At 40.7% G+C, this 576,716-nt stretch overlaps 1 protein-coding gene across 2 annotated transcripts; it reads right to left on the reverse strand.

The window, feature by feature from the left end:
• Positions 1-27,892: 27,892 nt before the first annotated feature.
• Positions 27,893-313,907, reverse strand: LOC136864439 (protein white). Of its 2 annotated transcripts, none has more exons than XM_067141436.2 (14): positions 313,411-313,907; positions 149,645-149,978; positions 127,290-127,528; positions 114,611-114,682; positions 113,751-113,849; positions 110,056-110,294; positions 103,090-103,270; positions 92,919-93,095; positions 84,316-84,447; positions 80,909-81,137; positions 78,623-78,728; positions 68,802-68,973; positions 40,127-40,242; positions 27,893-28,384 (listed from the first exon to the last, which is right to left on the reverse strand). In XM_067141436.2, exons 1-13 carry the CDS (start codon positions 313,507-313,509, stop codon positions 40,141-40,143), a joined length of 2,181 nt encoding a protein of 726 aa, XP_066997537.2. In that variant the 5' UTR covers positions 313,510-313,907; the 3' UTR covers positions 27,893-28,384; positions 40,127-40,140. The 2 variants fall into 2 exon arrangements, with proteins under 2 accessions (XP_066997537.2, XP_066997538.2); XM_067141437.2 differs by lacking the exon at positions 313,411-313,907 and adding an exon at positions 150,294-150,402.
• Positions 313,908-576,716: the final 262,809 nt, after the last annotated feature.

Here is a 576,716-nt window from a genome sequence, read left to right on the forward strand (position 1 = left end):
ACCGGACTGAACCAGGATCGAACCTGCCAAGTTGGGGTCAGAAGGCCAGCACCTCAACCGTCTGAACCACTCAGCCCGACTTGTGAAAACTAGATGAAGTCATATTTGTCTTTATCATGTTTAGTTTTTTCCCTCCACAAAGATATTTAATTCTCTTTCAAGGGCCCCGGAAGTGGGTAGGCCAGTTGTCCCAACCATAAATATTTTTTTTGGGAATGATAGATTATAGCCCTATAGTACTATGATCTTTCTTTCTTTCCTTCTTTCTTTCTTTCTTTCTTAATCAGTTTATCCTTCAGGGTTGGTTTTATCTCGGACTCTGCGAGGGATTTCACCTCTACCACTTCAAGGGCAGTGTCCAGGAACGTGAGACTTTGAGTATGGTGATGAAACTGATGAGGAGGGCCATTACCTCGCCCAGGCGGCCTCACCTGTTATGCTCAACAGGGGCCTTGTTGGAGGATGGGAGGATCGGAAGGGATAGACAAGGAAGAGGGAAGGAAACTGCCGTGGCCTTAGGTGCCTGGAGAAGTAGGAGAATACGAAAAACCACTTCGAGGATGGCTGAGGTGGGATTCGAAACCGTTCTACTCAGTTGACCTCCCGAGGCTGAGTAGACCCCGTTCCAGCCCTCGTACTATTTGTTTTCAACTTTCATGGCAGAGCCGGGAATCGAAACCGGGCCTCCGGGAGTGGCACACATTAACCACTACACCACAGAAGCGGACTAGTACTATAATGCTACCTATATGTTTATGTTAGTGCTGAAATTCGATTTCTTACTTTACTAATGCTGAAAGCCCGAAAATGTAATGTTATTCTTTAATAGGGAAATCAGTCTAGAAGGAAATGTTGAAAGTGATGTGATATCTATCCAGGTTAGTTGTTATCCTAATACTATGGGTTACAGTACATTGCACGTATATAAAAGACGCCACTTACAAACTTGCTTGTTATCCGCGAATTTCTGCGACCACAAAAGTCACATTTTTCAAGAATGATGACATCTACACATGGTAGATTGTCTGACTGTGCTGTTTTGAACGTTTCTTCTGTCATTTCGAAGTTATTCGCGATCATGAAAAAGAAACAATCGGCTTTTAGCAACGGCTGATGCACAACGGCTGGTAGAGCTCCATGCGGTACTGGATCGTGACGTCACAGCGCGCCGCTTACGTCAGAGGCCGTTTCACTCGCCTTGCGGAAAGGCACTATTAAATATTTTTTAAATGGTAGAAAACAAGGCAACATACCACAATGTAATACGTTTACGTACTATTTCATTGGTGTACTTTTCAAAAAAAATATTTTTGAAAATGATGCATGTTCCCAATTGTCCATGCATGCGTTAATATGAGTTACAATTGGGTGTTCACGTGCTCATGTGCTCCTGAGAACCCACCGCCACTGCTCTGCCCAGTCCCTTTGTGGGTATAATAATCGGAGCGGTTACAACAGAAGTTAATTATTTTCGTTCCATCTCGGCATCTTTCCACCCCCATATTCCTGACGTAGGAAGACCTAGTCCCTCTTCACTTTCTTCTTTCTAAGCCACAAAATCAAAACATGTATTAATTTCTTTCCTGTTACGGTAAATTTGAATATCATGGGACGATTGGAAATGATCAACTATAGCGTTTATTATTGGTAAACTTATAGTAAACTTATATGAACACTTTCCTCTCTCACTTCCGCCACCTAAGCACCAGAATGCTGGTTACGCTGATGCTGCTTCAGACCTAATGCTGAATAAACGTTTTATTACATACGTTACACGTATGAATCCCACAACTCTGTGGTTTCCGTGAGTTTGGCTTATATATTCCACTTTAAGAGGATGTTTCTATTTTACATGCCTCCGCAAAGTAGTTCTTGCTCCGTACACACTACCACATTCACAGCAAGTAAGCATACTGAACCTACGGAGTAGGCGTATTGCCTATCTGCTTATTCACAAAACCACACGAAATGAACAGAACAGAACAACAACAACAACAGCGAAATAAAAGAAAAATAAACGATCAAAGCGAAATAAAACCACCGAATAACGATAGTCAACTTACGTTAACGGCACTTGTTAACTCCAACACTTACATTAGCGCGTTCTCGTTCAGCTAGGGGTAGAGCATGAAAGCGCGCATGCGCGTTTTGTGTTTGGTCCATAGTACGATCCTGTCACTAGGCGCTAGTGTTGATCATGGCTTTAGTGGAGTAGAAGATTAGATCTATTTCCTCTCTTTTCCTTCTTCCAAATTGTAGGAATTCTGCTTCCAGTTTGCTAGAATGTAGCTGCTTTCTAAGTCCTTCTATAAGAAAAATCTCCTATGCCAGTACATCTGCCATTCCAGATGGTGATATATTTGAAATGCCTAACGTTCGTTTGAAAAATCTGGCTTTCACATACTCTATGCAATTTAAATAATTTAACGTGAGATATTCCCAGATTAGTTCAATAGAGAAACCGAAGTAATAGATGGCATTAATGATCACGAAGCTGTTTTTGTCTTAGTTAAAAATAAATGTGATAGAAAGGAAGGTCTTAAAACTAGGACTATTACGCAGTACCATATGGCTGATAAAAGAGGCAAGAGAGAGTTTTAAAACGTAGCTATAATCGGTGCAAAAAGGTAAATAAAAATGTAACAGACTCCGGGATGGGTTTAAAGCAACTGTTGAGGAATGTGAAAAGAGGTTTGTACCGTTAAAGGTGGTAAGGAATGGTACAGACCCACTATATTATAACAGAGAAGTAAAGAGACTAAGATGGAGGTGCATGTTGGAAAGAAATAGAGTTAGAAATGGTTTCGGAATTAAGGGGAAATTGAAGGAACTTACTACGAAATTGAAACTAGCAAAAAAGTCAGTTAACGATAACAAGATTGCAAGCATATTTGGCACTCATACAAATTTTAGCGAAAAATGGAACGGTATGTGCAGGTATTTTAAGGCAGAAACAGGATCCAAGAACTACATTCCATGAATCATTGATGAACAAGTGGGGTGTGTATGCGAGGGTCTTCAAAAGGCAGAAGTATGTAAAGATTGTTGGTTACAAGGATAACGTCCAGAAAGGGTAGGTGTCTAATACTAAAGAAGTATTGAAATTTACCTATGATAAAAACGATGTTTACAATAAGATATTAAGGTTGAAAACTAGAAAAGCAGCTGGAATTGGTAAGATTTTGATGGATATACTAAAGACAATGGGTCGGTATATAGTACCATATCTCAATTACTGTACCGGCCTAGTTATGGCTAGACCACCTAGTTACTCGCTACCACTTTAGGACAGATAGCAGCACCCTTCAGTGTGTATTTATTTTGAAGGCCCTCAGCCGGAAGTGGTGTGGAGGGAAGGGGATGGAAGACTGTTATGCTTGGGTGCCTCGTGCAAGAGGAGACGGGAACATGTGACTGACTGTTATCGAGGGCATCTGCCCATCAATACGCAGTATTATGTATTTATAATGTGTTATATAAGTGTCCTAAATGTAGTAAATGTTGTTATTTAATCAAGTGAGTGAATTACGTACAAAACATGGTCCAATTACCGGGCCGGATTATCTACACCACGAGGACCTCGTGAAAGCAGCGTGGCGTGTAGTACGCACGACTAGTTTCAACAATGTCACGTGGAAATACTTGGAAGTTCACTTGAATGACATCATCTGGCAGTCCCGGGTTCGATGTTCCAGCACCAGAGGTAAACTAAACTGAGAAGGCAGGTCAGTACTATTCATTTAAGGCTCTCCTTTTCTCCTTGTTATTGTTTTACCCCCTCCATCATGGAATCCTCATCAAGGCAAAAGCTTCTTAAGCAGAGGTCGCGATTTAAAGCGCCACTTACCCGCTCGGAAACTTTCGTTGAGAATTTCATCGCTCAACAACATTCGAATTCGCACGAAATTAAACTACGATACGAAGACATGAGTGCATTAATGTCGAAGTTTGATGACATGCAGTCAGAATTAGAATTAGGAGACGTTGAAAACGAGCAAGCTCATAATCAGGCGCGTGCCGAATTCGAAACCAAATACTACAAGGTAAAGGGCGAAATGAGTAAAATAATAGCGAACCTTGAAGAGTCATCACGCGATACCGTAGATTCAGGAAGAACTCAGGTCAGCAGCGTTGCGAGTTTAAAGTTGTCGGCTATTAACATTCCACATTTCGATGGAAAATACGAAAACTGGCTCTCATTCGTGGACAGTTTTCAAGTTATGATCCATAACAACAATAAGCTGCCAAGTGTCCAGAAATTTCACTACTTAGCATCTGTTCTCAAAGGCCCAGCCAGCCAATTAATTCAAAATGTACCCATCACAGAGAGAAATTATAAGGTAGCGTGGAAAATGTTGAAGGAAAAATTTGAGAACAAGAAACTAATATCAGCTACTCATGTTAAGGCACTCTTAACTTCAAAATCAGTCTCCAGTGGAAACAGCCACAGAACTGTTAAGGTACTCTAACACTTTTAATAGTCATTTGAATGCACTCAAGGCCATAGAACTTAACATTCCATTGCATGAAGTTATTTTGACTCAACTGTATGCTCAAGGACTTGATGCTTGTACTAGAAGAGACTGGGAATTATCACAGGCAGACACTCGGGTTCCATCACTTGATGACTTGCTGTCATTTGTTGAGCACAAACGGCAAGCTCTGGAGAACTTCCCTAGCTCACAGCATACTGCACCATCGCACAGACAACACGCTGACAGAAATAAGCCTAAACCTCAAGGGGATACTCAACCACGCTACACTTACACCACTACCAGTCTCATAAAGTGTCCCTGCTGTAATGGTAATCACCCGATATTTAAATGTGAAGAGTTTGCAGCTCTCGGTGTGGAAGATAGACAAAGAAGGGTTAAGGAAATGGACTTATGTTTTAACTGTTTGCGTACAGAGCATTCTGCCAAACAGTGCAAATCACGTGATTGTAAATTATGTAGTAGGAAGCATCATACCTCATTACATAATCCATCAGGTAGAGAGGGAGGTACAGCCCATCAAACTGCATCCAACTCCTCTCACACATACTGCAATACAAGAGACCCTGTAGGGGTTCTGCTGTCCACTTCCATGGTCAAGGTACAAGATTCTAGGGGGCAAATGCAGGTCTGCCGGGCACTTGTTGACAGTGGCAGCCAGGTTAATCTTTGCACTGAAAGTCTAGCGCAGCGATTAGGCCTTAAGAAAATGAAGAATCCCATACCAATCAGCGGCATAAATGATTCTATTTCTCAATCAATGTACAGTGTTCAGTTATAATTGCAATCCACTGTAAGTAACTTCACTGTGAGTATGACTTGCTCCGTCTTTCCACGTATCACAGGTAACATGCCCAGTAGTTACATTCAGCATGAGCATTGGAACTTGCCCACTGACTTGAAGCTCGCTGATCCCAAGTTCTTCCAGCCAGGTGACATTGAATTGTTAATAGGCGCAGAATATTTCTTTTCATTACTGAAACCTGGGCGCAGAACTCGATCACCAGATTATCATATTCTTCAAGACCCCGAACTAGGATGGATTATTGCTGGACACTACCATCGTAGGGAAGAGAAACATCTTACTCGTACTACATATTTCTTACTCCAGAGGACAGGTTAGACACTCAACTACAACGGTTCCGGGAAATAGAAGAGCTTAGGTCACCAGTCATGACAAGAGAAGAGAGAGCCACAGAAAAACACTTTACAGAGAATACTACTAGGGATGCTACAGGTATATTTATAGTTCGCTTACCCCTCAAGCAGAAATCTGAGGTTCTGGGAAACTCGTTCAATCATGAGATGTCAAGACTAACTCAATTAGAACGGCGTTTCAACAGGCAGCCCCCACTTAAGCATGAGTACTCTAACTTTCTTCACGAGTATGAGGCGATGGGGCATATGGTTAAGGTGAATACATCTACTCAGTCAGGGAATGAAGGTGGAAGCTATTATCTACCCCATCATCCAGTTTTAAGCTTAGTAGCTCGACTACCAAATCTAGGGTTGTATTTGATGCATCTTCTAAAATTTCTAACAATATTTCATTGAATGATATATTAATGGTTGGAACGACAATACAACAGGATCTTTACTCTATCGTTCTAAGATTCAGAATGCATACCTTTGCCTTCACCGCAGATATTGCTAAAATGTATCGGCAAGTCATGGTTCATGCAGATGATAGGAAACTTCAGCGGATTATCTGGAGGGAATCACCTAGGGACCCACCCTCTCACTATGAACTGACGACTGTAACATATGGTACAGCATCAGCACCCTTCCTAGTTACCAGATGCCTGCAACAACTTGCTGAAGATGAAGAATCGAGGTTTCCCAAAGCAGCACAAGTTGTTCGCAGAGATTTTTATGTTGACGATTTATTAAGCGGCTGTGACGATATCCAGGATGCTCTTCAGTTGCAGTCTGAAATTATTAATTTACTAGAGAGTGGAGGATTTCACCTCAGGAAATGGTGTTCAAACCACCCAGCATTACTAGAAGCAGTTTCAGAAGAGGACAGGGAAACCCAGCTGCCTTTAAGTCTTGATGAAGGCACTAGCGTGAAATCTTTAGGCCTATTATGGCATCCAGTTACTGATCATTTTCTCATTTGTGGCAATCTGTAGTCAGACAGTCCCTATCATGCTGATACTCATGTAACTAAACGAAAGGTCTTATCTGTTATTGCATCAATATTTGATCCACTTGGGTTGGTTATTCCTCTAGTAATATCTTACAAGATTTTTATGCAGAAACTTTGGCCAGTCAATCTGAACTGGAATGACAGACTACCATCTCAACTAGTAAGAGAATGGGAAGAACTTCACTTTAAGCCATAGGCAGTAAGAGAATTTTATATTGAGCGGTTAGTCACATGTAAGGGACCCCCTGTTGATGTACAAATTCATGGTTTTTCTGATGCTTCAGAACAAGCTTATGGAGCTTGTCTTTATGTACGGTCTGTCGACAAAGGGGGACAGACCTGTGTCAGATTATTATGTTCTAAATCCAGAGTAGCACCGGTGAAGAAACTGACACTACCAAGACTTGAACTGTGTGGAGCGCTACTACTTGCCCGACTACTCCACAAGACCCTTCCAGCTTTTCCTCTGCCAGTCAGCAAGTTGTACCTGTGGACGGACTCCACCATTGTCATAGCCTGGATCGCATCTCCTGCTACTCGCTGGAAAACATTTGTGGCCAACCGAGTCTCTTCAATTCAAGAATACTCTCACAAGGCAGAATGGAGACACGTTCCTACCAGTTGCAATCCAGCAGATTTAATATCCAGAGGTGTTGCTCCAGGACAACTACGAGGTATGAACCTGTGGTGGCACGGACCATCCTGGTTAACTGAGCCCACTGAATCATGGCCAGACACAATCTCAGCCCATGCAGAATAGGAACTACCTGAGTCACGAAGCACACTTCCTGTAGTCATGTTGATAGGTAAAAATTGGGATGAACTTATGCTGAAGCACTCGTCACTGTCCCGACTGACTCGAGTTACTGCATATTGTTGACGATTTATTCACAATAGTGCAAATCCTCAAGACAAGAGGTTAGGGATATTAAGTGCACAAGAGCTGCAGATGGCCTTACACTCCTGTATCAAAATTTCACTAGTGTGTTATGCTCAAGAGATAGCCAGTCTCAACTCTAAATGCTGCATTTCAAGGAAGAGTAAAATTGCAGATTTACATCCTTTCTTAGATGATAAGGGAATGCTAAGGGTAGGAGGAAGACTAGTAAATTCAAAACTACCTTATGACACTAAGCACCAGCTTATCCTTCCTCCCCAGCATGCTCTCACATACCTTGTTGTGATGACAGAACACATTAGGCTTTTACATGCAGGTGCTCAATTAGTAATTGCATCATTAAGAGAAGGATTCTGGATTCCACGGCTAGGGCAGTTGTTCGAAGAGTCATCCACAAGTGCCTGACCTGTTTTAGATTCAAGGCGTCAACAGCTAAACAGCTGATAGGACAGCTCCCTGTGACCAGAGTGCAACAGAGTCGCCCATTTCTTAATGTAGGAACTGATTATGCTGGTCCTTTCTTCGTCAAGAGGGGAAATGTGAGTAGCGAACAGACAACGAAGAGCTGCATAATAATGTTCATCTGTCTGGCTACCAAGGCTCTTCACCTGGAGGTGGTGAGAAACCTCTCTACTGATGCCTTTATGGCAGTCCTGAGGAGATTCGTAGCTCGACGTGGGAAATGCTCCATCATCTATAGTGATAATGGGACTAACTTCATTGGTGCCAACAGAAGAATGCAGGATCTCCGAAAACTATTCCTTTCAACCAGCTTTTGTGAAGAGATAAGGGATTCATTAGCGATGGAAGGCATCACGTGGCACTTTATACCTCCCAGCTCTTCACACTTTGGTGGACTGTGGGAAGCAGCTGTCAAGTCCATGAAGTACCACTTGAGAAGAGTTGCGGGTAATGCGCTACTGACATTTGAGGAGCTATGTACACTTACTGCACAGACAGAAGCCTGTCTTAATTCTCGCCCCCTATCTGCCTTATCCAATGACCCCCGTGACCTTAATTATTTATCACCTGCTCACTTCCTAATTGGTGCCCCCCTTACAACCATTCCTGAGCCTGACATTACTGACCTGCCCATGAACAGATTGTCTCGATGGCAGCATATCCAGGCAATGCAGCAGCAGTTGTGGAAGAGGTGGTCTGCCGATTACCTGAACTCACTGCAGCAGAGGAAGAAATGGACCTGTCCCAAGGAGAACCTAGCTACTGGAACAGTTGTTCTTCTGAAGGAGGACAACCTTCCTCCTCTCTGTTGGAAGTTGGCTGTGGTGGAGACTGTTCACACTGGTAAAGATGGACTTGCAAGAGTGGCTACCATCAGAACAACCAGTGGTCTTTTTAAACGACCTGTTAAGAAGTTAATTCCATTACCTATTGAACACTAATCAGGGTCGTGTCTAAAATATAATGTGTTTCATAATATTTGTTTCTTTGTTCATTTCAGAGTGTAATTATGGTGTTGTGTTTGTGATTGGAACTTAGAACTTATAGTGTGCTTAATTCATACTGCATAATAATGGATGAGGACACAGTCAACCAACTTAGTACCTTCTGTTAAGTGTGTAAATATTGTGTTGCTTGTGTTTCTGTTTTACTTATGTTTATATGTATATTTTGTTGAATGATCAACTCATTTTGGTTACGGTACTGAACATGAACTCTATATGTCAGTGCATGTGTGATACTTGAAAATTGATCTGAACTCTCATGAGGGCATATCAGGCAATTTAATTCGGTTGAATCATGGTGATTCAACGGTGGGGAGCATGTTCCGGCCTAGTTATGGCTAGACCACCTAGTTACTCGCTACTACTTTAGGACAGATAGCAGCACCCTTCAGTGTGTATTTATTTTGAAGGCCCTCAGCCGGAAGTGGTGTGGATGGAAGGGGATGAGAGACTGTTATGCTTGGGTGCCTCGTGCGAGAGGAGACGGGAACATGTGACTGACTGTTATCGAGGGCATCTGCCAATCAATACGCAGTGTTATGTATTTATAATGTGTTGTATAAGTGTCCTAAATGTAATAAATTTTGTTATTTAATCAAGTGAGTGAATTACTTACAAAACGTGATCATGTTCCATCCACACCACTTCCGGCTGAGGGCCTTCAAAATAAACACACACTGAAGGGTGCTGCTATCTGTCCTAAAGTGGTAGCGAGTAACTAGGTGGTCTAGCCATAACTAGGCCGGAACAAGTACTTATTTGATTGTTTGCATGAAGGAGCTATACCAAATGAATGGAGAGTTGCAATAGTAGCCCCTGTGTATAAATGAAAGAATGATAGACCTAAAGCTGAAAATTACAGGCCTGTAAGTTTGACATGCATTGCATGTAAGCTTAGGGAAATCAATATTAGACATGTTTGTGAAATTAATAACTGGTTCGATAGAAGGCAGTTCGGGTTTAGTAAAGGTCATTCCACTGAAGCTCAGCTTGTAAGATTCCAGCAAGATATAGCAGATATCTTGGATTCAGGAGGTCAAATGGACTGTACCGCGATTGACCTATCTAAGGCATTTGATAGGGTAGGTGAAATGAAATGTCGTATGGTTTTTAGTGCCGGGAGTGTCCAAAGACGTGTTCGACTCGTCAGGTGCAGGTCTTTTGAGTTGACTTCCATAGGCGACCTGCGCGTCTTGACGAGGATGAAATGATAATGAAGACGACACATACACCCAGCCCCGTGCCAGCGAAATTAACCAATGGTGGTTAAAATTTCCGACCCTGCTGGGAATCGAACCCGAGACCCCTGTGACCAAAGGCCAGCACGCTAACCATTTAGCCATGGAGCCGGACGAAGGGTAGGTCATTGGAGACTACTGGCGAAAACGAGTGCAATTGGGCTAGACAAAAGCGTGACTGAATGGGTGGCTATATTACTAGAAAATATATCTCAGAGAATTAGAGCAGGCGAAGTTTTATCTGACCCCGTAACAATTGAGAGGAATTCCTGAAGACAGTATTATTGGACCTATATGTTTTCTTATATATATCAATAATTTGAGTAAAGGAGTTGAATCAGAGATAAGGTTTTTTGCGTATGATGTTATTCTGTATAGAGCAATAAATACTTTACAAGTTTGTGAGAAACTGCAAATGACTTCCATGATGTTTTGAGATGGACAGTAGGCAATAGTATGATGATAAACGGTGTTAAAGTCTGGTTGTGAGTTTCACAAGTACGAAAAGTCCTCTCAGTTTTAATTACTGCGTTGATGGGGTGAAAGTTCCTTTTGTGGACCATTGTAAGTACCTAGGTGTTAATAGAAGGAAAGATCTTTGGGGTAATCACATAAATGAGATTGCATACTGCACCCTTGTAGAGCTTCGATGATCAATTCAGGTCCATTCTTGCCTCGGCTGCTCCCTAAAGAATAATATACTCACAGCAATTTCTGAGACTCTTCTCATTGGTGATCGGTCCCTGTCGTCGACTATGGATGCATATAGGGATTATCTGACCAGGTTTAACTATCTACTAAATAAAACATTTTGACACAGACTGATTCGTAAAAATGTGTTTAAAAATTGTATTACTAAAATCAGAGGAAGATATAATCGCCCTGAATGAATAATTTAAACTTTTTTTAACCAAATGAACTAGAGTGGCTATAACATAATAATGTATCCATGATATTTACAATCATCAAATAAGACTTGATCACATCAATAATTAAATCTTACAATGATTACACACAAAATAACGTGTTCACATTACAATTAATTGAATTGAAGTTATTAATTAATTATTAAAAGCATAATTTGCTGCTTCCTTATGATTTTAAACTTGATTCTACCATTTATCAGACATTTATAATGAACAGATAAACCATACAATGTTGATACCACATTAATAATGATAACATTTTTTTAAATAATAATAATAATAATAATAATAATAATAATAATAATAATAATAATAATAATAATAATAAAAATAATAAATTAACATTGATGTTAACCTTAATTGTTACCGAATTGTATAATAAATGTTCTTAGGAAGAACATTCAAGGATAACGGAGTCATTACTCCCTTGATGATTACTTTCATTATCGCTTTGATTATTTAACCAGCATTTTTCAAAACAGAATTACAATTTTCCAAAAAGAAACACAATCTTTACATCACTGTGTAAAATAAGAGAAATCCGTCATATAAAGGAAATTACAATTTACAGTTACTTACTAGAGGTTGCTGTACTGCCCGAATAAAATTTGTTTAATTAACATACAGTTTCAATTATTCATATAAATTAAATTCACAAAATTCTAGTTCAGTAACTCACCTAAATTTTCCGTTGTTGTTGCTAGGGATACATCACTGAATCTAAAACATTTCTTTCTGTATTTTACGCGATTCCTTTCCTTATTTTACATCAGTTAAACTAGGGATAATAACTCTCCCACTTAAGAAAACTACAAAAAATTAATTAATATTTATAAATGGAGTCACAGTCAAATGAATAGCCTATTAGCTAAAGTCAAATAAATATCACTCAGCTGAAAATAATGACATCCTATCACTAATCGATTCACAAATATATAAAAGCAAGTTATCACCACACGAAGCTGTATAAAAAAATCAATGTCAGGTTATATAACATGATTTATGACGAGGTTGATTGATTTCTGTGTCCAAACAGTATAAATCACCAAAATCACTGTTACCCACGACTATGAATATGTCAATATCGTGGCTCCTCATCCTGGCAAAATGTAAGATTCAATTATGTACTCAAGAAAAATGAAATAATTAATGACAACTTGTGAAACCTGTAGGCAAACGTTACCGATGAAATTATTAACAGTAATAGGAACAAAACAACATCATGACAAAAATCTGTCCTTAACAATCTTAATAAAACAATACTATCCAATAATATCATGACAAACTGAAATGGTTAATCATGTTGCTTTATCTATCAACGATGTTGCGTCACTGTTGGTCTTCTGTTTCATCATTAGCTCCTTACTATTCCTCAGTTCAATCAACTGGTTCAATAATACAATGTCTTCTTGTTCAACGACATTTATTCCCTCGGCTTCACAATGCCGGTATTGTCAGCTACACCGCTGGCCTTATTTCTACGTCAGCTGGCAGGCTGGTATACAATTTCCTCTATCTTTCCATAAGAAGACTTTCACCTACTGCAATATATTCCTTATTCTGGACCTCATTAAAGTACTTGTCCCAAAATGTCACTCAACATAGTGTTTTACAACAGTAAAATAATTCCTACTATAGGTTATAACTTTTATAATATCCCAATCGTTTATTTCGGATTGCTTCTAAAGGAGCCCATTCACAGTCGAGCCGGTTTGCGAGCCGGTCCATGTATAAAATCCCCATCCCGAGCCCGACTGGCTCGACGGTGACCATACACTGGCGAACCCGTTGGCGGACCAGTCCGCCAGTCTGTATTGCAAATAATATGTGCATCGCCTAGTTTTTGTTATAGAGATAGTGGGTTCGAATCCCACTGTCGGCAGCCCTGAAGATGGTTTTCCTTGGTTTCCCATTTTCACACGAGGCAAATGCTGGAGCTGTACCTTAATTAAGGCCACGGCCGCTTCCTACCAACTCCTAGGCCTTTCCTATCCCATCGTCGCTAAAAGACCTATCTGTGTCGGTGCGACGTAAAGCCACTAGCAAAAAAGGTTTTTGTTATGGCCCAACGAAAACATTCCAAAATGGCTGTAGCTGTTGCAGCATTTTGTGCATTGATGAAGAAAAGAAACGTGTGTGGATGAAGGAATGTTTGAGAGATAATCCACGATTTTCACACGTCAGCCTATTGAGAATTATGTACGTACAAGAACCTGCAGATTATAAGAATTTTCTGCGTATGGATAGCGAGAGTTTTTGTGAATTGTTGGAGTTGATTCGGCCAAACATAGAGAAACAGGAGACACACATGAGAGATACCATCAGTGCTGAAGAGAGGTTAATTGTAATATTGCGATTTCTAGCGACAGGGAGAAGTGATGAAGACCTGAAATTTAGCAGTGTAATATCTCCTCAGCTACTTGGAAAAATCATTCCTGAGAGGTGTTGCGCAATCTTCGATACGTTGCAGCCGGAAAATTTGCACGTAAGTAGGCCTACACAATTTTGATTGTGATGTATTATAAGATCGTTTATATATAACAAACGTAATATTCTTTTAAAAGTGATTAGTTTGAGATTTCACTACTAATTATGAAATACAGAAAATTTCACTATTATGGTATTGTATGATACGTACTTACAGTGTTAACAACTTAAGTGCAGAGGCACGAGAGACATATATGTCATAGCAGAATGGCTAATAATATTTGAAGGAGAGTATCGGGAGACCATGGATTCTTTTTCCTCATATTATTATTATTATTATTATTATTATTATTATTATTATTATTATTATTATTATTATTATTATTATTATTATTTGAATGTCGCACTAACCCATGGAAGGTATTACGTGACGCAAGGATGGGACAGCTCCAGGACTCGCCCGGTACGTTTCAATAAATTCTTCCCAGAACTGCTTATTCTCCTCAAAAGTCATTGCTATTCGACGTAGGCCTAATTAACTCACACAGAAACAAAATTAAGCCACAGACGAAACCACAGCGAGGCGGTGAGGTAGTGGCCATGCACACACTAACGGGTTGGCGAACTGGTCAGGTTCGCCGGCTTAGCTGTCAAACCGCCAACACGGACCCAACCTCGAGCCCAACCCTCAACGACCTCTCATCCACCTTTGAGCCGGTCAGTGCGACCAAGGTCACGAACCGGCTCGCCAACCGGTTCGACTGTGAATGGGCCCCTTAAGAAATGTTGATGATGATGATGATGCTTGTTGTTTTAAAGGGCCTAACATCGAAGGTCATCGGCCCCTTAAGAAATGTAAAAATGCTTAAAATAACGTTCATGACATCATGACCGTAGATCAGTACATTTTTAGTTGAATCATATCTAATTTATATTACTCTATCCTGGCTCGATTCGTCGGTTACTAGAAAAAATAAATCAGAATATTTTTAATCATGAAAATTAATTCAATAGTTCTCCACTCAATCAATTTATAAAGTATGCGCTTACGGCACAACATGAAACGAAAATAAAATCTTACATGATCAACAAAAAATACGTTGGTAACCTGAACTGACAACGTACTAATAATACTCCTTATATTCATGCGTATACAACAACACAAAAAATATCCCTACATAATTTGACTGCGCTTCTGTATAACACTACACACTAACAAAAGATTATCACTACCGACTCGCGCAAATAAAAGTGCATTAACAGCAAAGATATGTTTTAGATTCTATAAAATCTTAGGATGTACTCACATGTTTGCAACTAACACCATCCCGTAGTCATTGGGCTTCCGTCATGGGTGAATTTAGAACATCATCTTTGGAAGATTACAATTTTCCATTTTCTTGAGGTATCCGATTATTGCTTACACTAAATTTATATCTAACACACGGTTGCAACTCTTGATTTCTTAAACTTAACACACGTATATACACTATAATATTACGCATTTTATGTTGGTGTGTTTAAAATGTATATCTAACACACGGTTGCAACACTTGATTTTTTACATTTAACACACGTATTTACACTGTAATATTACGCGTTTTGTGTTGAAGTATTTAAAATTTATATCTAACACACGGTTGCAACACTTGATTTCTTATGTTTTGTCGCGAATTGTTTCTGTTGGTAATAGTTATTTGTGTCAGATGTCAGCTTTCTCCACGCACATACAAAATTCTACCGTTCCAAGCCTTCCCTTGAATCTCGACAAAGCAGCCTACTGCAGTGTTCGCTCTTGCGGCGTTCACCCGTCCTTGAAAGTACAAGTCCAGACTGTCTTTCAAAGAACCACTTAGAATAGTAACAGTAAATGTTTGCAACAACCGACCCTCAGCTGGTCTCCCACAAATACGAAATGGAAAGTGTTCTTTTGAACTAAGATTGTTCCTAGCCTGTAGGAATGTCTGTCGCTACTACTGAACGTAACAAAACTGTAATGCGATTATGAAATAGTTATTATAAGATATAAAAAATCTCCAGTTGACATAATTACTTCCTGTTCCACGAAATCATTTTTATATCGCTGAATTCACTGATATAATCTCAAAGATACTGTCTTAGATGCAGCACATTAGAACTTAGTCCCATATTTAGACTTGTAAAATGTAGTCTATTGTACTGTACTTGTTCACTTTCCAGAGCGATTTTATTTCACGTCCTTCCAGACGGTAATTCCAGATACGAACTGACTTGCGAGGATCGTGCTCTCTCCTGACTTGTTCGCATTGTGGCGGAGAGATATTCACTTTGCAGAGGGAAATTCCCGATTCCTGGAGCGTCGTTGTATTAACATAAATGTAGTGCCAATTAATTATCCAAAACCAAAACCAAACCCCATGGCACTACAGCCCTTGAAGTGCCTTGGCCTACCAAGCGATCGCTGCTCATCCCGAAGGCCTGCAGATTACGAGGCGTCGTGTGGTCAGCACGATGAATCCTCTCGGCCGTTATTCTTGGCTTTCTAGACCGTGTTAATTATCCATCTTGATTAATAAGTTCCATGCTTTTCAATTTATATGGTGTGATTGAAGAATCGATCATCTAACTTGATATAACAATGACGACTTGGGTAGTAATATTTAATATCACGCACTGTCACCCATTGATACGATGTGGCGGCAACTATCCAGACCTGGTATTATCTCACGCCGTAGTGCGTAGTTAATTATCTGTCATTTAATTAACGTAATTTCTTGGTCGTAAATTTTTTCTTGGAAAATCTAGTACTCTGCTCTTATGGAATCCTTGTTAATTATTATTAGATATCGCAGATGAGCTGAATATTCCGTCCCGCTTCTTTCAAAAATATAGCAAGGGCGAATTTTGATTGACTGAGAGGTATACCTTCGACTCTCATTTGGACGGGTCCAAGACGAATTGATGGGTTTCTGGTAGACTTTCCTCTGTTTTCTGTCTCACTTACTCCAAAATATCCGTGTTCAACCCGGTGGAACTTTCCACTGTAAGAGTACGCAAAACCCCAACTCCTACTCTGACATCATCACCGGATGTTGCTTGCTTGCGTTGCAGAGATAATAACTTTTGTAATGAAAACAAAATGTAGCTTCTACATAAACACAAATGTTTTCATGTTCGAGTGCGCTGGTCTTGGAAATATACTGCAGTGCTGTAATTTAAATCAATTGTATGGACAATTCACATGTGATTTTAAATAAAATGTGTTTGATTTACAAAACAGGCTCTATTTGATGCGTGCAACACTCTCCAACTTAACAGAGAAATATTTCGAAACCTGTGAGAAAGATTTCTGTCTTTAATCATATCAGTATAAGCCTGTATTATTTGCTTGCAACCAACATCGAGTCTGTATTTCAAACTACTTCTTTTCGCCCGCCTTATTTCAGTCCATAAGTGTTGGTTTTCCTCTTTCAATTTCCTCATTTCCTCCATCAAGTCATCTGCGACCATCTTCAGGATTTCTTTCAATTCCTTTTCTTCTTGTAGACATGTTATGCAGTCAAATCCTTCTTCTATCTTCTCTTCTGAGTCACAAATTTCCTCATCTTCAGAGACCTGAGACGTCTCATCTTCGTTGGATGATATGAAAATTTCCTCCTCATCGTCTTCTTCTTCCTCTTCCGAATGATTATCGTCTTCTTCTACTGTACGTTCCTCAAAATATTCTGCGACGATAACCTGTGGTGGGATTCCATTTCGAGGTGGTCTATATTACTTTACGTTTTCAGCATTGAAGATTACCTCATTATTTCCACCTAAATCGCTTATTCTGTAAGCATTGTCATTAAATGACTGGTTAACACGGTACGGTCCCACATATAACGGTGAAAAGTTAGCGTAATATTTTGCTGCAGGGATAGAAGTGGCTGGACGTCGGATTAGAACGAGTTCTTTTACTCTCAATGGGCGATGGTTTCTGTTTCCACTGACTCTCCTCAAGCGACGCTGTCTGTACTCTCAGGTGTTCGGAAATTTCTCGTCCACGTATCTCTGGTGGTGTTTGTGCGTCTACTGGGTTATTCACTACCGCGTGTCAAGGCCTTACTGGATACTGATTTAAATGCACAATTGAAGGTGTGCTTCCTGTAGCTTCATGAATTGTGTTATTCATACAATCCATGATCACTGGTAATAATTTTACCCATTTTACATGTCCAGTTGGAATACAAATTCTACAGTCTTCGAAATAAATTTGAAAACTGTTTCTGAATGGTTGCTCTGAGGATTCCGCATTTTTTATTTCCAATTCTTGAGGAATAGTTTTAAATTGAGCCGAAGTGAACTAGATCCGTGGTCGGTTAGTAGACTTTCTGGTTTACCCATGCTTGGAATTATGTTCGTGGTGAGACATCTTAACACGAGCTTGGTGTTAGCTTTTTGCATTGGAAATAATGTGGTGAATTTTGAGAATACATCCATTGTTACCAAAATAAATCTGCTTCTCCTGGTTGATTTTAGAACTGGGCCAAAATATCCATTGCATACAGTTCTTTAGGCTTTGTCGGTAATAACGGAATAGGCAATTGTCTGATGCGGTATGAATTTGATTTGACTCTTTGGCAAGTGTCGCATGTGATAATAGCCTCTCTTACTGATTCCCGGAGGTTTTCCAAATGAAACTCTCCTGAATGGTGGCTACTACCTTGTCAATACCACCGTGACCCGTAAGCCGGTGAACATTATTTCACCTTGATGTTGAGGTGGAATAACTACCCTTAATTTCATATGATCTCTCTCCAAATGTTTTACCAAAAGATTGTTTACAAATAAATAATTCTATGCCTGTTTCTGAATTCCTGTCTAGTTGGGATCTCCCTGCTGAATTATTCCTTGGAAAAAGTCCATAAGCCTTCCTAAAGTAGCATCTGCCTTTTGGAATCGAGCTACTGTCTCAAGTGAATTAAAATTTCTTGATCTTCTTGTACCAGATCTACGTAATTAACTTGTTCGCCCTCTTCAAGAGGATTCCTGCTTAAAATGTCTGCAACAATATTCTCTTTTCCTGGACAATGTTCAATGGTGAAATTAAACTGCCGTACATACAGTGATCAGCGCGAGACTCTCTGACTAGAGACAGCCGTCTTGAACATAAATGTTAGGGCTTTATGATCCGTTCTAATTTTCACTTGGAAGAGATAAATAACCTTTTGCCAATGTTCCAATGCTTGCACTATCGCTAATATCTCCAGCTCAGTATTACTATAATTTATCTCATGCTTTCTAAGCAAGCGGCTAAAAAACTTATATATATTCCTTGGATTTTAGTGACTGCTCTTCTTCCTGAAATAATACTGCACCAATCCCAACATTGGATGCATCAGTCTGTAATACAAATGGTACGTCGAAATCTGGATAAGATAGCTTGATACTTCTTGATAACAGTTCCTTCGTACACTGAAAGGACATTTCAGTGGCTGCTGTCCATCGCCACTTATTATTTTTGTGCAACAGCTCCTACATTGGTGCCACTACTTCTGTGTAGTTCGGACAGTGGTCAGCAAAAAATTGGCACATGCCCAAAAGTTGCCGAATGTGCTTAATATTCTTTGGTTCTGAATATTATTGACGGCCTCTAATTTAACTGGATTAGGGCTGACTCCCTGCCCATTTATGATGTGTCCTAGAAATAATATTTCTGTTTGGCAGAAATGCGACTTGTTTAAATTTACCTTGAATCCTGTATCCATTAAGTTTTGAAATAACATCCCTACATTCTGTAGATTTTCTTCAAAGGATGTACTCGTTTGCAGCGTCAGTAAGGTTTCTTTCTAGGGCTCTAACTAATGCCGCACTACTATTATTTAATCCAAATGGGAGCCTTTCAAAGATATACGTGCTGATCAAAAATGAATCCGATGAGTAATTTTGATTTTTTATCCAACTGGATATGGTGAAAATAGGACGTTCGGTCAACTCCTGTGAACATCTTCCTGTCTTTAAATCTTAGAATAATATCTTCTTACAGTGGAGCCTGGTCGTTTTCCGGAACGAGCTTTTCATTGAACTGGCGTGCATCCAGACAAATTCGTAATGAATTATCTTGTTTCACCACGGTTTCAAGGTTGCTAACGAATGGTGTGACTCTTTTTGATATCATTCTATTCTCTTCCATTTCTTTAATAATCCTTTTCACCTCCTGATAATGCTTTTCAGGGATTGGATATGGTTTTCTTTTATACGTCACCAATCTGTAACATTTAAAGCATATACGTAATTCGGAATATTTTCCACCTTCGAGTCAAAAACTTCCTGATATTTTATAAGCATGGCTCTTACCTGCTCTTTCTGCTCCGTTGTACCTTCGAATTCAGCTACTGTAATTGCTACCAAGTTTTCTAATTCACATCCAACTTCACTATTAAAATGCCTAGAAATACACCTTCATGGTCCAAAACACTCTCTTCTTCAGCAATGATAATTTCATCCTGGTCTGCACAGTTAATTTCCTGTCCAATATCAGTATTTTGATTAAGCTCTACTCGTTCATTCCCTTCAATCTTGCGAAAGTTTATAATATTCCTATCAAGATCTACGACTGCGTTGGTTTCTCTCAAAAAGCCAGCCGCTAAGATGACACTATAGTTCATGCGTAACATGATTACAAACGGGTGAGTAAAAGATGCATTTCCAATTTCATTTTCTAAAAGTGTTTGATATTTATGTGCAGTTGGGATTTAGTTCTTTTGCGCAAGCATCCCTCCTTTTCTACTTTGCAACAAATCTCTGAAAAACATCGCAATTCATGGATTGGACCCAACAGGATTATCTCCTTTTCACCTCCAGCAAATGTTCTTCTTCAAAGAGACTCTGATCCTTATGACATCAGGCACTCCCATGTGGATAAATTAAAGAAATTTCATAAATCGCATATTAAAGTGGTTCCAGTCTCGTGCTGACTCCTTACCACTTACACTTCCTTTAATTTCGTAAGAGATTCTTAGATTGTTTCCTTCTTCAAAAATTCTATAAGTAATGTACCTTATCTTCTCCCTGTTTGGTATACTCCAAACTCTTTGCTTCCCCACCTTCTTCTCTTTCCTTCCTGGTTTCTCTCTTTTTGCACCAATTCTGCAATAGTTTATTTATGTTGTAATCATGCTACACACTGAGGACTTCTATCTACATTTAGGAGCTTCATCACCTCTGGATATTACATCCTCTGCAACTTGTTCTCCTGCGTGAGGCGCCAACATGGGGTTACCTGCTACTGCATAACTCCTGACTTTATGTCTCTACCATGCGCACTTCTACCTTGGAAAGATGAACTCTTGCAAGATATGCACATCTGTGATCTGTACAAAAAATTTCAAGATTTTTTGTCTTCGGGTCGAGGATATTGTAATGTTCTCTTACCTTCCGCAATCAATATATCCTAGCGCACGTTTCTAACATTACTTTATTACCCAGATATCTACACTTCCACATACGCTAAACGCGTCTTCAACTGCTATATTTTTGAACTTTCCAGTTTTTTTCCCGCTCGCCCCTACCATTACGCCTATCTACGTCACGCTTTCCTGCCTATAAATTCTCGGCCATCAATTCCCTCTCCGTCAGTGTATATCGGATCAGTTCGATAACGGAACCTATTGCAACTTCGTCTGCATGACGACTTTTCACTTCATTCCAGGTAACGTGTCATCAGTGACGCGGTAGGGGGAGAACTTTCGAGTTTCTAGGTAAGCTGGTTCTTCTCAGTTCTGTTTTTCTTATAAAGTTTTAATCCAGATTCTTTCTTTTTCTGAAGTGGTAAATGATCCTGGGGACCTACAGTAATCCATGATGGACTACTAAATTTTTCTTCTCTCTTTTAGTGTCAATATACACCCCTTTTCTCTTTTTCCTAAATCTTCGATTCGTGCCTTCGACCATGAGGCATAGAATAGAACTCTGGACTTTGCCTGTAGTGCCGATGCGCTGAACGTAGTGAACGCACTTCTTTCTTTCTTTTTTGGAACAGCTCGAACTAGGGATGATACCTGCCCCGAATTGTACGGGACAGCCCGTATTTGAGGTCAAAATTTTGCGTCCCGTATTATGAACTGCTGTCCCGTAAAACGAGCGTTTGTCTTTTTTGTCTATAAATATTTAAAAATCAGTATTTGATTTTAGCGCCGTTGAAGTTCAAAGTAGCTCCATTATTTTTTCTCTTTGGAGCCTCAGAAGAAGGAAATCCCGTGATATCTCGCCATTTTATGGTTAGGCTGAGCATGCTGGGTTATTATTACCTCGTCTTCTGCCGCGTACTTCCGTAGGACTTCCATTCGAATTTCCAACGCGATTGTTCATGCTGTTTGAGGCTAAAACTTTATAAAATGTGAAGTTATCAAAGCTCATCGAAGACATCAGTGTTATGATGTCAGACGCATTGTACTGTTGAAAGGGTGCTAGTTAGTTTCTTTTACGAATTTCAATAATTATAATATTCTGTTAATGAAACAAATTATAATCTAATTGAAATTGGTAACTAACGTTTGATTTTCTAGTATTTATGAACTGCGCATAATTTTTGTGAAAAATCCCTTATTTTTAGGTGAATATCCCTTATATTTTATATCAAAAGGTGGCAACAATAGTAGGAACAACTGTATTTATTATGCTCAAGTTGGCTGGACTGCTATGTGTCATGGCTACTCATGTAAACTGTGTGAAACGAGCTAGAAAGAAGACTATAGAGTGGCTAACATGGCTGCTACATCGCTCTGGTTGGTGCTAAGGCGAAATAGCGACGCTATAGTTCAAGCGCCATCCATAAAGTTTCCCCGCTTACAGTGCGTTACTTTTAATAGATTATATCGAATAAGTTAACTGCATAAAGCATGCTCTCTACGTGTACGGAATACAATTGCATAAATTGTGGAGTTAACGCAATGGATATTAGTATATCATATTCCAAATAAGATTTGTTAGTACACAATTTTTGGAGGTTAGTAGAATTGCTCTGCCTGTGCTTGTAACACAATCCAGCATGCGTACAGTAGACCTACTTTTATTTTCTTGTAGTAACTGTCGAAACAGTGAAACACGATAAACGGTATCCCGCCTGGCTCAGTGGTTCAGATGGTAGAGCGCTGGCTTTCTGAGCCCAAGTTGGCATATTTGGTACTTGAAAGTGCTCAGATACGTCACTCTTGTGTCAGTAGATGTACTTGCCCGCAAAGAAACTCCAACGGGCAATACTCCGGCACCTCAGCTCCTCCGAAAACCGTAGAAAGTAGTTGGTAGGACGAAGGGCCAACAAAACTATTTACTATGAAATGGGATCCTATAGAGCTCAGTTGCCCCGGCTTATCGAAAATAAATGTATCGAGAACAACGATAATACAAGAGACTTGCTGTCCAACGCCACCATACAATGTTTCTTATTTTTATTATTATTATTCAAATAATAGGCTATGACTTCTTACTTCTGTTGTATATTTTAGTTCACTCTGCTACATTTGTTTAATGACAATGAATTATGATTTCCTTGAAATTATTGGCACCGAGCTCGATAGCTGCAGTCGTTTAAGTGCGGCCAGTATCCAGTAATCGGGAAATAATGGGTTCTAGCCCCACTGTCGGCAGCCCTGAAAATTGTTTTCCGTGGTTTCCCGTTTCCCATTTTCACACCAGGGAAATGCCGGGGTTGTAACTTAATTAAGGCCACGGCCGCTTACTTCCAATTCCTAGGCCTCTCCTATCCCACTGTCACCATAAGATCTATGTGTATCGGAGCGACGTAAAGCAAATAGCAAAAATTATTGAAAATGTGTTAATTTTCCCTCCCTTTACAATATGAATCTTGTATTTTAAACACCCTTTTAAAAATACATTATGCTTCTTTGAGTGCTTCCATAATTAATCAATCAATCACTAGTGATCTGCAATTAGGGCAGTCGCCCAGGTGGCAGATTTCCAATCTGTTGTTTTCCTAGCCTCTTTGAACTGATTTCGAAGAAATTGGAAATTTATTGAACATCTCCCTTGGTAGGTTATTCCAATCTAGAATCTATAAACGAATATTTGTCCCAGTTTTTCCTCTTGAATTCCAACATTATCTTCATATTTTGATCCTTCCTACTTTCAAAGACACCACTCTAACGTATTCTTCTACTAATGTCATTCCACGCAATCTCTCCACTGACAGCTCCGAACATACCACTTAATCAAGCAGCTCGTCTCCTTCCTCCCAAGTCTTCCCAACCCCAACTTTGCAACATTTTTGTAAAGCTACCCTTTTCTCGGAAATCACCCAGAACAAATCGAGCTGCTTTTCTTTGGAATCCTGGTGAGGGTCCCATATACTGGAACCATACTATATTTGGGGTCTTACCAGAGACTTATATGCCCTCTCCTTTACATCCCTAAATACCCTCATAACCATGTGCATTGATCAGTACCCTTTATTTACAATCCCATTTATGTGAATACCCCAACGAAGATCTTAGCTTATATATTAACACCTAGGTACTTACAGTGATCCCCATAAGGAACTTTCAACCCCTCAACGCAGTATTTAAAACTGAAAGGACTTTTCCAATTTCTGAAACTCAGGACCTGACAGTTAACCCCGTTTATCACCATACCATTGACTGCTGTCCATCACACAACAAAATCCAGGTCATTTTGCAGTTGCTCAAAATCATGTAACATATTTATTACTCTATACAGAATAACATAGCCCGCATTTAGCCTTATCTCTGATTCCACTTCTTTACTCATATCATTTATATATAAGAAAATATAAAGGTCCAATAATACTGCCTTGAGGGATTCCCCTCTTAATTATTCCAGGGTCCGATAAAGCTTCGCCTACTCTAATAATCTGAGATCTATTTTCTAGAAATATAGCAACCAATTTAATCACACTTTTCTCCAGTCCAATTGCACTATTTTTTGAAAATAGTTTCCCATGATCAACCCTATGAAATGCCTTAAACAGGTCAATCGCGATAGAATCCATTTGACCTCCTGAATCCAAGATATCTATTATATCTTGCTGTAATCCTACAAGTTCAGCTTCAATGGAATGACCTTTCCTAAACCCGAACTGCCTTGTATCGAACCAGTTATTAATTTCGACAACATGTCTAATATAATCAGAAAAAATGCCTTGTCAAAGCTTACACTCAATGCATGTCTAACTGACTGGCATGTAATTTTCAGCTTTATGTCTATCACCGTTTCCTTTATGCACAGGGGCTACTATAGCAACTCTCCATTCATTTGGTATAGCTCCTTCATGCAAGCAATAATCAAATAAGTACTTCAGATATGGTACCATATCCCAACCCCTTGTCTTTAGTATATCCTCAGAAATCTTATAAATTCCATCCGCTTTTCTAGTTTTCAAATTATGCACCTTAATGTAAATGTCATTGTTATTATAGGTAAATTTTAATATTTCCTTAACATTAGTCGCCTCCTCTATCTGCAGATTATCCCTGTAACTAACAGTCTTTACATACAGCTGACTGAATACCTCTGCCTTTTGAAGATCCTCATATACACATTCCTCTTGTTCATTCTGTAACATCTTCAGTTTTTGAGATATAAGTATCCACATAAAAGGAATTTAACCCCTTTTTATGCCCTCCCCACGGAAGTGCTTTTTTAGGAAAACAAACAAATAAGTGTTACTTTTATTTTTAAAAGAGTTTAAAATCCCAATTTTTACGTCTGTAACGTATTAAGTTTTTGATATGTTCTGTATATATGCTCATTTTAAAGATGTACCCACTTTAATACTTCCCCTTAAGTGGATTTTCGGAAAACAAATTATGTGTATTCCCTTACTTTTACGGGAGATTCCAAATACCAATTATCACATCTGTTAAATGTTACGTTTTTGAGATATACTAATTTTAAGAATCTACGCCTTTTGTCACCTCTGTCCACCACCAATTAAGTTGATTTTCCAAAAAGCAACAAAAATACGTGTTTCTTTATTTTTAAGGTTTTCCAATAACCAATTTTCATGACTTTAACATCTTCAGTTTTTGATATATAAGTATCCATATTAAACGTGTTCCACCCTTTTTTCACCTGTTTTTTACCCCAGTTAACGGGACATTCGAAAACAAAATATATGTGTTCCTTTATTTTTAAAGGAGATTCCAAATACAAATTTTCAATTCTTTAAACTGTTCAGTTTTCGAGATATAGATACACTCATTTTAAAAATTGACCCCCCTTTTCATCCCCTTAGCGACGGAATATCCAAAACTCCACCCTTATTGAGCACCTACATTATATTATGAATGGATCCCCAAAATTGCATTTCTTTATGTACAGTAGCTTTGGCTCGACGATGATGAATCAGTCAGTCAGTCAGTACAAGTTATTTTATATACATAGATTTGAAAGATTACTCCACCAGATCAGGTCACAGACTCATACTGTGAATGTCCCTATTAATACCACAAAAATAGCATTTTACCTACTCTTAGCAATAGTTAAATCTGAAGACCGGACATCCTTCACATATAGACCATCTTTGGAACTCTACTAATAATGCAAGATAAAAGCTACACCTAATGGACATCTTAACAATGTACTGTTTTATATTAAGGCTATGATTTACTTAAAAGAAAAAAATGTCAAAAATTGTTGGGCATATGTATAATGTGCGGTACTGTTTTATATTCAGACTACTATTATCTTGACGCAAAAGTATTGGACGTATGTGCAAGAAGGTACCGTTCTACATAAAGACTACGATTTTCTTAAAGGACAAAATGACACAAAAGTGTTGGAAATATGTGAAATGTACTGTTTTATATTAAGCCTACGATTATCTTACGAAAATGATGACACAAAACTGCCAGACAAATGTGCAAGAAACATCAGTTTTAATGGACTCATGTGTAGCCACAACATATTGCATCAATGCTTCAAGATATGCCACTAGTGCTATATTAGGGTTGGTGCTTTCAAGTTATATTTAATGTTCTTTTCCAATTATAATTTAAGGCTGAAGATGACCAATACAAAAGTCGAAACTAGTTCCGATGTAACAAATAATATTAACATATTACATAGCCTACAGTATTGAAGAGGTGGACCTTCTCAACCTTGTTGGTAGAGAATTGAGGATTGTGGCAGTGTTTAGTAAATTCACAGAGGCTAGCAGACTGAACGCTGAAAGGGATAACAGTCTATAATGAAGATGTATGTTCCACATGGTTTACAAAACGAAAAAGTGATGTACGATATGACAGTGAACCTACAAAAAGAAAATGGTTTGTTCCTGCATTAGAATGCCAATGCAGACTTCATCCGTCCGAAAACTACTAATTATCAAATTGAAAACAGTGTGCCTGTTGGATGCACATCTCTTGCTCTGGAAAACTTGGATTGCGTTACATAGAAAATAGAAAACGAAGAAAAGGTGCTTCGTTTCGCGTTAACAAAAATTACAAGAGAAAGTTAACCTATTTTGATAACGCACTTGTTTAAGAACACTGAGCATCCAGTTAAGCAAATCGAGTGTAAGGAAGCCGGTTGAAATTGACGGACTTTGCTTTAAGTCCATAGTGCGTACTGTAAGAATTGGCTTTTTATTTCCATAATAATATCATTGTATTCTGTAATGCGAAATGGCTGCATTTATTTTTGATATTACTGATCAATAAGCATGAACACTGAAAATCGCCATAATGAGCTAATTGCAAGCTGAAGTTGGGCAAAGATATGTGTTTTGTTCGTAGCTGGGTGTCCTGTTTGATATAATGATTATCATTTTAGTGGCAGTGATCCTCTTACATGCATAGGAAAGTTATAAAATAAATCAAATGTAGATATTTACCAAATTGTGTTGGCACAGACGCAACAGCAAAAGGGAATGAAGGAGATCCAGGGACCAACTCTACAATCACAGTGATATAGATAATCACACAACTGTCAGATTCTTTTCTACATCAATCAACATCTACGGACACTTTTAGAAACGTATTTACCTTCGTTGGAGCTATATCCAGTCATTGGAAGGAATTAATTAATTATATTATTTCCCACCAGTTTTCTTTGCCCCTAAACTTTGATATTCCAACTAAGCAAGGATTCGATTACTCATCTTAACGTGCCTTGTCTGTTTGACTTGAAACGAACAGGAGCAAAAGTTCATTACACAAAGGTTAAAGATGACTTCTATTTTAATTCGATTCCCTTCACAGTTATTTATAAGAAATCTGCACATTACTTACCCTTAATTCCTAGAGTTTGTTGAAATTGCTTATTAATTGATATGATAAGAGGTTTATTTAATGCTATTGCAAGAGGTTTATTAAAGAAACATAACATTTATTTCATTTACAATTTAAATGTACAAAACCAGTTTTCCATTCAATTAATAATGTAGGAACCTGTACAGGTTTCTAGTCCTCAGTTCTTAAACTTCCTCCTCCAACGAATTTCTACGTTGGATATTTTAGTATTATGAGAATTATTACTGTAAATGCAACGTGGACTGCGTAATCATCTTACAGTGCAATGTGATCTTCAACATTATGTTAAACTGAGACTCTGTATGAAACAACAAACTGCAGTCAAGCTCAGAATAGAACACACTCTTCACAGCAATGTGTTTTTCGTCCACCACCAAATATTGGTCTGCGTATGCTTGCTTCTCCTTATTTTCCAATATTCAGTCTTGGTTGTGTGAGGAAGGAAGTTGCAGATTTTCCAGATACTGATCAAAGATCAATTTGACGACGCAGAGGGATGATATTGGTGAGTTTTATAGTGTTATTCAAATGAAGCAGGATTCTGAAAGAGAAAAAAAGAACACGAGCATAAGTAATTAACCAAAAATGACCGGCTAAACTGTGTCCTAGGTAAATATGCGGACAGTTCGAAATGCGGTAGGTGAGTATTAGACCAATCCTGGAAACCATAACCGAAACTCTGATGAACTCAGAGGACAACTGTTATACACTTCACCGAATGAATGCCGATAATGATGATGATGATGATGATGATGACGATGATGGGGGTGGTGGCTATTCTTGAACCTTCTCGGGATCAGATATTCATCCTGTCATATGTTGTGCGAAATAGAGGTAGACCATATATACAAAGGGGGCGATTGCAGAAACGGCGTTTAGACGATGTTTTCGGTTAAACAATGTCTAACTATAGCTGCCGCATTACAAAGGCGTTATTTAACACTTAGATACTGTTTAAAAGCGACTTGCAACAGGCCATGTTTCAACACTGCCGAGAACACAGTTTAACCTCAAAATTTAAGAGTGAATCACAATCATAGGTTATGTACCATGAATCATACAATTTTTATTATCATGTTGAGACGATTGCGGGAAGAAGGTTTAGTCTGACGGCCTGTCTGTGGGTCGTCTACGGAGAAATTTACTGCTAAGTAAGCACGCATAACAATTGAATTGAATAATTGAGAATTGTAGTTTAGATACAGTATATTTAGATAGTACCTATCTTGCCTGCTATATTCGTGTGTATCTTTCGTGTGAAACTATTAGAACATAGTACTAATAATAACCTGTCTAAGCATATAGCTTTGTTCGTAATCTTTGAGTACAGTAGTTCTTGCAAATTTTAAACTTGCAATTTTCATTTCTGTTTGTGCTTAGTAGTTAGTGACATACTGTACCAGTAAGTGTTCCAGCCCGGTACATTATTTTGCAATTGCCGGAATATACGGAGAAGGGATGGCGATAATACCTGTTCGTATGCCCGACATCTTGTGCGAGCGCGATGCGAAGCTCCTCGTGGCGAGCTGGACATGTCACGAGCAATGAACCTGCGGGTGACGTCATTGCTACATGTTGTGCGCCTTTCTCTCGAATGTGCTGGAAATAAAATGTCCAACTTTTTAGCCGATAAAGACACAGGAATGAGACATACATCATCGTGTAGCCAATGTTCTAAACGCAAACATATGTTAATTTCTATAAAATCCTCCGCGGCATTCAAGAGATATAAGCCAGAAAGTAATCACACTTCCCCCAGTGACGTGGCAAGCAGCCTTGGGTCGTTCGGAATATAAGCAGAGGACCCGGCCGTAGCAATTCAGTTCGCATTCTATACAGCTGGCTCGCATGTCATGCTGCACGTGACGAGTCGAACTCAGTATTCATACTGCCGGACATCGTAATACTTAGATAATTTCGAGGGCAAGTTGACACTTAGTTTCTGTGAATACCAGTGAGTAACTTATAAATTGTTGGACTTGCAATTCGTCAGACATTCAAACTTGGGAAATTAACGTTTGTATAACATGTCTTATGATTTGTAATATTTCACCAATATTTGAAATTGAAAAATATCTTGATTTTCGTGTGAATAACCATAACAAACTTGAAGTGAGCACGGCTATTTTACATTGTAATGGTCTTGGACTGTTTTAACTTTGAATATCATGAGTGTAGGTTGCAACACGCTGACTATTTTGAGTATTATTAAAGCCTAGAACACTTTAATTTGTCCCGAAAGACTGTTCACGTATCGTCATAACAGACTGTACCATTTAAAACAACCCGTGTGGATAGACTGTATAATAAACTTCATAATTCAGTGATATTGTGAAGTATAGGACTCATACATGAATACTCGTAAAACTGTGATAGTGAGGAGGAATATTACAAGATATTACGAGAGAGAGCTATTTATTTATTTATTCGCTGTGAAAGTGAGCCATGATAAACTATACTTCGAATGAAAGTTAATTTTGACAATACGAACAGTGTGCAGTAAGTGTCAAGATGAACTGTGCAGCGAAGTGTATTTTCTCATTATCGTAATTTACGATGATAGACAGTGCTCCGACGTATTTCTCATCCAGTGAATGGTGATTATTTATGAGACAGTGATAATCGGTTCTAACAGTGCAAAATCAAATGGTGCACATTTCCAACCTAGTCAGTTGGACTTTCTCGTGTTAAAGCCACTCTTTTAGTAACATGAGAAATCCTGACTCGAGATGACGGAGATCGACGGAGAAAGACGAAGATCGACGGAGATTTGATGCAGATCAACGTGAACTTGGTACTACGAGGGACAGTTCCATGGATGTGGTACTATGGAACATCGTGGTGTTTGCTGACAGCTGAGTTCCAGATTGCTGTTTGCAGAACAGTATTTAACTGTTCGAGTTCAACAAGGAGGCGTACGTCAAGTGATATCAGTGCTTTTTCCATTTAAAAATATAATTCTGACATTGAACAGAACTTTTATAAACAGTGTCATTACTGACAAAAAACATTAAAAGCTCACTTACTTAATATTTTACAAACTTGGAAAATTAACGCTTTACAACTCTTAAAGTAAAGACAAGATTATCAAATAACTGTGTGCTCTCGTAATGTCGTATTTTCTCACTTATTGGAACTTTAAAATATCCAGCGAGTGCTTCATTCATAGTGGAAGTGTGTCATAAACTCTCAATTTACCATACTTACGTAAAGTGTACAATAATTTACAAAAAATACGACAATACTCAGAACTTTATACTAGAAGATCAGATTTAATTTCAAGTGTTTCATATTTGAGTTTGATGTGTTCATGAGAAGGAATTACCAAATTTACTTTATTTAATTTATGTAGAAAGAGTAATCTGAAATCGCAAGTGCCAATAGAAAAGACTTTAGGATTTCTTATTTACTTACAACATGCTTTATTATTCATTTATGCCATGAAAGTTATGATGGACATAACTGATTGAGAAAGACATTATTCAGTTGAATTTTACTTGATCAACTTGATTTTTCGGTATTGTGTTGTTGAAATAGGGATTTATTTTCTAGTAAATATCTATGATTCGGCGATATAATAGGGTGACCTTCCAGAGATTGAATAAAGGAAAGAAAGATATAAATCTATTATTTCGCCTTGCGATCCTCCCTCTCTGTACCATCTCCTAAGAACTAGACACCCCTCAGAAAGACCTCATGCCCTTTAAAATCAACTTTTCCTGGTACAATACGGTACCGGTATACGTCTGAACGTAGTTTAAACTTATTGTAGTGTACTGTACAGTAGTATAGGAGTAAGGTCGTAAAAGTAGGACTATTAGGCAGCACCATATGGCTGATAAAGCAGGCATGAGGCCCTTTTTAAAAAAGAAATTATGATCGGTGGAAAACGGTAAATAAAAATGTAAACAGACTCGAGGATGGGTTTAAAGCAATTGTTGAGGAATGTGAAAACAGGTTTGCACTTTTAAAGATGGTAAGAAATGATAAAGACCCACCTAATTATAATAGATAAATAAAGAGACTAAGAAGGGGGTGCAGATTGGAAAGAAATAGAGTTAGAAATGGCTGTGGAGGTAAGGAGAAATTGAAGGAACTCACCAGGAAACTGAATCTAGCAAAGAAGGAAGCTAAGGATAACATGATGGCAATCGTAATTGGCAGTCATACACATTTTAGTGAAAAATGGAAGGGTATGTATAGGTATTTTAAGGCAGAAACAGGTTCCAAGGAGGACATTCCAGGAATAATTAATGAACAAGGGGAGTGTGTATGTGAGGATCTTCAAAAGGCAGAAGTATTCAGTCAGCAGTATGTAAAGATTGTTGGTTACAAGGATAATTTCCAAATAGAGGAAGCGACTGTTGCTAAAGAAGTATTAAAATTTACATATGATAGCAATGACATTCACAATAAGATACAAAAATTGAAAACTAGAAAAGCGGCTGGAATTGATAAAATTTCTGGGGATATACTAAAGACAATGAGTTGGGACATAATACCATATCTGAAGAACTTACTTGATTATTGTTTACTTGAAGGAGCTATACCAAATGGATGGCGAGTTGATATAGTAGCCCCAGTGTATAAAGGAAAGGGTGATAGACATAAACCTGAAAATTACAGGCCAGTAAGTTTGATATGCGTTGCATGTAAGCTTTGGGGGAAGGCATTCATTCTGATTTTATTAGACATGTTTGTGAAATTAATAACTGGTTCGATAGAAGACAGTTCGGTTTTAGGAAAGGTTATTCCATTGAAGATCTACTTGTAGGATTCCAGTAAGATATAGCAGATTCTTGGATTTAGGAGGTCAATTGGACTGTATTGCGAATGACCTGCCTAAAGCATTTGATAGGGTGGATAATGGGATAATACTGGCAAAAATTAGTGCAATTGAACTAGACAAAAGAGTGACTGAATGGGTTGCTATATTTCTAGAAAATGGATCTCAGAGAATTGGAGTAGGCGAAGCTTTATCGGACCCTGTAATAATTAAGAGGGGAACTCCTCAGGGCAGTATTATAGGACCTTTATGTTTTCTTATATATATAAATGATATGAGTAAAGTAGTGGAATCGGAGGTAAGGCTTTTGCGGATGATGTTATTCTCTATAGAGTGATAAATAAGTTACAAGATTGTGAGCAACTGCAAAGTGACCTCGATAATGTTGTGAGATGCACAGCAGGCAATGGTATATTGATAAACGGGGTTAAAAGTCTGGTTGTGAGTTCCACAAATAGGAAAAGTCCTCTCAGTTTTAATTACTGCGTTGGTGTGGTGAAAGTTCCTTTTGGGAATCATTGTAAGTATCTAGGTGTTAATATAAGGAAAGATCTTCATTGGGATAATCACATAAATGGGATTGTAAATAAAGGGTACAGATCTCTGCACATGGTTATGAGGGTGTTCAGGGGTTGTAGTAAGGCTGTAAAGGAGAGGGAATATAAGTCTCTGGTAATACCACAACTAGAGTATGGTTCCAGTGTATGGGACCCTCACCAGGTTAACGTGATTCCAGAAGTGGAAGAAATTCCAGAGAAGCAGCTCGATTTGTTCTGGGTGATTTCCGATAACAGAGTAGCGTTACAAAAATATTGCGAAGTTTGGGCTGGGAAGAATTGGGAGAAAGAAGACGAGATGCTCGACTAAGTGGTATGTTCGGAGCTGTCAGCGGAGAGATGGCGTGGGATGACATTAGTAGACGAATAAGTTTGAGTGGCGTATTTAAATGTAGGAAATATCACAATATGAAGATAATGTTGGAATTCAAGAGGACAAATTTGAAAAATATTCATTTATAGGAAGGGGAGTTAGGGATCGGAATAACTTACCAAGGGAGATGTTCAATAAATTTCCAATTACTTTGAAATCTTTTAGGAAAAGGCTAGGAAAGCAACAGATAGGGTATCTGTCACCTGGGCGACTGCCCTAAATGCAGATCAGTATTTATTGATTGATTGATTGATTGGTTAATTGATTGATTGATTGATTGACACTAACAAGTTGGTTCTGTGTGTGTGTGTGTGTGTGTGTGTGTGTGTGTGTGTGTGAGGAATTTTGCGGATAATCGTCGCGCTAATTCAGATAAGTTTCCGGCAACTATGAGATAGGAAAAGGCAAGGACTGAAAACGATGAGTCGTGGCCATAATAACAGTCCCAGTATTTGCCTGCCTATGATCTACAGATCGCATGAATGGCATATCCACCTCATTCGGTTACACAGTACCTATTACAGTTTCATCTTCCCTTCGCCGCAACAATATTATAATCAAAGCTACACTTCCTCGTACCGTGGTGTGTCGCTTTAGTGTCGATAATATTGTGGGATTTCATTTTCATCGAAAGTTACGTTCTTAGTCTATCTGCGGGCAAGTCATGCTTATGCTTATCCATATTTAAGTAAGTAGGAAGACGCCAGCTGACTAACGTTTGGCGCGCGCACTGACGGTTTTCATTGGTTGCAACATGCGAAGGTTGCATGAGAGATGCTTCTATTTCCATTTTCCAACCAATAGTGAAGCATTAAACGATGTCTAGTTCATCACCGTCTAAACATTGTTTATGCAGTGGAAGGTCGTGCGAAACGTAGACGTTCATTAGGTAGACGTTGTATAATGCTTAAAACTAGTCAACATTTCTAATATCGGCCCAGGGTTTTTCCTTATGAATGGCTAATTTGAGAGAAGAGATATCCATCATTTTACAACATCCTACTTCACAAAGACACGAATGATCAATGAACAAACAACGTACATATTCAGTCGTCCGTCCTTTCTATAAACAACAATACGATCTGACCAAAAGTACTCGGGTACCACTCTGAAGTTAAATGTCGCCTGGATATCACTAACCGGGCGAGTTGGCCGTGCGGTTAGGGGCGCGCAGCTGTGAGCTTGCATCCGGGAGATAGTGGGTTCGAACCCCATTGTTGGCATCCCTGAAGATGGTTTCCATGGCTTCTCATTTTTACGCCAGGCAAATGCTGGGGCTGTACCTTATTAATGCCACGGCCACTTCCTTCCCACTCCTAGGACTTTCCTATCCCATCGTCTCCATATGACCAATCTGTGTCGGTGCGACGTAAAACAAATGGTAAAAAAAACAGATGTCACTATGAATACATTTACTACTATAGCATGAGGCACAATGCCGTGATTTGTTCTATGTACTGGACACATTAGTAATGAATCTATTTGGGATATTTCAACCTTTCTTTTATGTTACCGAGATCGACAGTTAGTAACGGATGGTGATGTGTAAACGTAGAGACACAATCACAATAAAATCACAGCCGGAGAGACCGCGTGAAATTCTACACATGGACCGTCATGCATAGAAGTAGGGGGTTCGTGAAAATCATCATACGAGTTCTTCAGTGCTATTAATAATACAGACTACACCACGCTTGTGAATCGAGAATTAAGAAAAATGCGGTTATTGGTCAGGCAGCTACTAAAAAACCAAACACTTCTCTGCACACTCAGCACCGCATAAAGTAGTGTAAAGAGCGACGCCACAGGACAGTGGATAAATAGAAGGAAGTATTTTGGAATGCTATGCCATACAACAGTCCGATGAGAGGGTGTGAGCGTGGCGAATGCGTGAATAGCGATATCTGCCAATATCGATATTGCGAACAATGAAATTCGGAGGTGGTAGCAATACGGTAAGGATGCACTCTTACGTAATTCTGCATAGAGATCTAAATGCAGTAGGGTATAACAAATTTCGATAAATTGAGTAATATATAGGGAATAAAACAAGTTCAGTGTTTTATATTGTCTATTACAGCATGGCAATGCTCTCTTCCATAAAGTGAGGTCTGTGTGGGAATAGACTCTGGATGATAAGGACTAGCCAGCATAGAAACTAAGCAGAATCCCACAGAACACCTTTGAGATTAATTAGAACGAACTACTCTGCCTACACCTCTTCGGGAAGAATGTTTACCCTTTCTCCAGAGACGTTCAGGAATCTGGTATACAGTTTCCCCGATGGAGTTAGAGGTCTTTTAAAGAAAAAGAGAAGGGACGCTTGGTATTAATGCCACTAGTGTGGAGTGTGCCAAAGGGACAGCCAGACTAGATTTTTGAGTAGGTGTTTAGATTCTTTAGATTAGATAGTGTAGTTCTGTTCATATTTTATTTCATCTAGTAAATTCGTGTGTAATGTAATCGATACAAATATTGACGTACAATCTTACCTACTTACTTAATCTGTTTACCCTCCAGGGTCGGCTTTTCGCTCGGACTCAGCGAGGGATCCCATCTCTACCGCCTCAAGGGCAGTGTCCTGGAGCGTCAGACATTGGGTTGAGGGATACAACTGGGGAGAATGACCAGTACCTCGCCCAGCTGGCCTCACCTGTTATGCTGAACAGGGGCCTGGGTGGGGGATGGGTAGATTCGAAGGGATAGACAAGGACGAGGGAAGAAAGCGGCCGTGGCATTAAGTTGGGTACAATCCCGGCATTTGCCTGGAGGAGAAGTGGGGAAACCACGGAAAATCACTTCCAGGATGGCTGAGGTGGGAATCGAACCAACCTGTACTCATTTGACCTCCAGAGGCTGAGTGGACCCCGTTCTAGCCCTTGTACCAATTTTCAAATTTCGTGGCAGAGCCGGGAATCGAACCCGGGACTCCGGGGGTGGCAGCTAATCACATTAAACAGTACACCACAGAGGCGGACGACGTAGTATCACTTAATAAAAATGATCACGGTAACTATTACCGTAAAATCAAATCTGTGATACTTATTAATAGAAGTACTTGCAGTGTCTCGTTTTTCTAATTTGAATGATCGTCTAAAGATTACTTCTATGAAGTGTAATTGTTAGCATTAACGTCTAGCGAATGCTTCCGTCATATGAATTCTGGTTGATTCATTAAGGAGTTTAATTAACTTCTCTGGTTATCAACCTGTCTCTGTGCACGTATTTAAAATTGGTATGAAAATGTTATTTGCGGTGTCTGCATTGGCGAGTATGTTGGGGCTGTACGGCTCAGAATTGAGATTGCTTACTTTCTGAGTCCAAATTGGCGGATTCGATCCGACTGAAATCTGGTGTTCTTTGAAAGTAGATTTACCGGCACGTAATTTTGGGATTTAGGTGTTCTCGAAAATTATGAAAATAATAGTGGGACGTAAAAACAATTATATTATTAACAGTGATTGCAACTGTAATTATGTGAATTAAGGATTAACTCTTCGAGTATTATTTTGGAGTAATAATTGTAAATGACGTGCAAAAACCGGGTGATAATTAAGCTTTCGGCTTCAAGATGAATCGTTGTGAGCATTACGGAAAAGTTCTATTCACCAGCAAAGAGCTAGAGAATAATTTTTGGAAACTGGATGTAATATTTCTGTCTACATTAGCAGCATGTTTTCTATGTTCTGTTACTAAAACAAACAAGCAACCTTGTAGTTTTATATAACAGTTGATATCGTGACTTTAGCCACGGGAGCTGTAGTTTTACGCGGAATTCAAACCGCAGGGCGAACATTTCAATTTCAATGATTCCTTTACCTCTTATCTATAATGAGAAACACAGTTGAGGAAGTCATAAGCCACTGATGATATAACTCGGCTATCATTGACTCTACTCCGTTAGCATACTTACATTTGGAACTGCCCTGCTGTTCATAAATATACAAACACCATGAAGAAGCCGTGATGAGCTCTGTGTTTCATAGGATTGCTTGAATATATATGGTGTAATACTTGTATCGTGTTCTCACTGATCCAGCTAAAACAATGGCTCTAGGCATACAAGACGGCGCAATATCGCATGACGTAAAGTGGGTGATAACTGGTTGAACAGAAGAGGGTTATGGGTTGAACTCTCAGTGACAGTTTGCCAGTAATGTCTCAAAAATATCATGTAAACCTTTGAGACAGACGCTCATTCAAATTTGTGACTTTAAAAGGAATACTCGCAAGGATAAACTGTTGTGCCCAAAGATTTCTACTGAATTTGACTTAGAATTCAAATGATCAACTTCTAGATTTTGGGGGCACATTTGTTTCAAGTCTGTTAAAACAGACCACTGATACAGTAAAGGTAAGAACACGCTGGTATAAACAATCTCACAATGAGAAGAAAGCACTAAAAAGAGACACGAATTGCAATGAATGAAAGCATGCATATGAACGTTTAAACGTAAGACACAGAATTAAGAAATTTAAACAACAGATGTTATGATATTTCCGTACAGGTGAATGTGAGATAGATCTCGGTGCGGTTCAACTCAGGCGGTCTGCTGAGTACAAGTCCAAGCTGATAACAAAGAGCTATTTCATTTGTGTCTGATGCATGAATGATGGGAGGTTATTAATCCTCTGAATTCGCACTGAACGACAGGCAAATAAGTTAATTGTTTTGCGAGGAGTAAGGAGTGCTGAGTTTGAAGATTCTCTTATAACGTGTCTAATATGCATCATACTCTACATCGAAGGTACAATCAGAAGAAAGTGCTGTCTATTTTAAATATGGCTAAGTAATCTGTTAATATAATAACTTTCCTATCATAAGTCTTCGGTCACGCAGCTGTAATTTTGCAATCGGGAGTTGATGGGTTTGAACCCCACTTTCTGAAGCCCAGAAGATAGTTTTCCGAGTTTTCCTATTTTCACACCATGTAATTACCGGGGATGTACCTTAATTAAGGCCACGGTCATTTCATTCCCAATTCTAGCCCTTTCCTATATGATCGTCAGGATGACTCCTGTGCTGACCTTCAGTTTTTGGGGTCACGTTTCCGGAATATCCAATGGACCACTATAGTATGTCCTAGAAGTTTTATTTCTTTACAACAGAGGATTTAACTCTACTTTCAGGTCATTCCTTTTCTGTCCAATTTCAAATCACTTACAAGTATTGCATTTTGGTTATTTTCCTAATGCTGTGTCCTAACATTTAATTTTTCATTAGTCTTTCTACTGCACGTTTTTCAGCTATGTTATATGGTATAACATTATTGTTAAAAGCTGCATGTATCAAAAGGAAAAATTAACAATACCCTCTCCCTAATCTGTGGTATCCGGGTATTATCTATTTTATCTTTTCCCTTCGTCGCCAAGAAACCTAACTGAGTCAGTGCGACGTCAAAACACTTGGAAAATAAACTTTTCCGTCGATCAACCGTGATATATTTTCAAATTAATTAAATAGGTGAACAATTTAAGAATGTGTAATTGCAGACATAAAATAAACTACAGCACTTGTGTAGAGAACTGGTTTGAAAATGAAAAGTAAGACGTAAAATATCTTATTATCCTTATAGCGATTTTCCCACACCCGGCGGAGTCGAGGGTGCGAATTACGTCGAATATGTGTACTTGACTCTACTTTACGGCCAGCTGTCCTTCCTGATGGTAACGCTATGTGGAGGGATGTATTTCTGAGGTAGTTGGTGGTGTGATGTGTATGAAGAGGAGTGTACTGGGATAAGCAGGAACGCTCAGTCCCAGAGTCAGACGAATTAACCAGACGCAATTAAAATCTCCCTCTCACTCTGGAATCGGACTCAGGACACTCTGAACTGAAAGCCTCGTCACTAACCATGCAGCAAGGAGCCACACTAAGATATAAAATAATGCGAGAGATTAAATAAATAAATAACACAGGAATTATATCCATCTGGTGGAGATGGACTTACAGGTTGCACAAAGGAATGTCAACCACAGGATGCGATAAATGGAGATCTGGACTATTTAAACGACGATAGGAACCAACACACTAAATACTGATTTTCGACCAGATTCGACCTGGGCAAGTTGGAATGCGGCTTTAGTCGAGGTCTCGGTCCAAATATCACTTAAAAAATATTGAAAGTAGCCCCTGCAATGTTTTAAATCAAAGCTGTGTTGTAAAAGTTCGTTTTTCTGTGTCTAAGGTTCAAGAAACGTCAAGATCTGTCAAAATTCTAACATATGATTTTTGTTCTTCTAATTTCGTTCACTCTTACTTTCGTTAGAAAGTTAAAAAATGAAACAGAGTTCAATCAGACCGACCAAGTTATCCCTCATTTGATAAATTATGGTTCCAAACACTGCATTACATACTTTCTCCCAGTTGATTCTGGACGAAAATTGCGAGTTAGTGGGTTGGCCCCTATCGTCATTTTAATTGCCTCATCCCTTTTATCACCACCAGTTATTATTGGACGGCATTTTTCGTACACCTTGTATGTTATATTAGCCTATGTACACTGTGATATTACATTAGGAATAATTTATTAAATGTATATATTTTATATGAATTTAATTATTTACCTGAATCTAGTTGCTCACTCGGACCGCAGTGTTCTGGAAAGCAAAGCCAGGTATGCTAAGAACCGGAAGCCAACGATTAAACCAACCAGACTCCATATATCCATCATTAAGTCATCCTGTGTACAAAAAATAATTACATTTATTACACAAGTGAACAGTATTAAATATTTCAACTAGTGTCATTTAAACAAGAAGAAAAAATAGCCATGCTTGATAGCATTTCGTTGGAACATACGCTAATTCACAAACAAGCAATGTAGCAGATATGTAGCAGTTACACCTGGAATTTGGTTATCATTATTTTTGTATTATGGTCGACGTTATTCATAACTAATTCTGAAGTAAGTCGAGGAAGTAAGGTCTGGTCAGACCGAATGTAGTCAGCCGCCGCGGTAAGTGCGTGTATACGCAATATTGCATCATCCTTGCAAAATGGGCAGCAGTCTGTTGCGACTGTCTGCAGGCGGCTGCCGCAGTAGGTGTCTGGGAAGTTCTAACGCCGCGGTCTGGTGCAATAGATACGGAAAAGCTTATGAAGGCAGGGAAGATATATTTTCTCCTATCTGATGCAGGTCATCAGGTTTACAAACATGTTGTGATAAAGGTGGAAGCACGGAGAGACATCAGTGTGAAACTGAACTAATTTTGCTTTCAAATAAACAGTATACATTCTCTAAGACATGCGAAAATAAGTGAAGACATGTCTTCACTAGTTTGAAGTTCACGACATTGCCCGCAATATTCCCCCAATTCTTCATATTTTCGGTTGATTTCATGAACTCATTTTCTATTCCGGACATGTTTAATCAATGCGAGGAACTTGCATGTGTTGCATGTGTTGACTGTGTACTCGGTCTTTGGTTGCCAATACAAAGAAGGCCCCCCCTACTTAGCGTTCCGAAGCCGTCGATAGGAGTAGTGAGCCTGATTCTGTTTGACTTAGCCTGCAGTGTACAGTTTCTGACTGTGACAATCACGAAATACTGGAGGATGCGTACCTAAAATAAGAAACCATGCGCTATCAAATTAACAAAGAAAGAAGGTCATTGTAGGTTCACTTGTGTTTTCGAACCATTCCTTCTTTGTATACTTGCAACGTTACTGTTGTTACGTGCCAGCCCTGTGGTAGCCCCTTTCGGTACTTCCTGGAGGGCGGGGACGGTCTTTCCGAATATTGTTCCCTTCGGCTGCTTTACCCGTGAGTTGCTGGGAGATGCAACAAGAATGTTCCATCTCTACACACTTCGCGAATATTCCGGTACACATCACCCAAGATATAAAAAGGACACTAACCGCGAACAGTGAGTCAGTGTGGGTCTCCATGGTGGAGCCAGTGTTGGACTCAGTGTTAGAGACGGAACTGGACTCGGGTGTGATGGGTTCGGTGGCCAGTCTGAGGGTGACAGCCGTGATCGCTGTCGCTAATGTCCCATCGGAGTCTGAACGATGAGTTGTTGTAGCTGTAGTTGTTGCTTCGGAGCATCGAGTGAATAGCTGGACTGAAGACGGCGTACGGGACCGAAGGCTGTGTAATGCCTTAGAGTACTGTGTGTGTGTGTGTGTGTGTGTGTATGTACTTCTGTGGACTGAGGACCGATGTAGAATCAGCGACTGGAGCAAATATCGCGGGTGTACAGCAATTGGAATAATGTTAAAGGTTGTTTTGTAACGAGTACTGTCCTGCTGTCTGCATGCACCTACGGAATGGGTTGACTGTATTTGCGAGTGCAAGTGAAAGGGCTGTCAATCAGGATTGTTGCTTCCTTCAGGTCAAGACTGTTGATTTGAAGTCCTGCTGTGAGAGAGTAGTATAACAGACGGTGTTTTATTCGTAACACTATCAATGATTTCCATTCTTTTTATAGTCTGTTCGGCGAGTTAAGACAATCTTCCCGCGAGTTATTTGAAGTATTTATGGCTCAGAAAGGGGAAACGGGGTGGGATGAACAGTCTCCGAACGCAGAACAGGAAGGCTAATAAGTCAGTGTGCACTGCGGACAGGAAGACTGGCCACAATTTCGACACTCAAACGAACAGTGTCTTTGTCAGGTATTTTATGTGTGTTTGTGTGCTGGTGTTGTTCAAAGTAATTTTATACGAAGAAAATGGACAACGAAAGGTTCACTATGTGGTTTAAGGAACAACAGCAGTATGGTGAACACAGCTTCTAAAACAATTGGTGTTGAGGCAGCATTTTCCCACGAGGTCATTGAACCCTAGTAGTATGGGTAGGAGGTACTGACCCGAGATCATTGACCCCTAGTTGAGTAGAAGGGCAATGGTGGTTTGCGGATTTGATGTACGAGAGCAAGCCTAACCTAACAGACGCCATTCTGGAGGGGCATAACCTCTCAAGGCCCAGTTTCACTGCCAGATGCCCTTCTCTCCTCAAGTCGCCATCTTGGAGGGCCCTAACATCACAGGGCCCAGTTTTACGTCCAGATGCCCTTCCCACCTCACAATCTTTTTTTTTTGCTATTTGCTTTACATCGCACCGACACAGATATGTCTTATTGCGACGATGGGAGAGGAAAGGCCTAGGAAGTGGAAGGAAGCGGCCGTGGCCTTAATTAAGGTACAGCCCTGGAATTTGCCTGGTGTGAAAATGAGAAACCACAGAAAACCATCTTCAGGGCTCGAACCCACTATCTCCCGATTACTGGATACTGGCCGCACTTAAGCGACTGCAGCTATCGAGCTCGGTACTGTCACCATCTTGGTGGGGCGTAACCTCACAGACGCCATTTTGGAGGGGGCCCTGTTTTACGGCAAGATGCTCTTCCGAACCTGGTTTTTCTGCTAGATGCCCTTCCCTCCTTGGGCCCAGTTTTACGGTCAGATACCCTAACAACTTCGCGGACTTCGCGTAACTGGAGGAGCCTAACCTCACAGACGTCATTTTGGAGGGGGCTCAGTTATACGGTAAGATGCCCTTCCCTCCTCATCTGGCCTAGTTTTACGGCTAGATGCCCCTTCCCCCATCACAGACACCATTTTGGAGGGTGAACAAGTTTCACGGTCAGATGCCCTTCCCTCATCTGGCATAGTTTTACGGCTAGATGCCATTCCCCCATAGACGTCATTTTGGAGGGGTCTAAACTCACAGACGCCATTTTGGATTGTGGGCCCAGTTTTAAGGGTCAGATGTCCTTCCCTCTTCCTCATCTGGCCTAGCATTACGGCTAGATGCACTTCCCCATCACAGACGCCATTTTGGAGGGGCCTAACCTTACAGGGCCCAGTTTTACGTTCATATGCCCTTCCTTCCTCCTCATCTGGCCTACTTTAAGCTAAATGCCCTTTCCTCATCACCGACACCTTCTTTGTTTACAGGGCACATTTTTACGGTCAGATGCCCTTCCCTCCCCCTCATCTGCTCTAGTTTTCCGGCTAGATGCCCTGCTCCCTTCATCATCTTCATCATCATCATCCTCCTCCTCCTCCTCCTGATTTGACCCAGTTTTACGGCTAGAAGCCCTTCCCTCCTCATCTGGGCTAGTTTTATGTCTAGACGCACTTCCCACCTCATCATCAACCTAGTACTGTACTTCTCCTGATTTGCCCCAGGTTTTTGCGGTCAGATACCCTTCTCGTCCTCCTGTGATGCCCTTTCTGACGTCAGGGAAGATAGAATGAATGGCATGATATATGATAGTAGGACGAGAGAGGATAAAAAATCTTCTCTTGTCGAATAGCACTGAGAGGTCTGCTCAAGGCTTTACGTCCCCATCCGATGCTATGAATACTCTATATGAGCACTGCGGAGAGGTTTGGAATTTAATCAAGGCTTTTTTGACACACACAATCTATACGGTACCACCGGATGCCCTTCCTGACGTCATTCTGATCAGGGAAGATAAAAAGATTAAATGAATGGCATATTATATGATAGTAGGAAGGGTGAACCTGGCAGTGGCAATACTCTTCTACTATCGAATAGCATCGTAAGGTCTGCAAAAGGCTTTACGTCTCCATCCGACAGACAAATAACCATCAACAGCGTTATATGTCCTCCTTGCTGCGGAGAATATTAGAAAAATTTTCTAGCACAGAAAACCTAATAATTAGAAATTGTATACTACCACCTACCTTACCCTGATAGGCCGAAAGGCTCGGACCTGTGCTGGCCTTCCCTTCGCAAAACTGTGCAGGTTCAATCCTGTCTCAGCTGTGTGGGTGGAGGGAGGAGAGAGGACCGGAAATGCATTGTGAGCAAGATGGCTGCACGCATGACAATTTCTGAATGCATACAACCTATATGTAATTTGTGTTTAGAACACACATTGTCCGTTGTTAACTTACCTTGTTCATATAATTCAAATACTGTATACATGTATTTTGTAACGAACAGAAAATATTTGAACAGTCAGCATGCAATCTCTTGTGTTCTGAACAGAAAACATCATCTATGTGTTTTTTGTTTCCCCCCAAGTACATTAGTAAGATAATCATTTTTCCACTATCGTTTATTAACAATTGCAATTAATGAACATTTATTCTTTTCAATAGTAAAAAAGCATGATCTCTGCATGGAAGTATTCACATCTGTCTACAAAGAGCAGCATTTTTAGTTGTCTGTACATTACGATAGTGTTGTACATGTAAATGTCTAACTACACTTTAACGCACGCCTTTTATCTTTCCCACAGATTGTGAATTTTCTGTCTCGTATGCATACCCTTTTGGTGCAAAACCAATAAACTCAGTGATATTATTCATAATACATTCATCTTTGATAAGACCTATTACTTTTTTTTTAGTGGCATAATGCCAAATTGATTATATGGTGAAAAAGAGGATGTATCGAGGTATAGTCCTGGGCACGTAAGCCTGTACACTAACGTTGCAACCTTACTCTTTCTTCCCTGTAATGTTAGGGTAGTGATTTATAGTTACTTTTCTTGCTGTTGGTTAACCATACAGTTTAGCGACCCTACTTGCCCTTACGTCGTCTTACATTTACCGTTAATCTGGCGCGTTGGCAACGTTCAGTCACAGTTCTAGCCTGAATTACGTATTACCACTGCAGTACTGTTAAAGTCACTAGTGATATATTTGCGAGTATATTTAAAGCATGTTTTCTTTTTCTGTGGGATTGTAGATCTATTTGGCTAATAGCAGGTAAGTAGAATTGTGCCATGTTCGGATAATGCATTTAATAACAAAGTTTGTGTGAAATGATGAACACTTCATTTTATAAATTACGGTCCTATTTTGTCCTATACTTACGTAGATAATTCGATTGGGATGTCTAAAAAGCAAGAAAAATCTGCAAGAACTTCTCCGAAAAGGAAAGAAACGTTACGTCCTTTACAAAAATCCGGTCAAGAAATGCTTATACATTGCTACGAGCAATTGAAACACGAAGACGAAGAAGAAGGTGTCAGTCGTAGTGATACGGACCAAATGATAACAGTTTCAAAATTAACTGGGGTAATGTTTATTTTTATCTTGTTTGTATGATAATTTTCTGCCATAATGACAATCAGTTGAAATGGAGCAGTATTTCATTCTGAACCTAACCTAACCTAACCATGTATACCATGTCTTGTCTTATCTCGACTTTGATACGGTTTGTAGACTTAAAATTTGTGTATTCGTATTGACTTACGGCATATGTGTATCAAATATATTTCCTTGTGTGTATTCTTACAGCGTGGTTTCAGTTTAGTTCGAGAAGTAAGAGGAAATTTCAAGAAGGGAATCGAATTTTCTACCCCAGGTAAACGCCGGAGTCGTGAACATCCAGTGACCGGCATAGACAGTTTTTCTAAGGAAGAGATAGCAAGGTTTATTTATGATAAGTTACATAAAGGTAAGGTAACTTCACAACGAATCTATTGCAACATTATTTATAGAAATTGGCACGCAGGTGAGATAACCTCCCAGAAATGTTTTGTGCATGTATCGATATACAGCTCTTTTGAGCCCCTTGTAACACTCTTTTTTTCTGCCCACAGGAGATGATGTAACTGTAAGAAAGGTTTTTCGACCACGTGAAAGCAAATTATGACACTTATTTGTACAAGGGCTGAGAAACATCATTAAGAAGAATTTTGAAGGCCATGGGATTTGTGTGGAGGAAATGGGATCCCTATGCATATGTTAGAGAAAATGAAGACATTTGTTTTAAGAGATCCTGTTTTCTGAGGGAATACATGCGTAATAAGGACAGTGAGAAACCAAAACCTGTTGTTTTCTTGGATGAGACTTGGATTTTTATGAATGGTGAATATAAATGTTATATATTACATTTTATATAAAATTCATAGAATAATTTATCTTCATCAGGTGTCTTTGGTTTGAAATATGCATTTCTCTTTCAGGGTCACCCACATACCCCTGGAATAAACCACACAAATCTTGACATGATGTTCAAGGAGTAATTCTTCGACCTGTGTTTGAGGGAGGAAGACTGGTTATTGTTCATGTTGGAACGAACGATGGCTTTGTACCTGGCATGTTCTTACTTTATTTTACTTCATTTTATTATAGTGAGCTGATCACTCTTTACATAGTTATGAGGGTGTTTAAGGGTTGTAGTACGGATGTAAAGGGTAGGGCACATACGTCTCTGGTAAGACCTCAACTTGAGTATAGTTCCCGTGTATGGGACCCTCACTTGGATTACTTGATTCGAGAACTGGGAAAGTTCAGAAGAAAGAAGCACGATTTGTTCTGGGTGATTTCTGACAAAAGGGTAGCGTTACAAAAATGTTGTCCATTTGGGGCTGGGACGACTCGGGAGAAAGGAGACGAGTTGTTGGACTAAGTGGTATGTTCCGAGCTGTCGGTGGAGAGGTGGTGTGGAATGACATTGGTAGACGAATAAGTTTCAGTGGTATTTTAAAAGTAGGTAAGATCACAGTACAATGATAAAGTTAAGGATGAAAATTGGGACAAATATTTGTTTTTATAAGAAGAGAGTTAGGGATTGGAATAATTTACCAAGGGAGATGTTCAATAAATTTCGAAATTCTTAGCAATTACTGAAAAAAGATTGATAATCTACAACTGCCACCTGGGCGACTATCCTAAATGCAGATCAGTGGTGACTGATTGATTGAAATTGACTGGCACTATATCGGAAGTGGCATTATAACTTACCGCTCACTGAGTTTTATATGTGGTTCTTGATCTTGACTTCTCCACTGTTAAGGAATCTGTTGGTTATTAAAAAGACCTGCAGGTATTCACTTTCGGCCAAAGATTAACTTTAGAGAGGCACTTCAATCGAAACTTCTCCAGTGTATTTTCATATAATATTACTGAATATTTGTATCAGAAAATTACTTGTAGTGTAGGCCTATTTATTACGTTTGTTCTGTATTCGATAATATCCACCTGAATCAGTGTATGATACCTGACTGTTGAACACCTTCCAAGCTTCTCATTTCTTAGTGCCTGATATAGGTTTAGTGTTCGCAGCAATTACATTTGTTCTGAGGTATTAAAATTAGTGTTTATACTTATATCATTAATACAGGTGATCGTGGACTTCTAACCCAGATATAGGTCTACTAATGAACATACATTCATGAGAGATGTTAGGATAAAGTAGTGTAAGTAGTAATTCATTGACTTCATCATCAGGTGACTTTGCTACATTGTAGTTGGTTTCACTTAAAATCAGACATCTTTCTGTATCATTCAACAGAAGTCACAATTTTTGTCAATTAATAGGCTTATCCCTGAAGAGGGTGATCTCATATTTTTACGGAATACTTTTTTAGAAGAAATAACTCCATTCTAAAACTTAAAATTCTTACAGGTGCTGATTTGAAATTTGCCATAAATTGAAGAGAAATCAAGATTATCATAGTGCTATGAACAGTGAGAAATTTCAGATGTTGGTGGAAACACAATTAATCGTATGATTAAGAAATATAGGACCCTGTGTTATTGTAATGGATAATGCAGTATATCACTGTAAGCTAGTTGAGCATCAACCAAAAACGAAGTGGAGGAAGGATCAATTAGTGGTAATTATACTACATTGAATATTTCCTTCTACTGAATGATATTTCATGATGTTACAGAAATTAATTTTTATGAGAAAAAAAGAGAATCGGGCGGCGATATTTACTTTCTAGTGTATGGCCTTACGTGCCGATTACTATATTAAAGGACCTTGCGGGAACAGCTGATGGCTTCCTCTATAGTATTATGTTTTCCCGTTTGCTTCCAGCGATCCCCTCTTAAACATTACCGCTGACTGCCACCTGCCACGTTCTCATTTCGGTCGAAATGGAATTGTGACCAATGCTGCTTCTCTGTGGTCGAACGAACCGCTGTGAAGTGATGTCTTGGCTGTTGTTCCCACAGCACATTGGAAATTCTGGGCACGCATCCACAAAAGGCAGAGTTCCTGCTCTCTGGTAAAAAGATTAGAAATACTCGCTGAGCTGTGATCTGCACAGCACCCAGCGAGGAGAGCCCGACATGTTACCGGGTTGTGAGGGGAGTTGAATGATTTTCTGTTCTTTGGCTGACGTCCTTTTCAATGCACTGTATTTCATTGTAGATAATATTATTAAAGTAATTTATTTTTCAAATGGACAATGCACTGCAGCACTTCAGCACATAAGGTACGGACACTCCAGCTCATTCCACTGATTCGCACGAGTCCTTTCGTCTCTTCTTCGAGTCCTCTGTCGGCTGTGGCTGTCACCCTCGGGCAGTGAATGCACCGATTGTGCCCAGAGTGCCTGTTCTCATCAACTTCGACCAATGGCTTCAAAAGTTCTTCTATTGGTGAGAGGCCGGACTGAGTGGCTGAAACGGTAGGTTGGTAGGTTCGATCCTGGCTCAGTCCGGTGGTATTTGAAGGTGCTCAAATATGTAACCCTCACGTCAGCAGATTTACTGGCATGTAATAGAACTCATGAGGCACTAAATTCCGCACTTCGGCGCCTCCGAAAACCGTAAAAGTAGTTAGTGGAGCGTAAAGCAAAATAACATTATTACTATTGGTGAGACATTTTCTGGGGTATTTCTCTTCACAAATGCGGCTTACAAGCCGACTATTTCATTCTGCAATTCCGATATCTCATGTACATCCCCCAGGATCTATGTTTGAATGACATAACCACGTCTGCAGTAATTTTTAACAGGCATGTCGCCAGCAGCGGCCACTTCCTTCCCTCTTCCTTGTCTATCCCTTCCAATCTTCCCATCCCCCCACATGGCCTCTGTTCAGCACAGCAGGTGAGGCAGCCTGGGAGAGGTACTGGTCCTCCTATCCAGTTGTATCCCCCAATACAAAGTCTCACGCTGCCCTTGATTAAATAAATTGTCTGGCTCGATGGCTGAATGGCCAGCGTCTTGGACTTTGGTCCTCCGGGTTCGATTCCCAGTCGTGTCAGAGGATTTTAAACGTAAAAGTTATAAGGGCTGCGTGATATAATTCGTTCTTTCTCTCTGTCCTCCCGAGGTTGAGTGGACCCCTTTTCACACTTCGTACCACTTTTCAAATTTTGTGGCAGAGCTGGCAATCGAACCCGGGCCTCCACGGGTGAGAGCTAACCACACTATCCAGTTCACCATAGAAAATGAAATAATTATTAAGTAAATTAATTATGAATTAAATTGTCAAATACATTCCTCACAAATGAATACCGGTAAGCTTTTGGAGAAAGGAAGTGAAGAGTAATGGCAAATGATTTTAACTTACTTATTATCTAACACAGTCCACTTCCGTAGCGCAACGGTTAGCACTACTAGCTGCCGTCCTCGGGGGTCCGGGTTCGATTCCTGGTAATTTCAGAAATTTAAGAATGACAGGAGGCCTGGTATGTGGTTAAAACGGAACATGAGGATGCTCCTGAAAACAGCTGCACCTCAGGATGAGGTCACGGGTTTATTCATCTACCAGAGCCTTAAGACTATCCATCATTGTGCTTAGCTCAGCCACTGGTTTCTATAATCGCCTCTTTTTTCTTCTGGTGCAGTGATTACATTTTCTTTCTGTAAGCCATTCTCTTTGTGTTCAATTGGTCCATTTAGATGTTAACACCAGTTTCTCCACTGTTATTAAAGATAGAACTTTCCACAGCTGGTTATTTCCTAAATTACCACAGATAAGTCAAATTAAACAACTCTTACAGCTTGTGAAGTAATTTTAAGAAACATCCTCTCCTGTAAAATAAATGTCAATAACTACAAAATAGCTTTGCATTCGTTTACGAAAACTAGTCTCCAGTGTGTCGATACAACCAGTATGGCGGCCAAGCGTGTCTCAGGCAGCGTATTGGCGACTATGTTGTATTTTGCTCGTTGGTTCTAACTCACTCCTATGTCATTTCTTCAGAGCAACACCCAGACTCATAAATGTGATCTCCAGGGAATTTCCTCCTGCCACGGATATTTCAGTAAGTACGTTCACCAAGGCTCTACGGAAGGCCTATCAATGTTGAAAATGGTGAGGTTTGTGAAAGGCAAGAAGAGTCTGCGATAATTGGTTTTAACGCTCCACTGTTCGAAATATATTTTTATTTGTAGTTTGTGTAAAATAATATTAAATAGAACTAACTGTTGAGTCTTGGTATAGCTAGGTGCACGTTGGGATTTCAGGAATGCAAATACACTGACTGACAGAGCAAATGCAACACCAAGAAGGAGTGGTCAGAACTTTATGCCAATTGCAGGGTAGACTGACGTCACTGAGGTATGCTCATGATGTGAAATGCGCCGCTGTGCTGCGCACGTAGCGAACGATAAATGGGACACGGCGTTGGCGAATGGCCCACTTCGTACCGTGATTTCTCAGCCGACAGTCATTGTAGAACGTGTTGTCGTGTGCCACAGGACACGTGTATAGCTAAGAATGCAAGGCCGCCGTCAACGGAGGCATTTCCAGCAGACAGACGACTTTACGAGGGGTATGGTGATCGGGCTGAGAAGGGCAGGTTGGTCGCTTCGTCAAATCGCAGCCGATACCCATAGGGATGTGTCCACGGTGCAGCGCCTGTGGCGAAGATGGTTGGCGCAGGGACATGTGGCACGTGCGAGGGGTCCAGGCGCAGCCCGAGTGACGTCAGCACGCGAGGATCGGCGCATCCGCCGCCAAGCGGTGGCAGCCCCGCACGCCACGTCAACCGCCATTCTTCAGCATGTGCAAGACACCCTGGCTGTTCCAATATCGACCAGAACAATTTCCCGTCGATTGGTTGAAGGAGGCCTGCACTCCCTGCGTCCGCTCAGAAGACTACCATTGACTCCACAGCATAGACGTGCACGCCTGGCATGGTGCCGGGCTAGAGCGACTTGGATGAGGGAATGGCGGAACGTCGTGTTCTCCGATGAGTCACGCTTCTGTTCTGTCAGTGATAGTCACCGCAGACGAGTGTGGCGTCGGCGTGGAGAAAGGTCAAATCCGGCAGTAACTGTGGAGCGCCCTACCGCTAGACAACGCGGCATCATGGTTTGGGGCGCTATTGCGTATGATTCCACGTCACCTCTAGTGCGTATTCAAGGCACGTTAAATGCCCACCGCTACGTGCAGCATGTGCTGCGGCCGGTGGCACTCCCGTACCTTCAGGGGCTGCCCAATGCTCTGTTTCAGCAGGATAATGCCCGCCCACACACTGCTCGCATCTCCCAACAGGCTCTACGAGGTGTACAGATGCTTCCGTGGCCAGCGTACTCTCCGGATCTCTCACCAATCGAACACGTGTGGGATCTCATTGGACGCCGTTTGCAAACTCTGCCCCAGCCTCGTACGGACGACCAACTGTGGCAAATGGTTGACAGAGAATGGAGAACCATCCCTCAGGACACCATCCGCACTCTTATTGACTCTGTACCTCGACGTGTTTCTGCGTGCATCGCCGCTCGCGGTGGTCCTACATCCTACCGAGTCGATGCCGTGCGCATTGTGTAACCTGCATATCGGTTTGAAATAAACATCAATTATTCTTCCGTGCCGACTCTGTTTATTCCCCAACTTTCATCCCTTTCTAACCACTCCTCCTTGGTGTTGCATTTGCTCTGTCAGTCAGTGTAAGATTGTGAAGTGGGAAAGTCAGCCAGTTACAGCCAGAGCACGTTTGTTTGAATTGTGCCGTTAAGCGCTGCGTTCACCCTTGACTCGGCTTTGGTAAACTGAGCCTCATTTGAATGTTTCAAGGTAAACTGAGTCCCGCCTCAGTTCAGGTGATAGGTAAATTGGGTCCCGCCTCATAATCCGATAATCCAACTCGACCCGGGTATATCATGTTACGTGACAACATTTTCTCTTCCACTTTGTGCAGACTGGGGACTGCTCAACCATTTAGAAGATTGGTGTGGTTAAACATTTTGTCTTGATCGGGTGGATAGTCCCAAAGTTTTCACATCCTTCGTATGAGCGACTTGGAATAATTTTGTCATACAGGTAAAAAATTAAAACAAACAGTTTTTACAAAGTTGAATCTTATTATGTCTTGGTTACTTTATTATCTATTCCCTCAAAAATATTTGTTTTCCATTATTTTCTTTCTTCCTATACTTCGTAAATGAATGTACACATCTGACTGAATGTCGGTCAAAACGTCGAAGAAGTTGTAACTTACATGTTTGGGTGCGAAGTGTAAAACAAGTCGTTTAATTTGGCATGGAAAGATTCACAACTATTTGCTGTTCAGTTTGTGGTAGCTGTTATATCAGCCAAAAAAAAAAAAATAGCAGCGAGAAACGTTGGATATGCCGCAATGTATGTCTCCAGGACATAGTCGATGAACTCTTGAATTTTTATGTCTCCTAATTATACAGCCACCAGGCGAGTTGGGCGTACGGTTAGAGGCGCGCGGCTGTGAGCTTGCATGCGGGAGATAGTGGGTTCGAATCCCACTGTCGGCAGCCCTGAAGATGGTTTTCCGTGGTTTCCCATTTTCATACCAGGCAAATGCTGGGGCTGTACCTTCATTAAGGCCACGGCCGCTTTCTTCCAACTCCTAGGCCTTTCCTATCCTATCGTCGCCATAAGACCTATCTGTGTCGATTCGACGTAAAGCCACTAGCAATTATACAGCCATCAGATCTTCGACAGAGCAGTTCTCTAGTCATTTGGGTTAAAAGGGAAGTCCAAATAAATGTTTAAAAAATTTACCTTTTCCTGAGTTCTATTTATATTCCTTTGATAGTCCGGCTCCATGGCTAAATGGTTAGCGTGCTGCCCTTTGGCCACAGGGTTCGATTCTCGACAGGGTCGGGAATTTTACCATAATTTTTTAATTCCTCTGGCACGGGGACTGGGTGTATGTGTCGTCTTCATCATCATTTCATCCTCATCACGACGCGCAGGTCGCCTACGATCAAAAGACCTGCACCTGGCGAGCCGAATATGTCCTCGAACACCCCCGGCACTAAAAGCCATACGCCATTTCATTTCATTTATTCCTTCGATAGACCAAGGGCTTGTATTTAACGCCACCAATTTTGTCCTAAATGGAAACCACACCCCTTTATTACAACTGAAGGCCAAACAAGTGTTGCGGCCATGTGAATAGCTGCTTCATAGTCTATAAATATCACTTTAGGCGAAAATATTAAGCGAAATATCGCATACAATATGATGCAACATTCTTACGTAGGTTTCAGTTGCCTTGGCAGCAGAAAGAACGCAAGTGGCAGGCAAACAACATTTACTAACGCATGAATACTAACGTAAACAATTGTGTATAAAACTTGGGACAGCTTTTAAATGTGTCATCTACGTAAAGTGTATGCCTTTCACAAAGAATGGTTTTGTTGTAGCTGAAAAACCACTTACAGTCGAACCTCGATATCTCGATCCTCCATTACTGGAATTGTCAGTATCTCGAAGTAACTTCAATTTACCGGCCGCTTGTCCCATTCTTCACGCGAATTTATCTCTCTATTAGTGGAAATTCGGTTACACGAATTTCTCCATTTCTCGAAACAAGCGTTTCCTCCCTTGAAGCAAAAAGTACTCTGTAATTCGAATTTTGTACAAGAATTACTGCGCCATACAGCATTTGTGGTCTGTGAGAAAGAGTTAACAAGTAAAGGAAGGGTTAGGGTGATGCTGGGGGCTAATATGACGGGAACCTAGAACTTAAAACTTCTAGTGATTGGAAAATCGGCGCAGTTTTGCTGTTTCTCGGGCGTGAATTCCTTACCGGTCACGTACGAAAGCAACCCTGGAAGTCGTGGATGACAAGCTCCATTTACGAATCTTTGCTGCATGGTATTGACGAGAAATGTCAACGTTCGTTTCTTAGACAACTACCCTACTCATCTCAAGATGCTCGCTCAGGAATAAAGGCAGTGCGCGTGGTTTTCTTGCCACCGAACTTAATATCCAAACTACAGCTCATGGAATGCGGCCCCGTGATGTAGGGGGGAACGTGTCGCCTGTCACCCGGCGGCCCCGGGTTCGATTCTCGGCCGCGTCAGGTGTTTTTAATTGTAAATGATTAATATCCCTGGCCTGGGGACTGGGTGTTTGTGTCGTCCTTAAGGTTCCTTTCCTCACATTCAACACTCTACACTTCCGCAATTCCAATTACACGCAGGTTCCTATCACACGGTGCAAACAGGGGCAAAAGATCTCTTTAGGTCGACGACCCGAACAAATAGCATTAAAAGAAAAAACAACCCATGGACCAAGGGGCGATTAAAAACTTGAAGCATTTCCATAGGAAGAACGCTGTTCGGAGAATTCTAAGAGGGATTGAATGAGAGGAGTCCTTAACAGACATTAATATACTACAGTCGATAAGAATGCTGAGTAAATCATGGGCTGATGTGAAGCAGGAAACAATTAAACTGCTTCCGCAAAACAGGACTTTTGAAAGGTAACTTAGGAGCTTCAGTACATGAAGAGAGGGAAGTCACTCCTATTCCTGAAGAATTGGTGGAGTATCAGCAGCTTGTTAACTGCGAAGCTGATTTTGAGGCTTACATAAGTGTGGACTCTGACGTTCTAGTGGCCAAACCTCCTGCTGCTGCCGAGCAAGAAGAAGAAGAAGAAGAAGAAGAAGAAGTAGAAGAAGAATAAGGAGAAGAAGAAGATTCCCAACAAGAAGAGCTGGAGCTGCCTTCTCCTGTACCCTCAGCAGACCAGGTGTAGTGGCTATTCTTCGATTGTACATACAGAGTCAGTCGAATGTAAATGACGAAGTGCTTTCACAGCAATAAATGTTGTTGAAATGTATGTGGAAGAAAAGAAGGTTAAGATTGAAAACAGGAGATAGTAACGAATTTTTTCCAAAGGTGTTAACGGACGTATGTTTCTTGTTTCACTACTGCACGTACTGTATTCTGTCTTCTAATAAATTACTATAATAAGGGTTTTAATCAAAGTGATGCCGTAAAGCGCGAATTTGTTTGTATATTTTTAAATACTGATAAAAGTACTCTATTCAATGTAAGTCCCTAGATGCATATAACTCAATTAATGCTACACTTGCTCAAAAATGATATTCTCTATATCTAGAAATAAAATTTAGCTCCCGAGGTGATTGAAGACATCGAGGTTGTATAGGCCTATAGGTTACGCGATCATCTATCATTAGCAAAGGCTCAAAGTTGTTGGTGACTATTTCCATTTCTTGCAGTACTGTATGTGTTTCTGTGGCACTTTGGGGGAGATTGGTGTGACTGCGACTGCGTGCATTACGTACAGTGCATAACAGTCTTGTTTGTACACCAACTTATTGCAACGAAATAACGGTTAAAGTTTAGTGTTGTGTGTGTCCTCCGCACCTAAATCTCCGCGCCTACAAGTTCCGCAGCCCGCCGCATCACCGATGTTTCCAGAGTCTACGAGGTGACTGCACTGCGCCTGGCATGCTCGTCTGTGACGTCAGCCAGCGCTGTATAAGGAGCAACATTCCTAGCATCTCCAGGACTACCCCAGTGTCCAACGACCAGACCACACCGTAAGTCAGACACGGAGGCATCCTCTTTAAAATGTGTTTGAACAGGTGGACTGATTTCTGGCCGTGAGCTCTCACCTCTGGACATTGCCTCATTTTCCCTGATCCCCGTAGCCACGTCGAGCCCCGAGTCAAGCATTCTGCTACTCCCTCAAGTCCTCACCAGTGCTCCGACGTCAATCTTAGCATTCTGCTAATTAAGAATATTAATGCAAGTTCCTTGCAAGTCTAAGCCTAATACTAGCTTCCTGTTAATACGAACTCTCGCTACAAGTTACACTTGTTATTACTCAGCAGATAGTTTTCGACTATCCAAGGACATTCTCATTGGAACAGACTATCTCATCAAGATAGGACTGAATGTGTATATAGGACTCTCCCTTTGTGTAAATTTATATACGCCACAGACCTTCAGTCTACCTTTGAATATCAGCAATAACTGCGTGCCATTAATCAAGCTTCAAGAAAAGTTTAGTTATATTTCTTGTAAATACTGTATAAAACTATTGAAGCAATAAACTTTATGTTGTGTTTCTGTATACTAAGTTCCTTGTATACAACATTTTGTATACAATTATTGTGTTGTATTTTATTGCCCATATTGTAATAGATACACTAATAAACAACGTAAATAATAAAAAAGCAGATCTGTGGTCTTAAAATTTAATAAAAATACAAGCAATGTGCCAAAACCGGGAGTTTCATCCTGCAACAATCTTGTTTGTACATTTACAGAAGAAAATGAAAAGTTCATTCGAAAACACTTGTTACCTTGGATTTAATACCCTGATGAGTATCCTCTGGCCTTGAGAACTGCCTTGCACCTTCGCTGCATGGAATGAACCAGTGTCTCACACCTTTTGGGTCGGTTTTACCTCATTCTTCGTTGAATATCGGCTACTTCTTAACTGTTCAAGTGATTGATTTTTCCCTGCATGAATCCTTATTTTTAGATCTTCCCCTAAATGTACTGGGCAGGAGTTCGCAGTTGCGTTGGTTTGTTCCATATCAGCCACTGCTTGCAAATGTCATCTGTGTGCATGGGGTTATTGTCCTGCTAAAAGACGTACCGAGACCCCAACCCCCATTTTTACTACACTCTGTTTGACGTAGTTTTCTAAAATGTTTAAATAACCCCATCTGTCCATGATGCCATTGATATTTTCGATATTTCTCACTCCAGATGACAATATGCACCCCCAAATCATTACTGATCCACCTCCATATTTTACGGTGTGTAGCGTATTTGCAGGTTAATTGGCAGTATTTACTTTTCTCCATACATAACTGTTTCAATCCGAACCCTGTATAGATATTTTGATGTAAGATATCAAGTAACTTTGTTCCAGTACGTAAAATCCGTGTTTTCATGCAAGTGTACAAAATTTCATTCTGGCTTGTCGATTTTTCTTAGTAACATAGATCCGTGGTCGTCTATTGTGATAATCATATTTCCATAATACCCTACGAATTGTCTGACTTGACATTTTCTTCTTCATACTTTCTTCCAGCATTACGCGGATCTTAGGCGCACTTAATTGGAGGATTCTGTTTATCTAGTTTCACATTATAGCGTTCATCTCGTCTATTCAGTATGTTTTCTTTTGCTTTTCTTGGCAAACTCTTTGTGTTTCCTCTATATCTTAATTCGTTCAACACACAGTGTATTGTGGAATGCGGTTTATTTACTTTGTGTCCGATTTCACGCAGAGAATACCCTTGCAATCCGAGAGATACAATTACATTTTTTAGTTCGTCACTTAACTCTGTTCATTAACCCATTATGTAACACACGGCCTGGTGAACTAACAGCGAAACTATACACACTAGCACAGCACATATACACACCATCTAACTAGGAGTGCTCCCGAGCGAATACACGGTAGTGAACGTGTACAAACAAGACTGGTGCAAGCAAATAGGCCACTACACAACATACTTCACTCCTATTCTTTTAAAATGATGTACCTAGAATTTTGATCGCTAATATCAAGTTCTCAACACCTTGTGCAATACCTTATCCAAGTCTTGTGCATTGGTTATGTACTATTTTGAAATTATTAAGACATTATATCTGCTAATTGGGGTGTACAAACAAGACTGTATGCACTGTATGTTACTTTTAATGAGGGCCCTATCTTCCAGCGTTAAAGTTTCTATGGCATCTTGTTTTAATTCGCAGTGTAAGAGTTTTGATTGTTAACTACAAACATCTGTCGTTATTTTTCTCCTTAAATTATTGCTAAGGATTTGTTTATTTATTTTCTGCAAGTCTGACCTATCATGGTTGTGAATCAGAAAATTTTTCACTTTACACTTATTTTCACCTAATTTTTGATGACACATGAGCTCAAGGAGCAGGCTCACAGCTGAATTCCTTCCTTTAATATTTTATGGAAGCGAAATTTGGAACCATCAACAGAAAAAAGTGTTTTCTTTTCCTCACTGATCATCACTTGTATATTGGTCCATTCACTGTCTGTTCACTGCACTGCATTGCTCTAAATGGTACGTATGCTGTCCTTATGCTAACAGTTGTTCTGTGCTGCACCATGCCGTAAATATCCCCACGTCACGGCGCTAAGGGAGGAGACTGGTATAGCCAACCGTAGCAGACACAATTTACACCACAGTTTAAAACCTGCGGGACTAAATTTACCGGTAAATAGCTAATGATGGTCTCAATTTTTCTACATCCCAGCCCTTGACCACTGGCAATACGAAATAAGGCTCAACTAAGGGAGGGTTAATAACTTTGCATGGAAGCGCCACACGAAAACGAAACAGATTGCCTTGCGTTCTTATTATGATGGCCTATCAACTCTTAAGACAGAGTTGTAAAAAATGGCCACCTCTCTCGTTTTGCCACAAGCCGGTTCAAATAGTTCTTCATGCCCAGATCTCGAAACTCAGATCTCTCCAGAACCCTCGCCATTCCAGTTTGAGACGGCTGTGAGTGAAGTTTGAAACTGAGTGAATAATGGTTGCGTCTCCAACGGTGGATCTAAATCAAACAGAATCTCCGACATTGCACAAAAATATTAAATGTGGAGGGAGAATTTATTGGTAATATATTACCAATCATATATAATTACAAAACAAAAAAGACCAGTCTTCATTTTCGTGTTCCGAGTTCACACAGTGAAATGAATAAGGATTATTATTATTATTATTATTATTATTATTATTATTATTATTATTATTATTATTATTATTATTATTATTATTATTATTATTATTATTATTATTGTACCGGGAGGTACACCTCAACGCCGCGCATTCAAAATTAGCGCCTAATGAACTCCACTTCGAACAAAAGTGGAAACTACTACAACAGGAACTTAGAACTTTAATCAGAAGATGTCACCGCCGAAATATTATGTAATTTTGTTATTGTGCAGTTTCCTAACCTGAGTGAATTTCTCCCCGTTTTGTTTGCATTCATCAAGAAGTTTGGACAGTTTTCTACAGATGACACTACTAAAAATTTTATGATCATGCCCTCTGGTGCAAAGTGAAAGAACTTATAATTTAAAGAAGTTTTGTATTTCTAGGTTGTCCCTAACTGATCTATGTTCAATTATTTTTGGGTTGCAATAATTCCTTTTTCTTTCCGCCAGTTTTGAATCTGGCCAATAAAACATTTCTGTAATTAATTTTTGACCTATCACAGGCTTCTTGTTATATTCTGAGTGTAACTTTGAGATTAACCAATTAAATCGAGAGGGTGTGGCTAGTTTAGTCTTGAATGATATTGAATCTTCCCTGAGGACTTATAAACTGCGGCTTTTCACGTTTCTTGGCCAATTGATCGTCGTCTTTCTGAGAATGTGTGTGTTTAAGCAGGAGGCGGGCGGCCTCTTTCGTCGGCAGCCAGAACATCTATAAGGTAATGGCCACATAACTTCATTCTTTCTTGCTACCTCCGCAGTTTAATCCGAGGGAAAGGTCCGAATCTTTAATTATGTAACAAACTTTTCTAAAATGTAAATCTTCTTCCGGCTAATGCAAAATCTTCATAAAACTTTAACCTTAAATCGGGGATAGAGAGTGAATAACCCTCTCAAGCTCCCCTTCATCTTGGTTTGAGGTGACTACGTTTTGTAACCTTTTTTCTTCTGTAAGGTGTTAAAGTATTTTCTATAGGAGTCACCTCAGTAGTTTGGTAATAGCCCCTGTTTCAGCGGCCTAGAACCCGCTAGGTTTTTAAGTGTTCATTATCTTGGAGCGCAGTGTGCCCCCATTCACCTTGTGTTTGGGCCAGTTATCTAACCTGTTCCTTTTCCATGAAGGCCCAGTAGGTTTGGTATTAAATACCCCTGTAATAATAAGTTCCATTTGTAAATGGTGGTTTGAGAGACCAGAGATTGATGTAATGTTGCCTTGAGTAGGCAGTAAGGAACCGAGAGCCTGTTTGCTTTTCTTCAAAGTTTTGTAAGATTAATGAGTGCCCCTGGAAGGCTAGAAATTGTGTTTTGGGAGCGAATGCTCTGTGAATTAGGGGATTTCTGCCCTTGAATAAATGTGTGCTCTTTGGTAAATTTGAGCTGGGAGCTCAGGATTTGTAAAGCGAGGGGCTTGAAGCCCAGAATCTGTAAAGTTCACTAATCTTGTATTTTCCTTGACTTGTTTCAAGATTGTCATTGTACCTGATGTTTCATTGTTATGAAAAATTGTTAAGTTTGAAGTGCTAAAAATATAACCTTCAGTTTAAGTTTTAAATTAATTTTGATATTGTAGATAGACCCATTCACCCGGTACCTTCTTTAACGTCTTTCTGCTCCACGGGTAACTCCGGAACAAGTGGTAGCAGAGCATGGTTGGATGGGTCTCAATTATGCCCTTTCTAACGGCTAAACGTAGAATCCGCACCGAACTCTAAGAATTTCCTCGGTCGCTGGATTTTTTTTCTAAATTTGTAAATTTTCTATCATTATGTCTGGCCCTTGTGAAGTCCTCCATCCCCGGTACTTGTGCATGGAGGAATTAATTTATGAGTTGCTTATTAGGAATGTTCAATTTGGAGGCACGGTTGCGGCAAATACCACCAAACTTAAAGAGTCATTAGAATTACCAACTTGTATCCCAACTTTGGGGGAGAAGGAAATTGATGAGGCTCTCTCCACTATCACGGACAACACCACCGACCTAGCATCTGTAGTTAGTTTTTTTGAAGTAAGTGATCCATCTCCTAATCATCTTAAAAGAGTGCAGGCTAGACTGTTCCACTTTTATCACAGGGTTAGGGACCTATTGTCTCTCAAACTAAAAGAAGATCATGCTAAGGAGGCTAGTAACCTTGTTGAACACATTTCTGAAATGTCAAATAAAGTTAGTCAATTGTTGACTGGAGCAGCTGCTCCGAAATCCGATCAAGCCCCTTTAATCAACTTCCCTGCTGAGGAGGATTCTTCCAAAGTTGTAGAAAGTAGAAAATCTGTGGCAACTCAACATACTTCTGCCCCATTAGAAAATAAGTCTGATCGTCGTACACAACTTCCACCTTTCTTTATAAATAATGCGGTGTTAGAGACTTCTCAACCTTCTAGGCCGTTACCTATTATGTCACCTGGGTTTAGTAGTTTGCCTCATCCTCTGGCTATGTTACTTAGGGGAATTTCAACATTTTCCTTAAACTCCACTAATGTCATTTCGACCGAGCTCGATAGCTGCAGTCGCTTAAGTGCGGCCAGTATCCAGTATTCGGGAGATAGTAGGTTCGAACCCCACTGTCGGCAGTCCTGAAGATGGTTTTCCGTGGTTTCCCATTTTCACACCACGCAAATACTGGGGCTGTACCTTAAGTAAGGCCACGGCCGCTTCCTTCCCACTCCTAGCCCTTCCCTGTTCCATCGTCGCCATAAGACCTATCTGTGTCGGTGCGACGTAAAGCAACTAGCAAAAAAAAATGTCATTTCGTTTCGAAGTTTCTTAGTTGAATTTCAGGATCACGCACTAGTATTTTCCCTCTCTCACTCTCAAATTCTCCAAATTATTTACCCTTACTCTATAGGTGTCCTCTCGGACAAAATAGTTAAAGCCATAGCTGAGCAATCTTCCATAGAATACTTCCACGCCCATCTGATGGCTAACTTCATTCCGGCTCGAGCCATGTCTTCCTTAATTCAAAAATACTATTTCAGAGTACAGTGATTGGATGAAAATCTGGCAGACTTCATCCAAGATATTAACTTTTACACCAGGGTATTCGCTCTTCATTTCCCTGAAGATCAAATCGTGCAGACGATTGTTGAGGGGATTTCCCCGCCCTACAGGTCGTATTTGTGTTTCACGTCGCGCCCTCAAAGCTTTTCAGAATTAGAGGCTATGGCGGTCTCAGCCGAAGGAGTTAGGTATGCCGACACCTTACGAGTCGCTAAGGAACCCCCTCCGTCTTCTAATAATTTTCGGCCTTCACCTCGCCGAACTTTCACCACCCGTAAGTGCTACGCGTATGGGCCTACGGAACATCTGCGTAACAAGTGCCCAGTGATCAAATCGAGTGGGACAAAGAATGGAGCAGGGTTATCAAAAGGATGTTTCAAATGCGGATCTTATTCTCATCTAGCCAAGAATTGCCCTAATGCCAATAGCACCCCCTCCTGCTCAACTTCTGGTGCAACTTCCGCGAACTCTAATAATCGAAAGTGACTAGTTTCATCGGCTGAGTCCGCAAGTTCATCTTCCCTAGGCTCAGACCTCGAAAGCACCGGTACAGATAAAAGTTCTTCTAACCTATCATTTGAAGGGCCTAAGGAATGCCTCAGGATTGCGACGGAGACCACCGCAATGGTACCTTTTCTTAAAATTGAATTGAATAGTGAACGCGTTACCACTCTATTGGACTCTGGGAGTGTTTGTTCTAATATTTCCGCCGAATGGTATTCAAAAATAAAGTCTGTCTGTAAGTTTCCTGAATATTGTTCGTCTTCAGTCCAATGTATTTCGGCTAATTCCTCTCCACTAGAAATTTTAGGTTTCATCCTTGCCAAAATTCGTATTTCTAAATTCACCTGGAAAGTAAAATTGTTTGTGGCTAAACACTTGTCTTGCCCCGTAATATTGGGAGCGGATTTCATGTCTTCCACTGGTCTGGTGCTCGACATTCAGAGCAAGTCATGCACCTTCAAATTTGCTAATAATTGTAAAATTCCTTTGCTAAAATGTAATTCTGTGTCATGTTCATCTGTTTCGCCTACCCAGGATGAGATGCTGTTAGACCTTAGACATCTACCTGAGGAGCAGGCTAATAGTATTCGTAAGTTGTGTCAGCCGTTTCTGGGTGTATTTTCCGATACTTTTGGTGTGACTGACCTTACTGAATAAAAGATTGAGGTTACGGACTCGATCCCAGTTAGATTTCCGCCTTACAGGCTATCTCCACCTAAAATGAAGGCTCTTAAACAGATCATCGACCAGATGTTAAAAGATGGTATTATTCGACCCTCTCAGTCGACGTATTCATCGCCCATTTTTCTGGTGCCGAAACCACAAGGCGGCTTCAGGCCTGTGATTGACTATAGGGCTTTAAATCTGAAGGTGGTGCTACAATCTGTGCCTCGACCCGACTTTCATGATTGTTTTTCATGGTTTCTGAAAGCCAAGTTCTCTACCATCTTAGACCTTAATCAGGCGTACAACCAGATCCCTCTAGCTGAAGAATCGAAACATATAACTGCCTTTGCCACGGATTGAAACTTGTATGAGTACAACCGCGTGCGTTTCTGGCTCCCCACGGAGGCAGCTGTTCCCACTAGACTGCTAGATAGGGTCTTTTCCGACATCAAGTTTGATTACTTGTATCACTATCTTGATGATGTCGTCGTATTTTCTGAGACCTTTGAAGAACATCTTGATCATCTAAAGGAAGTACTCGATCGCCTTCATAAAGCTGGGTTGACTGTCAAGTTATCTAAAGCAGCTTTTGCTAAACCTTCTATGTCATTCCTAGGGCATATCGTGTCGCCCGATGGTGTTTCTATCGATCATTCCAAAACACAGGCCACCGTGATTTCAAACCTCCTAAGGACATAAAAGGTATTGTTAGGTTCATAGGCATGCTGAACTTCTTCAGTAAATTTATTCCTAACTTCCTAACAGAGCGGCGCCCTTGTACTTACTTGGTAGGAAAGGCGTCAAATTTGAGTGGGGACCGACTTAACAAGCCGCTTTTGAAGACCTGAAATTAGCTCTTTGCAACGCCCCTGTCCTTGCTATGCCTGATTTTTCAAAGAAATTCATCGTTCAAACCGACGCCTCGTCATCGGCGGTGGCTGCTGTGCTTCTTCAGAAAACTGAACTCGGAAGGCAACCCATCGCCTATGCGTCTAGGACATTATCGGCCCAAGAGACCAAATATTCCATCTATGAACTCTAGGGTTTGACTGTTTTATTTGCACTAGAGGAGTTCCGACTCTATCTGGAACATGTCAAGTTCGACCTAGAAACTGATAACCAAGCCTTAAGTTGGGTATTAGCTAGGCCGCGTCGTACTGGTCGTATAGCCCGCTGGGCCATCAGGATTTCTGCATTCCAGTTTGATGTAAGACATATCAGAGGACCTGAAAATGTTGTTGCGAATGGGCTAAGCCGCATGTTTTCTCATGATGTGGAGACCAACGAACAGGAAGATAGTCCTTCTCTTCCCACGCCCATGCCTTCGGGTATTAATGCCATTCTAACTGATGTCCCCATGTTGTTTAGGGATATTGAAAAATATCAATTTGAAGATCCTGTGCTGGCCCCTATTATCGAGACCCTTTCTTCTGGGGTACATGTCGTCCCTTATGTGTTGAGGAACGGGATTTTGTGTTGCCCGTCGAGGCATGACCAAAAAATTAAAGTAGTCGTTCCAGCTGTTCTTGTGCCTATGATCTTCAAGTATTATCATGAGACCCCATTAGGGGGCATTTAGGTATCTTCAAAACTCGGGAAAAGATCCGAGAGATGTTCATTTGGAAAGGTATGAACAGCGAAATTCGAGAATTAGTAAAAGCTTTTAAAGCTTGTTTGCTTAGTAAACCCACCTTGTCCACTAAGCTAGGTCTATTATCATCTCACCAAGCGTCGCGCCCCACGGAACGCCTCTATATAGACTACGTCGGACCCCTCCCCCAATCAAAGGGGAACGCCAATAAATTGATTCTAGTATGTGTAGATGGTTTCACGAGATTTTCCTGGTTATTTCCGACTAAGCTGGCTACCGCTCAGTCCACCATTTCTTGTTTAAATACAATATTTGCTTCTTTTGGTCCCTGTCAATATATAGTTTCTGACAATGCTAAAGCCTTTACATCCAACCTCTTCCGTAAATTCTGTTTTGATCTGTCTATATCACATGTAACTACTTCGGCATATTATCCTCGACTATCTCTGGCTGAGCGGGTCAATCGTAATCTTAGATCGGCTCTCATCGCATTTCATCATGAAGATCATTCCAGGTGGGATACGTCCCTGCATTGGTTGGCCTTTGCTTTAAATTCGGCGGTTCATGAATCCCATAAGTTTACTCCAGCTTCTCTTATGTTTAAATTTGTTCCTAACACGCCATTCTCTAACCTTTGGTCACTTAATGATATTCTACCTGAGACAATAGATCCCGATAATATTAGAGATCAGTGGAAGAAGGCTAAGGAAAATCTTAAAGTGTCCCATGAAAAGGTTAGGAAAATATATGATCGTCGACGGAGGCCCACAAATTTAAAATTCTGAGATCAAGTCATGGTTAGAAACTTTCCCGCGGGCAAGCTTGCCCTCAGATTTCATGCGCCGTGCATTATTTTAGATTTTTGACTCCTGTTACATTATTGGTAAGCAATCCAGCCACAGAGAGGATATCTAGAGTGCACCTCTCCCAGGTGAAACCTGTGTAATTTCATTGTTAACCTTGCCATCAACATTTAGCAGGAAATGGAAGGTTAAATTTATTATCATTATTATTATTATTATTATTATTATTATTATTATTATTATTATTATTATTATTATTATTATTATTATTATTATTATTATTCGAGGCCTTCTGCCCCGATTTTGTTATCAAATTTGGTATATGATCGGTACGTACGATCTTCCCCTTTGTTTTGCGTGCTGTCAATCCTTGGTGGCCATTACCTAGCCCCCGTCTCCTGCATCTCCGCACTATTGGCACACAAGCACTTTCCACGCCGCCCGCTCCTCTGCATCACCAATATTGATCGTACTCTCAAGTCTCCAACAACACTTCTCTGTCGCCTAGATCTTACTGTTTCAGTGCCCCCTCAGCCGTTCGCCGCCGTACTGCAACACCTGGTGAGAAAAACAGAAGTGGGTTAAGGGCCCACTCCACTCCCTTGAAGACTCCATAAGAACGGCGCGCCGGAGTCCATCTCCCTGCGAAGGCTGAAGTGCGGTGACCCTACCGCCAACTCATCTGGGAACTGCACACATACATCTCATCTGCGGCGACCGTCACTACGACTACCCCCTCTCATAATAGCGGGAGAGGTGTATCTGAGGGTACTTGAGGGGTCCGGCCGACCTCAACTGGGTATCGGCAAGCGGCGGCAGGTCTTGCCGTCAAATCTATCAACAAGTATTTAACATTCTACAACAACAAGGACACTCTAAAGCTGGACTTAAACAAGCTTCTACCAATCAACCTCAAAACCTTAGAAATTCTTCTTATCTTCAACTGAAAATGTTTTTTCAAAATTCTTTTGTGTCTCCCCAAGGAAGGACATTTGGGTGGGGAGGTCTGTACCAGGAGGTACGCCTCAACGCCGCGCATTCAAAATTAGCGCCTAATGAACTCCTCTATCGAACAAAAGTGGAAACTACTACAACAGGAACTTAGAACTTTAATCAGAAGATGTCACCGCCGAAATATTATGTAATTTTGTTATTGTGCAGTTTCCTAACCTGAGTGAATTTCTCCCCGTTTTGTTTGGCATTCATCAAGAAGTTTGGACATTTTTCTACAGATGACACCACAAAAATATTTATGATCATGCCCTCTGGTGCAAAGTGAAAGAACTTATAATTTAAAGAAGTTTTGTATTTCTAGGTTGTCCCTAACTGATCTATGTTCATTTATATTTGGGTTGGCAATACTTTCTTTTTTCTTTCTGCCAGTTTTGAATCTGGCCAATGAAAAATTCTGTAATTAATTTTTAACCTATCACAGGCTTCCTGTTATATTTTGCGTGTAACTTTGAGATTAACCAATTAAATCGAGAGGATGTGGCTGGTTTAGTCTTGAATGATCTCTAACCTTCCCTGAGGGTTTATAAACTGCGGCTTTTCACGTTTCTTGGCCAATTGATCGTCGTCTTTCTGAGAATGTGTGTGTTTAAGCAGGAGACGGGCGGCCTCTTTCGTTGGCAGCCAGAACATCTATAAGGTAGTGGCCACATAACTTCATTCTTTCTTGCTACCTCCGCAGTTTAATCCGAGGGAAAGGTCCGAATCTTTAGTTATGTAACAAACTTTTCTAAAATGTAGATCTTCTTCCGGCTAATGTAAAAACTTCATAAAACTTTAACCTTAAATCGGGGATAGAGAGTGAATTACCCTCTCGAGCTCCCCTTCATCTTGATTTGAGGTGACTACGTTTTGTAACCTTTTTTTTCTTCTGTAACGTGTTAAAGTAATTTCTATACAAGTCACCTAAGTAGTTTGGGAATAGCCCCTGTTTCAGCGGCCTAGAGCCCTTTAGGTTTTTAAGTGTTTATTATCTTGGAGCGCAGTGTGCCTCTATTCACCTTGTGTTTGGACCAGTTATCTAACCTGTTCTTTTTCCATGAAGGCCCAGTAGGTTTGGTATTAAGTACTGCTGTAAAAATGTTCCATTTGTAAATGGTGGTTTGAGAGACCAGAGATTGATGTAATGTTGCCTTGAGTAGGCAGTAAGGAACTGAGAGCCTGTTTGCTCCTTTTCAAAGTTTTGTAAGATTAACGAGTGCCTCTGGAAGGCTAGAAATTTTGTTTTGGTAGTGAATGCTCTGTGAATTAGGGGATTTCTGCCCTTGAATAAATGTGTGCTCTTTGGTAAATTTGAGCTGGGAGCTCAGGATTTGTAAAGCGAGGGGCTTGAAGCCCAGAATCTGTAAAGTTCACTAATCTTATATTTTTCTTGACTTGTTTCAAGATTGTCATTGTGCCTGATGTTTCATTGTTATGAAATATTGTTATGTTTGAAGTGCTAAAAAGATAACTTTCAGTTTAAGTTTTAAATTAATTTTGATATTGTAGATAGACCCATTCACCATGGCACCTTCTTTAACCTCTATCTGCTCCACGGGTAACTTCGAAACAGTTATGATTATTATTATTATTGTTATTATTATTATGCTTATTATTTTCTATGATAAATAATCGCGATTGTATAAGTGATAAATTTCTTTTCGTTTTCCCTTGCTCAAGAGAATAGCGTTTGTATTATTATTATTATTATTATTATTATTATTATTATTATTATTATTACCATCATCGAGCATATGTTTAAATACATTAAATACTAGCTTTTGTCCTTTATTCGTTATTATTTGATTGCATTTATTTAATAAAATATTTGGTAAAAGGTAAAGTTTAAATTTTGAACATGACCATGAGGTCGCTAACACGCACCCCACCTACTGCACTGCTATGCTATGTTTCCATTCACTGAACCTGTTGTTGTATTATCTGTTCTGGAATTTCACGCTTGAGACGTGTGCGTTCTAGTGGCAATTGAGCGTGTTATAATTGTCTTAAGATATTGTCCTCGTTCATAGAATCAACATGTAATAATTAATAAATGTATAAAATATGAGTACCTCACTGAAGTTGAGTGTCTCGAGGACCACATGCCCGTTTCTTGGGCACGTGCTGTTGGAGCGTGTGCACGCTATCGAGTCCACTCCAGTCCACTGATTAATAAGCAGTGCTTCATTTGCATAGCGAAACCATGACAGGTAACTGAGCCATTTGAAGTAAAATGGAACTGACCTGGAACATAATCCAAATTACATTATCAAATATATTCGTTAAAGTAACCTCGAATGTAAACAAAGAATCAGTGATAATAACAAATAGCAAGGTATGGTTAATGCTGATGAACAATTAAAATCCAGTAGCAGTTAGGTGACGTATGTGAAGGAAGCGCCCTGTTGAGGCAAATATGGGCAAGGAAGTGTGGTAGATTCGTGTAACAGGGATTCACCAAATTTCAGAAGAATTTCGGCCAGCTGAAAAGAAGCAGGGAAGGGAAAGCATAGTGGAAACGGAAGTAGCCATGGAAACACGTGTAACCCACAATTATACAGGCTGAAAGGTAACTGAAACACCAAATTAACGCAAATAATAGATCTTGGGGACAGAACCACAATGTTGCAAGTTTCAGGTCTGTAGGTTGAACCGCTACGCTATAATATCACAATGAAATCAGTGATGTAAAGGATTAATGGCTCGAAATGCAAGATGATGGAGTTTACAAACACCTAGGAATAAGTGTCAGAATACAAGCTTATTTGTCCTGTATTTCGATGCGTTTAGCAGTAAAAAAATGACTTGAATGGTAGAAAAGAACATGTGGCAACGGAGCTACGATGAAACGAACGGCGGAGAAGGTCGGCAGCCTCGTAGGGAGAGGACGAGCGACCTGTGACGTAATGTTTACAACCCGGACATGGCCTGAGTGTAGCTAGTGAACACATACCGCTTAGTCATAGCACATTTTACATCCAGGGAATACTTGGACATGACTTTAATTTTCATTGAAGTAGGACAGAATGCTCGTGCAACTGGGGAGATGTTTGCTGAGTGATTCCCACAAAGAAGGGCTTCATATCGGCGTACGGTCAATCAACATTGATCAGCATATCTGAATATTTGCTCCCATCTGTCCTCTTGAATTCCACCTTAATCTTCATAATCATGAATTTTCTCACTCCAAAAATTCCGTTCAAGTATATTCGTCTCCTAATGTCATAACAAGCCATCTTTCTACTAACAGTTCGGAGCACACCGCTTATTTAATAAGACCACCTGTTCAATACATACCAAGAATCTTATGGTTAAACTTTTACATAATGTTATAGAGTCTTATTAGGTACATGTTTCACCCTCTTTTAGGGGCATCATCAGCCTTAACTCAACCTTAAAATCATTGGTCTTGGACTTTAACAATCCTTGTAAGATATAAAGTTTACAAATAATAACCATTTTAACACCGTTACGTTTTACTAGCACAAGCCAAGGTTTGGAAGTGGAAACCTCGTCCACACATGCTAGAGAGGCATCCATGTTATCTCCGCATGGGTGATACGGTGGTTCGGGTGAAGTGGGTGTTGGTGATCGAGGTGAAATCTCACTGCGGTGTGCTGGAACCAACACATCACTTTGCCCTACGTAGCCTGAACGAGCCGCGGGTTCGGAACAGGGCGAACCTAACCTAGGTGAACCCATGGCTGTGAACTCAGTCATGGTAATGCCAAGTGGGAACCACGTGAGTAGGTCTACTGAAGGTGGAACAAACCTGGTCGGGTTCGGGCCTGGGGCGGACTGTTGGATGGACAGCTGAGGGGCGTGGCGCCTGCTACGGAGAGCCTGAGTTGCAGGAGGACAATGTCTGGAGGAATGCCTCATCACGGATGGTGAGAACGCCGCTCAGGACCTAGAACGGGCAAAAACCCTACGTCACATGGAACCATGGACATTCCAAATGAACCACCTAAACAAATACCAAGGGAAGCTATGGAAGCTCCAGAAGAGCAGGTCCAGCGGCAGGCCCAAGAGGAGAATATGGAGATAGAAGTCCCAATAGGGCAGGCTGAATCCCAATCTGAAGAAGAAACAGAAGAAGCAACAGGAAAGCAGACTTCTGGACAAAAGGAAACAGGAGATTTCACTGAGAAAGGCCTGAAGATATCGGCATCGAAACTAAATAGGATGTACATAGATAAACCACCCCACACAAGTGCCTACTAAAAGGAAAAGAAGAAGGCGAGCAAAGAAGCCAAGATAATGGCTGGGACTTGGGTGGGGAAGTCAAGGAAGAGGGATCGGCCAGACGCTATGCCAATGACTGCGCCCAAAAGGCCAAGGTCGGAAGAAATCACGCCATCAAGTTCGGCTACAAAACCACACTCTAAGGAACAGAAGGAAGAAAAAGTCATGTCCTTTTCGGAAAGACTATCCTCAGTTAAGGTCGCAGTAATACCTAAGACCATTCCAGATACAAAACTTAAGGAGAAAGACGTGACTGAATTGTCATCTCCTCTGATAGCACAAATGAAGCTGCTGTCAGACGGATGTCTGCCAGGCTTCCTTGAGTCACCAAGGCTGGGAAGTGGAGCTATGGTACTTATCTGTAAAAATCCAGAAAAGAAATGTTGGCTGGAACAGAGAGTATCAAATTGTAACACATGGAAAGGGGAGACCCTAAAGGTGGCGGACACAAAAAAGGTGCTGAACACGACCGAGGTCATCAACAAGTTCCCACCTCCTTTTGAAAAGATGAAAGTTGAGGATGTTCTTGTCTGAATCAATCAGCACGATACCAAACTTCTAACGCAAGAGTGGAGAGTGCTGAATATCACTTCAATCGACAATACAGGAAGGACAGTCACTTTAGCCCTTGGTGAAAGAGACTTTGAAGAGCTCAAAAAGAGAAGCCTTAAGGCTAAGCTCGGACTTGGGCAGATCAAGTTTCAGGTCATCAGGGGAAAAATGAAACCCAATGTTGATAAAGATGGTGCTGAAGGTCCTTCAGGCCAATCTTCAGCATAAAGAAGCAGCTGTGGCCAATTTCGCCAGGAAATTCAAGTCCGAGGCTATTGACGTGGCCCTTATTCAAGAGCCTTGAGTAGTCAAGGGTGGAGTAGCAGGACTGGCGGAATCTGGAGGTAGGCTGATGTACGATTCAACATCGGAAATACCCAAAACATGTCTTCTTGTGAACAGGAAACTAAAATGTCTTGTGTTTCAGGAACACTGTTCACGGGACTTAGCCGTGGCCAAGATTTTTTTTTTTTTGCTAGTTGCTTTACGTCGCACCGACACAGATAGATCTTATGGCGACGATTGGCCAAGATTAAACTTGGAAATTGGGAGGGACCCAGATAAATAACCATAGGCTCTGCATACCTCCCATATAACTCAATTAATCTGCCCCTCTCAGAAGAAGTTGAGAACCTAATTTGCAATGCAAAGAGAAAAGGCGAACACCTAGTCGTTGGAGCAGATGCAAATTCACACCATACGGCATGGGGCAGCACGAACTGCAATGGAAGAGGTGAGTCTTTACTAGAGTTTATTATTGGAAGAGAGTTGACAATACTAAACCTAGGAAACAAGCCTACATTTATAAATAAAAATCGTAGGAAGGTAATAGACATTACACTAAGCACTACGCATATTGCACACTTTATTAAAGATTGGAAGGTGCAGGAGGAACCATCATGGCAGACCACCAGCACATCCAATCTGCAATAGATGCGAGACTATGTGGGATTGAGATGTACAGAGACCCAAAAAGAACTAACTGGGATAGATACAGAGAAGTTCTAGGGAAGGCTGTACAAAAAATTCCAACTAACGTGAGAGGACAGAAAGAATTGGATGAGGCAGTGGAACTATTGCAAGAGGCCATTATAGACTAATTCCATAACTGACCTCTCAAAGGAAAGAAAAACACCAAAAAAGTAAGGTGGTGGAACAACAAACTAGCCAAATTGAAAAAGAGGTTAGGATATTGTATAGAAAATCATCTAGAAATGGTATCTGGGACGTATATCAAAGGAAACTCACCGAGTATAACTTAGAGATACGGAAAGCAAAAATAAAATCTTGGAGACTGTTCTGTGAAAATGTGGAATCACACACTGAAACAGCAAGGCTCCAGAAGGTTCTGAAAGCAACCCATATAAATCAAGTGGGGACACTGGAGAAACCAGATGGGGTATTTACTCAGACAGGGAGGGACAAGCTGGAGATACTAATGGCGTGTCACTTTCCTGAGGCCGAGGAGATGACAGAAGAAGAGACGGTTGGAACAGAGACCGGAGCTCGAAGAGCAGACTGGAACTGTGACAACGGAATAATAAAACATAACCATGTAAAATGGGCAATCGACACGTTTCATCCTATAAAGGCTCCGGGGCCAGATGAGATACTAATGATACTCCCACACGAAGGATGGGAGATACTCGTCAAATGCCCTGACGGACCTCTTCAGAGCTAGTCTAGCTTTAGGGTGCGTGCTGAAATCACGGTCTGAAGCTAAAGCAGTATTCATACCTAAGCCTGGAAGGGAAAATTATGCCCAAGCCAAAGCATACAGACCATTATGTTTAACCTCCTTCATGCTGAAAGCAATGGAGAAAATTCCGGATAAATGTATCCGAAGAACGGTGCAACTGAACTCAACGTTACATGAAAATTAGTTTGCATATTGACCTGGCAGATCCACTGAAGTAGCACTCCACCAGTTGGTTTGTAAAATAGAGGAAAGCCTAGAATATAAAGAAATTGCACTGGCGGCATTTCTATATAAAGAAGAATAATTCAGCAATGCAATCTATGACTCTATGATCAAAGCATTGGAAAAGATCAAGGTGAGTAAAACCGTCGTTAAATGGATTAAATCCATGTTAGATGGAAGGAAGATAAAAGCAACCCTGTTTGAAGAAACGCTGACAGTTAGGGCCACCCGAGGCTGTCCTCAGGGTGGAGTTCTTTCTCCTCTGCTGTGGAACCTCGTCGTGAAGAAAATCGTAGCTATGATCAACGAAAAGGGTTTTTATACACAAGGATACGCAGATGATCTAATGATTGTGGTACGAGGTAAGGTGATGAGTGTTATCCAGGACCTCATGCAAAGATCACTTAACCTTGTGGAGAACTGGTGTCGGGAAGAACAACTATCAGGCAAGCTGAACAAGATAACTCTGGTCCCTTTTACAAGAATGGAAAAATTAGAGGGAAAGAGATCACTGAAGTTACTTGGACAAGATATATATATGGAAGCAAAGGCACTGCACCTAGGTGTAGTGTTAGATAAAAATCTAACCTGGAATCCACATATAGAAAGGAACATAACCCGGGCCAAGAACTTGCTGTATGCATGTAAAAGAGCCGTCGGGAAGACATGGGGCCTAAGACCATCAATGGTAATGTGGATATACACAATGATCATTAGACCGTTGATAGCCTGTGCTGCAATCATCTGGTGGCAGGAAGTAAGTCAAGGAATAGTCAGCAGTAGATTGGATATCCTACAGAGAATGGCATGCATAGCCATAACTGGAGCCATGAGAACTATGCTGACAGAAGCCCTGAATACTCTACTAGACCTCCCATCACTATGCAATTTCATAAAAGGACAGGCTAGAATGAGTTCATATAGATTGGCACAATCAGAGTGCTGGAATGCACAAATACCCAATCTAGGACACTGTAAAATTAACAGAATAATAACAGAGGAAGTTCTACACATGCCTTCTGATCATATGATACCAAAGTACAACTTGGAAAAACTGTTCGAGACCCAGATAATTAAAAAACAGAAGACTAGGATATCAACAAATGGAATACTGAAAAAGAAGATATAGTGTGGTGGACTGATGGCTCAAAGACTGTGGATGGCATAGGAGGAGGGATCAACGGGAGGGGGGGGGGGGAAGACCTGAGAGAACAATCCAGATGAGCCTGGGCAAACACACTACAGTCTTTCAAACTGGAGTGATAGCTATCACAAAATATCTTGAAGAAAATCTGAAAATGAACTATAGGAATAAGAACATTTTCATTTTTACTGCCAGCCAAGCAGCCATTAAGGCACTAGAAGCAGTCTAGATAACATCCAGAATTGTCTGGTATTGCCATTGACTTCTTCTCAAACTCTCAAAGTACAACATGGTCAAGGGTACCAGGGCATGCAGGTATAGAAGGAAATGAAAAGGCTGATAAACTGGCCAGGAAAGGGGCAGAAACATATTTTCTAGGCCCAGAAACTGTATGTGGGATTTCCTATGGACATGTCCGAAGCTAAATAGGAAAATGGGCACACAAAAAAATGGAGAACTGGAAAAAAATGTCTAGGCCCAGAACCTGTATGCGGGATTTCCTATGGACATGTCCGACACTAAATAGGAAAATGGGCACACAAGAAACAAATAGTTATCACAAAATATCTTAAAGAAAATCTGAAAATGAACTATAGGAATGAGAACATTTTCATTTTTACTGACAGCCAGGTGGAGGTCTTTTGATCTGACACCCGTAGGCAACCTGCGTGTCGTGATAAGGATGAAATGATGATCAAGATGGCACATACACCCAGCCCCAGTGCTGCAATGATGGTTGGAAATTGCTGCTCCCAATGATGGTTAACATTCCCGACCCTGCCAGGAATTGAACCCGGGACCCCTGTGACAAAGGCCAGCATGCTAAACATTTAGCCATGGGCCCGAACATCAAGGGGAATAACCAACGGTTACTTATAGAAGCCGAATCTGAGGAGTTTCAGGTAGTTATTTCATTATTCCCAGTTATTAAATGGATGCCGTTATGCATCACTAGACCAAGCGCCAAAAGTTGGTTGCGAGATAATCGCGTTTAAATTTGGTTCTATGTGTAAATTCGAGCGAACATAATTTTGCTAAATATGGTATTACTGGTGTTGTAGGATAGTAGATTGTACCTTCTCACCAAATTTCAACATCTTTATACTCGCACTACATAGATTTTCTTGAAGAAATGGCGCTTGGTCTACTGATGCAATTTAAGGTTTTTCTCAAGTGCGTATAATGTATCACGATGCTACACCAATAACCCCTAACTGTTGAGTATCTACTGAGTAAAACTTCCAAAAATATAACGTGGCGGCAGCCATGATTAAAAACTGAATCTCCTACTGTCTGAAAAGGCCAGCTAAGTGCTTGATCCACCACGAGCCGCGCCACAACTCCGGTACATTATTCAAGTTTTAGATGGAGAAATTCTAGAAGGGAAGTTATTCTCTAAAGTCGTTGCTATAACGACTTAATGATTTGAGGAATTTCAACTTATCTGAGTCAAATACAAATGGTAAGACATGATCCATTGTAGTCTATACAATTTTTGAATGAATTTTCCTTCACGATAGGCCTATTATATTCTGAGAGTACAGTATTGACGTGATATTTTTAAGCCTATGGGTAAGTTTTGTTCTGCTTGAGACAGAAAATGTGATTAACGATATTTTATCCCAAAAATACACACAAATCACAAATCACTCTCAGTTCATTCAGTCTCGAAATCAGGATCTCCATTAAATCCATCTACTTCATCCATAATGTCAGAATCTGCTTGAAGATTCTGGTAAAATTGTTTGGTATCTCCAGGTATTAGGTGCATCAGCGAACCAAAGTCTCTTAATTTGGCTTCAGAGATAGGTTTTCCTTTTGGCCACATAGGTATTAATGCCTGGTGAAAGGGAAGTCTACTTTCGCGTGGTCGTCCCTGTCTTGACTTATTTAGATTTACTTCCTGAGATTCACCATCAAATTCTAGAGAATGATTTTCAGACGCAACCTTCTTAGCAAGCTGCATTAGTAGCATTGTCCTTCTCCTTACTTTTGGAAGTACTTGATACATCGCTGAACTTCGTCACTTGATAAACCACTCAATGTATCACCACGTAAAAATGTCAGCACTATCGAAAACGCGGTCTCCCTCGCTGTCATCCGCGCGCAATGTGAGGAATGTGGCGCTTGGTCTAATGATGCAAACTGGAAAGTCGCATAGTCTACTGATGCAATTTACATATTTACTGATTCCCGCTTTGTCGCTTAGGTTTTCTGTTTACTAACAACTAACGGCCTCTTGTAATGCAGTGGGGAATATTTTATAAATAGTTCAAGCATTTCTCTACAAGATGACACTAAAATCTCAATTTTCGTCAAATGGCGCTTAGTCTACTGATGCATAACTGCATCCAAATATGGTTCATGCAGCCCCTCAGGTAATTAATGCAGAGATAATTGGTCATCCCTTCGATTCCCGGCCGAGTCGGGGATTTTAACCTACATTGGTTAATTCCAATGGCCCGGGGGCTAGGTGTTTGTGCCGTCCCCAACATCCCTGCAACTCACACACCACACATAACACTATCCTCCACCACAATAACACGCAGTTACCTACACATGGCAGATGCCGCCCACCCTCATCGGAGGGTCTGCCTTACAAGGGCTGTACTCGGCTAGAAATAGCCACACGAAATTAATAAAACCTTTAATTTCAAGTAGTTAAGGTCCTCCTTGATACACACCGATCACGTCAGCAAGTGACGAAGAGCCCGCAATCACCCTGAAACCACAAGATTCTACAAATACACGCCTCCGACTTAGCCGAGGTAACTAACAAAGGGTTCAGTACCCGGGCAGCTTCATCAGTAGCTACTGTTAGCCGCTGCATCGCAATTCTTGAAATTCCCGAAACAATGCTTTCCTCGCGAACGGTGCAAGCTACAGATCCGAAACTTCCGACATTGTGATCCCCTCCCCAAGATCAATTTCTTATGCTAATTTGGCGCACCTGTTGCCTTCCAACCCGTATAAATTTCAAGTTATTTTCATAATTTTATAATCTGATAGAAAATCAACCGTTTACAGTGCGTTTACTATCTCAAGGAAAAACGGTGAAGAATTCATAGGGATGCAAAACTACGAATTTCATTCCAAGGATACAGTGTATTTATTTATTTATTTATTTATTTATTTATTTATTGTTTGATAGATAGATAGATAGATAGATAAATTGATTGATTGATTGATTGATTGATTGATTGATTGATTGATTGATTGATTGATTGATTGATTGATTGATTGATTGATTGATTGATTGATTGATTGATTGATTGATTGATTTTACGTGGCTTAGTTCAGGGTATGAAGCGTACAGTTATGTCAAACAATCTTAAATACGCTACATTGTACAAACTACAGTCTTATGGTTCCTAATTATAGATCTAATTAATTGATAAATTAACTTTAAATAATAGTTGTACCGGTAAGTGAAAAACAAATGTATGACAGTTAATACGGTATAAGGAAAAGGTGCATTATATATTAATTTCGTATTGATATGTATCACTTACAACTTTTTAAAATACTTTGCTACTGAGTATATCTCTAATTACAGTCAGAAGGAAATTCCAAGAGCTTACAATTGCAGAGTATCCCTGAATTTTTGTCGGTTTAATGGCTCCACTAGGCCAAAAAACAAATGGACATTGAACGTATTCTCTCACACAAACCATTCAGAATTGGGCATATGTCCATATGAAGTCTTTTTACTTCAAATTATCGTTCCTATCATATCCTGAATATCGATCATTCCTCCTGGGACACTCTGTATAGTATAACATGCAAATACGTACGTTATAGTGTTATATGTGTTATAATTAGTTTTCTAACTAAGGCCACGGCCGCTTCCTTCCAACTCCTAGGCCTTTCCTATCCCATCGTCTCCATAAGACCTATCTGTGTCGGTGGGACGTAAAGCCACTAGCAAAAAAGAAAATAGTTTTCTCCACAGACTGAAAAGTTTTAGAGTTACATTCTATGTTAACATTTGAAACAGGCATTTCTTGCATTCGAATGTACGTCATACTTACCCTGTGTTGAGGAAGAAGCCACCAAATAGTAAGAAGGGAATCACAACCGGTGGACCAATTGAGAGGGCCATAGATACGCTAGTGCTGACGCAGGAGATGAGGTATCCTGTAATTGGTAAAAATAGGAAAATTGTTATTTATTAATTACAGACCGGACTTTCAATAATGATGCTAATTAATCATGGTAACGTTTAAGGATGTGGAGGGAGAAAAGTCTAGGAAAGGAGAGGAAACAAGTTAATCTCTTTCTATGTGGTTAGCATAGTAGTCAATTTGTGCAGCACAAACCGAACACTGCCTACTGGGGCTGTGAAGTGGCTGTGCGAAGCTGACGAGGAAGTCGTGCATTCGCACCGACCATTACTTCTGTCTCCCACTTACCACTTCCTCTCCCTTCCCTTCCCTCCTCTGAAGTACAGCAACAGGCAGCGCCTGGCTCTCTAGCATAGCAAATACGGCAAGTTCGTCAAGTTTACTTATCAAAACGCTTACAATACTTGAGAAGTCTTCAAAAGTCTTGAAAGTGAATTACAATATGTTCTAATCGGTCACACAATTGCAAAGTCTTTGACAGAATTGGCCAATGGAATTCGAGTGTTAACTAGGAACAACAAAAAATGGCCTCGTCCTCATGGCTGAGGGATGTTGTGTGTGTATGAAGCACATCTCTGCCTATATTCAGTAGATTACCACAACAAAATGAAGAAAACGACAGCGTACGTGGAGATAGCAAAAGAAATATCTCAAGGAAGTGGACAACTTTTATATTTACTACTCTACGGTATCCTACAAGGAAACACTGCCCGCAATGTTCGATTTTTCTTCGCATATTATTATTATAATTATTATGGAATTCCTAATATGTTTCCATGTACCGGTACATGTAATAAGTTGCATTAGGCCTACTATAATTTTTACTCAATTCTTTTGAGTAAATGCAATATAACGTAACATCTGCAAATTGTGTTACGGAGCTAAATACATTGCAAAAAATATGTTGAAGGTAACCACACTAATCTTTCTCCCACGTAAACAGCGCCTTATTGTGCATTTCTCTTCTTTTCAAGATCATATCCCACTGCTGGTCCAAGAACTACAACTGCTGCTTGTATTTCCTCCATTTTAAAACACAATGCTATCAAACCTTGCCAATTCTTTACAAATATTGTCAAACCTTTATCAATGTTGAACAATCTTTGTCAAAATCTGAACATTTTTCTTGTGAAGTATTGAATTGAAAGAAAAAATTGATGATGTACAACAGGCATTAGAGAAGGCATTTGATAATGTGAATAGGTGGGCAGTCGTTACTAGGTTGAGACAAGTTGAAATATTGTGCAAGATGATTAAAGCAATAGGAGAAATGTAAATGCTGAGGTAAAATGTAGGGTGAGAGTGAAAGAAGGAGTGGTTGCAGGAGAGATTACTTCTAAAATGGGACTGAAACAGGGGAGTAAATTATCACCTAATCTATTTCTGTTGTTTATCGAAGATATAGGTCTATTAGAATGTGAAAGAGAGGAAATATTTGCACTGCCATGTCTTTGCAGATGACATACTCCTGCTAACATTAATGACAGCTGCGATGCAAAGAAAGTATTGACGGTACTGAGAAGTACTGTAAGGTGTGAAACGTGAAGATAAAAGCACAGAAAACCAGAGTAATGGTATGAAAAATGGGAAAAAATACATTATCAAAATTCACCCGTATTGTTAGTGCCTGTATGTGGTGAGAAGTAAGGTTTGGATTTAGTTGTAATGAAAGGTTGTATCCCATCGTAGGGCATGAGCATTCTCTCGTCTACTATTCATTTCTGTAGGGTCAATTGCATAAATAGTACGGGATACGAACTCCAGGATCCCTAACGTTTAAGGAAAAACTTTAAAAGACCGTTAATATGGACTTTTTTGTACACTGAATATCTTCAGTCCTATTGTATCATACATGATACTGATATATACGTTGTTTTTTCACTCTTTCCATAGTATGTAAGCTACAACTACAGGTATATTGTACCAGTGGTATATCCTAAATAGAGCCTGGATTTTTGTGCAGGATTAGGTTAGAGTGCAGACGTGTTTGGCACGTAACAATCGTCTAACGTGTTCTACGGTTATGAAGGGACAGTCGCATGTATTATAGGGGTTTTAATAAGTCATCCCTGTACTGTTTCTGTAAATTTCAATGCAGAATCATTGTGCGGCTTGGCTGTAGGAGAAGCTTCAATAAGTTTGCAACTTAATCTATTACTGCACATAAAACCGGGCAGTAGCGAGAACACTTACCGAATGATGTAGCGACGTTAGCCACCAGCATGACGATAAATATCGCCAGAAAGAAGCGTTCCGGTGCTGGGTTGAAGCCCACCAAGTAATACGCTATGGCAGTGAAGATAATCGGTATGGCAATGAAGATAGGAACCTCGGCTAGCGTTTTACAAAGAAAATAAACATCGGTGCGATACATCCCATTGAAGTGCTCTCTCATGAACACCGGTAACTCACTGCAGAACACCTGCACATAACAATTGCAATATTTTCAAACTGGGCATCAAGTGCGAAGTAATAACAGTTTATTACATTTTTAATAAAACATACTTGAGTATAAATGAATTGATAACATGAACTGTTAATGTCACAGTAGGTAATACGTAATTATTTAAAGGAATTATTATTCTCTGTAATAATAATAATAATAATAATAATAATAATAATAATAATAATAATAATAATAATAATAATAATAATAATAATAATAACACAAAGGGAGTAACTATTGGTCGATAAATCAAAAATAAAATTCATTTGCAGTATTTGGCCTTCGCAGATGATCTAGCTATTCTTTCTAACAACAGACAAGAAGCAGTTCAGGCCCTTGAAAAACTTCACGAAATTGCAGCTAAGACTGGACACAGATCATCTGGTCATTGTAAAAATCAGAATTCTTGCAAAATGGAGGAAAAGGCTGAATAGAAATATACAGAGAAACCAAGAAATCTATCACATATATTTACTACAGACTGGTGGAATAAAATACTTATATCAAAAACAGCTGCAACAGTATTTAGTTCAGATTCCGACATGTACTGATATTAACAAAGAATGGGAAATTATAACCTCAGCAATTCAGAGGGCAGCAGCACATGAAGCCATTGGAAGGAAGGAGAAATTTAGGAGAAAAACTGGGTTTAAAATACAGAATAAAATAATTTCAGAAGCTGTCAAGCAAAAACAAATATTATACTTGAAAAATGATACAGCATCGCACCCCAGAAAATGAGAAAGAATATAAAAATAGCAGGAACAAGGTCAAGTCACTAACGAGAAAACTCAAGCAAGAATCATGAGATAGGTTAATAAACTCAATGATATCCATGGTAGGCAAGACATGACATATAAGTTAATGAAGCACCTCAACAGTGATGAAAGAGAAACTGCTAATATAAATGTAATCGAAGAAGAATCATGGATACAACACTACAAAGAACTGTGGCGTAACGGAGAGTATGGAGAGAGTCAGGAAAATCAAGATATAAATAACGACGTTGAAGGAATTGACCTAATAGATATAGAAGAACTTAATACTGTTCTAAAATCGTTTAAAAATAGAAAAGCATCAGGGTTAGACGATATAAATATGGTGTTGTTCAAATATAGTGGGATCATTCTTAAATTTAAATTGTTACGTTTAATTAATCTTTGTTGGAAAAGAAGAATACAACCGAGGAATGAAGGAAAGCTAAAATAATATCACTTTTCAAGAAAGGAAATGGAAGTTTTTGTAGTAACTATTGAGGAATAAGTGTATTAAATGCTGGCTATAAAATATATGCTAAAATAATAAACAACAGATTTAAGATTATTATCTTACTGGAAGAACAATATGGATTTAGAAAATGCAGATCCTGTACAGATAATATATCTAGCCTCAACAGATACTGGAGAAGAGAAGAGAATTTAACTTGAATAACTATGTTGCTTTTGTCGACTATGAAAAGCCTTTTGATAGGGTAGATAGAGAACAGTTATGGAATATAGTGGTAAAAAATGGATACCCTAAACATCTTATTCAAGTTATCCAAAGTCTGTACAAAAGGACGAGAATTGTGTTAGATCTAGGTTACAAACTAACGGAAGATATATTAATTAATCAAGGTGTACGTCAGGGATGCAGCCTCTCTCCAACACTATTCAATATATGTAGAGATGAAGTAATCAGAAACTGGAAACGAACTGTGCACTGTGGAATAAAATTGAATACAGACACATACATAAATACTCTTCTCTGTGCTGATGATCAATTTATCCTGCAGGATGATGAAGATAAACTCCAAAAATCAATACATCAGTTAAATACCATTTGTAAAAGTTATAATCTTCGGCTATCCGAAACGAATACCAAAGTTATGGCATGGCAAGGGAAGTATCATATCAGAGCAAAGATAGTAATTGACAATCAACCAGCAGAACAAGTCTGAAATGTTAAGTACCTTGGTTATGAAATATCTCTTAATGATAATGACGAAGTGAAGAGGAAGCTTCATCGATTTCAACATACTGTATGCATGGGACAATTCGCCGAACACTGAAAGGAAAAGTAAGAGAAGATATCCAACTTAAATTCTATAAGACTATGGCTGTACCAACTTTGTTATATGGAAGTGAGACATGGGTGGATAAAACAATATAGGAATAAAATACAATCATCTGAAATGATATTCCTAAGATCAGTGAAAGATACTCCCTAAAAGTTAAAATATGAAATGAAGAGATAAGACAACAATTAAATATATTATCAGCGAGTGAAGGAATGTCCCAAAACAGAATAAATTGGAAAAACCACGTTCTGAGGATGGATAACAACAGAACCCCAGAACTTGCCCTGGAATACCATCCTACGGGAAGAAGATATTTGGTCGTCCTATGAAGAGATGGAATGGAATCTGAGGTCGGAAGAGGCTATTAGCCTAATCCATGAAGAGGAAGTAAGAAATTACTGGGCTCCAAATAGACCTATCCTATGAAATTTCTCAGTACGTGGAAGGATCACCTCGTTGTCTCGATGGGAAACCTCTAAAGACCAAATTCGGCAAAATTAATCAAGTGAATAATTACAAGTATCCAGGAGAATAATTCAGCCGTCAGGCTTGAATCGTGAAGCAAATAAGGAATGGATATCAAAATTACAGAAGACCTATAGACTCACCTGGAACAGATATAACTAAAAAGCAATATCCAGGAACGCCAAATTAAGACATTACAACTCAGTTTTCAAACCTGGCTTAGTAAAATAGAAAAAGACCTTCAGGAAATTGGCATCCCTCAGGAAATTGTTCAAGATGGACTCCAGTTCAAAAAAAAAGTAGCCAACAACCATCATTTTGCTGAGAAAATGAATACCAGGACAAATAAATCGTGGACTGAAGAACAGACGAAAATGTTCAGTGCCCAGATGGAGAGATTTTTAGAAAAAAAAGCACCAGCTAAATAAGTTCTATCGCGCTCCACAGATGGCATAATGCTGTAAAATAATAATAATAATAATAATAATAATAATAATAGATTGTAGAAGCAGGTGAGTTGTACTTTCATTATCACAAAGTGTCGCGCAGTGTACTGAAATTCTCAACACTCATCCATTTTGGAGGTATTTTGTAATGATGATGCACAGTATCTTAGCACTCAATACTCACATTAATAACAGCAAACACATTTTGGAACGTCATGTTAGTGAGGAATATGAACAAGGCTCCATTTATATTCATCACACCATCTTGAGTCAACTGCTGCCCGTAATAGATGACGCCAACCAGTAACGCGACCATCTGTAACACAGGAGAAAAAACAAATTACAAATGATCTACAGAATCTTCGCATCTAGTGAATGGAGCAAAACTCCTGAGAATATTAGGCTTATGCAAAATGGAAAAGTTTTCTAAATCAGTTGAGTGGAATCCTAGTGTAACTAGGTCTGCATTTTTCTTCTCCACATTACAGTTCTATTGCATCATATAATAAATTTTGATAAATGTTCATATACTTCTTGTTGTTTATTTCACTCTTTCCATAGTATCTATAACTACAGGTATTTTTAAACTGGAGTTTATCATAAGTAGAGCCTGGAGAGTCTAAATTTCATAAATCCTTCTGATGCGACTATTTAATGTTGAATAATTTTCATTAAATTTGCTCGTTATAGTTTCAGTTCTGATTTCAAATTAAAGCCATTTTGATTCTGTTATTAATTACTTATTTAGATACTTTATTTATCCTTTGTAACATATGACCATTTTTAACTGAGTCTAATACGTTGTGCAACTATTTTTATATCTACTTACCTCTCATTAAGCATTAATTAAAATGTATTAATTCTACTTTATATAATTCCCATGAATGGTGATAATAATAATTCATATATTTCAGGAAAATGCAGGTAAATGAGCACCAGAGGTCACCAAAAGGTCCCTCGAAAATTAAGATTGCTGTGTTTTAAATTTGCAAACATTTTCTTCGTTATATTTACAACTTATTGCCATTCCTCCTAGTAGTTGTTAACCAGCAAGACCAAATGATGGTGTCTTATGGATTTCCTCCCGTGCATCACGTTCAACACAAGGTCCTGATGTGGTATTGTCGGCATTGTTTCACCTCTCCTGTTACGGCATTCAGGTTCCTAGTTCCAGCTGAAGGTTTCTGCTCCAAGTGTAGACTCGTATCCCTCACTTCCTTGTCGAGATAAGTAACTCGTACTCATAAGTGACAACATGACATCTGCCTTCGTAACGAAGAATGTCAAACATTACGACCGTCGAAATATCACAAACCAATGGTAGACAACTAATGTACACGACCGCCGACGATATCATGAACCGAGCCCAAACAAATGGCTCTCACGGACACCGATGTTGAATTAAGAACAGTCTACATCACGGCTAATCTGCACAACCGCTGACGATAAATTAAGAACATTGCATACAGCAACTATGAAAAAAGACAAAGCATAGATATATTTACATGTTATTTATTATCTTAACATATTTACAACCTGTTACTTAGTTGAATGTAAGTGTGTCTGAAATTAACTGTGGCTCCATAAATTTAACACACTTATAATTCGTCACATGATTAAATAGACGTCATATACAAGGAATTAATTGTTACATATTTTACGTGTTACAGAGGAGTAACTTGGAACATTTTACAGCTGATGTTCTTGTATTTTATAATTTACTGACTTTTCATTCAAGAGCTACATTTCACATGTCATAGATAACGTCGGGTCTCACAAGAATCTGGGGGCGAAAATACAATGCAAAATGTGGCAAAGAGACTACTTTCGTAGTCATTTTGACCGCGATATTCTTTGACGAGGAGTACTTACGCTAACTGTCCACAAGAATGACGAGCAAACACACTGCAGCTCCCTGTATTCTTGTTTTCGGCTCTTTATTGAGGACATAACAGTTTCACGAAGTAAACTAGGGCTCTCTAAAGACTAGGTATGCTCGCCCGCCATTTTGGTTCATTCCTGCACTACGTTCGTAAGGCAGTTGACCGCCCCAGCCTTGTATATCCCTCTTTTTTTACTGTTTACCAAGCCTGAAAATGATACCGTACTAAACTAACATAATGTAAAAATACTCATTCTCTATATTACTCAAACGGTTACTGAACACAAATGTTACCATATTTCGGATATTATTGTGTAATTTTTACTCGAGATGGTGACTGTAAAAGCAAAGTCGTTGATACTCGTAATTTGCCTTTTAAAAACAAACAAACTAGGCATATACTGTATTCTCACTGGAGAAATATTAGGAAAAATAGCTTACCGGTACTAATAAATCGGTTTATTATTGTTATATTATTGATAAGTAGAATAGGTTGTTCGTAACCTATGCGCCGCGGTACCGTCCAATGAAATGAGGGACACCGTGGTGTTGATATAGGCCTAGACTACTGTCATTCTTAAATCGTGGAATTTGACGTGATAATCGGTCAGTGTCGAAGATACATAAATTGTGATAGAAGATTTGATACCATATATGATCTCAGTCGGTATTTCATACTTGCGTGAAACTGATTCAGCGCTATTTTCAATGTTGTCGAAATAATAAGAAAAATATTCATCGAACAAAAATAACGCTGAAATATGATGTATGAAGACGAACACACCCAAGTAACTGGGTTTTTTTAAGCTTATTTCTTTCTTCTAAAATTTAGTTCCTTTTCTTATTTACTTACTTAATCTGTTTACCCTCCAGGGTTGGTTTTTCCCTCGGACTCAGCGAGGGATCCCACCTTTACCGCCTCAAGGGCGGTGTCTTGGAGCTTCAGACTCTAGGTCGGGGGATACAACTGGGGAGGATGACCAGTACCTCGCCCAGGCGGCCTCACCTGCTATGCTGAACAGGGGCCTTGCGGGTGGATGGAAAAATTGGAAGGGATAGACAAGGAGGAGGGAAGGAAGCGGCCGTAGTCTTAAGTTAGGTACCATCCCGGCATTTGCCTGGAGGAGAAGTGGGAAACCACGGAAAACCACTTATAGGATGGCTGAGGTGGGAATCGAACCCACCTCTACTCAGTTGACCTCCCGAGGCTGAGTGGACCCCGTTCCAGCCCTCGTACCATTTTTCAAATTTCGTGGCAGAGCCGGGAATCGAACCCGGACCTCCGGGGATGGCAGCTAATCACACTAACCACTACACCACAGAGGCGGGCCCCTTTTCTTATTTACCAGTATTTAAAAAAGGACATTCTATGTGCAAAATAAACTTAATTTTTAGTGAATGTTATGCATCTCATCAGCTTATGCAGTTGTAATTAACAGAGGATTTTAGTTTATTCATGAAACAAATATTATCATAAATTACATTCAGGAAGAAAACAGGAATAGAGTAACTACTTCTATAGCTGAATCTTCTCTCTTAGCCTGGAGTACTGCACTGATAATCAGTTACAGTGACTTGTAAGGGGAGTGACTCACGAGCTGTGGAGAATATTGAATTTTTTTTACTTAGGCAAAGTTAACAGTAGCTTTTTTTTTCTTTTACAGAGATTCCTCTGGTTTGAGGAGAAGTATTATGATTTCTCAACACGACTCACTTTATTAAATTTCAAAGGGTTGCAACATTGGTTAACTTGCTCAGGCAGCACATTTTTTAAAAAATATGAAATTTAAGTAATATTTTACAAATTTACTGTCTCCCTTTATTACAGTATTTACAAAACAATAACACTCCTTATTTACATTTTTCTCTTCTTTTCTGAAGCAGTCCCATACATTTTACCTCATTTCCGTACATTTTTGTTAAAGTCCACAACAGCATAGGATCAAATTTTGAAGAAATGTCTATTAATTTTTTCTTTTAAATTACAACACATTGGAAAACATGTACATTTATCACTCAAAATTTTTTCTATTACAAGATTTGCACCATTTTGCATTATATAATGCTTATAGTCCCTATAGAAGACCTCACAGTTGCAAATTAAATCCATAACTTCACAATTTAAAAAATTTACTAATGTTTCAGAGCTTGAGTCAGAAAGCTCATAGTTCAAAAACTGTCTGCATATATCACAGATCTTGGTTTTCAGTAATGCATTTGTTGTACTACCACCAATATTAAACAAATTATTTCTGTCATATGAAGTTAGCTTTGACAAATATTGTAACTGAGGAGTTTGTATATTGAACTCTTGTTGCTGGACTTTGAGGGCAGAACTGAATATTGAATGATCCACAGTGACTGTATTAAGGGGTGTAGTAATGTCAGTGGGAGTTCAGCAGTTGAAGTAGAAGGTGTAGCAGAGGTAGTGGAGGCATAATGCAGATCGATAACAGAAGGAGAAATGGGTTCAACAATGTCAATGGGAGTGTGATACTGATCAACAGAAGATGAAGTTAGTGCAGTGACATCAATGGGATGCAAATTAAAGGCAGAAGTTGAAGTGTACTGTCAATGAAAGATGGCATAGCTGGTATAGGAACTGAGGCAGAAAATGGTGCAGATGGAATATTTTGTGGTATATGATCAATTAAGAATGAATCACTGTCACTAAAATAGGAAGATCTCTTTACATCTGAGATAAATTGGGAAACTGTTATAAGTTTCAATGCTTTGAGGCACTGTAGTGCAGAGGGACAAGAACCAGGCTTTTCTCCTAACTTGTGAGAAAATATTTTCAACAGCATCTTGAGTAAACCTGTGCAATAGCACAAATTTATATCGTTCATTTAGAAGTTGCTCTGAAATTTAACACAATGACAATGTTGACATAATCATTCCTGTATTCAGAGGTTTCCAGCCATTACTTATTGAAATATTTTGAAAGATCTGTACAAATCGACTAAGGAATTGAAATTTTACTTTTTTTGTTTTTACCAGTCACACCTGACTTTGCAACTTTCGAGGAACATATTGAAAACCACTGTGCAATTAACCAACAAAAGTATGCTGTAGTTAATGCTTCAGGGGACAACATTTTCAATGTTACAGTCAACTCTAGTGCTGCTGCTGTCTTTACTGAAAAGAAGCGAACAGCTGAACCAACATTCATTTTACTAAAATGACTTGGCTCCACATCAGCTCTCTGCAAATTATGAAGTAATCTCAATTCTTTGTTCTTATCAATTTCCGAGTGCCACAGCTGTACAATAGGTACATTTTCCAGATACAAAGTTACTCGGAAGCCCTTCATTTCCTACAAGTGACTGAGGGAGATGAAGACCTGTATTTAAAACTGCACTTTTCAAGTTTTTAAGGAGATGGCAAACGTCTGGTACAACATAAATTTCATTATTATTAATACTGAACTTGACATTCCTTCGACTTTCATTTCGTGTCACCTCTACACCAAAAGCAGCCCACATAGCTCTGTTGTTACTACCCATATCTGAAGTGATAGAGATAACACGAAGGCCACACGGCTCTGAAAAATGAATACATCTTTCAATAAGTTGTTTTTGTAAAACACCTTTGGTTGAAGGGCCTGTTACTTCACATGCTATTACCTGTTTCCAAGCACTTTTTACACCTCTGATTAGAACAAGAGTACCGGTAATGTGGTTACCTGAAGACTCAGTATCACCAAGAGTAATATTTCCACCAAATGAATACTCATGCTTATTAAAATCAATTGACTTACTTATCTCCATTTCATCGATGGAGAGAGTACACACTCATTCTAATACATCAAGAGCTTGCACTTTACATCTCAAAGGCTCAAGAAGGTCTTTAAAAATGCCAAACTCTATTCTTAAATGTCTAATTCATTTAGTGAGTGTACTGTAGGAAGGGATAGGATAATTTGTGCTATGTAAATAATTGTAGCCATGAATACCTAAACTGAACCTAAGCTTTAAACCATAAACAATGGATTCACTGCTCTATGGCGAAGGCATGTGTTCTAAGGCTGAGATCTGCTCATCATTAAGAAATGTTTTCATTAATGCATTTTTCTTGTGAATTTCACTTCTTAATGAGTTGATTTCTTCCTGCAACTCTGCTATTGTAGAACTAGTAGAAGGTCCAATGGCTTCGCTATTTGATGAACAGCCTTCTTGATTCTGAAGCTGTTGTTCAGAAACATTCCCTTCTGAATGCTTATTTTCATCTTGTGAAGTCTTCTGGAAGAGAATATAAATATTATTATAAGAAGGAAGCACATAATGGATCTGAAATAAAAGTAATCTCACATATCCTCCTTCCACTAGGCATTCCTTTTGTCAGAATAATTAAAGACTGGCTCATTTTAGGCAATCAGAAAAACTACACATTTAAATTTATAATTATTTGTTAAACAATACATCTGTGCTAAAACATATTTAAAGTAATTTATCTGCTGCTCCGTTGTTTTCTGTACATTATCAATAGAATGATTGTTTTTTACTCTGTACTCTGAACAAAATTTTTATTTTGTGGTATTCTTTGTCAGTTTGGCAACCTCAGTCATTTGAGGAAGAATAAATATTATTATACATACCTTATACTGAGACTTTCTGGTAGATAAATGTCTTCTGGGGGGACTTGGGACATTAAACAATGTAGGAATTGTATTGGGCTTCAATTTTTACCAACCATCTGCTCTCTCATGTTCTCACTGATTATCTTCAAAGTGTACCTAAAAGGGAAAACATTGCACATGAAGATTATGAATCTAGATCCCCAACTGAATGAAGCTTGCTCTGCATTTCAAGTTAGCATCTCTCATACAAGATAGTACAAGTTTTTATATCTGTGGATTTACACATTATGGATCAATATAAATAATGTTCACCTAGTTATTGTACCTACTAGTGCACTAGTACATCCACTATAAACAGACCTATCCAATATTTGATTTTAAGAGGGAAAGCAGATAAATTCATTGTTTTCTGTATTTCTTAACCATGCTCTGCATTATCATGTTTACTCTGAACCTGGTAAAGAAAATTCACCTTTATGAATAAATGTATTACCATCATTGCTACAATGAATTGATGTGTCCACTACAATGAAAGATTAATTTGGACTAATTTGTAAATAATACTGGAACCTCAATTGAATCAGGTACGGTACTACAAAAGGTCATGAACCAACTTACAATGGCTTTTCCATCTCCTGACTCATGTTCTTGTTCTGAAACATCATGAATTTCAATATTTTAAGCAGAAACATGGCAACAGACCTAATGTTCTATGTTCGTATGACAATGTCATGAGTTCTAGTACTGTGGTCATTTCAAATCAGACATTTCTGCTAGATCGATGAATACAACTAAGCAGGGAGAAACAGTGTTCCCCCTTCTCTGCTTAGAATAGGTACCATTCTATGATATTTTTATAATAACTGATGCCCATCATTACAGATATGAACCTTACAGTAAAGCATTTTAAAATGCTCAAAATATATGCAGATACCTAAAATGGTACTCATATATGTTGACATTATTGTTGAACTGGTACTTACAATTTTGTAACTGATTTGAAGTATTTCCTAGGCCTGATTAAAATTTGCAATCATGTTACACAGGTACCGTACCACAAAATCTTAAGTGTAGGCCTATTTATTAACAAAACAAAATCCTCAAACATTTACACCTTACCTACCTCCACATCAAAACTATCAAGGGCTTATGATTATTGAGACAATATTTAAAATATCATAGTGGTAAGGTACACATAGACATTATTTTAATGGAATATTGCTTAAACAGTAAGTAAAATTTCAGATCTTTACTTGGGTGGACAGAAGTATGACCTTTCTAAGTACCGGTATGCTATTCATCAGCATATAGGCCTAATATGCTTTTATTCTGAATTAGGCATATTACGAGGAAGTTTTAGTACCGGTATTTTATGATCAGGCATTATTCCCATGCAGACAGCCTTTCTACTAAATCTATGTGGCTATTATCGGTAGTCTGCCCTTTTTGATCAGACCAAAGCTGTATCAGAATTTCGATGCATAAGAAGTGATAATTGCTCGTACCGTGCATACTTGAAAAGAATACCGATAACAAAGAGGCAAGCTATAGCCCAAAAAAAAAAAAGAAATGACTCTCAGCATTAATCATTAAAAAGGTACAGTACTTCTAACCCAATGTTTAATGTGAAATAACTTACCTCACAAAGCCTCGAAGTCGATGTTGGTTTCCACCTGTCACGTCTACAGTTTTGAAGCCAGATTGCTCTCCTAGAATTTTCAGGAGGGAATCAAAACAACCTGTATCCCGCACTAGAGACATTACTACAATTAGGTGCAGAACAACCCACCATAATGAAATACATATACACACAAATATAGCACTATTCTGTCCATGCACGTGGTGATTAAAGCGATACGTTCAATGTGATGAAGCGAGCGCTCGTAGGAGAAACTTGAGTTTGATCACATGGCTCATTGCGCGTGTATGAACCAAAATGGCGGCTAAGCATACCCATCTTATAGAGCCTTAAAGTAAACAGCTGCGTCACAGTCCCCTCAAAATCTATGCATTCTTCACATGCCTGGTTCATCGAGCGTGAACTTCCTAGTGTTACACTTTTATTGGCCAGCAGTGTGTGATGGGAAAATTGATTCAATATAAGGAGGAATTCGTTTTATAGAGACGCAGACTTTTCCTGTAATTGACACTTTTATAAAAAACAGCAGGGAAACCTTCTAGAATACACAGTCCATTCAAGAAACTCAACTGAAGGTGCCAAAAATGAATACCCGATGAATGAGTCATACATGGTTCTGAAACAACAAACGTAAGTTATATGATTATCACTTTGTTCCAATTTATATAATCAGTAAAGGATGCTTACCACAGTCTGCAGCATTCGCACCCGGATGAGGATTGGTTCCTTCACAACGCTAAGCCAGGAGCGCCATAGGACTGCTCTGAACTGTGCAAACCATGATGCCTTATATGGGGATTGTCCTTTGTCCACCGACTGCCAGGGATCTTCACCCCATAGACCTCCTGCCATTACTGCCTTTACCTGAGAGAAAGAGCGAAGGGTTATACACGAAGTCTCTGACGCATGCAACAATGAACATTGAAACAAAGATTACTGTATTGTCTCTTCATTTTCTGAAGTATAACCCAAAGTAAAGACTTCACTGTCTGAATTTTATGAAAACCTGACTGGATTTGCGCTTCTTATATTTTGAGCTTTAATAATAATAATAATAATAATAATAATAATAATAATAATAATAATAATAATAATAATAATAATAATAATAATAATAATAATAATAATAATAATAATAATAATAATAATAATAATAATAATAATCAACAGTAAGATATTCTGATAGTTTTCACATTCATGTTTTCTTAAAATAATATTAATTTTGTTGTACTGTCTAAGATGTAATGGTCGTAAAGTGGGCAGTCAGTATAGTTACTTGGAAAGTACAAATCGTAAGCGTTAAAACATTAACTCTTACTCGTTTATACCAGTAGGTGTAATTTTAATTAATGGGAGTGGTGCTTCGGCATATTATGTAACGATTCACTGCTAATGATTTGCCATAGCATTTGCCTGGTGTGAAAAGAGGAAACTACAGAAAACCCTCTTCTGGGCTGTCGGCAGTGGGGTTCTAACTCACTATCTCCTGAAGAGTGTCGGGAGTAACACAGAACCTTGTTTCTTTAATATGTGCAAGTGATCCTGATTTAAGTATTGATCTACTAGTCATTTTTGTGAAAATGAGGATATATGCTCGTATAAAATGTTTAAACAAACGTGAGGAAAAGGTGGAAGCAAGCGTGTCAACGGGTATTACTCCAGCCAGCTTGACAACATGTTTATAATGTTATAAGTGGAAATTAATAAAATCTTACTTGAAGTGCGTCTCAGAGGAGAGATATGTTCATTGCGATGTCCAGGAACCCAGCATCCCGTTCCAAGAAGTACATTTACTTTTATAACCTAATGAAGAGTATTACACGCCAATTTCATGTCTGAAGGAGCTACTTGCATTCCTATTGGCCAATGTAAAGTGGCACGTGATCTCGTGTCCGTCAATAATGTTAATCATAATCCGTCACCAACCCCATCACAATAAAAGCGCAAGAAAACGTAACATGTAAAGGAAACAATGCTCAATACACTCCAGACCAATGGTCTTGTCCAGGCCCTATCCTAACGTCCGCACGGCAAGAACCAGTCCAGACCAATCGTGTTTCCACACGAAACTAGAGACCTAGGGCCGCTTCCCCGCTTCTAACCTGGGGGCTTACGCCCCCACCCCCTTTCCTTGTCCCTATATCACTGGTCTTGTCCAGATCCTATTCTAACGTCCGCACGGCAAGAACAAATCCTCACAAATCGTGTAACAATATCCACCACCACCAGCTACTGAAGCAACACTCACTCATTAGCTCCTAAGTACAGAGGTTGGCAGCACTGAGCACCGCTTGACAACATCCTTCCCGAGAAGGCCGCGAGCGTGTAAACAAACGACAGTCGTTCCGCGGGTGTGAAAGGTCTTATCAACCGGGCTGGAGTAATGATATCATAACACTTTGTTCGTTTTTTCGTTCGCTTGCTTGTTTATTGGTAAAATTCAATACTCAGTTTTCTTTTACCCTGAATGCTTTATCGGGTTTCAGAAGTGCAGTGTGTCCACTGAAATCGTACTCTATTAGCAATAACCACGATCTTGTGATACGATTAGCTGTATTGTACTGGCCATTATTGCGTTCGTTATCCACTATTTGCAAAGTCAGTTCGAGCAAGTATAGGAGACACACGAGCTAATAATTGGTGAAAACATATCGCAATCATTGAACCCGTTTGGGAAGCTCTCCTGCGATCAGAAGCGAACGACTTGCAGAAAGCAGGTATCGGCGTGACGTCACGCTCGAACAGCCGAAGACCGTAAGTTAGCCGTTATGGGTAACCACCCTTGGGTATGGGTAGTGTTGTCAGAAGATCTAATAAAGACCTAGGAACCCAGCGAGAGAGTTAGAAATAGCGTGTTCAATCAGAGTAATACTTATATTGTTGCCAGTTTTTGTTCTTAGGCCATTAAGTCACGTGATTACAGGACAACCGTGGTTAATTCCGTCCTTCCCATGAATTTCCCAGGTTATTTCACACTCACTTCTAGTTCTAGATTGACTTTTCCAATTAAATCACCTCCCCCTTCCCCTCAAATAATGATAAATGAACTTACCCAGTACATTAATAACGAAACAACAGAATATCAGGCAGCATTCATACCCACTTGAAAGGGATTAATTCGTTACTTCGTTAAGGAGTTAGGTATTTCTCGAGTTTTAGCCCTTTGTACATCAGTACGGGTCCGTATCAGTGTATGTAACAAGTAGTTTAGATGTAGAACTGAACAGATGTCCCAGGAAATAAGGAAATAATCTGACACTTACTTAACATATGACCTGAGAGTTGTAATTAATATCCAAGCATCTGGAGTAAATGTAGAATATCTCAGAAATGGGAGACACTCAAGTAAGCTACTGTAATATCTGTGAACGGCATTCGAACCTCTGATCTCTGACAACCTAATCCCCTCAAGGCAAGAGTCTTAGTGCATGTGGTAGTTAAGGAAAGAAGGAAGGAAGGAAGGAAGGAAGGAAGGAAGGAAGGAAGGAAGGAAGGAAGGAAGGAAGAGATATAGGCTACGTGGGAATAGAAATTACCACGCAGCATGTGAATGTGGGCATACATTAGTGGCGTGCGAAATACGTAGAAATTAAGCAACTGCTCTCGAAACACGTTGAAGTAAACACATCAGTTGCCCGTGGAGCATTTCGCTGTAAACATGTCCGTTGCGCTGGGAGGATATCCCCAATAGGTGGAAACGTTAACTACTGACAATATTTGAATTAGGATATAAAACCGTGAATAAGGTGCGGGCTTCATCGTCACTCGTAGGGTGCAGATGTCTGAGAACTCAGGCGTTGTGAAGGACGATTAAATCGCTGGGCCTTCCGTCTGAAGATAAGCAGTACACTGAAATTGGAATGTGGTTATGGATGACGTTTCGTTTGATATTCTCCGATCCTTCAGAAGATGGGTATGTTTTCGCTGAATTGATTAGTCAACAAATCGATCCAAAACTCATAGACGTTGTTTGTTATTTGGTTACAAACTTCATAGCATCTGATGCATTATCACCTCACAGAGTTTTAAAAACAATTACTTCCGAAAGAACTACAGATGCATGTAAGGCGACTGGCAGAGCTTTCTCGCTAACTGTGCACATTAATATATTTACATTTTTTTAGACACTGACATTAAAACACAAACGAGGACATTTATATTCAACTGAATGAATTAGAGTATGCTAATAAATTCAATCTAAAATATAAAAAGAACACTACGTTGAAGAGTTGACTTTTCCACACAAAACAGGAGCTATTAGTACGCTATATTTCCTCAAAAGTATTATTATTATCATTATTATTATAAACGTAAAGGTTAATTCTGTTCTAATTGTTTTGTTGGGCCGATGACCTTAGATGTTAGGCCCCTTTAAACAACAAACATAACATCATCATCATCAATTATTTTGTATATCTTGACGAGTATTAAATTACCAGTATGTACTGCACCCGCTCACTTCCTGAGTCCCAGACTAGCATTTATCTCAGGGGTGATCAGTTCGAAAACGATAAAACAAATTTATATAAAGGAAATCAAATTATATATCGGCGCATCAAATGAACACAGGGATGAACGGGGCATGCAAATTAAGGTTACGGGGGACGACTCATTCATGGATACAAAATTTTGACTCCACAATAGGACTGGGAAGTGACAACTTAAATTCCATGGGCATACTGGACTAACTACAATAAAAAGATATGGAAACTGTTTCCTATTGAAATTGCAATGAGGAGCAATTTATTCACTTATTTTGCATACTACACATGATGACAATTATTACATTGGGACACTTCCATCCTGAAAAATAAATGACATACTACTTGGATTTACCTCACTACTCTGGTAGTGTAAACATCTGGTGAATTCGCCCCAATTGGATACTGGGGATCGAATTCACATCCGTATGAGTGGAGGTTTCACCGCTGGAGATCTTCTTTCGGAGACGAAGGCATGACAGTAACTTTTTACCGTCATCTCCTCGTTCCGTTTGGACATGAGACACTTCCGGTATGTACATTCTGGTGAGCCGGACACCCACCGTGGAAATGTTATCGCCTCAAAAAACGGGAATTTATAGTACGGACAAACTCTAGCCTATTATTTCCAGATTCACAAACACGCCAGGTAGAGTTCATTAACTCAAAGCCTATTTTAATATTTACACTTGTCAATACGACAAGACGTACGGAAAGGTTCATTACTATGCTCTGACCATGAAGGCATGTGCCGTCCGTGGGTTATTTACGTATCTACCGCTAACAATCTCCCCGTGAAAACCCAACATCTGGTTCTGAGCAGTTCGACACAGGACGACTGTCCCTATCATATCCTCCTATGATTATTAAATAATATCATTACCATTCTTTATCTGATCATTATCATATTCTGTGACTACCATCAATTAATTTATTGTTATCATTAATTTCAATTATAATCCTATATTGGATTATTATCATTTGTCATCCGGGATGATTATATGCCAACCCTTGCCGACGTTTCAAACGAAGGTTCGTTCTTCCTCGCAATTTATCCGCACAATTTAATGATCAGCTTCCTAATGAGTATTATTATTATTATTATTATTATTATTATTATTATTATTATTATTATTATTATTATTATTATTATATGATATTCGTAACAACGAATCATCGCCCTTATATATCTTAACTTCCTTTCATCATAATTATTATTCTCAAATTACTATTGCAAGTTCTTCATCTTCTGCTTCTTCAATTTTTCATTATTATTATTATTATTATTATTATTATTATTATTATTATTATTATTATTATTATTATTATTATTATTATTATTATTTCACGTTTACACTACCGTTAGCGATATTCATGGTTAAAAGAATAAACCTTTACAATTTCAGTCTACTTTGGCACTACGCAATTGATTTAAGACAAGATTCACTTGGAGTATGATTATTATTATTATTATTATTATTAAAAATGGAAAGATGATATTTTAATTTCCACTCTTTAGAATTTAGTCACATATGTTAAATCCCGTTATGAACCACTAAGATCTGCTTTATATCGGTCGGGACAACACGGTATTCGGGACCGTACCTTCAGTTTCGTACTGCCGTTAATTTATATGGGGACACACGTCCTCCCAAGACACATCTCACAACCTATGGCACATCGCGGCTGGGAAAATACCTCCAATGCCGGCGATTGCTAAACTATTCCTTCCAATTTGAAGTCCATTTCCTTCTATTGGAACTCTTCAAACATTTAATTCACAAATTAATCCTCGGTGCGTGGATTCTGCCACTAATAACACCGGAATATGCATTTTATATCATCTTAGGCCTTGAGATTCATCTATTTCATCATTACAAACAATACGGCTCAATTTATTTCACGCCGGATATTCGTCCCTCATGACTTCCAACTCTAATATGGGCTCAAACCATTCTGGGCTTTTAACATATCGTGACCATTCTAATTCACGTGCCTCTATCGCTTTTAAACAAATTTTAATGGTTAAAATAAAGTCCAAAAACGTGAAATAAAAAATTTACGTAAAATCAAACTGATTACGCGAATGACAGTCTTTAACGCTACATGTCATCTCCACATTGATTATTATTTGCACTAGCTAACTCACGAAGCACTATCATTATTATTATTATTATTATTATTATTATACTTTAACTTGCAAACGCCAAATATTATTATTATTATTATTATTATTATTATTATTATTATTATTATTATTATTATTATTATTATTATTATTATTATTATTATTATTATTATTATTATTAATTTCCTTTCCTTTGCCAACTCACAAACATTATTATTATTATTATTATTTTCTCGCAAACACACCGATCATTATTATTATTATATAGAACTTACAAACGCCCATAGCAGATGGAACATTATTATTATTAGTAGAAATCGTGATTATCGTAACCCGTAATCATCCTTGCTATAATACTTCAACTTCTCGCTCTTATTATTTTCATAAAAAAAAAGTAGCTTCTTTTTTATTCTTCATCTCCTTCTTCAAATATTCTCATTATTATTATTATTATGAGTTAAAAATCTCAAATTTTTCATTTCAACTCCCAACATCATTATTATGTCTAAAATATTAAAAAAAGTAAATTCTTCTTCTTCATCTTCAAATATATTTTTTATTATTATTATTATTAATATTTTAATGACCTTCCGTACGCAACACAAATTTTAGATACTCTGGCACTTTCATAATCTGGCTGTCTGATAGAAAATATTCCTAACTAACATACAACTAATCACCGCAGTGATTGAAATCAAATAAATGGGTTAGCACAAAAAGGAATTTAACACTTGAAATGAACTTAAGTCAAAGTATTACAAACAGCATGCATTAATTGAAAGAAATATATCCCATATTTACATTATATACAACAAACAAATACTCAAATTAATTAATCTAACCCATTACTACGTTAATATAAATTAGTTCGTCCGTCTAACAAAAAAATAAAATCATGGACTCGGGAGGCGGACCATGTTAAGTAACCATAATTAATCTACACTGGACCCCGTTTAGTCGCGATAACATCCCCAAATATTAAATTTGTGTACTCATTCCTATGTAGAATTCCATTGTCTCGTAGCGGGAGATAGGCCTCACGGCCCCATGGTGATTTACTCGTCCATCATATCGCACAATATAAATTTAACACAGCAAAACACTTCTGTGCGATTACCCATGATTAACACCTTATTAAATACACTGACTGACAGAGCAAATGCAACACCAAGAAGGAGTGGTCCGAAAGGGATGAAAGTTGGGGAAAAAACAGAGACGGCACGGACGAATAATTGATGTTTATTTCAAACCGATATGCAGGTTACACAATGCGCACGGCATCGACTCAGTAGGATGTAGGACCACCGCGAGCGGCGATGCACGCAGAAACACGTCGAGGTACAGAGTCAATAAGAGTGCGGATGGTGTCCTGAGGGATTGTTCTCCATTCTCTGTCAACCATTTGCCACAGTTGGTCGTCCGTACGAGGCTGGGGCAGAGTTTGCAAACGGCGTCCAATGAGATCCCACACGTGTTCGATTGGTGAGAGATCCGGAGAGTACGCTGGCCACGGAAGCATCTGTACACCTCGTAGAGCCTGTTGGGAGATGCGAGCAGTGTGTGGGCGGGCATTATCCTGCTGAAACAGAGCATTGGGCAGCCCCTGAAGGTACGGGAGTGCCACCGGCCGCAGCACATGCTGCACGTAGCGGTGGGCATTTAACGTGCCTTGAATACGCACTAGAGGTGACGTGGAATCATACGCAATAGCGCCCCAAACCATGATGCCGCGTTGTCTAGCGGTAGGGCGCTCCACAGTTACTGCCGGATTTGACCTTTCTCCACGCCGACGCCACACTCGTCTGCGGTGACTATCACTGACAGAACAGAAGCGTGACTCATCGGAGAACACGACGTTCCGCCATTCCCTCATCCAAGTCGCTCTAGCCCGGCACCATGCCAGGCGTGCACGTCTATGCTGTGGAGTCAATGGTAGTCTTCTGAGCGGACGCCGGGAGTGCAGGCCTCCTTCAACCAATTGACGGGAAATTGTTCTGGTCGATATTGGAACAGCCAGGGTGTCTTGCACATGCTGAAGAATGGCGGTTGATGTGGCGTGCGGGGCTGCCACCGCTTGGCAGCGGATGTGCCGATCCTCGCGTGCTGACGTCACTCGGGCTGCGCCTGGACCCCTCGCACGTGCCACATGTCCCTGCGCCAACCATCTTTGCCACAGGCGCTGCACCGTGGACACATCCCTATGGGTATCGGCTGCGATTTGATGAAGCAACCAACCTGCCCTTCTCAGCCCGATCACCATACCCCTCGTAAAGTCGTCTGTCTGCTGGAAATGCCTCCGTTGACAGCGGCCTGGCATTCTTAGCTATACACGTGTCCTGTGGCACACGACAACACGTTCTACAATGACTGTCGGCTGAGAAATCACGGTACGAAGTGGGCCATTCGCCAACGCCGTGTCCCATTTATCGTTCGCTACGTGCGCAGCACAGCGGCGCATTTCACATCATGAGCATACCTCAGTGACGTCAGTCTACCCTGCAATTGGCATAAAGTTCTGACCACTCCTTCTTGGTGTTGCATTTGCTCTGTCAGTCAGTGTAATTTACACTATTTTATACAAGAATACTCATTAAGAAATCACTTATAGGTGCGCCTAGACCCCTGACACTCGCACAATATATTCTTCATATATGCCCGAAACACACGTCGTGACACATTACTACGGAGTCTCATTCATTTGAACCGGCGCGTATCGCGTCTTCAACCGGCAGTTCCTGGTTTATTTCTAAGCCGTCTTGATAATCGCCTAGCTCCTATAGTTCCCTGCTCGGATAGTTATTCACCGTCTATCTTGAGCTATTTACTTCAGGCTCCGCACACTGCCTTCCAAAGGTACTATCGGCGTTCCGTTAATTATTTATTATTTAATCACATGACATTTATTAAATTCAACATACAGTTGTACTGATTATTTACACTCGGTGCTATGGATAATCTCACTGTTCGTCTTCATTCTCCTAACAACTCACGCACTTTCAGCTCTAACTGACTTCGAATGCGTCCCGAGGTACTGACTTACAGAGTCAACGTGTCAGAGTCTCAACTACTTCATACGACTGACACGACTGGTGACCGATAACAATTGGTGGCTGGTAAGAACTGATGACTGGTAAGAACTGATTACTGTGAGGTCCCACTACTGGTTATTTATGGACGACATGGTTTCCCGCCGGGGTCATCCGCGGTCATCCCTAGGGAGGGGGTTGGTTATCCTAAATTGGCATATGCAGGTGGATTTTGATCCCTTGCTTTATCCTACTTAATAAACTGGCGATACACATTCATGTGTCGTATTCTGAACTCATATCGTTCGGTGATCATGGAAATATCACTTAATTCCTGTCCTCCACCTTTCGCGCGCTAACTCGGCGTCCCTGATGGCGTGCTCATCTTGACCAATGGCGAGATAGCGTGGGTCATTTCCACGAATTCATTACTTTAATTTATTACGATTACAATTAATCAACATGGGAATGATATCCCAAAAATCCCCTCTATTCAATTATGTGGTTGGAATAATTTAATTATTGTTATCGGAGAAGCTAACTGGAGTTCACTCTGAGTTTTTCTTATGTTGTTTTATCTGCGGGCCTATGATAAATGTTTCTATTGGTCAACACCGCATCGGTTAGTTTAAAATCTCTTCCTTGCAACCTGACAGCACAAAATGCCTCGAGGCAGTGGAAAATAATGGTACGTCATATTCTCGGTATTGGTGCTGCAGCTGCTTGCCATTGTTCCGAAATACCTACTCTTTCACTTCCTTGTAGTCATTATTCTGTTGTTGTGAGCTCTAGATTTAATCCTCTTAGCTTTTGACCAAGAAACATTCTCCCCATAATGACAAGCTTAACTGTGGCGACGGACAGTCGCGATATGTCTAGCTTATGTTGAAATCCTCCCGTCCACACAAAACTGACACTGTATTCCATTTAATATTCCTATATATCAGTATTTATCTTATAAAAAATCAAATAATGAAACTAGGGCCTATCTCATCCGGGTACAGTACGTATATTTTAAACGGCATTTTGTCCTTACTTGTTGATAGCAAATTGCTCCACTGACAGTCCTAAATATAAAACAGGAAGGAAAATGTTGCCGCGCGAAAATTGGTCACCGGACATTATTGATGTATACCCATATTTGCCCAATAAGCGCAACTGATGCGCTCCAATCAGGTATAATTTTATCTTGAGCACAAATGATGAACTCTCGTGAATATTACCTGCATGTCTCCTTGCAATTCTGACTCCGCCACCAGGCGGAGACCTTGCTCAGACCGCTGGAAAGCATCGCAAACCAAGTCAATGGTTTGTCTGCACGACTCCTCTCTAGTAGGGACCACTGCCAGCAGCTGGATGAAGAAGTCAGCTGGGTTGTAATTACTAGGACAAGCTGCACCCATCCTGCAGTAACACAAATTCATTCAGAAATTTATAAAATATTATATCTAGGCCTATATTCAAGATTCGTTTACTTTAATTAATGATCAAGTAGATGGAAATTCACAAAGCAATCTCATAGGACGTGGATATGTGTTCAAAATCACACAGCATCTATACTCCCTTCAGCGGGTTTAATTTACTGGTTCGTTTACGAAGAATGCATAGCCAAGAACAACATAGAAACTTCTGTCCTAACTTCATATTTGCCAGTTCAGTCAACGGAACACTAGAATATTGCTATTTTAAACCAACTACAAGTGCCTTATTACTAGCTCTATTCGTACGAAAGCCTTTTCATTCGTGATAATGTCAACTAAAGGTACTCATAAGCATAAAATGTCCGAACTGCTCCAGTTAACAGACGTGTCAAATGTGGAGACAAAGTAGAAATTCCCGTGCTGAATATTATTTTTTGATGCAGCACTTTTTCTGACAAACTCTTATTGTTTTATTACAGATACCTGTAGTGGAGTTTTAGGAAGAGCAAGAAGGTCAGACTGACGGTAAAACAGAACTTCTGTGCAATAATCTACCATAAGTGATGACGAATTTGTGCACTTAACTAGTTGCTGGACTTTCAATTAATTACATGAATTTTCTTCAAGGGTTTCCTACTTTAAGACATTACATTTGCAGTCATCGCAGACAAAGGAGTCTTGAAATCTTCGAATGCAGTTTTTGGTGGAACGTTGGGCAAACTTCTGTTATAAATAAAGCTCTGTCTTATTTAAATGAATGAATGAATGAATGAATGAATGTGTAATGAAGCGTGTTTTAGAAACAATTGACAGATTTAGGAAATATGATATTTACAGAGATTTCGAATATTGGAGTCGCAGTGTGCGAGAAAAGCGTCTTTGAAGGAATAATAATAATAATAATAATAATAATAATAATAATAATAATAATAATAATAATAATAATAATATTATACAGGCTGTCTAAACAGACGAGATGGTACGTGAACTAGACAACAATGTGATTGTTCATTGATGAATAAAGGTAAAATTCGAACTGTACTGTAGAAGTTGTTTCCAGTTTAAATGTTTGGGTGACAATGAATATGAAACTCATCGCACTTTCAATATTTAGGCAGCTAAACATTTCGTAGGCAGATAGTACCGAAGGATAACAATGAAACTGATTCGTGCATTCTGTTCTTATTGCAGCTTCGGTGACTGACCTCTGCTCCTGACATTTAGTATTAAGTCGGAATAGTGAAGTGGAAAATTATGTGGGGCAGATTGATTAAGAAGGAAATGTATTAATCACTCCGGTGGCCGTGATTATGTACGCTCATGTTTACATCTGACTGTAGTGTACTTGGACCGATTAGCAGTTTTCCTCCTGATTAAAGCTTATGATTTTCACAGTGAAAATTGAGTATAATTACGGTGTTTACTACTGTGGAATGTTTGTAAGCATAGCAAATGGACCATCCAATTACAACTGTAACATGCAGTATGTTACCCTCACGGCAATTTATGTATCTTTTATATTATTCATGTGTAATATTTCATTATGTGAGATAATATTGAGGAATTTATATTATTATTATTCCATAATTCATTTCTGGTGTCGATTCCCAGCCGGGTCGGGCATTTTAACCATCGTTGGTTAATTTCGCTGGCACGGGGGCTGGGTGTATGTGTCGTCTTCATCATCATTTCATCCTCATCACGACGCGCGGGTCGCCTACGGGAGTCAAATCAAAAGACCTGCACCTGGCGAGCCGAACATATCCTCGAGATACTCCCGGCACTAAAAGCCATACGCCATTTCATTTCATTTCATTTCATTTCATTTCATTTCATTTCATTTCATTTCATTTCATTTCATTTCATTTCATTTCAGGATGACTCAATAAATGCACTCTCATATATACACACACACAATTCTATTCAACTATGAATGGCCACACTCACTAATTGCTGCCTGGGAACGGCTAACCCTTACTTCCACTTCCCCAAGACCAGTCACTTCATAGAGCAGCTGTGTGTAGACCGCTGGATTTGAACACGAGGCTACCAATACACGGTGACTATTCCTATGATCGACTCCAGAGACAGTCCAGTAGTTCACACAGTCACATGCAGTGAACAAATAAACAGCTCAACAGTATTAAACAGCGGGACGATTCTTACAACAGCGAATATTAACGCAGGTCCAATTACCCTCACTCTCATGATAGCGGCTTTACTCGCTGACTTTTGGCGATCCTCGGTTCACAGAAATACACAAACACACAGTACTCTCAGGTAGTACACAGTCTTCCGTTCCGCACGCGCCTTAAGTCCAGCCACTCTTTGGACACACCGATACCAACAACAACAGCTCCTCGTTCGGACCTCGGTGGGACAGCCAACACCTCTGTCGCCCTCAGCCCAGCTACCCAGTGCCAACATACTGAGTCTCACACTGACTCAACCACTGAGTCCAACACTGACTCCAAGTCCAGACCAACTCTGACTCCACCACGGAAACTAACACTGAGTTACTGTCCGCGGCTAGCCTCCCTTTTTTGTAGCTCGGGTGATGTGAACCAGAATATTCGCGAGCTGGCTAGAGGCGGAATATTATCGTTAAATCTCCAAGAAACTGACAGGTAGGCCAGCTGACGAGAATAATACACGGAAATGCCAGCCATGCCCTCCAGACCGGCTGGGAACTCCCCGGTGGGCTGATTCTCTAGTCCCTTCCAAGTACTGTAGTACCCAAAGGGTGTAACACAGGACTGACACGTAACAAAATGTGAAACTTTGTAGGTATACATGGTAGAAATTAGACAGCGATTTTCTGGAACACTGCAACTCAGCTTACTTGCGCACCAAAAGTGGGGGTTACTCTAAGTAAAACCATGGCCGGAATATCCCGGGAAATACACCCAAGTGCTGTGCTAGTGTACTGATACGAAACTAGTCAGAAAAAGGTGAAAAATACGGAACGGAAATTGGCGCAGTGACATTTTGAGTCTGGGTTTGTGCAAGTAGCATGTTATGGAAAGGTAGTTTTGCATGGAACGGAGAAACTGAAGGTGCAGTTAAGTTGAAAAGGTGAGAAACGGAAATTGTGCTAGGAAATATAAACCTAAGCAGTCGATTGGAGCCTTGCATGCGAAGCGGACATGTGTGCGTGAGTGTTGAGTGCTAAGTTGTGTAAGCGAAATGGGAATAGGTATTGAATTCTACAGGATGGTCATCGGCCGGTGGAGTAACCGCATAACATTCCAGGTATGTGGACTGAAAAAATGGCATTAATTACTTTGAAATTATGTTTTTGATCGCTCTGTTTTTAGGAATTGGAGGAGTGGAGATCAATCCTGGGCCCCCGAGTTGGGAAGACATTGAAAAACTTCAGGAGGTGGTAAATTAATGGAGGTCACCCAAGCACACATGACTAGGGAGCAGATTAGGGACCAGAACAAGGATATTCAGGACCTGAAAAGTAGCCTGAAAAGCGATGTGGCAGGGATAAGTGAATGCCTAGATAAATATCAAGAGAAAATGGAGGAACATCACATGGCGTTGGAGCAGGGCGCACGAGAGATGGAAATTCAGGTCTGGTGATCAACGCTTGTTCAGCGTAGCAGATGCCTCATTATTTCGGAATTAAAGAGAAGAGGGGAGCGGGTAAACTATGACTGTTGTTGTTTTCTTCTGTGTTGGAAGTGATAACGGCAGGGTTGAAAGTACTGCACTGAATCCGATGTGGATGACGTGCAGAGAATAGGGAGGACTCAAGGAAATAAGCCCATTTAGTTCAAGATGGTATTCGGGATGAATGCGTACCCAATTCTCACGAATGCCAAGAACTTAAAAGTGAAGGAGGTATGGATCAACAGGAAAATGGGATCTGAAGATATATATATATATATATATATATATATTTGCTTTACGTCGCACCGACACAGATAGGTCTTATGACGACAATGGGATAGGAAAGGTCTAGGAACGGGAAGGAAGCGGCCGTGGCCGTAATTAAGGCACAACCCAAGCATTTGCCTGGTGTGAAAATGGGAAACCACGGAAAACCATCTTCAGGGCTGCCGACAGTGGGGTTCGAACCCACTATCTCCCGATTACTGGATACTGGCCGCACTTAAGCGACTGCAGCTATCGAGCTCGGTTGATCTGAAGAGAGAAAGGAAATTAAAGTTCTTCGATTCCACCTGAGAAAAGCCAGACAAGAGGATCTTACAGCGTTTATAAGTAGTAAGAGACTTATCATTATAGGCAATGGTTGGAGGAAGAGTTACTTCTCATCTCAGCTTGAAGCTTTGGCTCGAGAATACAGTGCAGTATTATCATTGCCGCAAGGCAGAAGAAGGAATGCTGACGCGCAAGAAAAGGGAGTAGCGCACATGCCTGCGGGATTGCTGACAGCTACAGAAAATGAGGGCATTGTCTCCAGGGGCGCCCTGCGAGTAAATGTTTAACATCTGATGAGTCTGACGCTGTGGGGTTCGAACCCACTATCTCCCGATTACTGGATACTGGCCGCACTTAAGCGACTGCAGCTATCGAGCTCGGTTGATCCGAAGAGAGAAAGGAAATTAAAGTTCTTCGATTCCACCTGAGAAAAGCCGGACAAGAGGATCTTACAGCGTTTATAAGTAGTAAGAGACTTATCATTATAGGCAATGGTTGGAGGAAGAGTTACTTCTCATCTCAGCTTGAAGCTTTGGCTCGAGTAAATGCTTAACATCTGATGAGTCTGACGCTTGTACAAGTAGAACACCGGTAGCTTTTAAGAAGCAGTAGTAAACTAAAAAAATAAAAAAAAATAAAAAGGAAACAAGAGCAGAATCTGAAAGACATTTGGGCCAGGAACGGAGATAACGTAAATGTAAAGGGAGATAAACGGGAAGGAAAGGTGGTGGGGGTTATTTATACCCAATAAATATAGTAGTGAAAAGGAAAATCCACAGTCTGTTTCCAGTCATTCGACCGGGTCAGGAATGGAATGAATGAGGCCCCTATCTAGCGGCGAGGATGGAAATTGTGCCGGCTGCCGAAACCTGTCGCACTCCTCTGGGGCAATGATTAATGACTGAAAGATGAAATGAAATTATATTGGAGAGTGTTGCTGGAATGAAAGATGACAGGAAAATCGGAGTACCCGGAGAAAATCCTGTCGCGCCTCCGCTTTGTCCAGGAAAAATCTCACCTGGAGTGACCGGGATTTGAACCCGGGACCCAGCGGTGAGAAGCTGGTGTGCTGCCGCCTGAGCCACGGAGGCCCATTAAATATAGTAGTGCGTTTATCAATTTATAATTGATGCCCAAGAGTGGGAGAAGTATTTCGTGTTAAACAACTAACCGGGTATTAGCAAGGATTTATAGCGCAAGTGTTATAGTTCCTTCATTTCATTAATATTTTATACCTTCATTCTGTACAGCTTTGTGTAGGTCTAACACTAGGGTATAATGATATATATTCGTAGAACGATGGCTTGCACGTGATGTGGACTTAATCTAACGTTGTAGGTACGTCACGGAGAGCATCACAAACAGGGGAATAGATTAATCCATGAGGAAATCCGACTTCCAGAAGTGTCAATTTTGAAACGATTTTCAGTGACATATTACTTCATACAGACTTAAAAGTATGAAGAGAGGTTAAAAGTATTTTCTTGTGTTTTAAAAATGTTTTTAAAATGTATATATCACCACAAAAGTACTTACGTTTAATGTTTATTTCCTCTTCACTCGAATAACCATGATTATAAGCAACAATTGTCATTTAAATGAAAATGTATTTACCTCTGTATCTAGACATATTCCGGCCAACCTTCAATTATTACCCCTCATCCGGCTGTTATACGCAACCTCAGCAATCCAGACATCCTTTTTTTCGCACTAGTTCAAATGCAAGCATTTTAGATGCTGATGACCTTGATGTTTGTCTGCTAAGTATTTCCCTCGCTCTTTTAATACTTTTGGTGATTGCTATAGGTTTATCAATTAATCATGAGAATAAATAATTTCATAGACTGAGAAAAGTTAATTAAATTTCTCTTTCTTTCTTTCTTTCTTTCTTTCTTTCTTTCTTTCTTAATCTCCTCACCCTCCAGGATTGGCTTTTCCCTCAGACTCAGCGAGGGATCCCACCTCTACCGCCTCAAGGGCAGTATCCTGGAGCTTCAGACTCTGGTTCGAGGGATACAAATGGGGAGGATGACCAGTACATCGCCCAGGCGGCCTCATCTGCTATGCTGAACAGGGGCCTTGCAGGGGATGGGAAGATGGGAAGATGGGAATGGATAGACAAAGAAGAGGGAAGGAAGCGGACGTGGCCTTAAGTTAGGTACCATCCCGGCATTTGCCTGGAGGAGAATTGGGGAAACCAGGGAAAACCACTTCCAGGATGGCTGAGGTAGAAATCGAACCCAACTCTACTCAGTTGACCTCCCGAGGCTGAGTGGACCCCGTTCCAGCCCTCGTACCACTTTTCAAATTTCGTGGCAGAGCCGGGAATCGAACCCGGGCCTCTGGGGGTAGCAGCTAATCACACTAACCACTACACCACAGAGGCGGTCAATTAAATTTCACAAAATATAAAATTTCGCGAGTCAATTTAACAGGGAAATGCATAATCCTTGAAGGTTAGGAAAGATTGATCATTAGGAAATTTACATGCTTTCCTTATTCGATATCTGAAAGAAATTCAAAATTTACGGAGTAAGATGCATATGGTGCACCCTTTTAACACTTCTAGGCATGTAAAACGTGTCAGGACATACTTACTCTGCAAAGAATGTACAGGCACCTTCTGGAGTACCGATGTAAGCCACTCGTCCTTCAGCCATTAGCAATATTTTGTCAAAGAGAGCGAACACCTCTGAAGAAGGCTGATGAATTGTGCAGACGACAGTCTTTCCCTTTAATGCCATATTCTTCAGTACTAAGACAACATTTTGTGCCATAAATGAATCTAGCCCAGATGTTGGTTCATCACAAAACATTAGAGGTGGATCCGTCAGTACCTGCAACAGAGAATACGGATTGATCCCCTTTAACAAATCAGCGGTCGGATTAGAAGAATGGTTATGATATGTACTTATCCAGGGAAAAGTTAACTGAGGAGAATTAATGATTCAGATTAAAGATACAAGTGATGCAGGAAAAACCGTTCGTTCGGCTTGGTATTTAACCATTTCAAAAGATGGAATCAAAAGAAACCTTTAACATATACTACTGACAAAAAACAAACAGGGCGATGATTATTTCGTACAGAGTGACCGATGACCTGGATGTTAGGCTCCATATCACAGCAATTATCATTATCATCATTTCATTCACGGAATCTCGTAAAGGCTTAACAAGCAGGCAAGCAAGCCAGCTCGGAGTTCTACGTGTCTGTTGAACTGTGTTTACAGTTTCGGGATCTCCAAAGTTTTACGTGGAACTCGAACCACTGAGACGAGACATTTCAATTCAAAACTTCCACATGCATCGCTCGGGAATAGAATCGAGGCCGGTAACCATGTCTTGCAGCTCTCATGCCCCAGATAAGTACAACAATACAGTGTTATTCACTGAGTGAAATATAGGCTAGTATTTTAACAATATTACAAACACGGTTTTAATTGATATTCTAGACTAAATGTCAACCATGCGTCATATTTGATTTTTCTTAATAGAAGTCACTTTGAGCAAAAAGGTACTTAGCCTTTACTTTTGGCCGGGCTTCTGAGCATAACTTGGCAGGTTCGACCCAATTATTATTATTATAATTATTATTATTATTATTATTATTATTATTATTATTATTATTATTATTAACAAATAAATCGCAAATGGGTGATATCCCGGTGGCAATGGTCACTTACAGCAGTGTAATAATAAGTAAAATTAACATAATTCTCCCAACAACAACAACAAGAGTAGACTACAACAAGCAATTCCATGGAAAGGAAATATTACAAGAAAAAGGCTACTACTAGTTTAACATCATAAATCCAGCATCATCATATACAAATTTACACACATCTTACGTATTTCCAGTGCTTAACACTACGGCTTACAATACCATAGGTTGTGCTTTCTAGTAGCTTCTCCATGGCTAAATGGTTAGCGTGCTGGCCTTTGGTCACAGGGGTCTCGGGTTCGATTCCGGCAGGGTCGGGAATTTGAACCTTAATTGGTTAATTTCGCAGGCACGGGGGCTGGGTGGGTGTATGTGTCGTCTCCATCATCATTTCACCCTCATCACGACGCGCAGGTCGCCCACGGGTGTCAAATCAAAAGACCTGCATCTGGCGAGCCGAACTTGTCCTCGGACACTCCCGACACTAAAAGCCATACGCCATTTCATTTTACTACTAGTTTAACATTACAAGTGATAATAAAGTGAAGTTAAAGCATCCTGGCTCAGTCCGGTGGGATTTGAAGGTCAGTCTCGTGCTGGAAGATTTACTGGCACGTATAAGATCTCCTGCGAGACAAAATTCCGGCACGTCGGTGTTTCCGAAAATCGTAAAAGTTGTTAGTGGGACGTAAAAACCATTATTATTATTATTATTATTATTATTATTATTATTATTATTATTATTATTATTACATTTGTTCTTGTGGTGTAATATTTCTTTGAAAAGTGCTCATTATCAACTTGGTTCAAAATGATTTTGTTCATTTCATCAGAATATAATATGGTGTGAGATATCTAACTTTATTCTTAGGGGAATAGGTTTAAAAATCCTCACAGGCTCGTATTTTCCTTGCATGCAAAGCATTCGTTGCATGCGTTATGATAGCGCAAGTAACTGTCTGAAGTTCGATTTTAGGTTGTTTCAAGTCTTTTATTATTAATTTCATCTCTCAGAAGTTCAAAATTTCCACGCAACTGCACTAGTTCCGTTGCTCGACTACGTGTGAAGCTGGTATAGTCTCGCCATCTAATCCACTGTAGAATGAAAGAGAGAGCAAATGGAGTAGTTAAAGACGTAAGGCATTAAATCCTAAAATTGCATTCGGTGGCAGACATAGCTCTGAAACCCTCTGCATGATGTCACTGCACTTGAATCTTTGTCACCATTTACGTGCTACCTACTCTTTGCCAACTGTTAGCAACTTGGAGAAAGTCGGAATGTCCAAGGTAACATCGAGCGGGAAGTACGGATTACCCCGTAGCAAATACAGTATAGACAATACAAGACATGTACGGATTTAGCCTTGTTAGAATGGGAGACAATGGGCAAGTGGCGCTTCTAGTGGCGTGACCTGGAAATAAATAAATTACGTCTAGAAAGAAAGTGTTATTAAGATGTTAATTTCAAAGTTGCTAAAGCAAGTCTGGATACATGAAAGAAGAATTGATTAACAGGTTATTATTTAAAGACTGAAATTAGACATATAATCAACATACGAAATACACTCCTGTGAAAGGGCTAGATCTTTCATTTATGCATTACGTTTTTGGTTATTGGTTATTGCATTTACCATGTGTGTAAATCTCCCCTGGAGTGGGCCCTCTTAAGTTAGCTGATGTGAGGATTAGGAATGAAACAGCTCTGACACGGAAAGATGCACTATAAGAAGTTTTGTAAAAGGAAAACTATAAAATGACATTCCGAGGATGGTACCCTACCCTATCTAAGTAAGACTTTTGGTAAGGGAGCAAATAACAGAGGACAATGATATTTTGAAGTATTGGAGGAGGAAGACGAATATTTTAAAACCAACTGGTTCCCTTTATTAGGAAGTCATGAGATTTACCGAAGATAATGCCACAAAATGAAAGTGATTCCACGATTGACACGAGTCAAATATGTCACTGAACATCACTGACATTCGCCTTGATATTTGGTTCCCTAATCAGCAATCGTCATGATTTTCATTAATGATATTCAGTAAAAGCCTGCTTCTCTCAACTGCCATACAGCTTAATGTACCGAATATTTCTCAAGACTTTAAGTATTCTACGGAATATCTTCTTCTTCTTCCACTTTCCTCAACTTGGTCGGGTTGCGGGTACGAATTGTGTAGCACATGTGGACTTGACCCAATATTTCGACCGGACGCCCTTCCTGATGCCAATCATTTTTGGAGGGATGAACTCACTGTTACGGGCTTCTGCGGTGGTTGGTAGTGTGGTGTGTCTTTTGTATATGAAGAGGAGTTGTATCGGGACGAACACAAACACTCAGTCCCCGATTCAAAGGAATTGACCAGGCAGTTAAATCCCCGACCCGACTGAGAATCGAACCCGGCACCCTCTGAACCGAAGGTCTTAACGCGACCATTCAGTCAAGGTGTCATATTAAAGAATGCCTTTTTTATATTTTATGGATTTATATTTTTTTACGTCATAGTAACTTCAGTCCAACGTTATAGTGGATATAGTACTTTTGCTGGTGCTCTGATTTTAATGCATACACCCAGCAATTTTAAAAATACACTTTCATCTGACTATCTAAAGACTAAATTTACAGTTTACTTACCTCCGATGCAAATGATAGACGTTTCATTTCACCCCCAGATATTCCTTTGATACGTCCCGGGATTCCGATAATTGTATTTTGGCACTTCGTCAACGCTAACTGGAAGAGAAATATAACAGTTATAAAGATATCATCGCTCTTGCTTAAGAAACTAAAGTACTTCCGTAAGCACGCTTTCTTTCCCTGCATGCAGAGCAATTTTGAAACAACTGGAATATTTTCATGTCCCTAGAAAAGTCTCTGGTGTACTTTTTTTTTTTGCTAGTTGCTTTACGTCGCACCGACACAGATAGGTCTTATGGCGACGATGGGGCGGGAAAGTGCTAATACTGGGAAGGAAGCGGCCGTGGCCTTAATTAAGGTACAGCCCCGGCATTTGCCTGGTGTGAAAATGGGAAACCACGGAAAACCATTTTCAGGGCTGCCGACAGTGGGGTTCGAACCCACTATCTCCCGAATACTGGATAAAGTCCGCACTTAAGCGACTGCAGCTATCGGGCTCGGGTTTTTGAGGTTTCCTTAAAACAGCCCATCCTTTGGAGATGGTATTTGAGGATCAAACCAGCCTCTGGGCTGAAGTCTTGACAGATAGCCTCGCTCTTATCATCAGCGTTACGGTGACGATTGTGAGACTTACCTAGTAACATTCAACCAGAGTTCATCAAATAGGTACAGCGCAATGTGACTACGAAAAATGGGGAGAAGGGTACAATTGCAATGATTGTTTGTCTTGCTCAGTAAAACGTCTACAAGAATTCAAAATATATGTACAGTACATTGTGAGGTGATAAGGTACATCGACAATGGCTGTGTGTAAAACATAATTTCAGAACGAATGTCCAGAACTTTGTGTAACTTACCTCTGATATTACTTCCTCCACACGTCGCATTCTCTGCTTGTAGGGTATGTGTCTGTCCATTCGAACTAATGCCTAGAACAACACAAGAACATGTATGAGCCTAATGAAAATAATATTTAATTCAGAGAGTGAAAATGCGTAACGTAAAGTAAGATCTACAGTTAATCGATTGTTTACTGATCGTTTGCTTTTTTTTGCTAATTGCTTTACGTCGCACCGACACAGATAGGTCTTATGGCGACGATGGGACAGGGAAGGGCTAGGAGTTGGAAGGAAGCGGCCGTGGCCTTAATTAAGGTACAGCCCCAGCATGTGCCTGGTGTGAAAATGGGAAACCACGGAAAACCATTTTCAGGGCTGCCGACAGTGGGGTTCGAACCTACTATCTCCCGAATACTGGACACTGGCCGCACTTATCGAGCTCGGTGTTTACTGATCGTAGGTTCACTAAAGTTCGGTTATTCGTTTTAATGAACACGGTACAGGTTACTTGTAAACTGTATATCCTACGGTAGGTTTCAATTGGCGTACCACTCTGCAGATTTCAGAGTCTTGTGTGGTGTTCATATAGCAGTAACTACATACGCAAGCCGATCGAAGGGCTGTGGAACTCCTTGTTACCCTTACAATTGTTTAACTCCACTCTTTCGGCTAAGTAAAAGGAGTATTCGAGCAATGATATTTGTATCACAGTGTAATGGAGTTGAAAGCGTTGCAAGGGAAAGCCTATTTAAAATCGTGTTCAGTAGTCTGGCGACGAATGGGAGTGTACATTATTGTATGATGTGCTCCGAACAATTCAAATGGAACTACCAGTGGTGATGGTGGTGACTTTTGTTTTTAAATGAAGTACAACTAGGTAATCATCCTTTCTATGGAACCACAACCAATCGCGATCCATTTAATCGAAACTTAAAAATCCTATCAATTAGAATCACCGATGCATTTTAGAAATAATTTTAAACTATAATTTCCCATGAATTGTGTATACCCCGCACTCACATTTGTACGGAATTTAGTATAATTAATTTTTAATGCAAGTTTTCTGATGTGATGCTTGGGATGGGTTCACATTAATTGAGGGTCGGATGAGTCAAGTGAGCGTGATGAATATTTGTGTCATATACGTGGAAGATGTGGTTTGCTGAGTTCTTTGTGTTATTCAATAATTTTACCTTCGAGTGAAATTCTGCATTTACAGTTGCAAGTAATGTATTAAAAAATGTTCTGATCGTATCGATTTCGTTTAAATTACATAACGAGTGAGTTCTTTTCGAGCAAATTTTCTTTACTATTTTGGATTTCTTACGGGACTGACCTGTGGACACCAAAGTCGAAGGATTAAATGTAGGAAGTCTATGTTACTAGTTCACTGACTTGTGGATACCAAAGTCAAAGGATTAAAATGTAGAAAGTCTACGTTACTTATTTATTCTTTTACTTTCAGATTTTCATTGAAAGAAAAGATTATATTTGCTTATAAATGGATGTTGATGTATAGTGACCCACTCTCACATAGGTTTTCGGTGAGGATAGGATAGGATAGGATAGGATAGGATAGGATAGGATAGGATAGGATAGGATAGGATAGGATAGGACTGGGAAAGTACTAACCGTAGCCCAAATTGAGGTGCAGCGGCGTCATTTTCTAAGTGTCAAAATGGGAAACAACGAAAAATTATTCAGGGTTCGAAAACACCATCCGTCCATATAGCCAACTTTTTCGGTGGATCTGTTTCTCGTTTGTTCTCATTTCCTTCATTATACCTTGAAGATGACTCCATTTCCAGTGAAATAAGATTAATATCCCTTAAAAATATTATAAAATTATATTTAGTGAGCACCGCATCGATGGACCGACCCGATGGCTGAATCATGGAGCGAACGGAACAGGGATGAGTACATCTGATTTTATTTAAGTTTACACTATGCATTACAAGCTGTTTGTGTAGATTTGTAAATAATAACTTCTTTCAGGTAATGTTTAAGGTTTATTTGATTTAAATATGTAGCAAGGGTCAGCTAGATTCAGATAGTTAATTTTGTAGTACTAATGCCTTGGGGGTGTGTATTTTATATATAATCTGCGTGTGATAATGTTAATTTGATACTTAGAATATGCTCCTATGCGTGTGTTATATGATCTTCTGAAATGATATAAGCTTGTGGTAACAATCTTCTGAAATAATATCAGTGTGTGTAAATATTTTAATAAAGTTAGATGGTATTTAGTACAGTGGCGGTTTCTGGTATAGCGCAATGGAGCAATGAACCTCCAGTTTATATCAAACTAGCAAGATACCCGTGCTTCGCTACGGTATTATGCTGAAATTTATAACTGAATGTTGTTTTAGATATATAATCAGCCGAAATTCGCGATCTGAATCGTTTTCTGCGGGAATCCGCCAAAATTCGCGATTTGACTCTTTTTCTAATAGATTATGGCAAGTTTCCTCCCATTTTTCAATCTTTATTTCCAGCAATCGATTTCGTACTTCCCAGGCTAGGTCCAGGTATTCCACCCTGTCAGTTGGGTCCCTAAATCTTTGCCATCTTTTCTTATAAGCATTTTTAATATGGAACAAATCCTTCAGGAGATCCGGCGTGGTGTCGTCTTGGGTGCCTTGGCGGTACTGAACCCGCGGCCAGACTGCATTCTTCGTCATTACCCGTCCAGGACCCGTTTCCACCGCGGTCCGCACATTTCACGACGGTCCAGAACATTATTATTATTATTATTATTATTATTATTATTATTATTATTATTATTATTATTATTATTATTATTATTATTATTATTATTATTATTATTATTATTATAGATGTTCTGGACCCCACAGCAAGATGCAAGACCGCTACTTGGCGGTAAATTACATCTGCTGCCATTGTTATTGTTGAGAATGTGACCAGCACCATTGTCGCGCGTAGGCAAGTGTGCGGGATTTCTGGTGATACGAATGACATACTTCCGTGCATTATTGACCTTATTATAGAGGTGAACAATTGGACGGTCAATCTCATTCCTATCGTTTATTTCAAATGTGTTTAAATTTTTATTCATACGCCAGGAGAATCTACTGTATTATAAGAACGTTCTCCGAAGGAAAAGTTGGCTGTTGAAAAAGAACCCAGGAAAGATTAAAAAGATCGGTTTATGATCAGAATAAGTACATCGAAAATATACAGCCTGTTTCCAGTCATTCGACAGGGTCAGGAATGGAATGAATAAAGCCCCATCTAGCGGCGACAGTAGGAATTGTGCCGGCTGCCGAAGCACTCCTCTGGGGCAATGATCGATGAATGACAAATGAAATGAAATATTGGACAGTGTTGCTGGGATGAATGATGACAGGGAAAAGCGAAGTATCCGGAGAAAAACCTGTCCCGCCTCCGTTTTGTCCAGCACGAATGTCACATGGAGTGACCGGGATTTGAACCACGGAACCCAGCTGTGAGAGGCCGGCGCGCTGCCGCCTGAGCAACGGAGGCTCCTTATAAGTACATTATGAACAGCAAAATTAATTGGTCTCACCTCCTTTCACACCCCACCGCCGTTAAGTTTATTTAATCCCCCCCCCCCCCGCAAAAAAAATAAAAAGGAGTGTTTCTTTATGTTTAAAGGAGATTCCAAACCCCAATGTTCACGTCTATTACCTTGAGTTTTGAGATATAAGTATCCCCATAAAAATAATTCGCTTTTTTTACTTCCTTTCACACTTCTCTCCACCCCCCTTAAGTGAAATTTCCGGCAAAAATTACTTGTTTCTTTAATAGTAAAGGATCTTCTAAATAGCAATTATCACTACTCTAACTTCTTCAGTTTTGGATTTATGTGTCCTCATGAAAGGAATTCAACTCCTTTCCACTCCCGCCCCCCAAGATGGTTTCCCCCACAAAACGCGTATTTCTTTGTTTTTAAAGGAGACTAAAATACCAATTTTCACGTACGTAACAACTTTAGTTTTTATTAGATGTATGTATTCTCATACAATTAAGTCAATTAATTTTAGAATTCTTTCCCCCCCCCCCCCCTATTCATTGGATTTTCCGAGAATACGCGTTTCTTTATTTTTAAAGGAGATCCCATATACAAATTTTTAGTTCTGTAATATATTCAGTTTCTGAGATATATGTATCCTCATTAAAGGCATTCAACCCACTATTCACCCTTTAAACCCCTCCTATTGGGATTTACAGAAAACGAAAAAATATTTATTCCTTTACTTTTAAAGGAGATTCTAAATACCAATTTTTACATCTGTAAACTTTTAAAGTTTTAAGATATAGAAACAATCATTTTAAGAATTCACCCCCCTTTTCAGCCCCCATTATCCGGATTTTTCAAAAACGAAAATATACGTGTTTCCTTATTTTTAAAGTGGATCCCCAATACCAATTTTCAGGTCTGTAATATCTTCAGGTTCTGAAATATAAGTAGCCTCGTTAAAGGCATTCAACCTCTTTTTCACCCTTTTCCACCCTTCCTATCGGGATTTTCCGAAAACAAAAAAAGTGTTTCTTTATTTTTAAAGGAGATTCTAAATACCATATTTTACATCTATAAACTTTAAAAGTTTTGAGATATAGATACACTCATTTTAAAAATTCACCCCCCTTTTCACCCCCATTATTTGGATTTTCCAAAAACAAAAAAAATACATGTTTCTTTATTTTTAAAAGAGATCAAAGGTACCAATTTTCAGGTCTGTAATATCTTCAGTTTCTGGGATATAAGTATCCTCATTAAAGGCATTCAATCTATTTTCACCCCTTTTCACCCCTCCTATTGGGATTTTCCGAAAACAAAAAAATACGTGTTTCTTTATTTTTAATGAAGATTCTAAATACCTATTTTTACATCTGTCAACTTTAAAAGTTTTGAGATATAGATGCACTGTTTTTAAAAATTCACCCCCCTTTTCACCCTCCCATTAATTGGATTTTTCAAAAACAAAAAAATACGTGTTTCTTTATTTTTAAAAGAGATCAAAAGTACCAATTTTCAGGTCTGTAATATCTTCAGTTTCTGAGATATAAGTACCGGTATTGTGATTAAAGGCATCCAACCCCCTTTTTTACCGTTTTTCACCCCTCCTATTGGGATTTTCTGAAAACAAAAAAATACGTATTTCCTTATTTTTTAAGGAGATTCTAAATACCAATTTTTACATCTGTAAACTTTAAAAGTTTTGAGATATAGATACTCTCATTTTAAAATTCCAACCCCCTTTTCACCCCCTTAGCGAAGGAATATCCAAAAATCCTTTCTTAGCGAGCACCTACATCTTAATATGAATCTATGGCCAAAATTTCATTTCTTTATGTCCAGTAGTTTTGGCTCGGCGATGATGAATCAGTCAGTCAGTCAGTCAGGACAAGCTATTTTATATATATAGATTTTATTCAACTACTTAATATTCATAACTCCCTTGTCAATCTCGAAGCTCTTGCTTAGGCCATCTATCCGTAATATACTTGTACTGGCTTTCAATTCATGTAAACTGCGCACTCTTTGTGGCTGGATACTTGTCTGGAATGAACCCCCGTTGGAAGGAAATCTCTCCGTCCGTACCTGGGCGAAGGGAGTGGCGAGGTGCGGGGGGACATCGGCCGGCACGTAGACAAGACCAGGATATCGCAGAAACAGATATCCTTGGTTTACGCATGCGCAATATGCCACTGTCTCCAGTCGTGTTGTCGGGGGGTGTTGGGGCAAGGTCTGTCTAGACTGACCTTGTGTTGGGGTAAGTATGTGCCTGCCATCTGTTGCCCTTACAGGAATTCAACTACGTAGCAGAAAATAGTCCACATAATTAGCGCTAGTGTTGAAGAGCATCATTACTGCCAGCAGTCACATTAAACTGCCAAATAAATTCCAATTGATGTCTTTTCCCAAATACATCAATATTTACTAAACATCTGTTCATTTGCCTTCTTTGGAATAATTACTTTTTTGAGAGAAAATTAACTTAAAAATCACCGAGGCAAAGAGTAGCGGGAATGTAATACCAAAGAAAACGCTAATTGCCTAGCCACAGGAGTTCTTAAAATTAAGTTACCAACATTGCGAACATACTTCCCTAAAGTTTACTCTGTTTTTCAAGTGTGATGCTAGTGTTTACAACAGTTTGCAATAGTTATCATAATTCCTAATATTATTGTACGCTGTGCAAGCGTGTGAGTGTTTTTCTGCACTGTTGTGCCCTTCAGAAACTTAATTTTTAGGACATAAAGAAGTTACAATATTTTCTCCGTGTGTGTATTTTTGTGCACTGTAGTTGCGTCCATAATTTTTGTTCCCGGGAAAGGTAAGGAGCTACATAATGAGTTTGAACGGTGATATGATACTTAAGAAGACAAACTTTTCTTCTCTCTCTCTCTCTTTCTCTTGAGCGTAAACTTAAGATTAAGGATGCCGGACGCCCAATGCCTGATCTTGATATAACGAGGCATCCTAAAAGTAAAAGTAATGAAATCGTGCGTGAATTCAGAATGGATTTATACCGTATAAAAGAATCGAGTGGATATGTGGGTGCGAAATTACTAACATGTTGATTTGTTTTCCTTTTTTATGATTCATGAGTGATGAAAGCGAAGGGACTTGGACCAAAGTCGGAGTGGTAGATATAGGATATTTGTAAAAAAAAAAAATAAAAAAAAAATAATAATAATAATAAAGAAACACAGAACTTCTAAATCTCATATGTTTGCCCAGTTACAATTCGATCTCCTGGGAAGACACGATAACCGTCAGTAATTTGACTGTTCTTACAGGCAGTCTGTGGAAAGAGACAACGACCAAGTACGGAAAATTCGTTATGTGCTGTGGCGCGTTTCAGATGGCATTGCATGGGCATGACGAAACAAGTGAATCGTCGAATCCTGGCATATTTCGATGCCTCGTCAATTTTAGTTCTGAAATTGACGTTGCATTAAGAGACCATCTGTCCAAAGCTACTGTTTTCAGAGGCACCTCGAAAGACATTCAGAATGATTTGCTTTCGTGCATGTATGAAATCTGTCGTGAGAAAAAAAAAAGAAATCACCGCAGCGCACTTCATTTCGGTAATCGCAGATGAGACCACCGATATATCAACTACAGCACAATTTGTTATCATTCTTCCCAACGGTAAGCCAGTTGAAAGATTCTGGGGTTTCATCTACCTTCTAGTCATTATGCTAAGACAATAGCAGAGTGTTTAAAATTTTATTTGAGCGAAGTTGTGGATAATAGAGAAGTTGATTTCACAAGGTTACGATGGAGCAAATGTAATGAGTGGTCACCATTCAGGGTGCAAGTTCTCATCAGGGAAGATTTTAGGCATGCACATATGTGCACCGTTATGCCCATTCTCTGAACTTAGTCATGGCACAGGGGGGAGGGGAGATATTGAGGGGGGTATTTTTCCTTCTGTTGAACCCCCAGTGACGAAAGTCACGCGCCGCCACTGATTTAGTACATTTAAGTAGTTCGTGGGGCATGTTAGCAGTACTAGCAAGCTGCATGATTATTTCCACTCTTCGAGAGAACCTCATCTATATTGTACTACGGATTTGAACCAGCGACCATCAGTAAACACTGCAGCGACTACAGCGAGCCTACAATGCTTGTGCTCTATTCGTATTAAATATCAAATTATCCAAACTCATATTAGCTCTTTCCTCTCTCAGCTGTCATGGCTAAATTTGACTGAGCGACGCAAATACCACGCTGTTTCCCTTCTCCACAGTGTTCTGCTAACAAGCAAACCAGACTATCTTAGAACAGATTTCGAATACCTCTCCTATTCCGACAGAGTTACCTCAAGGTCGTCGTGAGTGGTTGAAACATCACTACATCATTCGATAGATCCATATTTACGACTTCGTTACATCAAAATTTTGCCGACGTCAAATGTTAATTAATTTTACTTCAATTACCTCTTATTGGGTTTCATTATTAATTTATTGAACATTATTTCCAAAATATAGTTGACTTGTGCTATCTTTATCAATTAATTTGAGTTACATTCTTTAAAAAACACTAAGTTACATTTATTAAATCAAAGTCAAATTATTAAAGTGTCGAATTTCCAAATATCAAATTATTGAATTCATTAATTCATCAATTAATTAATTTATCATCCATCATGGCTTACTACATCTCATCTACAATAACTATCATGAAATGAACGCGGAATCACTGAAGACGCCCCTAACGTCACTGGGGGTCACATGAGAACAGTAGAACAGGTCGCCATTTTGTCTTACTTTTGAGGATATTCTCTTAATTACTTCTGCTTTGGTCTGTTCGTCCATCTGAGGGGAACGTGAGCTAAAATATGAATTTAGATCAGCTAGTGGTACATTACAGTTGTTCTCATTTGTCTTGTTTTTGCATAATCCCAGTTCGCGAAGAGATTTCCAAACCTGACTGGAATTTTGAGTGTTCAAAATATTATAAGAGTGGCGTATTTTAGTATTTCTAATTAACTGTGATGTTCTGTTTCGGAGTTTTTATACTTTCCGAAATTGTCTGATGTAGGATATTTCAAGTAATAATTATTTTCATCTGGTCGCGTATTTCTTGGGAAGGCCATAAGTTAGAAGGTCTCTTTATCCTAACAGTGCGTAGTGGTGCATGTCTGTCATACAAAGTCAGAAGTAGTTCGTTGAAAAGGTTTACTTTTCCGTCAGTGTCGTTTATGAACTGAATGTAGTGCCATGGGGTGTTAAGAGCATCCTCAAGAAATGCGTCTTCATTAATGTGTTTAAAATCTCTATATGTAATTAACTTCGGCTTGAATTTAGGGCACTTCAAGGAATACACAGCATAAACCATGTCATGTCGGGAGAGACCGGGAATGGGCATTTGTCCATAAGTTACGATTCGGTTGGTATTATTAGTAATTATTAGATCGAGGAGCGTACGTGAGTTGGCAACACGATGTGTTAATGGATGAAAACATCTCAGTCAATCGCTTTGTTTCGGTAGATTTGTTTGTCAAGTCTGTATTAAAGTCTCCCATTAAAATCAGATGCTCATACCTAGGTGTTAGGTCATGTAGGGCTTCCTCCAGATTTGTGATATTACCAGTCTTCGGCGGACGATACACCATACCAAGCAAGCACTTCGTACCGCGAAATATGAGCTCAACGAACAAGAATTCAGGGCTATTGGAGAACTCACTGGGGGATTGTAATATCAACTTATACTTCACATCATCCCGTATGTACATACCGACACCTCCGTCAAGTTTACCGCTCCTGTCATTCCTAACTAATGAATAATCATTCATTCTAACAAGAGATGAAGGGATAGAATGACGCAACCAGGACTCGGAGAATAATATGGCATGCAGGTTGCAGGTTGAGAATATTTCAGAAAATTCCGGGAGATGTGGGGGAATGCTCTGGGTGTTTACATGAGCTATTTTTAAGGAGGTAGGGTAAGGCGAAATAATGTCTTGAAGGGAATTAGCGGTACTTGGATGGGGACTGGAAGATGCAGGTGATAACCTGCTTGGGACTGTGGATTGGAGAGGCTGAAACGAGAGGCATTTGTTTTCTGGTTGCTTGTTGCCGCCAACTTGAAATTTAACTGTAGATGTAAAAAGAAAAACTACACTAGATAAAAGTAAGAAACTAAAACTGAAATTAATGATAAAAATGTATAGCTATAGTTGAAATTCTGATTAAAGTTCTATACAGAGGTATTTAGTTTACAGAATCTCGGCTCATGGTTAGCGAATACGATCGAGATCTTCGTGGTTTGACACAGGTATTTTACGAGTTCCCTGCTTAACATAAATTATGCCATCCTTCGACCACACGTTCCGCACACTGAACTTACTTATAGCGTCCTGCAGAAGCTGCAGTCTTTCTGGGGTTAGGTCCTCTCTAATTGTTTTGTTTGTACCCTTGAGTTTCTTTTTGTTTACATACAAACATTGCATTTCTTTTCCGGTACGAAACAAACTTCAAAATTATGGGTCTTGGACGACCATTTTGATTTTTCCCAACCCTATGCGATCTGTCTATTTCGTCCACTGAGAGTTCCACTCCAATTTCACGTACAATATCGATTACAATATTGTCCGCACGACCCTAGGATTATAGCCGGCGCCCGAAATCATAGGCTGGAAGGGTAGAGTACTGATCTTGTACCTGTATTTGATCTTTATATCTCATGGAAAATTCCTGTAATCTATGGCTTGGTTTCAAAACATAGACCGACAGCGTATGTTTATGCAAGCGAAAGTGTCTCTAAACCAAGTGTTAGTGTCTGTGCCTAAAGAGGTCATGTGCCGATGCACAAAAATAGTGAAGGACAATATACAGTATATGCATTGTAACTGTTGGTCATCGGTATCACTACAAATGTCGTTCCCCAACTGCTTTTGTTCTAGAATAATTCAATGTACATAGGGAGTCTTCCAGCAGTTGTTAATGTCTTGAGTGTGAGTCTATATTTTAGTGTATTGATGAAGTCAGAATATAGGTAGTTATTTTAGAATCAGTGGAGAAGTTACTGGGGAACCTTTTTTTTATTTGCTATTTGCTTTACGTTGCACCGACACAGATATGTCTTACGGCGACGATGGGATAGGAAAGGCCTAGGAATTGGAAGGAAGAGGCCTTGGCCTTAAAGAAAAATGATTCATGCACATATCTTACATTTATCTCGACCTTGTAGTCTGAAGAACACGATGGACCAGATCCACATGTGTGTTAATGTTATTATTTATTATGTAACACAGTCCATTAAATGGTTATTAATATGCATTTAACTTTTTTCTTAAGACACATTGCGTGCACGTGTGGGGTACCGCTAGCCGTTAATAAGATATCTGATGGTAATACGGCTAGGATGGTGAGAAAGCCCATTGGTGGTGGCAGGGTATATTTCGGACGATAAACCTTCGATAGTGCTACCTAGTAATGGACACTCAAATGTGTTTCTTAAGGAGTACAGGAAACTACTACTACGGTACGTCAGGAAACACGTATTTCTGAATTTTACGTATATTCTCTTGTTAGGAGAACTTGCTCTTCATTGTCCCCGGTAAATTTGAATTAGGTTCTTATGTCTCACGAACAGCTAATTTGAATTGTGTGATTGCTTTACATTTGATACCTCCAACAGAGATATTGGAATTTAATCCACGTTAAACTCAAGTTCACTTCTTCATGACTTCGGAAAACATATTCAATTTCCAGACCCGGTCACTGTCACTAAAAACAAAACGTACACAATACCCAGGCGGACATGTATTATCGGCACACTTTATCTTGGTGCATTTGTGTACGGGGGTGAGGAGTAAGGAGGGAGCTGTCCCGGTTCCGATAATGCTGCCAATTGAATGAAAATGAAATCTGAATTGAATCGAGAATATGATCGATCGATATGAAGTTTCTAAACCGTTATCATCTTAAGCCAACAACTATGTCACATACACATTATATAACATTATATAACATTTCTCGATGCGAATCTTGTTCCTAGCATGAATTCTATAGTTTGGCTTTGCTGTGTAAACAACAACAGTACTAGTACGTAAAGTGTACGCCAGATGTCGCACAACGATGCTTAAGCGATTCATAGTTGTTTCAAAGGTTGCCAGTACGACTCTCGAAGATTGCCGAGGTCGACCGATTCAGCACTAGGATGTAAATGCACCAAGATAAAGTGTGCCGATAATTGTCACTGTGTTGTCAATCTGTGACGTCAAAACTGGACAGTTTAACTAAACTCGACGAAGTTTCATTAGACAGAAGTTGAGTGCGCACTCACTACGAGAACTGAATATTTTTAGACATTGCGATGAAAACAGGACTATTTATTTATTTGTTTATTTATTTGCAATTTGCTTTACGTCGTACCGACACAGATAGATCTTATGGTGACGATGGAATAGGAAATGGCTAGGAGTGGGACGAAAGCGACCGTGGTCTTGATCAAGGTACTGCCCCAGCATTCGCCTACTGTGAAAATGGGAAACCACGGAAAAACATCTTCAGGGCTACCAACGGCAGGGTTCGAATCCACTATCTCCCGAATACAAGCTGACAGCTACGTGAACCAAACCGCGCAGCCATTCGCTCGGTTTTATTTATTTATTTTCTTTATTTAATATGGAAGTACACAGGCGTAAATGCCCATTAAAGTACCTTCTTGACACAAAATAAATGATAAAACTGTAAAAAACAATACTGATTGATTTTGTAGTTATTTATGTCGTAAGACTGCTATTGATGGAGACTCGAACCCACCATCTTCTGAATGTAAATTATAGCTACAGGAACCTGAACGCGTAGCCAACTCACTCAGTGAGATTGATGTTATTAACTAAATCGAATCTTAATTTTAAGGAATAATAATCTTATTTTGCTGGGAATGGAGTCAGTTCCGAGGCATAACGAATAAAACGAGAACAAATGAGAAACAGATCCATCGAGCGAGTTGGATACGCGGACGGATGGTGCTTTCGAACCCCACAATAGGCAAGCCTGAATGATTTTCCGTTCTTTCCAATTTTCACACTAGAAAAATGACGTTTTGACCACAGTCACGATTTTCCCAATCCCAGCCCTTTCGTATCCTATAACCACCGAGAATCTATGAGTTAGCGTCACGTTAAACTAAGACAGGGAGATCAGGAAGAAAGAGATTAAAACGAAAAGAAGGCGGAAGTCTCACCTGGAATACGAGGTGTTCTCGTACTGTAAGGGTCCCGATGAAGAGGTCATCTTGCTGGACGTATGCCGACAGACTAGCTAGGGTATTGCTGGACACGGGGAAACCATTGATAGCTCTCTGGCCAGTTACAAGCACAGTCGGTGGAGAGCGGAACATGAGGGTATTCAATAAGGTCGTCTTGCCGGCCCCGCTTGATCCCATGATGGCCAACAACTCTCCTGGGTACGCAATTCCATTTACTGCAACAAGAAACAAGTTTTCAATAACATACCATGTATCTAACATCACTGAAAATTTTGATTACGCTTATGCAGCTGAATTCATTCAGAGATACGTTCAGTGATGAGGCCTTGACTAGTTACCATAAGAGGTTCGGATGGGTCAGGTTTGTGGCGGTGTCAGAATATTGTTGGAGGTCTTCGGCGCTGCAGTCCTACACCATTGTAGAGGAGCCCTTATCAGCAGTAAACATTGTATCGGTGTAGGTCTTACGGCTTTTCACGGCTTAAGCCTCAAACGTATTCTTTAAAACATTGTATTTCGTCTAGGACAGATTTTGTGAAAGCGGTTTTATTTATTTATTTATTTATTTATTTATTTATTTATTTATTTATTTATTTATTTATTTATACGGTTCGAAGCAACTATCTCTTCGCCTACTGATGTTGACAAAGTAAAAAAGAACCTAGCGATCTGGCCATGCGGTTAGGGTCGCGCAGCTGTGAGCTTGCATTCGGGAGATAGTGGCTTCGAATCTCGGCAGCCCTAAAGATGGTTTATCGCAGTTTCCCATTTTCACCATGCAAATGCTGGGGCTGTGCCTTAATTAAGGCCAAGGCCTCTACATTCCCAATCCTTACCCACTCTTTCGAGGCCGAAAACATTTTATGTGTTAGTTACTCCAAGAAACTATCAAAATTTACCGGCATTCTTCAAATTCAGTTTCCCGTATTTAGTTACAGGTGGTAACTTTATTGTAACCAAACCAAATCAACATATAAATATAGAAAACCAAGTATATTAATCAATTTGCAGTAAACTCAATCCCAAACATTAGAATGAACTCCGGAAATATGTCCATCTGTTTTCAAATTCGAGCTTAGTCCTTACAGCCTTGTTATTATATAGTTATAGATTCGTTTTAGACGCCTAGAACACTTATGTACAACAAAATATTTGTAGTTATCTTGTAGCTGGGGACAAGTCCGACTCGTTGGGTGAACGGTCAGCGTACTGGCCTTCGGTTCAGAGGGTGCCGGGTTCGATTCCCGGCCGGTCGGAGATTTTAACATTAATTGGTTAATTCCAATGGCTTGGGGGCTGGGTGTGTGTGGCGTATTCGACATTAGAAATCATCCTCGGTAGGGCCCTCAGCTTCACATACATGCAGGTCACCTAATAGGCCGTCTACTAGAAAAAGACCTGCACCAGGCCTCTCCGGAGGCCATACGCCATTAAATTAAAGCTAATGAAATGAAATGGCGTATGGCTTTTAGTGCCGGGAGTGTCCGAGGACAAGTTCGGCTCGCCAGATGCAGGTCTTTTGATTTGACTCCCGTAGGCAATCTGCGCGTCGTGATGAGGATGAAATTATGATGAAGACGACACATACACCCAGTCCCCGTGCAGGCGAAATTAACCAATTATGGTTAAACTTCCCGACCCTGCCAGAAATCGAACCCGGGGCCCCTGTGACCAAAGGCCAGCACGCTAACCATTTAGCCATGGAGCCGGACGGTACAAATTGTAATAATAATAATAATAATAATAATAATAATAATAATAATAATAATAATAATAATAATGGGTGTGACTTCCGAAGAGGCCTGGTGCAGGTCTTCGAGTTGAAGCCGTATAGGCATATGTACCGCTGAAGCGAGTACAACGTCGTATAAGCGCCCTGCTCGTCTGTGAGGATGGGCCGCTACATTTGATTAATTCTAGTGCTGAAGACGACACACACGCCCAGCTCCGGAGACATCGGAAATAAGCATTGAAGGCTAAAATCCTCAATCCAGCCGGAAATCGAACGCGGGACACGTTGGACCAAAGGCCAGCACGCGAAACATTTAGCAATGGAACCGGACGTAATATTAATAAAACAAAAGTAACATTTTAAAATTTTTTCTTACCCTTCATAGGCCTACATACTGTATCAGAGTTGCCACATTGGCTCTTTTCTAATTAAGTCTTAAAAAATCGATTTAGAGTAGAGACACTGTTGGATTACCAGGAATACAATAATTTGAGCTACTTATGGTGATGGTGGTGGAGGGGTGTTGCCCACAGCTCCTCCTTAAGTTGAATACTTATATGACCTCATATCTTCGCTGGGCAGCCCCTCATGGATGTGTAGTGATCTCAGGAAACGTTTGTAGTTGAATGATGATGATGATGGTGATGATAGCAATGTGCTTTATAACACTAAAATACGAAGCTGAAGCATTTTGGATGCTTTACCGCATTTCTTCTTTTTTTTTTTTTTTTTTTTTTTTTGCTATTTGCTTTACGTCGCACTGATACAGATAGGTCTTATGGCGACGATGGGATAGGAAAGGCCTAGGAATTGGAAGGAAGCAGCCGTGGCCTTAATTAAAGTACAGCCCCGTCATTTGCCTGGTGTGAAAATGGGAAACTACGGAAAACCATCTTCGGGGCTGCCGACAGTGGGGCTCGAACCCACTATCTCCCGATTACTGGATACTGGCCGCACTTAAGCGACTGCAGCTATCGAGCTCGGTACCGCATTTCTTGGACCATGTTTGTCTACATAAGATACGTAGAATATACTGCTACCGTTTGCTGCAAATTCTTTACGGTTATAGGATTATTTAGAAAAGTCAAAGCAATGATACCAGACCTACCTGCGTGTGTAACACAGGGGACGTATGGTTTGGTTTCATAACTATGGGTGCTTTACGAGTCAGCATGTAGGTCAAGAAGAGTGATATAACAACTCACATCGGCCTGAAGTTTTGGCCATTATGATCATTCAGATGGAAGACCGGTTGATGAGGAGACAGGCTCTCATTGCACGCACAGTCCCCGTTCCGAATTTAGTGTTAAACTATTGTCGTAATTGGCTTCTACTGGCTTTATCACGCGAGCGATATGATCCTTGAAGAGCGAGACAAGCCACTGTAATGACAGTTGCTATTACACCGGTCGTTTCCAAGTAGCCTAAGTCTATCGTAGCGTAGTCAGCATTTCGCATCTCAAGGCAAACCTAAACATTTTGCTGTGTAATAAGTTGGTTGTCTGTCTGTTGGGTATTCAGCCCGAAGGCTGGTTTGATCCTCCACAGTTCCACCAAAAGCTATCAATAGATAGCCTAGGCGTCACTGAAGAGGCGTACTAGGGAAATGAGATAAATATAATTTCTTACGGCATGTACAGTTTACAGTGTACAGACCTTATTTCACTATTTATACAATGAATTATTTAAATTACATACATCACAAACTCCTTTTCGGTAACGCCGGTTTCTTCCCCAACTACATCATATTTAAATGCAAGCCTTATGAGACGTTTCAGACGAAGAAAGTTGAGGGAATGGAAGGGAAGGTGACGCAAGTGTGATAAACTGATATAACTTGAAAATAATATCCTCTCACCCCTGAGTAAATAATGCAAATATCGAGCTCTAATTATTATTGTACCGGGAGGTACACCTCTACGCCGCACATTCAAATCTTGCGCCTAAAAGAACTCCTCTTCTGGAGAAATCTTGAACTGGAAACTGCACCTACTTAAACCGTTACTCAGAAGATGTCACTACATAAATCTAATGACATTTTGTTATTTTGAAGTTTCATGTACTGTATGAAATTCTACGTGTTTTGTTTACCATTTATCAAGAAGTTGGGACTTTCTTCAACAGAGGTCATTGCTAAAAAACTATGTTCATGCACCCTGGTGCGAAGTGAAAGAACTTTGATATGAAGAAGTTTTGAATTCCTAAGTACTTTTTTTACTAAATTATCTTCATTCATTTTTGGGTTGGCAATATTGATCTTTTCTTTCCGCCTGTTTTGAATTTAGCCGATCATGAATTTCTGTAATTAATGTTCCGCCTATCACAGGCTTCTTCCTCGATTCTGAATGTTACTTTTGATGTTAACCAATAAAGTGAGAGGGTGTGGCTGGTTTACTTATGAAAGGTCCCGAACTTTCCCCGAGGGTTTATAAACTGCGGATTTTCACGTCTCTTGGCCATTTGAACGTCATCTAACTTAGTGTGTGTGTCAAGCGGGAGGCGCCTCTTTCATCAGGCAGCAGTTCTTCAGCAAGGTAATGGCCAATTAACATCTCTATTTCTTGCTAGCTCTGCAGTTTAACCCGAGGGAGAGGTCCAAAACCTTAACTATGTAACCTACTTTTCTGTAAATGTAACTTCTGTCGGATTTTGTAATAACTTCATAAAACTTTAACTGTAAATCGGGGATAGAGAGTGATGTACCCTCTCGAGCTCCCCTTCATATTGGTTTGAGGTGACAACGTTTTGTAACTGGTTTTCTTCCTTTCCATAATGTCTTAAATTTTCTTTCGTATACGAGTCACCTCCATAGTTTGGGAATAGCCCCTGTTTCATCAGCCTAGTGCCCCTTAGGTTTTTGGAATGCATATTTAGGAGTGCAAGTACACACCTCCATTCAATTTGTGTTTCGCGCCATTTACTGAACCTGTTCTTTTCCACTACGGCCCAATAGGTTGGGTATTAGATACCCCTGTTTCAAATTTATAAGTTGTGCCTTGATGGCAAGTAATTGTAAGTTTCTGATATCGCCTTGAATAGGCCTGGAAAACGGAGAGCGCGTTAGCTCTTTTTCAAGTGTCGTAAAAGTGCCTCTAGGAGGCTTGGTATTGTAAATTACGGAGCTAGTGCTCCATTGTATTAGGGGATTTCTGCCCTTGTAAAATTGTGATCTTTTGTAAATTTGAGCCGAGTGCTCAAAAATTGTGAAGCGAGGGGCTGAAAGCCCTTGATTACTGAACAGTCACTAAATTTTGGATTTTCTTGCTTTGTCTTAACTTTGTCATGGTACCTGATATATCACTGTTATCTCACTAAGTGAGAATTTGTTAACTTGTTGCTTTTTGAAAATATAACCTTCCACTTCAGTTTAATTTCTTTCTTGACATAGTAGTTAGACCCATTCACCCCGGCACCTCCTTTCACCTCTGCTGGTCCACGGGTAGCCCCGTAACAATTATTATTTTACGATTATTATTATTATTGTTATCATTATTATTATTATTATGACTTGTGATGTACATCCACTTATTAGTATCAATATTAATTTACGATCGCATTACTTGTGAGGTTATGTCATGAAACATTTGCTGTATATAGATATTTATATGAGTTTAGTTAATGTAAGAACCTGTAATTAATATTATAATGTCATTACCTGTATTAATGATTTGTAATCCACTACAGAATAGTGAAACACTGTAACATCCAGAATGTTACTGGGCAGACGAGAACTCGGTTGAATATTCTGTACGTTATATCTGGGCCTTAAGCACTCTAGAATTTACGATAAAATGTATCTTTCTAGAAGCCTGGCCAGGCACATATATAAAGAGGTGGTCTTGATGGTAGAGTTAGTTATTACTTAGTTGGAATTATGCTTTAACAGGAGTTATACTTGTGACCATGTGCTAGGGCATGCTGGTAAGCAGTCAATTTTTTTAAGGCTGTGATCTCCATGTGGCTTAGTGATAGGCATTTGTTAAAGATAGCGGTTTGTTGATGTATGTATTTTGTTTGTGACAGCAGTTGATTAGGTTATGTGTATGTTTTTGTGAAGTTAAAGTGAAATAAATAAGTGTACCAACTGACAGCATTTTGTGTGCATCTTTGTGGATACATCAAAGGGAAGGGAAGGGAAGGGATGAATTGGAGGGAAAGGAAGTTAAGGTCGATAATCTAATAGAGGTGATGTGTGGGTAAGTACGCTCCAGAATAACAAGTTATATTCAACTTTAGAAGAGAGAGTAATCAGAGAGGCTAATAAGTGCAGTTCCATTTTCAAGACATCCAGCTTCCAGACTGAGTGGTCAGCGTCTTGGCTTTAGGTCCCCGGGGCTCCGGCTTCTATTCTCAGCTGGATCGAGGGAGTATAATCTTAAACGGTTAATGCTCTTGGCTCCGGAGCTGTCTGTTTGTGCTGTCCCCAAATTCTGCAACTAATACACTATAGTCCGCGAAACTCTTCGTGATACTTGGTTTTGCGGGGATGAGGAGTAAGGAGGGAGCTACCCGGGTTCCGATAATACTGCCAACTGAAAGGAAATGAAATCTGAATTGAATCGATAGTATGGTCGATCGATATGAATTTTCTAAACCTTTATTATGCTAAGCCAACAACTGTATCACACACACATTATATCACATTATACAACATTTCTCGATGCGAATCTAGTTCCTAGCATGAATTCTCAGAAATATCACCTTGGCTTTGCTGTGTAAACAACAACAGTACTATACTGAGAGTCAACTCAAGACCTAAGCGATCCCTTTGATGTTAGCCAGACTTCTGGTCAGTGAAGAGGTTTCCGCAGCGGTAAATAGTTCCTATGTTTGTTACTTGTTGCTGCAGTCAGGAGCTTCCCTCAGTTTGGTTCACTGATCTCTATACATGGATCGCTGATGGCAGGTCTCCGCTGCAGGAGAAAGTACGCCAAGTTGAACGCGCGGTTCGCCATGTTGGCGTACCCTACCTCGAGCTCTCCTTATGGGGAAGCAATGATAATATAGTCAATTTTAGGTCGCAATTAATGGCGCATTGGAATAATTAAAAATATAGAGACATGTTCACTCAAAGCATAAGGACATTGGGATCACTGACACGTCATTCCGAGGTAAGTAAATCTCCGGGATAGCAATAAAAATGAGTGTATAATAACGGCCGGCAAATATTAACTTAGGTGCTGAATACATGCAATTAGCGATCGGTAACACAATACGAGTGAAAACCAGTTTCTGGAAACATTGCTGTAAATTGTATACATGTATGCCACGAAATTATGCATTCTTAAAATGATGTACCTATAAACGTAGCTCAATATACAGGCCTAGATTCGACATATCGTAATAGGTGCTTGATAATGAATTTCTGTTTCCTGTTTCCAAGAAATAACGCGCATATTATCAAATTAAAATATCATTGAAGCAAATGTACACATTTATAAAACCAGCAAATATTCAAAACTAGTCAATATATCACATTACCTCCAGCTTAATGTACTATTACAGACCTCTTTAATTAAATTCAGCTAGCAAAGCGATATTGATAGTCATCATCAGAAATATATAACACCAGTTAAAAGAGTCCCAAATACCACGAATAGTATAATGGAACAGCCCCAAACACCCACCACACTTTCCCTTCTCCCACCACTCCAGTGTCTGAAACCCATAATTATTACTGATGTAAATAAGGTCTAGAATTCCTCCAGACTTCATTTTCTAAGATTGTTATAAGTTCACGTCAATTATTTCATCGAAACCGTCAGTTTAATTATGAGAAATAAAAAAAAATATAAGTAAATCTTTACTTGCAGTTAATGTTCAGCAAAATTGAAAACAGTTGGCTGTACATCACTTCTAAGGTGTACAGTTTGTCCATTTCTATCAAAACACCTCTAAGTGATCCGAGCAGAGAACAGCTGTTTTAGAAGGCTCCCAATTCTCCCGCCTGATACTCCTAATCGATGATCTTAGATGTTCGGGTCTCGAGAAAGGAAACCTACAAAAATTAATTGCCATTTTGCTCCCGGAATATGCGAAATAAGATACAATAAACCTAAAACTCAAAACACTACCCTATGAAGATTCTTATGTACAGTATAAAACTCCCCGGGCCGGGCTGAGTGGCTCAGACGGTTAAGGCGCTGGCCTTCTAACCCCAACTTGGCAGGTTCGATCCTGGCTCAGTCCGGTGGTATTTGAAGGTGCTCAAATACGACAGCCCCGTGTCGGTAGATTTACTGGCACGTAAAAGAACTCCTGCGGGACTAAATTCCGGCACCTCGGCGTCCCCGAAGACCTTAAAAAAGTAGTTAGTGGGACGTAAAGCAAATAACATTATTATTAAAACTCCCCGATGAAATGATTTCTCCTTCTGCTGATCGGTTCTGTTTGTACATCCATAAGCTGAATACTGCGGTACGTTAATACCCCGTAGAATGTTTCTTCATTCATATTTCAGATAAACACATACATATTTAAATTTAATCTTGTAATTTACAAGCATACTACAAGGCAACGAACCTAAATTCGTAAAATACACTACTATTTACTTTGCAATAACACAGCACAGAACACTCGTGAAACTACAATCAAGAGGCCTGGCATCACTGAACTAAGCATAAACAAAGCAAGCGCGCTCCTCGTGGTCTATTGCACCATGCGCTCGCTGCCATCTTACGACGCCAGTCATCTTCTATTCGGCTTACTGCTACCCAAGCTACCAGCCATCCAGGTATAGAGATCAGTGGTTTGGTTAGATATTCTGGTGAACTGACTTGACCAATTAAAATTGTTCGCGCTGTGAAAATATGGAAAATATTTCACAAGTTGTATGTTATTCGGGTTCGTTCCAACTCTTATATTTCATACGTAGACGGTGTGAATAGCAATTGTTCTCGGTAGTGTATTTTACAAAATAAATAATTATTCAACAAGAGCTTAATATCTTATTGCATTGTGTACTTTTAAACTTTGTTTGAATGCATTCCATTAGTGTATAGTTCGCATAATTTTTACGGCGTTGAAGATGGATCCAAGAAAACTGTTGGCAGTACTGGCTGCAATAGCATGCTCAATATTCATAACGGCTGGCAGCCGTGAGCAGCACGTGGGTGATGCTGTGAAGCTTGAGTCGCAAGTGAAATACTTTAAAGCTAATAAAAAAGGGATAAGAGGGGGTGGGGTGGGGGTGGGGAATGGGGGGAGAATTAAGTAGGAGTAAGAAGTCTAAACAAATTGTTATGAACGTTTATAGCAGCCCACGAGATGAGAATCTGCTGTGGACTGTGGAAGAAGTGGTGAAACACCGAGCTCGATAGCTGCAGTCGCTTAAGTGCGGCCAATATCCAGTATTCGGGAGATAGTGGGTTCGAACCCCACTGTCGGCAGCCCTGAAGATAGTTTTCCGTGGTTTCCCATTTTCACACCAGGAAAATGCTGGGGCTGTACCTTAATTAAGGCTACGGCCGCTTCCTTTCCACTTCCAGCCCTCTACCGTCCCATCGTCACCATAAGACCTATCTGTGTCGGTGCGACGTAAAACAAATAGCAAAAAAAAAGTGGTGAAACAACCGGGCAGCTGACCGGCGTTTCTACGTACAGTGTTTACATGGCTCGCGCGGAATTTAAAGGAGTTCGTATGTTTTCTTGTGGTACCATATCGTATATGCTGGCCTATGGTTGTTTATATATGTCGTTAGGGTTTCTGACGATACGATTCCCTAAAGTCACTGAAAATTTAGTTTTAAGGAAGTGTATGAATAAATTATGTAAACAAGCAATCAAGGCGATAAGGAAAGTGAAACAAAACGTAACTCAACTAAGCTGCATGCCAGATTTATGTGACAGAAAACGTGTGTTCGTTTGACTGTTCGTCAGTAGGCCTATGTGTCAGTTCAGTTCGAACTATGCGCTCGCCGTAAGTAAAACAGGAAGGGCCTTAACACGGTATGGGAATAGGATCCTTAGCTTACTTGAAATAAAATAATAATAATTTGTACTTTATTTCCGTAAATGCTCTCTATCTGCAGAAATATTGTCATGAGGGAATCATGAGTTCGTGTTTACCTTCCGAATGAAAAGACTACAATATTTACAAAATTCCTGGAAACACTATATTTTGTAATCCCAGTCATAGGTGGGTTTTCAGCTTGCTGAACTGTGAGAAACTGCCACTGACAGTCGTTGTAGGAGAGAGGAATCGTATACTTATGTCGCCATACTTGTCGTTGTAAGTCCCCTTGTGCCTCACACAAACTGCATTATGAAATAAACCTTGCTTATCCTGCCTCGGTATTCGCCAATAATGTGCAGGTTTTAGATGGTCAATAAAGGAATAAATATGTATGGTGCGTAATCAAAGTGCAACTATATGAAAGGAAGTTATTTCTCTTTATGCTACACTATTTGAGAATGAAGTACTTGTCAGATAGATGCACCACGTTAATAATAATCTGGCTGTAGCAGAGAAGGAGAACCGAGACGGGAGGGTGGGACAGGGGACGAGCTCACACGCGGAAGGATACTTTTCCTCAGCTCCTGAGTTGAATTTCAGTATAGTACGTAAAATGTACGCCAGATGTCCCACGGCGATGCATAATCAATTCATACTTTGTGTGTCAAGGTTGCCAATACGAATCTCGAAGATAACCGAGGTCTACCGATTCAGCACTAGGGAACCGAAGTATCATTAAAAGTTTCGCGTACTATAAACACAACACTATCTTCCACCACACAAACACGCGGTTTCCTCTACACCGCAGATGCCACTCACCCTCGTCATAGGGTTTGCGTTATAAGGACTGTACTCGGCAAACAAGTCACACAAGATAATAATAATAGTAATAATAATAATAATAATAATAATAATAATAATAATAATAATAATAATAATAATAATAAACTTCCTAAAAGAATGGTCAGTGAATCAGCAGACCGGGCAGGTTCCAGCCGGCTTGAAGGGCATAGCTTGTATTTCCGTGTATTGTTCTCGTCGGCTGGCTTACCTGTGAGTTTTTTGGAGATTCAGCGGAAATGTTCCGACTCTAGCCACCTCAACAATGTTCTGGTTCACATCATCCGAGCTATAAAAGGGTGGCTAGCCACGGACAGTAACTCAGTGTTGGGCTCCGAGGTGGAGTCAGTGTTAGACTTAGTGGTGAAGTCAGTGTGACACTCAGTGTGTTGGGGTTGGGTGGCTGTGCTGAGAGCGACAGAGGAGTTGGTTGTCGATAGTGTCCCACCGAGATCTGAACGAGGAGCTGTTGTTGTGGTGTCGGAGGGTCCAGTGAGTGGGTGGACTGGAGATGACGGAGCGAGAGCACCGCGTGTTTGTGTATTTCTGTGGACTTAGGATCGCCGTGAGTCTGCGAGCGAAGCCGCTATCGTGAGGGTGAGAGTAAATGGACCTGTGTTAATGTTCACTGTTGTGAGTATCGTCCTGCTGTTGAATACAGTTGAGCTGTTTAGTTGTTGACTGCCTGTGACTGTGTGAATTAGTGGCCTGTCTCGAGTTGCACTAAGAAATAGTCATCGTTTGTTGTGTAAACCGTAGCCCTGTCAAATCCAGCGGTCTACACAGAGCCACTGTATGAGGTGACTGGACTTGGGGACGTGGAAGTAAGGATTAGCCGTCCCCAGATAATAGCAATGGGCCTGGCCGCCTGCTGTGCCGTAAGGAAGAGAGACTTGTAAACAGACAGCAATTAGTAAGTGTGGCTATTCATAGGTGAATAGACTTGTGTGTGTATGTGAGTTTGTGCATTTATTGGGTCATACTGAAATAAATTACAGTAATGAAACAGACGAACTTTTATTCATAACACTGTATTATCATGTCTATTATTATGAGCCGTGGAAACATCAATCCAAATCCTATTCGTTAATGTAACAGCATACTGCTCTGTCTCCCTCGCACTTCTCTGATGTAAATGGATAGCATAACTGGATAAAAATGCGAAGACTCCTGTCAACTCTTAAATGTGTTATCTTCTTCTGCTTAACTGTGGTTGGTATACTAGAAACTAAAGGTAAGCCATTCCCTTAAACTCATTTTCAATCTTTTTGTCGCAAATGTCATTATTTTAAGCTGATTTACGGCCCGTTAATTAGACATTCAACATAAATAGCGGAGGAAAATGGGAGGATACCTGTTGAGTGTTACCGTAATAGTAAGCTATAAACAACGTAACAGCACAAAACACGTCGTTAAAATAATTACAGCTTGCTATTTCTGAGCAATTTACTCTTATTAGAGAAACGTATTCTTATGTTATTACCGGCTGCCGTGAGTGCAAGATTTGTACAGCTGGGGCATCGATGGTTGAACAATATTCAGCTGACTTCTTCAAGACTCATCCGAGGGAAAAGGAGTAGCCTAGCCGAGGTGGTAATCGTCTGCTAGTTTCAATCATAACGACGTGGGTTCGATTCCACGTCAAGAAGTAGAAACATTTAGAAACGAGTTTTCCACTGCTTGAGAGGCACCGAGACTGCACCAAGAACGAGAATCAGATTAATTCCTGGGGGCAAAGGCTGCCGGGAAAAGTTAATCACTCTATCCCTCTTAGTACCGAAGATCCACTCATTCATTGAACTTCATGTTCTGTACGGAGATAACTTTGATTTGCCTCTGCACTCTCCATGGAAAGGCTAGAATTGTAGTTTAATTCAAGGATCAGGGTCACATACTTTCAAGCATTATACCCGACAATAATAATAATAATAATAATAATAATAATAATAATAGTATGGATTCAGCCACCATTTTGCAGTACATCTAAATTGCTGCCATATTGGCATTCTATCAAATACTTTTCTTTCAGTTTTGAGATTCCTATTTTGTTGCTGTCTAGGAGCTTACAAATAGGTGCAATGACGTCAAATCAGAAAGTACCGTATTCACATTCTTTGCTAATCCTATTACTTTATGAAGCAGTTCCATCCCTGCCTTTCCACCTTATTTTACCACTAGCAAGATACCCGTGCTTCGCTACGGTATTATACTGAAATTTATAATTGATTGCTTAACATTTTATATATAATCCGCCAAAATTCGTGATCTGACGGCGAAGTTCCGCCCATTTTTCAATCTTTCTCTCCAACAATCGATTTCGTACTTCCAGGGCTAGCTCCAGGTACCGGTATTCCACCCGGTTATTTGGGTCCCTAATGGTTTTTCATCTTTTCCTATAAGCCTTTTTAATATGGATCAAATCCTTGAGGAGATCCGACGTGGTGTCATCTCGGGTGCCTTGGCGGTACTGAACTTGCGGCCGGACTGCATTCGTAGTCATTACCCAGCCAGGACCCGTTTCCAGCGCGGTCCACATATTTTGACGACGGTCCAGAACATTATTATTATTATTATTATTATTATTGTTACCGTGTTTTTGTGGTAGTTAGAGGTGAAAGAAGGTGCGGGGTGGTGAACAGGTCTCAAGCTACGAAAGTAAAATTAATTTAAAATTTAACAAGGTTATATTTTCTTTTCAAACTCAGAAATAACAAGAATGGCAGGTACAGAGTAGCAAGGCAACAAAGAGCAACAATAGTATTTACAGGTTTTGGGCTTCGGGCCCCGAACTTCCAATTCTCGAGCAGTTAGCCCGAATTTACATGTACATAAGGTTTAGCAAAGGGGCAGAAAACCCCAATCATGCCCAGGAGCACTTGCTCCGAATTACACAGTAATACCTCCTAGAGGCACGCAGAAACAAATTGCAAAAGAGCGATCCGCTCTCAAAGTTTTAAGCCTATCACAAGGCCACACCTAACTCTACTTTCAAGCTGTCCTCTAAGGACGTAAGCACAGGGGTAAAATACCCAACCTACTGAGGTCTATTAAGCGATAAAAGGATAATTACATGACCTCTAAAATAACAATTTGAGAGGAGGCGATCTGCACTCCTAATGTATTTGTTTCAAAACCTAATTTGGCTCTAGGCCACTGATGCAAGGGCTAATCCCATACTAAAGAGGTGACTTTAGAAAGAAACAAATTTACATAATGTTAAGGAAGAATAGGTTGAGAAAATAAGTTCACCTCAAAACAATATGAGTGGGAGCTCGAGAGGGTTAAGCAATCTCTGTCCCAATATGTAGTTTAAAAGATAGAATAGATACAAGTTTCTTTACATTTTAAGGAAGGTTACATAATGGAAAAACTTCGGACCCGCCCCGAGAGTTAAACTGCTGAGCAAGCAAGAAAAGAAGTAATTAATCGGCCATTACCTGGTTGTTGACTGCCGCCGAAGAAAGAGGCGCTTCCCGCCCCCTGCTATGTACTTTACACACGAAAAGATGGAACAGAAGTGGCGCAGAGACCCTAAAATCAGCAGTTTATATACTCTCGCGGAAAGTTCGAGGCGTTTTAGGAAGGAAAACACCCGCCCACAATCTTTTATTGGTGGTTAAAGAAAACCCCTACACAAGAAGAAGAAGAAGAAACACATCATTGGTGGAAAATTAATTTAAGAAATTCGGGATTGGCTAAATTCAAAACAAGGGGAAAGAAAGGGTTAATATTGCCAACTTAAACAATGACTGAAAGAAATTTAGCAAAAAAACAAACTTTTGAAATTAAATTTTCTCCAAAAAAACAGTTCTTTCACTCCGCACTAGGGTGCACTATTGTTGATCTTCAGTAGTGTCCTCTAGAAGAGAAAGTTCACACTTCTTACTACAAGCAAAACAAAAATACGTCGAAAATGACACAGTTCAAAAACTCCAAAATTTCCAGGTAGTGACATCTTCTGAGAAAGTAGAAAATTAATACCATAGATAAAGTTCAGACTTCCTCCAGCAGAGGAGTTTCAACTGGCGCAAATTTTAAATAAGCGGCGTGGAGGTGTACCGCCCGGTACAATTATTATTATTATTATTATTATTATTATTATTATTATTATTATTATTATTATTATTATTATTATTATTATTGTAGTTGTACCGGGACGTACACCTGAACGCCGCAAATTCAAACTAAGCGCCTTTTTAAACTACCCTATCGACCAAAAGGTGAAACTGATAATACCTGAACTTGGAACTTTAATGGGAAGATGTCACCTCTGAAAAATTAAGTAATTGTGTTATGATGAAGTTTCCTAAACTGATTGAATTTCTCCTTGTTTTGGTTTGCTATACATCGAGAAGTTTGGACATATTTCCACAGATGACTCAACCAGAACTATGGTCATGCACTCTGGTGCAAGGTGAAAGAAGTTACAACTTAAAGAAGTTTCGTATTTTTAAGTTTTTATAACTGAATCTATGTTCATTTATTTTTGGATTGGCAACACTTATTTTTCTTTCCGCCAGTTTTGAATCGGGCTGATCATAAATTTTTGTAATTAATTTTCAACCAATCCCGCATTTCTTGTTCACTTTGAATTTGCCAATACAATGTGAGAGGGCGGGTCTGGATTAGTCTTGAATTCACTCGAACCTTCCCTGAGGGTATATAAGTTGCGGCTTTTCGAATGTCCTTGCCAATTGATCGTCGTCCTTCTGAGTGTGTGTGTTAAGGCAGGAGGAGGAGTGCCTCTTTCTTCGGCCAGAAGAAAATCTACAAGTTAATGGCCACATAAATTCTATCTTTCTTGCTTTATCCCCCAATTAATCCGAGGGGAATGTACGAATCTTTAATTATGTAACAAACTTTTCTAAAACGTAAATCTTTGGGCTAATGTAAATATTTCATGAAGTTTTAACTGTAAATCGGGATAGAGAGTGAGTTACCCTCTCGAGTTCCCCTTCATCTTGGTTTGAGGTGACTACGTCTTAAAAACTGTTTTCTGTTGTAATGTATTAAAGCAATTTCCATGCGTGCCACATCAGTAGTTTGGGACTATCCCCTGTTTCACCGGCCGAGAGCCCCTGTAGGTTGTAATTTTTTCCATTATCGGGAGCGCAGTGTTCGCCTCCCTTCAGTTTGTGTTCGGGCCGTCATTTAACCTGTTCCTTTTTCACAAAGGCCCAGTAGATTGGCCACTAGATACGCCTGTGTTGTCAGATTTTCATGTTATGTTGCCCTGAGTGGGCTGAAGAAACTGAGAGCCTGTTAGCTCTTTTCAAAATTTTGTAATAGTGAAGGGTGCCTCTGGAGGCCTTGACTTTGTAATTTAGGGAGCGAATGCTCTTGAATTAGGGGATTTCTGCCCTTGACTTAATAAGTTCTCATTTGTGTTGTGTTCTTGAGCTGGTAGTTCAAAAATTGTAAAACTAGGGGCTTGAAGCCCATAATTGTTAGAGTTCTGAATTTTGGATTTTCCAAATCTGGTTTCAAGATTGCTAATTGTACCTGTCATGTTGTTATTTGTTAATTTTTGACATTCTAAAGAAATATAACCTTAATTAAAGTTTTTATTCAATTCTTGATGTTGTAGTTAGACCCATTCTAGCCCACACCTTCTTCTACCTCTCTCCGCGTCCCACAAATACTCCGGAAAAATTATTATTATTATTATTATTATTATTATTATTATTATTACTATTGATGTTCTGCACTCCGCAGCAAGATTCAAGACCGCTACTTGGCGGTAAAATGCATCTGCTGCCATTGTCATTGCTGACAATGTGACCAGCACCGTTGTCGCGCGTAGGCAAGTGCGCGGGATTTCTGTCGATACGAATGATATACATCCGTGCATTATTGACCTTACTATAGAGGTGAACAATTGCACGGTCAATGTCATTCATATCGTTTACTTCAAATGTGTTTCAATGTTATTTATATGCCAGGAGAATCTACTGTGATCTCACTTTAAATTCTCCAAAGGAAAATATGGCTCTTGAAAACGAAGTCAGAAAAGATTAAATATGATCGGTTTATGATCAGAATCAAGTAAATTATGAACAGTAAAATCAATTGGTCTCAACTTCTTTTTCACCCGACCGCCGTTAAGTTGATCCCCCCCCCCACAAAAAGATGGCGTGTTTCTTTATGTTTAAAGGAGATTCCGAATACCACTGTTTACTTTCCGTTTTGAGATATAAGTATCCCCATAAAAATAATTCACTTTTTTCACTACCCTTCACATTCTCCCCTTAAGTGAACTTTCCGACAAATATACTTCTTTCTTTATTAGTAAAGTATCCTCTAAATACCAATTATCACAACTGTAACATCTTCAGTTTTTGAGACATGTGTCGTCATAAAAGGGAATGCCTGGCCGAGGCGGTAAAGGCGTGCTCGGTTCGGCCGGAAGGACGTGGGTTCGAATCCCCGTCAGGAAGTCGTAAGATTTAAGAAACGTGATTTCCACTTCCGGAGGTGCATATGGCCCTGAGGCTCACTCAGCCTACACCAAAAATGAGTATCAGGTTAATTCCTGGGGGCAAAGGCGGCCGGGCGTAGAGCTAACCACCCTACCCCATCACGTGCCGAGGTTAACAATGGCGGAAGCCTTTACCTTCCACTCCTCCAAGGGCCTTCATGGCCTGTACGGAAGTGACTTTGCTTTTTTTGTCGTCATAAAAGGAATTCAACTCCTTTTCACCCCCGCCCCCGAAATATGATTTCACCCCCGAAATGGGTATTTCTTTGTTTTTAAATGAGATCCAAATACCAATTTTCACGTCTGTAATAACTTTAGTTTTTATTAGATGTAAGTTTCCTCATACAATTAATTCAATTAATTTTTCAATTCTTTCACCCTTCCCCATTCATTGGTTTTTCCGAAATCAAAGGAATGTGAGGTTTTTTTACTTTTAAAGCAGATTGCAAATACCATTTTTCACGTCTGCAAAATCTTTCGTTTTTGAGATAATAGTAGCTTCATACAAATAATTCAACTAATTTTTCAAAATATTATTATTATTATTATTATTATTATTATTATTATTATTATTATTATTATTATTATTATTATTATTATTATTATTATTATTATTATTATTATTATTATTATTATTATTATTATTGGTGGTGGTGGTGTTATTGATGATGATGTTCTGGACCCCAGTGCAAGATAAAGGACCGCTACTTGGCGGTAAATTTCATCTAGTACCATTGTCATTGCTGGCAATGTGACCAGCACCATTGTCGCGCATAGGCAAGTGCGCGGGATTTCTGGCGATACGAATGATACACTTCCGTGCATTACTGACCTTATTATAGAGGTGAACAATTGCACGGTCAATGTCATTCCTATCGTTTATTTCAAATGTGTTTCAATTTTTATTTATATGCCAGGAGAGTGCCTTTGCTGACAGGACCTAGTGTTTACAGTGCACTATGTCTTCTGGTATAGGCTAGAGCAATTTTGTTACTTTCATTGATCTGTCTCAGCTTTATCCTTGGTTTTGACAAAATGAAAGTGACTGAGGTATGAATGATACTAGTTATGCCATTCGTTATGCAGCCAGTCCCTGCTATGCATGGTGTGAAAATATTGTTCATAGGGTCGGTTGGTGCATGCATTTCAGTGGGCTTGGCAGACTGATATGTAATAGCAACTTCTGGCTCGGTGAGGAAAGCAACGGGAAACTACCTCGCTCCTCATTTCCCTAGTACGCCTCTTCAGTGATGCCTAGGCCATCTATGACAGCTGATGGCCGAGCTGTTGAGGATCCAACCAGCCTTCGGGCTGAGGACTAAACATACATACATGCCAGGAGAATCTGCTGTAATCTAAGAACGTTCTCCGAAGGAAAAGATGGCTGTTGAAAACGAACCCAGGAAAGATTAAAAATGATCGGTTTATGATCAGAATAAGTACATTATGAATAGTAAAAACAATTGGTCTCAACTCCTTTTTCACACCGCCGCCGTTAAGTTGATTTATCCCCCATCCGCAAAAAAAAGGCGTGTTCCCTTATGATTAAAGGAGATTCCAAATACCAAGGTTCACGTCTGTTACCTTCAGTTTTGAGATATAAGTATCCTCATAAAAAAATTCACTTTTTCCACTTCCTTTCACACTCCCCCCCCTCTAGCCGCCCTTAAGTGAATTTTCTGGCAAAAAATACTTGTTTCTTTAATAGTAAAGGATCTTCTAAATAGCAATTATCACGACTGCAACATCTTCAGTTTTGGAGATATGTACCCTCAAAAAAGGAATTCAACTCATTATCACCCCCGCCCCCCAAGGTGATTTCCCCCCAAAACGCGTTTTCCTTTGTTATTAAAGGAGATCCAAATGCCAATTTTCACGTCTGTAACAACATTAGTTTTTATTACATGTAAGTATCCTCATGCAATTAATTCAGTTATTGTTCCAATTCTTTCACCTCCCCGTTCATTGCATTTTCCGAGAATACGCGTTTTTTTACTTTTAAAACACACTCCAAATAGGAATTTTCACGTCTGCAACATCTCTCCTTGTTGAGATAATAGTATCCTCATACAAATAATTCAACTAATTTTTCAATTATCACCCCCCCCCCCTTTAGTGGATTTCAGAAAACAAAAAAATTCGTATTTCTTTATTTTTAAAGGAGATTCCAAATTTCACGTCTGTAACATCTTCAGTGTTTGAGATAACAGTATCCTAATTAAAGGAATTCAACCCCATTTTGAGTCACTTTTACCCACCCCGCTCCGAAGTGTTTTCTCTGAAATCAAAAATACACGTTTCTTTATTTTTAATAGAGATCAAAATACCATTTTTCACTTCTGTAACATGTTAAGTTTTTTAGATATATTGTAGAAATGGTCATTTTAGAATTTCGCCTCCTTTTTAGTTCCCCTTAAGTGGAGTTTCAAGAAACAAATCATCTATGTTTCTTTACTTTTACAGGAGATTCCAAATACCAATTTGTACGTCTGTAGCATTTTACGCTTCTGTGATATACTGTAGATACAGTCTTTCTAAAAACTCACCCCAGTTTGTCACTCCTGCTTAACCCCCATTAATTGGATTTTCCAAACACAAGAAATATGTTTCTTTATTTTTAAAGGAGATCCCAAATACCAATTTTCAGGTCTGTAATATCTTCAGTTTCTGAGATATAAGTATCCTCATTAAAGGCATTCAACCCCTTTTTCACCCCTTATCGCCCCTCCTATTGGGATTTTCCGAAAACAAAAAACTCGTTTCTTTATTTTTAAAGGAGATTCTAAATACCAATTTTTACATCTGTAAACTTTTAAAGTTTTGAGATGCACTCATTTTAAAAATTCACACCGCTTTTAACTCCCCATTTATTGGATTTTTTCAAAAACAAAAAATACATGTTTCTTTATTTTAAAAAAACATCCCAAATACCAATTTTCAGGTGTGTAATATCTTCAGTTTCTGAGATATAAGTATCCTCGTTAAACGCATTCAACCCATTTTTCACCCTTTTTCACATCTCCTACTGGGATTTTCCGAAAAAAATACGTATTTCTTTCTTTTTGAAAAATATTCTAAATACCAATTTTTACACCTGTAAACTTTTAACGTTTTAAAGTTTTGAGATGCACTCATTTTAGTAATTCACCCCCCTTTTCACTCCCTTAGCGACAGAATATCCAAAAATCCTCTCTTAGCCAGCACCTACAGTACATTGTAATATAAATGTATCCTCAAAATTTCATTCCTTTATATCCAGTAATTTTGGCTCGGCGATGATGAGTCAGTCAGTCAGTCAGTCAGTCAGTCAGGACATGTTCTTTTATATAGATAGATAGATAGATAGATAGATAGATAGATAGATAGATAGATAGATAGATAGATAGATAGATAGATAGATAGATAGATAGATTTCAGGCCTAATTCCATATTTACCTACTGCTTTGTGGCAGTGCAATTTATTTACCACCCTTGCCACCTTCTCAAGGGCAACATAACTGACCAGCATTGTTAACCTCTCCCATGAACTCCATTGTTCTCGACTGCAGTAGAGATATTTCCTTTTACATTAAGAAAATTTGAAAATATTCCTTCTATCCGTCCAGTGTTTCTCCAGGATCTACGATGTGTTCACTAAATTTACCCAAACCATTATTCTTCTATTCCTTCTCTTTCTGAGATTCTGTTTTACAGTCCAGAATGTTTCCCTGCTGCTTGACCAAGCTTTTCCAGGTTATTACCAAAATCTTCCCACAATTTCTTCTTGAACTCTAGATTGATTTGCTTCGCTCTGTTTCTTTCATCTACATACAATTCTCTATCAGCATCACTTCTTATTAGGAAACTATTTGATACGTATTCCCTTCTACGTTTACAATTTGCTCTGCTTTATCTTTCCAGAATTTACACACACTTGTTCCTAGTTATCTATCCTATTCCCGTTGCTCATACAACATCCCTGTGTGCCAACCATTCTCTTTCTATATCCTGAACTTAATGACTGTCTACGTTTTGAAGCTGTTCACTAATCATTTCCATGTACTTCTGTCTAATTTAGTCGTCCTAGACGACCATTATCCGTCTGCAGACACACTTCACTTCCTCTATTCTAAGTCTTGTGGTACTTCACTAATCAGATAGTGGCCTGTATCATTGGAAATATCACGAAATTTCCGTGTGTTCCTAACATATTTTCTGAATTTTAAGTCAGTTACGAGATTACCTATTGTGGATCTGCTGCCATAACTTCCCATATGGAGCGGTCAATAGCCTTATGCTTCAAGAATGAATTTTCAACGGTTAAGCCCGTAATAGCACACACGCTCAGCAAACGCTTCCCGTTCCTATTAGCTTCGAAATCTTCCCAACATTTATCCGTCACCCTCTCAGATTCTTCAGTTCTATTTCCAATTCTTACAATGAAATCGCCCATTCGCACTATCCTACCCTTGCAGTTGACCCTGACTACGATGTCACCGAGTTCTTAATAAAACTTGTCTACTTCATCCACATCTGGTCCCTCACTGAGTCTAAGATGATTCAGTCCTCATTCCTCCAACCGCTAAATCTATCGCATCATTCGTTCATATCAGAAACCGCAACTGTTTCTATTTCTTGGTGGGAGCTGTATTTTTTATCTGTCTGTTTTCACAAATTGGAGCAAACTCTAAATTCCACCGAAATCTAAGTCTGTTTATGGCTGCGACAATGTGGAAGCTACTGAGATATGGTTGATTCTGAGTAATGATATTCGGAGCTCAACTAGTGCATCCTGAAGTGTGGAAGGTGAGACTCACAGGGCTGGTCGTGCTGGAACAGCACTTCTAACCCAGTGAAGAAAGCAATAGCGAACTACTTCACACCTCCTCTTGCCTCGTGCAGTTCATTTTAGTGCCATCATCGGGTTTTGCGGTTTCCCTACAACCGCATAACTTTTGGTGGCGCTGTTTGATTAATCAACAGAAATGGTTCACCTGATAAACTGTTCTACCTCACACTCTGCCCTTCCCCTTCTAACACCTGTTATTAACACCTTAAGTACGCGTATCCCTTCCTCATTATCTCTCGTTGCCCAAACATCATTAACCGCTAACACATCCAGACGCATCCACTCTGTTGATTCAGCCATTACTACTTTATTCCTTTCTTGCATTCTTGACTTTTCTTTTCTTGTATGTACATGAATAAATAAAAACATAATATGAATGATAAAATTGAAGACCTGGGAAATATGATAAAAACTTCATTTTTAAAATTTTATTTTCCTGCATAGTCACTAATAATGTTGTCTAATAGTCACCATCTTGTACTGTATAGTGTTCACTTACCGTTCTTAAGGATTTGCTTCCGTTGCCTCTGCTGCAAGTCCAAAGCGGAACTGCGCATACCCAACAAATTCCGCCATTGTCGGCGAGTCTCTCCTGAAGTAAACACGTTCATCTCATTCCAAGTGTAAACTATTCTATTCTGCGGCATCTCGAAGCGTGGCGAGGTAGGTCGAGGTGTTCCATCATCTCCATTGCCTCCTCCTCCTCCTCCTCCTCCGGTTCCATTCATGTATGGGCCAGAGTTGGGTGAGTTCCGAAGTGTATCCATACATAGAATGCCAGGGTCGGACACAGATCCCGTGTTGTAGCATCTTCCCACTGCTTGCAGTCGTTCCTGCGCATAAGAATATACAAATTAATGTTCAGGAGAGAAGTGAAATGCATGCATCTGTGTCATTCTTATGAAAATGAAACGTGTACAGTCGAAATATTCAAAGACGCGTTCTGACAATTCTTAGTGGGAGGTCAGTTTACTGTCTGTCTGGGTGGAGAGAAGGGAGTAGAGGTGTGGTTGGCGTGGGAACGAGGGTGGACCCACTGAAGATGCCATGGAGATAAGCCTGCTGGCCAGCTTATGTTGCTTGGAGTTGCCAAACCTCTCACTTGTGAGTTGCGTACACTGACTTAGCAAATGTCATGGGATAGTCACCTAATAGCGTGTGGGACCTCCTCTGGCCCTGCGAACTGCAGTGAGACGCCGTGGAAGTGAGTCGACAAGTCCCTGGTAGTCCTCTGGACGCAGCTGACACCAAATCGTTTGCAGAGCGGCCGCCAATGCTGGTCTGTTCGTGGGTGCAGGATCTATGGCATGGAGCCTGCATTCCAGGACATCCCAGATATGCTCGATAGGGTTCATATCGGGGCTCCTGGGTGGCCATGGCAGTCGTTGGATCTCCGTTTCATGTTCCTGGAACCATTCCAGGGCGACGTGGGAGCGATGTGGCAGCGCGTTATCATCTTGAAACACCGCAGAACCGTCTGGGCGCTGGAAGGCCAAAAATGGATGGAGATGGTCTCCGAGCAGCTTAACATGCAGCGTACCATTCAAAGTCTCTTCCAGAACAACTATGGGGCCCATTCCATACCAGTAAAATGCACCCCAGACCATAACAGAGACACCAGCGCCCTGGACCACACCTTCGAGGCAGGCGGGATCCATCGCTTCATGTGGTCTGCGCCATACACGGTGCCTCCCATCGGCATGGTGCAGTAGAAATCGTGATTTGTCCGACCATATCACGTTACGCCATTGTTCCAGTGTCCATCCCTGGTGACTGGCGACAAATGCGCGTCGTTGTGCTCGATGACGTTGGGTTAACAGTGGCACCCGTGTGCGGCGCCGACTCCCATACCCCATAGAACCCATGTTCCTACGGATTGTCCACTGGGAGACGTGTCTAGCACGGCCTGTGTGAACTGAGACGTGATTTGTTGCACGGATTTCCGTCTGTCACTATTGACAATCCGTCTCAGATGTCGCCAGTCACAGTCATCGAGGGTGGCTGGACGGCCGGTCCTTCGTCTGTTGTGGACGGTGACACCCGCATTCAACCATTCACGATACACCCTGGACACGGTTGATCGTATGAAGCCGAATTCTCGCATCACTTCCGAAATCGCATTTCCCATCCTTCGGGCACCGACCACCATACCCCGTTCGAACGGTGTCATCTCACGACGACGTTCCATGTTACACCTGTCACATACACAGCCACTGCTCACAAGGTCTCCTATACAACTGCCGCTGGCACAGCTGGCATGTGGTGCGCAGACAACACACCTGCGCATCAGTGCTCCGCTATCCCATGACATTTGCTCAGTCAGTGTACAACAGAACACAGCGGTCTGAACGAACGAACAAATCAGTCGAAGCGAAGGGAAGGACAAAGGAATGCAGGAATGTGACAACACCGTGCAATGGCACATGCAATGTTCCTCCCTCCGGCCCTATCTGTCAGAACGTTTCTTTTAATATTACGGGTATAGTGTAAAACACAGTATTCTTCTAAAGCAGATTGTTTCTGCTTCATTGTGGCTCAAATTCAGCAACACATTCTGGAAGGCGTTATTAGATGATTAGAACGTGAGAATGGTAGTATGATTTTTAAGATTTTTTTTTTGGTAATATTGTTTCTATATAAAGACTGACAGCTTACTGAAGCAGAAGTGAGATTAAATGTCTTGATATTCTGACCATTCACAACGTCATATACAATTTAACGTGGAATTCAAACCACAAGATATGAGTCCTTTTCGAAAAACTTTAAACAATTCTTGGAATTTGAACACAGTCATATTGGAAAGAATCTAGCACCGATGTCACTGAATATTACGCTCCCAATTCGGTGTTAAAGATAGTTATTTTTATCCAATGTGAATTTTAACAGATACTATATTTGTACTCAGATACTAAGAGAACTTTCTTTTTAGAAGAAGTGCAACAACTTTTATATTTCAAAAAAATGGGTTGGTAAAGGAAGTGTTGAGGACGTAGGTATTGGAGCGGCATACTCACTAACATCTCACGAAGGTGTTCTCAGTGGGAATCCCGGCCAATATACATGAGATTTTTGAAATGAGAAATCTCGTGTCTGTGATTGGGATTCCACGTCCTTTTTTTTGCAATTTGCTTTACGTCGCTTCCACGCAGATAGGTTTAATGGCAACGATGGAACAGGAAAGGGCTGGGAGTGGAAAGGAAGCGACTGCAGTCTTCATTAAGGTACAGCCCTAGCATTTGCCTGGTGTGGAAATGGGAAACCATGGAAAACCATCTTCAGAACTGCCGACAGTATGGTTCGAACCCACTCTCTCCCGAATGCAAGGTGACAGCTACGTCACTCAAACCGTGTAGCCACCAAGTAAAATTAAACGCCCTGCAGTTATGACCATGACACCAACAGTCACGTAAGGCTATAAGCTTGTGTACCTTTTCTTTAACGAGTACAACTTCAACCAGTTTTTATAAATTATAGAAGGTCTTGCGCAAAGTGACAAACCGACCACTTTCATTTCCGATGCAATCCGGTGTAGCCTACAAAGATAGGTGTCACATGAACTTGTAACACCGTAGATTGCACTGTATATTTAATGGATATTTCTTAGTAAGACAGATACTGGAATTGCACATGTGTCTGGGCATATAAAAAGCTGCGCTGATCTCCGGTATACTTAAAACATTTTCATCAAACTCCTGGAATAAACTACTTTCCCTGCCACAAAATGTAGCCACAGCACCGTTTTAAGCACCACTTTTCTAAGGCCTGTACCAAAGAAGAAACATCTTCGTCTAAGTAATGAAGCCATGGAACTATTAATTTAGTCCTCTTTTTCCAGAGAAAAGAATGATTTCTGCTACCCTCGTAAGTAATTTAAGGGAGCATGTTATAAATAAAATACCTGTATTTATTAGTTTAGAAATTTTGTTAATAGAATGAACATCCTGTTTCACACTTGAAATGTTCTGTTTCCCACTTGAAACACGCATTTTTTATTTTAGTTTGTAAATAGATGAAAACTTTGTTAATGGAATAAACATTATTTTTCACCCTATCCTCTTTCCTTTTATCAAATGAAGAGTGTATATAGTAAAACCGCTATTCTGTTTATAATTATAAAATAAAATAAGGAAATGTGTTTCACACTCATTTTTCTCCCACTTCTTCATTACTTACTTATTCTATTAAGCATAGGCGAAATCACTAAAATTCTATTTTTTGTGACATTCCCGACTAGAATCATCCGTTGTTTGCATCGTGAATTCACACAGTGAAATTTAACGTTTTGGTTATCTCGCAATACATGTGACAACAGTGTACCAATGAGTGAGTCACTTGAACTTCCGATTTTCCGACCTGCTCGATCTGCCCAGACTCGATTCTGCTCATGATCAGACGGCGTGGACAGTTCGGTAGACTCATTTGTTCAGTGAAGTTGGGCGCTTCTTCGGGTTTGGTACTTCCAAACACTCGTTGAACAAATTGCGCGAACGGGAAGCTCTGAACGAGTCTACACTAAGTGAGACTCATTTCCTATAAGTTACTAGACTGAGTGGGACTCATTCATTTAAAGAAAACTGTCTGAGCGAGTCTACAGGTCGTTCTTTTTTTCCTGCCGGGCTGAGTGACTCAGATGGTGAGGCGCTGGCCTTCTGACCCCAACTTGGCAGGTTCGATCCTGGTTCAGTCCGGTGTTATTTGAAGGTGTTGAAATAAGCCAACCTTGTGTCGACAGATTTACGGGCACGTAAATGAACCATTGGTGGACAAAAAATTTCGGCACCTCGGCGTCTACGAAAACCGTCAAAAGTAGTTAGTGGGACGTAAAACCATTATTATTATTAGGTCGCCACGCACAGCTTTAGCCTGCACCCCTCATTCAATTGCAACCTGCTGCGGTGGTTGCTCCAAGGTCAACTGGTGATAGAGAGCTATGTCCTCCCTGAAAACCGGCATTTACGATTGATACAAGGCTAACTTCCCTTCTGATGACAGAACAGGTTATTTTTAAAAAAAAAAAACGTTATCAGTGAAAGCTATTAGAGGAACACATAGCTAGTCTTGCACAATAATTATAATTGATATATAGTTATAATTAGCCTCCGTGGCTCAGACGGCAGCGCGTCGGCCTCTCACCGCTGGATACCGTGGTTCAAAGCCCAGTCACTCCATGTGAGATTTGTGCTGGACAAAGCGGAGGCGGGACAGGTTTTTCTCCGGGTACTCCGGTATTCCCTGTCATCTTTCATTCCAGCAACACTCTCCATTCTCATTTCGTAGCATCTATCATTCATTAATAAATCACTTTGGGAGTGGCGACCCCATCGTACTAACAGCCTATATCTGCTTCATTCATTACATCCCTGACCCGGTCAATGACTGGAAAACAGGTTGTAGGTTTTCATATAGTTATAATTGGGGATGATATATTTTCTAGGTCACGGTAGATATGGCCAAGTGTTGTAAAAAATTGACGCTTAAAAGACAATTGCGGTATCACTGTGGTTCTCTAATCCACGATAAAGTGCGAATATCAGCACGAAATGCCAAATGTATGTTTTTCCGTGATATAAGAGAGAAATGACGTTTTTTGAGATATTCTTGCGTAAAGGAAGCCATGATAAATGTATGCGATGTCAGTATTATAATTTCAGTCGACTTAATATCAGAAGGCTGGCAAAGCATGATTGAAATTTGTTGTTTGTTAAACTTTCAGTGAGTGCTTCAAATGACATTAATTAATATATTACTTTGAATAGCCACGTCTTAACTGAATGCCATGCTAAAACATTAAATGAAAACAAAGTAAAAGTTATTTGTGTTAAAATTTTAACGGGTGTTTTCATATGACAAAATAAAAGTTGTTATTGCTATGAATACCGATTTCTAAATGAACACAGATATAATTTCTTTTCGCAAGTTGCTTTACGTCGCACCGCTACAGATAGGTCTTATGGCGACGATGGGACAGGAAAGGCCTAGGAGTGGGAAAGAAGCGGCCCTGCCCTTAATTAAGGTACAGCCAAGTGTGGAAATTGAAAATCACGGAAAACCACCTTCAGGGCTGCCGACAGTGGGGTTCGAATTCACTATCACCCGAATACTGGATACTGGCTACACTTGAGCGACTGCAGCTATCGAGTTCGGTGCGTAGATCTATTTGATGAATAAGCAGGTACATATCAATTTACATATTTTTTAATGATCACAATTTTGCTTCAATTTTATATGTTGCTTTACGCATCGTCTTGAATTTAAACTGGAAAATCTAGTAAATATAGCAGATGACGAGCTGATATCTTAACTTCAATACCAAAACATCACTTCCATCGTAATATGCTACAAAATTCTACAAATACTATGTTCTAACATTAATAATACGAGAAAATGTTAATTATTAAAATGCTAAATAATTGGTTTTCAGTGTTAAAATGTTCCATCTCGATTAATAAAACAACATTCTGCCGTAGCTAGCACAGTGCGAGCAGCAGACTGGAAGCTACAACACTAGGGTTTTCACGGCGCTGAAATGATGATGGTGATGTGAAGATGATAAATGAACAGAGCTTTGAAATACCAAGTGACTGTACCTGGACTTAGTTACGAAATATTAAATATTAAGTGCCTAAAACTAATACATCCCCCATCGACACAGCGTTGACAGTGTTCGTACATGTGTTATGTTTCTAATGTATTCATAATTATTTTGCGAAATGCCAGAATGGTGCAATATTTCTATTTTTTTTAAACTCTTATTCAGTCTTATCGTCAAAGTTCATAAGCACAGACATACGGTAACAATTAATGTTTACTTGACCAAAAGGTCTATTCAGTCTCGTTCTATGAAAGTTCGCAGCTGTTTTCTCTAGCTTCTAGAGACATACTGATCCTCACCCCGTGCACATGTTACAGGTGTGGAACCTGCTTGAGGTCATTACCTCGATGTTAGTCCTCTTAAATAAAAAACAGTCATCAGCAACATTGTAACGCCTCGTGTAGGAATGGCCAGAGTTCGGGAATACGCCCATCGCTTGTAAAAAAAGTGAAACAAGGAACCATTCAAATATATTTCAGTGATGGACACAATACGGTTCAACTCTTCTAAATACATTAATATGTTCATTATGCACAAACTCCCCAGTTTACTTCCTCGTGTAGGTGAGTGGAGACTTTCAGAAAGGAAAAGGAGAGACAATAGCAGTGATGGGAAGAGTTCAAGAAATTGTAATTGGTCTGAATTACACTTACCTGAGAAATATTTTACTCAGTTATAAACTTTTTTCAGTAAGTAATCATTCAACCTCCCTTGTGAACCGTGTGTGACTTTGCCCCGCGGTGAGGAGGCTGGCATGTCCAAATGAAGCAGGTAGCCGAGCAGTAGGTGCAACCATATCTGTCAAGACACCAGACTAACGATGGTTCATTGAAGGCGGAGGGAGGTGGGGGATAACAGACTTTCGGATGTTGCAAGGGCTTCAATCTGGATGATAGACTGATATGGCCTTGTAATAATATTTGACATAGCTTAGCTGTTGTGATACTGCTACACTGCTGAAAGCAATGGGAAACAACAGCCGTAGCTAACTCCTGAGGATATACAGATCTCTCTGAATGAATGATGTACAGTACTGACTATGGATTCCTCCCGTTTAAAATATTCCGGAAGTAGAAGAGTCCCCCATTCGGATCTCCTGGTGAGGACTACACAAGAGGGGGCGACCATCAGGAAGATAAATACTGACATTCTACGAGTCGGAGTGTGGTATGTTAGAACTTTGAATCGTTGTGGTAGGTTAGATAATCTGAAAAAGGAACTAGATAGACTAAAGTTAGCTGAAGTTAGCGAAGTAAGTTGGCAAGAAGAGCAGGATTTTTGGTCATGCGACTACAGAATTGTCAACACAAAATAAAACAGGGAAAATGCAGGAGTTGGTCTAATAATGAAAATGAAATTAGAGCAACACGTAAGCTATTACGACCAGCATAGTGAAAGGATTATTGTTCTCGAGATAGACACCAAGCCAGTGCCCACCATAATAGAGCATGTCTATATGCCTACTAGTTCAGCGGATGATGAAGAAATTGAAACAATATATGAAGAGGTAGAAGATTTATTAAAATATGTAAAAGGCGACGAGAATCGAATTGTGATGGTAGACTGGAGGGCAGCGGTAGGCCAACGAAGAGAAGATCATGCAGCTAGAGAATACGGATTGGGTCCGAGGAATGAAAGAGGAAGTCGGCTGGTTGAATTCTGCACCGATCATAATTTAGTCCTTGCTAACACTTGGTTCAAACACCACAAACGATGGCTGTATACGTGGACGAGACCTGGACCCACTGTAAGTTATCGGATACATTTAATTATGATTGGGCACATATTCAGAAACCAAGTGTTGGATTGCAAGACTTTCCCAGGAGCACACATGTACTCTTGCCACAACTTGTTGGCCATGAAATGTCATATGAAGCTGAAGAAATTGAAGAAAGGAAGGAATGCAAGGAGATGGGATCTAGACAAGTTGAAACAAAAGAGTTTAGGGATTGTTTCAAGGAACATGCTGCAAAATGATTACATGAAAAGGTTGAAGGTGAAGGAAACACATTAGTGGAAGAATGTACAGTCGAGAAGGATGATATCAGTAAGGCTGCTGAAGAATGGTTTGGAAGAAAGGAAAGATTATCTAAAAATCAATGGATAACTCATGATATACTACACCTAACTGACGAACGACGAAATCGCAATATTGCAAGAAATTAGGGTGGGGGGAGAGGTCCAGAAAATAATACTGGCAATTAAAGAATAAAGTAGACAGAAGGCGCAGTGCAGTTAAGGAAGAATGGCTGGAAGAGAAGTGCAAGGATGTTGAAGGTTGTATGGTCCTAGGAAAGGTAGATGCTGCATACAGGAAAATCAAATAAACCATTGGAGAAAGGAAAACTAGGTGTATGTATATTACGAGCTCAGATAAGAAACCACTTCTAGAGAAAGAAGACAAGGCAGAAAGATGGCAGGAACATATCCAATAGCCGTATGACCGTAAGGAAATAGATTATAAGGTTCTTGAACAAGAAAAGTATGTTGATGCTGATGAAAAGGGAGACCCACTTTTGAGGTCCGAATTTGACATAGTTTTGAGAGACCTTAGCAGCAACAAGGTACCCGAAATTGACGACACACCCTCAGAATTACCGACTACCTTAGGAGAAACCAGCGTTGCGAGGTTATTCCATTTGGTGTGTAAGATATATGTTAAAGGATAAGTGCCGTCCGATTTTCGGCAGAATGTTATTATACCTATTCCCAAGAAAGCTGGTGCTGACAAGTGTGAAAACTATCTCAGCATTAGTTTAGTATCTCACACCTGCAAAATTTTAACGCTTATTATTTACAGAAGAATGGAAGGACAAATTGAAACTAAGTTGGAAGAAGATCAGTTTGGCTTCAGAAGAAATTAAGAACACGTGAAGTACTCTTGAAGCACTCCTGATTTTAGGCCTGTTTTCAGAGGACTAAATTAAGAATCACAAGCTCACGTACATGGCGTTCACAGATCTAGAAGAGGTATTCGATAATGTTGATTGGACCAAGCTATTTGAGATTCTGAAGCAGATCGGGATCAGATACCGAGAACGAAGAATTATCTACAATTTGTTCAGTATGCAGTGATAAAAATGAGGCTTTGAAACATAATCAGCAATCTAGAGGAGTGACAAGGCTGAAGGTTGCCCCCCCCCCCTTCCTTTTAAATGTTTATACAGAACAGGTGGTAAAGGCAATCGAAGAGGAATTTGGAAAGGGAATCACAATCCCAGGAGAGAGACTCAAAACTCTGAGATTTGCCGATGTTATTGTTATTTTATCCGAGTCTGCAGAAGATCTGGAAAACTTGCTGAATGGTATGGAGAGAGTCTTGGAGAAGGAGTAGAAGATGAAAATAAATAAGTTCAAAACAAAAGTAATGGAGTGCAGTGGAACAGAGTCAGGTGGTGCAAGAAATAGTAGAATAGGAAATGAAGTCCTGAGAAAAGTAGATGAATATACTTGTACAGTAAAATAACTAGCGATGGCAGACGTTAGGAGGACATAAAATGCAGACTAGCACAAGCAAAGAAGGACTTTCTTAAGAAAAGAAATTCGGTCACTTCGAACATTGACATAGGAATTAGAAAGATGTTTTTGAAAACTTTCATCTGGAGCGTGGCATTGTATGGAAGTGAAACATGGACGATAACTAACTCAGAAAGAAAGAAAATAGAAGCCCTTGAAATGTTGTGTTTTAGAAGAATGCTGAAGGTGAGATGGATAGATTGAATCACGAATGAAGAAGTAGTGAATCTAATTGGGGAGAGGAGATCGATTTGGATAAATTTGACGAGAAGAAGAAAGAGGATGATAGGACACATCTCAAGATATTCCGAACTTGTTCAGTTGGTTTTTGAGGAAGTGTAATCGGTAAAAATGGTACGGGTAGACCAAGCTATGAATATGACAAGCAGATTAGAGCAGATGTAGGATGTGGTAGTTACGTTAAAATGAAATATTTAGCAGAGGATAGGGTGGCATGGAGAGCAGCATCAAATCAGTCTATGAACTAATGACTCAAACAACTATTAGCAAACTTATAATTGCTATTACTTTACAGAACGCACGTCTTAAGGAAATCACTGACACTTTTTTGCATTGGGCTGGAATAAAGTTTGCAAGGAAAAGTTATTACATCAATATTGTGTGTGTGTGCGTGTGTGGGGGGGGGATAAATCCCGACACGACCGCCAGATTTGCTCCATTCGGCAAAGTAAGCGGCCATAATCGCTAAGCGAGACTAAACATGATAGCTCTGAACTTTCAAAATTTTCTTTTTCATTATTTTTATTTCAGTTAATGAATTTTAACGTTTCAGATAATTTGCCATTTACTTTGCAAATAGATTAATTGATTCTTAAGATCCTCATCACTAAACCTCGGCTTCTTTAAGGGAAAGTGCATCTTTGCATTTAATCCACAGAGGGTCTACAGGGGCACTTGAAAGAGTACCTGTATTTAATTTTAACAGCTCCGTTAGTACAAATATCACGTCTTTGGAAAGAATAGAGAGGTAGGAGAATACTTCGTTCAGAACAGGTGAAGTTACTGGTTCTGCTGTAATAGAAATGAAAAAGTTGTCTTCTTGATCATTTATTTTTCACGTTTCTGCTTTCGTGCGATGTATATCCATAATAGTATTAGAATGCAACGATTAAAATTTTATTTCAAGAATTAATTTACAAGTAAATATTAAATTTTGTAAAATGTAACATTACAAGTAAAAATGTAATCGCTACAAGTAATTCGATTACTTTTACTAAGTATATCCTAACTCTGGAGAATAGGGAAGTTTTTAGCATGGCGGATGAAGCGTGGGACAGTGTACCATAATTAAACTGTAGCAGCCACACGAACGCGTTAATGTAGGCGCATGCCTCAGAACTCCACCGTATTGAGAAAACAAGATATTATGTAAACAAATACACAACTTAATTTCCTCGTCAATAGCAGAATTTGGGTCTACCTTTTATTTTCGAAGCCCCATATGAGTCTTCACATTTTGCTCTCTGTACTTGTGGTCAATATGTCGTAGTTCCCTGAGCAAAGAATGTTTTTTACATGCAAACTTAATAACGGAAATGAAAATGATTTGTAGATAGAAATTCATGATATTCATATAGCCTACTTCTACAATTTGCGATTAATCATAATGTATTGTATGTGACTGTCATGCTTGCTTATTTATCTTCGCTGCCAACCTGACCGGTGATTTTGTGTGTAGGTGAATCCCTATCCACCGGGCGAGTTAGCCGTGCGGCTAGGGGCGCGCGGCTGTCAGCTTGCAGCTTGCATCCGGGAGATAATGGGTTCGAATCCCACTATCGGCAGCCCTGAAAATGCTTTTCCGTGGTTTCCCATTTTCACACCAGGCAAGAGCTGGGGCTGTAAATTAATTAAGGCCACGACCGCTTCCTTCCAACTCCTAGCCCTTTCCTATCCCATCGTCGCCTTAAGACCTATCTGTGTCAGTGCGACGTAAAGCCACTAGCATAAAAAAGGAATCCCTTTCCTCACTCACATCATGAGTAGTGACGGGTCCTATGCTCGTTGTGGTATGGAACTGATAACAGTATTGGTTTGGGATAAGCATTGGTTCATTCTTAGCCAAGTTTATAATTTCAGCCATTTTCTGCTTGTTAATTTAGTAAAATCTAGAAAGGATTAAATACTATTGCTAGGATACAGGCAACAACATATTTGCTTGAACAAAAATAGGAATGCCAAATACAGGATAACAGAATACACCTCAAACATCATCACTTCTAAAAAGTAAAATTAAAAAAAGACCGAAATTAGTGATACCGTAATGTTCATGTGACCATATCTAAATGTCGCATTGACCGAAATGTATTATGACCGAAATTATGCGTTACCTAAATAGACAGACCAAAAGAGACTGAAAGGTACAGTAGAGTATTTGTAGATATGATAATAGCTAAGAGGTTTGAGACAAGGTTCATATACACATGTCTGGTCACGCTCTCAGAATTCTTTGCGGCAGCAGCCATTTTGAGACTTAAGTTCTCTACTTTCTAACGTCTGCGTGTTATCCACTGCAATAAGATTAAAGTTATAATGGGTTAATTTTCCGCTCCAATGGTAAAAGTCACTCATCTCAAGGGACTAGATTATTTAGATTCCCGAGAGGTAATAATAGGAGGGCGAAATGGGTGCAGAATTGCCGACGTGATAATAATAATGCTTTTTTTACGTCCCACTAACTACTTTGACGGTTCTTGGAGACGCCGATGGTGCCGGAATTTTCTCCCGCAGGAGTTCTTTTACGTGCCAGTAACTCTACCGACTCGGAACTGGCATATTTGAGCACCTTCAAATACCACCGGACTGAGCCAGGATCGAACCCACCAAGTTAGGGTCAGAAGGCCAGCGCCTCAGCCGTCTGAGGCATTGGTTGTGTCCCATTTGCGATCAGTCCCATATCTCGTGTGTCAGGAAGTCCCCGAAGGAAAGAAGACTACCTTCAATAGGAAATGGAACTGGTAAGACAATGGCGTCATTATGTTAATTGAAAAACATTGTAATTATTACACGAAGTTGTAGGCATACTCGCTAATCTTAATGATAAGAGAAAGACGTCGATTGTGCTGCTTTATATAGGATTAGTTTTACAGGGTGATAAGCCCATTAGTCTTATGTAAATAGTATCGTACATAATTGCAGGTGTAATTAAAAATGTGTTTCATTACCATAAAATGTGTATAATGGTAAACTCGTGTCCTCATCTTTTCGTAGGCACTCCCACTTTGGAGGTGAGATTCATGTAGGCCAACCATTTCAACCACTAGTAACCCGAACCGAGAAATCTTTTTCCTGGAAACATGCAATTCTGAAATGTATAAACAATGTGTAAAATATTCCACTGTATATTGTGTTAAAAGTTGGATTAGGTCAGGTGAAGGGTTTTGGAGACGCAATGTCTTAAAGTTGACACATGGTTGAAACAGGCTTAAAAAGGACGCATTTGGTGTTCAAACTGTGATAAAAAATACTAAAATATAAATTAAAAATTTGAAACCTACATGACCTAACGTGAAGAAAACGCGGGAAGTGGTGTTATTGCATTTTCCGTAGGCCTATGGGTTATGTCATAAACAACCTCTAAACTCGAGTACACACAATATTTTGATTGACAGTGAAACGGCAAATATTGATGATAAGAAGTGAAGAGGACGACGGATAGTGCTAACAGAAGAAAACTTGAAGACAATGGACTACGCCTGAAAAATTCTGCTAAGAAATCTCTTAGCCACCTATATTATATATATGCGAATAACCCCATTAAGACTGCGCAAAGTACGAGACGTGCATTTCCCTTCCTCTGTGTCCATATTTATTTCATTCTTTTACTGTGGGCTTCCTTTCAGTCTTCAGACCAGGTTGTTCCAGTCTTCTTCTTAGGTCGTTACTCTTGGTCAACTTGCCATTTGTGAATTTTGGATCTGAAGATTACCCTGTTTTGGACATCTGCTGGTGTAATTCCTGCCTGCTAAAAATCAGTTTTAATTTCGACAATCCGTTTTATTGTGTCTGCTTTAGCCTTACTCCTATTTTCATAGAATTCGACTATTTCTTTGTTAAGTCTGTTTGGATGCGTTCTTTAATATGTCCATAGAAGCTCAGCCTGCGTTTTAACGTCATTGTGAATATTTGTGTACTGTTTGATTTCCTGTCAGCCTCTAAGGTGGTATTGTCCGTTGGGGAGTTTTGAGCCTACAGCAGAATGTTTCTGCTCACTTTACGTTCCTTTTTCTGAATGTTTTCAATGTCGGTTTTCCTATTCAAAATTAGCGTATCTGATCCATAAATACATTCTGGTTTAATGACTGCATTGTAATGTCTCAGTTTTGTGTGCTTGGAGATACATTTTTGTTATAGGTATTTTGGGTGAGTCGATATGCGGTTTCGCTAGTTGCTTTACGTCGCACAGACACAGACAGGTCTTATGTCAACGATGGGACAGGAAAGGGTTAGGAATGGGAAGGAAGCGGCCGTGCCCTTAATTAAGGTACATCCCCAGCATTTGCCTGGTGTGAAAATGGGAAACCACGGAAAACCATCTTCAGGGCTGCCGACAGTGGGGTTCGAACCCACTACCTCCCGTATGCGAGCTCACAGCTGCGCGCTGCTAACCGCACGGCCAACTCGCCCGGTCTGAATAGTTTCACCAAGGTACTTATATTGTGATACTCGTTTAATTTTGCCATATTTTGTCTACATAAATTTTGTTGTATGTTTGTTGCAGATCGTGTATTCTGTATTTTCAAAAGATATCCGCTATTTCTTTCAGGAGTTTATTATTATTATTATTATTATTATTATTATTATTATTATTATTATTATTATTATTATTATTATTATTATTATTATTATTATTATTATTATTATTATTATTTCTCTTCCTTACATTTTACATGAACAATCTTAGGGGTCGCAGATGGAGAAAGGTCACACCCCACATATACGTAAGTGCCTCCATCCCCACATGTACGTTTACTTATGCTGTACTGAATATTTACCGATGTAGCCTATAGACAATTTTAGATTTACATATTCACACCATAAACACTGTACTCTTAGAATAATAATTATCTCGATTTATGCTATATATATTAAGAGTAAAAAGACCCAGCTATTCATGCCCTCACTCACAACTCTGTATACACAGTCTGTCGAGCTCATACTCATACACAGCCACACACACCCAAGCATACACATTCACGCTCATTCACGTGCACTTGCACACTATATTCTAGAAATTCTAATTTATACAAGTTATATACAACACATAATTATGCATTGCTATATACATGTACATTTTTTTTACTGGAGAAAGTGAGGAAGAGGAAGCAACTTTACTTCGGCAAATGGGAATATCTTACGGTTCCGTACATAAGTCTACGAGGGTAAAACCCTATAAAGATACCGTGGTGCAAGAACATGAACCAGCCGGGCTGAGTAGCTCAGACGGTTGAGGCGCTGGCCTTCTTATCCCAGTTTGGCAGGTTTACCTGGCTCAGTCCGGTGGTATTTGAATGTCCTCAAATACGTCAGTCTTGTGTCGGTAGATTTACTGGCACGTAAAATAACTCCTGCGGCACAAATTTCCGGCACCTCAGGGTCTCCGAAAAACCATCAAAAAGTAGTTAGTGGAACGTAAAGTCAATAACATGATTATACTGTATTTATAGCTTGAAACGGGTGATCCTGTGTGTTGGATTAGATTTAGCAAATGGATTTTCAATCCTTAGTGATAAAACAAGGTAAATAATTACATTAAATAAATTACAAATAAGCAAAACCATAGTCACCATAATATTAAGTGTGCGTGATAGCTGCTTCTCAGCAAGCCGGTCACGCTTTGAATCCTGGTCATTACGAAGGAGACTTTTATAAATAGATAATCACGTTTTAGTGATTCAGATTCCACGAACAACTGTTGATCAATCATCAGTGATCTGCTCCATAAACTGTAACTTACGATTAATCGTTACGTAACTCTCCAAGCTTGATTGTTATAATAGCATGAATTTATAAGACGACAGTCGGATGCATAATCATTAGAGGGGAATATTGAACTCGACGCCAGTCAACTACCAACTAAGACAAACAACAACAATGGTATAGGTTACTGCATTATGTCTTACCCGAAACTCCTGTATGTGGTCATCACTGAGAGCTTGTGACTCCTCCATCTCCAGATTCCTTTTTGGATGGAGCACCTTCAAGCACTACGAACAAAGTGACTAGTCTTCACGGAGTGCAGCAGTCACTGCCTTCCCGTAGCCTCTTACAAGCAAACGAGTGAAAAGTAATTTCTGTACATATTCCAGTAAAATAAATAACCACTTGTGTTTTACCAGAGGCTTATATAATGCGCTGTTCATAAGCACGTGAAACGGGAATGAGTCATAGTTTCAACTAGTTTATGGAACTTTGTCATTAATCAAACGATTAATTTATAATTGTTATGTTCTTCAGTCTCTCGAAACTAATTGATGAATAAGTAAATTTATAAACTAGGTACCCATAAAAGAAAACATACGGCAATAGAATTATACCTGCAAGAGAAAACTTCATTAAACTCAATTCTTTTTCATCTCCATGTCTGTTATTTCTAACTTATGGATAAGATATCCAGAGCCCACCCAGCTTTCCCTCCCGTAAAGCAAAGTTGGTCTGAAAGCAGACCGGTGTAAAGAGAGTTTCGTCCGGGTGCTGACTTCTTTCTTACAGAATACTGTTGATCGCTACTGAGAGCTCACTGCATTAGCCTTGCTGCACCTTGATTCAATCTCATTTACAAAACGACCATCATGGGTGAATACACATCATAAATCCTTGAAATGGTCTTCCTGTTCCAGTTTTGTGTTACCAACCTGACATTCAATTCTCTTAGGTTTCATACCTAATTACATCACTTTAGCCTTGGAATGGCTAATTTTAATGTCATATTCATTGACCTATTTTCAAGTTTCAAGATATTGGATTGCAAGCTTCAATCATAATCACTACTGATCTGCATTTAGGCCAGTCGCCCAGGTGGCAGATTCCGTATCTGTTGTTTTCCTAGCCTTATCTTAAATGACTGCAAAGAAATTGGAAATTTATTGAACATCTCCCTTGGTTAAGTTATTCCAATCCCTAACTCCCCTTCCTATAAACGAATATTTTCCCCGCACAATCTGCCATTAAGACAAAGTCGTGTGCATGGGCTAAACTGCTGACTACAATTCCACCTAACTGAACTCTTCCTTGCCAATTTAAACCTTTCAGCACATGATTCATACAAACTACGAACAACAAAAGTGAAATATTACAGCCTTGTATAACCCCTGTAACTATCATGAACCAAGAACTCATTTTACCATCAATGCTCAGTGCAACCCAATTTTCAACATACGTACACCTTTGACTGCCTTTACTAATCCACCCTTAATTCCTTAGTCCCCCAGTACGGCTCACGTCTCTTTCCTCGGTACTCTCTCATATGGCTTTTCTATATCTTAGAAACATAAACATAACTGTATATTCCTCTCGTAGCATTTTTCAATTACCTGCCACATACTGAAAATCTGATCCTGACAGCCCCTCCGTGGTATAAAAGCACACTGCTTTCATCAAACTTACTCTCAACCACTGATCGCACACCCTCCCTTCCAAAGTGCTAGAGAACACCTTACCTGGTGTACAGATCAATAAAATACCTCGATAGTTGTTCCAATCTTTCCTGTTCCCTAGTCTATAGATAGGTGCAGTTGCTGCTTTCGTCCAATTAGCAGGTACCTTACTAATATTTCATGCTAATTTTATTACTCTATGAAACCAATTTATCCCTGCCTCCCACTATATTACACGATGTCAGGTCTAATTTAATCTATTTCTGCTGCTTTATGACAATGGAGTTTATTTACCATCCTTTCCACTTCCTCAAGTGCAATTTCACCAAACTCATTGTCCTCCCTCCCATGTTATTCACGTCACCAGAAATATTTCCATTCACGATGAGATTTTCAAATTATTCCTTCCACCTGACCAGTGATACCCTGGGATCTGTTATGAGTACATCTGATTTACCTAAAACACTATTCTTTTCCGTTTTCCTTCCTTCCCTTTCTTTCTTTCTTTCTTTCTTTCTTTCTTTCTTTCTTTCTTTATTACTACCCAGAAAGGTTTCTCTGCCACCTGACATAGCCTTTCCAGGTTATTACCAAAATCTTCCACGACTTCTTTTTGGATTCAGCAATTAAATTTTTAGCTCTCTTACATTCATCTACGTACAATTCCCTGCCTGCATCGGTCCTTGTTTGAAGCCATTTATGATACGCCTTCCTTTTACAATTACAAGATGCCCTTACTTCATTATTCCATCAAGATGTTCGCTTTTCCACATATGTGTACACAGTAGTTCCCAGGAATGCCTTTGCTGCTTCTACTGCATCATCTCTGTATGCCACCCATTTTCTTTCTATATCCTGAACCTGATTATTGTCCATTGTTTGGAAACTGTCACTAATCATAGCCATGTACTTCTAATTTCCTCGTCCTGGAGATTTTCTCCCCTCGTTCTTCTGCAGACATATTACACACTCTCTATCCTAGGCTTACAGAAACTTATTTCATTATAGATCATAGAGTATAATGCTCTGTATCATAAAAAAATTCCCGGAATATCCGCACATACCTAACAGATTTCCTGAACTGAAAGTCGGTTATGATATAGTCTATAATGGTTCTGGTGCTCCTGCCCTCCCATATGTTGCAGTGAATAACCTTATGGTTGAAGATTGTATTCATAAGCTAGTCCGGCACTGAAGTCCAGCAAACGCTTCCCATTCCCATTAGCTTACATATCTTACCCACATTTACCCTTAACCTTTCCGTATCCTTAAGTTCTCTTTCCAACTCTTGCATTAAATTCGCCCATTAGCACTGTCCTATGATTCTTGTTGACCCTGACTACAATGTCACTCAGAGCTTCATAAAACTTGTCAACTTCGTCTTCATCTGCATCCTCACTTGGTGAATACAATAAGACAATTCTCATCCTAATTTCTCCAGCTGCGAAATCTACCCACATCATTCGCTCATTTACGTGCCTAACAAAATTAGGTTGCATGCAGTAGTTTTCCTGATGAACAATCCTACACCACACTCTGTTCGCCGTTTTTGTTGTTGCTTCTTGTTTAAAGGGGCCTAACCTCGAAGGTCATCGGCCCTCGCCGTTTTTAACATCCGTCAAGTACACTTTATAATCTCCTTTCTCTCCCTTCTTATCTCCCCTTAAACTCTAATACATCAAGATGCATCCTCTTTGCTGACTCAGGCAGTTCTGCGTTCTTTCTTCCATAAGCCCCATTAATATTAATAGCTCCCCTTCGAATTTAATTCGCCAAGTTGTTTTCAAGGAGTCCCTCGCCTATCAAATGGAAGTGCGACTCCGTTACTACCATAGGTCCGACGCTGGCCTAAAATGTTCTAAACGTGCTCGCTGAAAATTCTGTGAAGCAGAATGCTACCCTACTTATACATAGTCGCAGTGATGATCTCTCTTCTAGCGGGCTAGGGACCACCGCTGGATTGTATAGCATACGAAGGACACGGAGGGCCATGACTCAGAATATTTATGTATCTACAAAGACGCACACACAATGCTGTCCGTTGTATACCCGAATTTTATACACAAACTGTGATAAATTTGTCACACACACATCAATAAAGCACCATCTTGAACAGCTGCCTACCACGAAGAATAAGAAGACTGGAACCACTGCAAGTCAAGTACCAACTCTACAAAACCAATTCACATACTGTACTTCAAACACGACTTCTACACACGTCTCATCAAAACAACAACTGTTAGGCAATAACTCAACTCCACCGTCAAGACCGCCTCCTTATATAATTGCCTGGCCAGCCTTCTAGAAGAATACATTTTCTCATAAATTCTAGAGTGCGTAAAGCCTAGTTATAATGTAAAGAACATTCTACAGCCATCTAGTGTCAAAGATACGCCATTCTGGATATTACAATGTATTGCACAATATTGTAGTGGATTAACATCGTATATACAGGTAATAATAAATTATATATTATTAATTATGGGTTCTTACATTAACTAAACTGATATTACTATGTATACAGCACATATTTCATGGCATAACCTCATTAATAATAATAAACCAAACCAAACCCCATGGCACTACAGCCCTTGAAGGGCCTTGGCCTACCAAGTGACCGCTGCTCAGCCCGAAGGCCTGCAGATTACGAGGTGTCGTGTGTCCAGCACGACGAATCCCCTCGGCCGTTATTCTTGGCTTTCTAGAGCGGCATTAATAATAATAATAATAATAATAATAATAATAATAATAATAATAATAATAATAATAATAATAATAATAATTGTTAACATCCCTTCAATTCCTGAAAACTTTTAAGGCCGGGCTGAGTGGCTCAGACGGTTAAGGCGCTGGCCTTCTAACCCCAACTTGGCAGGTTCGATCCTGGCTCAGTCCGGTGGTATTTGAAGGTGCTCAAATACGACAGCCCCGTGTCGGTAGATTTACTGGCACGTAAAAGAACTCCTGCGGGACTAAATTTCGGCACCTCGGCGTCTCCGAAGACCTTAAAAAGTAGTTAGTGGGACGTAAAGCAAATAACATTATTATTATTATTATTATTATTATTAAACTTTTAAGGCAGAGTGTATACTTAAGACGCACAGGCTATTTTTAGGTTGGCAATATCTATGTTCAAACTTGAAGTTGCTCCAGTGGCTACAGACGGCATTCAACTGATATGGGACAGACTATCAGAAACACTCCTGAGAATACTGGAAAATTTGAAGGTAGCCTACTTTAAGCGTATCGTTCAAATTTCCAAATTCTCAGAAAACAGGATAGCGTTGTGGAAAGAATGATTGCATCACCTTCCAAATCTTACCATTTTCATTATAATCCTCGAATAACTGTGTTAAATTGGTTTGTTTTTTGCATGTTCTATCTAGAATTAATTAAGGCTTTATTTTCATTCATTCAGTCTGCATCTAAATAAATCCAGTACTAACTTATGAACTATCTTATTACGGGATTACTTCCTGAAAGAAAATAGTGTTTATAAAACGTGAACGCAACAGTCTATTTTAATGTTGCTTTTGTTAGAAACACAAGTAATATCATTATTTTTAAATATAGTTATATGCTATAGTTTGCCGTTTTTGCAAATACCAGCATTTTTGCTATTAATACTTTGTTGATCCATCACGTTCTTTAACTTCTACGTGGCATTGTTTAGGCATTGTGGGGATGCATTTCTGATTTAATTCATGAAACCACATGCGGACTACGGTATCCAGCAGTTGCTGTTTATTCCTGAGCTTCTTTCTTGCAGTAGCATTCACCATAACCATACAACAGTTCCCAATATGACTGAGATCTGGGCTATTTCTTTTAATTTTTTGTATTCCTCTGTATATATGCACGGCGTGCTCACTGTTGATCAAATAAGATTGGGATATGTACTTGGGAGAGCCTCCGTGGCTCAGACGGCAGCGCGTCGGCCTCTCACCGCTGGATACCGTGGTTCAAATCACGGTCACTCCATGTGAGATTTGTGCTGGACAAAGCGGAGGCGGGGCAGGTTTTTCTCCGGGTACTCCGGTTTTCCCTGTCATCTTTCATTCCAGCAACACTCTCCATTCTCATTTCATAGCATCTATCATTTATTAATAAATCACTTTGGGAGTGGCGACCCCATCGTACTAACAGCCTATATCTGGAAATTGTCGTGTGTATTACATCCCTGACCCGGTCAATGACTGGAAAACTGGTTGTAGGTTTTCATTTCATGTACTTGGGACTTTAAAAATCGGACTATCCTGTCATTTGTTTTTAGTGGGTCTTTGGAATAATTGAAATGTAAAGAACACACACGTACAAGACATTTCATATGTTCTGTACCAATAAAACTCATTTTACAGTTAAATGCTTTGATGGAACGCGATGTTCCAAGATACAACTGGAGGGTCATATGTTGCGGTCCATGTTATTTGAAAATAAAAGGAAAGGAGAGACTAGCACGAAACCACAGGCATAGCCAGCGTCTTGTCACCATGTTGCTCGTTTCGCAAATCGACATAAAAAGTGTCACATCACGTATAGTGGATCAGAATATCAAACAAGCTACCTTGCGCTAGAACCATGTAGTCATGCTGCAGCGAACACTGTGGTTATCCAGCCCAGTGAAGTGAACATTATATCCAAATCATTCATCTCGGAGTTTAGACGCACAAGTTAATTGCAAACAAGATCGCCACTTACCCGATTCTTCCTGAATGTGTGTTGTTCGCCACATTGTACCTTAACTCACATTTACAAACCAATTTAGAATACTAGAACCGAGTGAGTTTACTACGCGATACGTGTCGTATAGTTAAACGCTTATATTCGGGATAGTGAGTTCAAGTCCTAATGTCGGTAGCCTGAAGTTAGCCTCCCGATGTGTCCTGTTTTCACTCCAAGCTAATGACAGGAGTGTGACTTAATAAATGTCACGGCCGTTACCATTCCCATCCCAGACCTTTCCTACCTTAGCGTCGCCGAATACCCGCAGTAAACTGTGTGATGTTAAGCCTCAAACAAAATGATAAGTGTATTAAGAATGTATAGAATTGTTTTCTCTTCCAGTCACGGAAAGAGTAATAATGTATTGCAATAATCACCGGGCTGAGTGGCTCAGACGGTTAAGGTGCTGGCTTTCTGACCCCGAGTTGTACGTTCAATCCTGGCTCAGTCCGGTGGTATTTGAAGGTGCTCAAATACGTCAGCCTCGTGTCGGTAGATTTACTGGCGCGTAAAGAACTCATGCGGGGCAAAATTCTGGTATCTCGGCGTCTCCAAAAACCGTAAAAGTAGTTCGCCGTACATAAACACAATTAATTATTACTTATTGGAATCATAATTAATACGTGCAGTTAGTTATTTATAATAATATTAAAGGTAATCCAACTAAGAAAAATGTTACAACATTTTTAAGTACACTTACTAATATATAGTATTTCCCGCAAATAGTACGTGGACGTTTCTTTAGTTAATGATTGCATAAACTAAGCATTTGGGGTACTTCCTAGACTGTAAATAAGTTATAAAGTCTAGGATACCTCCACATGATTATCCTTACTGCTAGCCACTGTACTTAGGTACATACATCTTCTGTTTTCATTCTCTGTAATTTTTTCCCACATTCCTCTTACAATATTGCACAGTTCTGCTGTTCTCCCCGGTGTCTTCAATTCTCTGTTTAATAACTTAACAAGAGAGTAAAATTCAGGTTCATTTTTTGATTTTACCTATCTTCTTCCCATCCATATACTGTATTTCTCTGTGATCTTTCTTGTTTCCTTACATTATTTTAGTAGGTGTGCCACTTCCATATCGTTATTGCATAAAATGCATAGGTTTTACTAATTTTTTAATAGGTTTATTCTTATACACTCCCATCAACACAAATCATCCCTCTCATTTCCCTTTTTGTTAACATTTCAGTCGTTTCTGCCATATTTTTTACTTATTTTGCAAAATTCAACAAGCGTTCTCTTGGTATTACATTCTGACCTTATTGTTTGTCTTTCAGTATCTGTCCGTCTTTGGATCACCTCCTTACACAATCCCATATCATCCCTTGACAAATAGATTTCCCAGTGGTACCCTACTCCTACGTCACTCACTAGTTTCTTCACCCCTTCAACCCAGTAACACTCATTTTGACGTTTCATTTGGTGCTGGTATGCTATCCTTAGAAATTCCCTTCTGACTCCGTCTTTAGCTTCAACCAATATTTAATTATTCTGTTAACAATATCTGCCCATATACTCACCCCTTCACACGTCATTCCTGCTCCATTGTTTGAAGTACAGCTTGGTAATCCAATTATTATTGTGGAAAACTTACTTACAATTACATCTAATGGTACAATTCCATCATCTACTCCCTAAATTTCTGCTCCATGCAATAACTTCATTTTAACTACTGAATTAAATACATTTTCTTGAATTTATATTCGATGTTTGGCATCTTTCTATCCAGCATTTTTATACTAGCCAGAGCACATAACCCCTTCGCTTTCTCTCTTTTGTATCGTTTATCCATCTGCCACTGCTGCTTATTAATCGTCCCTAGATATAAAGCTCTTTTAACAACTTCTAGGTTTGTGTTAGCCATCCACCACTGTTCACTTTTTGAGAGTTTACCACATATTTTACACACCTAAACTCTGGTTTTCTGTGGATTAATTTTAGATTCCACTCTTTACATTAATGTACAATCTCATTACTACTATTTCGAATTTTGACAGGTGTCAATGTGAATAGAAGGAAATCGCCTGCGAAGATCAGACTCTGAATATCTTGGCTCTCGAGACATGGAAAAACTTCTTTCTAAAAGCATTCCGATGGGAAAATATCATTAATAAAGAATAAAAATGGTATTGGTGACAATTTGAAACCCTGTTTGAGATAGAATTTTGAAAATATCTCTCCCACTACTGCTCAATTTTTCACTTTGATAGAACATTTAAATTCTGTATTGCTCTTATCATCTTCCTTGATATTCCGATCTGACTCAATTTATACAGGATGGGTGGGGTACAACTAGGCAGCCGCGAACACACGATGCTCCAGGTCAGTAAGAGCCGAAATACGCGCAAATCGTATCGTGAAAGGTGCGTTGATTTAGCGGGGAAAAAATGTTCTCGTTGCGATATTTACAGATGTCTAGCAGGCTAACCGGACGTCCTACAGGCTTTGTGCTTGCGCTGTGTTGTGCAGTATAAAAAAGTAAGAAATTAGGTCCGGGGTGTATCGGCATGCGGCGAGTGGTTCGCCCAAAAATCCATGTTACTGAAATCACTCTGTGGAACAACATTCAACCTAAGCAGTTCGGCAACAGCTCTAGAAGTGTCACGTGCCAGTTTGGAGCTCTGCTATTCCTAGCCGGCGGGGATGTGGTTAGATGAGTTCCCTCCCCTTCCATGAAACCCATGGTTCTGGTCTTACGCATAGTACTCTGTAGTTTACTACTGCAAGCGATGTTGCCACGTGGGACGTACATTTCACCACGTTTTCTCCTAAACCACGCAACTTTTACCGTATCATCTCAGTACTCACGCGTCTTAAAACTCACGAGTATCAACATTTACGAATTTCAAGAATAGGAGGGCCGATGACCAAGATGTTGGGCCCCTTTAAACAACAACAAAGAAGAAGAGGATTAGTAAGAGCAAGTTTCTTTATCTGGGCCAGTTTCAGAACTCAGGAGCCGGGCCAGTTCTCCTTTGAATGGATAAATGCCAGCCCTACCGACATAACGACTGTAGACATTTGAAAATTTAATCGGAATTATGCGAAAAGGTCCATGGTTAGCGTCAGCTGGAACTGCGTGTCCACATGTAATCGGCACCTCTCTCATCTGTCGTGTAGCCCCGCACAAAGTATACGCTGCAGGGAGTTGAGAAACCCATGGACGCCATGGACCCACGCGGATAACCGCACTCGATCTTTGAAATTAAGGCCTAGTTCCATAAGCCGCTGTAAGTCATTGTCTTTTTAATTCCAATTTTTTAAAATATTTGTATATTTTCTTTTACTATTTATATATTTCTGTCAACTGATATTTCCTTTTCTTCTACCGCTTTTCCCGCACCTGTGGGTTCGCCGGTGCAAACTGTGTCGCACGTGTGGATTTGACCCTGTTTTACGACAGGATGACCTTCCTGACAACAACCCTGTATGGAGGGATGTAATCACTATCGCGTGTTTCTGCGGTGGTTGGTAGTGTAATGTGTTATCAGAATATGAAGAGGAAAGCGTTGGGAACAAACACCCAGTGCCCGAGCCAGAAGAATTAATCAGAAGCGATTCAAATCTCCGACCCGGCCGGGAAATGAACCCGGGGCCTTCTGAACCGAAGGCCTCAACGCTGACCATTCAGCCAAGGGGTTGGACATTTCTGTCAACTGGTATAATTTGCCTAATTTGGTTCAATTTTTGTCCGTGTTTACTATTTTTATTGCTTTGATATAGGCCTACTAATCTAAATCTAAATACAGTATTTACATGAACAATTTAATAAGGAAAGATGTATTTTTTATCCAGCCCTCCTTCAGGATGAAGGTAGTAGTTCCTAGAGATGCACTTATAGCTGTTGTTTTCTCACTTTCTGTATTTGGTTAGATTTTGTTATCAACTTGGGAGATTTTTCTTCTTTTTAAAACCTCTAGGTTCAACCCCATCCTCTTAACCTTATCTGATTTATCAGCTTCTTGTTTAAGTTCTTTTTTTAAAAGATTTTATTCGAGGGTGAGGTCTTCCCAGAACATAGTTGATTTGGTGATTCCAACCTTGCACAGCATTGTTTGTTCTGTGTAATCTGTTGTAGCAGTTCCACATTTTCAAGCGAATGCGTGGGTTATATAGCCGCCGATCTACGAAATAATAAAAAATACTGCCAACGTTTGGTCTTTGGGGGCGTTACTATGAATGTAGATCTTCCACTCGTTTTCGTCCTCGGGCGGCAGAAATGCAAGTGCTGCCACACAATCTAATTATTTGTCGGATTTCCTGATTCATTTTAAAGGTTTCAGTGAGGCTGACTTCCTGAACCTTACAGCAGAGTCATTGACATAAGTGGAAGGAGCATCCTTGCACTTTGACAGAAGGAAATACTTATTTTATTACATTGATAGTGGAGCCCCATATCGATGTTTATTTCATTTGCGGTTCCATTCTGGGATCTAATTTTTCATGTTATCAGCTGATCTTGTGTACATTTCTGTTGCCTTATTAGAAGGGTAAATATCACACGTGTTATATTTGTTTCCTCACTTGTGGTTCCAAAATCAGCATGTATCGTATATAGCTGTGAAAATTGGCCGCTGGAACTTTTGGACGTACCATTGATTAGAAATGGTATATGCGCTATCAGATATTATCTTCCATTTGCGCTTGAAAATACTAATATTCTTTCTCCATCGCTGTTGTCTCCAAGAAGAAAGGTACTGCCATCGATCATGCAGAGATTGTCATCGTCTAAATCAGGGCCTCTCAAACGCCCAAAATCTCACGCGTGCAAACTGAGGCGCGGAGTTCCTGTGCACAGTACATCGGTCCCACTCGGCTCGACTCGGATCAGCGCGTCGTCTCTGGGCTACTCGTCTAAGCTCGGCTTAACTTGGCTCGGATTTGAAGAGCTACGGAGCAAGTGAGGAAGAGGAAGACAGGCGGAGCAAGCGAGATAGGCGTGGGGAAAGAGAGAGACAGCGCTATTGCTCCAAATCAAGGAGTGGGGGTCTGCACTCTGGTCAGCCAAGCGAAGTTGTCTTTTGCACCGTGCACAACGCAATGCACTGGTGCATGCACCCTGAGAGGCCCTGGGCTAAATTAATATATTTCTATCTGTAGGTTCATTTTGGACATCCTGGGCTTTATTTTAGTGTCTGCAGAGCGTACTTTGTTTCCGCAGTGCGTATAAAATATATAACCGTTGTACACTAAATTTAGTTTTCCCTTTTGCGAAATAAAGAATTCCATGCTCGATGACACCAAATAGAATGACTGAGTAAAAACTTGGTCTGTAGTTGGATGATAATTTCTGTTAACAGTAGATGGGAAATCCCATTCTAAAAGTGGGTGAGCAAACAGGGGTTTAAGGGTAGCGTGAGGCGGAGTTGATCTACGAATTTTAGCACGTGACTTTCAGACTCGTTAAGTTTGAGACGTAATCTCTTTTACTATCTTGCCCTTACGAAGTAAAAGAATAACAAAGCCCCAGGAATGGATTTAATACAATCAGATCTTGTGAAAAATGCTGGAAAAGATTTTTTTTTAACACTTTCAAAAACTAGTGGCCATGATATACGTAACTGAAACAATCCCTGATGAATGGAATGTAGGTATCATATAAGTCAGTTCAAATTTTGGCATATGCAAATGATATTGATTTAATCGCAAGAACGCCAAGAACATTGAGAGAAGCTTTCGCAAGCCTCGAAAAAGCAGCAAGAAAGATGAATTTGCAGATTAATGAAGAAAAATCTAATTAAATGCCCGTAACCAAGAAAGACTACCCTAGTGGATCTACATTCATAGAAATTGGCTCGTTAAGTTTGATGATGTGCGTAGCTTTACCTACCTTGGATTAGAAGTTAATTCCAAGAACAATGTTAGTTCTGAAATCCGAAAACGTATACTGTCTGCTAACAAGTGCTATCATGGCCTCAGAAAACATCTGAAGTCAGAGCTTCTGTTCAGAAAAACTAAAGTCCTAATGTATAAAGTTTTAGTAAAGTATGTATTAGCATATGGTGCTGAGACCTGGATACTCTCAACATCTGATGAAAGACAGATCGGTATACAGTATCTGAAAGAAGGATTTTGAGGCAAAATTTTGGGCCAGTGAAAGAAAGCGGTGTCTGGAGAAGAAGATATAATCATGAACTGTATACTTTATACAAAGAACCAGACATTGTTAATTGCATAAAGATCAGAAGGTTGGAGTGGGCAGGACATGTGCTGCGTGCTAATGGCAGAATGATAAAAAAGATATTTAATGCAGTGCCAGAAGTCATCAGGAAAGTTGGCAGACCAAAGTTAAGGTGGGAAGAACGGGTGAGAGAGGATGTAAAGATAAATGGAATCAAGAATTGGAGGAGCTCTGCACTTAACAGGAAAGAATGGGGAAAATTACTTCAGGCCAAGACGCACAAAAGGCTGTCGCACCATTGATGATGATGATGATGATGGTGATGATGTGAATCTCCTTTACTGTACTATTTTCACGTTATTCAGCTCATAATGTCCTGGGGCATCGTGTGCTCGCGGCTGTCTAGTTGTACCCTACCCACCCTGTATACGACAACCCGTCTAATCACCGAATCGAAAGCTTTCTGTAAATAATAATAATAATAATAATAATAATAATAATAATAATAATAATAATAATAATAATCATATAGGAAAAAATTAATGGATGGAAACTGCAACCAGAGAACGAAGTGAAAAAGAAGACGGGAGCCAAGTAGACAGAAGAACGAAAAAGGATCCACGGAGAAAGGATGAGAGCTGTTTGGCAACTCAGAAAACAGAATCGTTAGAGCTTTGCGTGATCCAATGGGTCCATATGCATATAATAATAATAATAATAATAATAATAATAATAATAATAATAATAATAATAATAATAATAATAATAATTGCTTTACGTCCCACTAACTACTTTTATGGTTTTCGGAAACGCTGAGGGACCGGAATTTAGTCCCGCAGTAATTATTTTACATGCTAGTAAATCTACCGACACGAGGCACCTTCAAATACCACCGAACTGTCAAGTTGGTGTCAGAAGGCCAGCTCCCTAACCGTCACTCAGCCCGGCTTTCTTCCTGTAAACCGATTGCTGTGGTGTAGAGTTCGCCTCTTTTCTTCTTCATGTATTTATCCATTCTTGTTTTAACAACCACTGTATTATCACTTGTACTCATTCCCTTCTTAAATCCAGATTGGAGCCTCGACAGGGTTGCACTAAATCCCGGATGCGCTGATCACGGGCTGATGAATGTATCAATGCTAATTGAGGGCATTTTAAAGATTTCATGTAAAAAAGAGTTTAATTTAGGTTATTCTGTATTACTATTCCACAGCAATTTGTTTGCGGCTTAAAATATTCTTTGTATACCCTTGGAGGCAGTCAAAATTTAAAGTATGAGTAAGTGAAAGAGAATGTATTTCTTCTTAAAAATGATTACAATTTGCCACTACCGAGCGAGTTGGCCGTGGGGTTAAGGTTGCGCAGCTGTGAACTTGCATTCGGGAGATAGCGAGTTCGAAGCCCTGAGGATGTTTTTCAGTGGTTTCCCATTCTTACACTGTACCTCAATTAAGACCATGGCTGCTACCTTCCCAATCCTAGGACTTTTTCCATCCTCGAGTCGCCGAAACCTTCGATGTGTTCGTGCGACGTTAAACAAGTAGCAAAAATGAAGGGTTCCGATAATACTGCCAACTGAATGGAAATGAAATCTGAATTGAATCGATGATATGATCGATCGATATGAATTTTCTAAACCTTTATTATCTTAAGGCAACAACTGTGTCACACACACACACACAATATATAATACTATATAACATTTCTCGATGCGAAACGTGTTCCTAGCATGAATTCTATAGTCTGGCTTTGCTGTGTAAACAACAACAGTACGAGTACGTAAAGTGTACGCCCGATGTCCCACAGCGATCATAAGCGATTCTTAGTTTGTGTTTCAAAGGTTGCCAATACGAATCTCGATGATAACCGAAGTCGACCGATTCAGCAATAGGGTGTCCATCTATCACTAAAAAGTGCGCGTACAATACAATTTGCCACTGAGGCTAATACATCCCCTTAGTCTGGCATCTACATTGAATAAAATATACATTTATTTCAGAACGAAATGGAAGAGAAACTTTGTCTAAACTAATATCTTAAATACATACTAACATAATACAAGAATATATTTCATTAGATTAGAAATGTGAATATAGTCCGACTCCTTGGCTGAGTGGTCAGCGTTGAGGCTTTCGGCTCAGAGAGTCCCGGGTTCGATTCTCGGCCGGGTCGGGGATTTTAATCTTGCGTGATTAACATTTTTGGCTTGGGGACTGAGCGTTTGTGTTTATCCCAACACTTTCCTCTTCATATTCAGACAACACACCACACTACCAACCACAACAAAAACACGCAATAGTGATTAGTGTGATTACATCCCTAGATATAGAGTTGGCATCTGGAAGGGCATCCAGCCGTAAAACAGGGCCATCTGCACATGTGCTATGCAGTTCACACCCGCGACCCCACAGGCACGGGAAAATGCGGTGGGAGAAGAATGCTGTATGCTGTTACATTCTGTTCCTGTGTGTTTCCCATTATTAATATACGAGTGCGAATCAAAAAGTAGGTTACACTTCCAAGCTTTGGCTATTTATGAAACCACCTACAGATAGGTAACATGGCTATGACAACATACAATGTAAATTCACTTTTCCACATAGACCCCAAGAGACTGTAAACATTTCTCAGAACGGTCGACCAACTTTTCGGTTCCGGATGCGTAGAAATCACCTCCAGCTCTATGTAACCACCTGGAGACAGCTGCTTTCGCCTCCTCATCGTTTCGGAATCTTCGTGCACCGTGATCACTTTTTCAGCTTACTGAACACATGATAATAGCATGACGCTAAGTCTGGACTGTATGGAGGATGTTGCCATACCTCCCGCTTGAATCGCTGCAACAGTTCGGACGTCTGGCGGGCCGTGTGAGGTGTTGCGTTATCGTGCAAGAAAATCACACCGATGCTCAATTTTCCCCGCCGCTTTTCTTCAATTGCCTTGTGCAGCCGGTTCAACGTTTGACAATACGAAGCCAAGTTGAGTGTCGTGCCTTTCGGCATAAATTCCACGTGCGCCACACCCTCCATGTCAAAGAACGCTGTCGCCATTACCTTTTCTGCTGAAGGTTGAACCTTGGCCTTCTTTCGTGGTGGTGGTGTGGTGTGAACCCATTCCATCGATGTTCTCTTTGTTTCGGAGGTGAAGTGGTGGACCCACCTTTCATCCCCTGTAGTGTTTCGCCGCAGAAACTCGTTGCCTTCCACAGAATACCATTACAAATATGCCAGTAAAGATTGGAAACGTTGTCCCTTGTGAACATCGGCGAGCAGACGTGATACTCATCTTTGACACAGTTTACGAAATGAAGGTGCTGTGAACAATGGAGAACACACTGCCATACGAAATATTCAGCATGCTAGATATTTCCTGCAGTGTCATGCGCTAATTCTCTCTAATGATTCCATCCACGCGGTCAACAATTGAAACGGTACTGGACGTTGCGGGTCTGCCTTTGCGATATTCGTTCGTGAGATCCGTGAGTCCAGCGTCAAATTGCTTACACCACTTTACAATATCTGGGCGAGAAATTGCACGCTCACCATGTACAGTGATTTCACGATGAATATCCGTGCAATTGAGCTGTTTAGCCCGTAGAAACCTGATCGTTGCATGCATCTCCAATTTGGAGTGAACATCCATTTGACGCGCCATTGATCCTAGCCCGCTCTGCACACACAACACGACGGGATAACACACCAATGTTCCTATCGGACGTGCGACCAGTTACTGTAGCTTGCTCCGCATTCGCCACGGTCCCGACATACAGAGTGCTCTCGCGGTGAGCTAGTGTAACTTACTTATTGACTCGCCCTCCTACCATGTAGAGTTGTAGAAAATTATTTCTAACACGAAATTAAAGAATTTCCGGGCCCATGTCCATAAAACATATTTTATTTTTCTACGTGTGAGCAATGTGTCCAGAAAGTTTGGCAGTACCGCATTTTTAAACATTGTATATCTTACTTAGTGAATCTAGTAACGGTATCCCTCTATAGCTACTTGGATTTGATCTCTCATCTCGTTTCTTATATATAGGGCAAATTACTTCTTCCTGCCATTGTCTTGGTACTCTCACGGCTTTAAATATCTTATTGAATATTTTCGCTATGCTTTCAAGGATAAAGCTCCTTCCAAAATTCATTAGTGTTACCTAAAATTGCTCCTGCATCTCTTTTTCGACTTTTCTCTATTAAATATTTTTCTTCGCTAACTGAAATTTCCTCGGCTACAGCAGGCAGTGTGCACTCCAATCCCATCGAAATCCCAGTCCAGTCTATATTAGGTTTCCATTTAATAAGCGTCTGAAATTGTCGATCCATTCACCATAACTTATATTCAATTGAATCTTCTGTCCTACTCTCAAGATAGTATTTTCTATAAGCTCTATTGTCGCATAAATGTGATTGTTTTCAATCGCAAGTCCTATCCCTATCTTTACAATTTCGAAACTTATCCCTTTAAAATAATCGTTGAAGTCTTTGCTGAGGTTTTCCCTCCATTTATATATATTTGCTATTTTGCTTTACGTCGCACCGACACAGATAGGTCTTATGGCGACGATGGGATAGGATAGGCCTAGGAATTGGAAGGAAGCGGCCGTGGCCTTAATTAAGGTACAGCCCCGGCATTTGCCTGGTGTGAAAATGGGAAACCACGGAAAACCATCTTCAGGGCTGCCGACAGTGGGGCTCGAACCCACTATCTCCCGATTACTGGATACTGGCCGCACTTAAGCGACTGCAGCTATCGAGCTCGGTCCATTTATATTTGGGCACTAGTCTAATTTTAATATTTCCTTGATAACAAGTCACACTATGATCTTCCACACTATGTGATTAATAATTAGTGTTATGTGGTGATTTTTTTGTTTTTATGACTTCAGTTTTCTCCTGTGTATTCCACCAGGATATCTCCCTACAGGAGCTCTCCTATCTCTTGCCTTTCTATATATTTAAAACCATCTAAATGTACTTCATATCCCGGTGCAATCCAACTCTCAACAAAGGTAATAATGTCGATTTCGGCCATTAATTGTCTCATCTGTTCGCTTCCTATCTTGTTCAAAAATTCCCCTGTATTTGCAGAACCTAGTCTCCATTCATGGTATTTTTTATTATTTTTACCTCTGTAAGGTTGGTGGTCTGTTACCCTTGTTTCCTATACTTCTAAGATACTGACTTCTGCTGAACTAATAATTTCTTAGTCCATATTGTCCTCATGTGACACCCTTTTGGATCAGAAGTCCTTTAGACTTAAACTTTTACCTCTGGCAACTATTATTCTCCTCATGTCTTCTGTTCCTTTGCTGGACCATGTACGTGACACGAACTGGCAGTCAGCTACTCTGACGTCCATGACTTCTGCAAGTTCGGCTGTCTGTCCACTTCCTTCCGCCGACATCGCAGTGAACTGAATATTTCTACCATCTGTAGTTTCACAAGTTTGTGCACTAGCACTAGCGACCGTGCACATCCCTTTATTTACTGTACGCGCCACACTTTGATGTCATTGTTGCTGTTGCTGTTGCTGCTGATCCATTTCCTTTAGCTGCACTCGTGCCCAAGCTCGCCACCAATTACCATTATCAACTTTCAGGCACTTTCCTCGCATGTAAGCCTGCAGTCCTGAATTCCTTGCTTTTCTTAGACGTAAAGGCAGAATTCTCTGCTCCGTGATGGTATCTTTATCCAGGTCGTTTTTTCACTCATACGTTTTCTCCCTTTAAATTCATAGTTTTCCTTAAAAATGTATGTGTAAAGGAAAATGAACCTTACCCTACCGCACTGTAGGAATGTATGTTTGCATGATGTATTTACACACTCCTGCACTACAATGTACACTGACTGACAGAGCAAATGCAACACCAAGAAGAAGTGGTTCGAATGGGATGAAAGTTGGGGAAAAAACAGAGACGGCACGGACGAATAATTGATGTTTATTTCAAACCGATATGCAGGTTACACAATGCGCACGGCATCGACTCAGTAGGATGTAGGACCACCGCGAGCGGCGATGCACGCAGAAACACGTCGAGGTACAGAGTCAATAAGAGTGCGGATGGTGTCCTGAGGGATGGTTCTCCATTCTCTGTCAACCATTTGCCACAGTTGGTCGTCCGTACGAGGCTGGGGCAGAGTTTGCAAACGGCGTCCAATGAGATCCCACGCGTGTTCGATTGGTGAGAGATTCGGTGAGTACGCTGGCCACGGAAGCATCTGTACACCTCGTAGAGCCTGTTGGGAGATGCGAGCAGTGTGTGGGCGGGCATTATCCTGCTGAAACAGAGCATTGGGCAGCCCCTGAAGGTACGGGAGTGCCACCGGCCGCAGCACATGCTGCACGTAGCGGTGGGCATTTAACGTGCCTTGAATACGCACTAGAGGTGACGTGGAATCATACGCAATAGCGCCCCAAACCATGATGCCGCGTTGTCTAGCGGTAGGGCGCTCCACAGTTACTGCCGGATTTGACCTTTCTCCAAGCCGACGCCACACTCGTCTGCGGTGACTATCACTGACAGAACAGAAGCGTGACTCATCGGAGAACACGACGTTCCGCCATTCCCTCATCCAAGTCGCTCTAGCCCGGCACCATGCCAGGCGTGCACGTCTATGCTGTGTGTGGAGTCAATGGTAGTCTTCTGAGCGGACGCCGGGAGTGCAGGCCTCCTTCAACCAATCGACGGGAAATTGTTCTGGTCGATATTGGAACAGCCAGGGTGTCTTGCACATGCTGAAGAATGGCGGTTGACGTGGCGTGCGGGGCTGCCACCGCTTGGCGGCGGATGCGCCGATCCTCGCGTGCTGACGTCACTCGGGCTGCGCCTGGACCCCTCGCACGTGCCACATGTCCCTGCGACAACCATCTTCGCCACAGGCGCTGCACCGTGGACACATCCCTATGGGTATCGGCTGCGATTTGACGAAGCGACCAACCTGCCCTTCTCAGCCCGATCACCATACCCCTCGTAAAGTCGTCTGTCTGCTGGAAATGCCTCCGTTGACGGCGGCCTGGCATTCTTAGCTATACACGTGTCCTGTGGCACACGACAACACGTTCTACAATGACTGTCGGCTGAGAAATCACGGTACGAAGTGGGCCATTCGCCAACGCCGTGTCCCATTTATCGTTCGCTACGTGCGCAGCACAGCGGCGCATTTCACATCATGAGCATACCTCAGTGACGTCAGTCTACCCTGCAATTGGCATAAAGTTCTGACCACTCCTTCTTGGTGTTGCATTTGCTCTGTCAGTCAGTGTATTTAAGGTTCATTTTCCTTTATATCATTGCAAAGGAAAATGAACACAACGACCAGGAAAAAGAGTGGGTGGCTATATTTCTAGAAAATAGATCTCGGAGAATTAGAGTAGGTGAAGCATTGTTTGATCCCGTAATCATTAACAGGGGAATTCCTCTACTTAGTATTAATGGACCTTTATGTTTTCTTGTATATATAAATGATATGCGTAAAGAACTGGAATCCGAGATAAGGCTTTTTTGCGGATGATGTTATACTGTATATAGTAATAAATAAGTTACAAGATTGTGAGCAACTGCAGAAAGAATTCGACAATGTTGTGAGATGGACATGTGGCATAGGGATGATGATAAACGGGGTTAAAGGTCAGGTTGTGTGTTTCACTTTTAGGAAGAGTGCTCGCAGTTTAATTACTGCATTCATGGGGTGAAAGTGTCTTCTGGGGATCACAGCAAGTACCTAGGTGTTAATATAAGGAAAGATCTTCATTGGGGTTATGACATAAACGGGATTGTAAATAAAGGATACAGATCTCTGCACATGGTTATTGTGAGAGTATTTAGGGGTTGTAGTAAGGATGTAAAGGAGAGGTCACACAAGTCTCCGGTAACACCTGAACTAGAGTATGGTTCCAGTGTTCTGGGCCCTCGCCAGGATTACTTGATTGAAGAACTGAAAAAAAAAAAAAAAAAAAAAAAAAAGGAAAGCAGCCCGATTTGTTCTGGGTGATTTCCGACAAAGGCGTAGCGTTACGAAAATGTTGCAAAATTTGCGCTGGGAGAACCTGAAAGAAAGGAGACGAGCTGCTCCACTAGGTGGCATGTTTCGAACTGTCAGTGGAGAGATTGCGTGGAATGACATTAGTAGACGAATAGGTTTGAGTGGTGTTTTTAAACGTAGGAAAGGTCACAATATGAAGATAAATTTGGAATTCAAGAGGACAATTTGGGGCAAATATTATTTTATAGGAAGACGAGTTAGGGATTTTAATAATTCACCAAGGGAGCTGTCAAATAAGTTTCCAAATTATTTGCAGTTACTGTATTTAAGAAACGACGAGGTAAAAAATAATAGGGAATCTGCCACCTGACTAACTGCCCTAAATGCAGACCAGTGGCAACTGACTGATTGAACGAAAATTGTTCTGATGGTCTGCATATCCTTATGTGGCTGAGAGGCGTGACCATTCTTACGGAAAATAATGGATAGGTCAGATACGGGGCATTTTTTCCGCAGAAGTAGCTTGTAAGTTACATAACTTATGAGTCGACACTGAAAAAGAATGGCTTCATTCTTAACAAACAGCATTAAGTTATTCAGAATCCTGACCACAGATGCCATCGTGTGGTTACTCTTACACAGAACTAAAGAATAGGTGGTGTTTAATGTCGAGAGTTAAAAGAGACATAAAAATGATCGGACATTCCATTACCGCCACAGACTGACAGAGTACGACAGGAGACTGACACATGAGAATGCTGCTAAGGTCATTACACGTTTAATCTTCAAGGAATGTTGCTGTCACACTTCAGCCTACAATTCTAAGTATAGCTGTTTCCTCCTTAGGAACATGTAGCGTGTGCAGAAACCGTAGCAGACACTAAATCTATGACCTGCCTTGCAGTAGACATACGCCATGCAAAGACTTGAAAGCTGACGTAAATACTGAAATTTCATTCGGTACCTGGAGAGGCAATCATAAAAATCATTAATTGGAAGGTTTCCAAAAGAATTCTCAACAATATCCGAAAGGCACCCATTAGGAAGAAAACGTTAATTTTTCTTTCTTTTTCTACCGCTTATCCCACACCTGTGGGGTCGCGGGTGCGAACTGTGTCGCACATGTGGACTTGGCCTTGTTTTACGGCCGGATGCCCTTCCTGACGCCAACCCTATATGAAGAGATGTAATCACTATTGCGTGTTGCTGTGGTGGTTGGTAGTGTAGTGTGTTGTGTGAATATGAAGAGGAAAGTGTTGGGACAAACACAAACACCCAGTCCCCGGGCTAGAAGAATTAATCAGAGACGATTAAAATCCCCGACCCGGCCGGGAATCGAACCCGGGACCCTCTGAACCGAAGGCCAGTACGCTGACCGTTCAGCCAACGAGTCGGACAGGAAGAAAACGTTAATAATAATAATAATAATAATAATAATAATAATAATAATAATAATAATAATAATAATAATAATAATACTTGTACCGCTTTCCCCACGCCTGTGGGGTCGCGGGTGCGCACCGTGTCGCACATGTGGATTTGGCCCCGTTTTACGGACGGATGTTCTTCCACATGCCAACTTTATATGGAGGAATGTAATCACTATTGCGTGTTTCTGTGGTGGTGGTTAGTGTAGCGTGTTCTCTGAATATGAAGAGGAAAGTGTTGAACAGACACAAATACTCAGTCCCCAAACCATCAAAACTAATCAGACGTGATTAAAATCCCCGACTCAACCAGGAATCGAAGCCGAGACAATCTGAACCGAAGGTCTTAACGCTGACAATTAACGCTGACAATTCAGCCAAGAAGTTGAATAATAATAATAATAATAATAATAATAATAATAATAATAATAATAATAATAATAATAATAATAATAATAACCGAGTGATTAGGCAGTGCTGTACGATTCGTGTAACCACAAACTTTGCCTTCGGGAGATGGTGTGTTCGAATTCCATCGCCACCAACCCTGAAAATTGTTTTCATCCCACGCAAATGCCTGGCATTTATCTTAAATATGACCGCTACCTTCTCGATTCTAGCCCCTTCCCATCCCCATTATTATTATTATTATTATGATTATTATTATTATTATTATTATTATTATTATCATCATCATCATTATGTCCGGCTCCATGGCTAAATGGGTAGCATGATGGCCTTTGGTCACAGGGGTCCCTGGTTCGATTCCCAGCAGGGTCGGGAATTTTAACCTTAATTGGTTAATTTCGCTGCCACGACGTGCAGGTCGCCTACGGGTGTCGAATCAAAAGACCTGCATCTGGCGAGCCGAACTTGTCCTCGGACACTTCCGGCACTAAAAGCCATACTGATTTCATTATTATTATTATTATTATTATTATTATTATTATTATTATTATTATTATTATTATTATTATTATTATTATTTTGTTACTGGATTTTAACGTCGCACTAACTCGGATAGGTCTTTGTTGACGATAGGTTAAGGGAAGGGCTGGGACGAGGACGAAAGCGTCCACGGCCTTAATTAATGCACAGTCCCCAGCAATTGCCTGATGTGAACATGGGAAACCACGAGCAACGTTGTCGATGGCGGAGTTCGAACTCCACCATCTTGCACATGCAACAACCCAAACACGCGGCGCGCACCACGCAGTCAGCTCTCTCGGTGGCAAATCATCAGGAAGATGATACAGACATTCTGCAAGGGGAGGGGGGGGGGGGAAATTTTAGGCGTCTGAATCGTTGTCGTAGGTTGGAGAATCTGAAGAGAGAAATGGATAGATTCAAATTAGATATAGTTGGTACGAGTGAAGTACTGTACCTTGGCTGGAAGAGCAGGAATTTTGGTGAGGCAACTACTGAATTATCAACACAAAATCAAGCATGGGAAATGCAGGAGTTGAATGAGTAATAAATCAGAATAATAAAGCCAATGCCCACCACATTCGTGCAGGTCTATATGCCTACTAGTTTAGCAGATTATGAAGAAACTTTTTTTTTTTGTTTTGCTAGTTGCTTTACGTCGCACCGACACAGATAGGTCTTATGGCGACGATGGGACGGGAAAGGGCTAGGAGTGGGAAGGAAGCGGCCGTGGCCTTAAATAAGGTACAGCCCCAGCATTTGCCTGGTGTGAAAATGGGAAACCACGGAAAACCATTTTCAGGGCTGCCGACAGTGGGGTTCGAACCTACCATCTCCCGAATACTGGATACTGGCCGCACTTAAGTGACTTCAGCTATCGAGCTCGGTATGAAGAAACTGAGGGAATATACGAAGAGATTAGCTGTTACCCGCGGCTTCGCTTGAGTAGATTTCGTAAGTTGATAAAAGTAATCGTTCCTCAGTGCTGCACTAAGACATTACCTGAAAATTCTTAAAATATACACACTCACCGAAACAGTGAGTTTCATTTACTGCAGAACCTCTTTGTAAATCACGTTTGTGGTATTGTCCTTTAGAGCTAAGATGACCAGGCTACTGGAAGAGCGACAGAGAAGTTTACATGTGAGAAATAGTCCTCTCCCGAGTCAAAAACAAAAAAAACACGTGTTTCTTTATTTTTAAAGGACATTCCAAATACCTATTTCCACGTCTGTAACATCTTCAGTTTTTGAGATTTTTAGTATCCCCATAAAAAGAATTCAACCCTTTTTTCGGTCCTTTCAGCCCACCTAAGCGGATTTTCGGAAAACACAAAAGTACCTGTTCCACTATATTTAAAAGAGATTCCAATTATCAATTCTCACGTCTATGACATGTTAAGTTCTTGAGAAATATTGTAGGTACACTGATTTTAAAAACTCCCTCCCCTTCTCACTTCGTTTCAATCAATCAATCAATCAATCAATCAATCAATCAATCAATCAATCAATCAATCAATCAATCAATCAATCAATCAATCAATCAATCAATCAATCAATCATCTGCATTTAGGGCTGTAGCCCAGGTGCCAGATTCCTTGTCAATTGTTATCCTCACATTTACATTTATGTACAATTATTTACCTAGCTTTTTCCTAAATACTTTCAACGAACTTGGAAATCTATCTACCATTTCCCTTGATAATGTATTCCAATCCCTTACTCCTCGTCCTATAAAGGAATATTTGCTCCAATCTGTCCTCTTGAATTCTTGAATTCCTCTACTTATGTCATTCCACGCCAACTCACCACTGACAGCTCGAAACCTACAACATAGTCGAGCATCTCGTCTCCTTACTCCCAAGTCTCCCCAGCCCAAAGTTTGCAGCATTTTCGTAACACTATTCCTTTGTCGGAAATCACCCAGAAAAAATCGTGCTGCTTTCCTTTATTTTTTCCAGTTCTCATATCAAGTAGTCCTGGTGAGGGTCCCATACACTGGAGCCATACTCTTACTGCGATCTTGCCAGAGACTTACAAGCCCTGTCCTTTACATTCTTACTAAAATCCCTAAATAGTCCTATAGGTATGTGAAGATATCTGTAACCTTTCTTAACTACCTCGTTAAAATGATTACCCCAATGAAGGTCATTCCTTATATTAACACCTAGGTACTTACAGTGTTCTCCATGAGGTAGAATCACCCCCATCAACACAATAATTAGAACTGAGAGGACTTTTTCTCTTGCTGAAACTTAGAACTTGATTTTTCATCTCATTTACATCCATACCATTGACTGCTGTCCGTCTCACTACATTGTTTAAGTCCCCCTGCAGTCGCTCACTATCCTGCAACTCATTTACTACTCTATACAGTATAAAATCATCCCCAAATATCATTATCTGTGATTATAGTTCTTCAATCATATCATTTATATATATAAGAAAACGTAAAGGTCCAATAATACTGTCCTGCGCCCCCCCACCCCTCTTAATTATTACAGGATCTCATAACGTTTCACCTACTCTAATTCTCTGAGTTCTATTTTCTAGAAAAGTTGCCACCCATTCAACCACTCTTTTATCTAGTCGAATTGCCCTCATTTTCGTCAGGAACCTCCCGTGATCTACCCTATCAAAATCCTTGGATAGGTCAATAACGATACAGTCCATTTGACCTCCTGAATCTCAAATATCTGCTATATCTTGCTGGTATCCTACAAGCTGAGCTTCACTGGAATAACCTTTCCTTAATCCGAACTGCCTTCTATCAAACCAATTAGTAATTTCGCAAACTGTCTAATGTAATCAGAAAGAATGTTTTCCCAGAGCTTACATGCAATACATGCCAAGCTGACTGGCCTGTAATTTTCCGCTTTATGTTCGTCACCCATCCCCTTATGTACTCGGGGCTACAATTGCAACTTTCCATTCATTCGGTATAGCTCTTTCATGCAAACAGTAATAAAATACGTACCGTATTTCAGATATGGCACTATATCGCAACCCATAGCTTTTAATATATCCCCAGAAATCTTAAAATCCCAGCTGCCTTTCTAGCTTTAAATCTTTGTACTTTGCATTTTATAAACGTATTTATTATCATAGGTAAACTTCAGTATTTCACCAGTATTAGTCGCCTCCTCTATAAGGATATTATCTTTTTATCCAACTACGAAGTACCTTTACATATTGCTGACTGCCTTCTGTAAGTCCTCGCATATGAACTCCCCTTGTTCATTAATGATCCCTGGAATGTTCTTCCTGGAACCTCTTTCTGCCTTAAAGTATCTATACGTGTCCTTCCATTGCTCCCTAAAATTCATGTGGCTCCCAATTATGTTTGCCATCATGTTATCCTTAGCTGATATTTTCTCTCAATTCAATTTCCTAGTGAGCTCCTTCAATCTCTCCCTACTCCCACAACCATTCCTAATTCTATTTCTTTCTAATCTGCACTTCCTTTTTAGTCTCTTTACTTCCCTTTTAAAATATAATGGGTTCTTAACATTCCTTACCGCTTCTAAAGGTGCATATCTGTTTTCACGCTCCTCAACAATTCCTTTAAACCCATCCAATGGGCTGTTTACATTTTTATTAACCATTTTCCATTAATCATAATTGTTTTTAAATTTTCCCCATTCCCCTCTTATCAGCCATATGGTATTGCCTAAATAGTCCTACTTTTACAACATTCCTTTCTTACACATTTATTTTTAACCCTGACAAACACAGGTTCGTGATCACTTATACCATTTATCACTTCAGCTTCCCTATGGAGCTCATCTGGTTTTATCATCACCACGTCTAGAATACTTTTCCTTCTGGTTTGTTTCATCACTTTCTGATGCAGCTGTCCTTCTCATTATAACTTATTCATCACTTTTTCCTCATGCTTTCTGTCATTCGCATTCCCTTTCCAGTTAACATTTGGCAAGTTCAGATCACCTGCTACAATAACGCTCCTTTCTGTGTCGTTCCCCACATAGCTGATTATCTTACCAAATAATTTTGCACCAGCGTCAGTGCCAGCCTTGCCAGGTATGTACACCCCAAAAACATCAAGTTGCCTTTATAGATGAAGTCTTACACCTAGGATTTCATGTTCCTCATCCTTAACTTTTTCGTAGCTTATAAATTCTTCATTCACCAGTATAAATACTCCCCCTCCTATCGTTCTTAACCAGTCTCTACGATAAACACTCCAGTTACGTGAGAAAATTTCCGCATCCATAATATCACTTCTCAGCCATGATTCAGTTCGTATTACAATATCTGGTAAATATATTGAACCCTTGGTGGTTCATGGGTTCAATATATCTATCAAATTAATTCTATTCCTTTATTTACAATCCTTCTACAGTTTCACACCAACAATTTTACGTCATCCTTACTGGACTCCATGCTTCCTATACTGTCATCACCGCTCCCTAGTCCGACTCGCTAGCTGAATGGTCAGCGTACTGGCCTTCGGTACTGACCCGGCCGGGTCGGGGATTTTAACCTTCATTGGTTAATTCCAATGGCCCGGGGGCTGGGTGTTTGTGCTGTCCCCAACATCCCTGCAACTCACACACCACACATAACACGATCCTCCACCACAACAACACGCAGTTACCTACACATGGCAGATGCCGTCCACCCTCATCGGAGGGTCTGCCTTACAAGGGCTGCACTCGGCTAGAAATAGCCACACGAAATTAAAAATTAAACCGCTCCCTGGTCCACCCCGTTTCCCTGAATGTATCCAAACAAACCTCCTAACTTACATGTACAATTGCGGTTCAAGTGAAGGCCATCTGAGCGTAAATCCCTATCTCCTATCCACCCGCTAGGATCTACAAATCTCACTCCCAATTTCCCACATACCCATTCCATAGTCTCATTAAAATCCCCAATTACCCTTCATTCAGTACCCCTCCTACACAATATCGCCGTCCCCGTGCTGTAGGAGTAGCGTGCCTGCCTCTTACCCGGAGGCCTCAGGTTCGATTCCCGGCCAGGTCAGGCATTTTTACCTGGATTGAGGGCTGGTTCGAGCTCCACTCAGCCTACGTGAATATAATTGAGGAGTTATCTGACAGAGAGATAGCGAATCCGGTCTAGAAAGCCAAGAATAACAACCGAGGGGATTCGTCGTGCTCACCATACGACACCTCCTAATCTGCAGGCCTTCGGGCTGAGCAGCGGTCGCTTGGTAGGCCAAGGCCCTTCAGGGCTGTAGTGCCATGGGGTTAGTTAGATCCTACACAATATCCCACTGATAACAATCTCTGCTTCCTTAAACTTCTTCCCTGTGGCCGTAACTAGATCCCAAACATCTCCATCTACGTTAGTACTACTTCCTGCTTACTTTACATTATTGGTACCAACGTAGAAAGTTACCACCTTCTCCTTACCCTCCTCCCTTCTATTTTCCACAATATCTGCCTATTCTAATTCTTGGATAATACTCTACTCTGGTTCTCTTTCCCCCCACACACTTTTCCCACATGCCTGACAATTGAGTCACCCATGACGAGAGCCTCAACACCACCCTCATTAGATCCTCTCCACTCCTGGTCTCCCGTAACTTCCCTGACGCCTCCCCATTCTCCCCCTCACTACCCTGTTTCACCTCACTCTTCCTATCCTGTGCTGTACGTTTATTTCGGAAAATCCACTTGGGGGGGGGGGCTGAAAAGCATGGCTGAGGGAGGCAGGTGTAAAGACTGTGGGTGTGAGTGGGAACTAAGGAGGATGAGGGAAGAGGGAGCGAGTTTGAGGGAGATAATTAGACTTGTAATGGAGGAGAGGAATGAAGATAGGTCTCCCTCAATTAATGTACAGGATACGTTAGGCAGTGGAGAGGGATGGGAAGGAAGGCGAGATGTTGAGGAAGACAGGAGGGCTAATGTCTTAAGGTCAAGGACAACTAGGGTTAAGGGGTTTCCGCAGAAAGTAGGCCTAGGAGAGTTATCGGTGAGGAATCAGTATAAGTCACTGCAGGTAGATCAGCAGAGGGAAGGTGGAGATCAGGGAAGTGTTACAGAGTTGGGGCGGGGTCACATGAAAGGGAAACATGCTTTTTTTATTTTTAAAGGCGATTACATGTACCAATTTTCACGTCTGTAAACTGTAAAGTTTTTGAGATATAGATATACTCATTTAAAATATTCACCCCCATTTTCACCCCCTTTAGCGACGGAATATCCAAGTATTCTTCCTTAGAGTGCACGTACACTGTAATATAAATGTGTACCCCATATTTTATTTCCTTATGTCCAGTGATTTTGGCTCGGCGATGATGAATCTGTCAGTCAGTCAGTCAGTCAGTCAGTCAGTCAGTCAGTCAGTCAGTCAGTCAGGATATGTTATTTTATATATATATATATATATATATATATAATTATAATTTTGATGATTCTTGTTTAAAGGGACCTAACAGCTAGGCCATCGGTCCATAATGGTACGAGGTGCAACGATTCCTCTACCGCTCTTCCCACACCTGTGGGGTTCCGGCTCCAAACTGTGTCGCACATGTGGATGTTGCCCTGTTTTCACGGCCGGATGCCCTTCCTGATGCCAATCCTATATGGAAGGATGTAATCACTATTGCATGTTTCTGTGGTGGTTGGTAGTGTAGTGTGTTGTCTGCATATGAAGAGGAAAATTTTAGAACAAACATAACCACCCAGTCCCCCAGAAGAGCCAGAAGAATTAATCAAACACGATTAAAATCTCCGACCCGTCCGGGAATCGAACCCGGGACCCTGTGAAAGTAAAGTATCAACACTGGCCATTCAGCCAATGAGTCGGACAAATACTGTAGATATACTCATTTTAAAAATTCTCCCACTTTTTCAATTCCCCCCTTTAAGTGGATTTTCCGAAGAAAAAATACGTGTTCGTTTATTTTTAAAGGATATTCCAAATAGCAATTTTCACGTCTGTAACATATTTAGTTTTTGAGATGAAATGAAATGGCGTGTGGCGTTTAGTGCCGGGAGTATCCGAGGACATGTTTGGCTCGCCAGGGGTGGCCTTTTTGATTTGACGCTAATTTGATGATGATGATGATGAAGGCGGCACATGTACCCAGCCCCCGTGCCAGTAGAATTAACCATTGGCGGTTAAAATTCCAGACCTTGTCGGGAATCGGACCCGGGACCCCTGTGACCAAAGGCCAGCACGCTAACCATTTAGCAACGAAGCAGGACATTTTTTGAGATATATAAAATGAATTCAACTCCTTCACTTCTTTCCACCCCCAACCCCTTAAGTGGACCTTCCGAAAACAAAAATAAATCTTGTTTCATTATTTTTCAAGGAGATTCCAAATACCAATTTTCATGTCTGTAAACTGTTAAGGTTATGAAATATAGATATACACATTTAAACAATTCACTACCCCCACTCCAACTCTTCACCCCGTTAGCGACGGAATATCCAGAAATCCTTCCTTAGTGAGCAACTGTAATATAAGTGTACCCCCAAGCTTTAATTTCTTTATGTCAAGTAGTTTTGGTTCGGCGAAGATGAATCAGGCCACGTTATTCTATATGTATTGATTTTTCCTGTAAATCAATCGAGATGCTTACCTGATATGAACTGTGAGCATTCCTACTTTGAAGTCCCCCATCAAACTTAATAAATGTCTGTTTGTTGGAGTAATTTAAAGGATGCAATCAAATTGGATAAGCATATATATATCCAAAACAAAATACCGAAGTTCCAAAACTAATGCTTGCACAACACTTGCATGTGTACGCGGATAAAGCTGTAACCGGCTACACTCATTTTTGGGTGATGTTTCTATCAAATATCACATCGGGCTCTAGCCTAGTGGCATTGTTTCTAGTTCAAAATTCAGAACAGTGTTGCACACTTCCTGACACAAAGAGTTCTCGACTGAAAATATCCAAGTCCCTGAGTACAAACATGGTAGAAACAAGGAGCATATTATTACACGGATGTTTATCTAAACTCCGCCAATAAAAGGGAGCACATCAATTCTTTTAGAATGAGTTTAAATCACAATATTCGTGACAAATAGTCCAAAACGCTGTTTGTTTACTTTCCCTACATAGTAGAACTACACAGGTTTATTGACAAAGTGTGCACTGGGCATATTTATATTAAAGAGTAAGAGAAACAATATTTTATTACGAGAGGTCGCAGGACGAGACGATGTGTACAAGGGTTGACGCTGATACTTCCGTACAAGTGTCCGCACGGTTTTTGTGTCAGGAAGTGTAATATATTTAAAAATTAATACTTAAGTAAAATGAAAGCATACGTTTTATTTAAACGTTTCTTCTGTTACAATTCTAAAGAAAGATGTTGTAGTGTTTTTTGTTCAGATCCAATTAACAAAAACTTAATATCATTTCACATTACAGAACCAGCAAATTTTAGGTCTTTATTTTGGAATTAAAATAAGTCCAATAATGTGACGCTTGGAACAGATGATCAAGCACTTCTTAGCAATTCAAGAGCAAAAGTGTCACCTTGAAACGTGTAATTAGGATACAAAACAAAACAAAACATAGAATTCTGAAACTTGCCAAGAATGCTGTTCATAAAAAGAAAAAGAGAAGCTTAAGCACTTTATAAAGACGGGTGGTAATCTATTTTGTTAATCTGGAGTGAATCTTACGCAATCTATTGATGCCCATGCAAGACAGCCTCTGAACTAGTGTGAGTGAATATTACCTCACAACTCATGTTTGTGTCAACTAAACATGTTTTGTTATAGTGGAAGCAATGCCTTTTCGGTTTCGACTCTCGCTAATCTATACCTGTGAGATGCTTCAGTCTGTTGAAACTAATTCAGGATAAATAAAATTATAAAATACCTGGAAAAGAGAACATTTAAAACAGATTACACCTGAAAAAGATATTAATTAAAAACAGAAATGTCTTCCACTATAACAACTAATTCAGCCAGTCAGGCAAAATACGAAGTCAAAAGACTCAAATCACCTAAAAATGCTGCTTTTAATTGCATGATATCTTCTCCAGGTACAATCTAATCTCTTATTTAATGTTTTCCTATTCAGGTATTTTCCAATTTATAGTTATCCTGAATTTGTTTCGACAAACTAAAGAACCTCACTGTTACAGGTGTAATAAAATTATTAACCTGGTCAAGGTAGCAGAGCGAGGAAGAACCTTAACCAGAGCGACTTACTAGCTAACCTTGGGCTCACTGACGGGTAGATTCAGATCAAATGTTGGCCATCCTTGAAATAACCTTCCATCGATTCCCATTTCCATTCAAGAGAAATGTAGGAATAAATTGTACAAAGTTACGTCTCTTTCCTTGAACAGTATGGCCTCTTTCAATCCAAGTAGCTGCTTGGGTAGTTAACAAATGAACATGGATTTAAATACCGGCAGTAAGTACACGAGGTTGATGAGTACAATGTCTGAGGCTGTCAAATGAAACAACGACTGCAGAATGAAGAATTTTAATTATTTCACCCGAGGACTGGAATGAATATCCCAGGATTTGAAATAATATACAATCCCGACATTTCTATTGGAGTGAATGGAAAAACTCTACGCGGAGGAGGACCAAAACGTATATTTACTGTCAAAAGTCTCAATGACCAGCAATCAAGCCTCCGAAGTCTGAATCACCGTTATCGTATTACGTGGGCCTGTATAATAATAATAATAATAATAATAATAATAATAATAATAATAATAATAATAATAATAATAATAATAATAATATTTTACTATTGGCTTTACGTCGCACCGACACAGATAGATCTTGTGGCGACAATGGGACAGGAACGGGCTAGGATTGCGAAGGAAGCGGCCGTGGCCTTAATTAAGGTACAGCCCCAGCATTTGCCTGGTGTTAAAATGGGAAACCACGGAAAACCATCTTCAGAGCTGCCGACAGTGGGGTTCGAAACCACTATCTCCCGAATACTGGATACTGGCCGCACGTAATCGACTGCAGCTATCGAGCTCGGTAATAATAATAATAATAATAATAATAATAATAATAATAATAATAATAATAATAATAATAATGGTTTTAAGTCCTACTAACTACTTTTACTACTTTCGAGGACGCCAAGGTGCCGGAATTTTCTCGCGCAGGAGTTCCTTTACGTGCCGATGAATCTACCGACACGTTGGCGTATTTGAGCACCTTGAAATACCACCGGACTGAGCCGGAATAGAACCCACCAATTCGGGGTAAGAAGGCCGGCGCTCTTCTGTCTGAACTAATCAGCACGGCCCACACAAAGGCGTAAGGACACGTAAGGAAACGGAAATACAGCTACTTTTAATAATAACGTTATTTATTTACGTCCCACTATAACTACTTTAACGGTTTTCGGAGACACCGAGGTGCCGGAAATTAATCCCGCAAGAGATCTTTTATTTTCCAGTAAATCTACCGACACGAGGCTGACGTATTTGAGCACCTTCAAATACCACCTGACTGAGCCAGGATCGAGCCTGCCAAGTAGGGGTCAGAAGGCCAGCGCCTCAACCGTCTGAGCCACTCAGCCCGGGACAGCTACTTTTTAGTGAACAGGAAAGTGCGTGACCTTGTTATTACCCAAATGAGTGTATGGTTTCATAATACTTCAGAGATGATTTTTGTGAAAGTTTTCCCTTCATTTCAGCAACTTCCCCGAGCTGAAAATGTTCATCGCCCTCGAGAATCGAATCGAAGACCTACTGATATAATAGCCAACATAAAAGAGTGGCGAGATCGCGACGGACCGAGCGAGTGGCTGCGCGGCTTGGGTCACGTAGCTGTCAATTTGCATTCCGGAGATAGTGGGTTCGAACCCCACTGTAGGCAGCTATTAATATGATTTTCCGTAGTTTCTCATTTTCACACCAGGCAAGGCCACATACACTTCCTTCCCACTCCTAGTCCTCTCCTATGCCATCGTCGCCATAAGACATATCTGTGTCGGGGTGCGGCGTAAAGCAAAAAAAAAAATTATAAGGAAAAAAGAAAGAAAGAAATAAAGAAAGAAAGAAAGATCCCGAGAGTAGCAAAATTGCGTACAACTTGTTCTGGTACAGTAACATAGCAATGCCAACGGGGGAAGTCTTGAACTCAGTGTGCTAGCTCTAACTTGGTCTCAGGGAGGTATTAGAACCGCCATACATTAACATTCAAGAGCAGTGATCGGCTGAATTCTCCAGCTCTATAATTGCACAATGCACCTTTGAAAAAGCACGTATTTTGCTTGCATTCAAATCGATTGACAGTGAATACGGTACAACCTGTCACAAAATTAAACAAAACCAAGCTTGTACGAAATTATTCTTGCAAATAATACATACCGTGAGATCGTATTTAATCACACAGACGAGCTCCTGCAACACTCCACATGTTGATTTACCTATATTTCGTCGACTGCAAGTTCTTCAGATTAATTCCTACAGTTTCAATTATGGGACATGGTTTATCTCCTACGACAGACTACATTGCGGGCAAATTTGGACCCGCAACACACGTTATATTAAGGTTGAATAACCTTCGATTCAGTACAAATTTCTAGCTCAATGAAGCGAACTGTGGGTCAGTATTTACTAGAATCGCAGGAGAACATGGCAGCTTGACTCCACTATAACACACGAGGGATAGGATGGAGCTAGATAAAGGCACAAAGCATCAAAATAGGATCTTCTGTATATGTTAACGCTATAGAATAGAGTGTAGAACTGAGTGAGTTGGCTGCATGGTTTGGGCCATGCAACCGGTATTTGCATTCGGAAGATGGTAGGCTCGAAGTTCACTGTCGGCAGCCCTGAACATAGTTTTCCGTGGTTTCCCGTTTTTACACCATGCAATTGCTAGGGATGTACATTGATTAAGGCCAAAGTCGCTTCTTTCCCTTTCGTATCCTATCGTCGCCAGAAGACCTATCAGAAGACCTGTCTATGTCGGCGCGACGTAATATATGATTTGTTTGCTAGTAGCTTAACGTCGCACTAACTCATCGAAGGTTTTCTGCGACCCAAGGATGGAAAAGAGCTAGGGTTGCGAAGGAAGTTACTGTGTCCTCAATTAAGGTACACTCCCAGCATTTCGCTGGTGTAAAATGGGAAACCATGGAAAACCATCTTCAGGGCTACCGACGGTGGGATTCGAACCCTTCATTAGCCGAATACAAGCCACAGCTACGCGCCCCTAATCGCGCGGACGTAAAGTGAATAGCAAAAGAAAACTAGGCAGAATAGGTCTAATAATATAATAGTTGTTATTTTTGTAGACAATAATCCATATCAAGCGTCCTGGACATCTTCAAAGCATCATCTCCATGAACCTATGACTGCAGAAACTGTGCAAATCTGTTAGAAACATGAACGATACGAGGCCAATTGATATAGCGCCCTTTACAATATCCTACAATCGTACTATACAGGATGGTTACGAAGTGCTTCATCGAATAAATTGTTCCATTAGAATGTTTTCATCAAAACTTAATTTTTTCATACTTTGAAAGTTTTTAATTCTAGTTGCGTTAGATGTATTATATAAAGCAGATCTGTGGAGTGCTTCGAAAGGGAATTATAAGTGGCTGGGCTGTCTTCACTCTGAAGAGGTAGCAAGAAGCAGTAAAACTGAAGTAGCCATAATTAACACAGAACAGATGATACAGCAGTTACGACAGGGAAACATTAAAACACAGCACAACATAGTGATGAGTGTTGCTATTATTGTAGTGGGAAGCGCTTTTTCGAAATTCATGTGTATTTGAGAGGTCGTATTCTCAAGACTTGACCGCATATCATTCTGTCCAATAATCAAAAGCAGCACGAATAGTAGAATTGTCCCAAGAAAACAACAAATCGTAAGTTCACACATATTAGAATGCCTAGGGAGAGATATGTGTAGAGCGAGATGATTGTTCACAAAATTTATGAGTTTGTGGTAATCAGTTAAACTTTTCTGAGAGATATTAGAACCACATTCATATAATTACACAGCACATACACAAATTTCACTTTGATATGATCCACCTTTTGTATAAACCTATGTACTCGTTGAAACAGTATCTTCTCCAATTTAAAGATGATCCTGCAGAGTGACTGAACTTAAAAGACTCCCGCCAACAACAATCAACTACTTTAACGAAAGTCACATTCAACTGTTCACTAACGAACAATACAACAACAACAGTATTACGAGATGGAATATTTTTCACATTTATCACTGCATTTATATACTGTATTGTATTGCTAGGTTTTCATCAGTAGTCAGATTTTTGAAAATGAGAGGCGACTTTTTCTCCACGATGCAAGAAACTGTTTCAATACGTCTACATTTATTTCGCTGTATAAATAGACTAGAGCAGGAAGTCAAGAAACAACAACAACAAAACAGAGGAAACACAGCTAAAGCATTGATAATAGATATCAACATCCTGGCATAGCCACATCTGGTTACTGCAAACTGCAGCTCTACAATCTACAGATGCATACATCTGGCCTTGCACTAGACCAGGGATGGCGAACCTATGACACGCGAACACGACCTCTATCCGCACTACATACTAACATGTTTTAATGTTTTTAACATGTAATAAGTAGGTCGAAAATCTAGCAACATAGCATATTTTTACATTACGCTTTAATAAAGAAGTATATCACAATAAATTCTATGGCCATATTTTTTTACAAATAGGTTAAAGCAAAATTGTATTTTATTCTTAAAATTGACCAGTTTCTGAAATTAAATTTTCAGTGATGTTTGAAAAATGAAATAATGAAACCCTCGGTTGACAGGGTTTGTATGTAATGCAATCTAATACCTAATTTGAAGTTAAATGAGGGAATTTCATGATGTTAAGGAAAACAACCTATGGCACACTAAAGAGTAAAAAGTGATAAACAAGACCTTCATTGACACGTTAGTCGGAAAAGATTTGCCAGCCCTGCACTAGACGAATGGCGTCCATCAGTAAATGCGAAGTCATCTCCGTACAGGCTCCTAGAGGGGTGGAAGGTAAAGGCTTCCACTATTCCTAACCTCGGCACTTGGTACTCATTTTTTGTGTAGGCTGAGTGAACCTCAGAGCCATATGCACCTCCGGAAGTGGAAATCTCGTATCTTAAATTTTATGATTTTCTGATGGGGAATCGAACCTACGTCCTTCCGGGTGAACCGAGCACACCTTTACCGCCTCAGCCAAGCAGCCCCTCCATCAGTAAATGCTATTAAATTAATTTTGATCATTCGAGGAGTGAGTTAGTTTGATAAATGACCTCTATGGTGCTGGTGATCGTTGTATTGAGGGGAAAGAATTCAGATTATATTAACTTTGAAAGAGGAGTAGTTCCGACCCCCCGAAGAATATAGATATCGGCTAAAGAAGGGAAGGACCATGAAGGGTGTAACATTCAACGACTCTTCGAGACTTCACAAATCTAATACCGCCAGGGTCGTTATAGCCGTGGTTTGAATGGCGGAAAGTGGAATTTTCTTTTGCTTATGGTTTTTTAACGTCACTGTGGCTCAGAAAGATTTTTGGTGATGACGGGATAAGAAAGGGCTGGGACTAGAAAGGAAGCCACCGTGGCCTTAATTTAAGGTGCAGTATGGGCATTTTCCTAGTGTGAAAAAGGGAAAACATTGAAGGCCATCTTCATGTCTGCCGACGTTCGGTTCGAACCTAACATCTCCCAAATGGAAGCTTATAGCTACATGGCCCGTATCAAGCTGCGAACTCGCTCGGAACAAGTGTGAATTTTCGAAATGTAACGTCATGCCCCTATGGTTCGGATTCTTCGTAAAACTGGAAGTCCCGTGGCTTTGATCACTATATCAACAGCTACAAGCTGGCATTTTATCACAGGAAGACAACAATAATGACCGAGGAATGTCAAGTAAGAAAGTGGAAGGGAGGGAGCTTGATATAAGTAGGTGAAATTAATGCCGGACCTACCATGGGTACTATACATACTTCTTCTTCTTCTTCGTTTTCTTCTTCTTCTTCTTCATCTGTTTACCCTCCAGGGTTGGCTTTTCCTTCGGACTCAGCGAGAGATTCCACCTCTACCGCCTCAAGGGCAGTGTCCTGGAGCGTCAGACATTGGGTCGAAGGATACAACTGGGGAGAATGGCCAGTACCTCGCCCAGGTGGCCTCACCTGCTATGCTGAACAGGGGCCTGCGTGGGGGATTGGTAGATTGGAAGGGATAGACAAGGAAGAGGGAAGGAAGCGGCCGTGGCCTTAAGTTAGGTACCATCCCGGCATTTGCCTGGAGGAGAAGTGGGAAACCACGGAAAACCGCTTCCAGGATGGCTGAGGTGGGAATCGCACCCACCTCTACTCAGCTGACCTCCCGAGGCTGAGTGGACCCCGTTCCAACCCTCGTACCACTTTTCAAATTTCGTGGCAGAGCTGGGAATCGAACCCGGGCCTCGGGGGTGGGGGTGGGGGGCAACTAATCACACTAACCACATCACCACAGAGGCGGACACTATAGATACTACGAAGTGGAAAAGGTGGTAATTAAAATACAGTCCCATAAAGCAGAAGGAATAGATGAAATTATGCATGAAATGGTGAAATATAGCGGGAAGGCACGGAAGAAATTACTTAATAGAGTAGCAGAATTAGCATGGAATGTTAATGAGGTATTTTCTGATTGGATGAAAGCAGGAATTGCATGTGTCTGTAAGCAAGAGAACACGAAGGATTGCCAAAACCATCGAGATATTTCATCGATCATATACCAGGCAAGCGTTCACTGGCGTGATACTGGCATAGAGATGATAAAGTATAAATTAACAAAAAGAGAATACAGAGGGATGATATGATGGCTGATGGGAATTCATAAAAATAATGCATTAAAGAAGTTACGAATACACGTTTATTGTGTGAGGAGTTAGAAACTGCACATTTCTTGAGACAGTGTGAAAGTACAAAAGCATTACGGGTTAAATATTTGGAAATAGAAGAAAAAATACGTCAGAATGAGATGTTTATTATTATATTATTGTCAAAATCATAAACAGGGAATTAAGAAGGCCAGAGAACTATCTAAATTAGCAAGTACAGTATAAATCATTTTGCTGCGTATATGATAACAGTCCAGAACACATTCGCTGAATGGTCAGCGTAGAGGTGTTCAGTTCGGAGGGCTCCGAATTCGATTCCTGGCTGGACTGGGGATTTTACCGTCGTGTGTTTAATTCTTCTATCTCGGAGGTTGGGTGTTAAGTGTTCGTCTCAGCACTTGTCCTTATTATTATACAATGCATCACACTATCGATCACCAGAGAAACATTCAGTAGAGAATACATCGCTCTACATAAATTTGACGACAGGAAATGCATTCGGCCATAAAACTGTTAATCAATTTCTAGTGTTGACACCTAGTAACTGGGAAAAAGCCACGCAGAAAAGGAAGAAGAAGAACATACTTTTTTTTTGCTATTTGCTTTACGTCGCACCGACATAGATATGTCTTATGGCGACAATGGGACAAGAAAGGCTTAGGAATTGGAAGGAAGCGGCCGTGGCCTTAATTAAGGTACAGCCCCGGCATTTGCCTGTTGTGAAAATGGGAAACCACGGAAAACCATCTTCAGGGCTGCCGACAGTGGGGCTCGAACCCACAAGAATATCCAGAAAGTGGAAATGAGATTATGTTTGTAACTTCCTTCCAGATTAAATTATAGTCACCGTGCGAGTTGGCCGTGTGGTTGCGGTCGCATAACTGTGAGGTTGCATTCGGAAGATGGTGGGTTCGAATTGCACCGCCGGCAGCCCTAAAGATGATTTTCCGTGGTTTCCCATTTTACACCAGGACAAGGGTTGAGGTTGTATCTTAATTTTTTGTAGTTGCTTTACGTCGCACCGACACAGATAGGTCTTATGGCGACGACAAGAGAGGAAAGGCCTAGGAATGGGAAGGAAGCGGCTGTGGCCTCAATTAAGGTACAGCCTGGTGTGAAAACGGGAAACCACGGAAAAACACGTTCAGGGCTGCCGACAGCGGGGTTCGAACGCACTACCTCCCGGATACGAGCTCACAACTGCGCGCTCCTAACCGCACGGCCAACTCGCCCGGTGTGTATCTTAATTAATGCCATGGCCACTACATTCCGAATGCTACCCTCCCCATGTTAGTGCGACGTTAAGCCACTAGAAGATATTAGTCGATCTCAGACATCCTTGAATATACAGTAATTTTGCTATCCATAAGTAATCCACTATTTTTTGAGTTAGTGCTGATTGAACTTTAACTATTTCAGGTTCGTCTTACCATTCTTCTTTTCTTATAACTTCCTTTACGTCGCATCGACACAGATAGGTCTTATGGCAACGATGGGATAGGAAAGGTCCAGGAGTGGGAAGGAATCGGACGTGGCCTTAATTAAGGTACAGCCCCAGCATTTGCCTGGTGTGAAAATGGGAAACCACGGAAAGCCATCTTCAGGGCTGCCGATAGTGGGGCTCGAACCCACTATCTCCCGGATGCAAGCTCACAACCGCCCGCCCATAACTGCACGGCAAACTTCCCGGTCGTCTTACCATTCCCGCATTTCTCCACTTGCATTGGACTCTACATAAATAAAATGATATATTAAATATTTATGCAGATATCAGGTCAAAACGTTTCTTGAGGATATGGTCCTATGTAATGTACGTATCGGGGATACATACCGTAAGTTGAAAGGGTCTTAGAAATTGATGCCATGAAATTTAGTAAATTTTCGGAATACAGCGTGGTTGCTTCATTGCTTGTACTCCACGTTTATATATAGCCTGTAAGAATAATGCCCTCCGGTAATCACAGACGGGATCAGAACAATTGAAATAAGGATAAAGTCCAGCCCTCTTTGCAATATTCATCCAGTCAACTAGGCCAAGTAATGCATTGCCACCGTAGACGTAGTCCGCGGGCCAAGTACCTCGGAAGAGGCCGCCACGATGTCGTACAACACAGTAATGCTGTGAAACCCACCTTCTTGCTTTGTAGGAACCATGGATCGTTAAAATCTGCCACAAGCCGAGGTCGAATTTTTGCACGAATACAAAACTTCGTTCACTACTCTTATTATTCGAAAGTATACACTAGAATCGAGACAAAGCAGAACGACCGTTAAAAACGCTATCCAGCTCGATAGCTGCAGTCGCGGCCATTATCCAGTATTCGGGAGATAGTGGGTTCGAACCCCATTGTCGGCAGCCCTGAAGATGGTTTTCCGTGGTTTCCCATTTTCACAAGAAGCAAATGCTGGAGCTGTACCTTAATTAAGACCGCGGACGCTTCCTTCCCACTCCTAGCCCTTTCCTGTACCATCGTCGCCGTAAGACCTATCTGTGTCGGTGCGACGTAAAGCAACTTGCAAAAAAAACTCTACCGTGATTATTTATGGTTGTACAACTATTTTATTTATTGATCTGCCTGAAGTCCGCCTCTGTAGTGTAGTGATTAGTGTGATTAGCTGCCACCCCCGGAGGCCCGGGTTCGATTCGCGACTCTGCCACGAAATTTCAAAAGTGGTACGAAGGCTGGAACAGGGTCCATTCAGCCTCGGGAGGTCAACTGAGTAGAGGTGGGTTCGATTCCCACCTCATCCATCCTGGAAGTGGTTTTCTGTGGTTTCCCACTTCTCCTCCAGGCAAATGCCGAGACGGTACATAACTTAAGGCCACGGCCGCTTCCTTCGCTCTTCCTTGTCTATCCCTTCAGATCTCCCTATCCCCCCACAAGGCCCCTGTTCAGCATTGCAGGTGAGACCGCCTGGGCGAGGTACTGATAATCTCCCCAGTTGTATCCCCCGACCCAGAGTCTGAAGCTCCTGGCGCTATGAAGCGGTAGAGGTGGGATCCCTCGCTGAGTCCGAGGGGAAAACCGACCCTGGAGGGTAAACAGATAAAGAAGAAGAAGGGTTTTTTATGGAAAGAAGTGCATTGATAAGAAAAGTAGAAGAGAAAATATTTTGAGCATTCTTCTGTTCAAATAACTTTCCGACGAGACGAGCCATTTCTGACATCTTTTTCTGCCACTTTCCACACATCCTGAAGTGGTCTCTGTTGTAAAATGTGTCAAACGAGTAGACTTGGCCCTGTTTTAAGACTGAAATTAACCAGACGCGATTAAAATATCCGACCCGGCCGGAGTCAAACGCGGGACCCTCTCGTCCGAAGGCCTCGACTGTGACAATTCAGCCAAGCAGCCGGTAATTTAATTTTCCTTTCGCATACGGGAATTACTTTTCAATTCTATACACTCACTTTTTGAAAGACGAACACTGTTTTTATTCTCCGATTATTATTACGAAGGGTTTCCTCGTTTAGTATATAACTACTTTTACTGTTACAGTTTCCAAAATCTAAAACAAAATCCAAGCTTTTCAACTAGATGACATCTCTCACCAGAAATATCCCATTATTAAATCCACTATCAGCGCCCCGTGGTGTAGGGGTAGCGTGCCTGCGTCTTACCCAGAGGACTCGGATTGGATTCCCGGCCAGGTCAGGAATGTTTACCTGGATCTGAGGGCTGGTTCGAGGTCCACTCAGCCTACGTGATTAGAACTGAGGAACTATCTGACGGTGAGATAGCAGCCCCGGTCTAGAATGCCAAGAATAATGGCCGAGAGGATTCGTCGTGCTGACCACACGACACCTCGTAATTTACAGGCCTTCGGGCCGAGTAGCGGTCGCTTTGTAAGCCAAGGCCCTTCAGGGCTGTAGTGCCATGGGGTTAGTTTAAATTTATTATTCGAAGAGATCAGGCTACAAATACTGGACCGAGATCCTTTGCTGTCCTGTAGAGCTGAACAGACCGTTACTGATACAGTAGTAGATTCATTGAAGTGCAAAGCGAAAAATAATATTACCTTTGCCCAACACATCTCGAATAATTTCATAGCAATCCACATAATAATAATAATAATAATAATAATAATAATAATAATAATAATAATAATAATAATAATAATAATAGTAATGGTTTTTGCATTTCGTTAATACAGAGCTCGATAGCTGCAGTCGCTTAACTGCGGCCAGTATCCAGTATTCGGGAGATAGGTGGTTCGAATCCCACTGTCGGCAGCCATGAAGATGGTTTTCCGTGGTTTACCATTTTCACACAGGCAAATGCTGGGGCTGTACCTTAATTAAGGCCACGGCCGCTTCCTTCCCAGTCCTAGCCCTTTTCTGTCCCATCGTAGCCATAAGACCTATCTGTGTCGGTGCGACGTAAAGCCAATAGAAAAAAAAGCATTCCGTTAACTATTTTTACGGTTTTCACAGACACCGAGGTGCAGAAGTTCTCTACCATATGAGGACTTGTGAGTGCCGGTAAATCTATCGACACGAGGCTGGTTGTATTTGAGCACGTTCAAATACAGACGGACTGACAGTGATCTGGGGTAGAATCTCGAGTTTGGGCTCAAAATGCCACCGTTTCTACCGTCTGAGTCACTGCGCTTGGTATTTCAAAAATACACTTCTTTCTTTTACAAAATAATATTGATGTATAGGTCTTAGCTGATTTATTTATCATCTTAATTTAATTTACCATTGTGCCGCGTAGCAGACACCACAAAGCGAACTTAATAGTTTTAAGCTCTCGACACAGATTAGAAAATTCGTTATAGCTGGGCTGAATAGCTCAGACGTAAAAGCGCTGGTCTTCTGAACCCAAGTTGGCAAGTTCGATCCCTATTCATTTGGAGGTGCTCAGATACATCGGCCATGTGAAAGAAGATTTACTGGCACATTATAGAACTCCTGATGGGCAAAATCTCGCCGTCTCGGTGTCTCTGAAAACCGTCAAATTAGTTAAGGGGACGGAAAATCAATAATATTAGAATTTTTATACATCTAGAAACAAAAGGGGCGGCAAATATGACGGCAGTCTTCAGGATGCTGGAACAGTGTTCTTCCACCGTGCTCGATAGCTGCAGTCGCTTAAGTGCGGCCAATATCCAGTATTCGGGAGATAGCCGGTTCGAACCCCATTGTCGACAGCCCTGAAGATGGTGTTGCGTGGTTTCCCATTTTCACACCAGGCAAATGCTGGTGATGTACCTTAACTAAGGCCACAGCCGCTTCTTTCACATTCCTAGCCCTAAGACCTATCTGTGTCGGTGCGACCTAAAGCAACTTGCAAAAAAGAAAGTAAGTTTTCTACCTTACACACAGTTTAAAATTGAATATCATTTAGCTCTCGATACCAAACAGTACACAGGTACATTAATCAAGAATGTAGCTCCAAACTGATAACCGAGGAGGAAAGCTCACTCCTTGATAGAAATGGGAAGCTGCATCGTTCACAGGTCCCTCGGACGAATACCAGCACTGATTATGACCATCGTGACTGATTTTCCTCGCAGGTTTGAACATTGTACCAAGAAAAACGCTGGGGTAGTATCGTGTTTCAAGTCTAGGGGTATGTTTCCCATTCTTGGAAGCAAAATAAATTACAGTAATATGCATTAGAAGGTTCCCACGATAGGATACATTTTCAGACAGTTCCTACACCAAGCAGTTCAAGGATTGATGTTCAAAAATTTGCCAAGACTCGAACGTGAAGCAGCGAATGAAAATAAAATGCTTCATATTGAACCATTCTGTTCATTGGTGCAATTATATCAATTTGAGTATTGGATATTGGAATAATACTAGGCCACCCACGAAGCCGATGTCTTACAGTATATGTCATAAAGGGGTCCAGAAGAAGCGTTCTTTTGTGAAGTGAGCGCGCGTCATTATGAGAAATCTCCAGAACCCATTAATAGAAGTTATGTCCCAAGCGAAGCCTCTTGATGAAGCTTGGGGACGCGTTCCAGTTCCCGGCTAAACTTATTCTAGGAGGGAAGAATGAAATAAATTAATATCTTTGGGTACAGAAGAGTTGCATTGGATTTGAGACAAGAATTGCAACCTGTATTATATCTGCTTTATTTTGATAGGCATTAGGGCTGCATTAATTAATGCATTCGCTAAGTTGCGCTCATGATAATTAATGCGGGAAAATTTTCCCGGGCACGCTAAGATTGCACGCAGCCAAGTGGCTTGATGACGCCACCCGGAATTATAAATTAAGGCCGCCAGGGCATATCAGAGTCATTCTTGGAACGAGAGGCTGCAGGAACGTATCGTCATACTGCGTGTTGGTACTGAGAACAACGCTTTGTCTTCAAGCTACAACGACGACCTGTACTGCTATTTCTGCAAAGATTTACCCCAGCATCAAGTCAGAACGAGTGTTTGACAGCATCATTCCAAAGAAGCCACAACCAGGAGCTGAAGCCAACACAACAACGGGTATCGAGCCAGGAACATTGGGAGCACCTGACCAGCACAACATCGAAGAGGACACCTTCAGACTACAGAGGGAGCTGTACGAAGACGCTACACCAGCAAGAATGTCTCCAAGTGGTCAACAGTATCTGATGCAAGCCCGGCAGTCTATCAGAATGTGGTAGATCCAGTGGTCCACAGGGATGGCCGCTCCGCTATGTCTTCTATTTTAAGGTCAGAGCTTTCCAATTCTGTTTCAAGCATGTCATTTAAATTTAGATAGGAATATGGGAACCGTCAGTCAGCATATTTGTGTTAATAGGAGAGTTTCCCTTGTAATATAGAGCTAGGCCTCAAACTCGAACCCCGTACTTTAAGGTAGATGTTAGTTGTAGAGTCCTTGTTAATGAATTTATAGTTCATTTTGATTGCGTTATTTTGAAGTACATGTTTGTGTAAGGGTCTGATCGAACTCAGTTGGGCATAGGAGGTTAGTCTACAGATAGGTACTTTTATTAGATCACATTCAGGCATTTATTTCTGCAGACGTAGAAGTGTATAATTATGACCAAATTATGACCAAGTCGTGACCAGTAATTCACCCAGATTCATTGATAGAGCGAGCGAGCCCAGGTATTAAGAGATTGGAGCCCATAAGAGGCAAAAGTAAGATTTGCAGTCGGCCTGAGAGAGCCCAACCATTGAGAATTTATTGAGTATATTTTGGAAATGCCAAGTATGGCAATGTGACGAGCGCTTAATGATTAGTGTTTTGTAGCACCAGGATTTAGCCCATGAGAGGCATAAGTAAGATGAGCTAGATTGCTGAAGTATGGAGACAAGGGCAGATAGCCCAGGTATATTTAAATGAAGGCTTTAACAGCTGACGACGTGATGTGTTCTTTGAAAGGCAAGACTTTAGCCAGTCTTCCCGTTTGAGCTCGTAAATTAGGGGCTGCCGCAAGGGGTGGGGTGAGAATGGAGGTCATTGAGCTTGACGTCACAGGCGGGTGTGTTGGTCGTCTGCAGTATTTCAAGTATGCCAGAGGGGAAGAAACGACCTTCTTGTTCTGAAAGCAGAGAGAGAGATTTGTTTTATGTCCGACGTGTTTTACGTAAGATTTTAACACTGGCCCATTTTATACTGACACCCTTGTATGTGTTGATTGGATCTTTGATATTGTTTTGCTTGGGTATCTTGGACACCTTACCTGTCATAGGGCTAGGGTTCGTGACCGTGTCAGGTCATTGTAAATTTTGTAGTGATTTTTGTTTGCACCGGGGTTCGACGGCGCGAGGCTTTGTAAATTTTTTAAGGGAATCATTGTTTTTGGTGTCATTAAGCAGATATCCATCTTTCTAAACTTCGTGACTTACACTATGGTTACATGCTTGTTGCAGATTCACGTGTTTTTGTGAAGGCAGTGAAATGATAGTCATCAGCTCAGCGTCATTTTTCCATCTCATATTGAAATGATCTTTTATTTGTAAATAATTCAATTTTATGTAATAAATCCCTATTTGTTAAACTTGGAATGCAGCGGTGTTTTCTGTTAGATATTTTATTTTAAATTTTTATTTAGTCGAATTCTTACCTGTGGAGGCACATGTCCTAGTGTTTTATCTTTATGTTGCCCCATTATACCCATGTTATCCTGAGAAGAGCGCTCTACCGGCTGATTGAAGAGGACAGTGTTCAGGTAAGACTATGTGCACCAGCTCACGTCTGTGAGAGTTCGTTCACTACTGTACTCTGGGTTCGAGACCGGCCTTCGCCTGGACGGAACTTAATAGTGCAGTAGGGCACAATATGAATATTTTGTATCCTACCTAGCAAGAAATGAAAGTATCAACAGTCCTTCTCAGCTTCATAAATACCGTATTCACTTATGGTTTTTGCGTTAAGATCCAGAGAACAAACTGATTTAGTACACTACAACTTCAGCCATACTATTCTCCTTGCTAGTGAAGGTGTTCCATGCGCAATGTTTACTTAATCCGAAATAGAGTAGCCCAGTTAATGAGTAGCAATACAAACATATTTAACCCAAATATAACAATTACACAAAATTAAATCTAACTTAGCCAAGCATTGCTCCACATAGACATATCAGGCAACTAGCTCTGTCCGACTTTCTCTTTCAACCCCCACAATATGAGCGGTTGGACCTCTCCAACTTCAATTTCAATTATAGGATGATTATCTTGTTGCAAAACAACAAGACATCTCGAATACCCCTGACAGAGTGGAAGGTAATGGCTTGCACTATTCGTAACCTCGGCACTAAGTACGATAGAGTGGTTACCTCGATGCATCGCCACCTTTTCTCCCAGAAATTAACCTGGTACTCATTTTTGTTATACGCTTAGTGAACCGTGTCCAAAAGTGAAAGACTTCTTTCTAAAATTTTCGACTTCCTGACGGAGAATCGAACTACGTCCCCTAGGGTGAACGGATCACGCCTTTATCACCTCTTCTAGGCAGTTCCTGATTATCTTGCTGATATTCACCTTAATACAATCACCACAACACATTAAAATCTTTTTATGAAAGGGTGTTTTATTACGATGTGCGATATTGAATTTCGTAGTGAAATTACACATTTCAGCTACTTAGTCTACGAAGCTGGTGACCAAAACCTTTTCTTTCAAGATCACTCGATCCTTGTGCCATTTACACAATGTCTCTGTGGACAAAAATTATCTGATATCCCATGTACAAATTTCTACCATTAGCCATGTTAACGAAATCGTCACACACTGTGTCCCAAAATCGTAGTGTGATAGTTGTATGTTTAGTCACTCTTAGAAAAAACAAAATATTTAATTTGTCCACAGGAGGCCGTTCATTTCATAGATTCCTACGTTAAGTGGTCAACCTCGAGGGAACCTGATTACTGACATTAAAATATTAGTATTCCTGATGAAGGCCTACAAGGTTGGTGTCCACAGTTTCCAAATTATTACCTTGTTTTATCTCTGCTTCTGAGTAGCTGGAAACATGACAGATTTAAGTGAAACAAAAACAACTCAGCATGCCTACTAATGAAGAACAGAAATAACTTACCAGCAGTGGCGGCTCGTCACTCACCTAACTGCACTCTCGGTATGTAAAGGTATATTGAATCTACCGAGTTCATTATTGCCTCGTCTGATCGAAGTAAATGAATCTATATGAAAACTCAATTGAGAGACATAATTACTTTGTTCTTTTTCGAAGCCCGTACTCAATGCAGATTTCTTCGTCAACAGATTCAGCTTCGCCTAGCAAATCTCTAGCAAGTAATGTCTTTGAGGTTTAGCCGAAGGTACCCCTGAAGCCTGTAGTACTGTGATGGGGAAGGTCCACGGAAAATAAACGGTGGTTGGTAAGCGTGGATGTTGATGGGATGGAAGGAGTACCTTTGGTTGTAGGACTGTTTTGTCGCCTGTTACGAAAAAAAAAAAACAAGGCATGACTGACATGTGTGTTTGATTGACTGCACAGTTGAAGGCGTGTCGTAAAACTACCTCTGTCCAAAATATGTATTCACTTACATGGGTGAAAAGTGGTATGTTGCCTCATGGCAACAATATGCAGTAAAAGGTTAAGTCATATCAGCTTTGGTTTCTTGCCATACGACTCATATTGCTTCAAGTTCCTAGACTAAACTGCCCTAAAGCGCATCCTATTAAAACAAAGAATGAATCTCGCAGTGACGAAACAATTTTCGAATTGGCACACACGAGGTTTGTTGATATTTTCTAATTCCCCCATCTCCTAAGCTCTAGACTGTTATTTCGAACATAGTATTTTTCCGGAACAGGAAAAGAACAACTTCACCCGTTTCTAACAAAGACTATTGCTTTTCAAAGTAGTATGAGTTGGCACAAAATCCGTAGAGATGGCAGCACCATCCTGTAAAGTTTGGTTATAGGAACATACACTGACTGACAGAGCAAATGCAACACCAAGAAGGAGTGGTCAGAACTTTATGCCAATTGCAGGGTAGACTGACGTCACTGAGGTATGCTCATGATGTGAAATGCGCCGCTGTGCTGCGCACGTAGCGAACGATAAATGGGACACGGCGTTGGCGAATGGCCCACTTCGTACCGTGATTTCTCAGCCGACAGTCATTGTAGAACGTGTTGTCGTGTGCCACAGGACACGTGTATAGCTAAGAATGCCAGGCCGCCGTCAACGGAGGCATTTCCAGCAGACAGACGACTTTACGAGGGGTATGGTGATCGGGCTGAGAAGGGCAGGTTGGTCGCTTCGTCAAATCGCAGCCGATACCCATAGGGATGTGTCCACGGTGCAGCGCCTGTGGCGAAGATGGTTGGCGCAGGGACATGTGGCACGTGCGAAGGGTCCAGGCGCAGCCCGAGTGACGTCAGCACGCGAGGATCGGCGCATCCGCCGCCAAGCGGTGGCAGCCCCGCACGCCACGTCAACCGCCATTCTTCAGCATGTGCAAGACACCCTGGCTGTTCCAATATCGACCAGAACAATTTCCCGTCGATTGGTTGAAGGAGGCCTGCACACCCGGCGTCCGCTCAGAAGACTACCATTGACTCCACAGCATAGACGTGCACGCCTGGCATGGTGCCGGGCTAGAGCAACTTGGATGAGGGAATGGCGGAACGTCGTGTTCTCCGATGAGTCACGCTTCTGTTCTGTCAGTGATAGTCACCGCAGACGAGTGTGGCGTCGGCGTGGAGAAAGGTCAAATCCGGCAGTAACTGTGGAGCGCCCTACCGCTAGACAACGCGGCATCATGGTTTGGGGCGCTATTGCGTATGATTCCACGTCACCTCTAGTGCGTATTCAAGGCACGTTAAATGCCCACCGCTACGTGCAGCATGTGCTGCGGCCGGTGGCACTCCCGTACCTTCAGGGACTGCCCAATGCTCTGTTTCAGCAGGATAATGCCCGCCCACACAGTGCTCGCATCTCCCAACAGGCTCTACGAGGTGTACAGATGCTTCCGTGGCCAGCGTACTCTCCGGATCTCTCACCAATCGAACACGTGTGGGATCTCATTGGACGCCGTTTGCAAACTGTGCCTCAGCCTCGTACGGACGACCAACTGTGGCAAATGGTTGACAGAGAATGGAGAACCATCCCTCAGGACACCATCCGCACTCTTATTGACTCTGTACCTCGACATGTTTCTGCGTGCATCGCCGCTCGCGGTGGTCCTACATCCTACTGAGTCGATGCCGTGCGCATTGTGTAACCTGCATATCGGTCTGAAATAAACATCAATTATTCGTCCGTGCCGTCTCTGTTTTTTCCCCAACTTTCATCCCTTTCGAACCACTCCTCCTTGGTGTTGCATTTGCTCTGTCAGTCAGTGTACATTCCCACAACTAGCTTCTTCTTTACAGCTGAAATATTCGCAATAAGACAAGCCTTGTTTTACATAAAATACTTCGGAATGTCCGGCTCGATGGCTAAATGGTTAGCATGCTGGCCTTTGATCACAGGGGTCCCGAGTTCGATTCCCGGCAGTGTCAGGAAATTTAACCATCATTGGTTAATTTCGCTGGCGCGGGGCTGGGTCTATATGTCGTCCTGATCATCATTTCATACTCATCACGACGCGCAGGTCGCCGACGGACGTCAAATCAGAAGACCTGCACCTGGCGAGCCGAACATGTCCTCGGAAACTCCCGGCACTAAATGCCATATGCCATTTCATTTCATAGTCCGGAATTCAAAAAGCTTTAATATGTACAGACTCTCTTAGTACTATCGTGGCTTTAGATAACTCCGGAAACACCAAACTCCGAATTTAAGGAAGCTGAGTCACGATTTGTTTTTAAGGAATTAGAAGATGATATTCACGTGGGTCCCCGGTCACTCAAGCATTCTGGACAATACAAAAGTAGACATAATCGCAAACGAGGCAGCTACGGGTGAAGGATTAGATTACTATATCGCATTAACTCACACAGATCTATGGGAACACTGTCAAATGTTCATCAGAGAAAAGTGGAAAGTGGAATGGAGTCGATCATCATAAAAGGAAAGTAAATGTCATTTTAATATCTTCCTTTCTTAATCTGCTTACCCTCCAGGGTTGGTTTTTCCCTCGGACTCAGCGAGAGATCCCACCTCTACCGCCTCAAGGGCAGTGTCCTGGAGCGTGAGACAATGGGTCGGGGAATACAACTTGGGAGAATGACCAGTACCTCGCCCAGGCGGCCTCACCTGCTATGCTGAACAGGGGCCTTGGTAGGGGATGAGAAGATTGGAAGGGATAGACAAGGCAGAGGGAAGGAAGCGGCCGTGGCCTTAAGTTAGGTACCATCCTAGCATTTGCCTGGAGGAGAAGTGGGAAACCATGGAAAACCACTTCCAGGATGGCTGAGGTGGAAATCGAACCCACGTTCCAGCCCTCGTACCATTTTTCAAATTTCGTGGCAGAGCCGGGAATCGAACCCGGGCCTCAGGGGGTGGCAGCTAATCACACTAACCACTACACCACAGAGGCGAACTTTAATATTCTGAACAAAATACCTAAAAAGTCGTGGTTTTCATTTGAAAAGTACACACGGCGTTATATCACTACAATCATACGGCTTCGTTTAAAACAAGCATGCACGCCGGAACATCATTTTTTACGTCTTAATATCATGGAAAGCAACGTATATACTTATGGCAATGCCACTGGCAGACTTAAATCATATCATCTTCCAATGCACGACATATGAACAACCACCGAGCGAGTAGGGGCGCGCAGCTGTGAGCTTTCATCCGGGAGATAGTGGGTTCGAACCCCACTGTCGATAGCCCTGAAGATGGTTTTCCGTAGTTTCCCATTTTCACACCAGGTAAATGCTGGGGATGTACGTTAATTAAGGCCAGGGCCACGTCCTTCCCAATCCTAGGCCTTTCCTCTCCCATCGTCACCATAAGACCCATCTGTGTCGGTGCCACGTAAAGCAAATTGTAATAAAATGCAAGTAGCAAAAAACCAACAAATACGTCGTAAATTAATGAATAAATTACTTAACTCAGTCTACTAACTTCCGCTAAATGTTTCTTGTTTGGTGTGCCATCCAACAGTTCACATTGCGGAATCATTAACAAACTTCTTCAGTGAATGCAATACAAAAATCCAAATGTTTTGGATAAAATATGTTTGATCATTTAAAACCCTTTATTTGTGATCCGGTCTAATTCGTTAGTAGTAAGTCGTCGTGATGGATTGCACTGGCGTGAAGAATTACTAGTAGAACCTTGTGTCCCTGTGTTATGTATAAGAACTTACGGAAACCTACAAAAAGAGTAAATAACTAACCTAGTATTTTTCAACATGAATTATTATCTATAAGGCTATAACCTATAAGGGGCTGTCTGGCCGAGGCGGTAAAGGCGTGCTCGGTTCGCCCGGAAGGACGTGGGTTCGAATCCCCGTCAGGAAGTCGTAAAGTTTTAGAAACAAGATTTCCACTTCCGGAGTTGCATATGGCCCTGAGGTTCACTCAGCCTACACGAAAAATGAGTACCAGGTTAATTCTTGGGAGCAAAAGCGGCCGGGCGTAAAGCTAACCACTCTACTCCATCACGTGCCGAGGTTAACAATGGTGGAAGCCTTTACCTTCAACTCCTCCAAGGGCCTTCATGGCCTGTACGGAGGTGAGTTTGCTTTGCTTTGCTATAACCTATATCATCTCCTTAATAGAGTTAATAACTTATTTCAGGTGGTATATAATATGTGAACTAACTCGCAAACCAATGACTGGGCATATCGTTTCGAAGTCCAAAAACGTTCGAAGAATAAGCTGAAGAAGAAGAAGAAGAAGAATAAGAAGAAAAAAGAGACGTGTGTACTTATCTTCCTGTAACAGTCACCAACACCCACGCATGAACGCAACCTGCCACGGCGATAGCACAAGATCGATGTGCACATGTATGCAATGCTGGAAGTTAAAGCGTAGAATCTGGCAAATTTAAAATGCGGCATATTAAAATACTACTTAATCAGTTAAATACCGAGTAATTAAAGGGCAACAGGCCCCCCAGTTCCTGATTCTCAGTTTTCACGTGCACTTATGCTCTTGTACAGAAGCCACCGCTTCTAATGAAGAAGAATAAATCATACAGAAATTAACCTGGTACTCATTTTTGTTATACGCTGAGTGAACCCCACAGCCAAGTGCCTGTCCAGAGGTGAAAGTCTTTTTTCTAAAATTTTCGTCTTCCTGAAGGAGAATCGAATTACGGCCCCTAGGGTGAACCGATCACGCCTTTATAACCTCTTCTAGACAGTTCCTGATTACCTTGTTGATCACGTCCTACTGAGATGAGTTTTGATACTGATATGTCAAAAGTCATGGGATAGGGGTCAAGTATCGTGTAGGCCTTCCTCAAGCTCGGCCAAGTGCTGCAGCAACGCGTCGTGGCATCCATTGACGGCTGATGATTATCCTATTGGTGGTGCCAGCAAATTCAAAATTCGTAAAGAAATCTTTCAAAGTTGCAAGTACAGACGCACTGTGTACTATGTTTACTTGTGCTATAAGTTACAAGAAATCACATTATTTAAACATACTGTACTCTTTAACCGGGTGGGCAAAATAAAAATTGCCTGGAAAATATTTATAAGACTAGCGCGAAACTGACCCTTGGGAGAACTGCCCGTTACAGGAAATGCTTGAAACGTGATTTCGGTGCACCAATCGAGTAGGCCACTGTGTCATTACGTGTTAATAAGTGAGAGGAGCAGACGTGTTTAGTGACCAGATGAATGCAGCACAAAATGGTGCTCACGATAAAACAGCGCATGTTCATTGTCGAGCGTTATGCGCAGCACGATTTGCGGAAAACCTGTGCGGAACTGTTTGCGCAATAGTTTAAGACTGGAAATGTTTTGGAAAAACCTCCAGCAAAGTCTGCAGTGTAAACGTTAATGACAAAATGGCGTGAAACGGGCAACATCCGAAAATAGTTCGAACACCAGAAAACAGTGCTCGAGTGAAGTCCGACGAAATCTCAACGCCGTTTATCTGTGCAAGAGGAAATTAAGAGATCGTCGTGTCGAAAACGACTTACGTCTGTATCCTTACAAATTTATTGTCGTGCATGCGTTAACGCGTCTAGACTAACTTGAGTTCTGCCGGTGGTTTCTGAGTGAAGTGGAGTCAGCATCAGGGATCCAACTGCAAAGTTGCCTGGGTTCAACCTTACTCGCTCCACCTGGACCACACTCAACAGGATACGCTGCGGAGTAGGAAGAAGTGCTTTGCTCTGCATCAATGGGGCTGGAAAGACTCTCCAGAATGTGACTGTGGTGCTGAAGTGCGAACCATCCTGCACATTCTGAAGGACTGCCCTCTGTGAGATTTGGTTGGTTCCATCGAGGACATTCACCGAGTGACCCCTGAGTCACTCTCTTGGCTGGAAGAGCTGGACATTCGTCTCTAAGAGACTGAGTGACCCCCACATTAACCTTTCTAATGTGGAGTTTATATATATATATTATGTATATAGAGTCTATTTTGTTTGTGCCTGTTAAGAACTTGCCTATAGTCGATTGTCAACTGTAGCATCATACGCTAAATAAATAAATAAATAAATAAATATAACTTTTGGATCCCCAGTTTTTCATTTCTTCAGACGAGGTCATTTGCAACATCTGCTGTGAAGTTCGTTAACAAAGTTGATAATAATAATAATAATAATAATAATAATAATAATAATAATAATAATAATAATAATAATAATAATAATATTTGCTTTACGAAATATCAGATCAAACTTGGAATAGATCTTGGTACTTCTAAGACGTCACGGTACGGTGGCGTCACTGACTATTACTTTTAAATACTGTTATACCATAACATTTGGTATGCTACTGTATTTAGAACATTCTAAAAATAACTTTTACTTTTATTGACAATTATGTATATTTTATGTTTGCAGCTGATGGAAGTTAAGGGAAATTCAACCAATGCAGTGTTTTAAGATTGATCTCAGCGTCGCTTTGATCTAGCCTAGAGTTCAAATGGTTAATTCCCGTTCGTTGAAATTTCGAATTTGAATTTCAGTTTCACCCAAGAAGTTTCGCGTAAGTATGACCGAAGTTCACTCAACTTCGTAAGTGGTGAAACGAGTCTCAAGTATTACATTTCATGTGGTGTAATTCATCACAATGACTGCTTAACATGCAATCACTATTTTTATTATTTTTATTTGCTTTACGTCGAATCGATGGGATAGGGAAGGGTTAGGAGTGGGGAGGAAGAGGTCGTAGCCTTAATTAAGGTACAGCCCCAGAATTTTCCTGGTATGAAAATGGGAAAACACGGAAAACTATCTTCAGGTCTGCCGACAGTGGGGTTCGAACCCACTATCTCCCGAAAGTAAGGTCACAGCTATGTGGCCCTAAACGCGCGGCCAACTCACCCGGTGAAGTGAGACAGAACAATACTTACTGACAATAACCCTCCGTATCCTAGAAGCTATGTTGTCTCCTAGAAGTTGCATGCGATATTTGTCTATTGGATCTCAAGTTCAGGTTTATTATTTCAAGTGTGTAGAATATGTAAACTCGCAGGATGATAACAGGAGTAAGTGAAATCGAACCAAGGTGTAACAAGGCTAATGGACGCGATCAATTGTATTCGGTAAGAAAGAAGTGAGTTATTGGATTTACAGAGGTCTGTTTTCAGATTAACTTTGGTGAAAGCTGTATGATGGATGGAGTTGTGCGTATAGACCGACTTCTGGGATGGGGTCATGTGAGACGGATAGATAAGGCTAGGTTACCGAGGAGAATAATGAACTCGACCATGAAAGGTAAGAGAAACAGAGCAGAAAATACCGACGAGGTCTAGACCGAGTTTGAATGAATTAATATAGGAGATGTATAACTAAACGATGCCATGGAGCTAGTTCTAAAGAGACCATTGTGGAGGTGCATAGTTCAAAGAGGCTTGTAGATTGAACGCTGAAAGGCATAACAGTCTATAATGAAGATGTATGCATGGATTTCTAGTTTTCATGCTGATTCTCAATCCAGGATTCTTCCATGGCATCGTCCATAGACAAATATCTCTGGTACATGATACTGTGGTAGACTATTATATTGAATCTCTATGGTCCACGCGGGCTCCTAGTTCTGTATCACAGAGCTCGATAGCTGCAGTCGCTTAAGTGTGGCCAGTATCCAGTAATCGGGAAATAGTGGGTTCGAACCCCTTTGTCGGCAGCTCTGATGATGGTTTTCCGTGGTTTCCCATTTTCACACCAGGAAAATGCTGGGGATGTACCTTAATTAAGGCCACGGCCGCTTCTTTCCCATTCCTAGGCCTTTCCTGTCCCATCGTCGCCATAAGACATGGTGTGTCGGTGCGACGTTAAGCAAATAGCAAAAAAAAATGTTCTATATGAATAGAGGTGGGTTCGATTCCCATCTCAGCCATCCTGGAAGTGTTTTGCCGTGGTTTCCCACTTCTCCTCCAGGTAAATGCCGGGATGGTACCTAAGTTAAGGCCACAGCCGCTTCTGTATGAGTAGAGGTGGGTTCGATTCCCATCTTCTTCTTCTCCTTCTTCTTTTTCTTCTTCTTTAACTGGTTACCCTCCACGGTCCGTTTTCCCTCGGACTCAGCGGGGGATCCCACCTTACCGCCTCAAGTGCAGTGTCCTGGAGCATCACACTCTGGGTCGGGGATGAGGCCAGTACCTTGCCCAGGCGGCCTCACCTGCTATGCTGAACAGGCGCCTTGCGGGGCGATGGGAATATTGGAAGGGATAGACAAGGAAGAGGGAAGGAAGCGGCTGTGGCCTTAACTTAGGTACCATCCCGGCATTTACCTGGAGGAGAAGTGGGAAACCACGGAAAACCTCTTCCAGGATGGGTGAGATGGGAATCAAACCCACTTCTACTCAGTTGACCTCCCGAGGCTGAGTGGACCTCGTTCCAGCCCTCGTACCACTTTTCTAATTTTGTGGCAGAGCCGGGAATCGAACCCGGGCCTCTGGGTGTGGCAGCTAATCACACTAACCACTACACCACACAGGCGGACGTTCTGTGTCTACTACTTTTATTGTAAGACAACCCAGGACATCATGAGCATGGATTTGGTATACACACGCGAGAGGACACTGAGGTATACAGTGACAGACAGATAGGATAGTATCCGATAGTTGTTGACCATCCCATATTATGAGCTTTCAAATACACGAGGTGAATGACAAATTATGCGCGCGAGGCATTTCCTGCCCACTCCCTTCACCTCGCCACGCAACGACATGAAGCCCAAGGTAGTTCCTATTCTCCGTACCTTGACGGAACGGATCGAGGCAGTGCGTTCTGCGGTACTGGGAAAGCTCATTTCTCTTCGCCAAAGGAGCAAGAACTTGCTCAGGCCGTCACCATGCTTGTAGGAGAGTACATGAGGAGTGGGCCATGTTCTGTAGGGACGAAGGCTGTGAATGTGTAAAACCTCCAGCTCTTCTTTCAACTGGTTTAAGGTTTCTCGAGTTCCTATAGACAGCAGACATCGCACTTGACTTGCTCACTGCTACTGGTATTGGTTTCTTTGAACAACTACACCTAATGAAGGACATGTATTCTCTCATGGTCATCATATTTGACATAAGATCGTTTCTTTTGCTTTCCATATTCGTCGTTTCATATTTAAGGATAGGTCCAATATACCGAGCGAGTTGCTACGCGGTTCGATCACGTAGCTGTGAGCTTGCATTCGGGAAAGGGGTACGAATCCCTTCGTCGGCAGTCCTGAAGAAGTCTTTTTGTGGTTTCCCATTTTCACTGCAGGCAAATTTCGGGGCTGTACCTTAATTAAGGCCATGGACGCTTCCTTCCCAGTCCTAGCACATCCATGTCCATCGTTACCAAAATACCTAATTGAGGCGGCGCGACATTAAAACATTAGCAGCAAAGGATAATACCGATTGTTGTTTAGTCCAGCTTCTTGGCCGGATGGTAAGCGTCGCAGCCTTCCGTTCAAAGATTTCCGGGTTCGATTCTCGACCGGATCTGGGATTTTAACTGAGTTTTGCTCATTACTCTCTCACAAATTGCGCTTCATCGTGTAGCTGAATGATTGGTACAACTTTGAGGTTTATAAGCGTAGGTGCACTTGTCAGGCATGGGTGGAATTCCAAATATTATGTCAGTGAAGTGCTTTGTATCACTGACACATGCATTTTCGAGTATTAAGAAATGTTTTTGTGAGCTGAGTATTATCAAATTAAGAAATAGAGATATTGTTAAAGTTTTTGTCACGATAAATCACGATATGTCACTTGAGTAAGAGTTACAAAATGCCTGATAGTAATGAAGCTCTACCGGCACCGATAAATGAGGATTCTTGTGAAGAAGCGAGTACTCCAACTCATACTCGGCATGTAGGGGTTGGTAAGGAAACAGATCAAAGGGGAACTTCCATCAATAGTATATTTCAATTACTTATCAGTAAGATCGATAGAATGTGCAAGTGGTCAATACAGTCGATAACCAGAACAAGGAATTAAACTCAGTTAGAGAGGAACTGAAGAGTGAAATGAATTCAGTTATTAAGGAATTGAATTACTTCAGTGTTGCATGGTCCAACAAAACTGATAGTCAACATATAAAACTGAGGAGTAAACTGAGCTTCTCAAGTAATAAGATATGTAGTTTGAATAGTGAATTAAGTTCAGTTAACAATAAGATGGATATCCTGAGCAGTAGCGGCAATTAGGGGGAGCGAGGGTGGGGGAGGGGCAATCGCCCTTCCCACTTTATGGGGTAAACTACATTTCTATTTTATTTTACCCGGCTGAAACTAGGAATAATTAAAAAGGCAATTCGTACAAGTCATGTTGTCTTATCAGCTAATTCTTTACTTATTATTCTGTAATTATTAGCGGAAATACGCACAAAATGTCGTTCGTTGTGACTAACCGATATGCACAGCGCCACAGCAAGTAGTGGAGACTTTGCATTTGCTCTGAGAAAGGGTAGCAGGGGTATACATTTTACCAAAATTTGCCGCGCGCATTCGTCCGTCTGACAGTCTCTTTAGTGTCTGTTAGTTTCTTAGTGTGTAATCAAATACTAAATTATTTTTATTTGCATAAAAACGCCGTACTTCTTTGAATAAAATTGTAATACATGTGTACATTGGTCCTTTGGTGAAAGTTTTATTCCATAGTTTAGTATTGAATTAAAATCTCAAAAACTATTATTACCGCACTTAAGTTGGTAGAACCTTTACCTCTATGTCGAAATTCGCTCAGAGAGCATCAAAAACTTACCACTTTGTAGCTTTTTTTCTTCCACATTTCATGCTTATACCCCTCCGTGTCCACCGTTGTCTGTACATTTTTGCTCCCTCCCCCCCCCACTATTAATTCCCAATCGCCGCTACTGATCCTAAGTAGTGATACACTAGCGGAAAAAAATATCCAAACACCAAGACTGGGTTGTGCTAGATTAACGAACGTCGGTAGGCGTGTTTATATATTTGAAAAATGACGTTTATTCAATTTTCCCGCAAATCGCATTAGCGTGGCGCTAGTAACTGCCCCATGACGTTACACATCAGGTTTGCTTTAAATACGGGCTGTACTGTGTGAGAGCGTTAGGTACCTGTGAGACTGGACGGAGTGACTGCGAGTGGATCAAGAATGCATTTGCGACGACGAAGAGGCCAGTATCAACAGTTCACTGCGATTGGACGAGGCCGTATAATAAGGCTTCGTGAAGGTGGAATTTTTTCCGCACTATTGCAGAACGCCTTGGCAGGAATGTCTCCATTGTGCATGCGTGCGAGCAGCAGCGGTCACGAGAAGGTATGCTTACAAGAAGACCGGACTCCGGACGTCCACTTGGCACCACGGAAGGTGAGGACCGCCGCATTCGGCGTATGGCTGTGGCGCAGCGGACTCCGTCTAGAGCAGCAATTCGAGCGGCAGTTGGCACCACAGTGACACAACGAACTGTTTGAAATTGGTTACTTGAAGGATAGCTCGGAGCCAGACGCACTGCGGCGTGCATTCTACTTACCCAAAAGCACCGTCGTCTGCGACGTCAGTGGTGTCAAGCGAGAGCTCATTGGAGGATGGAGTGGAGGTCCATTGTGTTTTCCGATGAAAGCTGGTTCTGCCTTCGTGCCAGTGATGGCCGTGTGTTGGTTAGAAGTAGGCCAGGTGAGCGCCTGCATTCTACCTGTCTGCGGTGTCGACACGCTGGACCTACACCGGGAGTTCTGGGAAGCGATTTCCTATGACAGAAGAAGCATTCTCGTGGTTATTCCACGCACTCTTACCGTAGATGTGTACGTCCGTCTGGTGATTCGACCTGTTGTGCTGCCATTCATTAAGTCGACATGTTGCCTTCACCTGCTCGATCCCCTATCAGTCCCCAGTCGAGCACGTACGTGACATCATTGGACGACAACTCCAACGTCATTCACAACCGACATTAACCGTCCCTGTATTGACCGACCAAGTGCAACAGACATGGCTCCATCCCACAAGCTGACATCCGGCACCTGTACGGTACAAGGCATGCACGTTTGCATGCCTTCATTCAACAGTCAGGCCATTACACCGGTTATTAATGGACCAGCATGGCACATTTGCGATAGCTTTTCTCGCACTGACCCGGTCATTGACTGGAAAACAGGTTTTAGGTTTTCATTTTCGGTGTGGGGAAGTTATTGACGTATCTAGGCGCAGTTTCCATCCGTTTAAACGTTTTGCGCAGGTTAGCTAATCGTAGCGAATGTACCGTTACACGGCTCATGTACATGCCCTGGGATTGAAGAAAAAAATTACCAGGCTTATCTAAATTCGCCGGATCCGTTTTGGTGAACTCTGGCGCGCAAATTACGGATATTTCAGTTAATTATTTTATGCATTTATTCATTTCAAGTTCAAGGTAAAATAGAGTCTGTAATATTACAATTGACGATCATTCACGTGTGTCAATTATTACAATTGACGTTACAAATGACGTCCAGTGTGTGGTGAATATATTTTATATGAGGGACTCGGGGGTTGATAATGGTAAGGGGCATAGCAAGTTTATTTACTCCCGAACCCCTCATACTACAGTGTTTATACGTCGCACCAATGCAAATATGTCCTATGACACGACGATGGAATAGGAAAGGACAAGGAGTGGGAGGGAAGAGCCGTGGCCTTAGTTAATGTACGCTTGCTAGTGTGAAAATGGGTAACCACCCAAAACTATCTTCAAGGCTGCCGACAGCTCGAACCCATTACACCCGAATGCAGGTTGACAGTTACGTGATCCAAACCGTGTAGCCACTCGCTCGGTGTTATAGTAATATTACACTGTCTACTGATATGGGCTAGATCAATGTTATTTCTTTGATGAAATACTCCAAGATTTGTATCCAGCAACTCCATCAGCTAGCTACATTTTCCTGGATAGAATATTCTGTCCTTTGTATCTAGAACCAGGAATTTCAGGCAGTAACAGGTTAGCAAACAAACGAATATCAATCATTCTCTTGACCACATGACCGGTTTACTATGAGAATTGCTTAGATATTCGTATTTGGGGTACGACTTGTTATAACGCCTACTTTTATGCAACTCCCCTTACACAACTGTAGAACGGACAAGGGGATACTTAATGTTCGTTTACATACTAACCATTATGTATGGAATTTCTGAACTACAGTACGTTAAGTCATGCATAAATGTGACGAAGTTCGCATTTCATAGTAAGAATAATAGGGAGTATTTTTCTTAGAGAGAACAGAGAAGACATGTCTATCTCGCGAGTTCGGTTTCTATTTCAATTACTAGGAATTAGAAAAAAATACCGATTGTCACTAGTTTAAGATTGTCATGCATTTATTTAGTTACAGAACGCTATATACAGATAATGGCGATGATTTGACACTCAGTGTTAAACGGTAAACACGTACAATGCACGTAATTCGTGCAGTGACAGCAAGGCTGGTGAACAGGTGTCGTTCACATTATCATATTATTTAAAACTGACTGCATATTTAGATTAGTTTAGAAATTCTTAGAGATTTTAATAATGATTATTTTGAAAGTATGCTTATCTTTCGTTATGATGCTTATAGTTTACTGAAGGAAGAACGTCTACATTCGGTGCACATGTGAAAAATAAGTCCCATTTATGTGGAAAGCTAGTAGGCTTGGTAGTAGTTGTTAGCTTGTATTCGGGAGATAGTGAGTTTGAACTCCACTGTCGGCAGTACAGAATAAGAGGGGTGGTAGTTGAGTGGCACTTTCACTAGCTTCTCAGCAAGATGGTCTCAATTCCAGTCCCGGACAATGCATGTGTGTTTTAAGAAATGAAACGTTATGCTCCTTTGGTTGAGATTCCACGTAAGACTGGAGGTTCTGTGGCTATATTCACGATATCAACAATCTCCTAAAGCTGCAAAATTACCCTTTCTTTCAGCATACGAACAACAACAGACGTATGCATGCGATATAACTTCCGAAGGGGCCTGGTGCTGGTCTTTCGAGAGACGCCGTATAGGCGACCAGCGCGTCTGTGAGGATGTTGCCCTACCTATAACGAATTCTAATTATGAAGTCGGCACACACTCTCAGCCCCCATGGCATAAGAATTAAACAATGAAGATTAACATCTCTGACCCGGCAGGGCATCGAACCCGGGACACCCTGGACCAAAGACCAGCATGCTTTAGCCATGGACCTAGACGTCCTCATTATGATCATTCACTATTACCATTACCATTCCGTTCTCTTTCAGAACGCAGTATTCCAGTTTAAGACTTATATAACGAGTGGTCGGTTTATACATAGAGGTCGCTGCTAGCTGTAACGGCTTACTTCGCAAGGCCGACAACCGCGCCAGGTCGGCATGGCGGGATAAACTCGCGGGCCTTCAAACACGTTACATAACCCGTAGCGTAGAGAAGCAGAAATCTTCAAGCAGGTGAATTTGTCTGCAAACACTCGGAACTGTATTCGTACGGCTTCTGGAGTGTTGTAGTAACACTGCTGAAAGGCGACCATTCTACACAGCTAAGCAAGAAGGCCTCGCTGGACAAGAGGAAGGGATTTGATACATAATACGCGGACAGAAACCTTACACGAGTATAGTTCAATACACGCAGTTCATAGGTGGATAGGGTTTAAGGTTTCCTGCCAATACAACACAGACCATGTTCCCTATAATGAGCAAAACCAACTGCCACACAAAGTCACTAAGACAGGGCAATGTTCAGTGTGTACTTGTTATGCTCAAGGTGATGTGATACGAATTAGTGTAATAAAATGATTTCAGCCTGATAACGAAAAAAGCCCGACTCGTTGGCTGAGTGGTCAGTGTACTCGCCTTCGCTTCAGAGGGTCCCGGGTTCGATTCCCGGCCGGGTCGGGGATTTTAACCTTCATTGGTTAATTCCAATGGCCCGGGGTCTGGGTGTTCGTACTGTCCCCAACATTCCTGCAACTCACGCACCACACATAACACTATCCTCCACCACAATAACACGCAGTTACCTACACATGGCAGATGCCGCCCACCCTCATCGGAGGGTCTGCCTTAAAAGGGCTGCACTCGGCTAGAAATAGCCACACGAAATTATTATTATTATTATTATTATTATTATTATTATTATTATTATTATTATTATTATTATTATTATTATTATTATTATTATTATTATTATTATTATTATTATTATTATTACGGAAAAAAATCCGTTACCAAACAATGTTACAAATTAAAGTTACAAATTTTACCCTGTGGTATGTTACGTTGCATGGTAGTGAGTATACCTAATTAGCTGAGTGGAGAGTTGGGATAGATATTCACAGAACTGAAGTAAATTAAAATTCTGGCACCTTGGCGTCTCCGAAAACAGAAAAAGCATTTAGTGGGACGTAAAGCCAATAACATTATAATAAATTGTCTTCCATGTTTCTAGTTCAGAAACATGGGGTAACAACTGCTTGATTCCATTGATTTTGCGTTAGTTGCTTAATCTACACTAGAAAAAGTGACTATGAAATAAGTATTCTTTTACTGATGTTGTTCATATTGATGGTTTTTCCGGTTGAGTGGTTCAGACGGTGGAAGCGCTGGCTCTCTGAATCCAAGTTGGCGGGTTCGATAACGGCTCAGTCCAATAGTATTTGAAGGCGCGCAAATACGCCAGCCCTCGCGACGTTAGATTTACTGGCACGTAAAATAACTCCTGTAGAAAGAAATACTGGCACCTCAGTGCCCCCTGAAAACTGCAGTTAGTCCGACGTAAAACCAATGACATTATTATTATTATTATTATTATTATTATTATTATTATTATTATTATTATTATTATTATACTGATGGCTTGGCACATCTTTGGCAAACAATCTCCTGTACTTATTTGTGTGTAAGCATTGTCTGACAAATTTTACCCTGTGGTATGTTACGTTGCATGGTAGTGAGTGTACCTAATTAGTTGAGTGGACCGTTGGGATAGATTTTCACAGAACTGAAGTTACTCTTGGAACAATTTTCTACAACGAATTTTGAACAGTGTTTGAATAATATTCAGGATTGTCTATCTCAGTGGCACATTTGGTTAGCCATGTTCATAAGTATGTAGGTTTTATCCCGTCTAAGGGCGGTGGAATTTGAGGATGTTTGAATACGAAAGCTCCGTGTGGCTGTCTTCCGGCAAGTTAAATAACTTTTGGGACAAACGTTCAATAAATATGAACAAAATTTCGACAACCTGGCGTCTTCTAAAATCTATAGCAATTGAAAAGACATTAAACAAATAGCAATTGCTAATATTATTATTTATGCTGTTTAGTGTTCAGGAGGGGCTGCCTGGCCGAGGCGGTAAAGGCGTGCTCGGTCCGGCCGGAAGGACATGGGTTCGAATCCCCGTCAAGAAGTCGTAAAATGTAAGAAACGAGATTTCCACTTCCGGAGGTGCATATGGCCCTGAGGTTCACTCAGCCTACACCAAAAATGAGTACCAGGTTAATTCCTGGGGGCAAAGGCGGCAAAAGCTAACCACTCTACCCCATCACGTACCGCGGTTAACAATGGTGGAAGCCTTTACATTCCACTCCTCCAAGGGCCTTCATGGCCTGTACGGAGGTGACTTTGTCTTTGTCTTGTTTAGTGTTCAGCCCGGAGGCTGGTTTGGACCTCAACAGCTCCGCCATCAGCCGTCATAGATGGCCCAGGGGTAACTGAACAGGAGAACTAGGGAAATGAGGAGTGAGGTAATTTCCCGTTGCTTTCCTCACTGTGTAGGAAGTTGCTATTACATATGAGTCTGCCAAACCCACTGAAATGTATGCACAAACCGACCCTATGAGCGACATTTTCACACCATTCATAACAGGGACTGGCTGCATTAGGAATGGCATTACTAGCATCTCTCATACCTCAGTCACTTTCATTCTTCCAAGGATGACTGAAACAGATCAGTGAAAGTGACAACATTGTTCTAGCCCACACCTAAAGACACAGTGCATTGTAAATTCTAGGCCTTGACAGCAAAGGCATATTATTATTAAATTACCGTGAAAACTAATCACGCGGGTGGTCAAGTTGCTGTGAGCTTGCATTCTGGAGGGGGTGGGTTCGAATTCCACTATTGGTAACCCTGAAAATGGTTTCCCCTGGTTTCCCATTTTTACATCAGGCAAATGTTGGGTGTGTACCTTAACTAGGATCATAGCCGCTACCATTCCATTCCTAGCCTTTCCCATGCTTGCGTCGTCGAAAACCTCCATTTGTTAATGCGGTGATCAACCACTAGCAAAATTATCAATAGAATGAGGCAAAACGCTGTCATTGCTGTAATTCGAACCTTAGGTCTATATTTTTTTGGTGTAATTACCATTCCCAGTTCATCTAATCCCACTTATTATCAGTTTTACGTCCACTGATCGAATTGACCACGCGGTACGGGTAGTATTTGTATTTGAAAGACGTTCATTCTGAAGATTTGGGGCCGATGACCTTAGATGCTACGCCCCTTTAAACAACAAGCATAATCATCATCATCATCATCATCATCATCATTCCGAAGACCACCATCGGTTGCCGTGAAGATGGTTTTTTCGTGACTTCCCATTTTCTCACCAGGAATATGCCCGGGCTCTATCTTAATTAAAGCAAAGCACACTAATTTCTAAATCATGCTCCTCTTTTCCTCCGACGTCCCCGAAAACCTTAAGAAGTTGGTTTAACGTTAAACAATCAGAAAACAGTTCCATATACCGGGTGGTTCAGCAGCCCTTTATTTTTTCGGAGGTAGGTAACAAACTAACGCGTATATCATATGAAAATGAAAACCTACAACCTCTTTTCCAGTCAGTGACCGGGTCAGGGATGGAATGTATGAAGCCCCCATCTTTCGGCGAGGATAGGAATTGTGCCGGCTGCCGAGGCCTGTCGCACTCCTCTGGGGCAATGATTAATGACTGACAGATGAAATGAAATGATAGTGGAGAGTGTTGCTGGAAAGAAAGATGACAGGGTAAACCGGAGTACCCGGAGAAAAACCTGTCCCGCATCCACTTTGTCCAGCACAAATCTCACATGGAGTGACCAGGATTTGAAACACGGAACCCAGCGGTGAGAGGCCGACGCACTGCCACCTGAGCCACGCAGGCTCCTAACGCGTATACCATAGTCATATGAAAAACATTACTACCTGCTTCTTTATGGTCTTAGTACAATTATTTTCTTCTTCTTCTCTTCTTCTTCTTCTTTATCTGTTTACCCTCCAGGGTCGGTTTTTCCCTCGGACTCAGAGAGGGATCTCACCTCTACCGACTCAAGGGCAGTTGTCTGGAGCTTCAGACTCTGGGTCGGGGGATACAACTGGGTAGGAAGCCCAGTACCTCGCCCAGGTGGCCTCACCTGCTATGCTGAACAGGGGCCTTGCGTGGGGATGGGAAGATTGGAAGGGATAGACAAGGAGGATGGAAGGATGCGGCCGTGGCCTTAAGTTATGTACCATCCCTTCATTTACCTGGAGGAGAAGTGGGAAACCAGGAAAACCACTTCGAGGATAGCCACACTTCAGCTGAAAATTGTAGTGTAGATACATTGTAGTATAGATACAGTACATTTAGATAGTGCCTTATCTTGCCTGCTATATTTGTGTGTTATCTTACGTGTGTATCTATTAGAGCGTAGTACTAATAATAATTTGTCTAAGCATTTAGCTTTGTTGGTAATCTTTGAGTACAGTAGTTCTTGCAAATTTCATTTCTGTTTGTGCTTAGTAGTGACATACGGTACCGGTATCGTAATTAGGATACGTCTGAAAGTAGTTTAAAAATTACTGTAGTGTACTGTACAGTAGTATACGAGTAATATCCTATTAGAATTTAGTGTGCTTATTTTATTATTGTAAAATATTTGTGTAGTACTGGTGTAGTAGAGGTATCCGTAGAAACTCTTACTAAAATTCTGTTGTAATTAGGATAGGTTAATTACAGTTTGGAATTGTGTAGTTCTTGTGTATTACTTTCGATATTCAGTAATTAACAGCAGTTTTTATCCTCTTAGGGGTTGTAGGATAAAAAATAGAGTACGACTAAGTAGTATTGTAGTGTAGTCGTATATTAATTAACTTATTGTTGTGTGATCTTTGAGTACTATCCTATATCCTTCCGTTCATTTATTTTTTGCAAATAAGTTATTTTATTTTTATTTTAATTTTTTCCGTAACGAATGGCTAAGGAGCTCGAGTGTACGAACTGTGGGTGTGGCGAGGCATTGAGGGGTATGAGGGAGGAGTTGGAGAGTTTGAGGGAGATAATTAGGATTCTCACAGAAGACAGGAAGGAAGATAGGACTCCCTCAAACAATGTACAGGTTACAGTAGGTGTACAAGAGGGAGGGGAAGGAAAGGGGGGAGTTGTAGAAGACAGGTGGTCTAATGTTCTAAGGGGAAGGAGATTGCAGGCTAAGGGCTCTATTCAGGATCAGAATTCAGGACAGGTGTCTGTGCGAAATCGGTACGAGTTACTCCAGGTAGAACAACAGAGGGAAGATGAGGGACAGGAAACTGTTGCTGAGATGTGTGGAAATAGGAGGAAGGGAAAAGGTAGGAAAGGGAAATGTAGAGTAGAGAATAGGAAAAGACAGGTGGAACAGGGTCATGGGAAGGAGAAAAGGGAGGAGGAAGTAGCTTTTGCATCTATCAGGAAAGATAGGGCTGACCATGAGCGGAGGGGATCAAATTCGGTGGGTAGGGTTGAGGCTCGGGTCATGGAGGATTCCATCGTTAGACACGTGGGGAAAGTGTGTGGAGGAAAGGGAACCAGGGTAGAATGTTATCCAGGAATTAGGTTGAGGCAGATGTTGAGGAAAGTAGAAGAGAGGAAGGAGGGGAAGGAGAAGGAGAAGGTGGTAGTGTTTCACGTTGGTACCAACAACGTAAGGCAAGCTGATATAAGTACCAACATAGTTGGAGATGTGTGGGATCTGGTAAATGAAGCACGGGTGAAGTTTAAGAAAGCGGAGATTGTTATTAGTGAACTACTGTGTAGGAGGGATACTGACTGTAGGGTGATTGGGGATTTAAATGAGACTATGGAGTGGGTATGTGGGAAACTGGGAGTGAAATTTCTAGATCCTAATGGGTGGGTAGGAGATAGGGATCTGCGTTCAGATGGCCTTCACTTAAACCGCAGTGGTACGTATAAGTTTAGGAAATTTGTTTGGAAGAGTAATACGGAGGTACATTCAGGGAAACGGGGTGGCCTAGGGAGCGGTGATAGGGAACAGGGAACTGGAAATCAAGTAGGGATGACATAAAATTGTTTGTGTTGAACTGTAGAAGTATTGTAAAGAAAGGAATAGAATGAAGTAATTTAATAGATATATATTTACCAGATATTGTAACAGGAGTTGAATCATGGCTGAGAAATTATATAATGGATGCAGAAATTTTCTCACGGCACTGGAGTGTGTATCGTAGAGATAGGATAGGAATGGAGGGAGGCGGAGTATTCATTCTGGTGAAAGAAGAATTTGTAAGCTACGAAAACGTTAAAGATGAGACACATGAAATTCTAGGTGTAAGGATCATTTCTAAAGATAATAGGCAACTTGATATATTTGGAGTGTACAGACCGGGAAAGGGTAGCACTGATGCGGATTCGGAATTATTTGATAGGATAGTCGGCTATGTGGGAAACGACATGGGAAGAAATGTGATTGTAGCGGGAGATCTGAATTTGCCAGATGTCAATTGGGAAGGAAATGCGAAGGACAGGAAGCATGACCAACAAATGGCAAATAGTTAATATGGGAAGGACAGCTGATTCAGAAAGTGATGGAACCGACCAGAGGGAAAAATATCCTGGATGTGGTGCTGATAAAACTGAAACTGAAGTAATAGATGGTATTAGTGATCATGAAGCAGTTTTTGCCGTAGTTAAAAATAATTGTGATAGGGAGGAAGGTCTTAAAAGTAGGACTATTAGGCAGTACCATATGGCTGATAAAGCAGGCATGAGGCAGTTTCTAAAAAGTAACTATGATCGGTGGAAAACGGTAAATAAAAATGTAAACAGACTCTGGGAGGGGTTTAAAGAAATTGTTGAGGAATGCGAAAACAGGTTTGTACCTTTAAGGGTTGTAAGGAATGGTAAAGACCCACCTTATTATAATAGAGAAATAAAGAAACTAAGAAGGAGGTGCAGACTGGAAACAAAGAGTTAGAAATGGCTGTAGAAGTAAGGAGAAATTGAAGGAACTTACTAGAAAATTGAATCTAGCAAAGAAGGCAGCTAAGGATAACATGATGGCAAGCATAATGGGCAGTCATACAAATTTTAGTGAAAAATGGAAGGGCATGTATAGGTATTTTAAGGCAGAAACTGGTTCCAAGAAGGACATTCCAGGAATAATTAATGAACAAGGGGAGTGTGTATGTGAGGATCTTCAAAAGGCAGAAGTATACAGTCAGCAGTATGTAAAGATTGTTGGTTATAAGGAAAATGTCGAGATAGAGGAGGAGACTAAGGACAAAGAAGTATTAAAATTTAAATATAATAACATTGAAATTTACAATAAGATACACAATTTGAAAACTAGAAAAGCGGCTGGAATTGATCAGATTTCTGGGGATATACTAAAGACAATGGGTTGGGATATAGTACCATATCTGAAGTACTTATTTGATTATTGTTTGGTCGGAGGAGCTATACCAGATGAATGGAGAGTTGCTATAGTAAGCCCTGCGTATAAAGGAAAGGGTGATAGACATAAAGCTGTACAGGCCAGTAAGTTTGACGTGCATTGTATGTAAACTTTGGGAAGGCATTCTTTCTGATTATATTAGACATGTTTGTGAAATTAATAACTGGTTCGATAGAAGGCAGTTCGGTTTTAGGAGAGGTTATTCCACTGAAGGTCAACTTGTAGGATTCCAGCAAGATATAGCAGGTATCTTGGATTCTGGAGGTCAAATGGACTGTATCGCGATTGACCTGTCTAAAGCATTTGATGGGGTGGATCATCGGAGACTACTGGCAAAAATGAGTGCAATTGGACTAGACAAAAGAGTGACTGAATGGGTTGCTATATTTCTAGAAAATAGATCTCAGAGAATTAGAGTAGGTGAAGCTTTATATGACCCTGTAATAATTAAGAGGGGAATTCCTCAGGACAGTATTATTGGACCCTTATGTTTTCTTATATGTATAAATGATATGAGTAAAGGAGTGGAATCGGAGGTAAGGCTATTTGCGGATGATGTTATTCTCTATAGAGTGATAAATAAGTTACAAGATTGTGAGCAACTGCAGCGTGACCTGGAAAATGTTGTGAGATGGACAGCAGGCAATGGTATGTTGATAAACGGGGTTAAAAGTCAGGTTGTGAGTTTCACAAATAGGAAAAGTTCTCTCAGTTTTAATTACTGTGTTTATGGGGTGAAAGTTCCTCTTGGGGATCATTGTAAGTATCTAGGTGATAATATAAGGAAAGATCTTCATTGGGGTAATCATATAAACATGATTGTAAATAAAGTGTACAGATCTCTGCACATGGTTATGAGGGTGTTAAGGGGTTGTAGTAAGGATGTAAAGGAGAGGGCATATAAGTCTCTGGTAAGACCCCAAGTAGAGTATGGTTCCAGTGTATGGGACCCTCACCAGGATTACCTGATTCAAGAACTGGAAAAAATCCAAAAAAGGAGCTCGATTTGTTCTGGGTGATTTCCGACAAAAGAGTAGCGTTACAAAAATGTTGTAAAGTTTGGGTTGGAAAGAATTCAGAGAAAGAAGAAGAGCTGCTCGACTAAGTGGTATGTTCCGAGGTGTCAGCGGAGAGATGGCGTAGAATGACATTAGTAGACGAATAAGTTTGAGTGGCGTTTATAAAAGTAGGAAAGATCACAATATGAAGATAAAGTTGGAATTCAAGAGGACAAACTGGGGCAAATATTCATTTATAGGAAGGGGAGTTAGGGATTGGAATAACTTATCAAGGGAGACGTTCAATAAATTTCCAATTTCTTTGAAAATAGGAAAAGGCTAGGAAAACAACAGATAGGGAATCTGCCACCTGGGCGACTGCCCTAAATGCAGATCAGTATTGATTGATTGATTGATTGATTGATTGATTGATTGATTGATTGATTGATTGATTGATTGATTGATTGATTGATTGATTGATTGATTGCTTGATTGATTGATTGATTGATTGATTGATTGATTGATTGATTGATTGATTGATTGATTGATTGATTGATTGATTGATTGAGGTAGAAACGAACCCACCTCTACTCAGTTGACCTCCTGAGGCTGAGTGGACCCCGTTCCAGCCCTCGTACTACTTTTTTCAATTTCATGGCAGAGCCGGGAATCGTTATATGTTTAAACTTTCCTTCAATTAATTTAGATTTCAAGAGACTCCAGTTTATAGTAATACGTCCCGCAGGATTTCTTTAACGCGCGAGAAGTCAACGATATAAGTTGTCACATTTAAACCTTCTCAAGTCCCGTCCGCTTCAGCGAGGATCGAACCTACCCTCTTGGGGATAGAATAACGACGATAAACCGACTGCGTCGCTGAGGTCGGTTTAGCTAAGATGAACTAGGATTGGGAAGGAAGGGGATGTGACTTATTTACAGGGGATCATCAAGGAGCTTGACAGAAGTTTTTGAATGAAATGATGATTACTGTTACATTAAGGAGTGTAACATCGAGGTCGTCGGCCGTTAGGAAAAGGACGACGGAAAGGTATTCCAAGAATGACCTGAGGAAAGAGGTCGCTCTGATCAGCACTTCAGGACGCCGAACGGTTATATAAAGACAGTTTTGGAGTTATTAAATGCAAGGTGTTGTAACTCAGTCATGGAAATGGATCTTCACTGAATAGAATTCACTACTATGTTCATCGTATGACACTCAGTACTGCCTATAAAGGTTGTAGTACCGAGCTCGATAGCTGCAGTCGCTTAAGTGCGGCCAGTATCCAGTATCCGGGAGATAGTAGGTTCGAATCCCACTGTCGGCAGCCCTGAAAATGGTTTTCCGTGGTTTCCCATTTTCACACCAGGCAAATGCTGGGGCTGTACCTTAATTAAGGCCACAGCCGCTTCCTTCCGACTCCTAGCACTTCGTTGTCCCATCGTCGCCATAAGACCTATCTGTGTCGGTGCGACGTAAAGCAACTAGCAAAAAAAAAAGTTGTAGTTTTACAGAGAATTTGGAATAAAGCATCGGCTGGTGGCATCTTATCTTAGTTAAACACGCTCCAAACTAAGACTGAGAAATCTGAGTAGAGTTGTCAATTCTGGAGCAATACAACATTTTGGCACCTACCATTAGAGTGGTTCTACCCAGAAATTTTGGATACTCATTCTACTTAAAGCCAACGGCCGTAGCCGTGTTGAAACACCGGATCCCGTGAGATCTCCGAACTTAAGCAACATTGGGCGTGGTCAGGAGTTGGATGGTTTGCCACGTGCTGTTGGTTGGGGGTAAGGGAATGGAGGAGCGGAAAGGAACTGGCCACCCTACCGCACGTAAACTCCGGCTCAGAAACACCTCTGCGGAGGTTCGGACCTGCCTTCGGGCAGAATAACCCTTACCTTTACCTTACCTACTTAAATGTTGGAATCGTTCATATTTTGCCAGGCTGAGTAGCTAAGCCCAAATTGTAGGGTTTAAATCCCGACTCAGTTTAGTGATATCTGATGGTCTCAAGTAAGCCATCCGTGTGATAATAGATTTTCCGGTACGTAAGAGTAGCCTACTCCTGCGGTACAAAATTCCAAGAATTCGTAAAAGAAGTTAGAGTAGGCGTGGAAAACCATGATAATGATGATGATGATTATTATTAGGCCCTATAATAATAATAATAATAATAATAATAATAATAATAATAATAATAATAATAATAATAATAATATTATTATTATTATTATTATTATTATTATTATTATTATTATTATTATTATTATTATTATTATTATTATTATTATTATTATTTATAATATAGGTTTTAAGAGACGCTAGTTTATCGTAATACGTCCCGCAGGATTTCTTTAATGATGTGAGTTGTCACAGTTAAACCTTCTCAAGTTCCGTCGGCTTCAGCGAGGATCGAACCTGCTCTCTTGGAAATAGAAGGACGACGATTAACCGACTGCGTCGCTGAGGTCGGTTTAGCTAAGTTGAACTCACTAATTTCATTACACCATGACTCTTATCTGGTATTTCACACATGAACACAAAACAAACTTATTTCTCCAAAAATATAATTATATAAACATATTATGTAATAAGACAAAATAATTACATTTTACTTTCATCAAATTACCTTCCGTTGGATTTAATGACTGCCTCACAAACTCGAGGCATGCGGTCAATCAGTTTTTGTAGGTATTTTGAGTCTATATGATTTCACACATCCTTAACGACGTTTCAAAAATGTTCCTTGCTGGATAGTATATGAACTTCCCTGATACGCCTGTCCCAGACCATTTCAATGGGACTACAATCCGGTCTATGGGACGGCCACACCATATCTTTGATTCCTTTGATGCAATGTACTTCTTACCGAACGCTGGCCGATGTTTTGGGTCATTATACCGTTGTAAGGTGCCTATTAAGCGCAATCCACATGGTATTTTATGATACTGAAGTATGCGGTGGTAGTGCTTCTGATCCATACATCCTTCTATTTTCACAATGTCTCCAATTCTATCTCCTACAAAATAAATCGTAATAGAACCTCCACCGTATTTACTAACTGTAGGTAGAACGCACTGATGGGCCACATTTTCTCCTTCACATCGGCGAACAAATATCCTCCTTCTGATTCCAAAAATCTCGAATTTCGATTCATCTGTGAAAAGCATATTCTTCCACTCTTCGTGGGTCCCATTACGTTGTTCTCTAGCCCATTCGAGTCTCTTCCTTTTATTTATGGGCTTCAGAAGGGGTTTCCTTGCTGACACACATAATTTCTAGCCGGCTTCAATCAGTCTCCTTTCTACTGTTGCAACAGATATTTGTACCTTGTTGATTTCTACAATTCTGCGGCAAATTTGTGTCACTGTTTTGAACCTATTTCTCTTACTAGTAATTCTGATGACTTTATCGTCACTTTTAGTTGTTTTACGAGGTTGTCCTGTCCTGGTCTGTCCTTATTGATACCTGTTGTCGTCTGGCGGTGAAAGGTGTATTGCACTCCCTCTATAGACACGCTAAAATATTCCGCAATTTGGCGAATGGACAAACCTGCTTGTCCGAATGCTACAATGGCAGCAAGCTTTTCTATGGATATCTCTAATCTTGGAACTATTATTATTATTATTATTATTATTATTATTATTATTATTATTATTATTATTATTATTATTGTTATCATTATTATTATTTGTCAGATTTCAAGTTCTGGAGCAACCATCTCAAACATTAGAAAACAGATCCAGCCATGCAAACAAAACCGTGAGTAAGTTAATCGAAAACTTCCCTCAATCACACAGAAAAAAAATACTGTATGTAGCCACTGATGACATTTATTCCTAGATTTTTATTACAATTGGCTCGACGTGCTTTTCCGTGGTTTCCCACTTCTTCTCCAGGAAAATGCCGGGATGGTATCTAACTTAAGGCCACGACCACCTCCATCCCTCTTCTTAGCCTGTCCCTTCCAATCTTCCCATCCCTCCACAAGGCCCCTGCTCAGCATAACAGGTGAGGCCACCTGGGTGAGGTACTGGTCCTCATCCCCACTTGTAACCCCGACCCAATGTCTCACGCTCTAGGACACTGTCCTTGAGGCGGTAGTGGTGGGAACCTTCGCTGAGCCCGAGGGAAAGGCCGACCCTGGAGGGTAAACAGATTAAATTTTTTTTTGCTAGGGGCTTTACGTCGCTCCGACACAGATAGGTCTTATGGCGACGATGGGATAGGAAAGGCCTAGGAGTTGGAAGGAAGCGGCCATGGCCTTAATTAAGGTACAGCCCCAGCATTTGCCTGGTGTGAAAATGGGAAACCACGGAAAACCATCTTCAGGGCTGCCGATAGTAGGATTCGAACCTACTATCTCCCGGATGCAAGCTCACAGCCGCGCGCCTCATCGCGCACGGCCAACTCGCCCGGTAAATTAAGAAATAAATAATAATAATAACATTCATATATCATATATCATCATTATAGACCGTTACGCCCGACTCGTTGGCTGAATGGTCAGCGTACTGGCCTTCGGTTCAGAGAGTCCCGGGTTCGATTCCCGGCCAGGTCGGGGATTTTAACCTTCATTGGTTAATTCCGATGTCTCGGGGGCTGGGTGTTTGTGCTGCCTCCAACATCCCTGCAACTCACACACCACACATAATACCATCCTCCACCACAATAACACGCAGTTACCTACACATGGCAGATGCCGCCCACCCTCATCGGAGGGTCTGCCTTACAAGGATTGCACCCGGCTAAAGATAGCCTCACGTAATTATTATTATTATAGACGGGTATGCCTTTCAGCGTTCAGTCTGCATGCCTCTGTGAATTTACTAAAGGTCGCAACAATCCTCTATTTGCAACTAGTGCTATGGCCTCATTTAGTTCTCTACCTCTTATCCTTAAGTCGTTAGAAACCGAGTCTAACCATCGTCGTCTCGGTCTCCCTCTATTTCTCTTACCCTCCATAACACAGTTCATTATTCTCCTAGGTAACCTATCCTCCTCCATTCGCCTCACATGACCCCAAAACCGAAGCTGGTTTATGCGTACATCTTTATCCACCGAGTTCATTCCTAACTTAGCCTTTATTTACTCATTCCGAGTACCCTCCTGTCATTGTTCCCACCTGTTTGTACCAGCAATCATTCTCGTTACGTACTTTCATGTCCGTTACTTCTAACCTATGAATAAGATATCCTGAGTCCACCCAGCTTTCGCTCCCGTAAAGTAAAGTTGGTCTGAAAACAAACCGATGTATAGATAATTTCGTTCCGGAGCTGACTTTCTTCTTACAGAATACTGTTGATCGCAGCTGCGAGCCCACTGCATAAGCTTTACTACACCTTGATTCAATCTCATTATATTACCACCTGGGATGTCCTCGGACACTCCCGGCACTAAAAGCCATACGCCATTTCATTTTTACCACCTGGGAGAACACACATCCTAAATACTTGATATTATCTACCTGTTCAAGCTTTGTATCATCAATCTGACATTCAATTCTGTTGAACTTCTTACCTACTGACATCAATTTAGTCATCGAAAGGCTAATTTTTATACCATAATCATTGCACCTATTTTCAAGTTCCAAGATATTAGACTGTAGGCTTTCGGCACAATCTGACATCATGACCAAGTCGTCAGCATAGGCCACGCTTCTTACTACCTAACTGAATCCCTCCTTGCTACTTTATAACTTTTAGCATATGATCCAGGTAAACTACGAACAACAACAGCCATGTCTAGCCCCTGTAGATACCCTGAACCAAGAACTAATTCTATCATCAATTCTCACTGAAGCCCAGTTGTCAACATAAATGCCTTTGATTTATTTTAATAATCTACCCTTAAACCCATAGTCTCCTAGTATGGCGGACATCTTTTCCGTCGGTACTCTGTCATATTCTTTCTCTAGATCTACGAAACATAAACATAACTGTCTATTCCTCTCGTAGCATTTTTCAGTTACCTGGTGCATACTGAATATCTGACCGACGGCTCCTCTGTAGTCTGAAACCTTACTGGTTTTCATCCAACTTCCTTTCAAACCCTGATCGCAACCTCCCTTCCAAGATGCCAGTGAATACTTTGCCTGGTATACTAATCAATGAGTTACCTCGATAGTTGTTGCAATCCTTCCTGTTCATTTACTTATATAGAGGTGCAATTACTGCTTTTGTCCAATCTGAAGGTACCTTGCCAACACACCATTCTAATTTTATTACTCTATGAAGCCATTTCATCCCTACCTTCTCACTACACTTCACCATTTCAGGTCTAATTTCATCTATTCCTGCTGCTTTATGACAACGGATTTTATTCACAACCCTTTCACTTCCTCAAGCGTAATTTCACCAACATCATTTTCCTCCTCCCCATGAGCTCGGTTGTTCGTGACACCACCAGGGATATTTCCTTTTACGTTGAGCAGATTTTCAAGATATTCCCTCCACCTGTACAGTGATTCCCTAGGATCTATTATGAGTTCAGCTGAATTACATAAAAGACTGTTCATTTCCTTTTTCCCTCCCTTCATAAGATTCCTTATTACTGTCCAAAAAGGTGTCCCTGCTTCTTGACCTAGCCTTTCCAGGATATTACCAAAATCTTCCAACGACACTTAGTTTACTACAGATCAGATAGTGGTCTGTATCATCGAAAAATCCCCGGCAAACTCGTACATTAATAACAGATATCCTGAATTCGAAGTCGGTTGAGATATATTCTATTATGTATCTGGTACCCCTGCCCTCCCATGTGTAGCGGTGAATAGCCTTATGCTTGAAGAATTTATTCGTAACTGCTAAACCCATACTAGCACAGAAGTCCAGCAAACGTTTCCCATTCCTGTTAGCTTCCATATCTTCTCCACATTTACCAATCACCCTTTCGTATCCTTCAGTTCTATATCCAATTCTCGTTATGAAACCACCCATTAGCACTATCCTATCTTTGCTGTTGACCCTGACTACGATGTCACTCAATGCTTCATAAAACTTGTCAACTTCATCCTCATTTGCACCCTCACATGGTGAATACACTGAGACAATTCTCGTCCTAATTCCTCCAACTGCCAAATCTACCCACATCATTCGCTCATTTACGAGCCTAACAGAAACTATGTTGCGTACAATAGGATTCCTGATGAACAGCCCTACCACACACTCTGCCCTTTCCTTTATAACACCCATCAAGTACACTTTATAGTCTCCTATCTCTTCCTCATTACCTCTCTTTAAACGAATAGCATTTACTCCCAGCACATCCAGATGCATCCTCTTTGCTGACTCAGCCAATTCTACTTTCTTTCTTCCATAATCCCCATTAATATTGATAGCTCCCCATCGAATTCCATTTTGTTCGCCAAGTTGTTTCCTTAGTCCCTCGCCTGTCAAATGGGAGTGGGATTCCGTTACTTCCATAGGTCCGAGGCTTGCTTAAAATGTTCTGAGCTCGGTAAATTTGTGAAGCAGGATGCTACTCCACTTACACATAGTCCAAGTGGGATTCTCTCCTCTAACGGGTTAGGGACCACAGTGGATTGTATAGTCCTAGCCGCCTGAGCACAAGTAGGGCCATGACTCACAATATATCCGAGATGCTCACTCCCATTCCGTAGCAACTGGTATCCCGACTCTCAGGACCACTTACTAGGCCACTCACCCGTTGCCCATGGTTCACGAACTAGGACGTGACTACAGTAATCCACATCATGAACCATTAATAATAATAATAATAATAATAATAATAATAATAATAATAATAATAATAATAATAATAATAATAATAATAATTCTAGTTTTAAGTCCAAATGACTACTTCTAAAATTTATGGAGACGCCAAGGTGGCCGAATTTGTTCCATGGGAGTTACTGTACGTGCCAGTAAATCTACCATCACAAAGATGGAGGATTTCTACACTTTTAAATATTACCGAACTGAGTCGGGATCGAACCCGCTTACTTGGGCTCAGAAAGCCAGCGCTCTACCGTCCAAAAAACTCATCCCAGCACTATTGGCCTCGGATTAATAACTGAGATATTTTCCCCTCAAGACGAGAGTAACAACCATCACCAGAATGTGGGTGGACCTTTCCTGGAGATCCGTACGAATTTAGTCTGCAAGTTTCAATCAATAACTAATGCCGTTCAAGAAATTTAGTGTGGAGAGGTTTGAAGGCCATCAGCCGTTACCTAACCTGAATTTTGATTTGGTAAGAGATTTGAAATCACTCAAGGACTCCGTAAGAAGTGGATTCCAGGCTGTAGAAAGAAAGTTTATAACAGAGATAAAGATAACGAGTTTCACAAGAGGCCAATCTGAAACACCCTAGTGATATTGTTGGTTTGGTGCGAAGTATCGTATTTTGAGTTCTAAGTCATTGGATGGAAATATTCTATTGACTTACAACAAACTCTTAGGAAAAATGGGAACACGTATACAGTATCTTTAATACTGGTGGTCACTCAAAATACATGAAACATGGAAATCTAGAAAACGTTTTTCCCGCAAAGGTCCCGATATAATGTTCCGATGACTTTTAGAAACCTTTCGGTATTGGAATATTTCTGGAGCAGCAGAAATAATTTACCTATTCGATCCATGTGATTGGGAGAAACAAGATTGTCAGTCAAAAATATTTTCACACACTTCGTGTGAATTTAGCCAATGGCCTCGTACCTAGACCCCCATAATAACAGCATCAACATTGTGAATTAAATCTATATGAGAAGGAAACAGAGTCGCATTTCTATTAGCTGGAACCACTACAATCAAACGTGCTGAGAATAACATAGTTGTCAGATTAATTCAGTAGTGTATAACTTTTTTTTTCTAAATAAAGGTCTACACTGGTACTGATGCAGTTAAGTGGACGTTTGCATTAAGCATAGACAACTAATGCACACTTTCTCTTTTGATTTAAACGAGCCTCTCCTCCAAGCTTATCCGCACTTACTCTAAGTAAAATACCACGTAGGCTACCCTACAGCAACACAAGTTACTGGACGCTGCCATTGATCTATAACCCTCAGCGTGGGTCGAAAGTACTCTACTGTAACAGCTACCCGCAGAAAGGTGTGCGTTTTCCCATGAGATCTAATAAAAATATTGAGAAAATCTAAAATAACCGTTTAAAACATTCCAGTAACCTCCACCCCACCAAAAAGGAGCATTACATCCGTGGCATAATTAATAATATCCACACTACAAGGGGAAAAAAAACTTTGCTTTTGGTATTATATACGTACCCATAAAAATTAAAACAAGTAAGTAGGTGCAAAGTATGGATTGTTTGAAAAGTTTGGGGTAATTCCGATCTCGTTAGGGACTATTATGATCATGATCACTAATTTCTTTTTTTTTTGCTAGTAGCTTTACGTCGCACCAACACAGAAAGGTCTCATGGCGACGATGGGATAGGAAAGGCCTAGGAGTTGGAAGGAAGCGGGCGTGGCCTTAATTAAGGTACAGCCCCAGCATTTGCCTCGTGTGAAAATGGGAAACCACGGAAAACCATCTTCAGGGCTGCCGACAGTGGGATTCGAACCCACTATCTCCCGGTTGCAAGCTCACAATCGCGCGCCCCTAACCGCGCGGCCAACTAACCCGGTCTGATCACTAATACAATCCTGACTTTTAAGAGGAACGTCTATGTTGAGTAGTCATCCCGAAGACTGGTTGCATCTTCAACAGCTCCACCATCAGCAGTCACAGATGGCCTCGGCGTCACTGAAGAGGTATACTTAGGAAATGAGGAGTGGGGTAGTTTCCCGTTGCTTCCCTCGCCGAGCCAGAAGTTGTTATTGATGTTGTTCTTGTTGTTGTTGTTGTTGTTGTTGTTGTTGTTGTTACATATTAGTCTGCCATGCCCATCAAAATTCACGCACCAACCGAACCCATGAGCGACATTTTCACACAATTCATAACAGGGACTAACTGCATAAGGAATGGCATTACTAGCATCGCTCATACCCCAGTTATTTTCACTTTGTTAAAATCAAGCATGAGACAGACAGGTCAATTTGTTCTAGCCATATCAGAAGACAAAGTGTACCGTAAACACTAGGTCTCACCAGCAACGGCATCAGAGGAACTTACCGGATATAAATAATTTATTCTCTACCAGCATAGTCCCAGATCTCATTGAACCACAACTTGCACGTCTGGTATTGTGCCCAGTCTCCTTTGTGGCACTTTCTTCTGGGTAATACCTTAGCTTAGGATTTACCACAGAAGCTACGGTTCTTGCTTTGGAGAACCCCTATGGAACTGCCCTTCTCTTCTGTTTCGGAGAACTCTGTGTGGTTCCCAACACATTCCATACCTAATTTTCAGCCTCATGAAGTACCTGATGCAGTCGTGTGGCCAAAAGTCTGCTTTGCAATATCATGAAATATCATGAAATATCAAATATCTCTATACACTTTAGGTGGGCCTGCTCATTTCATTCTACGACCATCTCACATAGTTTCCTTCTCATTCATAGTTACGCAACATCTGAAATTACGTAACAATATACTTGATGAATTGATACATGTCTGTTTTTAGTTTTTAGTTTTAGCGAGTTCAAACAAGTGATCGAATTAGTTCCCCCCCCCCCTACCCCAGTTATTCTTCTTAAGTTTGGCCTTCCTGCAGGCTTCAGAAATACGGGAGGGGAGATGTATCAGTGCCGATTCGTTCAAGGGCTAGGGAGTTCTGGTGCATAACCTCCAAACACAAAATCCACTCCTGCAGCTGAACAACCCTAAACTCGTGCTAATACTAACAAGTTCTTTCCACAATGCGTTTGTTCAGCTGATCGTGTAATGGACGCCAAACAATACAAAAGTCATGCGTAGTAGAGCCTTACACTGCAAATCTTTTTTTCAGATTAACCCTCTGATTGGAATAGCCCAAGGCTACGCTACTGGTTTTACGTACCACTAACTACTTTTACTGTTTTCGGAGACGCCGAGATGCCGGAATTGTGCCCCGCAGGAATTCTCTTACGTGTTGGTAAATCTATGTATATATATAATAAGAGTTTTGTCTGTACATTGCTCAGAATTTTAAAAGGATGGTATTTCTGTATCGGCCGTGTCCACAGTAACAAGGAAATGTACTTTTTAATTTTCAGTAATTTCTGTCTGTCTGTCTGTCTGTATGTATGTATGTTTGTATGTACACGCATCACTAGAAAACGGCTCAAGATACTTTAATGAAAATCGGTATGCAAAGTCAGGGAATAAGTCTCCACAGTCTAGGCCATAAATAATTTGATTCACGCTGATAGAAATGGTAGCTTAGGGGAAGGCCTAAAATTTAATTTTCAAATATTTATGTTATTAGTGGTCCTATATTAATAAAACTTGGTATGCTAAGTCGGGGAATAAGTCTCTATGATCTAAGATATAAATAATTACATTCATGCTGAGTGAAATGGTAGTTTAGGGGAAGGCCTAAAATTTAATTCTCAAATATTTATGTTATTAGTGGTCCTATGTTAATGAAAATTGGCATTCAAAGTCGGAGAATAGGTCACTACAATCTAGGCTCTAAATAATTTTATTCACGCTGAGTGAAATGGTAGTTCGGGGGAAGGCCTGAAATGTAATTCTTAAATATTCATGTTATTAGTGGTCCTGTCGATAAATATTACATAACAAAAGTTATATAGTATTAAATTTCCGTTCATTTATATCTTATACATTTTACCATACCGGCTATGATAACACAGATATTCATGAATTTGGATTTTTGTTGCTTAAGTCCATATCAGCGCCGTGTCACGAGAAAATGGGTAAACAGAATTTAATGAAAATCAATATGTAAAGTTGGGGAATATGGAACTACAATCTACGCTATAAATAATTTTATAAGACGCCCTAATATCACAGAGTCGAAAGAAAACTAAATGTGAAAGCCTACAATATAGAAACCTCATAAAATTGATCAAAAATAACATGTCATTGACCACTGTTTGTTGTGATATGCTTTGTGTCTTCTGTTGCCACTCATTTCCGATAGATGGGATTACTGTTGCGTACCGAGTATTTTTTGAATTTGCTTTACGTCGCACCGACATAGATAGTTCTTATGGCGACGATGGGATAGGAATGGGCTGGAAGTGGGAAGAGGCGGCCGTGGCTTTGATTAAGATTTAGCCACTGCATTTGCCTGGTGTGAAAATGGGAAACGACAGAAATCCATCTTCAGGACTGCCGACAGTGGGGTTCGAATCCACTATTTCCCGGATGCAAGCTCACAGCTGCACGCCCCTAACCGCACGGCCTACTCGCCCGATCGTACGGAATATAACAGCCTGCCTGAAAATTGGCGGGAATAAACTGGGGAGTTAGATAACTTTCTTCTTTAGCATGCCATTCCAGTGGTTCATAAATTTTCTGATACTGCTGGTACGTAACACATTGGTTAATCATAGCACTCGGGCTATTCAATCCCTACTCTGAGGCACTGATCGGAATGAGCAGTGTGCTCACTTACATAAACAACGGCAGAGGAGTGTTCACGGCTGGTCTGCGGCCTGGTCATTCCAGCACTGGGACTTTGACTGTTAGATCGGCACCGTAGTACTGTTCGTTAAAAGTGAGAAAATGTGCGGCTTTTCATTTGATCGAATATTTTATATGATAACATTGCTCTTAATCGCTACATTCCTACTGACGTTTATTGTAATGACCTATGTTGACTTCAGTTAGAAAACCACAAAGGCAGTCTTTCTGAGAATCCCGTAGCGAAGCTCGGGTACATCAGCTAGTCTACCTATACGATAATGACGTATTTGAGCACTTTCAAACACCACCAGTGTGAGCATGAATGAGCCGGAATTGAGCCCACCATCCTGAGCTCAGAAGGCCAGCGTACTACCGTCAAAGCTACTCAGCCAGGCATTATTATATTATTATTATTATTATTATTATTATTATTATTATTATTATTATTATCTTATCCTAAACACATCAAGAGCAGAATGGTTTTGTCGAAAGACGCTACAGTATATACGTAAATGCGATCTTGAAAATATCACTTATATAGGTAAGTAAATCACTAAGGTCTGCACTGACATTCCGCAGTTTCATAGAAGGCCCTCAGATACGAAAAACTCCATAAAATGAGGGGTTTCTTATAACTCGTAGTCTAAACACATGGCTCCTTGCAGGTTAGACCTTCTTGGTCCGTCAAATCACGTCGTCGCTGCCATACCTACTGAATACTTCAGTCTACCCACGTACTAAAAAAAAGAGTCGTCGTGATTCTAGTTTGGATGGGAAATACGTAGCTAGCACTGCCATTCGACCAAGGGAACCAATAAGGATTTCACTCTTGCTATTAGTGACAACTGATGCCCATCATAACTATATCGACCTCTGAATGAAGCCATAACAACAGGAACCACTCAGTTTGTACAGCTATTTTCTTCTCATTTACCTCCCCAGATAGCCGAACATGTAAATAATTCAAGCTACGCTATTGTAATGGAAGCACATCCTTCGGAGGTTCAGGGTTCAAATATCCTCTTAATCAGTGGCTATCTTGAGTGCATTTTTCTCCAATGATTTATCCATTCATCCAAAGTAAATTTTTCAAGTTCCGTTGCTCATTATACAAGTACAAATACTTTCAGTTATACGACTCAGGCCTCACATCAGCACAGCTTGCAGTTAGTTTTCGCACTCACAAACTCATCAGGCAGATATTCCTATAACGTTTCAACAACAAATCTTTCTGTTGTTATCATTTAGTTTTTAAAGATCATGAGCAGTCACCATTAAGATCGTTGGCCCTACGCACGTTCAAAATAAAGGAAGGAACAAGCTGACAGTTATATCCGACTCCTTATGTCGTGATCATAACCACAGGACGACCAGTTTTACAATACGAGGAATCTGGGTGTGTATATGAGAGTCACTTTCCATTTCAAAAATCCCACGTACATTGACCGGGATTTGAACCATGACTATGAAGGTGACACGTCATTAACGATGTCACGCGGATTTCGTGTACCCTTTTTAATAAACAAGTTATTCTTATTCTTTCTCCAGGGGTGCCAGTTGTGATAGGTTCCTTTCAGTTTTTTTAAAGCAAGAAATGTTTTAGTTTTATGTGACTGGACTTGATCAAAGTCATGGTTCCTCCAGTTCGATGTGGTATCCAAACTACAGGGACGTGACTTGAGATTTCAAAAATCCCACATACATTGGCCACAATTCAAACTGCGTCCGCTTTGACTAGAAGCCAGTGACGATCACACCCGTCCTTTAATTTCTCCATCTCATATGCCCTATTACTTCCTTACACCATCGGTATTAGGTTTGCGAGGGAAAGGGAATATTTCATTCTGACGTCTTTCACGCCCCATTCTCTGAGAAGGTCCGAACTCATTCCCTTCCTAGTTTTGCTTATGTAACAAGGAGCTGATTATCTCGCCGTTTTGTACTTTAAAACAGCAACCACTTCTGTCAGAACATTTATTTTGAACCTTATTCATATCATATCTAGTTTATCCTAGTCAATCTTCGATAATATATCAAATTTTAATTTAATTTTAGCTTCCAATGTTGTCCATTAATGTTTCAGTCAGAAGTCAACGCACTTATGAAAAAAAGGAATATCCTCTATAAGACGAAACTTACTCCCATTCAGTCTTTCATAGTACTCAATTCCCATTTCATTCCGGTTTCCAGTGTTGTTCTTTAATGTCTGAGTTAGAAATGAATCATCTTCTTCTTCTTCCTGGACTTTTTCCAATTATTTAAGATAGAACTACATGTAGATATGGCCCAATTTTACGGTTGTACGCCCTTCCGGTGCCAACCCGATGTGGAGGGGTATGTTCACTATTGAGTGTGCCTGTGGTTGTTGGTAGTGGTTGTTGGTAGTGGGTTGTCTTGAGTGTGTATATGAAGTGATGTGTAATATGATGAACACAAACACCATGTCTCCGAGCCAGAGGAGTTAATCAAACGTGGCTTAGATCCCCGTACTGACCAACAATCGAACCAGTGGCCTTCTGAACGAAAGAAGTCTAAAGATTTGGCCTTCAGTCACAAATGAACATAGTATAGATGAATTTATAATAAAAAGGTAATATCGTTTAGAGTCAACAAGGACCGAGCTCGATAGCTGATATAGGTTCGAGCCCTACTGTCGGCAGCCCTGAAGATGGTTTTTCCGTGGTTTCCCATTTTCACACCAGGCAAATGCTGGGGCTGTACCTTAATTAAGGCCACGGCCGCTTCCTTCCAACTCCTAGGCCTTTCCTATACCATCGTCGCCATAAGACCTATCTGTGTCGGTGCGACGTAAAGCAAATAGCAAAAAAAAAAAAAAAAAGAGTCAACAAGGGTGAAATTTGAGTCTCGTTAATACACTTTCAAGGCAAAAAGCGTTACATTACATCACCTATAGGAGGCAGTGTCCTGGTAATGATAGTGCCCATCTTGAGTGTGGCTTTGCCGAGGGGTTTTCCCTACATCAGTTTAGGATAATGCAGTGATTGGACACTATCGGAGCTGCACTCAATACACCTATTCAGACAATCTTTACGGACATAAACAACATTATATGGGGCTGATGGTCATTAAGGGAAGTAGCAACAAGAACAACAACAGCTGTTCTTCTTCTTCTACCACACCCCGGTGGGGTCATGGTTGCGATCTATGTTGCACATCTTGACATGGTCCAGTTTTGCCGGATACCTTTCTTATAGCAACCCTATGTGGAGGGATATGATCTACTATTACTGTACGTTTTTTCTGTGATGCTGGTAGTGTAGTGGCTTGTATGCAACTGAAGAAATGTGTGTGAAGCCGAAAATCGAACCCAGGACCCACTGACCGAATGTCGCTATATGATCATACAACCGAAAACCCGAACATCTTAATAAGTTGGTATTCCAGTTCTACACTGGTGTCCAGAATTAAAGCAATGCATGTATACTGTACATTCACAAAGTGAGTGAACATGTATCTGTTGAAGGTAATGTGTATTTATTACCGTAAATCATAAACAAAGCGAACACTCTAACATCATCGAGCAAAGAACTAAGAATTTCCAATTTTTTTATTTTCCAAATGTAGTCCCAGTCGCACAACACCAGCGAACGAGGTATGTCTGCTCACTATGGCGTATGACCACCAATGGCAGCAATACAAGCTTGAGAATGCCGTGGTATGCAATGAATAAGTTATTAACTCCTATCCGTTCTGCACAGCAGCCCATAACTCCCGGAGCGTGAGTGTATGTTGACTTTAAACAATGAATCTCTCTAAGAGTATCCCAAACCTGCTCTGTAGGATTTAAGTCCGGACAGCAAGCAGGTCAATCCATGTAAGCAATTTTTTCCGTTTGCGAGAAGTCAGAGACCAACAGTTACTAGTTACTAGTGGGCTCACAGCACCTCAGAAAAATGGAACATAGGGTGTTAGGATCCGTCACGATACCTGACAGCGGTTAAACCTTGCCAACTTGCCCATACAACGCTAAGGATCGGTATTCGTGTAGTTATCATTATGCTTCCCAACAACATTATGAATACACCGCCATACTGCTTTCTTCCGACTATGTTAGAGGCTCGAAATCGCATTCCTGTTTCTATAATGTTATTTACTTTTACGTCCCACTAACTACTTTTACGGTTTTCGGAGACGCCGAGGTGCCGAAAATCAGTCCCGCAGGTGTACTTTTACGTACCAGTAAATCTACCAACACGAGGCTGGCGTATTTGAGCACCTTAAAATACATGCGGACTGAGCCAGGATCGAACCTGTCAAGGTATCATTCAGCCCGGCATTTCCTGTTTCTCTGGAGATTGGAATCCTTCGCAAATCACTCTCTAGAGCGAGCCTGCAGTAATCGCTAAAGAAAACATTAGCCCACTGCCCGTTTGTCCTGTTGACATGTCGACGACTCCACTTCTTCTGTAAACATTAATCAGGAATACACATAAAACCGATTTCTTACGGTAAATACCTCTTTGCCTAGGCCTCCTGTACACTGCTTGCCTCGATACCACTGTTCCAGTAGATGATGTGAGGTCTGATGCCAACTGCCGTGCAGTAGGACGGTGGTCCGTCTTGCCCATATGGCCAGATAACGGTCCTCTCGTCCTGATGCCACTAATGATCGTCATTTCTCTGATCTATGGGTTGCAGTCACGGACTGTGCAAACAGCTGCAGCATCCGAGAAAGAACGCAAGATTGCACTTTTAGTCATCTGGTCACATTAGCTTGAGACTGTCTTTCTTCTATTCTTCCTATCGCCCTTCAACGTAGAGAGCCTTCGAGGAGTCTTCTCTGTGCCACAGTGGAATGTTAAAAATGTGCTAGCCGATGTTAGATTGATACAAGACGTCAACTCTGTGGTAGGTTAGTATGGTAGATTCCTGGGTTCAGTTATCGGATGTACCAAAAATGTAATACTAGTTTGAGGGACTGAAACGAGGTGTATTCAGTTAACACATTTGAGTAGAGAAGTAGGTTAAAACGTAGCTTATTCTAGGTTATCATAAAAGACCTGCATGGTCTATACGGAAATGGCTTTGTTTTGTGTTATAAAATGAGGTGAATCCCAAATGAAATTCCAAACAATTGGCAAGTTATTTAGTGGAACAATGTTTATCATGTATGACAATGTATGACAGCCATTGTTGTCATGGTTGTAAGGTGATGGGAATACCATGTTCCCTTTAGAATACGATTGTGCGATCTTATGTTTACATTTCATGGAGAGTTGTTTACATTTTAATGCATTTTAGAACGATTGTATAGTGTTTGTTTTCTTTTACTTTAGACACTAGTGTATTAAAGACTGTTACCATTCTCCTACAAGGTCATTTTCCTTCACTTCTTACTATGTAACGTCATACAACACACGTGTCTTTATTTTATTACACATGATAAGTATAGCACATATTACGTTCTATTCAGTGCTCTTCTGTTAGCTTAACTCTTCAAAGTATTTGTCCCTTTCAAATTTGGAATGGATGCTATATGCATTGATACACGTCAAAAACTGCAAAACTATATAGGAATAATCCGTGGTTAATAAAAGTCAAATGTAACCTACGTTAAATGAATCTTTACTAATTGCAAAGTCCGCCTCTGTGGTGTAGTGGTTAGCGTGATTAGCTGCCACCCCCGGAGGTCCGGGTTCGATTCCCGGCTCTGCCACGAAAATTTGAAAAGTGGTACGAGGGCTGGAACGGGGTCCACTCAGCCTCGGGAGGTCAACTGAGTAGAGGTGGGTTCGATTCCCACCTCAGCCATCCTGGAAGTGGTTTTCCGTGGTTTCACACTTCTCCTCCAGGCGAATGCCGGGATGGTACCTAACTTAAGGCCACGGCCGCTTCCTTCCCTCTTCCTTGTCTATCCCTTCCAATCTTCCCATCCCTCCACAAGGCCCCTGTTCAGCATAGCAGGTGAGGCCGCCTGGGCGAGGTACTGGTCATTCTCCCCAGTTGTATCCCCCGACCAAGAGTCTGAAGCTCCAGGACACTGCCCTTGAGGCGGTAGAGGTGGGATCCCTCGCTGAGTCCGAGGGAAAAGCCGAACCTGGAGGGTAAACAGATGATGATGATGATGATGATGACTAATTGCAAAATGAAGGAAGTGGGTGGGGAAAATAAAAAGAGCAATGATCGGTAGGAGAAAAATGAATCTAGTTTCCTCGAACAATAAATCAGAGCGAAAGAAAGGAGGAGCAAGAATTGTCCCAAGATATTGGATTTTGAATATAAAAAGGAAGAATCTGATAAGTAAGTGGTGTGGTAAATAGCAATGACGAGGTGGTAAAGATGTGCTCGGTTCACTGGGAAGGACGTTCGTCACGTCCTTTCCTATCACATCGTCACCTAAGATCTGTCTGTGTCGGTGCTACGTAAACAAACAGCTAAACAGGGTTGTAATTTCACCTTTAAAATAATTACCACCACTACTAGCCACAAGGCCCAGTGGTTCATTCATCTTACACCAAAAATGAGTCACCATCTACCACTTTTCTCACATCCCAGTGGGGCCGCTGTTGCGAGCTGTGTTACGGAGAATGCCCTTCCTGACGCCAAACCTATGTGGATGGCAGTATTCACTACTGCATGTTCCTGTGATGGTTGGTATCATACAGTCTTGTGTGTATCTGAAGAGGCATCAGGCAATTTCACCAGAAGTATCAAATCTGTTCCCAGGGGCAAAAGCTGTCCGTCACAGAGCTAACCACGATTTCCCATTAATTCGTTACTGTCGGGATTACGGGTAGTCAGGTCTTACCTACCACTCTTCCAGAGACCTGCATGGTCTCTACGGAAATGGCTTTGTTTTGTGTTATAAAATGAGGTGAATCGCAAATGAAATTCCAAACAATTGGCAAGTTATTTAGTGGAACAATGTTTATCATCCACATTTCATGGAATGTGATACCAAGCATGAATGACTATGTCCCCATGCCACTTCACGCCATCTAGTACTGAAGAGCACTCCAACTCTGAGCTGACATTATACTTGACAAACACTCACGGCTATCGTCAATGAGTTTGCTAATCATCGCTCTTCAAAGACACGCTCTTACCTACTTAAGATGCACTCAGATTTAAGAGCGTTCTCGATACGAACCACTCAAGTTATCATCTATGAACTCCTCAAGCCGTGAGTGTTACCTTATGTACCAAGAGACGGTCCAGAAATCCAATTTGAGTGGTTTGAATGTAAACTACGACGGCTTTTGGTGGTCATTGTAAAATGTTATACAAAAGACAAAGTCACCTCCGTACAGGCCATGAAGTCCCTTGGAGGAGTGGAAGGTAAAGGTTTTCACCATTGTTAACCGCGGCACGTGATGGGGTAGAGTGGTTAGCTCTACGCCCGGTCGCCTTTGCCCCCAGGAATTAACCTGGTACTCATTTTTGGTGTAGGCTGAGTAAACCTCAGGGCAATATGCACCTCCGGAAGTGGAAATCTCGTTTCTTAAATTTTACGACTTCCTGACGGGGATTCGAACCCACGCCCTTCCGGGCGAGCCGAGCACGCCTTTACCGCCTCGGCCAGGCAGCCCCTTAAAATCTTATACACCATGTGAAATAATCCCCATATTCCTGGCAAGACCACTGGTTAGGTATTGAGGTTAGTATAGTAGATTCCTGGGTTCAGTTATCGGATGTACCAACAGTGTAATACTAGTTTGAGGGACTGAAACGAGGTGTATTCAGTTAACACGTTTGAGTAGAGAAGTAGGTTAACACGTAGCTTATACTAGGTTATCATAAAAGTTGTTTTGCGTAGTTTCTCACTTTAACTCCTGACAAATGTTGGGAAGGTCCCAAGTACACTAGAGAGTACTCTGAGAGGGACAATAGCAACAATGTTTTGGGTAAACTTATACTGAAAAAGTTTTGTGAGGAGAGTCCGTGGCCACATCGGCTAGCCTCACCAGCTGTTATGGAGTAAACAGCCTACAAAAACGCGTGATGAACTTAATATAGACGCTATGTGTATATAATGAATACGCATCTGTTGGAAAACAATGTTCTGGAAATTTTCGGACAAGTTGTTTAAAGGCTACCGACCTCAGCCTTGATCGAACCCGCTATCTTATAAAATGAAGGCCAACTACAAGACTACACTCCTCTTTCTCAACTCTTAACTCACTTGACTTACTTACCTCCTTGTACTCAAGCTGAACTCTAGGCCCTTCGAGATTGACCTTCATCTCCCGCTGTAGAGGCCATGTTTTTCTCTTCCGCCCAAGTTCTTTCAATTTCCCATGCTTCTCAATGGTTCATGTCTATATTTTCCTTGGCCGTCCTCGCTTTCTAGCTCCTTGTGGGTAGTAATCTAGATTTGTCATTGCAACTTCTCCGTTCGGTTTTCGCAACGTATGCCCATTCAGAATTCTATGTGTTCTGATTCAGTTGCTTTCAACTGTGAATATTCGTAATCATATATATAGCTTCAATGAAAGGGTTCGGAACAACTTTCGTCCCAATAATTTGTCACTTCAGTGAGTAGAAACTGTCCGAAAACATTCAGTCCAAGATACTGTGCTAGCAACTTATTCGAGTCTGGGATGATAGGTGCCCTGGAACTTGAAACACAGTATTATGCCACTATATTCCGCTTGAGATTCAGGAATACTCAGGCAGAATCACACCAAGGATATCCGCTGTCAGTCCTGAGATTCTAATATTGCATTTGGAACGCTGCAGCTTCTCAGTCATATTGTGGCTAAGAAGGTAACATTCGCTATCTACCCAGTGGGTTGCATCAGTATGACCGAGATTATTTCTGTTTTGTTATAGGCTAGCCACATAATGCTCAAGAGAAAGTTCAGTCCAATTTAGCGGCAACCACTCTGATGGAGATGCCAGATTCGAATCTGGTACAGATTTTAGATTTCAAATAGACAGCACCAGGGTTCACCCAGTCTCTTGAAGGTAATTAACATGCTTCTTGAAGTAAGAGGTTACCCACTATTTCCAGTCTCGAAGCCATTGTTAATCAATGAGGACGTCTTAGCATCTCAGTGGACCAGTCGATACGTCAGTGGTCATCGGCCTGTAAGGAATTAGGGTCAAAACCCACATGAATTCGGTGTATTTAAAGTATTTTATATTCAACAATTCCGCATCGTTGGCTTCTGGCGTGTGAAATAAATTATGTGGGTTACAATTCCGATAACTTCAGGTATGTTAAGAATATTACAGTTGGAATGACGTTAAACAACAAATTGTCCTGCTCTGTGAATGACTGGTCATCTTCATGGTTTCAGGCTTTGGGGCCCCGGGTTCAATTCCTGACCGGTTGCTAGGTCTGTTCTCGAGAGACAGGTAGATTCGAATTATCTGTCGGCCATCCTCGAAATGTTTTCTCGTAGTTTTCCATTTCACTTACAGGCAAATGCCGGGATGGTACATTTCTCAAGGCCATCGTGTTTAGTGGTGGGAGTGTCCCAGGACACGTTCGGCTCGCCAATTTTGAAGTTGCTTTTTCCAGAAAGGGGCAGCCTGGCCGAGGCGGTAAAGGCGTGCTCGGTTCGCCCGGAAGGACGTGGGTTCGTATCCCCGTCAGGAAGTCGTAAAATTTAAGAAACGAGATTTCCACTTCCGGAGGTGCACATGGCCCTGAGGTTCACTCAGCCTACACCAAAAATCAGTACCAGGTTAATTCCTGGGGGCAAAGGCGGCCGGGCGTAGAGCTAACCACTCTACCCCATCAAGTGCCGAGGTTACGGATAGTGGAAGCCTTACCTTCCACCCCGCCAAGGGCCTTCATGGCCTGTACGGAGATGACTTTCTCCAGAACACCTCATGGGCATCAGCTATATATACCGCTGTGAAAGGGGTGTATTGGACGGGCTAGGACTGGGAAGGAAGTAGCACTGAGCATTTTAATCATGAACAGTTAATTCCCTTTATTCTAGAATTAGGTGTTTATACTGTCTTCAACATTTCTACAACTGACACACCACACATAACACTATCCTCCACCACATCTACACGCAGTTTTCTATATACAGGAGACGTGACCCATCCTCATCGAAGGGCTGTTCTTACAAGGGTTTCAGCAGACTAATAATAGGCGATCGAAAATATTGCAACAAACAAATAAGAGAGTTCTTAACAGCCGCGAGCATGCCAGAAGTTCGCCCTGCTGGTGTTCCTCAACGTGCTTGAAGCCAATAACTTGGAGTTGCCAATCATAAATGCCTTCAAATGCCACGGATCTCATTTAAGATCGAACCCATTATCTTGGGGACAGAAAACCAACGACTAACCGACTGCACAACTGAAGTCAGCTTAAACAATATTTTAAATTTTATTTTAGCGTATAGTGTTTAGTGGTGGGAGTTTCCTAGGACACGCTCGGCTCGCCAGATCTGAAGTTGCTTTCTCCAGAAAACCTCATGAGCATCAGCTATATATAGCACTATGAAAGTGGTGCATGTATAACTGCACGGGCTAGGAATGAGAAGGAAGTAGGCGTGGCCTCGAGAAATGTACCATCCCGGCATTTACCTGGAGGTGAAATGGGAAACCACAGGAAAACATTTCGAGTATGACGGACAGAGAATTGGAACCTACCTGTCTCCCGAGAACAGACCTAGCAAACATAACTGGCCATGCCGCAAAGCACTGAGCAAACCTCTCTCGTAAATTAAACAAGCAGTAATATTATTATTAAAAACATGTTCAAGGGATACAGGTTTGCTGCTGGAGAAAGCTTAACATGTTTATAGGATGCTAAAGAATCTCACATGCGATTGGAGCGTTGCCTTTTTCTAGCTCAAAGGACATAAAAGAGTTGTGGAATGTCGGTACTGACAGATTGGCCTCCATGGACAGTTTCTGGCGTTACGTCTCCCCTGTCCATGCTTTTATGCATAGGAGAAAAGTCAGTAACACACGAAGCGGGCATCGTTGTATGCATCCAAGGAACATCATGACAAATATTACGTTTATATTCAACTCTGTTTTCCAAGAACATCGTGCTACATAGATGTATGATATCATATGTAAGAAACTTCCTATTCGATCCGTATTGGCATTGTTTAAGTAGAGAAAGAGGGAAATCATCCACCATTCAATACAACCAGAAGTTGCTTCACCAACTTTCTCCATTTTTAATATTCGTCTAAGGCGGCAACCTCAGCCACAAAGCCTGATCCATACATAGTGAGCAAATGTGGACGTGGAAGCGTTACATATAATATCTAAAACTTGTTGAACTCAATTGCGACAGGTTAATACTCTTTTGAAATCTCGATAATGTTTTTAATCTGACTTGCCTACATTTTAGTGGGTTTTCTTTTGTAAAGCATACTCATGACTTGTAAATTTAGTGTTATTCTTTAAGTATTTTAGAGTGTTTTGTACACATTTCTAAAAACACTTGCCGATTTTGAATTGTACTGCTGAGGATGACCTCAAAACAAGGTCGAAACCGGTGCCATAAACATGAAATGTTGTAATTTATAATCATTTCATTTTATTATTGTACTGTGTGGTGGATGGTTTCCTCTTACTCTCCAAGATGTATGAGGCTAAAGCACATCCAACAATCATCATCTTCCTTTCTTTCTTCTTTCCTAATTCGTTTACCCTCCAGGGTTGTTTTTTCCCATGGACTCAGCGAGGGATCTCGCCTCTACTGCCTCAAGGGCAGTATCCCGGAGCGTGCGACTTTGGGTCGAAGAATATAATTGGGGAGGAGGACCAGTACCTCGCCCAGGCTGCCACACCTGCTATGCTGAGCAGGGGCCTTGTTGGGGGGATGGGAAGTTTGGGAGGAATAGACAAGGGAGAGGGAGGTAAGCGGCCGTGGGATTAAGTTAGGTACCATCCCGGCATTTGCCGAGGAGAAGTGGAAAACCACCTCGAGGATGGCTGAGGTGGGAATCGAAACCACTTCTACTCAGTTGACCTAGCAAGGCTGAGTGGACCCTGTTCCAGCCCTCGTACCATTTTTCAAATTTCGTGGCAGAGCCGCAAATCGAACCTGGGCCTCCGGGGTGTAGCAGCTAATCACACTAACCACCGCACCACAGAGGCGGACACAACAATAATCATACGGATGTAATTTAATCACGAATCATTCCCGGCACATCTCAATTGCATACGACTCCTCGCCACGTTAAATCGTCCCTACAGAGTCACAAATAATGGGAATTTAAATACATTTTTTTAAATATAAAAGACTGTATCTCAACAACCAGACTTCATGAAAACTCTTGTGAAGCTCGGAGCTCCGCAACCTAAGAGTATTCAGGAGTTACTATCCAAAAGAGATGTGAAAATGAACTGAAACTGGTCTCATTCCTTGAGGGGAGTGATATTGAAATATAACTCAAATCAACAAAACTGACAAGCTTTAAATTTTTTCAGACCGAGCTCGATGGCTGCATCGCTTAAGTGCGGGCAGTATGCAATATTCGGGAGATAGTAGGTTCGAACCCTACTGTCGGCAGCCCTGAAAATGGATTTCCGTGGTCTCCTATTTTCACACCAGGCAAATGCTGGGGCTGTACCTTAATTAAGGCCACGGCCGCTTCCTTCCCACTCCTAGCCCTTTCCTGTCCCATCGTCGCCATAAGACCTATCTGTGTCGGTGAGACGTAAAACAACTAGCAAAAAAGTTGTGCAGCGTAGTAGATGTCATTATTTTAAAATTATTATTATTATTATTATTATTATTATTATTATTATTATTATTATTATTATGTGAACAGTTCGAACATTCGAATGTTTAACACTGATCTCAACCGGGACCAACCAGTTATCTAGGGAAGAGAAGGACAACGATTAACATACTGCACCATTGAGGTCGGCCACTTCAAGTTTTTTATTTTATTTGGTTAATATTCATCTTAAGTATAACGTATTCGTAGTGAAGCGGCGATGTCCTTTGTTTTCCTTCGTTTAGGCCTAATGTAATATTATACACTGAGTGGCCAAACGTCACGGGAAGAGGTGTCGCGTTAGAAAATGTGCCGTGTATGACCCCTGAGCGTTGCGGCTAGCTGCGACGTAGCTGAGCATTCTGTCACGAAGATGGCAACACATCGCTAGCTAACCGACTTTGAACGTGGGATGACCATGGGCACATGGCGCATGGGTCATAGCATTGTGGAGATTGCACGCGAATTCGGGTTTCCGAGGTCGACAGTGTCGAGGGTATGTACACGTTTCCGGACCCATGTTGTCATAACCTTTTTTTTCTTCTCTCTATGTGAGGAATCCATTCCTAAATTTTTGCCGTCGATTTTTTGTGCACCCTGTACAGAGCAGGACTCTCTGTTTCTGAAGCGGTGTTTCCTCCCAATGATAGAATTCTTGCTGTGAAATGTGAGGGCACTCTTTTTATTAATGTTTATGCTCCGTCAGGTTCTCAAGGGCGTCTTGACAGAGAACGATTATTTGAAGATGACATCAGATATTTCATGTAGGGCCATATTAAGAACATAATTTTGGCCCGGTGATTTTGACTGTGTATAAAACCCGCGCTATCAAACTGGACATTTCAATAATTGTCGCAGCCTAAAAAATCTTGTTGAGGGATTACACTTGCATGGCGTATGGGAACTTAAACATGGAACAGACGTCCAATTTACATTCTACCGGGCTGGGTCAGCTTCCAGAATCGATAGGGCATACATATCACGAGAGATGATAAATAGGCTACACAGTTCTGAGGTTATACCGGTGTCATTCAGTGACCATCATGCTCTCATCTTCCGTTACTCAACAATAGTACATGGGTATGCATACTGGAAACTTAATGCGTCCCTCTTGTACGACCAAGATGTCCAAAATGATTTTCGAACACTATGGATGAAATTGCATAGTAAACGATCTAAATACCCTTACCACGTGACATGTTGGACTGATACTGTTAAACCAGATATTGAACGACTTTTTCAAAAGATTTCCAAGCAATGGGCAAAGGAAATGAAATACATTGCATTTGTATTAAGAAGTTTTATACCAGCTTCAACGACAGAAAGCCAGTGGAGAGAATGTCACTAATGAAATTAAAGATGTCAAACACAGAATCATTAATATTCAAGAGAATCATCTGAAAGGGGCATTCATCCGTGCAAAAGTGCCCACAGTAGTTGAAGAAGAGCGTTAATCACTGTTTCACATTTTGACTGAAAGACGCAAAGGGAAGAGGAAAGCAATTACTAAACTCCGGAATGAGCATGGCCACATAAATTCGGATATGAAGGATCTCCTCCAAATTGGTGCAGATTATTTCACAACACTATTCCATGACGACCCACACATTAATCAGCACTTTTACAGCATCCTACAGCATGGTCTACCAACATTGAATAAAGAAGATGGGTCAAGTTTGATTGCAGATATTGCCTCGGAGGAAATGCTCTCTGCACTTTTCCAAGTACAGCGTCATCACTCTCCAGGACTAAATTGAATAATTCATGAATTCTACAAAATAATGTGGGACATAATAGGGGAAGACCTGTTGAAAGTACCAAGAGATACTAGAGAGGCCACATATCCTAACGGAAAATTTCACGTCCTGAATTATTATTTTAATTCCCAAAACCACAGGACCTCTAGGAATGGAAGACTTCAGGCCGATCACCTTGCTAAATACACATTACAATATATTCACTAAAATAATAGCATCTCGAAGAAAAGTGCAATTGCAACAGATCATTGGACAATGGCAATGTGTGGGACATCAGGTCAAAATATTACCTCCAATCTGTTAGTGCTGAGAAAAATAATTCTGTTACACGACAAAGCCTCATCGAACCTTCCTCCCACGACACTCGTAAGTTTGGACTTCTGTAAGACCTTCGACAGAATAAAACATCCGTGGACTGTATAGAACAGCCACCTCACGAAGCATTAAATGGACATCTAACTGTAAAAATACCTATACGGAAATCAGTTCGTCAGGGATGTCCCCTCTCTATGCTTCTGTTCATCGTAGCGCTACAATCATTTCTTCACCGAATACATCAGTGTATAACTGGCCTGACACTCAGTGCACAAAAAGTGACAGTACGAGCGTATGCTGACGAAGTTTGTATTATCCTAACAGAACCATCCCACGAAGAGCGAACTCTAAATATACTCCACGAATTTGAGGAAGATTCAGAATCAAAGGTAAATAAGAACAGCTAATAAAGTTAGAAACATCTCATTGCAGCAACGTACTAGGTCTCTGGATTTCATCCAAAAGATATTCCATATTAATGTGTTTGCTTTATCCAAAATATGGTACTTTGCTCAAGTTCTACCTGCAACAAAACAGGTAACACAGCGTATAGAACTTTGTATAGGCCACTATCTTTGGGGAGTTTGTCTGTTTCGGGTGAGACGTGATCAGCAGGCTTTCGGCACAGTCTGCCATTAAGACCAAGTCGTCAGCATAGGCCAAACTGCTTACTACATTTCCACCTAACTGAATCCCTCCCTGCCATTTTATACCTTTCATCAGATGATCCATGTAAAGTACAAACAGCAAAGGTGAAAGATTACAGCCTTGTCTAACCCCTGTAAGTACCCTGAACCAAGAACTCATTCTACCATCAATTCTCACTGAAGCCCAATTGTCAACATAAATGCCTTTGATTGATTTTAATAACCTACCTTTAATTCCATAGTCCCCCAGTATAGCGAACATCATCTCCCTCGGTACCCTGTCATATGCTTTCTCTAGATCTACGAAACATAAACACAACTGCCTATTCCTCTCGTAGCATTTTTCAATTACCTGGCGCATACTGAAAATCTGATCCTGACAGCCTCTCTATGGTCTAAAACCACACTGGTTTTCATCCAACTTCCTCTTATACTTCCGATTATACATGGAGGATTAAATTGAATTTGTGTAGACCTGAAATATAAGGCTCCGCTGGAAAGAACGATACCTAAATCACTATGAGGGTTGCAAACTCGAAGAGAACTGGCATTTCTTCAATCTCCTGAGCCTGATGAAAGAGGTGATCGAAATAAGCACATACATCCTGCTTTCCGAACCATTATTGGTATCCTTGACAGTTTCCTGCAGGACCGAAATGAAAGAAAATAATCTCACTCGACGAAGAATTTCTTCACTTACCTGCTGAAAGGATTAGCCTACAGAGACCAGCACCGACTGAACAAAAATTTCCTTAAACAAAATGGAAAATGGTGTGGTCAAATGCTAACAATAAACAAATACCAACACAGTGGAGATCATCAGTCTACTCGGTAATTAATGACATCGTTCCAACAGCAACAAAGCATTTTCGTCACAACTTGTCTAAAGATAATAAGAGTGGACATAGCGGCGAGCTCGATCCCACAGTGCATCGAGTTACATCTTGTCGGGAAGCGCGACCTGCCTGGACATGGACTGTCAATACAGTGCGGAAAATACAAGGAGTTCTGTCTTCGTTATCAGCAGTTATTGAGCAGTTAATGATTGGAGAATTTCAAATGGCGGTAAAATCAGACGTGAATGCTGTAACTTGGTTGATAGCGGCGGCAGTGCATTTGAATTTGGCATCTTACGATAAGTGTGGATGGACGTTGGTGGACTTTATCAGTTCAATCAAGACTGCTCGTTGGGAAATGGTAAAAAAACGCAATATAAAGAAATTTGCGAAACATATATTTCATTTCATTTTTTTTATTTTAATTGTATGTATTTTACACGGTGAAATGGCGTATGGCTTTTATTGCCGGGAGTGTCCGAAGACAAGTTCGGCTCGCCAGATGCAGGTCTTTTGATTTGACACCCGTAGGTGACCTGCGCGTCGTGATAAGGATGAAATGATGATGAATACGACATATATACCCAGCCCCCGTGTCAGCAAAATTAACCAATTATAGTTAAAATTCCCGACCCCGCCGGGAATCGAACCTGGGACTCCTGTGGCCAAAGGCCAGTACGCTAACCATTTAGCCATGGAGCCGGACATTTTACACGGTGATGTAATGAGAATTGACAACGATGAGATGGATTTGTATTTTTTTTCAAAAGAGTCTTATTCTAATTTTGGTATTTCTTTCTTTAAATTATAAAGTGCAGTTTGTGTTTTTTTAAAAACTTCGCCACTGCTAAAGTCAATAAATAAATAAAAATCGAGTGAGTTGGCCGTGAGGTTAGGGTCGCGCGACTGTGAGCTTGCATTCAGAAGATAGTGGGTTCCAACCCCACTGTCGATAGCTCCGAAAATGGTTTACCGTTGTTTCACATTTCCACACCAGGCAAAAGCTAGGGCTGTGCCTCAATTAAGGCCACGGTCGCTCCCTTCCTAGTACTAGCCCTGGCCTATTCCATCGTCACCATAAGATGTATCTGAGTCGATACAATGTAAAACTAATAGCGTATTCTTTCATAAAATTTTCCTTTAATGCACTGGGCTGAGTGGTTAAGTCCGTTATGAGCTCGAATTCAAAACTCATTGTTCGACATTCTGTGCTCTCTCAGTACAGTGGCGAATAAGGATATTTAATGGTTTCTGCTGACGTATTAGTTGATGTTTAGAAGCTGGAAAACCGTGATTATCAGCCCCTTCTTAAAATTGCGTGATAAAGAACGTTATTGTGATTCTGTATTGACATGTGTATTTTAAATCAATATAATTTCTCTCGGGGAATGACAGCCAAGTGTCCTAGTCACTGCTTTCTCACTAATTCAACCGTGGTTCGAATCCTGGCCAATGCAAGTGGGATTTCTGAAATGAAAAACCACGTGCCTGTAGTTTGGACTCCATATAAAACTGGAAGTCCTTTTGCCATGTTCACGATATCAACAGTCGTGTAAATGTACAAGCTCGCTTGCTAAGAAATTTTCTCAGTATGTCTTTATAACAGAGAGAATTATAATTTAAAGAGCGCCAACATTTCCAGTAAATAAGTATTCTTAAATGCAATGGTCTGCGTCAGATTCAATTCAACAACCTTGAACAAAAGAGGCGAGTGTGCGCTGCTCAGTCAGTAGTGAGGTATTCTAATAACAGTCTCGGATATCACTCACGAATCTGTGTTTCGGCATCACGTTTGGGCTGTTAACATTCTTTGAACTCGCGTGACAGATGGCGTGGAGTTGATCACCCGCTTCGGGCCTGGACGACTTGTAAGACTTCTTGAAGGGCGATAATATGATCACGCAGCCAAGTCAGTGCTGAAGCACACGTAATGACGCGCACAAGTTGTTCATGACAGTCTTACCACAGCGCGGCAGGTAATTACTAATCAGCCGGTCCACTGCAAAATGATGCGCGCAATTAGTTGTGTTCAATTGTAACCCATTAGGCGATTTCACACAATGAGCAATACAATTTAAGTATGTCTGAAGACTGCGCATTACCCTTTCGTGCACGTAGTCTAAAGGGCGTGAAGATGAGTTCGATACCTCCTCCTCCATTTCTTGAACTGGGAGGTGGTTATGCCAAATGGAGATTCATTTGGTAACCATATTAAACAATAGAAGTTACTGCCAGTTTTTCAATGTGCCTTATAGCATGCACCCTTGTTGTTTTAATTACTCTTGACATTTATTGACACGGACAACACAGACCTCCAATTATCCCAGATTAATTATGTTATTGCCAGTTTTGTTGACGTAACAACTATGGGTTAACCCTTCACAGACCGATGGTCGAATAATTTCCCAGCCTTGCACGTTCGTTTCATCGCTCAGATGGATTCGATGAAAAAAGAATCAGGCACGTTTGGGAAAGACGTAAGACTCTGTAGAATCCATGTTGACAACTCAAGGTATGATTAAATATACAATGAAAAATGGTTTGGTGAATATTTAAAAACGTATTGACGAAGAACAATTCTGTAACTCTGTAAAGAAACGAGCAACCTAAGGTTTCAATTTACTGGGGAAGGCAACTTTAATCCCATCCTGTATATTAGCCTACACAGCATGGAAGGGAACAGATGCACCAAAGTAACATAAGTAAGAGATCTTGGAGAGAGAATCACAGTGTCGCATGTTGCAGGTCTGTAGTTTGTACCATTCTCAAGGAAAGCCGTCTTTTGGAAATTGCAAAAATTGCAATGCAGTGGCTACTGTTGAGACTGCCGGGATATGTACGCAAGTGTTTAAACCGCTTGCGAGCTGCCGTCGTACCTTCAATGTCGAGCGTCCGCTGTCAACAAGAACAAAAACAGCATGCATATCCTGTTGGCAGAGAAAGGATTAGCACTAGTGGATTGACCGAGTTTTGTGACAGCACAGGGCGTAACTTCACACTTTAAACTTAACAAACGTAACGAACATTCCGTAGCTATTCAACAATACGACATTAAGCGGAATTTGGCCTATTCCGAAGATGATGATGCCTGCCCTTTACTTGTCCATGAGATGAAAATGGGAAACCACGGAACACTAACTTCAAGACAGTCGTCAGTGGTATCCAAACCATTCACCATCCGATTGCAGCAAACTCACCGACAATACTCTCCTGCTGCCTAGCTGAATGGCTAGTGTACTAGCCTTCAGTCCATGAGGCCGAGGTTCGATTCCAATCTGAACCAGGGATTAGGTACATTCCTATGGCTAGGAGAGTCAGTGCTTCTGTCGTCTTCAACACTTGCACGCAGACAAACAAAAAACGACACTCCTCACCATCACATTAGCATGCAGAATTTTTCATCTAATGGTTGGTGTCAAGAACGGCACCCGGCCGTAAAACTGAAAAATTTCCTATAACCGGTGACCCTGAAGGAAAACTGGATAAAAATGGGGTGTAATAGAAACAATCCCAGTGGCGTCACTGCCTGCTTCTCACTAAGGCAGACCGTGTTTGATTCCCGGCCAATGCATGAGGGAATTTACGAAAGCAAATACCATGTCCTATGGGTCGGATTGCACATACAAATGGGGTCCCGTGGCTTATGATCATAAAAGTAAAGGCCACGTAAAACTCTAAGTGTTTTTTACTTTTTTAGTAGAAAAATAAGAACAAAACGGCGAAGCGTTTGTGTACCTTATAGAGCAGGGCCTCTCAAACGCCCAAAATCTCGCGCATGCAAATCGAGGCGCAAGAGCTCCGTGCACTGTGCATCGGTCCCGCTCGGCTCGGCTCGGACCAACGCTTCGTCTCTGGGCTACTAGGCTAAGGTCGGCTCAACTCGGCTCGGATTTGGAGGGCTACGGAGCAAGTGAGGAAGAGAGAGACAGGGGGAGCGAGCGAGACAGGCGTGAGGAAAGTCAGAGACAGCGCTATTGCTCCAAATCGAGGAGTGGGGGTCTGCACTCTGGTCAACCAAGCGAACTCGTCTTTTGCACCGTCCACAGTGCATTCACCAGGCGCATGCACCCTGAGAGGTCCTGTTATAGAGAATGACACACTCGACCAGAGTGGTCGTGGGAAATGGTACAACAGATGTTCGAAATGTCCACCATTGGTGGTAGTACATACTCGGCTCCTTTGCAGAAAATTCTCTTGAACCCACCTCAGTACAGCGTGGTTTTTTTTCTGATGTTCTGAGCAGCTTTCAAGACACGTTCCTGGAGCTCTTGCAGGGTCTTCACTTCTCTTTGACACACCTTAGATTTCATGTACCCCCAAAAGAAGTAATTTAAAGGGGTTTAGATCAGGACTTCTTCCCAGCCAGCCGATAGGGCCCAGGCGCCCAATCGATCGCTGCGAATAAGTGGTATCAGGGTGGCGGTGCACTGCGATGGCACTGTGTGGGGGGTGCTCCATCATGTTGAAACCACATGTGCCGTCGGATATACATCCCCAAATAGTAGTGGATGAGTGCCTTCCAAAAAATGTAGATGAGATACACCATCCAATGATCCTATGATAATGCCTCCCAACATCCCTGTCCAAACATTAATGAAAAACTGAACCTGACGGTTGGGAACGTCTCGTAGCTTGGGGACTGACATGCGTGTGGTGAAAATTAAAGATGCCACTCCTCGTACACTAAGCCTCATCTGTGAACAAAACATGATTCACGTAGTCTTCGGGTTGATGATGGACCCATTCACAGAAGGCCATTCGCGGTGCATAATCTCTCTGATAGGTGCTGAACACGCTACAGATGGTACGGATGTTGCTGGTCTTCCCGTAATGTTCGTAGGACGGTCCAATTGGACACTCAACTACTAAAGCAATTTGGCGAGTACTCCTGCCGAGGTCCTCTGTCGAAACATTACCCCGATGTGAACTGTGCCATGGCTAAGCGGTATATATTTACTAGCTACACACAAGTCATGTCCGGGTTATAAATGTTACGTCACAGGTCTCTTCTCCCCTTCCAACGATGCTGTCGAACTTGAGCACCGTTCGCTTCATCGTAGCTGCGTTGCCACGTGCTGATAATGCTTGCTGTTTAAAGGGGCCTAACATCTATGGTCATCGGCCCCACCGCGTGTTCTTTGCTACCATTCAAATCATATCTTTTTGATTTTTTACCTATAAACGCATCAAAAGTCATAACTTCAGTGTCCTTTTCCCAGAATCTATATGTTATGCTGTAAAGTAAGCTTATTACCTCACACCCTAGAGACATTCAAGACTCTAATTCTATTATCGTTACACTGATTTGTAGCTGGCGTCCATCAACAAGTTTATGTGTAAGTAATCGGGTAAATACTAAGTGTGATTACATAGTCCGACGATTGAGTATTTTATTTCACGATTATTCTAATATTGTTTCATTTTAATTCAGTTTCATATTTTTTTAAATCAGTGAGTATTCACAATCTCTCCTTTGATAGTCTTGGCTCCGCCACACACAAAACAACCATACTTTCCCTTCCCACTTTCCAGACTTAAAAGTGACTACGAAATTCTAATTTAAATGCTTCTTATGATATAACTGTACTAAGTAAAATTTTGCTCTAGGCACAGTCCTCGTTTTTCTTGCTTGAAACTTATACCCGTCCACAACCAGGCACTATTTACAATGTTTACGGAGCATTTGATAACGTTCAAAAGGCTCCTTTAAACGATGGCTTGTGCACCCTGTCAGCAATACTCATATGATCAGCAAAAAGAGATATCCAAGCTTAAAAAAAAAGACTCATGAGATTCCTCTGATCTACTCCCAAAATAAACTTAAGTAGGTATGCGATTTTATCATTTACGAAAGATGTCTAAATTAACATTATAACTACACCATATCAGGGTCAGTTTCCCTAAACCGAAGGGTATTTTTTTTATGTGTCCTTGCCTTATTTTTAATGTTATGTATGAGACTGTACTAAATGCAATATATAACTGATCATGACTGAAACGCATCAAGACAGGTACATCCCTATTTTGTGAGAACTTTTCATTTATTTTTGCTATTTGTTTTACGTCGCACCGACACAGATAGGTCTTATGGCGACGATGGGAGAGAAAAGGCCTAGGAGTGGGAAGGAAGCGGCCGTGGACTTAATTAAGGTACAGCCCCAGCATTTTCCTGGTGTGAAAATGGGAAACTACGAAAAACCATCTTCAGGGGTGCCGACAGTGGGATTCGAACCCACTATCTCCCGGATGCAAGCTCACAGCTGCGCGCTCCTAACTCCACGGCCAACTCACCCGGTGTGAGAACTTTGACCATGTGCTTTGAAAGGTATGTATTCACGTTTGAAACTGCGATTTAGGTCAAAATAATCAATATTTGGATTTTGATGTCAAATGAAAGCTTGGAATTTCTAGTTTCCAAATATGTAAGTATCATTGACCTGAGACATACAGAAAGGCCGTAAATTGCATTTAAATGGACCACTGCGTTGACGATTTCTCTGCTCTGGGGGCGTGGTCAGGTGCTAACATTCACTAGCTTTCCATACTCAAGCAGATTTTTCTACATAATTACATGTCAATACATTTCACTGGTGTTTCCCCATGTAGTAACTTTGTGAACCAAAAGATAGCATTGGTTGTCATATGATATATCTCTGGAGAAGGAATGTTGAATCTTGCATAAATGCTGTGCTATGACTGCCATGTGCTGTGTTATTTGTGTTTATATCGAGTAACTGACTTCTGCTAAGTGAATAAGGGGTAGTAATAGACATAGTGGCTATAAACGAAAGCGCCGTTGCTATGGAAATAAGAATACAATGAATAAACAAAATATTATTGAGACAGTAGTCCAAAATGAGAACAATAAAAATAAACTTCCCAATGTCAGTAGTGCTTTTGAGTGAAAATACTTTCCACTTCACATTATGACAGTAATTGTGATGATTCTCAAAATAGTTTTAACATTATATTTAGTGTGGAATGTGTAGAAAAACTGTTATCTTCGCTAGTATGTCCTGTCTGTATGAAATGTGGATCAATATCTCTGAAAAACTTCTGTAAACCAATTGGGCTTTTTTTTTTGGTTAGTTTGCTGTGTAGTAGTAGTGATTTTCAGTCTGAAGCTCAGTGTACATCAAGGAGAATTGGTCACATTCCTGAAATCAATAGAAGAATTGTGTATGGGATACGCTTCAATGGTTGTGGGCGAAGTGAAACAAGAAAATTTTCGTATATTTTGAATTTACCTCCACCGCCCGCACCTGCAGTATATACTGAACATGTCAAGATTCTGGCTGAATTTACCACTGAAAGTATCTGAGAAAGAAAACGACTCAAAGAGGACAAAATACTACAATAAGAGGGACCTACGTATGCACCAAACCAAACCCACTGGCACTACAGCCCTAGAAGGGCCTTGGCCTACCAAGCGACCGCTGCTCAGCCCGAAGGCCTGCGGATTTCGAGGTGTCGTGTGGTTAGCATGGGGAATCCTCTCTGCCGTTATTCTTGGCTTTCTAGACCGGGACCGCTATCTCACCGTCAGGTAGCTCCTCAATTCTAATCATGTAGGCTGAGTGGACCTCGAACCAGCCCTCAGGTCCAGGTAAAAATCCCGGATCTAGCCGGGAATCGAACCCGGGTCCTCCGGGTAAGAGGTAGGCACACTACCCCTACACGACGGGGTCGATACTTATGCATCAGGAGGGTTTTAATTAGCCAAAGTAAGTAATTTCAATCCCGAAATAAACTTCCAAGATTCAACTTCAATTTTCCACACAGTGAATTTCTCCAGAGTTTTCATATTTCAAAAAATCATAACGTCTTCAAATTTTAAGTTATAGAATACATTGATATGTCAAATTGAAGCTTATTAAAAGTAGAATGTTTTGAACTAAACATAATAATAAATAAGACTATAATAAAAAAGGTACCAAATGAAAAAACAAATTTAAATATTCTAAAATTTTGACCGCCATGAAAAATATATTATAAAAAATATGATATCAGTAAATTCTTATATTCTGTTTAGTTCATCACATTATATGCGTTATTAGGATGAATTATGCGCGAAAGTAATTGGAATTGAACTATTTTCGAGAAAGCTATGATTTTTGGAAATTTATGCAAAATTTTGGAGTTTTTGTCAGTTATTTAGGAAACGGTACCTTACATGTGAAATTTTTATAGTATAAATATCTTCCGTAAAAGCAAGTATTTCATTGTAAAAATTTCAAAAACATTGATAAAATAGTACAGATTTGGGTCCGAAACGTGAATACATACCTTAATGATCACTACGAAAGCAAGATGGAACGGGAATTGCCTCCTTTTAGATTTCAAAGGCAGGTTACTCTTAGTAGACACTAAATCAATCGTAGTTAGATGAATTACCTGATTCTTCGAAGCTCCGTCTAATTTTATAAATTTGTCATACGTGTCTGTAGCTATCTTACGCACTCCATTTATTAAACCAAAGGCCATATGCATATTTCGAATTAGCATTACAAATGCACCAACTTTCAATTTTAATACATGTGGAGGCATTCCAGATGGCATAATGGAGTGTAGGTATTCTATGGGTATGCTGCTTACGAAATCTGTGTCAGCATCATCGTTTGACAACAGAGTATCGACAATATTGTATTCCTTAAAACTTCCTGGGATTAGGTGAAGAACATCTTCATTTAGTTTTTACAGTCATCAGTTACGGGATGTACAATTGTTCTGGTATAGTAAGCTAAAGAATTAAAGTCTATAAAATGTCATAAAACATGACTTACAAATGAATCGTTAGGTATGAAGTCACTGGGAACCCTTCCACTTTTAATTTTATTATTTTCTAATTTTAGTGGCCATGCCACGAATTCTTTTTCGGAAAGCTTTTCACGAATATTTATTTCCAAGTGCAATACTTTAATTTTTCACCATATTTGAGTAGTCTGGATATATGCCTCAATTATCTGAGCTCTCCCACCTTTGGATACGACAGGAAGAACTTGGAGAAAATATCCCTCAGATATGACAATCTTAAAATCCATTTCTTTTTCACACCTCACAATGTCCTTCAGTAGGCGATCAATGAAATTTACTGTTAATGCAGGAATCATCGAAGCTTCATAAGTATTAATAATGGATCATTTTCGCAAGACGGCTGCTTCTGAGCTATTCAATTTAATACACAAAACTGAACTTTTTGTTACTGGAACAGGCAAACCAAAAGTTTTGTGAAATGTCTTACCATCTGGTAATAATAAGGCTGCAATTTCTGTCGATTTAGCAGCGACTGCAATCTCACCTCTACTTCTAATCATGTAAAACCGCAATACTAGCGCCTATGTGTTATACATGAAAAGAAAGGTCTCCATCTCAGGATTACTAGAAAAATATTATTTATTTCACTATGTCCTTTATTTGCTTAAAATAGGCATTTATTTGAATAATACAATGCTTCGGCCTTTTCAGTTAACTGTATCCGGCGGTAGATGGCACTACGAAAGTTGTCTTCGTTGATCTCCCTATGCCAGCCTGATAGAGGGCCTTGTGAAAGTTGTCAATGCAGGTTTTTCTAAATTATTCTGAGCGATGGGTATATTTCAAGAAGTCGTGTATTATGAAACATTGAATTATTCAGTGTAGGGTTATTAAATGAAATCTATATGCACTGCCAGGCATGACATTTTACTGCGGAAATAGTAAATAGGTAAGGTAAGGGTTATTCTGCCCGAAGGCAGGTCCGAACCTCCGCAGAGGTGTTCCGGAGCCGAAGTTTACGTGCGGTATGGTGGCCAGTTCCTTTCCGCTCATCCATTCCCTTACCTCCCACCAACAGCGGTGGCAACCCATCCAACTCCTGACCACGCCCAATGTTGCTTAGCTTCGGAGATCTCACGGGATCCGGTGTTTTAACACGGCTACGGCCGTTGGCGAAATAGTAAATGGACATTTTTAATTCGTCTTGTCACAATGATTTGGTTTATTTCTCACAACCTCAAGTAAACGACGCACTTAAAGGTAAGATGCTACATGATAATGATTTCATGAACCATGTAAGGCAGTGCAATAGTACAATGTCCCTTGCATCCTTCTCTACTAACCGTAACCACATTCAAGGATTAGGTCCTACTAATTTAAGCATTATACGGTCAGCTCTATGTGATCGATTCAAGTCTTGCGAGCAGAATTCGTTGTGAAAAATTTATAAATTGCCAAGGTTCAAAAATTCCACATGTATATCCCAACGGAAGTGTAAGTTTAAAGGCAAATAAATGGTCTTCCGGAGTTCAGTATATTTTTCGTTACTTTCTTCACACTTCCTTTATCAACAGCTTCACTTTTGGTCTTTGTTCCCAGCTATTGTTGCGTCAGGCCACTAGTCTGCTAGAATAGTAGCTTGGCAATATAAATTCAAAGACCGTCTCCGGAAGTTGCGTTCCAAAGTGTGCAGAGTTGTCTATGTAGATGAAACTTGGAACGACACTCATGACTAGGGAGCGGATTTTTATGTACGAGTAATTACATTTTCTTTGCGTAAGTTTTAACACAAGTTACGAAGTTCATTATTCCTATTGTGCATCCCCAAGTGTAAAAACTGAATCTTATTTCACATAAAAACACATATTTTCACATTTTTTATGTAAATACATATTTTAAGAAAATCTATAATAAGCACATAAATCGGCAATATTTGTTAATCAATAAAATTTAAAATGCTTCTGTGTTATAAAACAATGCTCATATTTTCATTTTACGATTACGGTATTGTTTTTAACAGTGTATTTAACATAATCTATCTGAATGTTTCCGCTATTTATGGACTTCCCTCCATAAGTTCTAAAACTTGCTGGTCACTGGCTACGTCGTTACATTTAGACAGCGATTTGATTTGCTGCACAAGATGTTTCTTTGCATGATGTCATTCCAACTCTTTGAGTCAGCCCTCTCGGGTTTTGTTTATAGAATATCAGCGAAAGGCAATCACGGAGAGATAAGGTGACGTAATTCCGTTACGACATGGGAGACTCCGAAGAATATTGACCCACCATTAGGTAGTGGAATTTCATCACTCCTAAGAGCAAGGTTAGCTGTTCGGGTCCATATATCATTCCCGTGGTCGTGTGATTTTGTATGGATTTATAAGAAATATTTCCTTCAGTGTCCGCTGCTATTCTTTTTATTGAAACAGTGATTCACCGTAAATGCGTGTGTCGTAACCTGCAAAATAATGCCAATAGAGAAGTCGAGTACAAGGTCGCGTCTTCAACAATATGTAGTGGAATTTAAAAGCATTTTCACTACCGATGGAAAAGTATTTATTTTGCTAACCGTGTGGTAAAACAGTACGTGCAGATCAACGTTCTCAAGTAATCCAGCATTTGTCTGGAAATAAGCATACTGCGGCTGCTTCGCGTGTGCGTTCGCGACAATTACTCATAGCTGAACCAGCTACTTCAAATGCAGGTCCATCTAAATATTCCCAGTATTATTTAAATGTGTGCAGAGCATTTGTTTGCGCCGACATTCCTCTTGGTAAAATAAATAATCCAGGACTGAGAAATTTCCTAACAAAGTACATTAATTTTGAGCCTCCAGACGAATCCACATTAAGGAAAAACTATCTCCCGAAATGTTACGAAGAAACTTTACAGAGAATTCGGGCAGTATGTAATAGCGAAAAACTGTGGGTGAGCATTGACGAAACCACTGATTCAAGTGGCAGAAAAGTAGGAACTGTTGTAGTTGGTGTGTCGAAGAATGACAAAACCGCTTGCGAACATTCTTATTTGCTAATGTGTAAAGAAATGCTTGCTGCAAACCATGTCACCTGTAGCTAGGTTATTCAATGAAGCCATGCACTTACTTTGGCCAAAAGGTATAAAATACGACCATGTACTGCTTTTCCTTACTGACAGTGCAGCTTACATTAAAAAGGCAGCCGAAGGCCTTTCTGTGAGCTTTCCAAAAATGATACACGTAACTTGCGTTGTTCATGCTCTACACAGGTTATGTGAAACTGTGCGGGCTCAGTATCCTCAAGTGGATAAATTAGTGTCTAATGGCAAAAAAGTCTTCGTAAAAGCACCCTCAAGAATCGATCTCTTTAAAGAGAAAAATCCGGATCTTGCGCTTCCTCCTCTGCCTATTGTTACGCGGTGGGGTACCTGGCTTAGCGCTGTGGTATACTACGCAGACAATTTCGAAAGTTTTGCATCCATTGTGAACGTGCTAGATAAAAACGACGCGTCGTCAATTGAGATTCTTCAAGAGATACTAAAAGACAGCTCTTTGAAAAATGATTTGGCGTTTATATCTGCTTATCTAAGCTTCTTGTGTAAAACTATAGACATACTTGAAAAATCCACTAACCTGTTGTCCGAAACAGTGAAGGAAGTGCGCGCTGTTGAAAATAAATTAGATTCACTCCCGGCTTCGCAGGTACAGGGACTGTTAAAGGTCAAATATCAAAATTTGTTCAGGAAGAACCGAGGATTTCAAACAATGTGCCGAATTTCTAATGTATTAGAGGGTGCTCATGTTGGCGAAATTGATGGCGTTATTGCTGGTGACATTCCTCTCTTTAACTATGCTCGTATAACTTCCTGTGATGTGGAGCGATCGTTTTCGCAGTATAAGGCGTTCTTTAGAGATAATCGGCATGCATTTGTGATGGACAATTTGGAGATGACCTTTGTTTTTCACTGCAATTCTGAGACTACTTCTAGCAACTAATATTCCAGCGTGTGATGGGTGAGTACGAACTGATACTATTTTTTCAAGGATGATAGGTTGCTTTTGCCATATTTAAACAAAACATTACCTTTAAAAAATAACCATTCATAATATCTACTCTGGCATATCAAAAATTAATATACCATACAGCACGTTTCCATACACAGACATCATTTTGCCTTAAGGAGCACGTTTGGTAGCACCATATTCTAATACAAAACATTATACTTATTTACTTCTTGAGCGCGACTAGTTATGTGATTTTTAAAGGAAAATAATTTCAATTTTTAATCACATATTTTAAAGTTTTTCAGCACATAAAAAATAATTATTTTTCACATTTTTAGCACATAAAAATCCGCTCCCTACTCATGACAGTGTGAAGAAAGGGTGGGATAATGGAACTTGTAATTGCATATTGAAGGCACCCACATCGCGAGGCAAGCGTATTCTGGTATTGCATGCTGGAGGCAGTGAGGGCTGGGTTGAGAATTGTCTCTATTTGTTGACTATTGTCGCGGCCACCAAATTAGGCGGATCAGAGAAATTACGCTGTTGCCAAGGCTATGTAGCAACTGGCGAAGAAATGTCTAACTGAACACGTTATTTCGGAGCGCGAGACAAGTTGTTATCTCTCAAGCTCCTGATGTTACTTCATACAATGTTTCAAAACAAATTATACTACAAGCTTCAGAAAAGATTGCTGATTTCAGTGGTATAAATATTTTCCATATAAACCACTCCAAATAATTATTAAAAATAAAATCTTGAACGAGTAAATTTAAATCCGTAGAATCATGTATTGAAAATTTCAGTAAGCGGCCATGTTTTTATTTTTTCAGCCAATAAAATTTTGTCTGCGGGAAAAATGTAAAAGATTGCCTGACTTACATTTTTTATCTGAAACATATTTCCGTGAGTCTTGTAATTTTCCTGGAAAATGGCCCGGAAAGCGATCATGTAAATGTCGCTGGCTGAGGAAGTTCGGGGCGCGCGCGCCAGCACAGGCTGCAGGACGCCTTAAATACTTTCGGATTACATATTAATCCGTATCAGTTGTATTATATTATAACTTTAAATATGTGAATACTGTATATTGTACTGAGTAATATGGAAAAAGAACTACTTTAAAGAATAGGTTAACATTAATTTACAATGAATTAAGAATCGGGTTCTAGCTTCAAGGCAGTCTTCAAGATTTCTTAGTCACTGTCATCACACATCTCACTATCTGTCGAGTCGTCAGTTAAACTGCTGATGAATGGCTCCATTCTTTCGTCCCTTACTATTTCCTTGGCCCAATCGTCTGATGAAGATTTTCCGCGCGATTGAAGCACTTTTCCCAATTTGCAGCAGTCACACGGTCGATGGCTTCTGACGTGAGTTTTTCTACGTCCTTTATTTTGAATGTATTGGTCCTGTCTGCCACTCTCTTGACTTGAGCCCAAATCAATTCACATTCACTATCCATTTTAACTGCACCGGTGCAAGCTCAACAACTGCAAGGTAGGTAGAGCTGCATGACAGGGAATAACATGGGTAAGGTGGCCTGGAGCGGATGGGCTTCAACTAGACAGCACTGCACGATCAGCGTTGCCAATCCGTGCTCGGAGATAAGCGACTCTCAACCATCTGTCACTGTGCCGTTCCCATATCTGACGACAACGCAGTTTTCCTCACCCGCCTAATTTGGTGGCCGCGACAATAATAACATTGGAGACTGCAAAGCTGATAGCCATGCCGAAATGGCAGCACAAGTTTTCGAGGCCAGTCCATGTTATGGTGTGAAAATGTCGCTCATAGCGTCGATTGGTGCGAACGGTACCTTTCAGTGGGCTTGGCAAACAGATATGTAATAACTTCCTGCTCGGTGAAGAAAAAAATATAATATTACCCCCACTCATCATTTTCATTGTAGGCCTATTCATTGCTAGGCCAACTGTGACAGGTGTTGAGGATCGGACCGCCTTCGGGCTGACCATTCAATACACACACATGAACATAAAAAATAGGACACCTTGAACGACTAGAGATAGGTAGTCTAGTTCATGTTCACAAGACATGTTCATTAGTATGTTCTGCAGGAACGATTAGCATTTCAGTCACCTCGATTCAGCATGTGTCCTGTTGCCTAGTAGGTACTGGGTCATCCATGGGCACTGATAACTTGTTCCATGCGTGATGGCATCGACGCGTATAAGGCGCGAATGGCGTCCTGGGGTTTAGCCATCCATACTGCATTCACCTGGTTCTGCAGTTCATCTTTGGTGGTTGGCACTGTCGCACCCGTCGTTTCAACATATCCCACACATTTTCGATTGGCGACAAGTTCGGTGATCGGGCGGTCCAGGGCAACAGCCTGACGTCCTGTGACAACAAGAAGGCACGTGCTCGTGCAGCAACATGTGGTCGCGCATTGTACTGCTGAAAAATGGCGTCTGGAGTGTCGTGCAGAAAGGGTATGGCTACGGGTCGCAAGATGTCATTCACGTAGCTCAAACTGGTCACATTGCCCTGGACACGCACCAACTGTGATTTGTGGTTGTGCCCAATAGCACCCCAGACCATAAGGCTTTTGAGTTGGCGCTGTATATCTTGTGCGAATGCAGTCAGTGTGATGCGTCTCACCCTGTCTGTGGCGAACCAAAATGCGGCCATCATTTTCAAACAAACATAACCTGGATTCGTCCGAAAACACCATCTGCTGCCATTCCAGTCCCCAGTGACGTCGTTCCGTACACCATTGCAGTCTATCATGTTTATGCACATTAGTCAAAGGTAGACGGAGAAGTAGATGACGCGCCGGTAACCCGGACCGAAATAAACGGCAACGGACTGTCACTCCTGATAGTGTACGACGTGTTACACTGTTCCACTGTTCCGCCAGAGCCGAGGAGGACGCAAATCAGTCCTGCAATGCCATTCGGATGAGGTGTCGATTTTCTCGGGGGATGGTCTGGTTGGTGAGACCCGACCCACATCGTCGTGTTGTACGGCCTTCTGTGAACCATTCTGTACGCACCCATTGCACTGCCGACACACTTCGTCCCACACGAGCAGCAGTTTCCCGGATGGATAACTTACATCACGTTCTTTCATGTCAATAATGCACCCTCTTTCAAACTCACTCATTTGATGGTACGGTTCTCGCATACGCCTGCGAGACATCCTGCACGTTTGCTCAAGTCACACTGATCCATTACCTTCGGTTTATGACGACAACGAGAGCTGCAGGCACATTTTACCAGTCGGTGGTGGTGCGCCGAGATATCGATGTGGACCTTGAATCTGAGGGCCGACATGGTTCAAATGCTAATCATTTCTCCAGAACATACCAATGCACATGTCCTGTGAATATGAACTTCCTATATCTAGTTTTTATGATCATGAGTGTACATACATATTGCCGTTTTGTTTGTTAATACGTTGTCTTTTACATCCGTGGTTCGAAGGAGGGCAGTTACACCTTTATGGAGCAAAAAGATTGCACTTTTCAATTTTTTAATTTTTATTTATTTATTTTTATTTCTCTCCAGTGTGGTGAAAATAAGATTATGTCCACTATTTCGAACGATATATTTGTAAATGTTCATGTATATCACTTGCTGTATCCTACTCTGTCATATACTCACATGTTTGTTGCTCATTTTCCGCAATTCTCCTTTTTACACATGGTTTTCATGATCGTTAAAAAAGTATTAATATTTGCATGCACTTTTGAATGGTAGGGTGTTTAAATTTATATGAACAACATTCTTAAGACTCCTTTCTTTGTCATAAGTAATAAATTATAAATTCAGTAGCACAAATATTAAAAACTGAGATATGAATGGTAACGACTGTGAAAATATAATGTTTCTGAATCGGGTGAGTTGGCCGTGCAGTTAGGGGCGCGCAGCTGTGAGCTTGCAACAGGGAGATAGTGGATTCGAACCCCACTGTCGGCAGCTCTGAAGATGGTCTTCCGTGGTTTCCCATTTTCACACCAGGCAAATGCTGGGGCTATACCTTAGTGAAGGCCACGGCTGCTTTCTTCTCATTCCTAGGCCTTTCCTATCCCATCGTCGCCATAAAACCTATCTGTGTCGGTGTGACGTAAAGCTAATAGCAAAAAAAAAAAAAAAAAATGTTTCTGAAGGAATATTGCCTTTGCTGGCGAGACCTAGTGTCTACAGTACACTTTGTCTTCTGGTATGGGCTAGAAAAATGTTACTTTAATTAATTTGTCTCAACCTTATTCTTGGCTTTGATAATATGAAAGTGTCTGAGGTATGAGCGATGCCAGTAATGCCATTCCTTATGCAGTCAATCCCTGCTATGAATGATGTGAAAATGTTGCTCATAGGATCGGTTGGTGCATGCATTTCAGTGGATTTGGCAGACTGATATGTAATAGCAAGTTCTAGGTCAGTGAAGAAAGCAACGGGAAACTAACTCACTCCTCATTTTCATAGTACGCCTCTTCAGTGATGCCTAGACCATTTATGACAGTTAATGATGGAGCTGTTGAGGATCCAACCAGCCTTCGGTCTGCGGACTGAACATACACATATACTACATCTTAGGGATTCTAGAGTGTTCTTCTTTCTGGCCTTTATCTAATTACTTGGGGTCATCACTTTGTTTAGATTATATCCAGTTTTACGGCTGGTTGCCTTTCCTGACGCCAAACCTATATCAAGAGATGTATTCACAACTGCGTGTTTCTGTGGTGGTTTCTACTGGAATTTGTTGTATGCTAATGAAGATTATGTATTAAGCGAACAAAAGCACTCCGCCCTCGAGCTAGAGGAATTAACTGGACGTGGTTAAATTCTCCAATCCGGTTGGAAGTCAAACCTGGGTTCCGCTGAAAAGAAAGCGACTACACTGACTATTAAGCCGGACTTTAGAGATTCTACAGTATGTATTTCCAACCCTTGTCCCGTTTCTCTACGGGATCGGGTATGAAATGAGATTAATATTCGAAGCGATTTTTTTACGACCGGATGCCCTTCCTGACGTCAACTTCATCTGAGGAGTTAAAGACATGAAATGAATGACGTGATATATGATAGTACGAAGGGAGTGGATGAAACTAGGTGCCGGCACATAGCCTGCTCCTGTCGAATAGCACCGCGGAGAAGTTTGGAATTTAATCCAGGCTTTGGCAAGTGATCTAGTGATTATAAATTGTATACCACCGCATCCCCTACCTTTTTGGCCAACATTTTGATGGTGAACATTTTTTCTACATACGGTGTCAGACCATACAGGCTTCACGACTTAACGAACACCGCCAACCCTATATGGAGGGATGTAATCACTATTGCGTGTTTCTGTGGTGGTTGGTAGTGTGGTATGTTGTCTGAATATGATGAGGACAGTGTTGGGGTGGACATATACACCCAGTCCCCGAGCCAGAGAAATTAATCAGAAGCGATTAAAATCCCCGACCCGGCCGGGAATCGAACCCGGGACCCTATAACCGAAGGCTAGTACGCTGACCATTCAGCCAACGAGTCGTACCTTAGAGATTCTACAGTATGTTGTTAAAATGGGCTTACTGTCATTCTTCACATCCTTTCAGTAAAGGAATCCAGTATATATTCAACGATTTGCGGTATTTATACTGTAGTTTACAAACCATTGAGCTGTAACAATTTACAAATTCCAAATCATTTTAAAAGCAATTGTTTCTTTCTTTCTTAATCTGTTTACCCTCCACGGTTGGTTTTTCTTTCGGACTCAGCGAAGGGCAGTGTCCTGGAGCGTGAGACTTTGGGTTGGAGGATACAACTGGAAAGGAGAACCAGAACCTCACCCAGGCAGCTTCGCCTTTTATGCTGAACATGGGCCTTGTGGGAGGAGGGGGCCGGGGAGATTTGGAAAGGATAGACAAGGAAGTGCGAAGGAAGCGGCCCTGGCATTAAGTTAGGTACCACCCCGACATTTGCCTGGAGAAGACGTGGGGAAACCACGGAAAACCACTTCGAGGGTGGCCGAGGTGGGAATAGAAGCCCCATCTACTCAGTTGACATCCCGAAGCTGAGTGGACCCCGTTTCAGCCCTCGTACCACTTTTCAAATTTCGTGGCAGAACCGGAAATCGAACCCGCGCTTCCGGGGGGGGGGGGTGGCAGCTAATCACACTAACCACTACACCGCAGAGGTGGACTTGAAGGTAATTACTAGTTTGAAAAAAGCGGACTTGTTATCAGAAATGGTAATGAATGTATGCTAAGCGTGTAAGATATTGTTCCATTAGTAGTTGCTCACACATATAATGTAATTTTTTTTTAAATTTGAGCTTGTGAAAGGCGTATTCGGCGTTAATGTCTCACAAACTCATGTAGTTTCAGTAACGATTGGATAGGAAATGGCTAGTACTGGTACGGTAGCAGCCATGGGCTTAATTAATGTAACTTAACAGCCTCAAAATTAGCCTGGTATGAAAACCATAGAAAACCATTTCCAGGGCTGCCAACAGTGGGGCTCGAACTTATCTTCTCGCAAATATACCCTAAGCTTAGGCCTACTGCTTCGAAGCGCAGTACGAAGTCAGCTCACTCGTTTTACAGGGTTAGCTGTAGTAATGTGTAAAACTCTAATCATATGAAGCGATTACTGGAATAGATTCCACAGTATTCACTATAAAATCTCACCGTTTTCTGAAGTATGTTTTAGAAAACCTGAGGAGACTACCACATCGTTCTTTTCAAATTGTGCTCATAATAATGATGAGGATGGTACTCCAGTAGCTATCAGCCGAATTAAATAATTTAGTACAAATAAAGATTTAATCACACTAACCACTACACCACAGAGGTGGACTTGAAGGTAATTACTAGTTTTAAAAAAAGCGAACATTATATCATAAATGGTAATGAATGTATGCTAATCACACTAAATACTACACCACAGAGGTGGACTTGAAGGTAACTACTAGTTTTATAAAAGCGAACTCTACCGCCTCGTGATATATTTGAAGAAAACAAGTCCCCAGTAAGTACATGCATAATCTGAGTATTGTAGCTATATTTTAGTGTGTCGCATAAATCAGTGAATAATGATTTGACGTACTTATTTTAAGGAAAAGGAACAAATAAGAATTCCTTACTTTTCATAGCACTGAAAATAATTAAACTACATCGTTCTTTTCCAATTGTGTTCACAGTATGAGGATGTTCCTCCGATAGCTTCTAACCGAATTAATTCCAACGACCAGCTTTTCTCTGAAGCTGTGTTTTACCGAGCTTATATAAGGAACCGGATTCAACCTTCATTACGTTAATGAATATAGAATAAACTGGGCGAGTCTTGATTTCACGACAGGTATGCGTGTAAAATCAACATAGTTCTTTGTAAACAAGTTATCCCTGTTGAAGTTCCGTAATCATTGTAATACTTGAGATTAACCACCTGTATTATTTTAAATGTACGATCCAGTTTATGGACCTTTGCTTAGTTCAAAATGTAGGCCTACTCATTTAAGTTTACATTCACATTTCTTTTTCTTCTTCCTCCATCGCTTTTTCCCACATCTGTGGAGTCGCGGGTGCAAACTGTGTCGCAAATGTGGATGTGGTCCGGTTTTACGGCCGGATGCCCTTCCTGACGCCATATGGAGGGATGCAATCACACCAACCACTATTGTGTGTTTCTGTGGTGGTTGGTGCTGTAGTGTGTTGTGTGAATATGAAGAGGAAAGTGTTGGGACAAACACAAAAACCCAGTCCCCGAGCCCGAAGATTAATCACACGAGATTAAAATCCCCGACCTGGCCGGGAATCGAACATGGAGCACTCTGAACCGAAGGCCTCAACGCTGTCCATTCAGCCAAGGAGTTGGACTATATTCATATTTCTAATCTAATTTAATATAGTATATTGTTGTATTGTGTTGTTGGACCCGCGATGTAAGGGTAGCGTGCCTGCCTCTTACCCGGAGGCCCCGGGTTCGATTCCAGGCCTGGTCAGGGATTTTTACCTGGATCTGAGGGCTGGTTCGAGGTCCACTCAGCCTACGTGATTACAATTGAGGAGCTATCTGACGATGAGACGGCTGCCCCGGTCAAGAAAGGCAAGAATAACGGCCGAGAGGATTCGTCGTGCTGACCACATGACACCTTGTAATCTGCAGGCCTTCGGGATGAGCAGCGGTCGATTGGTAAGCCAAGGCCCTTCGGGGCTGTAGCGCCATGGGGTTTGGTTTGTATTATGTTAGTATGTATTTACGATATTACTTTAGGCAAAGTTTCTCTTCCTCTTCGTTTTGAAATAAATGTATATTGTGATCAATGTAGATGCTGCATTAAGGGGACCCATTAGCCTCAGTGGCAAATTGTATTTTTTATTTTTTATTTCTTTTTGCTACTTGTTTAACTACGTACAAGCACGTCGAAGGTTTCGGCAACGCAAGGATGGGAAAGGCCTAGGATTGGTAAGGTAGCGGCCATGGCCTTAATTCAGGTACAGTCTCAGCATTCGCCTGGTGTGAAAATGGGAAACCACGGAAAACCATCTTCAGGGCTGCCCACGTTGGAATTCGAACCCGCAATCTCTCGAATGCAAGTCTACAGCTGCGCGACCCTTTCCGCACGGCCAACTCGCTCCGTAATGACAAATTGTAATCAAATCATAACAGAAATACATATCTCTCAATCACTCATACTTTACATTTCAACTGCCTCCAAGGGTATACAAAGAACTTTTTTTGCTGGTGGCTTTACGTCGCACCGACACAGAGGTCTTACGGCGACGATGGGGTAGGAAAGGCCTAGGAGATGGAAGGAAGCGGCCCGGTAAGAACGCTTTAAGCCGCAAACAAATTGCTACGGAACAGTAATACAGAATAACCTGAATGTATATGAGCGAGCCTTGACTTCACGACAGATATGCGTCCATCATCATCAATGTAGTTCTTGGGAAAAGATCTCGAAATACTTTCGTGTTCCGTCGGAATATCCCAACCGGCTGTCCCTCACACAGCTCCCTTATCTGGAGAAACTCTTTATATAACTAGCTTTGTTCTGAAGCTGCTCTGCCGAGCTTATATAACCAATTCCTGGCAAAACGAACCGTCTTCAACCTTCAGTATATTAATGAATACAGAATAACCTGAATGTATATGAGCGAGCCTTGATTTCACGACAGGTATACGTTCATATTTCAAACCAGTCAATAAAAGCAGAATAAAGGACCACAAAACGATTTATCTAAAGTACAGGCCTTGGTGCCTAGAGTAATGACATTAAGAAACTTACATAAATGACCTTGTATAAACTTCCTGAACGTTCCAACGATGTAATAATACGATGAAGTTATTACTTGAACTCGTTGGATGCTAAAAGGGTAATTAAAGGCAGCACGGAATTGAATGGCATGCAAGACGGAGTGCAAAAGAAAGGTATTCAACAGCAAGCCACTTGCTCCACCCCGCTAAGTTGCCGGCTTACGAGCTCTGCAGACGGACAACCAACGGATAAGGCGCGACTACAATATTTTCCTTTTTATTTTTTCATTCTCATGAAATTTACAAGCCCTCAAGGCGAGAAACCAGACATGTCAGGGATAGCATGTATTTTCTTGAAGATGATCGGCTAAGATGGTTGTCCAATTGTCGTTACTCAGCCTCAAGTTTGCGTACGGCCGTACCGCCGAGGACAAGGACATCCTTTTGTTTTCTCTGTTTTACGTCGCACCGATACAGAGAGGTCTTATGGCGACGATGGGAGAGGAAAGGCCCTAGGGGTGGGAAGGAAGCGGCCGTGGCCGTAATTAAGGTACCGCCCCAGCATTTGCCTGGTATGAAAATGGGAATCCACGAAAAACCATCTTCAGGGCTGCCGACAGTGAGGTTCGAACCCACCATTTCCGGGATGCAAGCTCACAGCTGCGCGCCTCTAACCGCACGGCCAGTTCGCCCGGTCGTAGGGATAGGAAAAGGCTAGGAGTGGGAAGGAAGATGCCGTGGCCTTAATTAAGGTACAGCCCCAGCATTTGCCTGGTGTGAAAATGGGAAACCATGGAAAACCATCTTTAGGGCTGCCGACAGTGGGGTTCGAGCCCACTATCTCCCGAATGCAAGCTCACAGCTGCGCGTCCCTAACCGCACGGCCAACTCGCCCAGTACAAGGAAAATCTTACTCATCTCTTCACAGAACAGGGATGTTTGATCATTTAGCATGGGCCTTCCATCCCTCCTCTTCCTCTTGATGCCAAAGCGAGCGTATGTCCGAAGTGAGGAATACGCAATTAATATGACCAAACCATTATTTCGGCACTGGTCACTGCTATTATTTTATAATCAAAAGCAGACGATTGTATTTGTTTTCCATTTTTGGACAGGGCTTTATATGAGGGAAAAGTTCAGACTTCCAGATGAAGGAAGAGGTTATTTCAGCCGTTATCGCTACCACATATTCATTCATCAAGCATTAAAACTAAGATCTAATTGTCATTATAAAATACACATTTTAACCTGTTCGTAGGAATAAGTTTTCTTGTTATCTGGCAATAATGATTTATAAATACGGAATAAACACTTTTCTTGCTGTTGCACACAAGGTATACTATGAAGCATATATATGAACCGTCTTACTAATAAAAAGTCCTTATACAGTTGTTTAACTCTTGTTTAGTTATACAGTGAATAAACCCTGTATAAGCGTTTTACATTTTTCTTACTAATAAACGAGGTATACGCATTGTATTACTATACAGCACGTATACACTCGTTCCAAGGAGTAGGAATCTTTTCCTGCAGTTCACTGACGTATTTCGCACGTTCACCGCCTTTATGATCGCTTCTACTGGTTATCTACGACAAGGTCTGTCTAGACAGACCTTGATCTACGAGCAAAACTTTCCGGAAAGTCGCACAGTAGCACGGCATATCGAAAAGGCAGTGGCAACAATAAGTGAGACAGCTGGAAATTGGCTTATACTGATATCAACATTTCTTCAGCTTACTTGTGTAATGAACGCAAAAAAAGAAAAAAAGAAACGAAAAGGCTTAAGAAAAGATCAATAGCTCCTAACTGGGGTAGTACGGAAAACGTAAGCAATTGTAATTGAATCGGCGTGTTGAAAAGGGTACACATTCCAAAATCCTTACTTTTCAGGAGAAAGGAAAACCTGTTTTGTAGCTAAACGAAAGGTTTGATTAAAAAAGTTTCTATTAGGCATTTATACATCATATTTCTGCGTATTCAACTACAAAGTATGGAAATGATATTACGTATGGTTTTCAAGTTATGCCACTTTTTATCTCGAGGAATATGTCCCATTTTATAGGTACTCAAATTTGAGAAAGATCTTTGTAGGGGCAGATAATGTATAGTAAACTCGCAATATCAAAAGTCTATTCAGCAGCAACACATTATTACACAAAAAATACGCCCAACCATCATTTCTTTTATAGTCGTTCATTGTCATTCCGTCTCTTTAAAGTGTTTTACTTTACGAAAATGTCTATCTTCCATAACCTTTGAATGGTGTATGTCTTCTATGTTTAAAATATCGTGAAGATCATCAACGTTATCGTCCATTCTTTCAATGTGTGTTCAATGTTAAATGGATAAGTTGAATATTTCACCACAATTATATTACTGTAGACAATAAATACCACGAAAATAACTGCTCATTCGTTTCTTTTTCCGCTGCTCACTGTTATACAACGCTTACACAAGGGTCCTGGTCTGTGTAAGCAATTCGATGAATGACTATAACAGCTGTATACACAGGAGGCTTATACACAGTTTATTAGTAACGAATTTCACATAAACGGTGTATAAACCTTGTATAAAAGTTATACACCGTTTATTAGTAAGACGGGAACACTATAAACAGTAGTCCTGCAGTCTCATTGCCCCTGTTCTATTGCTTACTGTATGTGTAGCAGCGGAAGTGGGTCACTTTCAGAATAAGATCCCAGCTGTGGACGTTTTGTCTGCCAGACACATTTACAAGATGCGGAAAAGTCGACATACAGTATTACATTTTCTCCTTGACTATAGCGAAAGGGCGCTGGTACGGATGCAATCTGTACTTCAACCAGCCAGTAGCTGGTCTGTCGCCATAAGACTCTATGAATATCTCAGTAGGCCCACAGCCCACACCCCGTCTAGCCAGGGGAAGGTGGCTTTATAAACATGCGTGAACTCAGCAACTTGAATTCCGCGCCTGCAAGGAAACCCAGCTCGCTAGAGAGAGGTGGACTGCTGTGGAGAGAGCGGATCGCCGTAACAGTTGTACTTAGCTGTTTGCAGTTTTAAACTGGATTAAAACATTCTAAAGAATAATATGAAAATGTAAATGAAAAATTCTCTTCCCCACCATCGTTGAGGTAGATGGGGTTCAGTGCACGCCACTGCCTGCCCATTTGGAATTTAAAGCCCTTTGGTTAGATTTGCTGGTACCGGTGCAATTTAATGCTCCTTACCCAGCTGTTATGTGGAATTTAGTATTTGGTAGAAAATGTATAAATTAATGTATGTTTTAGGGGTTGATTTGTAGTTATTAGTGAAGTTAGTAGTTAGTGAATAATAAATTGCTGACATTGGTCACCCATCCAGTGAGTGACCACGCCCAATGTTGCTTAACTATGGTTTAGTGAATTTTGTTTATTAACTTAAGAGTTTTATTAAATGCAGTTAAATGGGACAAGTCTGATTATTCGCTTGATTATATGGCTGATACAGATTTAGTGTTTCAGATATGTGGTAGTATTGGTATGGTTACCCCGTGGAACTATTTCCAGTTAATCTGCCTGACTACAGTCTCACTAGAATTGAGAATCAGGGAGCTAGTCGACGCATGGTTCACAATCACAGTTGAGGTTTTACTCGGCTGGGTGACGTTTCCACTCAGAGTAACGAACAGAGGAAGAGGGAAGAAATAATTAACAATACCTGCTCATAATCTGCATGACTGGTGGATGTGGAGTGATATGTAAGATAGTCCCTTCACAATGGAATTCTGCACATTTTGATTTGATTAATGTAAATAGAAAACGGATAACCGAATAAATAAAAACAAATAATCAGCTAACTAATATGGCCGGCCACACGATCAACGGGTAGTCAGCCTCTGTCATACCTTGAGGCTCCTGTTTCGGTTCCCAGCTAGGTCAAATGTTTATACCTTGATCTGAGGGCTGGTTCGAGGTCCACTCAGCCTACACGAGTACAACTCAGGAGCTACCTGACGGTCAGATAGCAGCCTCAGTCTAGAAAGCCAATAATAAAGGCTGTGTGGATTTGTCGCGTGGACCACTCGTATCTCGTAATCTTGTAATCTCCATGCCTTTTCCCTGAACAATGGCTTCTTGATACGCCAAACCCCACTAACGGGTCATCGCATCGGGGTGGTGGAGTGGGGGTAACGAATAAGTCAATAGCACAAACCCAATTTATGATAAGTGTAAACACTTCTTCCTCTTCTTCTTCTTGGTTTTCTCGCAACTACACAGGGTCGGTACTAATGTGGATTAAGCTCAGTTTTACGACCGGATGCCTTTCCAGACGCCAAACCTATGTAGAGAGCTGTATTCACTATCGCGTTTTTCTTGTGGTAGTTTGCAGTTTGATGTGTTCTATGTAAATTAAGATGTGCATTGAGACCAACACAAATACCCAGCCTCCGAGCCGGAAGAATTAACCAAGCACGGTTAAAATCTATGGTCCGGTCGAAAATCGTAAACACTAGGTCTCGCTACCAAGGGCATATTATATTTTTAAACTCTATTACTCTAAAAATTCTCGAATATTCTCTACTCCATCGTCCATTTTTCTTATTCGGATGTGTTAATTCAACGGAAGAACAATGTACAATAAATCTCGGCCAAGACGACTTTTACACGGCCGTATGATCTGCAGATACTGGAGCATCACGTGGTCAGCATGACAACATCCTCAGCTGTATTACTTGGCATTTTTGAACAGTTCACAGAGTCTCAGACAGCTTCTCACTTGGTCTCATGAGACTGAGCGAAACCTTTGTAATCCTCACTCCAGAATGAAAATTCCTAAACTGGCGAGGAATCGAACCCGAGGCCTCTGAGCAAGAGGGTAGACAAGATACGCATTCACCATGAGGCTAGGCTTGTGACACTATAAATCAATACCTCACCCACTCAGTCTGTCAATATCAGGGAAATGAGAGTAAAAATATTCAGTAATATTCATCTTGTAAATGGTCATAAAAAAGTGGGAGCGATATTATTTTGTATCTTGAGGAACCGAGTTGGGAGCTGTCGATGAGTTCGTGAACTACTCGCTATTTACCGACTAAGAACACGGCATTTATAAACAGGAAATACTTCTTTGTACACAGTTTGTGTGCCCTTTCTATCTCCTTTTAGAAAAATTTAACTAAATGTTTAGTTCATTCGACAAGCCCAGACGCACGCTTGAATAACAGAACGTTTGGCAGGTACAGCTTCCTTTCGGTGACTACCTCTCCCAACATTCAGCGATGGTTTCACGAGTCAAAGCACGTTCACTGACCATTCTTTTCTTCTTCATGCCAATGGCAGTAACAGATGCGTGCCGAAATACAATTAAAGAAGGGGACGAAACTCAGGATGGCACCCAAGTGTACGGGGCGCAGGTACTTGCGCCATAATTGGTGGTTTCTCCGCAAATAGGAATTAGATAAGAATCTAAGGTATAACAAATCTGCGCCACAAAGTTTTTCTAGCAGAACCTGTATTTCTCCTTCCAATAGTAAATAGCTGCACCGCCGGCTGAAGAAACAAACATGCCGAGTTGCACCGGTGGTCCCCCTGTCATATATAACTCAGTAAAATATTTACATAAAAATTATACAAAGGAAACAATTTACTTTTTAGTGGATAAATGACCTTTTTCCATAATCCGCCCTAGAAATTAGGTTGTCCAGCTTATCAGTAATGTCTTATTGCTAGGGTTTGGATGTTCAACAAATGTTATACTTTTCTCATCTTCCGTTTCGGCTATTTTTTGAAACTAAGCACGAATTGAATGTTTCTGAGCATATTGAGCATTATTTTATAGGGCATATAAAGGTGTATTTTACCATTTGTTATTGTTTTGGTTATACTTCCGTCATTTTAGTTGTTTAAGGTCATATTTTGGTTATGTTGCGCATAAAAATGTTTACTTTGAATGTGCGTCCGATGGTTGCTTGTGTAGGCCTAAATGTATTCGTGGTATTGTGAGGAAACTTCAAGTTCGGGCCTCAAAGCTGAATAGTTGACGCTTAATGTATCCCGTTCGAGTTTACATCAGTAGCCTTAGAAAAACTTCCTTGAGAGTACGACCAAATACTCTACTATAATAGTACCAGACAGTTTCATGTCATGAGCACTGAGCGGAGTGCGAACAGCGGCGGCGCAGAAAATATGTGCGGTCAAGTTTAAACGCTAATAAAATCTAAAACAGGCCACCATAATCACACCATCACAAAGCTTATTTTATTATGCGTTCTTTGGTTGTATTTGCATATTTTTATTATGTTTCTTGTGAAAGTTATATTAGGCGGAATGCAAAAAGTACCTATTTTCTTGCCCGTTTTTTGTACACAAGAAATTTGTAGTACCATTACATGAAAACGAACTGTCCGATTTTCATGAAATTTAGGTGGATTATGGTGTGAACTATAATAAATATATTTCTGAAGTTTAATTACTTTACACACTTTGCAAAAAAAAGTTGTTATTGTTTTTGTAAAAGGCTGTCCGTTTATACTGGGTGGTCTTCCGAAATCGAGTTCATCAGAAAGGTCTGAAGTTTTTTTATTTCAAATTGTTGTATACCGGAAGCGTTCAATGATTTATGTATTTTATACCGATTTTTATTTGAAAGCGAGCGATAGGCACTTCGGCGTGGAATCAGCTCGCTTTCGCCTGGGGTAGTACAGCTAACAGATAAGGCCAGTCAGCGCAAGCCTGAACGTGTTCACTCATATTCTGGCACTCACGTGTTACATTAGCGGAAGTTTCCAATTGACTTGTCGCATATTTACAGTTTTTACATTTAATGTTTTTTTTTTTTCTTTTCGTATTTTGTAGATTTAGAATATTATGTAGTGTATAGTGGTTACTATTTACACTGTAAGCATCTGTTTGCAAAAGTCATTTATTCATCTACATCTACATCGTCACTTTCGGAATCCGAGTTCTCAAGATAAATAATTAGAGGCTGTGTCATTGACGTATTTTCTGAGAGATGATCTTTCTCCCAATAATAATTCTCAATTTTTGTATATGCATACACACTTCTTCCAAAGTTTAGGTCTCACAGAATGTAAAGTTTACTCACACAAATCTCTGATTACATTTTCGCGGTTCCCTTTTTCTTGTGCATTTGCCACATTAACAGTTGCTACTTTATTTTTCACGTAAGCCCAAAGGAGTTCTATGGCATTTAACTCGCAATGAGCGAGAGGCAATCACACCAATCTTGGTCGTCTCTTTTGCGGAATTCCAAAATAAGGCTTAGCGTGATCGATCAGGGCGGCTTATGTTAATATATTGAAGTTAGAGGCATCGGGAGGCAGAGAAATGTTCCTTTTCCCTATCCAGGAAATAATATTAGTCTTCAGCCGAGTCATCGTTGGTTTTTCTTTATTTTCCGCGTCAAGCATCGTATGGTAAGGTCCCTGATCAATCACAAAAGCCGACTTCAGTAGGAGTTCCATTAAAATCTTACGAAACCATTCCTCAGAATGCCCAGAATTCATCTCCTTGTGATAGTTTCCAGTCCCTTTCCTTCCTACAAAGCAGAGTTCCACCCCTTCCGAAAAGCCGTCTTCACTTTCTATATGTAGTATAATTACACGTTTTCTGAGAAGGGGTTCTAAAGCCCCTCCCCTTCCGAAAACCTCCTGTAAATGACCGCGATAGCAGTTGTAGTTTGAGAAATTACAATTCAAGACTTCTATTACCTTTTCTTGTGATTTTGATCGCACGAAGTTTCATCTGTGTAATACACTTTATACCCACTTTCTCTGAATCGTCGTATTTTTCTTAAAATGCATGCCGTGAAGCAACAACAGACGCTAATTCCATAACGACAGGCTTTTTGTTTAATTTTTTAAACCTAAAACTCATGCCTTTAATCAGTTGACGAAGCTTTGTGGGCTACATGACATAACTAGGAAATCTGGCATATCATTTTCAAGTTTATCCTTCAGTTTTTAATAGTTGGAAACAGTTTCGCCAGAAATAACTCGTGAATAGACTTGATAATTATTCCAATACTGAACTGATCCACTTGAATACTCGGCCATCCGCTCGATATCCTCTTCCTCTTAGACGGGGTCGATAAATAAGCACACGAATCTTTCGCATTTTCCACTTTAATTTTCTGCACTGATCGGAGCGAAATATCAAGATAATCTGCCACTTGTTGGCACGTATGATATCGGCTTTCACGTACCCTTTCTCCCTCTAGCGTGAAAAAGCAAATTTCACTTACAATCATCAACTTCCGTAAAACATGGCCTCGGAGGCATTTTTAACTCTGCCTTAGCTGAGCAATACAGCCAGTGATAATGAAAGCCCAGATGAATACAAATAACTACACCACAAAAGTCTGGGGATACCATAATTCACCTGCCTGTCATCTTATCCTGAAAGGGAGGTCACGCAACGTGGTTTGGCCGCTTACTGGACAACCCTTTGCTCAAGCTGCTTGACACGCCTGAGTGCATGTCGCTCGCTTGCTTTCAAGAAAAAATCAGTATAGAATACATAAATCATTATACGTTTTCGGTATACAACAATTTGAAACAAAAACTTTAGACCTTTCTGATGAACTCAATCTCGATTTCGGAAGACCACCCAGTATCAAACGGACAGCCTTTTACAAAAACAATAACAACTCTTTTGCCAAAGTGTGTAAAGTAATTAAGCTTCAGAAATAATAGTGCGTTCCATAATTCACCTAAACTTCACGAAAGTCAGACAGTGCGTTTTCATGTAACGGTACTGCAAAGTAGTTGTTTACAAAAAAACGGGAAAGAAAATAGGTACTTTTTGCATTCCGCCTCATATGACCTTTAACGTTAAGAATTTCATATTTAGGTTCCGTATTGAAACAACATTCACATCAAAGAAAGGACAATAAGTTCCACCTTTTCAATACTATATATTGTGTGAAAGTTTTACATTACAGTTAAAACATCACAACTTCATCACAACATCACAACAATGTATAAAAGTTGTGATGTTTTAACTGTAATGTAAAACTTTCACACAATATATAGGCCCTAGTATTGAAAAGGTGGAACTTATTGTCCTTTCTTTGATGTCATATGACCTTCACAAGAAACACAATAAAAATATGCATATACCACCAAAGAACGCAGAATGAAACAAGCTTTACGATGGTATGATTATATTTTATATTGATGGATGTCCGTTGAAATTTTATTAGCGTTTAAACTCGACCGCACATATTTTCTGCGCCGACAGTAGCGGTTCGGTATGACAAACCGAGGAACTGCATACTCGTCTTCACTACAGTTGACAAAATGCGTCACCACTCTTTGGAAATATTTGTTAAAATAACTGAATTCAATTCTAAAATATGCAATACCTCCTTCATGAACCACCAAACGAGCATTATACTAGCCGTACCATTCGCTATGTCTTAAAATTGAAAAGCAGAATTCGTCTGAAGATCCATCCAACCTCCGGGCAGAGTACTTAACAACTTATCTCTTTTCTTCTTCTTCAGTCTCGTCTTTTCCCAGGTTCCTGGAGTGGGCATATTGAATAGACTTGGCCTAGTTTTATGGCCGGATGCCTTCCCGGACGTCAACCCTATGTGGAGGATGTATTCTATATTGCGTATTTCGGTGGTGGTTTGTCGTGTGATGTGTTGTATGGATTTGAAGATGTGTATTGAGACGAATGCAAGCACCTAGCCCCCCGAGTTATTCAACTGAACAAACGCGGCTCATTCGAGAATAGTACTCGGAGCTCTGTGAGCCGAAGGCCAGTACGCCGACCATTCAGCCAAAGCGCTGGACGGGGCAGGTAACAACATACACGTTTTATTCAAAGGAGAAGCTGTAATTAAGGAATATGAGTTTTGGTCCATTATTTTGTTCACTTCTCTTTCTTCTTCGGTACGGTCAATCTCCCCGGACTCTATAGGAGAAGTCACCTCTCTCTGCTATCTCGCTTTTGTTGTAGTTTATTTTCTGTGTTACGTCTCAAGACAGAAATACATAATATTATTTCTAAGAAATATCATACATATTGGAGTTAGTGACGATATCGGCATCAAGTGAACTACGATGTTGTGTTTTAAGTCGCACCGACACAGATAGGTCTTATGGCGGGAAACTACGATGTTCCTGACAAGGATGAAGTGTGAAGGATTTCCTAAGGTCTCTTTCCTTTGCAGCTTTATGCTTGAAGAATGTTCAACTTTGCGTATTAAATATGTTGGATTGGTGTTCAGTCCTATGAAAATTTGCTATTTTGTTATTTTTTTTGCTATTTGCTTTACGTAGCACCGACACAGATAGGTCTTATGGCGACGATGGGACAGGAAAGGCGTAGGAATTGGAAGGAAGCGGCTGTGGCCTTAATTAAGGTACAGCCCCGGAATTTGCCTGGTGTGACAATGGGAAACCACGGAAAAACATCTTCATGGCTGCCGACAATGGGACTCGAACCCACTATCTCCCGATTACTGGATACTGGCCGCACTTAAGCGACTGCAATTATCGAGCTCGGTCCTATGGAAATAATGCATAGAAATAATTGTCTTACAGTAAAAAATAAACAAAAAATGAAACCTACTTCATCCGAACCTGAGACCTTTCAACTTCAAGGTGACAGCGACAGCCATCATAGATGGCCTAAGCATCAATAGGAGGCGTACTAGGGAAATGAGGAGTGAGGTAGTTTCCCGTTGCTTTCCTCACTGAGCCAGAAGTTGCTATTACATATCAATCTGCCGAGCCCACAGAAATGAATGCACCAAAAGACCCTATGAGGAACATTTTCACACCATTCATAGCAGGGACTGGCTGCATAAGGAATGGCATTATTAGCATCACTCATACCTCAGCCACTTCACTTGGTCAAAGCCAAGGATAAAGCTGAAGCAGATCAATGAAAGCAAAAAAAATTGCTCTAGCCCATACCAGAAGACATAGTGCACTGTAAACACTAGGTCCCGCCAGCAAAGGTACTCTTGGAATATAACTTCAGTGAAAGACTATTTGATGATTGATAAATTATAAACAACACGCCTGTGCGGCTAAGAATCATACAAGTGGCAGTATACTATTTCACTTTTCGCCACACCGTGCCGTGTAGGTAGCAGCATTATCGACTCTCTCGCTGTAAACACCAAGCTGTCCGGTATTATCATAGTAAAGTATTTGGTAATACTTGCAATGGGGGTATTAACGTCTACTGGAATGTCGCCCTTGCTAAGAGACAAGGAAATGCCACAAGGGCTTATTTTCGTATCTGTCTTAGCACTTGTGGCTACTGACAGCTTCAGGTAGAGCCTAAATTACCTTTCTCCCTTCCAGGGGCGTAGTCCATGGGTGGGGGAGGAGGGTTACTGGGGGGGGGGGGGGAGAACCCCCCATGGTATTTTTACAAAAAGAAAATATATAGAAACTGACAATAAATTATGAATTAAATAAACATTCAGTCCGCCTCTGTGGTGTAGTGGTTAGTGTGATTAGCTGCCACCCCCGGGGACCCGGGTTCGATTCCCGGCTCTGCCACAAAATTTCAAAAGTGGTAGGTGTGTTGGAACGGGGTTCACTCAGCCTCGGGAGGTCAACTGAGTAGAGGTGGGTTCGATTCCCACCTCAGCCATCCTGGAAGTGATTTTCCGTGGTTCCCCACTTCTCCTCCAGGCAAATGCCGTGATGGTACCTAACTTAAGGCCACGGCCGCTTCCTTCCCTCTTCCTTGTCTATCCCTTCTAATCTTCCATCCCCCGGCAAGGCCCCTGTTCAGCATAGCAGGTGAGGCCGCCTGGACGAGGTACTGGTCATCCTCACCAGTTGTATCACCAACCTAGAGTCTGGAGCTCCAGGGCACTACCGTTGAGGCGATAGAGGTGGGATCCCTCGCTGAGTCCGAGGAAAAAACCGACCCTGGAGGGTAACCAGAAATAATAAATAAATAAACATTCAGAGACAGGCTACTGTAGAACCAACAGATCTCTCTCTAATTCATTTGTATCAGTGTCTTTATAATGACAAGTCTTGCATGCGCGCACCACACACACACAATCACTTTCATTGTGTTCTACCAAAATTTTGTAATTATACAACCCGCCCCCCCACCCATCGGCCGACCATGGCTACGCTACTGCTCCCTACACCTTCCTTAAAAATTTCAAGGCACTTTTCAAGGCTTCATAGGTACGTTTAAACATGATAGAGCTGACAAAAGATACCTCAAGAAAGTGTAGTGAAAGTGACGATGATGATGATTGTTGTTTAAAGGGGCCTAACATCTAGGTCATCGGCCCCTGTAGTGAAAGTGTTGTTTTAAGAAATTGTCCTGGAGAGTTCGGGGATGAATGCTTCTCTACGGAAGGAAAAGTCCTACTTTTTCTCTCGTGGTGTAATGTCGCACTAACACATCGAAGGCTTTCGGCGACGCAAGGCTGGGAAACGGCTAGCATTGGGAAGGTAGCGGCTGAGGCCTTAATTAAGGTACAGCCCCAGTATTTAGCTGGTGTGAAAATGGGAAACCATGGAAGGAAAAAAATCCTCTTCTGCAAAGTGTGCGAAGTTAAAGTGTAATGAAGCGTTTTAATGTCCGTCAGATTAGCGGCACTCCTAGACACAACCGAGATGAATGGAAATAAGAGGTACGGGTTTTTTAAATTTCGGTCTTCTATATTTTACTTCAGTTATATATTTTGCGCCCACGGCGACTGCTAACTCATACGTAATTCCGATAATTAATATGATTTTCATTCATTTCCAGCAGCAGTGTAGTCTCCGTCAAAGTCACGTAAGACTGCAATATTAATTAAAACTTCGATACTGACCATTGTTTAATGACTGATAATGAATTTATGAGAGTCTAGTGGAATTAATTAAAATAACTAGTTCTTTCTTCCTTAATCCGTTTACCTCCCAGGGTTGGCTTTTCCCCTCGGACGCAGCGAGGGATCCCACCTCTACCGCCTCAAGGGCTATGTCCTGGAGCGTGTGACTTTGGATCGCTGGGATACTACTGGGAAGGAGGACCAGTACCAGGCGGCCTCACCTGCTATGCTGAACAGGGGCCTTGTGGGTGGAAGGGAAGATTGGAAGGGATAAGGGAAGGAAGAGGTAAGGAAGCGGCCGTAGCCTTAAGTTAGGTACCATCCTCGCATTTGCCTAGAGGAGAGATGTGAAATCGCGGAATACCACTTCGAGGATAGCTGAGGTGGGAATCGAACCCGGGCCTCCGGAGGTGGCAGCTAATCGCACTAACCACTACACCGCAGAGGTGGACTAAAATAAATAATAAGGAAATTAATTGAAGTAGGTGTTGAATATTCACCCACCACGACTGAGTAAGATGAAAACGGCAATATGAAAATATAACTAAATCCCTATATGATATTTAAATTATTTTCACAGTTACACTAAGTTTGGTAAATATCTCGAGCCATGATACCCATTAAAGTACAAAAAAGTAGTTTGGAGATATTCGGCACCTTAACGTACAGGCCAAATTTCACTATCACAATACTTTCCTTTCATACCACTGTACGTATAGAAAGGAGAAAGTGAAGAGTAAAATTTACCTCTCTGAAGAGGTAAGGTAAGGGTATATTCTGCCCAAAGGCAGGTCCGAACCTCCTCAGAGGTGTGCCAGAGCCGTAGTTTACGTGCGGTAGGGTGGCCAGTTCCTTGCCGCTCTTCCATTCCCTTACCCCCACCAACAGCGCGTGGCAACCCATCCAAATTTTGACCACGCCCAATGTTGCTTAACTTCGGAGATCTCACGGGATCCGGTGTTTCAACACGGCTACGGCCGTTGGCTTTCTGCAGAAGGCTAAACAAATTGAACAGCGTTGTGTATAGCCTGCTTGAAGTTAACGACGATATTTTTCGGAGACATTTCCTTCACGCTTTCACGGCACAATTCTGATATTTTTCCAAATAAGACAGAATGAATTGCATGCGATGATCTACAAGGACTGGAATGAAGCAAGATACGACCTACGACACATCATTACGAGAACAGCGGTCCATGGATTTCACCACCGACTATACACAACAGAGAAATACCATAACCCAGAAGACAAGTGCAAATGGGAGCTATGTGGGTCAAATTACGACCGATACCATGTAATGGGTCCGCCTCTGTGGTGTAGTGGTTAGCGTGATTAGCTGCCACCCCCAGAGGCCCGGGTTCGATTCCCGGCTCTGCCACAAAATTTGAAAAGTGGTATGAGGGCTGGAACGGGGTCCACTCAGCCTCGGGAGGTCAACTGAGTAGAGGTGGGTTCGATTCCCACCTCAGCCATCCTGGAAGTGGTTTTCCGTGGTTTCCCACTTCTCCTCCAGGCGAATGCCGGGATGGTACCTAACATAAGGCCACGGCCGCTTCCTTCCCTCTTCCTTGCCTATCCCTTCCAATCTTCCCATCCCTCCACAAGGCCCCTGTTCAGCATAGCAGGTGAGGCCGCCTGGGCGAGGTACTGGTCATTCTCCCCAGTTGTATCCCCGACCAAGAGTCTGAAACTCCAGGACACTGCCCTTGAGGCGGTAGAGGTGGGATCCCTCGCTATGTCCGAGGGAAAAGCCGACCCTGGAGGGTAAACAGATGATGATGATGATGATGACCATGTAATGGGGTGCAAAAACATAGGAAGCTCACTAACAGACTTCTGTAAGACATAAAACGGACTAAATATTTAAAAAAACGCAAATTACTTGATATTACCTCGTGTAGTCCGCCTCTGTGGTGTAGTGGTTAGCGTGATTAGCTGCCACCCCCGGAGGCCCGGGTTCGATTCCCGGCTCTGCCACGAAATTTGAAAAGTGGCACGAGGGCTGGAACGGGGTCCACTCAGCCTCGGGAGGTCAACTGAGTAGAGGTGGGTTCGATTCCCACCTCAGCCATCCTGGAAGTGGTTTTCCGTGGTTTCCCACTTCTCTTCCAGGCGAATGCCGGGATGGTACCTAACTTAAGGCCACGGCCGCTTCCTTCCCTCTTCCTTGCCTATCCCTTCCAATCTTCCCATCCTTCCACAAGGCCCCTGTTCAGCATAGCAGGTGAGGCCGCCTGGGCGAGGTACTGGTCATACTCCCCAGTTGTATCCCCCCGACCGAGAGTCTGAAGCTCCAGGACACTGCCCTTGAGGCGGTAGAGGTGGGATCCCTCGCTCAGTCCGACGGAAAAACCGAACCTGGAGGGTAAACAGATGATGATGATGATTACCTCGTGTAACATGATCTTACATCTGTATGGTCACTGGCTGCAGTAAGATCTATTATTAAAGAGTAAGTGATATTTTGTACTCTTTGATCATAACCACCCACATTCTAATGACTGTACTACGGTCTATGATATTTTAAGATTTTTTTCTGAAAAACGGAATATTCATTGTACGGTTTACAGGCCGTACAGTATGCGGAACAAAATTAGACAATGTCACGTTGTTTCGGGTAAAACCGTACGCCTACGTCAAGTAAACAATAAAACAGGTGAGTCCACTACCTGAGAAGGACGTGTTCGGTGTGGTCCACGAACAAACTGTGTGGTGCTAAGACAGTTAATAATTATGATTTTATACTGAAAACTTGAAATAATTTGTTCTTATTTTTTTTATCCACTTTTTTAAATAATGTAGGGAGGAATGAAGTGTGTGACGAACTCTAAACAAGAGAGATAACGCGTTCAGAATAGCTGGAAGGTGTAAATAAACACTGAATTCCAGACTACAGCACAAGCAAAACGCATTGTGATAGACTGTAAGATATAAATAAGTATTTCAGTACAGTTCGATTGTTCGAAAATAGAACACAGTCAAACAGAAGTAAAAAAATGAATTGATGTTTGTATGTTAACATACACTATTATATTGGTTAAGTACAGTAAATTTTCCATTATAAGTAGCCTGGGTGGTTTCGTAATGATTGTGTGTCACCGAGCGAGCAGGCTACGCGATTTTTGACACGCAGCTTCGAGTTTACATTCGGGAGATAATGGGTTCGGACCCCACCTTCGACAGCTCTGAATATGGTTTTACGTGGTTTCCCACTTTAACAATAGGTACGTGCTGGGGCTATATCTTAATTATAATCACTATCACTTCCTTCCCGGTCCTAATCCTTTCTATCCCATCGTTGCCAATAGACTTGTCCATGTCGGTGCGACGAAAACTAAATAGTAAATAAAATATTATGATATGTTATTTATACTGCAATGGAATGCTGGTTTATATCGAGACTCAACTGACCCCGCAGACGGCAGTAAATATTTAGTATTATCGCCATTATTGTACCTTGGGCCATATTAATATCTTTACCGGGCGAGGAGTTGGCCGTGCGCGTAGAGGCGCGCGGCTGTGAGCTTGCATCCGGGAGATAGTAGGTTCGAATCCCACTATCGGCAGCCCTGAAGATAGTTTTCCGTGGTTTCTCATTTTCACACCAGGCAAATGCTGGGGCTGTACCTTAATTAAAGCCACGGCCGCATCCTTCCAACTCCTAGGCCTTTCCTATCCTATCGTCGCCATAAGACCTATCTGTGTCGGTGCGACGTACAGCTCCTAGCAAAAAAAAAATTATAATATCTTTCCCCAAAACATCCCCTAACAAAATGATGCCCCCACGTAGTGTTCATGGAAGAGGCTACTTGAACCAGTAACCTCGATATAAACTGGATTCCCTACTAAATGCTAAGGAAGTTGTGCCCCTGTAGCTGTCAGTGACCATCTACCTAGATGTATAGCATTGAATTTGCCTCCTGGAACAATATAGGCCTATGTGTATTCATTAGACACGTGATAAAGTTCAGTCAGACACAATCAAATATTAAAAAGGAAAGTCCATTGAATTTCTTTTCTTCAGACCAGCCTTGTTCTCGGAGACTGCTCTTACAGAACTGGTCAATGCTGGTCAGTACCCGTCAATGTTGTAGGAATCGGGACCGACCACTTACTGTAGGACTCAATCAAGCTAAACGCCAACTAAAAAACGGAAACTCCATTTACACCGTCCTGACAGGTATGTTTAGCAGTTTAGCATCGGTGGAAATATACACTTCCACAATATTTTACTGCTGCTTCACATGGGAGTGGGAACTATAGCGAGAATCAATTTAATAGGCCTATATATTTATTTCGTATGTGTAATAGAAATTTATATCAGTGTATGCAACCAAATTGAAAGGTAAGCAAAGGAAGCTTGTAGCTGCACGTGACTATTGATATAATAATAATCATAGCCATGCAACCTTCACATTTACGAAGAATCAGAACCACAGTGACGCGACATTTTATTTCAATGTTCCTACGTGCATGCTCCGGGATTCAAACCTCGGCCACCTTGGTGGGAAGCCTGTGATAATGTCAGCCGGCTATCGTGCTTTTGCATATAAATTCAATATTTGAATTCAATATAGGAAAAAAGGAGTGGGTCTTGAAATGAGGTATAATCTGGGCATTTTCCTGAAGTGAGTGACGGAGGTGGACATTCAAAACGGCCTTCTAACATCGTTGGGACCCAGGGAGAAACTGTTGAATTTTGACTTCCCAGTTCCGTATATGAACGTGTCCTTTTTACACAAAAACAGTCTACGATTTGATTCTGATATTCATGGCAATCTCAACATTACCTATAATTTATGTTAAGACAATACTAATGCAAAGATTTATAGATTCACGGCGTCGTTCAAGAAACATAAAAAACTCACGGTGCTACAACTCTATCAAGTGACCGCTGCTCAACCCATATGCCAGCAGATTACGAGGGGATGCATGATTGGCGTAATGAACCCTCTCGGCCGTTGTTCTTGGCTTTCTAGACCGGAGTTGCTATATCACCGTTAGATAGCTCCTCAATTGTTCGCACGTAGGCTGAGTGGTCCTCGAACCAGCCCTTTTTTTGCTAGGGGCTTTACGTAGCACCGACACAGATAGGTCTTATGGCGACGATGGGATAGGAAAGGCCTAGGAGTTGGAAGGAAGCGGCCGTGGCCTTAATTAAGGTACAGCCCCAGCATTTGCCTGGTGTGAAAATCGAACCAGCCCTTAGATCCATGTAAAAATCCCTGACCTCTCCGAGAATCGAACCCGGGACCACCGGTAAACCTTAAACGCTAACCCTAGACCGCGGGACCAGCCATTCAAGAAATATAGTGAAGAAGAAATAGAATATGACAAAATACTAAGCAAATCTCAACAAAAAGGGAACCCTGAAGTCTCATTCTTATTTTGAGTCACAATTCGTCACAATGGCTGGCTCTCTAACGCGCTGAATTAACCAGATCGGGGTGCATGTTCACGTAAATGGTCGCGAAAGTAGCGAGAATTTCTCAGAAATATTACTAACTGATGAGGTATTTTGTGTTCGTCCGACTCCTTGGCTGAATGTTCAGTATAGTGGTATTCGGTTCAGAGGGCCTCGGGTTCGATTCACAGCTGCGTTGGGGATTTTAGCCGCGTCTGGTTAATTCCTCTGGTTCCGAAGCTGGGTGTTTGCATTCTTCTTAATACATATCTTTTCCCATGGCTAAAGTTAGCGTTCTGGTCTTCCAGGGGTGCCCGGGTTCGATTTCCGACCGGAACAGGAATTTTAACCTTAATTGGTTAATTCGTATGGCTCGGGGACTGGACGTGTGTGTCGTCTTCATCACTAGAAGTTATCTTATGTAGGACCCCATCCTTACAGACATGCGGGTCGTGTATAGGCCGTTTACTAGACGGCCATACGCCATTATTATTATTATTATTATTATTATTATTATTATTATCAATAAATACACACCACATTAATATTCCACCATAGAAGCACGCTTTGGTGAACATATCCCTTACAAATTTGAAATAGGACAGGAAAAGAAATATTTTGATATTCGTTCGTATATTCTACCCGGACACGGAGTGAAGAAAGAATAAATTAACTTGGAGGATAAACAAAATGTTGTTGCTAATAATATTATTGGTCTTACAATCCACTTCTAAAGGTTTTCGGAGACCCCGAGGTGCAGGAATTATGTCCCAGAGGCGATATTTTTACATGCCAATATATCTACCGACACCAGGCTACAGTATTTGGGCATTTTCAAATACCACTGGACTGAGCCGGGATTGAAACCGTCAACATGAACTCAGAATCCAGCGCTTCTAAGATCTGAGCCACTCAGCCCGCCGAACAAGATGTTCTTCCTTTTTAGCTGTTAATAGAAGATGAAGGAGAGGAAGAGGTTTTTCGTCGAGTAGTTAATTCGTTCCTCTAATCTAGTAAACGTTCGTTTAATTTACTTTACTTTACTTTACTTTAATTTACTCACTATGATTTACAATTCGAAGGATATTTTGTTGATAAAGTAATGGTAATTAATACGTCATATACCAGATAGGTTTCAATAGAAATGTAAAGCTCTTCGCCCTTTCCTCCACAAAAACAGATCTACATTTCATTCCGTGCAACTGTATACGTCATGGTTGTCTGTATGTGATCCTTTCTAACAGTACCTGCCTCATACACAGAATTTTACCCTTAGGAGAATTCCTGATAGTGCAAATGTATTATTTTTTTATTGGAGATTGATACCCAAACCTTCGGTACTCAGCTTTTGAGAGCTAGGGAGTCCTGACCCTACCCCGTGTCTGCCCAGTTTAGAAATATCGAAGAAATGTCGCCAGAATTGAACGTTTCTTTGGCGCCATTTTCCGTAAATTTTGAGCAGTCTACAGACAAATTTCAAGGAGGACTGATAAGGTTTCAATGTAGCACAATCTTGAACGATAGGTATTACAATATTCTAGGTGACCACCTTGCATTTTACAAGAACTTGAAACAAAATGAGTTTCCGCGTATTCACGCACTGGCATGCAAATTAGTATATTTAGCTCTATGTACCTTATTCTCAGTCATGAGTAAAATCAGGTCATGTTTTATGTTACGTTGGAAGCAGGGTTACGCATTCATTCTGCCGAAACAATTTATTTTCCCTGACATCACTAAGTTGATGAAATCAGAAACTGCCAATACACAAAAATACACAAAAAAGAACAGTTTATTTTGATGATTATTCTTCAAAGGCTGATTGTTTGTATGTCTTGTAAAATGTGCCGTCCATACACCCCACTCCGCCCCATCCCTTTCCTACTCAATCCTTATCTCCTTCTGGGTTCGCTCTCAACCCTGAGAGCCCGAGGCTGCTCTGGGCCAAGCACGTGGGCTGCCCACTTGGAATGACCTGTATCAGGATAGCTGTTGTCAACAGCGGGATTTGAACATCATTCTCAGTTCAAACGTGGAAAGTAATAACCACCTAGAAATAAACGTGGAATGAGAATTTTATAAAAAAATCGACCATACATTGTAAACGAAAGGCTGAGTATGAAGTAGATTAGGAACCTGATTACGGCGCAGAAGGTTGCGCCATCAATTCCCACAATATTCGTTTTGCAAACATCTGTATCAAGGAATGTTTGAGCTGGCTACGATGAGGGACCCCTGTTCTGTACTCCAGCGTCTACTAAAACCGTCAATACTGTAGTATATATTTGATATCCGTTTAACGACGAACTAACACAAATAGGTTTTGACAATGATAGGACAGGAGATAACTATTTTCCTTCTTCTTGTTCTTCTCCTTCAGGTAGCGGGCATGCCCTTAATTAAGCAGCCCCGGCATGGTGTAAAAGTAAGAAACGGAAAACCAACTTCAAACTTGCCGACGATGAAACTCGAACCAGTCATCTCCCAAATGCAAGCTTACAGCTATACTACTCGTACCGTGAGGCCAAATTAACTGATAAATAAACTGTTCTTTCATCCCCTTTTCCAATTACTTGTGGTTGGTACTAGACTACATATGGATTACTCCAGTTTTACGGCGGGATGGCTTTCTTGGTGCCAATTCTGTTGTATGTGGATGGCTATATTCACTATTTTGTGTTTCTGCCGTGGTTGGTAGTGTAGTGTGATGTGTTAATGAAGATGTGCATATTAAGATGAATACAAAGTCCCCAAGCCAGAGGAATTAACCAAATGTGGATAGAATCTCCCGCCTGCTCGGAAATCAAACCCAGGGCCTCGTGAGTCGAAGTCTGCTACGCTAACCATTCAGCCAAGGATATGAATTAAACCCAGTTCTGCGTCTGGATTCCCTTTTTTTATGAATATTGTATGTGGAGTGATGTAGCCTATTCACTATTTCGTGTATCTCTAGAGGTTGGTAGTGTGGCGTGGAGTGTTGATGAAGATGTATGTATTGAGACCAACACAAACAACCAGTTCCCAAGACAAAAGAATCAGCCAAATATGGCTAAAATCCTAGGCCTCACAACAGAGAAAAAGACCTGGAGCCTTCTGAGTCGAAGACTGCTACGCTAACCATTCAGCCAAGGAACCGGATATAGGTAAATTATTATTAAAACGAAAAGAAAATGTGAGTGAATTTTCATTTAATAGGCTCATGATCCACATGTTATAAAAATTAAATTTGTCGTAGTGCTGCCTGTGAGAATGTTCGAATACAACCTTCATATTTTTTTTTTGTATCATCTACCAGTAATATTTTTTGACAGAAGTAGGCCAGTGCCAACCACCTTCGTCCGAGACGTACAGTCAGTCCAAGGAATAAGTGCACCTTCAACAGAAGCCGTCCGAAACCTAGGGTACAGGCGAAGGGCTAACAACAGATTGATTTAATGGTTTGGTTCTACCGCAATACGTAAAAATCGCAATTGAATGGCAGTGTACGAGAATGAGGATTGGATGAAACTGGTGTTACCTTCATTAGGAGCTAGGAACTCCTTAATGGCAGGGTGCTTGCATTTCAGGGAGAAGGAGACCTGTCAGACAACCTTAATTATTATGCTGTTGTAACTGGGATTTTTCAACTGAACAATTACGACTCTTTGGTTTCCAGGTGGAACTGGAGGTCCTGTACCAAGGCCTCGATATCAACGGTTCCGTTAAACTATTTTTTTTCTTTCTTTTCATAACTTTGATACATGCCCATACACTCCTCCCATTGACTGGTGCTGAAACATCCCTTTAACGGCATTTCCTTTTTTGCCGGTTTCGGGTTATAGAAGATCGTTCTGTATTATACTGATATTTCTAGGAAATCAAATGCTTATTCACATGGATTAGAAACTGACTGATATGATGCTTGTGAATTGATGATGTAGTAACAGTGCCTACGAAAAAGGGTTTCAATTTATTTTACGAATACGTGTACGTAATTAAGCTAGTTTAAAGATAATGAACATTTCTGAAAATTATATTTTAAATAAAACACGTTTCTACAGGATGAACCCGAACTCCAGCGATGAACTTTCGGAGGTTGTTCCGAGTTATATTGCTATAAGGGACCCGTGGTCTTCGGTTGATCCTTACAGAGTAATAAACCGGGCGAGTTGGCCGTGCGGTTAGGGGCGCGCGGCTGTGAGCTTGCATCCGGGGGAGAGTGGGTTCGAATTTCACTGTCGGCAGCCCTGAAGATGGTTTTCCATGGTTTCCGATTTTCACACCAGGCAAATGCTGGGGCTGTACCTTAATGAAGGCCACAGCCACCTCCTTCCAACTACTAGGCCTTTCCTATCCCATCGTCGCCATAAGACCTATGTGTGCCGGTGCGACGTAAAGCCAGTAGGAAAAAAACAGAGTAATAATGTAATTACGAATTATTCGGATTTTTATCCCAATCATCCTTATTTCTGTGAAAATACCTTCATATCAGTGAAAAAGCCTATACTACGCAATAACAAAAACGTACAACACGAAACGCAGAGAAATGCAACAACCCTCACACGAAACACGCACACTTTTTGTTACAGTACGTTCAATCTTTCCTGTCAGTGTACTGTAGAGTACAGTACGTAACAAATGCAGAACTGCTCCCTTACAGGTATTGTTCAAAATGTCGACCACCATAATGACGGCATCGTTGGCTTGCGGCACATTAAATAACTCCTGCGGGAAAAATTCCGACACCCCGGCGTTTGTCAAGAACCAGCACGTATTATTTTCAGTGCAATACAGGTACAAAGCTGACTGGGGCAACAAACCAAACGAAATGCGAGCCACCGGAGATCACGGGTATACTCAAAAGATATCCCAGAACAACTTCCGAAATTTTGTCGGTGGAGTGCGGCTTGACCCTCCATATAGGAAGGAAGGAAGGAAGGAAGGAAGGAAGGAAGGAAGGACCGGGCGAGTTGGCCGTGCGCGTAGAGGCGCGCGGCTGTGAGCTTGCATCCGGGAGATAGTAGGTTCGAATCCCACTATCGGCAGCCCTGAAGATGGTTTTCCGTGGTTTCCCATTTTCACACCAGGCAAATGCTGGGGCTGTACCTTAATTAAGGCCACGGCCGCTTCCTTCCAACTCCTAGGCCTTTCCTATCCCATCGTCGCCATAAGACCTATCTGTGTCGGTGCGACGTAAAGCCCCTAGCAAAAAAAAAAAAAAAAAGGAAGGAAGAAAATAACACAGTTTTGCTCTAAGAATGCATCTTCAACAATACTTTGTGAAGACTGTTCGAAATTGATTAGGTATGCAAGACAAATGACTGTAATTTGTTGGTCTGAGTAACTCAGTCGTTATGGCGCTGGTCTTCTGAGCTCAGCTTGGCGGGTTCGACCCCGGCTCAGTCCTATAGTATTTGAAGGTACTCAAATATGACAGCGTCGTGTCGAAAGATTTACTGGTGACTAAAAACAACTCTTGCGGGACAGTAAAAGTAGTTGGTGGGACGTAAAACTATTATTATTTCCAAGCGGAGTGGCCGCGCCTGTTAACGCGCTACGACTATGGAGCCAAGCTCTGCATTCGGGAGACGCGTGGATTCGAACCCCACCGTCGACCGTCCTGAGAATTTTTTTTCTGTGGTTTACCATTTTTACTTCAAGGTAAATGCCGGGGCAGTTCCTATAGGCCACAGCCGATTCCTTTTACCCCCACCACCAAATTCGTTCACCATCATTCATTTCATCTTCATTAGCTCCTCAACTGAGGCTGGCATCAGAAAGGGCATTCGGCCGTAAAAGTATGCCATATAAATTCATCTCAACTCATCTTCGACCCCGTATCACGAAAAACGGAACTAAGGGGTAGAAATGCATTATTATTATTATTATTATTATTATTATTATTATTATTATTATTATTATTATTATTATTATTATTATTATTTCAATTTGTTTTTAATTGAATACTCTTGGCTGTAAGTAAACTGTAAGTAAAATGTTGATAATAATAATATGGACTCGTTGAGTAAGCAATGCACCTGCATTCTTATATTCATGAATGTGGTTGCTCTTGCTCTTTCCATATCTCCTTCTCCACCCACTTACACAACTAATACATATATACTACGAATTTAATACTACTATATCGGACTTGAGAGAGGCCGAAGTGCCAGTCAATCTATTAACACGGGCCAGTCGCAATTTCAGAAATATGAAATATGCACTGACCGTGTTGGGTTTCGATGCCACAATCTCCAGGCCAGCGCTTAACCAATTACGGAATTCAACCGATCAATGCCTTCGAAATATTTTACCTGTAATCTTCCAAATTAGCTGATCACATTATAACACTGTAAATAAAACTAGCTTAAATCATCTGTGTGTGTGAGGGAGCGAATTGAATTTATTGGGTAGAATTTGCCACTGAGGCTAATGAACCCCTTTATGTAGGATCTAGGCCTACACTGGAAACAATACACAGAACTATTATTACAGAAAAAAAGGGAGGAAATTGAACTAAATTCTGAAGCTTGAAAACTGAAGAGCATACACTTCAGCATTATACACATAAACTACATAAAATAACACAGTGGTTAACCTTAAATATTAAAAACAATGATACTGGTCAACTTGGTTGCAATAAGGAGCTATGGTGTTGATTAATAAGGAGTTAGTGTAATTATCTCAAATATTGCTAAAAGGAAAAAAAATTACAGGGGAATGAAATGAAGTTACTAAGATTAAAATAAAATAATAACAATGGCTTATGTAAAATGACATGATTTAGCGAACATTCTACACTAAGCAAACGAATTCTTCATGAATTTCTTACTTAATAATACCCTTTGATGTATTGATCCAGGAAGCAGGTCGTCAAGAGAGAAAGAATATATATATATATATTTTTTTTTTTTGCTATTTGCTTTACGTCGCACCGACACAAATAGGTCTTATGGCGACGATGGGATAGGAAAGGCCTAGGAAGTGGAAGGAAGCGGCCGTGGCCTTAATTAAGGTACCGCCCCAGCATTTACCTGGTGTGAAAATGGGAAACCACGGAAAACCATTTTCAGGGCTGCCGACAGTGGGGCTCGAATCCACTATCTCCCGATTACTGGATACTGGCCGCACTTAAGCGACTACAGCTATCGAGCTCGGTAGAGAGAATATAAAAACAGTGCATTGCTTCAAGAAGGTCATAATAGGGTTTTTAAGTATTTTGGTAAGTGATAGGAAGCCCCCTCTAGCTCAAGTCTTGGTAAGATACGGCTTTTCAGTACCGGTTATCACTTGCGACTACTGTATTACAAATCACGTTTTTTACGTAGGAACGAATGAGATCAGATATCCTTGTTTGGCTCCAGATTTCTGAGAAGAGGTGTGCCAGGAATAATCAATATCCCCCTTTCATCCCCATTATTTCTGCAAGATATTCGCTATGAAATGCAGCGCAGAATGTTACTCTTTGAATTTAGGCAATAAACTCGCTAAGAATAAGAGATGATTGACCTCCAGTAAACCGCTACGAGACTGAACTCAAGATAGATGACTTAGTTCAGTAGCAGAAACTCGTGCCATAATGGGATATTAGTCCACGTACTGATAACAGGTACAGTAGTGTAATAAGAATGAATCATTCATTGATAAGACCAATGTTATAAGTGTATACGTAAACCACGTGCAATTCCGAAACGAACGGTTACGTAACAGAAATAGGACTTCTAGAATGCTTCTTTCTTCAGGACATCAAGTTACGTAACAACACTCACGCGTTCTTCATTCACTGGTATCTTTCAGTTACGTAAAACTTCGCCTTTTCAATAATAATAATAATAATCATAATAATAATAATAATAATAATAATAATAATAATAATAATAATATGGACTCTTTGAGTAACCAATGCACCTGCATGAAAATACAGGAATGCCGGTTCTCATCTTATCTCCAGGCACATAAATAAAACTTTGTACATCCAGATAAAACCAAAAAGAAGCTGATCTTGTTAAACGCATAGCAGTTACCGTAACCAATAGATCCAACCGGTAATCCCATTAAAAATAATAATTGAAACTGAAATCCAACAAATGGATACTTACGTAAGACATTGAATTGTAAGTCGATTTCTTCGGCTTGGATGTACTATTTGGGGCTGCATCCAACAACGGGGCAGATTCTTGATCGTCACTTCTTGTCATTTTTCGGATATAAAATGTACCGCTTTCCGATAATTAACACTTACACTTAATTATAGTAACAGAATATCAGTTCACTAAAACCATACGAACACACAGTTTATGTTACATGACCTTTTCACAAATATTAATCATTTTTGAGAGTGTTTTGAAGAGATGTGAACGCGTGCTCTATTCGAGGAAAAAAGGATGATACGGAAATCAGTAAATAAATCTGAATGTGATAAGATAAGGGATAGCTTAGAAAAGCAAGATAGCGACGAATAAAATACGTCCGGAGGTACAGCGAGCGTCCGCGTTCACTACGACTGACTGGTGCATAGCCTGGAGGGGATGACGGTGTGTTATGTAAAGAACCGGTCTTCGAAATAAATTTGTAGTACACCTTCCACGTGTGTCCGTCCAAGTCCAAACCACCAGTGAGGGAAGGCAAATCTGTGCTGGTGTGCGTTGAGTAGTAGGAATGCTCGACCATGCGCAAGACGGGGAACGGGAAAAAAAAGAGAGGAAGTACCTGACAGACAAGCGGCACGCAATGACCTTGTCCTCATATGCCGTACAGAGGGCCATTCCTCATTTAGGAGGAACAGTAAGACGCTCGAAGGCGGATTCATGTTCTGGTCAATTGATGTGGGAAAGGTGATAGCACTGACTTTGAGGTTACATGAATGCGACGGCTATTTCTGCCCGTGTCATTGCACTTGCGGTGTGCAAGGATAATACAAGTAAACCGATGATTAAGTGGACTTAGTCGATATGAGTAACCGGCGTGATTTACCACGGAACTATATAGCTTATAAATCATCATCATCATCATAGGTTGTTCTGCTCCAGTCATGGCTGTGACCTCCATATCTCTCGATCTTGTGCCCTTTTCTTCACTTCTGCAAAATCTTCCTTCCTTTTTCTAACGCTGTCTAATTCCTCGTTTTCCTTTTATAGCTTATAAAAGCGAAGATTATTAAAAATATAATAAATAATAATAATGTTATTGATTTCAGTGTGAGGAAGGTCATCAGGCCTTAAATCCCCGGCCGGAAGTGGGCCAGTTGGCTCTAATGACCCTAGATATAAATGGGAGAAGCTGAAAAAAAGGTGTAATGTTATTGATTTTATGTCCCAGAATCTAGATACATCATAAGGTTTTCGGAGGTGCCCAGATGCCAGAGTTTTGTCCCAAAGGGCTAATTAATACAAGTAAACCTATCGAAGATTATTATTATTATTATTATTATTATTATTATTATTATTATTATTATTATTATTATTTATACTCTTCTCCTATTTGCAACATTAGCCTCAACTTTAATTTGAGGTAAATACTACATAACCAGCTAGCCTCCGTGGCTCAGGGGGCAGCGCGTCGTCCTCTCACCGCTAGGTTCCGTGGTTCAAATCCCGGTCACTCGATGTGAGATTTGTGCTGGACAAAGCGGAGGCGGGACAGGTTTTTCTCCGGGTACTCCGGTTTACCCTGTCATATTTCATTCCAGCAACACTCTCCATTATCATTTCATTTCATCTGTCAGACTTTAATCATTGCCCCAGAGGAGTGAGACAGGCCTTGGCAGCCGGCACAATTCCTATCCACGCCGCAAGACGGGGGCTTCATTCATTCCATCCCTGACCCGCTTATTGACTAGAAAACAGGTTGTAGGTGTTCATTTTCACTACATAATCAGCAGATATATAGTCTATCTCATAGGATCGGTAGCAACAGTATGTGCAATAACAATAATAATAATAATAATAATAATAATAATAATAATAATAATAATAATAATAATAATACTGGTTTTACGGACCACTAACTACTTGAACGTTTCCTGGAAACACTGAGGTGCCGGATGTTATTTTATTTGCCGGAAAATCTACCGATACGAGGCTGACGTATTCGAGCACTTTCAATCGACCGGATTAAGCAAGGTTTGAATCCGTATCTAGGGTTCAGAAAGTTAGCATTCTATCATCTGAGAAACATTCTCAAGCCAGTGCCGTTGTCTACGGGTTAGCCTGCCCAGATTTCCTGGCTGTAGGACTGGTGTGAGGCTCTCTGTCAGGATTAATTCGGCTATGAATGAATAAATGAAAAGCGAAGTGGGTTAATCCTAGAAGTGATTTCCTTCTACAATCTGCAAGTAAACCCCCATCTGGAAAGATCACAGGGAATTGAAAATACAGTAAAAATCTGTTAACCGAAAATCCCTTTAACCGAATCTTATAACGGAATGTTTATAAAGACAGTTAAAGTGTTTATGAAATACAAAATGTACGCACGATGCACGATACGATCTAATTATCTATATATATATATATAATAACTTGTCCTGACTGACTGACTGACTAACTGACTGACTGACTGACTGACTGACTGATTCATCATCTCCGAGCCAAAACTACTGGACATAATGAAATGAAATTTTGAGGATACATTTTTTTTTTTGCTATGGGCTTTACGTCGCACCGACACAGATAGGTCTTATGGCGACGATGGGATAGGAAAGGCCTAGGAGTTGGAAGGAAGCGGCCGTGGCCTTAATTAAGGTACAACCCCATCATTTGCCTGGTGTGAAAATGGGAAACCACGGAAAACCATTTTCAGGGCTGCCGATAGTGGGATTCGAACCTACTATCTCCCGGATGCAAGCTTCACAGCCGCGCGCCTCTACGCGCACGGCCAACTCGCCCGGTAAAAGGATACATTTATAGTACAATGTAGGTGCTCGCTAATGGAGGATTTTTTGTTATTCCATCGCTAAGGGGGTGAAGAGGGGGGTGAAATTTTAAAATGAGTGTATCCATATCTCAAAACTTTAAAAGTTTATAGATGTAAAAATTGGTATGTAGAATCACCTTAAAAAATAAGTAAATACGTATTTTTTGTTTTCGGAAAATCCCACTAGTAGGGGTGAAAATGGGGTTGAATGCCTTTAATGAGGATACTTATATCTGAGAATCTGAAGATATTACAGACCTGGAGATTGGTATTTGGGATCTCCTTTAAAAACAAAGAAACACGTATTTTTTCTGTTTTTGGAAAATCCAATTAATGGGGGCGTGAAAAGTGGGAGGTGAATTTTTAAAATGGGTGTATCTATATCTCAAAACTTTTAAAGTTTACAGATGTAAAAATTGGCATTTAGAATCCCCTTTTAAAACAAAGAAACACATATTTTTTGTTTACGGAAAATCCCAATAGGAGGGGTGAAAAGGGTGAAAACCGGGTTGAATGCCTTAAGTGAGGTTACTTATATCTCAGAAACAGACGATATTACAGACCTGAAAATTGGTATTTGGGATCTCCTTTAAAAATAAAGAAACACGTATTTTTTGTTTTCGGAAAATTCCAATAGGAGGGGAGAAAAGAGGTGAAAATGGGGTTGAATGCCTTTAATGAGGATACTTATATCCCAGAAACTGAAGATATTACAGACCTGAAAATTGGTATTTGGGATCTCCTTTAAAAATAAAGAGACATGCATTTTTTTTGTTTTTTGTAAAACCACTTGGGTGGAGGTGACTGAAATGGGGTTGAATTCTTTTAATTAGGATACTGATATCTCAAATTTACATTTGGAATCTCCCTTAACAATAAAGAAATACGTATTTTTTGTTTTCGGAAATCCACCTAAAGGGGGGGGGGGCGGAATTGAAAAATGAGCTGAATTATTTGTATGAGGATTCTATTATCTCAAAAACTAAAGATTTTGCAGACGTCAAAATTGGTATTTGGAAATTGCTTTAAAATTAAAAAAACACGTGGTGGGGGGAGGTGAAAGAATTGAAAAATTAATTGAATTAATTGTTAAAGGACACTTACTTCTAATAAAAACTAATGTTGTTACAGACGTGAAAATTGGTATTTGGATCTCCTTTAAAAACGAAAAAACGCGTTTTTTGGGAGAAATCTTCTTGGGGGCGGAGGTGAAAATGAGTTGAATTCCTTTTATGAGGAGACATATCTCAAAAACTGAAGATGTTAGAGTCGTGATAATTGGTATTTAGAAGATATGTTACTATTAAAGAAACAAGTATTTTTTGCCGGAAAATTCACTTGAGAGGGGGTGGGGTGTTAAAGGAAGTGAAAAAGATTAATTATTTTTATGGGGATACTTATATCCCAGAAATGAAGGTAACAGGCGTGAACATTGGTACTTGGAATCTCCTTTAAACATAAAGAAACATGCCTTCTTTTTTTGGGAGGGAGGGAGGGAGGGAGGGGGGTAAATCAACTTCACGGCGGTGTGGTGAAAAAGGAGTTGAGACTTATTGATTTTACTGTTCATAATGTACTTATTCTGATCATAACCTGATCATTTTTAATCTTTCCTGGGTTCGTTTTAAAGAGCCATATTTTCCTTTGGAGAACATAAAGTTAGATTACAGTAGATTCTCCTGGCACATAAATAAAAATTTAACACATTTGAAATAAACGATAGGAATGACATTGACCCTGCAATTGTTCACCTCTATAATAAGGTCAATAATGCACGGATGTATCGCCAGAAATCGCACGTGTCGCCAGAAATCTCGCGCTCTTGACTACGCGCGACGATGGTGCTGGTCATATTGTCTGTAATGACAATGGCAGCAGATGTAATTTACCACTAAGTAACGGTCTTGCATCCTGCTTTGGGGTCCAGAACATCAATAATAATAATAATAATAATAATAATAATAATAATAATAATAATAATAATAATAATAATAATGTTCTGGACCGTCGTCAAAATATGTGGTCCGCGCTGGAAACAGGTCTTGGCCGGGTAATGACTACGATTGCAGTCCGGCCGCGGGTTCAGTACCGCCAAGGCACCGATGACGACACCACGCCACATCTCCTCAAGGATTTGATACTTATTAAAAATGCTTATAGGAAAATATGGCAAAGATTTAGGGACCCAACTGACCGGGTGAAATACCTGGACCTAGCCCGGGAAGTACGAAAACGATTTTTGGAAAGAAAGGTTGAAAAATGGGAGGAACTTAGCCGTAATCTCTCAGATAACGAGTCAGATCACGAATTTTTGGCGGATTTTCTCAGAAAACGAGTCAGATCGTGAATTTCGTCGGATTATATATAAAACGATAAGCATTCAATTATAAATTTCATTATAATACCGTAGCGAAGCACGGGAATCTTGCTAGTAACTTATATTTTTATATTGTATTGAATGTCACCACACTGTGGGTAAAATATAAAGGAAAAGTGGGAAGAGTTCTGGAGAAATTCAGTTGTTGTCACAAAGCAGTTCAGAGGAATGTCTGCGAGGACAGCGAAATCCATTTGATACCTCCCACACCAGTAAAGCATTCCTCCAAGATACTCACCCAATAAGAAACTGTGGAACCATCCCAGAATGAAAATGTGAATGAAGCTGTATTTTTATATTTCACACAAAAACGGGAAAAGGAAGCGGCAATAGAAAGACCACAATGCAAGAATAGCCAACAATAAATTACGGAAAAAAATGTTAAACTACTCTTAACTATAACAGGAGATGTCCTCCGTATAAAACGATTGCGTGACATTGCTGCTACAAGATGTGAACAAACAAATGGACATTTTCTTAAAGAAATGGTGAATAATTAACATATTCAATAGATTTTATAATACCATAATGTAACACGCAATAGTGAATACAACCCTCCACATAGAGTTGGGGTCAGGAAAAGCATCCGGCCGGAAAACTGGACCAAATCTACACGTGCGACTCAATATGTACCCACGATCCCCCCAGGGTTTCGGGAAAGTAGTAGTAGTAGTAGTAATAGTAGTAGTAGAAGAAGAAGAAAAAGAAGAAGAAGAAGACCTACTGTTATTGCAGGGGCGTACGCAGATATTATTTTGGGTGGCGATATTCTTGCTTCATTAGTTTTGATCTCGCACGGTTTACCCCTAAAATTTTAAATCAAAACTTTAGGAAAATGTTAAAATTTGAGGACATCTATAAAATAATGTTAGATGCATATTCTGAAATTAGAAATACTAAAGTAAAACTTTCCAAATAACACGGACCCTCATACAAAATATAGTATGTCACCCCTCATGGGGTGACACGGTAGTGTGTCCAGGCCCCTCAACTTCAGGCTATCGCACGAAACTAGCGCTACCATTCGCTGTTGTATTGCATTGCTTGTTCACGTAAGGTGTTCATAGAGTGCAGCGCAGTGCCCGTTCCTTTCTCAGCATGCTGTGCATTGCGCAACAGACAGTGGAATTTCTCTGACATTTGTCACCCCATACATACGCAACCATCAGAATTCAATTATTAATGGCAAGGAAAATAATGTGGATTGGAGTTTATTATTGCTTTATTCTTACAAGCTGGTTGAGATTTAGCACTCGGATAAAATTGTAAACCGGGGCTACCTGTAAATAAATACAATGTTTCAGCAAACCTGAGAATGTTCCCCAGTAATTGTCACTGGCTGGTGATTTGGTTGAATCATTGCCCGGTGCAGCACCGGAATCTTTGCTAGTGTCCTCACTACACAAACTACTGTCGAATTCCGACTCGGAAAAGCTGGCATCACATTGCAAATCCTAAATGTCAACATCTCTTGATTCAACATTCGAACCCTTTTCAAGTTGTTCTTCTATCTCTCTATCGGTAATCATGGCTTACTCAACACAGAAACACATAACATTAATCAAAATTCTTGTCACAAAACTGTAAATTACAAGGAACTCGTTGAAACGCGCGTAAAACAATAGCTCACAACACAGAGCACAGTGTTCCACAACAACAAAGGTAAAAAGGCTGTCACCCCTGTCATATAAATAGTAAAAATAGTAACTTTGAACATGAATGAAATTACGAACATCCGTAGCCGACAACAACCTGAAAAATGTATATCGCATTTCAGCAGTTTACCACGAAAAAAGCAAATGTACACGTCGACGCTAAAGTGCTAAATACCTGAGGGATGTAAAAGAGCGTTCTGGTGTGGGAGTGGTTACTGGTAAGAGAGCAGTTTCAATACTCGATGTATTGTTGGAAAAATATCACTGTGGCAAATGCGAAGTGCAGAAATAGCCTAAAGTCCATTTGTTCAGGTTGATTGCTTTTAGAAGAAAAAATATTTTCCACTCTTTGAGTTCACTGGAAAATACAATTTTACCCACGTTGATATCATCTGGCAATTGAGTCATAATGGCATCAACAGGAATATTTATTTCATCATCCGATGCCTTGGCAGTTGATTGAGGGAGAATTATTTCCATGTTCTCCAGGATATATTTGTGTTGCAGAAATCTATCATGTAACTGACTCAACATGTAATCAATTGAGGTGAAGAAAACTGATATACAGTAGTACTCCTCTGGGTCATTAGTCCCATAGTTAGCTTGATGTATTTGTCGACCAACTCTCCGAGGAATCTCCACTTTTTACATCCCAGTTTGTTTTGAAATTTCTTGCGATTGCTTGAACATCAAATTGAACTTGGATTTCACGTCTATCAGTCCTTTATAGAGATCTTCACACAGATTAACACAAGTTTTCATATTGTTAACGAATAAAACAGCGTCTGGTTTATTACTCCAATTTATTTCAGAATGACCCTATAAATGTACACACACAATTCTATTCATCTGTGAATGATCACAGTCACTATTTGCTGTCTATTTACAAGTCTCTCTTCCTTACACACATCAGGAAGTCCCGGCCAGTTGGAATTACCTGGGACGGCTATAATCCTTACTTTTACTTCTCCAAGTAGTCTCCCCATACATCAGCTGTGTGCATACCGCTGGATTTGAACACAGAACTACGGGCTACACAACACACGATGGCTATTCCTTGGTTCGACTCCAGAGACAGTCCAGTAATTCATACAGTCACATTCAGTGAACAACTAAACAGGAACAGCTCAACAGAATTCAACAGCAGGACGATACTCACAACAGCGAATATTAACACAGATCCATTCAACAGCAGGAAGATACTCACAACAGTGAATATTAACACAGGTCCATTTACCCTCACACTCACGACAGCGGCTTTGCTCGCTGACTCACGGCGATCCTCAGTTCACAGAAATATACAAACACACAGTACTCTCAGGTAGTACACAGTCATCCGTTCCGCTCGTGTCTTCAGTCCAGCTACTCTCTGGACACACCGATACCAGCAAGAACAGCTCCTCTTTCAGACCTCAATTGGACACTAGCTACAACCAACACCTCTGTCGCCCTCAGCCCAGCTACCGAACCCCAACACACTGAGTCTCACACTGGCGTCACCACGGAATCCAACACTGATCACGAGTCCAGCACCAACACCGACTCCACCACGGAGCCCAACACTGACTGACTGTCCGCGGCTAGGCTCCCTTTTTATAGCTCGGGTGATGTGAACCAGAACATTCGTGAGGTGGCTATAGTCAGAACATTCACGTTGAATCTCCAAGAAACTCACAGGTGAGCTAGCCGACGAGAACAATACACGGAAATGCCAGTCGTACAGCAGCTGTCTGCATACCGCTGGATTTGAACACAGAGCTACGGGCTACACAACGCGCGATGGCTACTCCTTGGTTCGACTCCAGAGTCCGACTGGGAGCTCTTCGGTTGGCTGACTCAGTAGTCCCCTCCAAGAAGTACCGACAGAGACTACCACAGGCCTGGCACGTAACAATATCTACCTGTTTTGACTGAAGAGCTGTGGAAAGTCCAAGAGAAAAACTGAAAATGTGATTAACTATAACGACTGGCACCGGTACTATAAATTCAGAATGTTGAATCGCACCTGCGAATGAAAATTTCTTGCTTTATGTTTCAGAATCTACTAAGTTCTGAATTTCTAGAATAGGTTAAATAATGACATCATGCAGCTCTGGAAAAAAGAGAATGCTCAGAAAACCGTCAAGGGTAGTTAGTGGGACGTAAAAATAATAACATTAAAAAAGGGCAATAGAATCCATGTGCTCAATCCAGCGTGTCTCATAGATTTTGAGTAATCTTTTTCATTTAACACTTTTCCTACGTTGCTCAACGTGTTCCTTTAAAATAGTTCCTATTTTAGATGATGCTCTAAAAAAATGCAATTATGCTCTTCATAGTGGCCGAACAATTCCTTTTATTAGGCCCACTGAAGTCCGGCCGCACGGTGTAGGGGGCAACGCGTCCGCCTGTCACCCGGCGGCCAAGGTTTCGATTCCCGGCCGGGTCAAGGGTTTTTAATTATAAATGATTAATATCCCTGGCTTGGGAATTGGGTGTTTGTGTCGTCCTCAACGTTCCTTTCCTCACATTCAACACTCTAAACTTCCGCCAATTCCAAACACACGCAGGTTAATAACATACGGTGCAAAGTAGGGGCAAAAGATCTTCTTAGGTCGAAGCACGCTGAATGCATGAGAAAATTAAGCTAATGGTTTGCACAGTGCACACACATTGCTTGAGGGTGCTTCTCCCTTATTTTAGCACCACAGGCATTAAACTCTCTCCTCATATTGCTGGCTCCATGAAAACCCATTCCTCTTACAGCAGGATTCTTTAACTCTGTGCTCAGTTATACTTAACAATTGTTATTAATTGAACACTTTGGTTAAAAGTAGCCTGTTTCACGAACACATTTCCAACAGCTGTTAAAGACAAATTAACACGTTTCCGTAAGATTTCTGAACGCGTTTTGCAGGGAGCGTCTTTTGTTTCTTTATATAAAGCGATCCATATGTTGGGACAGTACAGTATTTTGTCACACACGGTTGACATTATTATAGGTTATGGTTAGCGGAGGCCACTAAGACGTAAACATGTCAAGTAAGAGGCAACAAACGCGCCATTATGATGAATGAAAGACTATTGTTGTTATAGATTTAATTTGAAAGTATGCGAGTGTGCTTGAAAAATGAAAGAACAGACTGGTATATGACAGCATTCACTTATATGAGTGCAATCTAAGGCTCCTACATCACCGGGAAAATGAGGTAATTGATATGCCTTGAATGATTTTCGGGCATTCTTTTACTTTAGGGAAAATAATGCAATGCCTTGTTAATGCTGCAATGGCAGCAGGAATTCTTTGCAGAATTCTACACACTCTTGTCTTTCCACTGATGAACATAATCGCCTACAATTACATAAATAAAGTCTGAAGCAAAATATCTAAGAACTACAAGCAACTGCTACACTGGAAACAATGATAAGTTTCACTCTGTAGTAAACTCTAACCTATTTTCATTTCCTTCTAGTACCTTGTTCATCATGGCTTCGGTAATTAGGTACCTTTGTTGATAACATCATTCTTAAAACAACTCTAAAAATAGTTTTTTTTTTCTTAGTGTGGGTCGTCCTTTGCCTTCTTCAGTTTATAAATAGTCTTCAAACACCAGTAAAGCTTCAAACTTTCGTCTACCCGGCTAGTTAGCCGTGCGGTTAGGAGCGCGCCGCTGTGAGCTCGTATCCGGGAGATAGTGGGTTCGAACACCACTGTCGGCAGCCCTGAAAATTATTTTTATTACTTCTATAAATTAGTATACATTTATTATTCGATTTGTTGCGTATCCTAAACGGGGTCAGCACTTTTTATTTAGGTTAACTGAGGTCTTTAAGTAACATAGTCTAGTTCATTATGGCCCATCGTAAAAACTGAGAGTGGCTATAGCGACCAAAGGATGCACTCAACAAAATTAACTTTTTAATTATAAAGCTTCAATCAGCATAGGGCTTTATTTCTTTGCAGTATTTAGCAAGAGATTCGTAAGCACTCATTCGGTGGTTACGAAGTAAATACTTTTTGATTTCACCTCAAGAACAGAAAAAAAGAATCGCCCGGTAGGTACATTTCAACAAATTTCTCCCAGGAGTGCCCTTTTTTCATCATCATCATCATCATCTGTTTACCCTCCAGGTTCGGCTTTTCCCTCGGACTCAGCGAGGGATCCCACCTCTACCGCCTCAAGGGCAGTGTCCTGGAGCTTCAGACTCTTGGTCGGGGGACACAACTGGGAAGAATGTCCAGTACCTCGCCCAGGCGGCCTCACCTGCTATGCTGAACAGGGGCCTTGTGGAGGGATGGGAAGATTGGAAGGGATAGACAAGGAAGAGGGAAGGAAGCGGCCGTGGCCTTAAGTTAGGTACCATCCCGGCATTCGCCTGGAGGAGAAGTGGGAAACCACGGAAAACCACTTCGAGGATGGCTGAGGTGGGAATCGAACCCACCTCTACTCAGTTGACCTCCCGAGGCTGAGTGGACCCCGTTCCAGCCCTCGTACAACTTTTCAAATTTTCGTGTCAGAGCCGGGAATCGAACCCGGACCTCCGGGGGTGGCAGCTAATCACGCTAACCACTACACCACAGAGGCGGACTGCCCTTTTTTTATTTTTTATTAAATTTTACAATTTTGCTTTACGTCACTCCAACTTATGACGACAATGGGATAGGAGTGAGAAGGAAGCGAGCCCCAACTTTCGCCTGGAGTGAAAATGGGAAACCATGAAACCTTCTTTAGGGTTGCCGACAGTGGGGGTGTGAACCCACGATCCCCGAATACAAGCTGACAGCTACATGACCCAAACCGCGCAGTAACTTTCTCGCCCCAGAACTGCCTATTTTTCTCAGTAGTCATATTGCAATCTTAGGTAATTAACTTCACAATTTTTACAAATTAACTGACAAAGAAATACTTCAAAACAGTATTATTATTATTATTATTATTATTATTATTATTATTATTATTATTATTATTATTATTATTATTATTATTATTTGCTAGTGGTATAACGTCGTACTAACACATTCAATGTTTTTGGCGACGAAAGGATGACGCTAAGATTGGGAAGGTAGCGGCCGTGGCTTACAGCTAGGCGAACCCTAACCGCAAGGCCAACTCACTCGGTCAAAACAGTAGGGCCTATGTAGCTACATAATAAACAATACTGCGAGCCGGAGAGGAGCTAGGCACTCACGTTGAGACTGGTTGCTGGACTTCGTCGGGCTCGCCGGTGTACCTGTTGAACCGCCAACATGGACCGAACCTCGAGCCCAACCACGAACGAGTCCCCATACCCAATCGAGCCGGTTAGTACGACCAAGGTCACGCACCGTCTGGCGGACAGATTCGACTGTGAATGGACCCTTTTAGCCTTCCTAAATCTAGACCTTCAACTACCAGCAAGGACACACTTCGACACTCGTCTACCTCCTCCAAATCCCATCTAACATACCGTACAGGGTTATTCAGCTAAAACGTCCACCTCAAATAACTCGTGAACCATTGAAGATATTGACCATCTGATTTCACTTTCAGTAATAGTATCAAGGGGCTCGTAATTAGACTAGCCGTACTTTCCCGGGGTCTTATCTGCTGAAATATTGGCACTAACGCTGTATTTTCAAATATAATTACACGGTTTCCTACACCTAGACTTAAAGTTACAAATATTATTAATTCAGTGCCGTGATTATTTTGAAAATCGAGCAAGTACTTAATTTGTCAGCCGGAGGCTGCCCTGTTTCCCTCGCGCTACGTATGAGCTACGTAGCTGTTGACATACCGAACTCCTTTACCTTCTTTTGACAGCTAGGTGTTCGCTCTACTGTATCCGTAAATAAAACAGCGTATGACTCCAGTGCCGGGAGTGTCCGAGGACATTTTCGGCTCACCAGGTGCAGGTCTTTTGATTTGACTCCCGTATGCGACCTGCGCGTCGTGGTGGTGGTGGTGGTGGTGGTGGTGATGATGAAAATGACACATACACCCAGCCCCTGTGCCAGCGGAATTAACCAATGATGGTTAAAATTCCCGACCCTGCCGGGAATCGAACCCGAGACCCCTGTGACTAAAGGTCAGTACGCTAACCATTTAGCCATGGAGCCGAACTACTGTAGCCTATCCATAAATACGCTATGATAAATTGTATGATTTAACGTATTTAATATCGCCGTAGGTAACAGGTAAAGGTGAAGTAGATATGCGCTGGGTTTTTTTTTTTTTTTTTTTTTTTTTTTTTTTTTTTTTTTTAGGTTTGCGAAGCCTAGGGAGTCTTTCATTTTCTTTTGTTCATTCTTATTTTTCCCTTCCTGATAAGCGTTAAGAATTTGTGATTGCCCAGTTGTACTAGTTATACCGTACTTCATCATAAAATAACGCTCACGTCTACTAAGAGTAATATTAATTACTCTACTTTATTCTACACCTTCCTTTCTTTTTTGTTTATTCATGCTTCTTATTTCTTCTCCAATTTTTCCACAACTTGGAGGGGATGCGGTAGCGATCCATGTCACGCAAGTGGATAAGGCCCAATTTTACGGTCAGAAGCCCTTCCCGACAGCCACAATATATGGTTTTCTTTCTTTCTAGTGTTCGCTCCAACTCAAGTGGGTTTTCGGCGAGGACGGGATAGGAAAGTGCTAGAACTGGGAAGGCAGCGGCCGTGACCTTAATTAAAGTAACTTACAACCCCAGCGTTTGCGTGGTGTGAACATTTCAAAGCACAGAAAACGATCTTCAGGGCTGCCGACGGTGGGGTTCGAATTTACCACCTCCAGAAAGTAAGCTAACAGCTGGGCGAGCGGGCGAGTTGGCCGTGCGGTTAGGAGCGCGCAGCTGTGAGCTTGCATCCGGGAGATAGCGGGTTCGAATCCCACTGTCGGCAGCCCTGAAGATGGTTTTCGGTGGATTCCCATTTTCACACCAGGCAAATGCTGAGGATGTACCTTAATTAAGGCCACGGCCGCTTCCTTCCCATTCCTAGGCCTCTCCTATCCCATCGTCGCCATAAGACCTATCTGTGTCAGTGCGACGTAAAGCAAAATAGCAAAAAAAAGCTGGGCGGCCTGTACCGCGCAGCTAGCTCGTTCGGTCCTATGTGATTTTTTTTGCTAGTTGTTTTACGTCGCACCGACACAGATAGGTCTTATGGCGACGATGTGACAGGAAAGGGCTAGGAGTGGGAAGGAAGCGGCCGTGGCCTTAATTAAGGTACAGCCCCAGCATTTGCCTGGTGTGAAAATGGGAAACCACGGAAAACCATTTTCAGGGCTGCCGACAGTGGGGTTCGAACCTACTATCTCCCGAATACTGGATACTGGCCGCACTTAAGCGACTGCAGCTATCGAGCTCGGTCCTATGTGATTTAATGCCACTTCAGGATAATACCGTTGGTCCTTAGAACCAATCGCATATCGATTCTTCTTTTACCTTTTAACATATAGTACAAAAGGTGTTAAGTCATACAATTTATCGTATGTATTTATGGGTACAGTGGAGCGAATATCTAGCTGTCAGAAGAAGGTGAAGAAATTCTGTATGTCAACAGCTACCTAATGTTTCATACGTAGCACCAATCGAACAGGGCAGCCCCTCGCTGGCGAAAGAAACACGTTTGAATACGTTACACTTTCTCGAGAAGTAGGCCTACATACTTGTCCCATTTTCAACATAATTAATCACAGTGCTGAATGTATAATGTTTGGAAGTTTAAAGCTAAATGGAGAAAACAGTGCAATCTCTCTCTCTATATATATATATATATTGAACCCATGACCTTTGTGCCCTAAGAACATTATGCATAAATCGACAATCATTTAAAAGTTGAATTCTTGATAGCATGGATTTGACACGTGACGAGGGGGTGATTACCTTCGGTCCCACGCTCTGGGGTACGTGACGTCAGCCACACGTGTCAACGGCGAAAGAATCTCAAGTCATTTTTGTGAACTATTTCAAAGCGCGTGTACATGGCGACCCAAGCCAAGTCAAAAAAATATAGTGCCTATCAAGGGAGGTCAATCATCTCACAAATCGAACCCGTAAAAATTTTAAATGTCCATGAACACTACCGGCAGAAATGTAGCAAGCATGTAGTCACTTTCAAAACTCTTGAAATTACAGTTTAGGTAAGTCAGAAAATTTATAGAAATTTTCTTGGCGGCAAAGGGAGAGATCCGAAGGGAGGGGGTAACTGCTATAAATATGAAGGGACGTCATGACGAAGTCTCCTTCTCCGGCATTTGTGATACAAAGCGGACGAAAAATTGTTGAGCTGCTCTGCGAAATCAACAACGAAAGTAGACTGAGTTCAACTGCAGATTTCAGCCAGTGTGGCTAGGTCTTGTCTCCATGAGGAGATAGTTTTCTCGAGTGAAATAATTGTACCAGATAGGACGGTCAAAGTACTGAATAAATTCTAATGTGATTAAGTAATCCGTGTGCGGGAATGATTATAGTCCATCGTGTGCGCTCAGCAGACAAGTGAAGGGTATTTTCTTTTTTTTATGCTTTATTCCAGGAAACCTGAAGAAAATTAATAATGAACTGTGAAGCCATGAATGTAAAAATGGCTAAATAAAATGCCAGGGTCGCAGGTGAGCCCTATGACTACATGAGGTAGGTGACTTTCCATCTTACTACCTCTTATATCTTGTCTCGTGATCTCAAAAGGTGTATTTGAATGGGGATATACGACGCAGTGGTCACCACTACTAAGTTTTGTAAATGTGAGAATACGACTAAAAGAGTCATTTGTTTTATTTTCCACTTGGATAAAATTTTGAAGTCTTGCGAGTGCCGTATAATGTTGTAAAAAGTTATTGAATAGGGTTCCGAAGTGATATCACGTCCAATGTAGATCGTCATCCGTGTGAAGTGTACTGCCTATATTTTGTGATGCCAAATTAAGATGTTCAGTCGACGTAAAATTTTTCTGTCTGCAATTTGACGTTAATAATAATAATCCATGGTCACTCATTTTCAATCGAGTGGAAGCGCGCTGTCGGGTGAGAACCTAGGGTGATGAATTTGGTCACGGAGAGAAACGTTTTTCTATGCCCATTTTAAACTGTGTCTGACTGACAATAAAAAGATCTAGTAGAATGTTTCAGTCATTTCTCGTAAAAATCAAGTTATTAAATACGATATCATTTATGCGAAGTTATTCATGATTAATGCATTGTGCGATATTAGACGTCGAGATTTCTAGTGAGGATTTTATTCCAGTTCTTTGTCGATGATAATTGTGGAGCGGGGAAACAGAGGTTACTTTTTTGTTGATATGAGATTTGTGAATCAGGTTGGACCTGTCATTGAAGCCGGGACACGCAAGCCCGAGGAATGTTTTATATGAGTTGAGATGAGATGTGCGAATCAGGTTAGAGTCCTGTCATTGAAGCCGGGACATGATAGCCCGAGGAATATTTTATAATGTTGAGAATGGAAAGAAATTCATAGAAATACATAGCGGTATCAATTGGCGACGCGTATAATTAGTGTGGGCATCTTGAAGCATAATCTGTGCATTTTGTTGGTTAGAATATCGTATTTGTTTAATTATGTCGGCAGAGTTTAAAGGGAGCATTTTTGAGAAGCCAGTCAACTGTGAATAAACCAGGTGTTTCATGTAACTGCCAAGCGAGCTTGGGGGATGAGAGGCCTCAGCTGTGATATAACGGGACAGGCGTGGAATTGAGATTGTACTGTAATTCTCGGCCAGGGAAAACGTTAAAATGCTGGATTTAGTTGAAATTCGTAGCCGGTAATGATCTGAGTATTGTGAAATACTGTAATTGGGGACGTAATGAACATTTGAAATCACGAACTTTGAGTATAAGGAACAGAGTAACCAAATTCAGGGTTGTCCAAAATATAGAGCGATGGTCGTGATGATCGGTTTGTCTGTGAGGGGTGTGCAAAATTCATAATGGTATGACGAGAGATGACATCGTAATTATATGGCGAGTTGTTTGGTTTGTACGTAGATTATTAGGATACCCAAGTGTTAATAACGGTTAGGACTAGATTAGATTTTAAAAGTGCGAGATCAGGGAACAAGATATATAACTGGACATGAATTATGTAACAATTCTTTTCCAGCCAGATAAAGATCACAATATTGAATTCACATCACAGCTGCGTAGGAATTTGTGAAGAAACCAGAGTCCGCGGAGATAAAATTTGTTGTTCTTTGACATGTCGCTAAATCATTTAAATTTATTAAATTATTAAATTCAGTGAAACCGCATTTTGAAATAACTTTAATCAAGCGAATAACTTGGAGATGCATTCTGGAAATTTTAGTTTGTTTTCTGGGGAATATTAACATGTAAAGTAACGATTAAGGGGACATATCCGAAGGAAATGGATTTTACTGCCACAAAGTTTGTGAGCATTGCTATTGTTGTAATTATTGAACTTTGATTGATTGAGCAGTGAATGTGCTGGGGATAGTAAAGTGGAACTTTGGTCATCAACCGATGTAACTTAATTGTGTTTAGCCTTCAGCCTAGAAACTTGGATGGTCAAGGGGTCATCAACCTCAGTGACTTGGATTAGGGCCATATGCCATTGTAGCATCATTTCCTTGCGGTCATCATCCACAATGACTTTAAAGTAACTTAGAAGATTAGATGTCGGTCCATGACATAGACGCAGGTCACATCGATTCAATTAAGGGTCCATGCCGTAGAACCACTGTGTGGCACACACCAATTGGACTGCCTTAATTATACCCAGAGTCCAGAGTTCGTGTTACGAGGGCTGGACCATAACGAATCACTATGATGGTACATGTGGTCTCACATGGAAGCCGAATTTAAGGATTTCCAGACTTTCCTTTCTTAAATGATGAATAATTGAGACAATGGTTTCTAATAAGAATGCCCATCAGGCAGTTACGAAAGTCTCACACCAGTGTTCTGACCTTTATGTAAAAATGATTGTGGTGTCCAGTGGACACAATTGACTTCTATGATACCATTGATATATCAGAATCTTCCTGAATAAATAGGAATCTTTTAAATAGACCATTCATTCCAGTAGATAGATTAGAATTACTGAACCCTACCTTTACCTCAGCAAGTGACGAAGAACCCGATACGACCCAAGAGACAGATCTCATGAACTTTGCTGATAGGTAAGGAAGGTAGGTATCCCTCAATATGGACCAAAGGGTTCAGTAAATATATATATATCTGTTAGGTCATTAGCCCAGAGGCAGGTTGGATCCTCAAATAGCACCACCAAAGGTTATGCAGTTATAAGGAAACCCCAGAAACCAATGGCAGCACCAAAATGAGGCGTACTAGGTAAGATGAGGAGTGAGGTAGTTTACCATTGCTTTCCTCACTGAGTCAGAAAGCACTATTGCAGCACGACTGACCCTATGAGCAGCACCTTTCATAACACTCAGATGCACTAGTCATGCTCTCCATCAACTTCCATATTGTCACAGCCATAGATGTTGACTGGGACTTCGGTGGAAGCTACACTTTACTCTGGCCTGTGCCAAGAGACGGATGCAAAAGTACTGTATCCATCAAGAAATGACAGCAGGCAAATATATATATAATGACCTCCCCTGCGAACCATGTGACCTTTCCACGTTGGGGAGGCTTGCGTGTCCCAGTGAAGCAGATAGCCGAGCCGCAGGTGCAACCATATCGGATGGGTATCTGTTGAAAGACCAGACTAAAAGGGCCACCACACACAGAAAGCTAAGCTAAGCTACGCTACGCCATGCTACGCTAAGCAATGCCAAGCTTCGGTGTGCTATGACACGAATAAAAAGCTAAGCTAAACTGTGCTAGGCAGCAGTTTAAAGATGGCTGGAATTGAAGAGGAGGCTCTTTTATTGGCTGCTGTCATCGAAGATGAAGATAAAGAAAGAAACAGAAAGAGAAGACGTTTCTGGATACGCGAAATTAGAAGAAAAATACATGGTGAATTCCATCATTTGATTCAAGAACTAAACGGAAGTGACGAAGAATTTAAAAGTTGCTTTCGTCTAAGTCAGGAACAGTTTCACGAACTTCTCTCTGTTATTGAGGGTGATATTAAGAAAAAGTGTACAAATTGGAGGGAATCTATAACACCAAAAGAAAGATTAGCAGTATGTTTGAGGTAAGAATTGAACATTGGAATTATTCTTAACTATAGCTAAATTTTACATTATTATTATTATTATTATTATTATTATTATTATTATTATTATTGTTATTATTATTATTATTATTATTATTATTAAATAAACATCCCAGTGATCTTTAACTGTCAGAATAAGTTTAGGCAGAGGTCATTTATCAGTAGTTGGACCATTTTCTTCTGTATTTAAATGTGAAAAACTATTGCAGTTGGTGTATGCTGTAGTTTATTCCACATATTTTTCAGTTCATTGTCTAAAATAACTGTATCCTTCAGGTACCTGGTAACTGGGGACAGATTCAAAACTATAGCATATAGGCCTAGTTACAGGACGGGGCCTCAACTGTATCATCTATAGTAAATGAGGTATGTGAAGCGATATGGAATCGACTGCAGGACGAAGTGCTACCAATACCTTCAGAGGAAAAGTGGAAACTGATTGCAAAAGATTTTGAAAATCTGTGGAATTTCCCCCATTGTTTAGGGGCTCTTGATGGAAAGCATGTATTTATTCGAGCCCCACCAAATAGTGGAACAACATTCTACAATTACAAGAAGACATTTTCAATTGTTCTGTTAGCAGTTATAGACGCACATTACCGTTTTACAGTGATCGATGTGGGGGCCGAAGGAAGAAATAGTGATGGTGGTATCTTCTCAAATAGTGCATTTGGGTCGGAATTGAAAGATGGGTCAATAAAAATACCTGCAGATGAACCACTGGCATCACACGGCCCAAGTTTGCCTTTCGTATTTGCTGGGGATGAGGCCTTCCCATTGAAGAGATACCTCATGCGCCCTTTCCCCCGTGATCAGGTTCACAACAATGAGCCTAAAGGCGTATTCAATTATAGACTCTCACGAGCCAGACGTATTGTTGAAAATACTTTTGATATTCCGGTTTCACAGTGGGGGGTTTATGAAAAACCGTTTAGATGTAAGGTGGAACTAGTTGATAAAATTGTAAAGGCAACGTGTGTTCTTCATAATTATGTGCGGCAGAATATCCAAGTGACACCAGCAGGGCAATAATGATAGATGATGCAGGTCTTGATCCGATTCCACGCGTAGGTTGTAATACCGCTCAAGAGGCTTTCAACGTTAGACATGAGTTAATGCATTATTTCATGAATGAAGGAAGCGTACCATGGCAAATTGAGTACATTCGTAGAGGCCGAAATCACGACCGACTTTTCTAAATGAACTACTCATGACTAGCAATATACACTTATGGTGTCGTCTATAAAATTAATTTCATGTTTGTGGGTTACTGTAGTCACGTCCTAGGTCGTGAACCATGGGCAACGGCTGAGTGGCCTAGTAAATGGTCCTGAGAGTCGGGATACCAGTTGCTATGGAATGGGAGTGGGCATCTCGGACATATTCTGAGTCGTGGCCCTCCATGTGCTCAGGCGGCTAGGACTACACAATTCACCGGTGGTCCATAACCCGTTAGAGAAGAGATCCTCACTTGAAGTATGTGCAAGTAGGGCAGCATCCTGCTTCGTGAATTTACCGAGCTCAGAACACTATAAGCAAGCCTCGGACCTATGGGAGTAATGGAGTCCCACTCCCATTTGACAGGCGAGGGACTCCTTGGAAACAACTTGGCGAACGAAATGGAATTCGATGGGGAGTTATCAATATTAACGGGGCTAATGGAAGAAAGAAGGTAGAACTGGCTGAGTCAGCAAAGAGGATGCATCTGGATGTGCTAGGAGTAAGTGATATTCGGGTAAGGGGAGATAACGAGGAAGAGATAGGAGATTATAAAGTGTACTTGACGGGTGTTAGAAAGGGAAGGGCAGAGTCTGGGGTAGGGCTCTTTATCAGGAATACCATTGCACGCAACATAGTTTCTGTTAGACACGTAAATGAGCGAATGATGTGGGTAGATTTGTCAGTGGGAGGAATTAGGACAAGAACTGTGTCCGTGTATTCACCATGTGAGGGTGCAGATGAGGATGAAGTTGACAAGTTTTATGAAGCATTGAGTGACATCGTGGTCAGGGTCAACAGCAAGGATAGAATAGTGCTAATGTGCGATTTCAATGCGAGAGTTGGGAATGGAACTGAAGGATACGAAAGGGTGATTGGTAAATGTGGGGAAGATATGGAAGCTAATGGGAATGGGAAGCGTTTGCTGGACTTCTGTGCTAGTATGGGTTTAGCTGTTACGAATACATTCTTCAAGCATAAGGCTATTCACCGCTACACATGGGAGGCTAGGGGTACCAGATCCATAATAGACTATATCTTAACAGACTTTGAATTCAGGAAATCTGTTCGGAATGTACGAGTTTTTCGCGGATTTTTCGATGATACAGACCACTATCTGATCTGTAGTGAACTAAGTATCTCTAGACCTAGGGTAGAGAAAGTGGAATCTGTCTGCAAACGAATAAGGATAGAAAAGCTCCAGGATGAGAAAATTAGACAGAAGTACATGGATATGATTAGTGAGAAGTTTCGAACAGTAGACAGTAAGCAGGTTCAGGATATAGAAAGTGAATGGGTGGCATACAGGGATGCTGTAGTAGAAACAGCAAGGGAATGCCTAGGAACAACTATGTGTAAAGATGGGAAAAGGCGAACATCTTGGTGGAATGATGAAGTGAGAGGAGCCTGTAAACGTAAATAGAAGGCTTATCAGAAATGGCTCCAAACAAGGGCCGAGGCAGACAGAGATTCGTACGTAGATGAAAGAAACAGAGCGAAACAAATAGTGGTTGAATCCAAAAAGAAGTCATGGGAAGATTTTGGTAATGACCTGGAAAGGCTACGTCAAGCAGCAGGGAAACCTTTCTGGACAGTAATAAAGAATCTTAGGAAGGGAGGGAAAAAGGAAATGAACAGTGTTTTGAGTAATTCAGGTGAACTCATAATAGATCCCAGGGAATCACTGGAGAGGTGGAGGGAATATTTTGAACATCTTCTCAATGTAAAAGGATATCATCATGGTGGTGTTGCAAACAGCCAAGCTCATGGGGAGGAGGAAAATGAAGTTGGTGAAATTATGCTTGAGGAAGTGGAAAGGACAGTAAATAAACTCCATTGTCATAAGGCAGCAGGAATAGATGAAATTAGACCTGAAATAGTGAAGTATAGTGGGAAGGCAGGGATGAAATGGCTTCATAGAGTAGTAAAACTAGCGTGGAGTGTTGGTAAGGTACCTTCAGATTGGACAAAAGCAGTAATTGCACCTATCTATAAGCAAGGGAACAGGAAGGATTTTTTTTTTTTGCTAGGGGCTTTACGTCGCACCGACACAGATAGGTCTTATGGCGACGATGGGATAGGAAAGGCCTAGGAGTTGGAAGGAAGCGGCCGTGGCCTTAATTAAGGTACAGCCCCAGCATTTGCCTGGTGTGAAAATGGGAAACCACGGAAAACCATCTTCAGGGCTGCCCATAGTGGGATTCGAACCTACTATCTCCCGGATGCAAGCTCACAGCCGCGCGCCTCTACGCGCACAGCCAACTCGCCCGGTGCACAGGAAGGATTGCAACAACTATCGAGGTATCTCATTGATTAGTATACCAGGCAAAGTATTCACTGGCATCTTGGAAGGGAGGGTGCGATCAGTCGTTGAGAGGAAGTTGGATGAAAACCAGTGTGGTTTCAGACCACAGCGAGGCTGTCAGGATCAGATTTTCAGTATGCGCCAGGTAACTGAAAAACGCTACGAGAGGAATAGGCAGTTGTGTTTATGTTTCGTAGATCAAGAGAAAGCATATGGCAGGGTACCGAGGGAAAAGATGTTCGCCATACTAGGGGACTATGGAATTAAAGGTAGATTATTAAAATCAATCAAAAGCATTTATGTTGACAATTGGGCTTCAGTGAGAATTGATGGTAGAATGAGTTCTTGGTTCAGAGTACTTACAGGAGTTAGACAAGGCTGTAATCTTTCACATTTGCTGTTCGTAGTTTACATGGATCATCTGCTGAAAGGTATAAAATGGCAGGGAGGGATTCAGTTAGGTGGAAATGTAGTAAGCAGTTCGGCCTATGCTGACGAATTGGTCTTAATGGCAGACTGTGCCGAAAGCCTGCAGTCTAATATCATGGAACTTGAAAATAGGTGCAATGAGTATGGTATGAAAATTAGCCTTTCGAAGACTAAATTGATGTCAGTAAGTAAGAAATTCAACAGAATTGAATGTCAGATTGGTGATACAAAGCTAGAACAGGTCGATAATTTCAAGTATTTAGGTTGTGTGTTCTCCCAGGATGGTAATATAGTAAGTGAGATAGAATCAAGGTGTAGTAAAGCTAATGCAGTGAGCTCGCAGTTGCGATCAGCAGTATTCTGTAAGAAGGAAGTCAGCTCCCGGACGAAACTATATTTACATCGGTCTGTTTTCAGACCAACTTTGCTTTACGGGAGCGAAAGCTGGGTGGACTCAGGATATTTTATTCATAGGTTAGAAGTAACGGACATGAAAGTAGCAAGAATGATTGCTGGTACAAACAGGTGTGAACAATGGCAGGAGGGTACTCGGAATGAGGAGATAAAGGCTAATTTAGGAATGAACTCGATGGCTGAAGCTGTACGCATAAACCGGTTTTCGGTGGTGGGGTCATGTGAGGCGAATGGAGGAGGATAGGTTACCTAGGAGAATAATGGACACTGTTATGGAGGGTAAGAGAAGTAGAGGGAGACCAAGACGACGATGGTTAGACTCGGTTTCTAACGATTTAAAGATAAGAGGTATAGAACTAAATGAGGCCACAACACTAGTTGCAAATCGAGGATTGTGGCGACGTTTAGTAAATTCTCAGAGGCTTGCAGACTGAACGCTGAAAGGCATAACACTCTATAATGATAATGTATGTATGTATGTAATTATAAGCATATCTAGATTAGTGAATTAATAAGAAATTGTTAAATTATGGAGCTTAAGGTAAAAGTGTATGTAAAAGCAATAATGATACAATCAAATCCGAGAGTTTCGCTTTAACGATGAGAAAGATTAGCACTGTGCTTACAGTAAGTTTGAACATATAGTGCTGTAAACTTCAAGAATTTGAACTTCAATACAAACAAAATATTTTAAAGAAACTTTACCTTTTTATTTCTTATGAGTACATGTTTTCCTACTAATGCAAATGTATTGTTTCTTCATAGGGAGGGATACTACGGATATAATTAGATTAATAATTTTATTTTAATACCGCTTTCTAAATTATTTTTTGTGTAATACTGTATATGTAACTTTAAAAAATAGGAACGTAGCCAGAATTCTGTTCAGGTGGGAGTCCAGGTGTTGCTATTTTATTAATTAAAAATAGTGGGTCACTGTAGCTATTTAGATATGTGTCTTTAAACTGTTCAATTTTACCTATTATGGTATTTGAATATGCCTTCATTTTAAAATGATATTATTGGACTCTTTACATTATCAACTACATTCAGTACTACAAGGTTAATCAATTACAAAATAAATTTTAAACGCTAATACCTGCACTACTAACAAGAAAATAAGAATCATACCATAATATTGTCTCGGTTTATTTTCGGAGAGAATCTGGACCCCCCTCCCTTCCTCTGACTACGTCCCTGCTAAAAATTTAAACTAAAACATGAATGAATTAATTAATTTCGTCCGTCTTCTTCGTTAATGATAACGACATTTTGTTGTTGGAGGCTGGATGGACCAGTATAGGTATTATGTGAAGATAATAGAAGAAGATTATTATCTCTTAAAGCTAAATACTCCTCTTCTGCAGTGGATACACTATTAAATACTTCACGCTTTATGCGTATTTGCATATGTTCTGGCAACTTCTTAGTTGCCTCACTCATTGACTGAAAAAAATGCCTGTTGCATCAGTTTTATTATCCCACCGTTGCAAATAATCAATTACCCTCTCTGCACTACTGCTCGGTGGCATGATTTTTCTTTTCTTTCGAAGGGGTTCGACTGGCTGAGGTTGTGTATGTGTGGGGGCGGACGGAACAGATGATGAATCAGATATCTGTGATATGGAGTGTAGGTCATCACATTCCGCACTCTCAATCATCTGAGTGGCTACTTCAGTTACCTCTTGACGTCGATATGTTTCCTGTCTGTCAATGTTTGAATGTGTGCTGTAACGAAACTTAAACTGTTAATGTACATCCAAACATATATTAAGAAATGACACATGGAGATCTGTTTATGGAGAATGAGCATATTGAACTGTCCAAATCCTTGTGCTTCAAACACAGTTATGTTGTTCATTTTATTAGTGAAACTTTTATAATGTCTTAGCTGCACAACATAACAAATCGAGACGGTCTTATTTTCTTATAACCTTAAATGAATAGCATGCGTTTTAATTTATAATATACTCAACATATACATTCACTTATCATTTCATCAATTTTTAATATTTTAAACATTAGTGATACTGCGTGCGTTAAAATGACAGCTCACCTTCTTGTAGAAATATAAGGCAGAAGGAAATCCATTAGTTTGTGGAATGTCCACTCCTTCAATTTTTCCCTTCCTGTCCACTTTACTCTCTTTTTGTCTCGTTAGTGCCTCCCTAAAACAGTCTTTCAGTCTTTTTCATAAGTTTTTAAGTTCCTTACCTAAAGCAATATATGCTATTATTTTACCTTTCACGTTCTTAGTAACTGTTGATATATTTAGGAATATGGCATACAGTTGAAGAATTGGCACGTCAACAGTATCTGTAAATGGTAAATGTGTGTAAAGCCATGAGAAAAATGTATATTCTCAAACAATTAGAATTGTGAAAATTTTGATTATATAGTTAATTTATAAATGATGGCCTACTTACAATCAATTTAAAGTACTGAACTTATTTCCTGCCAACAGTTTTCCTTTCTTATCAAATCTCTTTAGTAATTTGCTGACATATCATAAAGGCAGGGATATATTTTTACCTCCTCAATTAGTCGTTCTTCTTTTGGCCCGTAATCCATTGTATTAAAATATCGGAGTACTATACCAGAAGAGACTCACACGACACGACTAAACACACACGACGGCCCGCCAGACCAACTGCTCAGAAATGAAAAGCGCATGCGCCAGGCCAGCTACAGCCAAGAAAATCGCCTGCCTAGCGATCTGTTACTGTAGAATCGACCGATACAGAAAGACAATTCTTTCAATATTCTGAGCAATGTACAGACAAAACTCATTATGTCATTATATATGTGTGTTGTTTGAGTCATCAGTCGATAGACTGGTTTGATGCAGCCCTCCATGCCACCCTATCCTGTGCTAACCTTTTCATTTCTACGTAACTGTTGCATCCTACATCTGCTCTAATCTGCTTGTCATATTCATACCTTGGTCTACCCCTACCGTTCTTACCACGTACACTTCCTTCAAAAACTAACTGAACAAGTCCTGGGTGTCTTAAGATGTGTCCTATCATTCTATCTCTCCTTCTCGTCAAATTTAGCAAAATCGATCTCCTCTGACCAATTCGATTCAGTATCTCTTCATTCGTGATTCGATCGATCCATCTTACCTTCAGCATTCTTCTGTAACACCACATTTCAAAAGCTTCTATTCTCTTTCTTTCTGAGCTAGTTATCGTCCATGTTTCACTTCCATACAATGCCACGCTCCACACGAAAGTCTTCATAATCATCTTTCTAATTCCTATATCAATGTTTGAAGTGAGCAAATTTCTTTTCATAAGAAAGCTCTTCCTTGCTTGTGCTAGTCTGCATTTTATGTCCTCCTTACTTCTGCCATCGGTAGTTATTTTACTACCCAAGTAACAATATTCATCTACTTCCTTTAAGACTTCATTTCCTAATCTAATATTTCCTGCACCACCTGCCTTCGTTCGACTGCACTCCATTACCTTTGTTTTGGACTTATTTATTTTCATCCTGTACTCCTTACCCAAGACTTTGTCCATACCATTCAGCAGCTTCTCAAGATCTTCTGCAGTCCCAGATATAATAACAATATCATCGGCAAATCTCAAGGTTTTGATTTCCTCTCCTTGGATTGGGATTCCCTTTCCAAATTTCTCTTTGAATTCCTTCATTGCCAGTTCTATATAAACATTGAAAAGGAGGGGGGACAAACTGCAGCCTTGCCTCACTCCTTTCTGGACTGCTGCTTCTTTTTGAAAGCCCTCGATTCTTATTACTGCAGACGGATTTTTATACAGATTGTAGATAATTCTTCGTTCTCGGTATCTGATCCCAATCACCTTCAAAATCTTAAATAGCTTGGTCCAATCAACATTATCGAATGGCTTTTCTAGATCTACGAATGCCATGTACGTGGGCTTGTCCTTCTTGATTCGATCCTCTAAGATCAGACGTAAAGTCAGGATTGCTTCAAGTGTTCCTACATTTCTTTTGAAGCCAAATTGATCTTCTCCCAACTCAGCTTCAACTTGTCTTTCCATTCTTCTGTAAATAATACGTGTTAAAATTTTGCAGGCATGAGATACTAAACTTTTTTTAAGCTAGTTGCTTTACGACGCACCGACACAGATAGGTCTTATGGCGACGATGGGACAGGAAAGGGCTAGGAGTGGGAAGGAAGCGGCCGTGGCCTTAATTAAGGTACAGCCCCAGCATTTGCCTGGTGTGAAAATGGGAAACCACGGAAAAACATTTTCAGGGCTGCCGACAGTGGGATTCGAACCTACTATCTCCCGAATACTGGATACTGGCCGCACTTAGATACTAAACTAATGGTGCGGTAGTTTTCACACCAGTCACCACCAGCTTTCTTGGGAATAGGTATAACAATATTCTGACGAAAATCGAATGGAACTTCTCCTGTCTCATACATCTTACATACCATGCTGGTTTCTCCTAAGACAGTCAGTAATTCAGAGGGAATGTCATCAATTCCAGGTTCTTTGTTCCTATTTAGGTCGCTCACAGCTCTGTCAAACTCTGACCTCAAAATTGAGTCTCCCATTTCATCAGCATCAACAGCCTCTTCTTGTTCCAGAACCAAATTATCTACATCTTTACCTTGATACAACTGTTGGATGTGTTCCTGCCATCTTTCTGCTTAGTTTTCTTTCCCTAGAAGTGGATTTCCATCTGAGCTCTTAATATTCATACACCTAGATTTCCTTTCTCCAAAGGTTTCCTTGATTTTTCCTGTATGCAGCATCTACCTTTCCTAGAACCATACAACCTTCGACATCCTTGTACTTCTCCTTCAGCCATCCTTCCTTAGATACCTTGAACTTTCTATCCACTTCATTCTTTAATCGCCTGTATTCTTTTCTGCCCTCTTCATTTCTAGCATTCTTGTATTTTCGCAGTTCATCAATCAGGTGTAGTATCTCCCGAGTTATCCACTGATCCTTAGTTGATCTTTTCTTTCCTCCTAACATTTCTTCAGCAGCCCTACTGACTTCATTTTTCATGACTCTCCACTCTTCCTCTATTGTGTTTCTTTCGGCCTTTTCATATAGTCCTAGTGCAACATGTTCCTTGAAGCAATCCCTCGCACTCTTTTCTTTCAACTTGTCTAGATCCCATCTTTTTTCATTCTTTCCTTTCTTCAATTTCTTCAGTTTCAGATGGCATTTCATGACCTACAAGTTGTGGTCAGAGTCCACGTCTGCTCCTGAGAAAGTTTTGCAATCCAACACCTGGTTTCTGAATCTCATAATAAAGTCTATTTGATACCTTCCGGTGTCTCCAAGTCTCGTACACGTATACAGTCGTTGTTTGTGGTGTTTGAACCAAGTATTGGCAAGGAATAAATTATGATCAGTGCAGAATTCAACCAGCAGACTTCCTCTTTCCTTCCTTTGTCCCAATTCGAATTCTTCTACTGTATTACCCTCTCTTCCTTGGCCTGCCACTGCATTCCAGTCTCCCATCACAATTAGATTATCGTCAACTTTTACATCTTGTATTAAATCTTCTATCTCTTCATATATTCTTTCGTCTTCCTTATCATCCACTGAGCTAATAGGCATATAGACCTGCACTATTGTGGTGGACATTGGTTTGGTGTCTATCTTGACGACAATAATTCTTTCACTATGCTGGTCGTAGTAGCTTACCCGCTGCCCTATTTTCTTATTCATTACTAAACCAACTAATGCATTTCCCCTGTTTGATTTTGTGTTGATAATTCGGTAGTCGCCTGACCAAAAATTCTGTTCTTCCTGCCAACGTACTTCACTTATACCAACTACATCTAACTTTAGTCTATCCTTCTCCCTTTTCAGATTATCTAACCTACCACAACGATTCAAACTTCTAACATTCCACGCTCCGACTCGCAGAATGTCAGTATCCATCTTCCTGATGATCGCTCCCTCTCGTGTAGTCCCCACCCGGAGATCCGAATGGGGGACTAGTTTACCTCCGGAATATTTTACCCGGGAGGAAGCCATCATCAGTACATCATTCATACAGAGAGAGCTGCATGTCCTCGGGAGGTAGTTAAGGCTGTAGTTTCCCATTGCTTTCAGCCGTGTAGCAGTATCAACACAGCTAAGCCATGTTGAGTATTATTACAAGACCGTATCAGTCAATCATCTAGACTGCCGCCCTTGCAACTACCGAAAGGCTGCTACCTTCCTTTCGATGAACCATTCCTTAGTCTGGTCTCTCAACAGATACCCATCCGATATGGATGCACCTGCGGCTCGGCTATCTGCTTCATTGGGACACGCAAGCCTCCCCACCGCGGCAAGGTCACATGGTTCGCAGGGGAGGTGATTGCAGATAGTATTTCTAAAGCAATTTATTTTTCAAATAGACAATGTGCTGCAGCACTTCAGCACATAAGGTACGGCCGCCCCTGCCCGTAAGACCTATCTCTGTCGCTGCGACGTAAAGTAAATTGCATAGATAAATACGACATAACTAAAGTTAAATCGAACTAGCTGAAAAGTGCCAAGGCATGACGGTGATGGGGGTAAATATTTATTGAAGAATTTGCTTATATATGACTTTCCTTGTATTTGATTTTATTTTTTTACAAATTTCTTTACGTCGCACCGACATAGCTAGGTCTTATGGCAACGATGGGAAAGGAAATGGACAGAAGTGGTAAGGAAGGGACCGTGTTCTTAATTAAGGTACATCTCAAGCATTCGCCTGGTGTGAAAATGGGAAACCACGGAAAACCATCTTCAGGGCTGCCGTCAATGGGGTTCGAACCCGCTATCTTCCGAATTCAAGCTGATAGCTACGTGACTCAAGTCGCGCAGCCACTTGCACGGTGAATTCCTTGTACAATTACCTTTTGGCACTATTGCAGTTTTAAAATATCGCTATCTTGACAGTGCAACATTTAACTGGCCATAGCTGAAATCTGCTGAAGTAGATAGAGACATTCACATCCCTTGAGGTGATACAAAATGCCAAGCGAATTGGAAATTGATGCCTCTTGAAAGACAATGGATGTGTTTTATCTGATGTTGTTACGTGTCATGGCGGCAAGTGAGACGGTAAAGTTGCTCTTGCTACACCCTGTTTAAATAGCAAGTTAACTAGCTGAAAGTTAACTACCGTCCGTGTGAGCGAAGTTATATATTTGAGCACCTTTCTTTTAGAAAGTAACCACTATGTCTGTGAAGGAAGTAGCGAAGAAGATATCGGCTTTCAAAGATTGCATGAAAGACTTTGAAGCTCGCCTAGACGCAGCATTCAGTGCCGCCAAACCACCGAACGTGCTCCAAGCGCTCGGCGGCGAGTTCCAGGCATTCAAGAATCAGGCCAGCGAAGATGTCTCCAAGCTTAAAGGGGAGTTGAAGGCTCTGGAAGATCGGCTCCACAAACAGAAGGACGCGAAGTATAGGACGAGGCCGAACAGTGCAGTCGCCGGAACTGCCTTTTATTGCATTGTGTCCCGGAACAGCCGTCCGAGGACGTTTACATCAAAATGCTAGAGACATTAAAAAAAACAAAAAAACTCTCAGTATAACTTTCAATTCTTGATGTGGATCGCTGCCACAGGCTGGGTCGCCGAAATCGAACGTCTGCTGAAGTGGTCTCACAGGGAAATCGACCGATAATTACTAAGTTCATTCGGTACCATGATCGTGATCGAGTGTGGCGCGCGAAACGAGCTTTGAAGGGTAGTGGGCTCATGTTGAGTCCCTCGCAGAAATGCTGGACTCAAGATGGACGCATTTGTGTTTTAACAGAAGATGGAAGCAAAACTCAAGCCTATACACAATGGCATGGTTAAAAATATTGCAGGGAGTAGGATGAACACGCGAATTTAGAGAAAGAAATTATGTGTGTTAGTTTATATCTGTGTGTGTGTGTGTGTGTGTGTGTGTGTGCGCGTGTGTGCGCTTGTGAAAGTTAGTGGATCTACTCACCAGGTTGTTCGGATAAGCTCATTTTACATTTTACTTAATTTGTTCTCCTACTGCAGAGTTCCATATGTTTCCTGACCAGTACAACGGTAATACAATCGACGTGAATTCCTCTCCACAGTCCTCACCCTCCCCTTCACGTTCGTCCCAACCTTCAACAGGACTTGTGTTGCAAGAGCAGCTCAGTAGCCACCCGCGGTCGTTACATTGTTGCCACCTAAATGGCCAGTCATTATTAGCTCATATGGAAGAGGTACAGACTATTTTTGAAGTGAACAATGTACATATTATTAGAATCAATGAAAGCTGGATTCGTAAACTTTTGCCGTTATCGGCAGCTAACCTTGACGGATACTCAATAATACGCCATGACCGTATTGACAAAATAGGAGGCGGGCTTCTACTTTATTACAGAAATGACCTCAAATGTAAGATAATTTCCACTTCTGACTCAAGACTTACACTGAGACCGGAATTTATATTTGTAGAATTAGACTACCACAAAAAGATATTAATAGGGATTGCATACAAGCCGCCTAAAATAAGACAGGACAGGAACTTACTAGGAAATTGAATCTAGCAAAGAAGTCGGCTAAGGATAACATGATGGCAAGCATAATTGGTGGTCATACAAATTTTAGTGAAAATGGAAGGGTATGTAGAGGTACTTTAAGGCAGAAACAGGTTGCAAGAAGGACATTCCAGGAATCATTAATAAACAAGGGGAGTGTGTATGCGAGGATCTTCAAAAGGCAGAAGTATTCAATCAGCAGTATGTAAAGATTGTTGGTTACAAGGATAATGTCCAGATAGAGGAGATGGCTAATATATAAAGAAGTAATAAAGTATTAAAGTATTAAAATTTACCCATGATTACAATGACATTTACAGTAAGATACGAACGTTGAAAACTAGAAAAGCGGCTGGAATTGATAAGATTTCTGGGGATATACTAAAGGCAATGGGTTGGGATATAGTACCATATCTGAAGTACTTATTTGATTATTGTTTGCATGAAGGAGCTTTTACAAGTGAATGGGGAGTTGATATAGTAGCCCCTGTGAATAAAGGAAAGGGTGAGAGACATTAAGCTGAAAATTACAGGCCAGCCAGTTTGACATGCATTGCATGTACGCTTTGAGAAAACATTCTTTCTGATTATATTAGACATGTTTGCGAAATTAATAACTGGTTTGACAAAAGGCAGTTTGGGTTTAGGAAAGCTTATTCCACTGAAGCTCAACTTGCAGGATTCCGGCAAGATATAGCAGATATCCTGGATTCAGGAAGTCAAATGAACTGTATTGCGATTGGCCTATCTAAGGCATTTGTTAAGGTAGATCATGGGAGACTACTGGCAAAAATGAGTGCTATTTGACTAGAAAAAAGAGTGACTGAATGGGTGGCTATATTTCTAGAAAAAAGAACTCAGAGCATTAGACTAGGCGAAGCTTTTTCTGACCCTGTAATAATTAAGAGGGGAATTCCTCAAGGCAGTATTATTGGACCTTTATGTTATCTTATATATATAAATGATATGTGTAAAGAAGTAGAATCAGAGGTAAGGATTTCTGCAGATGATGTTATTCTGTACAGGGTAATAAATAAGTTACAAGATTGTGAGCAACTGCAAAATGACCTCGATGATGTTGTGAGATGGACAGTAGGCTATGGTATGATGATAAACGGGGCCTTTCAGTTTTAATTACTGCGCTGATGGGGTGAAAGTTCCTTTTGGCGATCATTGCAAGTACCTAGGTGTTAATATAAGGAAAGATCTTCATTGGGGTGATCACATAAATATGATTGTTAATAAAGGGTACAGATCTCTGCACATGGTTATGAGGGTATTTAGGGGTTGTAGTAAGGATGTAAAGGAGAGGGCATATAAGTCTCTGGTAAGACCCCAACTAGAGTATGGTTACAGTGTATGGGACCCTCACCAAGATTACTTGAATCAAGAACTGAAAAAATCCAAAGAAAAGTAGCTCGATTTGTTCTGAGTGATTTCCGACAAAAGAGTAGCGTTACAAAAATGTTGCAAAGTTTGGCTGGGAAGAGTTGGGAGAAAGGAGACGAGCTGCTCGACTAAGTGGTGTGTTCCGAGCTGTCAGTGGAGAGATGGCGTGGAATGATATCAGTAGGTGAATCTGTTTGAGTGGTGTGTTTAAAAGTAGGAAAGATCACAATGTGAAGATAAAGCTTGATTCAAGAGGAAAAATTGGGGCAAATAATCGTTTATAGGTTGAGGACTTTGGGATTGGAATAACTTTCCAAGGGAGATGTTTAATAAATTTCCAATTTCTTTGCGATCATTTAAGAAAAGGCCAGGAAAGCAACAGATAGTTGAATCTGCCACTTGGGCGACTGCCCTAAATGCAGACAGTAGTGATTGACTGACAAACTGAGGATTTTGAAGAGGCATTGTCAAATCTTATCTCGGCATATGATGACATTATAATCATGGGTGACTTATACACTGACCTTTTAAAGCAGACTAGTGACGCGAACAATCTAATGAATTTATTTCTTGCAACAAATATGACAAATTTACCCCTCAACGCTACTAATCGCGTTCATTAATCTGACCGCACAAGTCATACCTTAATTGATTTTCTTGTGACAAATCAACTTCAAAAAGTAATTAAACACGGACAGATCCCTGCTCCTGGCATCTCTTCACATGACCTATTGTACATGTGTACAATACCCAAGTACAAACCACGCTACATTACAATACGAGACTTACGACATATGGACCGGAATAAACTACGCCACGATGCATACAACTTACCTTGGGATAGTATACGTAATTTTCAGAACATTAACTCTAAAGTTAACAAATTCAATTCACTTGTACTGGAAATATTTGACAAGCACGCACCAAAGAAACGGGCAAGAATCGCCCGCTATTCTTCCGCGTGGCTAACGGCCGAGATAAGACCTGTTATGGCCAGTCGTGACAAACTGTACAGACAATACAGACAGACGCATAACACAGATGATTTCGAGCGGTACGAGATTCTGAGGAACAGAACCAAGCAGTTAATGAGAAATTCTAAATATAAATACTTTCAGGAACTGATGAACAATAAGAGCCCGCGACAAAAATGGAGTAAATTACATCCGTTACGTATAGGTAAAGCCGTAACGCAACATGTACTAAGCATATCGCTAGAGGTTTTTAACTATCATGTCACACGGCCAAGAATAGCCTCTACATCTTTCCCTAAAAATTCACTACTCTTGTTTCAACAGCAGTCTGTGTATGAGCAATTCTCTTTTAGAAATGTCAGCTCGAATGAAGTTTAGGCTGTGATACACTCTATTACATTTAATGCCACAGATAATGATGATATTCCTATATCGCTGATTAAGGATATCTTAGGAGCTGTTCTGCCAATACTAACCCATATATTTAACTACTGCCTGACAAACGGAGTGTTTCCAGATGTTTGGAAAGATGCACTAATTAGACCCATACCAAAGAACTCCAAATTAGATTCTCCTTCGGATTATCGTCCAGTGTCCATCCTACCACCCTTAACCAAGGTGCATGAACGTCTAGTTCATACACAAGTTGCTGAAGACCTTACCAAACATTCCCTCCTCAACCCTTTTCAATCCGGATTCAGGAAAGGACTGCGACAGCTTTACTACGAGTGACAGATGATATCAGACGTGCAATGGACCAACGGGGCGTGACTGTACTGACTTTATTAGATCTCAGTAGTGCCTTCGACACTGTCAACCCTCAGTTACTACTGCAGAAACGTCGAGAGTTAAATTTTAATAGTGTGTCACTTCGGTGTTTCCCTCTTACGTTGAAAATCGCCGGCAACGTGTGACAGTTGGAAATGTGAGTTCAGGATGGCAAAGTAAGACCCTCGGTGTCCCTCAGGGGTCGGTCCTCGGACCACTGTTATTTATCATCCAAATTAATGCTTTATCAAAAGCACTCAAATTCTGCAAATTTCAAGCGTACGCGGATGATGTACAGATTTACTATCATTCAAAACCTAGTGATATCGATACTTCAACATCTTAATGATTATGCAAATAAAAACAGTTTATTAATAAACGCAAATAAAACTCAAGTTATTATCGCTACCACTAAAAACCTATATTCCCTCAAGCAACAGGATATCTCCCCAATAATTTTAAACAATAAAATCATACCCTAGTCTACTTCAGTGACTAACTTAGGAATTATTATGACTGAGACCCTAAATTGGACTCAATAGGTGATAAGTGTTGTAACCAAGGTTGAAGTTTACAGAACACAACTTTTATTGCTTCACTTTATGATATTTACACAAATAACTGAAATTTATTTTGAAGCAAAAAGGAATATAGAATCTTGAGAAAAGTCTGTCTTTATACAATATGTACAGGTTTGCAGTCTTTATATACACTTCTATCTTGAAAAGATAGTATTTCAGAATTGACACTTTGATAGTCGAGAACTATCTGGCACACTAACATAAATGTTCATGAGAGTCCTTGTTTGTGGAAGTGCCTGAATTCCTAAAAAGCAAGTTCAATTGATTGAAGAAATCCACCTAGCGAAACTAAGGGAGCTTGCATACGTTAGGGAATGAAAATGGCTAGTAAAAGAATTACGGAACATAGGCAGCGGAAACAGGTAAGGGAGCGGTGACCAGAGGTGAAACCTCGTACTGCCAGAAATTCAGTCCACCTGGTCGAAGCACATTTTCAAGAGGAGTAGCCTCCGTGCTCGACGTAGGGTGTATTCTGGAGCTGGACACCGGGCAAGTGGGCCAGTGAGCAGGCCGGGAGCTCCTATTTATAGTACACTCGATGGTCAGGCACGCGCACTGAGGGCTGCGCGTCGAAGCTAGCAGAATGATACACAGGCGCGCGTGCAGCTGGCTGGCTGAGCGAGAAGAGAGCGCCGGACATACAACACCCTCCCCTCCTAAATACGCCGGTACGGCGTGAAACGGCGGCGGCGCTGGCGGCGACTGCGATGCTGGGGCGGAGCTGCTGATGCCACTGTTGTATTGTCCGGAGCTGGAACTGGGCGGAGTGGCGCTGTCTCGTCCTGAAAGGAACCCATTGTTATTAAATGATCTAAGGCTCGTTCAGCAATAGATTTATCTGGTTTAGCAATAGCATCAATGGCTGGACAGGGGCGGTAGCGCAGACGTATCTGATCTTGATGGCGGCAGATACGTTTCTCCGTAGTCTGTATCTCGTAGAGACGATGACCCAAAGATCTGCAGATGACTCCAGGTATCCAGAGTGGGTTGGATTTGAATGTCCCGGTGTAGACCTTGTCGTTGAGGGAGAACTTCGTTGGTGAGGTCTTATGCTGGGTCGGAAGAGGCTGTAACAGAGAAAGTAAAGTTCTGTGAGGTCGTCCATGGAGCTTCTGTGCAGGAGTGATATTATCAGCGCCGGGTAGAGTTCTGTAGTTGTTTAAGAGTTGGAGCAAGGCTTGGTCTTTAGTTAAGCCTGACGAGACAGCTTTCTTCATACTTCTTTTAAATGTTTGTACGAAGCGTTCAGCTTCACCATTAGATTGAGGGTGAAAAGGTGGTGCTAGGATATGACGAATGCCATTATGTGTACAAAAGTTCTGAAAAGCAGTAGCTGTAAATTGAGGTCCGTTGTCCGAAATGAGTACTTGCGGTAAACCTTCTGTAGTAAAGATTTTCTGGAGAGCACGAATGGTAGCTTCGGTTGTAGTAGTCGAATGCATATCCACTACATATGGAAAGTTTGACAGTGAATCGATGACTATTAACCACATGGAATTGAGGAAAGGACCTGCGAAATCGATGTGAACTCGTTCCCATGGAGTAGTAGCAGGAGGCCATGAAGCAAGATCAGAAGACGGGGCGTTCTGATTCGTTTGACATTGCTCACAATGACGTATTAGCTTTTCGATGGCGGCATCAATACCGGGCCAGTAGCAGTGTTGACGGGCGAGTTGCTTTGTTCTGGAGATACCCCAATGGCTTTGGTGTAATAATTCGAGAACTTGTGTCTGTAGGCTAAGTGGGATAACCACTCGGAAGATGGTGCCTGCTTCTAGTAGTACAACTCCGGCACGAGTCGTGAGACGATGCTGCATACGATGATAAGGTGCCAGGTGGGCAGGAAGTGTGCTCTGAAGAGGCCAACCGTTGCGGATGTAAGTACGTACAGTAGCAAGTGTACTGTCCTTATCCGTAGCTTTAGCTATGCAGGTAGCATCAATAGGAAAACTGGATACAGTATCTTCAAGTTCTATGTCCAACTGAAGACATTCAGATTCTTGAGAATCGAAGGCAGTATCAGGACCAACGGGTAAGCGGGAGAGGGCATCAGCAGTACAATGCTGGGATGTGGCTCGATATACAATCTGATAGGAATAATCAGAAAGGAACATGGACCATCTTTGAAGCTTTCTGAGGGAATTCTCTGGGATCTTATTACCAGGATGGAATAAGTGTACGAGAGGCTTATGATCGGTAATGATCAGGAAATGGTTGCCATAAAGATATTCATTGAAACGGCGAATACCAAAGATGATGGCTAAAGCTTCTTTCTCTATCTGTGAGTATCGACGTTGATGGTCATTAAGTGTTTTCGAAGCGAAGGCGATGGGGCGTTCTTGTCCATGACGATCCTTCTGGGAGAGAACGGCACCGACACCATAGTCTGAAGCGTCAGTAGCTAGCGGGATGATCTTGTCAGGCTGAAAATGAGTGAGTTGTATAGCTTGAATTAAGGCGTTGTTGATTGTTTTCCATGCCTGTTGGCATTGCGGAGTCCACTGAAACTTAACACCTTTTTTACGTAGAGCGTTTAATGGAGCTGCCACTGTAGCGAAGCGTGGAATGAACTTATTATAATAGTTCGCTTTGCCTATGAAGGACTGAAGCTGCTTGAGGTTCTGAGGTGCTGGCATGTTTACTATCGCGGAGACATTCTGTATACTAGGACGAATTCCATTCTTATCAAGTATATGTCCAAGGTAGTGAACTTGAGGCTGAAAGAAGGTACATTTAGCGAGATTCGCTCGTAGTCCATTGTCTTTCAATGTCTGGAGAAGAAGGCGGAGATTGGTTAGATGTTCCTGATGATCTTTGCCCGTAACAATAATATCATCCAGGTAGTTAGCACAACCGGGAATGGAGGCGGTGAGTTGAGCCAAATAGCGCTGAAAAATAGCCGCTGAGGATGAAACACCGAATGGGAGCCGCTGGAGCTGGAGCAGTCCGAGAGGAGTGTTGAGTGTGAGAAATTTCTTAGATTCTTCGTCTAAAAGTAGCTGGAGATATGCTTCTTTAAGATCAACTCGAGAGAAGAATAGTCCACCAGAGAGACGACGGAATAAGTCTTCTGGACGTGGAATAGGAAAGATATCGGTTTCGAGTTGTGCGTTGACTGTAGATCGAAAATCGCCACAAAGTCGAACATTACCATCAGGTTTCTTGATTACCACGAGTGGAGTAGCCCATTGACTAGAAGTAACTGGTACTACAATTCCAGTTTGTATCCATCTTTCTAATTCTTTCGTGACCTGGTCTTGAAGTGCTAGGGGTACTGGACGTGCTTTGAGGAAGCGAGGCTTAGCTCCGGATTTCAGCTGTATGTGAGCTGTATAGTCTTTTGCTGTTCCGAGCTGAGAGTCGAAGACTTCAGGAAACTGCGCTAGGAGAGCGGTAACGTCAGAAGTAGGATGCAATGTAGATACGACGTTAATGTTGTCATGTATCTGGAAACCAAATAAGTTAAATAGATCCATGCCCATAATGTTTGATGCAGTGTAGTTGTTAACTACGAGAAGAGGAATGGCCTTCTGAATTCCTTTATAACTAGCCTGAAGCGTAATTTGACCTTTGATGTCAATTTTCTTCTTGTTAAATGTCACGAGCTGGATGTCAGCTGGAGAGCATGAAGGTGAACGTAAGTCGTGGTAGGTAGTCAGGTTAATAATAGAGACAGGTGATCCAGTGTCTAATTGAAAATCGACAGATCGATCAGAGAATGAGAGAGGAATGATGATTTTGTGAGAATCCTTTGTGGGAAGAATAAGATTGATCTGATCAACTTCCATGTCTTGGCGGGGCTGTATATGCTTCCGGCGCGCTGCAATAGTCTTAGCAGGGCGGAGCGAACTTTGACAGACAGTCTGAATGTGTCCAAGTTTATTACATCGTTGACAAGTAGCTTTGAAAAAACGACAGTCACGACGTTCATGATGCTTGAAACAACCTCGGCAGGAAGGCAGGAGTTTCGAGGTGTTTTTAGAATTGGGCTTCCGTGTAGCATTACGAGAGGGAACCTGGCGAGAATGCTTGGTGGAGAGCGCCTTATCCGTACGGTTCACTGGAGCAGAGGACTTGCGGGCCTGAGGCGAGACTTGTGCAACTTCGTGTGGAGAAGCTATGGCTGCGGCAGTCTTGGTAGTAAGCTCATAAACCGTAGCAATACGCTGGACGTCTTCTAAAGAAGGGTTACTCTGCTTGACAGCGTCAAAACGTATTTTGTTTTCAGGCGTATGTAAAATTATCATGTCCCGAATGAGAGAATCAGTGTAGGATGAACCACAACCGTCCTTGGAGCAGATGAACTGGCAGGGTTTAGCTAGACCACGCAATTCAGTTATCCATTCAGTATGTGTCTGATGGGGTTGCTTTCTGCTCTGAAAAAATTTATAGCGAGCAGCCACTATGTGAGGAGCTTTGGCATAGTGTTCCGTGAGACGGGCCAAGAGCTGCGTGAAGGGTACCTCAGATAAGTGTTCTTCTGGACTTAATTTACGTAGTAATTCACACGTAGCATTGCCAACCGAACTAAGAAATAGTGCGCGGCGGCGTTGATCATCTTGGACAGAATGGCAGATGAAATGCTGTTGCAAGCGGGCTAAATAAACTGACCATTCTTCCTTAGCCGGATCAAAAGCAGAGAACGGAGGAATAGCTGATGGCTGTGTAGAGACAGAAATAGCTTGAATAGCCTGAATTAATGCTGCCTGTTGTTGTTGCATAAACTGTTGTTGTTGTTGCTGTAAGGCTTGGAAGACCGTAGCGAGTTGTTCCGCAGTAGCCATTGCGAGATGCGTGCAAGAAAGAGTAAGGTAAGCTGTGTGTCAGAACTGGTTGGAGTGTCGTTGTTGTTTAGCACGTCGCCGTAGAGTTGACAACTGGGCCCGTTGAATTGTAGGGTCGTGTTTACCTCGTTGCTATAGAGTTGGCAACTGGGGTCGAAGAAGTGTAGTGGGTGCTTTTTACCTCGTCGCCCTAGAGTTGGCGACTGGGGCCGATGAATTGGAGTGTCGCTTTTTACCTCGTCGCCATAGAGTTGTGTTGTAACCAAGGTTGAAGTTTACAGAACACAACTTTTATTGCTTCACTTTATGATATTTACACAAATAACTGAAATTTATTTTGAAGCAAAAAGGAATATAGAATCTTGAGAAAAGTCTGTCTTTATACAATATGTACAGGTTTGCAGTCTTTATATACACTTCTATCTTGAAAAGATAGTATTTCAGAATTGACACTTTGATAGTCGAGAACTATCTGGCACACTAACATAAATGTTCATGAGAGTCCTTGTTTGTGGAAGTGCCTGAATTCCTAAAAAGCAAGTTCAATTGATTGAAGAAATCCACCTAGCGAAACTAAGGGAGCTTGCATACGTTAGGGAATGAAAATGGCTAGTAAAAGAATTACGGAACATAGGCAGCGGAAACAGGTAAGGGAGCGGTGACCAGAGGTGAAACCTCGTACTGCCAGAAATTCAGTCCACCTGGTCGAAGCACATTTTCAAGAGGAGTAGCCTCCGTGCTCGACGTAGGGTGTATTCTGGAGCTGGACACCGGGCAAGTGGGCCAGTGAGCAGGCCGGGAGCTCCTATTTATAGTACACTCGATGGTCAGGCACGCGCACTGAGGGCTGCGCGTCGAAGCTAGCAGAATGATACACAGGCGCGCGTGCAGCTGGCTGGCTGAGCGAGAAGAGAGCGCCGGACATACAACAATAAGCACATGTAATAAAGTACATAAATGCTTATATCCATTGAAACGGTTCTGTAATGTATTCTCTGATCGACTTAAAGTGCAACTAATTCGCTCTCTGTACTACCTATTTTTTTTTACTATTGTGACACTGTGTTCACTGAAATAACCTCCGACAGTAACAAGAAACTGGACCGGAGCCTCAACAGCTGCGTAAGATATACCTTTAATCTGCGATATGATGCTCATATATCACCTTATTATAAGGAGCTGTCGTGGCTTCGAGTGCACCATCGCCGTGAAATTCACATGTTATCGCTTCTGCATAAAGTACTTTCCACTAATACTCCCAACTATCTGTCTTCATCTTATCTTTTTCTTACCTCTCGTCCTATCGTGACCATGGTCCTCTCTTGCCATGCCTGTAAACCGCACTGCTGTTTACAACCGCTCCTTCAAAATCTCTGTGTCCAGGTCATGGCATTCGCTACCTGCGAACATTACAGACAATCCCTCTCAACACAAGTTTAAAGTGGCATGCCGCGAGCATTTGCTGGGTAGATCCCACTGACTTGCTGGATAATATTCTTGAGTGAATGAAGGAATGAATGAAATGAATGAATGGCTTACTGTAGTTACGTCATTTTAGGGTACTTTATTTTGTGTATTTTAAAATTAAGGATTCTATGATGATGATGAATATTATTATTATTGCTATTAATTTTATTTGTTTCATTTGTGTTTGCAAATATGTAAATGTATACTCATGTAGTGGTTAATTATAAGAGAGGGCCTTGAGACCTAACTTCGCCACCAATAAAGGCATTATCTATCTATCTATCTATCTATCTATCTATCTATCTATCTATCTATCTATCTATCTAAGGCAGTTCGAGATATTAGAGAGCTCTGTACAGCTTTAACTCCACTTATTTATTTCCAAATCTAAACAAAGTTCGTATATATTTCTTACAATTAGGCCCTAATGTGGTTCTGTTTAGAGTTATTGAGAAACTTCCAGATGTCTAAGGAGCATAACTATGGCTCCAATGTTTAGAATAAGAATATGTGAAGGAAAACCATTAATTCCAAGGAATTCAAGAATTATGTAGGAAATTGAATTATCTAGCCTCCACCTTCAGTATTAATCTGTTGACGCTACTGTATGGTTTTCAGCTACCAGGTATAAGGCCAATAAATTTCAAATTAATTCATTCATTAAAAATAGCAACTTTCGAAAAAAAATTATATCTTTCGCAGAAGTTAACGGTTTGCTATGAATATAAATCACGATGTCGTCATGTGCTAAATTTCTGGCTGGTAGTTCAATAACATTTGTTCTGCCACCGTCTACAGAGCGGTAGTCGCCGTTACCGATTTCATGCCAAAAAATCGGCGAATTCATTTTTTGTGGTTCTACCGCATATTTTTATGTAAGCGGCGTATTATGAAGATGGGTCAAAGATGAGGGGTATTTAATACAATTAAAAATAAATAATCCTTTGGCGATAAGCATGAGGCAAAACAGGCAAAACCTTAACGAAATCTCACCTAAGGACAATAATTTTCCCTCCGGAAGGATTGGAATGTCGTTACCTCTGATATAGTTTAGAAGACGATTCACACACATTAATGAATGATTATTTGCCGTTAGGGCTTCATGCCATACTGAGCCGTTGTAATCGAATATCGTCAGCTGCTTTGGAATTTAATTTTAATCAAGATACCGAACTATCATTTAAATTTAGAGAAATTGTGAATGTAATGTGCACTGTTCAACAGCTGGGCAACAAAACAGTGGTTTTTCCTGTCCACGGTACTGATATAACATGAAGCCCTAAATTGAAGCACTTTTGTATTATATATCCTAAATGATATTCTAGTGCCCCCGGGATCATCGATGAAAAATGCATTCTTGACATTTGTATTGTTTTGTTGGCGCACGTCAATAATCTCATTAAAGTATGAAGGCTTTCACGGCCGGTGTCAATATAATAAAAATCTTCCGGGCTGTTATGCCGTGGTCCACTCCTCTCGCTTCTCCCAGACGTTTCGACTACCTAGCCTAATCTGGCTGGTAGTTCAATAACTACGCGGTAGTCGAAACGTCTGGGAGAAGCGAGAGGAGTGGACCACGGCATAACAGCCCGGAAGATTTTTATTATAATAATCTCATTAATAACTGAAAGTTGTTCCTGGTTCGTTATTAGTACCATGTTGGGCAAATCAAAATTGAAAATTAGCACATTAATATGACATGGAGGATCGACTTACTTCGCTAACAACCGGAATGGAAGAAGTTCACAGCGTCAGCGTTAAAATTACAAGAAAGAAGTTAAAATTTCTCCGAAATCACTCAAGCTAACAAATATAGGGAGAGACGACATGGAGAATGAAACGATCAAATCTATCCGAAATCACTTCAGGCTAGCAAATATACCGGGCGAGATGGCCGTGCGGTTAGGAGCGCGCAGCTGTGAGGTCGCATCCGGGAGAAAGTGAGTTCGAGCCCCACTGTCGGCAGCCCTGAAGATGGTTTTCCATGGTTCCCCATTTTCACACCAGGCAAATGCTGGGGCTGTACCTTAATTAAGGCCACGGCCACTTCCTTCTCATTCCTAGGCCTTTCCTGTCCCATCGTCGCCATAAGACCTATCTCTGACGGTGCGACGTAAAGCAACTAGCAAAAAAGGCTAGCAAATATAGGGATAACTACATAAGAGACAGTAAAATTGCGCTCAATAACTTATTCTCGGTAAGCCAAGTATACTAGTTACATTGAGTCACTACATCACAGGCTGAAGAAGCTCAGCCTTCCCTTACCGAGCCACAAGCCTCGGCGCTCTCATGTTTTAGGATGCCTTGAAGCAAATACAGTACACTTACGGATTTAGCCTTGCTAAAATGGGAGACAATTCGACGGTGGCGTTCCTAGTGACTTGACCTGAAAAAATCGCTCTAAATTCAAATATCAATGGAAATGTATGTACGGAAATGGATAAATAAATTACGTCTAGAAAGAAGGAGTTATTGAGATATTAACTTCGAAGTTGCTAAAGCAATTGTGGATAAATGAATGAAGAATTACTTAAAAGGTTATTATTCAAAGACTGAAATTAGACATATAAACAAGATGTGAAATGGACTGCTGTGAAATGGCTTGATCTTTCATTTATGCATTACTTTTTTATCTTTAGCATTCCTGCCTGAGCTCTTACGGTTGGATTTGTCTTTTTTCTCATTTAAAAACATTGTATCATCACATTAAGACACTTGTCAATAAAAATATCGGCACATTCCTTACACATATGATGCAATGAATTAACATTTAATAGCTGGACAATTTTCCTCTTACCATGAAGCCTACTAACAGAAAGAAAATGTATAAAATCCCGGCTTTAATCTGAGAAGAGGAATAAAAGAAAGAAAAGTATGAAAATGTTGTCGATAGTGATACTTTGAGGAATATTTACGTATAATTAGAGTAAAAATGTAACATACCCTTGGCTGTATAGTCGAGGATTTTTAAAGTCGCTGGCCTGGAAATGATCTGAACAGATCTTATAATTCTTATGTAAGCGTAACGTCCCTTCCTTCTTGTACACCTTATCCAAATCACTTATGTGACATTTCAAAACCCACAGATCACACCTACAACAACACATCGGTATTGAGGATTAACTGCTGCACTATACAATAAAGTATGCGTATTACATTTTAAGCCAGTTAAAATATGGATCACCGGGCGAGTTGGCCGTGCGTGTAGAGGCGCGCGACTGTGAGCTTGCATCCGGGAGATAGTAGGTTCGAATCCCACTATCGGCAGCTCTGAAAATGGTTTTCCGTGTTTTCCCATTTTCACACCAGGCAAATGCTGGGGCTGTACCTTAATTAAGGCCACGGCCGCTTCCTTCCAACTTCTAGGCCTTTCCTATCCCATCGTCGCCATAAGACCTATCTGTGTCGGTGCGACGTAAAGCCCCTAGCAAACAAAATATGGATCGAGCAGGTCAGAAGATTATGAAGTACTATAAAGATCTCTGTCACTGGAAGAATATATATGCAAACACAATATTACTTACATTTTCTTGTCACGAGGGAACCTGAAGAACGACCGCGCATTCTTCTCTACTTCATAGTTACTGCAGCCAAACACAGCACATACCTTTCCCCTCATATTGAGAGGAGATATCAAGGAATGACACACGCTACTATTTAATTATGTCAACTCACTGAAAACGCATAAATAACACCAAAAACTTCATACAAAAATACACGTGCTCTTATGACAGAATCAGTAGTTTTCAGGTCTACTCGCTAGAGAGAGCTCCAATAGCTGTCCCTCGATATCTCGCTCAGTGTCGCGTATTGTCTCTACTGTATTTGCTTGAGGAGCTGGCGAGCGCTTTGGCCAATCAGAATGCTACATTTTCTTTAATACTTTAAACATTTATGGCGAGAAATGTTTATGCCTTTAATGACACTCTGCAAATCTACAAGCCAGGAGCTTTCGTCGGAATGATTTACGAAGTCAGTCGGTTCAGCCGTTCTCTCAGACTTGCGGAAACAAGAATCAGCCTAGTGTTTTAAATATAGATACTAAATTTCCGATCATTTTACCTCACCGGCTATGATAACAGTGATATTCATGAATTTCGATTTTTTTACCGGGTGAGTTGGCCGTGCGGTTAGGGGCGTGCGGCTGTGAGCTTGCATCCGGGAGATAGTGGGTTCGAATCCCACTGTCGGCAGCACTGAAGGTGGTTTTCCGTGGTTGCCCATTTTCACACCAGGCGAATGCTGGGGCTGTACCTTAATTAAGGCCACGGCCGCTTCCTTCCAACTCCTAGGCATTTCCTATCCCATCGTTGCAATAAGACCTATCTGTGTCAGCTCGACTTAAAGCCACTAGCAAACAAAAGAATTTCGATTTGTGTTCCTAAGTCCATATCAACGCCGAACCACGAGAAAGCTATAGAAGGAGGACCTCAGATTATCAATGATCAGCAGTAATAAAATAGCCTTCAGGTTATGTTGAGGTGGAGATGGAGGTGGAGGCGGTTGTGGAGGTGGAGGTGGAAGTTGAGGTTGATGTGGCTGGGGAGAGTAGAAGTGGAGAACGATATAGGAGTATACGACAGGGATCTTAGCACGGAATCAACGTCTCAAGCCCGATGCTGCATCGGTACATAGCTATTTGCATGCGGGCGTCCGGATCAAAGATGTCAACCTTCAACTTCAAATTCCTCAGGCTCGTGGACTGGGTTTTGTACCATCTTCAATATAATATTTCATCCTAGGTATAGCGCCAATCACACAGACATGCACATTGCGCATAGGCGATAAAATGAGCTGCACAAGGGTCTCTCCGGAGGCCACACGCTATTATAGAGCAAGCATTACGTCGTACGGGTATCATTGATTAATAGCTCTTCAAAGTGAAGAACTCACCTGCAAGCTATCTCTCCACAGTACAGCTCCTTAAACACCTTCCTACATTCACTCCCCAACCTCACCCTCACCTAAGTCCTCCTTCTGTAGCTTACGTAGATCGAATGCCCATATTTTACAGGCTCTTTCCTAACCTTCCCTCCTTAGGGTGTCAACTTCAACACTAGCGGTAGAGGCGGTCTTAACCAATGATAATGAAGGGGAGAGACTCTCTAAATAATACAGAAAAATAAAAGCTATACCCCTGTGCCAGTTCCCCCAGATTTACTCCTATAAGACAAATAGGTCCTAATGTACAAATAGTGAGCCCTTGAGGTAGTTGTGTATACGCATTATCCCTTATGTCACCTACCCATTCCTATAAGAACAATGTAACAGCTATCCAAGTATAATTATTTTTGGTGTCGTGCTATAGGTATGTATTATTTGTTAAAAGATTATGTTCCAGTTATATGTCTCGTAAATGTTGTCGGTATATCTCTCTTTCATTAGGCAAATAGCGCGAACTGTTTTCGGTTATGAACACAAAGTTTTAATCTCTAAGTGATGTAAAAACCTACCGGCTAATATAAATCTCTAGAGTTCAAATCCGTAAGCTCTGAAGTTAAAAGGAGAAATTGAGTGCTCCTGAATTTAGCATCTTTTAACACTTTAGTGTCCTTTAATGCTCATTAGCCTTTTAGCCCTTTTTCCCTTTAGCCGCTTGACCCTTTAACCCTTGATCATTAGCATCTGCTCATTTTCCCTTTTTCCCTTTAATCCTTTTGCCCATTAACCCCTGCTAATTAACCGTTGCTCTTTAGCCCTTTATTGTCCCTCTTCCGCCTCGTCTCCTCCTCCAACTCTTCCGCCTCCTCCTCCTCCATGCGCTTAAGCCCTTTAGTGTCCTTTAGTGATCTTTACACTTTTTGCTCCAAAGGACTTTAGTATCATTTAGCTCTTTTGCTCTTTAGACCTTAAGTGTCCTTTAGTATTTCAGTACTCTTCGACCCTTCGGTGGCCTTTAGCCCTCTTGACCTCTTGCCCTTTAGCTCTCTTGACCTCCTTCCCTTTAGCCCTTTAACACTTCTTAGAACTTTAGTGCCGTTTAGGCATTTGGTGCCCTTTATCCATTTAGTTTTTACTCTAAAAGTAATTTAAAGTATCATCCAAGACTTTTAAATATTCGAGATTATTTGGAAAGAAACAATCAGAGGTAAGTTGTTATATATTATCTGTTAGGGAATATTTTTTATACATTTTAGGCTAAATCAGTTTTCTAAGAGTGAGGGTTAAGGAGATATTGAATTTTTAATGTAAGAATTGTTTTCCCCCAACTCATATCTGACCCTAAACGTCATTTAAATTATCATTCGGGACATTTTTAATGTTCGAGGTTATATTTTTACCTATTATTTTGAATAGTAATGTTGTTAAATAGTCTGCCATAAGTAATACATAGGCTAAGTTTAAGCCCCAAGTAACGAAACAAATTATCGAATAGACATGAAAATAAATTAGATCAGAAACATACCACTTAAATATGTCAGCGTAAGTACTAAACTAGTAGCTAATACAGAAAAGAAAAAACCAGTGATATTTTTACCATAGGAAATACATAGGCTACATCTAGGCCTATAGCAACGAAGCAAATTATCGGATAAACATGAAAGTGAATAAGTTAGATCGGAAAAGCACCATTTGAATCCTTGACGTAAGTTCTACTCTTGTAGCTTATGCAGGAAAAAAAGAGGTGTCTGTTCTGCCATAATAAATAAATAAGATTCATTTAAGTCCGTCAGCAACGAAACAAATGATCAGACAAACATGAAAGTGAATAAATTAGATCAGCAAGTCACCACTTGAACCTGTTAGCGTAAGTTATAATCTTGTAGCTCATGCAGAAAGAAAATTTAATTTCACCTCTTAAGTTTCTAATTTTCAACTTTTGACTTATTTCTTTTCTCCCAGTCTTCAGCTAAGAATTCACTAGTAAGGTTTCACGTACTTTTAAAGGCATGAAAATTGTCCGTTCTACTCTATGACGCAAAGTTTATAAAATGTTTAACTTTTTAAAATTTTAACTTTTGACTTTTTGATTTTCAACTTTTGACTTTTTCTTTTTCCATAGTCCCAAGCTAGAAAGGTCTCATGTACTTGTAAGGGCACCGGAAATTTTCCGTTTGATATTTAAAATTTTAAAATTTGTAATTTTAACTTTTTTCTTTTGCCACGGCCTCCAGCTATAAAGTAGATGGTAAGATCTCGAGTACTTCAGGTGCATAAAAATGGTCCGTTTTGCTTTATGACGTACTGTTTACGAAATAAAGAGCGTTGATCATAACAGTCTGGTGTAAGGAGGGGCAGCAAGTTAGGAGGATTGTGCAGCCGAACTGTCGCCATTAGTCCTATAAAAGCCGGGTTGAGTGGCTCAGACGGTTAAGGCGCTGGCCTTCTAACCCCAACTTGGCAGGTTCGATCCTGGCTCAGTCCGGTGGTATTTGAAGGTGCTCAAATACGACAGCCCCATGTCGGTAGATTTACTGGCACGCAAAAGAACTCCTGCGGGACTAAATTCCGGCACCTCGGCGTCTCCGAAGACCTTAAAATGTAGTTAGTGGGACGTAAAGCAAATAACATTATTATTATTAGTCCTATAAAACCAATATTTAACAACCATCTTGCATCAACAGCCCGAACGAAGCTCCCTCAGAGTTAGCCCTGTAAGGTCCTCGTATAGCAGTCATCTTGCCTAGTAGTCCCTGTCTCGGTTCCTGCAATTTAGGCAAATAAAACTAATAGGTCATAAGTTACAAGTTGTGGGTCCCCGAGGTAGCTCTCTAGTTAGACCTATACTCACTCACTCACTCACTCACTCACTCACTCACTCTCCTGGCGCTACAGTCCATGCAGGGCCCTGGCCTCTCCTACAGCTGTCGTCCAACCATCTCTGTCTGCTGCACACCTTCTCCAGTTCCGGATTCCCAACGCCTGCACATCCTCTCTGGCGTCATCCGACCATCTCTTCCTAGGTCTTCCTTGCCTCCTTCTGCCTTCAGGGTGTTGCTCAAGGGCCTTCCTTGGAACCCTCTCCTCCTCCATTCTCACCACGTGCCCCAAGTAACTCAGGCGTCTCTTCTTCGCTTCTGCAACCAGGTCTACTGCAGCACAGAGCTGGTACACCTCTTGATTTGTTCGGATGCGCCATTCGCCTTCTTCACAAACAGCTCCTTAGATCTTCCGCAGCACCTTTTTTTCCCATACTCGGAGCCTGTTCTTATCACTTTCCGTAAGCGTCCAGGCTTCACATCCATAAAGAACTACTGGCCATATTATGGTGCGGTACACGGTGAGCTTAAGCCTACTAGATAGACTGGAGGACTTCAATAGTTTATGAAATGCATAGAAGCATCTACTGCCTGCTGCAATGCGTGCTTGGATCTCTGCACTGACTACGTTGTTTTCCGTTACCATGACACCCAGGTATATGAACTCTGCAACTCTCTCATACTTTCCTTCTTCCCATTCCAGGTCTCTCACCTCTTGGAACCTTTCCTTCTCCCCCGTACTCACCATATACTTTGTCTTTTCATTATTAATTCTCAGACCCAGGTGTCTCGAACTTTCACACACGCACCGTAGTGCATCCGTCAACTCTCTTGTGTTCCTACCAAGAAGGACAACGTCGTCCGCAAATGCCATATACTGAAGCGACCTATTGTAGATGGTACCCCGAGGGTTCGCTGGTATTTTACTAATTACATGCTCCAGGCAAAGATTGAAGAGGATCGTCGACAAAGAATCTCCCTGCCTAAGCCCTCCTCGCACTGGGAACTCCCTGGCCAGCCTCCCCTGGATTTTCACTATAGCTCTAGTATTCCTCAATGTCATTTCCACAAGACTGATGATCTTCCTTGACACTTGCATTTCCTACAACACCATTCGTAGCTTGGGTCTATGGACACTGTCATAGGCCTCTTTATAATCAACGTAGAGTTGATGTACGCTGACGTTATATTCGTGGCACTTCTCCAGAATTAGTCGTAATGACAGGATGTGATCGATTGTTGACCTGTTCCGCCGAAATCCACACTGGTATTCACCCAGTTCTTTCTCTGCATATGCTTCTAATCTCCTTGCTAGGACTTTTGAGAAGATCTTGTATGCCACATTGAGAAGGGAGATCCCACGGTAATTACTACATACCGTCTTATCATTCTTTTTATGAATGGGGCAAATGACCGGTAGGTTCCAATCCTCTGGTATGTTTTCGCTTTCCCACACTGCACAAATGAGATTATGCAGCTTCCTACATACTTCCTCCCCACCATACTTGAAAAGCTCAGCTGGAATTGTATCTTCTCCTGGCGCTCTGTTATTATACATGAGTGATATTGCCTCTTTCACCTCTTCTAAGGCCACTTCAGGCATGTTTTCCTCTTCGCCATCTACAACCAACTGATCATCTCCCACCTGCTCTTGCGATTCCTGAATTTCTTCCTCTATAGGGTTCAGAAGGTCGTCAAAATATTCTGCCCACCTTTCTATTATCCCATTCTCATCTCCAATCAAGTTGCCTACTTTATCCTTACAACACATTGTCCTTGGCTGGAATCGCTTCTTAATTTTCCTAGCTCCCTGGAACATGGCTCTGACCTCCTTTCTGTTCTGCATTTCCTCATTCTATTGTAGCTTCTCTTTTTCCCACTACCTCTTCTTCCTTCTCAGTACATTCTTCGTCTCTCGTCTAGCTTGTTATAATCTCTCAGTGCTTGCTCTTGTTTTTCGCTGCAGTGTTTTTTCTCTGGCTTCATTACGCCTTAAGACTGCTGCCTGACACTTGTCATCGTACCATTATGTTCTCCTCTCAGGTTTCCGAAATCCCACCGTTTCTGCGCCTGCACTCTTCAAAATATCTTGTAATACATTCCACTGCTGAGTCACTGTAGCTCCTTCTTGTTCTTGCTCTCGATCTCTGAGCTTTTCAGTAACCACTTCCCTATAGCTTTCTTTCTTCATTTCATCTCTTTGCAGTGCCTGTACATCAAACTTCAAAGACTTCTTTCCCTGTGTCTTCGTGATATTGGCTATTCTCTGTCTGTACTTCATTATCACAAGATAGTGGTCCGAGTCTGCATCTGCCCCCCTCTTTGTCCTGATATTCATAATGTCCGACACGTGTCTTCGGTCGATAATAACGTGATCGATCTGATTCTCTGTCTCTCCATCGGGGGATTTCCATGTTACCTTGTGAATATTCTTCCGTGGGAAATACATACTGGAGATCGTCATCTCATGTGCTATTGCGAAGTCTACGAGTCGAAGTCCGTTATCATTACTTTCCACGTGGACACTATGCAGTCCAATCGTTGGTCTAAATGCTTCTTCTCTTCCTACTTTAGCATTCATGTCTCAGAGAACAATCCTAACATCATGTCTTGGAGCTGCCTCATATTCTTTCTCAAGCACACTGTAGAATTCATCTTTCACATCTTCGCTTGAGTCTTCCGTAGGAGCATGAGCACAGAATACTGTTATGTTAAACAGGGAGAACTTTAAGCGCAGGGCACACAGTCTCTCATTCATGGGTTTGAATCCCAGAACCGCTTGCTTCACATAGTTTGCTACCATGAATCCTGTTCCCAGCTGGTTTTTATCACCCCCACTGAAGAAGATGGTGTTAATTTCTCGAGTCCACAATATCCGCACCTTTCCACCTGATTTCTTGTAGTGCAGCAACCGACACATTATAATTCTTTAAAACTTCCTTCAGATTCCTAAAGGCTCCCTCTCGGTACAGGTATAGCATATTCCAGGTTCCAAAAATAACATCTCGTTTTCCTTTTCCTCGCTTACTCGTCATCAATTTATCCATCCGGCTATCTCTGTAGGTAAGTCTCGTAACAAGATTTTTTTCACGTGGCTGGGGTGTTAGCCCTGAGCACAACCCCCAACCTGGAGGACCAGGGAACCTTCTTTCTGGGTTACCATACCATAGCCGAGAACATCCCGTTTTAAGGCGCCGGATACTCGCCCTCTCCCATCTCCTTAGGGAGTAGGATTTGCTGGTTACGTCAGTAGGCGAACCCTCCAACTCGAGCATTTCTCAGTATTTACCGTAGACACCCACTCGGCATTGGTGCCCACACTGAGACTCTTTAACCAGCCATTGGCCCTCCTCGTTTGTCCAGGCTTGGGACTGGCGCTGGGATTTCCGTGGTATCTTCCAGTAGCGGAGTTAGTTAGATCTATACGAATAGAATATATAGCAGCCAACTTGCCTTGGAGCTCTTGCCTCAGTTCCCGAAAGTTAGACTGATAAAACTAATAGGTCATAATGTTGCCATTGATGCTTTCACGGCCCGTACTTATAGACATGATACTCCAAATCTGTCATGCCCCCAGCTCGTCATTGGCTATGTTTGAACTGTGGAGTGAGGCTTCCTTAATTGAATCTGACGGCAACGGCTTGTTTTAAAATTTTGAAGCGGCTCGCACTGAATGGAAAAGTACCGGAGAATTTCACCCCCTCTCGCGTCTCCAACGGACTATCAGCCTCACCATCAGCTCCCTGCATTTGAAATATAAGAATACTGTCCACGTTGTATAAATGAATAAATACATAACTGAGGCATCTATGGAATGTCTCAGTAACATAATCTATCTATCTATTTATTTATTTATTTATTTATTTATTTATTTATTTATTTATTTATTTATTTATTTATTTATTTATTTATTTATTTATTTATTTATGGGGACGAAGTTGGGGCTCTCCGCTCTCTCCTACACTTAAACACATTCTTGATTACAGGTTGAATTAAATAATTAACGTGGTGGTGATTGTGGAGAAAAGGTTTCAACGTTCATTCTACCGTGAAAAATAGGATATATAGATAACTTATAGACTAAAGATAATTCTGTTGGCAACTAGATTTCAAGGGTGATACTAAGGACAATAAAACGCTTAGCTGATAAGGTGCACCATTCGCAACTTTGCAATTTGCTTTACGTCGCACCGACACAGAGAGGTATTACGGCGACGATGGGACAGGAAATTGTTAGGAGTGGGAAGGAAGTGGCCGCGGCCTTAATTGAGGTACAGCCCCAGCATTTGTCTGGTGTGAAAATGGGAAACCACGGAAAACCATCTTCAGAGCTGCCGACAGTGGGGTTCGAACCCACTACCTCCCGAATACTGGATACTGGCCGCACTTAAGCGACTGCAGCTGTCGAGCTCGGTGCACCATTCGTAATAGACTGATGGTCTGTATGATACAGTCGTATTACAATTATACCGGGTGGTCCATCAGCACCTTGGGATCCAGTTGTATGCATCCCATCACATTTACTACAGTTCTGAAAGACATCGGTTCCCCTTCCTAAACTGGGGTAATATAACGGTTTAGTGCCATTTCGTCCGGGTGCCATTTTGTCCAGCAACAAATTTACTTGAAAAAACGTGCCATTTCGTCCAGGTCGGTTTTACAAATTATTACACAAGTTAATGAGTGCCATCTCGTCCAGACGAAATGTTGACAAGGGTTGAGGCAATGCAGGTTGACGCTTACGTGCACAACCACAGGTTGTGGAATTTCCCACTCACCCCTGCTGTGAAATTTCATTCCTCCACTCCCCACCTTTGAATATGAACAGAGACTTCCTTCCTTAGAATGATCTCTATGAATTAACATCTTCGTTAAATATGGAGTTTCCAACCACCACAGGGGGTCAACCTAGTTTATTACTTAACGTGTATCGGTATACGGTTAAGAATGAGAAGAAGTGTGATGAATTTGTGTGGCGTTGTGTTAACCGTTCTTGTAGTGGAAAAGTGTTTACCATAAACCGTGAAATTATTAAAGAAGAAATCCATAATACGTGTATTCCTGATGTGGCTGCACAAGACGTCCACAAGGGTATGGTACAGGGAAAGAAGAGAGCCCGCGTAGAAACCGATAAATCGATTCCACAGGTAGGTTTGTATTTTTAATACTGACAACATTTACGCCCTGACTCTAGGATTCCGCCCCACTGGCTTTTAAATTTAAATTCATTTAATTTAATTTAAATTGAGTTTGAACTCCTTGCAAATCCTGAGGCTGAAGGCCGAAGGAAGTAAACTAGCGAAGCGAGTTTACATTCTGTGAGCGACGTCTTGCTCGACAGACAGACAGACAGACAGACAGACAGACAGACAGACAGACAGACAGACAGACAGACAGACAGACAGACAGACAGACAGACAGACAGACAGACAGACAGACAGACAGACAGACAGACAGACAGACAGACAGACAGACAGACAGACAGACAGACAGACAGACAGACAGACAGGAATTGAGATAAAGTTCGATTCGGCTTCTACGATTTATAATACATGAAATTATGCCAAAATTTCACTATTCCAAGTAATGTACAGATATAACTCTTATTTTATTCATATAGATAGTATAGTTAGTTCCTTTTGGTTTCGTATTTTGGACGACGACGAATTCAAACCTCTTCTACAATCCGGATTTGAACTAGTTACCAGAATTCCTCAGTTATATAACTGCAAGTCAACTCTGCATAGACAGCGAAGGGATGCTCAGGAAATTCAGGCTGAACCCAATCATCGAGATGAAGTTGAGTTGGATTCAGAAAGTTTGAAGATGGCAGATGGAAATAATTTCTTACTAGCTGACAACTGTGATGGTGAGTGGATACTTATATTTGCCAGTTCAACAGAAGAAACAGCATTAAAAGAAAATAATATTTTTTTCATGTATGACACCTTTAAGAGTGTTAGAAAACAATTTCCTCAGTTGTACACCATCCATGTAGATTTAGGAAGCACTGTGGAAGAAACAAATGTAACCCCCGTAGTTTTCGCATTACTTCCTGACAAGATAAAGTCAACCTACATTCGCCTGTTTAACGCCATTTTTCGGGTGATTCCAGACTGGTCCCCTGTGACAGTAAACGGAGATTTCGAAGCTGGAGTGATCGAGGCAATCAACACTGTATTTCCTGCTGCAGAATTTCATGGGTGCTTTTTCATTTTTCATAAAGTCTTTGGAGGAATATACAAAACCTTGGGCTTGCCAAAGATTACAATACACGCCAGGAAATACGAGAGTCCGTGAGAATGTGCGCTGCTCTGGCCTTTTAAAGACGACAGATGTGGAGGAAGGCTGGCTACACATCCACAGTGTTGCTGTAGCACATGAGAAACTCAATGAGTTTATTGACTATTTCATTAACCAGTGGTTAGAAAACCCTCATTTCCCAATTGATGCATGGAATTGTACCGGCAGGCGACATCGTACCAACAACGCTGTGGAAGGATGGAACCATCGCTTGAATGCAATCATTGGCAAACCACACCCTCGAATAAAACACCTAATTATGGCACTAAAGAAAGAATCAGACTATTCTGACACGAAAATTATCAGGATTGACCTAAATTTAGAAGGTCTAAAGAGGAGAAACAAGTACATTGTAACGGACAATAGAATAGAAAGAGCCATTGGAAAACTGGAGAAGTCACGACACATTGACACGTTTTTGAGGAACGTCTCCTGCATAACTAAAATGGATTATGAGGAACCAAAAAGTTACTGATTTCCATCATCGGACAACGCATTAGCTGCTCCATACATTGCACACACTGTACATATTTGTAAATAGACTCAAAACTTGACAAGGCTGAAAGGCAGCTTTTTGGATTGCCAGATTTGGTTGGTGTTTTTAATCAAACCTTTGTAGTAATGTGAAAATTGGCTGTACGTGACTTCATAGCAGTCTCGAGGAAAGCAGTTAATAGTGAGTATATTATCTTATATTTAATTCCATTAGGAATTGTTTGTCCAGTGGACTACTTTTTTATTATAAGTCCGATTTTTATGATTGAGGTGTCAAATTAAAGAGAACTTTCCCTAGATGTTTCGAAAGGACATGATTTGCCTAAATTTCCTTAGGGCTCCCTCCCCATAGCCCTTCAAAGTCCCCATGTAATTTTAATGAAATAAGCAAATATTCCTGCTTGCTATATGATAATATATTTATTTAAACAGATGTTTTAGTAATGCAACTTTGGATATATTTTAATTATCACCTGATTTGTGAAAATATTTGTTTTTATTTTCACTATGTTGTTTACGTTATAAGCATTTCATTGTAAAATATAGTTGACTGGTGGCAAACGAGCGGAGCGAGTAACGTCCATTATTACAAACATCAAAAAGTTACTTACTTCTAACAAGGAACGCAATTAAAAAAAACAGTTATTTTAGACCTGTCAAACTGACAATCATAGATATTTGGACAAAATAGCACTAGTGGTCCGGGAGAGAGTTAACCACCTGCCTCTGTTCGTGGAATTTGGACGAAATGGCACGACATGAATATAACGAGGTGAATGTTTACGGGCTAGAAGACAGCAGGAATCGTGAGCGCCACTATTAATTCATTATGAGTACGGTACCTCGAATGAACCCGAAAAACGAGTACAGATACGCAGAACACGTACTTTAAAACAGGAGGTGGACGCACAGACCAGGAGCACGGTACTGTATAGGCTGGGAAATGGGCGCTGCAGGGAAAGTGCCGCAGTAGCTCAAATGGCAAGCTGGCGGAAAGATATATTATAGTGGACAATGTTCGAGGTAGGAGGTTCGAATCCGACATAAGAATTGTTTTAACAGCCAGTTGCCTGGGATGTGGCAAGGTTGCATTTTTGATAGCTTCCAAGAACTGACTTGTTCATTTGACCCTGTAAAAGACCATATGTATCGTTGCATTGGACGTGGAAGTGATGGTATATGGCTAGTATAGGCTGGGAAGTAGGCGCCGTAGGTCAAGTGTCGCAGCAGCTCACATGCTAGTGCGCGGTAGGATGTGTGATAGTTCACAGTGCTCGAGGGTTAGGAGGTTCAAGTCGCATGCAAGTATTTTTATTTTAAGCCAGTTGCCTGGGATGTGGCAAGGTTGTATAGTTAATAACGGTATTTTTCACAGACTGATCTGTTTATTTGGCCCGGGAAATTGCCGCTGGTATGGAGTTGGGTTGATAGAGGCTAGGAAACATGTGATAGGATTTCAGTTATCCACGTCGTTTAACGCAGCACCTCCTCGAACTGACGACCTCCGCGGTCGATACAGAGCTGCGCGCGATGTTGTAAGGACCATCTGGCCCGTTGCAACATCTCTGGCGAAACGGATGAGCTGTCTAAGGTGACAAGGACTGGCCGACTCCTGTGCATACACCAGTTGTTTTATATGGCCCCACATAAAAAATCCAGGGGCGTAAGATCGGGTGATCTGGTGGGCCAGGGGACAGGTCCTCAACTTCCTATCCATTTATCAGAATACGCCGCGTGATTAGCTGCCAGCCACGGAAGCCTGGATTCGATTCCCGGCTCTGCCACGAAATTTGAAAAGTGGTATGAGGGCTGGAACAGCGTCCACTCATACTCTGGAGGTCAGTTGAGTAGAGGTGGGTTCGATTCCCACCTCAGCCATCCTTGAATTGGTTTTCCGTAGTTTCCCACGTCTCCTTCAGTCAAATGCCGAGATGGTACATAACTTAAGGCCACAGCCACTTCTTTCCCTCTTCCTTGTCTACCCCTTCGAATTTTCCCATTCTCAAAAGGCCCCTGTTCAACATAGCAGGTGGGGCCGCCTGGGTGAGGTACTGGCCATCCTTCCCAGTTGTATCCCCGACCCAAAAGTCTCACGCTCCAGGACACTGCACTTGAGGCTGTAGAGGTGGAATCCCTCGCTGAGTCCGAGGGAAAAACCAACCCTGGAGGGTAAGCAGATTAAGAAAAGAAGAAGAAAGAACAATAATACGTTTAAAATGGTGAATTTTATGAAGGTGACTGTTTTACAATTCCTGTGGACGAGTCTACGGATAAGTTTTCTGAAAAACATTTGATTTTGTATGTTACGTACTACGCCCTTCCGGGCCTCGAATGGACGACCCGCGCATAAGAATGCCTCCACATAACAGGGTAAACACCCACGAATGGGACTAGAGTGAAGAGCAGCTCGAATGGCCTAACGAGCTTCGAACAGCTCCCTTCCTACTTTCTGTGCTGGCCTCGGCAGCTCGAGCACTTGGGGGGTGGTACGTTCGAAAGAAAGAAAAGAAACAAACAAATATTTAAGATGGAGCCTTATGTAATCTGAAAGTAGGATCCTCTGGGTTCAACTGCCTACTGGATACTGCTTAGCATAACTACAAATGACAAGAATCAGAGAATGGGGGATACGAAGACTAATTTATTCAGAATATGACATAATATAAAAAATACAACCCTATACAATGAATTCTCCGCATACGGGAGGAAAAGACAATAATTAACACTTTAAAATTCAACTCGAATAAGGGCGTCGTCTGTGAAAAATGCCTTTATTAAGTATACAACCTTGCCACATCCCAGGCAACTGGCTTAAAATATAAATACTTGCATGCGACTTGAACCTCCTAACCCTCGAGCACTGTCAACTATCACACATCTTAACGCGCACTACTGAGGTTTTGCGACCACTATCGTCTATCTTTCCCTCATTAGTTCGTACCTTTTGTTGAACTTTAATATTCTGTCGATCACACCGTGAGATGAGCTGATGTCCCTCTGCATAGTGCCTACTGTTCTTAGCACGTAATTAACCGGTTCCTGCACTACATGATTACCCTATTAAAAGAGATATTTACATAATACATAGACAAAACACACATACCATTAGGTAAAACCCCCGGAATTCCCGTATCTGTCACCAAGACAAACAACGTTGAACATCGGTTCTGTTTGAACTCAAAATAAATGCACATTAAACACTAAACACACATATATATACACAACGTGCATAAAAAGTGACTATTCCTGTAAGAAAAACATGGTTATCAGTATCTTCTGCCCCAGCCCATCTGACCTGGGCTCGAACTATATGACTCCGACCGAGACGTACATTCCTGAAAAATCCCTACACTAGCTACGGTCTGATATTACCGGACATTGGGGGAGATCCCTACTCATTTATTAATTACCTTCTAAAATCACCGTGATATTATCATTACACAATTATTCTTAGCTGAGCCATTCAAAACAACGAGCAGTCACGGTGGAAATCCAGAGCCTCAAGCCTTAACTATAACAGCACGGCAGGACCGCTCTGTCGCGAAGGGCGAGGAGCTAACACTCACAAAAAAGGGAAAGTCATTCGTTTAGTGCTACCATTACTCATTCATTGGCTACGCCGGACTCTTCTCTCAATTACAACGGCCAGCCCTCCTTTCTCGGTGACACATATCTATGGCCTACTTCATTTGTTTATTCATCTTACCGCAGAATTCCCAAGAAATACTCATTTATTCTATACCTTCTCATTTTTCTCGTAGAGCGCCGACTGGGGGCACCATCACTTCCGAATCATCTTACCGTAAACTATCTGGGCATTCGACCCCCTCATTACGTCTCATATCGCATTATCTTCTTTCCTTGGGCATAGGACTCTCATGATTCCTTAATTCCACGCTTCCTCTTCGCTCACCGCCCAAGGTTATACATATATTTATATTTTTACCATACTAAAGACTCTAGCTTCCCTGGATCTCAGCCGGTTGCAGACAAAAGAAACTCCATACAATTCTGGTAAAATAATCAAGAATCACGGGAAACTCACACACTGTCCCTCACAATTATACCTAAATAACACCTTTACATAACTCTCTCGGTCAGGGATCTCTTCTTTCTTGCTGCATGCAATTATTATATGTGTAAGATCGCATGCATCGTCTGACTGACCCATGAGTTTCCCCAGCAAATACGATAGTCATGTTGGACATTAACTAACAACCTTTAGACATGGTTTTCCCTGCTCATCCACTATTGTTCCAGCCACCCTTAGGATATTCTACATATCACTAATAATAACGCCTCATGATAAACTAATCATTAAGATAAAAAACAAATGGGTCGTCCGGGGAGTTAGCTCCCGTGAATTTTACGTTCACATGATAAAGAACAATGAAATTTCCATATTAGGACATGCATTATTTTACAACATTTGGGTATTACAAAGGAAAGCTCATCCTACTACCGGTTCTACATTAACGTGCTAAGAGATTATATTGACATCACTCATCTGTTTCGTGGCCGTGGTTTTTCCTTCCACGGGAGACCCATGGCGGCGCTTACTGCTGCATGGCCTCGGCGCTGGAAACGGGCGTGCTGTCCTTCAACCCTGGTCCACACAAGTCCGACATCCTGGATAGCTCGTCCACAGCTGAAATCTTAGAGTAATCCAAAGGGGTAACACTACACCACCCGTCACACGGAACTCTGTTTACCGCGACACACACACAGAGTTTTCACCATGAATAAGCAGGTCATTCTAATCACAGCGGGCGCGTTCACAGCATGAATCGGGTGGCTCAATAACAATTTATTAATATCACGGACTCATTTAGGTCGGCATTGTCCATAGCCGACTTCCGCTACTCGTCTATAAATTATGCTCGCAGCTTAAATAGTTTGACATGCGGCACAGAGACATTCGCCTAGGCTCGCTTGGCTTCCCGTCTACACTTCACACAGGCCTTCTACTTCACGGCCGCGACGGACACAATAACACTGTCTTAGTACGCGGTCACTAGGTTTCGGACTAAAAAAGCTGGAGCACAACGGCACACACCGTCCCCTCTCAACGACCCGCTAAGAACTGTCTCCAGCGAGGGCCAGCTCAGCTTTCATGGTCTACACACCGGAAGACAATGGGCGTAAACGATTCACGGTTCATTAAGGACAGCAGCTCCTTTCATCCCGGGAATTCAAAACATTTAAATGGTGCATATTGTAACCCTCCCATTCCTCTCTTATTTGAACCAGGCGTGCTCTAGCGACGATCGGCAGTTTTCACGTAATTTGCTTCCCGCTTTTAATTATTCCATTAGCGTCATCTGGGGGAGGGGTCAATTTTGAGCGCGACTCTTAGCTTGGGGGACACTTTCTCGTTCACATGTGTTTGCGATATGTCACGGCTGGACATCTGGTGACCTCCTTTCGTCCCCTGAATAAAGTATTCCATATTTTTAGTCTGGGATACGCAGAAAATTCAGCTCTATTCATTGATGTGCCTCTCATAATTTTCCCATGTCTGGATCAAAATATCTTATAATTTTTACGCTCCAAAATTCGACGTTGGCACCCGTGAAACGTGCATAAAAAGCCGGAAGTTCCTTCTGTTAGTTTGGATCCCTGGTAAAATAGGCCACACCTCGGGGCGTGTTTGACTACTTTCGCGTCGCGTCATATCTCCAACTCTGTCTGCGAGTTGAGAGGGCTTTCTCACGGGGCTTGGCTCTTGTCCAACCTTCCCTTTGTTTTCCAGGCGATCTTTCGCGGGTTCCGTTCTGGCCGGACGCTGCTCGATCCCCATCGCTTATAATCCTACCAATGACGCGACCTTTATGAGTGATTTTAATAAGGTAGAAAGGCACCTATGATTTCAATGAGCTGTACAGGACACTGTACGGTTTCATTCTACCCCTGCTTCATCAAAGAAAAATCACGAACTCGGGATTTTTCTTTCCGTTTCAACTGTCTCGGAAAGTAGTTGCTGGCGATGTTCGCGTAACTTGTTGACCTTCTCAGTCAACTCTGTGTTCTCGAGCTGAATCTGGTAACACAGATTAATTAAAGCGTTCCTAAGGCCGGCCCTCTCAGAGCATTCTGGACAATCTTCACAGGCTGATGCCTCAGACGCGCTCCCTTCTTCCATGACAATGTGATTCACGGCGTCATCTTCTTCATCGGCTTCCATTTCTTCCATCGGATCCGGGTTGTCCTCGTCATCTTCGGCTTCTTCTTCCTCCGGACCCTCTTCATGGTGTTGTCCTGGGGCGTGGAAAATTTTGAGATCCGCAGCATTGTAAGTGGTCTCTGTTCTTCCGTCCATTGACTGTACTTGGTAGGCTTCGTTCTCTAGGTTCCGATGTAATGTTCTGAGACTGTGGTAATAATTCCTTGCTCTCATGCTCTTCTCGGCCTATGCCTGGACATCTTGCACAGTCGTCGTCACACAAAGTTCAGTTTCACTCTTTCCGGGCGCACGTTCATTCCAACTGGGTCCCTTCCGATGCATAATAAATGATATATTCGTGACCCCCTTAAAATTGTGGCAAAAAATGCTTACAAGTATGGTGAAATTTATTTACATAATATACAGTTCCACGTGTGACCACAACTCGCTATCAATCCTGTAGGTCCTCTATTCGTCCTCCGAAACCGTAATTTGAGACGTGAGGGTCTAATTGGATACCCCTGCCTCTGCCTTCCTTCGAATGAGGTCCACAACTCTTTCCTTCTTTCTTCTTGCCTGTGCTAACGTTTCCGCAGCTACACCGGTCCTTATTCCGAGTTCTGTTATTACGTAAGGTGCGCTGCACTTGTCGCGATCTAATGGTTCTTCCGTGGCGTCGCTCCTCTCTTCTTAACTGCACTTTTCTCCGTCTAGTGAACCATCCGTACTTGTAGCGGTATCGTCCTTTACGTCGACCTGATGCCTACTTCTTCTGTCCCCTGGGCTGAGATACCCAATTCGACTCTCCAGCTGGTTGAAACTGTTTGTTCTCCAGCACCGGTTCACTTAGCTCCGTACGAGAATTAGCGTTCGTGCTTACGTCTCCCATCACATTTCCATTTGCGGCCTTTCCTTCATTAGAAGCTAGGGATACGCCTGTCACATCGAGTCCACTCACAATGGCCTGGGTACTTAAAGTCCGCTCGTCCCCTTCTTTCAACTCTGCTCCCAGATGACCCAATGCCTTCCTTTCTTCTTTGGAGTTCCCTACCTGCTCCCGGCAGTTTGTGTCCGTCTGTTCCACGGCTACTGCTATGTCCATTAGCGAATCACACTCCGCAGCTCCATTCTCTAACACTTTCTTCTCGAGATTTTCTTCCACATCTGGGTTCGCATCTCTTTCTACTACATCTTCTGGTTTGGGTTCGATCTCTGCCTGATGTACAAGGGACTCCCTATCTTCTAGTCCTGAGTTCGACTCCACAGTACCCTCAACTGTCGCTTCTATATCATTAGCCGTTCTCGCTGTTCCTACTCCTCCCAGTTCAATTTCTACTTCTTCTCTCGACTCCAGATGGCTTATCTCGATATCATTTATCATCTTCTTCCTTATTTCTTCCACTCTTGAGTACACTCCACCAGCCACATCACTCATCTCCGAGCCTGGTGGTCGCCGTACGTCAGTGTAATCTATCTTGACGTCGCCCTGGGTTTCGGATGCGTTTATTTCGGTATCCCTTTTAGTGGCCACCTTCTCTACTCCGTTATTAGTATTTCCTTTCACTATATGCTCCGAAGAATCTTTACAGATTCGTCCTACTCCCATTTCTTCGATCATCTCCATCCGGAGCTTCACGACCTCACCGTACATCTCCGTCCGGACCTCCTTGAGTTTGGTGGTTGCAGTACCCTGCACTTGGGCTAGGCGGTCACTGAGTTCATTCGCCACTTTGTTGAGGGACTCCGTCGTCTGCGTCCTTAGTTCTCGGACTTACGCCTTGGTATCCTGCACATTTCTCGCAACATCCTCTACACGGGTGCTCACCTTCTCCATTTCTTCCTCGCACGCGCTTACCCTGGTGTCCGTCAGGTCGATCCTATTTGTCACCCTAATCTCCACTTGCTTTAATTCCTGGATGACGTCATCTAACTTCTCCTCGATCGCCTCGTTCACCTTTGCCTCCAATCTCGCGGCGTTCTCGTCGCTACGTTCACGACCTACTCTCGTATCTTCTGCGAGCTCGTCTAACGAGGCCTTATTCATAGCCGTCTGAGCCTGGCGAAGCTCTGCCTGCCTGTCTAATTGTTCTTTCAAAAGTTTCCCCTGCTTCTAGAAATGCGCTTTAACGTCTGTTGCCTGCTGATCCGCACGTTCCGTCAGCCTCTCTAATTGTTCCTTTAAAAGTTCCCTGTCTTCCTTTGCCTTTTCTTCGCTTTCTGCCAATAATTGGCGCATCATATCCCCCATGACCTCCATGTCCATATTAAATTCAATTTTGGAGAAAGCGGATCTCCCGTGGGCAGAAATTTGACCACCGGTGATCGACAGAAAGCATAGATTCATATCAGATTTAATGTAAATTTCAGCTTGACCTATCTTTACTTGAAATTCCAACAAATCAATCCAAACTAAGCCTACAAACGGCTTATGTCACGCCCCTATCACATTAACGTCACAATTCATTGTATAGGAAATTTCATCATATCACTCGACAATAATAATAATAATAATAATAATAATAATAATAATAATAATAATAATTCTACGTTAGCCCTTAACCTGGAATAAGTTCTTCGGTCTCGCGCGCGGCCTGCCGTGGGCTCGATTTTACGTATGCCGGAAACATGGCATACCCCAGTCACAAATGGATGTTATCACCTTGAGATTGATAAGATAACATTAGCAGACAATTACCGGTCTCAAACTGTCAACATCGCATTCGTCACTGCGAAAAAATTAGAGCATGGGTTGAGGTAACCGTCTCTCGTCCGCGGCATCTAAAGCCCTCTCGAAAGAAATATTTACTTCTGCCAAATTTTTGCACCTCAGCGCACAATCTTTGGCTGATACACGTAGCTGGCGAAATTTGAAGAATTTTGCCGGCCGTTCTGACCTCACACTGAGAGAATCATAACATTGTCTCCCATCGAACTGATAACTTCATAGTCTGTCCCAGGTATCAATTTTAATTTATGAGCGACCCTCATGTGGATTTCCACTTAAACTGGACACATGATTTTGTTGTTCTTGTCATTTTCCTACCCTATTTATTATTCACGTCGCTCCCTTTCATGGCTCATCTTGTGTGAATTATCATCACGAGTTGCGACTTCCGCACACCCGTACGATAACCTTGACAGTCATGCTGAGTATCACACAATCTGAACAACTACTGCAGTGTCCAATCTATAATTATGAATCTTAGCACTTCGGACATGTACTTAACGTCTCCATCCGTTCGGTTACGTGGCGGGTACTCCACTTCAAATAACTGCCAACCCGTCCGATACCAAATGTAATCAGATAGTGGTACGTACCTGGCAGTTTGACTCCATCATAGCACACTATCCTTCCCGTGGGCGGCCTATCTATTACTAAAAATGCTCCAGCGTAAAATATAAACAATGCCTGCCACGGTGGACGCCAAGTATACGCCCTTCCGGGCCTCGAATGGACGACCCACGCATAAGAATGCCTCCACATAACAGGGTAAACACCCACGAATGGGACTAGAGTGAAGAGCAGCTCGAATGGCCTAACGAGCTTCGAACAGCTCCCTTCCTACTTTCTGTGCTGGCCTCGGCAGCTCGAGCTCTTGGGGGGTGGTACGTTCAAAAGAAAGAAAATAAATAAATAAATAAATATTTAAGGTGGAGCCTTATGTAATCTGAAAGTAGGATTCTCTGGCTTCAACTGTCTACTGGATACTGCTTAGCATAACTACAAATGACAAAAATCAGATAATGGGGTTACGAAGACTAATTTATTCAAAATATGACATAATATAAAAAATACAACCCTATACAATGAGCTCTCCGCATACGGGAGGAAAATACAATAATTAACACTTTAAAATTCGACTCGCCTAAGGGCGTCGTCTGCACAAAGGTATGACTGAGGTTTTGCGACCACTATCATCTATCTTTCCCTCATTAGTTCGTACCTTTTGTCGAACTTTAATATTCTGTCAATCACACCGTGAGATGAGCTGATGTCCCTCTACATAGTACCTGCTGTTCTTAGCACGTAATTAACCGGTTCCTGAACTACATGATTACCATATTAGAAGGGATATTTACATAATACATAGACAAAACACACATACTGTACCCATACTGGGTAATTTAGGGCAACTATTACATAATTTAGTTTCACAAAGAGATGTATAGATGGAATAGTTGGATGAGAACCTCCGGAAGTCACTTACCAGGTTTGAAGTCTCGTCCTCCCTACTTTCATTGCATCACCGGCTGAACTCATAAAGCATACGGGCAATGGAATGTTCGGAAAATAAAATAGGCACTACATAAAATATAACGAAAGTAGGATTCTCTATAATATGAGAGGAATACACTAATATTATTAAATGAGAAGAATATTCGTTGAAATATCATTTGCTAAACATTTTATTATACTGATAAAATCACACGAGATGGTGCCATACTACAACACATGAACAAGAAACAGTCAAGAATAATGCAAGAATTATATATATATAGTAGCCTATGCTTTCGTGTCCTTGTAGTTTATTCATAGTTGTAGTTGGTCCTCGGCATACCTCAAATCATTTGGTTAATTATCATGGTTGTAGAAAGTATATATTCCCATAAGTACGTTTCCTTTAAAACACGAGATTGCATCGCCGTATATCAAACACATGGTCCGTTTGACCACGACAATTATATATTTACACTGAGCACATACGTGTATCCTGGGTTTACCTAACAAATTATATTCAAAGAAAAATCAGCCAACGCTGGAATCGAACCCATCACCATAGAACACTTTGGGAAATAATAAAACACATAAACACATTACATAAAAAAGATATCAAACATATATCACACAATACATCTCGAAGATTATGGCTTAACCAAGCCATAGTATCTGGTTAAATTCTTCGCTCCAACATGGGTCGAACTCAAATACTCCAGCATCCAAGGTAAAAAATTTAAAACTCCAATCACGAGATAATTTAATGCATAAACATGGGAAGGGATCTATCCTTCGCAAAATCAGAAAATTATCCGCATTACTCATAAAGTATCATTAGAATGGAATTGAGACTGCTCTGGCGAATGAGAAGAATCTCGCAAGTAAACCTTAAGCTTTGATGGGAACTACGGAATCTTCCTCGACCCTAAGTCGCACGTAGTAAAACTTTCAATCATGACAACAGCTGTGTGATCAGCTCCGTGGCTACATAAACACATTGAACTCGTCGTTTCTTTCTTTCTTTCTTTCTTTCTTTTATATATCAACTCGGCTTGTTCTCAAGTACGCATTAATTTGAGAGCCATTACTTCTTATTATTCATTATTTGGCTATATATTCAGCCCAATTCAATATATCACAACAGCCATAATTATTATTATCCTTTATCATTCCAACAACATAACATGTTACAGCATCACCCTTCCATGTCATACCGCCGCATCTCAAATCCGTTCCATTAATTTACAGAGAAGACTCCATTCTTACAGGTTATTTAATTCTTCTCGCATATCTATATAATTCGCATAATACCTCGGTTTGGGACATCTTCAATAATCATCTATTATCATACGGGATTTATAATACCTGAATCACCTTGAAGCATACATATAGTTTATATTCAAACTACTATGAAAATCTTTACCAGATAGTAACATTGCGAAGAAATTATAAGTTTAGCTAAATCGCTATTCTTCCCAAATATGTGCTTCATATACACTAAGAATTTATGGGATCTATATGATAATTCATGCAAATAAGCCTGCTAAATATCAATGATTATTCTTAAATCACTTGAAAATCCTAACTAAAATAATAAATCTTTTCCCAGTCACACGCGTATAGTTTTCCCTACATTTAATATTGTAAATCATACATTTTAATATTTACAAAATAAAAATTGCTACTGGCATGCAAATCTCGTGGTTTAATATATTCAAATGGATTGTACTTTTCAAATACTGGGTATGGTTTGCCGTCATCTCGAGGTATATCTTACATTTTTACTCCGTCATGATGAGCGGTCTTCTCTTTGATAGTCCTTGGTTCCTCATCGTACTACCACGATCCATGTCTCGAACTGTGGTCTTCTTAGTTAAGTCTCTGGGCATTTCCTGTAGAAATAACTGCAGGCACTTAGGCGCGATTCTTGTAGGCTCCAGATCTCGGGGTTCGACGACCACTCGCGAACATACAGGCAAAAATGGGAAATCAGTTATTAAGCACTGTTTATGTACTTTCAAGGGAATCCACTGATGATAAAATCCACTACTGACTTTAAATAAATTAATGCAAATAATGGCAAGTTTGTAGAAATCACTGTTCATTTCCCCATTAATCACACAGTCTATCACCACGAGTGTCCATGGAGTATGCAAACGCTAATTTTGTCAGGAATATTTCTTTAATTTTACTGAACGTCACTCACTCGTAAAATGCTTTGGATCGGTCACTGTTAATTACTGAAAGGTAATTAGCTGTCTCACTACTTCTAAACAACCTGACGCGTTTGCCCTCTCGCTGATGATTGCACCATGAGCCGCAACTGACTGTCGTTGATAACTAAAATGTTAAATGTTAAGATAAGGCTTCTATTCATCAATTGTGTACATTAACTTGTACCGCACGGCTTATTCCTCGATATTTTACATCGCACTGATGTGTTTTCCTCTATGACACAACACTTCATAAACTGATATCCAAGTTCACTCCTAACGTGTTAGTACTGAAGCTACACAAATGACAATTAGATACTGTACCTAGGTCCTGGTTCTACTTATAGCCTCCGGACAAAATGATCAGGGGGAGGTAAATTATGCCCCTGCTGAATTTGAAGGTCCGGTAATCGGAATCTTTCAGCGACGTGAAAACACTCAAATTATAGCTTGTGACCTCTACTTTCTACTGATCGCATATAAAACTAAAGCGATCAGTGGGTCATTCACAATCTCAAAAGCGTCCTTTTAGAAAATCACGCGTCATGGTTCATCACGCAAGAGCTCCCACTTTTTTCCACAAGTTGTCAGATTTCAGCAGTCATCTTTAATCTGCGTACTGCTGTATGACAAGCGTCATTACCGATCCACCATTAAAGTATTGCATTTATATGCATCAAAAATTAGCATTAAATACATCGGTTCGAATGAGACCTGACACATAAATTTCCAAAAATTATATCTGATGAAGGTGTTCTTCTTCCTCCTCTTTTTAATAAATTATGGTGAAGTGGCACCAATGAATGCGGTGTTGAATTAGTAGAGGACATTCATTTCTCAGGGGTTAACACACCTTAACTCAGCCCACTCTCCGACAACCTTCATTTCCATGCGTAGCATCATAGTTCCATCTCGCTCACACGAAAAGAGAGCGCGATTTCAAGGTTCAGCAGTACTACGCAATCCCTTTCTCGTTACAGCGCAGAAAACTGCTCCCTTCGGGCTGGGGCATCGCAAATCACATCCCGGTTCGGCATATAGACTGCTAATTACTACATGATATTGAACCCATAATTCTACGAAGAGAAATTTATCCCCCCCCCCCCCAATATTTATTTCAGCTACAAACTACTTTTTTGAGAGCAGCCATGTTTTTGTTCCAAGAGTGTGGCTGTCTCGTGGGAACGAGCTCCCCGTGTCGAGCCAGCCGCAAGCTCGTGAAATACCGGGACTCTCCGGTGGACTTCGAATATTGAACAATTTTTCAAATTCAAGGAATTCTTCGTAACGAGAGATTTTGGCGACATAGTAAATCCAGAAATAAAGAATCTAAATTATTCTTAAACCCTATGTGAAGACAGAACCCCCAGGGTAAAAATAAACGCAGTTAAGCACTTAAGCGACTGCAGCTATCGAGCTCGGTGACAGAAAGCAGTATCAAAATAGTATATCCTCAAGAAATATGTAGCCGAGGCAAATAAGCCAATGAATATCAAAATATCCAAGAAGTGTAGATAGCTGCATAGCACAAAGGGGCTTTTAAAAAACAAACAGATTTTAAGTTTACTTGTTGGGTGTCCCAACTTCGCTACGGTAAGGATGCATTTATATTTTCATACATTTTATTTGGAAGTTTTGTTCGACTACTTCGTCGACCAGTGGCTGAACAATCCACTTGATCTGTGGAAATGTCTTGGAAAACGACACCGAACAAACAATACCGTTGAAGAATGAATTCTACGTTCAACTGTCTGATTTAAAGAGTTGGTATCTTATCTAGAAACAGAAGCTGAAACATCTGATTTTCTAATACCCAGAATGGATATGAATTTCGAAGGTTCGAAGAGAAAAAAAGAACTATTGAGTTTTAGATGAAAGTACTGAAAGGTTTACAGCTAAATGTGGCGAAAGTGAAGACATTAAAAATGTTTCTGGAAAAATCTCATACGTCTTCAAAATATTATGAAACTTGTGGTAACATTATGGCGAAGAAATTGTAAATATTTCCATCGTAAAATTTGTAAATAATGAAAATTGTACATATGTGACAAAACAATATTTTTATTCAAAAGATGGGACTAGGCCTAACTTTTCGCGGTTTCATGGCGTACGTTGGTCTCTTGAACCACTGTCGTATATGTTTATGCAAGGCTACACGGCAGACCCACTTTCATATTGAGGAACAGTTTCTAGATCAGTTCGGCTGATTTTAACAATGAACCGTTTCGCATCCTTTTGTATTATTCTGTGTATATTACAATAATATTATATAAATGCCGAGTGTTTTAAGATAGTACCACCATTGGAAATTCGGATATTTTGAGACTCGTCCAGGTAGCAAACTGATCAGTTAAACCGATTTCTGGAATTCCGATATTTTGAGACGACACGATATTTTCTGACGTCGTCCGTAATTCTAAGGCTATCGAAGTGCTGCGTCCTTTCCTAAAACCTTATTGAAGAGGATCTAACAGTAAATGTATTTCCAAGTGTTGTACCGATGGTCTATGGACTCGTTTTCCAGGGGATTTGGAGAGGGCTGAAAGTATGGATACAGGCCGGCAATATTATATATTCTGTAGGGGACTTCGTTGGAATAGAAATAATAAGGACAGATTTCCATCCAGCTGGAAAATAACCTTTGGTAAGGTAGGATTAAGTAGCTGGCTATTAATGTTGGCAATATGATATCAATGATTGAAGCATATAGGCATATCATCGGCTCCCAATGCACTGGCGTAGCCAAGTGGGGCCCAGCCAAGCCAATCACTCTCTTGCCGTAACCCTTATTATAATTGTTCAAACATGCATTATTTCTATAACCGTCGGAATAATATCATCCTATTTTTGATTTTCTTATATTCTATTTTTAATCTTCCCTAGGAGGGATACTAGTTCTATTTATTTACATCACCATTTTTCTTCTAATAAACAATATTATACTTCTATAAAAAATATCGTCATCATTTTATTATCAATTATATTAATTCTAACAATTTCATCAATTAGAGATCCGTATTTCAGAAACACCTTCTGAACACCCCCAAAATATTTCCTGAAACTAGAGCGAGGAGCAGCCTTCATTTTACGTACGGTACGAACAACTTAAAAACTTACACCGAAATGTTAAATTAACGTAGCGACAATGAATCTACTAGCAAGGCTCAATACGGCCATATATAATTATCCATACATGTACTGCTTGAATGAAAGGGAAACACTTAGGATTTTGATGCGCGGTGATATTTCCCTGAAGAAGCATCAGTATTAGGAATGTAACCGTGTGTTGACAAATGTCAAGAGATGAGGAAAAGGGCAATTAGCAAGGGATTACTCAGTAGGGAGCCGGACCCTGACCACCGAGATAATGGGGGCCACGGCCAGAAACAGTTGCAAGCTTACATGTCAGATTTTGCACGTCGGTTCAAGGAAACAACAATGTCCTAGTGATCCTGGGATTGTACCGTGGTTGCGAGATGTGCTGTGTTTATGTTGCAGCGTTGAGGAGACTGTGGCAGGATTGTGAGCTGTACGCTAGCAAATACAGTAGAGAAAATACGCGACACTCAGCGAGATATCGGGGGACAGCTATTAGAGCTCACTCTAGCCGGTAGACCTGAGAACTACTGATTCTGTCATAAGAGCACGTGTATTTGTGTGTGAGGTTTTTGGTGTTATTTATGCGTTTTCAGTGAACTGACATAATTAAATAGTAGCGTGTGTCATTCCTTGATATCACCTCTCAACATGAGGGGAAAGGTATGTGCTGTGTTTGGCTGCAGTAACTATGAAGTAGAGAAGAATGCACGGTCTTTCTTTCGCTTCTCTCGTGACAAGAAAATGTAAATAATATTGTGTTTGCATATATATTCTTCCAGCGACAAAGAGATTTTTATAGTACTTCATAATCTTCTGACCTGATCGACCCAAAATATAATATACGCATGTTTTATTGTATAGTGCAGCAGTTAATCTTCAATGCCGATTTGTTGTTGTAGGTGTGATCTGTGGGTTTTGAAATGTCACAGAACTGATTTGGATTAGGTATACAAGAAAGAAGGGACGTTACTCTTATATAAGAATTATAAGATCTGTTTAGATCATTTCCAGGCCAGCAACTTTATAAATCCTCGACTATACAGCCAAGGGTATGTTACATTTTTTACTCTAATTGTACGTAAATATTCCTCAAATCATCACTATCGACAATATTTTCATACTATTTTTCTTTTATCACTCTTCTCAGATTAAAGCCGGGATTTTGTAGATTTTCTCTCTGTTAGTAGGCTTCATGCTAAGAGGAAAATTGCCCAGCTTTTAAAAGTTAATTCATTGCATCATGTGTGTAAGGAATGTGCCAATATTTTTATTGACAAGCGTGTTAATGTGATGATACAATGTTTTTTAAATGAGAAAAAAGACATATCTGACCGTAAAAGTTCAGGTAGGAATGCTAAAGCAAAAAAAAAAGGAATGCATAAATGAAAGATCAAGCCATTTCACAGCAGTCCATTTCACATCTTGTTTATATGTCTAATTTCAGTCTTTAAATAATAACCTTTTAAATAATTCTTCATTCATTTATCCAGAATTGCTTTAGCAACTTCGAAGTTAATATCTCAATAATACTTTCTTTCTAGACGTAATTTATTTATCCATTTTCGTATATGCATTTCCTTTGATATTTAAATTTAGAGCGACTTTTCAAGTCAAGTCACTAGGAGCGCCACCGTCGAATATTCTCCCATTTTAACAAGGCTAAATCCGTAATTGTCGTGTATTGTTTCTACTGTATTTGACGCTAGTTCCTCATTTTGTGCCATATAAGTAACATTTTTTTGAAGATGGGCCGTTTTGTCACCAAGAAGCCAAAACTATGTGCATCCTCGGTAAGTTACGAAAAAGGTTTTTTATTCTAACAGTAGCAAGACAGGTCGCGGATGCGTGCCTAAGTTCTATAGGTAGGCCTATATATTTTGTCAAATGCCCGGGGACTGATTGGAACTTCAAATGCCACCATCAAAAGTGCGAGTAACTATTTTGTAATTAGAGGGCGTGGTAAATCAGTTCCAATGGTTCTATCTTCTCATCAAGACGGCCGAGACTTGAATCACAGTCGTTGCATGAAACATTTTTAAAATGGGAAGTCACGTTCTATTGATTCTACTGTACTTAAAACACTACATCCAGTCCCTTGCCTTTCTTTGTACTTTTCAGCCATATCCGCATCATTCAAGGTGGTGTATTTTGAGTATCCAACCATTATTCGGACTTGCTTTGAACCTTAAATGGTGAGTGGAAGCAGTGGGTGGGGTATAAGTCCAGGCCAGTAGCGTGGATACAACTTTTCCTTGAATGGGGGTTGTGAAAAGATTTTTTATTTTTTATTTCGAATTTGCTATACGTCGCATCGTACGTCTTATGATGACGATTGGAAAGGAAAGGGCTTGGAGTGGTAAGGAAGCACGCGTGGTCTTAAATAAGGTACAGCTCCAGCATTTGCCTTGTGTGAAAATGGGAAACCACGGAAAACCACCTTTAGAGCTGCCGACAGGGGGTTCGAACCCTCTATCTCCTGGATGCAAGCACACAACTGTGCGCTCCTAACCGCACAGCCAACTCGTTCGGCGGATATGAACAGAAAGCCGGTCCTACCGAGTGCGGGGACAGATTTTCAGTAGATATTGATGGTTTTGATTGTTACCATGTACAATCATAGCTTCTGCACTCTTAACATAAACCAGCTGCATTACTGAAACTGTTTGTAAAATTGATAACATCGTTCTTCATTTGTGAGGAAATAGAATCTTCATTTAATTTGTCTTCCTAAAAAAGGAACCAATTTGGTACTACGCCCCGTGAAGGTGACTACCTTCCAGGTCGTAGATATTTTGATTACGGGAGTCTCAAGGCCAACTCTACTGCACCCAGAAACCAGGCTGTATCTTCCCCATCCCATGCCTTTCTTAACTCTGTTAGTGCCGGGAATCGAATGCAGGCTGCCTTAAGTCAAATTCTAAAATAAAGAGACCTAAAAGTAACTAACCGAACCGCGGTGTAGGGGTAGCTTGCCTGCCCCTCACCAGAGGCTCCGGGTTCGATCCCCGGGATAGTCAGGGATTTTTACCTGGATCTGAGGGCTGGTTCGAGGTACACTTAGCCCACGTGCTTATAATCGAGGAGCTGTCTGACGGTGAGATGGCGGCCCCGGTCTAGAAAACCAAGAATAACGGCGGAGAGGATTCGTCGTGCTGACCACACGACACCTCGTAATCTGCAGGGCTTCGGGCTGAACAGCGGTCGCTTTGTAGGCGATGGCCCTTCGGGGCGTTTACGCTATGGAATATGGTTTGGAAAAGTTAACAGAGAAGGAAGCGACACAACAGGAGGGCTCTTTAGCTTCCAGCTAGTTCTTCCGTCCGGTCTCGTGGATTTCGGAGAGATGGAAAACGTACGCCTGAATAAATGCTCCTCACAAAACCTCATAAAAAATACTAACTGCATCTATTTATACCAAGAATCACAAACGCCTCCTTTTCATATGGTTCAGTTGGTTGAGTCACAATAAAATGCAGTTACCTACACATGGCAGATGTCGCCCACCCTCAACAGAGGGTCTGCCTTACAAGGGCTGCACTCGGCTAGAAATAGCCACACGAAATTTAAATGTTGTAGATGGTTGAGTACGAGTTAGCAGGTTCAGATCCCGGCTTGGGTCGGTGGCCCTTAAAATGGTGTTGAAATGGCAACAGCCCCATGTCGTTGGTATATGGCACGTTAAAAAAAATTATACAGACGAATATTAGCGTCACAAAACTATAATTTTATACTACTATATTTTGTATCCCAGGTTGCGAGGGAAACTAATTAACAATTTGCTTTACGTCGCACCGACACAGATAGGTCTTATGGAGACGGTGAGTTAGGAAAGGCCTAGGAGTAGGAAGGAAGCGCCCTTGGCCTTTATTAAGGTACAGCCACGAAAAACCATTTTCAGGGCTGCCGACAGTGGGTTTCGAATCCACTATCTCCCGGATGCAAGCTCACAGCTCCGTGGAGCTAACCACGAGGGAAACTAATAGGACAAAGTAAACCATAACTAGCATATGTTGTGACGTGTATTTTTCTTTACCAACTAACAAAATATCTATACTCATACCCTTACATTTCATATTTATTTATGTATTTATCTATTTACTTACTTATTTATTTATTTAATAGTGCATTTTTACAGTGGCGAAGTTAAGGCTCGAGGCCTCTCGTACACGTAAACACGTACTAATCAAAATCTTAAATAAAATACTGAGACACTTAAAATAGTTAAAACTGCTAAAATTACTCGAATTGAAAATAAATTTAAATAAATTACTAACTAAATTGTTCACCTCTGTGGTGTAGTGGTTAGTGTGATCAGCTGCCACTCCCGGAGGACCAGGTTCGATTCCCGGCTCTACCACGAAATTTCAAAAGTGGTACGAGGGCTAGAACTAGGCCCACTCAGCCTCGGGAGGTCAACTGAGTAGAGGTGGGTTCGATTCCCACCTCAGCCATCCTGGAAGTGGTTTTCCGTGGTTTCCCACTTCTCCAGGCAAATGCTGGGATGGTACCTAACTTAATGCCACGGCCCTCTCCTTGTCTATTCCTTCCAATCTTCCCATCCCCCACCAAGGCCCACTGTTCAGCATAGCGGGTGAGGCCGCCTGGCGGAGGCACTGGTCACCCTCCCCAGTTGTATCCCCCGACGCGGAGTCTGAAGCTCCAGGACACAGCCCTTGAGGCGGTAGAGGTGGGATCCCTCGCTGAGTCCGAGGGAAATCCAACCCTGTAGGGTAAGCAGATTAAGAAGGAGAAGAAGACTAACTAAATTAATATTAAAACTAATTAATATTAAAAACTCTCAAAAATGACTAATCCTCAGGCACGCACACATTCATACTTCAACAATTCAGTCAGTTGTTCCCAGCAGGTAGTCTCGGCAGGTGACCATAAACCTTGATAAGGAGCTAGATTTTCCGACCTGAGCTGGCAGGGAATTCCAATATCTGGCGCCGGTCACCACAAATGATCTATTAATTTTATTTGTGCGGTGCAGTGGAATAGAAAGAGAGGATCTAGAACGTGTATTTTAAGTTGTGATATGATTATAAGAAGGTGAATTTAGAAGAAATATACAGTGGCTGACTTTCAGCTAACACTCTAAATACCATCCTTAAAGTGTGTAGCTGCCGACGTTTATCAGGCTTCAGCCATGAGAGAGCCTGATGGTACTGGGTGATATGAACATCATACCCGATATTGTAAATACATCGCAGGTAGGAATTCAGTGCTCGTTGAAGTTTAAGTGTCTCTTCTCTCTTCATGTCAACTAAAACAAGAACAAGAATAGGGAGAATGAGTGTCTGTATTAGTTTAGCCTTCAGCTCAAATGTAAACACATCCCTTTGCCGTTTAAGAGGGCGAAGAACTCCAGAAATATTTTTACGTATCGGTATTTCTTTTGTGTGATCAGACCAATCACGTGTTTCATTTGTAATTACGCCGAGATTCGTAACCGTTTTACTCTAGGGAATAATGTTACCATTCAGTAGGAAAGGCGGAATTTGGACATTGTTTGAGCAGCTCACTAATTTTCGTGATCCAATTATGATTGCCTGAGATTTTGTGGAGTTTAATATAAGAGAATTTCGTTGTGCATATACTGGGTGAACCGAAATTCGCGCACTCGGGTATCGAAGCGCGAATCCTCACATGTCAGCCATAAAAAGTGTATCTCACAGAAGTTCGTCCTGCGAGTATATCCGGCAGAAAAAGGACGTTGAAGAGTGGCAATCTGGCAACACTGTAACCACATGTAGGGTCACTACCTCTGTCAGCACGCAACAGTCGGGCTGTACGGTTGGTGCAGTGAGTAGAGTTTTGGGTTAGCATGCAGGAGGTCGAGGTGTCGATCCTGGGTTGAGACGTATGCTTTTTATTTCGTAAATGTAGTCCAGGTGGTATGGTATCTGGCATCTTAATCGTCAACAGCGATTGCAGCGAGTCCTCTAGAAACCATTTGGACTTACATACTACGATTATAGAAATGGACGAACAATCGTTTTCATTGGTCAGCTTGCCGGGCTGAGTGGCTCAGACGGTTGAGGCGCTGGCCTTCTGACCCCAACTTGGCAGGTTCGATCCTGGCTCAGTCCGGTGGTATTTGAAGGGGCTCAAATACGACAGCCTCGTGTCGGTAGATTTACTGGCACATTAAAGAACTCCTGCGGGCCTAAATTCCGGCACCTCGGTGTCTCCGAAAACCGTAAAATTAGTTGCTGGGACTAAAGCAAATTATTATTATTATTATTATTATTATTATTATTATTATTATTATTATTATTATTATTATTATTATTATTATTATTTCTTTTCTTTCTTAATCTATTTACCCCCCAGGGTTGGTTTCTCCCTCGGACTCAGTGAGAGATCCCACCTCTACCGACTCAAGGGCAGTGTCCTGGAGCGTAAGACATTGGGTCAGGGATACAACTGGGGAGAATGACCAGTACCAAGCCCAAGCGGCCTCACCTGCTATGCTGAACAGGGGCCTTGCGGGGGATGGAAAGACTGGAAGGTATAGACAAGGAAGAGGCAAAGAAGCGGTCGTTGCCTTAAGTTAGGTACCATCCCGGCATTTGCCTGGAGGAGAAGTGGGAAACCACGGAAAACCACTTCCAGAATGGCTGAGGTGGGAATCGAACCCACCTCTACTCAGTTAACCTCCCGAGGCTGACTGGACCCCGTTCCAGCCCTCGTACCACTTTCCAAATATCGTGGCAGAGCCGGGAATCGAATCCGGGCCTCCGGGTGGCAGCTAATCATACTAAACACTAAACCAGAGAGGCGGACTCTTATTATTATTATTATTATTATTATTATTATTATTATTATTATTATTATTATTATTATTATTATTATTATAGGTCAGCTTTGAATGACGCCCTTTCCACGTCGTGGGCGTGAATTTAATCGCTGTTGACGATTAAGATGCCAGATACCATACCACCTGGACTACATTTACGAAATATACGCCTCAACCCAGGATCGAGCCCTCAACCTCCTGCTTGCTAACCCAAAACTCTATCCACTTTACCAACTGCACTGCCCGAGTAGTATGTGCTGACAGAGGTAGTTACCCTACACGTGATTACAGTGTTGCCAGATTGGCACTCTTCATCGTCCTTTTTCTGCCGGATATACTCGCAGGACGAACGTTTGTGTGACACATTTTTTAAATTGCTGGCATGTGATGAGTCGCGCTGCGACGGCCGAGTACGCGAGTTTCGGTTTATTCTGTATACTGAGTCTCCGGAGGTTATTGTTAATATCTTGTCTTTCAGTGTCGATATCTTTGAAAATCGTCAGCATAGAGGTGGTGTGTGTTATTTCCTGTCACTGATGTTATGTCATTGATATAAATACAGAAACGTAAGGGCCCTAGAATACTGCCCTGTGGGGTACCACTTTCATTTACTATTTAGAGGCCTTGTCGTTTACTGTTACACGCTGTTGACGGTTACTCAAATAAGATCTAAAATCTTAAGCACAGCCAGGTTGAAATTTAGCAGCTCCATTTTCTTTATCACAGAATTTCTGTAGCGTCAAAGGTGCTACTGAAGTCAAGAAGGATAAGTATAATGTCCGACTCATTGGCTGAATGGTCAGCATACAGACCTTCGGTTCAGAGTGTCCCGGGTTCGGTTCCAGGCCGTGTCGGGGATTTTAACCTTAATTGGTTAATTCCAGTGGCACGGGGACTGGGTGTATGTGTTGTCTTCATCATCATTTTATCCTCATCACGACGCGAAGGTCGCCTACGGAGTCAAATAGAGAGACCTGCAGCTGGCGAGCCGAACGCGTCCTGGGATATCCCGGCACTAAAAGACATACGATATTTCGACATTTCAGTATAGTGATCAGTCGGTTGTCCATAGTGTTTCTAACGTGTTCAGTAACCTTCCAATGTGGTGTCGCGGTACTTTGACCCTTCTTAAATCGAGATTGCAAAGGGTCCAAAAGAGCATTTTTACTTAGGTATTCCAGAACTTGCTCGTATACTGAACGTTCAAAGGCTTTAGAAAGCGCAAGAAGTATAGACACAGTATGATAGTCAGAGAGTGATTGTGGGTCTAAACTCTTAGATACCGGTATAATATTAGCTGTTTTCCAGACAATAGGGGAAGTTCCGTATACTAAACAGTAGTTCAGTATGTGCGTCAGTATAGGAAGACAGCACTCATATTGTTATGTACGAGTATATAAGTAGTAGGAATAACATCTACACTTGTAGCCTTTGATTTAACCCGATTTTCTGTGACACTGTGAAATGTGAATTGTGGATTAACTGGAGGGGAGGGCGGTGAGTCCGTGCAGTTAATTGGGATAGGTTGAATATTTATTCTACTAAAGTAATCGTTCAGTTGGTCAAATGGAATGTCAGGAGTTGTCTGTCTCTGTTGATGTTTTTCTATTCCCAGAGCTCTAAGATGGTCCCATGCGCGATTAGAATTTAAGTTGTTAGGTGAATTCCGGAAATATGTCTTCCTTTCTTAATCTGTTCACCCTCCAGGGTTGGTTTTTCCCTCGTGCTCAGCGAGGGATCCCACCTCTACCGCCTCATACCGCCAGGAGCTTCAGACTCCGGGTCGAGGGATACAACTGGGGAGGATGAGCAGTGCCTCGCCCAGGCGGCCTCACCTGTTATGGTGAACAGGGGCCTTGGTGGGGGAAGGGAATATTGGAAGGGATAGACAAGGAAGAGGGTAGGAAGCGGCCGTGGCCTCAAGTTAGGTACCATCTCTGCATTTGCCTGGAGGAGAAGTGGGAAACCCCGGAGAACCACTTCCAGGATTGCTGAGGTCGGAATCGAACCCACCTCTAGTCAGTCGGCCTCCCGAGGCTGAGTGGACCCCGTGCCAGCCCTCGTACCACTTTTCAAATTTCGTGGCAGAGCCGGGAACCGAACCCGGGCCTCCAGGGATGGAAGCTAATCACACTAACCACTACACCACAGAGGCGGACCCGGAAATATGTACATTTTCAAATTTCTGATTAACTGCTTTTTGCGATTTTTTAGGATGCCATAAGATTCGAAGTGTGTGCCATCTAGGGTTTGTTTACAACGTCGAAATAACGAGTCACGGTGGGTCATCGTTCTCTTGGTTTCATCATCTAGCCATGGACAAAAAGGGCGAGAAACATCTATTCGACGCGTGCGTATGTGTGTGTGTGCTTGTGTGTGTGTATTTCTTTGCCGCATTATTTGTATAAAATGTCACTTCTTTGTAGCTTATCACATGACCATTATTATAATAAAATTACCGCAATTATTGTAAACCAGAATATTGTATCTTTACTCAAACTGTTAATTCTTGCATTCATTTCACTTGTACACGGAATATATGAAATGCTGCAGTTACGTTGGGATGGGAGTAATAGATGTTGGTGCGGGTATGTGTGTGGGGGGGGGGGGGGGGGGTCCAAGGAGTCCAGACACCCCAGGAGTTCTAACGAATGTACTTTTATTAAGCATTTTATATATAATGTATATTACTATTGGCTTCCCGAGTCCGACTCATTGGATGAGTGATCAGTGTTGAGGCCTTCGGTCAAGAGGGTCCCGGGTTCGATTCCCGGCTGGTTCGCGATTTTAATCGCGTCTGATTAATTATTCTGGCTCGGGGACTGGGTGTTTGTCCCAACACTTTCCTCTCCATATTCACATGACTTACTACACTACCAACCACCAAAGAAACACACAACAGTGATTACGTCCCTCCATAGAGGGTTGGCGTCGGGAAGGGCATACAGCCGTAAAACAGGGCCGAATCCACATGTGCGACACAGTTTGAAACCAGGAACCCATAGATGTGGGAAAAGTGGAAGCAGAAGAAGAAGAATATTACTATTAGCTTCCGGAATCCGCACGAATCCACTACTCTTACTTGGACCGAACGACCCTCATTTTTTTAGGTGTTCTATACCACCTATACTCTGCAAGTTTCGACACCGATCAAAATAAAATTCTGGATGAAGAACTACCTTAATGCCCCCCACCTCTAAACTGAAATCCTGGCTACGCTACTGATCGAAACTATCCCTTCCCTTACTTTGTACTCTGTGACAGTTGGGAATTTGAAGGATGGGCGATCAAACAATTGATGCTGCTTTGCACTGATTGTGCGCTGGCAATATTTCCCTAGCAAAGTGATTGATTAGCTCATTGATGAATTTCGGGACCGTCAAGTCGTTAGCGGGGTTTGCCAACACCTAAAGATCGGATGTGTTTCCAAGTCATTCCATTGTTTAAGTTGTTGCCTAAAAGTCGGAAATATGGACATTTCTTCTTACGAATCAGTGTTTGATTCTGTTTCTAAGAGTTCGTTACTGTTCGTATGTATCTCTCGATGTAAATTGTTATTTAACGTAGATACAATGCGTCACGATGAGCCATCATAGATTTAAGTTCAACTGTCTACCAAGGGCACGCACGCCGGGAGACCTTCTCTCTTCTCTTTCGGGCGTGTTTGTCGCAGTGAGTAAACTAAGAAAGTAAGGCCATGTGTAAAAATGTCAAGGACAGGTACTTGGCCATGTTTCAAAATTCTGTGTGGATTATTCGTTATCATGAGGTCAATGAAAGTGTCTGAGTTTATAATTATGAGTAAGAACAAGATTAGTTGGTTCTAGAGCCAATATAGACATGTTACAGTACTTGAAAGTGTTTATTAGTTTTACTTTACCAGTGGTCCATGTCTGTAGGACGGCTATACAGAACGGTTAGATAAGAGAGTTGCTTTCCGCACGCTACATTTTCATAAGTACTGAGTTTGTTTAAACCTTTATTATGAAACTATTGTGCTTGTGAAGAATGCTACGATAATAATTCAGGTTGATCAACAACAAATAATTCCTTTTCCATTAAAGACTACGGAATCCACCGAAGAAGTGAGAGACATATCATTCTACTTCTCATAACCTCTTCATTAAGTGGGATAGTCACTAGCTCTGTATTCTGCCTCCATTATCCCCGAAATTAACATGATACTCATTTCTGTTGTAGGCCGAGTCAGCCCCAGGTGCATGTGCTATCCTAAAAGTTGAAGTCTCTCTTCAAATTTTCGGACTGGGCGAGTTGGCCTTGCGGTTAGAGGCGCGCAGCTGTGAGCTTGCATCCGGGAGACAGTGGGCTCGAATCACACTGTCGGCAGCCCTGAAGATGTATTTCCGTGTTTTCTCATTTTCACACCTGATAAATGCTGGGGCTGTATCTTAATTAAGGCCACGGCCGCTTCCTTCCAACTTCTAGCCCTTTCCTATCCCATCGTCGCCATAAGACCTATCTGTGTCGGTGCGACGTAAAGATACTAACAAAAAATATTCTGCTTCCTGACGGGGAATCATATCCATATCCTCCTTGTTGATCAGCTTATCAAATGTCAGCATAATAAAATAAAAGTAAACTCTTGTCCTCATCCCGAGGTGGTGCAGCTCTTTTCAGGCACACCCCCATTGGAGGTGAGCTGCATGTGCCATTTCAACCACATATCAGCCCTCCTGCCATCCTTAAATTTCTGGCAGTACCGAGAATCGAACCCGGGCCCCGAGGACGGCAGCTAATTACACTAACAGTTACGCTACGGAGGCGGACGTGAGCATACTAAAAACAATAACGTTTCGTAAATAAGGCTTGGTGTCGGTTTCTGTGGTGTAATGGTTAGTGTGATTAGCTGCCACCCTCGGAGGCCCAGTTTCGATTCCCGGCTCTGCCACGAAATTTGAAAAGTGGTAAGAGTGCTGGAACTGGGTCCACTCAGAATCGGGAGGTCAACTGAGTAGAAGTGGGTTCAATTCCCACCTCAGCCATCTTGCAAGTGGTTTTACGTGGTTATCCACTTCTCCTCCAGGCAAATGCCGGGATGGTACCTAACTTAAGGCCACGGCCGCTTTCTTCCCTCTTCCTCGTCTATCCCTTCCAATCTTACCATTCCCCAACAAGGCCCCTGTTCAGCATAGCAGGTGAGGCCGCCTGGGCGAGGTACTGGTCATCCTCCCAAGTTGTGTCTCACGACCCCGAGTCTGATGCTCCAGGACACTGCCCTTGGGTCGGTAGAGGTGGGATCCCTCGCTGAGTCCGAAGGAAAACCGAGCCGGGAGGGTAAACAGATAAAGAAGGAGAAGACATAAGACCGAGTACGATTGCTGCAGTCGCTTAAGTGTGGCCAGTATCCAGTATTCGGAAGATAGTGGGTTCGAACCCCACTATCGGCAGCCTTAAAGATGGTTTTCCGTGGTTTCCCATTTTCATGCTAGGCAAATCCTGGGGCTGTACCTTAATTAAGACTACGGCTGCTTCCTTCCCACTCCTAGCCCTTTCCTGCCCCATCGTCGCCATAAGACCTATCTGTGTCGGTGCGACGTAAAGCAACTTGCAAATAAAGCTTGGTATTGAACCCATAATTCTACGATGAAAAATAATTCCAGATATTTATTTCAGCTACAAGTAACTTTTTTGAGAGTAGCCATGTTTTTATTTCAAGCGGCTCGCTCTCTCGTGTGAACAAAACTCACTGTGCCAAGCGAGCCTGTATCTCGTGAAATTCCGGGATACTTCGGTTGAGATGGAGTACTGACTACTTTATCAACTTCGGAAAATCCTTCATAACGAGAGGCTTTGGCGACATGGCAAATCCAGGAATAAAGAATCTAAATTATTAATAAAACATACGTGAAGATAGAATCCCCAGGGTAAATATAAATGCAGTTAAGCCTGGAGGAAAGTTGGCGTCCTACTCGCGGATTTGCGACACGTGTCGAGGTCATTTTCTGAAGAAAGACCGAGAAATTACATGTGAGAAATAAATTCATTACCATAATGAATTATAACTGTCTGAATTTATGGAATAAATTTCAAGAAAATTAAACAAGTGGATGTGGAATTAGCAGATTGCACCACCAAGATTCAGGGTGAGGGTGGCGTCCTCTCAGAGGGTATAAAAGAAATCCCCTCCACCTACTTCTTTTTCATTTTGTCTGAAGGTCTGGATGGTGAAACCCACATCGCTCGTCTGCAAGAAAGTGCGGGGTTTAGTTCTCAAAATAACTTGTTAAATATTCGTGTCGATGGTTCAAGTAGAGAATAAAGTGGAAGGTGATAGAAATTTTCCTGAGCTTCCGCCGATTAAAACTGTGAAGGCTTAGATATCTGTTTAAAATACGTAGCTGATTTTCTCTACGTATTACAATTGTGTGTGTTTGATACTGTCAAATGGAGTCTGGAGGCTAGCCAGTAAGGTCTGATTTTTGTTATGTATTGAAACACCTGGTCAGTCTTAGGGTGAACTAAAGCAGGGTCCTGGGAAAACAGTGGCAGTCGCCAGTAGAGAAGGATGCTCGTCGCATGTTAAAACGCGAAGAAAGTGCGTCATTTGGGTTGTTAATCGATAACGAGTGTAAAATATTTGTATTTTAAGTTATATATATAAGAAGATGATGTCTACTGTAGCCATGAACGGTTAAATACGAGAGCAGCTGGCTAAATGTGGCCGGAATCTCCAGGATGACTACTATTACAGGTCTGTGTCTATATTTTGTATTAATGTTGTAGTATAGAATTTGTTTGTCCCAATAAAATTTTCAGTGCGTGTGTCGAATTAATATATAATGATCAGGCGAATGTGTTATATTTCTGGCCGTCGTGGGAAACTCTTCAGGGCAGTAAAATTCACGTCGAGAAACTGTGAAATGCGAAGTTTAAATAATGTGTTAACATTCTTTGAGATAGTCTTCAGACTGATAAAAGTTATGAAGGTGATAACGACCATGTAGTCGTGGTGAATGTCTTAATTTCGAATATCGGATGAGTTCAGAATTTTTTGTCGAAATAATAATAATAATAAATAATAATAATAATAATAATAATATTTACAAAAGGATAAAATTTCAATGTTAAGAGTGTATTTAAGGGATATGTTCAGTAAGATTTGCGTTCGTCTCGAAATCCAGTGAAGTCTGATAAAGTTAGTTTTTGTGACACCGTGTATGTCAGTGATATAGAAAATCACGGTGTGTTATTGTATTCTTAAGGTCCGAAAGTCGTAGTAAAAATAAATGAATAGATAATTATTAAATTTGTTCCTCACGGGAGTATTGAGGTTAAAAGTTTTGAAACAGGAAGAAATGGATTGTGCCGAAATGGTATGTTGAGAGAATAGTTGTGTAGATGTTGAAGGCATAGGAAGCCTGTATTTCATGAGTGATGCCGCCGTGATAGGCGATGAAGATCAATTTTGAGACAGGCTATATTTGTCGATGGCGAAGAATTTTTCAGACAGGCTGTATATTAAATGTGATATTTCTGAGGCAGGCTGTATTGAGATTCCGCTAACAATCCGGAACAGCTGAACGGGTGAAGCTTGGTTCGAAATGAGTGCTTTGTGACGCACATTATGATTTCAAGTCAAGATCTCCCAGTGAAAAACAATTTCTATAGAAGATTGTAGCTCTTGGCAGTTAAGTCCAAATGACGATTTATGTAAAGTCAGCATAGTGTATACTATAGTATGCGACCTCAAGGATAGAAGAGCATTCTGAATACACGGTTGGTGTTATTTGATTAGTTATAACAAAATTTCCATTCAGTAAATTTCATAAATTACGAGACGATAATTTATCATTAAATCGGAAACATTGTGGGATGAGATATTGGACGTTTTTAAAGCGATAGTTTGGCTGTGTAGATTCATTGAATTTCGCTTCACTGGATAGTTTACGGATATGTATGTTTGGAATAGTGAGATGGTAGGCGATTTTGGGCCTCACCGTAGAATTACCGTGCGGATTTTTACTGTGGTGATGATTACCGTTTTGGCGATATTCGTGGAATGTTAGACGTGTGTTGAAATTCCTCATTATTTTTCCAAACTTCATTGCGTTTGTCGAGGTCGTGTTTTAGTTATGGATTGTTTTCCACGCGTTATCTATTTTTCAATTCCACGTTTTATTGGCAAGATAGGGACTTTGTTGCATTTCCAGACTTGCGTTCATTCAGTGGCAAGATGCGTTTCATTGTGTGTTACAGCTTTGACAAGGTTTCCAGCTAAATATCAAAGAATGTGTTTGAAGTTACGATTTCGCCTGACATTCTAGAGGATGCATAGACAATCCAGTTTCCGCTCGACGATAGATTTAGGACGTTACGCGTATCATAGAAGTATATGGAAGAGTAGACATCCCCATTTACGCTCAAGGATAGGTTTAGGAAGGTGTGTGTGTACATAGATGTTAGTGTTATGGTGTGTAGACACTATGTAGGCCCGACGATAGGTTTAGGGTGTCGTCTGTATATATTCAAGTCTTAGATTAGGTGTTTTTGCGAAGTGACTTGAACGATGTTAGTGTCTGCAGTAGTGCATGCAATGCGAAGAGTGTTAGCGAAGTAATATTGAGGCCATGTTTCGGCACAGCCCTTACCAGGTGGAAGGTGTTTACATAAGATTATGGAACCACTAGTGGCATGAACGTGAGGTTTGTCCAACATTGGATACTTAGCTAATGGTGAGTGAGTATTGCTGCTGTTTGCCAAGCGCGTTTGAATTCAGTGAACTTTAGTATTTTTATTTATTTACGGACTTAATTGTTTTGTCGTTCAGACGTCCGATTGCTTTGTTAGTGTGCGTGTTGACATTTAGCTTATTTATGTGAGACTTGAGTTACGAATGCGGGTTCGATTCGTCAGCTGGGAATAGATTTTATTTTCAATTTTTCGTTCTTTCATTTTTATAATATTTGATTGTGGTCGAACAATAAGTTTGTAGTTAGTTTGTTGGGACAAACAATAAGTAGATGGATCAGTAATGGTAGTCGAAGTTGTAAAGGAAAGAATTCCCTAGATTGTTTTGGTATTTTTGATTTTATGTTACCATGTTGACTTGTGATTTTATTAAACTTAACGTAACCGTTTATAACCTGAAAGTTGGTTTTATAAGAATATTTTTCAAGTGATTTACCACTTTTTCTTTAACTTCAGTGTTTGGCATTTCTTCTAAATGCGTAATGAATAAGTGTTCCCTGCATTTTTCAGTTTTGTTCCTTCAGAACGACGTAACGTATGCTCCTCTAGGATCGAGTAGTTGTTGGTTCCTTCTGAACAGCTGTTTGGGTGATGCACGTTTCAGTATCAGGATTATTCTATAACTTAAGTGTGTCACGAGATGGCAATACATGGTGGAAATTTATTTTTAATTATGACTGCTGCTGTTAACTTGTAGTGAACACCATGCTTTCCAGTAGTATCTCGCAACCTTTCCAAAGCAACTGATAGTCAATTTGGTTCAATTAAGGGTCCATTCGGCGGGTGTTCCCATATCCGACAGGGTATTTGACTGGTGGATAACCTTAATTAAATGTAAATCTGGAACTCTGCTTGTTGAAGGTCAGATTTTCCACGGAGCGTGTGGATTAATTCTCAGTTATCGTTTAGATAAATAGGTGCCCGATTTTCAGGTTTTCTTTTCATTTTTCTAGTTTTCGCTGTCCACTAATCTGTGATATTTCTACTTTTCTCCGAAGAAAGTTCTTCGATAAATGTTACTGATAAAACTCACGTAATGCAATGTGACTGCGTTGAAACATTAAATAATTAATTTTTTGATGATGAATGATTTTATAAAAATATATTTTTTGCATTTAATTAATTCAATAATTTTTTTTTTTTTTTGCTAGGGGCTTTACGTCGCACCGACACAGATAGGCCTTTGGCGACGACAATAAAAGTTAATAAGCACATATTTGCTCCTCATTTCTCTTCTGAACCCCATCGTTTGGTTAAGATCGTGACCAAGATTTAAGAGTTCGATATTGCTCTATTGCAGCAGCTGTGGCCGACCAACGACGGAATGGTAAGTTCAAGGGTTCAGTATCTGTATAGGAATTTCGTATTTTAAGATTTCTGCCGAGATTTCAAAGTTCACTTTAGTTAAATGTTCTTCTCCTTCCTGTCCTTTTATCAATTACCCGGGGTAGGTACTAGCTCATACTAGCTCTAGTACGGTACCCGTCAATGACGGTACAATCATCTTCACAATTTTCGTTGTCGATATGGACCGATGACCACGCGGTTTTACACCTAAAGACAATCATGGCAAAAAAACTCCACAGTTAACACGATTAAACAATATTTCCATATTTGCAACGCTCGGCGTTGATATGGACTAAACAAAAGGTCTAAATTCATCAATTCTATTATCATAGTCGGTACGGTAAAGCGTTTAAGACATAAATGATCGTAACTTGCATTCTCTATAACTTTTGTTATGTAATACTTTTCGAATGGACCGATAACATAGGTACTTAAAAAGTTCAATTTTTGGCACCTTCCCTTAAACTGTAATTTCATCCAGCGTTAATAATTTTTTTTTACAAGTTGTTTACCTCGCACCGACACAGATAGGTATTACGGCGACGATGGGATAGGAAAGGGCTAGGGGTGAGATGAAAGCGGCCGTGGCCTTAATTAAGGTACAGCCCCAGATCGTTCCTGCTATGAAAATGGGAAACCACTGAAAACCATCTTCAGGGCTGCCGACAGTGGGGCTTGAAACCACTATTTCCCGAATACTGGATACTGGCCGCACTTAAGCCATTGCAGCTATCGTGCTCGGAATTAAAATTATTTATAGCCTAGACTTTACACACCGATTTTCATTAAATTATGTTCATCCATCTTCTCACGGTTCGCCATTGATATGGACTTAGAAAAAAATCCATGTTCATGAATATGACTGTTATAATTGCCGGTAGGGTAAAAATGTATAAAACATAAATGACGGAAATTTAATTGTATATAAATTTAGTTCTGTAGTATTTTTCGATGCGACCACTAATGAAAATGAAAATCAACAGCCTGTTCCCAGTAGTTCGACCGGGTCAGGAATGGAATGAATGGTGCCCCCTCTAGCGGCGAGGACAGGAATTTTGCCGGCTGCCGAAGCCTGTCGCACTCCTGTGAGGCAATGAATAATGGCTGACAGGTGATATGAAATGATAGTGGAGAGTATTGCTGGAATGAAATATAATAGGGAAAACGGGAGTCTTCTTCTATTTCCTTTCACTACCGCTTTATCCCACAACTGTGGGGTCGAGGGTGCGAACTGTGTCACACATGTGGATTTGGCCCTGTTTTATGGTCGGTTGCCCTTCCTGACGCCAAACTTATGTGGAAGGATGTAATCACTATTGCGTGTTTCTGTGGTGGTTGATACTGTAGTGTAGTTTGTTGTCTGAATATGAAAAGGAAAGTGTTGGAACAAACACGAACGCCCAGTCCACGAGCCAGAAGAATAAATAAAACACGATTAAAATCTCCAGACCGACCTGGAATCGAACCCGGAACCCTCTAAACCGAAGGCCTCAACGCTGACCATTCAGCCAATGAGTCAATATGGAAAACCGGAGTACCCGTAGAAAAACTTCTCCCGCCTCAGCTTTTTCTAGCATAAATCTCACATGGAGTGACCGGAATATGAATCAAGGCACCCAGCGGTAAGTGGCCGGCACACTGCCGCCTGAGCCAAGGAGGCTCTTTTTTTTTTGTTAAGGGCTTTACGTCGCACCGACACGAATAGGTCTTATGGCGACGATGGGATAGGAAAGGCCTAGGAGTTGGAAGGAAGCGGCCGTGGCCTTAATTAAGGTTCAGTCCCAGCATTTGCCTGGTGTGAAAATGGGAAACCACGGAAAACCATTTTCAGGGCTGTCGATAGTGGGATTCGAACCTACTATCTCCCGGATGCAAGCTCACAGCCGCGCGCCTCTACGCGCACGGCCAACTCGCCCGGTCAAGGAGGCTGTGATAGGACCTCTAATAACATAAATATTTGAGAATTAAATTTTAGGCCTTCCCCTAAACTGCCATTTCATTCAGCGTGAATGCAATCATTTATGGCCTAGATTGTAGTGCCTTATTCCCCGGCTTGAGATACCGATTTTCATTCAGGTCTCTTCAGATGTTACCTCATGATGCGCGTACATACCGACATACAAACAAACAGACAGACAGAGATGACGGAAAATTAAAAAGTGCATTTTCTTGTTACTGTTGACACGACCGGTACAGAAATACCATTCTTTTTAAATTCTGAGCAATGTACATACAACGTCTTATTTTATGTTTATACCAGCGCGGTTCACCAGCCCCTTATTTTATCGGAGGTAGGCAACCCAAATAACGCGTATAACCTAAAGATCCTTACAACTTATTCTTATGAACACCAAATGACTTCAAATGTCTCGTTATGGTCGATAAGGCTCTCCCCTACTGTGTGTCATCATCGTAAACTGATCCATGGACCTAGCAAAGGAAAAACTACTATGCGCAATACTGCGCCAAACACTAAGGACCATTCTGCAAATATGTTATTTATTGCACCTTGAAATAACACAGATACACGCAATTTCTTTCTTTCTTTCTTAATCGGTTTACCCCCCAGGTTGGTTTTTCCCTCGAACTCAGCGAGTGATCCCACCTTTACCGCCTCAAGGGTAGTGTCCTGGAGCGTGAGACATTGGGTCGAGGATACAACCGGGGAGATGACCAGTACCTCACCCAGGTGGCCTCACCTGCTATGCTGAACAGGGGCCTTCATGGGGGATGGGAAGATTCGAAGGGATAGACAAGGAAGAGGGGAAGAAGCGGCCGTGGCTTTAAGTTAGGTACCATCCCGGCATTTGCCTGCAGAAAAAGTGGGAAACCACGAAAAACCACTTCCAGGATGGCTGAGGTGGGAATCTTTTTTTTTTTTTTTGCTATGGGCTTTACGTCGCACCGACACAGATAGGTCTTATGGCGACGATGGGATAGGAAAGGCCTAGGAGTTGGAAGGAAGCGGCCGTGGCCTTAATTAAGGTACAGCCCCAGCATTTGCCTGGTGTGAAAATGGGAAACCACGGAAAACCATCTTCAGGGCTGCCGATAGTGGGGCTCGAACCCACTATCTCCCGGATGCAAGCTCACAGCCGCGCGCCTCTACGCGCGCGGCCAACTCGCCCGGTGAGGTGGGAATCGAACCCACGTCTACTCAATTGATCTTCCGAGGCCGAGTGGACCCCGTTCCAGCCCTCGTACCACTTTACAGATTTCGTGGCAGAGCCGAGCCGGGAATCGAATCCGGGCCTCCGGGGGTGGCAGCTAATCACACTAACCCCTACACTACAGAGTTGGACAGATACCCGTAATACGATCGAATTAATAGGTTATGCCACGTGCTGTATAATGTAAAGAATTTAAAAGAACACTGTAAACCATCACTGAAGACTTTGACACGGATATTAACTTTCGAGGTGGAACGGCCATACTTAAGCACTAAACCTCTAACCGGTACCACGTGCGTTGATTTCGTGGCTGAAGCGTTTAAGGGGTGGAATACAAGTTGTGTGTGAATACCGTCAGCGTAGTGGTTCGAGTCCAACATGAGGCAAGTCTTTTGATCGACAGACATGCTCCGTTTTAGAAGAGATACAATAATAATCAACATATTTTTTCTTTTGGTTTTAGGGGTGCGCTCTTATTTGGCGTCTTTCTCCTCAGGATGGGTGGGGGAGGGAAGGGGAAGGAAATCGGCCTTTTTCGTTTATTAACGCACCGTCCCGGCAGTTGCCTGGTGGTGAAAATGGGAAACTGAGGAAAACCATATTCAGGACGGCCAGCATGGGATTCGAAACCACAATCTCCCAAGTCCAACGCACATAAATAATAATTCACACTCATCAGGTTACAGCACTTATTCATTTCATCATGATGTATTCTTATGAATAGTAGGCTAAGTTGAATTGTTGCTAATTTATGGAGAAATTAGGGTCGAATTAATATGAATGCCACATTTTCCGTAATGGTCAAAAGGTAAATGAACACTGTAAAGCATTATTGAAGACTTTGATACGGATATTAACTTTCGATGCTGAACGCCCATTGGTAACTAGAAACCCTTTAGCATCCTTACAACCCTTCGTAGTCATTGTCGTTGACTCGATTAAGGGCCGTTGGCATGAGGTGTCTGAATACCGGTGTTGTAGTGGTTCGATTCCAAACTTCCGCATTTATTTTTTTATTTGCTGGGGCTGCACTTCAATTAAGGCCACGGCCGCTTCCTTCCAACTCCCAGGCCTTCCCCATCCCATCGTCACCATAAGACCTATCTGTGTCGGTGCGACGTAAAGCCACTAGCAAGAAAAAGAAGAAACTGACACGCTGGCTGCCTAGATGGCGTCATCTCAATATGCCCGGCTCCTGGTGGCTATGACCTTTCGCTATTTCCAAATAAAGCATATTGATTGGCTAATTAATTGATTTACCGTCTGGTGTCTAGAAGCACTTTCAATGTGTAAGGTTAAAAATATTTTGGGATTGCTCCGAACCCCTCCTCCTGCCAAATTTTCATACCTACTAGGGCTGGCCAACGGCCGTAGCCGTGTTGAAACACCGGATCCCGTGAGATCTCCGAAGTTAAGCAACAGTGGGCGTGGTCAGGAGTTGGATGGGTTGCCACGCGCTGTTGGTGGGGGGTAAGGGAATGGAGGAGCGGAAAGGAACTGGACACCCTACCGCACGTAAACTCCGGCTCAGGAACACCTCTGCGGAGGTTCGGACCGGCCTTCGGGCAGAACAACCCTTACCTACTAGGGCTGACCTTCGAAGCCCCCCCCCCCCTAAAATGTTGCTCCCTGGATCCGACCCTGACTGGATCACAGAGAGGAGGCACAGTTTTTAAGTCATTGTAGTTACGGATATTGTGTGTTAGGGAATAAGGGAAGATGCCCGTCCTAATATCATTTTCTTACTATTTCCTTTTTCATTGGTTGATTACTTGTGGGAATTTCGGGGTGTTAGTTTCTCAGTGTGGAATGTAATAGTAGACTATAGACCAGTAGGATTGGTGAATCAGTGGTCAGTGGGTAGGAAGTCATCCAGACCTTGTTAATAAAAGATCTAATAATATTCAGCGTAATATTTACCAGGACAACTGGAAATAGCTAATACAGTCATATATAACTTAAACCCCACTTGCAACATTCATTGTGTATGTAAATTGATTCCATTTTTTCATTTCCTTTTCCTTGCCCTTGATGGCGGTTGCCCACTACCTCCCGAATGCAAGCTCACAGCTGCGCGATCCTAACCGCACGGCCAACTCGCTCGGTCTTTTTAAGGATAACCATCTACGGTGTCTTCTTTATATGGCTAGAAGAGCCCAGTTGTTTAGCAATATATCCCGTCTCCTTGACTGAATGGCCAGCGAAATGATCTTTGGTTCAAGGGCCACGGCAGTAATGGTTCGTGACATTTTACTCCAGCAGGGCTGTGCCGCAATCTCTTCCGCCACTCCAATCTGTCCTTTGCCGACGACTTCACTATACTAACTAACAGTATAGAGGAGGCTACCCACCACCTGCAGAGCCTTCATATTGTAGCGGCTAGGGCTGGCTTCAAGATCAACATCAGAAAGACTGAATTCACGACCCCTTCCACGATACCACTAGAAGACACCATTATCAGAAAGGTGTCGGCGGTCAAGTACCTAGGAGAGTGGAACTCTGCAAACCACAGTGAGAACCTAGCCATAGACACCAAGTACACCAAGTTTGAGAGGGCCTATCACACCTGCAGAAGCATCTACGAACCAAAATACCTCTCCAGGAACCTCAAACTCAGGCACTATAATGCGGCAATAAAACCATCTGTTCTCTACGCCTCTGAGTGTTTCGTAATGATTAGAAAATGCCCTCTCCGGAAAATAGAACTGAAAGAGAGGAAGATCCTGAGGATAATACTGAGATCCGTAAGAGAAGAGGGAGGCACCTACAGAATTCGGCACAGCGGTGAGCTATACAAACATCAGAACGACGTCGTTACTTGCATAAGAAAAAGGCACCTGGTCTTCTACGGGCATATAACCCGCATGGAACCCTGCAGACATACAATAGGATCTTTGCTGTGGCAGGTAGAAGTAGTGATGGGAAGTCTGAGACGAGGTCTCGAGATTTCTCGAGATTTCTCGAGACTAGCGCAGGCACTATTTCACGAGAGATATTTCGAGAGATCTCGAGAGCGTTGTCCCCGCATTTTGTGGCAAGCAGCGTGTCGTAGACCTACAGGTAGCCGGAGATGAATTTTGTTTTTCCCGGGTATGCGAATAGCCAACCACGGGCCTTCTCCATTCCGTAAAAACGAGACAACAAGCGACTAAGGCGTTCATTTCTTTCATTTCTACCGAGGTATATTCTGACGCAGTATAACATAATTATAAAGGATACGCATTCTGGCATTTTATGCGGCGGTAAGTACACGAATGAATCGGCTAAGTACAGAAATTGACGGCTACTGTAGGTACACCTACCTGGATACTAGAGGCGGGGATTTTTTCGACTCGAAACGGGGAAAGATGTGCCTTGCTGCATACCAAACCACCATTACGCACGAGTGGAACGTGTAATCTAAAATGCCTGAGTTTGCTCCAATGATTTTGACAGGTAGGTGTATATCGTTATCAGACCTCACATTCAATATCATACGACCACTGTTTGTGTATACCGATATTTTGATGACGAAGGCAATGCCCCTACAATGCTATAGAGCATTCGCGTCATAATTAGGTACTTCGGTATATGACGGTGCAATGTGTGACTGTGTCTAATTTTACGCGACAACTTTAAGACGATGCCCGAAACGCAACGAAAGTCGTAGATGTCGGTTATTTTGAAGAGATGCCACTTAGCTCAGCCCGCTGTGTTGTTTGTTCAAAAGAAGTAAAATATGTCGGCATAAATACTTCTGGAATGATCGGGCACTTAAAAACACATAATATCAATGAAGAGGAATCGTCACAGAACACCTCCGGCTCGGTCTCCATCACAAGAAGCTACCCTTCTACAACAATTGCGAGGTATCCGGTAGGTGTACATCCTATCTACAGTTATTAACAAATTATAAAGGTTATTCAACGAAGATGTCCACCTGAAATAACTCGCGAACCGTTTAAGACACTGACATTCTGTTTTCACTTTGTGAATTGTATTAAGGAGCTCAAAGTTCAACATGCAGTGATTTCCTAGGTTTTTGACAAAATTTGTCGGCATACACGTTTCCATATGAGAACGTTATTTCACACAATAATTGCTTATGATATACTCTCAAGTTTACATTCGTAGTTCCTGGGACGTCGCATGATTGCAGCGTAGGAAAAACGGTCTCGGTATTCTCGCGAGAGTCTCGAGATCTGTGACGTCAGTCTCGATAGTCTCGAGCGAGAGCGTTGACCATCACTGGGTGGAGGGAAGGCATACAGAAACAAGTGGATCTCTTCGGTCAAGTCGGATATGGAACAAATGGGGATACCGCATGAGTTCATACATTACCGCCCACAGTTTCAGCAAGCCATCCAGCGGGGAATTTTCCCAACGTTACTTACGAGTAGGAAGAACGCAGGAACCAGCAGAACTATGCGGGCAGAGGAAACAAAGCTGGCTCACAGCCAGAAAATGAAGGAATGCTGGAAGAAGAGAAAACAGAAGGCCCAAGTAAGGAGAACATACGAGCTCCGTAGTCCTCAGTAGGCCCAAACGAAAAATAATAATAATAATAATAATAATAATAATAATAATAATAATAATAATAATAATAATAATAACATATATCTTCATTATAGACTCTTTTTCCATTCAGCGTTCAGTCTGCAAGCCTCTGTGAATATACTAATCGCTGCCACAATCCTCTATTTGTAAGTAGTTCTGTGCCCTGGTTTACTTCTATACCTCATATCTTTAAATCCTTGGTAACTGAGTCTAACCATCGTCATCTTGGTCTCCCTCTGTCCTTCTTACCCTCCGTAGTAGAGACCATTATTTTCGTAGGTAACCTATCCTCCTCCATTCGCCTCACATGACCCAACCACCGAAGCCGGATTATGTGTACAATTTCATCCATTGAGTTCATTCCTAACTTAGCCGTTATTTTCTCATTCCGAGTACCCTTCCGCCATTGTTCCCACCTGATAGTACCAGCAATCATTCTCGCTACGTTCATGTCTGTTACTTCTAAATTATGAACAACATATTTGAGTCCACCCAGCTTTCAATCCCATAAAGCAAAGTTGGTCTGAAAACAAACCGATGTAAAGATAGTTTAGTCCGGGAGCTGACTTCCTTCTTACAGAATACTGTTGATCGTGTCTGACTCGTTGGCTGAACAGTCAGCGTACTGGCCTTCGGTTCAGAGGGTCCCGGGTTCGATTCCCGGCCTGGTCGGGGATTTTAACCTTAATTGGTTACATCCAATGGCACGGGGGCTGGGTGTATGTGTTGTATTCATCATCGTTTCATCCTCATCACGACGCGCAGGTCTCCTACGGGGATTAAATAGAAAGACCTGCACCTGGCGAGCCGAACACGTCCTGGGATATCCCGGCACTAAAAGCCATACGACATTTCATTTCACTGTTGATCGCAACTGCGAACTCACAACATTAGCTTTACTGTACCTCAAATCAATCGCACGTGCTATACTACCATCCTACACATCATAAATACTTGAAGTTTTCTACCTGTTCCAGCTTTGTATTTCCAATCTGCCATTCAAATCTCTTGGATTTCTTACCTACTGTCATCAATTTAGTCTTAGAAAGGCCACAACATACCCATTGCACCTATTTTCAAGTTGCAAGATATTAAACTGCAGGCATACTACTTACGACATTTCCAACCAACAGAACCCTCCCTGGCACTTAATACCTTTCACTAGATGATCAATATAAACTAAGAACAATAAAGATGAAAAATTACAACCTTGTCTACCCCCTGTAAGTACCTTGAACCAAGAACTCATTCTACTGTAAATTCTCACTGCAGCCCAGCCTTTGATTGATTTTAATAATCTACCCTACTCCTCTCGTAGCGTTTTTCAATTACCTGCCGCATACTGAAAATCTGGTCGTGACAGCCCTTCTGTGGTCTGAAACCACACTGGTTTTCATCCAACTTCTTCTCAACCACTGATCGCACCCTCCCTTCCATTGGATACCTCGATATTTGTCGCAAATCCTTCCTGTACCCTTGCTTATAGACAGCTGCAATTACTCCTTTTGTCCAATCTGAAGGTACCTTACCTACACTCCAGGCTAATCTTATTACTCTATGAAGCCATTTCATCCCTGCTTTCCCATTATACTTCACCATTTCAGGTCTAATTTCATCTATTCCTGCTGCTTTATAACAATGGAGTTTATTTACCACCCTTTCCACTTCAACAAGTGTGATTTCACCAACATCGTTGTTCTCCTCCCCATGAGCTCGGTTCTTTACGACATCAAAAGGAAGATACCCTTTTACGTTGAGAAGATTTTCAAAATATTCCTTCCCCCTCTCCACTGATTCCCTGGGGTCTATTATGAGTTCACCTGATTAACCCAAAACACTATTCATTTCCTTTCTCCCTCCATTCCTAAGCTTCCTTATTAAAGTCCAGAAAGGTTTTCCTGATACTTGATCTAGCCTTTCCAAGTTATTTCCAAAACCTTCCCACTACATCTCCTTGGATTCGACAACTATTTGTTTCGCTCTTTTTATTTCCTCAACATACAATTCTCTGTCTGCATTAGCACTTTTTGGAGCCATTTCTGATACGCCTTCTTTTTACGTTTACAAGATGCTCTCACTTTATCATTCCACCAAGAGGTTCGCTTTTTCCCATCTTTACACACAGTTGTTCCTAGAAATTCCCTCGCTGTTTCTACTATAGCATCCCTGATGCCACCCATTATATTTATATATCCCGAACCTGCTTACAGTCCACTATTTGGAACTTTTCACTGATAGTATCAATGTACTTCTATCTAATTTCCTCGTTCTGGAGATTTTCCACCTTATCCGTCCACAGACAGTAGTATAATTGGATGGTTCGGCCGCCTCCTCCTCCTCCCGCGGCGCGGGAAATTTGAATTTTGGCGGGAGATTTGAATTTTGGAGCGAGATTTGAATTTGTAAACAAAGCCACGTGCTTTTTGACAGCTGTCATCGACAACAACGCATCGCTAACCTCACTGCTGCCATCTTGACGGCCCTAAACCTCAGTAGTGCCAACTTAACCTAACTAGCATGAGGTAAACAAAGCCACGTGTTTTTCGACAGCCACGTGCTTTTTGACAGACAACAACGCATCGCTAACCTCAGTACTGCCATCTTGACGGGCCTAAACCTTAGTGGTACCAACTTAACCTAACTAGCGCGTGGTAAACAAAGCCACGTGCTTTTTGACAGCCACGTGCTTTTTTGACAGCTGTCATCCGCCATCTTTAAACTACAGAGCACTGTGCTGCCCTCTTTAGATGTAAAATTCGTCACCTGTCATCGGCAGTGCTGGCATCTTGACGGGCCTAAACCTTAGTGCTACCAACTTAACCTCACTAGCGTGAGATAAACAAAGCCACGTGCAGCTGTCATCCGCCATCTTTAATCACAGTGCCGCTCTCTTTAGCTACTTACCTTTGAAATGTGGTGGCGGATAATTTGAAAAATGCTTTTTGACAGCAGCCATCTTTGAGCACCGTGCTGCCCTCTTTAGCTACTTGCCTTTGAAATGTGGTGGCGGTAAATTCCACGTGCTTTACAAACCTATATGCTTTTCTGACAGCTGTCATCCGCCATCTTTAATCCAGAGAGAACAGTGCTGCAATCTTTGTGGTGGCGGCAAATTCCACGTGCTCTTGTTTGGAAACAAATCAACATGCTTTTTTTTGACAGCTGTCAACCGCCATCTTTAATCACCGTGCTGAACTCTTTAGCTACTTACCTTTGAAATGTGGTGGCGGTAAATTCCACGTGCTTTACAAACCTATATGCTTTTCTGACAGCTGTCATCCGTCATCTTTAATCCAGAGAGAACAGTGCTGCCCGGTGGCGGCAAATTCCACGTGCTCTTGTTTGGAAACAAAGCCATGTGCTTTTTTGACAGCTGTCATCCGCCATCTTTAATCAACAGAGCACCGTGCTGCGGGCAATTTCGTCAGTTGTCATCCGCCATCTTTAATCCACAGAACACCGTGCTGCCCTCTTTATGGCTACTACCTTAATCACGTAGTAGCGGGCAATTTGAAAAGTTCTGTTAGCTATCATCCGCCATCTTTAATCAAGAGAGCACCGTGCTGCCATCTTTAGCTAGTTACCTTTGAAATGTGGCGGCGGATAATTTGAAAAAATGCTTTTTGACAGCAGCTATCTTTGAGCACCGTGCTACCCTCTATGTGGTGGCGGCAAATTCTACATGCTCTTGTTTGGAAACAAACCCACGCGCTTTTTTTGACAGCCATCATCCGCCATCTTTAAGCAACAGAGTACAGTGCTGCCCTCTTTGTTGTGGCGGCAAATTCCACGTGCTCTTGCTTAGAAACAAAGCCACATGCTCTTTTGACAGCTGTCACCCGCCATCTTTAACCAACAGAGCACTATGCTGCTATCATGCGGGCAATTTCGTTAGCTGTCATCCGACATCTTTAATGAACAGAGCACCGTGCTGCCCTCATGCGGGGCAATTTCGTTAGCTGTCATCCGCCATCTTTTAATGAACAGAGCACCGTGCTGCTCTCTGTAGTAGCGGGTAATTTGAAAAGTTCTGTTAGCTGTCATCCGCCATCTTTGAGCACCGTGCTGCCATCTATGTGGTGGCGGCAAATTCCACGTGCTTTACAAACTCACGCGCAGCTGTCATCCGCCATCTTACATCGCAAACCTCAGTGCTACACTCTTTAGTTGAAAAATGGTGGTGGATAATTTAAAAAGAAAAATTCTACAGCAGCCATCTCTCGACGCTAATTGCACAAGATGGTGGCTATACATGACTCCTTAAAGGTTCTTATGCAAGATGATCGCTATACATAGACGCCCTTGGGATGCTTACGCAAGATGGCGGTTATACAAGGCTCCTTATGAGACACCCTAGGGATGCTTGCGCGAGATGGTGGTTGCTCTTATGAGGCGGCTTAAGGATCCTTGGCTAGAGACGCCCTAAGGATGCTTGCGCAAGATGGCGGATGCAAGATGGCGGCTATACATAGCTCCTTATGAGACAGCCAGTACTCAATACAACATGTGATCAGAACATTGATTGATGTGTTCAGAACACAAAATAAGTAGAATCGAACACTGTACTCGATACAACATGTGATTAAAACATTGTCTGGTGTGTTCAGAACACTACATAAGTAGAATCGAACGCTGTACAACATGTTAGGGGATACCTTTGTTCTAAGAAGATCAGATTGAAACATAACAAGACTAGAATTGAACACTGCACTCGATGTCGTTACATGTGATCAGAACAATGATTGATGTGTTCAGATCACTAAACAAGTAGAACCGAACACTGTACAACATGTTAGGGGATACCTTTGTTCTAAGAAGATCAGATTGAAACATAACAAGACTAGAATTGAACACAGCACTCGGTACAACATGTAATCAGAACATTGATTGATGTGTTCAGATCACTAAACAAGTAGAACCGAACACTGTACAACATGTTAGGGGATACCTTTGTTCTAAGATCAGATTGAAATATAACAAGACTAGAATTGAACACTGCACTCGATGCAACATGTAATCAGAACATTGATTGATGTGTTCAGATCACTAAACAAGTAGAACCGAACACTGTACAACATGTTAGGGGATACCTTTGTTCTAAGAAAATTAGATTGAAACTAACAAGACTAGAATCGAACACTGCACTCGATGTCGTTAACCTTAACATGTGATCCGATACAACATGTTAGGGGATACCTTTATCCCAAGAACCGAACACTGTACAACATGTTAGGGGATACCTTTGTTTAGATTGAAACTAACAAGGCTAGAATCGAACACTGCACTCGATATCGTTAACCTTAACATGTGATCGGATACAACATGTTAGGGGATACCTTTGTTCTAAGAAAATTAGATTGAAACATAGCAAGCCTAGAATCGAACACTGTAAGAACATTGTTTGATGTGTTCAGTACAACTTCAATGATTAACACACACTGTGTACATATATGGCATAGCTATCTCAAATAAAGAAACACACTGTGCACATATCGCATAGCTAACACTTCAAATGATTTGCTTAGTACGAAAATTAAAAAAAATCTATACCGCGTAGCTAACTCGTTCATCGCACTGCTCAGACGCTTAGTAATTGCGAATACACTCATACGAAAATCAAGAAAGCACACTGCGTAGCCAACTCGCTCGGCTCACTCGCTTAGTAATTGCAACACTGATACACACACGGATAAGAATGTTCCGAGATACTACATACATACATGTTTTTTAAGGGGGGTGAAAGATCATAAATTATATGTACACATGTTGTCTCCTCCAAGTTGTAAGATGAAATAGACGCAGTACTGCGAGTTTCCGCTCTAGCTGGCGAACGGAAGTAGCATGATATCTCAGCAAAAAAAAAAAAATACGCGTGAGCTTGCAAGTCAGACACAATGATGGATACCGCGATTCAAATCCTGGCAACTTATGCCGTCGGGAAGGGCATCCGGCGAGCATCTAGCTGTAAATCCCCGATTCTCATGTTAGAAGTTGTAAAACATTCTTAATCCCAGTTCTTTGACGTCAGGAAGTGCAACCGGTCGAAAACAACAGTGTATGATGTAAGAGGCTAGATACTGCCAGTTTTGCGTCAGGAAGGGCAACTAGTCTTAAAACAAATTCTTGCGATTTAAAATCTCAGTTTTGCGTCAGGAAGGGCATCCGGCTGTAAAACAATAGTTCGTGATACAGCGATTTACAATCTAAGAAGAGCATCTAGCTGTAAATCCCCGATTCTCGTGTTAGAAGTTGAAAAACAGATTCTTAATCCGAGTTCTTTGACGTCAGGAAGGGCAACCTGTCGAAAACAATAGTGTATGATGTAAGAGGCTAGATACTGCTAGTTTTGCATCAGGAAGGGCAACTCAACAAATTCTTGCGATTTAAAATCTTAGTTTTGCGTCATGAAGGGCATCCGGCTGTAAAACAATAGTTCGTGATACAGCGATTTAAAATCTAAGAAGAGCATCTAGCTGTAAACCCCCGATTCTCGTGTTAGAAGTTGTAAAACAGATTCTTAATCCGAGTTCTTTGACGTCAGGAAGGGCAACCGGTCGAAAACAATAGTGTATGATGTAAGAAGCTAGATACTGCTAGTTTTGCGTCAGGAAGGGCAACTCAACAAATTCTTGCGATTTAAAATCTTAGTTTTGCGTCAGGATGGGCATCCGGCTGTAAAACAATAGTTCATGATACAGCGATTTAAAATCTAAGAAGAGCATCTAGCTGTAAAACCCCGATTCTCGTGTTAGAAGTTGTAAAACAGATTCTTAATCCGAGTTCTTTGACGTCAGGAAGGGTAACCGGTCGAAAACAATTATCGAACACGCATCGCGAAGGCAAGAGTGTGCAGCGATATTCATGTTTAGACTTGCGGATTACGAAAGAAACATAACAAGACTTGAGTCTTAAAACAAATTCTTGCAATTTAAAATCTTAGTTTTGTGTCAGGAAGAGCATCCGGCTGTAAAATAATAGTTCATGATACAGCGATTTAAAATCTAAGAAGAGCATCTAGCTGTAAATCCCCGATTCTCGTGTTAGATTCTTAATCCGAGTTCTTTGACGTCAGGAAGGGTAACCGGTCGAAAACAATTATCGAACACGCATCGCGAAGGCAAGAATGTGCAGCGATATGCATGTTTAGACTTGCGGATTACGAAAGAAACATAACAAGACTTGAGTCTTAAAACAAATTCTTGCGATTTAAAATCTTAGTTTTGTGTCAGGAAGGGCATCCGGCTGTGAAACAATAGTTCGTGATACAGCGATTTAAAATCTAAAAAGACCATCTAGCTGTAAATCCCCGATTCTCAAGTTGTAAAACAGATTCTTAATCCGAGTTCTTTGACGCCAGGAAGGGCAACCGGTTGAAAACAATAGTGTATGATGTAAGAGGCTAGATACTGCCAATTTTGCGTCAGGAAGGGCAACTAGTCTTAAAACAAATTCTTACGATTTAAAATCTTAGTTTTGCGTCAGGAAGGGCATCCGGCTGTAAAACAATAGTTCACGATACAGCGATTTAAAATCTAAGAAGAGCATCTAGCTGTAAAACCCCGATTCTCGTGTTAGAAGTTGTCAAACAGATTCTTAATCCGAGTTCTTTGACGTCAGGAAGGGCAACCGGTCGAAAACAATAGTGTATGATGTAAGAGGCTCGATACTACCAATTTTGCGTCAGGAAGGGCGACTCAACAAATTCTTCTGATTTAAAATCTTAGTTTTGCGTCAGGAAGGGCATCCGGCTGTAAAACAATAGTTCGTGATACAGCGATTTAAAATCTAAGAAGAGCATCTAGCTGTAAACCCCCGATTCTCGTGTTAGAAGTTGTAAAACAGATTCTTAATCCGAGTTCTTTGACGTCAGGAAGGGCAACCGGTCGAAAACAATAGTGTATGATGTAAGAAGCTAGATACTGCTAGTTTTGCGTCAGGAACGGCAACTCAACAAATTCTTGCGATTTAAAATCTTAGTTTTGCGTCAGGATGGGCATCCGGCTATAAAACAATACTTCATGATACAGCGATTTAAAATCTAAGAAGAGCAACTAGCTGTAAATCCCCGATTCTCGTGTTAGAAGTTGTAAAACAGATTCTTAATCCGAGTTCTTTGACGTCAGGAAGGGTAACCGGTCGAAAACAATTATCGAACACGCATCGCGAAGGCAAGAGTGTGCAGCGATATGCATGTTTAGACTTGCGGATTACGAAAGAAACATAACAAGACTTGAGTCTTAAAACAAATTCTTGCGATTTAAAATCTTAGTTTTGTGTCAGGAAGGGCATCCGGCTGTAAAACAATAGTTCGTGATACAGCGATTTAAAATCTAAGAAGGTCATCTAGCTGTAAATCCCCGATTCTCGTGTTAGAAGTTGTAAAACAGATTCTTAATCCGAGTTCTTTGACGTCAGGAAGGGCAACCGGTCGAAAACAATAGTGTATGATGTAAGAGGCTAGATACTGCTATTTTTGCGTCAGGAAGGGCAACTAGTCTTAAAACAAATTCTTGTGATTTAAAATCTTAGTTTTGTGTCAGGAAGGGCATCCGGCTGTAGTGATACAGCGATTTAAAATCTAAGAAGAGCATCTAGCTGTAAATCCCCGATTCCCGTGTTAGAAGTTGTAAAACAGATTCTTAATCCTAGTTCTTTGACGTCAGGAAGGGCAACCGGTCGAAAACAATAGTGTATGATGTAAGAGGCTAGATACTGCCAATTTTGCGTCAGGAAGGGCAACTAGTCTTAAAACAAATTCTTGCGATTTAAAATCTTAGTTTTGCGTCAGGAAGGGCATCCGGCTGTAAAACAATAGTGGTTATACAGCGATTTAAAATCTAAGAAGAGCATATAGCTGTAAATCCCCGATTCTCGTGTTAGATTCTTAATCCGAGTTCTTTGTCGTCAGGAAGGGCAACCGGTCGAAAACAATAGTGTATGATGTAAGAGGTTAGATACTACCAGTTTTGCGTCAGGAAGGGCAACTAGTATTAAAATAAAACAGATTCTTAATCCGAGTTCTTTGACGTCAGGAAGGGCAACCGGTTGAAAACTATAGTGTATGATGTAAGAGGCTAGATACTGCCAGTTTTGCGTCAGGAAGGGCAACTCAACAAATTCTTGCGATTTAAACTCTGTAAAACATATTTTAACCCCAAGAGAATCGAACCCGAGACTACCGGGTGAGAGGCATGCACACTAAACTAAACTGTAGGCTATGGGTTTGTTCTACAGACTTTGAAGTTGTATCGACGCAGTCATTCTGAGCGAGGCGCGGAATGCATGTGTTAGCTGAAATTGTACACGTATCTTCCGGCTGTAGTAGTAACCTTGAACGAAGACACGGTGTGCTGATAAGCGACTTGTAACTCACGAACGTCTTCTTAGCTGAGTAGCATTCAGCCCATGTAAGCTCTTAACATATTATGATTGTACGGAGAGGTTAAAACACAGTACCAATTAAGGTTGTAAAATATTCTGTTCTGTAAAACTGAAATAGTCCTCCTCTTTGGTGTAGTAGTTAGTGTGATTAGCTGCTACCCCCGGAGGTCCGAGTTCGATTCTAGCCTACTCCTACCGAAGAAGCCTGCACAAGGCTTATTACCTCCATCCGACAGATGAATCACCATCAACGTCTTGTACTCAAAAATCATTTTTCGAAGGAGCCTGCACAAGGTTTAACGCCCCCCTATCAACAGCCCTTACTTAATGCTGGCTTTTTTGCACACCCCGCCTCTTAGATCATACATCATAGTTTTACGACCGGTTGCCCTTCCTGACTAGGATTTTAAATCGATAACTAGATATCCCGGTACCGGCACATAGCCTACTCCTACTGAAGAAGCCAGCACAAGGCTTATTGCCTCCATCCGACAAATGAATCACACTCAACGTCTTGTACTCAAAATCATTTTCGAAGGAGCCTGCACAAGGTTTAACGCCCCCTATCAACAGCCCTTACTTATTGCTAGCTTTTCTTTTGCACACCCCGCCTCTTAGATCATACACCATAGTTTTACGACCGGTTGCCCTTCCTGACTAGGATTTTAAATCGATAACTAGATGTCCCGGTACCGGTACATAGCCTACTCCTACCGAAGAAGCCTGCACACAGCTTAACGCCTCCATCCAACAAATGAATCACCCTCAAACACTCTTCAATCATTCTCACTACTTCGGATGATAGCGGGTTCGAACTGGAAGCTGTAAAAATAGCAAATGCTAGGCGAGGGACCTGCGCGATCGTCATAACATGATCTAGCTAGATGCCCTTCCCGACAGCATAAGTTGCCAGGATTTGAATCGCGGTATCCATCATTGTGTCTGACTTGCAAGCTCACGCGTATTTTTTTTTTTTGCTGAGATATCATGCTACTTCCGTTCGCCAGCTAGAGCGGAAACTCGCAGTACTGCGTCTATTTCATCTTACAACTTGGAGGAGACAACATGTGTACATATAATTTATGGTCTTTCACCCCCCTTAAAAAAACATGTAAGTATGTAGTATCTCGGAACATTCTTATCCGTGTGTGTATCAGTGTTGCAATTACTAAGCGAGTGAGCCGAGCGAGTTGGTTACGCAGTGTGCTTTCTTGATTTTCGTATGAGTGTATTCGCAATTACTAAGCGTCTGAGCAGTGCGATGAACGAGTTAGCTACGCGGTATAGATTTTTTTATTTTCGTACTAAGGAAATCATTTGAAGTGTTAGCTATGCGATATGTGCACAGTGTGTTTTTTTGATTTGAGATAGCTATGCGATATGTGCACAGTGTGTGTTAATCATTGAAGTTGTACTGAACACATCAAACAATGTTCTTACAGTGTTCGATTCTAGGCTTGCTATGTTTCAATCTAATTTTCTTAGAACAAAGGTATCCCCTAACATGTTGTATCGGATCACATGTAAAGGTTAACGACATCGAGTGCAGTGTTCGATTCTAGTCTTGTTATTTTCAATCTAATTTTCTTAGAACAAAGATATCCCCTAACATGTTGTACAGTGTTCGGTTCTTAGGACAAAGGTATCCCCTAACATGTTGTATCGGATCACATGTTAAGGTTAACGACATCGAGTGCAGTGTTCGATTCTAGTCTTGTTAGTTTCAATCTAATTTTCTTAGAACAAAGGTATCCCCTAACATGTTGTACAGTGTTCGGTTCTTAGGACAAAGGTATCCCCTAACATGTTGTATCGGATCACATGTTAAGGTTAACGACATCGAGTGCAGTGTTCGATTCTAGTCTTGTTAGTTTCAATCTTAGAACAAAGGTATCCCCTAACATGTTGTACAGTGTTCGGTTCTTAGGACAAAGGTATCCTCTAACATGTTGTATCCGATCACATGTTAAGGTTAACGACATCGAGTGCAGTGTTCGATTCTAGTCTTGTTAGTTTCAATCTAATTTTCTTAGAACAAAGCTATCCCCTAACATGTTGTACAGTGTTCGGTTCTACTTGTTTAGTGATCTGAACACATCAATCAATGTTCTGATTACATGTTGCATCGAGTGCAGTGTTCAATTCTAGTCTTGTTATATTTCAATCTGATCTTCTTAGAACAAAGGTATCCCCTAACATGTTGTACAGTGTTCGGTTCTACTTGTTTAGTGATCTGAACACATCAATCAATGTTCTGATTACATGTTGTACCGAGTGCTGTGTTCAATTCTAGTCTTGTTATGTTTCAATCTGATCTTCTTAGAACAAAGGTATCCCCTAACATGTTGTACAGTGTTCGGTTCTACTTGTTTAGTGATCTGAACACATCAATCATTGTTCTGATCACATGTAACGACATCGAGTGCAGTGTTCAATTCTAGTCTTGTTATGTTTCAATCTGATCTTCTTAGAACAAAGGTATCCCCTAACATGTTGTACAGCGTTCGATTCTACTTATGTAGTGTTCTGAACACACCAGACAATGTTTTAATCACATGTTGTATCGAGTACAGTGTTCGATTCTACTTATTTTGTGTTCTGAACACATCAATCAATGTTCTGATCACATGTTGTATTGAGTACTGGCTGTCTCATAAGGAGCTATGTATAGCCGCCATCTTGCATCCGCCATCTTGCGCAAGCATCCTTAGGGAGTCTCTAGCCAAGGATCCTTAAGCCGCCTCATAAGAGCAACCACCATCTCGCGCAAGCATCCCTAGGGTGTCTCATAAGGAGCCTTGTATAACCGCCATCTTGCGTAAGCATCCCAAGGGCGTCTATGTATAGCGATCATCTTGCATAAGAACCTTTAAGGAGTCATGTATAGCCACCATCTTGTGCAATTAGCGTCGAGAGATGGCTGCTGTAGAATTTTTCTTTTTAAATTATCCACCACCATTTTTCAACTAAAGAGTGTAGCACTGAGGTTTGCGATGTAAGATGGCGGATGACAGCTGCGCGTGAGTTTGTAAAGCACGTGGAATTTGCCGCCACCACATAGATGGCAGCACGGTGCTCAAAGATGGCGGATGACAGCTAACAGAACTTTTCAAATTACCCGCTACTACAGAGAGCAGCACGGTGCTCTGTTCATTAAAAGATGGCGGATGACAGCTAACGAAATTGCCCCGCATGAGGGCAGCACGGTGCTCTGTTCATTAAAGATGTCGGATGACAGCTAACGAAATTGCCCGCATGATAGCAGCATAGTGCTCTGTTGGTTAAAGATGGCGGGTGACAGCTGTCAAAAAAGCACATGGCTTTGTTTCCAAACAAGAGCACGTGGAATTTGCCGCCTCCACATAGAGGGCAGCACTGTACTCTGTTGCTTAAAGATGGCGGATGATGGCTGTCAAAAAAAGCGCGTGGGTTTGTTTCCAAACAAGAGCATGTAGAATTTGCCGCCACCACATAGAGGGTAGCACGGTGCTCAAAGATAGCTGCTGTCAAAAAGCATTTTTCAAATTATCCGCCGCCACATTTCAAAGGTATCTAGCTAAGGATGGCAGCACGGTGCTCTCTTGATTAAAGATGGCGGATGATAGCTAACAGAACTTTTCAAATTGCCCGCTACTACGTGATTAAGGTAGTAGCCATAAAGAGGGCAGCACGGTGTTCTGTGGATTAAAGATGGCGGATGACAACTGACGAAATTGCCCGCAGCACGGTGCTCTGTTGATTAAAGATGGCGGATGACAGCTGTCAAAAAAGCACATGGCTTTGTTTCCAAACAAGAGCACGTGGAATTTGCCGCCACCGGGCAGCACTGTTCTCTCTGGATTAAAGATGGCGGATGACAGCTGTCAGAAAAGCATATAGGTTTGTAAAGCACGTGGAATTTACCGCCACCACATTTCAAAGGTAAGTAGCTAAAGAGTTCAGCACGGTGATTAAAGATGGCGGTTGACAGCTGTCAAAAAAGCATGTTGATTTGTTTCCAAACAAGAGCACGTGGAATTTGCCGCCACCACAAAGATTGCAGCACTGTTCTCTCTGGATTAAAGATGGCGGATGACAGCTGTCAGAAAAGCATATAGGTTTGTAAAGCACGTGGAATTTACCGCCACCACATTTCAAGGGTAAGTAGCTAAAGAGGGCAGCACGGTGCTCAAAGATGGCTGCTGTCAAAAAGCATTTTTCAAATTATCCGCCACCACATTTCAAAGGTAAGTAGCTAAAGAGAGCGGCACTGTGATTAAAGATGGCGGATGACAGCTGCACGTGGCTTTGTTTATCTCACGCTAGTGAGGTTAAGTTGGTAGCACTAAGGTTTAGGCCCGTCAAGATGGCAGCACTGCCGATGACAGGTGACGAATTTTACATCTAAAGAGGGCAGCACAGTGCTCTGTAGTTTAAAGATGGCGGATGACAGCTGTCAAAAAAGCACGTGGCTGTCAAAAAGCACGTGGCTTTGTTTACCACGCGCTAGTTAGGTTAAGTTGGTACCACTAAGGTTTAGGCCCGTCAAGATGGCAGTACTGAGGTTAGCGATGCGTTGTTGTCTGTCAAAAAGCACGTGGCTGTCGAAAAACACGTGGCTTTGTTTACCTCATGCTAGTTAGGTTAAGTTGGCACTACTGAGGTTTAGGCCCGTCAAGATGGCAGCAGTGAGGTTAGCGATGCGTTGTTGTCGATGACAGCTGTCAAAAAACACGTGGCTTTGTTTACAAATTCAAATCTCGCGCCAAAATTCAAATCTCCCGCCAAAATTCAAATTTCCCGCCAGAATTCAAATTTCCCGCGCCACGGGAGGAGGAGGAGGCGGCCGAACCATCCAATTATACTACTACAGACATATTTCACTTTCTCTATCCTAGGCCTAGAGGCGCTTAGTTCACTAATTATCAGACAGTGGTCTGTATCATCAAAAATCCCCGGAATACCCTCACATTCCTGAGAGATTTCCTGCCTGCATTAGCCCTTTATGGAGCCATTTCTGATACGCATTCTTTTTACATTTACAAGATGCTCTCACTTTATTATTCCACTATGAGGTTCGCTTTTGCCCATCTTTACACACAGTTGTTCCTAGACATTGCCTTGCTGTTTCTACTACATCATCCCTGTATTCCACCCATTCCCTTTCTATATCCAGAAACTGATTACCGTCCACTGTTTGGAACTTTTCACTAATCATATCAATGTACTTATAATTTCCTCGTTCTGGAAATTTTCTACCGTATCTGTCTACAGACAGGTTTCACTTTCTCTATCCTAGCCTAGACATGCTTATTTCACTACATATCACTCCGGCTCCATGGCTAAATGGTTAGCATGCTGGCCTTTGGTCACAGGGGTCCCGGGTTCGATTCCTGGCAGGGTCGGGAATTTTAACCATCATTGGTTAATTTCACTGGCACTGGGGCTGGGTGTATGTGTCGTCTTCATCATCATTTCATCCTCATCATGACGCGCAGGTCACCTACGGATGTCAAATCGAAAGACCTGCACCTGACGAGCCGAACATGTCCTCGGACACTCCCGGCACTAAAAGCCATACGCCATTTCATTACTACATATCAGATAGTGGTCTGTATCATCAAAAATCCCCGGAATACCCTCACATTCCTGAGAGATTTCCTGAAATAAAAGTCGACTATGATATAGTCTATTATGGATCTGGTGCCCCTACCCTCTCATGTGTAGTGGTGAATAGCCTTATGCTTGAAGAATGTATGTGTAACTGCTAATCTCACACTAGTACGGAAGTCCAGCAAAAGCCTCCTATTCCCATTAGCTTCCATATCTTTGCCATATTTACCGATCACCCTTTCGTACCCTTCTCTTCGATTTCCAACTCTCGCATTGAAATCGCCCCTTAGCACTACTCTATCCTTGCTGTTGACCCTGACTACGATGTCACTCAATGCTTCATAAAATTTGTCAAATTCGTCCCCATCTGTACCTTCATATGGTGAATATACTGAGACAATTCTCGGCCTAATTCCTCCAACCGCCAAATCTACCCACTCGCTCATTTACGTCCCTATCAGAAACTATGTTGCGTGCAATAGTATTCCTGATGAACAGTCCTACCCTACACTCTGCCCTTCCCTTTTTAACATCCGTCAACTACACTTTATAATCGCCCATCACCCGAATGCCATTAACTCTTAACACATCCAGACGCATCATCTTTGCTGATACAACCGGTTCTACTTTCTTTCTTCCAGAAGCCCCCTTAATATTGATAGCTCCCCATCGAATTCCATTTTGTTCGCCAAGTTGTTTCCAAGTAGTCCCACGCCTGTCAAATGGGAGTGGGACTCCGTTAATGCCATAGATCCGAGGCTTGCTTAAAACGTTCTGAGCGTGCTCGATGAAAAATTCTATAAAGCAGGATGCTACCCTTAGTTACACATAGCCCAAGTGAGGATCTCTCCTATAACGGGTTAGAGACCACCGGTGAATGGAATATTCCTAGCCGGCTGAGCACAAGGTGGACCATGACTCATAATATGTCCGAGATGCGCACTCCCATTCCATAGAAACTGGTATCCCGACTCTCAGGACCACTTACTAGGCCACTCAACCGCTGCCCGTGGTTCACAAACTAGGACGTGACTACAGTAACCCACACCATGAACCATTAATAATAATAATAATAATAATAATAATAATAATAATAATAATAATAATAATAATCTGATGACAATGGCCGAATAGAAATCTGCTTCCGATACAGAACGATCACGCAGCGAAAATCAGATAATATCGCGAAAATCTCCAAAATTTACCTGGTTTGTCAGATATATCTCTCTCATCGAGGCCCCTGCCTACAGAAATTAACTTTATAGATTAAATACTAAGAATGTATCGATTCTTCGAAACCTATTCGTTTGATTGTTTGATTTTAAGTCTGTATGCACTGTGTATTTGGTCATATCATTTTATGCGTTTTCACCTTTTCACCAAGGTACTTTATGTCTGAAAGCCCGATTTATGTCCAAGCATGATCAACGATATTCATTGCCGAAGAAGAGTTAAAAGAAAGAACGCATTCTTTATTTCATATCAGCACAGCCAGTCAGCGTGCTTATAAAGTGACGGACTAAATTTCCTAGTTTATGCATTTTCGTTCTTATAACCCTCCTGTTCTTGTGTAATATTTAAATTCGGCTGAGAAAGCCCTATTTTCATTAATTCTAGCCTATTTTCAAAACTTAAATTCCCGCCACTACTTAAAATGCTACTTATAGAATTCATCCACTTTATCTTTTCAAATTAATACAGTAATTTTTTTCAACTGGTCAGATATACGCTAAACACACGAATGAATATATAAATCTTAAACTTAAATACCGAAAATGTAATGTACACTGCTATTTAAACTAGTATGGCATCTTTATCTACTGAACACATGCACTACAACATCAGCCGCTGAACTGTTTCACTGATTGCAAACCACAAAAACGACATTCACAAAAACAAATATGCAGTGCATGCCCGAATTTCTCTCGTCTTTCTCAAAGCACGAAGACGTATTTAATTATTTGAACAATCTACAATGGCGCAATCACCTTATGGTTACATTTGAAATCTTTACTTTAGTTTCTTTTTAGAACTGAATTGTTTCCATGGCCAGTATAATGGAATTCATTGTTTTGTAAAATGATTTGGAATAAATCTAACAACAGTTAATGCAAGACTGGGCGGGAGGAGCCTAAGGTACATTGTAATGTGGTTGGTGATGTTGCTGAGGGCTCCGCCGGAGAGACCATACCCCATTCCATTCCTCCCTCTCCCGACAAGCCCATACCGTACTTCCAGGCTCCTCCCGCACCTCGCACACTAGCTAACTCAAGGAACCTACTAACGGCTCTTCTCCCACGGCCCGAACGCCTCATGACTAAAGAGAAAATATCATACTTACTGAATAACAGCCACAGTCTGAAAGTATTTGCTATATCTTTGAAAATAGAAAAGTGAAATGTTTACAGCTAAAATAATAAAGATTAGGGCCTGTATTTTATAACTTGTAAATTCGACTTCCCTGCATTTGTCCGTCTCTGTATGTAACCAGTTACAGAGTGAAATTATATTAAGTGTTTTTGAAAAGGTGGCGGGTGGTGCCCAGCGGACCTTCATGCACCAACCGCCACTGGGATATGGGTTCGATTTCCAGATCGGTTGTAGATTTTAGGCTCGTCTGGTTAATTCCTTTAGTTCGAGGACTGAGTATTTGTACTCGTCTTAATATACACCTTCCTATACTCACAACACACCATAATACCAATAATTATAGAAACACTCAGTAGTGAATACTTCCCTCTACATAGCATTGGCGACAGGAAAAACCACAGACATTTAGACTGGCAATGAGCAGCAGGATTCTGAAGCCGGAAGCGTGCGGTCGCCGCCATTTTACGTCACTACACTACCCCGATGCATTAATGCAAAATAGTAACCGAAACGGGAATATCGGACAGAAGATAATTCAAGTAATTAAAAGCACTTAGAAATAACAGCAATAATTCTGATTAATTAGACCTATTAGGTCCTTTGTATGGTATAAATGCTTAAAAATAGCCACCTGTTTTAGACCAATCTATGGTCAAATCTGTTTCCATTCAAATCTCTTACAGCATTATTCAAACACATTTTCAAGCACTTTGATGAAATTACACTAATAAGGCGATAAACGTGCGTGTCCTTTGGGTTTAGATCTAAAGTATGTGAGCTTATAAGTTTCGCACAACTGAGCTGTGACTTCATTAGGTATGTTCCCTTTCACGACTCAGCTTAAACCATTACATTCATTCTCTCTGAAATATATCTCAGTAAGTTTGCACACATGAACAGCATCTTTCGTAGGAATTTTTTTTCCTTTCATGTACAACTACTTTCCTACAAGGGTCACAATGTAGAGAATTGATGAACATCTTCACCACAAATCCTGTCCGACTTGTTGGCTGAATGGTCAGCGTAGTGACCTTCGGTTCAGAAGGCCTCAGGTTCGAATCCCGGCCGGGTCGGGGATTTTAACCTTCACTTGTTAATTCCAGCGGCTCGGGGGCTGGTTGTTTATGCTGTTCCCAACATCCCTGGAACGCACATAACACTATCCTCCACCACAAGAACACGCTGTTACCCCCACATGGCATATGCCGCCCACACTCATCGGAGGGTCTGCCCTACAAGGGCTGCACCCAGCTAGAAATAGCCACACGAAATTATTATACCACAAATCCTGATATATATTTAATAATATTCTGTGAAAGTATTACCACTCTAATTTTAATAGTATGTTCGACATCTTTAAAAATTAGAAGAGACTGAGGCCACTATTATTCAATTATTATTATTATTATTATTATTATTATTATTATTATTATTATTATTATTATTATTACTCTCATTATTATTGTTATTATTATTATTACTATTATCATCTTCTTCTTTCTTAATCTGTTTACCCTCCAGGGTTGATTTATCCCTCGGACTCAGCGAGGTATCCCACCTCTACCACCTGAAAGGCAGTGTCCTGGAGCGTGAGATTTTGGATCGGGGATACAACAGGGAAATAGGCCCAGTACCTCACCGAGGCAGCCTCACCCACTATGCTAAACAGGGGCCCATGTTGTGGATGGGGAGACTGGAAGGGATAGACAAGGAAGCGGCCGTGGCCTTAAGTTAGGTACCATCTCGGCATTTGCTTGGAGGAGAAGTGCGAAACCACGGAAAACCACTTCGAGGATGGCTGAGGTGGGAATCGGACCCCTCTACTCAAATGACCCCCCCCCCAGGCTGAGTGGACTCCATTCCAACCCTCGTACTACTTTTCAAATTTCGAGGCAGAGCCGGGAATTGAACCCGGGTTTCCGGGGGCGGCAGCTAATCACACTAACCACTACACCTGGGAGGCGGTTATTATTATTATTATTATTATTATTATTATTATTATTATTATTGCTATTATTATGCCTATGCCACACTCCATCACAAGGGGGATGCCGCCAACAAATGTATATCGAAAGGAAGTGATCTGTCTCCTACATAATTCGTCATCTTTAATAGTGAATTTAATTACATCAATAAGTAGACAAGAAGTGTACATGAGCACATGAAAGCCACTTACCAGTGTTTTGAAACTCCTATTCCTTCCTTCTTCTTTCGTCGTGAATAGGAAAAACTACACCTAAACACTACGCGAGTATTCACCATTCTGCCACACAGTAGTCTGCCAAAAAATGAATATGAATTGTACATAAAAACAACATAAGCCAAAACTGCACGTAGCACAGTAACTGTATGTTTACAATGGATCTGTAGTGACGTAAGATGGCGGCGGCTGCAAGTTTCCGAGTTCACTAGCACCAATGCTACGAGACACAGCGCTGCCAGTCTATTTACTATATGTCTGTGGGAAAAGCATCCGGTCGTAAAACCGGGTTTAATCCATATATAGTGCCGACCCCAAGTAATTCCGAAAAGGCCAAGAAGAAGGAAAAAATCATTAATACTGCAGTTTGTTTTCAGACGGGATAACACCCACTTTAGTAAACAAGACGCTATATCATTTTCCCCTCTTTCAGGAATTGTCTCGGCCCGTAATATGCGATATCCTACATTAGATGCTGCATTATGGATTGTTAAATTCAGCGTCCAGAGTTTCTGAAGGTAAAAAGACCGGCAGTTTGAGAGGCAAGAATAAGCCTGCCCCGCGGCCTTACGGGTAGCGAGCCTGCCTCTTATCCGGAGAATCCGAGTTCGGTACCCGGCCAGGTTAGGGACTTTTATCTGAATCTGAGAGCTGGTTCGAAGCCCACTCAGCACACGTGAGAACAATTGACGAAGTATCTGACGGCGAGGGCGAAACCTGGCTTAGAAAGCGAAGAATGACGAACGTGTTGATTCGTTGCGCTGACCATGCGTCACCTCGTAATCTTCAGGCTTCCGGGTTAAGCAGCATTCGCTTGGTAGGACAGTATCCGTAAGGAGTGCTGTTTGCTGAGCAAGTTGCAGCAATATCTTACCTCTTGAAAGACCCATTTTGAAACGTCCAACGCAAGCAGTCTTCTCTCCAACACTACGAAATACATTATTTCTATTCTAGATTGTCAAGACGCGTACATGCACAATAGAAATCGGAAGAAAGACAATAATTTGATTAGGAATTGTGCGGTCTTTCACGTTTTCTTTATTACCATTAAACTGTCAGAGGAAAAAGTATGATGCCAAACACAAGCCCAACAAATTTATCTACAGCTTAGGTGAAGAAGGACGACTGTCCCATACACGCCTAGAAACGAATAAAAGACCATTGCGAAATAGAGCATAAGGAGGATATCTCGTGTGCAACCGTTTTCTTCTCAGTGCTTAGCAGACAACCACGGTTTTGATACGTCATGATAATACAATAGACCGCGCATCCAACCGCATTTTTCCACATTATGCAGCCAAGAATGCCGATCAAAACGCCAATAACTCAAAATTGACAAAATTGTACATACGCCCTTTTGACTTTCAATTACGGGAATTCATTATTGAGATGAATGCAGTAGGTGAAATGTGAGCCTTCTTTGGACGTTCTCTCACATGTTAGAACTACAGTCACTAGTTTTCATTTCCATTAAACTAACCAAATTCACATACTCATATTCTTTTTCTCTGATGAGAGATTTTAAGATATAGTCTATTGGAAAGGAGATACAGGTTAATCGCTAGAGGAAAACGTAATTCAGTGAATAGGAATTTGAAAATTATTAATAACATCGTCATTATATTATAAAAGACTGGATAATACTTTTATTTACAATTTTTTCAACACTTTCATGTACAAATTTGCACCCAAGAAAGGAGAAAGTGAAAATAAAATAAATAACTTTATTATTGGAGTTTCACTTATTCATTTGTATCCATTTAATACAAATAACATGGTTGCAAATTATTTTCAGAGCTTAGAAACAACAGCACGTGAGAGATTTGGGCCAGATTAAATACAGTACATTACTCGTAAAAAGATTGTTTCGCAACATGTTACAGAATTCTTCGCTCTAATAAAGTTACAGTTTTCTGATAAATTTTTATCTGTTTTAATTAGGTTCACAGGTTATAAACATGTTGCATCACATTTCATAGAGTTTAGAAAATTCCTTAATTTGCACATAGTATAAAAGAGAGTTAACAGATAGGTGAGCTTTCCTTCTCCAGCCTGCCTTATTCCTTGTGTACTAACAAATTAGAATTGCACTGTATATTCTCTGTAATTATGATCATGTAATTCCATTAGATTTCATTAATATACAATGTGTGCTGGTGGGAACAACTCCTTCATGAAACAAAAGGCTGCGAATATTCATCACTTGAACGTTAGAGTATTGCACGATAGGAAAGTTAGAACTCTCAGACATAACACAAAGATTGGAAAACATATCAAATGTACCAGTTATTCAGCATTATCACCTAAGCTTACGATTAATGCTGACATAATTTATTCATTACAAGAGGAAAATATGTAAGTAGGTTCTGTCACGAGAGAATCTCATCAATGAATTATTTCTTTATAGCCTTAATAACATTCGTAAAAAATATATTTGCAAGTGTCTTGGTGCTAAGTGCGCAGAGTAATTTATTCCTTTGTTTTATTTTCCATAATAAGTACAGACTATAAGTTATATATTATTTCAATTCATTATTGCATTTAGTTTAAAGAATATGCAGTAATTATATTCGGAAATTCCATTATTATTTCAATGTTACCTTATCCTGTGCATTTAGCATGACAATGTGGTATTGTCTTTAATAACAAATCTATACCTCAATTTTAATTTATGTAAAATATTTAGTAGGTACTAGATTAACTAAGAGATGATTGCTAAATAATTAATGTTATTACCATTTGCACATGTATAATTAATTCATGTAATTTTAAATTCTAAATTGTTTCCCTCCTCTAAGAAAGCTATTTAAATTAATATATTCGTACAATGAATATTCCAGTGTTCAATAGATTATTTCGGAGGATTTTCTGTAATACATTTCCTCAAGGTTACACACTCAAGGGCTTTAAAAAAATTAGTTAGTAGTACTGATTTTATAATTGTCTCTTGGTGATCTACGGAAATAATTAGTTTACTTTTGCCGTCGGATCATTATAATACAATACATTCTGAAAAGAGAAATAGAGCTTCCCTTTAAGATTAAAAATATTTCGTGATCTGCAACCATTTTTCAGTGAGGAAATCAACTTAAAATTTCGGTTGACAACTGCTATATTATTAAGTGGTACGTCTGAAAGAGATGTTATATAATTTTGACGTACAATATATCTCATTACTGAAACATAACTAAGGTATACAAAATGAGATAAATACAAATAGATTATCTGTGACATATATACATTTAATTACGGAGTATTATTTAATTGTTCTGGGAAGACATTTCTCGCACAACATAACTTATACGCAAGTCAAAAACGTTTATCATGAATTTCCTACTAACTTAAAATGTCCATAATTATAATCCTGTTGGATAGTTTTACGTGAGTGTATATGACATGAATCGAACTGCTGACAACGCTTTCACAAAAAAGATAAAGAGCACGTGTTTATAAGTGCCTTAGTTTCACATGGTTCTCAATAATTCCATTAAGAAGCCTTCCATAACTGAATATTCTAGCTGTGTAATAATCGCAAAAATGCTTAAATAATTGGACTGAATCGGTTCACTTCGACGGAAGCGAGTCCATAGCATTTCTTAAATGGTTGAAACAACGATCTACATTATTGTTGAAGTCGGAAGGAATAATTTGCAGCATGTAGTTCTACGAGTTTTATAAATGTACTGTATATTGCTAAGAAATTTTGAATAAAAACATATTGGTGATTTGTCATTAAATCTACGTAGTAGTAACTTAAAATTTTGCTCATCTGTTAAGTTTTCTCAATAAAATGTCTCTTCATTACAATGTATATAAAACACAAGTAATTGTTTTTTACTGGCTGCATTCTATGTTTCATGTTTAATATATTCTGGCTTAAATTATATTCTATGTTTTGAAAGAAATGAATAACAATTATGATTGATATTTTAAGTAATCATACAATAAGAAAGAATTAAAACTGAATAAATGTAAAATAAAGATAATTTGATTAATCCAGTTATATTTTTAACTTTACCATAATGGTATGTAACTGTACAAAAGTTTAAGTAATAAGTCAAATATTCTCTAGAATGAGATTTCAAAATATAATTTTCTTCCTCATTAAAAAGTGGCAATGCACATTGTTCTTTTTGAAACTGACACGTGCAATTACAGCATATGACAAGAATTCAAGCCTCAACTTTCTGCCTCTCACTAATTCAATTTTAGGATGTATAGCTTAATTGAGAACTGGTATTGCTTGATATCATTGTGTATTGCTTTGCTTTATTTAATATATGTACCATTTTGAGTATTTATGTCTTAACATCTTTTATTAATGGGTAACAATTAAGCATTTGACCTCTGAACATGATTGAGTAGACTCCATACATTCTCAAGCCCTAATATTACTTACAGGAGGAACTAAAACCATTCTAAAGTAATTAGTATTGTGTTCTAATGCTCACACATATCTAACACTCTCTTTATTACATGGCAAATACATTAACAAAAAACTGACTCAGAACATGTGTTGCATTAGTTGAAGAGTAAACTTGAATTTTTGAAGGCATGTTCTGTAAAAGAGGCAGTATTTTCATCGTTTATTAAACTCTAGTAATATACAAGAATAATTTAACTTCACTGCTATTGCTTCTAAATACCATCAACAACATTGTATATTTGGAGGGATAAAATAAATACCATTTCTGTCATCACTGCCTCAATATAACGTTGTTCACAAGCTCATCTCACCAGTAAATTAATGAGATAATTCATCTCAGTACGTGTGCAAGTTATTGAAACAAAATAAAGATACCTCCTCGGAAAATGTTATTACGAAGCAATGAACATAAATTTTCTTCATTTATGAAATTTTGTATTCAAATTTGATGCATTACTCATTCCTAAACTATTGCCAACATTGGTATGATTTATTCCTAAAAAACAGTTATGATAGCTTACTTCTAAGGCTCTGCAAGTCTAAATCTATTTAACTGTGATTTATGATTCTATGCAACCTATCTACACTTAAATCAATGTTATAAACAGACATTACAGACCTATATCACCAAAATTAGACGACTATATGGTCTACCTTAAGAATCACTCACCCTGGACTTACAGTGGTTTAGAGGTAAGCCAACAGTATGATTAAGTCATGAAATTAATACTGACTATGAGCAGAAAATAAAATTGTGCTGGCCAATGTGTTACGGTAAGTTTAACTTTAGATTAGTTTTCACTCTTAATTATGTAATGTAATATCTTTGCTGAGTAAGAATATTTAACTGATATTTCTGAAAGAAAAATGCCTTCAGTTAATAATAGACTGGAACGTATGATTTTATGTACTAGCCCTTCAAGAAAACAACTTCAGATTCAGTGAGATTAATCCTTGCCTCCAAGACTACTTAACTCATAATGACTGATAATGACAGTTACAAAATGAAAGAAAGCGTGTATTGGATTTCTATAAACACGTTGTTTGTTTCTCATTATTTGAATTTGTACTTTAGTAGTATACATTTTCACATTTCCACGACCTATAATGGTAATGGTCTTTAACTCTCATTTTATAATACAGTTTTGTGAACTATTTAGCTTGAAATATATTTGTACAGGATCATCATTTATTGGCGTCTCTTCTCTTTTACCACATACAATGCTTAGTATCCTCCAGTTATCAAGTTATTCACGGATAATAATTCTATTAAGCATTTTCATTAAATGAATTATAAACCAGAATCCCATTGGAGAACAGTAATACTTTAAATCAATTACTGTGTTTGGCTTAGAGTTAGCCGATTTTGTGAACAGTTTTGCCTCACAAAATCCTACATAAACACACTGGCTATGAAAGCGCTTAAAGTTTCCATTTGCATATTTTGGAATCATGCTTATTGCTTAAACACATTGATAGCACCCAGATTTAAAACAACGTATTTAGTAACTAACGGCATGCATTTATGAACTGCAAATGCTACAGAAAGATTTTCAAACACACAAATATATCTCAATACTGTATTTATAATTTATCATGATAGTGTAAGTCATTTATTATGGTTCTGACAATAATTTGGGTGTGCGTTTTTAACTTATCATTAATAAGTATATTTGGAAATACCATATATTGATGTATAATCACGTTTATAGTCTACCTTACCAAAACATACAATTGTTTAAAGTACTCACATCATCAGGTTCTGCCCCTCCATGATTTCGTATTTATCATAAACTATATTCCCTTACTCTGTTCATACAACTTTGAAGGTGACAATCTATTTACATCATTTATTAAATTATGGAGTTAAATATTAATGATTAAATAATTTCAGGTTAATTCTGGAATAAGGAAAGATATTCTGAATTGAGTACACACTATCAAGAGTCACATATCAACGATAACTGCAAAGTGAACGAATGAAAACACAACTCATAATTTCTATGAACACCTAACTAGTGAAAAAGAAATGCTAGTACTTCGGATCTTTCATATTAATTTACAATCTCTACGAAATACGTTAAGTTAGCAAATTACTTTCCTTCATATATTTTCTTATCATTGTGTTTATTGACGAGTATTAACTAAGAGGAGAGGTAGGCAAAATTATTTAGTGTGAATCTGTATATTTAGAAATATACGTGGGATATAATCATAATTTCATTATAAACGATTTTACCTCTTATCTTTGTGATTTGTTAGATGGCCAATAAGTTTGGTTTATGACCTATAATTGTCAGCGTAACCTAGGTATATTTAATATAATAAATTCTGTTTTACAATCAACCTTTGATAAATTATCCGATTCATTTTATGTTCTAGTTTATTTTTAACAAATATTTTTATGCTGTTTAAACTGATCTCTCGTCCAAACCAATTTATACATTTGTCACGTATTGGCCGACTTAAAAATTCAAGTTATTGCATTGAATTTGAGCAAATTCTCACATACCTAAGTCATTATTGATTTCCTTGCAGTTATGACCTATTAAATGGATCCTCCATAAACGAGACCACGCAGAGTACTAATATAAATTTTGCAAGCCTATGAAAAAAAATTTAAAATGCTGATGTTTACAAATTAGTCATGTGTGTAGAGAAATGCTCTCCACACATTGGATACACCTTAATCATGTAGGGCGAAAAGCTCAAAGGGATGAACTCTGCACAATTATCTATAAATTTTAAACGTAGAGCGGCAAAGACAATACAACTACAGCGACAACCACAGGGAAACGTATTAGTGAATAGTGTTCAATTGGGGTGCGCATTGCAATCGGCACCGGGTGAATATGCGCAGTTTAACTCATAATTTCTTTGAAAACCTGACTATTAAAAAAGATATGCTAGTACGTCAGATCTTTCAGATTAATTTACAAAATCTACGAAATACGTTAAATGAGCAAGTTACTTTCCTCCATACATTTTCCTGTCATTGTGTTTATTAAGAGGGGAAGTAGGTGGACTCTGTTCCATGTGGATATCATTTAGTAAACAAGTTCCAAGTGAAGTAGAATTGTCCATAGTAGTGAAAAAATACTTCTTATGAGGAATTTAGATATCAATCATGCTGTGTTACACCTGGACAAATACTGTAGATGGTATTGTGACGTCTAGTGTTTAAACCAGGGCCTCTCAAACGCCCAAAATCTCACTCGTGCAAACTGAGGCGCAGAGGTCCTGTGAACAGTGCATTGGTCCCACTCGGCCCGGATTTGGTGCGCTACGGAGCAAGTGAGGAAGAGGGAGACAGGCGGAGCGAGCGAGACAGGCGTGGGGAAAGAGAGAGAGACAGCGCTCTTGCTCCAAATTGAGGAGTGGGGGTCTGCACTCTGGTCAAACAAGCGAAGTCGACTTTTGCACCGTGCACAGTGTAATGCACTGGTGCATGCACCCTGAGAGGCCCTGCTTTAAACAATGTGCATTTATTTATACAAAGTTCAAGATTGTAATAAAAATAATTTGATTGTATAATGGGAAGAGCAAACCGAGCCCTGAGGAATGTATGTAAATTTCAGAATTGTATACGTATGAAATACTAACTTAAAAATCTAAATATCTTTGAACTCCAAATACAAAAATCGCCTCCGTAACTCTTTTCTGTATATATATGTTAATATGCATATACGGCATGGAGCTGCAATGCTTGGAAATTTGAAGTCTTCGGGATGTTGGGGGAAGATAATATCTCAAATTACTCTAACATTACTGTAAGTTGATAGCAGGAGGAAACTTATAAACTAGTTGCTTTAGAGCCCTTTAACAATTCATTTTGAATGTAAGCTAATATTATAGCCATTAACAGCTTAGAGACGCTCTTTTGCAGTAAAACTAAGCAGAGGATTTAGAAGACAAGAGAAGGTACAACATTGCAAAGCATATATATATGAACAGTAAGGGTTAGAGGAAACTTTATAAAATATTCTAAAAGTAAATGTACGGCCGCTTAGGCAGTGATGATTAAACTCACAGGAGGATAAGAAAAAATGCAGCACACATTGTGTCTAATATTCTACCAGAATTTGTAATTATTGTAATAAGGTCAATTTCGAATACGGTCCACAATATTGTAATCATCGAGGAAAACTGGACTATATTCATTGATTTACTCAGTAATCCTCAAATACCAAGATCAAGATAGGAATGATGAACTTGGATTACGTAGTGCGTGTCACCTGAGGAGTATATCAGAATAGTTTGAGGGAACGCAGTAATTCCAAAGATGAAGATGGTCTTTCTAGCTTTACTATAAATTAGTCATGCGATTTTATTTTCCCCGATTCATCCGATTGACTATGCATTTAAGGAAAGTGACTTCCTTGTCTGTCTCAAAATTACATGTATATTCTCAATGTATAAGAAAGTAGCTACGGGTCTGAATCACTGGTATAATTTTTTCAAATCCAATATAAAATATAATTTTCACATTATTTTAACATTTTAGTTCTTAGTAAAGAGTTAAAGATCTTAAATTGTTATAATTACTAAATTCATACTTGCTGCCATTAGTCAGATGGTTATAATTGAAATCCAAAGATCAGATATCCCAAATTTAACAACTGATGTATTCATAAGTTCAGTTGTTAGGCAATCTCATGCTATTGTATATATTAATGATTTTCCCAGGAGCTTATTGGGTTATTAAAACGCCATACTGATGAAGTATAGCAGATAAATGTTATAAAGAAAGGATTATGTTTTGTTTGTTTTTGTTTTGTTTTGCTTCGTTTCGAGAAATCTCTAGTGGTGTTGTAGAAGCTATTACCTATCTTGAAGAGAAACAATGCAAAGGACATATACTTTATCTCAAAATGTTTACGATGAAGGTCAAGAGCACCACTTCATTGAAGCTGGTGTGCTTATACACGATAGCTATCTAAGAAATTCTGATACATTTCCAGGTTTTTTGAAATTATTTAGGAAAAGACTAGATAAACAATTGATAGAGAATCTGACGTCTGAGCGACAGCCCTAAATACAGGTCAATGATTATTGATAATAATTATCCAGAGCGATGAACACAATATTTACTATATCCACTCACACCTACTAATACACGAAATGGTGTTATTGGACAGTTTCACGTTCGCTGAGGAGGAGGATCTTGCTCATATAATAATAATAATAATAATAATAATAATAATAATAATAATAATAATAATAATAACTAAACCCCATGACGCAAGAACCCCTAAGGGACATGGCCTAACAAGCGGCCGCTGCTCAGCTCGAAGTCCTGCATATTACGAGGTGTCTGTGGTCAGCACGACGAATCCTCTCGGCCATTAGCCTTAGATTTCTAGACCAGGAATAATAATAGTAATGCCTCAGCTATCGTACGCAGGCATTTTATTTGATGTCATCTAGGGTACTTGTGGGTCACTTTTGAAGTTCTGGTATACTATACCAGATGGCACCGAATAAGTCACCAGAGATTTTTTTTACACGCCGTCACCGTACGCCATGGAGTGCACAGTGTAGTTCCTTCCGTCCTTCAAAAATCTGATTATCTCTGCCGGGTTTCTACCCACGATTCTGCGATCAGGAGCCCAGCACTCTACCACTGATCTATAAAGAAACTTTAAGAAACTGAGAATAACGTTACTTCTCGCTACATACGTGTATCACTTCACCAACCTTTTCAGATCATCCAGTACGACGTCTATGAGTAAAATCCACATCATACTGATTGTGTTTACATCTGAAACCATTTTAGTAATGTATTTCCAATAGTTTCAAGGGACATTTCAACCGATTCTCTGTTTTGAAAGCGAAAGTGCTCATTAACATAAATCTATAATTAAGGAGTATGGTGTTATTTTTAAATAATCCATATTATGTAGAATGTCCTCCTGCAAATATACGTTTCTCACATACACTGTAAACTCCATGCAGATTATGAAGTCTGCCTGAACTGATGTAAACTTCCTTACGTTTCACATTATACAAATTATGAGTTTTGAGTGTTTCGCTGACTTTCTAGTGAGAAATCTTTGTTCAGAAGGGAAGGACGCGTTAAATTCTTGTTATCGATTTGGGAAGTCATAACGATATCTGTCAGTTCTACAGTAGGATAGATAGCAGTAATATGACGAACATTTTGGGGCATGGTGCCAGTATATCAAGGAATGCTCCACACAATAGTTCAGATGGCAAGAGCAAAATATTATTGTGAATACCGGTACTGTACGAATTACGGTGCAGAGGGAACACATTCTTATTATCCTTTCACTAGCATATTTGTTTCCCAAGCTTGATAAATACTGAGATGGTATCTTTCAATTTTAAGACACCAATTCTTGTCCTATTCTAAAGAAAACACACATGCATGTATCTTAGTATGGAATCCTGCAGAATGTTCACTCCAACCCCACTGGATTTAGAAGTTACTTACGGGCCTTCTTCTCTACTGCATTTCCACAACAAGTATTATTTTAATAGGTGCTTCAGAAATTGTACTTATTTGAAATATTAGTTTCTACTTAACTGTCGCCTAAAGAAAGTTTGCAACTTACCTAGTGATTTATTACGAAAGTTTCCAACATTGGAAATCTTAGTTCCACTATTAATATTTTGTAAAAGTTTTCTTCACCATGATTGTAATATTGTCTATTTTATTCACGGGAACATTTTCAAGGAAATTTCACTCTAATAACATATATAAAGTTGTAAGAATACAGTCGATAAAGTTCGGTATTGTATGAAATATGCTGCAACGAGAGGATTCGTTATGGTGACCACATGACACCTCATAATATGCAGGCCTTCGGGCTGAGCAGCGATTGCTTGGTAGGCCATGGCCCTTCGGGGCTGTTACGCCATGGAGTTTGTTTTCTTTTAATGCTGAAATGTATTAATATCTTTAAATTACTAACGGTCTTAAGAAATGCCGAGTGGCCGGAACATATCTATAAAAGAAATCTACGGATGTAGGTCTGCGTATTTCTTCACAACTGCAACGATCTTCGAGTGGGTGGGGAGGAGGAGGGTGCACGGGAGGTAGGGGCAAACCACAATGTCGACACCAAGCGTTGATATACTATGGCAAGCATTAATTTAAGCACTTCATGCTAATTGAAGGATATTGTGATGGTACGTCCATCATTTTATTTGCAGGATCTCGGCAGGGTCTAGGGAGGGGCGATTTAGCTTGGCCCCTATTCAGCAGTAGGGGTTACTATGTAGGTATAGACCCCGCCAGCTTGCACGCGCAGCCAACCAGTCAGGAACGAGTTAGAAACACGAGGCCAGCCCCTTTCCTGTCATCGCTCTGTCCTCACAATGGAGGTCTCCCGGTGGAACGAGAATGATCTGGAAGGTAAGCCCAGATCATTCCTAATCGAGATGACGAGAGATGTCATCTTTCGAGAGTTATCCCGAACAATCAGCCTCCCTTTTGAAGGCGGACCGAGCTCAGTTTAGTTCAGTCTGTCGATGGGTGAGTTCAGTTCAGCCAGTGAGTCGGTTGATAGTGTTAGTCGAGTGCTACAGTCTAGTGAGTGGAGTCAGTGCCATGAAGTGAGTGTTCCGTCCTGGAGTTGAATTTGTCGTTCTGTTCTGTCTGTCGTCGAGGAGATGAGTCTCTCATTCCCAGCTGCTGTGAAGTGAACGTCGTGTCTCTGGTGCAGCGTGGGAAAGTTCGACTGTGGTTCGGTAAGGGACAGTGAACGATGACTCTTATGAGTGTACAACCAATGAACGAGTGCTAGTAGCCGTTGTGACAAACAGTGTACTATGTACAGATTTGTGAGACTGTATTGTGTGCAAGCTGTGAACTGCGTGGCCTATGTTAGTATAGAGCGAGTATAATTTCGGAACTGTATTAAAGTGACAGTAGTGGAACAGGAAGTAATGAGTACTGTGTTACTAGTGTGTTTGTGCTAACTTGTGTTAGAGTAAAAAATCGGTGTGACTGAGGTAGTGTGCATAGGGAGAGCGTGAATTGTGTATTAGTGTGTATGTGTAGTGTGTAAAGAATTAGCAAGAAATAAAGCTTAGTCGTAGAATTTGAATGCTACCAGTAGTTGTGCTTTCATGTATCACCCCCGCCCCCCTCCATGTTACAATATTTGCTATATAATAAGTACACGCACTATAAATAGAAGTCAAATGAGTATTTCTGTTGCATACGAGACGATATTTTGAGAAAAGGAATATTTTTTTATCCTTGTTTCAATATGAATTTCTGAAGTATTTCACAAGTCAAAACATGCTGTACTGAGAAATGAACATTGAAGTGAACTTAAATGTAGGAGAATAAGACATTTGTTTGTATATTTTCTCTCATATTTACATAATAGACAGCTTGTGCTAAGACTTTGCAGGAACATGCTAGTCATCTCTGGAAGTTTCTCTTTTAACTTCACCGATCAAAATCAGAAATTTTCATACGTACATATTTTTCCTACAACTTCGGTAGGTAAATTCTTCCCCTTATAATTTGGTTTGCAATTTCAACTAGTTCAAAGTGTACAAACAAATTAAAACCTCTTTAAGGAGAAAGTCTATATTTCCAAGAGATAATAAACATTTGTGTGAATTATATGGTGAAATGTTAAACGTAATAATATAATTATTGCCATTAGAACCAGCCCCGGACTTCAGTTGAGTACAATCACTTCTGACCAATTAGTTGAGCTCTGAGATTGAATGGAATTAGAATGATAACCAACAGACTAAAGTCAGTTGAAAAGAGCACTGTGCATTTTATTCAAGAGATCAAGAGGCACAAAGTTTGACCTGAGGTGATGAATTAAAATTGATTAAGTTCAAATTTACACATAGTGACTTCAGGGCTAACTTTCATATTTGTACACTGGAAATGAGCTCTTCTCAACTGCATACAAATACAGTACTTTCGGATATATTGTGCGTATAAATGTTATTGCTGAGAATCTAAACAAAGGTAGTGGTAATAACAATACATCAAAGAGAAGCGTATGTGTACTTAGGAAGTATTGAAGGACTCAAAACCTTTATGCAATGGGGGAAATTCCACTTGTCTATGGCTCAGACCCTGAAGTTAACACTAGTGCAAATAAAGAACACATGTCTTGGTGAGGTATGAGGGACTTGTGAGTTTAAGGACGGAACTAATTCCATGGTAAAATTAAATCATTTTATAGAGGATCACAAACACAAAACTAATCAGAATCAATGCAATGGTAGCATATAATACTACGAATATGCTAATGTTAAAGTTCATATAAATAAATTAATAAAAATTAACACAACATTTAGTATACATAGATATGGTATTTATGTATATATATGATAAGAATACCTGAAACTATTGCAATAGATGAGCTTGTTTCACAACTGTTACAGAAGCAGCAGCAGTTCCGTTGAGAAAGTTGGGCAACATGCATCAAAATCAAAGTACTGAACAACAAATTGTAAACATTCAAACTGCATCAAAGATATGAAACAATTCTCTCTTTATTAAACAGTTTTTGTATCAGTTTGATAGTTTGAAATCCCTCTTAACAATAAACTATAGTCAAAATTCTTAGCTATATACCATTAACATGAGAAATGACTTCATCATATATTATGATTATTGTTTTTCATTCTCTCTTTCTCTCTTTCAAATGTAATGAATCATATTCTCTGAGTATATCATTTTGATCACACAGCAAACACCATAATGAGCAAATGTTATTTTGTTATACCCCTATTCCCTATCTGGTTCTGTTTAAGTCTGGAAAAATCTTACAAAAGGACCCAAACAAATGCACTGAATGTAGGAGTTGAGTCATATATATATAAGGGTGATTGAGAGTCATGTCAGTATTGGTCAAATAAGATTTTGGCACAGTAACGTTTATGAAATTATAAATAACAAGTAATAATATACAGAGACAAATAAGAATGAGATGGAGAGAGAATAACCTAAACAATTATTCAAAATTGAGGCACACTTTAAGTAGGTTTACAACTTCTGTAGTACATAACATAGACAATATACATTTCATTCTGACGAGTGAATAAATGAATTATTGGATGAATGAATGAATAAACGAATGAAAATGAATGAATGAATGAATGAATGAATGATTATATGACCATACAAACGAATGAAATTTACAAAGAAATCAAAGAACAATCTTCATTTACAGGGTTCACGAATTTTGAATTTGGCAGTAACAAAGTAGTAATATATTTCTGCCAAAAGCCCTTCAGATTTATGTAATTGAAAAGCTTGTGACTCATTGTCAGAAAACATGGTATGCATCTTTTAACTCTTTAAAGATAGCTTAATATATCTGAATTTCACTTACAGATATCTCCTGGCTTTTCGTACTGTTCTCTTTACGAGAAATATGTGTACATAAATCTACAGAATCCTATTTTAACCCTATTCAGCCAGAGAAAGTAATGATGATTTGTACATCGATCAGAAAAATTTTGAAAATCAATGATGACGGTGAGCAAATACGATGTATGTATGTATGTTTGAAAATAAGAACTGAATAATAATAATCATAATAATAATAATAATAATAATAATAATAATAATAATTAGAAAGAGAGTATGTACTAATGTCATATTCATAGTCTTTCTCACTTTCTCTCTATTTTTTTTGTTAGTTTTGTGTCAAAGTTTTAATTTAAACAACTCCGTATTACACTCAGCCCCATTGGTTTCTCAGTTACACACACGCACTTTACATACACAACTTCTACAATTGTATACACTAACTGAGCATTTGTAAGATGTGTAGTTCAAGTTTTATTTTAAATTTCCTGTATATAAACGCCCGATTTTGGGAGGGGGAACATCGGACGTTGATTAACAAACAATCACTTAACAGTTTAACTTTTTAGGTTTCAGTTTCTTGAATTTTCCGTACTGTTTTCCTTGTTCAAAATGTATTGATTTTATGTGACATTTTACTGCAAAAAAAAAAAAAAATACAAGTAATAATTAAACAAGTTGGCACAATTCTTGCTCTTCATGTCCACTATTCCACTCATAAGATATTTTAGGCCTCACTTAGTGAAAAATAACACACCAAACTTCATTTTACGTTACTTGGTAGTCACGCTGACTTGATGAACAAGACATATTTATTGACGGCAACTTGTGTCCTTTTAATCCATCACTTTATAAATACCTTAGGTTAATTCGTTAAGAGGCAATGGGGTTTGGAGGGCATGCGTTAGGAAGGTGTTTATAAAGGAATTGAGAAAGAAGAAAATCGATGCATTCATTACAGTGTTTTTCAATGAGATTTTCATTATGTTACTATTTTTATGGAAGATTTTAAAATTATACCTCAAGAGTTGAAAACGGTGCACACTAGTGCATATACTGCAATGAATACTAATCATAAATTATTTTACTGATGAATGTCATTACTTCTTGATTAAAATGCAGAAGGAAATTACTGAATTGAGAAACTACTGTTAAGAAATGTGAACAACAAAATATTTCATAATTTCTGTGCTCTGAAATATATATTTCTTTGATCTTGATTAGATTTTCTTAACATTTGAGAGCAGCATGAAAAATGAAATTTCAATGTCTTCAGAGTGAAACTTTTATGAATTATGAAAATGTATTGGCTGATAGTATCCATGGTTGCACACAATCACCTCACAAAATAAAATATTCTCCCTCCTCTGCTGTCTCCTTCGGTAAAGTGTCTGTTCTTTCACATATGTATTACTCAATAAATAATCATCTTATTGTTCTCCTTCACAAGTTACCTGTAAACTCAATTTAGCAACAATAGTATAGTTAAATGGGTGAGAAATGTTGAAATTATCCTGATATAGGTAGCATTCTTTTTTAATTCGCCAATACCAAGAAACATAAAAATTCATACTGCTACTTTCTTCGTATGTATTTGTGTTTTAAAATTCAATATTTCTAAAAATGTGACACTCTTATCTGCCCGCAAATGTGAATTTTAATCGATATTCTAAGAATTTTAAAGGTAAAATTGTAGAACGATTCAAATATACTCTACAATAATCCCTCCCTTGATAGTAATGAATTGTTTTCATTTTGTCCAGTTTCGTGTTTTAAAAATAAGTTTTTGATAGCTACACATACACTCCTTGTTAACATAGATGATTGGGTACACGGATAAAGAGTAAGTAATGGAGCTATTCACGTAATTACAACCGAGATTTGATTGGCATACGGAAGGAAATTTTTAAGACGGGGTACAGAACGAGGAAGGTAAGATTATGAGCAGAAGTAAAGGATATTTTAGTTGGATATGACCAGCATTTCTTCTTCTTTTCATAAATATTAAATGTATAGATAACTTTAATAAACAATAGTATTTTGCATCATTAGAATTACAATCTGCTGGTTTCCCCCATTGATTTTAAAACAATGTATTCTAAAACTCTCATCCTATATAATTATATATGCACAATGTATAACAAGACATAAAGGTCCATCTTTGATTTTTCATTGGTGTGTGACGAGCACATGGTGATAAATTCTCTGGTACCGATTAATGTTCCCAGAATTTTTAGATAAATAACATTTGTGACAACAGCACTGGATTGATTAGGAAATATCAATTGGGGTGTTAGAATGGATCAGTTATATTTCGTAGTCCGTTACTTAGCATGTTCATTTTTCAATATACAAAATAAAAAAATGGATGATCGTAAACGAATGATCTCCAAACTCTAGTTGAAGCTGGAGTCCGAAATACTGTTTATCATAACATTGTGCCAACTGGTACAGTTCATTATTCGTAATAATAACACGCTGTGATCAAAACATGGGAGTGAGACGCAATTGAGGTCTACAGGAAGGCAATATAGAGTAAAGGGATTTTGGGAATGAGGAGGAGGAAGAATTATAGTCGCTACGGACCCTCCATGATCAGTGTTTGTACTCTGGGTAACGCTTAGGTCGGAGGAGAGCTGTCTGCTCTGTACCGGACACGGACGAAGATGCCGCCGTCTCCCTGGACGAATCGTTGTCTTCTTCTTCGGCTGAGTCCTCGCTGAGTGAACGGCGTGGCCCCTCTGACGATCCCCCTCCACCGGTACTTCCAACGGAGGCTGCACCAGTACCTGCAGAGGGGGGACTGGGTCCGTTGCGAACAGAACCTGTAGATGAATCGTCTTCACTCTCTGATGGAGGCGGTGAAGGGTAATATTCCCTCTTCACTGCGCCACCAACTGCAGTGCCTGGTGAGCTTGAAGAGGCACTCTTATCGGGATGCTGTTGGCGTGGGCTTGTGCGATGATGGTGATGGGACGAGTGATGACGACTGTGATGGCTTGCTGCAGCGTTCAAACCCCGCTCGTAAGACGAGGACCCCAGCTTTGCAGTGACGGGCAGCGCCTCCTCACTCGCCGACCGGACTAACTGTTGTTGAGCTTGAATAAATTCATCACTAGAAAATAATAATGATAAACAAACAACAACAGGGGGTTGTTTTACAACTTAACATGCGACATCTAAACTACTCCAACAAACAAATATTAAATTTGAGCTAAAGGGACTGATGTCAGTATACTATTAGGCTACATGATAAATCTACATTTGAGTAGTAATTCCTTTCCAATAGGGGTAATTTGCTTCATAAATTGTGATTCATTTGTGCCGACATAACTGTAAAAGTATACAGAAGGAGGAGGAGGAAAAAAGAAGAATGAGAAAAATTGAAGTTGTTTTATTTAAGAGGCTTGAGGTGTAAAAGTATGTGTTAGCGTTTTCGTAGTGTCTGGGGAAGTGAAAGTAACCTGAAATGTTTCGATCTAATTGTAAGATAGGTAAAGGTAATCGAGGTCTTCGATTCAGCATTTTCATGGAGTGACCGTGGGCAAAGCTAAGTAAAAACGATACTCTGGATAACAGGTGTTCGCACTTGGGTGCATATTATCAAACCTATAACTGAAACATTCATCAGTATACCTTCCGGTTCTACAAGTGAGAACGATTCTTGTAGCCTTTCTTGTGCAGCAGGCGAAGGCAATGTGATTACCATTAAATTCCTCCGGCATTCATCTGTCTGAAAACTGGGGGCACTTCAAAATTTCCTTCAATTCTAAGGACCAAACTTCGATCCTTGAAGTGGGGTTCCACATGTCTTACTCATCGCGCCACCGAGAAATTTCATACTAAATAAAATTGTAATTACATCACTGCTTAATTTCTGAAAGCGTTCAAGATATATTAAATGAGAAATGCCTCACTAGTGTCATTCATAATCACTAATCAGAAAGTAAGAGGGAGATGCAAGTGTCAATAGTCCGAGTTTTTAATCCTGTTATTCATAGTGACATTCTGACCCGAGATTTAGACGCTATGTAATAATAATAATAATAATAATAATAATAATAATAATAATAATAATAATAATCTCATGGTTCGTGGAGCAGTTTACTGTAGCCACGTTCTAATTCGTAAATTATGGGCAACGACGGCTGAGTGGCCTAGGAAGTGGTCCTGATAGTCGGGATACGAGTTGCTATGGAATGGGATTGGGCATCTCGGACATATTCTGAATCATGACCCTCCCAGTTCTCCAACGACTAGGACTATACCGTCCATCCGTGCTCCCTAACCCGTTAGAAGAAGATTTCACAGGGACTATGTGTAAGCAGGGTAGCATCCTGCTTCACAGAATGTTTACAAAGTACGCACAGAACGTGTTAAGCAAGCCTCGGACCTATGAGAGTAACGGAGTCCCACTTCCATTTGACAGGCGAGGGACTCCTTGGAAACAACTTGGCAAACGAAATTGAATTCGATGGGGAGCTATCAATATTAACGGGCTTATGAAAGAATGAAACGACAGAGCGAGTTGGCTTTGCGGTTAGGGGTGCGCAGCTGTGAGCTTGTATTCGGGAGATTGTGGGTTCGGACTCCATTGTCGGCAACCCTGAAGATGGTTGTCTGTGCTTTCCCATTTTCACACCAGGCAATACCTCAGTAAAGGCCACGGTTGCTTCCTTCCCACTCCTAGTCCTCTCCTATTCCATCCTCGCCATGAGACCTATCTGTGTTGGTCCGACGTAAAGCGAATTTTAAATAATAACAATAATAATAATAATAATAATAATAATAATAATAATAATAATAATAATAATAATAATAATAATGATCTCATTTACCTATTGTTGGCCTGGTGCAGTCCTTGTTAGGTAGACCCTCTAACGAGGGTGGGCGACGTTTTTGGGTGTAGGCTATAGGACACATCTTATTAGAGGGATGAAGGGTAGGTTGTGGTATATAAATTGCAGGAATGTTGGGGACAGTACCAACCCCCAGTCGCCGAGCCATGGGGATTAACCGTTTAAGATTAAAATCCTTCAGCCCGGCAGGGAATTGAACCCGGGGCCCGAAGATCAAAGGTCAGCGCCATGGTGCCTTTCAAGTGAGGTAAGGAGTCATGTCTTTGGTACGTGTGGGATCTCCTTTCTGTTAACGAAGAAACAGCTGCAAAGGCTGGGTTTGAATGACCAGCAATTTAAGGAAATTCCAAACGAAGGCTCTTTTACATATCTTACATAATCATCCGTATAGCAATGCACATATTTGTTACTTATGTAAAATGTTGGTTCGGAATTGTGTTTCTCTTGTCCTGTATATATCTACATCTTGTATCATCATCCTGGCCCTCCAGGGTTACCTTATTTGTACGGAAGTCACCGTTCCTTTTCGGATATATAAAGAACTTGGTAAGTTATCCTCACCAGTAAATAATCACTTGCCCACGCCACTGCTTTATGATATAGTGTCATATTTGCCAAGACATCAGTCACTAAACTCAAATTTATGGGCTGTAAACCTGGCCAAAAAAAAACAACAGATAAGACTTGTCATACACATATCACTTAGACATTCAGTGCATATTATCATGCATTTTATTTCGGTGTCTAATAGTAAGGAACAAAGTACAACAACAGAAGGAAGAAACTAAACACCATTTAATACTAGAGAATATGTTTACCAAATCTAGGATATCATACAACTTTAACCCTAGGACGTCCAACGGCGGAGGGTGGGGTTCCTTGAATCCAACGCTCTGATGTTTTACATTTATCAGGCCTAACTGTGTAAGTAACAATGTTATATTTTTGTTTATTGTTTGTTAGACTGTTTCTGATTAGACAACACTAGTATTGTTGTGTGCCGGCCCCGTGGTGTACGGGTAGCGTGCCTGCCTCTTACCCGGAGGCCCCAGGTTAGATTCCCGGCCAGGTCAGGAATTTTTACCTGTATCTGAGGGCTGGTTCGAGGTCCACTCAGCCTATTTGATTAAAAGTGAGGAGCTAGCTGACGGTGATATAGCGGCCCCGGTCTAGAAAGCCAAGACTAACGACCGAGAGGATTTGTCGAGCTGACTACACGACACCTTGTAATCTGCAGGCCCTCGGGCTGAGCAGCGGTCGCTTGGTAGGGCAAGGCCCTTCAAGGGCTGTAGTGCCATGGGGTTAGTTAGTTAGTACTGTTACAAGAAATCTGGAAGAAGTTGTCAAAAAGCCGCTGTGGTTCCTGCAGTTACCTCCTTGGACATACATGTACATGAGACAGATTTTCTGAAAGTATAAGTGTGTGATATGCAAAGAACACCTAGTTGAATAGTGGTTAACATTCTTAGCTGCCACGATAGAGGTTCTGGGATGTTCTTCGGTTCTGCCAAGTATAGTCTGAGGGTCTGGAATGGAATAAGATGTGTTTCAATGATAGTTGGCAGTAAGAAACTCTAAATTGACGTGTTTGTCAGCCCGATGTTATCTGTCAGTTGGAGGGATATGTACCTTTCAGCATAAAAACAGGCCACACTCAACTTTTTTTCGTGCGGCTATTTCTAGCCGGGTGCAGCCCTTGTAAGGCAGACCCTCCGATGAGGGTGGGCGGCAGCTGCCATATGTAGGTAACTGCGTATTATTGTGGTGGAGGATAGTGTTATGTGTGATGTGTGAGTTGCAGGGATGTTGGGGACAGCACACACACACACAGCCCCCGAGCCACTGGAATTAACCAATGAAGGTTAAAATCCACGACACGGCCGGGAATCAAACCCGGGACCGTCTGAACCGAAGGCCAGTACGCGGACCATTCAGCCAACGAGTCGGACCGCCCACAACTACATACTATGGATTCTGGATTAAGATGATACTGCTCAAGAACTACACAGATCTGTCCATGCAAGTGCTCGTGGTGTTAGTGAATATGATGAGGTTGGAATATTTAGGTAAAGTGATACCTAGTTCATCATGCCGGCCCCGTGGTGTAGGGGTAGCGTGCTTGCCTCTTACCCGGAGGCCCCGGGTTCAATTCCCGGCCAGGTCAGGGAATTTTACCTGGACCTGAGGGCTGGTTCGAGGTCCACTCAGCCTACGTGATTAGAATTGAGGAGTTATCTGACGGTGAGATGGCGGCCCCGGACTAGAAAGCCAAGAATAACGGCCGAGAGGATTCGTCGTGCTGACCACACGGCACCTCGTTATCTGCAGGTCTTCGGGCTGAGCAGCGGTCGCTTGGTAGGCCAAGGCCCTTCAAGGGCTGTAGTGCCATGGGGTTTGGGGTTTGATACCTAGTTCATCAGCAAGAGACACAGCGGTTATATTTTTGAAAGTGGACATAATGATGAAGCAATAGACAATAACAGTAATAAAATGAAGACCCAGATGACCCTATAATACAATGCTACGAAGGTTGGAGTGGATACAATTGATGAAATGGCTTGTAGATATCTTAGTAAGAAAGCAACACGTCCTTAGCCTCCATGTCTATCGTTGATTCTCATTTTGTTAGATACATAACGTTCCCAAACCTTTGTGAAGTAATCAGGAGGGGGTAGATAGTACACCCCAGAACAACACAAAAATCCTTATGAACATATGCGCTACGGTCGATCTTTTACGAGTTACAACTGTTTTAGCTATTAGCTGGAATGGAGAGAGGGACGGGGGACATGGGGACAGGGGGTGATAGTTCGTATTTAGGATGAAGTTGGTATCAGGCGTGTCGTTACGGACATTGCAGTATTTCGCCATCGTGAGGAACAAGGCTGTCATCGATGCTTGCAATGTTCGAACGTGTCCTACAAACGTTGAGGCGTGCATCGAGGCACATGGTGGTCATTTAGGGGACTTTTACATTAGAATGCAGTATTCCTGCTGGTACAACAATATGGCAACAGCTACTCGACAAGGATTGTGCCAGATACGGCTGTTACCTCCCGCACAAAGTTGGAAAAATCTGCAATTCGAAAGTAATCGACCGTAAAGGTGTATTATCCAGTCCGCGATTACTTCCAACTTTTTTGGAAACACAGTACGTAGCTCACAAAGCATTCACTCCGTATGCCCTGTGTTAAGAACCAAATAAATCAAGGAGCGGAAAATCTGCTTGGTTTGCAAAAAGCAATTATTACTGCAATGGAAACTGCATTGGGAATGTTAAAGGTGTGAAGTTCGTGAAGAACAAGATGAAGAGGCCGTTGCCATGAATGTGTGGATGAAGTGAAACGCAAGAAACTCAGGTACATGAAGTCCAAGGAAATGATTGATGATGATGATGATGATGATGATGATGATGATGCTTGTTGTTTAAAGGGGCCTAACATCGAAGGTCATCGTCCCCGAGGATGATGATGATGATGATGATGATGATGATGATGATGAAGATGCTTGTTATTTAAAGGGGTCTAACATCGAAGGTCATCGTCTCCGATGATGATGATGATGATGATGATGATGATGATGATGATGATTGTTGCTTAAAGGGGCCAAATTCTAGCTCAATGGTAACTGTCTAAAGAAAGATGTGCTATTTGTAGAAAACATGTTTGTACCAACAACAGCGTGAAAATTATTGTACGCCGTAAGTGTAGCAACTCGTAACACTAGAAGTGGCAGACTAGTGGATTTGATGTAGAAATGTACGTTTACTTTGGGGATGGGTAGAGTGCAAGATATTCTTTGTCGTTAGTTTGTAAAAAAAATATTTATTTGTATTTCACAATTACAAAAAATAAAACTTATTTCAAAATTAAAAGGTAGATTTCATTTAGTGGGTTCAATGAGCCCTCTTCTCCCCTTGAATCTACCTGTGACAAAACACATCTTGGACTTCCCAGGGTTAACATTCTCATTATAATTTATAGTAACGACCTTGAGGACCAATTACATGTTAGGAACATTTAACACATCAAAAGAAAAATATTTTGACTGAACAACAAAGTATCTCTTAATACAAAAGTAGTCTAATATTTGTAAGTAGACCTACCTATTTTATCAATGTAGCATTCTAATATCTCCGTCAAGCTGGTTTTTAAGTAACAACTAACACTGAAAACACATTGTCAAATCACTTATGGACGTCACCATTTGTTCATAAAATATAGAAAAACTAGGAGGTATTAAGGATGGTAATCATTTACTAAAGGAGATAGGCTACACGATAAATGTCCAACTTCTTTGAAATCATTACGAAAGACTAATTAAACCATTGACAGGAAATCTGCCAACAGGACGGCAGCACTAAATGCAGGTGAGTGGTGACTGATTTAATAATTCATTGAAGAAAAGGTTCAGTATGTTAACTTTTGTTACACTCTTTAGCCAGAGATAAATTTTATAAAGCGGAACTACAGCTTAAGAAGTTACGGACAGCCTGAATGGGATGTAAGGAGTACCGTCAAGAATTATTCATCAAAGGAATTATTATTTGAAGGGATTTTTAAGCCAATGAAACCATGATATTCCAGGAATAGAGGTGAGACAACTATGATCCAAGACGTATCATGACCAGATTTTTAATGCACGGTTTCACCATTTGATTTGCAGAACTCAGTGATTTTATCCCCCCAAACCCAGATTGCATTTCCAACCACTGCAGGGATATACCATGTCAGGATATGCAGGCAGAGGCACAAACTCCTCAACAAACTTTGTACTGTGGAGTAAAAAGTGTGCTACATGTTTGCTATTTAGGTTCAGTGTATTATTAAACAAGATATTTTGAATGGCTGTAAAAATATTTCATTCATTAGAACGCTTTTGATGGTCGCTTGATAAAGAAGGAAACCTTGTTAGTATTGTCTTTGATCTCAGTGACTATTTAAATGAAAAGAGGATATGGATGGAAACAGAAAATTAGGAAGTGAAGGGAATGGCTCATTCTGATGATTTGATTTTAATTGTCGACTCTTTCGAAGGCAGGCAGCGTAATATCTTGGAACTTGAAGATAAGTGGAATGGTTATTAGTAAGATCACCACCATTTTCAGGTTCAAATATTCACTGTTATGAGACCTAAAATATTGAATTATATTAAGGGAATACCAAATTGGAGTAGGTTGTCTATTTCAAGAATAATGATATTAAACACTTCATATGAGTCAGTATAAGTACCGGTTTATTAATAGACTATGTCTTACTGACTTTAATTTCAGGAAATTGGGAAAAATGTGCGATTACTTAAAGCGCTATTTTGTTAGGAAACCGATCAGTAGTTGATCTGTAGCGGGCTGAGTGCAGCTAGACATCAAATGTGAGACCTGTATAAAGGTAGCAAGTAGTCTAAAGACTTCAGGATAGGAAAAGGATAAAATATATCTACATAGGGTCAGTTAAAGTTTCAGAATCTGCAAGGAAATTCGGGATAACGAACACAAACATAAAGGGTGTTTCTATATTCCCATTACAGACTTCGAGGGGTTGCAGTGGGGACCAAAACGGTTAAGTTGAGCATAGGAACTTGTGTCCGGAAACGTGGCGTCTTCCCGCTACCCGTAAAAAACCAATACAGTGCACGTTCAAATCTCCCGCATTTTCGGCGTCACTGACTAGAGTACGTACGTCACTGAACGATCACGTGATGCTCCATACCCTACAGATTTGTTGGCATTCAATACCATTCAGTTGAGTGTGTGATCCGCACGGAGACGTGTTTTACCTGCTGTTGTACTTGTGATTTTCGTTCATACTACAGTACAGCAGTAATTATTTACTTCGTACACAGCAGTAAGCTGTACGTACAGTTGTTCATCTGCACCAAAGATTTGGGCAATAGTGGATAGGTCGTAGTGGCCCGATTCTTGGCCTACACGTTCACCCGACTTGACACCGCTAGACTACTATCTGTGGGGTCGGATGAAAACTTAATTTACGAGACCTCTGTGGAATCTGAGTAAGATCTACTGGCGTGGGTTACGGCTGCGGTGGATGTTGGAGAACCAGGTATTGATGATCGTGTGTACGAGAACATGATACATAGGTACCGTCAATGTATGTGTTGACATCGGTGGTCGTCACATCGAGCCCCCCTGCAGTTGGACCCAGACGACAAGCAGGAGAAGTCGGACAGAGCGCCGAAAATGCCAGAGCTGTGAAAGTGTGTTATGGTTGTTTTTGCGGGTAGCGGGAAGACGGTACGTTTCCGGTCACAAGTTCCTATGATAAACTTAACCGTCTTGGTCCCCACTGCAAGTCCTCAAAGTCTGTAATGGGAATTTAGAAACACTCTATAAATGGCAGATGTTTGAACGGCGAAAAAGAGTCCATTCGGCACACCATATCATACGACGTGAGCAAGTAAAAGCTTTCTGGAGACATTCAGCCTTTACTGGACAAATTACAACTCAGGAATAGGTCGCCCTGGTTCCTCTCATCTGGTAGAGTAAAGTGGCAGGCTATACGGCGCCAGGTATAACTTTACATCCCGCAGCCCAACGTTTATAACATTGTAAGGAAGTAAAAATAATGCGAATCTTATTTGGGAATTCCTTTTAGAGGAGAGATGTGTTCATTGCGATGTCTAGGAACCCACCATCCTGCTCCCCAGAAATACATTTACTTTTATCACCTAATAAACAACAGTAGCCGCCATCGTCCATGGCTAAAGTAGCTTCTTGCATTCTCATTGGTCAACGTGAACGGATTGTTACGTCATTGCCATCAATGATGATAAATACATTGCGTTACCAACCCCGGCTGAATAAAAGCACAAACAAACAACACCATGTAAAATAACAATGCAGTTTGTAACCGTCCAGACTAACGGTCTTGTCCAGATCCTATCCCAACCGTCCGCACGGCAAGAACCAGTCCAGACCGATCGTGTAACAATAATCACCACCACCAGGTATCGAGGCATCTCACTCATTAGTTCCTCAGAGCAGAGGTTGGCAGCTCTGAGCACCGCTTCACAACATCCTTCCCGCGAAGGCCGCGAGCGTGTAAACAAACGACAGTCGTTCCGCGCGCAGCTGAATGTAGCGAGTACTGGGCTGCGAGAAGTAATGATCGGCGCCAAATTAAAATGTCTGCACATGGTAGCTGATACCATAAATATTATTATTATTATTATTATTATTATTATTATTATTATTATTATTATTATTATTATTATTATTATTATTATTATTATTATTATTATTATTTACTGACTTTAATTTAAGGTAAACACATTCGTCCTTTTGAAATTTTATTTTTAGTTGATGGTTTGATTGAAAAAAGATACTGATTATTAAGGAGTGGTAAAGACGACGGTGGCAGGAAGACGAAGAATAAAACATAATTATATACACTGACTGACAGGGAAAATGCAACACCAAGAAGGAGTGGTCAGAACTTTATGCCAATTGCAGGGTAGACTGACGTCACTGAGGTATGCTCATGATGTGAAATGCGCCGCTGTGCTGCGCACGTAGCGAACGATAAATGGGACACGGCGTTGGCGAATGGCCCACTTCGTACCGTGATTTCTCAGCCGACAGTCATTGTAGAACGTGTTGTCGTGTGCCACAGGACACGTGTATAGCTAAGAAGGCCAGGCCGCCGTCAACGGAGGCATTTCCAGCAGACAGACGACTTTACGAGGGGTATGGTGATCGGGCTGAGAAGGGCAGGTTGGTCGCTTCGTCAAATCGCAGCCGATACCCATAGGGATGTGTCCACGGTGCAGCGCCTGTGGCGAAGATGGTTGGCGCAGGGACATGTGGCACGTGCGAGAGGTCCAGGCGCAGCCCGAGTGACGCCAGCACGCGAGGATCGGCACATCCGCCGCCAAGCGGTGGCAGCCCCGCACGCCACGTCAACCGCCATTCTTCAGCATGTGCAAGACACCCTGGCTGTTCCAATATCGACCAGAACAATTTCCCGTCGATTGGTTGAAGGAGGCCTGCACTCCCGGCGTCCGCTCAGAAGACTACCATTGACTCCACAGCATAGACGTGCACGCCTGGCATGGTGCCGGGCTAGAGCGACTTGGATGAGGGAATGGCGGAACGTCGTGTTCTCCGATGAGTCACGCTTCTGTTCTGTCAGTGATAGTCACCGCAGACGAGTGTGGCGTCGGCGTGGAGAAAGGTCAAATCCGGCAGTAACTGTGGAGCGCCCTACCGCTAGACAACGCGGCATCATGGTTTGGGGCGCTATTGCGTATGATTCCACGTCACCTCTAGTGCGTATTCAAGGCACGTTAAATGCCCACCGCTACGTGCAGCATGTGCTGCGGCCGGTGGCACTCCCGTACCTTCAGGGGCTGCCCAATGCTCTGTTTCAGCAGGATAATGCCCGCCCACACACTGCTCGCATCTCCCAACAGGCTCTACGAGGTGTACAGATGCTTCCGTGGCCAGCGTACTCTCCGGATCTCTCACCAATCGAACACGTGTGGGATCTCATTGGACGCCGTTTGCAAACTCTGCCCCAGCCTCGTACGGACGACCAACTGTGGCAAATGGTTGACAGAGAATGGAGAACCATCCCTCAGGACACCATCCGCACTCTTATTGACTCTGTACCTCGACGTGTTTCTGCGTGCATCGCCGCTCGCGGTGGTCCTACATCCTACTGAGTCGATGCCGTGCGCATTGTGTAACCTGCATATCGGTTTGAAATAAACATCAATTATTCGTCCGTGCTGACTCTGTTTTTTTCCCCAACTTTCATCCCTTTCGAACCGCTCCTCCTTGGTGTTGCATTGTCACTGTCAGTCAGTGTATTATGCTAAAAATGTTAACGTACACTAATGAAAAATGGTAGAACAGGGGCCGAGAAGGAAACGAGTAGTACATGAGTTGTGAAAGGTATTTCAACTAATTCCTAAGATCGCTCAGAGTATTTGTGCCGTGTTTGGGACAGTTCAACATATGATATTTCAAAACAAAGAGAAAACACACCTCATCACAGATCTAATAATGAAAGGGTGGGATAGATAAATGTGTTCATACTACTTCACTTACTGAATCACGTTTAGCTTGGTCTTCTGTTTTTTTTTCTTTTTTTTTCAATTACTAGAGAAATGTTAATACTGCATCAAACTCTTCCCTTAATTATTTCATTCTTTGCTCCATTTTATACATAGACGGTCTAAACAATATACAGTACAGTAAAAAGGGCTCAAAGTGGAACTTGAATAAAGCGGAAACTTGTCCACTACGGATTATCGTCTCAGGAGGCGGGATTTCATGTTCTTAATTTTGTATAATGCAGAATCTCCTTAACTCGGAAACGGAAACGAAACCCGAAATAATTCTTTAAAATCTACTTGTACAATGGGTAAAATATTAGGAACTGATGTAATCTTACGTAGGCCTACGATATTTGTGTATTTCTAGTGCTGGTATGATCAATGTCACCGTTTGATTCACGTGTTTGGAAAGGGTAATAATGCGGATGGTGGAACGAATGAAGTGCTTCAAAACGCAAGGGCAATATCCAACTTGCGTCAAGCGAAAAACGTCCTTTAGAAAGCAGAGAACTTCATTCGAAGTGATGAGCAACTTAACGACACGCTACAGTTTCGAATCGGCTACAGACTTCTAGTAGTGAGAAAGGCTGAGAAAGAGGAGAGGAGACAGAAGAACTCTTCTTAACTAAAGTCTCAATTCAGAACTGCATTCAGAAATGCTCGATTAGAAAGAAGAGGAAACAAGTTTCTTTGTCTGATCAGTGGTAGAAAGCTTGGCGTTGTGAAGTACTGTATACAGTTTTATTGTGATGGAAATAAGTTTAAGGAGCATATATCCAGTGTTCTGAAATAGTAAAATGTAGTGTTGTGCTAGTGCCAAAACTATATACTGTGTATCATTCTGCATGTAATACTAAAACGCAGTTATAATAATAATAATAATAATAATAATAATAATAATAATAATAATAATAATAATAATAATAATAATAATAATAATAATAATAATAATAATAATAATAATTATATATAATAATATAATGTACTACAGTACTACCTAGAGTACATCGATCTGGATAGCCTAGTGTCACACGTAGGCAGATACAGGTAAGATATAAGTAATATTTAAAATTACTGTTTACTGTTTTAATTTAAAAGAGAGGTTTTGTGTAATGCGGGAACTTGTCTAATTCGGTAAAAAAATTCGGTCGCTTGCGATTCTGCTTTGAGCAAATTTAACTGTATGTTTCTAGGTGGTTATACAGCCTTTAAAATTAAATTTGTGAACTATAGTACACATTCAGGGAGTAATATTGTTCTTGCTGACATGATCATTTTGAGTCTGACATCCTTTAAAAAGTGCAAAAGGTTTTCCTTTTGAAGTCCATAATTATCTTGTTAAAAGCAATGTATTTTTAGTTTTAGAAGGGTACTAACAACATGACTTATGAAAGAAGACTAAATATCGTGGAAGGTAAACAAGCCAACACTGAGTCCTCAGCTAATCCATTGGAGAATAATTTCCTTAGCAGTTATCACGTTCCCGTTTCCTCCTCAACATCTCTAACCCAACTCCCCATCGTTACTATGCGAAAAACCAGCTTGAGGAAAGTAACAACGTATTCTGTGCTTGAAATGCCTGTGCACTGAATTAACCTAAATTCAGTATGCCAGTTTTCTAGAAAATTTCCCGTCACCATATGCAGGAAGCCCTGTTTTTCATTTTTTATGAAGAGAAATTCAAATCAGTTTATTATTTCCTTTATTTTGTATGATCTGGGAACAAGTACATGTTACTGGTACTCACCTCTCACTATCAGGAGTATCGCCACAGAGCTGCTCCCCGCTTCGTTCATGGTCTGCGGTTTCGTAGATTCCCTCCTCCTCCTGTACATGGTGCTGATGGTAGCCTGGTGGATGTCGGCCAGTAGGGTGACGATAACGCCCATATACAAAACGAGGCTCCTCCTCACGTCCTCTGCACCGTCTGTGAATATATTAACACAGTTTGAAAACACCAATATAACTGCCGAATACATAACCGTTTTTATTATGTACTACATGACGTTTCCATGAAACAAAATGTGACTCCCATATATGTAGATAGATAATGACTACATTTTGCATTACCTATCACCTATCTAAAACATGTATTAGCACTTTTGGACACAAAAATTGACCACCTTCCAAGTGTAGGTTGCCGCGTCGAAGTCTGAGATACAACTAGCAAGGGTTTCAGAATAATACACCGTGTAATAGGACGTCTTTTTTGCTGTTGGACAATGAAAGTGATGCTAATTCTTTCCACAGGTAAATCGTTGTGTCCAAATGTGAACACATTTGTAAAAATCCTTAGCTACTACTAAAAAAGGAAACAATACTGGAATAGTTTCTGCAAATTACTTCAACAAATCCGAATCATAATCTCGTTGGTTGATCGGTCGCACTTTTAACTGATAGAGTGAATAATTGATTGTCTGTAATGGTAGGTCTACGTGCAGAATGATATGAAGAAAAAAACTCAAAACTATCATTCTTAAAAATGTAATTACAATATATCTGTTGTAATGGTATCGCAGTAAATTATATCAATAGAAATAAAATATGTTTTAAGAAAGCATGGAAAATTACGATCAGAATAGGTGAGGTAAAATTCATGGCCAGAAAGAAATCTACTTAATTCTTTCGAATAAGTTACTGTTCATAATTATGGCACGCAACATAGATAGATAAAGTATGATTTGACAGACAGAATGAAGTAAAAATAATCTATCATGAGTTAAATATAGCCTAAGAAGAATGTATGTTACGTCAAAAAATTATTACACATCTCTTTTACCGAGGGTGTATCTGAGGAGTGTATTAATATACGTCAATAAAGAAAATGCTCACTGCCAGAGTACACATGTTTAAGTTCTGTCCCTGGCCAACAACAGCAATATAAAGGGATTAGAGGCAAAGGGTTACAAGTGCCAACATTTTAAAAAATGGAGCTAGTATGGGGCAAGTGTAAGGAAAGAACCAATCTGTTTTGTGGCAAAACAGTGCAAGTGCTATCATTGATAGGTGCTGAAATCCAGCATCTTGTTTGAGGAACAATTCACCACATTGTTGTTTTGTCCAGCAATAGAGGCAGAAAATTACACGTATACCTTTCTGCTTCCAAACTGCTCACAATAAGGCAGCTGGAGTAAATCCAAGGATTGGGTGCTTGCAGTTGCACAGGAGCAACGCAAGTTTCAAATAGTCAGAATGAATACTGAAGATTTCCATTCAACTGAAAACATGAACGAGTCCCTAAAACATAGTGTTGTGGGGATCAGCAAATTTCAATGAATCCGTTTAAAGAAGGATCAGCCATCCACTCTTTACAACGTCAGCCGTTGCAGCGTAGGCTTCGCCCTGTGGCCACGGATGGTCAGTGCTCCGATAGCTCTGCATTCCGGCCGACCACCGGAGCAGAGGAGCTGTGTCAATGGCTCGACCGTGGCTCTACGCCTCTGATTTCCATTCTCCTGCACCAAGGCGAATTCCGGTACAGTTCCTGCTAGAGGCCATGGGGGTCAAACCCCTCACCTACTCCACACATTACCACTTCAAATCTCCTGGCCAGAGAGACGGCGTTACAGCCAAAGTGGCTCGCCTCCACCTTCAGGAGTGGAATGAAAGCAATTCAGTAGTAGTAGTAGTAGTAGTAGTAGTAGTAGTAGTAGTAGTAGTAGTAGTAGTAGTAGTAGTAGTAGTACACATTACTACAAGTGTTCGCTCAATGAAGATCTGGAGATTGAAACTTCTGATATGAAAAACACAAGGTTGAGTGGCCAACAAACTTTCTGTGAAGCGCCTTCAGGAATCACCACTGTAAAGTACTATGATTTACACCGTCCGTCAAAAAGTTCCGAGACTGATTGTGAGTTTATTCCTAGTGTATAAGCGACGTCAGCTCAGTAATTATGGTGGTAACTAGAACTAACAACTGTAAACAACAGCAGTGCATTCGACCAGTCAGTTGCGAACAGGCAGTGTTAAGTAATGGACGTACGGCCGAAGAGTGTTAAAGTTGTTGGAGCAACGAGCAGTGATTCGCTTTCACGTTTTACTCGGTAAATCGGCTACGGAGATATTCGAGTCCATGAAAGGGGCTTACGGCGATGATTGTTTAAGTCGTGCACGTGTATTTGAGTGGTTTAAACGTTTTAAAGGAGGACGGGTGTCGCGCGAGGACAACGAGAGGTCAGGGCGTCACACCTCAAGTTCATCCGACGGAAACATTGGGAAAATTCGTGTTTTTTTTGAAAACCGACCGTCATCATTCAAGCAGAGCTATCGCTGAAGAACTCAGAATCTTTCAATCAAGTGTTCAAGGCATTATCCGGAATGTTTTGAAGAAGATAAAAGTGTGTTCAAAGTTCGTCCCGGACACCTTGACTCCCGAGTGAAAACAAAAACGCGTGGACGCCAGCCGCGACTTCATTATAATAAAAAACGCGGGCAATTATTTTCTGGAAAAAATCACGAGTGACGGAACTTGGTGTTTTCAATAAGAACCAAACCCAAACCCCATGGCACAACAGCCCCGAAGGGCCATGGCCTACCAATCGACGGCTGCACAGCCCGAAGTCATGCAGATTATGAGGTGTCGTGTGGTCAGCACGACGAATCTTATCGGCCGTTATTCTTGGCTTCGTAGACCGGGGTTATCAATACGAACGTACCACAAAACCACAAAGTGCAGAATGGGTCTCTGATGGTTCGAAGAAAGAGCGAATGATAAAATTAAAAGTGAAGACAATGCTCATTGATTTTTTGTCGCTCACGGCATTAACCACAGGGAAGTTGCTCTCACCGGCACCACTGTCAATTCCCAGTACTATCTGAGTATCATGGATTGGTTCTGAAATATTATTCAGAGGGTTTGTCCGCAACAGTGGAAGGGGACAGATTTCTTCTTGCTGCACTACAGTGCGTCTGTTCACACCGCTGGAGTTGTGCAGTTTCTAGCCAAGAAAAACAAGTGCCAGTTCTCAATCACCCTCCGTATTCACCCGATTTGGTACGGAGTGACATTTTTATTCCCCAAAATAAAAGTTCACATGAAGAGTCACTGCTTTGACAACATAACCGGCATTCAAGGCATTGTGACACGCGAGTTGAGCAACATTCCAAACAAGGACATTTCTGACAGTTTCACTTGATTGCATGCATGTTCTGTGCGTGGTACTCAAGTGGGGTAGACCATGTAGAAAACCTGAAGCACTGAAATAGTCATCTTAAGTTTTCGCTACTTTTTATTAATCCAGTCACGAAACGTTTTAGACAGACGGTGTACAGTCTCTTCTACAATATTTGCCACCAATTCATAATGAATTTTAAAAAACACTCAAGCATAATCGACAGAAGAGAAAATATCTCTGCTGCACTGGCGTCTTCTTCGACAACAGCGGAGGACAATGATGGTGACGTAATGGAACACTTCTAGGATTCAGATTAATAATCATTCACACTTAACATTTAAAGTATCATACTTATTGATACCTGACATTATTAATTACATAATTTTGTGACAAAATATTATACATAATAAGTTGTTTTTATTATTAATAACGTTAACCAAAACCTGTAAATCTTTACAGGGAAAAAGGGTGCAAGTGACTGACTTGGAAGTAAAAGGGTGCAAGTGATTGCAGGCTTGCGCGAAAAAATGTTGTGCCAAGAGTAATAACTATTATTGCTTAAGACTTCATATACAAATGCGCAACACTACATAGAACAAATATGTATTAATAATGTTTTGATTGACATCCACCAGAATTTACAATAGGATCAAAACTTCGCAGCTCTTTCTCTCAGAAGTATATTTTTGGCACTTGGCTTCTAACCCATTCATATGTACAAAAGCTAGCGGCAAGTTCGGCTAATTATGAGTTACGTATACTCTGAATATTTAACATAATAATTTTTCTTTGAAATAAGGTGATTTTTATGATCCATCAGCTGATTAAAGTTTGAAATATTCGCACAAGGGCACGGAAGAAAACATCCATAAACGTTATAAAATCGAGGAACTATTGAAAAAGAAACCTGTCATACAATTTTATGTCATTTTAGCAATTCATTAAAATACTAAACTATGCGTTACTATTAATAATCTTGACCACACCGGGCGAGTTGGCCGTGCGCGTAGAGGCGCGCGGCTGTGAGCTTGCATCCGGGAGATAGTAGGTTCGAATCCCACTATCGGCAGCCCTGAAAATGGTTTTCCGTGGTTTCCCATTTTCACACCAGGCAAATGCTGGGGCTGTACCTTAATTAAGGCCACGGCCGCTTCCTTCCAACTCCTAGGCCTTTCCCATCCCATCGTCGCCATAAGACCTAACTGTGTCGGTGCGACGTAAAGCCCCTAGCAAAAAAAAAAAATCTTGACCATAGTGGCCGGTATTTGATCCGGACCATCCACCTACATATTTGTTGGAAACTATGCGTTATTCAAGCACAATTCCCTTTGTTTAAAGGCTTTTAGAATATATTTCTTAGCTTGCAGGATTCATACCCTATCCTAATAATGCTAAAAGACATTAACAAAGTCTCCGTGTAATCAGATTGTTAGATTTTTATCGCAGTGTATACGATTTTATTTTTCGTTGGTGTATGTGAAATGTATGTTGGACTTATCAGAGACGTATATCTGATTGCATGGCTCTCCTTCACTCAAAAATTACATACTAATCATTCCTATCATCCACTAAATCTTCCTTCATGACAGTTACATCCACAGTACTCGTACACACTCTAAGCATTCGCCTCATCCTTAGTCCTATGATTTGGTCAAAGTTTTTATACATCCACTTGGGTAACTACTCATACATTCAAGCTGCATCAATAACGGAACTGAAGGATTTAATCCTATACAATGTATCGCAAGGCAAGTGTCTGTAAGAATGTACTCATGGTCCAGGTGTACCGTCAAAGACGTAGAATAGTCAGGAACTTCCTAACTGGCCATTCTCATAATGTTATCATGCACTTGAAAATACGTCATGCAATTTTCAGGTTTGTTCGCCTGAGCATTGAGGATGGTGACGTTCATGCACAGTGATGAGTAATTCATATTTATCTCACTTAATTAATATGGGTATACAGCTTTAAATACTACCCATTAAAAGAAGCATACAAGATAGCGAATGACTGCAAACTGTGAAATAGCAACGTACATAATTCAAGAAATGTCCGGCTCCGTGGCTAAATGGTTAGCGTGCTGGCCTTTGGTCACAGGCGTTCCGGGTTCGATTCCCGGCAGGGTCGGGAATTTTAACCATCATTAGTTAATTTCCCTGGCACTGGGGCTGGGTGTATGTGTCGTCTTCATCATTATTTCATCCTCATCATGACGCGCAGGTCGCCTACGGGAGTCAAATCAAAAAGACCTGCAACTGGCGAGCCGAACATGTCCTCGGACACTCCCGGCACTAAAAGCCATACGGCATTTCATTTCATTTCATTCAAGAAATACTAAATGGTTTAGAACCTCGTAAACACCTCCCCAAAGTATTCGTGAATGATGCATAATGTATATCGTAGAACAAGAATTGTACATTGTATAAAGTGAAAAGTTGGAAGTAATAAATTGCTGCATAACAAACTTCAGTCATATAATATAGGGAAACGATTAAAGTATTTCTTTCATGTAATATTACTAAGAATACTTTTGTGTGGTTATTGCTAACCTTGCGCAGCCCTAGTAAGACAGACCCTCCGACGAGGATGGGCAGCATTTGCCGAGTATAGGAAACTGCGTGCTTGTGAGGTGATGGACAGCGTTGTGTGTTGTGTATTAGTTGCAGGAATACTGAAGACAGCACCAACACCCATTCTCAACGCCAAGGGAATTAACCGTTTAAGAAGGAAATCTCTCCACCCGACCGGGAATCAAACCCGATGCTCTGAGGACTGAAGGAAAATACGCTGACCGTTCAGACATACAGCCGGACAATGAGATTGCTGAGAAATATAAACACACACACTCATGTTCATAAAAACCAGAACACCTTGGAAGACTAGATATAGGAAGTTCATATTCACACGATTTGTGCATTAGTAGGCTATGTTCTGAAGAAATGATTAGCATTTGAACCATGTCGGCCCTCAGGTTCAAAGTCCGCATTGATATCTCGGCACACCACCAACGACTGGTAAAATGTATCTCGTTGTCGCTATAAACCGAAGGTAATGGAACAGTGTGACTTGAGCAGACATGCAGGATGCCTCGCAGACGTATGCGAGAACCGTACCATTAAATGAGTGAGTTTGAAAGAGGGCGCATTATTGCCATGAGAGAAAGTGAGGTATCTATCCTGGAAATTCCTGCTCGTGTGGAACGAAGTGTATTGGTAGTGCAACGGGTGTGTACAGAATAGTTCACAGAAGGCCGTAGAACACGACGAGATGGGTCTGGTCGCACCACACAGACCACCACCCCCCCCCTCCCCGGCCCCGAGAAGATCGATACCTCACCCGAATGGCATTCCTGGACAGATCTGAGTCCTCCTCGGCTCTGGCACAACAGTGGAATAATACAACACACCGTACACTATCAGGAGTGACAGTCCGTCGCCATTTATTACGGTCTGGGTTACCGGAGTGTCGTCCACTTCTCCGCCTACCTTTGACTAATGTGCATAAACATGCTAGACAGCAATGGTGTATGGAACGACGTCATTGGGGACTGGAATGGCAGCAGATACTGTTTTCGGACTAATCCAGGTTCTGTTTGTTTCAAAATGATGGCCACATTTTGGTTCGCCGCAGACAGGGTGAGGGGCATCACATTTACTGCATTCGCACAAGACATACAGCGCCAACTCAAGACCTTATTGCGTGGGGTGCTACTGGGTACAACGTACAACCATAAATCACAGTCGGTGTGTGTCCAGGGCACTGCGACCAGTTTGAGCTACGTGAATGACATCCTGCGATCTGTAGCCATACCCTTTCCGCACGACACCTTCTATCACCGTATAGGTAGTACAATATAAACAATGTCTTCGAGCTTAGTGAGGAGTATTTCCATTAAAAGTAGCTACATATTGCTCCGTATTTATGAAGGGACACTGGGAAGAACCATTTTCTAGTGCAATGTAAAAAATTCGAAATCTACCAAAGCCTACCAAAAGATTAGTATAAGGGTTATTTAATTGAAAACAATGTATGGCACATCCTAGAGCACTTATAATCAGGAAGACCAGCGGTACCGGTATCTTTTAATTAATTATTATCAGGCAAGGTTATGCTACGTTGAAAAAAATGTAGGGCAAAGGGAAGAAAAAAACTGGAATGAAAACATAATAAGGGTCAGATTGAAAATTATACGAGAGAGTACCAGTATTTGTAGACTGTACTACTCTCAGTGCTAAGTAGATTTCCTGTTCAGGAGCAGACTACATTGTAAAACTCTCATCGATGAACTGATTACATATGATATATACAGAAATTGAGAGAATGGACCAATATGCAAGAATTATGTGGTACCTATTTCTATTCAAATAATGAGTTTCCTACGTGATACGCAACTTGAAAATGTACCCTATGAGTTTCCAGAAGTAATTTGTCATTCATACTGCTTTCACTGTTCTAAAATCTTAGCCTTTGAAATTTTCATAGAACTTTCACTTAGAATTTGACATCGTGTCCTCTTCCACATCGGAAGAGGTTTTTTGTTGGTGCTGACAGCTAAATCTTGTCAATGTCTAAACATAAATTTTGTTATTCAAAACTGAAATACTTCTGCAGTATATATTGTAACTCCTCTATGTATATATATAATACACAATTTAAAATAAAGTGTGTAAACATACACAGAGTGGTCCACTAGCCCCTTATAATTCATGAAGATACGCAACCCACCTAACAATGAACATCCTTAAGATCGATATTGTTCTGGCAGCTGCCTACATGACAGCAATGTAATGCGAGCCAACTTTGCACAGGAAAATGGACCACGTACAATCGTCGCGCCAAGATGAAAGGACCATTCCACCAGCGTACTGTTTATTGAGTGCTGTTGTAATAGCCTATATGCACCACTTAATACATCGAGATAAAAGGTTGTGTGATGTGAGTGGTAACCTGAATGAATGCTGTAAAACATGAATCAGCGGTGTAACACGGAATTCAGTACCGAGGTGAAAGGTGCATGCATTAGTAGTGTGCTTCCTGCAAGTCAGGAGTGCGTCGTCATTATGGATCAATCGGTTAGGTCTTTGAGAATTAAAAATATAATCACGGTTCGAATCGTGTTCTGTGTAGATATTTTTCAAGGTATTCACAGCTTCATTGTATCTGTGTATGGCAAAGCGTCTTCTACATCACAACGGTATGTTAAGTACACACCTGCGAAAAAGGTCACAACCCTAAGTTTGTTAAGTCACTCATTTAGTACAAGAGAACGATATTAACATAATTGTTCTTACTAATCTATACTCGCAACGTATTATAGAAACGAATACATACATGTTATTCACCTATGGAGAAACATGACAGAAGTCATTACAGTCGTAACGCCTGTATCACAAGTGATTCCGTTAGAGAATAAAACCCACAGCCGATACGTTTCGGAGCCTTGAATAAGGTTTGCATGCAATTAGGACACATTGGAGATAAACCTGCTGTTAGAGATATTTCTCGTACAACACCTGGTCATAATGAAGAGATTGTTTTAGACGCCCTCCGGTGTGTACCTAATATTGGTACACAGGCCCTTGTACAACACACCAACATCAGCCGTTCATCTAATGCGAGTATTACATAACAATATATATCAAGTGCACTATCTGTAGTTCATGTCAGGAGTTCTACCGTCTGATTTAGAAGCTTCGGAAATATTTTGTCAATGAATATCGCAGAAAGTGGCCAATGATGCAGCCGTTTTACGAATAGTCATGTTTCGGTTGACTCACGACTTCACAACAGTGATGCTACGTAACATTCGATACAAACCGGCCTCTTCAGAGCCAACTAAAATTCTTCAAAAAAGCTAAGTGTATATCCGTACCATTTCAGGAGTAATAGACATGTATTAAAAGAGAGGTGCTGCCTGGTACTTGAACCTGCCTCTATGCGACCTGGTTTCTTAACCACAGAGGTGTGTGCGTTTGCTACGTTATGCAGCACAAGACCTAGTCAACAGTATGAAATTCGCACTTTATATGGTAGCTGTCCATAGGCATAACGTACTCTTCCTGTTCTAACGTAACTTAATTGTTACTCGCACCTGTAGTCGTTTAATGATGATAATAAAAACGTTCTTATTGACTTTACGTCCCACTAACAAATTTTTCGGTTTTCGGGGACTCCGAGGTGCCGGCATATTGTCCCGCAGGAGTTCTTTTACGTGCCAGTAAATCTACTGACACGAGGCTGATGTATCTGAGCACCTTCAAATACCATCGGAATGAACCAGGATCGAACCTGCCAAGTTCGGGTCAGGAGGTCAGCGCTTCAACCGTCTGAGCCACTCAACCAGGCCTGTGTTCATTTCATGCATTCATTACAGTTCCTCTCATTGAATTACCATTGGGGCTGTATTGTCGATCTTAATCCCAACTATATCATTGCAGTAATCCTATATAGCAGGGCCGGCCAAACAGTCGATTGTGATCGACCGGTCGACCGCGACAGATGAGTAAATCGCAATGTAAATTTCTGGAAAATAATAAAATTACGTTCATGCGAGAAATATATAAACTTTTTAGTGTCAATCTTAAACCTTCTATTGTTGCTGGAAACCAAAAATAGAAGGGGGGCGGCTTCCATTTTTAGTAACAATGCTGAACATATTAGGGTTGAAAAGATTTCGGAACTTATAATAAAAGGGTTATGAGAAAATGTGAATATTAAGATAATAGAGAAAACTAGTGCAGCGGAAGCTAGGGAGGCTTCTCTCGATATAAGATTTTTGTGTCAGTTATTAAGGGAATAAAGGATAGTAGAGTGATTTCCAATCCCATTCAAATCCCCAATCACGAAGTAGATGTAGTGGCAATACTACATTTGTAATGAACGTATTTTTATGTTTAGCGTGGTGTGTATATCAATGTAATCCAGCTTTTGCAGCTTGGCACGCTCCTTGAAGCCATAAAAACTGCAGCAAAAGTGACCTTGCGGGGGACCAGTCTCAAGTTTATTGAGGCATTCTATTTCCCAACTACACATATAGTGTACGTAATGGTGAAGATTTCCAGCGTGGGTTAGCGGGTACAAGCAGTGATTGGCGATTGACTTTTGCTTGTATCGTTATGCTGATGTTTTTTTTCTGCAAGTCTGCAATCCCAGTCAAGAGTAAAAAGTTCCGTTTATACTTCATATGTTGTTTATTTGAGTTAATGTCAATTGAAGGGGTTCGTCTAAAAATAAAATAACTGAACGGGTCTGTGTCGGGGTCACGATAAGTTTTGACGTAAAATACGTCTGATGAGTATTTTCAGAATGAAATATCTAGTCAGTATTACTGTAGTTTGACTAAATGGTATGTTCCGAAATGTCAGTGGAGAGATGGCGTGAAATTGCATCAGTAAGCGAATAAGCTTGAGTGGAGCTTTTATAGATAGGAAATATCACAATATGAAGATAAAGTTGGAATTCAAGAGGACAAATTGTGACAAATATTCATTCATGGGAAGAGGAAGTAGGGATTGGAATAATTTATTATGCGGTATGTTCGATAAATTTCTAAGTTCTTTCAAATCATTTAAGAAAAAACTAGGTAAACAAATGATAGGGAATATGTCACCTGGGCGATAGCACTCAATGCTCATCAATGATGATTTATTTATTTTCGTTCTTAATTCCAAACAAATTCGTACATCTTCAAGACCATTAGCTCCAAATATTTCCCTCACTGAGGCAGCAGGAGCTACAGCAGTGCGGCGCGGCGCGGAACGGAATTCCCATGCCCAGTAACCACTGCTGTGAAGTAGAGCCCAGAAGTTCAGGCTTTAGTTTGGTTAAAATAGACAGGCAAATAGGCACTTAAGATTCAGGAAATAGGCAGAGATTTATCAAAATAGGCGCTTAAAAATTACTCAAATAGCCTATGCAGTAAAATTATTAACATACTATTTTAATATAGGCTACTTAATACACCTATCACATTTAAGTACTTACTCTCTCTTTTCTTGATCACATGCCACAACAAGATATTTTTCTTCAAGTTTTCAGTTATCATAGACAGCCGCCTGTCGCAGAGAACGATTTCATCATAGAAAACGATCGTTCCACTTCAAATGAAATGATTGGAGCATACGTAAAACAAGTTATTTCGGATAGACTAATATCAGTAACAACAGAACTTTCACCTTTTATAACATAACGAATGTTTTAATTAAGTATTTCTAGGTCTTTATTAGCACTCATCACACGTTTACACTTGTCACTAACATCCAAACATTTTTGTTTCCTGGTGCTCGCAGCAGCTGGTTTATTGTATCATCTCCTTTCTCCAACTTCATAATTGCTTCGGGTAGCTCACCATAATGTTGTTATAAACACCAGACCATTGAAGTTCTTGATGGTACAGCAACGTTTTCATCTCACGAACTGAAGAAGTTTCGTCTTCTGGTATAGCATGGACTACCTCACGCATTTTGTTCAAATTATTGGTGTAATATACAGCAGAACAGATCCGGGTTCCCCACTGGGTCAAAACCGGTTGTGAACATAAGGAGAGATCTGGTGCTATTTCCTTAAAAATCCGGATTCGGGAGGGCGATTTTAGGAAGATCGTCTTTGTGTTCGAAATCAACTTCTCAGTACGTGGATACAGACTTCTTACTTCTTTGGCGATTCTGTGAGCCCGTGGGCTGGACAAGTGAGATGGAGAATTTTCGGGAAGAGGACTTTCAAGGCTTCAGCGGCTTTTTTCATATAAGGTGCCACATCTGCGACGAAAATCAGGACATCATGGTGTCGTATTCCTTGTGGCCAAAGTAGCATTAAGGAATTTGTAAACAACTGTGAGACATGGAGCAATTTGCTCTCTCCGTCTCTTCTGTTGTCAAAAGAAATATGGAAGGGTCAATTTGTGTTGCTTCCATAGTTCCGATGATGACGTTGGCCATGTAACGTCCCATTGCATCCATAGTTTCGTCAATGGAGATCCAGATTTCCTTTCCCGACACTCCGGTACGAATCTTCGGCAGCGCTTCTTCATAACAGACAGTCAAGTAAGTTTTTATGAGTGTAGATTTTGACGGAACATTTTCATTAGTATACGTTATGAGGGACTAATTTTCCTGTTTCCAGAAAGGAATTCCCTAGTCTAAGAATGCTCTGCAGAGATCCAGAGAAAATGAGATTGTCTGCTGGATGTGGCAAACGCTTTTGACATCAGAGAGGTCTTCTTCTGCTCAGCCATTTTATATATCCCAGGTGTATGTTTGGCTGTTACGAAGTGTTGAATTATAAAGCACCTTTCTACATGGTTAATATATTTGTCACATATTTTGCAGTAGAGAAGAGAGCCATCAGTAGAAAGAGTGTCCTAACCGAATGCACGGACGTATCCGTGTAGTTTACAACTTAACGATGTAGACCTCCTCAATTTCGGCATGATTAAAATCTTACAGCGTACACTAACACCCAAAATACTTTTAACAAGTTCAGCAGTAGACTAAACACTTATTCCACCTGTCACAGAGAACTTATCATCCTTCTCTGTCCTACCTTCTTTCATGAATTGGAGAAATCCAACTCAGCATGGTCACAAAAGGAACGCTCTATCAGCTCAACTATGGTGGCCTAGACAAAAGGAGGGCTGCGAGAAGAAACTAGAATACTGGCGCAGGAATGTGGGTGCGAGGAACAATAATAGCTGGACCTATAATTGTACACATGCCTTGATATACTTCCCTCACACCTTCTCTTCTGCTGGTTAATCCCCTATAAACTTACATTTTTCTAGTAGTGAGGGCTTTGCGATTTAAAGACCTTTGTTAACTTACATAAAGTTTGGTATGGGATTAGGAAGGGACAACTTCTTATAACTTAATGTTATTTTAAAATAGTAAATGTATATCAATTCCACACGCCATTACAAGGAAAATGATACCAAACAATCCAAAATTGCCGACTTCGGGCAGAAAGCAACTAAAAATTTATAAAAATTCATATTTAAAAAAATGCAAAATAATATAGACAAAAATGTCTAAATTATAGGTTGTTTGGTATCACTTTTCTTCTTATGTTGTGTAGAATTGCTATATATTAAAAATGTTAAGATAAAATGTCAAATAAAATAAATCAAGGTTCGATCAAGCGAAGTCCATTAGGTGACTAACGGGTTGAGAGTCTGGTCGATCCTAATCATATACCCAGTCGCGTGCACTGAACCGCATCTACCCCAGCGCTGCTGGGGTAAGGAACTTTCTATTAACATTTTCGAATTATTCCTTAGAATGCTTTTTATATGTTTAAAAACTGCGAACTTCTAAGCCAAGCCAAGTACAGCTGTCTCGACAATCCGATCGCCTACAGCAGTTCAGCTTCTTCAGCGAGCTGGGTTTCCTTGCCGGCGCTAAAGAGAGCTACCCCCACGAAATTTAATGTCGCTTGGGTGACGCATGCACTTGGAGTTTCCTTGTCCAGGGAGCGGAGCGGAGCTGTAGGACCTCCCCCGACAGCAATTTACGGCGACAAGTCAAGTAGCTTAGGTATGGTAATGTTAGTTTTAATATTTGACACTCAAAGTCTTCAGCGCCACACACTAGAGCAGGGCTTCTCAAACGCCCAAAATCTCACGCGTGCAAATCGAGGCGCAAGAGCTCCCTGCACTGTGCATCGGTCCCGCTCGGCTCGGCTCGGACCAACGCTTCGTCTCTGGTCTACTCGGCTAAGCTCGGCTCGGATTTGGAGCGCTACGGAGCAAGTGAGGAAGAGGGAGACAGGGGGAGCGAGCGAGACAGACGTGGGGAAGGAGAGAGACAACGCTATTGCTCCAAATCGAGGAGTGGGGGTCTGCACTCTGGTCAACCAAGCGAAGTCGTTTCTGCACCGTGCACAGTGCATGCACCAGGCGCATGCACCCCGAGAGGCCCTGCACTAGAGACTGCAAGAAAAATATCAACATCTTAACAGTATAGTCACTTGCACATCGTCTTGCTAATAAAAATAGAGCCAGTATATGAAATCAATTGTAATATAGAAGAATATATTTTAATCTTTGGTTTCGGCATGTATACAGTTTTTCGAGCAATTCATTGATGGCACGTGTAGAGTATGTGTCCGATAGCCGCAGAAATTTTTTTAGGGGTTGCCCAGCATGTACAAAGAGTTAAGCGCGAAGTAAAAGAAAGTATTTGGTTGTCTGTGATGGTGGTAAGCCTATATAGTGAATTTTTGTAGTGTTACTCTTGGATTATAGGTGAAGGTTTCGCGATTTCTGTGACATTCATCATGAATACAACGTGTGTTATACGTCGTGACAAATATTTTCCCTCGTTTGTCGTTGATACACGTACAGTCAGTATGCGAGTGAAACTATAACACTTCAGTGACGGTAAAATAACAGTTAAATTTTGATGATGAGATTAGGTTTTTTAAGTAAGAAACAAATAGTCCCAGTGAAGTTTTGTGAAAAGCCATGACGTACTATCACGAAACGTTACCGGATGAAAGTGTAAGTACATTGTTTAAAATCTGCTGTAGATTAAGTTATGATGGTGTCGTCACTGCCGTGAATATCAATTTGGAAACATGTGCGAGCGTGTGGTTGAAAATATTCTTGAAAGATATTTCTCAGGTAGACCTTTCCACGAAAAACCCAACCTTATAAAATGGCAATGTTGACTTTAGAGAGTGTAGTGGGGCTACGATGGTTTATATTTTTTTATTGCAGCTGGGGTAATGAATACGTTCACCGCACACCACTGCACATATCACTTAATTTATCTATCTCTTTTTTATTTCTATTTTCACATACAGTACTGTATTGAAAATGTTCGTGCTATTTATTTAAAATATGCAAATAATAGCAGGAAGAATCCGTAACAGCACAAATAGCAAGAAAAGGCATTAAAACTTAAAATATGAAATAACAGCTAAAATAGGCCAAAAAAGGCAAAATAAAAGTTGTCCCTACAATTCCCAAATACGCCGAAAGACTTTTATCTACATTTAACTCTTCCATACATTAACCCAGTAAAATAAAGGCAGTTTTCCTAATTTCCGGTCTCTACTGTGAAGTTGTGTGTCAAGTTAATTGTCGTAGTAAGACTTTTCCACACTAGAGAAAAACGATTTCGTTACCCGCTCTCTCCGTCGTTCTGTCCCATTCACTCTGTCATGTATTTATCGCCTCTTCACTGAGGTAATGACAACGGTGTTCTTTGAAATCCTGCTCTAAACGGCCGTGTCTTTGCTATTCCGTGCCATTTCTTTCGACAGACGATCCCCAAGTTCGTTGCCTTGAATTTCTAAATGCGTCTTTACCCAGGTAAATTCTATTATCCATTTATCTCTAGCTAGAGCAGTAATTTTCTTAATTTACTGTATCAGGTAGCTGTGGTTGTTCCTTAGAGCATCTGTTGTTTCTCTGTGGTCCATTCGGATTACTACAATGCTTGAGGTGTTTTATTCGGTCTGTAATTCTATTTTCTCCAGTATTTTGAAGACAGCTTTACTAATATTATATACTAGATACTAGATACCTATCATCCAGCTTGCATTTCAGCCGAAGGAGTTCACTGTTCATGAACATAGCAATCCCAGATCCAACTCCAAGTTTACTCTTACTTCCGTCAATGAAGTGAATATATTCAACGTCTGTCCTTTCCTTTCTCCTGACTCATTGATCATAGCTATAGAGTCTACAGGAAGAATCCTTCTTTCTCCGTTTCCAAATCTATCCTGTAGGTCCGATATGTGTCTCTTTTTATAGCGTTGCATAATTTCGCATATTCCTCTACTTTGATGATAATGGGAGTTAGTAATAACGCACAGTGGTTCTCTAGAAGTAGGGCGAAAGGATTTCTTGATTGTAATGTTAATAAGCCTTTATACTCTTGTGCACTTCAGTTTGTTGGATTTCTTCTCCATGTCGCGATTGCAATGTTAATAAGCCTTTATGCTCTTGTGTACTTGAGTGTGTTGGATTTTTTCTTCATGGTTATGTATGTATGTATGTATGTATGTATGTATGTATGTATGTATGTATGTAAAGGTATAATATCACAGTTAAAGGTATGCCAGGTTTGTCCATAGTTATATTATACACTAGTGATTTCAAGGAAATGGAAATATTTACGTGAATTATTACAAAATATGAACAAATTTAAGATCATGTTAACTCGAAATTCCATGAAGAAATTAGCTGAGCTGTACGAAATAGTCATAGTAACAGTGATGATGATGATTGTTTATAAAGGGGCTTAACAGCTAGGTCATCGTCCAATAGTAATAGTTAATAGTCATTCATCTATATTTCACACTCATAATTTAACGGGTAATCCGGGTATGTATACTAAAAAATTCGAGTAATGGGACTGACTAATTAGGAGATGAAATCAGAATATTTCTGGAGTTCAGTGAAGAAGGAAAAGTATCTAGAAAACAACATCGACGTATGTACTGTACCTGATCAGATCCAGGAATTTTGCTCACATGGAAGTCATTTTATGTAAGTTATGTGTTTTTGTATATATATTTATGTATATAAGATTTTTGTGGCGATATCAGTCTCATAATGTAGAACAACCAGTCGAATAAATACGTAGGCATTAAAGTAGGTAGAGAAAAGTATCAAAAATGTTCATGTTATGATATTATGACATAATGTCCCCTAAGGATTCACTTCTTTCATTACTGAGGATAATAGTAGTTCGAGATAACTAACATTAACTATTGGAGGACGTAGGGCATACACATGTATTTGAAACTAAAAATACATGATACTTGAAGTAATTCTGTGATTGACACACAATATCACTGGAATATCTTGCTTCTAGTAACATTTATCACAATAATCCTACTGACATAGGACTGGCAAACACACTCATGGTGTAGCCTACAACAACACAATACGTTAGATGTCGCACAGAACAGGTACGGATAACTTGTCAGAGAACACGGTTGGAAATGAGAAGTATCTTGGAGGTTCCTAATATCATGAATACTGTTTTGCACTAATAAACTGTTCGTTGAAACAGAAAATTATCTGTCTAATGTCCTCCTCATACAAGAGCCATGTTCTTGCTACGCTAGAGAGAAAATCTGGTTAGAATCGGGACGAGTTAAATTGAGAAAAACATCAAATTCCATTACTAATACAAACTTGACAAAATGAAGCTGAAACTAAGTCTTCTGAAATTGACTTTGACTAGAACCACCAACAGTTCACTTGATGAACACAGAAAACCATACAAGTAATACACCGCATATCTATATATATATAAAATAAGAGTTTTGTCTGTACATTGCTCAGAATTTGAAAAGAATGGTATTTCTGTATCGGTCATGTCCACAGTAACAAGAAAATGTAATTTTTACTTTTCCGTAATTTCTGTCTGTCTGTCTGTCTGTCTGTCTGTCTGTCTGTCTGTCTGTCTGTCTGTCTGTCTGTCTGTCTGTCTGTCTGTCTGTACACGCATCACGAGAAAACGGCTGAAGAGAATTTAATGAAAATCGGAATGTAAAGTCGGGTGATGAACCGCTACAATCTAGGCTATACATTATTTTAATCACGCTGAGTGAAATGGTAGTTTAGGGAAAGGCCTGAAATTTAATTCTCAAATATTTATGTTATTATTGGTCGTGTCTTAATGAAAATCGCTAGACAAAGATGGGAAATAAGTCGCTGAAAAATAGGCTATACACGCTGAGAAAAAATGGTAGTTTAGGGGAAGGCCTAAAATTTAATTGTCAAATATTTATGTTATTAGTGGTCGTATTTTCACGAAAATTGGTATGCAAAGTCGGGGAATAGGTCGCTATAATCTAGGCTATCAATAACGTTATTCACACTGAGTGAAATGTTAGTTTATGGGAAGGCCTGAAATGTAATCTCTATATAAAGTAACTGTTTTGCCTGTACGTTGCTCAGAATTTGAAATGAATGGTACTTCTGTATCTGTCATGTCCACAGTAACAAGGAAATGCATTTTTTACTTTGCCGTAATTTCTGTCTGTCTGTCTGTCTGTCTGTCTGTCTGTCTGTCTGTCTGTCTGTCTGTCTGTCTGTCTGTCTGTCTGTCTGTCTGTCTGTCTGTCTGTCTGTATGTATGTATGTATGTACACGCATCACGATAAAACGGCTGAAGAGAATTTAATGAAAATCGGTATGTAATGTCGGGTGATGAACCACTGCAATCTATTCTAAAATTATTTTATTCACGCTGAGTGAAATGGTAGTTTAGGGGAAGGTCTGAAATGTAATTCTCAAATAAGTTATTTATGTTATTAGCGGTCGTATCGATAAATACTACATAACTAACGTAACTTTAGTTATGTCGTAAGTTAGTAGTAGTTATGTAAGAAGTTATTAGATTTCCGATCACTTATGTCTTATACATTGTTACCGTACCGCATATAATCGGAGATATTCATGAATTTGGATTTTTGTTACTAAGTCCATATCAGGGCCGAGTCACGAGATAATGGGTAAACAGAATTAAGTGAAAATCAGTATGTAAAGTCTGAGAATAAGGAACTATAGTCTACGATATAAATAATTTTGTAAGACACCCTAACATCACAGAGTCGAAAGAAAACTAATGTGAAGGCCTGCAATATAGAAAGCTCATAAACTTTATCAACAATAACATTACATTGACCATTGTTTGTTGTGATGTGCTTTTTGTCTTCTGTTTCCTCTCATCTCCGATAGATAGGATTACTGCAGCGTACCGAGGTTTTTTTTAAATTTGCTTGATGTCACATCGACACAGGTAGGACTTATGGCGACGATGGGATAGGAAATGAATAGTGGTGTGAAGGAAGCGGCCTTGGCTTTAAGGTACAGCCTGGTGTGACTGGTGTGAAAATAGGAAACCACGGATTACCATTTTTTTTTGCTTAACGTCACACCGACACAGATGTCTTATGGCGACGATGGGATAGGAAAGGTCTAGGAAGTGGAAGGAAACGGCCGTGGCTTTAATTAAGGTACAGTCCCGGCATTTGCCTGGTGTGAAAATGGGAAACCACGGAAAACCATCGTCAGGGCTGCCGACAGTGGGGCTCGAACCCACAATCTCCCGAATACCATCTTCAGGGTTGCCGGCAGTGGGGTTTGAATCCACTATCTCCCGGATGCAAGCTCACAGCTGCGCGCCCCTAACCACACGGCCAACTCGCCTGGTCGTGCCGACTGTAACTGCCTGCCTGTATATTAGTGGGAAGCAGCTGGGGAGTAAGATAACTTTCTTCTTTAGCATGCCATTCCTCTGGTTCATACAGTTTCTGATATACAGTATATGTTACGTAACACACTGGTTCATCATTAGTATTCGAGCCATGCAATCCCTACTCTGAGCCACTGATTGGAATGAGTAGTGTGCATATTTAACGGAATAATGATAGAGGAGTGTTCACGAAAGTCTGCGACCTGGTTATTCCAGCTCTGAAACTTTGGAATCTTAGAACGGCACCGTAGTACCGTTCGTTGAAAGTGAGAAAGTGTGCGGTTTTTCATTTGATCGAGTATTTTATATGATAACATTGCTTTCAATCGCTACATTCCTACTGACATTCTTGTAATGACATATGTTGAATTCAGTTAGGAAAACCACCAAGTCAGTCTTTCTGAGAATCCCGTAGCGAAGCACGGGTACATCAGCTAGTTCTTATACTAAGGCACAGATTATAACGAAGGCTCTTATAATTTAACCGCTCATCTTTTAAGATATTTATCCATAAACGTCAATAGATTTAATTACACCAACGTCAGTAAAGTCTTGAATTTCTCTTCACTTCCCATCATCAAACAGGAAATAAATACAATGCTTGGTGTCTCATGCAGGTCCACTGAAAAGCTACTTTTGATATTAATAAGTGGGCTCCGAACGGATATGGATTTGTATCATGCTAATGCCATTGCATACGTAATGTACTGTTCTTGAAAGACACATTCGAGCTTATCTCATTCGTAGTAAACATTTTAGGTAAGTCACCTCTTAGGTAGAGTACTAATAACAATTGCACACATGAATTATCGAAGTTCCAGACAGTGGACAGTGTGCATATGTTCATACTGTTCATACGTCGGCGCAGACCGAGGGACTGGTAGCATACTTGCTGGAAGTCGACCGCTATAGTATCTCATTATTAGAACCATGAACTGGCTGGTAAAATGCGATGGTCTGCCGTCACACCGAATGCTAAATAGACCACAACTCGTCGAAAGTAGTCAAAGTAACATCTAGTTCGAAAAGGACACAATAACAAAAGTAACAGAGGTATGGCTTTGCACCGTGTGCCCACTTAGCTCATTAGTAGCGTGTTCGCTCCTGCTTCGCCATGACGGTATACAATCATTCCCATTACTGACATGAAATCACTCTTTGTTCCTTTTTCACTTGCATTTGGATTACGAGCTACGATAAAAATAATAATAATAATGAAAATCCACAGCCTGTTTCCAGTCATTTGACCGGGTCAGGAATGGAATGAATGAAGCCCCATCTAGCGACGAGGATAGGAATTGTACCGGCTGCCGAAGCGTGTTGCACTCCTCTGGGCCAATGATTAATGAATGACAGATGAAATGAAATGATATTGGAGAGTGCTGCTGGAATTAAGTATGACAGGGAAAACCGGAGTACCCGGGGAAAAACCTGTCCCACCTCCGCTTTGTCCAGCACAAATTTCACATGGAATGACCGGGATTTGAACCACAGAACCCAGCGGTGAGAGGCTGGCGCGCTGCCGCCTGAACCACGGAGGCTCTAATAATAATAATAATAATAATAATAATAATAATAATAATAATAATAATAATAATAATAATAATAATAATCGCATGGCTTCATCTACCATGTGCTGGCAGTTTGATTTGAGCCATCTACGCTGCCTGCCTGTCAGTTTTGGCGTTCCTGTTTTATTCTACACGATAGCAGAATGCACAGTATCACTCTCGGACGACCGATGACTGAGTATTTAGTTCATTCTTTCGGTAAGAATATATGTGTCACCAGAGATCTTCTACATGGCGATATCGTAGAACATGAAGCGTCGAATGGGACTTGTCTTCCGCCCTTCAGATATCCGACTATCTCTGCCGGGTTTGAACCCACGATCTTGGGATTCGGAAGCCAACACTCTACCACTGATCCAAAGAGTGATCAACTGCTTAAGGAGTCTTATTCGTGGTAGCCGGAAAGCCTTTAGGAAGGAGGCCTGGACAGAGGAGGATGCTGTGGCTTATGAAGCCTCTGCTGTCTTTTGGGAGAATACATATTGAGGAAGCTACATCTTTTCCGACGAGACATGCATCTCAACTGACTGGCACGGACCTGTCAGAGTCGCGAGCCTAGTACCAAATATGACCCAAGCTATGAGAACTGGCGTCAAAGGTCGAGATGCTTTAGCGCATAGATGAGCAATGGGCGAGCCCGCTGCTTGACCAAATGGCATGAGAGCGGAGAGAGCTGTACAAACTAGAGTTGGGCCCATGAGAGTTGGAGTTTGACATTTGAGCAGCGAAAGCAGTAATTACGAAGTACGCTGCGTTGTCATGGTTACCTCCATCTGCGGCATATCACCCTTTCATACAGGCAGAGTGTTTTTTTTTTTTGTTTTCCTACAATTTGCATTACGTCGCACCGACACAGATAGGTCTTATGGCGACGATGGGATAGGAAAGGCCTAGGAGTGGGAAGGAAGCGGCCGTAGCCTTAATTAAGGAACTGCCCCAGCATTTGCCTGGTGTAAAATGGGAAACCACGGAAAACCATCTTCAGGGCTGCCGACAGTGGGGTTCGAACCCACTATCTCCCGGATGCAAGCTCACAGCTGCGCGGCCCTAACCGCACGGTCAACTCGCCTGTGGCTGAGTGTTTACTATTTGCTTTACGTCGCACCGACACAGATATGTCTTATGGCGACGATGGATAGGAAAGGCCTGGGAATGGGAAGGAAGCGGCCGTGGCCTTAATTAAGATACAGCCCCAGCATTTGCCTGGTGTGAAAATAGGAAACCACGGAAAACCATCTTCAGGGCTGCCGACAGTGGGGTTCGAACCCACTATCTCTCGATTACAGGATACTTGCCGCACTTAAGCGACTGCAGCTATCGAGCTCGGTAGGCTGAGTGTTTAATAAAACATGTAGGCCTAATGCAATTCAATGAACTTTGACCCGATCCTAGGCTCGTGCTAATAATTCCAGCATTTAAGACACAACACGTCATTGCCAATAAATATGAGATTTCATAATCACCAAAATAATCAGTTTCTGGCAACATCCTCAAAAAAAACATGTTAAATACAGAATAGAACTATACAAATAGCCACTGATTAACTTACAAGGAAAAGAAACTAACAACGAAAATAATATTCAGAAAACAAACACGTAAAGAGAATACATAAAGCAGCAACAACTAACACAGCTAACACAGTACCACTCCGAATAATATAACAGAAGTGATTGAGAGCAAGCCAACCCACGTGGCGATAGTTTCCTTAAAACCTCTTCAGTGGCACGCCCGAGAAATTCTCGTTTAGCTGCAGTGTTCATGTCGCGATCACTCAATAATTTCTCGGGTACTGTAATCTCTTTGGAAAATGTTTTCCAGCATTCTTAACAGATGGCGGGAGGGTTTCCAGCCGTATTCATGAAGTCTCTGACCTAAAATATGCCTTATCTTCACTACGTTACACATACAATCTCTGGTCATCTGACGAGGTAAACAGAAATGGCGAGCGCGAAACGGAACAGATGTTCGAAGACAAAATAAGGAACTACATCGAAGATGAATCTAGGTGACATTAGTATTTCTGATAATAGTGATAATGATTATATTGTTTCTTCGGATGATGACCTTCTTAGTATTTCTAGTGAAAATGAGAAGATATTACGTCAGAAGCTAAGGTGATGGTAGGAGATGTTGAACGTACATTCGTGTGGAAAAAGTGTAAGCCTGCGGATAGTGTGCACCCTAATAATTCCATTTACGGGAAATCCTGGTGTTAGGGTTGGATTATTACCAGAGGTGAATGCGATTGACTGTTTTGGACAGTTTAGAATGGATGTAGTTGTAAATTTGATAGTGACCGAAACTAATTCGTATACTAAAAGTGCATTGAAAAACTTGTAAATATATCCCCGCATACAAGGGCACAGTTTTGGAAAGAAACAATCTCTTATGAAATTCGGCAGTTTATTGCAGTTGGTGGGAATAATACAAAAGACTGAAATAAAAATGTATTGGTCACAGACAGTATTCTAAAAACACCAATATTTTATGAAACCATGTCACAGGCCTACTGTAAAAAAGTGTAAATAGAGTGTAAAGTGAGTTTTTATTAACCTTGAATAATATATGAATGTGTTCCCTTAATAATTGTTACTCACTCATTGCTTCCTAAAAATGAATAATTTCCTCTGAAAACAACCTCACCTTACTGGCACAAGAGGTCTGGCAGAACCCGCAACTGAAGGGGTTAAATGTGGCATCACTGTTACTGTTGCCATAGCAACAGACCATTTCCGAGCAGCGTTAGTCAATTTTCTCTCGCCGGTGGCACTAAACGTCAGACTCCAACACTCGTGGGCGTTAGTATTGATGGTCATGTGGTATAGCTGAGAGCGGAGCGAGTAATATATATGAGTAATCCCCTCCGTTTTCAACTGCAAGTGGCCTAATCGCGGAGGAAAGGGCCATAGTGTTTTGCACGATACCTGTTTTGAAGTACCTGTATTTGATGTGAGCTTATCAAATGAACGTCTATATTTCATCCGCTTGCTGTGTTTTGTAGATGATGTAATGTATGTTCAATCATAGTTGTGGTGTCAGTTTGATATTTAATCCCATTTTAGCCAGTTTTTTATCATTTTAGATTATTTAAAGGAATTTAAGGAAGTGTTTATAGGAATGTCACGAACTCCGTTTGATGCACGGCAATTTTTTGAAGGCACTAATGACAAAAATTTAGCGAAATGCAATATTTCTGCCGCAGCGCTTACAAGAAAATGGTCAAAACTTTGTTATTGTTACAAAGAAATGCATCGTACACATCACATCATTAGTAAAGTGCACCACCCTTTCGTTAATTTGTTTTCTTTTTGTGACATCATAGTTATTATATTTATGCAAGAATCTGGTGATAACTGTTTGGCATTAGAACATGCAGTCCTACACTGTAAAATATTAATCAGATTTACAACGAGCGAAATTCCAGTAAAGCTTTCGTCGATGTACTGTAACTAATTCCTTTTGCCATTTTGTAGATGAAAGTATTTAATTTTTGTTCATTATCTTCTGATGCGATATATTTACTGTCACCATCAACAGTGTATCACATAAAATTATGGTACATTTGTTAATAAATTAATTATGTGTTAAATTCCGAGCTGCATTGTTCACAAACCAGTTCTTTCACCCATTCACCATAGTCTGATTTATTATTAGAATTTTATGTCACTTACTACCTCCTACTTCTGGCAGTTTCGTATTGAATATATGCAGTAATTTACAGTTGTTATGTCGTGAGAAAAGGACATAGAATATGAGGACCAAACACCTTTACATTTTCATACCAATAACGTGTTTAAACGTGCCGCTACGTTCACTCGGTACAAGCCGATGATGATGTCACAACTGCTCCGCACCGCACCGCTCTATCACCACCACTAAGTCGAGGCACAAGCAAAGCCACAGCAATAAGTCCAACTGAATATATTATGTTTACGCAACACAATCGTACTGTTCGTTTGTCGTTCACTGTTTATACTGTACTGCTAAACAAACTTGTTTGTAGGCCTCCTGTGTTTCCATAACTACAGATAGTAAGAGTATTTATATAACATGTCAAAATAATTAATTTTGTTACCTACGCATAACCTAATGAAATGAGTATAATTAAACTTATTTTCTTAGCACATGTTGACAAAAGACAAGGGAAGACACTGAATGTGATGATAACAAGTTGGTCCTCCGCTAACCCTAAAAATGGCAGAAATACGACACAGTATCGACATCACAAGATGTTGGAATCGTTCTGGAGGGATCAGGACCCACGCATCTTGCATTGCTACCCACAATTGGTCTTGTGTAGTTGGTGTGTGGTTCATGGAGCGTACACCAGCTTCAACAGCATCCCATAAATGCTCGACTGAATTTAAAATCGGGGATCCGGTGGGCCAATCCATGGGCGTAACTTCAGTGGAGTGATCCTCCAACCACAAGCGTGCCACCACGGAGCAGTGACATGGTCCATTGTTCTGTTGAAACATGGCATCTCCATCAGGGTACTCTAGGACCAGAAAGGGATGCAGATGGTCTGAAGGAATGTCCACATAACATTCACCTATCAGCGCTCCCTGCAGCCGGACAAAGGGGCCTAATTGCGACCATGAGTACGCCACCCAGACCAGAACTGAGCCACCTCCCGCCTGGACAACCTTGTCGACACGCAGGATTCATAGCTTCATGGAGCATACGCCACACTCTCACGCGCCCATCAGCTCGGTACAACTGGAACCGGGATTCATCGGACCATACCACACGCCGCAACTGTTCCATGGTCCATTGCCCATGTACATCGTTGAGCTCTGTGTCGAGGTGTCAGCAAAGGGAAACGAGTTGATCGTCGGCTGGTGAAGCCTGTGCGGTGCAGTTGCCTCCTTACAGTCCTGATAGAAATGGGTTCCTGACTCCAAACATTCAACTCGGCGGAGATCTGACTCACAATAGCCCATTGAGCGCCCAGTATGGTTCTGCAGAGGAGACGTGATGTTCGTTCGTTAAAACACCTGTGATCTTCCCGTGTGGCGGCTTACGCGGGCGGTAACATTCTGCAATATTGAAGATCGTCGACACTGTTGACCTCGGAAACCAGAATTCGCGTGTAATCACCACAATGCTATGACCCATGCGCCATGCGCCGATGATCATCCCACGTTCAAAGTAGATTAACTCGCAACGTGTTGCCATCTGCGTGACAGACTGCTCAGCTACGTCGCAGCTAGCTGCAACGTTCAGGGGTAACACGCGGCACATTTTCTAATGGGACACCCTTTCCCGTGACTTTTGACCTCTTAGTGTATATACAAAATAAGTTTCCTCGTCATAATTTAATGCACTAAATAGTGAGAAATTAGGTACAATAAAACTGTTGAAAGTTTAAATGTTTTTGATACTCTTCCCTTCCCTAATTGTAACTGCGCGTTGTGCAAGCAGCTATTAGGCTGTAGCTTCTGTCAGAGCACATACTCTGCTCCTTTTCCAGCCTGAGCTGGAGCGCTGCTCATTGAGCCAAATTGTGCCCACTTTCGCTTTAGCGTGTCATGCTGGGGCTGGATTTCCTGCGATGGATGGCGTGTTGAAGCGCAGCGCAGCCACGACAGGTTAATCACACATAAATACGAGTATATTGACAGTTTGAGCAACGCTTTGCTTCCCTTCGCTCCAGAACGTTATACCCAAAGATTTGTTTCCCAGCAGGAAAACCATCGAGCTCAACAAGCCGAAGTCGTTCAGGTGTGGTTTGGGAAGAGGTCTAAGATCACTGTTCTACATTTTCCTCCTAAGTTTCCGGATCTTTACATCATAGAGAACGCTTGAGTGATGTTAAAACGAAGGAGGCTTAACGTCTATACAAACGACCCACAAATGAAATGAAATGGCGTATGGCTTTTAGTGCCGGGAGTGTCCGAGGACATGTTCGGCTCGCCAATGACCCACAGAGGAATGCAGACCAGTTGTGGGATCAATTTTTCAGTGCTTGGAAAGTTCTCGCCCTGGACTAGAACTATTTCCAAAACTTAGTGAACCCCATGCCGCGAAGAACTCAGGAAGCCCAGGGTATGTGGACAAAGTATTAGATCCACATGCCTGGTTGCTATGCTGAATGTTTCTTCCTATTTATTTTGTGTGAGAAAGACACGTTTATACTCCATATATTAATGTTCTTTTATGTTACTGTCATCTACGCCATGAGCCACGTAAGACTTAAGACTAGTCCACAGGGTGTCGGGCACAAAACCTTATACACTTCTTTTCTATATTGTTATAGGGACGGCCGAAGACGACAACCACATCACTTGTAACAGTAATAAAATGACTGAAGGAAGAAGTGGGGTTCGAGGTCATGCCCTTCTATGTGAAAGCAACATGCCCCAGACCCCTGAGTTACGGAGACGTTGAACAAAAACGAACATATTTATTTCTTATATGTCCGGTCCAGCTTAATAATAATCCTGAAAAGTTTGGTAGCACGTACTTCACGTTCTTCGCGTAGTTTTACAGGGTATATAAAAAAATTACATGCAGCATTATTGTGCAAACTTCCACGTGATGGCGTTAACGCTCCGTGTAACACGCACTATGAGACTTTAAGTTTTTATGACTACAGAGGTGGACCATTTCTTATTTCTAGTGCTGTACATGTATCAGATTCTGAAACACGAGACTATGTATTTATTTGATGTAGGTAAATAGCGTCACACTCAGATGTCTCTTGAGTGACAGCTAATTGAGCTCATTTCGTTGACATCAGCAGGCAGACAGGCAGTGGAGGTTTGAAAGGACTAGATACGGTTGCTTTCAGGAAGTTCGCGTATAAAAGATTTGATTTGTTCATTTTCCGCTGAAGGGACATCCATCGCTCTTCTTGGTTTCTTATTCGAGTGTACCAAAAAGGTTGCAGTTAGTTCAAGTATGCCTATGCGTTTTGTTGTAAAGTTATTCACAACGCCTACGGTGAAGAGATCTGTTAGTAAAGTATTAAATACGTTAGTGCCAGTTTTAGACGATTTCTCAACATGGAAGTGTTTAGTTTAGCAAATATCGGAAGAGGGCTCTAACGGAAAGTAAAAGGCATCAAATTCAACAACATATTCAAACGGCCAAACTCAAGGATCGGAAAGACCAGCCTCTATTACACACAACCGGATCAACACAAAGTAAATTCAGTGAAGATCAGTGAAAACTATTTGTCTCGGCAAATGAAGTATGTAATTGCCTAATCAAATAAATATGAATTTCGTCCATTTTACTGATAAGTATACGAAGCGAACAGTCCAATATGAATCGATAGTAATAAAAAAATATTATGAACTTTATTATTTAATGCCAGATAAATTCACGGAAAAAAGAATTGAATCAAAGTAACCTTAGTTAACATTTGCTTGATCTCATTTTTCTCAACTGCCTTCACAATCTAGTTTTGTTCTACTTCTTAGATAAACCATAGAGCCTGTCTAATGAACCTAACATGTCTTGGATTTTCATGCACATAAACAGATATGCAAAACAGGCAAGTGCATTAACTTGGTAGTTAGGTTCTAATGATATCAATAACTCATTAGTACGGCATGACTCTTGGGAATAAATGCTAGAAAATATTCTGATCACTCCCTTTATGAATGAGCTAAAGTGGTGTGAACTGAAAATTCAATCTCCAGAAAGGTGTATATTGGAAACAAGAATAACGCTTAATGTGATAGGACATGTCTATGAAAGGGAACAATTGTATCGACATAACTGCAGCACCTTTTGCACAATTATATGATTTTGAGAAGAGTCGTATATTAGACTTGCTAGAAACAGATTGTTTATGTAAGGAAACTGGCAGAAAACTGTTTCAAGATGTTACAGGTGTGCTCCAGTGTTCTCTGCAATGCGCATGTACACATAAAACTAGGCTAATGACTGCACCACGTGAAGACTGGTGGATCAGGCAGATTGCAATTGAAATTACACCAGAGAAACACGCATTCAGGAGGTGACTGAGACCGAATTTTTTGCCCGAATCATCAGAAATCTTCTACCAGAGGTAAATCTTCTATTACCAGTTCCTATAAGCAGACTACTCCTTCTTTCCTATTGCGTAGCACACCTGCAACGGTTCAGCTGGAGAGGGTTACAGTGATCAGTAGTGTTTAATGACGAAAGGCCATTTCAGCTCACATATGAAAGACGGAGGTAGGTGACTACGACGTAGAACTGGAGAAGTGCACGTGATTCATCATATCCGCCGAAGACAAAATGGATCATCCCAGGAATCACCATGTGGCGAATCGTATCATTCGATTGTTGAAGATACTGACACCTGCAGTGTACAGTAGCTGCAGTAGGTCATTTTATCCATGCTTTACCACTTTATACACGACGTCAGGGATTTGCACTTCCAGTAAAACAGCAACCTTCTCCACGATGCGCAAAAAAAAAAAATAACATGCTCTGGAGAATATCAGCTAGCTACCCTAACCTTTTCGATATCCTAGACCGAGCACGTCCGAAACTACCTCACCAGCTTCCAGGCACCGGCGCTGAATCTCGCTCAGTTAGCTGCGCAATCTGGATAGGTATGGATGAAAATGGAATATGTTACATTTATATTGAAATCAGTTGTATAGTTTCACTACCACAATGTTCTTGTCCATATTTCAACTCTGGATGTTGCAACATCAATTTCAGTCAGCGAATGTTAAAATTCAGCACCTGAAGAAAGGTTGTGCAATTTAGCTGTATTGCTGATTATTTCAAGTTTACTTACTGTAAATTTATTATCGATTATTCGAGAGGCTAATAAAATCTCAGAAGTGGTACATATTTTATAACTAAAAATGGATTAGTGTTACTCTTTATGCAAAAATCACATCTCTAGAATAATTATGTTCTCTTTTCTTTGTTTTAGGAGATTTTTGAACCTTTCATAGAGTGAACACTTTATAACAATATCCTACACACACTACACAGCTACAATTTCACATAAACCACAAGGTTGCCATTTAATTTATGATTTATAGGTTTCTCAGATGAATAGCTTTTGGGTTGGCTATCCAGGATACGAGCATTCCCTCAGATTAGGATAACATATTTTATGTATTGTGTGTCAAAGAATGAATTTATAAATCCGTTAAAATATCTCTGTTTTTTTATTTGTCACCTAGTAACATTACTCCAGCTGAATACATCTCTAAATTACTGTAAATGTTGATTTAAGTCTGTTATCCAAATAAAATTATTCACCAACATCTCGATTTTAATAGAAAACTGTGGAATAATTGTCTGAACTACTTCTCGCAAAAGTAGATGTTTTGTATCAGAGTTTGTCATTTATCTCGTCATGTGTATTTAACATGTAGTCAACTGTCACTGTCAGAACTTTTGCTGTTAGGTTCTTGATCAATGAATGCCATTCATTTCGAAGGTGATCTTCTACCTTATATACACATTGTTTAATACATTATGTATACCTTCCAATCAAATTACTGTAAATTTCAATTAGAATCATGCATGGATATGCCATTCCGTGCGAATAACATACAAATCAGTATCGCTACAGAGTTGTTGGCATTCTAACTACTGCTATGTATAGCAAAACATGCATCTGTTATTAGTCATGCATGCAGTACATATGGAGGTCATGTATTTAGGATGTCAAACATTAAGAATGGAATGTAAAGGAAAAGAGTGCCCATATATATTCACTAGGGATTTGATGTATTAACATGTTAAAGTTACATTTCAAATGTAAATTGTTAATGTTTATGGAATAAGAGTGAAATATTGTATGTTAACCATTCATATTGTTAATGAACATTCTTACATATTATTCAGTCTAATTTAAATTTCATCAGAAGAATGACAAAAATTTATATAGCATTGCGCAGGTTTTAGTACAATTATTTTTATTCTACAAAGTACATTTTAGTAATTGCTCTAAGCAAATTGAAATCTTCAGCTGAGAATGCCTTTCTTACTATTTGCCAACTTCTACATAGTATCAGCCAAAACAAATCAGAGAAGCTGAAAAGTGTAACTGATAAACATAAAGTAAAATAAATCAATATTGAATGGGAACACTATAATTTTGCTTGTGTGATTTCGTGTATGTGTTCGTGAATAATTTATTCAACACATTCCACAGAAGATTCGCAGAAGTGCATTTTATAGCTTCATATCCAATTTTGGACATACATATATATTTCTTCTGTCGTATCTGTTCTAAGCGAATCAACACAGAGCCTGGATCATGCCGATAGCTGTACTGTGGAAACAACAATGCTGTTAGGACTTTATAATTACTCCAATTGCAGTGAAAATTTTAGGAAGAAGTTTTAGGCCTGAATTCTGATATTATGTGATGTAACAAACTCCGTACCTCTCTATGGCACACGTTTCAGTCACTCAAATTATACAAAGTGAGGAAAATTGCTCAGAGTAGGAACATTAATTGACTACTACTATAGCACTCCGGTACTCTGTTAAAAACATGTGTTTAATTTTATGACTATCCCAACAGTTTGAAGTTCAAGTCATCCTGTTCCAAATAATGGCATCCAAACCCTTAATTCTGAGAGTCGATTTCATTGCAGAGTCTACTGTTATGGGCTTTATGGTCCCTCCTTTGCCAAAATGGAGGAGAAAGTCAGTTATTTTAACTTCTAAAGCTCCTATTTTTAGAACAGTGGAGTTCTTAATTCCGAACTGTCTTAAGAAAAATCATAATCAATCATCTTCTTGGGCGAGTTTTTAATTACATTTGTCTGTACATTTGTTATTTTGTTACTATCCTTCTTTCTTTTCTTCTCTCTGTCTTTCTATCTTTTTCTCTTATGTTTTCAGACTTTAAAGTTCACTCAGAATTTTTTCCTTTAGTCTTTCATTCACTTTCCCCGTTATTTCTCTCTTTCCTGGTAGACAATACATTCAACTACTCTTAGAATATGAGCCCCCGACTCATCATAAAAACTACTATATTTATAACAAACTAGTTTAGAGATTAAAGGATGAATCCCCATACATTTATACTGTGCTGTAAGTATTCTTTTAACCTGCATGAAATTACAGGTGAACACAAGGATCCAGCACACTACAGCTAGTTTATCTCACTTATGTTACACTATGTATCATGAATATTATGAGTGAATTCCTATAACTTGATAATCAAATGGGATAGCTATTGAAATAGAAAAAAAGAAAAATATTAAAAATATTATAATGAAATACTGCAGAAACAAGGATTATAAGTATTAAGTGAAGGAAGCATGCAACATGTAGATTTAAAGAACATAATAAAGAATATCTTGAATAGAAGGAGGTAAAAAATTAAAATGAATATAAATATACTTTTTTAACTGTAGGGTGATAAAACAAATTAAATAAAGTAATAAAGAGCAAATATTGCTTGTTAGTGATTTTCTTATTACCTCAGTCTATGATCACAACGTGCTAGGTTGCATTTCACAGGTAGAATTTTCGTTTCCTGCAACGACATAAAGCGAATCAAGCCTCTGAGAGAACGATTGATTAGAAAGGTATGCGTCATTGGAACTAGGATTAAATTTGGAGATTCTATTTTAAGTTAATTTTGTTTATCTGTAGCTTTATATTTCTACTCCAGACTTTGTAAGTTAAGCAAATTAAAATTTATGAAATATGAGAAGTTTTGTTGCATAGATATATAAAGACACAATTATGTTAATATATGTAATCAGATAATTTTAATGTTGAAATACAGTTTTAAGATACAGATAAAGGTTACACTGTGTACTTTTATGAACTAAGAGAGATAAGATTTATATTGGACTCAAATAAGGGCACTGCAGAAAGAAGTGTGGAGGGAATAGATCTGGATGGTTCAGGGCTTACAAAGGGCAAGATATCATTGTTTGGGCTGTGTCTTTATGTAAGAAGTCTCAAAAAGTAGGTTATTTCTGTGACATATGACATTTATTTCTACACTGAGGTGAAGTGCTTTAAATATTTTGCTCGTATATATATATCAGCTTTAAACATTTCTAAATGTTTTACCAGAACAATTCTTGTAAGGGAAAAAATATCCAATAAACATTTCAGGTACTAGTTCATGCATTTCAGAGGAAGTTTTGAAATGTAACTGTCTAAGGAGCTAAATTTCCCATTTGCAATATATATGTAGGATTATCCTTCATAAATTCTACTGTTCTAAAACAACTTAAACATGTACAAGCAGTATTTGGTCAAGCAAAATAAAACAACGATGTGCCAGTATAATTTACAGTATGTAGCTCCTTTTAAATTTAATAACTGGCACTGAAAAGTCATTACTTCATGTTTCTATTAATTGTAGCTGTGAAGTGAGCAATAATATATCACTGAAAGTTCCTTCACAGGATTACACACATCCCACGGTACCTTCGCAATAACTGTGCCACAGAAAAGTGATTCTCCTGTCAAGGAATAATATCTTGCTTGTTTCAACATTTCTGGAATAATTTTCTTTCTAAAGAGCACAGACATTAAACAGAACTACATTTGTGTGTGCTACATAATGCAAACGATCAAAGACGTCAAGAAAACAGAGTGATAGAAATAGAAAATGAACAGAAGAAAGGAAATTTTAAAAATAAAGAGAGAAAGGGGAAAGACGAATGGAATAGCTTACCTGCGGTAGGATTCAGTCCTAGCCATTGAATGCAAATTAAAAATGTAGATTTCTCAAAAATGGCATACTCTACTTTTGATATTTAACATGGTAATGTATATGTTTTAACTAAATGCAACAGAAGTGAATTGATACTTCTTGTTAAAAGTTAACCCATTTTAACAAGTGATTTCTATTGATACAAAGCATTAAAGTATGTTAAAGAATTAAAAGATCAATGATCTATATATGTGACAAAACCAAATATTGATACAACAAATGCATATGTTGTAGACACACATGGACTAGTATCTATTTCATGTACATATTTACGAAACAGAGGCATATAGAAAGGTGAGCAATTTTAACAGCATTAGAGGTGTTAGTTTTACTACTTAAGTAACTTTTGAAATAATTTAAATTCCTGAGCAGTACCATTTATGACCATTTGGGCATGCACTACAGGCTTCATACCAAACGTAAGAGGTCATAGCATGAAATATTTTCATCAAAACTAACACTTCAAGAAATTCTCTAAAGATGTGGTGAACACTATGAGATACTCAGGTTTTACGAAACCATTCTCCGGAATACATTATCAAGAAGCAGCTTTCATATTTCACAGAAAAATATCTCGATTCATAACTCATACCAGTAAACAAATTCATACTGAAAGTGAATACCGGTAATTAGGACAAATAAATATACATATTTGTTAACATATGGCTGATAACTGATTGATAATTGTGTAGTTGTCCGGCTCCATGGGATAAATGGTTAGCGTGCTGGCCTTCGGCCACAGGGGTCCTGGGTTCGATTCCCGGCAGGGTTGAGAATTTTAACCAAAATTGGTTAATTCCCCTGGTACGAGGACTGGGTGTCTGTGTCGTTTTCATCAACATTTCATTCTCATCACGACGCGCAGGTCGCCTACAGACGTCAAATCAAAAGACCTGCACCTGGCGAGCCGAAGACCCTGGACACATCCCGGCACTAAAAGCTATATGCCATTCTTTTATTGTGTAGATTTGTTATTCACAATGCACAATGGCATGTATTACCCGTACATACTGTGTCACATTTACTCTATGAGTGTTTGGCTGTTGTTATGGTGATCTTTGAAACAAAAGTATGGTTTACTGACTTTAATGTGTGAAATTGTATTTTCCGTAATACAGTGTTTCTTTTTACAGAAGTTGTGAGTGTTTATTATGTGATCAACTTGTTATACCTATACTGGGTAATCATAGGTCCCTAACAAATTGTGGCGACCCTGCCAGGATACGTATTCATTCATACAAATTGTAGACTTTGTTGAAATTGAGAAGTTAACGAAAGCTCGGAGGCCGGTAAGAGCGAATTTTACGAAAACCTACAATTTGCTCTTGCAAAATTTAATTCAAGAAATACAAGACGGCATTCATGAAGACACGTTGCAATCCTTGATAAATAAATTGGAAAGGTTAGGAAAGGAACTGACACCGTTGGACGACAAAGTGTTAGATTTGTTGCTGGAAAGAGAAGGAAACGACGAGTATGACCGTGAGTACGAATCTATAGACAGCTTTAGAGACAAATTAGATGATGCAAGACAAAAATATGCCCTGTAGTTACAAGCTAATAATGCCAATGTGTTGGAAATAGTGTCAGTACATCAACTGTATCCGCTGAGAATAAAAACAAAAGTCAATTGAAATTACCATAGATAGAGCTCATGAAATCCGATGGGGAGTTTAAGAATTCGTTGGAGTTTTGGGGACAATTTCGGCACATCCATGAGGACTCTGAAATTGAGGATGAAGATAAATTTCAGTACCTAATCCAGTCCACGAAGATTGATAGCCGAGCTAGAGATTTGGTTACCAGTTCGCTCCCCCCCCCCCCCAATACTACTGAAAATTACTCTAAGGCTGTAGAGTCCCTTAGGGGTAGGTTTGGAAGAGAAGATTTATTGACAGAATTCTATGTCAGGGAGCTCATATACCTTGCAGTAAAAAAAAATGTTTCTCAGACAAGGGAGAAGCCTATGCTTGCTAGTTTATGCGACAAGTTAGAAGCACAGCTGAGAGCTTTAGAATCAATAGGCGTTACTTGAGAAAAGTACGGGTCGATGCTCTTTCCGTTAGTAAAATCTTGCTTGCCTAAGGAAGTATTACGTGTCTGGATGAGGAGTTCATCGACGACTAAAACGGATCAGGATAATGGACATGCTGACAAACTGACCGCGTTACTTGGTTTTCTGAAGGGTGAAGTATAGAGTGAAGACAGAATTGCATTCGCTCAAGCTGGCTTTGGACTCTCTAATAAATCTAGGAGTGCTAAGATTAAAGAACGGGAGCGGGAGGAGCAAGGTTTAGCTACTGCTAGTATACTTTTCGCTGGAAAAGGAAACAGTTTGGAGTGCGTCTTCCGTAATAAACCGCATGATAGCAAAGGGTGTCATCTAACTCAAGAATTTAACTCAGGGATAAACATGAAAGGTTGTCAGAGAATAAAGCTTATTTTTCATGTCTGAAGGTGGGACATAGGGCTGCTAATTGCATTACGAAACTAAAATATCTCGTGAGCAGTGATAAACATGAGGCTATTGTGTGTCCCAAATTAGATATAAATAAAGGGGGTTATAAGAGCGATGAGAAGAACCAAGAATGGGGTTCAAAGTTGTCAGTTGGCCCGACTGTAACCCTTAACACCCAAACCAGTGATGTTTCAGAAGTACTGTTACAAACCCTTGTAGTTAGGTTAAATCATCAATGGAAAGAATGAACTGTACGGGCATTTCTGGATACAGGCTCGCACAGATCCTATCTATCGGAGGAAACTGCCATGGAAATGGGGTATATTCCATCAAAGACTGAAAAAATTGAACACAAGCTTTTTGGGGGTGCTACAATCGGTGCAAACGATCATAACCTGTATGAGATAGCTATTGTCAACCTACGTCATTCAATTTCTAAAAAAAGTAAGTTACTGGGACAAAAGGTAATTTGTGGTACAATCCCGCGGTTAAAAGGGCGTCCTTGGATGGATGAGATCAGAGAAAAGAAAATTTGGCTCTCTGATTATGGTCCAGAGCCATCGGAGATTGAGTTACTCATTGGTGCAGACAACGTGGGAAGTTTATTGACCGGGGAAAAATCAGGTTGAGGTCTGGTTTAGTTGCTGTTAGGACCACATTTGGTTGGACAGTGACGGGACAGCTCTGGAAAACAACTGAGAACTCTAACACAGTGTCTATGGAGAACTCTCTGTTTGTGATAACGGCTTCTTTGGGTGAACTATGGAACTTGGAAAGCACAGGAAATTGTGATCCGACTGAAAGGCTGTCGAAGAAGGAAAAAGAAATTGCAACATTGAAATCTTTCCAAGAAAATGTTAAGATAGATGACGAAGGACGATAAGAAGTCGCACTTCCATGGAAAGAAGATCAGCAGCTATTGTCAGACAACAAGGATGTTGCATTAAAAAGACTGATTTCTGCAACACATCGCTTAATCAAGGAAGGAAATTTTGAGAAGTACCAGCAGGTACTCCATGACTGGCAAGATGAAGGGATAATGAAAGAAGTTGGCCAAGAAAGCTCTCAGGATGCTGGGCACTTTTTACCGCACCGGGGTGATTTTAAGGAAGGGTAGACTACAGCTGTGAGGCCGGTATTTGATGCTTCATGTATATTGAAAGGACTTTAACTCAACGACTGTCTGGAGAAGGAACCTAATCCATTAGAAGTAATTCCATCTATTTTGAACCGGTACCGTTTAAACAGGATTGGCGCGATCTCAGACGTAAAAAAGGCCTTTCTTCAAATCGCAGTCTCTGAATGGGATAGAAACTTTTGAAATTCCTGCGGTGGGGGAATTTTGCTGAGGGAACTCTTAAAATATACCGCCACAAACGGGTTTATTTTGGAGTTAACTACAGTCCGTTTCTACTTGGAGCTGTACTAGATATTCATTTAATGATGATGATGATGATGATGATGATGGTGCTTGTTGTTTAAAGGGGCCTTACACCTAGGTCATCGGCCCCTAGTGGTATGAAATGAGACGAAATGTAATGGCAATTTAGATGTCCAAAATTCTCCACCGACCAGAATTCAAAACGTGACGACGAAGAATGAATGGATGGATATGAATTTAAAACAATCAGTGGATCCGACCCGCAATGCCTCACATTCACAAAAACTGACGTAATACAACAGTATTACTGACCAAGGGACTGCTTCTATAGCACAATACAGAATCGATGATGCTTGTAGTCTAAAGGAGTCCAAAATCCAAGTCATCGGCCTCTCATAATGGTACTTATCGCTAGGAAATTAGAACCATGGTATTTGTCATGTTGCGGTACTAATCAAAAGTAGCATAGACTCACGGTATTCCACGCAATATGGTACTACTCACAGGTAATGAAATTCGCACATGTAATACAGACATATGGTGTTTCGCACATTGCGGCGCCATTTACAGGCAACGCAAAACTATGGGGTTCATCACATACGTGTACTAACCACAGGGACTAGCACTATCCCGTGGTGTTCCGCATATAGTGGGTACTAATCATAGGCAAGCAAGAACCATGGTGTCTCTCGTAAAGTGGTACTAATCACAGGTACTGTAAAAGCCGGCAACGCACTCTGTTGCTACTAATCACAAACCTATTTTGTACCTAACATAGTGGTACTACGCGCAAGTAAAATCGACCTATGGTGTTCCCCGCGTGGTGGTACTAATCACAAGTAGTTTCATGGTTTGAATACAATCATCCCTTGGTCGACCCTTTTAGTCGCCTCTTACGACAGGCAGGGTATACCGCGGGTGTATTCTTCGTCTGCGTCCCCCACCCACAGGGGGCTGTGTGCTTGATCCGCGAGAGGTATTTTATTTCGCTCAAGTCCTCCGGCAAGCTGGTTAGGATCCCCCTATCCGCCACCTGGGACGTGCCACGAGGGAGTATCACCTCTCCCCCTGCTACACCTGCGTAGTAGGTTCGTGAGATCTTCATTAAAAAAACAATTCATGCTTCCGTGAAACCGCAGATATACTGAGGACATCTCTGTATGTGGACAACTGCGTCACTTCCGTGAACACAGAAGAAGAACTTAAACAATTTGTGGATGAATCGAAGGAGCTACTGTTGCAAGGAATATTTGACCTAAGAGGGTGGGAGCACACTAGGTTCAGTGTGGAGGATGAAATACCTAAAGTGACACCTACCTTTGGTTTGTTGTGGGACCCCGTAGCTGATGTTTTGTTCATGTAAAATGGTGAAGTTGAATGACTCTGATGTTCTCACAAGGAGGACAGTTTTGTCAATGACCCAAAGTATTTTTGACCCAATTGGTTTTACTTGTCGGTTTCCACTGTACCTAAGGTTTTACTACAGGAAAGTTGGAGAGAGAAAGTAAGTTGGGATAGTCCGTTAAGTGAAGACACCCAACTCAGATCCAATAAGTGGTTGAATGAGTTGTCCTCTGTTGCTGAAATTAAAGTGCCTAGAAGATTTTTTAATTGTGAGGACAAATCATCATGGGGTATGCATGTATTTTGTGATGGCAGTCAAGTGGCTTATGCAGCCGTTATTTTCTTGAGATCTTTCAATAGAGAAGAGTTTGAAGTGCGACTGGTCGCAGCAAAGTCAAGAGTACCACCCTAAAAATAACAGTACCGAGACTGGAGTCATTAGCCTGCACTACAGGCTCACGTCTTACTTGTTCTGTGAAAGAAAGTTTGAATCTGACGGACATCCCGGAGTACTATTGGAGTGAATCTTCTTCTGTGCTATGTTGGATAAGAAGAGAGGAAGCTTGGGGAGTGTTCGTCACTAACAGAGTGAAAGAAATGAGATTATTGTCTAATACTAAGCATTGGGCATCATCTACCAGGCACAGACAACATTCGAGAGGTTGCTCTACTTCGCAGCTGATTTCTTCTCGTTGGTGGGAGGGACCCGCTTGGTTTAAGTTGGAAGAGAACAGTTGGCCATCGCGCATTGTTGAAATTAATGAAGAGGAGGTCGATGAAGAAAGAAGAAAAGGCCTCGTTACCACTACTATGCTTGTCTCCCAGGAAAAGCAGTGGTATTAGAGATTCTTTTCTCAGTGTTCAAGAATCGTCAGAATGGTGGCCTGGATGCTGCGGTTCATCAACAATGCGAGAAAGGACGTAGAGTAGAATGTTGCTTCTTAATTGGATTGTTTTGAAATTTCAAGGGCGGAGAGACGACTGTTGAAAACTGTTCAAGAAGAGAAATTTACTGAAAGGGACAACCACGAAACGTTGAGCCTTTCCAAAGACCAGCTGGGCCTCGTCAGGGTTAAGACAAAAATCACCAACAGAAAGGATGAATACGATTTCCGTACACCCGTTTTATTGCCATCAAGTCACCCTCAGACTGAGATGATAATCAGAGAACATCATTTGAGAACTTCTCATGCTGGTGTTCAGATTTTACTCGCCATACTGCGAGAGCACTACTGGATACCAAAGGGAAGAATAACAATTTGCAAAGTCATCAGGAAATGTACACAACGTAGAAGATTTGAAATGAAAAAATCAGTTCCTGAAACGCCAGCCCTTCCAGAAGATCGTGTGAGAGATGCAGATGTATTTGAATTGGTAGGACTGGATCTTGCTGGACCACTGTTTCTATAATAATAATAATAATAATAATAATAATAATAATAATAATAATAATAATAATAATAATAATAATAATAATAATAATAATGTTATTTGCTTTACGTCCCACTAACTAATTTTACGATCTTCGGAGACGCCGAGGCGCCGGAATTTAGTCCCGCAGGAGTTCTTTTACATGCCAGTAAATTTACCGACACGAAGCTGTCGTATTTGAGCACCTTCAAATACCACCGGACTGAGCCAGGGTCGAACCTGCCAAGTTGGGGTTAGAAGGCCAGCGTCTTAACCGTCTGAGCTACTCAGCCCGGCTGTTTCTAAAATCCAAAGACAAGGCTTGGATTGTGATTTTTACATGTGCAGTTGTTAGAGGAGTCCATTTTGAACTAGTAATGACTTTGTCGACTACAGGGTTTCTACTAGCTTTTAGGCGCTTCACAGCCCCAGGCAGGCCTCATGTGATTTATAGTGATAATGGGACAAACTTTGCTGGGGCTAAGAAATTGTTCGGCAACACTGATTGGAAAAAAATAGGTGCGGAAACATCGGTTACTAGAATCGAGTGGAAGTTTAGTCCACCTTCAGCTCCTTGGTGGGGTGGATTTTGGGAGCGCATTGTTCAAATGGTCAAGAAACTATTAAGGCGTGTTTTAGGCAAGACTATCTTGAACTGATGGCTGTAATTGCCGATTGTGAATCATTAATTAACTCCAGACCTCTCATCTATATTTCAGAAAGTTGTGATGAATTGGTACCTCTAAATCCTCAATGTTTCTTCAGGATATTCCCGTGGTTGGTGCTCCAGATTTAGACAAAATAGATCAGATCAGTCTCTCAAGAAGGTTTCAGTACCTTCAACAGCTGAGGAATGAACTGAGGAGAAGATTCCGACTGGAATATTTTGGTAGCCTTCTGTGCTGTTCATCGGGCAAGGAGCCTGATCGGCAGTGGAAGGTAGGAGATGTGGTCATCATTGGTAGTGATGACAAGAGAAGAATCGACTGGCCCCTGGAGAAAGTGACAACCCTATTTCCAGGTAAAGACAAAGTGATCAGGGTAGTTCGGGTGAAGACATCCTCAGGAGAACTCATCCGTCCTACGAGGCACATTTATCCATTGAAGGTTGAAGGTGGGAGTGAGGAGATGGCCTGAGACAGTAAATCTCGGCAGCTGCAACTTCACCAGGAGTGGAAGAAGAGTTAAAAAAAATCTCGCCTCTATCTATAAACATTGTGTTTTGATCGGTATCAAAAGTTGGGAGTATGTCACGTTCATTCTATGAGTGTTTGGCTGTTATGGTGATCTTAAAAAAAAAAGTATGGCTGACTGACTGCAATGTGTGAAATTGTATTTTCAGTAATATAGGGTTCCTTTTTACAGAAGCTGTGTGTGTTTATTATGTGATCAACTGGTTAAACCTATACCGGGTAGGCATAGGTTCCTAACATACTGTATATGTCTCCAACTGCAAAGACAAGTTGTAGTCTGGCTTACGTAGAAAATAAAATACAGGGTTAATGAGCTTGAAAAACTTTTCTATTTCTGGGCGTTTTTGCCTAGTGTACGTCCAATGGTAAACTGTGTGCATACACATAATGTGTTGTAATTTCTCATAAGACGTCATGCATTGTAACTCAATTTTTTTTTTTTTTTTTTTTTTGCAAGTTGCTTTATGTCGCACCGACACAGATGAGGTCTTATGGCGACGGCGGGACAAGAAAGGCCTAGGAATGGGAAGGAAGCGGCCGTGGCCTTAATTAAGATACAGCCTCAGCATTGGCATGGTGTGAAAATGGGAAACCACGGAAAACCATCTTTAGGGCTGCCGACAGTGGGGTTCGAACTCACTATCTCCCGGATGTGAGCTCACAGCTGCGCGCTCCTAACCGCACGGCCAACTCGCCCGGTCAAATTTCATTACTGAGATTCGAAGAAAGAGGGCAAGCGTTGCATACTCAGCACGTGATGTTATTAGTCTATTCTAGGAGAGGGACCACGATGTACAACAGAGAATACTCATGGCCCATATAGGTTTTGAAAGGTATTTTGCCAGCTAAAGTGAGTATACCCCAGTCTGCAGATATTGGAGTATCGTGGTGAGTGTGACAACTCATGAATCATATGAAATTAATTCTCGTATCACACAGCTCCTCCATTGACCATTAAGGTGATTTCCCCCAGTGTCAACTTTCAGGCCATGTTTGAACGAGCCAGAAGCCGAACATGGAGCCTCCTGGTAAACGACACGACAAAGACGCTACGTCTAAAACGGCCTAGCTGTATACGTTACATGGATGTGTGAATATAATTCAAACGTGTATGAAGAGATTGCACTTGCCGCTTGGCAGTCCGGAGAAGAATTAAGATTTGTTCGTACAAAGAAGACTATGTTGTGTTTAAGGTAGAATTTCAAACACAGTCTTCGAAGAGCTACTCCTACACAATCAGACAACCAATTCGAACTTGCTCTGCATTCAGTGGAAGGAATAACGCTAAAATATACAACAAAAAACAACTGCCGAACATAAATGTGATAGGTTCCACTAAGACATAATAATAATATTAATATTAATAATAATAATTAATAATAATAATGATAATGATGAGGGCCTTAAGTCCTTCAACTACTATCAGTCACAAGAGACGTTAGTGCGCCGGAATTTTATCATGAAAAGAAGTTTGTCAGTAAGTCGACTGATATGAGTCTCTTACATTTAGTGCCTAGTGCCCTTAAGTGCTATTCACTTCGCTGCAAAGCCAGTATCCATCACTTCTGTACGATGTCTTATAAATCTTTGGTACTCTGCTGAGAATTGCCTCGCCGCACTCAGAATAGCGAGTAGATAAGTGACATTGAACTTTCAGATGCTTTGATCTCTGCTGAATTCTTGGAAAAGAAAAATATTTAGTGATTTCGGTGCAGTGAATAAGCACTTGGGTGATTTCTCGGCACGATTTTCAGAAAGAAAAGTTGGAGGATATTTTAAATAATATTTTTCCTTAAACACTGTAAAAATATTTATTTGCCCGGCTTCCTCGCTGAATGTTCATCGTAGAGACCTTCGGTTGAGGAGACGACGTGATCGATTCCCGGCTGGGTCGGGGATTTCAACTGCGTAAGTTTCTTTCCTCAGGCTCGGAGACGGGGTGTTTGCGCTCGTCATAATACACTTCTCTTTATTTACATACAACACACACCGAGGGAGTTGGTCGTGTGGTTAGGGTCGCGTAGCTGTGAGCTTGCATTCGGGAGGTGGTGAGTTCGAATCCCACCGTCAGCAGCTCTGAAGATGTTTTCCTGTGGTTTCCTATTTTCACACCGGGGAAATGTTGAGGCTGTACCTTAATTAAGGCCACAGCCGCTTCCTTTCCACTCCTAATCCGTTCCCATCCTTGCGTCGCCGAAAACCTTCAATGGGTTAGTGCGCCGATAAAAAAAACCGGGCGAGTTGGCCGTGCGGTCAAGAGCACGCGGCTGTGAGCTTGCATCCGGAGGATAGTGGGTTCGAATCCCACTGTCGGCAGCCCTGAAGATGGTTTTCCGTGGTTTCCCATTTTGATACCAAGCAAATGTGGGGCTGTACCTTAATTAAGGCCACGGCCGCTTCCTTCACAAAAAAAATAAAAAATGAAATACTTACAACACATCACACTAGCAAATACCTCAAGAACACGCAATAGTGAATCTGGAAGGGGATCTGACCAAAAATACTTGGTCAAATCCATATAGTGTCGACTCCAATAAATTGAGAAGGCCACAAAGCAGAAGAACACTGTACCGTACATATGTTTCTTTCATTCCCCATAAAGAAAAGCTCAGTATATTCCACACAGCGCAGTATAACTCCTGTCTACATCTGGTAATATAATATTTTTAAAGACATTGACAAAATAGTCATCTGTTTTTCTCAGTAAGTCGTGAAACTCTAGACCAGGGCCTCTCAGAGTGCATGCACCACTGTGCACGGTGCAAAAGATGACTTCGCTGGGTTGACCAGAGTGCAGACCCCCACTCCTGATTTGGAGCAATAGCGCTGTCTCTCTCTTTCCTCACGCCTGTCTCGCTCGCTCCGCCTGTCTCCGTCTTCCTCCCTTGCTCCGTAGCGCTCCACATCCGAGCCGAGTTGAGCTGAGTTGAGCCGAGCCGAGTGGTACCGATGCACTGTGCACAGGAACTCTACGCCTCAGTTTGCACGCGTGAGATTTTGGGCGCTTGAGAGGCCCTACTCTAGACTATATGGGCAATTTCAAAATGAAAATTTTGAAGGGACTAGGGTGGAGCAAATCATGTTCATGTTAGATCTTCGATAAAGAAATACACGGAAATGGACTGAATAATTAATTTGAACAAAAACTCATAAAATATATGGGCACTATATGGCAATGTTAAATTACAAGAAATACTACTTAGGGTCACTACTCAAGCATTCCTTTGAATCCATCTGACCTGCATTTAGGACTATCACGGAGCTGGCAGATTCCCTATGTTATGGTTACCTAGCCTATTCTTAAATTATTTAGAAGAAGTTGGAAGGATATCGAATAAATCCCTCGGTAAATTATTCAAATCCCTAATTCTTCCTATAAACGAATATTTGCCCCACTTTGTCCCGTTGAATTTCAATTTCACCTTTATATTATGATATCTCTTACTTTTAATTACCCAGGAAGAGTATCATTTATTGAACCCTTGACATTTCAGACCGTCAACCTCTTTCCGCCGGGAACCGTTGTTCACACCCCGGTCACTCCATATCCTACCTAGGTGTCCATGTCCTTCCTAGTCCCAAGGTGTAAATACCAGGTGTTTGCATAAGTTTTTGTCGCCTTTTTGTGGTAGAGAAAACACGTAATTCTCAACGGAAATTATTGTTTTGTTTATTCAAAATATTGGCCATCGGCTTTTACATACTTCGCCCATCTTTCGGGTAAGTTATGAATACCATGCCAGAAAAAGTGCTTGTCTTTTGCAGCAAATCATTCGTCGATCCATTTTCCAACTTGCTCGAAGTTGCTGAAGTGCTGCTCTGAGAACGCTTGCCCCATTGATGCGAAGAGGTGATAGATGGTGTCAGGTCGGGGCGGTACGGCGGGTGAGGTAGGATGTCCCATCCAAGCGATTTCAAGGTGTCTTTCACTGGTTTTGCTGCGTGAGACGGCGCATTGCCGTGTAACAAAATCACTTTGCCATGTTTTCTGACCCGTTCCGGCAGTCTTTCAAACAATGCGTGATTTAAATTAATTATTTGTTGGCGATAGCGTTGTGCACTGACGTTTTCGCCGGGCTTCAAGAGTTCATTATATACAATACCGCTCTGGTCCCACCAGACACAAAGTAAGGCCTTCTTGCATGTTTAAACTGTCGAAACCATGTCTCAAATGTTCTGATCGATGGAGCGTCTTCACCATATGTTTCTGCCAGCAAACGATGATTTTCTACCGCCTTTTTATTTTGATTAAGTAAGAAAATCAATGCGAGCCGCAAATATTCTTTTTCAGGCACAAACGTCGACATGATCAATGAACGATACAACATAGGCGCTAGTATTTGGCGGACTCAACTTGTTCGTGTTGGTAGGCTAATGTCAGACGAACAAACTGGCATATGTGTCAAAGGTATACGCTGCGTACTGTTCGCTGGCACCATCTATTAGTGAAACCATAAAAAGACTTATGCATACACCTGGTAGGAATATAAGGAATGATCTTCATTGGGGTAAACATATGAACGGGGATGTTAAGAAAGGTTACATATCTCTTCACCTGGTTATGAGAGTATTTAGGGGTTGTAATAAGGATGTAAAGGAGAGAACGTGTAAGTATCTGGTAAGACCCCAGTTAGAGTATGGTTCCAGAGTATAGCACCCACACCAGGAATTCTTGATACGAAAAGTGGGAAAAAATCCCAAGGAAAGCAACACGATTTGTTATGGGTTATTTCCGACAAAGGAGTAGTGTTACGAAAATGTTGAAAAGTTTGGGCTGGGAAGACTTGTGAGTAAGGAGACAAGATACTCGACTATGTGGCATGTTTCGAGCTGTCAGTGGAGAGATGGCGTGGAATGACATTAGTAGATGAATAAGCTTAAGCGGAGCGTTTAAAACCGTGTAATTACATAAATATGAAGTTGGAATTCAAGACAACAATTTGGGGTAAATAATAATTCATAGGACGAGGAGTAAGGGATTGGAATACATTATTAAGGGAACATGTTCGAAAAATTTCCAAGTTCTTTGAAAACGTTTAAGAGAAAGCTAGGTAAACAACTGATAAGGAATCTGCCACTATGGCGATAATCCTAAATGCAGATTTTTGACGATCAATTGATTGGAAGTCAGATTTGCGCTGAACAAAGCAGAAGTGGGACAGGTTTTCTCCGGGAACTCCAGTTTCCACTGCCATCTTCCATTCCACTAACACTCCCCACAATCATTTCATTTCATTCGTCATTCATTAATCATTGCCCTAGAGGAGTACGAACGACTTCGCCAGCCGTCACAATGTCCTATCCTAGGCGCTTGACGAGGGCGTCATTCAATCCATTCCTGACCCTGTCGGCTGACTAGAAACAATATGTGGATTTTCATTCATGTTTATTCGTGTACCGATGTCATTGTAGGCCATTTCACCATTGACAACTCGGAACATACCGCTTATTCGAGCAGTTCATCTCCTTAATCCCAACCAGAAATCACCCACAACAAATCGTGCTGTTTTCCTTTGGATCTTTCCCAGTTTTCGAATCAAGTAATCCTGGTGAGGGCCCCATACACTGGAACCATACACTAACTGGGGTCTTACCAGAGACTTACACGACCTCTCCTTTACACCATTACTATAACCCCTATATACGCTCATAACCATATGAAGAGTCCGACTCGTTGGCTGAATGGTCAGCGTACTGGCCTTCGGTTCAGAGGGTCCTGGGTTCGATTCCCGGCCGGGTCGGGGATTTTAACCTTAATTGGTTAATTCCAATGGCCCAGGGGCTGGGTGTTTGTGCTGTCCCGAACATTCCTGCAACTCACACACCACACACAACACTATCCTCCACCACAATAACACGCAGTTACCTACACATGGCAGATGCCGCCCACCCTCAGCGGAGGGTCTGCCTTACAAGGGCTGCACTCGGCTAGAAATAGCCACACGATTTTTTTTTACCATATGAAGATATCTGTGACCTTTATTTACGGCTTCGTTAATGGGGTTACCCACTGAAAATATTTCCTCGTGTTAACACCCAGGTATCTACAGTGATCACCATAACGTAACTCCACTTCCTCAAAACAGTAATTAAAACTAAGGAGGCATTTCCTCTTGGTGAAACTTATAACCTGACTTTCTAGCCCGTTTGCCATCATTCCATTCTCTGCAGTCCATCCTATAACTTTGTGGAGGTCGTTTTTCAGTCGATCACAATCCTGCAACGTATTTATTACGATACGCTATAGAGTGTAATATCATCTGGAAAAAGATCGTATCATCTGCATATATAAAACAGCAGTCCTGACTGACTGACTCATCATCACTGAGCCAAAACTACTGGACATACAGAAATGAATTTTTAAGGATAGATTTATAATACAATGTAGGTGCTCACTAAAGGGAGGATTATTGGATATTCCAAAGATATGGGCTTGTAAATATCCTAAAATAAGAATGCTCCTTAGTATAGCGTAACAAAACTGGTTTTAAAACACCGACTTATAATACGAGAAGCCTGCCTAATAATAATAATAAAATTACAGATGTAGGGAAATAAAGTAGCATTGGTAACAACAATTTAGGAAGTAAATAACGGTATAGCGCTTTTTCTGAGTGATTTTCAGAAAAGAAATTATGCGTGTTCCTTTACTTTTTACAGGAGGTTCCAGTACCAATTTTCACGTCTGTAATATGTTACGTTTTTGGGATATATTGTAGATACTCTCGTTTTAAAAATAAACCCCTTTGTCACTCCTTTTTACCCCTATTAAGTAGATTTTCCAAAAACCAAAAATACATGTTTCTTTGCTTTCAAAGGAGGTTCCAAATACCAATTTTCATGACTGTAACATCTTCAGTTTTTGAGATATAAGAATCCTCGTAAAAGGTATACAACCCCTTTTTCACCCCACTTAAGTGGGTTTTCCGTAAACAAAAATACGTGTTTCCTTATTTTTAAACAAGATTCCAAATACTCATTTTCACGTCTTTAAATTGTCAAGTTTTTTAGATATAGGTGCACTCATTTTTAAAATTCATTCCCCTTTTAACCCCCTTTCCCTTTTCCAAATAACGGCACGTGTTAAAGGGGATGAAATTTTAAAATGAGCATAACTACAGTATATCTCAAAACTTAACATATTACAGACGTGAAAATTGGGAATTTGATCTCTTTTAAAAATAAAGTAACACGTATTTTTTGGTTTCGTGAAAAACACTTAAGGGGGTAAAATGACTGAAAAGAGGGTTGAATTATTTTTATTAGAATACTGGTGTCTCCAAAACTGAAGGTATTGCAGACGTGAAAATTGTTATTTGGAATATCCTTTAAAGATAAAGAAACACGTATTTTTAGTTTTGAGTCGAAGTAGTATGCATATTTTTCTGTAGTACGAATTTTCGATAACTCGAAATTTTTTCAGCCTCTGCAAGCACTTCAAGATATCGGAGTTCAATTATATGTATAAAACCAAATGATAGTGCTGTATATATAGCAGCCAAGGGAAAAATGTTTTGAGCCGCATGGTATTCTAGGCGTAAGGATCATCTCTACAGGAAATAGCAACTTCGCTGCTACCGATGTGGAATTATTTGATAAAATGGTAAGTTATGTGCGGAACGACACAGGCGAGAACGTGATTGTAACAGGTGCTCTCAGTTAACCAAATATTAACTGAGAACATAATGTGAATGAAAGAAATCATAACCAACAAGTGCTAAATAACTTAATCCCGGAAGGACAGCTGAATCATAACGTGAGGGAAGAAACCAGAGGGTAGAAAGTTCAACACGTAGTGCTGATAAAACCAGATGCACTCTAAAGAGGAACTGAAATGATAAATGGTATAAGTGATCACGAATCTGTTTTAAAAGTAGTTTAAAAAGTGTGATAGAAAGGAAGGTTGTAAAAATATTACTAAGTAGTACCATTTGATTGGTAAGAGGATTGAGGAAGTTAAAAAAATAATCATGATCGGTTGAAAATGGCAAATGAAAATGTAAACAGCCTGTAGGATGGGTTTAACAGAATTGTTGAGGAATATTGAAATTGGTATGTATCGTCAGAGGTGGTAAGTAATAATAAAGGCGCTGTATATTATAACGGAGGAAGAAATAGATTAAGAAGGAGGTGCAGGTTAGAAAAAAAATAGACTAAGAAATGTTTGGCGTAGTAGGAGAGACAGAAGGAACTTTCTAGGAAATTGAATTTAACAAAAATGAGGAGAAGACGGAAGAAGAAGGAGACGAGCAAGAAGATGAAGATCAAAACAAGATCCGAACCCACGAATAGACCCACAGTGCTTTTGTGACGTAAAGCAATTTGCCATTACTAACTCTTCCACTCGTCTTGAACTAACGTACTCAGCTCAGGACTGCATGCAGGAAGACACGATTAGAACGAAGAGGAAACACGTTTTTCTTGGTTGATCTGTGGAAGAAAACAATGTTGTGAAGTACTGTACAGTGTTTTATGATGGAAATACGTTTAACGAGAGTATATCCACCGTTCTGAATAGTGTAATATTGTGATAGTGCCAAATGATATACTGTGTATCATTCTGTATGAAATAATAAAGCGCAGTAATAATGTAATTAACAAATCAATATACTACAGTACTGCGTACATCAATCTGGATAGCCAAGTGTCACGCGTAGGCAGATACATGTGAGCTATAAATAATACTTAACATTTTTGTTTACTGTTTTAAGCAAAACACGATGTTTTTTGTAATGCAGAAACTTGTCTAATTCGGAAATATTTTTTGGTCCGCTGTGATTCCGCTTTGAGCAAGTTTTACTGTATTACACTTTGCTCGGATGTGCGCTGTGTACCATGTACTGAAATTGTGATCAGCTTGTCTAATGTAGAATATGAACTACTCACTGGGTTAAGTTTGTGAACAGCTAGCAAGTCGACCTTCAGCATGTTATGTTGTATTCTGTTCAAGTTCGTTATTTTAAAAAATATAGACTCGAACCCTAATTTCCTGATTTTGTCGGTGATCCTTATGAGTGCGATGAATTTTTTTTGTTCTGCTGTTAGCGATCGTATATTTGTAATCATTAGCATCTGCTACGTATTTTATAGTGAGTAGTTCTATATTGCTGTATTCTGCGGAGAGTGGCGAGTGGCAGTAGTGTGTTTTGCTGAGTGGAGTGTATACTAGAGCGTCAATCACTCTGGGCTTTCTGCATAATCTAAATTTGTTTTTATTTTGTTTTCTTTGATGCTGACATTTTCAAATCATAGATGAAAGATACTGATGTGCTACATATTTGATGAAGATTTTTGATATCGGCAAACATGTGGTTTTGGCTTTGTTCAAGACTATATCATCATCGACGTATTACTTAGGGTAAATAATTATGTTGTGATATATTTGTAGATAGTTGTTCTGTAGTATAGCATGTTTCCTTCACAGTAGAAATATTTTAAAAATGTGCTTCAAATGAATACCATGAAAGAGAGTAAACTATGGTGTTTGTTGTCAAGAGTGTGTTATTTGTAGCGTGGTGTTTAAATATTGTTCCTTTAGATTTTCATTTAGTGTATTTTTCTTCTCTGAGTATTTTCTGTAATGTTTCGGGTTTCACGTACACAAGCTATATATTAACATATCAGCCAAAGAAACCTTAGAGATCATTGGGAAGCAAGTAACAGATTTTTTTTAAAATTTCGTGTGGCTATTTCTAGCAGAGTGCAGCCCTTGTAAGGCAAACCCTCCGATGAGAGTGGGCGGCATCTGCCATGTGTAGGTAACTGCGTATTATTGTGGTGCAGGATAGTGTTATGTGTTGTGTGTGAATTGCAGGGATGTTGGGGACAGCACAAACACCCATCCCCCGGGCCACTGGAATTAACCAATGAAGGTTAAAATCCCCGACCCAGCTGGGAATCGAACCCGGTACCCTCTGAACCGAAGGCCAGTACGCTGACCATTCAGCCAACGAGTCGGACAGTAAAAGATAATAACACTCAAGAAAAGAGCTTGTAAAATCATCATCATTTTGCTTATCGTTGCTACGACGGAAGAAAAGTTCCTTTGGCAGTAAAAACTCCATTCGCTATGAAGGTGTTTGTAAAACTAGTACAATACTGTACATGAAATAAAACAGCAAACACGACCACGAACTTCTTCAGTCTTAACCTTTATTGCGTAATGGCGATAACAATTTCGATGGAATTAATCCGAATTCGCTACTGTCTCATAACGGCAAATGAACTACCTCGCTGGAGGGCTTTAAACCGTTTTCTGTGTGGTCTTCAGTAACTGAGTTCATTTTGTTGTACATTTTGATGAGCTGAAATTGATTGTTGACATCGACAATATAAAGCAAGAACTGCAGCATATGAAGGAGTCTGCCTGTTAAGTCCAACAAATCCATAACTTAGATTGTTTCGGGAACATAAAGTACGACACCTAGAAACACAAACTCAGATTTTCCGAAAACTAAAGATTTTTGACAATTTAGCACAAAATACACTGTATTCAGATTGATGTTACATTGACTCCACAAAGCATCACTCTCTACAGCATATAAGAACAAAGAACTACATAATATAAAGGTCTCTTAGCAGTTCCTAATGGTTACAAATCCCGATTAGGGGCCCCTGACCTACATGTTAAGCCCATTTAAACAAGCATCATCATCATCATCATCATCATCATCATCATCATCAAATCATGTTCGCCATTAGCCCCTTGCATGAGATGAAATAACAGACCTAATAATAATACAGTGTGATTCAGCAGCCCCTTCCAATATCGTTTGCTGCAGCCCAACTAACGTGCACATAGAGGTGTGCTATTCCGCTGCAGGCGTACTGTAATGTACTAATGTTCAGTGACCACATTCTGCACACGATTCTGAATCCTAGCGAAATGTTATATCATCCGTTCGCTAAACATGACGCTTTGAAATCATGTAGCAACAACCTTTTACCATGTAACTATGTTAGTGCCGCCTCTGTGGTGTAGTGGTTAGCGTGATTAGCTGCCACCCCCGGAGGTCCGGGTTCGATTCCCGGCTCTGCCACGAAATTTGAAAAGTGGTACGAGGGCTGGAACGGGGTCCACTCAGCCTCGGGAAGTCAACTGAGTAGAGGTGGGTTCGATTCCCACCTCAGCCATCCTGGAAGTGGTTTTCCGTGGTTTCCCACTTCTCCTCCAGGCGAATGCCGGGATGGTACCTAACATAAGGCCACGGCCGCTTCCTTCCCTCTTCCTTGCCTATCCCTTCCAATCTTCCCATCCCTCACAAGGCCCCTGTTCAGCATAGCAGGTGAGGCCGCCTGGGCGAGGTATTGGTCATACTCCCCAGTTGTATCCCCCGACCAAGAGTCTGAAGCTCCAGGACACTGCCCTTGAGGCGGTAGAGGTGGGATCCCTCGCTAAGTCCGAGGGAAAAACCGAACCTGGAGGGTAAACAGATGATGATGATGATGATGATGAACTATGTTAGTGTGTCATGCCTCGTGACCGGGTGTAACGAAGAGGGAAATCAATGCATAAAACTAGGTAACAGTGCAGTAATTAATGACTTAAACACCGATACGGACGGCGTATGTACTCGGCTCTCGTCGTACTACCAGCATGTTTCCAGCAGTGTAGCGTAGCGGATGTGGTTAGGCATTCGCCTAGCAATTGATGGAATGTGCCAGCGGCGGTTCGAATCCTGCATCGTAAAAATATTTTTTTTCATCGGTATGATGCTTGAGAAGCCCCCGTGGCTCAGGCGGCAAGGCGCCGGCCTCTCACCGCTGGGTTCCTTGGTTCAAATCCCGGTCACTCCATGTGAGATTTGTGCTGGACAACGCGGAAGCGGGACAGGTTTTTCTCCGGGTACTCCGGTTTTCCCTGTTATCTTCCATTCCAGCAACACTCTCCAATATCATTTCATTTCATCTGTCAGTCATTAATCACTGCCCCAGGGGAGTGCGACAGGCTTCAGCAGCCGGCACAATTCCTAACCTCACCGCTAGATAGGGGCTTCATTCATTACATTCCTGACCCGGTCGAATGACTGGAAACAGGCTGTGGATTTTCATATGATGTTTGAATACGTAAACGCAGGCCCACGTTTGCCACATTCAAACAGTAGAATGACGCTGTAATTCATCTTGTGCCCCGCGCATATTCCGCTGGTTAGGGCCTGAATGTACTGTAATCTCTGCTGTCATTTGGAATGTTTTCCACAGAGGAATACGTTGACATGCTTCTCATTTATGGGGAAGCAAGACAAAATGCGTGCGGGGCACTATGTCTGTAGCAGGAACCGTATTCCGACAGGCGACACCCGGCTGATACGACAATCCGCCGTGTTGAAAGACGCCTAAGGACAACAGGCGTGATTTCCAACCAGCCGTCAGTCTGCGATAGGCCTGTTACATCGGGTGAAACGGGAGAGGCCGTTCTGGAGGCAGCTCGTAATAATCCACACACATCAGTACAAGGGCGATTGCACGACAGGTGAACACCAGCGAGCCATCCGTCTGGCGAATACTGCATGAATATACATTTCACCCATACCATCTTGAGCTACACTAAGAGCTCCATGGGCGGGAATTCGAAGCTCGAATGGAGTTTTGTCGGTGGCTATTAGGCAGGCTGGACAGTGATGCAGCATTCGTATCGCATATCTTGTTCTAGAACAAATCGCGCTTCCGCAATAATGGGAACGTCAATCTCCACAACATACACTATTGGAGTCCGGACAATTCTCACTGGGTGCAACAGGCGGCCCATCAAGTACGATGGGGAGTGAATGTTTGGTGTGGAATCTTGGGGGATCACCTGATTGGACCTTAGTTCTTTGAGGGCCATTGGACGGGCCCACGCTATCTGCACTTTCTGCGTCAGGAACCCCCACTGCTGCTGGAGGATGTGCCCTTGCACGATCGTTTGACGATGTGCTTGTAACAGGATGGAGCTCCACCACATTCGACTTTGCCCGTTCGTTATCATCTGAACGAGGAACTGCCAGCGAAATGGATAGGACGAGGAAGCCCTGTTCCTTGGCCCGCCAGATCACCGGATTGAACGCCATTAGACATCTTCTTGTGGGCACATTTTAAGAACGTCGTTTACACTCAAGCACCGGAAACCCCCGACCAGCTCCGGCAACTCATCACGGACGCCTGCCGAGCAATTACACCCGGAGTGCTTCCGCGCGCAAGACGATCTATTGGACACCGGGCCCGAATGTGCATAAACAAAAACGGTCCCCATATCGAGCATTTGCTGCGATAAAACTTTGTCAGGGCTGTTGCGTTCCTATTATTTCCGGTCTGTATGTATCCGGTCTGATAACTAATCGGCCCTTCTTAGGCCCACACACACATTCATTCACACGTAATTTGCATGAAAGCGAGAAATGAACTTGCATTGCGTGCGGTACATACGGTATTCAATAAATATTTCAAACATTTGTAATCTTCGCCCTGGACTCGAACTTCCCACCTGACATGCAAGCCCGCTCCGCCACTCCTTTACCAACTACACTATGGTTCCGTACGGCACAATGGGCAGCTTATAGAAGTTTAAGTCCGGCCCCGCAGTGTTGGGGGCAACGCGTCCGCCTGTCACCCGGCGGTCCTGGGTTCGATTCCCGGCCGGGTCAGGGTTTTTAATTGTAATGCTTAATATCCCTGGTCTGGGGACTGGGTGTTTGTAGCTTCCTTAATCTCCCTTTCCTCACACACAACATTCCATACTAGCGTCATTCCAATTACACGCAGGTTCATACAATATGATGCCAGTAGGGGCAAAAGATCCACATGGGTCGACGCCCCGAACAAATAGCATTTTTTTTTAATAGCCAGTATTAGGTTTACAGCGGTTACATCAATTTAGTGTTTCGCCGGCGTGTCAGGTTCGTATGATCTAGAAGGCACGGGCATGTATTCCAGTGTTTAATACCAGTATAACATTACAGCGTCCTGTCATGGTGAAGTGGTAAATATCAAGATATCCGGTTATGTTTTCTGAGCATACTGACAGGGCATATGTTTTCAGGACGGAATGATTATTGTGGGTTGCATAAAACTACATTGGAAGGGGCGGCTGAATCACGCTGTATAAATGCACTTACTACTTAAATGTATTTAAATACAAAAACCTTGATCAATAATTCAGGAAGTTAGAGGCCTGGACTGAATTCAGAACGAAGAATCTGGTAGGTGAGACTTCACAGACTAAATACAGTGTATGCTTCAGATTTATAGGAAGGGGAATAAGGGAATGGAATAATGTACCAAGAGAGATGTTCAATAGATTTCCAACTTCTTTGAAATAATTTATTAAATGATTATGTAAACCCTGACAGGGAATCTGCCACCTGGGCGATAGCCCTAAATACAGATCAGTGGTAACTGGTTCGGCATTAGGCAAACTGGCTGTAATTTCGAGAGATAGTGGAAGAGATAGTCCTAATGTTAGAGAAATGGAGCAAAACGCAGCTGCTTCCCGATACAGCACATAAAGAGACATTCATCAATGCAAAAGTAGGCATTTTTCACATAACTCCAAATAATACCTTGCATACCAATATCGCGCACAGTATCTCAATTCAGTGATTTTATCCGCGAAAAGATACTTTTCTTTGCAATGCATACCGTCAGATTTCCTTTTTTTTTCAAGTTTCTTTACGTCGCACCGACACAGATAGGTCTTATGGCGACGATTAGATAGGAAAGGACTAGGAGAGGAAAGGAAGCGACCGCGGCCTTAATTAAAGTACAGCCTGGTGTGAAAATGGGGAAACCACGGAAAACCATCCTCAGGGCTGCCGACAGTGGGGTTCGAACCCACTATCTTTTTTGATGACCTAGCAACCATTACCCAGACCACAAATGAAACCAGATACGCCGTACAGATATTACACAATATAGCATCAGAGGCAGGCCTCCAGATATTGTACGAGAAAACCCAGTTCATGGAAAATGTACATAAACACAGCGAAATAACTCCGCTAGAAGTGGAAAACGGCACAATTTCACAGGTGTCCTCCTTCAAATACCTTGGAGAAATCATACTACCATCGGGACTAGAGAGTAGAGCAAACATAGAAATAGCCACTAAACTCCATAAGGCGAACAGACTAGTCATATCGCGTAATGCAAAATTGCAACATTACAAGACAGTTTTTCTTTTTTTGCTAGTTGTTTTACGTCGCACCGACGCAGATAGGTCTTACGGCGACGATGGGACAGGAAAGGGCTACGAATGGGAAGGAAGCGGCCGTTGCCTTAATTAAGGTACAGCCCCAGCATTTGCCTGGTGTGAAAATGGGAAACCACGGAAAACCATTTTCAGGGCTGCCGACAGTGGGGTTCGAACCTACTATCTCCCGAATACTGGATACTGGCCGCACTTAAGCGACAGTTGTTTTGCTGGAAGCTTTATACGCCTCAGAAACCGTACCCCTTGGAGGGCACTCTAATTTTATAGAAATTGAGAAACAAGAAAGAAAATTCACCGGAAAATGTATGGTCCACGACAGAAAACGGAATGTGGATTAAGAGGAGAACATCGGACCTCTACTCATTAACTGACAGGTTCACTGACACCGTACGCAAGAGACGCCTGATATTCTATGGCCATATCTATAGAATGAACAGCAACAAACTCACTAAAGGATTAATTAAAAGTAATCAACTCAAAGAAGGTGAAAATAAACTGGCTAGAAGAAACTAATCCGACTTCCAACAAATGAACACCACGGGTCATCTAAGGTCATCGACCCCTGGGCGACATCATAGAGGATTGTAGAGCTTTTAGCACAATAGTAGCCAAGCGCAAATTCGTGGAGAAATCTAAAAAAAAATAAAAAAAATGAAAACTGGTAGGAAGTGGTCTACTGAATGCAAGATGCAACACAGTGCAGTGAAGAGATTTTGGGAAGAAAAGGAGGAAAAACCATCAGGCCAACGAACAAGTTCAAACGCGCTCTTTGTATGGGCATAGCGAAGAAAGAATAATAATAATAATAATAATAATAATAATAATAATAATAATTTCATATGGCTATTTCTAGCCTGCTACAGCCCTTGTAATGCATACCCTCCAACAAGGCGGGCGTATGGAAACCTGCGAGTTAGTGTGGTGGAGGATAGTGTTGTATGCGGTGTATAAGTTTCAGGGATGTTGAGCACAGCACAAACACCCAGTCCCAGAGTGAAGGGAATAAGCCATGTACGATTAAAATCCCCGACATCGTCATGAATCGAAACCGGGGCTCTCTGAACCGAAGGCCACTACGACAATCATACAGTCACGAAGTTGGACAGTTAAACTTAATAAGAGGATGAAAATACCTAACATAGATATTACATTAAACTAATTTGAATGTAATATATCACAACATAGTCAAAGTGTACAATTATATGTGCTACACAGTTATACTGACAATTAAGTGCGGCCAGTGTTCAGTATTCGGGAGATAGTGGGTTCGAACCCCACTTTCGGCAGTCCTGAAAATGGTTTTGCGTTGTTTCCCATTTTCACACCAGGTAAATGCAGGGACTGTACCTTAATTAAGGCCACGGCCGATTCCTTCCCACTCCTAGCCCTTTTCTATCCCATCGTCGCCATAAGACCTATCTGTGTCGGTGCGACGTAAATCCAATTGTAAAGAAAAACAACAGTAATACACGACGAAACGAATTCAAACGAATTCAAGACAGGCATGCTGTAGTTGAAGCGGCTAGGGAATATTTCGGAACTGCATTATGTGCAGATGGGAAACAGTGCATACCTTGGTGAATGATTCGGGCTTGTAAATGTTCCTAAACCAGAAATGATCTAGATAGGGAGCAGTACGCAGAGAAAATATAAAGAACCAAGATCATAATTTGGTATTAATGCTTTCACGGCCCGTATTTATAGACATGGTACTGGCTTTTGGGCTTATGCCGTGTCAAGAATATAAGGTGAAATTCTTTACGTTTCGCAGAGAACTAATTGCAAAATACCAAAGAAAATAATGTAAGAACTTCAAAAATAACCCGATAAGGTCAGATCAGATGGCATAAAAAACTTTGTAGAGTGAAATAAAACGTACAAGGGAAACTGATAGCGTATTAGATGAGTCAATTACACTTACTGAAGAACCGACGCAACCACTGGACAGATCAAAGGAATATATACAAAATCTACTCAATATGAAAGGAAATATTTCTGGCGAAGTTTTGATAAACAGAATTAACTGGGATGTGAACGATGTTGACGTGAAACCATACCTAGAACGGTAAATAAACGGAGGTGGCATAAAGTAACAGGAATATACGAAATTCCGCCAGAGATAGTGAATGATAATACAGTAAGAAGACGTGGATGAAATGGTGTACCAAAGTAATAGAATCAGCATGGGGTTTGTGTAAGATATACTCTGATTGGACGAAAGCAAATATTCCACCAACCTGCACACAAGTCAACAGGAAGGGTTGTAACACTTTGATCAGCATTGACCTAACTGAAAAAGCGCTGCCGGCGTCAATAATACCGTCGCATTACGTGAGCAGGCGTGGTGGATAAATAAGAGCCGATTTATCCGATGTGTTACACTGTTCCACTGCTGCGCCAGAGCCGAGGAGGACGCAGATCTATCCTGCAATGCCATTCGATGAGGTGTCGATTTTCTCGCTCTCTGTGCTAGTTGCTTAACGTCGCACCAACACAGGTAGGTCTTTTGGCGACGATGGGACAAGAAAGGCCTATGAATGGGAAGGAAGCGGCCGTGGCCTTAATTAAGCTTTAAAGTGGACATTCCTTTCAATCATCTCCCCGAAACAGAGAAACCGAAGGTCTGGCCAAAAGGATCCTTGTTTGGAGATTCCTTTTTTGAGACCACAGACGTAACTAAGGAGCTGATTTTGAATAACCAAACTCTAAAACTTCTCTTATGGAACACGGAAGAACTAAAAAACGCGTTACAATATACACCGCGGGATCTAACACGAATTATGATGTAGTAATCATGACATCATGATGTAGTAATCATTAGGGAGCGGATTTTTATGTGCTAAAAATGTGAAAAATATTTATTTTTTATGTGATGAAAAACTTTAAAATATGTGATAAAAAATTGAAATTATTTTCCTTTAAATATCACATAACTACTCGCGCTCAAGAAATAAATAAGTATAATGTTTTGTATTAGAATATGGTGCTACCAAACGTGCTCCTTAAGGCAAAATGGTGTCTGTGTATGGAAACGTGCTGTATGGTATATTAATTTTTGATGTGCCAGAGTAGATATTATGAATGGTTATTTTTAAAAAGGTAATGTTTTGTTTAAATATGGCAAAAGCAACCTATCATCTTTGAAAAAATAGTACCAGTTCGTACTCACCCATCACACGCTGGAATATTAGTTGCTAGAAGTAGTCTCAGAATTGCAGTGAACAACAAAGGTCATCTCCAAATTGTCCATCACAAATGCATGCCGATTATCTCTAAAGAACGCCTTATACTGCGAAAACGATCGCTCCACATCACAGGAAGTCAGACGAGCGTAGTTAAAGAGAGGAATGTCACCAACAATAACGCCATCAATTTCGCCAACATGAGCACCCTCTAATACACTAGAAATTTGGCACATTGTTTGAAATCCTCTGTTTTTCCTAAGCAAATTTTGATATTTGACCTTTAACAGTCCCTGTACCTGCGAAGCCGGGAGTGAATCTAATTTATTTTCAACAGCGCGCACTTCCTTCACTGTTTCGGACAACAGATTAGTGGATTTTTCAAGTATGTCTATAGTTTTACACAAGAAGCTTAGGTTGGCAGATATAAACGCCAAATCATTTTTCAAAGAGCTGTCTTTTAGTATCTCTTGAAGAATCTCAATTGACGACGCGTCGTTTTTATCTAGCACGTTCACAACGGATGCAAAACTTTCGAAATTGTCTACGTAGTATACCACAGCGCTAAGCCAGGTACCCCACCGCGTAACAATAGGCAGAGGAGGAAGCGCAAGATCCGGGTTTTTCTCTTTAAAGAGATCGATTCTTGAGGGTGCTTTTACGAAGACCTTTTTGCCATTAGACACAAATTTATCCACTTGAGGATACTGAGCCCGCACAGTTTCACATAACTTGTGTAGAGCATGAACAACGCAAGTTACGTGTATCATTTTCGGAAAGCTCACAGAAAGGCCTTCGGCTGCCTTTTTCATGTAAGCTGCACTGTCAGTAAGGAAAAGCAATACATGGTCGTATTTTATACCTTTTGGCCAAAGTAAGTGCATGGCTTCATTGAATAACCTAGCTACAGTGATATGGTTTGCAGCAAGCATTTCTTTACACGCTAGCAAATAAGAACGTTCGCAAGCAGTTTTGTCATTCTTCAACACACCAACTACAACATTTCCTACTTTTCTGCCACTTGAATCAGTGGTTTCGTCAATGCTCACCCACAGTTTTTCGCCATCACATACTGCCCGAATTCTCTGTAAAGTTTCTTCGTAACATTTTGGGAGATAGTTTTTCCTTAATGTGGATTCGTCTGGAGGCTCAAAATTAATGTACTTTGTTAGGAAATTTCTCAGTCCCGGATTATTTATTTTACCAAGAGGAATGTCGGCGCAAACAAATGCTCTGCACACATCTAAATAATACTGGGAATATTTAGATGGGCCTGCATTTGAAGTAGCTGGTTCAGCTATTAGTAATTGTCGCGAACGCACACGCGAAGCAGCCGCAGTATGCTTATTTCCAGACAAATGCTGGATTACTTGAGAACGTTGATCTGCACGCACTGTTTTACCACACGGTTGGCAAAATAATACTTTTCCATCGGTAGTGAAAATGCTTTTAAATTCCACTACATATTGTTGAAGACGCGACCTTGTACTCGACTTCGCTTTTGGCATTATTTTGCAGGTTACGACACACGCATTTACGGTGAATCACTGTTTCAATAAAAAGAATAGCAGCGTACGCTGAAGGAAATATTTCTTATAAATCCATAAAAAATCACACAACCACGGGAATGATATATGGACCCGAACAGCTAACCTTGCTCTTAGGAATGATGAAATTCCACTACCTAATGGTGGGGCAATATTCGTCCGAGTTTCCCATGTCGTAACGGAATTACGTCACCTTATCTCTCCGTGATTGCCTTTCGCTGATATTCTATAAACAAAATCCGAGAGGGTTGACTCATAAAGAGTTGGAATGACATCATGCAAGGAAACATCTTGTGCAGCAAATCAAATCGCTGTCTAAATGTAACGACGTAGCCAGTGACCAGCAAGTTTTAGAACTTATGGAGGGAAGTCCATAAATAGCCGAAACATTCAGATACATTATGTTAAATACACTGTTAAAAACAATACCGTAATCATAAAATGAAAATATGAGCATTGTTTTATAACACAGAAGCATTTTAAATTTTATTGATCAACAAATATTGCCGATTTATGTGCTTATTATAGATTTTCTTATAATATGTATTTACATTAAAAATATGTGAAAATATGTGTTTTTATGTGAAATAAGATTCAGGTTTTACACTTGGGGATGCACAATAGGAATAATGAACTTCGTAACTTGCGTTAAAACTTACGCAAAAAAAAATATGTAATTACATAAAAATCCGCTCCCTAGTAATCATCATGAAAATTGGTGCAAATATTCGTTCATAGGAAGGGGAGTTTCCAATTTCTTTGAAATAATTTAAGAAAAGGCTAAGAAATCAACAGATAAAGAATCTGCCACCTGGGCGACTGCCCTAAATGCAGATAAGTAGTGAGTGATTTTTTTTTATCTCAGAGACTTTTCTAGGAGAACCTATAGACTTGCCAGGTTTCTATGGAGTACATGCCTATCAAAACAGCACAGGAGACAGACCAGCAATGACATTATTTAAGACAGTCAAAATACCAGTTGTGCCATATGGAATAGAATTAATATGGGAGCAGCTCACGAACAGCGACCTCACACGATTAGAAAGTGTGAAAGCAAGATACTTGAAGAGATCTCTATGAGCACCCTCAAGGATTGTCTACGAATTAGCAAAGGAAAGCTTCTTCATAGAAGACATGAGACTGCAATTTATGCTTCCATCTACCGGTCCGTACCAAGCCCATCTCGAATTATGGTGGAGGAAGAGAAATGGCATCAACCACGAGTTCAATGGCAGGAGTGCAATGATAGATCGGCAAAGGACAGAGATTGGCCAGGAACAAAGACACGTTGTAACTAGACTTGCAGTTCATGGCTTTCATCACAAGGCCTGCAGAACACACAGGTTTCATCAACCTAACGAATACTGTGTATGTAACGGGAAGTGTGACCGCTACCACTTAATAACGTGTGCGAAAAGAACAAAAACCATCAGATACTATAGTGAAAACTAATTACATCGTATGACTCAGTTCAATGTATTAGGTTATAATGCTCTTTCGAGTGCCTCTTAATAATTTATTATTATAAATGACCGGAAGACTCAGAACTGAATTCACCATTTCGGTTTTAAGTCTATTTATGAGAGATGGCTTCACATTATTGAGCATATCGAAGGCCACGTAATTTGTAATAATGCGTTGAAAACGTTGAATACCGGTACATTGAAAATCCATCAATGTTGAAGAAAATTCCGAAGTTGGCAATACTGTACAAGCCAGCCGGGTCATATGCACTGGCTCTGGTCCCACTTTGCCTCTCCTGTGAGTTTTTCTGTTTTTCGTGTGTGCCAATCAGCGAGCACAGAATTATTCTGTGCTCCTTGGTACTACTTCGTGTAGATTATTCCCGGTCAAACGAAAGTGATAGACTTTTCAAGTATGTAGGAATGAGTCTAGAAATATTTATTTATATTCCATAGAACATCGTCTACTGGAGCAGTGGTTACTTCATTTCATAGAAGGGATGAAATACAGAACACAAACCCTTTAATAGCTCCAAAAGCACTCGTCTGATTTGCAGAGTAAGCGCATCGCTGAATTCATCGCTCTATTTTTAACTGTTCTATTGGACGAAATTAGTATAGTCCCATTTAAAAAACAAAGTTGCTACCTGTTTGTCGGTAATTGTGTATGTGATCGAGAGGAATAGGACAGTATTTTATGAACCCCTTAATACAATTTAAGAATTTCATAATAGAATGTCTATATCATTAACGAATCAGAAGATATTTGAAGTGGACAACTCCGGTGAATTACTTTGTATATAAACACCAACATTTTGATCAAACAGACCGTTGCCGAGCGACTGGGAACCAGCGCGTGGGAATACCCTCAACGTTAAACATTCATGTTGGCAGGTATGCCCTGATCAAGAGCGTGGGGACGGGGGCGGCGGTTACTGGAAGCTAGACACCTCCCCACTCAATGGAATTCTTAAGAAAGGATGTAAACTGAAACCAACAAAGAACTAAATAAACATTCAGAGACCTAATTGTAGAACCAACAGATCTGCTGACTCTATATTCGAAGAAGCCTCGGAAGTTGGATTTTAGATTGTAAACTGAACATATCATTCGCTGTAAAACTGTTCATCTCGATCGTATTGTTCTTGTTCTGTATTTTAATGTACGATTTTGTACTGTACTGCAATTTGAATATCAACATAATTAACTTGTATTAGTGGCCTTATAATGACAAGACTTGCATGTGCGCACCACACACGCACAAGCACCTTTATTATGGTCTATCATTATTTTGTAACTATACCCCCATCGGCCGATCTTGGCTACGCAACAGACCCTGGTAACCTGCTCGGAGAAAACCACCTCCAGCGTTCACTGTGACGTGTATAAAATGAAACAAAATCCTGCTTGCCAGTGGCGTATATTGAGGGCTACCAAGGCTATCGGTGAAGTCCAAACCTCAATACTGAGAATGATGGAAGTCTAAAGCACATTATAATGTAAGCACCTGACACATTATTCCATTTACAAATCTTGAAAGCAGTGAGAAAAAACGTCGCACGTACTTTTGAGAGCAAGGCATCGGAGAATGATAGTGCACCCCAGACTCTCGTCCCTCTCCCCTCGACTCACCTCGCACGGCTTGCTGCTGTATTTTGTTAGTAGCGGAGACTGGTGGGGATAGATGCTAGGCTTCGGTCTGTCAAATCGCCACTGCTAACTATCAACTATGCGTTACTCAATGTATATACTTCCTCACCCCATACTTCTGACTTAATTATATAGATAACAGATTGCTGGTATTTTACTCCCATTTACTTCAACATCCTTGTAGGAAGACACAGCAGGGTTGCTGTTATAGGAGCAATATATTTTCTTTTTATTGGTAGATCTGCTAAAATGAAACGCAATATTTCAGGTTTAGTGTTCTCTTTCGTTGGTTGGAATCGAACCCGTGATCATGGGTCGGACACCACCACTGATCTCCCGAGGAAGCTAATTAACCAGTGAACGATGTGTACGATTGCTGTAAAATTCAACATTTTATTTAATAATAATAATAATAATAATGAAATGTCATATGGCTTTTAGTGCCGGGATATCCCAGGACGGGTTCGGCTCGCCAGGTGCAGGTCTTTCTATTTGACTCATGTAGGCGACCTGCGCGTCGTGATGAGGATGAAATGATGATGAAGACAACACACACACCCAGCCCCTGGGCCATTGGAATCAACCAATTAAAGTTAAAATCCCCGACCCGGCCTGGAATCGAACCCGGGACCCTCTGAACCGAAGGCCAGTACGCTGACCGTTCAGCCAACGAGTCGGACTATAATAATAATAATAATAATAATAATAATAATAATAATAATAATAATAATAATAATAATAATAATGGTGCATAGCATCTGTATAGGCTTGGTGGTGACCTAATGAGGATAACATTAATGGCGAAGACGTCATAAACACCCAGTCCCCAAGCCAGAGGAATTAACAATATGAGGGGGCTGATTATGAAAATTGAACCGGGGCCATCGGACCAAAGGCAAGCATCCTATCCATTTAGCCACAAAGCCGGACTTTAATTTGCTAAACCTTAGGAAACCATCTCCACTGATCAGGAGTTGAGCATTGGCAGCAGCAGAGGCCAGGGCAGTAGCTTCTGAAGCAGCCTTGACAACACAGCAGGCTACTCCGTTGGCTATTGGCTGCAGTTCAAAACCCTGAAGGCTTGACGTTCACTAAACAAACTATCGAAAGGGGTAACCTAAGTCTATTGGTAGCCCACGTCTTGATTCCAGCATACGCCACTGCTGCTTGCAGAATGCTGCTTGTCTGCGCTGTTAGCCATCAAGTGTGTAACCAGCTCCCAGGGTGCGCGTCCACAGACAGATGGTGGTCAATGTTGTTTTAAGTTACAGTGCAAACGTAGCTTATACATATTTTTGTAATTGCCGAAATAAGTAGCACTCTTCTATCTCTACTACATCTTCATGGCATTTATTACAAACTACAACTTGTAAACTTGAATGAGTGTATGCATGGTGAGTATTGAGCCCGAAGGCTGGTTTGAACATCAATAGCTCCGCAATCAGCTGCCATAGATGGCCTAAACATCACTGAAGAGGCATACTAGGGAGAAGAGAATTCTGGTAGTTTCCTGTTGCACACCTCACCGAGCAATACGTTCCTATTATATATATCAGTCTGCCAAGCACACTGAAATGCACGTACCAACTGACTCTATGAGCAACATTTTCACACCATTCAAAATGGGGTCTGGTTGCATAAGGAATGGCATTCCCTGCATTGCTCATATCTCAGTAACTTTCATATCATCAAAACCAAAGATGAGACTTAGACAAGTCAATGAAAGTAACAAGTTTGATCTAGCCCACACCAGAAGACACAGTGCACTGAAAGAACAAGGTATCTCCAGTAGTATGCTAATTACAATAGTAATACTGTAGCATCCATTCTCTTCATAACTAATATTAAACTAAACTACAAATGGCTAAGTGGACTACAGGTGTTTGAGAAAAACTCTGCAATGACTCATCGAGTCGTGTCATTACCTCACGAAAGGAACCCGCCGATATGCCAGAAATTTCACTCAGTGAAAGAAGAGTCGCAATAAGAGAACACATGTTTCGGCTTATTCGTAGACACTCGACCGTTTCGGAGAAAATGGTGCTCGAAGTTTTCCGACGTGCTTTACTTGCCTATTAGCACATAACAAGTTCAATCGATGTGGTGGCAGAGTGGCTTTGGTCACAACCTCACGCTTTTGCGTGGATTTTTAATTATTTGTTTCTAGTTCAATTATTTACATTTTCCATTGAAGATTACTACACGAATGGTTTTGTTCAATGTATTTTGAAATATCGTTGTCCTTTTTCGTCTATTAATGTTCTGTCTGGTAAATAAATTGTAAAACATCAATTGTTCTGCACTCATTGCACAGTAAAGGGATATCACGACTAGACGTGATGCCATTACAATCCACATTGATTCATAATCAACTACAAGCGCAAGTTATTGGAAAAATGATCCGTTATGCGTGGTTTGCCGCAAACGTATTGCCAACACGTGAAATCTTCAGTAATGTTAACGTTTCTTTCCCGTGTGCCTTCGCACGATGCTCGTAGTGTGCGAAATGTCTATCGTTTCGAAACTCCCTGAAGCGTTAGTATAAGAATGAACGTACAAAATATTTTAATCGCTGAAAAATGCCGTGTGTATACATATATATACACTGACTGACAGAGCAAATGCAACACCAAGAAGGAGTGGTCAGAACTTTATGCCAATTGCAGGGTAGACTGACGTCACTGAGGTATGCTCATGATGTGAAATGCGCCGCTGTGCTGCGCACGTAGCGAACGATAAATGGGACACGGCGTTGGCGAATGGCCCACTTCGTACCGTGATTTCTCAGCCGACAGTCATTGTAGAACGTGTTGTCGTGTGCCACAGGACACGTGTATAGCTAAGAATGCCAGGCCGCCGTCAACGGAGGCATTTCCAGCAGACAAACGACTTTACGAGGGGTATGGTGATCGGGCTGAGAAGGGCAGGTTGGTCGCTTCGTCAAATCGCAGCCGATACCCATAGAGATGTGTCCACGGTGCAGCGCCTATGGCGAAGATGGTTGGCGCAGGGACATGTGGCACGTGCGAGGGGTCCAGGCGCAGCCCGAGTGACGTCAGCACGCAAGGATCGGCGCATCCGCCGCCAAGCGGTGGCAGCCCCGCACGCCACGTCAACCGCCATTCTTCAGCATGTGCAAGACACCCTGGCTGTTCCAATATCGACCAGAATAATTTCCCGTCTATTGGTTGAAGGAGGCCTGCACTCCCGGCGTCCGCTCAGAAGACTACCATTGACTCCACAGCATAGACGTGCACGCCTGGCATGGTGCCGGGCTAGAGCGACTTGGATGAGGGAATGGCGGAACGTCGTGTTCTCCGATGAGTCACGCTTCTGTTCTGTCAGTGATAGTCACCGCAGACGAGTGTGGCGTCGGCGTGGAGAAAGGTCAAATCCGGCAGTAACTGTGGAGCGCCCTACCGCTAGACAACGCGGCATCATGGTTTGGGGCGCTACTGCGTATGATTCCACGTCACCTCTAGTGCGTATTCAAGGCACGTTAAATGCCCACTACTACGTGCAGCATGTGCTGCGGCCGGTGGCACTCCCGTACCTTCAGGGGCTGCCCAATGCTCTGTTTCAGCAGGATAATGCCCGCCCACACACTGCTCGCATACCCAACAGGCTCTACGAGGTGTACAGATGCTTCCGTGGCCAGCGTACTCTCCGGATCTCTCACCAATCGAACACGTGTGGGATCTCATTGGACGCCGTTTGCAAACTCTGCCCCAGCCTCGTACGGACGACCAACTGTGGCAAATGGTTGACAGAGAATGGAGAACCATTCCTCAGGACACCATCCGCACTCTTATTGACTCTGTACCTCGACGTGTTTCTGCGTGCATCGCCGCTCGCGGTGGTCCTACATCCTACTGAGTCGATGCCGTGCGCATTGTGTAACCTGCATATCGGTTTGAAATAAACATCAATTATTCGTCCGTGCCGTCTCTGTTTTTTCCCCAACTTTCATCCCTTTCGAACCACTCCTCCTTGGTGTTGCATTTGCTCTGTCAGTCAGTGTATATAGAACTGAGCCACCTCCCGCCTGGGCACAACCTGGTTGACATGCTTCATGGGGCATACGCCACACTCGCACGCGCCCATCAGCTCGATACAACTGGAACCGGCATTCATCGGACAATACCACACGCAGCCACTGTTTCGTCAGCCCTCAAAACGGCAGCAATATAGTGAGGTATCGACTCTACAAGATGTTGGAATCGTTCTGAAGGGATCTAGGCCCACGCATCTTGCACAGCTACCCACAATTGGTCTTGTGTAGTTGGTGCGGGGTTCATGGAACGTACACCAGTATCGAAAGCATCCCATAATTGCTCGATTAGATTAAGATCGGGGGATCTGTACGGCTAATCCATGGTCGTAACTTCATTGGAGTTCTCCTCCAACCACCTGCGTGCCACCACAGAGCGGTGGCATGGCGCATTGCCCTGTTGAAACATTGCATCTCCATTAGGGTACTCTAAGGCCAGAAAGGGATGCAGATGGTCTGAAAGAATGTCCACATAACGTTCACCTATCAGCGCTCCCTGCAGCCGGACAATGGGACATAATTGCGACCATGAGAACGCCGCCCAGACCAGAACTGAGCCATCTCGCGCCTGTACACAACCTTGTTGACATGCAGGATCCATAGATTCATGGGGCATACATCACACTCTCACACGCCCATCAGCTCGATACAACTGGAACCGGCATTCATCGGACCATACCTCACGCCGCCACCGTTCCATGGTCCATTGCCGATGTTCGCAGGCCCATGCACGTTGTTGAGCTCTGTGTCGAGGTGTCAGCAAGAGACACGAGTTGGTCGTCATCTGGTTAAGTCTATGCGGTGCAGTTGCCTCCTTGCAGTCCTAGTAGAAATGGGTTCCTGACTTCCGACATTCAACTGGGCAGCGATCTGACTCACAGTAGCCCGACGAGGCCCAGTATGGTTCAGCGGAGGCGAAGTGATGTCCGTTCGTTAAACACCTATGGTCTTCCCGTGCGGGGGTTTACGCGGGTGGCAAAATTCTTTCTGCGATATTGAAGATCCACCCTCGACACTGTTGACCTCAGAAACTCGAATTCGCGTGTAATCTCCGCAACACTATGACCCATGCGCCATGCGCCGATGATCATCCCACGTTCAAAGTCGGTTAACTCGCGATGTGTTGTCACCTTCACGACCCTGGTGTCATTGACAGACTGCTCAGCTACGCCTCAGCTAGCCGCAACGCTCAGAGGTCATACACGGAACATTTTCTAATGGCAGACCCCGTCCTGTGACTTTTGGCCACTCAGTGTATAGTAAATACGTAACACTTATTGTGAAACCCAGTTGTAAGTTTACAATTAATATAACGCATTTGCGTCCACTAACTTGATAAGAAACTTTCGTGAGTAGTTGCCAACGAAGATAAGTAGATACATGAAACCAAAAAATCATCGGGATTTGATCACGGGTCGCAAAAGCGTGAAGCCGCGGGGATAGCGGCACCGCGTCGGTTGAACTTGTTACGCTCTAAAAGGCTCATTAAACACGTGTCGGAAACTTCGATGGCCATTTTCTCGGGAACGGACAATTGTCTACGGATAAGCCGAAACATGCGTCTGCTTATTTCGGCCCCTCTTTCGCTGAGCGAAGTTTCTGGAATATCGAGTTGTTACAATTGGTGGGTTCCCCTCGTCAGAAACGTGCCTAAAAGATTCGACGTTTTCAACTTCAGATAGTTTTAAAAACTGTGCAAAATATTTTCTTACTTCCTAGAATTACATTGCCTCAATGAAGTGTGGCTGAGCGAGTTGACTATGTATACGGGTTATAGGAGTGTAAACTTTCAATCGAAAGATAGTAGGTTTGTACCCCACCATCAGCAGACCTGTGATTCCTCATATCCACTCCAGGCAAGTACCAGCGCTGTACCTGCTAAAGATCACAGTCACTATCTTCCCAGTCCTAGATTTTGCCTCAAGCGTGTTTCTGAAAATCTACCTAAGCCATTGCGAGGTTAAAAAAGTAATTGCAACAAAGAAGGGATCTGCCACCTGGCATTCTTTACAGAAAATCAATATCATACAAAAGTTTATCAGTCTGTAAAATCTTTAGTTTACAATATACATTTGATTAACTCACTGTTAGTAGGGGGAAAACTTGGAACTCAGTGCCTCAGGAGATGGAAAGTGTGTGAGTGAAAAGGAATAGAAATACTTGCAACGAATAATTTTAGTACATTTTTCCTGCAATCCTTACATTTTACTAAATATATTTTTTATTCTTAATTTACTTCTTGAAATAAAATTATAATCGTTACATCCTAGTAACGAATATCATTTTCATCACATTGGGAGTTTGACAACGCTGGAACCCTTGCACTCGAAGGACGTCACGCATGGGTATAAACTACAGAGTCTCTCATATAAACTCAGACCGTCGAAGCGGCGTTTTTACTCTCCGATTTGGGTTCTGCAGTAAGGGAGGCGCACGCATAGTTCTTGACTTTGCAAGCAGCCTGCACGTGTTCGACCTGGCAAGCATCAGTCACCAGACTGAATCACAGCTGTTAACATGGTGACACAGTTATCATTGCAACACAGTATTTTCGTATTAAAAGTTCTGGTTTCATCTTAATGGTCGTGTGAACAGTCATAACTCTCGCTATTGTTGTGCAGAAAATCCTAATGCTGTTTATGAAGTTCCTCATTATGATAGAATAATTGGTGTTTGGTGTGCTGTTAGTGCAAGCCGAATAATTGGACCTACATTTTTCGAGACTACAGTAAATGCAGAGAGGTACCAAGATGGCATTTTCACGCCATTCTTCCATCAGTTAACGGAAGAAGAAAAATTGCGTGGTTGGTTTCAAAAACATTCAGCCCCTGCTCATACAGCAGAAGATTCCCTTCTTCCAATCTCGGAAGTATTTGCAGACAGAGTGATCAGTGCTGGTCTATTTCCCCCTCATTATGTTAAGAATGAAACCATGTTTTTCAGTGTTGACTTAGTGACTGTACGCGCACTTTTTAATGATAGATTTTTGTACTCGGTGAGGAGTAAGAAGGGAGCACTGCCGGTTCCGGTAAATACTGCCAACTGAATGGAAATGAAATCTGAATTGAATCGATAATATGATCGATCGATATGAATTTTCTAAACCTTTATTATCTTAACGCCAACAACTGTGTCACACACACAATATATAATACTGTATAATATTTCCCGATGCGAAACGTGTTCCTAGCATGAATTCTATAGTTTGCCTTTGCTGTGTAAACAACAACAGTACGAGTACTTAAAGTGTACGCCAGATGTCGCACAGCGATGATAAGCGATTCTTAGTTTGTGTTTCATAGGTTGCCAATACGAATCTCGAAGATAACCGAAGTCGACCGATTCAGCACTAGAGTGTAAATCTATCGCTAAAAAGTGCGCAGATAGTAAATGTAACAAAGGCTTTTCACTCTGTCAAACACACAGCAAATACAATGTAAATGATAACACTATAAACATACCTGTAAAATTCTTTGTATGTTTGTATGTTAGTGTGTATTTTACAGGTACGTTTATAGTGTTATAATTTACATTGTATTTGCTGTGTGTTTGACAGACTGAAAAGCCTTTGTTACATTTATTTCCTCCTCGTTCTCCAGATCTAACAATGTGTGATGTTTACTTGTCGAGTAAACTGAAAAAAAAAACGTGTGTCGAACAAATCCTCACACACTGGAGGACCAGAAATAAAACATTACGAATTAAATCAGGAGCAGAACTCACTCGCGCCAGTCAGAATGTGGTTACCAGATACAATGCCTGTATTACCCAGGACGGACGACACTTCCATCATCTTCTATAAGGTAAGATTTCATATTAGATTGTATACATACTTAGAGCAGGGCGGTCGCGCGCGACATAAGATCGGTTGAGGCAGCTACCGTAGAGCAGAGCGCAAACACCGTGCGTTCGGTCTTAGTTTATATGAGAGACTCTGTATAAAGCCAAGGATACGTAGGAACGTTGCGATACCACATTTGACACTATTTTGGTATCGATTCTACAGCTACAAAAATATCGATACTCCGACAATATCGGAAAAACATTGATACTAAGAGTATTGTGCGGGCAGTTTCAAGCCTGGAGATGACGAATTAACGATCAACAAAACCTTCAAAACTAACTATTATTATGCTGGGATACATTATGTAAACATTACGAACAGTAGAACACTAACACATAATAAAAATATTAATAGACCAGCAGAACATACCCGTCACACTCACGGCGATATGACTGACTTCTGTTTCTACCCGACGTTTACGTGGAGCTTTCATTTTATGTCACCGGTAACGAAATGAGTTCAGTTAACTCTGTGAATTACTTTCGAAAAGCCTCTTTGTACAGTATTATTAGTGGCCAGCTGAGGAAAGAAGCCAGCCGAACAACTCTCGGCCAGTGGATGCCCTGGAAAGTGCGCTTGAACACGAAATGCATTATTTCCTGCCGAACCGTTATAGTTACATATAAAATGCAATGAACCCTTTTTTGTAGAAAAATTAATTTTAAGTCACATGCTAGACTTCATTTTGTGATAAGACAACCATTTTTATCGGAAAAAACATGCAAAATGATAAAAATCACTAAGATATAAATGACGGGAAAAAATCATTCTGGGTATTTCATTGGTATTATGTTTAGTATCTATAATGATAGTCACTTAGTGCTTCTCTACTCAAATCATCGCACAAAATGAAGTGATACCATTTTCTTGCAAACTCTTGTATCATTCCAGCTCCATGCAATAAAGAAAATGTCAGTGATTTCCGCAAGGCTGGCGATCTGTGGAGTAATTTTGACTGCAATTTTACTAATTACAGATTGAAAATTAATTTTTAATTGAGTAAAATATTTGGCAAGTAATTGTAATTCAGCCCATTAACTTCTTTCTTGTATTTTCCCCTACGTAAGCCATATAAAAAATGCCTCGGGAAAAACTAATAATGTCCACTGTAGTTCTGTGCATAGAATGTGACAAGAAGTGGGGGGAGAGGAAAGAAATGAATAAAGAAGTAAATAAATACTGTGTGCCCAATGTCCCATTAACTGTTAGTGGTATTCCGAGGTATCGACGTGTCATCAGAAAATGCGTCCTTCAACGTATCGTCCCATCTGCTGACACAGCGCAATCGTATTTCGGCATCCGTAAATATCGGGCAATTTTGCCTCGATCACGTTCTTGCAGAAAAGGAGACACATGTCTAACCTGTTGTGCTGAAGTGAAATGTCTTGTAACTAATTACAAACTGTGAGTAGCTCAAGAATGAAACATGTCTTAATTATGTATTTTTTCTCTCGTACTTGTTATTCTCACTTTCTAGCACTGCCTGACATTTTGACATTTATTGCCTCCGAGAGCAAATTATGAATAAACCTGATAATTACGCACGTTCTATGCTCTATACTAGTTACCACTTAACAGAAGAAGTAACTTGGTAGATTGTCTATAATACGGTACAATGTATTCAAGGAGAATAAGAGAGAACATTCCCTTGAAGTCCAACTAAACCAATGGAACATGCATCACGCGTCTTTATCTGTAAAATATTCTTGGAATACGAATATATTCGTCATTAAATTCTCTCATGAATCAGAGCGATAGCTGAGTGAGTCCACCACCATATTTTCATCTGGGTGGATGTGGATAAATACCGGTTAAGGCAAATAATTGTGAAATTTTCGAAATGGAGAGAATTGTCCCAGTTGTTCCTGTTGTAGGCTGCATAAAAGCGTAGCAGTGGCGTATGCTGTTATCGAGACGTGGGCTACCACTAGACTTAGGCTACCCCTTTTCGATAGTTGGTTTAGGGAACATGCCTTAAGCATTTTGAGTTGCATCCAACAGCCAACGGAGCTGCCCGCTGTGTTGTCAAGGCTGCTTCACAAGCTACTGCCATGGCCTCTGCCACCGCCAATACTCAACACCTGATCAATCGAGTTGGTAGCCTAAGGTTTAGCAAATTGAAGTCCAGCTTTGAGGCCAAATGGATAGAATGCTTGCCTTTGGTCCGACGGCCCCGGTTCAATTTTCAGAATCAACCCCCTCATACTGTTCATTCCCCTGGCTTGGGAACTGGGTGTTTATGACGTCTTCGCCATTCATTTTATCCTTATTAGGTCACTACCAAGCCTATGTAGATGTCATGCACCATTATTATTATTATTATTATTATTATTATTATTATTATTATTATTATTATTATTATTATTATTATTAACATCATCATCATAATCGTTAAATAACAATGTTGAATTTTTACAGCGGTCGTACCCATCGTTCAATGGTTAATTATCTTCCTCGGAAGATCAGTGGTGGTGTCCGACCCATGATCACGGGTTCGATTCCAACCAACAAAAGGGAACACTAAACCTGAAAGATTGCGTTTCATTTTAGCAGATCTACCAATAAAAAAAAATATATATATATATATATATATATTACTCCTATAACAGCAGCCCTGCAGTGTCTTCCTACAAGGATGTAGAAGTAAACGGGAGTGAAATACCAGCACTCCATCCTCTATATGTTTAAGACAGAAGGATGAGGTGAGGAAGTATATACGATGAGTAACGCATGGTGATAGTTAGCAGTGGCGATCTGACGGACCGAAGCCTAGCACAGCTATCCTCCGCCGGTCCCCGCGCCTGTAGCCAGACAGCAGCAAGCCGCGTGAGGCGAGTCGATGGGAAGGGACGAGAGTCTGGGCTGCAATATCAGTCTCCGAAGCCTTGTTCTCAGAAATACGTGCGACGTGTTTTCTCATTGCTTTCAAGGTTTGCAAATGGAACAATGTGTCAGATGCTTACAATATAATGTGCTTTAGATTTCCATCGCTCGCATTTGAGGTTTGGGCTTCACTGATAGCCTTGGTAGCCCTCAGTATACGCCACTGAAGCGTAGGTTCCGTGACTAACAGCTTGAAATTAGTAGTGACGTAAAACTCCAAGTTTGGTACTTCCTTCATCATAAGAAACTAGAAGAATATACACTAGTATAACATAAAAGGAATGGAATTTTAGATATTGATTGCATTCCACAGTAACATACAGTTCACGTCTAACAAGTGTTCTCGTTTGTCTTAACCTCGACATTTAAGGTATTCCTCTTATTCTCCTCCCCCCTTGGCCCAAAGCCATTCACTCCTGGTCAGAGGTCACTTCTTTTTATTTCCATGTAACTCTGATGGTGGCTCTCCCTAGCCAATCTTTCCTCGCAACTCTCCTGATGTAATCTCGCCACCTCAGATGCGTCGTTCGTACCCCGGACAGGGCATAAAATGATGCGGAGAACGGCACATATAACTTACTAGGCTTCCCGACAAGTCTAATATCATGGTATTGAACGGTTTCAGTGTGTACACAGAGGGTGTGTCTAAATTAGACCGAAAAAATGATCAACGATAACCTTCGTGTTATATAAATAACGATGGCGAAATGGAATTGGCGGAGAAGATTTTTCTTTTCGAGAAAATGTGAATACTTTGTTACTTCCCGGCGCGCGATTCAATGGTTTGATTACAGTAAGTCTTCAATATTCCCTCTTCTACTTTGACCTTCACGTAACAAGAAAAGTCCATGGAAGTTAAATCGGCCTAGCGTGGAGGCCATTTAACTGGGCCGCCACGGCCTACCCATCTCCCTGGATAATGGTCATTTAAGTGCTGCATGACACGGCGAGTGAAGTGCGGTGGAGCGCTACTATGACACAGCCACATTCGCTGCCGAATACGCGAGGACATCTTTCAGTAATCCAGGCAGAGATTATACAGAGAAGCGGTAGCATTCCTCACCGTTCAGGCGAGGAGGATGGTGATACGGCCCTAGCAAGTGAATGCTTGTCCAAATACTGACACAAAACCGATGCTGAAATGTCCGCACTACTGTCACATGACGGTTTCCTTCCGCCCTACTTCACGCAGTCACCTGCCAATGGATACCAAGGTTGAATATTGAGGTTGGCGGCGATTAGGCTGCCGGACGCCATAAATTAGTGCGAATTCACTCCCGATGCCATTTGATGCGCCGTAGGCTAGGTGCATATCAGCAATGTTTCGTTGGTGTACTGAAATGGAGCCATTCTCATGAATTTATATCGCAAACTTAGTAGCCAATATGGACAGAACACACTGTATACTGCCTACTGGGGTTGGGAAGCGACTGCAGTAAACGAAGGACAAACTTGTGCATTCGTACCGAGCATTATCTCTGTCTCATTCTATCACACAATGTACTTCCTTCACTTCCTTGAATCACAGCGTCAGGCAGCGGTTTGCGCTCTAGCACTGCAAATACGGCGAATTCGTCAATGTGAATCGTGCTCCCGGAAGTAAAATAACGTCGTTATCTCGAAAACATTTTTTTCGCCAGTCCAATTACGCCATCGTTCTTTATATAACACGAAGAGCATCCGTGATATCTTTGCCGGTATAATTTAGATAACTTACATCCTCTATGTAGTCGTGAACAACTTGTTGTAAATAGTGCATTAAACGGGTTAGATGTAAATGGTCACCTGACCTTACTCTAGAATCAATCAATCAATCAATCAATCAATCAATCAATCAATCAATCAATCAATCAATCAACACCGGGCGAGTTGGCCGTGCGGTTAGGAGCGCGCAGCTGTGAGCTTGCATCCGGGAGATAGTGGGTTCGAATCCCACTGTGGGCAGCCCTGAAGATGGTTTTCCGTGGTTTCCCATTTTCACACCAGGAAAATGCTGGGGCTGTACCTTAATTAAGACCACGGCCGCTTCCTTCCCATTCCTAGGCCTTTTCTATCCCATCGTCGCCATAAGACCTATCTGTGTCGGTGCGACGTAAAGCAAAATAGCAAAAAAAAAAATCAATCAACAAATCAATCAATCTTCCTTAAGCCCTCTGAACTTTTGTACTATACAAAAAATGGCCCGACTACGCTTTAGACAGTTATCTGTTGACCTGTCATACGTGACTCCTAATATTAAAGCGAGGGTATTCTTTTAGATCTTTCGACTTCCGATCGGTTTCTTTCCAATAACGATGAATACATATACCATTAATTGTCCTCGCCTCTCCAGTATGGAAATTATAAAACTCGCTTCGCCCGTTTTATAAACATACTCTTGTCTTAAGTATTGCCATTATAGGCTTGTTGCATGATGTACTATTATTTTCCTGTCGGTAAAGATCATCGAAATATATTACAGAGGCATTGGAATAGTGTGGATATTAAGTAGCCTACATGTTTGTGAAATTGAGGGCGATAGAGAATATGTGGAAAGATATGCAGGATATGAGAAATAATAATAATAATAATAATAATAATAATAATAATAATAATAATAATAATAATAATAATAATAATAATAATAATAATAGTATAAGCCAGTGGTGTAATTTACAGAGGCATTGGAAGAAAGTGAGTAATATGTGATTAATTTCCATTGATGACAATGTGCCCGGAAAAATGTGAGATAGAGATGAATTAAAAATTAGATCGCTCATTCCGGATGTAATATCGTACAGACGCTCAGCTGTTTTAGCCAGGGTGTGTTATCCGAGGCGAGTGAGATATGGCCTCAAAGTGTGTGTGTGGGGTGGGGGGGGGGGGGGACGAGGGGGTGAGAAGGTGGCGAGACTTCAGACCCCTCGTCGTGTTTGTTTTCTTCTTGTTGGCGCTGTTTCCAAGCATATGATGTTCCTGACCTGCGGAGATTTTCGTCCATTTAAACGCACAGTACTTAAAATATTCACTTGCGTAGTAACTTGTCTTTACCACCGGACGGCTCTATGTGTAATGAGCCGGAAGCCGATGCATTTCCTCCAATTAGGGTATTAAAACAAATTCGTTGTTAAGGAATTTTAGATAATACCTCGAGTAAGAACGGTGTGGTTCGATACCCGACTGGTACCGACGTCCTTGGGGTTGATACCAGAAAACCTTCATGGGGTCATAGACTCTGGAGAGCATTGATGTATTTCATGTCTTGTTTAGAGGGGAAATGCTCCACAGTATTATGTATCTTAATGTTTGTGTCGTGTGTATCGTTTGGTGATTCATTTCTGCAGTTACCAGTGTTGGAAGGTCCACGTTGTAAATATTAGTAATAAGTTTGTCACCCCGAAGAGACACGTGTGTTCAGTGGTAGGATAATATGTAGTTAGCAGTGGCGTATGCTGTTATCAAGATGTGGGCTACCACTAGACTTAGGCTACCCCTTTTCGATAATTGGTTTAGGGAACATCAGGCCTTAAGCATTTTGAGCTGCATCCAACAGCCAACGGAGCTGCCCGCTGTGTTGTCAAGGCTGCTTCACAAGCTACTGCCATGGCCTCTGCCACCGCCAATACTCAACACCTGATCAATCGAGTTGGTAGCCTAAGGTTTAGCAAATTGAAGTCCAGCTTTGAGGCCAAATGCATAGAATGCTTGCCTTTAGTCCGACGGCCCCGGTTCAATTTTCAGAATCAACCCCCTCATACTGTTAATTCCCCTGGCTTGGGAACTGGGTGTTTATGAAGTCTTCGCCATTCATTTTATCCTTATTAGGTCACCACCAAGCCTATGTAGATGCCATGCACCATTATTATTATTATTATTATTATTATTATTATTATTATTATTATTATTATTATTATTAACATCATCATAATCGTTAAATAACAATGTTGAATTTTACAGCGGTCGTACCCATCGTTCAATGGTTAATTATCTTCCTCGGAAGATCAGTGGTGGTGTCCGACCCATGATCACGGGTTCGATTCCAACCAACAAAAGGGAACACTAAACCTGAAAGATTGCGTTTCATTTTAGCAGATCTACCAATAAAAAAAACTATATTACTCCTATAAAAGCAGCCCTGCAGTGTCTTCCTACAAGGATGTAGAAGTAAACGGGAGTGAAATACCAGCACTCCATTCTCTATATATTTAAGACAGAAGGATGAGGTCAGGAAGTATATACGATGAGTAACGCATGGTGATAGCAGTGGCGATCTGACGGACCGAAGCCTAGCACAGCTATCCTCCGCCGGTCCCCGCACCTGTAGGCAGACAGCAGCAAGCCGCGTGAGGCGAGTCGATGGGAAGGGACGAGAGTCTGGGCTGCAATATCAGTCTCCGAAGCCTTGTTCTCAGAAATACGTGCGACGTGTTTTCTCATTGCTTTCAAGGTTTGCAAATGGAACAATGTGTCAGATGCTTACAATATAATGTGCTTTAGATTTCCATCGCTCGCATTTGAGGTTTGGGCTTCACTGATAGCCTTGGTAGCCCTCAGTATACGCCACTGGTAGTTAGATATTATAGGAACCATTAGTATTAGGCGACTGCGGCATTTTCATGATTAGGTATTTTGATGATTCATGTGGAACGTACTTATTAAATACTCCTAAAAATACGAAGAACCATTAAAAATGCCAAATGTATTCGTGTAATTTATGTTTTTCTTTTACAGTAATAAGTGGACAGTATTTGCCACAGGGGCAGACAGGTTCATTCATCGTTGTAATGAAGTGTGAATATCCAAATGATATTATTATCGAAGTGGCAGTGAATCCGTAATATATGCATTGTTGAGTGGTTTCGACTTGGGAATGTCAGAATGCAATTGAAGAGTGAATAACGAGCTCATAAAGACATTAGATGGCATTACCCATGCGATAAGTTAAGTATAGCATATCACAAAAATTGCCACGCAGGCAACTTAATTGCCATTTTATGTGTGTACAGAATTTTTCATAGATGATCTCTCAGCGAATAAAATTGTGTTTTGAACTATTTAAAAATCCATTCTTATTCATTATTAGATTAATGTATTCCTCTTACTATGGTGCCCATTTTATTTTCACCGAGCTCGATAGCTGCAGTCGCTTAAGTGCGGCCAGTATCCAGTATTCGGGAGATAGTAGGTTCGAACCCCACTGTCGGCAGCCCTGAAAATGGTTTTCCGTGGTTTCCCATTTTCACACCAGGCAAATGCTGGGGCTGTACCTTAATTAAGGCCACGGCCGCTTACTTCCCACCCCTAGCCCTTTCCTGTCCCATAGTCGCCGTAAGACCTATCTGTGTCGGTGCGATGTAAAACAACTAGCATTTTATTTTCGCCGGACAGAACCATGACCCCATATGCTCTCGAGCGATGTCGTTGCTGAGAATGAAAGTAGGGAGGGTGGGACTTCGATGCTTCTCCGAGGTTCTTGGTACTCTGTCGGTGCCCGGGACAAGGTTCAATACCTACATTAAAATTATATGTTAACTGAAATTATTAAAATAACATTTATATATAAATATTGTGTCTTATTTATCACAGCGTGCAGCTTTATCTCCATCCATTCATAGGTTTACACAAGTCAATCTCCTTGCTTATCACCATTATAGAACAATATTTCCATATCAACTGATGACTCAGATTATATTGCTGTTCATAGATAAATGTCAGTTGTATAGCCGCCACTCTTTGCGTAAATAAGTGATTCATATTTAACGGCCAGGCCTATAAGACGTGCAGAATAAATTGATAGATAGTGTCCCTATCTTTAGCTTCTACGACTTTCCATAGCGGTTCGGGCATCGAAACAAACAACATGCCTACCTATATTCTCTGCGGAATAACCATTCACTCGTGTCCGAATTTCGTAAACATGATTAAGTCATTTTCTAGGACTTGATTCTAACCGCACCCGAAAACCTCCAAATTTGTCTTCAGTTAAAACGTGTATTTTCCGCTTCCTCTGTACATAAAAATCTGACCCTGTTGTACGCCACATCTTTTTGTCAACTTCGAAACGCAAGATTTTGTAGAAATGCTAACGCATCTTCTATAATTATCTAATTTTATTTTTTACGCAACATTTCACCAAATAAATTCACTGTTTAACGGAATAGGCCTACTCCATTTTCCAATCTAATACTTAATACACAAGCAATACCTATGCGTAAACAATAGGCCTACTATACAAACAACAGTTGAACACATGTTCCGGTACAATTCTTAGAAGCAACTACGTGCTTCCCACGCTGCAGTTGACACAGCCGGAAGTTGGTCAGTGGCAGAATGAGGTTTCCTCGTAAAGTGAGAGCAATGTTTTACTGAATGATAGTTACTAGAGATATTAGAAAACACGTCGTATTGTATGCAAATGCACGGATTAAAACTGCATTATCCTATAATTGATATAAATGCTATTGTATTTTCATTCTATACATTTGTCTACCATAGAGCCCGCCTGGTGGCCATGACCGTTAAGGCGTGAAGTCTATACGGTCAGACACCGTGGTTACCCGGTTCGAGTTCCGTTGGTCGAAAAAATTCAGTATCAGAATGTTGGCAGGTAGGGGATGTAGTGGTATATAATTTCAAATCACTAGATTGCATGGTAAAAAATCTTGGATTAAACTCATATGGAGTGAGGAATGTGATGCTGTTGATGGCAATTCGTCCGTTGGATGGAAACGTTAAGCCTTGAACCTTGGTGCTATTCAACAGGGGCAGGCTATGTGCTGGCATTGTGTTTCACATTCTCCCTTCCCACTATCATATATTGTGCAATTCATCTCATTTCATTAATTCCTCTGATGAGGTTGGCGTCAGGAAGGGCATCCAGTCGTAAGAACTTGCTACAAATATTCAAAATTTCATACCGGAGCCCGTAGAGAAACAGGACGAGGGTTGGACATACATAGACTACAAGTGTCTACCACAGATGTACCTCCATTAAAGATTATGTCAGTATATGTGAATGCCAGTGGTCATGATACTCACTCTCTTTTCCCAGAAATATTAATAGAAATATGTTTATTATTCAAAGAATATTTTGAATGCCCATATAGAATATAATGTTTTGGATTCACCAGCAAGATTCAATAAGCTGACAGTTCTGAATTTTAAATTACTTCTAACATTTTAGTTTGTTTGTCCCTAAATTCAACAGCTCACTCGAGACAAACAACTCATCCAAGCATTTTTCTTTCAGTAACGAACAATAACACCGCTTTTACATCCTATATTATTAATTCTTTAGCAACGAACTTTATAATATTTGTGCTAATATTTGCTAGTTAACAGGATTTGTTGCCCTAATAATCATAAAGAGTAATGTCTTATCTGTAACCAATATAACATCAGCCTGGTTGATAATGGATCAACTTCAACTTGATACAGAAACTTGAGTGACTTTATATTCCATTCAACATAATTTACATTTCTTCGGCTTCCATTGATACTTCCAAACTCCAAGAAACCTTTCTATCTGGAAACAACTACTCAATTGTACACAGTTCCTTGGTTCAATAATCTCAATCACCTTTGATTCATTTCATTGAAACTTATAATTCATTGCGAGGCCAGTTGCCTCCTAAATGTACAATATGAACCGTATATTTTTCACCTTTTCTCAAACATACGAAGGTCGATTAAATATAAACGGGATTTGTGTTACTTAACATCAACAGTTGGTAGGACTGGCCCCGTGCTTCTGCAATGCTTAGGCAGGACTCTTAGGAGTGGGGACAGCGTGCTGTTAGATATTTCCCGCCGTTTTGTAAGTAACGCTCACGATGTTGGAGCAACAGGTGCACCCCTCTACTGCGCAATTATAAAATTTCTTGCTCATGAAGGAGTTACACCGGCTGAAATTTGCCATCGATTGCCTGCTTTTTTTTTGCACTGACATAAGCAGGTCTTATGGCGACGATGGGACAGGAAAGGCCTAGGAGTGGGAAGGAAGCAGCCGTGGCCTTAATTAAGGTACAGCCCCAGCATTTGCCTGGTATGAAAATAGGAAACCATGGAAAACCAACTTCAGGGCTGCCGTCAGTGGGGTTTGAACCCACTATCTCCCGGGTGCAAGCTCACAGCTGAGCGCTCCTAACGGCACGGTGAACTTGCCCGGTAGAGAGATTGCCTGCACAGTTCAGTGATCAAAAGAAAGACTGACGAGAACATGCGGAAAATCAGCAACACAATGGCCATCCTCCGACCAGCATTACAGGCGAAAACATTCATGCGGATAAAGACATCATTGCTGATTGATTTTTTGCATGAGCGACACACAATCAATGCTGCTTACTACTGCGAGCTGTTCAACAAGGCGAGGGTTGCATATCGCCGCAAAAGACGAGGCCAACCAATTCCAGAGGTCATCCTCCCTTACTGCAGCTCTAACTGTCTCCAAGCTAGAGGAAATGCACTGGAATACACTTGATCATCCTCCTTACAGCCCGGACTTATCATGCTGCGATTTCCATTTGTTCGGACCACTTAAAGAAACTTTAGGAGGGCAACGATTTGAAGATGACGAGAGTGTGGAAGACTTTGTGCGCAACTGGCTGGTGACACAACACTGTTTTTTTTATGAGAGAATAAAAAAAGCTGTCCAAATGTTGGGACAAATGCATTTCCAAAGCAGGAAACTATGTGGAAAAATAAATTGTAATTACCTTGTGTTTTTCAATAAATGAACTTAAATAAAAAATAAAATCCAGTTTATATTTGATCCCCCCTTGTACACGAAAAACATATCTCGTTTTCCACAGAAAATGACTCATGACATTAACAGTACTTGATACAGAGTCTGATCCTGAAATGTAGTCCATCCTTAGGTTATCAATTGCATTAGAAGGAATTTAAGAGTATTGGAAGCTTCGTTTAACTAGGTCAGGTATGCTCCAATATATGAAGAGTTAGCTTAATCTTACAACAGTGTTTATTTTACTAATTTCAGTGTGTCTTTCACTGAAATGTTCTTTTATTGTCCATCATCACATCTTAATTCCAGACTTTCTTAGCAACTTTCTCAACCTATAGTCACTAATGTAGGCTATGTAATCTCCGTTACCGTCATACGCTATCCTGTCCACTACCATATTACATAAGTATCTCCAGTTATACCTCTGCTTAGTTTTTTCTATTTATATGTTCAATGATACTGCTTGTTTTATTATGAATTCTCACTCTGGAATCATCCTCTTCAACACGACAAATGATTCACAAAAAATATTAATAAGTTTACTTCTTGTAACTATGTAAGTGCTTCCATAATATTCCCTGAATCCTAATGTTTTATTCCTCATAATAACCATGTTTTCACCCATCTTCATCATCTTACTCTTTCATTCTTCCATTTCTCAGGCAACAATAGTACTACTTCAATGATTCCTTAATAATCCAGTACCTTTTACTAATATTTGGCATTCAACATGATCCTGTCTAATTAGTGATAGTGAAACAAATTCAGTTAGTGGGAAATATTGTTTTCAAACTATAATGTATCGTACATTCTTCAAATATAATTTCATAGCTAACATTACACATTACTATACCTTACCTGGAAGCAATTAAGTAATCATTTAACAAATCCTCTATGATGTACCAGTATTATGTTATAACCAATCTTTTAACATAAATTACCTTCAATTTTACACATACCATCATTAAGTTTTCTTCATATTAACATAATAAGCTTGATACCAGTATTAGGTCTACTGTATGAAATGCTGTAAGTATTGTTGGAAGATCTATAGACATCATAAGATAGTATTTTTGTTATGTTTGGAGTGCAACTGTGTTAAATCTGTAGCTGTTAATGAATCTCAACATGTCTAATATCATTCAAGTCATGGAAGAGAGAACTTGATATACAGGGTTATTCAACTAAGAGGTTACATCTAAATAACTTCTAATCCATTAAAGATATAGATATTCTGTTTCAGATTCTTAACTGGCATTAAGGGACTCATAAAACATTGCACTACATTTTTCTGTAGGCTTATCAGTAATGGAGATATCGACACTAAATATTTTTTTTACTGGAACTATAAATAGTAATTTCTACCCCTGGCAGAAAAGTTTAAACTGTTACAAATTCAGGCATGTAACTAATTCATACATCAGACAATTATTTTTTGTAACACCAATAATATTTAAACTTGAGATTTTAGTGGCTGATAGTGGGCACTGGTCTTGACATATCACACCATTTTCTGGTGCAAGGTGTCATTGACATACAAGTCGATTTCTTGTTGTGGCTGCAGCCACACAACTGATAATGTACATATGTAAAATACAAGCTTGTCTTGTAAATACAATATGATGTATCCTTTGGGTTTCCCAACACTTTCATGATAGATGAACTAAAAAGGGGTAAGGGTGGTTTATATTTTTAAAATAAATAAAACAATAGTATTAGTTACAGTTGCTTTACATCACACCGACACAGAAAGGTCTTATGGCGACGATGGGACAGGGAAGGGCTAGGAGTTGGAAGGAAGTGGTCATGGCCTTAATTAAGGTACAGCACCAGCATTTGCCTGGTGTGAAAATGGGAAACCACGGAAAACCATTTTCAGGGCTGCCGACAGTGGGGTTCGAACCTACTATCTCCCGAATACTAATATTATTTACAAAGGAATGTAATAACAAAAGCATTATTGTCCCTGTTTTGAGAATTCAGTACATGTGAACTGGAGAATGAAGAAACAACTAAATTTAGCCAAAGCTTTTTTATTGTGTCTCAAAAGTTTACGAACATGAAATGTTAATGAGTTCGATGAATACTGTTAGGTAGTAGAGTCTGATTGAAAATTTGGATTTTTCTTTTATTTGCAGGTTGCACTGAATAACACACATTCTACAGATGCATGGACAATTCCAGAGAACCTTAAATGCTGTATTATTGCAGCATATGCTGTGAATGTTCATCTACCCCTCAGTCCCACTTCTTGATATGGGGTTAGGGATTTGGTGAGATGAATTGATATGCCACGCTTTGATGGCTGGATTCCCTTCCTGACACTAACCTCAGCTGAGGAGATAATGATGATGAAATACACAATGAAATGAATTGGGATTAGGTAAGGAGATGAAAGGAATTGGTTATGGCCTATGAATTGCAACTGTCCCAGAATTTACCTGGAAGTGTAAATGGTAAGCCACAGAGAATCATGCAAATGTAGATGATCAACATTTTGAGCACATAATAAAATAGGAATATTTTATGTGAGGAGCTCTTTTTCAAACATCTTGTAATTAATTTGTATCTGTGCTTCTGCAATACTTCTACCTACAGACCACTAACAAGCAGAGAATCAGTATAATGGCTTTACTGCATGGAGAAGAAAGCCCATGGGTAGTCTAAAACATCTCTAAATGCAATTCCTGCTGATACCAGAGCAATCAAATAGCACTGTATGAAGTTTTCATGCCCAGTCCACTTGGATCATTATTTATTTACTTTTCTGAGAGGAGTTGGTTAGTTTTGCTCTATTACTTTCATTTCGCATTTCTTAAGTACCGGTACTGTAACTGTATTTCCAAAACAGGGACAATAAAGATTGAGTTACATTACTCTGTAACCAACATTATTGTTATATTTATTTTATAAACATAAATCTCCCTTTCCTGTCTTTAAGAAAACTGTCATAAAAACATTGAACACACCTGGGATACATCACAATGTATACGAGACATGCTTGTACTCAACATTCGTACATTACTAATCGTGTTACTGGGATCACAACAAGGAAGCAGCTTGCACATTAACAAGACTTTGGAGCCAATCTGATACACCAAGACCAGTGCCCACTCTCAGCCACTAAAATGTCAAATTGAATGATTACTGATAGTACAAAAAATAGTTGTTCGATGTATGAATTAGCCACATGCCTGGATTTGTAACAGTTTAAATCTTTCTGCCAGAGACAATAGTACAGTATTCTTTAAAAAAGCAAAGTTGGTATTGATATCTCTGTCATAAATAATTCCATGAAACAAACAATGTTTCACAAGCCCATATTCCCATTTAAGAATATGAAAATAGAATATTTATATCTTCAATGGCTTAGAAGTTATTCTGGTATAACCTCTTAGGGGAACAACTGTAGGCCGACATTACTGTATTCACACATACAGCAACAGTTTCTACAACTGGCAGACAATAATGAGTGTTTCATTAGTCCAGATATTGGGGTTGAATTTATCAAGTCAAAGATATTCTTGACCAACTGTCCGGCTCCATGGCTAAATGGTTAGCGTGCTGGCCTTTGGTCACAGGGGTCCTGGGTTCGATTCCTGGCAGGGTCGGGAATTTTAACCATAATTGGTTACTTTCGCTGGCACAGGGGCTGGGAGTATGTGTCAACCTCATCACGACGCGCAGGTTGCCTACGGGCATCAAATCAAAAGATCTGCATCTGGCGAGCCGAACTTGTCCTCGGACACTCCCAGCACTAAAAGCCATACGTCATTTCATTTCATTTCTTGACCAACTGTATCCCCCAGAGAAATATCCTTGCATGGAATGAATTAGTTACTGTCAGTATAAAACCTAATTGAGTCATTACATAATTATCTTAAGGAATCTGAGCAAGCTAGTGAAGCTTTTGTCACTACTGCATAGAAGCTCTGAGCTATCTAAACCAGAAGGAAAAATGTCTGGGACTGCATTACTGAGGATCTGGGAGAATACACAGTTATGACTAACTTAATATGTAATTAAAATTTTCTAGCTACATTAATGAGTTGTGGTCATTTTGAGGGATGATTGTTCATTTCAACATTTTTCTTAGATATCTATGAAGTTTATTAATCTACCTAATGATCAACTATACATGAAGGTTCAATAAGACATTGCTGTAGCTGCTCCATGAACTACTCTATGCTGCCTTGACATTCACAGAGTAGTAAGACATTGACTTGGGGTCAAGCCCTTATTCCCATTTAAGAATATGAAAACAGAATACTGATATCTTCAATGGCTTAGAAGTTATTCTGGTATAACCTCTTAGGAAAACAACTGTATATTACTACATTCACAAATATAGCAACAGTTTCTACAACTGGCAGACAATGAGTGTTTCCATACTAACTGCATATTCGGTTCAGAAAGCAATACTTAGGGAAGATGAAACCATTTATGCGTAGGCTATATCATACTGAAATATTCATGAAAATACTGCTGTAGAAATTTTTGAAAAAACTTACGAATAGATGGGGTCAATAAAGTAATTGCAGAAGACAATTTGTTTTATGGAGAAATTTGATAACTCTGCTGTTATGGAAGTCATATAATATGAACACAACAAACTGGGTTTACTATGTACTTTGTAGATAACAACTTCCCTATTTTGGCCTCAGTGACAAAACAATGCACTGGTACTCATATTTCAACAGGATGTTTTCAGTTCTAACTGAATATTCAGTTCTAAACGGAGATGTGAAGAGCTGAAGAGGTAGAGGAAAGATAGAGGAAGCTTTGATTCCTGGTAGGTCTCATAAGGATATAGCTATTCTTATCTTACTTGATTCTCCAAAGACTTATGAATTAATCTGTAATCAAGACAATATTTCATGAAATCTATGTAACTTACAGGAGAGGCTAGCATCAGAGGGAAAGAAATACAGAGCAAAAAATTCACTTAATCTGGGATTTTATAGTGTCATAAAGCTGATGTTTTCTTGATTTACTATGCAAATATAGCCCAGATGTTGTTCCCTTCCTTGGTCTCCAATAGAACAGTCTACCAAATGTTTTACTGATGAGAAGGACAAGCACAGAGATGAAAAAATGTCATACCAAAACTAGAGTAAAGAAACATGTGCTCTGCTGTTACTACAAATTTCCTAAAAAATCTGAAATAGACAAATAATGCACTTACCCAGCTAGAACACAAAACCATTCTGGCTACCATTCATAAGCCCGTGTTCATGTGTGTTCAAGAAACATTGCTATTAACAATTTAAAAGAATCCTTAACCTTTCTGGCAGGAAGAAGAAGAACCTCTTGAACAAAACTTTACTGGCTGGATGATAGCTTCAGCTTCATATGCAAACTGATATGTACATCTTGGCTATGCTATTAAAGAATCGTTCTCTCAGACTTCCTTTAGATGGTTTGCAACAAAATAGATGGAACATACCAATTCAAACTAAACAACTTCTATCTGAGAGTTTGGAAGATGTAAACTTACCACTGTTTGCTGGCAATGAGTTCTGTACTAATACAAAATTCCACATTATCATGTAAACATGCAAAAATTATGCCATTGAAGTGCATACTCATGATCAAAGAAGAAAGAAATATCTCACTATGTATCTAGTTCAACTAATAAATTATAAGGTTGGTATTGAATTTGTGATTTTGTACTGATTTGTTAATATAACGTTGGATTCAAATGTTTTCATATCTAAGTTAATTTATTGGATTACAATTTAGAAACTAATTTGTGAACAAATAAACAGTTTTTTATGTTCAGAAAAGGAGGAAACAATTTTGGAAGGATTATTCAATAAGCCTTTTCTCTGTGCAGTAACAAAGCATGCAGTGCAAACCAACATGATTCAAGCCTTTGTTATTAACTACTGGATGAGGAGCTACACTACAAATACTACTTCCACACCCATAACGTACAATACTATAACATGATAAATTATGAAAAACAATATTATTTTCCCTAAGAATGTCTTTATAATGCAAACCAATTTTGCTACACAGATCCCTTCCATTTATGATCTTAAATATAATGTAGGCCTACATAATTTTCAGATTCACGAAGCAAATGTAGAAGCAGGAAATCAACACATTCATAATTAAAGGTACATAAATTGTTATGTACATCAAGAGTTAAATCTTTGTTTTTTTCCATAGCAGTTTTAAAGAAATGAAACATTAGAAGCTGCATTTGTTAATAATAAGATTTTGAAAGGTATAGATACATATTTGAAGAGGCAGTAATAATGTAACACTTATCTTGTCCATAATACTTGCATTGTGATGAGCATTAGCCCTTGCAATATAATTTGTTTCAATTTCTAGTATATATCTCTAGAAATGAATACTCATGTAAATTTAAGTGATATATCGGTTATTCTAATGGCACTGATTCCACGTTTAGTTTGTACAGTCATGTATATATTTACAATAATAAAATGGACTTGTAATTTATGACTATAAATGAATGAACCTGCATGCTTAGTCGAACTTGATGAAACAGTATATAATATCATAGAGGTACATTCTAATAACCAGGTTACTAGATAAAAGAGACAAGGAACAGGTTGAACATCGAAATATAAATTCCGTCTACCATAATAGTTTTTCAACAGTAGCAGAGGTACCACACACACGTGTGACATGCAATTAACCACATTGCATTCCAAGATGAAGTTCCAGTCATATTACTAAAGACCAGTGTAGGATACCTGACAAACAGAATACCAGTACCTAGTACTAAACGTGAACTTAATATAATTTCAGAACTTTGATACATTCAAATATAAATTAAACTTATAAAAAGGTAGTTGCAACAGTTAGAATTAGATAATATCTTAATGGATACAGTATCTCTGTAACCCAATACCCCTTTTTTACACTGTATGGTACACAAAACCTAATCAAATTGCAATTATTAACAGACGATCACTTTACGAAAATAAGAATATCATAACATCCTACTTTTTAATATGCTAATGGAAGAAGGAAAATGTATTCAATTATGAAGGCAAATAATTTAAGGTATGCTCAGCGTGATGCAGGCAAGTTTTTCAGTTATTCAAACTAGAATAGGCTGATGACCTCAATGTTCGATTCCTTAAAATAAGAATAAGCATTACCATCATTATTAAATATGAGTGTGCAAAGTTTAAAGATAAATTTTGTAGCTCGATGTATGGACTTGGGTCATCTAGTTCATCAGCTTCATATAGATTTTTGTGTGTAAAAATGATCAATCAGTCACTACTGATCTGCATTTAGGGCAGTGGCTCAGGTGGCAGATTCCTTATCTGTCATTTTCCCAGCCTCTTCTTAAATGATTGCAAAGAAACTAGAAAACTATTGAACATCTCCCTTGGTAAGTTATTCAAATCCCTAACTTTCCTTTCTACAAATGAATATTTGCCCCAATTTGTCTTCTTGAACTCCAACTTTATCTTCATGTTATGATATTTCCTACATTTAAAGATAATCTGGACTGTTATGAAGATATCCTTTAATTTTCTTGCAGACATGAATGATGTTTTCTCCTACATAGTTTTATTTACAATGAACTCTTGATTAGCCTAAGTGTGGAACATTTACATGAAATTACTATAAGGTAGAATAGATGGAGTTAAAAGATATTCTTTCTTTCTTTCTACTTGTTTAATGTCACACCAACACATCAAAGGTATTAGGTGACAGAAAGATAGGAAAGGGCTGGGATTGGAAAGGTAGCAGCCATGGCCTTAACTGAGGTACAGCCTTTTAATGTTGATCTGAAGAAAATTGCTCTATACATCCTCAAGAGAAATAAAAGTATATCATTAATACACACTTGTTTTGCAGATAAAAAGTTACTGCAATTTATTTTTTACTGCAATGTGTTGTTTGAGGCTATGAATGTAGAATATGGATATTTTCAAAACAGTTCGATAGAAGTGAAAATGCTTCAACTTTACAAGCAACTTTAATTTATTTACAGTGCGAAATCTCCCGCTGAATGCCTAAAGATTGAGTAATGTTATCTGATTGGACTGTTGCATATTGATGGCAGGGGATGTTTCTTCAGTACTTGAATACAGTAACTATTGAAAGATGTTGTCTTAAACCAGGAAGGATTTGTGGTACTGTATGGTACCAGCACAAACTAACAATTTCATCCTGATTGTTGAAAAGGGCACCATAATTATGGCAACATTGCACATCGAATGAAAGACAGACCTATTAAGAATCATTAAGTACAGTTAGCATGTCTGGGTTGTGTGTCATGTTTAATAAACAGTGCTCGGAATTGGCACATTCTTTATATGAAGCGACTATGGCTGCTTGTCTGAAGTGAGTAGCATTATTGATTCTACAATAAAGGGTACACAAACATTTCAATGCATTAAATGTGTCTGTAATAGATGAAAGGAATGTTAGAAATACCAATGAAATCTATAACTTCCCATTAGCTTGATCTGGGAGCAGAAGAAACATGCTGGTACCGTACGGTACTGCATGTCCTTTCCAGTAGCATTTCATCTTGTCCTGCTATTTGTTTATTTTTATAATAAGAAGTGGATTATTAAAAACATTGGATTTCATATATGAGTAAGACCTGTATAGATATTTATTACGGTACACATTTTATGGCTTAGGGTACAGTATGTTCACAAATTCAAGCATAGTAACTAGGTAATATGTTTCCCTCTCCCATGGCCTCAACTTAGAGGAACTATTACATGTACTGGAAGAGGATGGCAAAGACATAAGGAATATACAGTGTGGTTAGAAACAATGTGAACTGGGTATATCAGCATTAGAGGGTTGGTCTTACTAATCAATACTTTGAAAATAATAAATTGATATCTCATGCAGTTGTCATTTTATCAGCTGTTGAAGTTAGCCAAGTAGATCGCTTCGCAGGCAAATTCAAATGGATTTAGGGAGGCAGTGCTGCAAAATCTGATTCTTGGCTTTCAACCAATGTCACCATAGCGTACTTGCTATGGTGAAATCCTATCAGCTCTAAGGCCCACGTTCAAATCCCTCCCATGGCAAAGTTTCTTTCTTTGATGGGTGCTCTCAAGCCAGTTTTAATCCACACGCAGATTTAGCAACACCACCTCACAAAGCCTATTTGAATTAGCCCGCAAAGCGATGTAATTGGCTATCTTCAGCAGCTGATAAAATGACGACAATCCAAAATAAGGATTTTTTTCCTTCAAATTATTCAACAGTATGACCAACCCTCTAACCCTCATTTAGCCGGTTAACATTGTTTCTGACCGCCCTGTACATTCTGAAAAGGACTTTGCAGGGGAGAATGAAGGGGGATTAGTAGACAAACTTACATGATGGCAGTTGCATGCACAAACTGAAATAGTTTTCAGCCCCAAATGTAATAAACAGTGCAATGTTCCCCTTGAAGAGGATTTCCTTACAAGTAAAGAGCCAAAGGAAATGTCTCGAGTCCCCTCAATATTGAATCAGGATGATCTCCAGACTGAATTGTTACCATTTCGCAAATCGGTCTATTCCTCATCCGGGGATGTCATCACTGAAGTATTTGAGTGCCCTTTGATGAGGACTAAAATCCAAAGAATGGAAAAATAGGTCAGTTTCTGAAGTTAACTCCACAGAACAGACCTGTATAATGTACAGGAACAAATTTCCACTTGTTTCCTTGTAACAGTAAACTAAATGCAGCCCGATTTTATGAGCAGATGTAAATAATAGTAAACGAATATACTTTTTTTAAATTTTACGTGCCTATATTTTTCTGTAAATATATTTTCAGGTTACACTTCATCCAAATAAAAGATCTTACAGCATCACATAGAGGCTATGAATTAATCCCTACACTTGATATCATACATGGTGTTTACTAATGCTGATCATGAAAACTATAATTTTCCTTAAGTCATTTAATCAAATTAAGGATGCAAGAATATGTTTTATGTAAGTAGTAGTGTTGTCTGCCTTGTGTGATCTTCCTGTTATGTGATTCTTCAATTCATTGTGGAATTAAGTTAACGCCAAAGTCAACAGCCATCTTTTTTAATTGCTTAGCATTGAGTATACAAAATTTTCCTTGAGGCAGGCTAATTTAAATGTTATCAAACCTTGAAAGTAATAATGCACTACCATCTGGTGGAATTTGCATCAGTTACAGCTGCTGTCATAATCTGGAGTGTGTACATCTACCTGTATATTATATACTCCACGTATAATTTAGGTTTACAATTTCTTAAAATTATGTTTCATCTTTACCACACTCATCTATCTATCTTATCTTTTCAAAATTATCATTGCTCCAGTGCTAAGAATATTTTTAGCTCCAATATCTACCTTAGTAATTCTATGAAAAGAAAAAAAAAATTCCAGCTCCTGCCATGTTAAACTGAACATACTGATTTAAAATGCCCAACGTTGATGAAATTCCATGTCATATCTGTAATAAATTTTGTAAGTTGATGTTAGGAATAAATATTCACATAGGAAAACCTCAACCTGAGAAAAGGAGAAATACAATTGTAACACAATATGCTAATACCATGAATGCTGGGGAAAGCTTATAGTTGACATAAGAAATCCCAATGGTCGCTGATCATGAAACTGAAAATATTAATCCAATGAAGAGGTGAGAGGATAGTATTTCAAACATTATGAAGAACAGTGATGGTGATCAGCTGTAATCATTCACTTCAGGGATTATTCATTTCTTTGCAGAACAGGTAAATCAATTACCTGGCCCCAACATCCTGCTGTTAGATATTATAAAAGTAGAAATTTACAAAATAATCGCAAATATGATCATGAAACCTCTAGTAATTCAGAGCAGAGAGCGTTATGATTAGAAGGTAGCACAATATCACTTCTATAATCAGAGTTAGGAAATTGCTCATAAAATTATGGACAAAATTTGTAAGGCCCATTCTTGTAAAATCCCAATAACTACAATTTTGGAACACTTTGAAAATACTTTTCGTAACGAAAATAGCAGTTCTCCTCTTTCTCTTATGGAAACAAGCACTGGCTTACCTGCTGACATTAATATTTCCATAGATGATGTCCATAAGGCATTGTACAACATTAAAGTTGACACTTCACCAGGCCCAGATAATATTACAGTTTATATATTACGGCACCTCAAGGTTACTAAATTTCTGATGTTACTCATCAACATAATGTTTCAGTTTTCCTATGTACCCACAAAACTCAAAGTGGCCAAAACAATGTTAATACCTAAGGGTGGAGACATAAATTTATATTAAAGAATGGAGACTTACAACCATTTTTTCAGTGATTAGGGGAATAACTGAATGAGTACTAGATATGAAACTGCGTTCACATGTCACACTAAGTTCTCACCAGGTTGGCATCATGCCATTACCTGAAACTCATGTCAATGCTTCCCTTGTTGAATGGTTGCCTCCAGGATGTGAAACGTAACGAAAATGACTAACTCATCATTTTTTAGATGTCACAAAAACATTTGACTCTATGGGACATGAACATATCAAGAAATCTCTCTGACAATCCAAAATTCCTCTGAAATTATGTAGACTAATTGGAGCATTTTTTTACAGAGAACACAGTTGAAGTGGAAGTCGATCATAAGAAATCAAAACCTACTGAAATTAAGTGTGGCATTTGCTTTCGCCAATGACTCAGTAAAATTGAAAGTAATGTTACTACCTTGTTAAATTTAGCTGAAAGTAGCTTTGAAGAAACTAGTTTACATATCCATTCTCTTAAAAGTAAATCTATAATCCTGAGGAAAGGAAGCTTAACTGAAGATAATGTCACCACAGCCGAAGGATCAATAATCCCATCGACAGAAACAAACAACAAATGAATCAAGTATTTAGGAATAAATTTCTCTTACAGACATAAACTAATAAGCACTGTAATTCATGATTTAAATAATCTGGTAAAACAAAACTTCTAAAACCGGAGCAAAAGATCAAGATGAAATGAAATGAAATGTCGTATGGCTTTTAGTGCCGGGATATCCCAGGACGGGTTCGGCTTGCCAGGTGCAGGTCTTTCTATTTGACACCTGTAGGCGACCTGCGTGTCGTGATGAGGATGAAATGATGATGAAGACAACACATACACCCAGCCCCCGTGCCATTGGAATTAACCAATTAAGGTTAAAATCCCCGACCCAACCGGGAATCGAACCCGGGACCCTCTGAACTGAAGGCCAGTATGCTGACCGTTCAGCCAACGAGTCGGACAGATCAAGATTATTAACAACTTTGTTTAGCAGGGTTTAATCCATCTGCTATAATGTGACCCTCCAGCACAACTATCAAACTCCTTTCTTAAAGATCTAGACAAATTTACAAGAAGTTCTGTAAAAGAAGTAATGATGCTGCCAGATGATACTCCAAATTACATGCTTTATACTTCCAGAAAGGTCAGAATGATGGGAATAATTTGCACAGAACAGTAAGCCATACACAGCATTATAACATTTGTAATCGCTTAAACCATATTCGGGATACTCATCTACAATACATAAGGAGGTTACCTGAAGAACAAGATATAGCACTCCACGGACTTGATATATATAATTAATTTTGCCATTAAAAACAAAACAAAATTTACAGGTTGCTTTAGGTCGCATTTACACAGATAGGTCATATGGCGACAATGGGTTACAAAAGGGCTAGGAGTGAGAAGGAAATGGCCATGGACTTAATTAAGGTACAGCCTGATGTGAAAATGGGAAACCACACAAAAACATTTTCAGATTTTCAGGGCTGCAGACAGTGGGATTTGAACCCACTATCTCCCAAATGCAAGCTCACAGCTGCACCGTACATAAAGAGTGTCTTCCTCCAAAGCTTGATGGAAGAAAACCATGTGAGATTATGAGTAATCGATCTTTTCAGTGCGATTGTGAGTGATCGATCCTTTCAGTCGAGGTGCCAGTTATCACATAAAGAAAAGAGATTAATGTTAAATTCGGACTGCCCGAAACCAAACTTCTGTCCTCTTCTGAGTACATAAATGCAGTAAAGAAGTCATACAACCTCACCACAGTCAGATTGGTTCCCGGTAGGTCATTCAGCACAAACCTTGCCACCAAAATGGCTGCAATGGGAGAGAAACCCACGGACATGTGCTAGGATTCTGCCGGAGCACTGAGCTAATGCACAATCATCACCACCACTGTGTAAGAACATCGATTACTCAAGCCTTAAGACAGCATGGATGGGAAGTGCACGAGGAAGTTCGCTGCATCTCTACCAATGATTCTAATCATAGGGTTGACAACATAGCCACCAGCCGAAAGGACAGTAAAGCAATGGTCTTAGATCACACCATTCTCTTTGAAAGAGACTCAAATCAGTCTCAGGACGTGGACCTAGAAAAACAAGCTGGGGGGAACCATGCTTGCCTTAACTGTCAGCCAAGCACAAAATATCTATCGATTGGTGCATTGTCAGAGGCCTGCTATTTGGAACAAGAATTCAGCCATACTTCAAAATTTGAAAGTTCCATTCTGCAAAATAGAAAAAAACAGTAATACAAATTCTGAGGGACACTCTACACATCACTCATTTCCATCTATACCTGCGAACATGATAACATTCCTCCCCACACCCGAAAAAAAAAAAGAAGACAATAACAGCATAAACAATTATAAATTTCCACTTTTTGATGTTTATGCATTCTATTGAAATTGTAACCTGACTGTATTTCGGACCTGAGTGGTCACCCCTCATAGGAGGACAGATGATTTATTTCTTTAACAAATCTATCACTCTTACGCAACTGAAGTGTATTACCAAACTTCACAAAAAATTTGCCCTCATAAAGGATAAGTGGTACTGTATGGTTCTAGGCTATTATTGACAACCCATAGATCCAATTTATATGAAAATAAATTTTCCTCACTTCCCATCAATGAATGTCTTCAGATTTTATAAAATAAAAGAGAAAAGTAAAAATCCCCCCCTTCCCAGGTTAAATAGATTTACAGGGCGAGAGAGAGAGAGAAATCAGAGATAAATGGAGATTTGTAGGAAGATATTGTGTCCAACAAAAATATGGCGATGATGATGATGATGACAATGATGATTGTTGTTTTTAGGGGCCATATGTTGAGGTCTTTGGCCCTTGTTCAAGGAAATATTAGAGAGAGAGAGAGAAGAGTGAAGGAATGAGAATAACCCAGACAAGTATGATATTACAAACAAGAATTAATGTATCACATATACACCATCATTATAGCTGTAAATGTACTAAGCATTCCTACATCCTGTATTTGCAACTAGCCCTGTGGCCTCATTTAATTCTCCACCTCATACTTTTTAATGATCAAGAACTCAGTCTAACCATCAACGCCTTGGTCTCCCACTACTTCTATAACCCTCCATGGCTGAATCCGTTATTCTCCTAGTTACCATACCCTCATCCAATTTCATGACCGTACCACTAAAGCTAACTTATATATACAGCTGCATCCATTAAGTTTATTCCTAGTTAGCATTTACCACCTCATTCTGCGTATCTCCTTGCCATTGTTCCCACATGCCTGTACCTGCAATCATTCTCACTACTTTCATATCGGTAACGTATAGCTTATGAGCAAGATATCCTGAATCATCCAGCTTTTACTCCTGCACAACAAAGTCTGCCTGAAAAACAGAGGGACATAAAGATAATATCATTTGAGAGTTCACTCCCTTCTTACAGAATATCGTTGATTACACCTGTGAGCTCACTACAATTGCTTTGCTTAACCTTGGTTCATTTCCAGTTACTATGTTACCATCCTTGTAGAATTCACATCCTTCAAATACATCAAATGATCCACCTGTTACAGCTTCATATATCCCAACCGGCATTTAATCTTCTTCTGGTTTTCCCAGCTGCATCACTTTTGTCTTGAAATTGCTCGTTTTCATATTGTATTTCTTCCCAAGTTCCAAAATATTCTGTTACAAGTTTTCAGCACAGTCTGCCTTTAAGACCAAGTTGTGACTATACATCAAACTCCTTACCATATTTCCATCATAATGAATCCTTCTCTGGCATTTTATACCATTCAGTAAATGATCCATAAAGACAACAAACAATGTAGGTGTAAGGTTACTTACAGTCTTGTCTAACTCTTATAACTACTCAGAATTTTCTGAAAATATTCTTCCCATTTCTCTTGTGATTCTCAAGATCTAAAATGATTTAAACCGATTTACCCAAAGCACTATTCATTTCCCTCTTCCTTCCCTTTCTATGATTCCTTATTACGATATACCCAAAGCACTATTCATTTCCCTCTTCCTTCCCTTTCTATGATTCCTTATTATGATATAGAAATGGTTTCTCTACCACCTGACCTATTTTTTTCAGGTTAATTCCAAAAATCATTCCTTGATTTTTTGACTCAAAGTTACTAGTTTTACTCCATTCATTTTCCCTATGTAATGTTTCCCATTTAAAACTTGTTTTGGAGCCATTTTTGACATACCTACTTTTTACACTTACAAGCTGCCATAGATTCATTATTCTACCAAGATGAGCCATTTTCCCATCTTTCCAAGGCTGTTTCTACCACAGCATCCCTATATGGGACACATTCTCTTTCTGCATAATGCAACTGCTTGCATATCATCCCTAAATCAGCCGTTGCCTATGGTTCACGAACTGCAATGCAACTCTACAGGAACCCACACCACAAACTACTACATCACTATCACTATAGAAATACAATCTGGCAGTTAAGATGTTGGAAGATATTATGTCATTAGAGATAAGTTATAAGTTAATGGCTTAAGTACAAATCATTACATTCATTCCAAGAATGTGGCAGAAGTTAGCCAGTAGTGGGAAACATATCGTCCCCACTCTAGCAACTTATGAATCTGCAAACTGTCAAAAAATTAGGAGAGCTGAAGGAAGTTGTGATTACTCATGTCAAATAAATTTTTATATTTAATGATTGGTTTTACGTGTTAGCCATACAGAAAAAGCTGCAGATGTGAGACTTTGTCAGAGGGTAGACATTATATAAATAATAATATCTAGACCAAAACTTAAGAACTACAGATTCCAGTTTGTCACTTTTGCTAGTTTGCCATACTGGGGATGATATTTCTATAGTGATCTTTTCTGTGAAGAGAAGAACAATGACAGCTTCTGAAATAATTGACACAATCAATGATTTAGCTCTCTTTTATAAGTGGATCTTTGTTTTACTGCAATAACAGGGAGATTCAAAAACTAAATTGAAAAAGAAAATTCAGTAATGTTTGAGTAATTATAGTATATCTAAATAACAGTCACAAAATATAGTACAAATTCTGTAAAAATATCTGTAGTTACCAAAGCCTCTGCCATGTTCTCATACTGCTGATTTAAGAAATGCTGGAAATAACTAAAAAGGACCAACTTCTTCTGAGAGCTATCAATAATTAAGTACGTAAGTAATTATTTTTTGTTAGTGGTTTAACATTCCCCATGGTGTAGGGGTAGCGTGCTTGCCTCTTACCCGGAGGCCCCGGGTTCAATTCCCGGCAAGGTCAGGGATTTTTACCTGGACCTGAGGGCTGGTTCGAGGTCCACTCAGCCTACGTGATTAGAATTGAGGAGCTATCTGATGGTGAGATTGTGGCCCCGGTCTAGAGAGCCAAGAATAACGGCCGAGAGGATTCGTCATGCTAACCACACGACACCTCATAATCTGCAGGCCTTCAGGCTGAACAGCAGTCGCTTGCTAGGCCAATGCCCTTCAAGGGCTGTAGTGCCATGGGGTTTGGTTTTTCTTTGGTTTAACATTGCATGAACACTTCAAATGTTTTTAGCAACATAAGGATGGGAAAGGGCTAGAACTGGTAAAGTAGCAACCATGGCCTTAAGGTACAATCCCAGAATTTGTCTGGTATAAAATGGGAAACTGCAGAAAACCATATTCAGGCTGCCGACGGTGGTATTCGAACCCACCACCTCCCAAATACAAGCTCACCGCTACGCAACCCTAACCAACCAACTTGCTCGCTAATAAGTAAGTAAAAGGAAATGCAAAATTTTGTTCTCTGAACCAAGAATTTTTTGACCAATTACATTTATATTTAAATGGCCATGATCATTAAGGTGTCAAGTCTATATGGTCTGACATCTTGGTTAGCCAGTTCATGCCCCTTTGGAGGAAAAATGTTCAAATTTGCCAAAATTTGGATTCAGTTCCAAACTTTTCCACAGTGTTCCTATGCAGTGAGGGCATATGACACTGTTAATGTTGATTTGTCTGGGGGTGTTAAGTTTTGAGATGACCTCTTGATGTAATTTGATAGGAGCATTGGATTTCACCCTCTCTCTACCTCATTATCATCATCATCATCATCATCATCCCACATCTATACGTGCAGGTCACCCATAGGCGTCAAATAGAAAGACTTGCACCAAGCGAGCTGAATATGTCCTTGGACATGCCTGGCAAAAAAATCCACACAACACATCAATAAATAAATAAATAAATAAATAAATAAATAAATAAATAAATAAATAAATAAATAAATAAATAAATAAATAAATAAATGTAAAATAAAGACACCAATTCAAACCTGGGAAGGAAGTAGAATAAAGAAGACTAACATATCCAGGCTAGAATGTGATAGACTCACACATCACTGAGTACCAAAAAGTCAAAATAAATACCTCGGCCATGAATGCATAACCACCAGCAATCATCTTCAGATTCTTGTCTCTTACATTAAATGAGCATAATGTTATTGGTTTTATGTCCTCATTCAATGAATAGTTTGATATGAAAGGTCTCAGTGAACTATCCATATATGCACCAATATTTTGTCCCAAGGTCATAACAGTTCATTCATAATTTACTAAAAGACCATTGTTTGAGTATGGAATTGTTTTTACATAGGCTACTCTGGTCTCTATCATTCTCCCAGTGCTCATGAACTACATATGCCCTTAAATATCAACACTTTACCATTGTCCTTAGGATGATTGCCAAACTGTTGTTTGCTTGGACACTGCTCTCTTTTCATATAAACTGATGTTTAAGTCAGTTTTCTTTCCATGTTTTCTTTCCTTACAGGAAATTATACTGAATTTGCTTTGTCCTGAAATGATAAATATCCTATCCCATTGTATCACATTCATATGTTTGGGAATGTCTGTTCCAGGACAGGAGCACTTCATGTATTGTACCTATTACCAACAATGTGGATATAAAGGTACTTATATTTTTGAGACTGATACATATAAATAGTACAAAATGCAAAGATATATTGAATATTCAGAGAAAACAATGTTGCTCATTCTCAACAAAAACCAGAACATGTTCTGGTCATGCATTATTATAATTTCTGTGTTATTTACATAGCATAAGCGCAAAAGACTTTGTAACATAATTGTTATATAATTCTTTTATATATTATTATTTAGTTCAGTTTTAGGTGAAGTAAAAACTGTATTTTCTGATCTGATATTTAACTAATTGAGGGAGTGAGTGAGAGAGTGGGCTATGCTGTGAATTTGGTAAATTTGAGTTATTGGTACCATCGTGTAGGGCATACATTCATCTTTCAAAGGGCATATGAGCTATGCCAAGCCGACAGAAACATTCATGACGTACGCTGCTTGACTGTCGCGCAAGCTGGCCAATAGCTACGCCTGTTCTCAAGCATGTGTTAGTTGTTTATACCATGATGGACGATTAAGGAGCAGTAACTGTGAGTAGTTGTGAAAAAAGAAAAGAATAAGAGTTAGAAATGATGGTAAGTAAAAAAGAAAAAGGGCTCAAATGTGTAGAAACTTAGGATTAGAGGATATCAGTGATAAAATGGACAAGGTGGTTCCCGTAAAGCAACAAGTTGTTGGACCTAAGTGCAGTGTGCAATCAGTGGCAGCTAGTGTGAGCTGGTGTAAATAATATGGACATATACTGGGTGAGTCAGCCGTGCCTGACGATTCTGCTTTCAGGCATCCCAACGAACGTCAGTGGGGTGATGGTCGATTTTCCTTTGCCGTAAACCAAGCTACAGTCACCTTTAAAACACTTACTGCGTGATCGCTGCTCGACTTTTCCGAAAGCATGCATGCGACAAGTATTTATACAATACATCAAACTGTCATACGGTTATGTAAAATGTACGTGCCAATTATAAGCGTTTGATTGGTTACGAAATTATCTCTAAAAGCGATAGCATACTGATAGAAAACGTGTGTGAGTTTGTAATGCGAGGCGTAGTTTTACACCAAGTAAGCTTTCTGATAAACTGGAGGTGGCGTAGTGGACTAACCACAGACATGTTGACGCATGTTGCGTTGGTAGGTGGGTTCGAATCCCATGAGCGATAGATATTTTTATTCACATTTTAAACTTTGAGGATCAAATAAGAGGCCATTTGTGTCTCATTCGATCAATAGCATGCATGTTGAATGTGTAGTGGCCTGACACTTGGTGTAGCCTAGTACTCCTGGTCATTCCTTCACTATGTATTCAGCAGATCAGTATGTTGACATACCCCTCATCTACAGCGAAGCAAGACAGAACACACAGGAAGCACAGTGCCTGTACAAGGAGAGATTTCCACACAGACAACAACCAAATGCAAATACATTTAGGAGGGTGGAGCGACGTTTACGCATAACTTCGTCACTTTTCCAAACAGGTCCTGTTAGAGAGGTACCAGTTACATCTGGTGAAACTGCTGAGATGATTTTGGACACTTTCCGGGAGAATCCTCACACGAGTACCCGGGCAGTAGCACAACAGGCCAACATCAGTCAGTCGTCTGTTGTAAGGATATTGCATTCCAGTCTTTTCGTCCGTATCATCTGCAACTACATCAAGAACTCCATGGACGAGATTTTGAAACTCGTGTTGATTTCTGTGCATGGATACTGACGCAAGTGGCAAAGATCCAGCGTTTGTATCTCACATTTTATTTTCAGACGAGGCACGATTTCATAATAATGGCTCTGTGAATCGTCATAATATGCACAACTGGAGTGTTGAAAACCCCACTGGGTAAGGCAGGCAGCATTTCAGGCATGATGGTGAGTAAATGTCTAGTGTGGTATACTGGGTGATCACCTAATTGGACCAAATTTCTTTGAGGATCATTTGACACACACCCAGTACCTACAGTTTCTTCAAGACCAACTACCATTGCTGCTAGAGGATGTGCCCCTGGGTGAGCAAGTAACCACGTGGTATCAACACGACGGATCTCGCCCTCACATATCAGCAGATGTTTGCAACCACCTGAACGTTACACATCCCGGTGGATGGATAGGAAGGGGAGGACCTGTCACCTGGCCTGCCAGATCGCCCTATTTGATGCCACTGGGCTTCTTCCTATGGGGCTATTTAACACGTTGAGTGCCGAGCCGATTGTAGCACACTATTCCACAGGTGCCAGGCATGTTTTTGAATTGCATTCCGCTGGTGCCAAAGCAATTGTACGCATTGTAGTCTGTTTATATAATCTTGGGATGTATTTATATGATGTACTAAGTCAATTTTATCTCACCATACCATGGTCATGTGTGACGCCATATGGTGTCACATCAATTTTTAGGAAAGATAAAATATAGTGTGATGCCATATGGTGTCACAGAATATTTTGACATGGAATGTGCAATACGAATTTCAAATATGGGATATTTATTTGCTAATTCAAATGAACGCAATATTTATGAAAACCTAGTAAAATGCAAAACAAGTACTTATATTACATTACATATTGTTGTGAACAGTTTTCTGATAACTCTAAACAATGAAAATTGCGTCTCGGCACGCCCGAGTTCTTGTTACTCATTGTAATTTTTCAAACCTTATTGGCATCGTTGTCCAAACATCGTCCTTTGTACACTTGTTTCATGTGCTATTTTCATATTTACGTCTTGCACATCTGATCGGGAAGTTAAGGGGAACGCCCTAACTATACGCTACCTGGCTGCTAGCACAGCTCGACGCAGCCCGGTTGGTTCACTTCCGCTGCTTCGCTCCTCCCTACCTCTCCGCCACACCCCGATACTCCCGCGGCACTTCTAATTTTATGACTATTTATTTGTTCAATTTTGGCATTTAAACTTGCGCTGGGTACATGCAATTTTCACCTTAGCATTCTACTGCATCCCACTATGTATATTCCTACCAAATTTCAACCGAATCTGAGTGTAACACATGTATGTGTTCCCTTGTAAGATTATTACCAATATCTTCCATTTTTTTATATTTTTGCACAACTATATAAACTGAGTGATAATACATACGTAAACTGGGAATAAACAATGCCTGGCGCGCTTTCACCTGTGACAATGACCACTGGCCAGTCAGTGGCTTCGGAAGAATACTGTGGCGCCACATGGTGGCATAGAGTAAAAATACATAGCTGGAATAGACCCTGAAGTTCGCCCTTCATGTAGTACGCCATCTCAAATTTGAAGACCACCATGATGCCATATGGCGGCACGTGGCACCCAACATGTTAAAGGATGTAGTGCATGCTCAGCAGCCAGAAACTCCTGAAAGCCTTTGAAACCTTATTACGGAAGCCTGTGAATCTGTAACACCTACAATGCCACAAAGAGCCCAAATGGCAGTTCAGCGGCATGCTGAAATGTGCATCACTGCAGAAGGCCATCTATTTGAACACTTACTGTGCTAACAGGCTGTTACTCAGTCAAGTGGATTCAAACCCCCAACCATTCTATCCTCGTCCAGCCCTGCTTATAAAACATCCACATAAGCAGCCCTAATGGCCCAGAACAGTGCCAAAATCAATCAATCAATCAATCAATCAATCAATCAATCAATCAATCAATCAATCAATTAAATAACCCACGATATGAGGACATTCAGATACATTGGCTCTATGGTTGATTCTCGAAGTAAAAAATGCGAATAAAATTTAAAGGCACAAGGGAGATTTGAACCCACCTACCAAATGCAGCTGTATTAACAGCACTGCACTTAACCTATGACACTATGGTGACTCCAGCGACTAGGTTTCCAGAAAGCCTACTAGATGGACTACTACTTCCGCTTTACAAATGCACAAACATTTTCTATCAGTATGCCATCACTTTTAGCATTCATTTCATACCCTAATGAAAGCTCATAATTGGCATGTACTTCTTCCATATACCAAGCTCGATAGCTGCAGTCGCTTAAGTGCGGCCAGTATCCAGTAATCGGGAGATAGTGGGTTTGAGCCCCACTGTCGGCAGTCCTGAAGATGGTTTTCCGTGGTTTCCCATTTTCACACCAGGCAAATGCTGGGGCTGTACCTTAATTATGGCCATGGCCGCTTCCTTCCACTTCCTAGGCCTTTCCTCTCCCATCTTCGCCACAAGACATATCTGTGTCAGTGCGACGTAAAACAAAATAGCAAAAAAAACTTCTTCCACAATTGTATGACAGTTTGATGCATTGTGTATATGCCTGTCGCATACAGTACATGTTTTTGCAAAGGTAATGGTGCAGTGAGAGATTAAAGACGATTGTTGCTTGGTATACGGGGAAAGAGAATAGACCATAACGACACCAGTCACGTTCGGTGGGATACCTAACAGCATAAAACGTTAAGCACAGCTGACTCACCTGGTAAAAACTGAAAAAGATTATACACTGACTTAGCAAATGTCATGGGATAGTCACCTAATAGCGTGTGGGGCCTCCTCTGGCCCTGCGAACTGCAGTGAGACGTCATGGAAGTGAGTCGACAATTCCCTGGTAGTCCTCTGGACGCAGCTGACACCAAATCGTTTGCAGAGCGGCCGCCAATTCTGGTCTGTTCGTGGGTGAAGGATCCATGGCATGGAGCCTGCGTTCCAGGACATCCCAGATCTGCTTGACAGGGTTCATATTGGGGCTCCTAGGTGGCCATGGCAGTCGTTGGGACCTCCGCTGCATGTTCCTGGAACCATTCCATACCAGGAAAATGCACCCCTGACCATAACAGAGTCACCAGCGCCCTGGACCACACCTTCGAGGCAGGCAGGATCCATTGCTTCATGTGGTCTGTGCCATATACGGTGCCTCCCATCGGCATGGTGCAGTTGAAATCGTGATTTGTCCGACCATTTCACATTACGCCATTGTTCTAGTGTCCATCCCTGGTGACTGGCAACAAATGTGCGTCATTGTGTCCGATGACGTTGGGTTAACAGTGGCACCCGTGTGCGGCGCCAGCTCCCATACCCCATAGAACCCATGTTCCTACGGATTGTCCACTGGGAGACGTGTCTAGCATGGCCTGCATTGAATTGACCCGTGATTTGTTGCCCGTCTGTCACTATTGACAATCCGTCTCAGATGTCGCCAGTCACGGTCATCGAGGGTGGGTGGACGGCCGGTCGTTCATCTGTTGTGGACGGTGACACCCGCATTCAACCATTCACGATACACCCTGGACACGGTTGATGGTGTGAAGCCGAATTCCCGCACCACTTCCGAAATCGCACTTCCCCTCCGTCGGGCACCGACCATCATACCCCTTTTCGAATGGTGTCAGCTCACGACGACGTTCCATGTTACACCTGTCACACGCACAACCACTGCTCACAAGGTCTCCTATACAACTGCCGCTGGTACAGGGGTGTGTTTTGCACGGATAACACACCTGTGCATCAGTGCTCCGCTATCCCATGACATTTCCTCAGTCAGTGTATATATTCTGTGTTCTCTATAAAACTGGTAACTATAATGCACAACATGTTTTTATTTTAACTGATAAGTCGGCAGGAATGTAGTAGCATTTACTCAAAGTATAGAATTGGTGACAATTCAAGAAGAAGGCACGTATCTTTCACATATTCTCTGAAATATTCCCATCCTACAGGAAGAAAAATGAATAAAGTTGAATATAAGGATATGATGCGTCTTCTACCATATGTACCACAGAATCGCCATGCATTCCAGCCAGATGACTCGAGTATGGCTGAGGATGACGAGGAAGACCCCAATATATGAAGGTACTGAAATATTTTGTTTACCATGGCACTAGTTCAATATTTGATTTATATGAAGATCTAAATACCTTTTATGAAGGGACAAGAGATCTATAGTAATCGTGTAATGAAGGTGATTTTTGGGTACGAACTGAGTTAGACTGATAGAAAAGTGGATAGATGGAAAGAATGATGGAATTATACTTCTTTCCATGTGATATCATAATTAGTTGGAGGACAGAAAACTTTGTGACAAAAAAAGAGGCGGAAAAGGAGTTAATGTTACAGAGCAGATCTATCTATTGTAATGCATTGTTATTTTGTTTGTTTGCAGGTGGAAATGGCCTAAGCAGAAAGTTAAATGATGGAATTACATTCTGTAAATAATTGTCCTAATGAGTTTGAAAAGTATACCATGAGATGGTAAAAAAATATATGTTAACAGGATCATTTTCTTCCTTATTAAGGACAACAAAAAAACTCAAAATATCTCAGTTCTGTCTAAATCTGGCATAGCCCACACTTTCTCTCACTGTCTCAATTGTCAGAATATATTTAGTCAATCAGCATATGTGTGAAAGCAAGTGTAATTCCCTTAAGTTCATCAGCCCAGAAATTCTTCTACTACCCACTTCTCTTCTATCTTCTAGTTCACCTTTCATTATAACTTGTAGAAGGCGATATTTTTCCTCATTTCTTACAATGTACCCAAGAAACTGAAGCTGCTTCTTTTAAATAAGCATCATCAATTGAGGTTCAGAGCTCATTCTTTGAAGAACATCAACATCTGTGATGTAGTCAGTCCACAAGATTGTCAAGATCTGCCTATACATCCACATTTCTAAAGCTTGCTCTTCTTCTCTGCAGCTGCAGAAAGTGTTCATGTTTCAACACCGTATAAATGTGTCGAGGAGATATAATGTCTTACTACCCCATTTTTCAGATCAAGTTTTAGGTCGTGGCAGCATAGTAGGTGTTTTATCTTCATGGATTATCTTCCAAATGTGAAACCTAAATACGGATATGTTGCGATACTGTCTGTTGGCTGATTGTTTACTGTAACAATAGCTGGAGGCATAGGTATCTTATTTATGACTAAGTATTTCATCTTTACTTAAGTATATATTTGATATAGTATCTACAGAACAAAACTGATAGGGAAACTATTCAAGAGTTTGGAGAATGTATAAGAACAAAACTACAAGAATTTCATTCAGATGAGACTGAATAAGAATCCCAAATTTAGGATAGGAATAAAAGAACTGGTTACCTCATCCGCCCTAGAGTCTGCAAAGATGTTGCCAGCTGCAAAACTACCTTGGTTACCGTACACCACACTGCAGCTGATTGAAGAGAGGAGAACTCTGAAGAAAAATGGCATCCAAACTGCTTTAGAAGAAATTACAGGAGAGATAGGTCACAATTCCTAAAATCATATGTGTGATGAGATAGAACAACATCAGAACTCCAACCAAACAAGAGAACTATTCAAGAAATTATCCAGTATCACCTGGAAGTTTAACCTCACACTTGGATGGTAGATGATGAAAATGGCAACCTGACTGGAGACAAGAAAGCAGCCATGAAAGGTTGGAAAAACATTGTGAAAAGTTATGTTCAAAAGATAATGACAACACCTCGGGTGGAAGTCAATAGAGCTCCTTGAAACAGAATTTATAATTCTATGCAGTGAAACTGAGAATACCATTAAACATCTAAAGGATAATAAAGCTCTGAGTATTGATAATATCTTTCATTCATTGTGTCATAGAATATGGAGTACTAGAGAATGGCCAAAATATTGGACAACAGTCAGAAACTGCTCTATCATACCATTGCACTGATATCACATGCCTGTAAAATCCTCTTATACATCATAAATCATTGCCTAAAAGTTTACATACAGCCTCAGATCTCCAAAGAACAAGCCAGCTTCGTCATGGGTAAAGGAACACAAGAGCAGATTCTTAACCTGAGACAAATAATAGGAAATGCTCCAGAGTTTTCTACCCATTTTTATCTGCACCCCCCGACTATAAAAAATGGCCTTTGACTGCGTTGCTTGGGAAAAGTTGTGGTAAGTGCTTGTTGAATTTGGTGTCCCACCTCATCTTATATCACAGGTGAAAGGTCTATATGACTGTAACACTGCTGTTACAAAGGTAGATGGTGAGATCTCGAAATACTTCAGCATGTCCCATGGCATCACACAAGGCTGTACCGAGCGAGTTGGCCATGTACTTAGGATTGCACAGCTATGAGCTTGCATTCAGGAGATAGTGGGTTCGCACCCCAATGTTGGCAGTCTCGAAAATGGTTTTCTGTGGTTTCCCATTTTCACACCAGGCAAATGTTGGGGCTGTACCTTATTCAAGGCAATGGTTGCTTCTTTCCCACTCCTATCTCATCATTGCCATAAGACATATCTGTGTCGGTGCGACGTAAAGCAAGTTATAAAATTAAAAAAGAAAAAAGAAAAATCGTTGGTAAGACCAAACTCATGGTGATTGACAGAGCAGCACAAGTAGAGCTCACAGGTCATTTGAAAGAGCTGGAGGTGGATTATGACTTCATGTATCTCGGGTCAGAAAGCAGTCATATGGGAAGTTCTGAGAAGGAGATAAAGAGGAGGATTTTGCTAGGATGAGTCACTATGAAGAAATTAACTAAGATCTGGGCAAAAAAGGGGAATAACTAATGATACAAATATCTGTCTTGTCAAAACTCTTATATGGTCTTTTTTCTCATATGGCTGTGACACCTGGAATTTGAACGCTTGCAAAATGTGGTGCAGGTGAAGAATGCTGTGTAAGCCTTGGACTGTAAGAAGAACCAATGCATTCATATTTCAGGAGCTGAAGATTTTAAAATGCCTTTCTTCTCACATCAATGAAAGAAGTTGATCACAAAAGGGAAAGTTGAGGGCAGTAGACCAGGGGGAATGATTGCAACCATATCTATGGGACAAGTGAAGACTATCACTGGTTTACCTTCCCAATGTGCCCTGTGGAAAGCCGAGCATCATTCGGGATGGCAATGCTACAGCAGAAATAGAGAAAAAACCAGTGAGGTCACGACACTCAGAAATGAGTAAATCGATTACTGATGATGGTGGTGGTGGTGACGGTGGTGGTGGTGACAGAACGATGCTATACTAATAAATAATTTTAAAAATAGATTCTTCCACGCCATTAAACAGATGTCTATTCACAACTTAAAACTGTAAAGTGCCATTTACATTCATCATACTAATAATACACTGATTTAAAATAAAAATAACTGTAATTCATGGAACGTAGGAAAGCATCAAAACCTTTTGCCTAATTTTTGCTTGTTGAAAGGAATAGTAGAAAGCCATTAAGAGTACTTTCACCCCATACATATCTCAGTTATGGATGATTTCTTTTTGAATTGAAATCATGAGTGGTTACTTCAATTAGCATCATGAAGAATATCTTTTTTCTACTGTATCATACTATTCTATTGACTTTTTCATCCTGTTTATAGATCTTTCATTGCAATAATAACAGTTCTAGTATCCTGCAAGTTCTACTTTTAGAAAGTATGAGTCATGGCTGTCAAGGTAAACCACGTTACCTTCATCAGGTATGGGTATGATGTATCATTGAAGATATTGTTTTAAAAAATTAAATAATGAATTCAACAATTTTTTAACCGTCAATGTCTCGCTTGTTAAAGGTTAACTTCATGCTAATATGGCTGTATTTTATGGTCATACAGTCCTTCATAGCAAGGCCTAAAAAGCAAATCACTTGGAGGTTTAATATTTAAAATATGGCACTAACAGTGGCTACAATAAATTTGGGCATTGCAGACATTTCAACACTCTCATCAAAAATGTTAGGGGAGAACCTTGATCAATGGGCCCTGGTGCCTATACTAGACCCAAAATACTTATTCGAGCACATCAGGCAAGATTTTACACATATTTCAGGTTCATATTAGAGATGTTCCTAGTCCTACATGGAGCAACAGTGTAACAATTCCACATGCTACTATCTTCAGTCATCCGAGAAATTAATGCAATGCATTTAACTGCAGCAGATAAAATAAGCAGGGCAGAACCAGCTACAGAAAATATTGGTAAAATACTGGTATTATTTTGGTATTTGCCAGTACTGCTATAGGAAACCATACAAAGTTACTACCTGTATTATTTTGTATTAGGATGTGCATACCAGTACAGATGTACATCAATGATATACTGGTATAATACCAGTAAAATCATTAAAGATTAAAGGAGTAAAATCTGAATAATTAAGAAGGGATTTAAGTGGTTCTGATAGGCCTAATTATTATGTTTGCATGGTAAAGAAGTGGCCCTCCTGACTGCCTTTTTCTTTCCCTGCCTGTCCTGTCAAAATGGGAAACCATGGAAAACCATCTTTGAGGCTGCTAATGGTGGGATTCAAACCCTCTATCTTCGTAATGCTACCTCACAGATATGCAACTTAATCATGCTGCCAACTCGCTCGGTCGGAAGAAAATAAGACGAGTCCAGAGGTTCATCTATTAAGATTGCAATGTTAATGAATTTATGTCATTCATCAGAAATAAATTAGGATGTTTAATAACTCCTAATTTTTTCTAACGGGATATATTTGAGCATTCTATATATAGTCATACAGTTTAAATACACGTAATCTCTTGTAAGATGAAATTTGCCTGTGTTTCTGAGTAATGTTTGATTGTGATAGGTAGTTCTTGTGTGCTCACATTGTGTTACAATTATTGACAAACAGACGTTTACCGGGCAAGTTGGCGATGTGGTTAGGGGCACGCAGCTAAGAGCTTGTATCCAGGAGATAGCGGGTTCGAATCCCACTGTCAGCAGCCCTGAAGATGGTTTTCCATGGTTTCCCATTTTCACATCACCAGGCAAATGTTGGGGCTGTACCTTAATTAAGGCCATGGCTCCTTCCTTCCAACTCCTAGGCCTTTCCTATCCCATCGTCGCCATGTCAGTGTGACGTAAAGCCACTAGCAAAAAAAAAAAAAACTTCATTCTGGTGAGTGATTCGATTCTTCTATAGAGACAGATAAATTTTCTGAGGTGAATTGAGAGATGTTTTTAGTCTCAATTGATCATTTTATGGTGATTACTTTAGTACTGAAATGATCAATTTGGATGTGTAATGTTGGGATCAAAATGTTCAAACAGTTAAAAATAAGTGTCGAATGCATGCCCATACATGTCTTTCATCACCCTCAGAGTGTTTCAAAAGATTGGCTGGAATTGCTTTACACATTAAACATTTTGATTTGTTCTGTCAAAAAGCACTTGAATTGCCCTTCCAACTCCCATTTAGATCATGTTTTAGTTCGGCTGAATGTTGAACTTAATGGAAAGATATGCTCGAACATGACTAGAGTTTGATAAATAAATTATCTTCCCAGAATATTTGAAATGGATTAAGAACGGGATTACCCAATAGTTTGGAGTAGGACAAATGTTGAAATCCTAGACAATTAAAGACACATTAGGGCAATTTTCTACTAATGTATTTGTAGTATAATACAGGATTATTGTCATGGCCTGTATTATTGTCAGTCAGGACACATGGGATCCGATATTCATTATTCTTTTACTTCAAGGTCCACCTCCATAGCATAATGGTTAGTGTTATTAGCTGCCGCCTTGGGGGCCAGCATTTGATTCCCGGTACTGCCAGAAATTTAAGAATGGCAGGAGGGGTGGTATGTGGTCGAAATGGTACATGCAGCTCACCTCCAATTAGCGTGTGCCTGAAAAGAGCTGCGCCACCTCGGAATGAGGACAAGAGTTTGCATTTTTGCATTTTACTTCAAGATTTTCTAAAGTTGACATTTTAGCCTCATGAACGTAACAGGTTTGCTGAGTCTCTCAGAAATCCAATATGATATTGAACTCCCCTGATGGGCGGCTTATGGTGTAATGCCATTGTGCTATGAGACCATCAATGAAGAGTAAGAAAAGGGAAATCCTTGAGAGAAGTATATAAGAGATTGTTTATGGCATACCTACTCTCATTGTTTCATTTGAACGAATGCAGTAATGGCATGCAATCTGCCAGTACTTTTCTAAAGCTTGGCACCAATTCAGACTGACACTGACTCTGCCCTCCGCACATATGCTACAGTACATAAGACTATGGTGTTCGTTTGTTACACGATTGTTACATTTAATGTAGAGCCAAGAGTGTTCTGACTCAGTAGTACACATTTCAACCACTAGAGTGCAGTAATGCACAAAAGCGAATAGTACGAGGGTGAATCAAAAATAAGTTACACTAGCTTGCTGCGAGAGCACGCAACGTGTCGTGACCATGGCCAGTGCTGAGCAAGCTACAGTAACTGCTAGCACGTCCGATAGTAAGGTTGGTGAGGTATCCCGTCGTCTTGTGTGTGCAGAGCGGGCTAGGCTCAATGGCACGTCAAGTAGATGTTCACTCCAAATTGGAGGTGCATGAAACGATAAGATTTCTATGGGCTAAACAGGTCAATTACACAGACATTTATCATGAAATCACTGCTGTACTTGGTGAGTGTGCAATTTCTCGCCCAGGTATTGTAAAGAGGTATAAGCAATTTGATGCCGTACGCACGGATTTCACGGATGAATATCGCGAAGGCAGGCTTTCAACGTCCAGTACCGTTGTAAATGTTGACCATGTGGATGGGATAATTAGAGAGAATTGGCGCATAACACTGCAGGAAATTGCCAGCATGTTGAACATTTCGTATGGCAGTGTGCTCTCCACTGTTCAGCAGCACTTTGGATTTTGTAAACTGTGTCAAAGATGGATCCTACATCTGCTCACCAATGTTAACAAAGGACAACATTTCCAATCATCACTGGCATTTTTGCGATGGTATTCTGTGGAGGGCAAAGAGTTTTGGCAGCAAATCACCACAGGGGATGAAATGTAGGTCCACCACTTTACCCCCAAAACAAAGAGAACATCAATGGAATGGATGCATATCCCATCACCATCACGAAAGAAGGAAAGAATCTTCAGCAGGAAAGGTAATGGTGACATTGTTCTTTGACATGGAGGGTGTGGTGCACGGGAATTTATGCCGAAAGGTACGACAATCAACTCGGCTTCGTATTGTCAAACATTGAACCGATTGCATAAGGCAATTAAAGAAAAGCAGTGATTTTTTTGCACAATAACACAACACCTCACATGGTCCACCAAATGTCCAAACTGCTGCGGTGATTCAAGTGAGAGGTATGGCAACATCCTCTAAACAGTCCAGTCTTAGCGCCATGCAATTATTATGTGTTCAGTAAGCTGAAAAAGGATCTCGGTGGATAATGATTCAGAAATGATGAGGAGGTGACAGCAGCTGTCTCTAGGTGGTTACATAGCTCTGGAGGGGATTTCTATGCATCCAGAATCGAAAAGTTGGTTGACCTTTCTGAGAAATGTTTACAGTCTCTTGGGGACTATGTGGAAAATTTGAACTTACATTGTATGTTGTCATAGCCATGTTGCCTATGTGTAGGTGGTTTCACAAGTGGCCATGACTTGGAAGTGTAACTTACATTTTGATTCACCCTCGTAGCCACAGATGTTAGCGACTTCCATGCAGAACACAAACATAATTTTCTGTACCAACTTTCAATGCAATATTACCACCCTGCGACAAGTTAATCTACGTGGATTTGAACATATAAATTAAAAATAAATGTCGCTGAATGCAGGAATAATAAAATCAAAGTTGCTCTTCTAAAAGGAAGTATAATTTAATTTCAAATGCATGCCATTACTTGGTAAAATTGTGGAGCATCATCTTAATATTTGTTTTTATTTCATGGCAACTAAATGTTACTGCAAGGGTTGCCACTAATGATACAAGTATGTGTGTACAGGACAACACCAGACTGAGCAGCTCAGATCAGATCTGGCCTTCTGAGTCTAGCTTGGCAGGTTTGATCCTGGCACATTCCAGTGGTATTCAAAGGTGCTTAAATCCATTAGCCTCATGTTGGTAGATTTACTGACATGTTCAAGCATCTCATTGTCCATGAAAAGCATAAAAATAATTAGTAGGACATAAAATCAATAATTTTAATTATAGAACAATGGGCATATGTTTCCTAGTATTCTAGAATTTTGTCAATATTACTGCTTCCGCATGGATAGTGCAATAGCAGGGTGGAATTTCATAAGTGAATATAGGGTGGGGGAAACATATAAACATGAATGAAGTAAGTGAATTACTGAAAGCTCGATTTAGCAATTAAATACTCACTGAAAAAGTTCAAATAAAAGCATTTTGTAGGTCTCTAATGAATTTAAACTGCAACAACAAACAAACCCGAGATTTACCAGAAGAACAACAGATTTGTAGCTGTGAGGAGAAGAGTGTTTCTTTTGTTTTCCTTGCATATTGTTTGGTGGAGTTGTGGGTCTACTGTACGAGGTTTGTCCGGAAAATACGTATAAATCCGTCGGGGTGACGTATCACGTATCGTGGAGGCGCCGCCAGGTGGCACTGCTGTTGTCGCCAATCTTCTCAACGCTCAGTTAGAGTCGGAGAGCTCTGCGTGTCAGTAGCAGTGTGCGGCTGCTTGTTGAAAGTTACCCGTTTTCACCTGCCGTCGGTATGGAGCTCTCTCTGATTGAGCAACAGTGCATCAACATCAAGTCTCAGAGCTCGTGTGGCCCGAGTTCGACCGGATTTGGCACAAGGGGGCAGGTGGATCCTTCATCACGACAATGCGCCC

Source organism: Anabrus simplex, chromosome 2 (genome assembly GCF_040414725.1).
Source record: "Anabrus simplex isolate iqAnaSimp1 chromosome 2, ASM4041472v1, whole genome shotgun sequence".
NCBI classification, from domain to species: domain Eukaryota; kingdom Metazoa; phylum Arthropoda; class Insecta; order Orthoptera; family Tettigoniidae; genus Anabrus; species Anabrus simplex.

Excerpts from the sequence above, each read along its gene's own strand:
- LOC136864439 (XM_067141436.2), bottom strand. The coding sequence starts at position 313,509 with ATGACAAGAAGTGACGATCAAGAATCTGCCCCGTTGTTGGATGCAGCC. Across the intron at positions 114,683-127,289 it reads GAGAACACCTCGTATTCCAG|GCATTAGTTCGAATGGACAG; the intron begins GTGAGACTTCCG and ends GTGTTGTTCTAG. Across the intron at positions 84,448-92,918 it reads TGCGAATGCTGCAGACTGTG|ATGGTCGCGTTACTGGTTGG; the intron begins GTAAGCATCCTT and ends CCTGTGTTACAG.